This window comes from Staurois parvus, unplaced genomic scaffold (assembly GCF_062004578.1).
Source record: "Staurois parvus isolate SC_StPar_1 unplaced genomic scaffold, SC_StPar_1.0 ptg000041l, whole genome shotgun sequence".
NCBI lineage: Eukaryota > Metazoa > Chordata > Amphibia > Anura > Ranidae > Staurois > Staurois parvus.
The window spans coordinates 305307-848148 of record NW_028317837.1 but is presented as its reverse complement, the minus strand read 5'-3'; the positions used below and the strand labels follow the sequence as shown (position 1 = coordinate 848148).

Genomic DNA, 542842 nt, shown 5'->3' with positions numbered 1-542842 from the left:
TGATATGGCTTCTCTCCAGTGTGAATCCTCTGGTGTGTGATAAGATGTGACTTCTCGGTAAAAGCTTTATCACATTCAAAACACTGATATGGCTTCTCTCCGGTGTGAATCCTCTGATGTGTGATAAGACTTGGCTTCATTGTAAAAGCTTTATCACATTCAGAACACTGATATGGCTTCTCTCCGGTGTGAATCCTCTTGTGTTTGATAAGATACTCTTTCGTTGTAAAAGCTTTATCACATTCAGAACATTGATATGGCTTCTCTCCAGTGTGAATCCTCTGGTGTGTGATAAGATTACCTTTCATTGTAAAAGCTTTATCACATTCAGAACACTGATATGGCGTCTCTCCGGTGTGAATCCTCTTGTGTTTCATAAGATAATCTTTCGTTGTAAAAGCTTTATCACATTCAGAACATTGATATGGCTTCTCTCTAGTGTGAACCCTCTGGTGCGTGATAAGATGTGACTTCAGTGTAAAAGCTTTATCACATTCAGAACACTGATATGACTTCTCTCCAGTGTGACTCCTCTGGTGTCTGATAAGATGTGACTTCACTGTAAAAGCTTTATCACATTCAGAACACTGATACGACTTCTCTCCAGTGTGAATCCTCTGGTGTGTCATAAGATTACATTTAATTGTAAAAGCTTTATCACATTGAGAACACTGATATGGTTTTTCTCCAGTGTGAATCCTCTGGTGTGTCATAAGATTACCTTTCATTGTAAAAGCTTTTTCACATTCAGAACACTGATATGGCTTCTCTCTAGTGTGAACCCTCTGGTGTCTGATAAGATAACACTTGTGTGTAAAAGCTGTATCACATTCAGAACACTGATATGTCTTCTCTCCAGTGTGAATCCTCTGGTGTTTGATAAGTTGATCCTTCGATGTAAAGGTTTTATCACATTCAGAACACTGATATGGCTTCTCTCTGGTGTGAACCCTCTTGTGTTTGGTAAGATTACCCTTTGTTGTAAAAGCTGTGTTGCACTCAAAACACTGAAAAGGTATCTCTTCAGTGTGACCCTTCTGGTGTGTGATATGTTTTGCCTTCATTGTAAAACCTTTATCACAATCCAAACAAGAAATAGCTTCTGAAATAATTGTTATGGATGCAAGGGTTGAACTACATGGTAAAGCATTGTCACTTCCAGAACACTGAAATGTCTTCTCTGCTGTTGTCCTCTGAGGGGGGATCAATGTTGAAGAGGATCCAAACCATTTACAACATTGAGAACACTGATATGTCTCGTGTCCTGTGTGAATCCTCCAGTGACCTACGATAAAGACGTTCCGTCACCTAAGACATCCATTTGGCTCGTTTCCCATGTGACTGAGTTGTACTTATGAAGACCAGCATGACCAAAAACGTGGTTCTTCAATCCACCTGTACAGAAAAACAAAAAAGTCAGAATTCTATATAAAGGGCTAAATAAAGATGTTTTCTATATTTTTTTAATTAAAATGAAAATTTATGAAAACATCCAAAACATTCCAGAGTTGACATCAGAGTACAATCAGTATCACGACATGCATTGTCAGATAATGAAACACATCCAAAGTCAGAAACGTGTAACATAGCGCACAACAGCCTTATGCTATTGGGTTTTCACAGCCATCATGGTCCACTTGGGATAGAAAAATAATATGTTAAAATTCAAAAGTATAGGAGTACACCTTGCATCACATTACCATCTTACAGTGAGGGACAGAAGTATTTGAACACCCTGAGATTTTGCAAGTTCTCCCACTTAGAAATCATGGAGGGTCTGACATTCACATTGTAGGTGCATTCCCACTCTGAGAGACAGAATTTAAAAAACAAAATTCAGGAGATTACATTGTATGATTTGTAAAGAATGTATTTGTCTCGCACGGCTGAACAGAAGTATTTGAACACCTAAGAAACAGCAAGAATTCTGGCTGTCAAAGACCTGTTACTGCACCTTTAAAAAGTCCACCTCTACTCCACTCATTAATCTAACTTAGTAGCACCTGTCTGAGCTCTTTAAACACACCTGTCCACCCCACAGTCAGTCAGACGCCGACTACTACCATGGGCAAGACCAGAAGCTGTTAAAAGACACCAGAGACAAAATTGTGGACTTGCACAAGGCTGGAAAGGGCTACGGGGCAATTGCCAAGCAGCTTGGTGAAAATAGATCAACTGTTGGAGCAATTGTTAGAAAATGGAAGAGGCTAAAGACAACTGTCAGTCTCCCTCGGACTGGGGCTCCATGCAAGATGTCACCTCGTGGGGTATCACTGATGAGAAGAAAGGTGAGGAATCAGCCCAGAACTACAAGGGAAGAGCTGGTCAATGACATGAAGAGAGCTGGGACCACAGTTTCAAAGGTCACTGTCGGTAGAACACTACGCCGTCATGGTTTCCAATCATGCATTGCACGGAAGGTTCCCCTGCTCAAGTCATCACATGTCCAGGCCCGTCTGAAGGTTCCCCTGCTCAAGTCATCACATGTCCAGGCCCGTCTGAAGTCTGCCAATGACCATCTGGATGTTCCAGAGGAGGAAGGGAGAAAGTCATGTGGTCAGATGAGACCAAAGGAGAACTTTTTGGTCTAAACTTCACTCGTCGTGTTTGGAGGAAAAAGAAGGATGAGTTGCATCCGAAGAATACCATCCCTACTGTGAAGCATGGGGGTGGTGACATCATGCTTTGGAGGTGCTTTTCTGCGAAGGGGACAGGATGACGGCACTGTATTAAGGAGAGGATGAATGGGGCCATTTATTGTGAGATTTTCAGCAACAACCTCCTTCCCTCAGTCAGAGCTTTGAAGATGGGTCGTGGCTGGGTCTTCCAACATGACAACGACCCGAAGCACACAGCCAGGAGAACCAAGGAGTGGCTCCGTAAGAAGCATATCAAGGTTCTGGAGTGGCCTAGCCAGTCTCCAGACCTAAATCCAATAGAACATCTTTGGAGGGAGCTGAAACTCCGTGTTGCTCAGCGACAGCCCCGAAACCTGACAGATCTAGAGGAGATCGGTGTGGAGGAGTCGGCCAAAATCCCTGTTGCAGTGCAAACCTGGCCAAGGACTACAGGAAACGTCTGACCTCTGTAATTGCAAACAAAGGCTTCTGTACAAAATATTAACCCGGATCTTCTCAGGGGTTCAAATACTTCTGTTCAGCCGTGCGAGACAAATACATTCTTTACAGATCATACAATGTGATCTCCTGAATTCTGTCCTCAGAGTGGGAATCCCCTCCAATGTGAATGTCAGACCCTCCATGATGGAGAAGTGGGAGAACTTGCAGAATCGCAGGGGGTTCAAATACTTCTGTTCCTCACTGTATTTGCATATCTGTCTTTGTGGTGGGAGCACACCGTATGGCCAGCTCCCAGCACAGAGGCGGGGGTCTCACTGAGACCTCTGGGTCCCATACTAATGATCAAAACTCAGAACTCCCAACTCTGGGTCACCTGATCACTATGAGCCTCTGATTGGCTATCACAATGAGGAGTCACTGTGAAGCTCGCCCCACGTGTTTTCTTACATTGTCTCTCCTCTCAGAGAAAAAAAAAAACAAAAGAGTGTAAAAAAATCAATTAATAATAATAATAATAACAGTAATTTAAAATAAAAAAAATAAAAAATACGTAGATGAAGGTTTGATCTAGGACAGTGCCAGGGTTAGTGTTTGGGTCAAGGTCAGGGTCAAAGGTTAAGGTCAGAGTCAGTATTTTGGGGGGGTATTTATTTATGTAAATTAGTATCAGTGTCAGTTAGTGTCGGTGTGTTTTAGAAGGTAAAAAAAAATGTAAAGAAAACTGCGCAGTACTGTTCCTGGGCTGTACTCCGGGTACAAACAGCAACTAACATACACATACGAGGTATTGCTGCCATCGTCGGGGGCAGGAGAATTGTTGGGGGTTGTCCTTTGGTGGTAGGTTATGGCAGCAGCAAGAAATATACAGCTAACTTTAGAAAAAATGATTTTCACTATTTTGGGCCTGTTTTCCTTTGATCACATAAAATAAAATCAGGAGATGTCCATTACCATTTACCAACTGGATGCACAAAGTAGTTGTGATGACGGTTTCACTAACGCATGTCAAAGCTGCAAAATTGTGCTTAGGCATGAACATTTGTTGTACCTTCAGGCGTGAAGGGGTTTGGGTTCAGTTTGATGTCATTGAAAAAAGCTTGATTAATGGTGCCGACAATCGTGTCCCAATATCTATGAAGATTATGCGTTTAGAGTGGTTCTGAGGGCCAGTTGACACCAGAATGTGATGTGGGAAATCTGAGGTCCATGTTTGTGTCCCCCACCTGGTGTCAGTGCAATGCTAACGACACCCCAAACGCAGGCCACAATCACAGGGCATTTTCCTGCACTGGATGGCATGGCACAGAAGTACTGACGTTCCATGCGGTCCGGTTGCTGTGTGTTTTGTGAAGTAGTCCAAGCACAACTTTAGCTGTGGTCTGGTGCCATTTCAGCCAATTCAAATGAATGGTGTGAAATCATACTGCACCCAGATAGCATGTGAATCGCACTGGAACGCACAGAGCATTGCATGCGCAGCACGTTCCTGTGCAATGTATCCACTTGAAGATCAGGCCTTTTCTGACCATTTTTATTTACATTTCACAATCAGATTTTTTGCTAGAAAATCAGTTAGAGCCCCAAACGTTATAGACTTTTTATAGCGGAGGTCCTAGAGAATAAAATGAAGGGTGTTATAATTTTTTACACGCAGTATAAATTTAAAAATGTATGTTACGGCGAGTGAATAAATACCAAACGTGTCATTCTTTAAAAGTGCGCACGCCTGCAACAGCCACAAATGAGGTAAATGTCATTATCCACAGGAGATGCTATAAAAGCCTTTACAGGGCCCCACTTTAGATTTACACAGGAGGTCTAGTACTAGAATTACTGCCCTCGATCTGATGTTCACGGTGTTACCTCACATGTGTGGGACCATCGCTGTTTGAAAGCGTGCGGCATGTCTCGTGCATTCACCTTTTGCTCACAAACACGGGGGGGGGAGGGGGGCTGCATATTTCTTTCCATTTATTTTGTTGACATTGTTGCTTTACATTTCTTTTTGGATGACTTTTATTGGTATCACAGAAAATATAAATATCCCCTGTGATAGCAATAGGCAGTGACAGGTACTCTTTATGGAGAGATCTGGGGTGTATTAGCCTCCAAATCTCTCCTCTGCCCTTAACATCTGATCGCACCAAGATCAGTGTAATCAGATACTTTAGGCCCCTTTCACACGGACGTTCCGATTGGGTCCGGACCCGATCAGAACCTCTATTCTCCTCTATGGAGCGGCAGATGTAAACGGATATGTGTCCCTTTACACTCGCCGACATCCGATCCGATCCACCAAAAAGAGACAGATGGGGATCCATTCCCCTCCTGTCCATTGGATCGGATCACATGGCAGTCTGACCGCCCATAGAGGACAGCGGGCCGTGTCCATGTCCGCTCTGTATAAGTGAAGCAGACGCAGGCTTGTCATCCATTTGTCCAGCAGCGATCAGCAGACAGATCCCCCGCTGAGCAAGAGGATCCGCTGACGGGCCCACCCGGGGTGAAAGGGGCCTTACCATTTTATATTCCAGAAAACCAGAAGGGATGAATGCTCATCACTTCCATCTTCCTGCATCATGGAGGCCATCATGGCCAATCTGGCCTCTGTTTGCTTCTATGGGACAGGAGAGGCTGAGAGGCCACAGAAGGTGGTGGGAGGGGGGACGTCCCTTCCCGCTGCTTGTAAAAGCAATCCAGCGGCTAATTATCTGGTTGGATTGCTTTTATAAGAAAGCAGACCCTCGGCTCTAATAAACAACACCGGGATGACTTCTTCAGCTGCAGCCATCATCCCAGTATCACCAGCGAAGGTCCGGCAACGTATGGGCACGTCACTGGTCTGCAGGTGGTTATGGTGGGAACTGGCCCTGAACATAAAATCTTTTCTTCCCTTAAAGCATTCCCCACATTAAGGTAAACAATGTTCTGCCACTTTCTGTGTCCCAACCAAACACTTACCTGAGTCCTGCATTGATCCAGCACTGAGCCCGACTGCGGTTCTTCTCCCATCTTTCTCTTCTCACAGGAGGATCGGGCAGCAGTGGGAACCATTGGCTCCTTCTACTGTCAGGTAGATCCTGAGAGCAGGGGGTGGGGCCGAGCCACTCTGTGTATATCTATAGACACACGCAGACCGGCCCTGGGGAGCTAGTCCACATGCCAGTCCCCAGAGCAAGCGGCTTGCTACAGGGAAGAAACTGAAGAAAAGGAGCTTAAAATATCCAGCAGGGGACCCCAGAAGAGGAGGTTTGGGGCTGCTCTGTGCAGTACCATTGCAGGGAGCAGGTAAGGGTACCATGTGTGTTATTTTAATTAAAAACAAATCCTTAAATAATGCTTCAAACCTGCCTGTCAAATGGCATACCTGTAGAATGTAGAAAAACAAAATCAGAGAGAAACAATACAAAGTGGCTGGAATTCCTCTCACCATTCATACCCGACCCTTATTCTTGACTCCCCAAAATCCATAGCTAATCCATATCTATGCAGGAAGCCTGGCTGGCCAGGAAATGGGGTCAGCAAGTGGTAGCCCTCTACCTAACCCATACCAGACCAAATGCCCTCAACATGAGAAGGGTACCACAGGCTGCCTAGCCATGTTGATGGGGACAAGGCCTCTTCCCCCCAATTCTAGCTCAGTGGTTGTGAGGGTCTGCAGGGAAGATTTGTAAGAGGGGCCCCCAGACATCTGCCCCCCTACATAAATGTGTAAGAGGTACATAGTATGTCTGGTTACTCATTTACAAGAAAAAGGTCAACTAGAAAATAAACACCATGATAAAGTCTAACCAACAACAAAGACCCCATCATAGATAATAATCATGGCATCCGGTGTTTTATGTTCCTCCAACTTGCCAAAGAAAACACACGGACCACCAAGACTATCCCAACATATTCTGTCCACAAATGACATTTCCCATGCTGACAGCTGACAGTGAAATAAAGGGCTTCCAGGTGAGGTCATTGACTAATTGTCTAAATGTCACTACTTCATCGCTAAATCCCATACCCTGGCCACCTGTGTCCTAGCAACCAGTGGAACTGTGCAGCACCACCTTATTGGTTGCTAAGATGCAGGCACTTGCACTGCATCATGGGTTGTTATGGTGAAACCTACGTAACAGCCAATGATGCTTTGTGGCAATCAATGGTTGCTAAAGTCCGAACAGCTTCCTCGGTTGCTAGGATGGCGGAGGCTTCCAGTATCCTAGCCACCAAACCAAAACCTCTCATTTAGTGACAGTAGGGATTCCACCACTAAATAAATGAGTTCTGGCTGCAGCAGAGGTTTTGCAGGTTGGGGAACAAAATGGATGAAGTGGCCGATACATGGACCTTGTAAAACTTAGAGGACATATACATTGAAGAGCAGGACTTACAGATCTGAGACACAGGAACCTGATGATGAGAAGCCCAAGAAGTGCTCACTACTGGAGTGGGCTTCAATAATGGAAAGGAGGCACTTTGTCACGTAATTCATAGGCCTGAAAAACAATCTGTTCAATCCACTTAGAACCTTTCAAATTCAATCAGAAATAATGGACCCGGAAGAGTGAGAACCTCTTTGTAACCCTTCATGCCTGAGGGTAAAACAAATCTAAATGCCGAGGCAGAATTATGCAACGTTGTCATGTGATAGTAAAACCGTCCGTATCATCACAACTACTTTGTACATCCGGGTGGATTATGCCGCGTTTTTTTCAGGACAAATCGCACTTTCATTTGGTGGTAAATGGTAATGGATAGCTCCTGATTTTTTTTTTATTATCAAAAGAAAACTGGCCCAAAATAGTAAAAAAAAATATTTTTTTTAGTTAGCTGTGTGTTTCTTGTTACTACCATAACCTACCACCAAAGAACAACCCAAAATAAATTCTCCAGCCCTTGACGATCACAGCGACACCATATATGTGTATGTTATTTGTTGTTTGTACCCGGAGTACCGCCCAGAGACAATGGTGCGCATTTTGCTTTTGTCTTTTTTTTTTTTTACCTAAAACACACTGACACTAACTGACACTAACTGACACTGATACCAATTGTTTTTTTTAATCCTGAGCTTTGACACTGACCTTTGACACTGACCTTTGACACTGACCTTTGACCCTGACCTTGACCCAAACAATAACCCTGGCACTGAACTAGATCAAACCTTGAAGGTATTTTTTCCTTCTTTTTTCTTTCTTTCTCCCATCATATTACAGACGCCAATAGATGGATTTCAATGTAAACTCCTTTTTCATTTGAATATGTTAATCAGGGAATCCTACAGTGTAAAGGACTTCCATTCCTAACTTATACATACTTAAACCTTTATATACTAAATGCATGTGAGACCTTATCCTCATACAACCTCGGGGGAGGGGTGCAAGCCAACGTACGACTAATTGACACCACATGTCCCTAGAATATACAGACTAAGCCATGTCTATGTAAATACACACATACTGTATATATATATATACACACACAGAGGCATACCTCGGTTTAGGAATTTAATTCGTTCTGCTGGACTTTTTGTATAGCAAAAAATTCATAAACCGAAACGCGGTTTCCCATAGGAATGCATTGAAAACCAATTAATCCGTTCCGGAGGTCAGAAGAAGTGAATTCCACTAAAATACTGCAGGAGGTATTTGATGGAGTCATGCGGTATTTTAGTAGTGACAACCATGCGGCAATGTTTCAGCTGTCTGCAGGGTTCCCCACTGACAGCTGAATGTAAAAGAATTGCCGGCAATTAAAAAAATTAAAAAACAGCATGGGGTCCCCCCTCCCATCCATACCAAGCCCTTCAGGTCTGGTATGGATTTTGAGGGGAACTCCCATGCCAAAATTTGTATAAAAAATGGCTTGGGGGTCCCCCCAAATCTACACCAGACCCTTATCCGAGCATGCAGCCCAGAAGGTCAGGAAAGGGGGGGAACAAGTGCCCCCCTCCTGAACCATACCAGGCCACATGCCCTCAACATGGGGGGGTCCTTTGGGGAAGGAGGGGTTCCCCCCAAAAGCACCTTGTCCCCATGTTGATGGGGACAAGGGCCCCTTCTCTACAACCCTGGCCAGTGGTTTTGGGGGTCTGCAGGCAGGGGGCTTATCAGAATCTGGATGGCCCCTTTAACAAGGGAGACCCGAGATCCCGCCCCCCCATGTGAAGGAGTATGGGGTACATGGTACCGCTACACATTCACAAAAAACAAAAAGTGTAGTGTGAAAAAAGACAGGACAGGGTCTGTGACAAGTCCTCTATTAAAGGAAAAACTAAAAGAATGTCCCCCGCAGTAGATCCAACACCAATCACGATGTCCGCCATCACCGCCACTGCCGCTGCAGCAACAGTAAAATTAAAAAAAAAGCTCTGTTTCAGATGATGGGAGCCCCCCTGCCCCAAAGCACCCCCCCCTGTTGAGGGCATGTGGTCTGATATGGCACAGGGGGGGGCACTCGCTCGTCCCCCTCCCCTTTCCTGACCTGCCGGGCTGCATGCTAGGATAAGGGTCTGGTATGGATTTTCTGGGGCCTCCACACCATTTTTTTAAATTTTGGCATGGAGTTCTGACACTGGGGGAAACTGACTTGGTGTCACTGACATCCCCAGTGACACCAATACAGTGATCAGTGCTAAAAAAAAAGCACTGACACTGTGCTAATGACACTGGGCAGGAAGGGGTTAACATGAGGGGCGATGAAAGAGATAGCTGTGTGCTGGGACTGTTTTACTAGGGTGGGGGGGGTCAAAGGATGCATTGAGGTGCTGGGACAATAAAGGGAACTCTTGGACAGATTGTCGGTGACAACTGCCTGCTGAGGTCTAATTAACACAAAACTAAAAGAAGGTCGTAGCTCTGTTGAGGGGGTTAGAAGGAAGTTGGTGGGGGGCAGAGAGGAACATTATGGAGATCTGCACTGACCTTGGGACCATTGAGGGACCAGTAATGGTAGCTGTACTGTAGATCTGCTTCATTGCCGGGTTCAGCTCCATTACCACCACCAAGTGATCTTCCATATACCAGCAAAGACAAGGGTGAAGCTCAAAATCTCATTCAGTCATCTTCCATGAGAACATGCCCCCCCCTCTGCCTTGTCCCACACCATCCCCCATCCTGTGTCAGTGTGCAGGGGGGCGCAGGAGGATATTCTAGTCTGCTGGTCTATATTAAGTAGGGTGGGAGAGGAGGGGGAGGGGTATTAGGATCCATGTCATGTATGTCAGCTGTCTGCATCATTATTGGCCCCAGACCTGCATTCCGGACAGTTCAGTGTACAGACAGAGGGGGGATTTACTAAATACAACTAGGCTGTTCACTTTACACTTTTCACAGAACTTTCCCCCGGAGCTTAGTGAATGCGGTGAAATCTGACTTTACAAAGAATATCCAATCACATGCAAAGAAAATGTAAAAAAATGCAATTTTGCTTCCACATGATTGGCTGATGGAAGTCAGGAGAGCTTCACCTCATTACCCGACCCCTCGTCTACTAAGGTACATTTCTTATCCTTCTGGTATTCAAGGGGTTAAACACAAATGAGGTTTGTATTATTATTTCAGCCAGCGGTCATGTAAAATTGATCCGGGCAGCTATAGAAGCAGCCAATCACTTTACAGTACAGAGAATGTGCCGCCCCTCCCCCCTGCTGGTGCCTGCCGTGTTTCCTCCAGGATGTCCAGGACGGAGGAACATCGGTAAACCACTTCATCTTACTAAGCAGGAGGAGCTTGGAGAGGATCTGATCCCCCGATCTCATCTGTGATGAATGAACCCCAAAATGACAAACATTCTGTCACTTCCAGGTTCAGAGCCGTCATTCCCGGGAGCCGGAGTCACAAGTTTTTTTCCTTTTTCCACGTAGCGATGGAGGCGGGCATTGTGAGTGACGTTGGATCTACTTCGGGGGACATTTTTTACATTTTTATTTTTAATAAAGGACTTGTCACAGAAGGTCTCCTGTCATTATTTACACATTTTTTCTTGTGAATGAGTAACTGTAACATGTACTCCATACTCATTCACATGGGGGGGCTTTCAGATTCCGATAAGACCCCAGCATACAGAAAATTGGAAGGACAGGGGGCATTGTGGGGGACAGTAGGGAGGACAGGGGGCATTGTGGGGGACAGTAGGAAGGACAGGGGGCATTGTGGGAGACAGTAGGAAGGACAGGGGGCATTGTGGGGGACAGTAGGGAGGACAGGGGGCATTGTGGGGGACAGTAGGAAGGACAGGGGGCATTGTGGGGGACAGTAGGAAGGACAGAGGCATTGTGGGGGACAGTAGGGAGGACAGGGGGCATTGTGGGGGACAGTAGGAAGGACAGGGGGCATTGTGGGGGACAGTAGGAAGGACAGGGGGCATTGTGGGGGACAGTAGGGAGGACAGGGGGCATTGTGGGGAACAGTAGGAAGTACAGGGGGCATTGTGGGGGACAGTAGGGAGGACAGGGGGCAGTGTGGGGGACAGTAGGGAGGACAGGGGGCATTTTGGGGACAGTAGGGAGGACAGGGGGCATTGTGGGGACAGTAGGGAGCACAGGGGGCAGTGTGGGGGACAGTAGGGAGGACAGGGGGCAGTGTGGGGGACAGTAGGGAGGACAGGGGGCATTGTGGGGGACAGAAGGGAGGACAGGAGGCAGTGTGGGGGACAGTAGGGAGGACAGGGGGCATTGTGGGGGACAGTAGGCAGGACAGGGGGCAGTGTGGGGGACAGTAGGGAGGACAGGGGGCATTGTGGGGACAGTAAGAAGGACAGGGGGCAGTGTGGGGGACAGTAGGGAGGACAGGGGGCATTGTGGGGGACAGTAGGGAGAAAAGGGAGCAGTGTGGGGGACAGTAGGGAGGACAGGGGGTATTGTGGGGGACAGTAGGGAGGACAGGGGGCAGTGTAGGGAGATTTGGGAGGACAGGGGGCATTGTGGGGGACAGTAGGGAGGACAGGAGGCAGTGTGGGGGACAGTAGGGAGGACAGGGGACATTGTGGGGGACAGTAGGGAGGACAGGGAGCAGTGTGGGGGACAGTAGGGAGGACAGGGGGTATTGTGGGGGACAGTAGGGAGGACAGGGGGCAGTGTAGGGAGATTTGGGAGGACAGGGGGCATTGTGGGGGACAGGGGACATTATGGGGGACAGTAGGGAGGACAGGGAACATTTGGGGGGACAGTAGGGAGGACAGGGGGCAGTGTGGGGGACAGTAGGGAGGACAGGGGACATTGTGGGGGACAGTAGGGAGGACAGGGGACATTGTGGGGGACAGTGGCAGTGGAGAGGGCAGGGGACATTGTGGGGGACAGGGAGGGCAGGGAACATTGTGGGGGACAGTAGGGAGGACAGGGGGAATTGTCAGGGACAGAAGGGAGGACAGGGGGAATTGTGGGGGACAGTAGGGAGGACAGGGGGCACTGAGGGGAAAGGGAGGACAGGGCGCAGTGTGAGGACAATATTGAGGACAGGGGGCAGTGTGGGGGACAGTAGGGAGGGCAGGGGGCATTGTGGGGAAGTGTAGGGAGGACAGGGGGCATTGTGGGGATAGAAGGTAGGACAGGGGGCATTGCATGGGCAGTAGGGAGGACAGGGGGACAGTGCAGTAACAGTAGGGAGGAGAGGGGGTAGTGTGAGAGACAGTAGGGAGGACAGGGGGCATTGTGGGGACAGTAGAGAGGACAGGGGGCACTGAGGGGACAGTAGGGAGGACAGGGGGCATTGTGGGAACAGTAGTGGGGATAGGTAGCAGTGTGAGGGACAGTAGAAAGGACAGGGGGCACTGTGGGGGACAGTAGGAAAGACAAGGAGCAGTGCGGAGACAGGGGGGAGTGAGGTTAAAGTAGGGAGGAAAGGAGGCAATGTTGGGACAGTAGGGAGGGCAGTGTAGGGACATTTGGGAGGACAGGGGGCATTGTGGGGACAGTAGGGAGGACAGGGGACAGTGTGGGGGACAGTAAGGAGGACAGGGGGCATTGTGGGGGAAAGTAGGGAGAATAGGGGACATTGTGGGGGACAGTAGGGAGGACAGGGGGCAGTATGGGGGACAGTAGGGAGGACAGAAGGCAGTGTAGGGACATTTGGGAGGACAGGGGGCATTGTGGGGACAGTAGGGAGGACAGGGCACAGTGTGGGGGAAAGTAGGGAGAATAGGGGACATTGTGGGGGACAGTAGGGAGGACAGGAGGCAGTATGGGGGACAGTAGGGAGGACAGGAGGCAGTATGGGGGACAGTAGGGAGGACAGGGGGCATTGTGGGGACAGTAGCGAGGACAGGAGGCAGTATATGGGTCAGTAGGGAATACAGGGGGTAGTGTGGTGGACAGTAGGGATGACAGAGGGCATTGTGGGTTACAGTAGGGATGACAGGGGGCATTGTGGAGACAGTAGGGAGGACAGGGGGCAGTGTGGGGGACATTTGGGAGGACAGGGGGCAGTGTGGGGGACATTAGGGAGGACAGGGGGCAGTGTGGGAGACAGTATGGAGGACAGGGGGCATTGTGGGGACAGTAGGGATGACAAGGGGTTGTGGGGTTGACAGGGGAACAATGAGGGGGTCTGCTGGTTCTTGTAGTTCCCCTGCATTCTGTCACTCCACACTTTTTTATATGAGTGATCTCCATGAAAGAGCCCCCCAAAAATGCAAAAAAGCAATATGAGTCTGGTGTGGATATTAGGGGGTTAATCACACAAATATATAAAACATAGTGTGAGGTCCCTGAAGAAAATCCATAAAGGACCCCCAATCCGAGCATGGAGCCAAGCTGGCCAGGGAAGGGAGTGCCAAGCATGCGGCCAAGCTAGCCAGGGAAGGGAGTGCCAGGCATGCAGCCAAGCTGGCCAGGGAAGGGAGTGCCAGGCATGCAGCCAAGCTGGCCAGGGAAGGGAGTGCCAGGCATGCAGCCAAGCTGGCCAGGGAAGGGAGTGCCAAGCATGCAGCCAAGCTGGCCAGGGAAGGGAGTGCCAGGCATGCGGCCCCCTCCTGAACCATATGAGGGGTACTCTGTATAGACCCTCACCAGTCCTCCTCCTGGATTCCTCTAGTCCTCCTTCTCTCCAGGAATGGCTGGGATGAGTCCTTTGGCTTTGAGTGACGGGAAGTGGAGACGTTCTCTTCCTTCTCATGTCCTCTTTACTCTTTCAGAGGGAAACGTTTCCCCACCAATGGAGAGAGATGGAGGGGAGTCTGAAGGTCTTCTCTGGAAGATCCCATTACATTCCACACCCAGACATGTAGATTCCTCCACATGGGAGGTCATGTGACAGCCAAGAAGATTCCCCATTAGAGAGGCCCCCCTCCCCCCACCACCAGATGGATAGAGACTAAGAATAGACAAGACGGGACACTACAGGCTCTACAGACACACTGTGTATATACTGTATATAATACCCGGGACACGAGGAAAGGGGGACGGCACACTGGGGACACCCACAGAGGAGTAGTATGTCCATTACATTGGTGTCAGTGGAGTAGTATGTCCCTTACATTGGTGTCAGTGGAGTAGTATATCTCTCTTACATTGGTGTCAGTGGAGTAGTATGTCCCTTACATTGGTGTCAGTGGAGTAGTATATCTCTCTTACATTGGTGTCAGTGGAGTAGAATGTCCCTTACATTGGTGTCAGTGGAGTAGTATGTCCCTTACATTGGTGTCAGTGGAGTAGTATGTCCCTTACATTGGTGTCAGTTGAGTAGTATGTCCCTTACATTGGTGTCAGTGGAGTAGAATGTCCCTTACATTGGTGTCAGTGGAGTAGTATGTCCCTTACATTGGTGTCAGTGGAGTAGAATGTCCCTTACATTGGTGTCAGTGGAGTGGTATGTCCCTTACATTGGTGTCAGTGGAGTAGAATGTCCCTTACATTGGTGTCAGTGGAGTAGTATGTCCCTTACATTGGTGTCAGTGGAGTAGTATGTCCCTTACATTGGTGTCAGTTGAGTAGTATGTCCCTTACATTGGTGTCAGTGGAGTAGAATGTCCCTTACATTGGTGTCAGTGGAGTAGTATGTCCCTTACATTGGTGTCAGTGGAGTAGAATGTCCCTTACATTGGTGTCAGTGGAGTGGTATGTCCCTTACATTGGTGTCAGTGGAGTAGAATGCCATTACATGACATGCGTGGTGTCAGTAATCGGAGCTGCGATTATATGACTTCCCTCTGCCAGTCCCGGAATCTGATCTCTCCCAGTCCCAGCCTGGAGAACGGGGTCTCTGTGTTTTCTTGGACTGGGATGAAATGTGGTGTCAGGAGGAGGGGGAGGGGGGTGGTAAATGTAGGAGGAGGGGGGTAGCAGCTGTCCATGGCAGAGAGGAAGACAGACAGAACAACAGCTGCACAAAGTTCCCGGATCCAGAGCCGTGCAGAACATTCACCAGCTGATAGGAGGGGAGATCACTGACACCGAGGAGCACAGCAAACACATTGCCTTTTACATCCATTATTATTATTATTATACAGGATTTATAAAGCCCCGATAGTTGGCTCAGCGCTGTACATTACAGAGGGGACAGAACATGTGACAGAACAATACCAATACAATGTGATACATGAGGGGATCGAGGGCCCTGATCCTGGGAGCTTACAATCTAGGAGGGGGGGGTGGTGGTACAGGAGGAGATAGCTGTGGGGGATGGGGTGGTAGGAGGAGTGGAGGAGGTCGGCAGGTTAGCAGGGGGTGGGGTTGGCTTCCCTGAAGAGATGGGTTTTCAGGGGGCGCCTAAAGGAGAGGAGAGTAGGTGATAATCTGATGGGTTGGGGTAGGGAGTTCCAGAGGCTGGGTTAACAAATAATCAAAGGTCCTCCTGCGCTATAAATGGAAGTAGAACCTCGCCTTAAGCTGCCGACACTCACCAACTGACACCTAAAACAGTGTAAATGACACCAATAAATAGTGTAACTCATAATAAATACTAAATACAAATATGTGACAATTCATAGAATACAACCTGAACCAATCACAATTCATACAATAAACGTCTTCATAGCAACAGTGTAACAATATATAAGTCGTGTCATACTGCTACTAAATATCCGTGTTCCATGATGGACACATTGTAAATACATAGAACACGTGTGTAAACATGAACTCCCGTGCTCACACACCTACTGTATAAATAATGGACACGCGTGTTCACGCTGTAAATACATAGAACACGTGTGTAAACATGAACTCCCGTGCTCACACACCTACTGTATAAATAATGGACACGCGTGTTCACGCTGTAAATACATAGAACACGTGTGTAAACATGAACTCCCGTGCTCACACACCTACTGTATAAATAATGGACACGCGTGTTCACGCTGTAAATACATAGAACACGTGTGTAAACATGAACTCCCGTGCTCACACACCTACTGTATAAATAATGGACACGCGTGTTCACACTGTAAATACATAGAACACGTGTGTAAACATGAACTCCCGTGCTCACACACCTACTGTATAAATAATGGACACGCGTGTTCACGCTGTAAATACATAGAACACGTGTGTAAACATGAACTCCCGTGCTCACACACCTACTGTATAAATAATGGACACGCGTGTTCACGCTGTAAATACATAGAACACGTGTGTAAACATGAACTCCCGTGCTCACACACCTACTGTATAAATAATGGACACGCGTGTTCACGCTGCAAATACATAGAACACGTGTGTAAACATGAACTCCCGTTCTCACACACCTACTGTATAAATAATGGACACGCGTGTTCACGCTGTAAATACATAGAACACGTGTGTAAACATGAACTCCCGTGCTCACACACCTACTGTATAAATAATGGACACGCGTGTTCACGCTGTAAATACATAGAACACGTGTGTAAACATGAACTCCCGTGCTCACACACCTACTGTATAAATAATGGACACGCGTGTTCACACTGTAAATACATAGAACACGTGTGTAAACATGAACTCCCGTGCTCACACACCTACTGTATAAATAATGGACACGCGTGTTCACACTGTAAATACATAGAACACGTGTTTAAACATGAACTCCCGTGCTCACACACCTACTGTATAAATAATGGACACGCGTGTTCACGCTGTAAATACATAGAACACGTGTGTAAACATGAACTCCCGTGCTCACACACCTACTGTATAAATAATGGACACGCGTGTTCACACTGTAAATACATAGAACACATGTGTAAACATGAACTCCCGTGCTCACACACCTACTGTATAAATAATGGACACGCGTGTTCACACTGTAAATACATAGAACACGTGTGTAAACCTGAACTCCCGTGCTCACACACCTACTGTATAAATAATGGACACGCGTGTTCACACTGTAAATACATAGAACACATGTGTAAACATGAACTCCCGTGCTCACACACCTACTGTATAATAATGGACATGCGTGTTCACGCTGTAAATACATAGAACACGTGTGTAAACATGCCATCCCGTGCTCACACACCTACTGTATACATAATAACGAGGTATTTATAAACCTTTCTATACATAAAGTGCTATAGAGCCAAAACAGTGCAAACAACTGTCCACTCTGTGCAACAATGATTGGGCCAAAATCTTCTCCTATTGGGGCTAGATTGCCCCCTCCCCCCAGTGACCCCTAGGGGCCAACACCCTGGATCCTTACCTCTTATGGGCCGCTTCCTTCCTTCAGTAGATCTCCTTGTGGGGCTCCTATTTGCGGTGATCAGCCAAGGTGTCTGTGAAGGACAATGGTCACCAATGTGACGGACTCTTTCCTTGCAGGAACATGCAGAGGTCCCATCTCCATAGTCCCCTTTAAATGTCGGCTTTCACAGATCTTTGTGCTCCTTCACTTCACAGCAGCAATATTTGTGTTCCAACACAGCGCAGCTTTGGGGTAGAACAATGCCAGCTTTACGTGGAAATGGTGTCCAACACAGACAGCGTGGAAGGTGTACATGGTCACAGCACTTACTGCCATCGAAATACAGCCACGCCCTAGATTTCTATATCCAGAGGATGGGAGACACCCTGGGGAAGTCCTAGAGGAGGGCGTGGGAGGAGGAGACCAGGGAACTAGAGGGGAGGAGGAGACCAGGGAACTAGAGAGAAGGAGGAGACCAGGGAACTAGAGGGGAGGAGGAGACCAGGGAACTAGAGGGGAGGAGGAGACCAGGGAACTAGAGAGAAGGAGGAGACCAGGGAACTAGAGGGGAGGAGGAGACCAGGGAACTAGAGGGGAGGAGGAGACCAGGGAACTAGAGAGAAGGAGGAGACCAGGGAACTAGAGAGAAGGAGGAGACCAGGGAACTAGAGAGAAGGAGGAGACCAGGGAACTAGAGAGAAGGAGGAGACCAGGGAAATAGAGATAAGGAGGAGACCAGGGAACTAGAGAGAAGGAGGAGATCAGGGAACTAGAGAGAAGGAGGAGAGCAGGGAACTAGAGAGAAGGAGGAGACCAGGGAACTAGAGAGAAGGAGGAGACCAGGGAACTAGAGAGAAGGAGGAGACAAGGGAACTAGAGAGAAGGAGGTCTTGTGAGGAGCGGAGTGTGCGCGTTGGGTGGTACTTGGATATTAGGTCGGTGATGTAGTTCGGGGCAGTATGGTGGACGGCTTTGTACGTCAGTGTTAGGATTTTGAATTTGATCCGTTGTGCAATCGGAAGCCAGTGGAGGGATTGGCAGAGGGGGGTGGAGGACACTGAATGGAGGCCAGTGGAGGGATTGGCAGAGGGGGATGGAGGACACTGAGTGTAGGTCAGTGGAGGGATTGGCAGAGGGGGGTGGAGGACACTGAGTGGAGGTCAGTGGAGGGATTGGCAGAGAGGGGTGGAGGACACTGAGTGGAGGCCAGTGGAGGGATTGGCAGAGAGGGGTGGAGGACACTGAGTGGAGGCCAGTGGAGGGATTGGCAGAGAGGGGTGGAGGACACTGAGTGGAGGCCAGTGGAGGGATTGGCAGAGAAGGGTGGCGAAAACTGAGCGGAGACCAGGGAGGGATTGGCAGAGGGGGGTGGAGGACACTGAGTGGAGGCCAGTGGAGGGATTGGCAGAGAGGGGTGGAGGACACTGAGTGGAGGCCAGTGGAGGGATTGGCAGAGAAGGGTGGCGGAAACTGAGCAGAGGCCAGGGAGGGATTGGCAGAGGGGGGTGGAGGACACTGAGTGGAGGCCAGTGGAGGGATTGGCAGAGAGGGGTGGAGGACACTGAGTGGAGGCCAGTGGAGGGATTGGCAGAGAGGGGTGGAGGACACTGAGTGGAGGCCAGTGGAGGGATTGGCAGAGGGGGGTGGCGGAGATGGAGCGGTTGGAAAGGTGAATGAGTCTGGCAGCCGTATTCAGGATGGACTGAAGAGGGGATAGCCTGTGGTGAGGCAGGCCAGTGAGGAGGGAGTTGCAGTAGTCGAGTCGTGATATGATGAGGGAGGGGATGAGCTGTTTAGTGGTTTCTGGGGTTAGGAAGGTGCAAATTTTGGCTTAGGTGGGTGTAGACGAGGCGCTCGAGGAGTTTGGCTGTAAATGGGAGCAGGGAGATGGGTCTGAAGTTATTCGGGTCATTGGGGTCCAGGGAGGGCTTTTTAAGTATGGGGGTGATGTGTGCATGTTTCATTGGTGTCAGTGGAGTAGTATGTCTCTTACATTGGTGTCAGTGGAGAAGTATGTCTCTTACATTGGTGTCAGTGGAGTAGTATGTCCTTACATTGGTGTCAGTGGAGTACTATGTCCCTTACATTGGTGTCAGTGGAGTAGTATGTCCCTTACATTGGTGTCAGTGGAGTAGTATGTCCCTTACATTGGTGTCTGTGGAGTAATATATCCTTTACATTGGTGTCAGTGGAGTAGTACATTTCTTACATTGGTGTCAGTGGAGTAGTATGTCCTTACATTGGTGTCAGTGGAGTAGTATGTCTCTTACATTGGTGTCAGTGGAGTAGTATGTCCCTTACATTGGTGTCAGTGGAGTAGTATGTCCCTTACATTGGTGTCGGTGGAGTAATATATCCTTTACATTGGTGTCAGTGGAGTAGTACATTTCTTACATTGGTGTCAGTGGAGTAATATATCCTTTACATTGGTGTCAGTGGAGTAGTATCTATCTTACATTGGTGTCAGTGGAGTAGTATATCTCTCTTACATTGGTGTCAGTGGATTAGTATGTCCCTTACATTGGTGTCAGTGGAGTAGTATGTCCCTTACATTGGTGTCAGTGGAGTAGTATGTCTCTTACATTGGTGTCAGTGGAGTAGTATGTCCTTACATTGGTGTCAGTGGAGTAGTATGTCTCTTACATTGGTGTCAGTGGAATAGTATGTCTCTTACATTGGTGTCAGTGGAGTAGTATGTCCCTTACATTGGTGTCAGTGGAATAGTATGTCCCTTACATTGGTGTCAGTGGAATAGTATGTCCCTTACATTGGTGTCAGTGGGGTAAGTATGTCCCTTACATTGGTGTCAGTGGAGTAGTATGTCCTTTACATTGGTGTCACTGGAATAGTATGTCCCTTACATTGGTGTCAGTTGAGTAGTATGTCTCTTACATTGGTGTCAGTGGAGTAGTATGTCCCTTACATTGGTGTCAGTGGAGTAGTATGTCCTTACATTGGTGTCAGTGGAGTAGTATGTCCCTTACATTGGTGTCAGTGGAGAAGTATGTCTCTTACATTGGTGTCAGTGGAGTATTATGTCCCTTACATTGGTGTCAGTGGAGTAGAATGCCACTTACATGACATGCGTGGTGTCAGTAATCAGTGCTGCGATTATATGACTTCCCTCTGCCAGTCCCGGAATCTGATCTCTCCCAGTCCCAGCCTGCAGAACGGGGTCTCTGTGTTTTCTCGGGCTGGGATGAAATGTGGTGTCAGGTGGAGGGGGAGGGGGGTGGTAAATGCAGGAGGGGGCAGCAGCTGTCCATGGCAGAGAGGAAGACAGACAGAACAACAGCTGCACAAAGTTCCCGGATCCAGAGTCGTGCAGAACATTCACTAGCTGATAGGAGGGGAGTTCACTGACACCGAGGAGCACACCAAACATTTTGCCTTTTTACATACATTGGTGTCAGTGGAGTAGTATGTCTCTTACATTGGTGTCAGTGGAGTAGTATGTCCTTACATTGGTGTAAGTGGAGTAGTATGTCCCTTACATTGGTGTCAGTGGAGTAGTACCTCCCATACATTGGTGTCAGTGGAGTAGTACCTCCCATACATTGGTGTCAGTGGAATAGTATCTATCTTACATTGGTGTCAGTGGAGTAGTACCTCCCATACATTGGTGTCAGTGGTGTATCTCTCTTACATTGGTATCAGTGGAGTAGTACCTCACTTACATTGGTGTCAATGGAGTAGTATGTCCTTACATTGGTGTCAGTGGAATAGTATCTATCTTACATTGGTGTCAGTGGAGTAGTATCTCTCTTACATTGGTGTCAGTGGAGTAGTATGTCCTTACATTTGTGTCAGTGGAGTAGTATGTCCTTACATTTGTGTCAGTGGAGTAGTATGTCCTTACATTGGTGTCAGTGAAGTAGTATATCTCTTACATTGGTGTCAGTGGAGTAGTATGTCCCATACATTGGTGTCAGTGGAGTAGTATGTCCTTATATTGGTGTCAGTGGAGTAGTATGTCCCTTACATTGGTGTCAGTGGAGAAGTATGTCCCATACATTGGTGTCAGTGGAGTAGTATGTCCTTGACAACCACCGGGCCAGGGTTGTATTGAAGAGGCCCTTGTCTCCATTGGTTTGGTGACACCATCCTCATGTTGAGGTCATTTGGCCTGGTAAGCCACTGTGGGGCCCCTCCTAACCTTCCTATCAGATCTATGGGTATGGTATGGATTTGGGGGGAGGTGGTATGGATTGGGGGGGAGGGGTCCTGCTGCAGCCGGTTCCATACATTGTTTAGATGGGGGACTTTTCAGGCAGTTTAGGGGACCCCCCTCCCATCCCCACCAGGAATGAGGTTTAAAGGAATATTTCATTTTTTTTACTTTTAGTGATGAAGACTGACTGCCCCTTTAAGAATGGTACTTTGTGACAACATTTCCCTGATCCCTGTCTTCGAGGGCCCCCAGGGGCCCCAGACCCTTTTTATGGCCAATACCTGACATAGAAGCCTTCACCATGGGCACAGGACAGGTGCGATGCTTTGGCCAATCACAATCGGGTCAGGGCGCAGTGCATTGTGTGGCGTGGTTGGCCCTCACCGATCACAAGGAACATCCAGCCGGACACTATAGTAGACCCACCAAACCTGGGTGTGTAGACAGCAATGTCTCCTCTGTAGTGATGGGCTGACCTCCCCCGTAGTGATGGGCTGACCTCCCCCGTAGTGATGGGCTGACCTCCCCCGTAGTGATGGGCTGACCTCCCCCGTAGTGATGGGCTGACCTCCCCCGTAGTGATGGGCTGACCTCCCCCGTAGTGATGGGCTGATCTCCCCCGTAGTGATGGGCTGACCTCCCCCGTAGTGATGGGCTGACCTCCCCCGTAGTGATGGGCTGACCTCCCCCGTAGTGATGGGCTGACCTCCCCCGTAGTGATGGGCTGACCTCCCCCGTGTTCACTTCTCCATGGAACGTTCCACCCTAATGAAGGATCCACCACCAATAGTATAAAGAGAAAAAGGTGCAGCGCTAATAATGTCAATACTACTATATTAATATCAATATCTAAAATACAGAAGTTATTATGGATATATTAAACGTCCCGGAATCACACAAAGAATGCAAATTCTGTCGTGTCTCCTTTTTTCAGGATAATTAATCCACAGGTAACCAGGAAATGAGTGAAATACGCACTTACCAGAAGTGCGTTCAATAAACGCATGAAGAGAAAATTCCTTTTTTCATCAAGTGCGTCAGGGTCCTTTGGTCTCAGGTTAGGCTGCACTCTCACTAGAGATCCCTCCTGGCCGGATTCCCTGGTTCACTTCTGGGGTCCCTCCTTAGGTTTGGTTTATCTGGGGTTCCTCCTTAAGTTTGATACCTCTCGGAGTCTCTCCTTAAGCTTGGTACTAGAAGGGTGATGCTCATAGAGAGCAATAAGGGACATCCCATAGCGTGATACTGCATAAAAAAGCTTTATTTCCAAATATATATGAAGTAAACAGGCAAAAGTACTGACCGCAAGAATAAATGTTGGCCACCTGCGGTGGCTTAGATGTCCATGTGCTGTAGCCCCCCTTGACGCGTTTCGTGCGATGCACTTTGTCAAAAGGGTCCAGGGCTTACAGCATGGACATCCTCTCCCTCCTATTTATGTCTAAGAATGGCAATCACGCTGTATAGCGCCCGCGATCCACCACCAATCTCCAACTCATTGCAAGTCTATGGGACCACAACTTGTCCATTCACAAGGGCCCATTGTGGAGGTGAATATGCCAGTTATTGGCCATGAAAGGGGTGCGGGGGTCCCCACATCCGGGAAATTGGCTTCCAAAAAGTAACATTTTGATAAGAGCAGTACATTAAAAAAAAGATAAATCCCTTTAAATATCATGCCGGGGGAGGGGCTAAACTACCCGTGACTATGTATCATCTGTACAAAGTATGGATTTTATTTAAAAAAAAAAGGTTAGGAGGGCCCCCCAATCCATTGCAGACCCAATAGGTGTGGTAGGAAGGTTAGGAAGACCCCCCCCCAATCCATAGCAGACCCATTATGTGTGGTAGGAAGGTTAGGAGGACCCTCAATCCATAGCAGAACCATTATGTGTGGTAGGAATTCTAGGAGTGCCCCTCAATCCATAGCAAACCCATTAGGTGTGGAAGGAAGGTTAGGAGGACCCCCAATCCATAGCAAACCCATTAGGTGTGTTAGGAAGGTTAGGAGGACCCCCAATCCATAGCAGACCCATTGGGTGTGGTCGGAAGGTTAGGATCACCCCCAAATCCATAGCAGACCCATTAGGTGTGGTAGGAAGGTTAGGATCACCCCCAAAACCATAGCAGACCCATTAGGTGCAGTAGAAAGGTTAGGAGGAACCCCCCAATCCATAGCAGACCCATTGGGTGTGGTCGGAAAGTTAGGAGGGCCCACCAATCCATAGCAGACCCGTTAGGTGCGGTAGGAAGGTTAGGAGGGCCCCCCAATCCATAGCAGATCCATTAGGTGTGGTCAAAAGGTTAGGAGGGCCCCCCAATCCATAGCAGACCCGTTAGGTGTGGTAGGAAGGTTAGGAGGGACCCCAATCCACAGCAGACCCATTAGGTATGGTAGGAAGGTTAGGGGGACCCTCAATCCAGAGCAGACCCATTAGGTGCGGTAGGTAGGTTAGGAGGAACCCCCCAATCCATAGCAGACCTATTGGGTGTGGTCGGAAGGTTAGGAGGGCCCCCCAATCCATAGCAGACCCTTTAGGTGCGGTAGGAAGGTTAGGGGGACCCCCAATCCATAGCAGACCCATTAGGTGTGGTAGGAAGGTTAGGAGGGACCCCCAAATCCACAGCAGACCCATTAGGTGTGGTAGGAAGGTTAGGAGGGACCCCCCAATCCATAGCAGACCCATTAGGTGTGATAGGAAGGTTAGGGGGACCCCCAATCCATAGCAGACAAATTAGGTGTGGAAGGAAGGTTAGGAGGACCCCACCAATCCGTAGCAGACCCATTAGGTGTGGTAGGAAGGTTAGGGGGGACCCCCAATCCATAGCAGACCAATTAGGTGTGGATGGAAGGTCAGGAGGACCCCCCCAATCCATAGCAGACCCATTAGGTGTGGTAGGAAGGTTAGGAGGGACCCCCCAATCCATAGCAGACCCATTAGGTGCGGTAGGAAGGTTAGGAGGGCCCCCCAATCCATAGCAGACCCATTAGGTGCGGTAGGAAGGTTTGGAGGAACCCCCCAATCCATAGCAGACCTATTGGGTGTGGTTGAAAGGTTAGGAGGCCCCCCAATCCATAGAAAACCTATTGGGTGTGGTTGAAAGGTTAGGAGGCCCCCCCAATCCATAGCAGACCCGTTAGGTGTTCTAAGAAGGTTAGGAGGGCCCCCCAATCCATAGTAGATCCATTAGGTGTGGTCAAAAGGTTAGGAGGGCCCCCAAATCCATAGCAGACCCATTAGGTGTGGTAGGAAGGTTAGGAGGGCCCCCCCCCAATCCATAACAGACCCATTAGGTGTGGTAGGAAGGTTAGGAGGGCCTCCCAATCCATAGCAGACTTTTTAAGAAGCCAGGACCCTTTAGGCCTTGTGGGACTTTTAATGGGAACCCCACCCCTAAATAATGGGGGGAGCGAGGGCACCCACCCTCCCTGTGGCAACGTACCCTCAGCATTGGGATGGTGTCCCCAAACCGATGAGGACAAGGACCTCTTCCCCACAACCCTTGCCTGGTGGTTGTGGGGGTATGCTGTTGGGGGGCTCATTAGTATCAGGGTACCCCTTTAAATAAGGGGGCACCCTGATGCTGCCCCCCCTTGGGAATGAGTAAGGGGTGAAAAATAAAGACTCCAGACTTTGAACAATTCCTTTATTGAACAAAAATCACAACAACAGTTTATGACGAATCCTTTATTAATAATAAAAAAGACAAAAAATGTTTCCATCGTCAGACGACGCCCACTGACCCGCCCAGCACTCGCTGCAATGCGACAACAGGTCTGACATTTGGTGGTCAGATGTCAAGAAATAGGCGTGGCTAGCGGTGACGTGGGCTTTGTCCGCTGCGGTGGAAGGAGAAGTATGATCCGGGGTGACAGAGGAGGAGGTGGATGAGGATGGCTGACTTCTCCCCTCCCCCACCTCTTCTGCATGTTCTGGCTGAATAACACGGCCAGCAGAGGAAACAAAGGCCAGGCGTGCCCTGCCTGCACCATGTCCACCACCACCACTTGTCACAGTGGGTACACAGGCTGCCCGCCCTCTCTGAGCTGCCTGGGAGACCCCGCCTCTCCTTTCTGACATGATGGTGACTTTTTGGGGGATTTTTATGACTTTTTATCTCAGAGTGTGGGATGGGAATTTGGTGCTCGGGTGCAATACGTCTGCGCTTGGTGCGCTATAAACCCTTTTATTATTGTTCGGAGGAACAGCATTTATGGGGAATTTATTTTATTGCTGCTGTAAAACAATGAAGAAAACCCCAAAAACCCGACTGGTGACACCGAAGGAGGAGCCGCAATTCTGGGGAAATGTTTGTAGAAAAGATAATAGAGCGAGCGCTAAATGCAGTATATGAAATTACAATGATATATATTCAAATGAATGAAAAGCAGCCGGCACTCGGGGTATAGGTCACAGTCCCAGAATCACAATTGCTAAAATATTAGTGCAGCGCTAAAAAATGCATGTCATAAATTCCATAAACACATGTGTGAGTAAAGTGCTGAAAGTGCAGTATTAATAGAACTAGTTCAAGATGACATAAAATGCAATAAAATACGTTCATCAATGGGTACACCCCTGAGGAGGTGTTATTACACGAAACGCGTTGGGTGGAGCCCTATTGCTGACCTCTAGCTGCCACTACTGGTGAGCGGCGGCCATTTTGGTACTTTATTTATCTATTTATTTTAGTACTCCACATGGATACGTTTTTATGTTACTTCCTATTATTACCTTACATAAAATACTACACTATAAGCACCTTTGTGGCTCCTGTGGCTGAGCTCATTCCCCCCAGGACCACCAGGCACCCACCCTGACGGATGGACGGATGACCCCGTAGCTGACAGCATACCACTGCACCCCCAGATGTGCCATGTATTCTAATCAATGCACATTATAATTGATGGTCTGGTGAGTGTACGTCCGTCCCGGGGGGGGATTTCCTTTTACAAGCTTTTACACCGTTACTCTTCCCGGATAACGTCACGGCCAATCATAGGCATCTCTTCAGCTGATATCTTTGCACAAGAGACGTTTTACATTCACAAATGCTCTGATGAACTTCTTTTATTGCATTTTATGTCATCTTGAACTAGTTCTATTAATATTGCACTTTCAGCACTTTACTCACATATGCGTTTAAGTCACATGCGTTTATGGAATTTATGACGTGCATTTTTTAGCTCTGCACTCATATTTTAGAAACTGGGGAAATGTTGTATCTATCAGCTGGTGAATGTTCTGCACGGCTCTGGATCCGGGAACTTTGTGCAGCTGTTGTTCTGTCTGTCCTCTCTGCCATGGACGGCTGCTACCCCCCCCTCCTGAATTTACCACCCCCCACCTGACACCACATTTCATCCCAGCCTGAGAAATCACCGAGACCCCGTTCTCCTAGTCCGATCCCACCGTACACACCATGAGAATATCGGAGGAATGAGCGTTCGGTTTCTGCATGCTGGTCTCATATGGGAAATGAAGAGATCACTCAGCCAATGGAAATTCCCGGAAGACAGAACCCAACTTGGGAAGTGATGTCATGTGTTGTATTTCCGGATGGAAACTCGGCTGATTAACCCAGAGTCAGAAGTCAGAAGAGAGGAGGTACCCAACCAGAGAGGAGGAATCCAACCAGAGGAGAGGAACCTGACCAGAGAGGAGGAACCTGACCAGAAGAGAGGAACCCGACCAGAGAAGAGGAACCTGACCGGAGAGGAGGAACCCGACCAGAGAAGAGTCATCAGAGGAGCTCCACTTCCACCTCCAGAACAGGGCAGGACACCATCAGCCAGGTATTAATTTCCAAATTCACTCCATTAACCCCCATCCACCCCTGTTCCCCCACTGCCTCCCATCAACCCTTCTGTCCCCCACTGCCCCCTGTCCTCCCCTCTGTCCCTCCACTGCCCCGTCCACCCCTTTGTAACCCCATCCAGCCCTCTGTCCCCATCAACCCTTCTGTCCCCCACTGCCCCCTGTCCTCTCCTCTGTCCCCTCACTGCCTCCACTGCCCTCCATTCACCCCTATGTCCCCCTGTCCACTCCTCTGTCCCCCATTGACCCCCTGTCCCCCCTCTGTTCCCCCACTGCCTTCCTGTCCTCTCCTATGTCCACCCCTCTATCCACCTACTGCCCCCATCCACCCCTTTGCCCCCCCACTACCCCCTGTCCACCTGTCTGTCCCCCCACTGCTCCTTGTCTGCCCCTCTATCCCTCCACTATCCCCCTGTCCACCCCTCTGTCCCCCCTTCCCCCCTGTCCTCCACTCTGTCCCCCCAATGCCCCCTGTTCCCCAACCGCCCCCATCCATCTATCTGTTCCCCTACTGCCCCCCTGTCCACTGCTCTGTCCCCCCCACTGTCCCCCTAACCACCCCTCTGTCCCCCCACTGCTCCTCGTCCACCCATCTATCCCTCTACTATCCCCCTGCCCCTCCCTCTGTCCCCCTGCCCCTCCCTCTGTCCCCAAGTCCACCACTCTTTCCTCCAACTGCCCCCATTCATCTATCTGTCCCCCCAATGTCCCCTCACTGCCCTACTGCCCTCCATACACCCCTCTGTCCCCCCACTGCCCTCTGTTTAACCCTCACTGCCCCCCATCCACCCCTCTGTCCCCTTACTGCCCCCCTGTACACCTCTCTGTCTCTCCAATTCCTCCCCACCCCTCTGGCTCCCCCTTGCCCCCCATCCACTCCTCTATCCCCCCACTGTCCCCCTGTCCCCCCTCTGTCCCCCACTATCCCTCTGTCCCCCCACTGCCCCCCTGTTCCCCCCTTCCCCGACTCTGTCACCCCGCTGCCCCCCATCCACCACTCTGCCCCCCACTGCCCCCCTGTCCCCCATCTTATACCAACTGTCCCCCTGTCCACCGATCTGTCCCCCCACTGCCCCCGTACACCCCCCTGTCCCCCCACTACCCCCCTGCCCAACTCTCTGTCCCCCCTCTGTCTGCTCATAGCCCCCACTGCCCCCCTTCCACCCCCTCTGTCCACCTACTGCCCCCCTGTCCACCCCTCTGTCCTCCTACTGCAGCCCATCCACCCCTCTGTCCGCCTACTTCCCCCTGTCCATCCCTCTGTCTCCCCACTGCCCCCATCCACCCCTCTGTACAACCACTGTGCTGTATTTCAGGCCCTTGATCAGCTGCATTGGAGGGCAAGGGAGACATTGGGGGTCCATAGACATCCAATGTCTCCATAAAGAGGACCTGTCACCTGCTCATGCTACCACATAGCTGACTTGTTAGGCCTTGAGTAAACAACAAATAAAAACAATTTTAAAAAATGTTGAATCTCCGGCATTCACCCATGTCCACATCGTGATACAAACGCCCAGCATGTATGGAGACATAAATGGTGTCACACATGTGAGGTGTCAGCGCACACGTCAGAGGGACATGAAGAATTCTAGGACCATCATTCATGACGATGACCTGTGAAGACTTTTAAAGGGTGATTTGTGGTGAATGTTTGGAGGCCATAGATTTGTGTGATTTCCCAGGCGGATGCAGTTCTAAGGATGGACATGTTTGGTATCTACTTACTCCATGCAGCCCCATCTTTTATATTTCACCAATAAATTGGGTATTTTATTGTGTTTGCACTAAAATCATTTTGTTGTATTTTTTTCCTGAAAATTTGGGTTTGATGAAATAGCCGAGCAAATATTGTGCGCCATAAAAAGTGCAACTGCTGCCTCTTCATTCTTCAGGGTCTCTGCTTTCAGAGAATAGAGAGCTGATTGGTGGGTTTCCAGTCATTCATAGTAAACAATGGCGGCTGATACAATCTTTCATACTGCACAATATTTGCTCGGCTGTTCATCAAATGCGTATTTCCAGGAACAAATACAATGAATCTTAGTGACACCAACACAATATTTCTCCTCATTGTTGGGAAGATAGAAAAGATGATGTGATGAGCAAATAGATACCAAACGTGTCAAAGCTGCTAATTGTGCGTACCCAGGAGAGAGAGAAAAACTGCAGTACCTAAAATCTTCCATATGTGGCACTTTCAAAGCCTTTCCAGGTCATCAGTTTAGAGTTACCCTTGAATGACACCCCGAGAATTATTGGTGTCAGTCAGAGTTGTCGGCGATACCTCACATGTGCCACACAATTGCTGTTTCTGTACACATGTGTGCCCTATGCGCATGCTTGCATTCACATATGTGATGCGCACCAAGGACAGGTTTGCTTTACCCCTTGTTTAATTATTTTTATTGATTTTATTACAATTTGATTTTTCATAAAAAATGTTCATTCAACTTTATTACTATTACAGGAGGGATAACAAGAACATTTATAAATGGACCTCGGCAGACGAGGGGTTAATGAATGAGGTGGACTCCTGCTGACCTCCATCATCCAATCATTGGCAAGCAATCTACAGAGTCATATTTCCTCACAATCACTATGATCGGGAAAGCTTCTCTGAAAGGTGCAACTTCCCTTGAAAAGTGAACAGCCTGTCTGCCTTTTGTAACCCCCCCTCCCCCCCTCTGTCTGTACACTGAACTGTCCGGAATGCAGCTCTGGGGCCCGCTAATGATCCAGCACAGCTGACATACATGACATTCCTAATACCCCTCCCCCTCCTCTCCCACCATGCTTTCTACAGACCAGCAGTCTACAATATCCCTCTGCACCCCTCCCCCCCCCTGCACACTGACACAGGAGGGGGGATGGTGAGGGACAAGGCAGGGGGGAACATGTTCTCATGTAAGATGACTGGATGAGAATTTGAGATTCACGCGGCCAGGATTGGACTTGGGAAATAAGATGTTTAGGTTTCATTATTTCACAGATAACAGACAGAAATACTGAGCAGACACAATGCACACCATGGAAGATGATTTTTATAAAAGGTAAAAATGTTTATTGAATGTTGCAGAAGGAACAATGTGCAAGAGGTATGGAGGGAACTGGTGGGGAAAAGTCTCCTATGACAGACTGTATCCAGAATATAAATGGGGTTCAGATCATCCATGAAACTGGGGGTACTAAGCATCAACTGTAACAAATATGTAAATGTGCAAATGGTAAAACTGCCATCCAACAAGAGAGGCCTCATAGTGGAGACTAAACAGAAGGCAGCTTCTTCAGGAGAGGTGAAGAATCAGCCTTCTTAGATCCTGAGATTTGCAGGGAAGAGCATGCTGTATTTCAGGCCGTTAGGCTCCATTCACATCTGAGCATAGCATTTTTTCACATATTTCACGATTTTAGCACATTTTTATACAGCGTTTTTAGCCGTTTTTGAGCTTTACCATTTTGTTGTATTAAGCAATAGAGGAACATATCATCTATTGCATCATTTGTTGCTAGTTTTTTCCGTGTTTTTTAAGTTTTCCCATCAGCTTTTAGTTTTTATTATTATTAGTTGTAATGTAATATTATTTTGTTAGGGGTTAGATTAGGGTTAGGATTGGAGGTTAACATTTGGATTGGGGTCAGTATTTTATTTATTATTTACTATTATTCATTTATTTATAGTATTTTATTTATTATTTTATTTTTTTCCTTCTATTTATTTCTTTTTTGTTAGGGTGATAATAACAATAATGAATAAATGTCAAATAAATACACAAATACATTAAAATAATCATAAATAAATACTTGTAATAATAAATTTATCTATCAAGGTTTTTTTTTATTTATGTGTATTTATTTGACATTTATTTATTCATATATTATCACTGAAAGCGCGCATTAAACCGTGCCAATTGGGAGTTTGTTTTATTTTCTATGGAACTAAAAACACACCAAAAACACATAAATCTGCCCAATTTCAGCTACAAATGTAGCTCCAAAACTTTTTTGAGCTTCAGGCGTTCTGCTTCAGGTGACTTGGAGTGGAGATGTGACCCGTCTCCATGGAGTAATATTGATTTTCCCCGAGTGTTTCGGAGCGTTGAGCTTTGTGCTATAAAACGCTCCGGTGTGAATGGGGCCTTAGAATGCAGCTCGGCTCTAATGTGGTCCAAGGATTTCCTCAGACGCTGGGCTTCCATGGAGTAATTGGGGAATCTGAGAAGTTTGGTGTTTTCATACAGCGGTTCCCCCTGATTGTGTGCTTCTCTGAACACCAAATCCCCGAAATGTAGAAGTTTACAAATTGTGCCAGGAGGGGCCCCGATGGGCCTCAGGTTGGGGGAATGGGATGCGTTCTTTCTACTGCAAAGGGGGAATACTTGGCCCTTGGCAGAACAGCTCCAAGCAGGTTCTCAGTGAAGGAGTGAGGTCCGTGTCCTCAGAGCCCTCTGGTAGGCCAAGAATGTGCAGATTGTTTTGCCGATGGCAGTTTTCGGTATGTTTGGCTGTAGATTTCCGATACTTCACTTTGGTGTTTAAGGTGTGGAGGTCTTCTGTGTGACTGAGCTGTCCATCCTCCGGCATAGAGACTCTACTTCAATCATCCATTCAGGAAATGTCTCGATCTCTCCTGATCAGCCTCATTTCCATGGTCTGTCTCAGATGTTGGAGGAGTCTGGCAACTGGTGATTGCTGGCATCAGTGTGGAGAAGAGAAGGGGATCCCAAGTGACAGCTCCCGGCTCTTCCATCTGCAGGGTCACGATCAGGGCCGCTGATAAGGGGGACCTCTGGACCTCCTGTAGGGGCCCCAGGCCCTTTCACTTTGACAGATCTTCTCCGTGTTCAGGCAGCGTGCAGCTCACACGGGACACATACAACCCCCCTCTGTCTTCTCTCACTCTGCACTCTTCTTTTATAACTGCCGAATCTAACCGGCTCCTGAACACGCCGAGAAGATGGCCGGCATCACCGGGGACCCGGGACCATCGCTGGACACATGGTTGGATGGTTGCTTTGGAGGATTTACTGCTGGTTCTGCCTGGCAGCCTCACAGATTCATCAACTGTTTACTGTCCTGCACGGCTCTTCACTACTTGTCTGTTCTGTAAGACGGGAAGATTGGAAGTGCTGCTGCCTCCTGTCACTTGTTCCACTTTGTAAGGAGGATTTCTGACTGGATCTATAAGTAGAGTGGAGCCGCCCAGCAATATTCTACACTTTACACTGGGTTCAGGCATCATCGCACAAATGCAGTCTCTGACAGTCTCCTCTACTGTGTCTGCAGTCTCTGACAGTCTCCTCTACTGTGTCTGCAGTCTTTGACCGTCTCCTGTACTGTGTCCGCAGTCTCTGGTCATCTCCTGTACTGTGTCTGCAGTCTCTGGTCATCTCCTGTACTGTGTCCGCCATCTCCTGTACTATGTCCGCAGTCTCTGGTCATCTCCTGAACTGTGTCCGCAGTCTCTGGTCATCTCCTGTACTGTGTCCGCAGTCTCTGGTCATCTCCTGAACTGTGTCCGCAGTCTCTGGTCATCTCCTGTACTGTGTCCGCAGTCTCCGGTCATCTCCTGTACTATGTCCGCAGTCTCTGACCATCTCCTGTACTATGTCTGCAGTCTCTGGTCATCTCCTGTACTGTGTCCGCAGTCTCTGGTCATCTCCTGAACTGTGTCCGCAGTCTCTGGTCATCTCCTGTACTGTGTCTGCAGTCTCTGGTCATCTCCTGTACTATGTCTGCAGTCTCTGGTCATCTCCTGTACTATGTCCGCAGTCTCTGGTCATCTCCTGTACTGTGTCCGCAGTCTCTGGTCATCTCCTGAACTGTGTCCGCAGTCTCTGGTCATCTCCTGTACTGTGTCCGCAGTCTCTGACCATCTCCTGTACTGTGTCCGCAGTCTCTGGTCATCTCCTGTACTGTGTCCGCAGTCTCTGGTCATCCCCTGTACTGTGTCCGCAGTCTCTGGTCATCTCCTGTACTGTGTCCGCAGTCTCTGGTCATCTCCTGTACTGTGTCCGCAGTCTCCGGTCATCTCCTGTACTGTGTCCGCAGTCTCTGGTCATCTCCTGTACTGTGTCCGCAGTCTCTGGTCATCCCCTGTACTGTGTCCGCAGTCTCTGGTCATCTCCTGTACTATGTCTGCAGTCTCTGACTGTCTCCTGTAGTAAGTGCCTGCTAGGTGTAGAATAGAGGGACTTTTTTCATATCTGGCGCACAGGCTGATTTGCACCACATGCTGGAGCCGCATTTCTTGATGGTAAAATGAAAGGCCTTCCTTCTTCAGCAATTAAGTGTGAGGAGAGAGCAGCTCGGTCTGTGGGAAATAGCAGCAAAACAGTGGCAGCTTCAGGCTGGAAGCTTCCATCATTCTCACCAGTGCAGGCGGCAGAGCAGAGACAGTGGTCAATCTGCAGGGGTCTGCGCACAGAGAGATCATCTGCAGGAGTCTGTGCACAGAGGGATCATCTGCAGGAGTCGGCACACAGAGGGATCATCTGCAGGAGTCTGTGCACAGAGGGGTCATCTGCAGGAGTCTGTGCACAGAGGGGTCATCTGCAGGAGTCTGTGCACAGAGGGGTCATCTGCAGGAGTCTGTGCATAGAGGGATCATCCTCAGGAGTCTCAGCACAGAGGGATCATCTGCAGGAGTCGGCACACAGAGGGATCATCCTCAGGAGTCTTAGCACAGAGGGATCATCTGCAGGAGTCTCAGCACAGAGGGATCATCTGCAGGAGTCGGCACACAGAGGGATCATCTACAGGAGTTTGCACACAGAGGGATCATCAGCAGGAATCTGAGTACAGAGGGATCATCAGCAGCAATCTGCGTACAGAGGGATCATCTGTAGGAGTCTGCACACAGAGGGATCATCCACAGGAGTCAGCGCACAGAGGGGTCATCCGCAGGAGTCAGCACACAGAGGGATCATCCACAGGAGTCTGCACACAGAGGGGTCATCCACAGGAGTCTTAGCACAGAGGGATCATCCACAGGAGTCGATGCACAGAGGGGTCATCCGCAGGAGTCAGCGCACAGAGGGGTCATCCACAAGAGCCGGCGCACAGAGGGGTCATCCCCAGGAGTCGGCGTACAGAGGGATTGTAACGGGAGTCATTTTGGGTGGGGGGCCCATGGAACCCAGCTCACTTTGGAGAGGTGGGGAGACCCCTGTCTCAGCTTCCCATATCCCTCTTATGTGTAAGTCACCCTGTGCCTGTTAGTGGTACAGGTTTATCTGTCCTAATATTGGGGGTGGGGTTGTGGATTGTTTAATGCCATGTGGTTGTATCCCATTGTTCTATTGTGTTTGTGTATTCGCTTAGTGGGGGGTATCTCCAGCAGCCCTCCCTCCTGATGGGACTGTCTGCTGGTGTGAAGTTTGAATACCTGTGTGTCTCTTGTTGCTAAGTATAGATTGCCCCGCCCAGGGTCATTATGCAGGGAGGGGGGATTGTCCCCTGAGTGTATAAAAGCCAGTTCGAGTTTTAAATAAAGAGTTCCATGTGCAGACAGACTGGTGTTGTCTAGTCTTGTATGGTTGGCTGTGGTGCCTGCGGTCGGTGTTCAGACGGGGGAAGCAGTAGTCTAACGGAAATACCCGAGTGCAGTCTGGGTCGGTTCCGTTACATTGGTGGCAAGCGGTGGGATTGTGTTTCCTGGCTGTGAACACATCCAAACCTGCACCAGGATCCAAGGTTCGGTTTGCAGGAGAGGAGAGACAGATACCACCTGCAAGTATGAAAACAGAGGTCTTATGGCAGATGGAGCAAGTACTGGCTTACCTAGACGATCCTGTTTCTGCACAGGATGAGATTTGATGGAGGAATGCGTCTGTCCAACAGCAAGATGAGGGTATGCTGCTGGGCCACACCTTTCAAATCTTCCAGGACTTGGCTGCCTACACCATCTCCAAACACCGTGCCCTGAAACCGCACCTACTGATCCTGCAGCAGCACCATATAACATGTCGCTGGGGTTTCCCTTTCTCCATCAGCTTTTCTCACCAGGGCACCCACTACACCTATAAATCCTCCGAGGACCTCCAGTCCACTCTGCAAGATCTTCACCTTATTTCACCAGCTCGTGCGCATTAAAACTCTAGATGCTGCTCTGCATCCAGTTCCCCTCAGAAGATCCATGCCTCACCAAGCTCTAAAAAATGTGCTAATACCCACAAAAGAGGTCACTACCTCTCTCCTACCCCAACCCACGAAGATACCATGGATTGAAGTATCCTGCTCATGCCTATGAACATACCACTTTTTTTGGTTCTCGGACTATCACAACTACCCGTGTAGAACATCATCAGTTCTCATGCATTTAGGTTCCCTCCCTGTTGCTTCCTGTACACCTCCAGTGTTTAGGTCACTATACTGCTCTCCTACTATAATGTTTCTATGTGTTTTTGTTTTATCTCTGGTATTCTCTCTTCTTCTACTCCGGAGTCCCAGAAGTATCGCCTCTCTATTACGTTCTACTAACATAACTGCATTTCTTTCCTTCGCTCCCCTTTGAGAGCTGGGATACTCTCTTCCCTCCAACCAAAGTCCATATAAATGCTTCTGGAACTCATACAGACCCTATGGTATTTATTCGTCCAGAGTTTAGTCTTCTGTCCGTACATGAACCATGCATTGACTATTATATGTTCACCTTTGAGTGCATTACGTGCTCGTCTTTCTTTCTTTCTTTGTGCTGCATGGTCCAATGTTCTTACTTGCACCCTCCAAATCTAACTGCACTGCCCTCTATAGCGGCAAACTATCTCCCCTCATAGAACAACTCCTCCTTGCTTATTAGCCCGATACTACTTCCCCTTCAACCAGCCAAATGCACCGGACTTACACAGCCTCTGCAACCTCTAAATGTAGAGGAGTACTTATAGGCTTCCACCGTTCACCTTTTACCCTCCTATCGGAGATCAAGGACCCAGAAGGCCTCTACTTAATCTTGACAGGTACCCTTCTAGACAATGAGGTCACTGTTGTGTCATTCTATGCCCCTAATAAGCACCCAACCCCCTTTCTCTCCCACTTAATGCCTACCATTGACATTCATAAGAAAGGATCCCTTTTAATTTGTGGAGTTTCTAACCAAGTCCTATACCCTTACTTGGATAAGTCCCCACCCCCAGTCTCGACTACCCCTACCACATTGAACTAACAACTTCTGAGTCAATATTCTCTAGTCGATTCATGGCGCAAATGTAACCCAGCACTACGCCAATACACCCACTACTCATATCCACATAAGCTATTCTCCCGGATTGATCACATCTTTCTCAGTCGGTTCTTCTCCAAATCTCCTCATCAACCATACTTCCTATCTCATGGTCCGACCATAATGCAGTTCTCCCCACTCTTTCCTCCCCGGTCCCCTCCCCTACTCACACCTGGTACATTAAACACCGTATTCTAGCCCATCCGGAACAAAACCTAGTTATTCACCAGGCCCTCAGACTACATAACCCTCAATACTACAGAGGATACAACTCCTATAACACCCTTGGAGGCCCATAAACTGGTTATATGAGGGGTCTGCAACAGCCAAGCCTTTTACATTCAAAAGGAAAAGAAACTTCAACATAAATGCCTTGACAACACCATTCAAAAGGCCTCCCTCACCTTTCAATCCCATCCTACCCCAGCCTTTAGAAAAGCTTTTGACAAAGCATGTTTAGAATTAGATTTGTTCTTTACTGAGTCAGCAGAAAAATCCCTACATCGTTCCCATCATAAGTTTTATATGAAGGCAAATAAACTGGACACGTTCCTAGTTCTCTCCCTTCGCAAAATCGGCCATGAACATAAACCGTTACACCTGAAACTTTCTAGAAATACCTACACTAGTAATCCCCTCAAAATTCTTTAAGAATTTCGTCAGACTTTCCGGCTTCTACTCAGACTCCCATATACCTGACATAACACATTCCGAATCTCTTTTCTCCACCATCAAACTTCCTACTCTCTCAGCCCCCCAGATCGCCAACTTGGACAAACCTATTTCATGCTTGGAAATTCTGACAGCCATTAAATCCCTTAAGCCCAGTAAATGTCCCAGGCCTGACAGCCTTTCTGCCACCTACTACAAAACGTTTTCTGACCTTCTAACCCCCATTATGTCCTTCGCCTTCAACTCCCTTTCCGCTCTGACTCCTTGACTGCTTCTATCTCTATGATCCCCAAACCCCAAGCTGACCATTCCTGTTGGGCCAATTTTCGCCCTATATCGGTCCTTATTCTCAGTATCAAAATTTTGGCAAAAATCCTCTCCAGCCATCTTAACGAGATTATCGGTTCCCTAATTCATAAGGACCAAGTAGGGCTTATACCCTTTCGTCAAGCAGGTGATAATATACGTTGTTCAACTTTATTAGCTCACACAGCTCCTCCTCACCAAATCCACTCTTGTTTCTTATCCCTTGACATTTGTAAAGCATTTGACACGGTCTCCTGGCCTTACCTCCACTTTGCCCTACGCAAATGAGGTTTTGGTTCGCATTCCTTAAGATGGATCTCCTCCCTTTACACTGAACCCAGAGCATACGTTCAGTATGCTGGATCAGATTGGACTTATTTCCTATTTCTTGAGGCACTCGTCAAGGGTACTCCCTTTCTCCTCTACTTTTTGCCCTAGCTATAAAGCCTTTAGCCATCCTTATCCAATCAGACCGTAATATCAAAGGCATCAAAATAGGGGGAATCCATCATAAACTCTGCCTTTTTGCAGATGATGTCTTGCTCTTCATGACATCTCCCCTGATCTCAGCCCGGATCTTCTACAGTTGTTTGTACAGGCCTGGAAATCAATCCACATAAATCTACCACCCTGAATGTCTCCCTCCCACCCTCACTCCAAGACCAACTACAACCTGTATTTCCCTTCTCCTGGTCCTCCCACTTCATCCCATTTCAAACTTACAGCAAACCTGAAAAACCTATATAGCACGAGTTACTCGCCCATGCTTTCCCACCTCACTTCTCTTATGAATGAATGGTTACCATTGCCCATTTCCTGGTTAGGTTGTATTACAACCATTATAATGACTGTCCTATCAAAAATACTTTACCTCTTTTGGGTTCTCCCCATCCCAGTTCCTGCTTATTTCCTCCGCATCTTGTGTTGAGTTTTTTTCCTATGTCTGGAATAAGTTTAAACCCCGTCTTCCTAAGAATACACTTTTCACCCATAAACTAAAAGGTGACCTGGGTTTGCCTACCTTCCAAGCTTATCATGCGGCTCACGTGGCTCAGCTCCCCAAATATCACGCCACTAAAGGAACCCCCCCATCGGAGTCACTGGAATCCATTGACTGTGACCCTCTTTCAGTGGCTATCTTTTTATAGTTACACCTATCCCAACGTCACAACCTTCTCAATCCGATCACTCACCACTACCTAGCTATTTGGGACAGACTCAAGACACATTACCTTTTTCAGTTCCCTCCCAACCCTATGCTAACCCTGATTTCTGCCCAGCTTGGTCCTCCCCCTCCTCCTCCTTTGTTGCCAGGTCTTCCGCTGACCTACTCTAGGTACACAACCTACTGTCAGGAATGGACTTGCCAATAGTGGTGGGACTCACGATGCCTTGTGGGCTGCAGTACCAGGGCTGGCCAGTGGGTGCTCTCAACAACCAGAGGTTCACTTTGGCAATTAGCCATCACCTGGGGCTGATTGCAGGTGGTGTATTTAAGGGATGGCCAGACCTTGGTGGTGTTTTTCCATGGGCCCCTGTACCTTGTAACCTGCATTCCTGTTCCTGTTTCTGTTTCTGCCTGACTTGTTGCCGACCCTGCCTGATCCTGACCTCTGCTGACTTCTCCTGTTTGATCCCTGGCTTGTGACCCTGACCATTCTCTCCGCCTGCTCCTCGTGTACCTACCTGCCCGATAGTTATCGACACGGCCTGCCTGACTACATTGTGCTCTATATGTGTATGTACCTGTGTATCTATACCAGTTTAGGTTTGGGTTTGTTTCACCTTGTTGTATGTATTTGTGTTAGTTTGGGGTTTGGTGCACTGAGTTTATATTTGTATTGTCAGTCTTAATAAATTGTCTTATTTATACCATATCTGAAGCCTGCGTTTCCCTGTGTCAGTCCACACATCTCTGGTCACACCCGCATCCCTGACACCTACTATCTTCATCCAAAATAACATTGTTTCAGTCCCTCCAATACACCCATGGCCTCCCCGCCTCAGAACTCTTTCACTACTTACAGATAAAACACTTCCTTTCTTTTGTACTTTCCTCCCCTTTTTTTTTTTTCTTGAAAGAACCTGTAAAACAGTCCCACATAGATGAGGCCTTATCTCTCATCTGTAAAGTCAACTCCTTGAACTAACATGTTCTACTCCACATCCCTAGGTCACTAAGTGGGAGAGAGACCTTGGCCTCACTCTAGACCCGGTCTCCTGGTCCACCATTTGGGCATCTACCAAGTCATCCTCGCAAAACGTAGTGGCCATAGAGACCGATTACACGGTCCTTACTAGATGGTACTTGGTCCCTGCTAGTATCTTTCAATTCCTACCCCACTACTCTCCTCTTTGTTTGAGAGGTTGCAACTCCTTGGGATCCCTCATACATATCTGGTTGGAATTCCCTGTGGTACATACCTTTTTGGGCTGAAATATTTCAAGTCCTCTCAAAGCTGTTTGATACTCCTATCTCACCAGATCCAGCAGAAACCCTTGAACATTTCCTACAGACAGTTCAAATTAATTCTTCAAATTACCACAGCAGCCAAACAGACTATTGCAAAGGCATGGAAAACCCCATCAATCAGCACACTGGCTACCCGCAACTGTGTCATGTAAGCCATAATTCATGCTAAAATTGAAGCCACTGTGCTAGACAGAATACCTAAATTTGAAGCCTTGTGGAACCCTTGGATAATCCACCTCTTACCCTCTAACTTTGATTGTACTTTACGTCCATAGCCCCCCATAATCTAACTGATAAGATATCGACCAAACCTTCTCTTGTTTGAACAAGCCTACCCTGGGGATGGCCTTTCTCCTCTTACTCCCCACCGCCCCTCCATATAGTTTCCTTCATATAACAGATCTTTTTTTTTGCTCCCCTTCTTTCTCTTTCCCTTCCTTTACTTTCTTCTTTCTTGCCCTTTTCTACAATCGACCCCCTCCTGGCCACTCTCCGCTGGCATGTCCTTCAGCTCAATTGTGGTGCCTTACCATAGCCTTTCCTCCAGAGTACACACTATGACCCAGGCCATCTCTACTTTCTCCTTGACCCATCCCAAGCACAAGTGACCTCTCATTGCCACTGCCCTGGATTTGTAACATGTAAGGTCTTGCTAGATGCTTCTATGCAGTTATTCCTGATTGGACATAAGATGATATACCGAGCTTCCAGCGAACGGGACGCATGTTACACTATTTTAGCTTGTAATGGTTTGTTACTGTTTGACTTGAGCTCAACCAGCTTGTCGGTTGTCTTGTTGTACCTGTTGTATCAGCTTATCTTTTCTGCTGTAACTACCTAAGTGACTTATACCACTTTGCTGATGACTTGTTCAGGCCACCATGTTTTTTTATAATAAAATTTTTGAACAAGAAAATGAATTGACTTTCAAGTTTCACCTCCAATTGTCTACCATTGGATATGTATTTTAGTCTGCATTGTTTGGGTTTTTAGATGCACTTGCCGAATGTACCTGCAAATCTGAACCCGAGTATCTTCACACATCACAATGCAGCAGAATGCTCTGAATGAGAACAAAGAAAGAGATTCTGCTGCAGAATATTGTATTTTACCAGCCAATGGGAATATTCTAGTGTTCTCCATAAAATACAAACATTTAGATATGTACAATGTTATAAATATACTTCCTGTATATTAGATTAACCACTTGCCTACCAGGCACTTCTACCCCCTTCCTTACCAGGCCAATTTTCAGCTTTCAGTGCTGCCGCACTTTGATTGACAATTGCGCGGTCATGCAACATTGTACCTATATGAAATTTTGATCATTTTTTTCTCACAAATAGAACTTTCTTTTGGTGGTATTTAATCGCCACTGGGCGCTTTACTTTTTGCGCTATAAATAAAAAAATTGCAAAAAATTTGAAAAAAAAAAAAAGTTTATTTGTTTCTTTTATAAAATTTTTCAAACAGGTATTTTTTCTCCTTCACTTATGTGCGTTGATGAGGCAGCACTGATGGGCACTGATAGGCGGCACTGATGGGCACTGATAGGCAGCACTAAAGGGCACTGATAGGCAGTACTAATGAGGTGGCACGGATAGGCGGCACTGATAGACAGCACTAATCAGGGGTCACGGATAGGCGGCACTAATATGCAGCACTGATAGGCGGCACTGATAGGTGACACTGATGATGGGTACTGATAGACGGCACTGACTGGCATCACTGCTGGGCACTGACTGGCGGCACTGACTGGCACAACCCCTGGGCACTGACTGGTGGCACTGACTGGCAGCACTGCTGGGCTGCACTGGTGGGTGGCACTGGTGGGCAGCACTGGTGGGTGGGCACAGGTGGGTGGCACTGGTGGGCACAGGTGGGTGGGCACAGGTGGGTGGCACTTCTGGGCACATGTAGGTGGCACTTCTGGACACAGGTAGGTGGCACTGCAGAGTGGCACAGGTGGGTGCACTGCTGGGCACAGGTGGGTGCACTGATGGGCACTGGTGGGCGGAGCTAGTGGGCGCACTGCTGGGCGGAACTTGCGGGTGGCACTGCTGGGCACCGATCATCAGGGCACTGATCATCAGTGCCCTGATGATCGGTGCCGATCCCCGATCTGACAACTGCCGGTTCTCAGCAGTACTTTCCTCACGATCTGACAGCGTGAGGAAAGTGCAGCCGAGAACCGGCACTTGCATTTCCTTCTGATCAGCGTGTCATTGGACATCGCTGATCAGGTGGTAAAAGGCCGCTGTGATTGGCCTTTTACCACATCACGTGATCAGCTGTGTCCATAGGACACAGCGATCACGGAGATCGCCGGGTGCGCGCCCAGGAGAGCGCGTTCTGGGAGGACGTCATATGACGTCCACTCAGAACTGGCGGCCGCAGTGAAGCCGTCATTCGGCTATCTGCGGTCGGCAGCTGGTTAATTTAAAGGGTAACTCCACTTTCATGGAGAAAAGTGACAAATAAAAAAATAACACACAATTGCTATACAATCCATATTGTAAGTGAATGTTATTAAAAATGATTTTTCCTGTTCAATCTGCAGCGCTGTAATTTTCTGTAAAATTGAATGCAATATGGCAACCTGGAGGCGTTCTATGAACAGCTGGTGTACTGAACACCCCCCAGAAATGTCATTTCCTGCTGCTGTGATTGGGTCACTGATTTTCCCAGAAGTATGCACTAAAAAACTCACATTTTGGGCATTCTTTTGTACAAAGATTGTATTTCTGGTGTGATACTCCCAAGGGTTAATCACTTCTAAAGGGATGCAGACTTTCCTCTATTAGAACACTGCAGGGGCATCAACTAAATAATCATGAAAACGTCACCCCCATTCACATCCACTTTACACATTGACAAACAAATAGCTTTTTCTTCAGTGCATCAACAGGTTGGAATCTACAACAAAGTTTGGTAAAATCCCAGCAATGTACATTGATCACTCAGATTATTTTCTCAGCAAAAATGTAGTTACTCTTTAAAATGAGAGTTAAAATAGGAAGTAACTTTATTTAGCCCTTTTATACAGAATTCTGACTTGTATTTATCTTTTTCTATACAGGTGGATTGAGGAACCAAGTTTTTGGTCAAGTTGCTCTTTATAAGTACAACTGATCCACGTGGGAAATGAGCCATATGGGAGTCTTAGGTGACTGAAAGTCTTTATTGCAGTTCACTGGAGGATTCACACAGGACACAAGACATATCAGTGCTCTTATTGTTTGGGATCCTCTTCAACATTGATCCATCCTCAGAGGACAACAGGAGAGAAGTCATTTCAGTATTCTGGAAGTGAAAAGTCCAACCCCTGTACACATAAGAGGAGTCATTTTAAAAGTTGTTTCTTCTTTGGAAAGTGACAAGTTTTACAATGAAGGCAAAACGTATCACACAGCAGGAGACGGACACTGGAGAGAAACCATTTCAGTGTTCTGAATGTGACAAACCTTTTACATCAAAGAGTAATCTTATAAAACACAAGAAGATTCACACTGGAGAGAAGCCACATCAGTGTTCTGAATGTGACAAAGCATTTATAGTGAAGGCAGATCTTATCAGACACCAGAGGGGCCACACTGGAGAGAAGCCATATCAGTGTTCTGAATGTGACAAAGCTTTTCAACACAAGGAAGGTCTTAAAATACACAAGATGATTCACACTGAAGAGAAACCTTTTCAGTGCTCTAAATGTGACAAAGCTTTTCTACGGAAGACACAGCTAATCAAACACCAGTGGGTTCATACTGGAAAGAAGCCATATCAGTGTTCTGAATGCAGCAAAGCTTTTACATCGAAGTCAGGTCTTATCACACACCAGAAGATTCACACTGGAGAGAAGCCATATCAGTGCTCTGAATGTGATAAATCTTTTGCACAGAAAGCTAATCTTATCTCACACCAAAAGATTCACACTGGGGAGAAGCTGTATCAGTGTTCTGAATGTGATAAAGCTTTTGCACATAAGGAAAGCCTAATATCACACCAGAGGATTCACACTGGAGAGAAGCTGTATGGGTGTTCTGAATGCGGCAAAGCTTTTGCAAACAAACAACAGCTTTTCTCACACCAGAAGGTTCACACTGGAGAGAAGCCATATCCATGTTCTGAATGTGGCAAAGCTTTCCCATTGAAGCCAAGTCTTATCAGACACCAGAGAATTCACACTGGAGAGAAGCCATATCAATGTTCGGAATGTGGCAAAGCTTTTAGACATATTGAAAGCCTTACTGTACACCAGAAAGTCCACACAGGAGAGAAGCCATACCAGTGTTCTGAATGTAACATAACTTTTGCATTGAACTCAGAGCTTATCATTCACCAGATACGTCACACTGGAGAGAAGCCATATCAATGTTCTGAATGTGATAAAGCTTTTACACATAAGTCACAGCTTTTCAGACACCAGAAAAGTCACACTGGAGAGAAACCATTTCAGTGTTCAGAATGTGACAAAGCTTTTGCAGTGAAGTCAAGGCTTATCATACACGAGATGATTCACACTGGAGAGAAGCCATATCAGTGTTCTGAATGTGACAATGCTTTTACTGTCAAGAAGGCGTTTATCAGACACCAGAGGATTCATGCTGGAGAGAAGCCATATCAATGCTCTGAGTGTGACAAAGCTTTTACAATGCGGCCAGAGTTTATCAGACACAAGATGGTCCACACTGGAGAGAAGCCATATCAATGTTCTGAGTGTGGCAAAGATTTTTCACGTAAGGAAAGCCTAATCAGACACCAGACAGTCCATTCTGGAGAGAAGCCATTTCAATGCTCAGAATGTGATAAAGCTTTTAAGCATAAGGAAAGCCTTGTTATACACCAGAAGGATCACAAGGGAGAGAAGCCATATCAGTGTTCTGAATGTGACAAAGCTTTTATAGTAAAAAAAGATCTTATCAAACATCAGAGAGTCCACACTGGAGAGAAGCCGTATGAGTGTTCTGAATGTGATAAAGCTTTTACACAGAAGATAGGTCTTATCAGACACCAGAGGGTCCACACTGGAGAGAAGTCATATCAGTGTTCAGAATGAGATAAAGCTTTTATGATTAATTCCAGGCCAATCAAACACTGGAGGATTCACAAGCTTCAGCTGCAGTAAGACAATTCTGGTAGAAGGGGGAATGTTACATGGATAACAGCTAAGCCACAATGAAAGTGTTGCATGTGTCTCCTCACTTTCACACCTCATGTCATCCCACAAATGAGTGAAAAGTATAATGCTGCTTTGTAAACTAAAAACTACAAGCAAACAAGAATGTAATGGATGAATTCCTTGATATTAGTGCGTATCTCCATCTTCACACACCAACATTTTACCTTTAATCATTTTTTCAGGTAAGCATCAATGACTGAACTGTTTCCTCACGATTCTCATCTTACTCGGCTCCTGTTTATGGAGGTTTAATGGAAAACATAAAGCATTCTCATCCTTTACTAAGTGAGCTGTGTTCCCAAGTGCTTTTTCATTGCCAGATCCTGAGCTAATACAATAACAACACTGCCTCAGTGCCAGAGACTAGGTAGTGGTCAAGTGGCATCTTGCCAAGTCTTGGAGTCCTAGGGGGGAAAGTCCTTTCCATATTTTTCTGAATATTGATACATCATCAGTGATGCTTCAGGGTTCCAGCACATCCTACCTTGTCCACATCTCCCATTATACAACCCACCTCCCCTTTGATGGTTCACGCCTTATTTTAACATTCCACATCCTTCCTTGGATGACATCTTTACAGTCAGGTCTGCGGCTGGGACACCAGACAAGAAGTCTTTGTTCAGTGAGAAAGCAACTTCCTAAGCTGGTATAAGCCTTCCAACAGTGAGTTGCTGCAGTTTTTTGGGATGAGCTTGACAGTACCACTTAAACCCAGCTGGTCCCATGTGAGTTCCATCCAGTTTTGTGACAAGTCTAAGGGATCCTATCAGGTGAAGATTGGATGTCCTTGTTATCTTATTTCTCTGTCCAGCTATTGCTCCTCTCCATAGACATATCACACAGGACAACTACAAGAGATCTGATCTTACAAAGTGCTGAGTGTGCGGTCATATTCCTACAGTTGGGTTCTCTTTATTGACTGAGTGGACAGATCTCTTTTTTTTGGAAGTTTGTGAAAAACAATATTTGATCCTAGAAATGTTACAGTGTTGGCCCTAAAGTGTAACTACAGCAAAATCAATGATGACATAAATGCTGAAATCTGTCATTACCACTTTATTCCTCGGGACTTTCTCCCTAAACCCCTCGAGCCCCAGAGAGGTTTTCCCCCATTTTTGGCAATGTCCCAGTTCTGCGTATTTTATCTTTAGCATTTGTAGTCTACCCAAATGTATTATACTTCAGTGTTTTGGGGGACAAATAGGGCTTTTATTCAGTAGGAGATTTGAATGCTTACTTTATATTTTTATTTCATTGGTTTTCATTAGTAATAAATTGTAATTTGAAAAAAAATAAAGCATTTCCCTGTAATTTTTCCCATTGCAGTGTTAAGGTCATTTGTGCTTCCCCAAATTTTTAATTTCAAAATGTAATCAACAAAGTCTGCTGATTAAAAATGATTTCACATTAGTGGATTGTTTATGTAATTATCCACATTGTACTTTAGGAGAGCTTTATTCCCCTTGTGTTCTATACTTTGTGTATAGAAATCCCTCAGCACAATAAACCTCCTACAATTCAAATTGTGCAGCTAGCAAATAATGTGTTCCCACATGGAAACCGTAAATCACAATACAAAATGCAGCGCAGCAATATAAACTCCAATGGTGCTAATAATACAAATGTGCATATATGAATAGTGAGAACAGAAATGGTGTTTGTGACAATAAATATGTGCTACACCCAATATCTTCACAATGCAGACACATAAATAATCACAGACTTGCACATAACAGTGCTGAAATAAATAGAAATACCAAATAAAATGTACTCAATAGTGGACTGTCCCTTTAAATCTCAGATATCTTCACATGTGCTTGTCCAGTATGTCTCCTATATATCGTGATCCAAATACACCGGCAACAAGTGTCTCCATTGATGGTATATCAGAGCTGACAGCAGAAGTGGCTCCATCACCTGAGGTGGTGTCACAGAACTGCATGGCGGCTGACTATCCCTCGGAAGATCAAGGCAGAGTCTACAAACTGGTGTCACATAGAGAGTGTTGTCCATTTATATGAGAACATGAGGATCTGAGAAGGAGATATCTACACAAGGTAAAGGAGATCCAACAGGCACCTGGGTGGGGGAAGTTGGATCCAATGTTTTTGGATGGGCTGAGCTGGAACTTGGTGGGTTTGCTGCTTAAGCCTTTAGATGTTACTAATAGTTCTGATAGTAATTCTACACATTGCTGGGATTTCTCTCACTGCCAGAGTGGAGTTGGCCTCCACTGAACAAGGCTCATTTTAGGCCTTCAGACTAGACATAGTTACATAACTACTCTGATAGAAAGAAGACACAAGTCCATCCAATTCCACCAATAGAGGGGGGGAGGGGACACACATAGAAACCCTCCATATACACGATCCTATACCCACAGCTCATCCAGAGGAAGGAAAATCCAATCTGCTCAAACAAAGGAAAATCATTCCTTCCTGACCCCCCGAGAGGCAATCGGATATTCCCGGGATCACCTTCCCTATAAATGTTCTATCCAGTTATATTCTGTGTATCCAAGAAAGGATCCAGGACTTCTGTAACGCAATCCACCAAAAACAAAGCAAGGACAGCGAGGGGGGAGGGGGCTTAGATGTGCTGAAGCACCCCCATAATTCCCCCAGCACCCCATAGATCCCCCAGCACCCCCATAGATCCCCCAGCACCCCCATAGATCCCCCATGGTCACAGTCAGGTCTTGAATATCTCTTTTTGTGTATCAGTTGCCCAGAACTGGGAGTATTGTAGATCCCAGACCGGGGACTTTGTCCTGATGTGCGGAGGGATCCAGCGGCTCAGAACTGCAGACCCCGATGCTGTGGTTCTAGTTGTGGCTGCAGGGACCCCGGTGGATTGCTATCTCCCTGTGCCTAGAAGAAGTCCTCTGAGGTCCTCGGGGTGAAGTGGTCACACCGGGAGGAGGATTGCAGCTGCCGGCATCCTCCCCATATCACAATGATCAGCCGGAGATTCAGCAGCTATACAGCCACTCCATCCCTTCCACAATTGGAGGAAGAGGGTCCCCCCATCCCACTGTCACCTTTCCTGGCCTCTCCCATCCCACCGGGGAGCTGGGACTCATCCAACTGGTGGCATCCTGAGCACTGAGCAGACACAGAGGAACTGACGTTGTCCCTCCTTCTCTGTGACATCAGAACCCGGAACCAACCAGGATTCCATCCCTTCCGCTTCTGCTTTGGTGACAACCTGTTAGTGGCTTGTCCAGCATGCCATCCAAGCCGTGTCACTTTTCTCCGATGCTTTGGAGGCCAGAGGAGAGGTCTAGGATCTCATAGAGGCCACACCTCTCCATAAAGAGGACCTGTCCCAGCCCATGATATCACCAGGTGAGCTGTTCATCCCGTGTCCTAGCAAGAGAGTTACCACCATCCAAAATAAAGGGGCGTGTTAGAGAGAAACCAATCCTAAAAGGAATGAGTGACTCCGCCCCCTGTGCTCATACATGTAGGTCCCGCCCACACATGTACACAGTGATGTACCCGCACTCACACATGTAGGTCCCGCCCACACATGTACACAGTGATGTCCCCGCACTCACACATGTAGGTCCCGCCCACACATGTACACAGTGATGGTACCCGCACTCACACATGTAGGTCCCGCCCACACATGTACACAGTGATGGCCCCCCGCACTCACACATGTAGGTCCCGCCCACACATGTACACAGTGATGTACCCGCACTCACACATGTAGGTCCCGCCCACACATGTACACAGTGATGTCCCCGCACTCACACATGTAGGTCCCGCCCACACATGTACACAGTGATGGCCCCCCGCACTCACACATGTAGGTCCCGCCCACACATGTACACAGTGATGTCCCCCCGCACTCACACATGTAGGTCCCGCCCACACATGTACGCAGTGATGTCCCCCCGCACTCACACATGTAGGTCCCGCCCACACATGTACACAGTGATGGTACCCGCACTCACACATGTAGGTCCCGCCCACACATGTACACAGTGATGTCCCCCCGCACTCACACATGTAGGTCCCACCCACACATGTACACAGTGATGTCCCCCCGCACTCACACATGTAGGTCCCACCCACACATGTACAGTGATGGCCCCCGCACTCACACATGTAGGTCCCGCCCACACATACACAGTGATGGCCCCCCGCACTCACACATGTAGGTCCCGCCCACACGTACACAGTGATGGCCCCCCGCACTCACACATGTAGGTCCCGCCCACACGTACACAGTGATGTCCCCCCACACTCACACATGTAGGTCCCGCCCACACATGTACACAGTGATGTCCCCCCGCACTCACACATGTAGGTCCCGCCCACACATGTACACAGTGATGGTACCCGCACTCACACATGTAGGTCCCGCCCACACATGTACACAGTGATGTCCCCCCGCACTCACACATGTAGGTCCCACCCACACATGTACGCAGTGATGTCCCCCCGCACTCACACATGTAGGTCCCGCCCACACATGTACACAGTGATGTCCCCGCACTCACACATGTAGGTCCCGCCCACACGTACACAGAGATGACCCCCCGCACTCACACATGTAGGTCCCGCCCACACGTACACAGAGATGACCCCCCCGCACTCACACATGTAGGTCCCGCCCACACATGTAGGTCCCGCTCCCCACATGTCAGGGGTCTCCAGGAACATCATGGTTCTATCAGCAGACCTCCTGTGTGACTCCAATCTGGGGCCCTGGAAAGGCGTTTCATGCGTGTTCTATGGAGGTTTCATGGACGCACTTTGCGGGTGATCACAGGCGTGTGCAATGTGAAGGCGTGACATGTGTGTGCAGAAAATGGCGGATTATTCCGTGTCGGTGTGACTAAAATCCAGGAAATAGAGATTTTCCGGAAAAGTGCGCCAATCCCGTGTGACATAAAACATTGCCACGCCCACCATTTTATTCTCTATGGTTCCTGCATAAAAACATGGAATCATGTCTGCCCCCCTAGGGGAGGGGTTATATGGGGGTGAGGCCAGTGGAAGCTCTGTGATTGGCTGTGGGGGGGTCGGTCGGCTCTGAGGACATTTTCCAGCTCTCGGGATGTTGGCTTTGCTCAGCTGTCTACACAATTCTGAAGAGGGGCAGTAATATACTGCAACAGAGGCTTTACCGCCCCCCACTGCAGTCTGACCACAGAGCGGGGGCAGCACAGGGTCCCCCCACTTCCTATAGACTTCTCTTATGTCCTCCGTTTTTGGTGCCTTTTCTGAAAGTTCACCAAAGATGCCGCATGCAGGACTGCGGGGGAGGGGGGTCAGAAAACGCACCAAAAACTCGTGATGTCATAGAAGTCTATGGGGCACCGCGCGTACATTGGGCAGACCGCAGGGGGCAGTGTGAAAGCATTCCTATGTTTCTCCATGAAGGTCTAAGGGCCGGCTCACACTTGCTTTGCCCTCTGAAGAGTGATTTGGTTTTGGATCGCTCTTCAGAGGGCACATTACAGGCAGGGAGGTGTCATTATATGGCCTCCTCACCTTCTGCTTGAACCCCTTAAGCCCCGCCCTGGCCTACCACACCCGCCCCATTCCCTGGAATCGGTGACATTGGCTGGGCCCGCTGATAGTGACAGTGGTGTCATTCCTGCCACCGCACATAGACCCCCCTGGCTGAAAGGGGGAGCAGGTCCATGGAGGTATAAGTGTGGCTCAGCCTCGGGGTATTACCGCCCCCAATGAGCCCTGACTGTCCTGTCCCCATAATACAGCCTAGCCCATTCTCTGCTCTCCTCCACCATCCCCCTCCCCCATACACTCTTCTCTTCTCCTGGACTGATCCCGCCATGTTTTCTCTGTTCTCATACACGGTACAATCTGATTGGACGATCTCTTCTAGAATGACGGAAACTGTGTAATATGAGGACAAAGCTCAGCCAATCATTGCCTTCATATCCAATCTGGCCTGTCCTTGTCCAATCAGATTGTACTGTGTATGGTCCCATCCCACCCCCCAGAGTCGCTTTGAAGCCTGAACACAGGCCCCTCCCATTCTGTCATCATTCCATTACCATCCCCTGCACCGAAATGGGGGGGCGTCCAGCAGGCGGTACTGCTCACCACAGGACATGCTTTCCTTCCAGTGACACCACCAACACATGACATTCTTTCCTTCCAGTGACACCACCAACACAGGACATGCTTTTCTTCCAGTGACACCACCAACACAGGACATTTATTTCCTTCCAGTGACACCACCAACACGGGACATTTCTTTCCTTCCAGTGACACCACCAACATAGGACATTTATTTCCTTCCAGTGACCCCAACACAGGACATTTCTTTCCTTCCAGTGACACCACTAACACAGGACATTTATTTCCTTCCACTGACACCACCAACACAGGACATTTATTTCCTTCCAGTGACACCACCAACACAGGACATTTCTTTCCTTCCAGTGACACCTCCAACACGGGACATTTCTTTCCTTCCAGTGACACCACCAACACGGGACATTTCTTTCCTTCCAATGACACCTCCAACACAGGCCATTTCTTTCCTTCCAGTGACACCACCAACATGGGACATTTCTTTCCTTCCAGTGACACCACCAACACGGGACATTTCTTTCCTGCCAGTGACACCACTAACACGGGACATTTCTTTCCTTCCAGTGACACCACCAACACGGGACACTTCTTTCCTTCCAGTGACACCACCATCACGGGACATTTCTTTCCTTCCAGTGACACCTCCAACACGGGACATTTCTTTCCTTTCAGTGACACCACCAACACGGGACATTTCTTTCCTTCCAGTGACACCACCAACACGGGACATTTCTTTCCTTCCAGTGACACCTCCAACACGGGACATTTCTTTCTTTCCAGTGACACCACCAACACGGCAAATTTCTTTCCTTCCAGTGACACCACCAACACAGGACATTTCTTTCTGCTGGTTGTCTCTCTGTGGAAACCAATCATTCCCATACAGGACTCTCGGGGTTTTCTCTATGGAAGAAACAAATACAGAGAGAGGTTGGCTGAGAGAGAACTCTGCTTCTTTCAGTGTTTAGTCCCCGGTCACATGGGGTGTCACTCGGCATGCCATTTCCATGCTATGCTTCTTGCAGATCACAAGTCGCCCCCTACTGCCCACAATGACGGGTCATATCGGGGGGTGTGACTTGGTGGGAGTCGCAGCGATTTCTAAAGTCATCCCTGCACTACTATTGGTGGGATTGGCATAGACATCGGTGTCACTCCTGAAATCGGCATTTCCCCCGACTTGGAAATCGTACGACTTCACTGTAAGCTGGATGTGACCGGGGGGTTAGAGGACAAAACCGGGAACTCCGCAAATGAGGCGTCCCACCATGATTAGTGACACCAACTTTCCTTCTTTCTCTTTCCCTCTCAATTCAATGAGCTTTATTGGCAGGAACAAAGGACATTGTAGCATTGCCAAAGCAGTTTGTATGGGAAGAGGGGAAATATAAAGGGGGAGGGGTCCATGGGAAGGATTATGAAGTCCTCAGTGTTTCATGTCCCTCTCAGTCTGTGGCATGGTGTCACATGTGGTGCAGCTATTTCCCCCATTGGCTCCTCTTCTCCCAGTAGAATTTGGAGTTTCCTCCTTTCTTCTATAGAAGTGAAGTCCGGGATGAGAGCGGAGAGTCTCTGGAAGTGAGTGTCCCTCACTGATGAGTACTTGGGGCCCCGTACTGTCCTCCTCCCTCTCTCCCCCCCCAGGTCCAATAGGACGGCGGCAAATTCACAAAGTGCAGTGCGATTGGCCCATGAGCAGGAGGAAACCGGCTGTGGGGAGTCATGAGAAAAGTGCAGTTCCTGGTGTGACCGGAGCCTGACCGGGAGAGTGATGGGAGATATGATCAAATACAATCTCATTACCTCCTCTGCTCACACTTCCAGCAACGTCTCCTCTATAATTCCTCCCACATGGAGCTTCCTGCCTGTGCCTGACATCACTTCCTGTCTGTGCTGACATGACTTCCTGTCTGCGCCTGACATGACTTCCGCTCTGCGCCTGACCTCACTTCCCGTCTGTGCCTGTCATCACTTCCTGTCTGTGCCTGACATGACTTCCGGTCTGTGCCTGACCTTACTTCCCATCTGTGCCTGACCTCACTTCCTGTCTGTGCCTGACATCACTTCTTGTCTGTGCCTGACATCAGTTCCCGTCTGCCCCTGACATTGCTTCCTGTCTGCGCCTGACATCGCTTCCTGTCTGTGCCTGACATCGCTTCCTGTGTGCACCTGACATCACTTCCTGTTTGTGCCTCACATCCCTTCTTGTCTGTACCTGACCTAATGTCCTGTCTGTGCCTGACATCCTTCCTGTCTGTCCCCCCCATCACTTCTCATCTGCGCCTGACATCACTTCCCGTCTGTGCCTCACATTACTTCTTGTCTGTGACTGGCATCCTTCCTGTCTGTGCCCGACCTCACTTCCTGTCTGTGCCTTACATCCTTTCTTTCTGTGCCTCACATCACTTCCTGTACCTGACCTCACTTCCTGTCTGTGCTTGACATCCTTCCTTTCTGTCCCCAACCTCACTTCCTGTCTGTGCCTGACCTCACTTCCTATCTGTGTCTGACCTCACTTTCTGTCTGTGCCTGACATCACTTCCTGTACCTGACTACACTTCCTGTCTGTGCCCCATATTGCTTTCTGTCTGTATCTGACATCACTTCCTGTCTGTGCCTGAGCTCACTTTCCGCCTGTGCCTGACATCACTTCCCATCTGTGCCTGACATCACTTCCTGTCTGTGCCTGATATTGCTTCCCATCTGAGCCTTACCTCATTTCCTGTCTGTGCCTGAGCTCGCTTCCCATCTTTGCCTGACATCAGTTCCCGTCTGTGCCTGACATCACTTCCCGTCTGTGCCTGACATCACTTCCTGTCTCTGTATATGTGTGATCAACACCTTGTGGAGCTCAGAAGAACGACATCCTGAGAAATGTAAGAAAATGAAACCAAACTGTACGATGACAGCAAGATTTATTATCTACTTCAGCTCCAGAAAGTTTTACCCCCTTCATGACCAGGGAATTTTTTTTTGCTGTTCAGCACTGCACTACTTTAACTGACAATTGTGTGGTCATGCTACACTGCACACAAGTTTCACTGATATAAATAGAGCTTTCAATTGGTGATATTTGATCACCACTGGGGGGGGGGGGGGTTATTTTTTAATTTTGAAAACAAATGATATCTTCTACTTTGTTATAAAACATATCCCATAAAATCAGATTTCTTCATACATGTAGTACAACGTGTATTCTGCTCCGTGTCTTTGGTAGAAGCATAGCTGAATCCGTGGATATTTATTGGTCTGTGTGAAGTTATGGCGTCTACAAACTATGGGATATAGAATGGAATTTATGCAGCTTTTACGTCGCTGTTACTTTCTGACTGCCGATCACATTTCTTGAGGCAGTAAAATGCCCGGACCTTACAAACATCCCCAAATGTCCCCTTTATGGGAAGGATACATCCCAAGGTATGTGCTGAGAGGCATGTTGTGTTCATGGAACATTTACAGTTTTTGCCATAAGTTATTGGAAAATGAAAAACAAAATCTATTTACACCAAGTTGTCATTTAATGAGCTATTTCTGGCACACGCCATGGAGAGATGTGGAATTACACCCCAAAACACATTCTGCTACTTCTCCCCAGTATGAGGACACCACAAGTGAGAGACTTTCTGGCAGCCTTGCCACATACAGGTCCCAAAATCCAATGACCACCTTAAGGAGGCTTAGGCAACCATCTTAGGGTGCCAGGATGGGGGGGTGGTAAAATATGAACCTGCAGCCACTTGCTGGGGATTTGGATTTTTAACAATGCTGCAGACGTGTTATTTCCTCCCACACTGCCCACCGCTATACAGCCGGGAGTGTGAGGACTTTAGTAAATCCGAATGTCGGCTGTCATGTGGAAGTGATACAAGTGGCTGTGAAGTCGCCTATCATTCCCACCACTGAGATGTGCCCCTCCCCCTGACACCATGTGGGACAGCAGAGCCCGATACTGTCATGGTGGGTGTCACTGGGAAGGACAGAGGGAGCTCAGCGGACCTCCTATACACAGACCAGGATGTGACATGTACATTGGGGTGCCTACATAGGAACACAGTGATCCCCACACACGTTACATATCAGCGCACACGCCGGAGGGAGAGCAATGATTGGAGCACCAGTGCTCCTGTGTAACTCTATACTGATGACCTGGAGGGGCTATTAAAGCGTTCCAAGTGCACACAGTGTTACGGCTTGACATGTTGGGAATCCCATTTCCTCGGCACAACCTCATCTTTTATATTTCACCAGAAAATAGGTCATGAATTGCATTTATGTGCTCAGAAATAAACGTTACTATATTGTTCCTGAAATGTTGCCTTTCATAAACTGTTGTGCTAATATCATGTAACATAGAAAATGACAACTCCCAACATTGTATTATATAGGGTGTCTGCTATCAAAGAATACATCAGATTTGGGGTTTAGTGATCTTCAGGAATAAAATGAGTTTTAAAAAGTGTAAACAAAGAACAAAAAATGTCTCCAGGACTCCATGGACCCCTTCATTCCACGCCGTCTCCAGGAACAGGGAAACCCCAGAGAAGCCAAGTGTCCCGACTTCCTCTCCAGGCTGGGATGTCACTCTGGTCGGGCGCCACCTACAGGGGAAGAAGCAGACTGCACCGGCCTACATCTGCTCTATGCTTTGTCTGATCAGGATGGCGGCCATTTCTCCCTGAACACAGAGCACCCTAAACACGAGGTAAACGTGGTGCAGCATTGAGCCCCGTCCAGCTGTAGTGTAGACTTTGACAGGCTGCAGGCAGCGGGGCTGGACGCTGTACCTGTGCCTACCAGGTGTATTATAATGCCAGCATTGCACCCACAGGGGCCGGACCCCCCATGTACAAGGGGCCTAAGAGATACCATCAGCTTGTGTTCCATTCCACCAGACTCCTAGAACTGGAAGAGGACATTTTTGGGGGGATGTGTTGTAGAAGAACCCAGACCACGGTATTGTGCGGTGAAAATATCATCCAACTTTATTCATCATATATATGTGACACTTTAACAACAGAAGAAAAGAGATAGATTGTTTACATTTCAAGGATCTATTTATATCATCTATGCTAATAAACTAATTAACATACAACACGCCCCTCATTAATACCAGCCCCGCCCACTTATGTAACCATCACTCACACTACACATTGTACATATCTCTGCACACACCAGAGGGAGAGGAATAACTCTAGGGCCATCATTCATGGTTCACTATATAAACTGATGACTGTAAAGGCTTTTAAAGCGTCACCTATGGACAATTTTTGGTACTGAAGTTTTTCACCATTTCACAAGCACATGACATTTTAAAGCTTGACATGTTTGGTATCTATATACTTGATGCAAACCTCATCTTTCATTTTTCATCAAATTAGGTCATATATTGTGTTTTTCTGCACTGTAATTATCGTTACTGTTTTTTTACTGAAAATATGCATTTCATAGACAGCTGTGGTAATATTGTGTGACAAAAAAATTTTAACCACCACCATTTTATTCTCCAGGGTCTCTGCTTTGAGAAAATAAAACACAATATTTAGGGAGCTTTAAATAATCTTCTGTTCTAACAATGTGAATGTAATCATGTGTATAAACAAGCAAAATCAACTGGCAGCAAAACACACAACAGCAACAATGTATACAATTATCATCAAATCTATAGTAGCAACTAATGGCCTAAGAAGCAAAGCCACCATATTACTCAACCAAGTTCCAACTAAACCCATCCAAGAAAATGGATCCCACTTCCCCCCACCCAGGTGACTGCTGGAACTCCTTTACCTTGTGTAGATATCTCCTTCTGAGATCCTCATGATGTAATATTATTATTATTATTATTATTATACAGTATTTATAAAGCGCCAATAGTTCGCTCAGCGCTGTACATTACAAAAGGGGACAGAACATGGGACAGAACAATAATAATACAATGCAAAACATGAGGGGATCGAGGGCTCTGCTCTTTCAAGCTTACAATCTAGGAGGGAGGGGATGGTGGCACAGGAGGAGATAGCTGTGGGGGATGGAGTGGTAGGAAGAGTGGAGGAGGTCGGCAAGTTAGCAGGGGGCGGGGTAGGCTTCCCTGAAGAGATGGGTTTTCAGGGTGCGCCTAAAGGAGAGGAGAGTAGGTGATAATCTGATGGGTTGGGGCAGGGGGTTCCAGAGGATGGGTGACACCCTGGAGAAGTCTTGGAGGCGGGCATGGGAGGAGGAGACCAGGGAACTAGAGAGAAGGAGGTCTTGTGAGGAGCGGAGTGTGCGTGCTGGGCAGTACTTGGATATTAGGTCAGTGATGTAGTTCGGGGCAGTATGGTGGACAGCTTTGTACGTCAGCGTTAGGATTTTGAATTTGATCCGTTGCGCAATCGGAAGCCAGTGGAGGGATTGGCAGAGGGGGGTGGCGGAAACGGAGCGGTTGGAAAGGTGAATGAGTCTGGCAGCCGTATTCAGGATGGACTGAAGCGGGGATAGCCAGCGGCGAGGCAGGCCATTGAGGAGGGAGTTGCAGTAGTCGAGTCGTGATATGATGAGGGAGTGGATGAGCTGTTTAGTAGTTTCTGGAGTTAGGAACGTGCGGATTTTGGCGATGATGCGGAGGTGGAGTCTGCACGAGTTTGTTAAAGAGTGGACTTGGGGCTGGAAGGATAGGTTGGAGTCCAGAATGACACCAAGTACTCTGGCCTGCGGGGCGGGTTTGATGGTGGCGTTGTTGGACATGATGGAGAAGTCAATGGGGGGTGGTGTCCGGGCTGGAGGGAAGACAAGAAACTCGGTTTTGGAGAGGTTCAGTTTAAGGAAGTGGAGCGACATCCAGTCTGATATTTCGCTCAACAGGTGTGTGATTCGGGCGGAGACCGAGGGGGTGAGGTGGGGGGTTGAGAGATAGATTTGTGTGTCGTTGGCATAGAGGTGGTAGTTGAAGCCGTGAGAGTGTATGAGTTGGCCAAGGGAGGAGGTGTAGATGGAGAAGAGAAGGGGCCCGAGGACAGAGCCTTGAGGGACCCCAACAGAGAGGGGGAGTGAGAGGGAGGTGGTGGCATTATAGGTAACGCTGAAAGAGCGTTGTGACAGGTAGGATGAGAGCCAGGAGAGAGCAGAATCTCTGAGGCCGAGGGAGTGTAGTTTTTTGAGGAGGAGGGGGTGGTCGACTGTGTCAAAGGCCGCAGAGAGGTCAAGGAGTAGGAGCACTGAATAGTGGCCATTAGCTTTGGCGGTTAGCAGGTCGTTGGAGAGTTTGAGTAAGGCAGTTTCGGTGGAGTGTAGGGGACGGAAGCCGGACTGTAGGGGATCGAGGAGGTTGTTGTCGTTGAGGTGAGAGCATAGGCGGGCGTAGACTAGGCGCTCGAGGAGTTTAGATGTAAATGGGAGCAGGGAGATGGGTCTGAGGTTGTTCGGGTCATTGGGGTCCAGGGAGGGCTTTTTAAGTATGGGGGTGATGTGTGCATGTTTCAGAGGGGAAGGGAAAGTGCCGGAGGAGAGGGAGAGATTGAAGATGTGGGTGAGGGAGCGTAGGATGGAGGGGGAGGGAGGTTGTAGGAGTTGTGAGGGGATAGGGTCAAGGGGGCAGGTGGTGAGGCGGGCATCAGAGAGGATCTTGGAGACTTCTTCGATGGTAGTAAGGTCAAAGGTGCAGAGTGTTGGGGGAGCTTCAGTATGAGGAATGTAGGGTGGGGTGGGAGAGGAGGTCAGAGCAGTGGTGGGGCCGTGGGAGAGGGGTGTAGAGGGGGTAGCTGAGTGAGGGGGAAGGGGGTTGGAGGGAGTTTGAGCAGCGACGAAGTCCCTGTGGGTTATGTCGAGGGGGAGGGGGGATGAGGGGGTATCTGTGTGAGAGGGGACGGGTTGAGAAGGCGTGTGAGTTGCGGCGATGTCCTTGCGAATTGTGTCAATCTTGTTTTTGAAATGATTGGCAATCTCAAGGGCAGTGAGTGAGGTGCTGGGTGGAGGTGGGGGTGGCGAGAGTAGAGAGTTGAAGGTGGAGAAGAGTCGGTGATGATTGGAGGAGAGGGCCTTGATGAGGGTCAGGAAGTAGGCTTGTTTGGCAGTATGGAGGGAGGAGGTGTAGGTGTGGAAGGCAGATTTGTATCGGGTGAAGGCTTGTTGGGATTTGGTTTTGTGCCATAGTCGCTCCAGGGCACGACTGTGTCGTTTGAGGGTTTTGGTGTGATCAGTCTGCCAGGGCTGGAGCAGTCGGGGTCTGATGTTGCGTGTGGTTAAAGGCGCTAGTGAGTCAAGGGCTGTTGACAGCGCATTGTTGTAGGCGGTCATAGCCAAGTCGGGGCAGGACAGGGGGAGGATGCAGTCATGGAGTTGATCAACTGCGGAGTGGAGGGAGGCAGGGTTAAGGTTGCGGAGGTTACGGCTGGTAGTAGTGTGACATTTGGAGGGGTAGGCGTTGGAGGATGAGGAGATAGAGAAGGTAATCAGGTTGTGGTCAGAGAGAGGGAAGGGGGTGTTAGTGAGGTTGTGGGGAGCGCAGCGGTTGGAGAAGACAAGATCAAGGATATTACCGTCGGAGTGGGTGGTGGATTGTATGCACTGTGCAAGTGCAAAGGAGGAGGTTAAGTGGAGGAGACGGTCTGTGTCCGGGTTGTCGAGGTTGACAGGAATGTTGAAATCCCCAAGGATGATAGTGGGTAGCTCAGAGGAGAGGAAGAAGGGTAGCCAGGAGGAGAAGTCTTCCAGGAAGCGGGGTATGGATCCAGGAGGCCGGTATATCACAGCAATCTTCAGGGGGGTTGGGGAGAATAGTCGGACGCAGTGGGCCTCAAAGGAGGAGAAGGATAGGGAGGGGGGGTTTGGGAGGACTCGGAAGGTGCTCAGCGGTGACAGGAGCAGGCCAACCCCACCACCTTTACGATCGTTAGGCCTGGGTGAGTGGGTCCAGGTGAGACCTCCGTAGGAGAGTGCAGCAGAAGAGGTAGAGTCAGTGGGCTGGATCCAGGTTTCCGTAATCGCCAGGAGGTTGAGGGAGCGGGAAACAAAGAGGTTGTGGATGGCGGTAAGCTTGTTGCACACCGATCGGGCGTTCAGGAGTGCACATGAAAACGGGGGGGAGATTTTAGGGAGCAGGGGGACAGATACTAAGTTGCGGGGGTTGCGGCAGGACGTGGAGGCGGGAGGGTTTTGTGCGGGTGAGGGAGGTGGTGGAGGGCCAGGATTTGGGGAGATGTCCCCCGCGGTTATGAGGAGGAGAAGGGTGAGAAAGGTGGCATGGGAGCGGGATGTGCAGGAGCGTGAGAAACTACTAGTGGAGGTGTTGGGGTCAGTGGGAGAGTGGAGTATTAGGAGGAGGTGGTAGGTGCCATAGAGGGGTGAGGGAAGCAGTGAGGGCACAATATACAAATGTTTGGGAGGAGCAGAGGGATATAGTGAATGGATTTTGGGAACAGAGGAGAGGAAAATGAGAAGGAGGAGTGGAAGAGGCATTTTGGGGGGGTGATGAAAGCAATAGTAGGGAGATGATAGCAATGAGGGGGAGATGTACAAGTTTTGGGGTGGAGCAGAGGGGTATAGAAATGAGATTTGGGAACAGAGGATAGTAATATGAAGAGGAGTGTATTATATAAAAAGGTACACGGAGTGGGACTCAGGTATGTAAAAGATATTTCCCGGGGTGTTTCCTTGCAGTCTGTCCAGCTTGCAGTAGAGTTTCTTGCTGTTGTTGTGTCTTCCTCCTGCTTTAGTTCAACTGCTGTGTTTAACTGCTCTGCACTCATTCAAAGCCGCACTCCATCATAAGCATCACTCCCATCAGAGACTGTGCCCCCCATCAGAGATCTCCCCCATGAGCTGAACTAAATTTATAGGGAGATGCTCAAATGAGCATTCAACTCCGCCCCAATTAGAAGCTGATAAGGCTCACATGAATAGGGGGGGATGTTTCTTAGGAACCAGGCCACAGTCATAAACCTGAGTGCGCCTAGAGGTGAGGACAAGTCAACAGATACACAGATATAATTACAACATTTGTTGAGAATTTAACAGGAGTCAATGCGTTTGGTTAAGAGTGGAGGTAGCAGATAAATGCAGTTACCTGTGAAAGTAGAGAAGGCATAATGAAAGTGCTGTGTTTAACTGCTCTGCACTCATTCAAAGCCGCACTCCAAAGCCGCACTCCATCATAGGCAGCACTCCCATCAGAGACTGTGCCCCCCATCAGATGTACAACACTCTCTGACACCAGTTTGTAGGCTCCGCCTTAATCTTCTGAGAGATAGTCAGCCGCCATGCAGTTCTGTGACACCACCTTAGGTGATGGAGCCACTTCTGCTGTCAGCTCTGCTATACCATCAATGGTGTCATTGGTTATCTGATCCATGACTCCAGTACTCCGGTTCATCTTACTCATCTTAGATTACTTAGATTCCCCATCCCGTCTATGAAGGGCTCACTGCATAAAACATCTCCACTCCAGAGAAAATGTTTCTTCTCACTGGAAGGCCAGGGGAGTATTGGGAGAAATTGAGGCTTTCCCTTACAGATATGGGGGAGGGGCAACATCACCTAAAGTACAGCTATGGGTGGAATTGAAGGGAAGCCATTTTAGGGTGCTCCTTCCACACAAAAAGCAATGTATCTGGAAGAACTAGGAATCCATTGGACCAATGGGGATTAAACATTCTGCAATACATTGAGACACCATGAAATGTTACTGGCCTCTGATTGGCTCTCCTATTGTTAGTGAAGTGAGACTCCCCTTGTCGGTGTCATTAATGGAAAGAAACCATGTGAAATGTTTCCCCCAAATCCAAAAAGGTGACCCCCTTGGGTAGGTAGCCATCCTACTATTCCTAAAAACTAAAAAACTAGTAGTTAGAAGTCAATATAAAGCACTTTATACTGTTTTTAAATTATATATATATATATATGTACGTATTTTTTCTTTTTTCTATTTTTGTATATGCATTTTGTAATAAATTTTGGATTAAACCTTATTGTTAAAAGTAAATGTGACCGACTTCCCTGTTGCCAATTACATGCACAGTCTATATAGCCGACGTATACAGGGTTGTTAAACAGTGGATATAACAGTTACATGTTTTCACACAAACAACATCACAATTAGCAACATTGTCTCAATTTGATCAATACAGCTGTCCATAATGATAGCTATAAAGGTTTGGCCCCCAAAAAATGGCTGCAACCATACATACTTCAAGAAAATGGCGCCAAACTATTATAAAAGAAGTCCAGGCAAGGTGAGTGTCCTATCACATCCCCAGGAAGAAGCCACGTGACCCTGTGGCGCAACGCGTTGGGGAGCGGCTTTGACATCACCACGGCAACCCAACTTCAGTAACGGCGGGTATAAACAGTGTGTGTAGACACACGGAGGAAGCCTGTCACATCCACATTTAGCGGTTTTATCTATTACAAAGCGCATTGAAATGATTGACATGTGAGGGCATATAGAGGGCATTAAATAAATCTTTTTATTAAAACGATAAGGCACCAAATATCTCTTCTTTCTTCCACTATACTAACGAGGAGAAAAATAGGGAGATGGAGCCACATCCAGCATCAGAAGGAAGCAGAGATCATCATGTCTATACAAGCACATTAGAAGTGACCAATCCAGGAAAACCCAGGGGAGGTCCAAAGGATCTCATCAATACAAACCTCTTAAAAGCTGTGTCAGCCCAGCAATAGGCTAACAAGAAGGTGAGCCCATAAAAGGGTCAATATTCAAGCAAGGATTGATTTCTACAGTTCCTTATATACAGCAATTACTATTGTGGACACGAATAGAATACTCCGCTATTATTCATAGACTTTGGACACCATTTCATTTTTACATTCTTTTTCATCTTTTCATTTTCAAAATTTTGTGATTATATTTCATTTATATTTTTTATTTATTTTTTTATTTTTTTATATATTTTTCTATTATTCATAATTATTATTCATTTCTTATAAAAAAAAAAAATTCACACATATATATCCAGAAAATCTGTTCGTTGTACTTTATAAGGATTTCTCTTATTTTTTCATATGTGAATTATTCATGATAAAATCCAGCCAGTGTTTATTAATAACAATCTAATATATAATTTATATAGATATATCTTATTGTAGGGGCGCGGCCCTATCTATTAACTTACATTTTATCATCCTACTATTCCTGATATGAGTTTGTAGTCCCTGCTACTACAGGAAACATGCGGGCGATCATTTACACCTTTTACAGCAGGACAGTAAATATCAGAACACAATTCAAACATCAGACCAACAGCAGGAAGTCTGCTAACTGAATGTGTAATGCAATCTGTCATTAGCATTCCCAGAGTTCCCTCTGCAACATAGTTGTATCAGCTGTTGGTCCTGTATGTAGATCTGTTATTTTCCCACCTTCTGTAACAGGGTGACAACCCTGATCATTCTGCAGGAACATTACACAGCAGCGTTGTCACCCTGCACAGGGAAGTCTTAGATAGATTATAAGTAAGACACACAACAAGTAAAGCCCAACTTCAGCTAACGCTTCTACAGCAGTTACAGCAACAGGTTCTCTATAAGGTCCAACCCCCCATATGAATGACAACTGACAGTTGTGAGCACCCCCAGCAGTGTTATAGGATTTGCCCCAACCCCTCCAACTGCCATTTTTCCCAAAAGACTTGGTCTTCTACAGGAAGTAGACAAAAAAAAAATCTACTGGGAGGGACAACAAAAAAATAAAACAATAGGAGACTCGGAAAAACAAAACCTGCTCTGCTAATGACAGATTTCATTATTAATGTCATTATTGATTTTGCCCATAGTTACACTTTGGTGCCAACGTTGTAATATTTCCAGGGAGAAGAAGTTTTCTTTACAAACTTTCCACCAAAAAGAGATGTGTGCACTCAGAGTGATTATTGTGAACCCCAATCAGAGGAATGTCAGTCCCCCGGAAGAAGTGGTAGGAATATGACCGCACACTCAGCACTTTGTAAGTTCAGATCTCTGGCAGTTGTATTGTGTGATTAGTCTATGGAGAGGAGTAATAGCTGGAAAGAGAAAACATGGAACAAGGATTTCTGATCTTCACCTGATGGAATCCCATTTGGCAGAACCACATGGAACACAAGTGGCCAGCTGGGCTTACGTTTTACTGCTGAATACATCCCCTAAATCAGCAGTAACTCAGTATTGGAAGGCCTGCATCAGCTTGGGATGTTGTTTTCTCACTGAACAGAGACTTCTTTCTAGCTGGTGTCACAGACACAGACCTGCCTGAAAGGTTGTCACCCATGAGATGATATCCTACAACCTCACAAACACCCCCTTTCCTCTCTATGATCACAATCGCATCACCTTCACAGTCTCCTCATCTTCAAACACTTATCCCTCCAATCACCAATCACCTGCAGAAACCTTCACAACTTGAACCCTTCTCCTTTCCACTCTGCAACTGACCAACTCTATGACAGAATCTCTCCCCTGTCCTGCCCTGACCTGGCCACTGCTGTCTACAACAGTTCACTTTCATCCACATTAGACTCACTTGCTCCCCTAACAACACGAATCATCAGGCCCCGCCCATTACAACCTTGGCAGACTGACAACACCAGAGATCTTAAACGACATAGTCGTGTGCTGGATCGAATGTGGCGTAAAACCAAATCTCACCAAGCATTCACCCGATATAAATCTGCTTTCTTAACATACAATTCCTCCCTCCATGCTGCCAAACAAAATTTCTCAGAAGCCCGTCTCACCACCTGCCCCCTGGATCCTGTCCCCTCACAACTACTATGGTCACCTCTTCTTCCATCCTACGCTCCCTTAATCTTCAATCTTTCCATCTCTACTGGTGCCTTCCCCTGCCCTCTAAAGCATCCACACATCCCTCCCATACTTAAAAAGCCCTCCCTGGACCCCACCAACCTGAACAACTTAAGACCCATCCCCCTGCTCTAGTTTACCTTTAAACTCTTAGAACGCTTAGTCTACAATCACCTGAGCTCCTAACTCACCAACAACAACCTTCTTGACCCTTTACAGTCTGGCTTTCACTCACTACACTCCACTGAAACTGCCCTACTAAAACTCACTAATGATCTATTAACTGCTAAACCAATGGCCACTACTCCGTACTCATCCCAACCAATGGCCACTGCTCCTTACTCTTACTACATGACCTCTCTGCGGCTTTTGATACAGTTGACCATCCCCTCCTCCTCAAAAAACTCCACTCTCTTGGCCTCCAAGACTCCGCTCTCTCCTGGTTCTCCTCCTACCTATCACAGTGCTCCTTCAGCAATACCTTTAACTCTTTCTCCTCCTCTCCACTCCCTCTTTCTGTAGGGGTTCCTCAAGGTTCTGTCCTTGGACCCCTACTCTTCTCCATCTACACCTCCTCCCTTGGTCACTTGATAAACACCCATGGCTTTAAGTACCATCTCTAGCTTGATGACACACAAATCTATCTTTTTCCTCCTCACCCCTTCAGTCTCCTCTCGCATTACTACCCTACTAAGCAACATATCGGCATGGATGTCACTCCACTTCCTCAAACTCAATCTTTCCAAAACTGAGCTCTTAGTATTCCCCCCAGCCTGTGCCCCCTCCACTGACTTCTCCATCAAGATCAATAACACAATCATCAGTCCCTCCCCTCATGCCAGGGTGCTAGGTGTAATCCTAGACTCCCATCTGTCCTTTCAGTCCCAAATACAATCACTGTCCAAATCTTGTAGACTTCACCTCCTCAACAGCTCCAAGATACGGCCGTTCTTAAACTCGGAAACCACTAAGCAACTTATTCTCTCCCTTGTTATATCTCACCTTGACTATTGTAACTCCCTCCTCATTGGCCGACCTCATTGCAGGCTATCCCCTCTTCAGTCTATCATGAATGCTGCTGCCATCATCCACCTTACTTACCGTTCTGTATCAGACACCCCTATCTGCCAATCCCTCCACCCCTCTCCGTCAATCCCTCCACTGTCCTCCATTCAGTGTCCTCCACCAATCCCTCCACTGGCCTCCATTCAGTGTTCTCCACCCCTCTCTGCCAATCCATCCACTGGACTACACCCCTCTCTGCCAATCCCTCCACTGGCCTCCACTCAGTGTCCTCCACCCCTCTCTGCCAATCCCTTCACTGGCTTCACGTTGCCCAATGAATAAAATTCAAAACATTAACAATAACATATAAAGCCATTTATAACTCTGCCCCAAATTACATCACCAATCTTGTCTCCAAATATCACCCAAACCGTCCTCTGTGTTTCTCGCACGATCCCCTGCTCTCTTGCTCCCTTGTCTCCTCCCCCCATGCTCGTTTCCAGAGCTTCTCCCATCCTCCTGAACTCTCTACCCCAATTTATCAGACTATTGCATATTCTGCTCACTTTTAGGCAATCTCTGAAAACCTATATCTTCAGGATAATGGAATCTTCTACTCTTCCTACCAGTCCATCCCCCACAGTTACTACCTTTTGTACCACTAGCTCCTCCCTCCTAGATTGTAAGCTCCGAGGAGCAGGGCCCTCCTATCCCTCTTGTATTGAACTGTAATGTTGCTGTATTGTCTCTCGTTATATTGTAAAGCGCTGAGCAAACTGTTGGTGCCATATAAATCCTGTATAATAACAATAATAATAATATTAATGAGAGATGAAATGTGGAAAGAAGGCATTGATAATGGGAGAGGAGATGGAACAGGTAATGGGAGGAGAGGACAAGTTGGGCTTAGCTGGAGACCTCAAGCCTGGCTGATGATGTATCAATAGTCAGAAGAACCTGGAATGGACTCTCCCACTGAGGCTTCAGAGACTTGGTAAGATGACAATAGACCCCATCCTAGTCTCTGGTACTGAGGCAGTGTTGGTCATGTATTACCTCAGGATCCAGAAATGAAGAAAATGCTTGGAAACACAACTCAGTTGGTGAATCATGAAAATACATTGCATGTTCAGTCAAAGCTCCATAAAAAAAGATAAAGATGAGAATCATGAGGGAAGCTGTTCAGTTATTGATGCTTATCTTAAAACAATTGTCAAAAGGTAAAATATTTAAATCCCTTCTAGTTGTGTATTGATGGACATAAGCACTAAACTCAGTTCATCCGATCATTACATTCCAGTTTGCACAGATTTTAGTTTGTTTCTTTTAAAGTAGCATTTTATCTTTTCCCTTCTTCTCTAGCTTGTGGGATGACATTGGGGATGTGAAACTAACTTGTGACACCTGAAACTTCTTTAATATCCTTTTTATTCCAGAATTTAATCAATGCAGAAATTTGTGAATCCTCCGGTGATAGATTAGACCGGCATTAACTGTAAAAGTTTTGTCACATTGAGAGCATTAAAATGGATTCTCTCCAGTGTGAATCCTCTGGTGTTTGAGAAAATTTGATTTCTGAGTAAAAGCTTTATCACATTCAGAACACTGATATGGCTTTTCTCCAGTGTGAATCCTCTGGTGTTCGAGAAGATTTGACTTCTGAGTAAAAGCTTTATCACATTCAGAACACTGATATAACTTCTCTCCAGTGTGAATCCTCTGGTGTGTGAGAAGATTTGACTTCAGAGTAAAAGTTTTCTCACATTCAGAACACTGATATGGCTTCTCTCCAGTGTGAACAATCTGGTGTCTGATAAGATGTGACTTCTGTATAAAAGCTTTGTAACATTCAGAACATTGATATGACTTCTCTCCAGTGTGAATCATCTGGTGTTTGAGAAGACATGACTTCTCTGTAAAAGCTTTAACACATTCAGAACACTGATATGGCTTCTCTCCAGTGTGAATCCTCTGGTGTCTGATAAGATCTGACTTCTGAGTAAAAGCTTTATCACATTCAGAACACTGATATGACTTCTCTCCAGTGTGAATCCTCTGGTGTGTGATAAGGTCTGACTTCTGAGTAAAAGCTTTATCACATTCAGAACACTGATATGGCTTTTCTCCAGTGTGAATCCTCTGGTGTTCAAGAAGATGTGACTTCTGAGTAAAAGCTTTATCACATTCAGAACACTGATATGACTTCTCTCCAGTGTGAATCCTCTGGTGTCTGATAAGATCTGACTTCTGAGTAAAAGCTTTATCACATTCAGAACACTGATAGGACTTCTCTCCAGTGTGAATCCTCTGGTGTGTGATAAGGTCTGACTTCTGAGTAAAAGCTTTATCACATTCAGAACACTGATATGGCTTTTCTCCAGTGTGAATCCTCTGGTGTTCAAGAAGATGTGACTTCTGAGTAAAAGCTTTAACACATTCAGAACACTGATATGACTTCTCTCCAGTGTGAATCCTCTGGTGTGTGATAAGATTTGACTTCAGAGTAAAAGCTTTATCACATTCAGAACACTGATATGACTTCTCTCCAGTGTGAACAATCTTGTGTCTGATAAGATGTGACTTCTGTGTAAAAGCTTTATCACATTCAGAACACTGATATGGCTTCTCTCCAGTGTGAACAATCTTGTGTCTGATAAGATGTGACTTCTGTGTAAAAGCTTTATCACATTCAGAACACTGATATGACTTTGCTTCGGTGTGAAATCTTTGGTGTACTATAAGGTCTCTCTCGCTTATAAAAGTTTTGCCACATTCAGAACAATGATATGGCTTCTCTTCCTTGCAAGCCTTCTGGTGTATGATAAATTTTCTCTCCATTGTAAAATCTCCAAACAAGTAGTTTGAAATGACTCCTCTTATGTATACTGGGGTTGGACGTTATTGTAAAGCCATTGTCACTTCCAGAACACTGAAATTACTTTTCTCCTGCTGGATCAATGTGGAAGAGGATCCAAACCATGACTTTTAGAACACAGATATGACTTGTATCCCGTGTGAATCCTCCAGTGAACTGCAGTAAAGACTTTCAGTCAATTAAGACACCCATATGTCTTGTTTTCCATGTGACTCAGCTGTATTCATGAAGACCAAAATGTCCTAAAACCTGGTTCATCAATCTACCTGTAGAGAAAGAAAAAATAATTCTATATAAAGGGCTACATAAAGTTGCTTTCTATTTTTAATGTTCATTACTAAACATATCTTATGAATAGAAAGAATATGTACAGCATTATCTACAGTATTTTTTTTAATCAAATAGAGTTTATTAAGAAAGTTTCTAAGTGCGCACAGTATTCTCAACATTCAGCCCAGACAATGGAGTCATACATTCTCATGTATAGGCGGTTGTGGCACTGTTACAGATCATACAGAACAATAACTTGCTTTGTCTATGGTGTCACTTTTACCTTTTATAAACAAATGAACAGAGAAAAGAAGAAACAGCCTAGAACAATTCAGCTGTACACAGCAAGTAACTCCCCCCAGTACATACATAGATAGTTGACACCGATCAATGAGGTCCGTGTCTCCAGGATCATACCCCAAGTATGGGTCTCCAATGTAGTTGGTCTCAGAGAATCTGCTCTCTCCTGGCTCTCCTCCTATCTATCACAGCGCTCCTTCAGTGTTACCTATAACACTACCACCTCCCCCTCACTCCCTCTCTCTGTCGGGGTTCCTCAAGGTACTGTCCTCAGACCCCTCCTCTTCTCCATCTACACCTCCTCCCTTGGCCAATTGATAAACTCCCACTGCTTCAACTACCATCTCTATGCTGATGACACACAAATCTATCTCTCTACCCCCCACCTCACCCCCTCAGTCTCCAATCGCATCACTAGCCTACTAAGTGACATATCGGACTGGATGTCATTCAACTTCCTCAAACTCAACCTTTCCAAAACTGAGCTTCTAGTATTCCCCCCAGCCCGACTTCTCCATCAAGATCAACAACACTTTTATTATTATTATACAGTATTTATATAGCTCCAACAGTTTGCTCAGCGCTGTACATTATAATGGGAGACAGTACAGAGTGGATGAGTCTGGCTGCAGAATTCAGGATAGACTGAAGTGGGGATAGCCTGTGTTGGGGTAGGCCGGTGAGGAGGGAGTTACAGTAGTCAAGTTGTGATATAATAAGGGAGTGAATGAGTTGCTTTGTAGTTTCTGGAGTTAGGAACGAGCGTATTTTGGAGATGTTACAGAGGTGGAGTCTGTATGAATTTGTCAGCGATTGGACCTGGGGCTGGAAAGACAGATTGGAGTCTAGAATGACACCTAATACTCTGGCTTGCGGGGTGGGACTGATGGTGACGTTGTTGGTCGTGATGAAGAGGTCAGGGGGGGCACGGGCTGGGGGGAAAACTAGGAGCTCGGTTTTGGCAAGGTTTAATTTGAGGAATTGGAGTCTAATATGTCCAGTCTGATATGTCGTTCAGAAGGCTAGTGATTTGGGCGGAGACTGAAGGGGTGAGACGGGGAGTAGAGAGATATATTTGAGTGTCATCGTCATAGAGATGGTAGTTGAAGCCGTGGGAATGTATTAGTTACCCAAGGGAGGAGGTGTAGATTGAGAAGAGAAGGGGCCCAAGGACAGAACCTTGGGGGACCCCCAAAAGAGAGGGGAAGGTGGCAGCATTATAGGTAACACTGAGGGAGCGTTGTGATAGATAGGAAGAGAGCCAGGAGAGAGCGGAGTCTCTGAGGCCAAAAGAGTATAGTTTTTTGAGGAGGAGGGGGTGGTTGACCGTATCGAAAGCTGCAGAGAGGTTAAGGAGTAGTAGTGGCCATTGGCTTTGGAGGCTAGCAGGTCATTGGTGAGTTTGAGTAGGGCGGTTTCAGTGGAGTGTAGGGGACGGAAGCCAGATTGTAGGGGATCAAGGAGGTTGTTGTCGGTGAGGTGGGAACTCCGGTGATTATAGACTAAGCGTTCAAGGAGTTGGGATGTAAATGGCAGCAGGAAGATGGGTCTTAGGTTGTTTAGGTCAGAGGGATCCAGGGAGGGTTTTTAAAGTATGGGAGTGATGTGCGCATTCTTCAGAGGGGAGGGCAATGTGCCAGTAGAGAGGGAAAGATTAAAGATGTGGGTGAGGGAGCGTAGGATGGAGGAGGAGGGTGATCGTAGTAGTTGTGAGGGGACAGGATCCAGGGGGCAGGTGGTAAGGTGAGCTTCAGAGAAGAGCTTAGTGATGATCAGTCCCACCCCTCATGCCAGGGTACTAGGTGTCATCCTAGACTCCAATCTGTCCTTTCAGCCCCAGGTCCAATCACTGACAAACTCATGTACACTCCACCTCCGCAACATCTCCAAGATACACTCGTTCCTAACCTCATAAACCACTAAGCAACTCATTCACTCCCTTATTATATCACACCTTGACTATTGTAACTCCCTCCTCACTGGCCGACCTCATCGCAGACTATCCCCACTCCAGTTCATCATGAATGCTGCTGCCAGACTCATTCACCTTACTAACCGTTCTGTATCAGCCACCCCTCTCTGCCAATCCCTCCACTGGCCTCCACACAGTGTCCTCCACCCCTCTCTGCCAATCCCTTCACTGGCTTCCAATTTCCCAGCGGATAAAATTGAAAACACTAACACTGAAGTATAAAGCCATTCATAACACTGCCCTCAACTACATCACTGACCTTGTCTCTATATACCACCCAAACCATACTCTCCACTCCTCGCAAGACCTCCTACTCTCTAGCTCCCTTGTCTCCTCCTCCCATGCTCATCTACAGGATTTCTCACGGGCTTCACCCATCCTCTGGAACTCCCTACCCCAAGCTATCAGGCTATGAGCCTCCTCTGCTCACTTTTAGGCGCACTCTGAAAACTCATCTCTTCAGGGAAGCCTACCCCGACCCCAGCTAACTACTGGAATCCCCTACTCCCCCAACCACTCCATCCCCCACAGCTAATTACCTCTTGTACCACTATCCCCTCTCCTCTAGATTGTAAGCTCCAAGGAGCAGGGCCCTCTAATCCCTCTTGTACTGAACTGTATTGTTACTGTACTGTCTTTCTCCATAAAGTAAAGAGACCAAGAGGCACACCCGAGGAATATTGAACACCAACATTATAATACTGGTCATATTGTTCCACTTTTTGAATAATTTTGGACATCTCCAAAACATGTATCAAATCCTCGACATCACCACAACAATTGGGGTATTAAGGGGAAATCCCTCCTGTCCTAGCTGAACAATTGAGCTGGAGTCCTGAATGATCTCTGCAAAAGAAATGACTGAGTTTCTGTGAAGAGGACAGAGAGATGAGAGGTATGGAGGTCACAATCACCTCCCACCACTCTCTCTTAGAATCAAAAGACTGGAATAAATAGATGAGAGATCATGCCTTTCCCACTGGTGTCATCTGAAGTCCATTAACAAGTGTGAGAGTGATGTGAAATCTGTATCTGATGGAAGTAGCAACCGATGGATGGGATCTAATGTGTCTACTAAGTCCCACCTGGTAAGATGTTGAAGTTGGGCAGCTATAATATAAAGTCTAACATTTGGTATTGCTAGGCCTCCTTGGTCTTCACCATATTGTAGAGTAGGGAGTTTGATTCTAGCTGACGGCTTCTTCTAAATGAGTTCTCCAAACTGGGAGTCTATACTGGAGAACCACTTACGAGGTGTCCACATGGGAGAATTGTGGAGTATACAGTTGAAACTCGAAAAATTAGAATATGGTGCAAAATTTCATTTATTTCAGTGCAGCAACTGAAAAGGTGAAACGAATATATGAGATAGACTCATTACATGCAAAGCAAGATAGTTCAAGCCGTGATTTGTCATCATTGTGATGATTATGGCTTACAGCTCATGAAAACCCCAAATCCACAATCTCAGAAAATGAGAATTTTGCAAAAAGGTGGAATATTCTCGGCTCAAAGTGTCCCACTCTAATCAGCTAATTAAGCCCGAGTATGGAGGAAGAATGGAGAGGCACAAGGACCCCGAGTATGGAGGAAGAATGGAGAGGCACAAGGACCCTGAGTATGGAGGAAGAATGGAGAGGCACAAGGACTCCGAGTATGGAGGAAGAATGGAGAGGCCCAAGGACCCCGAGTATGGAGGAAGAATGGAGAGGCCCAAGGACCCCGAGTATGGAGGAAGAATGGAGAGGCACACACTGCAAGATGCTTGAAGTCCAGTGTGAAGTTTCCACAGTCTGTGTTGTTTTGGGGAGCCATGTCATCTGCTGGTGTTGGCCCACTGTGCCTCATTAAGTCCAGGGTCACCACAGCCATCTACCAAGAGATTTTGGAGCACTTCATGCTTCCTTCCACAGACGAGCTTTATGGGGATGCTGACTTCATTTTCCAGTAGGACTTGGCACCTCCCACACTGCCAAAAGCACCAAAACCTGGTTCAATGACCATGGGATTACTGTGCTTTATTGGCCAGCAAACTCGCCTGACCTGAACCCATTAGAGAATCTATGGAGCATTGCCAAGAGAAAGATGAGAGACATGAGACCGAACAATGCAGAAGAGCTGAAGGCCGCTATTGAAGCATCCTGGTCTTCCATAACACCTCAGCAGTGCCACAGGCTGATAGCTTCCATGCCACGCCGCATTGAGGCAGTAATTGCTGCAAAAGGGGCCCAAACCAAGTACTGAGTACATATGCAGCTTCTACTTTTCAGAGGTGCGATATTGTTCTATGTACAATCCGTGTTTTATTGATTGCATGGAATATTCTCATTTTCTGAGATTGTGGATTTGGGGTTTTCATGAGCTGTAAGCCATAATCATCACAAAGATGACAAATCACGGCTGGAACTATCTTGCTTTGCATGGAATGAGTCTCATATATTAGTTTCACCTTTTCAGTTGCTGCACTGAAATGAATGAATGAATGCACCATATTCTCATTTTTCGAGTTTCACCTGTATACCCTGATCCCACAGATCACCTACCTCCCCCATATCCCAAAGATCACCTACCTTCCCCATATACACCCAGATCCCACAGATCACCTACCTCCCCTGCACTCACATATCCCACAGATCACCTTCCTGCCCCATATACACGAAGATGCCACAGATCACCTACCTCCCCCATATACACAAAGATCCCGCTGATCACTTACCTCCCCCATACACTCCTAGTTCCCATAGATCATCTACATCCCCTATGTGCACTCAGATCCCCTACTTCCCCCATATGCACCCAGATCCCTCAGATCAGCTACCTCCCCCATATACATCCAGATCACCTAACTCCCTCATATACACCCAGATCCCAGAGACCACCTACCTCCCCCATATACACCCAGATCCCACAGATCACTAACCTACCCCATATACAGACAGATCACACAGATCACCTACATCCCCCATATATACCCAGATCACCTACCTCCCCCATATATACCCAGATCCCACAGATCACCTACCTACCCCATACATACACAAATCCCATATATCACCTACCTCTCCTTATACATCCAAATCCGAGAGATGACCGTCCTCCCCTATATATACCCAGATGCCACATATCACCTACCTCTCCCATACATACACCCAGATCATCTACCTACAACATACACCCAGATCACCTACCTACAACATATACCCAGATCATCTACCTACAACATACACCCAGATCCCACATATCACCTACCTCTCCCATACATACACACAGATCACCTACCTACAACATACACCCAGATCACCTACCTACAACATACACCCAGATCCCACAGATCACCTACCTCCCTAAAACATAACCAGATCCCACAGATAACCTACCTTCCCCATACGCACCTACCTCCTCCATATAAACCCAGACCCCACAGATCATCTACCTTCCCATATACACCCTCCACCCCTCTCTGCCAATCCCTTCACTGACCTCCAATCAGTGTCCTCCACCCCTCTCTGCCAGTCCCTTCACTGACCTCCACCGCTCTCTGCCAATCCCTCCACTGGCCTCTACCCCTCTGTGCCAATCCCTCCACTGGCTTCCACTAACCCAACCTATAAAATTCTAAATACTAACCACAGCATACAAAGCTGTCCACAACCCCGCCCCTAGATACCACTCGAAGTAAAACCAGGAAATAGACTGCTTTATTTTAACACAGACACAAGATATAAACATTCAAGGGAACAACCCACCTCCCTGCATATGGACACAGGGCGGGGCAAACCACATCTAGAAACCAGAGACACATCAACAGACACCCCCCACCAAGCCAATACACAAACACATACATCCCATAATAGTTTGCTCCCAAGCCAGACACACAATAGAACAATGGGATACACCACGTGGCAGTAAACAATGAACAACCCCCACACCCCACCTATACATGTCTACACAATACTAGGACATTCCACTCTGTACCCCTAACAGGCACAGGGTGACTTATACATAAGAGGGATATGGGGAGCTGAGACAGGGGTCTCCCCACCCCTCAAACATGAGCTGTGTTCCATGGGCCCCCACCCAAAGTCACTCCCGTCACAGGAAGCACCTACAACAACAAATGGTAGAGTTTCCAGCTGTCCGATTAAGCACTGAACCACCATTTACTAATGTTGGCATGGACATATGTGGCCCCTGGACTGTTACACGCAGAACTCGTGGCGGAGTTGCTAACAATAAGCGATGGGCTGTGCTGTTCACTTGCTTGAGCATTGGTGCAGTGCACATTGATGTGATAGAATCAATGGACTCTTCTTGTATCATTAATGATTTCAGAAGATTTGTTTCTGTACGAGGACCTGTAAAGTCCCTGAGATCTGACTGTGGGACTCATTTTACAGCAGCAGAAAAGATAGAGATCTTCTTGAGTGGCAATAAGTGTAAATGGGAACTCAACCCACCTCATTCCTCACATGGGAGGCTCTTGGGAACGCATGATTGGAGTTGCAAGAAAGATCCTGGACTCTATGCTACTGGACCAGAAAATATCTCAATTTACTCATGAAATCTTAGTCACTCTTCTTGCAGAAGTGTGCGCTATAATCAATGCAAGGCCATTGGTCCCTGTGTCCTCAGATCCCGAGTTCCCAGTGTTGCTCAATTCAGCCACTCTTCTTACCCAAAAAACTGGGGTAGCCACTATTCCCACAGAGGAACTTGATTACCCCAACATTTACAAGCATCAATGGCGACGGGTTCAACATCTTGCTAATGTGTTCTGGAATCGCTGGAAGATGGAGTACCTTTCTACCCTTCAAAGTCGTAATAAATGGCAAACTAGCAAACCCAATCTACAAGTGGGAGACGTAGATTCTGGTTCTTTTGAAGGAGACAGATTCCCATGGTAACCATTGGCCCATGGGTCTTATTACAAAGACTATGCCAAGTAACGATGGAAAGGTACGCAAGGTAGAAGTTAGAGTCATGAAAGAAGGTTCTGCACACCTTTACTTCAGGCCTATAAAGGAACCAAAGAGGAAGACAAGTCATCCACCTGAATTACAGGGAGGTAAGAAGGAAGGTGCATGTTGCTGCCTTCTCCTCTGAATATGGATTTCCATGTCTCAGCCTGGACTTTCCACACCAACATCTGCAAGTATTATGCTGAATGTTTGCATTGTTTTCCTTTGTTCTTCCCTTCCCTCTTGTTTTGCAGATGTTCCCGGAAAGAATCTTCATTATTTATATTGGACTTGAACTAAAGTTTATTTGGTTTAGTTAATGTTGTATAGATAGCCCCTCCCCCTTTCCCAGAAATGCATTGCAGTTCTAGCCTCATGGCAAGAAGCAGAAACATTATGATTAGAGATGAGCGAATTATTCAAAAATTCGATTTGGCTGATTCGCCGAATTTGAGGAAGAAATTTGATTCGATGCAAATTTATTCGCTGCGAATTTAACTTATAAAAAGGGTTTCTAGGCTTCAGAGAGCCTTTATATTAGTGCAGAACACTGTACCTTTAATTTAAATGCCCTTGGAGAAGGATGAGAAGAAGGAGAAGGATGAGAAGAGGAGAAGAAGGAGAAGGATGAGAAGGATGAGAAGAAGGAGAAGAAGAAGAAGGAGAAGAAGGAGAAGGATGAGAAGAAGGATGAGAAGAAGGATGAGAAGGATGAGAAGAAGGATGAGAAGGATGAGAAGAAGGATGAGAAGAAGGATGAGAAGAAGGATGAGAAGAAGGAGAAGAAGGAGAAGAAGAAGGAGAAGGAGGAGAAGAAGGAGGAGAAGGAGGAGGAGAAGAAGAAGGAGGAGAAGAAAGGAGGAGAAGAAGGAGGAGGAGAAGGAGGAGGAGAAGGAGGAGGAGAAGGAGGAGGAGAAGGAGGAGGAGGAGAAGGAGGAGGAGAAGGAGAAGGAGGAGGAGAAGGAGGAGGATAAGGAGGAGGAGGAGGGGGAGGGGGAGGGGGAGGGGGAGGAGGAGGAGGAGGAGGAGAAGTAGGATGAAAATAAGAAGAATTCCAAGTCGGCAAAAAGTGTATCTGCAGAGCTCCTCTATTTCTGACAGTTCTCTGACATAGAACTGTCAGAAATAGAGGAGCTCTGCAGATACACTTTTTGCCGGCTTGGAATTCTTCTTATTTTCATCCTACTTCTTCTTCTTCTTCATCATCCTCATCCTCTTCTTCTTCTTCTGAGGATGAGGATGAAGAAGAAGAAGAAGAAGTAGGATGAAAATAAGAAGAATTCCAAGCCGGCAAAAAGTGTATCTGCAGAGCTCCGCTAAGTGTATCTGCAGAGCTCCGCTAAGAAATAGCGGAGCTCTGCAGATACACTTTTTGCCGGCTTGGAATTCTTCTTCGTCTCATCCTTCTTCTTCTTCTTCTCATCCTTCTTCTTCTTCTCATCCTTCTCCTTCTTCTCATCCTTCTTCTTCTTCTCATCCTTCTTCTTCTTCTCATCCTTCTTCTTCTTCTCATCCTTCTCCTTCTTCTCATCCTTCTCCTTCTTCTCATCCTTCTTCTTCTCATCCTTCTTCTTCTTCTCATCCTTCTTCTTCTTCTCATCCTTCTCCTTCTTCTCATCCTTCTCCTTCTTCTCATCCTTCTTCTTCTTCTCCTCATCCTTCTTCTTCTTCTCATCCTTCTCCTTCTTCTCATCCTTCTCCTTCTTCTCATCCTTCTCCTTCTTCTCATCCTTCTTCTTCTTCTCATCCTTCTCCTTCTTCTCATCCTTCTTCTTCTTCTCATCCTTCTTCTTCTTCTCATCCTTCTCCTCATCCTTCTTCTTCTTCTCATCCTTCTCCTTCTTCTCATCCTTCTCCTTCTTCTCATCCTTCTCCTTCTTCTCATCCTTCTCCTTCTTCTCATCCTTCTCCTTCTCCTTCTTCTCATCCTTCTCCTTCTTCTAATCCTTCTCCTTCTTCTCATCCTTCTCCTTCTCCTTCTTCTCATCCTTCTCCTTCTCCTTCTCCTTCCTCATCTCCAAGGGCATTTAAATTAAAGGTACAGTGTTCTGCACTAATTTAAAGGCTCTCTGAAGCCTAGAAACCCTTTTTATAAGTTAAATTCGTAGCGAATAAATTTGCATCGAATCAAATTTCTTCCTCAAATTCGGCGAATCAGCCGAATCGAATTTTTGAATAATTCGCTCATCTCTAATTATATATATATGTACGTATTTTTTCTATTTTTTGTATATGCATTTTGTAATAAATTTTGGATTAACCCTTATTGTTAAAAGTAAATGTGACCGACTTCCCTGTTGCCAATTACATGCAGTCTATATAGCCGACGTATACAGGGTTGTTAAACAGTGGATATAACAGTTACATGTTTTCACACAAACAACATCACAATTAGCAACATTGTCTCAATTTGATCAATACAGCTGTCCGTAATGATAGCTATAAAGGTTTGGCCCCAAAAAGATGGCCGCAACCATACATACTTCAAGAAAATGGCGCCAAACTATATCGCTAGGAGGTTGAGGGAGCGGGAAACAAAGAGGTTGTGGATGGCGGTGAGCTTGTTGCACACCGATCGGGCATTCAGGAGTGCACATGAAAACGGGGGGGGGGAGATTTTAGAGAGCAGGGGGACAGATACTAAGTTGTGGGGGTTGGAGCAGGACATGGAGGCGGGAGGGTGTTGTGCGGGTGAGGAAGGTGGTGGAGGGCCAGGATTGGGGGAGATGTCTCCCGCGGTTAGGAGGAGGAGAAGGGTGAGAAAGGTGGCATGGGAGCGGGATGTGCAGGAGCGTGAGAAACTACTAGTGGAGGTGTTGGGGTCAGTGGGAGAGTGGAGTAATAGGAGGAGGTGGTGGGTGCCGTAGAGGGGTGAGGGAAGCAGTGAGGACACAATATACAAATATTTGGGAGGAGCAGAGGGATATAGTGAATGGATTTTGGGAACGGAGGAGAGGAAAATGAGAAGGAGGAGTGGAAGAGGCATTGTGGGGAGGTGATGAGAGCAATAGTAGGGAGATGATAGCAATGAGGGGGAGATGTAGGGAGATTCTCACCCCTCCCCCATACACATCCCTCCCCAGCTTCTCACCCCTCCCCCATACACAACCCTCCCCAGCTTCTCACCCCTCCCCCATACACAACCCTCCTCAGCTTCTCACCCCTCCCCCATACACAACCCTCCTCAGCTTCTCACCCCTCCCCCATACACAACCCTCCTCAGCTTCTCACCCCTCCCCCATACACATCCCTCCTCAGCTTCTCACCCCTCCCCCATACACAACCCTCCTCAGCTTCTCACCCCTCCCCCATACACATCCCTCCTCAGCTTCTCACCCCTCCCCCATACACATCCCTCCTCAGCTTCTCACCCCTCCCCCATACACATCTCTCCTCAGCTTCTCACCCCTCCCCCATACACAACCCTCCCCAGCTTTTTACCCCTCCCCTATACACATCCCCCCCAGCTTCTCAAACCTCTCTCATACACATCCCTCCCAGCTTCTCACCCCTCCCCCATATATATATATATATATCCCTTCCCAGCTTCTCACCCCCTCCCCCATACACCCCTTCTGAGCTTCTCACCCCTCCCCCATACACATCCCTCCCTAACTTCTCACCCATCCCCCATATATATCTTCCTTAGCTTCTTGCCCCTCCCCCATACACAGCTGTAATGGAACCGACCCAGACTGTGCTTGAGTACTTCTGTTAGAATACCGCTTCCCCGTCCGAACACCGACCACAGACACCACAGCCAACCATACAAGACTAGACACCAGTCCTGAAGTAAACCAGGAGGTAGACTAGTTGATTTGAACACAGATACAAGATATATACACACCGCGGACAGTCCCCCCTCCCTGCATAATGACCCTGGGCGGGGCAATCTACATTTATTGTGTGATAGGTTAGTGTAGCGCTACAAACATAACAGCATAATAAAAAACATATAATAATAGACACAATATGAATGGCACACATCTCATAGTGCAATAAGGTGACCATGTGATGATAAAACAGAATAGATGTGAACATATGTGGCCCAAGCCCCACTCAGTAATGTGAGAAGTGAGTACTATATAGGTATGATAAGTGAGTACACAAAGAAAATGCAATAAAGGTGATCACATGATAAACTTCAAGTGATGGTCGTCATGATCCTGACGAAGTCACATGACGGTGACGCAACGCATAGATACGTGGTGACGCAGCATCCAGTCCGCGGTGACGTACTTCCGGTACGGCCGCCATCTTAGCCTACCTTGAATGTGAATAGGAAACCCATGCAGTACACCCATACATCCCTATGGAATGGTGGCTTCTTATACAGCATGTGAGTTTACAACTTGACTTTTTTAATAAAAGCACCTATTGTATGGCTTTATATGCTCTGAGAGATTCTTCCTGTGCTTTTATCACCCGGTTGAGAGGTTTATCCTGCTGAGACCAGGAGCCAGTGTACCCTGATTACTTACCTTACCGGATGAGATGTCCATGGGAGACTTGCTGGTGATTTCTGCAATTTTGGATCAAGATCCTGAGTGATCTTAAAGCCGTACAGGCCCTTTGGGCTGCTGAGTGGAGGTGAGGGGGCAATTTAGCCACAGGAGGAGAGTCGCTCACCATCACTTGACGTTTATCGTGTGATCACCTTTATTGCATTTTCTACTGCTTTGAGCTTGAGCACCACCTTATAGCCTAATGAACGTTTATACAGCGATGTGACTCCACTTGAAGCTTACTGTGTTCTCACCTACATTGTGTTCTGTCTTCAGCTGAGCGCCATCATATCGTGTGATGTACTTTGTGTACTCACTTATCATACCTATATAGTACTCACTTCTCACATTACTGAGTGGGGCTTGGGCCACATATGTTCACATCTATTCTGTTTTATCATCACATGGTCACCTTATTGCACTATGAGATGTGTGCCATTCATATTGTGTCTATTATTATATGTTTTTTATTATGCTGTTATGTTTGTAGCGCTGCACTAACCTATCACATGATATTGATCTTTTGACTGTTGGGTACCAGTTTGAGTGCTAGCCGCTTAGTATTTGAGGGACTCCATTGAGCGCAGGAGGATTATATATACAGTATTGAATCTACATTTGTTAACAGGAGACACAAAAGGTATTCAAACTTCACACCAGCAGACCGTCCCATCAGGAGGGAGGGCCGCTGAAGACCCCCCCCCCACCAACCAATACACACAAACACATAGATCCCATAATAGTTTGCTCCCAAGCCAGACAAACAATAGAACAATGAGATGCAACCACATGGCATTAAACAATGAACAACCTCCCACCCCACCTAGACATGTCTACACAATATCAGGACATCTCACCCTGCACCTCTAACAGGCACAGGATGACTTACACATAAGAGGGATATGGAGAGCTTAGACAGGGGTCTCCCCACCTCTCCAAAGTAAGCTGGGTTCCATGGGCCCCCCACCCAAAGTGACTCCCATCACATATCTCCCTTTTTGGCAGGGGACCCCAAACAGGTTGACTCTGAAGTTAGTCTGTACTTCCAGTCCCCCAATGCCAGCACCCACACAGTACCCCAAACAAATTGTCCCAAACATAGCAATACTTACCCAGCCAACCTCTGCCTCTCTCGTAGAACATACCCGCCACTGGGGAGAAGTACGGACTGGTCCTTCTCCCTGAAGTCCTCTCAGCCACTGGAGAGAAGACAGGGTGGCTGGGCCGACTCCATCATGCTGTGGGGGATCTGGGCCGACTGCCCAGCATCCCTGGGGTATCCAGGTGGTGACTGTATTCTCATCCACTCTGACTTGATGGACATCCCCCAGTGTTCGCAAAGTAAGGCTGACATCCTCCTGTCCCAATGCCAGACCCTTTTCTGGGGTTGTGTCAGTGGAGACCAAAGTCCCATCCACAGACATCAGCTCATGCAGTTGTGAGGTGCCGATTGCATCCTCTTCCTATAGCTCCTGCGGTGCTGATTGTTGTGGGCAGAGGTCAACCACGCCATGTCCTGATGACAGCTCTTCTGCTGGAGGCGCGATGGCTGGTTCCTCCTCCGCAGAAAAGACAATCAAATCCCCAGTCTCTGGAACTGGTATCTGGGAATAGGCATTTGCCATCTCCTGTCCGTGGAACCCAGAAGATGTTACCAGTGCTGGGCAGAGGCTAGCAGATCTCTGCCCTTTAGTCAGCACTTCAGATTTGGGGACAGCAATCTCTGGAATTTCCACTGCCGATTCTTGGGCATGCTGCTGAACATGTTTTAGCAGTTGCCTGTATGCCCTTTCCAGATCCTGTTCTTTCATCAGTAGGTATTCCAGATCTGGTTCAAGCTCTGAGACTCCTGTGAGACCGAACATAGCCTCTCTGTATTCTCGCAGGTCCTCAAGGGTAGGTTCTCCTTCATTGCCAAACACAAAATGATTTGTAAGGCTCTCCCACAGCAATCCAGGACCACCAAAGTCCTATCCCTCTGGACAGCATTCTGTTGTCACTCCTAAATATTTCTGCTTTTCATGCCATTACAGAGACCGATATCGGTTGTCCAGCTCTATCTCCTGCTGGACCATCCTGTCCAATTCAGTCACCCATTGCTCCTGGGGTCGCTCTCCCAGGAATGGCATCCGTAACTTCCGATGGTCCCTGGCCCATTCCCCTGTGCTTGGATAGCATTTGCCCTTGTCCATACCAGCAACCTGGAGAGCTCCACTCTAAAGCACCACCTGAATCCGCTGCCTGAGCTCCAGGTACTCATCCACAGACACAGTCCTGGGATATTCTGCAAGAACGATCCGCAGCAGCCCCGGGAACTCTGATGCCAGGTCCACATCTCCACTGGGGTGACCGACATCTACTTTCCTGATCTTGAATCCCGGTAGTGGTTTGGACGTGTTCACAGCCAGGCAGCACAACCTTGCCACCAATGTAACAGAACCGACCCAGACTGCGCTTGAGTACTTCCGTTAGACTCCTGCTTCCCCCTCCGAACACCGACCACAGACACCACAGCCGACCATACAAGACTAGACGACAACAGTCCTGAAGTAAACCAGGAGGTAGACTAGTTGATTTGAACAAATATACACTCGGGACAATCCCCCCCTCGTTGTATAATGACACAGGGCGGGGCAATCTACATTTAGTAACAAGAGACACCAGCATATTGATCTGTCTATAGCAGGGACAGGAGCCGGGACCAGGAATAGGAGATCCACCTGACTTACCCGTGTGCTCTGACATGGAGAAGATCCCATGCTGGCCTTATGGTGGCCGTGTGTTCAGGATGGAGACCAACAATCACTGGATCGTCTGGAAGCCGATCTAAAATGGCTGAAAGGAGGAAAGTGTTCCCGGGACAGGAAGTGACACAGCCAGGAAGTGACTCCAGACAGATTTATACAGAGGCTGCAGCATGGAGAGCAGACACTAGATGGTGCTGGTCCAAAAATAGCTGAATAGCATAAAACAGGGGAAAAAACTGAAAAACAAAAGACGATGGCGGCTCGTAAACTTCTATTGTCAATGTATGCACAGTTATCACATTACAGTGGATTAGATCTCCCTCCATTTTGTTGTAGCCCGCCTGTCCCTCCTCCGGCAGCCATTTTCCCTTAGTCTGATATGAATGCTGGCACATTTTGTCCCCTGATATTAGACATTAGCCGTGTGATTGTATACACACAGCGGGCAGATCTCAATCAATGTCACCCACTAGTCTATACTGTCATGGGGTTGGCCAGCCAATCATGTGGCTCCTATTCTGTCCTTCCAATGACCATTCCTAGTACATAGGACTCATCTTCCATACTACATTCATGATACAACAAGATGGAAACTCCCAATATACAGAGAAAATCTCCCATAAAATACATAGAAATCACATCTGCCCTAAAGGGCCATAAACATAAGAAGATTGCCCCCGACGCCCCCAGATTCATCTACAATACTAGCCAAGGTGTCATTGGTCCCCCTAATACACGGACAGTACCTGTTTCATGTACAGGAATGAAGACAACACAAGCTGCTGGTGTGAGGAATCATGTTGTACAACAGAACTGCATCCAGGTCAGCATAGAACAGGAAGCAGGAAGTAGAAGGCCATGCAATATTCCCGGATACAAGTCGGGTCACAGGATTTGTACAATGACTCTATAACGTCTCCCTTTTTTACATTCCATTCAAACCTTGTAAACAATGAAACTAAAACAGACCCTGAACAGTCTTGAACATGGCATGCTGTGTGACTGGTAGATACACTACAGATTGAGTCCATCTGGTGGTCTGGAAACTCGACCACTACGCAAGGCCACAGGGATTTTCCTGGGGAAACCCGTTCAGCTCCAGAAGGTGTTGATAAGGAGCGACCCTCTTTCCTGGCTGGTGTGTTTGGCAGAGAACTTGTCGGGATATGTGGCTGCATTATGTCATCCTCATTGTATCCCGATATGACAGCGGAGTTCTCTCTGCTTTAAGTATATGGTCCAGTAGGACTCAGGGCATTGAGCACCTCAGGAGGATCACGTGCAGGAAGCTCATAGGCTTGTGCGGTGAATCGTTCTGCCCTTCGCAGGTCCACTCGATTACGGTGGTAAAGACTGCCTTCTACATCCACAAGATATGATCGAGGAGCAACCCTCTGAACACAGGAACCCAGTCTCCAGAGACCGGTCATGTCACCTGGAAGCGGCTTCATACGGATTGGCTCTCCAATGCTTAGTTCAGGTAAGTCTTTAGCAGACACATCGTATGACAGTTTGGCAATCTGTTTCCTCCGCTGCAGTTTTGCCGGGACAACTGTAACCACACAAGGATCAAGTCATTTGTTGGCCACAGGCAATGAAGTCTTCAGTCTTCTAGATCAAGTGCTGTGCAGGACTACTGTCCATGCCTTCAGATGGGGTGTTCCTCCAATGTAGAATGGCCTTCCACGGATCAATACCATCAAACTTGGCATTCTTATAAAGATTCTTCACTATCTTGACAGCCGATTCCGCTTTGCCATTGGCTTGCGGGTGCCTCGGGGATGAGGTAACATGCTCCAATCCCCAATCTGTAGAGAAACATCTGAATTGCTCACATGCAAATTGAGGTCCATTATCCGAGATGACTCTATCCGGCTGGCCATAACGTGCAAACTGTGCTTTACAACGCTTGATGGTAGTATCAGCAGACAGGTCAGGAAGTAGCTCAATCTACCAAAAGTCAGAATAGTGATCAACAATTAGTAGAAAATCCTGCCCAGCATAATTCAGTAAGTCCATGCTTACAATTTGCCAAGGCCGGGTGGGCAGCACATGCAACATCATAGGTCCTTTCTGTTGTGCCTGCGCATATTCATTGCATGCCGAGCAACAGCTAACAAAGTCTCTAATCTCCTTCTGCATGTTGGGCCAGTATAGGGTATCACGTGCTTGCCTATAGCATGCTTCTCCTCCAATGTGACTGGCATGAATACGAGTCAGCATCTCCCATCTTAAAGATTTAGGAATGATGACCCTTGGCCCCTTGTACAGTATACCATCTTGAATGGCGATTTCATCTCTGAAAGTCCAATATTCTCTCACAAGTAATGGGGCTTCCAACTTGGAATCAGGCCAACCGTTCAGAACAACATATTTAAGAGCCTGCAAACTCTCATTGGTTTCAGTGTGCTGTTTTATCTGAAGCAATCGTTGGTCCGTGATGTTTAAATAGTCTGAATGATTAATCTGTGACAGGACCTCCAGGTCCCGCTGAACATTGCAAACTGTGTGTTGTGCATACTCAGGTGTACCACCTGCTGCTGTAGCTCTGCTAAGAGTGTCACTAATGTACATTTCAGGACCAGGTTTATAGACAACATTTAGGCAATAGTTTTGTAACGTGACAACATGCTCTGTAGACGTTTGGCTGCACACAAAAGTGGTTTCTGGAAAATAGAAATCAGAGGTTTATGGTGAGTTTCTGCCGTGATCTCGTCGCGCCCATAGAGGTAGTGGTGAAAGCGCTGGCAGGCAAACACTATACTCAGACATTCCTCTTCTATTTGTGCGTAGTTTTGTTCAGTAGAGTCAGTGCCCTTGAAGCAAAAGCGATAGGCTGGCCAGCTTGCAATAGACAACACCCAAGTCCAGTTTTGCTTGCATCACTTTGAATAGTTACAGGTTTTGTAACGTCATAGTACTTCAGGACAAGCGTTTGATGTCCTGCACTGCATTATCATGCTTAGGAAGCCAATGCCAAACAGCGTCCTTGTCCAGAAGCCTTCTCAATGGCTCGCAGACCTCTGAGAGGTGTGGTAGGAGTTTTGCTAGGTAGGTAACAAATCCAATGAAGCGCTGCAGGGATTTCACATTTGCTGGCTGCGGCATAAACAGTATGGCTCTGATTTTTTCTGGGACAGCCTTCAAACCCTCCCAGGTTAGAATGTGTCCATGAAAGCGGACTTCTTTGACCTTGAATTGCAGCTTTTTCATGCCAAGTCTCAATTTTACCTGCCTACAATGATTCATCAGTTCCAGCAGTTTGCCATCATGATCTTACTCTGCTTCCTCATCTGTGTCCCCACAGCCAACCACAAGGATGTCATCAGCTATTGGTTCAATACCACCGAGTCCAGCCAATAGTTCATGTTGTTTACCTTGATACACCTCTGGTGCAACTGATACTCCAAAAGGCAGTTTGCGCCATCTTTTCCTGCCCCACGGAGTCCAGAAGGTTGTCATGTAACTACTTGCATCATCCAACTTACACTGTAAAAATGCATCCCGGGCATCAACAAGCGTGAACAGACGTGCCTTAGGCAGCTTGTACAAAACATCCTCGAGAGTTGGCATGATGTAGTGAGATCGTCTCAGTGCCATATTTAAGAATTTGGGATCTATGCATATTCGTAGCTTATTTGGCTTCCTTACAATCACCATATTACTTATCCAGCCAGTTGGGTCATTCACTGGTGCCAAGTGTCCATTGGCCTCATACTGGTCAAGCTGTGCCTTAACTGCCTGTTTTAATGCCACCGGCACATTGCGTGGTGCACATTGGACTGGAGGGACACTCACATCAAGGTGGAAATGAACTTCCCCTGGTACAGATTTTACTGGCCCAGTAAACACATCACTAAATTCCTTTATCAGCAGTTGTTTTGTCAAGGGCCCCTTGGATAGATTGTCCATCACATTGCGCTCTGCAGGGACGGAGAAACGTCTCAGCCCTAGACGCTCACAGGATGAGCCAGACAACAGTGGCTTTTGGCAGGCTTCCACAATTTCACACTCCAGCTTGTGTGTTAGTCCACGTATGGCACATTCTGTCTTGAAGAGCCCTAGAGATTTCATCATCGCACTGGAGTATAACTTTAATCTGGTGTCACTTGGCAGTAGACGTGCTTCTGGTGCTGACACCATTTTGTCTCTTAAGCACATTACATCCCACGTTGTTCCTGAATGGAGGTGACAGGATTGGGGCTTATTATTTACATGTAAAGTGACAAACCATTTCTTTCCTCTGGATTGCACAGCGCCGATCAATTCACTGCTGTATATAACTTCAGTGGTGTGTGTGTGGGGGGAGGTAGGTGATCTGTGTGGGGGGAGGTAGGTGATCTGTGTGGGGGGAGGTAGGTGATCTGTGTAGGGGGAGGTAGGCCCATCACTGCTGTCTATAACTTCAGTGGTGTGTGTCTCTTCCTCATATGCGGATGTGTTCTCCACGTTGTGTCATTTGCCTATTGATGGCCGTCGTTTACTTGACAAACAAACGTTAGTAAAATGGTTTGTTCTTCCACAAGACTTCCAGGACTCCCCATAAGCTGGACACGGCTCTTTAATTCTTTCATGCACAGTCCCACAGTATTTGCAAGCTGTAGGGTTGGCAGTATTTGTGCTCATCAGGGGGCGTTGCTGCAGTTTGTTCCTGTTGCCATGCTGCATTGCAATGTTTATGCTGTCGGTCTGCTGTCTGTCCTGTTCCATAACTTTCAGACGTCTGTCAGTGAGCTCTGCTGTACGGCACGTCTCAATGGCTGTGTGTAGAGTGAAGTCATGTTCTCTTAGGAGGCGCCTGCGTGTGCTCTCTCGCTAGCTATACCAACAACAATTGTTTCCCTTATCAATTGGTCTCTGAGTGCCATATTCACAAGTTGCTGCCTTTTCTCTCCAGTGTGTAACAAAGTGATCCAAAGATTGTCCCTCTTCTTGTTTGCAGCATCCAAACACATCCCTTTCATAAATGACATTTGTAGCAGGTATGAGATCATCTTCCAGTACATTTACAATGGCTGTAACATTGTGTTGCTGATCTGCTGTGAGGGTCACATTGTGTTTATACACATGCCTGCATTCACTGCCCATGACTCTTCTCAGAGTTGCTGCCGGCACTCCTGCACATTTCTCATTCCAGCCTGTAGCCAGACAATAATCTTCACATTCAGCTCTGAAAGATTCCCAATTGCTGCTCCAATCCCCACTCATTGTCATCCCCTCTGGGGGAGGTATGCCATTCATGGCAGCCATATTGTCAGGAAGCCTCTGAGCTATCAAATCTCAGACAATCCTCAGTCTCAGGCTGTAGTTCACAAACCTGTGTTTCCCAAAGCTGCTGCTCTCCAAACAAGAGGCTCAGTCCTGATTCCAGTCACTTCTGACACCATGTTTCATGTACAGGAATGAAGACAACACAAGCTGCTGGTGTGAGGAATCATGTTGTACAACAGAACTGCATCCAGGTCAGCATAGAACAGGAAGCAGGAAGTAGAAGGCCATGCAATATTCCCGGATACAAGTCGGGTCACAGGATTTGTACAATGACTCTATAACAGTTTCCATTTTGTTGTATCATGAATGTAGTATGGAAGATGAGTCCTATGTACTAGGAATGGTCATTGGAAGGACAGAATAGGAGCCACATGATTGGCTGGCCAACCCCGTGACAGTATAGACTAGTGGGTGACATTGATTGAGATCTGCCCGCTGTGTGTATACAATCACCCGGCTAATGTCTAATATCAGGGGACAAAATGTGCCAGCATTCATATCAGACTAAGGGAAAATGGCCGCCAGAGGAGGGACAGGAAGGCTACAACAAAATGGAGGAGGGAGATCTAATCCACTGTAATGTAAAAACGCTATATTAGACCAAGGGAAAATGGCTGCCAAATAAGGGACAGACAGGCTACAACATAATGGCGCCCGATTAGTCTATTAAGGATTATAATGGTATATATAGGCAGCTGTACGTCCGATGGCCAACTCCTGAGGAAGTCACGTGATGTGATGTAACCTGTAGAGTGGGACAATGACGTCAAGCTGCTAAATAGGAAGTTTACGAGCCGCCATCATCTTTGCTTTTCAGGTTATTTTCCCTGTTGTTTTATGCTATTCAGCTTTTGTTGGACCAGCACCATCTAGTGTCTGCTCTCCATACTGCAGCCTCTGTATAAATCTTTAGGAAGTCACTTCCTGCCTGTCACTTCCTGTCTGTGTCACTTCCTGTCAATGTCACTTTTTGTCTGTTTCACTTCCTGTCCCGGGAACACTTTCCTCCTGTCAGCCATTTTAGATTGGCTTCTGGAAGACTCTGGAGGGTCCTGTGATTGTCGGTCTCCATCCTGAACACACGGCCACCATAGGGCCAACATGGGATCTTCTCCATGTCAGAGCACACGGGTAAGTCAGGTGGATCTCCTATTCCTGGTCCCGGCTCCTGTCCCTGCTATAGACGGACCAATCATCTGTGACCGAACCTTCCTCCTCGTCATCGATGATCTGGGTGTATTATTATTATTTATTCCAGGTACTTATATAGCGCCGTCAGTTTACATCTATATTGTACATTCCCATCAGTCCCCGCCCCCGAGGAGCGTACAGTCTAAGGGCCCTAACTCACATTACATACTAGGGACAACATAGGAGACAATTCACCTCCCAGCATGTCTTTGTAGTGTGGGAGGAAACCAGAGTACCCGGAGGAAACCCACGCAGGCACAGGGAGAACATGCACACTCCAGGCAGGTGCTGCTATGGTTGGGATTTGAACCAACATCCTGAGTACTGCCAGGCAGAAGTGCTAACCACTCAGCCACTGTGCTGCCCCGTGTTGTATATATCTCAGCATCTACTTCTCAGTGTTGGTTTCCTCCTCATTGCCGGCCATTAAATGGGCCTCAGAATGGCTCCGGTATTCCCTCCTAGGAAGGACATTCAGGCCGATCTCCCACCATGTTCCTCTGATGTGTCCGAGACAGAATAACAGGAGAGACACCAGGAGAACCCGCTGGGACCTGACACTCCGAGAACCAGAGTTATGGTGGAGTATAGACCCTTCCTGAGATACTCCTCCCTGGGAACGGTCATACCTCCGTACTCCTCTCCTGTACATACCCATCACTGTCATACCTCCGTACTCCTCTCCTGTACATACCCATCACTGTCATACCTCCGTACTCCTCTCCTGTACATACCCATCACTGTCATACCTCCGTACTCCTCTCCTGTACACACCGATCACTGTCATACCTCCGTACTCCTCTCCTGTACATACCCATCACTGTCATACCTCCGTACTCCTCTCCTGTACATACCCATCACTGTCATACCTCCGTACTCCTCTCCTGTACATACCCAGCACTGTCATACCTCCGTACTCCTCTCCTGTACATACCCATCACTGTCATACCTCCGTACTCCTCTCCTGTACGTACCGATCAATGTCATACCTCCGTACTCCTCTCCTGTACGTACCCATCACTGTCATACCTCCTTACTCCTCTCCTGTACGTACCGATCACTGTCATACCTCCGTACTCCTCTCCTGTACGTACCCATCACTGTCATACCTCCGTACTCCTCTCCTGTACGTACCCATCACTGTCATACCTCCGTACTCCTCTCCTGTACGTACCCATCACTGTCATACCTCCGTACTCCTCTCCTGTACGTACCCATCACTGTCATACCTCCGTACTCCTCTCCTGTACGTACCCATCACTGTCATACCTCCGTACTCCTCTCCTGTACGTACCCATCACTGTCATACCTCCGTACTCCTCTCCTGTACGTACCCATCACTGTCATACCTCCGTACTCCTCTCCTGTACGTACCCATCACTGTCATACCTCCGTACTCCTCTCCTGTACATACCCATCACTGTCATACCTCCCACACTCCTCTCCTGTACATACCCATCACTGTCATACCTCTGTACTCCTGTACATACCGATCACTGTCATACCTCCGTACTCCTCTCCTGTACATACCGATCACTGTCATACCTCCGTACTCCTGTACATACCGATCACTGTCATACCTCCGTACTCCTCTCCTGTACATACCGATCACTGTCATACCTCCGTACTCCTCTCCTGTACATACCGATCACTGTCATACCTCCGTACTCCTCTCCTGTACATACCGATCACTGTCATACCTCCGTACTCCTCTCCTGTACATACCAATCACTGTCATACCTCCGTACTCCTCTCCTGTACATACCCATCACTGTCATACCTCTGTACTCCTCTCCTGTACTTACCGATCACTGTCATACCTCCACACTCCTCTCCTGTACATACCCATCACTGTCATACCTCCACACTCCTCTCCTATACGTACCGATCACTGTCATACCTCCGTACTCCTCTCCTGTACATACCCATCACTGTCATACCTCCGTACTCCTCTCCTGTACATACCCATCACTGTCATACCCCCCACACTCCTCTCCTGTACATACCCATCACTGTCATACCCCCCACACTCCTCTCCTGTACATACTGCCCACCATCGTATCATCTGCAACTCCTCTCTTACATTTGCTACCTGCAGTTATGCTCTTCTTCTTAAATTGGGGAATAACTCGATGACTTACATACTTTTCAGACCTTGTGAAATATTCTTGGCTGTTTTGAAAATAATACACTTTAATTTGTATTTCATGATAAATCCTGCCTCATCTCTGCCTCTCTACCTGCACCCTAACAATGAGGTGTGCATGCAGCCACTGATCTATTTCTGGCTTTTGTCTCTCAGACACTCTAATGTTCATTTCTCCAAACGTCCTCCAGGACAGCCTTCCTGAGACAGAGCTCCTCCCTCTGGGACAGGAAACACGTAAGCACAGTACTATAAATGATGGACCACCAGGACTCCCTCTTGAGTTTTTAGTGTTTCCTCTGCTAGGATGGGTGCAGTCATCAAGGAACTGATTTTGTTGAAGTCCTTGGCCCTAGAGGTTGCTGGTGGCTCCTGGTCTGTCTTACTTCCTCCTGCCCAACGTGATCCCTTCAGGGGGAGTGGGGCTGCGCTCCTGATATCTTTCCATGCCTCAGTGGATGATGACCATCGGGGATGTCCTGGGGGGTCCAGGACCTTTGATGCCTGTCGTTCTCCTTCCCGTGCGGGGGGTGGGGCTCCAGCATCCAATGCACAGTTGGGCCCTGACTGCCAACTCGGGCGTGCTCTTAGCCGCAACTTCTTGGTGCTGTCCAGGAACTGGAAGTTCTGGCTGCAGTGACGTCATCGATGGGCGCTGAAGACTCGTGGTCCCAGTCTCCATAGCGACACTAACATCTGGTTAGGCAGCCAGTCTGGTGTACATACCCAGCAGAGCCTGTGGCTCTGCACCAGGAGGGATGGATGGAAAGCGCTGGCACTTCTCAGGCATACCCTGCTCCTTCAAGCACTGGCTCCTCTAAGGTAAGCTTGGGGACTCTGATCCCTCTTGCTGACCCTGGTGGGCACACTTCCTTTTCTTGCTCCCCCAGCACAGCGTTTTTTGCATGAGGGGCCCTGTGCTGATTATTTTCTGTATTGTGTTTTTTTTCTTGCTTATTGTCGGTTAAAGTCCAGGACAAGGTGCAGAGTCAGACCACGAAGAAGAAGTTTGCAGTTTGTGCAGCTAAATTGGGTTCAGCTTGGGAAAATCCTTTATGCTGCAATTGTGTGGCTAGCCTAATTAAGGATAAGTCATTTACAGCGTGCCATAAAGTGCTCACCTCCATTAAGGATGACATGTTGTCTACATTTCACTCCTTTAGATCCCTATTGAAAAAATGCAGCCGCCACTGGATCCTTGGACCCAATCTGCGGGTTCGGAGGTAGCAGATGCATTAAGAGGGGGGGAGGACCCGTAGGAGGATCCTAGGACCCGTGTAGATTCAGGCTCATAAGAGGAGGACGGTGAAGTTTGCTCCTCCAGAGGTTTCAGGAACAAATTGCCCCTGGAAGATGTGGACGACCTCCTTAAAGTTATCTACAAAACCTTAGAGATCGAGGAGGAGGATGTTTGCCTATCTAAGCATGACCTCATGTATCAAGGTTTGTATGCTAGAAAGACTAATGTCTTTCCAGTCCATAGTTCCCTAGTTGATACCATTAGGCAGGAATGGGAAAGCCCTGAGAGGAAACCCTTTTTCTCAAGTAACCTTAAAAGGAGGTTTCCATTTGAGGATAACTGGTCCCAGCAATGGAACAAGGTTCAGAAATTAGACACCCCCTTATCTAAAGTCTCTAAAAGGACAGACTTAGCATTTGAAGATATGGGGGCTCTGAAAGACCCTATGGATAAGAGGGATGAAGTATTAATCCACAGGGCCTAGGATTCCACTTCCATCAGCTTTAGGCCACCTTTATCGGCTACCTGTGTCACCAGAAATCTGGAATGCTGGCTTACCCAGTTAGTTGCATCTCTCGGCAGGAACCTTCAGGCAGCAAATCCTGAAATAATTTCCTTTGCTGTTTAAAGCAGTTGGTTTCCTTGTGGATGCCTCGGCCAAATCAGTTAAGCTAGCGGCTTGAACCTCTGCCCTAGTGAATTCAGCTTAAAGGGCATTTTGGTTAAAAACCTGGGCAGGGAACTCAGCATTCAAACTGCACCTTTGTGCCTTACCCTTTATTGGCAATAATCTTTTTGGTCCAGGTCTAGAGGAGCCTCTGAAATGTACAGCCCATAAGAAGAGGACATTCCCAGAGAGTAGGAAAAGGTTTTACTCTAGTAGGGTTTTTTGGCGAAAAACACAGGCCCAGCAGGCTAAGGAAGTTCAGCCTAAGAAACATTGGACAGGGCACAGGAATCGGGGAAGAGGAGGAATCTTATTCAATCCTCCTCAAGGCCCACCAAGTCTCATCTCAATGAATTGAACGTCCCAATGGAAAGAAGACTGGGGACCTTTCTCCCTCAGTAGGCTTCAATCTTCTCTAAACTGTACATCCTGGACTTGATCAAGAAGGGGTACAGGTTGGAGTTCAACTTAAGTCCCCCCGCCAGGTATCTGGTAACCCACCTTCCCAAGGATCGGGAAAGGGTGCAGGCCCTGCGTGTCCTAATTGGGGACCTGGTAGATCAGCAGATACTTACCACAGTTCCCCGGGACGAGCAGGGCACGGGGTGTTATTCCCATGTGTTTGTAGTAAAAAAACCCTCGGGCATGTGACCCTGAGAGCAGATTTATCATTATTAAAGGCACCCCCTCGGGTCGTGAACTCACGATCGCTAATGTGTATGCACCAAATTCTGCACAAGCATCCTTTTTTTCCCGTTTATTTCAAAATTCTTGATAGGTTTCTATCCCCTTGTTTATTGGTGGGAGGTGATTTTATTTGGTGGCTATCCCCCTTTTAGACCAAAGCTCATCCTCACCATCCTCCCGGGCCTTCACAAAATTCCTTACCAAAAAATTAGACACACTTCAACTGGTAGACTCCTGGAGGGCACATAATGTAGGAGCTAGAGATTATTCATTTTACTCCCACCCACATGACTCTTATGCTAGACTAGATTATATCTATTGCTCCCCCATTCTGCTGGCTAACTCTAGGAAAGCTTGCATTCATTTAAGCCCCTGGTCAGATCATAATATTATCGCGCTGTCTATCACTTTTATAGGTCTAGCCCCTACTCCCTACTCCTGGAGACTTAACGACTCTATGCTTACGGATACTAACACCCGCCATGAATTCGTTACTTCCATTCAAGAATACTTTCAGTCAAACACAACTCCCGATATCTCCCCGGCCATCTTGTGGGTAGCCCATAAGGCGGTCCTGCGAGGTCACCTTATTTCTATGGATTCTTCTAGAAATAAAGAGCGATGGAAACAAATTCAGAAACTTACCCGAGAATTAGAATCACATTATAGGGCTCATGATGGCAATCCATCTCTCCGTAACAAACCATGATATCGCAAAAGCGTCTAGAACTGAATACTTTACTATCCCAGAAAACTGAAAAAGCTCTACGCTGGTCGAAGGCCTCCTTTTTATTACAAATAGTAATTCAGCGTCTACTATGTTCGCACAGAAATTAAACCATTCAATACGACCCCCACATATCTACAAGTTACGTACTAAATCCGGCAGTATCTCCTCTCTTCCTCGTGAAGTCCTGAGTATTTTTGAAAAATTTTATTCCACCCTGTTAGCTCCCCCGCAACCAACTTCTGCTTCCTCAAATGGCTCATGGCTTGATTCTATACCCCTCCCCACTCTCTCACCCTCTCAGATATCCTCTCCCAATGCCCCATGCACTTTGAACGAAATATCCTGTGTGATTAGTGCACTAAAAACTTCCACAGCACCAGCCCTGATGGGTTCACGGCCAGTTATTATAAACATTTTCCTCCTACATTGGCTCCCTCTTTGATGTCATTATTCAATGATGATTTGCAGGGCGGTAGGTTTCCTGAGGAGATACTCTTGGCTAACCTGTCTGTATTACCTAAACCCCTGAAAGACCATCATTTACCTCAAAACTATAGACCAATCTCAGTGATGAACAATGATCTGAAAATATTTAGCCGCATTCTGGCAGATAGGTTGGCCCCTATTATCTCCTCTTTGGTCTCACCGGACCAATCGGGATTTATCCCAGGCAGACTTATCACGGACAATATCTGTCTCACATTAAATGTTATTCAGGACGCCAATTTGCATTCTAAAGAGGTTTTGTTGCTGAGCCGGGACATTAACAAGGCCTTTGATAGTGTCCTCTGGCCATACTTGTTTTCATTACTGCAGAAGATGGGCTTTAGTGATGAATTTCTGTCTGGTGTACATGCTTTGTATGACTCCCCCCAAAACAAGAATAAGACTTCCAGGCTGCAATTCTGTATTTTGTACACTAGGCGGAGGTACCCGTCAGGGTTGTCCTCTTTCACCCTTATTATTGGCGCTTGTTTTGGAACCCTTGGCAGTTGCAATAATCACACTCAGACATTTCTGGTTCCCCATTATTGGTTCACATTTCACAATTTGTATGTATGCAGATGATGTTATGCTTTTCCTTACTAAACTGTTGGTGTCATTGCCTGACTTCTGCTCATTATTGAATGACTTTGTAACAGTATCAGGTCTTACTGTAAATTTTACAGAATCAGTAGTTCTGCCTATTAATGTTCCTGATTCCCTGGGTGCATCTCTCCGCAATTCTTTTCCATTTCGTTGGGCCACAGATCAGATTTCATACCTAGGTATAAACCTCACCCCCAGATACTCAAAATTATTTGCTGCTAATTGGCCACCATGTGTGTCACGCCTCTCACCTCTATTGAAGATCTGGCATGGATCCCCTATCTCATTCTTGGGCAGAGTCACGGCAGTAACAATGAATGTCTTCCCTAAATTACTTTATGTAGATCACTCCCAATCCCTGTCTCAAAAACGTTCTTAGATCACTTTCAACGGATTAATAATAATTTTATTTGGCGTAACAAACGCCCTCGTTTTACTTCATCGGTCCTCTACCGGTCACAATGGGCGGGAGGCCTAATTTCTGGCTTTACTACCTGTCAGCCCGTTTCGCACAGCTATCACAATGGGCGACTATTACTTCCCAGGTCCCATGGATCAGATTTGAATCTCAGTCTATACATCCATTCTATTTACCAGGTGTATTATGGTCCAAAATTCCCCCCCCCCCCCTCGCTATTGCTCTATAATTCCATTGTTGCCCAATCATTGATGTTTTCATCCCGTTATAAACTTAAATTGAATCTTGTCTCCTCTGTCTCACCAGGTTCATCATTTTTTGGTGATTCAAATTTTATTACAGCATTCTCATCTTCACAGGTATTCCGTTGGTGGTATGATAGGTCCTTTATTAGGTCATCTGACTTTCAGAGAGGAGGATCTTGTATCACTTTTGAGATGCTACGCATACTTTTTGATATTCCGCTTCGTGAATATTATCATTATCGACAGATTAGACATTTTTTTAATTCACATTTTGGTCTTACACCTTCATCTCCGATTTCATTTTTTGAACGTATTAGCCGTGACTCTCCTAGGGGCAGGGGTCTTATTTCAGATTTGTATCGCCAATTTTTGGTTACTTTCTTTCCCTCACCCCCTCTTTATAGACAGAAATGGGAGGCTGATAGTGATGTCACTTTTTCTGATGAGGATTGGGATTCCATGGTGGATAATGTGTGTAAGAGCTCTAGATCTTTCTGTCCGTGAGACGGCCCTCAAAGTAATAACCAGATGGTATCATACCCCATCTAGACTACACGCCATGTATCCAGGGACGTCCCACCTTTGTTTCCGGGGCTGTGGCCTTGCTGGTACTCTAGTGCATATATTGTGGGCCTGCCCAAGCCTCTCATTGGTGTGGCACAAAATTTCTGAAGTTGCCTCTGCAGTGGCAGGTGCTCCGGTGCATCTGTCTATGCAGTCCTGCCTACTGGGAGCTCCTATCTCGGGAGTTCAGACTGAGGTTATGAGGCTAATCCATAGCATTTGTATATCCACCCTATGGGCTATTGCCCTACATTGGAAATCCCTCACAGTACCATTGACCACAGTTCTGCAGAGTTGATGCGGTGATGCTCATGGAGAGAATTCATTATACTCTATTGGATAAGATGCATTTATTTGACAGAAAATGGGAACTTTGGAGAACTCACAGGCATTTACTAGATCAATAAGGACCATTTATGCTTTGATTGATTGAGTTACTTTGTTGGTCATTTTATAACTCTGCCTCCCTCTCTACCTATATTGCTCATGTACTAAATTTCTTTTCTCTTTTTTTTCTTTTCTCTTTCCCTTTATTCTACATAATTTCACCTTTGAAATGAATACTGCAGTTGTTCCTTGTTTCTCTTGTATATTCTATTTGAAGCTGTAATGCCATTTGAAGTCTATTTCTTAAAAAATAAAAATGTTTGTAAACAAAAAAATATATATTTAGTATAATTCTACAATTTTTGCAACTAACAGCTCAATGCTGTTAGCTAAACCTTCTACCAATAGCTGGACAACAAAATAACAAACGGATCACCCTTTCATCCAGCTGTGGTCTAATGCTGTTTAATGCCCATGATACCCAGCCAAGCATAGCCTCTTTGAACAATGCATACACTTACCAACTGCTTATATCTGCAGGCTGACATCTTCATCCCAATAGTCTATCCTTGGCCTGACTCCTCTATACAACAGATGTTTAATATCCTGTTTTTTGGCCTCTGTGGCTTCTGAAGATGTTCACTGCTCCCCCACATTTTCCTTGGTAGCCCTGAGTTGGGCCTGCCCAGGACTGTTTTTTTCCCGTCCATTTATATCCCAGTGACATAGACAGATGGACAACCTACCTGTTTTCACATCATGGCCTTTTGGCCTCCTGACCTGTTCTGTCAGACATTTCTCTCTCTTTACTAACCTTGCTTCCCCCACTTCTCTCCTCTTTCTTTCTCTTTTTCCTGTCCCAGGGGTGATGATGTCTCCATGATGCGACACCTACAATCAGCTTTGCATCTGTCCTTTATCATGGCTCCAATAAATATACTTACTCTGAATGTTCGGGGAGTAAAAAAGTTAAGGCCTTCAAATCCTTTGCCCATGCCAAAGCACATGTGGTGTGCCTGCAGGAGACTCATTTCACTGCCAGCCATATGCCAAAATATCTCAGCTCTTCCTACCCACAGGTTTATATGGCTTCTGCCGCAACTAAACACACAGGTGTACTCAAAGCTTTCCACTGCTCTACTCCCTTTACACCCCAGGCAGGGATCTGGGACCCAGAGGGCCGTTATATTTTCTAGTGGGTCACCTCCTTGAGTTAGAGATCACTGTAGCTTCATACTATGCCCCAATTGCAGTCCTAACTCCCATTTGCTACAAGTAATAGATTCCCATAAATTAGGTACACTTTTACTATGTGGCATTTCCAATCAGCTAGTTTATCCCTTTTTAGACAAATCCCCCATAACCTCTTATCCATCCACATCCTCCTTCCAGCAACAACTCCAACAATGCTCTCTCATAGACACATGACAAGAAGCTAACCCAGCTAGAAGACACTATACATACTACTCATATCCACAGAAAACTTTCTCCCACATTGACCATATATTTCTGACTAGAGGTATGTCCCCAGCCCTCCTATCCTGAACCATCATACCTTACCACTGGACTGGTCACAAAGCTGTCCTCTTGACCCTCTCCTCCTTAGTACCCCAACAAACTAGCACTACATGGAGTCTAAATGGCCCACCCATCCCACAGACTGGACATTGAACTAGCCATCAAAGAATACCTGACACATAACACAACTGATGACATCTCTCTCCTGACCTTTTGGGAAGCCCATAAGTCTGTAATTAGAGGAGCCTGTATCAGTCAAGCCTCACATCTCAAGAAAGGACAGCGAGCAATCCATCACCGCTTAGAAACCTCATTTCATCAGGCCAACAAAGCCTTCCAATCAGACCCCTCACCTTCTCATAGATTGTCCTGGACAAGACCAGGCTAGAAATAGATGTTTTCTTGACAGAATCAGATGAAAAAGTTCTACGCCAATCCAGGCATGAACATTAAATGAACGCAAACAAACCTGACACTTTTCTAGCCCTGGGACTGCGAACCTCAGACCACACACACAGACTTGTCCATTTAAAGATTACAAAAACTTCACACACCAGCCATCCTAATAAAATATTACAGGTCTTCCACAAACATCTAGCAGAATTATACTCTGAGACCGGCTCCTATGATGAATCGCAGGCCACTGAACTTTTCTCAAGCCTATCTCTACCAACACTCTCAGCTTCTCAATGTTCTTCCCTGGAAACACCTATTACAGAACTTGAGGTCCCGAACTCCATCAAGTCCCTAAAGTCTAATAAGTGGCCTGGCCCAGACAGCTTACAGCCCTATATTCCAAATATTTACTAACCTCCTTCCACCTTTATTGGTTAATGCATTTAATGCCTTACTCAAAGGTTATTCTTTCTGCTCAGACTCCCTAACAGCAGTCATTTCTATGCTACCTGAACCCCAATCAGATCACACCACATGGCTTCATTACACACCAATCTCCCTTCTTAACTTGGATGTTAAAATCCTAGAAAAATCCTATCTGCATGGCTGAACTCCATCATAGGCACCTTGATACACAAGGATCAGATGGGTTTTAAACCGCCCTCTGCCAAGCCGAGACCACAGAGTGATTTTGCTAGAACATGCAGCTTGCATACGCCGCATACCCGGCTGTTTCCTTTCCTTAGACATAAAAAAAGCCTTTGACTCCAATGGATATCACCCCTTTACACCTCCCCAAGGGCTTACTTGAGGTACGTGGGTTACAAGTCAGACTTTTTTTCCATACAAAGGGGAATGAGGCAAGGCTGCCCCTCCCCCCCCTCCTTTTCTAGCGAATGAACCTTTAGCACAGCTGATAAGAACTAACACAAATATTAAAGGATTAGAACTTGGCGGTCATCATCATAAGTTATGCTTTTTCTCTGATGACAATCTTCTCTTCATGTCTTCTCCTTTGATCTCAGCACCCAACCTTCTCCAATGCCTGGACCAATTTGCATTGATTTCGGACCTGGTTGTGAATCCCAAAAAGTCTACAGCTCTTAATATCTCTCTACCCTCCTTAACTGTGTCACAACTACGACGTCCTCCACCCTTCTCTTGGTCCAGTCAATATATTCCTGATTTAGGACTGTAACGGAAGCGTAGTCAGGACAGAACACATGAAGAAGATGGGGAACACACAAAACTTTATTGAACTCTGAAAGACAATCAGAACAGTGCATGGCACTCCGCAACATGTGGCTCGTAGGGACACCCACAGTAAGTGGGCTCATGGGGACTCAACGGGACACTAGCTGTGGAGTCTGGCCTAGCACAGCTCCCACCCAGCTTTCTAGGGTCATCGGTGCACACAACAGGGACAGTTCAGGACACGGGGAAGGTCGGTGCGCACATCAGGGACCGTTCAGGACACGGAGGGGGTCAGTGCGCACAACGGACAGTTCAGGACATGGGTAGTCTGTGCACGCAACAGGGACAGTTCAGGACACGGGTAGTCTGTGCGCACCTAACAGGGACAGTTCAGGATTCGGGTAGTCTGTGCGCACAACAGGGACAGTTCAGGACACAGTCTGTGCACACAACAGGGACAGTTCAGGACACGTGGGAGGTCGGTGCGCACAACAGGGACAGTTCAGGACACGGGTAGTCTGTGCGCACAACAGGGACAGTTCAGGACACGGGTAGTCTGTTCACACACCAAGGGCAGTTCATGGTTTCAAGGGACACTCACGGTAGGCGACTTGCTGATGCTCAGCAGCAGGCAGCTCTCAGGGAGGTAGGCGACTTGCGGACGCTCAACAGCAGGCAGCTTCCAGGGACCCTCAGCAATGGACGGCGGCCCTCACAGTGGCCAGCTTCTCAAGGGACAGCAGTGATCGTCAGTCTAGCGATCAGCAGCAGGAGCCCTCACAGCGGCCAGCTCCTCCAGGGGCTTAGCGATCAGCAGCAGGGGCCCTCGCAGCGGCCAGGAACAGCAGCGGGGGTAGCATGGCTGCGGGGTCTGACCTTAGAACAGGGGGGCTCATGCAGAGCGCTCAGCGGGGATGCCTGCGGAGGCCCGGTCCCCACACTGACCTCCCACGACAGCAGTGGTGGCGGACCAAGGGAGAGCGGCCGGACGGCATTAGGAGGAAGGGAGAGAGAGAGCAAGCCTGGTCTCACGCTGGCGTTTTTAAAAGCCGCGCACAACCTTTCCTCGTTGCAACGGCCGGCCCAGCGCCACGTTGCCTGGGTAACGAGGCATGCCCCCCTCACTCCAGCCACGCGCAGGGAGCGCGGCCTTTGTCTCTGGCGGGGTGCCGAGCGCGGGAAGCCCTGCACCTGCCGGGGACACACAGAGACCTCCCAGCGGCCCCCCGCCGGGATTTCCTGGCGAGGGGGGGTCACAGTGGTCCCCTCCCTTCATCCTGCTTCACGACTGTGTGCGGTGAGTGGAAAGAGAGTGAGCCGGGCGCATGTGACACTGATTCCCACCTCTCACAGGATGAGAGGGGGGAGAGGTGGGGAAGCTGCAGTGAGGGAGAAGAGCAAGCCTGGCACACCATGACAAGGACCCAAGCTGATGGCAGACCTCAATATTCTATATTCTGCTAACTACCCTCCTATGTTAACACACCTTACTAATCTTATGACATCCTGGTTCAAACTACCCCTCTCATGGATGGGTTGTATCATGATTGTAAAAAATGACAATTCTGCCCCAAATATTATACCTTTATTGGGTCCTACATACAGTCAGGTCCATAAATATTGGGACATCAACACAATTCTAACATTTTTGGCTCTATACACCACAACAATGGATTTGAAATGAAACAACAAAGATGTGCTTTAACTGCAGACTGTCAGCTTTAATTTGAGGATATTTACATCCAAATCAGGTGAACGGTGTAGGAATTACAACAGTTTGCATATGTGCCTCCCACTTGTTAAGGGACCAAAAGTAATGTGACAATAGGCTTCTCAGCTGTTCCATGGCCAGGTGTGTGTTATTCCCTCATTATCCCAATTACAATGAGCAGATAAAAGGTCCAGAGTTAATTTCAAGAGTGCTATTTGCATTTGGAATCTGTTGCTGTCAACTCTTAAGATGAGATCCAAAGAGCTGTCACTATCAGTGAAGCAAGCCATCATTAGGCAGAAAAAAAAACAAACCCATCAGAGAGATATCAAAAACATTAGGCGTGGCCAAAACAACTGTTTGGAACATTCTTAAAAAGAAGGAACGCACCGGTGAGCTCAGCAACACCAAAAGACCCGGAAGACCACGGAAAACAATTGTGGTGGATGACCGAAGAATTCTTTCCCTGGTGAAGAAAACACCCTTCACAACAGTTGGCCAGATCAAGAACACTCTCCAGGAGGTAGGTGTATGTGTGTCAAAGGCAACAATCAAGAGAAGACTTCACCAGAGTGAATACAGAGGGTTCACCACAAGATGGAAACCATTGGTGAGCCTCAAACACAGGAAGGCCAGATTAGAGTTTGCCAAACGACATGTAAAAAAGCCTTCACAGTTCTGGAACAACATCCTATGGACAGATGAGACCGACATCAACTTGTACCAGAGTGATGGGAAGAGAAGAGTATGGAGAAGGAACTGCTCATGATCCGTCGCATACCACCTCATCAGTGATCATGGTGGTGGTAGTGTCATGGCGTGGGCATGTATGGCTGCCAATGGAACTGCTTCTCTTGTATTTATTGATGATGTGACTGCTGACAAAAGCAGCCGGATGAATTGTGAAGTGTTTCGGGAATATTATCTGCTCCTATTCAGCCAAATGCTTCACAACTCATTGGACGCTTCACAGTGCAGATGGACAATGACCCAAAGCAGACTGCAAAAGCAACCAAAGAAGTGGAATGTTCTGCAATGGCCAATCACCTGACCTGAATCCGATTGAGCATTTCACTTGCTGAAGACAAAACTGAAGGGAAAATGCCCCAAGAACAAGCAGGAACTGAAGACAGTTGCAGTAGAGGCCTGGCAGAGCATCACCGGGGATGACACCCAGCGTCTGCTGATGTCTATGCGTTCCACACTTCAGGCTGTAATTGACTGCAAAGGATTTGCAACCAAGTATTAAAAAGTGAAAATTTGATTTATGATTATTATTCTGTCCCATTACTTTTGGTCCCTTAACAAGTGGGAGGCACATATGCAAACTGTTGTAATTCCTACACCGTTCACCTGATTTGGATGTAAATACCCTCAAATTAAAGCTGACAGTCTGCAGTTAAAGCACATCTTGTTCATTTCATTTCAAATCCATTGTGGTGGTGTATAGAGCCAAAAATGTTAGAATTGTGTCCATGTCCCAACATTTATGGACCTGACTGTATATTGTATCTGTGTTCAAATAAAGTAGTCTACCTCCTGGTTTACTTCAGGACTGGTGTCTAGTCTTGTATGGGCGGCTGTGGTGTCTGTGGTCGGTGTTCGGAGGGGGAAGCGGTATTCTAACGGAAGTACTCAAGCACAGTCTGGGTCGGTTCCGTTACAGCTGTGTATGGTGTAGGGGCAAGAAGCCAAGGAAGATATGTATGGGGGAGGGGTGAGAAGCTGGGGAGAGATGTGTATGGGGGAGGGGTGAGAAGCTCAGAAGGGATGTGTATGGGGGAGGGGGTGAGAAGCTGGGCAGTGATATATATGGGAAGTGGTGAAAAGTTGGGAGAGGATATGTATGAGGGAGGTTTGAGAAGCTTGGGGGGATGTGTATGGGGGAGGGGTGAGAAGCTGGGGAGGGATGTGTATGGGGGAGGTTTGAGAAGCTGGGGGAGATGTGTATGGGGGAGGGGTGAGTAGCTGGGGAGGGATGTGTATGGGGGAGGGGTGAGAAGCTGGGGAGGGATGTGTATGGGGGAGGGGTGAGAAGCTGAGGAGGGATGTGTATGGGGAGGGGTGAGAAGCTGAGGAGGGATGTGTATGGAGAGGGGTGAGAAGCTGGGGAGGGATGCGTATGGGGAGGGGTGAGAAGCTGGGGAGGGATGTGTATGGGGAGGGGTGAGAAGCTGGGGAGGAATGTGTATGGGGAGGGGTGAGAAGTTGGGGAGGGGTGATAAGCTGAGGAGGGATGTGTATGGGGAAGGGGTGAGAAGCTGGGGACGGGTATGTGTGCGGGAGGGGTGAGAAGCCGGGGACGGGTATGTATGGGGGAGGGGTGAGAAGCCTGTGACGGGTATGTATGGGGGAGGGGTGAGAAGCCGGGGATGGGTATGTATGGGGGAGGGGTGAGAAGCCGGGGGCGGCTATGTATAGGTGTTCTGTCTCTCCAATCTAAGCATTGATAGTGTGATCTCTGTAACTTACAGTTGTGATGAGATGGTGATAACTTCATCCTCAGTTGGATACCACAGTCAGTGACTCCATCGATAAGACATCTTGTAGATCTTGTGAAGTTTCTTCCATAAACTGAGAGAATCTTACAACAATGAACATTCGATCGGTCAAAAGATCATAATGTTTCTGCTTCTTGCCATGAGGCTAGAACTGCAATGCATTTCTGGGAAAGGGGGAGGGGCTATCTATACAACATTAAACCAAATAAACTTTAGTTCAAGTCCAATATAAATAATGAAGATTCTTTCCGGAAACATCTGCAAAACAAGAGGGAGGTGATCTGTGGGATATGGGGGAGGTAGGTGATCTGTGGGATCAGGGTATACAGGTGAAACTCTTCAAATGAGAATATGGTGCATTCATTCATTGATTTCAGTGCAGCAACTTAAAAGGTGAAACTAATATATGAGACTCATTCCATGCAAAGCAAGATAGTTCCAGCCGTGATTTGTCATCATTGTGATGATTATGGCTTACAGCTCATGAAAACCCCAAATCCACAATCTCAGAAAATGAGAATATTCCATGCAATCAATAAAACAAGGATTGTACATAGAACAATATCGCACCTCTGAAAAGTAGAAGCTGCATATGTACTCAGTACTTGGTTTGGGCCCCTTTTGCAGCAATTACTGCCTCAATGCGGCGTGGCATGGAAGCTATCAGCCTGTGGCACTGCTGAGGTGTTATGGAAGACCAGGATGCTTCAATAGCGGCCTTCAGCTCTTCTGCATTGTTCGGTCTCATGTCTCTCATCTTTCTCTTGGAAATGCCCCATAGATTCTCTATGGGGTTCAGGTCATGCGAGTTTGCTGGCCAATCAAGCACAGTAATCCCACGGTCATTGAACCAAGTTTTGTTGCTTTTGGCAGTGTGGGCGGTGCCAAGGCCTGCTGGAAAATGAAGTCCGCATCCCCATAAAGCTCGTCTGTGAAAGGAAGCATGAAGTGCTCCAAAATCTCCTGGTAGACGGCTGTGGTGACCCTGGACTTAATGAAGCACAGTGGGCCAACACCAGCAGATGACATGGCTCCCCAAATCAACACAGACTGTGGAAACTTCACACTGGACTTCAAGCATCTTGCAGTGTGCGCCTCTCCATTCTTCCTCCATACTCGGCGTCCTTGGGCCTCTCCATTCTTCCTCCATACTTGGGGTCCTTGGGCCTCTCCATTCTTCCTCCATACTTGGGGTCCTTGGGCCTCTCCATTCTTCATCCATACTCTGGGTCCTTGGGCCTCTCCATTCTTCCTCCATACTTGGGGTCCTTGGGCCTCTCCATTCTTCCTCCATACTCGGGGTCCTTGGGCCTCTCCATTCTTCCTCCATACTCGGGGTCCTTGGGCCTCTCCATTCTTCCTCCATACTCGGTATCCTTGGTTTCAAAATGAGATGCAAAAGTTGCTCTCATCAGAAAAGAGGACTTTGGACCACTGAGCAACAGACCAGGTCTGTTTTTCTTTAGCCCAGGTAAGACGCTTCTGTCATTGTTTGTTGTTCAGGAGTGGCTTGACAAGAGGAATACGACATTTGAAGTTCATGTCCAGGATCCGTCTGTGTGTGGTGGCTCTTGATGCACTGACTCTAGCCTCAGTCCACTCCTTGTGAAAGTCCCCAACACTTTTGAATGGCCTTTTCCTGCCAATCCTCTCCAGGCTGTGGTCATCCCTGCTGCTTGTGCACCTTTTTCTTCCACACTTTTCCCTTCCACATAACTTTTTTTTAATGTGCTTTGATACAGCACTTTGGGAACATCCAGCTTCTTCTGCAATGACCTTTTTGAGGCTTTCCCTCCTTATGGAGGGTGTCAGTGATGGTGTCTTTCCCATGATTGTGATTCCTACTGAACAAGACTCAGAGACCATTTAAAGGCTCAGGAACCCTTTGCAGGTGTTATGGCTTAATTATCTGATTAGAGTGGGACACTTTGAGCCGAGAATATTCCACCTTTTCACAAAATTCTCATTTTCTGAGATTGTGGATTTGGGGTTTTCATGAGCTGTAAGCCATAATCATCACAATGATGACAAATTACGGCTTTGCATGTAATGAGTCTATCTCATATATTAGTTTCACCTTTTCAGTTGCTGCACTGAAATAAATGAAATTTTGCACCATATTCTAATTTTTAGAGTTTCAACTGTATACTCCACAATTCTCCCATGTGGACACCTCGTAAGTGGTTTTCCAGTATAGACTCCCAGTTTGGGGAACTCATTTAGAAGAAGCCGGCAGCTAGAATCACACTCACTACTCTACAGTATGGTGAAGACCAAGGAGGCCTAGCAATACCAAATGTTAGACTTTATATTATAGCTGCCCAACTTCAACATCTTACCAGGTGGGACTTCGTAGACACATTAGATCCCATCCATCGGTTTCTACTTCCATCAGATACAGATTTCACATCACTCTCACACTTGTTAATGGGCTTCAGATGGCACCAGTGGGAAAGGAATGATCTCTCATCTATTTATTCCAGTCTTTTGATTCTAAGAGAGAGTGGTGGGAGGTGATTGTGACCTCCATACCTCTCATCTCTCTGTCCTCTTCACAGAAACTCAGTCATTTCTTTTGCATAGATCATTCAGGACTCCAGCTCAATTGTTCAGCTAGGACAGGAGGGATTTCCCCTTAATACCCCAATTGTAGTGTTGATGTCGGGGATTTGATACACATGTTTTGGAGATGTCCAAAATTATTCAAAAAGTGGAACGATATGACCAGTATTATAATGTTGATGTTCAATATTCCTCGGGTGTGCCTCTTGGTCTCTTTACTTTATGGAGGGAGACAGTACAGTAACAATACAGTTCAGTACAAGAGGGATTAGAGGGCCCTGCTCCTTGGAGCTTACAATCTAGGAGAGAGGGGATAGTGGTACAAGAGGTAATTAGCTGTGGGGGATGGAGTGGTTGGGGGAGTAGGGGATTCCAGTAGTTAGCTGGGGTCGGGGTAGGCTTCCCTGAAGAGATGAGTTTTCAGAGTGCGCCTAAAAGTGAGCAGAGGAGGCGATAGCCTGATAGCTTGGGGTAGGGAGTTCCAGAGGATGGGGGAAGCCCGTGAGAAATCCTGGAGGTGAGCATGGGAGGAGGAGACAAGGGAGCTAGAGAGTAGGAGGTCTTGCGAGGAGTGGAGAGTACGGTTTGGGTCGTATTTAGAGACAAGGTCGGTGATGTAGTTGAGGGCAGTGTTATGAACGGCTTTATACTTCAGTGTTAGTGTTTTCAATTTTATCCGCTGGGCAATTGGAAGCCAGTGAAGGGATTGGCAGAGAGGGGTGGAGGATACTGAGTGGAGGCCAGTGGAGGGATTGGCAGAGAGGTGGCTGATACAGAACGGTTAGTAAGGTGAATGAGTCTGGCAGCAGCATTCATGATGAACTGGAGTGGAGATAGTCTGCGATGAGGTCGGCCAGTGAGGAGGGAGTTACAATAGTCAAGGCGTGATATAATAAGGGAGTGAATGAGTTGCTTAGTGGTTTTCGAGGTTAGGAACGAGCATATCTTGGAGATGTTGCGGAGGTGAAGTCTACATGAGTTTGTCAGTGATTAGACCTTGGGCTGAAAGGACAGATTGGAGTCTAGGATGACACCTAGTACCCTGGCATGAGGGGTGGGACTGAAAATCACTAAGCTCTTCTCTGAAGCTCACCTTACCACCTGCCCCCTGGATCCTGTCCCTACACAACTCCTACGATCACCATCCTCCTCCATCCTACGCTCCCTCACCCACATCTTTAATCTTTCCCTCTCTACTGGCACATTGCCCTCCCCTCTGAAGAATGCGCACATCACTCCCATACTTTAAAAACCCTCCCTGGATCCCTCTGACCTAAACAACCTAAGACCCATCTTCCTGCTGCCATTTACATCCCAACTCTTTGAATGCTTAGTCTATAATCACCTGAGTTCCCACCTCACCGACAACAACCTCCTTGATCCCCTACAATCTGTCTTCCGTCCCCTACACTCCACTGAAACCGCCCTACTCAAACTCACCAATGACCTGCTAGCCTCCAAAGCCAATGGCCACTACTCAGTCCTCCTACTCCTCGACCTCTGCAGCTTTCGACACGGTCAACCACCCCCTCCTCCTCAAAAAACTATACTCTTTTGGCCTCAGAGACTCCGCTCTCTCCTGGCTCTCTTCCTATCTATCACAACGCTCCTTCAGTGTTACCTATAATGCTGCCACCTCCCCCTCTCTGTTGGGGTCCCTCAAGGTTCTGTCCTCGGGCCCCTTCTCTTCTCCATCTACACCTCCTCCCTTGGTCAACTGATACACTCTCACGGCTTCAACTACCATCTCTATGACGATGACACTCAAATCTATCTCTCTACTCCCCGTCTCACCCCTTCAGTCTCCGCCCGAATCACTAGCCTTCTGAACGACATATCAGACCGGACATATCAGACTCCAATTCCTCAAATTAAACCTTGCCAAAACCTTGCTCCTAGTTTTCCCCCCAGCCTGTGCCCCCCTGACCTCTTCATCATGACCAACAACATCACCATCAGTCCCACCCCGCAAGCCAGAGTATTAGGTGTCATTCTAGACTCCAATCTGTCTTTCCAGCCCCAGGTCCAATTGCTGACAAATTCATACAGACTCCACCTCTGTAACATCTCCAAAATACGCACGTTCCTAACTCCAGAAACTACAAAGCAACTCATTCACTCCCTTATTATATCACAACTTGACTACTGTAACTCCCTCCTCACCGGCCTACCCCAACACAGGCTATCCCCACTTCAGTCTATCCTGAATTCTGCAGCCAGACTCATCCACCGTGTACTGTCTCCCATTATAATGTACAGCGCTGAGCAAACTGTTGGTGCTATACAAATACTGTATAATAATAGTGTTGTTGATCTTGATGGAAAAGTCGGGAGGGGGGGGGGCACGGGTTGGGGGGAATACTAGAAGCTCAGTTTTGGAAAGGTTGAGTTTGAGGAAGTGGAGTGACATCCAGTCCGATATGTCACTTAGTAGGGTGGTGATGCGATTGGAGACTGAGGGGGTGAGGTGAGGGGTAGAGAGATAGATTTGTGGGTCATCGGCATAGAGATGGTAGTAGAAGCCGTGGGAGTTTATCAATTGGCCAAGGGAGGAGGTGTAGATGGAGAAGAGGAAGGGTCCGACGACAGAACCTTGAGGAACCCCGACAGAGAGAGGGAGTGAAGGGGATGTGGCAGCGTTATAGGTAACACTGAAGGAGCGCTGGGATAGATAGGAGGAGACCCAGGAGAGAGCGGAGTCTCTGAGACCAACTACATTGGAGACCCATACTTGAGGTATGATCCTGGAGACACGGGCCTCATTGAACGGTGTCAGATATCTATGTATGTACTGGGGGGAGTTACTTGCCATGTACAGCTGAATTGTTCTAGGCTGTTTCTTCTTTTCTCTGTTCATTTGTTTATAAAAGGTAAAAGTGACACCATAGACAAAGCAAGTTATTGTTCTGTATGATCTGTAACAGTGCCACAACTGCCTATACGTGAGAATGTATGACTCCATTGTCTGGGCTGAATGTTGGGAATACTGTGCGCACTTAGAAACTTTGTTAATAAAATCTATTTGATTAAAAAAATACTGTAGATAATGCTGTACATATTCTTTCTATTCATAAGATATATTTAGTAATGAACATTAAAAATAGAAAGCAACTTTATGTAGGCCTTTATATACAATTCTTTTTTCTTTCTCTACAGGTAGATTGATGAACCAGGTTTTAGGACATTTTGGTCTTCATGAATACAGCTGAGTCACATGGAAAATAAAACACATGGATGTCTTAATTGACTGAAAGTCTTTACTGCAGTTCACTGGAGGATTCACACGGGATACAAGTCATATCTGTGTTCTAAAAGTCATGGTTTGGATCCTCTTCCACATTGATCCAGCAGGAGAAAAGTAATTTCAGTGTTCTGGAAGTGACAATGGCTTTACAATAAAGTCCAACCCCAGTATACATAAGAGGAGTCATTTCAAACTACTTGTTTGGAGATTTTACAATGGAGAGAAAATATATCATACACCAAAAGGCTTGCAAGGGAGAGAAGCCATATCATTGTTCTGAATGTGATAAAGCTTTTACACGGGAGTCACATCTTATCACACACCAGAGGATTCACAATGGAGGGAAGTCATATCAGTGTTCTGAATGTGATAAAGCTTTTACTCAGAAGTCACATCTTATCACACACCAGAGGATTCACACTGGAGAGAAGTCATATCAGTGTTCTGAATGTGATAAAGCTTTTACAGTGAAGTCAGATCTTATCAGACACCAGAGGATTCACACTGGAGAGAAGCCATATCAGTGTTCTGAATGTGATAAAACTTTTACAGTTAATGCCGGTCTAATTTATCACCGGAGGATTCACAAATTTCTTCATTGATTAAATTCTGGAATAAAAGGGATATTAAAGAAGTTTCAGGTGTCACAAGTTAGTTTCACATCCCCAATGTCATCCCACAAACTAGAGAAAGGAAAAGATATAATGCTACTTTAAAAGACACAAACTAAAATCTGAGCAAACTGGAATGTAATGATCGGATGAACTGAGTTTAGTGCTTATGTCCATCAATACACAACTAGAAGGGATTTGAATATTTTATCTTTTGACAATCTTTTTAAGATAAGCATCAATAACTGAATAGCTTCCCTCATGATTCTCATCTTTATCTTTTTTATGGAGCTTTGACTGAACATGCAATGCATTTTCATGATTCACCAACTGAGTTGTGTTTCCAAGCATTTTCTTCATTTCTGGATCCTGAGGTAATACATGACCAACACTGCCTCAGTACCAGAGACTAGGATGGGGTCTATTGTCATCTTACCAAGTCTCTGAAGCCTCAGTGGGAGAGTCCATTCCAGGTTCTTCTGACTATTGATACATGATCAGTCAGGCTTGAGGTCTCCAGCTAAGCCCACCTTGGCCACTCCTCCCATTACCTGTTCCATCTCCTCTCCCATTATCAATGCCTTCTTTCCACATTTCATCTCTCATTAATATTATTATTATTATTATACAGGATTTATGGCGCCAATAGTATGCTCAGCGCTTTACAATATAACGGGAGACAATACAGCAACAATACAGTTCAATACAAGAGGGATAGGAGGGCCCTGCTCCTCGGAGCTTACAATCTAGGAGGGAGGAGCTAGTGGTACAAAAGGTAGTAATTGCGGGGGATGGACTGGTAGGAAGAGTAGAAGATTCCATTATTAGCTGAGGGCAGGATAGGCTTCCCTGAAGAGAGAGGTTTTCAGAGATCGCCTAAAAGTGAGCAGAGTAGGCGATAGTCTGATAAATTGGGGTAGAGAGTTCCAGAGGATGGGGGAAGCTCTGGAAACGAGCATGGGGGGAGGAGACAAGGGAGCAAGAGAGCAGGGGATCGTGCGAGAAACACAGGACGGTTTGGGTGATATTTGGCGACAAGATCGGTGATGTAATTTGGGGCAGAGTTATAAATGGCTTTATATGTTATTGTTAATGTTTTGAATTTTATTCATTGGGCAATGGGAAGCCAGTAGAGGGATTGGCAGAGAGGGGTGGAGGACACTGAGCGGAGGCCAGTGGAGGGATTGGCAGAGTGGGGTGAAGGACACTGAGCGGAGGCCAGTGGAGGGATTGGCAGAGAGGGGTGGAGAACACTGAATGGAGGCCAGTTGTTAGGATCCGCCAGATGGTGCCTCAGGCTGCCAGCTGACAGACCTACCCAGAGCGTGGAGTCTAAGCCCGGTCTGTGCTTTCACCAGGGCCCCAGATGGTGGGGATGGACTTGTAACAGACCCGGGCCAGGTCACGACCTCCAAGCAGGCCCACCAGTGGCAGAGGAAGCCTCCGGGGACCTATGCAGGTACCGGGAGAGCCAGATGTGAAGAGGATGGCGGACCTAGCAGGGTGGTCACGGGCCGTGGTCCCGAGGGGGTAAGCGGAGTACCGAATCGGCAGGCAAAGAGTAGTCAGGTCACACGCAGGGTCAGCAGGGTAAGTCAGTCTGTAGAATGGTCAGACAAGCCGGGGGTCAGAGTAGGAGAAGGCAGAGTAGTCAGGGCAATCCGGGTCAAATCACATGAGAAGGCAGCGTAGTCAGGGTCAATCAGGGTCACTTAACAGGTACAGGAACTCAGGATCACAGATAGACCTTGCGGCAATCTGTGACAGTGCAGGGCATCTTTAAATAGTGCGCCCTGCATTGTCATTGGCCGGCCAGGACGCGCCCCCGGCTGTCATTGGATGCCTGAGGCGTGCCCGCGGCTCCTACTGCGCATGCGCGGCATCCTGTCAGCCGCGGCTCGCCGGGACCTAGTGCCTGTGTCCCGGCGTGATCTGCCGCCAGTGCGCATGCTCCGGGAGGGGGGCCACGGTCGCTGAACCCAGAGCCGCGATCCCTGACACCAGTGGAGGGATTGGCAGAGAGGGGTGTAGGCCAGTGGAGGGATTGGCAGAGTGGGGTGAAGGACACTGAGTGGAGACCAGTGGAGGGATTGGCAGATAGGGGTGTAGGCCAGTGGAGGGATTGGCAGAGTGGGCTGAAGGACACTGAGTGGAGACCAGTGGAGGGATTGGCAGAGAGGGGTGTAGGCCAGTGGAGGGAGTGGCAGAGAGGGGTGGAAAACACTGAATGCAGGCCAGTGGAGGGATTGACAGAGAGGGGTGGAGGGATTGGCAGATAGGGGTGTCTGATACAGAACGGTAAGTAAGGTGGATGATGGCAGTAGCATTCATGATAGACTGAAGAGGGGATATCCTGCAATGAGGAGGGAGTTACAATAGTCAAGGCGAGATATAACAAGGGAGTGAATAAGTTGCTTAGTGGTTTCCGAGGTTAAGAACGGCCGTATCTTGGAGATGTTGCGGAGGTGAAGTCTACAAGATTTGGACAGCGATTGGATTTGGGAATGAAAGGACAGATGGGAGTCTAGGATTACACCTAGTACCCTGGAATGAGGGGAGGGACTGATGATTGTGTTATTGATCTTGATGGAGAAGTCAGGGGTAGGGGCATGGGCTGGAGGGAATACTAAGAGCTCAGTTTTGGAAAGATTGAGTTTGAGGAAGTGGAGTGACATCCATGCTGATATGTCGCTTAGTAGGGTAGTAATGCGAGAGGAGACTGAAGGGGTGAGGTGAGGAGGAAAAAGATAGATTTGTGTGTCATCAGCATAGAGATGGTACTTAAAGCCATGGGTGTTTATCAAGTGACAAAGGGAGGAGGTGTAGATGGAGAAGAGTAGGGGTCCAAGGACAGAACCTTGAGGAACCCCTACAGAAAGAGGGAGTGGAGAGGAGGAGACAGAGTTAAAGGTATTGCTGAAGGAGCACTGTGATAGGTAGGAGGAGAACCAGGAGAGAGCGGAGTCTTGGAGGCCAAGAGAGTGGAGTTTTTTGAGGAGGAGGGGATGGTTAACCGTATCAAAAGCCGCGGAGAGGTCATGTAGTAAGAGTAAGGAGCAGTGGCCATTGGTTTAGCAGTTAGTAGATCATTAGTGAGTTTTAGTAGGGCAGTTTCAGTGGAGTGTAGTGAGCGAAAGCCAGACTGTAAAGGGTCAAGAAGGTTGTTGTTGGTGAGTTAGGAGCTCAGGCGATTGTAGACTAAGTGTTCTACTAGTTTAAAGGTAAACAAGAGCAGGGGGATGGGTCTTAAGTTGTTCAGGTTGGTGGGGTCCAGGGAGGGCTTTTTAAGTATGGGAGTGATGTGCGCATGCTTTAGAGGGGAGGGGAAGGCACCAGTAGAGATGGAAAGATTGAAGATTAAGGGAGCAAGGGATTGAAGATGTAAGGGATGGAAGAAGAGGTGACCGTAGTAGTTGTGAGGGGACAGGATCCAGGGGGCAGGTGGTGAGACAGGCTTCTGAGAAACCTTGTCTGGCAGCATGGAGGGAGGAATTGTATGTGAAGAAAGCAGATTTATATCGGGTGAATGCTTGGTGAGATTTGGTTTTACGCCACATTCGCTCCAGCACACGACTATGTCGTTTAAGATCTCTGGTGTTGTCAGTCTGCCAAGGTTGTAATGGGCGGGGCCTGATGCTTCATGTTGTTAGGGGAGCAAGTGAGTCTAATGTGGATGAAAGTGAACTGTTGTAGACAGCAGTGGCCAGGTCAGGGCAGGACAGGGGAGAGATTCTGTCATAGAGGCGGTCAGTTGCAGAGTGGAAAGGAGAAGGGTTCAAGTTGTGAAGGTTTCTGCAGGTAATTGCTGCTTGGAGGGATAGGTGTTTGAAGATGAGGAGACTGTGAAGGTGATGACATTGTGATCATAGAGAGGAAAGGGGGTGTTTGTGAGGTTGTAGGATATCTTCTCATGGGTGACAACCTTTCAGGCAGGTCTGTGTCTGTGACACCAGCTAGAAAGAAGTCTCTGTTCAGTGAGAAAACAACATCCCAAGCTGATGCAGGCCTTCCAATACTGAGTTACTGCTGATTTAGGGGATGTATTCAGCAGTAAAACGTAAGCCCAGCTGGCCACTTGTGTTCCATGTGGTTCTGCCAAATGGGATTCCATCAGGTGAAGATCAGAAATCCTTGTTCCATGTTTTCTCTTTCCAGCTATTACTCCTCTCCATAGACTAATCACACAATACAACTGCCAGAGATCTGAACTTACAAAGTGCTGAGTGTGCGGTCATATTCCTACCACTTCTTCCGGGGGACTGACATTCCTCTGATTGGGGTTCACAATAATCACTCTGAGTGCACACATCTCTTTTTGGTGGAAAGTTTGTAAAGAAAACTTCTTCTCCCTGGAAATATTACAACGTTGGCACCAAAGTGTAACTATGGGCAACATCAGTAATGACATTAATAATGAAATCTGTCATTAGCAGAGCAGGCTTTGTTTTTCTGAGTCTCCTATTGTATTATTTTTTGTTGTCCCTCCCAGTAGATTTTCTTTGTCTACTTCCTGTAGAAGGCCAAGTCTTTTGGGAAAAATGGCAGTTGGAGGGGTTGGGGCAAATCCTATAACAGTGCTGGTGGTGCTCACAACTGTCAGTCGTCATTCATATGGGGGGTTGGACCTTATAGAGAACCTGTTGCTGTAACTGCTGTAGAAGCGTTAGCTGAAGTTGGGCTTTACTTGTTGTGTGTCTTACTTATAATCTATCTAAGACTTCCCTGTACAGGGTGACAACGCTGCTGTGTAATGTTCCTGCAGAATGATCAGGGTTGTCACCCTGTTACAGAAGGTGGGAAAATAACAGATGTACAGACAGGACCAACAGCTGATACAACTATGTTGCAGAGGGAACTCTGGGAATGCTAATGACAGATTGCATTACACATTCAGTTAGCAGACTTCCTGCTGTTGGTCTGATGTTTGAATTGTGTTCTGATATTTACTGTCCTGCTGTAAAAGGTGTAAATGATCGCCCGCATGTTTCCTGTAGTAGCAGGGACTACAAACTCATATCAGGAATAGTAGGATGGGTACCTACCCAAGGGGGTCACCTTTTGGATTTGGGGGAAACATTTCACATGGTTTCTTTCCATTAATGACACCGACAAGGGGAGTCTCACTTCACTAACAATAGGAGAGCCAATCACAGGCCAGTAACATTTCATGGTGTCTCAATGTATTGCAGAATGTTTAATCCCCATTGGTCCAATGGATTCCTAGTCCTTCCAGATACATTGCTTCTTGTGTGGAAGGAGCACCCTAAAATGTCTTCCCTTCAATTCCACCCATAGCTGTACTTTAGGTGATGTTGCCCCTCCCCCATATCTGTAAGGGAAAGCCTTAATTTCTCCCAATACTCCCCTGGCCTTCCAGTGAGAAGAAACATTTTCTCTGGAGTGGAGATGTTTTATGCAGTGAGCCCTTCATAGACGGGATGGGGAATCTAAGTAATCTAAGATGAGTAAAATGAACCGGTGTACTGGAGTCATGGATCAGATAACCAATGACACCATTGATGGTATAGCCGAGCTGACAGCAGAAGTGGCTCCATCACCTAAGGTGGTGTCACAGAACTACATGGTGGCTGACTATCTCTCAGAAGATCAAGGTGGAGCCTACAAACTGGTGTCGGAGAGTGTTGTACATTTATATTAGATCATGAGGATCTCAGAAGGAGATATCTACACAAGGTAAAGGAGTTCCAACAGTCACCTGGGTGGGGGGAAGTGGGATCCATTTTCTTGGATGGGTTTAGCTGGAACTTGGTTGAGTAATATGGTGGCTTTGCTCCTTAGGCCATTAGTTGCTACTATAGATTTGATGATAATTTTATACATTGTTGCTGTTGTGTGTTTTGCTGAGTTGATTTTGCTTTTTTATGCACATGATTACATTCACATTTTAGAACAGAAGATTACTTGAAACCCACAAACGTTTTGTTTTCTGAAGCAGAGACCCTGGAGAATATAATGGTGGTGGTTCCCATTTTCTATGTCACAGGATATTAGCACAGCTATTTGTCAAATGCATATTTTCTGTAAAAAAAATCCCACTAAAGATATTTTTAATACACAAAAAACACAATATATGACCCAATTTGTTTGGTGAAATGTAAAATATTGAGTTGGCATCAAGTATATAGATACCAAACATGCCAAAATTGTGCGTATTTGTGAAATGGTGACAAACTTCAGTACCAGAAATTGTCCATAGGTGACGCTTTAAAAGCCTTTACAGTCATCAGTTTATATAGTGAACCATGAATGATGGCCCTAGAGTTATTCCTCTCTCTCTGGTGTGTGCAGAGATATGTACAATGTGTAGTGTGATTGATGTTTTCCTACATAACCGCACCCAACCCTTGCAATTGCTCATGTATACGGGAACTGGGGGCTTTAAAATGTGTTTTGTGTGTTTTTTCATTTACAGTGTGTTACTTTACACTTTTCTTCCTCTGAACTTTATTATTGCCATATAGGGGGTTAATAGCCTCGCATGTGATAACATATTGCTGGTCACAGATCCTCTTTAAAGAAACACAAGAGGTCTATCAGACCCCTAATGTCACCTCTGGTCCCCAAAAAAGATAGTCAAGCACAGATCATGTTTGATCAGCTCCTTGAAGACACGAATGTACATCTGCCAAATCTATATCTGAGTAGACCATAGAAGCAGCATTAGAAAGAAATGTGAGCATGGCTTCAGTCAGGCGATGGTCCTGGTGGTCATGGTCTTGTTCTCCTTCAGGTCCTCTCACCTTGTAGATGGTGACATGGACTTGTGTGGGAATGAGCAGGAGGGGCTCGGGGTTCTCTTGTACCCAATCAGCTTGTTATGGATAAAAGATGAAAGTGTCTTCTGGGAAGTTACAGGGATTTGGATGTTTAGAGGGTTACATAAGTGGGTGGGGCTGGTATTAATGAGGGGCGTGTCATATGTTAATCAGTTTCTTAGCATAGATGATATAAATAGATCCTTGAAATGTAAACAATCTATCTCTTTCCTTCTGTTGTTAAAGTGTCACATATATATGATGAATAAAGTTGGATGATATTTTCACCGCACAATACCGTGGTCTGGGTTCTTCTACAACACATCCCCCCAAAAATGTCCTCTTCCAGTTCTAGGAGTCTGGTGGAATGGGACACAAGCTGATGGTATCTCTTAGGCCCCTTGTACATGGGGGGTCCGGCCCCTGTGGGTGCAATGCTGGCCTTATAATACACCTGGTAGGCAAAGCATCCAGCTCCGCTGCCTGCAGCCTGTCAAAGTATCAGGGAACGAGAAGATCACCATGACGCATAAATCTGCACATGCATAGGATTCCAACAAGACATAGAGGCAGGCGGGCACTAGGACCCAGGTGCGCCCGTCACCAATGACAGTGCTGGCAGGCACTAGGACCCAGGCGCACCTGTCAGTACCGGGCAGGCTATTTAAACCAGCTCTTGCAATGCTCACATTGCCGGTCTTATTCCTGTGTTCCTGTTCCTAGTGCCTGAGATTGCCTTTGTTGCCGAACCTGCCTGACCCGGATTATCGTGACTCTCTCCTGCCCTGATCCCTGGCTTGTCTGACCATTCTTCTGCTTTCTCCTGTTTACCTGACCTCCTGTTGCTGAACCTGGCTTGTGACCCGTTTATCCTTTTGCATGCTGATCTGTACCGTCTGCCTCTGCTGTTACCGACCTGGCCTGTCTGACTACGTTACACACTACCTCTTCACATCTGGTTCTCACTTATTACCTATCACTGGCAAATCCACCTCTACCACAGCTGGTTGAACTCGGGGGTCGCGACCTGGTCTCAGGCTGCTTCAAGTCCATCCCCACCATCAGGGGCTCTGGTGAAACAGCAGACTGAGGCTTAGATTCCACGCCCTGAGGGATTCCGGCCTGTGGGTCGCTAGAGGCTACTGCCAGTCGGTCCTTAACAGAACCATACGGCCATGACTGAGCCGGGAAGAGGTCCCTCACCCTGGGATGAGATATGCCAACACGTGGCGGCACTCACCCAAGCTGTCAAAACACTCCAAGAAAGCTACACCCACCTGGAGGGATGTATTCAGACCCTAACCATGCCAGCAACCACACCATCAGCTCCGGTTGATCCTACTCTGGCCAGGGGCCGCGCAGAACCTTCCGCTGGAGCAGTGTTCGCCATGCCTCCGCCAGAACCTCGAGTACCAACACCCGAGCGGTTCAGTGGGGATTGAGGGAAGTTCAGAGCCTTCCAGAATTCCTGTCTGCTGTACTTTGACCTACAGCCACTGACTTTTTCGTCAGAATCTGTAAAGGTGGGATTCATTATATCCTTACTCCAGGGGGAACCCCAAGGCTGGGCCCATCGCCTGCTGGAGAGTCGCCATTCACATCTGGACTCAGTTTCCTAATTTTTCAGAGCAATAGCAGAATTATATGATGACCTGCAACAAGCTGCTTCAGCCGGAGCAGTGCTACATACCTTGCAGCAGGGTCGCCGCGCAGCAGAGGACTATGCCTCAGAATTTAGGCGCTGGAGTGGGGACACCCAGTGGAATGACGCAGCTTTGCATTACCAATTCCGCCTAGGCCTATCTGAACCTCTAAAAGACGAGCTAGCCAGAGTAGGGGTACCTGACTCCTTGGAAGGATTGATAACTCTGGCAATTCAGATTGACCGCGTTCTTCAGGAACGGAGGTCTGAAAGATCCAGTCCAGGGTTAAAACCCACATGGATGCTACCACGGGTTCTGACCATTCCGAACTCCCCTACCAGTACTCGGAATCCGGAACCAGCAGAGGGAGCCGAACCAATTTGGGTTGATGCGGCCTTCCCTAACGTCTGAAGAGCGCCAGAGATGCCGGGTAAACAACCTTTGCCTATACTGTGGAGCAGCAGGCCATGTGGTACGTTCCTGCCCGGAGAAGTTAAGTAAGTGCTCTTCTCCTACTTTTTCTATGACTCGTGCTTGTGTAGATAAACCCTCTCTCTTAGCCATACCAATCTCATTTCAACTCCCCGGAAGAACCGTACAGGTGACGGCCATTATTGACTCAGGGGCCTGTAGTTGTTTTGTTGACCTCAATTTTGCAGCGCAACAGCAGATTCCCTTACTGACCAAGGAGCATGGCCTGAACATCCTCTTGGCTGATGGGACTCAAGTTAAGTCTGGGTTGGTAGATCGGGAGACCCCTCCTATATGCAAGAAGTCCTCCGCTTGGACACCATTGCGTCCTCACTATTCCCAGTTATTTTGGGGCTGCCTTGGCTACGTGCACACGACCCCCAAATTAACTGGAGAACTGGGTCAATTCAGTTTAATTCACCCTATTGCCAGGAACATTGCTACCCCAGGTCACCACCAGACACCCAGACTTTGCTTTGTATAAACACAGACACTGAGCTAGCACAAACGGTTCCTACAGCATACCACCACTACCTTGCTTGGAGGTCTTGGGGAACATGGTCTTCAGGGAGATGAATCAGAGGGAAGCCAGGACGTAACCTGCAGAGAAGGTGGTTGGTTGGTGAGGTCTTCCCCCGATCAGTGGTTGGAGTGGGATCCCCGGAGCGGGCATGGAGATGTGGTCGTCTGCCCGAGCTTGGCTTACACGTTGATGAGGCAACAGGAACATCTCACCACGGCATATAAGAGGCAGAGGAAAAAGAGAAGCATCAGGACATACACTCCCATTTCCTTCAACCAAGATCCGATGGAGAACAGGAAATCTCCCAATCCTCCCAAACCCTTGAACGGATTCCAACCCTCACTAGCTATAGCTCTAGCTTTTCCCTGTAGTTTACTAACTTTGTCCATATGGGCCTGGACCTTGTCATCGGTGTCTTCTATCCAAGTACAACAATCCTCTCCGATGAACTCACAGAACCCCCCTTTGGCGGCTAAAAGATAATCAAGGGCCATCTTCTCCTGAAGCACTAAAATTCCCATCTGCCGTTGTTCTTGGGCAATTTCTCTGACAGCCTCTACGGTCTCGTTAAACATACTATCCACGATGACAGAAAAATTGTTCAGGCGCTTCATAAGTTCTATTCCCCAACCTGTCCATGAGGGGAACCAAGCCCATGCCTGGTCGCCCTCAGAGAACAGCTCCCTGCGAACTCTCCCTGCCATCCTTACCTTCTTGTGGACCATCAACTCTTCATGATCCATCACTACATAGGATGCGAGGACTAGCTTTATGAGGGCACACAAACCTTTCGCGTTCTGAGGAAATGTTCTATAGGCTGCCGAACCACACAGAAAATAGTATGGACCTGTCAGAGTAGAGCAGGAGGAGTTCCTTGTTCGGCCTCTGGCACTGAGCAACAGTTGCACAGACTGGGGGATTGTTCCCTCAGTCTGCACATCACATCTGTCCTTCCAACAAACGTGGTCTGGTCGGTCAGTGTGGTTACTCAGAAGGGAAGTAGGTTAGTCAGATTGACAGTTATACTTCCCTCACAGGTGGTAGTGCCAACAAACTTGTTACCTGTGCCAAAGCTGATGTTAAAGCACACCTGAGGGCTGCTTAGCTGTCCAGTTACCCATAATGGACTGACGAGGGTCCTACAGGAGCTAGAGCTAATATTGGTGCTAAAACTGATGTTACCTGCTAAAAATGTGTCAAATGTCTACGTGGGGGCTGACCAGGGGTCCCTTGCTTTTTCATGCCGACGCGGATGTCATATAGGGCATGAACAGCGGCCATTGCGGACATGTGATGACTGGGTGGGGGCTTAGAGCATACCCAACAGTTGGTTTTGTTAGCGGTTCTGGCTAAACGCAGATGCATTTTAAATAAAAGGTTGGGGTATCTGCCGTCTTTTCCTCCGTTCACACACATGTATGACATACAAACAAAAAGAAAAAGGAAAATGACACCCCTCATTCTCTGGTGTAGCTGAAAAGCTTCTTGCAGTGGCTTGCGTGCACCCAGTTGTCTCGTCCCTCGAGCTTGAGTGAGGTAGGTGTCGTCAGCTGGACTTGGTATGGTCCGGTGAACCGTGGTTCGAGTCCGGTTCTTTGATGTTTCTTTAGGACGACCCAATCACCTGGCTCAATAGGAAGAACACCTGTTATTGCATTTGGATCGGGGAGCGATTCGCAAACCCGATGGTGTATCTTCTGCAGCTCCCGTTGCAGAGATTGCATGTAACCTGTTAGTTGTGAATGCAAAGACGACAACTGTTGAGGAAAGTACAACCCTGTTTTGGGAGGTCCCCCAAACAACACCTCGTAGGGTGACAGCCCATGTGGTTGCCGAGGGGCATTCCGGATGGAATAGAGGGCAATGGGGGGACACTCAGGCCAGGGTTTTTGGATATCGGCCATGATGTTGGAGATCCTGTTTTTAAGGATTCCGTTAAGACGTTCAACCTTACCGCTACTCTCGGGGTGATATGGGGTGTGTCGCTGCTGACTCCAGTTCCACCAAAGAAATGCAGTCGTGTCCTTTGGAAGAGAGGTTAGTAGTGGACAAAGAAGACATGTTAGCAGAAGAGGTGTTAGTATTGTTAGTCGGGCTGCAAAATTTAGCACTGTCGTTGCTGTCCCCCCCCCCCCCCTTCTCATCTTCCAACACAGGAAGAAGAGAAGCTGGGTTAAGAATAGTGCATCGTTTGATGGTGAGGTTAGTAGGGGTTAGGGGGGCTTTCCCCTGAGAGGGGTACCTTGCCTTGGATGTTGTTAGGAATGGACTGGCCAGCAATGGTGGGACTCACCTGCCTTTTGATCTGCAGTACCAGGGCTGGCCAGCGGGTGCTCCCAGCAATCAGAGACTCAACCTTTCAGCCAGCTAACACCTGGAACTGATGATACTGGTGTATTTAAGGGATGGCCAGACTTGCAGACTCTGCCTTGGTGTTGTGTTTGTCCTGGGCCCTGTATCTGTCCTGCATCCTGTTTCTGTTCCTTTGCTGACTTCTCCTGCTCTGATCCTGGCTTGTGACCCTGACCATCCCTCTGTCTGACCCTCTGTACTACGCTGCTTGCTACCTGTTCTGATCCCTGGCTTGTGACCCGGACCATCCCTCTGCCTGACCCTCTGTACTATGCTGCTTGCTACCTGCTGAACCTGGCCTGTGACCCCGACCATTCTCCGCTTGCTCCCCCCGTACCTACCTGCCCAATTGATATTGACCCGGCCTGCCTGACGACGCTTGCATTGTATGTACTGTTATCTGTGGGTGGTTGGTTGGGTTTGTTTGCACTGTATTATGTTTAGTATTGCACTGCGTTTATGTTTGTATGGTTAGTGTTAATAAATTATATTGTTTATAACATATCTGAAGTCTGCGTTTCCCTGCGTCAGTCACACATCTCTGGTCATACCCGGGAGCCCTGACAGATGTCCTGTTTTTGCAAGACCGTTCTTGCTGCACTGGTGTCGGTGAGGCAAGGGAGGGGATATTTTAATTCCTCTAGAAAAAGATGGATCTGGGCCGACACCGATTTGTCAACTTCCTATGAGGATTCATAGGAATTACTTACCATGGTGGTCACTGGGGTGGAGGACTCATCAGGAATGAACTGCCACCGACCTTTAGGTAATTGGGGACAGCTCCTCCTCATGTGCCCCGTTTGGTGGCACTGGAAGCACCTGGGAGGGGGGCCTATCCTTTCTGTGACCCAGATCCCTTGGTTTTTCGTGTGGGGTCTGGGACATAAGAACTTTGGCCTTGTCCTGTTTTCTTCTATCCATTTCCCTCTCTATTGCCGCAAGAGTGGAAAGGATAGCAGGGATAGACATCTCATTATATTCGGGTCGGGCCAGAACCAGCCTTTCCCGAATTTTAGTATCGATGCCTTCCAAAAATTTGGCCCGCAACAGAATGTGCGTCGCGGTCACCTTTACCCTTTCAGTTGGAGCATCAGGTCCAACTTCCAGATCCGCATCCAGTGCCGTCTGAGACGGCGCCAGAAGCAGGCGCTTTCCTCATTAGTACCCTGGGTGAGCTTCATCATGTCTGTAGTAGAGGTAGCACCATACATTTCTGGAAGCTTTGCCTTTAGCTGTGTACAGAACTCTTTGCCCCCTGAAGTCATCTCCTCATGAGTGGTTATAGAGCACCCTGCAATCACTGCACTGGCCACTTCCATGCCCACCTTCGCCCGCATGATCTGCGCACAATCTGACCCGCTCATACCATAGCTGAACTGGTTTTGTCCAAACATTCGAGCAAATCCTCTCGGATTGACTCGATAGTCCGGGAGCTCAGCCAGAATAGTGCGGATCTCTGCCGGGTTGAAGGGGACATGCCAAACTACCCGTTCCCCTAAAGTCCGTTCCCCCTGTGCATTGGGAGGACCTTCAAATTGCTGCACCCTGACTGGATAGGCCTCGGTCCGGGAAGAGTGCAAGGGCTGGCCCAGCTTCATCGGTGGGCTTAGATTAACCACCTCGCTTACTGCACCTTCAGGTTTGAGGTCCCTCAGATCAGGGTATAGCTGGGGGGGCAGGGGTCTGATCAGTGGCTCATAGTGCTTTGATGCAATCCGCCCTGTTTCTTAACCGGGTGTCTATTCCCCTTGATTCACAGATAGTCTGCAAATCGGTTGTTGAGAAGGCTTCATAGTTGGAAACAGAAGGAGCTGGGGTGAAGCAGGGAGGAGGGAGAGGTAGAGGTAGAGGCTGAGGCATAGATACAGAAGACACAGAAGGTACGTCAAGAGTGACGTCACTAACAGAAGAGACAGGTGCAGTTATACTTATCTCAGCCACTGTTGGTTGTTGGGGAACCCCAGCAGACCCTGATCCTGCCTGCCTTAGTAGAGTCAGCCCTGAAAGAGCTTCCTCCACCTCTGACACCGGATCTTCCTGTTTTATTCCCTCTGGAGGCCAGGTATACATCACCTGGTTCTTCCGGACAGACACCAGTTTATGTATGCCCTGCTTCCCTAATCGGATTGACCTGTGAAGCCATAGCTGTGCGATCTCTAGTTCTGACGCCTGCATCCGTGGTTCAAATTCAGAGATGAATTTTTCCCACCTCCATGCGTCAAATGTACCTTCCCGGGGAATTTCCCATCTGGTACCCTTCGACCATTTATTCCACCTTTTGAGGGGTTCTGTAGACTTCCCCCCCAAACTCACCTTCATCAGTTGTGCAGCTGTCCTTACCCTGAAGAGGGCTGGTTCCCCCTCTCTCTTCATGGACTGACTACTGCCCATCGTGACTAGTCACTGGTATATATCCCGCGTCCGGGTACCTGTTTACCCCCTGGAGCACTCGGTGGGATCCTACCGAGAGGCCTGATTCCACCACTTTCCCAGCACAGCGTAATTTATGTGATTCTTATCGATCACCCGAAGCGCATCAAGTGGCGGTCAGACCGAGAGCACACCTCCCACTCCCACAGCGCAATTTATGTGATCCTGACCACCCGAAGTGTTTGTGGTAACCAGGCTAAGCGTTACACTTCCCTGGACCGCCCACTCGCACAGCGCAATTTATGTGGTTCTCATCACCCACTGTGTTTGGCAGGCCACACCGCACAAAGATGAAAGTGGCTTTTCTCTCCCTGCACACAGTAGCTAACACAAGTCAAAACAAAAAGAGGGGTTCTTGGATGTTACTTAGGGGACACTGGTTGGCCAGAAACCTACTAACTGACCTTTAGGAAAAATTGTGTAAAGAAAAAACGTCTCTAATACACACAGAAAAACCCCTTTTCAACTAGAAAAACCGTAAAAAAAGGACAAAGTGGAACATTATGGAAAACAGGATGTTTCGCAATAAAACAATTACACAGAGGTGAACTGAAAAACTGTGCCAAAAATAACCCGTTGCAGAAACGAAAATCGCGCCTACCAGTGCCGCTAACCGATCCGCGCTACACACGCGATGTTCGCTGCAACCACCTAAAACTGTTTACAAAAAAAGTCTGCTGGGCGCGAAACACGCAACGCAGCAGCTTTAAAACAAACCCGCTTTACAATAAGGAACTACTTTTAACAAGAAAAACACAAGAAAAACATAATCACTATACAAGAAATCTATGTGCAAAAACCCAAACTTCACCATGCTCACTAAATGTGGAACACGTGAGGGGAAAACTCGCTTAACACACTTTAAATTGGCCGGCAATACGCAAATTTAAAGCTAAAAGCAAACAAATTAAACTGTAAAAATTTGGATTAAAAACACAAAATGGGTCAAATGCATATAGGAAACTTCATGCACATTGCATAGAGATTACTGCACATGTGGTAGTCAACAAAATGGCCACCAACAGGGAAAGCACATGGCAGTCAACAAAATGGCCACCAACAGGGAAAGCACATGTGGTAGTCAACAAAATGGCCACCGACAGGGAAAGCACATGTGGTAGTCAACAAAATGGCCACCAACAGGGAAAGCACACAGCAGACACTAGCCTCAAAATTGCCTCTAACCTCTTACATAAAACAGACTTTGACAAAACATACACTGGACAATTACACAACAATATACAGCACACATACAACACAATTTGGCACGATCACAGAACGGACATAAAACACCAACATGTCACACTAACATGCACATGTAACAGAAAGGACCCCCTGCTGTATGCTTGCTGGGAGCAGTAGTACCACAAAACACGGCACAGACTACATACACACAAAGATCTTACAACAGTTAACAATTAACCTAAACCTTTCAGCACTGTAATAATGACCTCACGTGGAGGGGGGTAGAGCAATTACCACAGTACCTACAACCCGCAAATACTTACCTAAACATGCAACAACTTTTACCCGCTAAAACATATACCCGTTTAATTTTTGGTTGGAAGATTTTTAAACTTGACCAAATCCAGCCAACCAAACCCACCCCTCTGCTGCTCTCAGCAGAGAAAAACCCTCGTCTTTCACCCACAAATCAAGATTTTAGGACAAAACTAGGTCCTTGTTAAGCGGAATTCACGTTAGCTAACAGAGAGCGAAATCAGCCACACGAACGCGCAAAAAGCGATCCTCTTAATGGCAGAGAGACCTGAAATGTGCCGGCATACTTTTTGCTAGTTCATGATGGCTCATTCCCCCTTCGAACTTGGTTAGCTAGCGCAAAATTCGCGTTAGTATCCACTGGCTCGCCAAACTGTCTTGGAAATTCGCTTTTAACGAATTTCTCCTTACCGTGAGTACTCGCAGTTGGATGCGCAGAAATCCCCCATAAAGCTGTGTGAATCTTGCTTACCGCGACTGCAGCTAAACTACACGATTCCTGCCCATCCAACTGGGTTAGCTTCTGTTGAAATGTGGGGAATTGGAGCTCCGTTACCCTAGAATGATCAGGCGACACTCTCAGGATGATGTTTGAATTCACATAAGGGCTGGCTTCAGACTCAGCCCCCGGTTTTATTACAAGCAGACACACGCCCCCCACATGAATAAAGTCAATCCCCTCCCACCGAACAATGCAATGGGGAGTGCCTATACACAGGATATACATTCCGATTGGAGCATAGCCTTTCCTATTATCTATCACTGGTCCTCCCCCATGAGCCCTCTGAGGTCAGCAGACTTCCTCCCCTTCCCCCATGAGCCCTCTAAGGAGGGCATACTTCCTGTCCTACTAGCTCCTATTGGTATGCAAATTTCTTGTACAAGCATCCCCCAGGCTAAACACCAGTCTGTACCTGGATGGGCCCGATATGATCTTTATTAAAACACATCCATCCGGATACAGTTCAGGTCGGTAATGGGTTGTAAGATATGCATGAGCCTACACGCGGAGTTCGTACCGCTTGGCGCCTAGCGTTATGAAGTCCATGTGGTACTATGCTGCTGATATGTGGATACAGGCCCGCGGCCTGCCGCCGGCGGCATTCGCATCGAATGCCGTGGTGGCATACACGCCGGTCTATAAGCGCAGATCTGCTATCTCATCCATTACTGAGCTGAGTACTGTAATACATACATTGTACATGCGCATGGCCCAATTGCAGCCTTCAGAGCTTTAATTAAGCCACACGAGAGACATATGAATAACACGAATATATGACACATTTAAAGTTCAACCAACAATACAAAGTCTGCTGCCATGTGCTCCTCTGTGGGGGGGCCATTCTAGTGTTACCATGTGCTTCCCTGTGGGGGGTAATTCTAGTATCTGCCATGTGCTCCTCTGTGGGGGGTCATCTTCTTGACTAACCACATGGACTCCTTTTGTTTGGTGGCCATTTTGTTGACTACCATGTGCTTTCCCTGTTGGTGGCCATTTTGTTGACTACCATATGTGCAGTAATCTCTATGCAATGTGCATGAAGTTTTCTATATGCATTTGACCCATTTTGTGTTTTTAATCCAAATTTTTTACAGTTTAATTTGTTTGCTTTTAGCTTTAAATTTGCGTATTGCCAGCCAATTTAAAGTGTGTTAAGTGAGTTTTCCCTTCACGTGTTCCACATTTAGTGAGCGCAGTGAAGTCTGGGTTTTTGCACATAGATTTCTTGTATAGTGATTATGTTTTTCTTGTGTTTTTCCTATTAAAAGTAGTTCCTTATTGTAAAGCGGGTTTGTTTTAATGCTGCTGCGTTGTGTGTTTCGCGTCCAGCAGACTTTTTGTGTAAACGGTTCTAGGTGGTTGCAGCGAAGATTGCGTGTGTAACGTGGATCGTTTAGCGGTGCTGGTATGAGTGATTTTTGCATCAGCAACAAGGTTACTTTTGGCGCAGTTTTTCGGTTTACCTCTGTGTAATTGTTTTACTGTGAAACGTCCCGTGTTTTTCATAAGGATCCACTTTGTCCTTTTTAACAGTTTTTCAGGTTGAAAAAGGGTTTTTCTGTGCGTATTAGGAAAGTTTTTTTCTTTACACAAATTACCTAAAGGTCAGTTAGCAGGTTTCTGGCCAACCAGTGACCCCTAAGTAACATCCAAGAACCCCTCTTTTTGTTTTGACTTGTGTTAGCTACTGTGTGCAGGGAGAGAAAAGCCACTTTCATCATTGTGCGGTGTGGCCTGCCAAACACAGTGGGTGATGAGAACCACATAAATTGCGCTGTGCGAGTGGGCGGTCCAGGGAAGTATAACACTTAGCCTGGTTACCACAAACACTTCGGTGGTCGGGATCACATAAATTGCGCTGTGCGAGTGGGCGGTCCAGGGAAGTGTAACACTTAGCCTGGTTACCACAAACACTTCGGGTGGTCAGGATCACATAAATTGCGCTGTGGGAGGAGTGCTCTCAGTCTGACCGCCACTTGATGCGCTTCGGGTGATCGATAAGTATCACATAAATTACGCTGTGCTGGGAAAGTGGTGGAATCAGGCCTCTCGGTAGGATCCCACCGAGTGCTCCAGGGGGTAAACAGGTACCCGGACGCGGGATATATACCAGTGACTAGTCACGATGGGCAGTAGTCAGTCCATGAAGAGAGAGGGGGAACCAGCCCTCTTCAGGGTAAGGACAGCTGCACAACTGATGAAGGTGAGTTTGGGGGGGAAGTCTACAGAACCCCTCAAAAGGTGGAATAAATGGTCGAAGGGTACCAGATGGGAAATTCCCGGGAAGGTACATTTGACGCATGGAGGTGGGAAAAATTCATCTCTGAATTTGAACCACGGATGCAGGCGTCAGAACTAGAGATCGCACAGCTATGGCTTCACAGGTCAATCCGATTAGGGAAGCAGGGCATACATAAACTGGTGTCTGTCCGGAAGAACCAGGTGATGTATACCTGACCTCCAGAGGGAATAAAACAGGAGGATCCAGTGTCAGAGGTGGAGGAAGCTCTTTCAGGGCTGACTCTACTAAGGCAGGCAGGATCAGGGTCTGCTGGGGTTCCCGAACAACCAACAGTGGCTGAGATAAGTATAACTGCACCTGTCTCTTCTGTTAGTGACGTCACTCTTGACATACCTTCTGTGTCTTCTGTCTCTATGCCTCAGCCTCTACCTCTACCTCTCCCTTCTTCCTGCTTCACCCCAGCTCCTTCTGTTTCCAACTATGAAGCCTACTCAACAACCGATTTGCAGACTATCTGTGAATCAAGGGGAATAGATACCCGGTTAAGAAACAGGGCGGATTGCATCAAAGCGCTACGAACCACTGATCAGATCCCTGCCCCCCAGCTATACCCTGATCTGAGGGACCTCAAACCTGAAGGTGCAGTAAGCGAGGTGGTTAATCTAAGCCCACCGATGATGCTGGGTCAGCCTTTGCACTCTTCCCGGACCGAGGCCTATCCAGTCAGAGTGCAGCAATTTGAAGGTCCTCCCAATGCACAGGGGGAACGGACTTTAGGGGAACGGGTAGTTTGGCATGTCCCCTTCACCCCGGCAGAGATCCGCACTATTCTGGCTGAGCTCCCGGACTATCGAGTCAATCCGAGAGGATTTGCTCGAATGTTTGGACAAAACCAGTTCAGCTATGGTATGAGCGGGTCAGATTGTGCGCAGATCCTGCGGGCTAAGGTGGGCATGGAAGTGGCCAGTACAGTGATTGCAGGGTGCTCTATAACCACGCATGAGGAGATGACTTCAGGGGGCAAAGAGTTCTGTACACAGCTAAAGGCAAAGCTTCCAGAAATGTATGGTGCTACCTCTACTACGGACATGATGAAGCTCACCCAGGGTCCTAATGAGGAAAGCGCCTGCTTCTGGCGCCGTCTCAAGCAGACGGCACTGGATGCGGATCTGGAAGTTGGACCTGATGCTCCAACTGAAGGGGTAAAGGTGACCGCGACGCACATTCTGTTGCGGGCCAAATTTTTGGAAGGCATCAATATTAAAATTCGGGAAAGGCTGGTTCTGGCCCGACCCGAATATAATGAGATGTCTATCCCTGCTATCCTTTCCACTCTTGCGGCAATAGAGAGGGAAATGGATAGAAGAAAACAAGACAAGGCCAAAGTTCTTATGTCCCAGACCCCACACGAAAAACCAAGGGATCTGGGTCACAGGAAGGATAGGCCCCCACCCAGGTGCTTCCAGTGCCACCAAACGGGGCACATGAGGAGGAGCTGTCCCCAGTTACCTAAAGGTCGGTGGCAGTTCATTCCTGATGAGTCCTCCGCCCCTGTGACCACCATGGTAAGTAACTCCTATGAATTCTCATAGGAAGTTGACAAATCGGTGTCGGCCCAGATCCATCTTTTTCTAGAGGAATTAAAATATCCCCTCCCTTGCCTCACCGACACCAGTGCAGCAAGAACGGTCCTGCGAAAACAGGACATCCAAGGCAAGGTACCCCTCTCAGGGGAAAGCCCTCCTAACCCCTACTAACCTCACTATCAAACGATGCACTATTCTTAACCCAGCTTCTCTTCTTCCTGTGTCGGAAGATGAGAAGGGGGGGAGGACAGCAATGACAGTGCTGAATTTTGCAACACGACTAACAATACTAACACCTCTTCTGCTAACATGTCTTCTTTGTCCACTACTAATCTCTCTTCCAAAGGACACGACTGCATTTCTTTGGTGGAACTGGAGTCAGCGGCGACACACCCCATATCACCCCGAGAGTAGCGGTAAGGTTGAACGTCTTCCGATACCCAAAAACCTTGGCCTGAGTGTCTCCCCATTGCCCCCTATTCCATCCGGAATGCCCCTCGGCAACCACATGGGCTGTCACCCTACGAGGTGTTGTTTGGGGGACCTCCCAAAACAGGGTTGTACTTTCCTCAACAGTTGTCGTCTTTGCATTCACAGCTTACAGGTTATGTGCAATCTCTGCAACGGGAGCTGCAGAAGATACACCATCGGGTTCGCGAATCGCTCCCCGATCCAAATGCAATAACAGGTGTTCTTTCTATTGAGCCAGGTGATTGGGTCGTCCTAAAGAAACATCAAAGAACCGGACTCGAGCCACGGTTCACCGGACCATACCAAGTCCAGGTGACGACACCTACCTCACTCAAACTCGAGGGACGAGACAACTGGGTGCACGCAAGCCACTGCAAGAAGCTTTTCAGCTACACCAGAGAATGAGGGGTGTCATTTTCCTTTTTCTTTTTGTTTGTCATACATGTGTGTGAATGGAGGAAAAGACGGCAGATACCCCAACCTTTTATTTAAAATGCACCTGCGTTTAGCCAGAACCGCCAACAAAACCAACTGTTGGGTATGCTCTAAGCCCCCACCCAGTCATCACATGTCCGCAATGGCCGCTGTTCATGCCCTATATGACATCCGCGTCGGCATGAAAAAGCAAGGGACCCCTGGTCAGCCCCCACGTAGACATTTGTCGGTAGAACTTAATGACACATTTTTAGCAGGTAACATCAGTTTTAGCACCAATATTAGCTCTAGCTCCTGTAGGACCCTCGTCAGTCCATTATGGGTAACTGGGCAGCTAGGCAGCCCTCAGGTGTGCTTTAACATCAGCTTTGGCACAGGTAACAAGTTTGTTGGGACTACCACCTGCGAGGGAGGTATAACTGTCAATCTGACTAACCAGACTTCCCTTCTGAGTAACCACACTGACCGACCAGACCACGTGTGTTGGAAGGACGGATGTGATGTGCAGACTGAGGGAGCAATCCCCCAGTCTGTGCAACTGTTGCTCAGTGCCAGAGGCCGAACGAGGAACTCCTCCTGCTCTGCTCTGACAGGTCCATACTATTTTCTGTGTGGTTCGGCAGCCTATAGAACATTTCCCCAGAACGCGAAAGGTTCGTGTGCCCTCATAAAGCTAGTCCCAGCATCCTATGTAGTGATGGATCATGAAGAGTTGATGGTCCACAAGAAGGTAAGGATGGCAGGGAGAGTTCGCAGGGAGCTGTTCTCTGAGGGCGACCAGGCATGGGCTTGGTTCCCCTCATGGACAGGATGGGGAATAGAACTTATGAAGCGCCTGAACAATTTTTCTGTCATCGTGGATAGTATGTTTAACGAGACCGTAGAGGCTGTCAGAGAAATTGCCCAAGAACAACGGCAGATGGGAATTTTAGTGCTTCAGGAGAAGATGGCCCTTGATTATCTTTTAGCCGCCAAAGGGGGGTTCTGTGAGTTCATCGGAGAGGATTGTTGTACTTGGATAGAAGACACCGATGACAAGGTCCAGGCCCATATGGACAAAGTTAGTGAACTACAGGGAAAAGCTAGAGCTATAGCTAGTGAGGGTTGGAATCCGTTCAAGGGTTTGGGAGGATTGGGAGATTTCCTGTTCTCCATCGGATCTTGGTTGAAGGAAGTGGGAGTGTATGTCCTGATGCTTCTCTTTTTCATCTGCCTTTTATATGCCGCGGTGAGATGTTCCTGTTGCCTCATCGACCGTGTAAGCCAAGCTCGGGCAGACGACCACATCTCCATGCCCGCTCCTGGGATCCCACTCCAACCACTGATCGGAGGAAGACCTCACCAACCAACCACCTTCTCTACAGATTACGTCCTGGCTTCCCTCTAATTTATCTCTCTGAAGACCACATTCTCCAAGACCTTCAAGCAAGCTTCAAGCCTCATCATGGTTTGTGTCTGCAATTTGGAAAACCGTCTGGGTCGAGACCAGCCTTGTGTGGCCCCGTCTGCAGGGGCAATTTGAGAATCTATTGCTGGATCTCCCCAGACCACCGTGGGATCACAAGCCTTATTCATACCACAAGTCTGTTTGTGGTTTTTGCAAGAGCCTTCCTGTAGTGAAGGTTCCAACGCTCTTGAGGATCATTGCTTCAATCAAGCCTGTTTGCGTCGAGTCTGTGTCGGGTCTTGTTGTTTCAGGTACCCCGTGGAGCTTTATTCTCAGGGACAACTACAGGAACTCTTTGAAGTTTGAGACTACACCCATCAAGCTGAAGAAGATCAAGAAGGGACACGAGGAGAATATGATAAAACAGGAGGGAATGTCATGGAAATTTTGTATTGTTGGTCGAACTTTAAATGTGTCATATATTCGTGTTATTCATATGTCTCTCGTGTGGCTTAATTAAAGCTCTGAAGGCTGCAATTGGGCCATGCGCATGTACAATGTATGTATTACAGTACTCAGCTTGGTAATGGATGAGATGGCAGATCTGCGCTTATAGACCGGCGTGTATACCACCACGGCATTCGATGCGAATGTCGCTGGCAGTAGACCGCGGGCCTGTATCCACATATCAGCAGCATAGTACCACGTGGGCTTCATAACGCAAGGCTCCAAGCGGTACGAACTCCACGTGTAGGCTTATGCATATCTTACAACCCATTACTAATCTGAACTGTATCCGGATGGATGTGTTTTAATAAAGATCGTATCGGGCCCATCCAGGTACAGACTGATATTTTTAGGGAGTGCTTGTGCAGAGAATGGACATACCAATAGAAGCTAGTAGGACAGGAAATATGACCTCAGATGGCTCATGGGGGGGAAGGGGAGGAAGTCTGCTGACCTCAGAAGGCTCATGGGGGAGGACCAGTGATAGATAATAGGAAAGGCTATGCTCCAATTGGAATATACATCCTGTGTATAGACACTCCCCATTGCATTGTTTGGTGGGAGGGAATTGACTTTATTCATGTGGGGGGGCATGTGTGTATTTTTAATAAAACAGAGAGCTGGGTCTAAAACCAGCCCTTATGTGAGTTGCAACACCATCCTGAGAGTGTCGTTTGATCATTCTAGGGTAACGGAGCTCCACCCCCACATTTCAACAGAAGCTAAAAGTATTTGGATGGGCAGGAATCGTGTAGTTTAGCTGCAGTCGTGGTAAGCGAGATTCGCACAGCTTTATGGGGGATTTCTGCGCATCCAACTGCGAGTACTCACGGTAAGGAGAAATTCGTTAAAGCGAATTTCCAAGACAATAATCAGGCCGCCTTGACTTTATCTGATCTTACGAACACCCACACGCAGCTCTTAAACGAACTAGGTAAGGCAGCTAAGCGCAGATTCATTTTGTCGCAAAATCTTTTTTATGATTTTGCTAACAAAAGTGGGAGATTCTTAACCAGATCCCTCCAGACAAAAAAGTCAAGTTTAAAGGTTCACAAGATTAGGGGCTCGGATGGCTCTTTGGCCACCTCAAATGCGGATGTAGCATCTCACTTTGAGCAATACTACAAAACATTATACGATCTCCCTCCAGAACGTCGCCCTTCTGAGGCCAATACGCCTAGAGACACCCTAATCTCTGACTTTCTTCGCCTCTATAGTCCTTCCACTGTACCTGATGATACTATTCAGGATTTGGAACATCATATCACGGCGGAGGAACTCTCCTGAGCCGTCCAGCAAATGAAACCTGGTAAAAGCCCGGGCCCTGATGGTCTTTCTGTGGCATATTACAAGGAGTTTCTAGATATTTTGAGTGGACCCTTCCTCTCCGCCTTCAACACTTTCTCTTCACCCTCCACGCAACATCATCGCCTCCTGGAAGCTCATATCACTGTCATCCCCAAAAGAAGGTAAAGATGTCACTTTGGTTACCAATTAGAGGCCCATCTCTCTTTTGAACATAGACATCAAAATCTACGCAAAGATCCTAGCCAACCGTCTCCTTCCCTTGTTACCCTCCCTGATTGACCTTGACCAAGTGGGCTTCATCCCGGGAAGGGAAGCAAGGGATAACACCATCAAGGCTCTTAACCTTCTCCACCGACTTCACGATTCTCGCAGTCCAGGATTTATTCTTTCCCTAGATGCCGAGAGGGCTTTTGATAGGGTGTCCTGGGATTACTTAAAGGCATCCCTACAGGCGATTGGTTTAGGGGACACCATGCTCAATTTCATTATGGCACTGTATTCTGGTCCAACGCCTCAGTTCCATGTGAATTGGCATCTATCTCATCCGTTCCCTCTTGGGAATGGTACGCGCCAAGGTTGCCCCCTATCCCCGCTTCTTTTTGTGATATCACTAGAACCATTGTTATGCAAACTCCGCTTAAACCCAGATATCAGGGGTATTTCCGTGGCGAACAAGGAATACAAACTTGCTGCCTACGCAAACGACATTCTTTTGTTTCTGACGGAGCCCCGGATTCCCTTGCCCAACCTACTTAAGGATTTTTCCTTCTTTCAATATATCTCGAACCTCAAAATTAATCATTCCAAATCCTATGACTTAAACATTACTCTTCCTCCAGACCTGGTTTCCTTTTGTCAGTCACAGTTCCCGTTTCAATGGGAAAGGGACTCCCTTACCTATCTGGGAATACAGCTTTCGAGTAACCTCTCTGATCTTGATGTCAAAAACTTTCTTCCAACCCTTGGTGCCATCCGAGCAGACCTAACTAGGTGGCATCGCCCATGCTTCTCCTGGTTTGGTAGGGCTGCTATACTAAGAATATCCTCCTGCACCTCCTCTATCTATTTCAAACCTTACCTATCCATTTACCACCCGCCTTTTTCGTTTCATGCAGAAGAATGTGCTCTCTTTTTCTCTGGAATCATAAACGGCCACGTATTTCTTTCTCCCAACTTGTACTCCCCAAATCCAAAGGGGGATTGGACTACCTGACCTGCAACTTTACCATCGGGCCTGCCATCTTACTAGGATAATTGATTGGAATATTCACTTTACCACCAAAGCGTGGGTCCAGCTGGAACACTCTTGTTCCACTTCCCCCTTGGCATCGATCCCGTGGCTTCTGACCAAACACATTCCTCAAGACCTCCTCCTACATACAATAATCGGTCCTTCCCTTAAAACCTTTCGCTTAGCCTGTAAATCGGCCTCCATTTCCGATGCCCCCAACCCACTAACTTCTCTTCGCCTCAATCCGGATTTCCCTCCCGGTATGCATAAGTCCTTTCATTCAGCACATTGGCCACACAGTCAAGTATTGGCGCACCACTTTTTCCACAAAGGTCAGCTGAAGTCTTGTTCTTCCCTGGCAAGTACTATGGGTGATCTCACCTTTCCCTTTTGGGCCTATCTTCAAATCAGACATTTTCTTCTGTCTCCTGCATATCGCCATAAATGGGTCCGCCCTCTCACCTCCTTTGAGTCACTCTGTTCAAAGGCTGAACCACGGAGGCATTTAGTATCATTTACCTATCTGCTTCTTCTTGGTGACAGAACCTCTGACTCACTTCCCACCTGCAAAGCTTGGAAAAGAGACTTAAACATTGACTTTTCTTCCTCTGATTTGGACCAAATCTTTACCTTTTCTCATAAGTGCTCCTTGAATGTTTCGGCACAAGAAAACGGATACAAGTTGGCGACACGTTGGTACAATACACCTTCTAGAATCCATCATTTTGATCCATCCAGACCTAGTAATTGTTGGAGATGTGGGGCTCCTGTTGGATCTCTTCTTCATATCTGGTGGGACTGCCCTATGGTTCAGCCCTTTTGGCAGGAGGTACATCGGATTACTTCTTCGGTGTCTACTCTTGATATTGAGTTCTCTCCAGCCCAACTCCTCCTCCACCACACTCCGCTTCCCAAACATCTATATTTCAAATCTCTGGCTATGCATATGCTTAATGCGGCCAAACTCTGCTTACCGGTTCTCTGGGGGTCTGTTCACCCCTCCACAGTGCGAGATTGGTTCATACGTTTGAACAGAATTGCTGAAATGGAAGAGCTGATTGCTTCTTCTCTGGATAACCCTACTAAATGTTCTCATACGTGGTCCTGTTGGATTGACTTCCAAATGACCCCTGAATATCGTTCTTTCATGGGCCTTGCTGATTGATTCTGAACCTCTCTGATACCCCGTAGTGTTTCTTGCGATATATCGGCTGTTTTTTTTAAGGTTGTGATTGAAGTCCTTTGTCTCGATGTCCTGTACTGCTTGGAGCAAGCTACGCTTGGCACCCTGATACGCCTGCAACTGTCCCCAGCTCGCTTCTCTGCCAGGGTTGTGCGTATCTCTCATGTCCTGGGAGTCTTGCGTAAAGGTGACTCACCTACCCTCCTACTCCTCCACACCTCCTCCCCGTCCCCAACCCCCCATCTCCCTCCCCTCCACTTTTTTTTTTTCTTCTTCCCCTCTCTTCCCTTCTTTTTCATGCTTATTCTTAAATTCTTAATCCCCATTTCCTGCTTTCCTACTCAGTTTAGCTTTCATTCTCCCCTTTCCATTTTGGTACACTTCTCTACGCATAGGAGCCCTACTCCCTACCTGCAATCCAGCTGCACATATGTTTTACTTTTACATATCTCCTTTCCCGAACCCTTTACCCACGTGCTGGCAACCTGTAGTGGGTTACCTCAGTTTCATCAAAAGTAAAAGGCCATATCCTACAAGCCCTTGCACCCCCCTCCACACCCACTGTATACATTTCCAATGCATACCTTTGACTCACTGCCCCCGCTCTCTGCTGCTCGGTAACTGAGGTTATATATCATCGACCTGCCAGTGCTGTGATTCCAATATGCTGAAAAAGGGCTTGAGACCAGATATGCCTTTATGTTCCTGCGTTCGCATGTCCTCATTCTTCCCGTTTTCTTTTCCCTGGGATGACTTACGTCTGATTCTTTGCCTATGTATTGCTATGTATCTTTTTGTTTGCTGTATGTGTATTACCTCCTATTGTATTTCCGACTGATACCTTGTATTACCTGGACCTATTGTATGCTCTGAGTTTATTAATAAACTTCATGGAAAAAAAAAAAAGAAAATATCATCCAACTTTATTTATCATATATATGTGACACTTTAACAACAGAAGGAAAGAGATAGATTATTTACATTTCAAGGATCTATTTATACCATATCATCAATGCTAAGAAACTGATTAACATATGACACGCCCCTCATTAATACCAGCCCCACCCACTTATGTAACCATTAATCACACTACACGTTGTACATATCTCTGCACACACCAGAGGGAGAGGAATAACTCTAGGGCCATCATTCATGGTTCACTATATAAACTGATGACCTGTAAAAGGCTTTTAAAGCGTCACCTATGGACAATATTTGGTACTGAAGTTTGTCACCATTTCACAAGCACATGACATTTTAAAAGCTTGACATGTTTGGTATCTATATACTTGATGCCAACCTCATCTTTCATTTTTCATCAAATTGGGTCATATATTGTGTTTTTCTGCACTGGAATTATTGTTAGTGTTTTTTTACTGAAAATATCCTTTTCAAAGACAGCTGCGCTAATATTGTGTGACAAAAAATTGTAACCACCACCATTTTATTCTCCAGGGTCTCTGCTTTCAGAAAATAAAACACAATATTTAGGGGGCTTTAAATAATCTTCTGGCCTAACAATGTGAATGTAATCATGTGCATAAACAAGCAAAATCAACTGGCAGCGAAAGACACAACAGCAACAATGTAAAAAATTATCACCAAATCTATAGTAGCAACTAATGGCCTAAGAAGCAAAGCCACCATATTACTCAACAAAGTTCCAACTAAACCCATCCAAGAAAATGGATCCCACTTCCCCCCACCCAGGTGACTGTTGGAACTCCTTTACCTTGTGTAGATATCCCCTTCTGAGATCCTCATGATCTAATATAAATGTACAACACTCTCTGACACCAGTTTGAAGACTCCACCATGATCTTCCGAGAGATAATCAGCCGCCATGCAGTTTTGTGACACCACCTTAGGTGATTGGAGCCACTTCTGGTGTCAGCTCTGCTATACCATCAATGGTGTCATTGGTTATCTGATCCATGACTCCAGTACACCGGTTCATCTTACTTATCTTAGATTACTTAGATTCCCCATCCCATCTATGAAGGGTTCACTGCATAAAACATCTCATCTCCAGAGAAAATGTTTCTTCTCACTGGAAGGCCAGGGGAGGATTGGGAGAAATTGAGGCTTTCCCTTACAGATATGGGGGAGGGGCAACATAACTTAAAGTACAGCTATGGGTGGAATTGAAGGGAAGCCATTTTAGGGTGCTCCTTCCACACAAGAAGCAATGTATCTGGGAGGACTAGGAATCCATTGGACCAATGGGGATTAAACATTCTGCAATACATTGAGACACCATGAAATGTTACTGGCCTGTGATTGGCTCTCCTATTGTTAGTGAAGTGAGACTCCCCTTGTCGGTGTCATTAATGGAAAGAAACCATGTGAAATGCTTCCCCCACATCCAAAAAGGTAACCCCCTTGGGTAGGTAGCCATCCTACTATTCCTGATATGAGTTTGTAGTCCCTGCTACTACAGGAAACATGCGGGCGATCATTTACACCTTTTACAGCAGGACAGTAAATATCATCCACATTAGACTCACTTGTTCCTCTAACAACACGAAGCATCAGGCCCCGACCATTACAACCTTGGCAGACTGACAACACCAGACATCTTAAACGACATAGTCGTGTGCTGGAGCGAATGTGGCGTAAAACCAAATCTCACCAAGCATTCGCCCGATATAAATCTGCTTTCTTCACATACAATTCCTCCCTCCATGCTGCCAGACAAGCCTACTTTGTCACTCTCATCAATAGCTTGTCATCCAGTCCTTGTCGTCTCTTCTCTACTTCTAACTCTCAACTTTCTCCACCTCACTCACTGCTCACGAGATTGCAAATCATTTCAAAAACAAGATTGACACAATTCGTAGGGACATCTCCACTGCACAGACATCCATCCCACTTAGCATACCTCATACTAAACCTCCCTCAACACTTTCCTCTTCTGACCTTCCTACTACCGAAGAGGTCACTAAGGTTTCTCAGAAGCCCGTCTCACTACCTGCCCCCTGGATCCTGTCCCCTCACAACTACTACAGTCACCCTCTTCTTCCATCCTATGCTCCCTCACTCACATCTTCAATCTTTCCCTCTCTACTGGTGCCTTCCACTCCCCTCTAAAGCATGCGCACATCACTCCCATACTTAAAAAACCCTCCCTGGACTCCACCAACCTGAACAACTTAAGACCCATCTCCCTGCTCTTGTTTACCTTTAAACTCTTAGAACGCTTAGTCTACAATCACCTGAGCTCCTAACTCACCGACAACAACCTTCTTCACCCTTTAAAATCTGGCTTTCGCTCACTACACTCCACTGAAACTATCCTACTAAACCTCACTAATGATCTACTAACTGCTAAAACCAATGGCCACTACTCCGTACTCATCCCAACCAATGGCCACTACTCCGTACTCATCTCAACCAATGGCCACTACTCCGTACTCATCCCAACCAATGGCCACTATTCCGTACTCATCCCAACCAATGGTCACTACTCCATACTCCTCCCAACCAATGGCCACTACTCCGTACTCATCCCAACCAATGGCCACTACTCCATACTCTTACTACTTGACCTCTCTGCAGCTTTTGATACGGTTGACCATCCCCTCCTCCTCAAAAAACTCCACTCAGTTGGCCTCCAAGACTCTGCTCTCTCCTAGTTCTCCTCCTACCTATCACAGAGCTCGTTCAGCGTTATCTACACCTCTGCCTCCTCCTCTCCACTCTCTATTTCCGTAGGGGTCCCTCAAGGTTCCGTCCTTGGACCCCTACTCTTCTACATCTACACCTCCTCCCCCTACTCCCATGGTTTTAAGTACCATCTCTATGCTGATGACACACAAATCTTTCTACTCCTCACCTCACCCCTTCAGTCTCCTCTGGCATTACTAACCTACTAAGCGACAAATCGGCATGGATGTCACTCCACTTCCTCAAACTCAATCTTAGCAAAACTGAGCTCTTAGTATTCCCTCCAGCCTGTGCCCTCTTCCCTGACTTATCCATCAAGATCAATAACATAATCATCAGTCCCTCCCCTCATGCCAGGGTACTAGGTGTAATCCTAGACTCCCATCTGTCCTTTCAGCCCCTAATCCAATCACTGTCCAAATCTTGTAGACTTCACCTTCACAACATCTCCAAGATACGGCCGTTCTAAGCAATTTATTCAATCCCTTGTTATATCTCGTCTTGACTATTGTAACTCCCTCCTCATTGGCCGACCTCATTGCAGGCTATCCCCTCTTCAGTCTATCATGAATGCTGCTGCCAGACTCATCCACCTTACTAACCGTTCTGTATCAGCCACCCCTCTCTGCCAATCCCTCCAATGGCCTCCACCCCTCTCTGCCAATCCCTCCAATGGCCTCCACCCCCCTCTGCCAATCCCTCCACTGGCTTCCTATTGCCCAACGGATAAAATTCAAAACATTAATAACATATAAAGCCATTTATAACTCTGCCTCAAATTACATCACCAATCTTGTCTCCAAAATATCACCCAAACTGTCCTCTCCGCTCCTCGCATGACCTCCTGCTCTCTAGCTCCCTTGTCTCTTCCCATGCTTGTCTCCAGAGCTTCCCCCATCCTCTGGAACTCTCTACCCCAATTTATAAGACTATTACAGCGCTGAGAGAACTATTGGCGCTTTCTAAATACTGTATAATAATAATAATATTGCCTGCTCTGCTCACTTTTAGGCGAACTGTGAAAACCTCTCCGTTTAGGGAAGCCTATCCTGCCCTCAGCTAATAATGGAATATTCTACTCTTCCTACCAGTCCATCCCCTACAGTTACTACCTTTTGTACCACTAGCCCCTCCCTCCTGGATTGTAAGCTCTGAGAATACAGGGCCCTCCTATCCCTCTTGTATTGAACTGTATTGTCTCCCGTTATATTGTAAAGCGCTGAGCAAACTGTTGGCACTATAAATCCTGTATAATAATAATATTAATGAGAGATGAAATGTGGAAGGGAGGCATTGATAATGGGAGAGGAGATGGAACATGTAATGGGAGGAGTGGACAAGGTGGGCTTAGCTGGAGACCTCAAGCCTGGCTGATCATGTATCAATAGTCAGAAGAACCTGGAATGGACTCTCCCACTGAGGCTTCAGAGACTTGGTAAGATGACAATAGACCCCATCCTAGTCTCTGGTACGTAATCAATGCAGAAATTTGTGAATCCTCCGGTGATAGATTAGACCGGCATTAACTGTAAAAGTTTTGTCATATTGAGAGCATTAAAATGGCTTCTCTCCACTGTGACTCCTCTGGTGTCTGATAAGACTTGACTTCTGAGTAAAAGCTTTATCACATTCAGAACACTGATATGGCTTCTCTCCAGTGTGAATCCTCTGGTGTGTGAGAAGATTTGACTTCAGAGAAAAAGCTTTATCACATTGAGAACACTGATATGACTTCTCTCCAGTGTGAATCATCTGGTGTGTGATAAGATTTGACTTCACAGTAAAAGCTTTATGACATTCAGAACACTGATATGACTTCTCTCCAGTGTGAATCATCTGGTGTCTGATAAGATCTGACTTCCGTGTAAAAGCTTTATCACATTCAGAACACTGATATGACTTCTCTCCAGTGTGACTCCTCTGGTGTCGGATAAGATCTGACTTCTGTGTAAAAGCTTTATCACATTCAGAACACTGATATGACTTCTCTCCAGTGTGAATACTCTGGTGTCTGATAAGTTCTGACTTCCGTGTAAAAGCTTTATCACATTCAGAACACTGATATGGCTTCTCTCCAGTGTGAATCTTCTGGTGTGTGATAAGATCTGACTTCTGAGTAAAAGCTTTATCACATTCAGAACAATGATATGACTTCTCTCCAGTGTGAACAATCTGGTGTGTGATAAGACTTGATTTCACAGTAAAAACTTTATCACAATCAGAACACTGATATGGCTTCTCTCCAGCGTGACGACTCTGGTGTCTGATAAGATTTGATTTCACAGTAAAAGCTTTATCACATTCAGAACACTGATATGGCTTCTCTCCAGTGTGACTCCTCTGATGTGTGATAAGATGTGACTTCCGTGTAAAAGCTTTATCACATTCAGAACACTGATATGACTTCTCTTCAGTGTGAACAATCTGGTGTGTGATAAGATTTAACTTCACTGTAAAAGCATTATAACATTCAGAACAATGATATGACTTCCCTCCATTGTGAACCTTCTGGTGTGTGATATATTTTCTCTCCATTGTAAAATCTCCAAACAAGTAGTATGAAATGACTCCTCTTATGTATACTTGGGTTGGACTTTATTGTAAAGCCATTGTCACTTCCAGAACACAGAAATTACTTTTCTCCTGCTGGATCAATGTGGAAGAGGGTCCAAACCATGACTTTTATAACACAGATATGACTTGTATCCCGTGTGAATCCTTCAGTGAACTGCAGTAAAGACTTTCAGTCAATTAAGACACTCACATGTCTTGTTTTCCCTGTGACTCATGAAGACCAACATGACCGAAAACTAGATTCATCAATCTGCCTGTAGAGAAAGAAAACAAATAGAATTCTATATAAAGGGCTACATAAAGTTGCTTTCTATTTTTAATGTTCATTACTAAATATATCTTATGAATAGAAAGAATATGTACAGCATTATCTACAGTATTTTTTTAATCAAATAGATTTTATTAATAAAGTTTATAAGTGCGCACAGTATTCCCGACATTCAGCCCAGACAATGGAGTCATACATTCTCACGTATAGGCAGTTGTGGCACTGTTACAGATCATACAGAACAATAACTTGCTTTGTCTATGGTGTCACTTTTACCTTTTATAAACAAATGAACAGAGAAAAGAAGAAACAGCCTAGAACAATTCAGCTGTACACGGCAAGTAACTCCCCCCAGTACATACATAGATAGCTGACACCAATCAATGAGGCCTGTGTCTCCAGGATCATACCCCAAGTATCAGTCTCCAATGTAGTCACCATTCAGTAGGATACAACTGGCCGTTCTCCTTCTATGGGGCTAAAACAGCTAAGATTTTAAAAGCCTATGAAGAACTAACTAGGAGAGAGCAAGGAGTTTCCAGCCAGTTCTGCCAGACATACATCTCCTGGGGACATTACAATGTTGGTAAGTTCGTTTTTCACATGTTAATGTGGAGTTCACCTGCTCAATCCACTGTTGTCTGCTGGGAGTTTGAGATGATAGCCAAGATCGGGATATTTTTTGTGGTCAAGCAGCCTCACTATTGCTATATGACTTGTAATAGGAGGAGGTGTAAATAATTCCTCCTCTATTGACACCAAGAGGCACACCCGAGGAATATTGAATACCAATGTATGCTAGTCATATCGTTCCACTTTTTGAATAATTTTTGACATCTCCAGAACATGTGTATCAAATCCCCGACATTACCGATACAACTGGGGTCATAAGGGGAAGTCCCTCCTGTCCTAGCTGAACAATTGAGCTGGAGTCCTGAAAGCTCTATGCAAAAGAAATGACTGAGTTTCTGTGAAGAGGAGAGAGAGATGAGAGGTATGGAGGTCACAATCACCTCCCACCACTCGCTCTTATTTTCTCTGTCTCCCATTTCCTTCTACAAGTTGAGTAAGAGTCAAAAGACTGGAATAAATAGATGAGAGATCATGCCTTTCCCACTGGTGTCATCTGAAGCCCATTAACAAGTGTGAGAGTGATGTGAAATCTGTATCTGATGGAAGTAGCAATCGATGGATGGGATCTAATGTGTCTACTAAGTCCCACCTGGTAAGATGTTGAAGTTGGGCAGATATAATATAAAGTCTAACATTTGGTATTGCTAGGCCTCCTTGGTCTTCACCATACTGTAGAGTAGTGAGTTTGATTCTAGCTGACGGCTTCTTCTAAATGAGTTCCCCAAACTGGGAGTCTATACTGGAGAACCACTTACGAGGTGTCCACATGGGAGAATTGTGGAGTATATAGAGGAATTGTGGGGTCCATATCTTCTCTTGTTCATAGATTTTATTGGAAAGAGATAATAGTTTTACAAGGAGCTCATAACAATGTGATTGCAGGACTCACCAACAGTAAGTCAGAAGGGGTACAACCCTTAGAGGTAACGTACAGGTTGTAATTTGTACAGTACAAATAATATCTTCATACATTAAAGTGGAGTTCCAGTGAAAATAAAAAAAAATAAAAGTCAGCAGCTGCAAAAACAGTAGCTGATGACTTTTAAAAAATGGACACTTACCTGTCCCTCGATCTCGTGGTGTCCTCCCCGCAGCCCGTTTCACTGGCCGCCCTGTGTTCCCGGCGCCGGTATCTTCAGTGTGGGCACCCAGCTGTGACAGCTTGCGGCTTCATGAGCGAGTATCTCTGTGCTTTGTGAATGGTCCTGTCCCAGAATACTACAGGGAGGGAGGGGGGAGGACAACTGATCACCTAGGTCAGGGGTAGGATAACTGCGGCTCTCCAGCTGTTGCAGGACTACAAGTTCCATCATGCCTCTGCAAGTCATAGGAGTCATGCTTGTAACTTCTGGTATTTGCAATGCCTCATGGGAAATGTAGTTCCACAACAGCTGGAGAGCCGCAGTTTGCCCACCCCTGACCTAGGTGATTGCAGCAGAAGTGGGAACGAGTACTTGTCAACTTCAGGTACTCCACCACCCCAAAAGGTGCCAGTTCTTATTGGAGAGTGGGGTCCTTAAAGCAGGACTTCCCCTTTTGGGTGGAGCTCTGCTTTAACTTCAGCAAGAGATAACAGTGCTATAGTATCAAGGGGGGAGTGAATGTAGAGACTGAAACATGTTATATACTCTATAATATCATTTCTGGTACTCTCACAGTGGGAGTATAGATTTAGTACTTCAACCTGTATGCAGATACCAGGGGCAGACGAGTGGGTGACCTGTCCGCCTCACTGAAAATTCAAACTGATAGTGTAGGTTCCCCCAATTGGGAAAACCCCATAAGGGATAAAGAGCTAATGAGAGGAAAGGTGAAAAGGAAGAGAGCAATGGAGAGATAAGAGCAAGAGTAGTGAAGAAAGGGGTACAGATAAGGGGGGAGGAGAGGAGGTCCCCAGGGGGGAGGGTGTGTGCCTGTATAGAGTAGCAACTGAGTAGTGGGTTACCTAATGGACTCAGGACTACAAAGAGAGTAAGGTTTCATCGGAGTTTGAGGGTAGGAAATGGTCAACCCATGGTTGCCATAGTTGTTCATTTTTATGCACTCTGTCTAATAGGACGGCTTCTACTTTGACATGTATCGTGGCTCGAGTGACACTATTCTTAGTTTCAGTGGTATTGAGGTGGGTGGATTTCCAGGCCTTCGCTATGGTTTGCTAAGCCGTGGTGGTGACCTACAGGAGTAGTTTGAATTGCCAGTGTGTCACTTCTTGGGCCTTATGCAAGTAAAGGAATGGACACTGGTCAACTGACCCCAGTCCAGTGTTGAGGAATGGCCTCAGCTGCCATTCTAGCCACGCCCTCTGATGCATTTCACCCCGCCCACTAGGGCTTGGTCACACTGCATCCATCCCTTTACTTGTATTGGCTGACACTGGAATCGCTCTGACTCATGCTCCCCTCTTCTCACTTGCCGGTGGGGTGATCCCTTTCCTTCCATCCATAGCTTGGAGACACACCATAAGGTATACTTCTTGGGGCTTGTTATTAACCATTAGCCGCCCGGCCAATGGCCGTTTGGCGGCCGCAAAAACGCTGCAGCATTCCGGGTGCACGCTAATCACATGCACATGTCATGTGATTAGCTGTGGCCAAATCACAGCTAAGCACAAAAAAAAAACCCTGAATGAATCGATGTCATTCAGGTAAATGCTTGCTTGTAGGAAAGTAATTCTTTGCTATAAGCAAATTGTGTAAAAAAAAAAAAAAAATACTGATCACTTCCCCAAAGTAGTACAATGTTACTATGGTGGCGCTCTGCCGCACCTTAGGGTGGGGTGTCCTGGTGGGGGGGGGCATCATTCGGAGCTGGACGTTGGTGAGTGAGATTCCCTCCCACCCTCCCTACACCAGCATATTGTTAGGGCCTTTTCCCTGGGGGTCTTGGTGCGGACAGTGGGGCTGTCATGGATGGATTGGTGGCCCAGCTGTGTGAGGCGGTAGAATGGCTAGAATAGATAGAATGGCTGCAGAGCCGGGTCTCTGCCTTCCTGCAGGACCCGGGCTTGTCACAGGACCCGAGTTTATCACCGGAGGGAGCGCCCGCGCGGCTGAGGAGACAGGATGTCACCGGCTCCTCCACTGACAAGGTGCCTGTCAGGGAGGGAGCCCAACGAGGGAGACGCAGCGCTGCGGCTGCCGGGCTGTCCCTGCTGCAGCCGGCGGGCCCCCTGGGAAGCATGGAGCGGCGGCTCCGAAGAGACACAGGCAGAAGGGGAGTGCTGCAGGGAGCGTGTCTGGACAGAGCCCCGAGACGTCGATGGGCGTGGCTGGTGCTGGGAGGCAGAGTCAGCAGCGGCACAGCACTCAAGGACCCGTATAGACCCGTATGGGACTGGGAGGCCATGCAGCCATCGAGGGGAGGACGAGAGATCAGAGGGCGAGCTGTCGGAACCCAATGCGGGGGCGACAGCTGGCCGCTCAGCATTGCTGGACAAGGGTCGCGCAGCTGATGGGACGTCTCCTGGGCAGCCTGGTTAGTTACCTGTTTCCTTTTCTTCTGCGCTACGGGACCTGTTGGGGGGCGGGGCCTCGGCGGTGCGGGATGTAGGCGTTCCCGAGTCGGGTCTCGGGGGGGGGCTCTGCAATTTGATTTCCGGTCTGTGGGACTTGTTGCGGCGACTTGAGCGGGGCGGTAGTGGGGGCCCTGGGCCTGCTTCGGCGTGGCTCCCGCCGGCTGGTGGGGAAGGGTTCCGGGTGCAAGTGCAGGAAGGGGGGGGCGTGCAGAGCTCGGGGGTTTCTCCTCCCTCCGGTTCTGGGCCAGGGGTGGTTGCGGCGGAAACCGGGGCTCTGGGTTCCACGGCTTTGGATGGGGATGCGGGGGTGTCCGGAGCGGTCGGCTTGGCGGACTCGGCCAAGTGCGAGGTGTACGTGTGCTTCGAGGGCCCTTTAGGTGCGCACTTACCGTTGGAGGTTCGGGAGAGGATTTGGAGAGGGGAGTATGTGGAGATCTTCACGCTCTTGCCGTTGGAGCGTTTTCCTTTAGAGGGGTTGCGTGTTGACGAGGGCAGGCGGGAGGAAGCGGAGAAGCGGCATTTTCAAGTTATCCCGCGTACTTTTGCGAATTGGATGCAGGCGTTTGCGATCATGGCCAGTGTTATTGGGGAGAAGGCTCCTGAGCATTGCTCGGCGCTCTTTTGTTACCTTGACGCCATTAGCGAGGTTCACAGGGTTTACGGTGGGACTGCATGGCTCCGGTACGATGAGCAGTTTTGGCAGCGGCGGGCGGTTTGCCCTTCGTTGCATTGGGACCATAAGGACATTGGCCTTTGGATGCACCTCATGACTCCAGCGAGGCCTCCTGGTCCGTTTTTTCAGGGGGGGGCGGTGGTTCATTCTCCCCCGGACAATCGGCCTCAAAGCGTAGGGGCTTCTGTTGGCAGTTCCAGGAAGGCGCTTGTCGTTTCGGAGGGTCCTGCCGTTTTAAGCATGAGTGTTCCGGTTGCGGCGGCTCCCATCCGTTGTCGCGCTGTTTCAAGCGGGGTAGAGACCCTTCCGGAGAGCATGCGGGTAAGAGGGACGACACCGGTGAGGGTGGAAAGGATGCAGCCTTTCCTAAATAGATATCCTGATCGGGCAGCCGCTGTGCTGGTGTTGGCAGGGTTTTCGGAGGGTTTCCGCATCCCGTGCACTTTGACTTTGGTTCCCCCCCTTAGCTTGGAACTTACGGTCGGCCTTGCAGCATGCAGAGGTTGTTTTGGCAAAGTTGCAAAAAGAAGTGGGGTTGGGACGTATGGGCGGCCCGTTTTCTTGCGCCCCGTTTTCGGATCTGGTAGTTTCCCCCTTGGGGGTGGTGCCCAAGAAGGTGCCGAATTTGTTTCGGTTAATTCATCACCTGTCTTTCCCGAAAGGGGGGGGGGGGGGTCGGTGAATGACGCTATCGATCCACAGTCATGTTTGGTGTCTTACACGTCGTTTGACGTGGCGGTTTTCTGGGTTCGTCATTATGGGCGCGGTTCGCTTATGGCGAAATCGGATGTTGAGTCCACGTTTCGATTGTTGCCAATTGTTTTTTTTTAAATAAAGCTTGGATAATGTGCTAGGTGTTTGCACCGCCTGTGTGATTTTTTTTCTTTTTTACCAGAGCATGAGAGTTTTGTGGTTAGTCTCCATGGCTGATATATTTTGGGAGGAGGATTTCCAAATGTAGATTTAAATCCCATTCCCACTTGGATGTATATGGTATGAAGTGTAAGGTGGTGGAGCTGGTAGCTGTGTATATAAGGTGGAAATCAAACCTGTGACATGGGGGTCACATTTACATATGTGTTCAAACCTTGTCATTTCTGGGAGGGAGGGGGTTGGTGTGTAAGTAGGAGGAACAAAAGTGATTGATCTGAAGATATCTAAAACTTTCAGGTCTAGATATTTATGGGCGTCACATAGGGTTTGGAAGGGTATAAAGGAGTCTGGTGCTGTGAAATTGTAAGTTTGAACTAGACTAGCTCTAGGACAAGCATGAAAAGAAGATGGAGGCATCCATGCCGGATAAAAGCCTGGATTGAGGAGGTATGCCATGAGTGGGTTATGGGGTGACTGTAAGGTGTATCAGAACTCTAGACTGTCCCAGATAGACAGGTAGTGTTTAGTAATTGGGTTTTGGAGTGAGCGATGGTCTCTGGAGTGTAGCCATAGCAAATTGACAACTGATGGAGTGTGCATGCATGGGATCTCTGGCGAACACATGTCCCCCTGAGGCTCCGCACCACAGCGGGAGAAACAGCCTCTTCGCCACCACTCCCAGCTCGCCCCATCCTCGCTACCGCCTCCGCACCATAAGCGGCACCCCGGGAACTGGCCACAATGGTCCGGGGAGCCGCAAAACATCAGCCGCAGGCGCGGCCCATAAAGGAAGCCCTTGGTCCGTGCCTCCTCCAAAACGGCCACCAGCTTCAGTTCCACAAAGTTCCTCCTTCTCAGCTCTGCAGCCTGATCCAGACCATAGCATCATGGAGTCTGACAATGACACTGACCAGGGGACACCTAACGCTACACCTACTGCTGACCCCATTAATCCTGTACCTTATGACTTTCTTAAACAATTTGAGAAAATGCTGCACCAAACCCTAAAGCAGACCTCCGAACATATCACAGACAAACTATCTAAAGAAATACGTGATCTAGTGGTCCGCGCATCTAAGCTAGAACACAGGGTGGACAACCTGGACGCAGCTGTTCACACATACTCAGATGAACTTGAGGCATTGCATGATGAAAACCTAACGCTCTACTCCCGCCTTGAGGATTTCGAAAACAGGGCCCGCTGCTGAAACATTCGCATCCGCGGACTTCCTTAAACCATCACCGACGTCCTCTCCACGACTACTGCCCTACTCTAAGAACTCTCTCCTGCTATCCCGATTGAACGCTTAGAACTAGATAGGGTGCACTGAGCTTTGGCCCCATGCAGACCGAACAGCCCTCCCCACGACATCATAGCTAAATTCCATTATTTCCGCACCAAGGAAAACATCGTTCAAGTGGCTCGAAATGCAGGCACCCTAACCTTCCAGGGACATACCTACCAACTATTCCATGATCTATGCCCCGCCACCATTGCCAGACGCCGGGCTATGAAACCCCACCTGCAAATCCTTCATCAACATGGAATTACGTATTGTTGGAACTTTCCATTTGCTGTTCGATTCTCCCACCAATCCCGCGATTATATTTGTAGATCTACCGAGGAACTACTGGATGCCCTCCGTCACCTCCAACTCTTGCGGACACCCCTGAGGGATCACGCAGAAGGTCTGCTTCCTGCTCGCCCCAGAAAGCCCACCACTCCGCTTCAGCAACGGGTCCACCTAATATCCACAAACGCGGATGTTACATCTCTCCGGCACCTGCCCCGCAGGATTCCATGGACTGAACCCCATTCCAGTCGCCTACATCCTTCTCCAGCCTCGCCTGGCTCATTGTTGACTTTCGGGACTTGATCACATCGGCCTTCCTCTCTACATTCCACATGGACCCCTACCTCCTCTGTGTATTCTGTATGAGGTCCCTCCCTCCTCCTCATGGGGGCCACCTCTACGACCACCTTCCTGCTGTTCAGCCCACCAGGCCCTCTCTCCTTCTAATACCTCTTTACTCAGTTGGTCTCCCGGTCCAACCCACCTCCCCCTGTTGGAGCCCACCCTTGAGCCTGTGCCTTTAATTTTGTAATTGTTGTTGCTAAGGTCATTTTGTCCTTCAACCCATAGTTACCCATACCATGTTAGCCCCTCCTAGCTGACTGGCGGTCTCGAGGCTAATCACATTTGTTTTATCTTTTCCTTGCACCACTTTTTTTCACCTGGTGTCTTCTCCTTTGGTTCGATCGAGTCTCCAGACCTCCTCTTGGCTATCATGGGAGCACTGGACACCAGTTTTTTTCATGATTGATGTCCACTGGTTTGTTTTTATTCTCACCTGTGTGGTTTCTCCCCTGTGCTTGCCACTACGCACTCTACTTCGGCCCATGTGGTACAGTTTTTTTGTACCGCTCAGGCTGTTCCTGGCCCCCCGGACTGTTCGTATTATTTTAGTCCCGGGGGCCAGACAGTTGTTTTCGGTTGCTTTTTGTTCCTTCCATCTACTGTTCCTGGTTCTCCCTTTTTTTTTCCTTCCCCGGTGTGACGTCCCTCCTTTTCCTACCTCCCTTTCTTCTTCCCCCACTTCCCAGGACCGTCCTCTTAATACCCTTTTTACCCTCACCTATTTATTTCTGGTACTTCTACGCCCAAATTTTTCGGTCCCCTCTACCCGCAAGTTTTCACTGCCTCCGCGACCACCAAGCGTAGGGGAGTCCTCATTGCATTTCATCACACAGTCCCTTTTCTGCTCCAAGCCCAATTTGGAGACCCAGAAGGCCGCTACCGCATTCTATTGGGATCACTCCTTGATACTCCAGTCACAATCGTCCCATATTATGCTCCCAATCAGGGTCCTCTTCCATTCCTATCCCACTTGCTGACAATTATTGACCACCACAAACATGGCACCTTGCTAATTTACGGAGACTCCAATCTCACTAGCTATCCCTTTCTAGACAAATCTCCCCAACCGCCCCTCCTCCTGCCACTTCATACTCCTTCCAACAACTTCTCAATCTCCACTCCTTAGTAGACTCTTGGAGAGAACTCCACCCAGTAAAGCATAGATACACCTTCTATTCCCACCCCCACAAATCATTTTCTCACATTGACCATATACTCACGACAGTCGGCTCCTCCTCTAGACTCCTTACCTCTGATATTCTCCCTTTTCCATGGTCCGATCATTGTGCAGTCCTCATGTCTCTTTCATCCTTGGCCCCCCCTAGCTTCATGGCAAGTAACTCCCCCCAGTACATACAGTTGTGTTCAAAATAATAGCAGTGTGTTGGAAAAAGTGAATAAAGCTGAAAATCCTTCTAATAGCTTTTATTTCCATCCACACAAATGCATTGGGAACACGACACATTCTATTCCAAATCACAACATGAAGAAAATACATCAAATTTGTGTTGTTCCTCTAAAAAAATGGAAGAAAAGTGAATATTAGACGGTTCAAAAAAAAAAAAAATCGCAGTGTTTGTATTCTTCTTTACAAACTCAAACATTCACTATATAAACTGAGAAATGTTTGAAGACTTTGCTTTCCTTTGAATGACTTCATGAATATTTGGTTGTAGTCGCACTGTTTCTGAGAACTGCTGTACATCTGTGTTGCATGGAGTCACCCAACTTCTGGCCCCTGTGATCAGGTATTCCAGCCCAGGATGATTGGACCACATTCCACAGTTCTTCTCTATTTCTTTGTTTTGCCTCAGAAACGGCATTTTTGATGTCACCCCACAAGTTTTCTATTGGATTAAGATCCGGGGATTGGGCTGGCCACTCCATAACGTCCATCTTGTTGGTCTGGATCCAAGATGTTGCACGTTTACTGGTGTGTTTGGGGTCGTTGTCTTGTTGGAACACCCATTTCAAGGGCATTTCCTCTTCAGCATAAGACAGCATGACCTCTTCAAGTATTCTGATGGATTCAAACTGATCCATGATCCCTGGTATGCGATAAATAGGCCCAACACCGTAGTATGAGAAACATCCCCATATCATGATGCTTGCACCACCATGCTTCACTGTCTTCACATTGTACTGTGGCTTGAATTCAGTGTTTGGGGGTCGTCTGACAAACTGTCTCCGCCCACAAGACCCAAAAAGAACAATCTTACTTTCATCAGTCCACAAAATGTTGCGCCATTTCTCTTTAGGCCAGTCAATGTGCTCTTTGGCAGATTGTAACCTCTTCAGCACATGTCTTTTTCCCAACAGTGGGACTTTGCGGGGACTTCTTGCAGATAGCTTGGCTTCACATCGGCGTCTTCTAATTGTAACAGTCCTCACAGGGAACGTCACACCTTCTTTCATCTTCCTGGAGCTGATTGTTGGCTGAGTCCGCCCCATTTTGGCTATTCTTCTATCCATTCCAATGGTAGTTTTTTCGCTTTCTTCCACGTCTTTCAGGTTTTGGTTGCCATTTTAAAGCATTTGCAATCTTTTTAGCTGAGCAGCCGATCATTTTCTGCACTTCTTTATATGTTTTCCCCTCTCCAATCAACATTTTAATCAAGGTACGCTGTTCTTCTGAACAATGTCTGAAACGACCCATTTTCCTCAGAATTTCAGAGAGAAATGCACTGTAACCAGCATGTACAACATTTTCTGCCTTCCTTCCTTAAATAAGGGCAATAATTGCCACCTGTTTTTCAAAGAATGAATGACCTCACTAATAGAACTCCGCACTGCTATTATTTTGAACACGCCCCTTTCAATGAGTGATTCAATGACACAGAATCAGCAGCATGCATGCCATGATTTTTGGGTCTGTTGGATTTCTATTACTCTACTACACCTGCTAGGAAATTATTTGCCATGTAGAAATGTAATTTCTACCAAAAACTGTGATTGATCCGGTTAGTGATGTCTGACTGTTATTATTTTGAACACAACTGTACATAGATAGCTGACACCGATCAATGAGGTCTGTGTCTACAGGATCATACCCCAAGTATGGGTCTCCAGTGTAGTCACCATTCAGTAGGATACAACTGGCCGTTCTCCTTCTATGGGGCTAAAAGAGCTAAGATTTTAAAAGCCTATGAAGAACTAACTAAGAGAGAACAAGGAGTTTCCAGGAGTACGGAGGTATGACGGTGATGGGTATGTACAGGAGAGGAGTACGGAGGTATGACGGTGATGGGTACGTACAGGAGAGGAGTACGGAGGTATGACGGTGATGGGTACGTACAGGAGAGGAGTACGGAGGTATGACGGTGATGGGTACGTACAGGAGAGGAGTACGGAGGTATGACGGTGATGGGTACGTACAGGAGAGGAGTACGGAGGTATGACGGTGATGGGTACGTACAGGAGAGGAGTACGGAGGTATGACAGTGATGGGTACGTACAGGAGAGGAGTACGGAGGTATGACAGTGATGGGTACGTACAGGAGAGGAGTACGGAGGTATGACAGTGATTGGTACGTACAGGAGAGGAGTACGGAGGTATGACAGTGATTGGTACGTACAGGAGAGGAGTACGGAGGTATGACAGTGATGGGTACATACAGGAGAGGAGTACGGAGGTATGACAGTGATTGGTACGTACAGGAGAGGAGTACGGAGGTATGACAGTGATTGGTACGTACAGGAGAGGAGTACGGAGGTATGACAGTGATTGGTACGTACAGGAGAGGAGTACGGAGGTATGACAGTGATGGGTACGTACAGGAGAGGAGTACGGAGGTATGACAGTGATGAGTACGTACAGGAAAGGAGTGTGGAGGTATGACAGTGATGGGTACGTACAGGAGGAGTACGGAGGTATGACAGTGATTGGTACGTACAGGAGAGGAGTACGGAGGTATGACAGTGATGGGTATGTACAGGAGAGGAGTACGGAGGTATGACAGTGATGGGTACGTACAGGAGAGGAGTACGGAGGTATGACAGTGATGGGTACGTACAGGAGAGGAGTACGGAGGTATGACAGTGATCGGTATGTACAGGAGAGGAGTGTGGGGGGTATGACAGTGATGGGTATGTACAGGAGAGGAGTATGGAGGTATGACAGTGATGGTTATGTACAGGAGAGGAGTACGGAGGTATGACAGTGATCGGTATGTACAGGAGAGGAGTGTGGAGGTATGACAGTGATGGGTATGTACAGGAGAGGAGTACGGAGGTATGACAGTGATGGGTATGTACAGGAGAGGAGTACGGAGGTATGACAGTGATGGGTATGTACAGGAGAGGAGTACGGAGGTATGACAGTGATGGTTATGTACAGGAGAGGAGTAGGGAGGTATGACCATTCCCAGGGAGGAGTATCTCAGGAAGGGTCTATACTCCACCATAACTCTGGTTCTCGGAGTGTCAGGTCCCAGCGGGTTCTCCTGGTGTCTCTCCTGTTATTCTGTCTCGGACACATCAGAGGAACATGGTGGGAGATCGGCCTGAATGTCCTTCCTAGGAGGGAATACCGGAGCCATTCTGAGGCCCATTTAATGGCCGGCAATGAGGAGGAAACCAACACTGAGAAGTAGATGCTGAGATATATACAGCACGGGGCAGCACAGTGGCTGAGTGGTTAGCACTTCCACCTGGCAGTACTCGGGTTGTTGGTTCAAATCCCAACAATGGCACCACCTGCCTGGAGTTTGCATGTTCTCCCTGTGCCTGCGTGGGTTTCCTCCTACACTACAAAGACATGCTGGGAGGTGAATGGTCTCCTAAGTTGTCCCTAGTATGTGTATGTATGAATGTGAGTTAGGGCCCTTAGATTGTACGCTCCTCGGGGACGGGGACTGATGGGAATGTACAATATAGATGTAAACTGACGGCGCTATATAAGTACCTGGAATAAATAATAATAATACACCCAGATCATCGATGACGAGGAGGAAGGTTCGGTCACAGATGATTGGTCCGTCTATAGCAGGGACAGGAGCCGGGACCAGGAATAGGAGATCCACCTGACTTACCCGTGTGCTCTGACATGGAGAAGATCCCATGCTGGACCTATGGTGGCCTTGTGTTCAGGATGGAGACCGACAATCACAGGACCCTCTGGAAGCTGATCTAAAATGGCTGAAAGTGTTCCTGGGACAGGAAGTGATACAGGACAGGAAGTGACACCAGACAGGAAGTGACACAAACAGGAAGTGACACAAACAGGAAGTGACTCTGCACAGATTTATACAGAGGCTGCAGCATGGAGAGCAGACACTAGATGGTGCTGGTCCAAAAAAGCTGAATAGTATAAAACAACAGAGAAAAAAAACTGAAAAAGAAAAGACGTTGGCGGCTCGTAAACTTCTATTATCACAGTTATCACATTACAGTGGATTAGATCTCCCTTCATTTTGTTGTAGACCGTTTTTCCCTCCTCCGGCGGCCATTTTCCCTTTGTCTGATATCAATGTTCGCACAGTTATCACATCACATTGCAGTGGATTAGATCTCCCTCCTCCATTTTGTTGTAGCCCGCCTGTCCCTCTTCCGGAGGCCATTTTCCCTTAGTCTGATATGAATGCTGGCACATTTTGTACCCTGATATTAGACATTAGCCGGGTGATTGTATACACACAGCGGGCAGATCTCAATCAATGTCACCCACTAGTCTATACTGTCACGGGGTTGGCCAGCCAATCATGTGGCTCCTATTCTGTCCTTCCAATGACCATTCCTAGTACATAGGACTCATCTTCCATACTACATTCATGATACAACAAGATGGAAACTCCCAATATACAGAGAAAATCTCCCATAAAATACATCCAATACCCAGCAAATGTTTCCGTCTCCTCCTAGTAATAACCATGTGATCTCCATGAGAATAAAGCGCCCATTTGTGTCCTTATCCCCTCCCCCTACGCAGGATGTACACCCCTTCATGGCCACGCCTCTTTATGTAACTGACAATTGTGCGGTCGTGCAAGGCTGCACCCAAACTAAATATCCGTCCTTTCTTCACACAAATAGAGCTTTCTGTCGGTGGGATGTCATCACCTGCGCGCTTTTTATTTTTCATGCCATAAACAAAGGAAGACCGAAAATGTTGAAGAAAAACGATATTTTGTACTTTCAGCTATAAAATATATAAAGTAACCTCAAAGTTAGTTATAAATTTCACCAAAATGTCTCCCGCTCCATGTTTATGGGAAAAGGACCCCAATAAGTGGATATTGATTGCTTTGTGTGACCGTTATATCGTCTGCAGACTATGGGGAGATCATGGAATTTATGATTTTTTTTTGCTATACAGCACTGCACTAGTTTAACTGACAATTGAGCGGTCGTGCAATACAATACATAAATGAAATGTATGTCCTTTATTCACACAAATAGAGCTTTATTTTTTTTGGTATTTGATCACCTGTGTGCTTCTTATTTTTGGTACTATAAACAAAAAAAGTTTTGAGAAAAAAACAACAAAAAAAATGATATTGTGATGGAGTGGGGGGCCCATGGAACACAGCTCACTTTGGGTGGGGTACCCATGGAACACAGCTCCCTTTGGAGAGGTGGGGAGACCCCTGTCTCAGCACCCATATCACTCTTATGTGTAAGTCACCCTGTGCCTGTTAGGGGTGCAGGGTGAGATGTCCTGATATTGTGTAGACATGTCTAGGGGGGGTGGGAGGTTGTTCATTGTTTAATGCCTGTAGTTGCATCTAATTGTTCTATTGTTTGTCTGGCTTTGGAGCAAACTATTATGGGATGTATGTGTTTGTGTATTGGCTTGGTGGGGGGGGGGGGTTCTTCCAGCAGCCCTTCCTCCTCCTGAGTAATACAGTACAGTTGGAGGGATAATACAATGTACAGTAAAGGAAATGTGTATTTGCTCCCCGGCTGATGCTGAATGTTCGCCCCTCACACAGAAATGATCGGTCTAACAATGGAATGTTCGCCCCTCACACAGAAATGATCGGTCTAACAATGGAATGTTCGGTGTAACACTGAGAGACAGAATACAACAACAAATTCAGCAGAAATGCGTCTAACAAATGATGACTGATCTGCATGTTCATGAGGGAAATAAGGATTTAGTTTGGTTTAGTTTAGTAAGGATCCCCTTCACCAAACATGACTTAGTACTTGGTGGCAAATCCCTTGTTGGCAATCACAGAGGTCAGACATTTCCTGGAGTTGGCCCCCAGGTTCGCACACATCTCAGGAGGGATTTTGGCCCACTCCTCTTGGCAGATCCTCTCCAAGTCATTAAGGTTTGCTGGCTGACATTTGGCAACTCAAACTTTCAGTTTCCTCCACAGATTTTCATTCGGATGAAGGTCTGGAGACTGGCTAGGCCACTCTAGGACCTTAATGTGCTTCTTCTTGAGCCGCTCCTTTGTTGCCTTGGCCGTGTGTTTTGGGTCATTGTCATGCTGGAACACCCATCCACCAACCATTTTCAATGCCCTGGCTGAGGGAAGAAAGTTCTCACCCAAGATTTGATGGTACATTGCCCCGTCCATCATCCCTTTGATGCGGTGCAGTTGTCCTGTCCCCTTAGCAGAAAAACACCCCCAAAGCAGAATGTTTCCACCACCATGTTTGACAGTTGGGATGGTGTTCTTGGGGTCATAGGCAGCATTCCTCCTCCTCCAAACACGGCGAGTTGAGTTGATGCCAAAGAGCTGGATTTTGGTCTCATCTGACCACAACACTTCCCACCAGTCCTCCTCTGCATCATTCAGATGTTCAGTGGCAGACTTCAGACGGACCTGGACATGTGCTTTCTTGAGCAGAGGGACCTTGCGGGCACTGCAGGATTTCAGTCCTTGTCGGCGTAGTGTGTTACCAATTGTTTTCTTGGTGACTGTGGTCCCAGCTGCCTGGAGATCATTGACAAGATCCTCACGTGTAGTTCTGGGATGATTCCTCACTGTTCTCATGATCATTGACACTCCACGAGGTGAGATCTTGCATGGTGCACCAGACCTAGGGAGACTGACACTTGTTTTGTGTTTCTTCCATTTGTGAATGATTTCACCAACTGTTGTCACCTTCTCACCAAGCTGCTTGGCCATAGTTTGGTAGCCCAGTCCAGCCTTGTGTAGGTCTACCATCTTGTCCCTGACATCCTTGGACAGCTCTTTGGTCTTTGCCATGGTGGAGAGTTTGGAATCTGATGGTTTGATTGCTCCTGTGGACAGGTGTCTTTTATACAGGTAACACAATGAGATTAGCAGCACTCCCTTCAAGAGACTACTTCTAATCTCAGCTTGTTACCTGTATGAAGGACACCTGGTAGCCAGAAATCCTGCTGAATGATAGGGGATCAAATCCTTCTTTCCCTCATGAACATGCAGATCAGTCATCATTTGTTAGACGCATTTCTGCTGAATGCGTTGTTGTATTCTGTCTCTCAGTGTTACACCGAACATTCCATTGTTAGACCGATCATTTCTGTGTGAGGGGCGAACATTCCATTGTTAAACCGATCATTTCTGTGTGAGGGGCGAACATTCAGCATCAGCCGGGGAGCAAATACGCATTTCCTTCACTGTATGGGGGATTATAATGTTTCTCTCTCAGGACGTCCTGTGTGAAAAGTTCTCCATCAGCTGATTATTTTTGATCTTCCCTGTATTGCCCCTCCCCCATAGTGAAACCATATTGCCCCCCCCCCCCCATGGTTCCTTTCCTCCCACCCTAGTGTCCCCCTGTACCCCCCTTCTTCCCTGATCTCTCCAGAAGTTTCTCATTCAGCTTCTTGTCTGTGTCTGTTCTTGTACCTCAGAGAGGGGGAGGAGTGCCCTCCATTTTCTTGTAGCTCAGAGAGGGGGAGGGGGTGTCCTTCCTTTTCTTGTAGCTCAGAGAGGGGGAGGGGTGTCCTCCATATTCTTGTGGCTCATAGATGGGGAGGAGTTGTCCTCCATTTTCTTGTAGCTCAGTGAGGGGGAGGAGTGTCCTCTATGTTCTTGTAGCTCAGAGAGGGGGATAGGTGTCCCCCATGTTCTTGTAGCTCAGAGAGGGGGAGGAGTGTCCTCCATGTTCTTGTAGCTCAGTGAAAGGGAGGAGTTTCCTCCATTTTCTTGTAGCTCAGAGAAGGGGAAGGGCATCCTCCATATTCTGGTAGCTCAGAGAGGGGGAGGGGTGTAACATAAATGTAGGAGTAGGGTAGTTGAGCTGTGATGTGATCCCAGTGGAAGCCATGGTTGTCACACGGGGTGGAGGAGCCATCCCTACTGTGTCTATGGCTTGTGTTTCTTTGAACTGAGAATCTGAAAGTCAAGTGAAAGAAGTGGGTGGAGCAGATCCCACCAATGAAGGAGGCCGTGTGGATAGCATGCAGCCTGTTACAGCAGTTTACAATGTTTCAGCTGGACTCTGAGATACGGGACCTGAGGATGTCCTAGCTCTTCCAGGATCGGGGAGATGTGAGGATGTGGTCACAAAGGAAGCCACAGTTATCACAGGGGTGGGGTTGGAGGAGTCACCTCTGTGCTACCTACAGCTTGAGTTGCTTTGCCCCAAGGATCCAGAAACAAAGTGAGAGAAGTGGGTGGAGCAGATGCCACTAACATACTGTCGGGTACTGACCTGGGGAAGTTGGTAGCCCAAAACAAGCCAAAGTCAACCCCTCTGAGGTCTACATCTCCACCTGAGGCCCCGGATTCACGTGACGTACTGTTGGGTGATTTAGTGCACATTGAGAATTCTGGGGAGGGTCAGGGGGTGAATGACCATGTACCGGGTCCTGGCCCTAGTGGTTCTCTGGAGTCAAGGCCTGGGGAAGAACTTAAAACCACAACAGACTCTGAAATGACAATGTGTTGTGTGATGTAAAATATCATGACGTGTGCAGTGCAGACCCTCCCTCTGTGGCAGTGAGGGCCCTCAGTACCCACCAGTCATCCTCACCCTGGCCCCTGCCCACTGCTACAGAGGAACTATCTGAAGAGGAAGCTGATCTGTTCAGGTTTGAACCTGGCCCGGAGGCCCTGAAATCTTCTCAGACTGTTGTCCACCTGGCACCTGTAGCTCTGAGTTCCCTGAGGCTGTAAAAATTGATGGCAGCAGAGAAGGATCTCGGGGGTCTGGCTGAAGGACCACCAGCAGTGGATGGCAGGATGAGGGTGTACAGGCAACAGGAATTTGGTTTTGTACCCATATGTAAAGAAACAGAATGTTCTTCTGAAGTATCTAGGGAAGAGGCACATTGTGTTTCAGTAAGTCCTAGTAAAGACCCGTATTGTGTGCCTCTATCCCCTTGTGGGAGGAAGTTTTATTGTGTCTGCTCCTCTGTCACCACAGATACCAGTACTGCCATTTTGGATCCTGGACTGTGGAGCACAGAGGAGGGACCACACTGTGAGGGTTTAAATCTGACTCTACTCCCTCAGCAGCTGCGGCTGACGGCACTGAGTTTCCAGAGGTGGATATATTTGATGCCAGCCCAGAGGAACTCAGGTGTTGTGCCAACAGAAGGTCTGCTAAGGATGGGGTAGAAGCGTGTGACGTGGGTCGGAGGACAACCCCTGGTGCGTGACGTGGGTTGGAGGGGAACCCCTGGCGTGTGACGTGGGTCGGAGGACAACCCCTGGTGTGTGACGTGGGTCAGAGGACAACCCCTGGCGTGTGACGTGGGTCGGAGGACAACCCCTGGCGTGTGACGTGGGTTGGAGGACAACCCCTGGTGTGTGACGTGGGTCGGAGGACAACCCCTGGTGGAATCCTTTCTCCTGTCTCTTTCCCCTCTGTCACCACAGTCGCGGGTGCTGCCAGTGCAGACTCATTACTGTGTGTTGCAGAGGGAAGTCTGCAGGATGTTGGGACAAATTCAGCCCAATCAGTGTCTTCCACCTCAGGAGCTGCAGCTGACATCACTGAGGACTTCTGGGCTGATAGATCTGATGTTGGCCCGGAGGAGCTCAGGGGTGGTGCTGACAGACGTTCTGCTGAGGAGGACAGAGTAGAAGGGTGTGGGACGGGTCAGAGGATGACTTCTGGTGAAATGAAGTCTTCTGTGGATTTATCCTTTGTCCCCACAGCTATGAGTATCATGATTGAGGATTCATTGCTGTGCACAGCAGAGGAAGGTCCGCAGGATGATGGGGGAACATTGACCGATCACCCAGGAACGACCTTATGCCAGGCTCAAACATCTGGGTGCGGTAACTTCCTGTCCGTGTCACTTGGCCAGTGGATGAAGATGATGGCAGCACACAATGACAGGTTTGCCTGTACCCTTCCAGTAGGTAGTCGGTGGCCAGTGGATGAAGTGGATCTGCAGGGCGATCTGCTGGCCAGTTCTGATCCAGACCCTTTAGGATCACTCAGAGATGGCTAGTCGCCGTGGGCGTGTGTTGTATCCGGGACACAGCGCAGCTCACCTCGTCACTAATAGCAACAACCCGCTCACCGCTCTGTCCTCTGATTGATTTTTCTTTGTTATTTTCATTTTCATTCTTTTACTGTTTTGGTTCCCCAACAGTTCAGTGCGGACAGCATGGAGTCCCAGCGGGGTTTGTGCTTTCTCCTTTTTCTGTATTCTTTTCATACTTCTCATCTTTTGTTTTAAAAAAAAAAAAAATTCCTCCTTTTTTTTCTCTTCTTTTATCCATTTTTGTTTTTATATTGTTTATCTAATTGGACCAGCACCATCTAGTGTCTGCTCTTCATACTGCCCCCTCTGTATTATCAGTCTGGAGTCACTTCCTGTCCTGTGCAACTTCCTGTCTGTGTCAGTTCCTGTCTGTGTCACTTCCTGTTCTGTGTCACTTCCTGTACCTATCACTTCCTGTCTCTGTCACTTCCTGTCTGTGTCACTTCCTGCTTATGTCACTTCCTGTCTGTCACTTCCTGTCCCGGGAACACTTTCCTCCTTTCAGCCATTTTAGTTTGGCTTCTAGAAGGTCCTGTGATTGTCGGTCTCCATCCTGAACACACGGCCACCATAGGGCCAGCATGGGATCTTCTCCATGTCAGAGCACACGGGTAAGTCAGGTGGATCTCCTATTCCTGGTCCCGGCTCCTGTCCCAGCTATAGACGATCTGCGTGTATACATGTATATATATATATATCTCGGCATCTACTTCTCAGTGTTGGTTTCCTCCTCATTGCCGGCCATTAAATGGACCTCAGAATGGCTCCGGTATTCCCTCCTAGGAAGGACATTCAGGCCGATCTCCCACCATGTTGTTATACAGGATGGATATGGCGCCAACAGTCTGCGCAGCGCTGTACAATATAAGGGGGGCGGTACAATTACAATACATTTCAGTACAGAAGGGATAGGAGGGCCCGGCCCGTGGAGCTTACAATCTAGAGGAAGGGGGAGGTGGTACAGAAGGTGATAGCTGCGGGGGATGGTCTGGTGGAGGTGACACAAGTACAGTTCTTAGGTGGGGGTGGGGTGAGCTTCCCTGAATAAGTGAGTTTTCAAAGATCACCTAAAGGCAGACAGGGTGGGGGCTGACCGGACATACTGGGGTAGGGAGTTCAAGAGGATGGGAGAGGCTCTGGAGGTGAGCGAGGGAGGAGGTGACGAGGGAACCAGAGAGGAAGATGCCTTGGGAGGAGCGGGCGATGTGGGCAATATCTGCGGATGAGGTTGGTGATGTAGCCGGGGGCGGGGTTGTGGATGGCTTTGTAAGGTGTGGTTAGTATTCTGAATTTTATACATTGGGTTAGTGGAAGCCAATGAAGGGATTGGCAGAGAGGGGTGGAGGTCAGTGAGTGGAGGCCAATGAAGGGATTGGCAGAGAGGGGTGGAGGACACTGAGCGGAGGCCAGTGGAGGGTTTGGCAGAGAGGGGTGGAGGCCAGTGGAGGGATTGGCAGAGAGGGGTGGAGGACACTGAATGGAGGCCAATGAAGGGATTGGCAGAGAGGGGTGGAGGACACTGAGCGGAGGCCAGTGGAGGGATTGGCAGAGAGGGGTGGAGGACACTGAGTGGAGGCCAGTGGAGGGATTGGCAGAGAGGGGTAGAGGACACTGAGCGGAGGTCAGAGGAGGGATTGGCAGAGAGGGGTGGAGGACATTGAGTGGAGGCCAGTGGAGGGATTGGCAGAGGGGGGTGGAGGACACTGAGTGGAGGCCAGTGGAGGGATTGACAGAGGGGGGTGGAGGACACAGAGCAGAGGTCAGTGAGAGGATTGGCAGAGAGGGGTGGAGGACACTGAGTGGAGGCCAGTGGAGGGATTGGCAGAGAGGGGTGGAGGACACTGAGTGGAGGCCAGTGGAGGGATTGGCAGAGAGGGGTGGAGGACACTGAGTGGAGGCCAGTGGAGGGATTGGCAGAGATGGGTGGAGGACACGGAGCGGAGGCCAGTGGAGGGATTGGCAGAGAGGGGTGGAGGACACGGAGCGGAGGTCAGAGAAGGGATTGACAGAGAGGGGTGGAGGGTGTATATGGGAAGGTAGGTGATCTGTGGGATCTGGGTGTATATGAGGGAGGTAGGTGATCTGGGTGTATATGGGAAGGTAGGTGATCTGGGTGTATATGGGAAGGTAGGTGATCTGGGTGTATATGAGGGAGGTAGGTGATCTGGGTGTATATGAGGGAGTAAGGTGATCTGGGTGTATATGAGGGAGTTAGGTGATCTGGGTGTATATGGGGGAGGTAGGTGATCTGGGTGTATATGGGGGAGGTAGGTGATCTGGGTGTATATGGGGGAGGTAGGTGATCTGGGTATGTATATGGGGGAGGTAGGTGATCTGGGTATGTATGAGGGGGAGGTAGGTGATCTGTGGGATCTGGGTATGTATGAGGGGGAGGTAGGTGATCTGTGGGATCTGGGTATGTATGAGGGGGAGGTAGGTGATCTGTGGGATATGTGAGTGCAGGGGAGGTAGGTGATATGTGAGATCAGGGTGTATATGGGGAAGGTAGGTGATCTGGGTGTATATGGGAGAGGTAGGTGATCTGTGGGATCTGGGTCTATATGGGGGAGGTAGGTGATCTGTGGGATCTGGGTGTATATGGGGAGGTAGGTGATCTGTGGGATATGGGTGTATATGGGGAGGTAGGTGATCTGTGGGATATGGGTGTATATGGGGGAGGTAGGGGATCTGGGTGTATGTGGGGGAGGTAGGTGATCTGTGGGATCTGGGTGTATGTGGGGGAGGTAGGGGATCTGGGTGTATGTGGGGGAGGTAGGTGATCTGTGGGATCTGGGTGTATGTGGGGGAGGTAGGTGATCTGTGGGATCTGGGTGTATGTGGGGGAGGTAGGTGATCTGTGGGATCTGGGTGTATGTGGGGGAGGTAGGTGATCTGTGGGATCTGGGTGTATGTGGGGGAGGTAGGTGATCTGTGGGATCTGGGTGTATGTGGGGGAGGTAGGTGATCTGTGGGATCTGGGTGTATGTGGGGGAGGTAGGTGATCTGTGGGATCTGGGTGTATGTGGGGGAGGTAGGTGATCTGTGGGATCTGGGTGTATATGGGGGAGGTAGGTGATCTGTGGGATCTGGGTGTGTATCGGGAGGTAGGTGATCTGTTGGATCTGTTAGTGCAGTGGAGGTAGGTGATCTGTGAGGGAAGGGGAGGTAGGTGATCTGTGAGGGAAGGGGAGGTAGGTGATCTGTGAGTGCAGTGGAGGTAGGTAGTCTGGGAACTCTCTGGTTGTTGGGGAGTTGGGTCATCTGTGTCCCGGGAGGTAGGTAGTCTTTTGGATCTGTTTGTGAAGGAGGTAGGTAATATTTGGGTCATACAGGTGAGGTAGGTGATCTATTGGATCATTTTTTGGGGGAGGATGGTGAGCTCTGGGAACTGAATGTAAGATATGTATGGGGGAGGGGTGAGAAGCTGGGGAGGGATGTGTATGGGGGAGGGGTGAGAAGCTGGGGAGGGATGTGTATGGGGGAGGGGTGAGAAGCTAAGGAGGGGTGTGTATGGAGGAGGGGTGAGAAGCTGGGAGGGATGTGTATGGGGGAGGGGTGATAAGCTGGGAGGGGTATGTATGGGGGAGGGGTGAGAAGCTGAAGAGGGATGTGTATGGGGGAGGGGTGAGAAGCTGAAGAGGGATGAGAATGGGGGAGGGGTGAGAAGCTAGGGAGGGATGTGTATGGGGGAGGGGTGAGAAGCTGGGGAGGGATGTGTATGGGGGAGGGGTGAGAAGCTGGGGAGGGATGTGTATGGGGGAGGGGTGAGAAGCTGGGAGGGGTATGTATGGGGGAGGGGTATGTATGGGGGAGGGGTGAGAAGCTGAAGAGGGATGTGTATGGGGGAGGGGTGAGAAGCTAGGGAGGGATGTGTATGGGGGAGGGGTATGTATGGGGGAGGTGTGAGAAGCTGGGGATAGGTATGTATGGGGGAGGGGTGAGAAGCTGGGGATGGGTATGCATGGGGGAGGGGTGAGAAGCTCGGGATAGGTATGTATGGGGGAGGGGTGAGAAGTCGGGATAGGTATGTATGGGGGAGGGGTGAGAAGCCGGGGATAGGTATGTATGGGGGAGGGGTGAGAAGCCGGGGACAGGTATGTATGGGGGAGGGGTGAGAAGCCGGGGACAGGTATGTATGGGGGAGGGGTGAGAAGCCGGGGACAGGTATGTATGGGGGAGGGGCGAGAAGCCAAGGATGGGTTTGTATGGGGGAGAGGTGAAAAGTCGGGGACGGGTATGTATGGGGGAGGGGTGAGAAGCCAAGGATGGGTATGTATGGGGGAGGGGTGAGAAGCCAAGAATGGGTATGTATGGGGGAGGGGTGAGAAGCCGAGGACGGGTATGTATGGGGGAGGGGTGAGAAGCCGAGGACGGGTATGTATGGGGGAGGGGTGAGAAGCCGAGGACGGGTATGTATGGGGGAGGGGTGAGAAGCCGGGGACAGGTATGTATGGGGGAGGGGTGAGAAGCCGGGGACAGGTATGTATGGGGGAGGGGTGAGAAGCCGGGGACAGGTATGTATGGGGGAGGGGTGAGAAGCCGGGGACAGGTATGTATGGGGGAGGGGTGAGAAGCCGGGGACAGGTATGTATGGGGGAGGGGTGAGAAGCCGGGGACAGGTATGTATGGGGGAGGGGCGAGAAGCCAAGGATGGGTATGTATGGGGGAGGGGTGAGAAGCCAAGGACGGGTATGTATGGGGGAGGGGTGAGAAGCCGAGGACGGGTAGGTATGGGGGAGGGGTGAGAAGCCGAGGACGGGTAGGTATGGGGGAGGGGTGAGAAGCCGAGGACGGGTATGTATGGGGGAGGGGTGAGAAGCCAAGGATGGGTATGTAGATGATGGAAGACGTTTCCGGAATGAAGACGTTTCCAGCAGTGAGAAGATGATGGAAGACGTTTCCGGAATGAAGACGTTTCCAGCAGTGAGAAGATGATGGAAGACGTTTCCGGAATGAAGACGTTTCTAGCAGTGAATGAGGTTTCATTCAGGAAAGTCCATTCATTCCAAAACAAAGGTTTTCCCCAGGAAATGAGAAGGACATTGGTCATGTCATCCGAGGTACAGATGACAATTGTCACATGAATGTTTGTACAGACGGTCATTGGAAAACCTACTAGTGTATGGCCAGATGGACTGTTGGTGTGAATGAGCCCTAAAGGTGACCATACACGATACAATCTGATTGTACAATCTCCTTTACATCCGCCATCAACTCTATAGTACAAGGATCTGCCCCATTCCATACAGACTGATGGGGTGTCTGGGGGTCCTCCTATTACATTGTTTGGGGAAAGTAAAAAGAAATAGTTTTCTGTTCCAGAACCCCCCAAATATGTACCTTGTCACCCCCTTTTATGTTCCCTGCATTGCCCCTCCCCCCATAGTGACCCCAAATTGTTCTCATTGGTTTTCCTCTCCTTTTCCAGTAATGATCCAACATTGTCCTCCATAGTTCCTCCCCTCCATTATGATGACCCCCCTATTGTCCTCCATAGTTCCTCCCCTCCATTATGATGACCCCCCTATTGTCCTCCATAGTTCCTCCTCTCCATTATGATGACCCCATATTGTCCTCCATAGTTCCTCCCCTTCATTATGATGACCCCATATTGTCCTCCATAGTTCCTCCCCTCCATTATGATGACCCCCCTATTGTCCATAGTTCCTCCTCTCCATTATGATGACCCCCCTATTGTCCTCCATAGTTCCTCCTCTCCATTATGATGACCCCATATTGTCCTCCATAGTTCCTCCCCTCCATTATGATGACCCCATATTGTCCTCCATAGTTCCTCCCCTTCATTATGATGACCCTACATTGTCCTCCATAGTTTCTCCCCTCCATTATGATGACCCCATATTGTCCTCCATAGTTCCTCCCCTCCATTATGATGACCCCATATTGTCCTCCATAGTTCCTCCCCTTCATTATGATGACCCCATATTGTCCTCCATAGTTCCTCTCTCCTTTTCTTTTAGTGACACCACCTTGCCCTCCATGGTTCCCCTCTCTCACTTCAATAGCTGCTGTGACCCCAGTAGTCTCTCTCTATGGCTCCTCCCATCCTCATCTCTACAGACATTTCTTCTTCAGCTTCTTGACTGTCTCTGACTGCAGCTCCATGTAAGAGGGGGAAGGGTGTCCTTAGTGCAGGAAAGGAGGGGAAAGTCATCTCAATGGAGAGGGTGTCTTTAGAACAGTAAAGGATGGGTAAGAGGTGATCTCAGTGTAGAGGGTGTTTTTAGTGGGGGAGGGGTGTCTTCTGTGAGGGGGGGGGGGGGAGAGGGGTTGTCTTTAGTGGAGGAGATGGATGGTTTTTAGGGGGGGAAATAACACCAGATCTAAATGTTCCTGAGATAGTCTACCACCGAAAAGACATTTACAAGTGAAGGCTTCACATATGTGATGGCATAGTCTACCACTGTAAGGACATTGATGAGTGAAGCCCTCATATCTGTGATGACATAGTCTACCACTGTAAGGACATTGACAAGTGAAGGGTTCATATCTGTGATGGCATAGTCTACCACTGTAAAGACATTGACGAGTGATGGGTTCATATCTGTGATGACATAGTCTACCACTGTAAGGACATTGATGAGTAAAGGCCTCGTATCTGTGATGGCATAGTCTACCTCTGTAAGGACATTGATGAGTGAAGGCCTCATATCTGTGATGACATAGTCTACCACTGTAAGGACATTGATGAGTGATGGGTTCATATCTGTGATGGCATAGTCTGCCACTGTAAGGACATTGATGAGTGATGGGTTCATATCTGTGATGGCATAGTCTACCACTGTAAGGACATTGATGAGTGAAGGCCTCATATCTGTGATGACATAGTCTACCACTGTAAGGACATTGACGCGTGAAGGGTTCATATCTGTGATGGCATAGTCTACCACTGTAAGGACATTGATGAGTGATGGGTTCATATCTGTGATGGCATAGTCTACCACTGTAAGGACATTGATGAGTGATGGGTTCATATCTGTGATGCATAGTCTACCTCTGTGAGGACATTGATGAGTGAAGGGTTCATATCTGTGATGACATAGTCTACCACTGTAAGGACATTGATGAGTGAAGGCCTCATATCTGTGATGGCATAGTCTACCACTGTAAGGACATTGATGAGTGAAGGCCTCGTATCTGTGATGGCATAGTCTACCACTGTAAGGACATTGATGAGTGAAGGCCTCGTATCTGTGATGGCATAGTCTACCATTGTAAGGACATTGACGAGTGATGGGTTCATATCTGTGATTATAACACAACATAGGACTCTGTGTATATTGTGGCCTCAAGGGTGATATACCTCGCTCTTGCCCCACACATCCGGTAAAATCCAGGACATAGGTGATGGTGGAGAGGTCAGCTTAAAGTGGAGTCCACTCACCCTGTCAAAAACTAAGTCTGCAGCTCCAAAAACTGTAACTGCTAACTTCTAAAAATCAGCCACTTACCTGTCCCTCGGTCCCGCGGTGTGTCCCCCTCAGCCTGTTTCACCGGTTGTCCTGTATTCCAGGAGGTCGGCATCTTCAGTGTGGGCACCCGGCTGTGATAGCTTGCGGCTTCACAGACGGGGACCCACTGTGCATTCACGAGTAGTGCTTCGCTTCATGATTGGTCCTGTAGTCTTCTGGGACCTGTCACGTGTCCCAAAAGACTACAGGGAGGGAGGACACCTTCCGTTTCCGATCACCCAGGCGATCAGACCGGAAGTGGGAGCGGGTACCTGTCAAATTCGGGTACCGCTCCTCCCCCCGCCCCCAAAGGTGCCAATCCTTAATGGGGAGCGGAGGAGCAGTCCTTAAAGCAGAACATCCCCTTTTGGGTGGAGCTCCGCTTTAAGTCTTCTTCTGCTCCTCAAGAAGCTGATAATGTATTGATCCCGGCCTTATTCACCTTGGGACCGAGTCTTATTGATAAGGCTGGTGATCATGTCAGGCCAGGAGCAGATAGCGGGGCAATCAGTTCAGATGTGCTGACTGCAGAAAGTTCAGGAACAAGAGCACATACCTTGAGCAGGTCTATAAACAGAGCAGGCTGGCTGGTCCTTGTGGTGCACTGCTGCTGATGTGATGAAACAGCAAGAGACTGGTGTGTATCAGGTGTTGGGGTATATGGAGGGATGGTGTGCCAGGTGAATGGCAGGCTCTGACCTGGTTTTGTCTGCCAGCTCTGTGTTGATACGTTGGATTATGGTGTTTGGTGTGTCCTTCCTCAGAAGTCGGGAGGACAGGATTACTTTGGAATGGGGACATTTTTGCTGTGCAATGTCTGCTAGTTGTGACAGTTTGTGGGCGATGACTTCCTGTTGTCCCTTGATGATGTTCGGGTCGGTGTGTATGATGAGATGTTTGGTGTTGGTGAAATATGGATTATTAATGACTCCTACTAATTATTCAATTGTTGAACGGTGAATGTTGGAGACTCTTCTTCCTGGGAAGAGCCGTTTGGTGTTTAGATATTTCCCATTGGAGTCTATTATTAGGACAATTTCAGGAGTATGTTGTCTGTTCTTGTGGTTTGGTGATTGTCTGTCTGTGGTCTCAGGATTATCGGACTTGTCTTGGCTGTCGCTGGTCTTTGTCTCGGTCATTGTTGGACATTGATTAGTCTCACCGGTCTGTTGTTCCTTGAGGGGCACTTTGTCTTCCTGACTGTGGAGCTGCATTTGTGTTTTCAGGGTCATTGTCTCTTCCATCAATTGAGTATTTTCTTGTTGGAATAGTTACATTGTAGGTGGAATTTCTTGTAGGACAGACCTGTGTCTATCCTACAAGACCCTGGGAGTGCCACTGGGAGAACACAATCGCTCCACGGGATGGATTGCCCCATCAATACTTACTATGTGGATAGGGGAATCAAGTCATTTTCCGTGGTTGCAGGAAAGAAAATCCCAGCATGTATGGGCTGCCTTACATTTATGTCACCTGTCTATAAAGTCATTCCATGTATTGTACAATGTCTCTCCCTATATGAGATAAGCAGTCTATGAGGAGTTGGGGGGCATTGCTATTTGGGACATGAGGCAGGCATGTCTTTGGACAATGTCTCAGTTGGCATCTTTCCTCACAATTTCTATCTGAAGTTTGTAGATCCTTCTAGATGTTGGTGAGGGGGGTGCACTGGACACCTTAGCTGCCATTGTGCTATATGCTGGGTGTCCAGTGCGCTCCTGTACCTTTAAGGAGGGGTGGGCTCCCTCAGGTTCACCTGCCCTCGGTCTATCCATCCAATACATGTGCCTCTACTATGGGGGCTCTCAAAATGTGTAGAGTTAGGAAGTGCAGAATATCGGGGTGCAGCAAAGAGGCTGTGCAGCTTCTACATGTATTTGTAAATGTGTGCTAACTGAACCCCTGTGTGTAACACATCCTGTTAGACAGGACAATGCGGTTTGTTTGCAGGCTGGTTGGTACGTTGAGCTGGGAATTGTTCTCTTTTATTGTCTGACATGCGTCGCCCTTCCATGTGTTCCTGTGAAGGCCAGTTATAGACTGGGGCAGTGGCCAGTTGTTGTACCTTCTAGATGTTGGCCTGATCTTTAATTTAGGGGAAGACCTCTAATTTTCCTGGGTGCCTTGTGCCCTGATGGTGCCATTGTGGTGTATGTTCAGGGAGAGTACCGCACATTCATCTTCCTCATCCCTGACCTTGGTCTGCCGGCCCTTGCTGACACCGTCCTTTGTAATATTCCTGTAGTATTTGCAGAAAGCTGTAGGCCCCGCCGCCATGTTCTCAGGATGGAATAGGAAATACATTTACTTCTCTCATCATCATTACCGGAGAAGTCAGCAAACAGAGTCTCTGGTCTTTGCCCAAGTTTTGCTTTTTTCACGGCTCCATTGCTTTTTGTAACTTGGAACCAGGGGCGAACTGGCCATTCCAGCACTCGGGCACTGCCTGGGGTCAGTAGGGGGCCCCATGAAATGCTCCTGGTACCTTTTTTATAGGCTTTTTTGAGTGTGGGCAAGGACACAGGGGCCCCATGATCTCCTGTTTCCCGGGGGCCCCATGAGTTGTCAGTCCGCCCCTGCTTGGAACTAATTCAGTCATTTGTTGAAGCAGAAACAAATCCCAAATCTTTCTCTGTTTGCAGTCATTAGCCAACCAACCAGTTTTATAACTAAGAGACAAAATCTCTTCATCTCTCGGTGAGAAAACGACACTCTTTGTATGCAGAGCTCTGCTGATTGTCTGTGGAAACGGGAAACCAATCATTCCCATCCAGGACTCTCAGGGTTTTCTCTATGGGAGAAACAAATACAGAGAGAGGTCGGCTGAGAGAGAACTCCACTTCTTTCACTGTTTATGAGACAAAACAGTTCATAGTTTTTTTCTAGAGATGCGTTCTTCTAGCACTCACCTGCACCTCTCCGGAAATAAAGCAGCCAGCCATCCCCAGTGTCACCCATGTGTGGGAACCAGAGTCGGCCTCTACACCCTCCAGAAGCCCACAGACTCTCTCCCATCCCATGGCTGAGCTCACTTGGTCCCCATTTTCTGTCACCTGTCACATGAGTCCCTAAAAAATGCTGCCCAAGGCAAACGCCTTGTTTGCGGTAAATACGCCCCTGTCCCTAACGTATGAAGTGTTTATATGCTTTACTATATATATATATACAGAGCACCATACCAGACACAGTGCAGTCATGAGGAGAATGAGGTCACCATGTTGTTGTATCATTGAAATAAGGACGGTACAAACACCCCCTGTGATGGGGGGCAGGCAGGACAAGCACCCCCAAATACCAGGACAGGACAGTACACACCCCCTGTGATGGGGGGTAGGCAGGACAGGAAAAAAAACACCCCCAAATACCAGGACAGGACAGTACACACCCCCTGTGATGGGGGGCAGGCAGGACAAGCACCCCCAAATACCAGGACAGGACAGTACACACCCCCTGTGATGGGGGGTAGGCAGGACAGGAAAAAAAACACCCCCAAATACCAGGACAGGACAGTACACACCCCCTGTGATGGGGGGCAGGCAGGAGAGGACAAGCACCCCCAAATACCAGGAGAGGACAAACACCCCCAAATACCAGGACAGGACAAACACCCCCAAATACCAGGACAGCACAAACACCCCCTGTGAGGGGGGGTAGGCAGGACAGAAGACACAGAGCAGATGATAAACACACAAAGCTTTATTGAAAGAATGACAATCACCCAATTGGGGTCAGCAGGTAGCGTCTCAGTGCCCAGTGTAGGGGAGGAGCAGGGAGAGGGCCCAAAACAATTGTAATCCAGCCCCAGGGGGCAAAGTCAGAGTCTCTGGCAGTTTGTAATCCAAACAGGGAAGAGAAAGGGGGGAGAGTTCATGGACGGTCCATAGGGGAATAAAACGGGTGCAGACACTCACGGGTCCAGCAGGGATGTCCTGGCTCACAGCAGATGATAGCAGGGGGCGACCCTCCTCAGCACACAGCAACAGCGGGTAATCCGGGCCCCAGAGAATTAGAGTATAGGGGGGCCCACAACAGGTAGTCCTAGCACACAGCAACAGTGGGTAATCCGGGCACCAGATTATTAGGCAGAGTATCGTGGGGCCCACAGCAAAGCAGTCCTTGGAGTATGGCAGCATGCCCAGCGGGTAATAATACTGTAAATCCCGGTATTACCGCAGAGTGTCAGCTGGTAATAATCCTCCCGATCCCGGTATTACCGCAGAGTGTCGGCTGGTAGTAATCCTCCCGATCCCGGCATTACTGCAGGGTGTCAGCTGGTGATAATCCTCCCGATCCCGGTATTACTGCAGAGTGTCAGCTGGTAATAATCCTCCCGATCCCGGTATTACCGCAGAGTGTCAGCTGGTGATAATCCTCCCGATCCCGGTATTACCGCAGAGTGTCAGCTGGTGATAATCCTCCCGATCCCGGTATTACTGCAGAGTGTCGGCTGGTAATAATCCTCCCGATCCCGGTATTACTGCAGAGTGTCAGCTGGTAATAATACTGTAAATCCCGGTATTACTGCAGAGTGTCAGCTGGTGATAATCCTCCCGATCCCGGCATTACTGCAGAGTGTCAGCTGGTAATAATCCTCCCGATCCCGGGTAATACTGCAGAGTGTCGGCTGGTAATAATCCTCCCGATCCCGGTATTACTGCAGAGTGTCAGCTGGTAATAGTCCTCCCGATCCCGGCATTACTGCAGAGTGTCAGCTGGTAATAATCCTCCCGATCCCGGCATTACTGCAGAGTGTCAGCGGGTAATAATCCTCCCGATCCCGGGGTCTTTGCAGAGTGGCTGTGGGGGTCTTGCCTCACCGCAGACCTCCCAGCAGCTGTGTAGTGGACGGAACAACCTGGGACGCTCCTCATCGGCCTTCAGTGTAGGGCGCTCCCAGTCATCCTAGCAACCGTGGGGCAGCGTGCCACATTGCCCGGCAACGAGGCACACCGCCATGATATGGGCCACGCTCACAAGAGCACGGCCTTTTTCAGTCGGTGAGTGCAGGCATGGGAAACTCCCGAGCCCATGCTGTACTTGCCGGGGCCAAGCTGACTGCCACGGCCCGGAACATCCCTGCGGGGGTCCGCCCCTTCTCCTGCTGGATGACTGGAGGGGTGTGAACCTCACCTCAGGGAACTATCTCTCCCCCTCCAGCTGCTCTGGATAGAGACAGAGAGGTGACAGTCACACCTCTCATCCTGGATGGCGGAGCTTCAAAGGGCCGTTACATGATGAGAGGGAGGAGAGGTGGGTGGAGCTGAGAGGAGGGAGAGGTGGGTGGAGCTGAGAGGAGGGAGAGCGCACAGCCTGGCACACCGTGACACTTGAGTTTGGTGTTGGGTCTGGTATGTTGGTTGGAGGAGGAAGCTTGACACTGGAGATCTTGTCACGAATTGTGTCCATCTTCTTGAAGTGACTGGCAATCTCCTGTGCAGTAAGTTGGTGGGCGGAGGCAGTGGGGGGCGGAGTAAGGAATTAAGGGTAGAGAAGAGTGACGAGGATTGGATGAGAGGGTCTTGATGAGAGTTGTAGTAGGTTTGCTTAGCAGCATGGAGGTTGGAGTTGTATTTGAGGACAACATGGAGTGGGAGACATTTTGGCTGAAATTTATAACTAACTTTGAGGTTACTTTGTATTTTTTATAGCCAAAAATACAAAATATTGTTTTTCTTCAAAATTTTTGGTCTTTTTTTGTTTATGGCGTGAAAAATAAAAAGCGCACAGGTGATGACATCCCACCGACAGAAAGCTCTATTTGTGTGAAGAAAGGACGGATATTTAGTTTGGGTGCAGCGTTGCACGACCGCGCAATTGTCAGTTACATAAAGAGGCGTGGCCATGAAGGGGTGTACATCCTGCGTAGGGGGAGGGGATAAGGACACAAATTGGCACTTTATTCTCATGGAGATCACATGGTTATTACTAGGAGGAGACGGAAACATTTGCTGGGTATTGGAGCTTTTGTGAGATGGATGGATTGGATGGCGACTGATTTGTATGGAGACATAATATAGAGCGGGAGGAATCCATGGTGTATTGTCACATGTATGAATGCAGGATTGGGGTACTATCCGTGTATTAGGGGGACCAATGACACCTTGGCTAGTATTGTAGATGAATCTGGGGGCGTCGGGGGCAATCTTCTTATGTTTATGGCCCTTTAGGGCAGATGTGATTTCTATGTATTTTATGGGAGATTTTCTCTGTATATTGGGAGTTTCCATCTTGTTGTATCATGAATGTAGTATGGAAGATGAGTCCTATGTACTAGGAATGGTCATTGGAAGGACAGAATAGGAGCCACATGATTGGCTGGCCAACCCCGTGACAGTATAGACTAGTGGGTGACATTGATTGAGATCCGCCCGCTGTGTGTATACAATCACCCGGCTAATGTCTAATATCAGGGGACAAAATGTGCCAGCATTCATATCAGACTAAGGGAAAATGGCCGCCGGAGGAGGGACAGGCGGGCTACAACAAAATGGAGGAGGGAGATCTAATCCACTGCAATGTGATGTGTATAACTGCGAGAACATTGATATCAGACTAAATGAAAATGGTCGCCTGAGGAGGGACAGACAGGCTACAACAAAATGGAGGACAGATATCTAATCCACTGTACTGTAATGTGATAACTGTGTGACATAGATATCAGACCAAGGAAAAATGGCTGCCAGAGGAAGGACAGGTGGGCTACAACAGAATGGAGGACAAGGCTCTAATCCACTGCACTGTAATGAGATAACTTGATGGCTTTCCCTGTTTTATGCTATTCAGCGGTTTTTGGACCAGCACCATCTAGTGTCTGCTCTCTATACTGCACCCTCTGTATAAATCTGTCCGGTGTCACTTCCTGTCCGGTGTCACTTCCTGTTTGGTGTCACTTCCTGTCCTGGGAACACTTTTTTCCTCTCAGCCATTTTAGATCATCTTCTAGAAGGTCCTGTGATTGTCGGTCTCCATCCTGAACACACGGCCACCATAGGGCCAGCATGGGATCTTCTCCATGTCAGAGCACACGGGTAAGTCAGGTGGATCTCCTATTCCTGGTCCCGGCTCCTGTCCCTGCTATAGACGGACCAATCATCTGTGACCGAACCTTCCTCCTTGTCATCGATGATCTGGGTGTATTATTATTATTTATTCCAGGTACTTATATAGCGCCGTCAGTTTACATCTATATTGTACATTCCTTGACCCTGTCCCCTCACAACTCCTCCGGTCACCCTCCCCCTCCATCCTACACTCCTTCACCCACATCTTCAATCTCTCCCTCTCTACTGGCGCATTCCCCTCCCCCCTAAAGCACGCGCACATCACCCCCATACTCAACCCTCCCTGGACCCCACCGACCTGAACAACCTCAGACCCATCTCCCTACTGCCATTCACTTCCAAACTCCTTGAGCACTTAGTCTACAATCGTCTGAGCTCCCACCTCACTGACAACAACCTCCTCGATCCCCTACAGTCCGGCTTCCGTCCCCTACACTCCACCGAACCCGCCCTACACTCCACCGAACCTGCCCTACACTCCACCGAAACCGCCTTACTCAAATCACCGACCTGCTAACCACTAAAGCTAATGGCCACCACTCAGTCCTCCTACTCCTCGACCTTTCTGCGGCCTTCAACACAGTCAACCACCCCCTCCTCCTTAATAAACTACACTCTCTCGGCATCAGAGACTCCGCCCTCTCCTGGCTCTCCTCCTATCTATCCCAGCGCTCCTTCAGCGTTACCTATAACGCTACCACCTCCCCCTCTCTGTTGGGGTCCCTCAAGGCTCTGTCCTCGGGCCCCTTCTCTTCTCCATCTACACCTCCTCCCTCGGCAAACTGATACACTCCCACGGCTTCAACTACCACCTCTATGCCCATGATACACAAATCTACCTCTCCACCCCCCACCCCTTCAGTCTCCGCCCGTATCACACACCTACTGAACGACATATCAAACTGGATGTTGCTCCATTTCCTCAAATTGAACCTTTCCAAAACTGAGCTCCTGATTGTCCCCCCAGCCCGTGCCCCCCCCCCCATACTCTCCATCACGACTAACAACGCCACCATCAGTCCCACCCCACAAGCCAAAGTCCTAGGTGTCACCCTGGACTCAAACCTGTCCTTCCAACCCCATGTCCAATTGTTGGCAAACTCATGCAGGCTCCACCTCCGCAACATCTCCAAAATACGTTCATTCCTCACCCCAGACACCTCCCTCACCTCCCTCCTCACAGACTATCCCCACTTCAGTCTATCCTGAACTCAGCGACCAGACTCATCCACCTCACCAACCGCTCTGCTTCTGCCACCCCCCTCTGTCATTCCCTCCACTGGTCTCCACCTCCCACACCTGACTGCAGGACTTCCCCCATCCTCTGCAACTCCCTACCCCAATCCATCAGACTGTCACCCATCCTCCTCACCTTCAGGCACACCATGAAAACCCATATCTTCAGGGAAGCCTACCCCACCCTCACCTAACAGCCGATCTCCTCCTACCACTCCATCCCCCACAGCCACTTTCTCCTGTACCACTACCCCCTCCCTCCTAGATTGTAAGCTCCAAGGATCAGGGCCCTCAAACCCCTCATGTATTGTTACTGTATTGTCTCATGTTCTGCCCCCACTATAATGTACAGCGCTGAGCAAACCTTCTGCCGCTATATAAATCCTGTATAATAATTCCCATCAGTCCCCGCCCCCGAGGAGCATACAATCTAAGGGCCCTAACTCACATTCATATATACACATACTAGGGACAACTTAGGAGACAATTCACCTCCCAGCATGTCTTTGTAGTGTAGGAGGAAACCAGAGTACCCGGAGGAAACCCACCCAGGCACAGGGACAACATGCAAACTCCAGGCAGGTGGTGCCATGGCTGGGATTTGAACCAACAACCCAAGTACTGCCAGGTGGAAGTGCTAACCACTCAGCCACTGTGCTGCCCCGTGCTGTATATATCTCAGCATCTACTTCTCAGTGTTGGTTTCCTCCTCATTGCCGGCCATTAAATGGGCCTCAGAATGGCTCCGGTATTCCCTCCTAGGAAGGACATTCAGGCCGATCTCCCACCATGTTCCTCTGATGTGTCCGAGACAGAATAACAGGAGAGACACCAGGTATGTATGGGAGAGGGGTGAGATGCTGGGAGGGGTATGTATGGGGGCGGGGTGAGAAGATGGGAGGTATGTGAATGGGGGGAGAGGGGAGAAGATGGGAATTAATGTATATGGGGAGGGGTGAGAAGTTGAGGAGGGATGTGTATGGGGGAGGGGTGAAAAGCTGGGGAGGGGTGAGAAGCTAGGAGGGGATATGTATGGGGGAGGGGTGAGAAGTTGGGGAGGGATGTGTATAGGGGAGGGGTGAGAAGCTGGGAGGGGATATGTATAGGGGAGGGGTGAGAAGCTGGGAGGGATGTGTATGGGGGAGGGGTGAGAAGTTGGGAAGGGATGCAAATGGGGGAGGGGTGAGAGGTTGGGGAGGGCTTTTGGGTGCGGGGCCCATGGAACCCAGCTCACTTTGGGTGGGGGGCCCATGGAACACAGCTCACTTTGGGTGCGGGGCCCATGGAACACAGCTCACTTTGGGTGGGGGGCCCATGGAACCCAGCTCACTTTGGAGAGGTGGGGAGACCCCTGTCTCAGCACCCATATCCCTCTTATGTGTAAGTCACCCTGTGCCTGTTAGGGGTGCAGGGTGAGATGTCCTGATATTGTGTAGACATGTATAGGTGGGGTGGGGGGGTTGTTCATTGTTTAATGCCATGTGGTTGCATCCCATTGTTCTATTGTCTGTCTGGATTGGGAGCAAACTATTATGGGATGTATGTGTTTGTGTGTATTGGTTGGTGGGGGGTGTCTCCAGCAGCCCTTCCTCCTGATGGGACTGTCTGCTGGTGTGAAGTTTGAATACCTGTGTGTCTCTTGTTACTAAATGTAATTGCCCCACCCAGGGTCATTATGCAGGGAGGGGGGATTGTCCCCTGAGTGTATATATCTTGTATCTGTGTTCAAATAAAGTAGTCTACCTCCTGGTTTACTTCAGGACTGGTGTCTAGTCTTGTATGGTCGGCTGTGGTGTCTGTGGTTGGTGTTCGGATGGGGAAGCAGTATTCTAATGGAAGTACTCAAGCGCAGTCTGGGGTCAGTTCCGTTACAGCTGTGTATGGGGGAGGGGCGAGAAGCTAAGGACGATATGTATGGAGGAGGGGTGAGAAGCTGGGGAGAGATGTGTATGGGGGAGGGGTGTGAAGCTCAGAAGGGATGTGTATGGGGGAGGGGGTGAGAAGCTGGGAAGGCATATATATGGGGAAGTGGTGAAAATTTGGGAGAGGATATGTATGAGGGAGGTTTGGGAAGCTTGGGGGGATGTGTATAGGGGAGGGGTGAGAAGCTGGGAGAAATGTGTATGGGGGAGGGGTGAGAAGCTGGGAAGGCATATATATGGGGAAGTGGTGAAAAGTTGGGAGAGGATATGTATGAGGGAGGTTTGAGAAGCTTGGGGGGATGTGTATGGGGGAGGGGTGAGAAGATGGGGAGGGATATGTATGAGGGAGGTTTGAGAAGCTTGGGAGAGATGTGTATGGGGGAGGGGTGAGAAGCTTGGGAGGTATGTGTATGGGGGAGGGGTGAGAAGCTGAGGAGGGATGTGTATGGGGGAGGGGTATGTGTGGTGGAGGGATGACAAGTCGGGGATGAGTATATACGGGGGAGTGGTGAGAAGCCAGGGACGGGTATGTGTGGGGCAGGAGTTAGAAGCCAGAGACGGATATGTGTGAGGGAGGGGTGAGAAGCCAGGGACGGGTACGTATGGGGGAGGGGTGATAAGTCGGGGACGGGTATGTATGGGGGAGGGGTGAGAAGCCGGAGATGGGTATGTACAGGTGTTCTGTCTCTCCAATCTAAGCATTGATAGTGTGATCTCTGTAACTTACAGTTGTGATGAGATGGTGATAACTTCATCCTCAGTTGGATACCACAGTCAGTGACTCCATCGATAAGACATCTTGTAGATCTTGTGAAGTTTCTTCCATAAACTGAGAGAATCTTACAACAATGAACATTCGATCGGTCAAAAGATCATAATGTTTCTGCTTCTTGCCATGAGGCTAGAACTGCAATGCATTTCTGGGAAAGGGGGAGGGGCTATCTATACAACATTAAACCAAATAAACTTTAGTTCAAGTCCAATATAAATAATGAAGATTCTTTCCGGGAACATCTGCAAAACAAGAGGGAAGGGAAGAACAAAGGAAAACAATGCAAACATTCAGCATAATACTTGCAGATGTTGGTGTGGAAAGTCCAGGCTGAGACATGGAAATCCATATTCAGAGGAGAAGGCAGCAACATGCACCTTCCTTCTTACCTCCCTGTAATTCAGGTGGATGACTTGTCTTCCTCTTTGGTTCCTTTATAGGCCTGAAGTAAAGGTGTGCAGAACCTTCTTTCATGACTCTAACTTCTACCTTGCGTACCTTTCCATCGTTACTTGGCATAGTCTTTGTAATAAGAGCCATGGGCCAATGGTTACCATGGGAATCTGTCTCCTTCAAAACAACTACGTCTCCCACTTGTAGATTGGGTTTGCTAGTTTGCCATTTATTACGACTTTGAAGGGTAGAAAGGTACTCCATCTTCCAGCGATTCCAGAACACATTAGCAAGATGTTGAACCCGTCGCCATTGATGCTTGTAAATGTTGGGGTAATCAAGTTCCTCTGTGGGAATAGTGGCTACCCCAGTTTTTTGGGTAAGAAGAGTGGCTGGAGTGAGCAACACTGGGAACTCGGGATCTGAGGACACAGGGACCAATGGCCTTGCATTGATTATAGCGGACACTTCTGCAAGAAGAGTGACTAAGATTTCATGAGTAAATTGAGAAGTTTTCTGGTCCAGTAGCATAGAGTCCAGGATCTTTCTTGCAACTCCAATCATGCGTTCCCAAGAGCCTCCCATGTGAGGAATGAGGTGGGTTGAGTTCCCATTTACACTTATTGCCACTCAAGAAGATCTCTATCTTTTCTGCTGCTGTAAAATGAGTCCCACAGTCAGATCTCAGGAACTTTACAGGTCCTCGTACAGAAACAAAACTTCTGAAAGCATTAATGATACAAGAAGAGTCCATTGATTCTATCACATCAATGTGCACTGCACCAATGCTCAAGCAAGTGAACAGCACAGCCCATCGCTTATTGTTAGCAACTCCGCCACGAGTTCTGCGTGTAACAACAGTCCAGGGGCCACATATGTCCATGCCAACATTAGTAAATGGTGCTTCAGTGCTTAATCAGTCAGCTGGAAACTCTGCCATTTGTTGTTGTAGGTGCTTCCTGTGATGGGAGTGAGTTTGGGTGGGGGCCCATGGAACACAGCTCATGTTGGAGGGGTGGGGAGACCCCTGTCTCAGCTCCCCATATCCCTCTTATGTGTAAGTCACCCTGTGCCTGTTAGGGGTACAGGGTGGGATGTCCTGATATTGTGTAGACATGAATAGGTGGGGTGTGGGGGTTGTTCATTGTTTACTGCCATGTGGTATATCCCATTGTTCTATTGTGTGTCTTGCTTGGGAGCAAACTATTATGGGATGAATGTGTTTGTGTATTGGCTGGGTGGGGGGTGTCTGCTGATGTGTCTCTGGTTGCTAGATTTTATTTGTCCCGCCCTGTTGTAAGGGATTTCCAGCAAGACGAACCGTGATCGGAAATGTATGATCACGCACAGCAAAGATTGGTGCCAGACGGCCTATTTAAGGAGTGTCTCTGCTCATGTTCAGTGCTCAGCAAGTTACAGCAGGGCCAAAGGCCTGTTGAGGAATATGTTACCGATTTCCGCATCTGGAGTTCCGATACTCAATGGAATGAGTCTGCTCTCCGCTACCAGTTTCGTCATGGCCTTTCTGACACCCTGAGCTTGCCCGAGTGGGGGTACCAACCAGACTGGAGAATCTGATAGACCTGACTATCCACATTGACCATCGGATTCGGGAGAGACAGGATGAGAAAACAAATGGGGAGATCTTGATATGTTCAGAAATGGGGACTCCTGTGCCCTCTACGACTGCTGTTCCATCAGAGTTACCCATTAATAAAGGAAAACATCTTAATCCATCTAGAAGGAGCTTTTGGAGACCACAGTTGTCTGCTGCAGAGCGTATTCGATGACAGAAGTTTTAGCTCTGTCTCTACTGTGGTGACGCAGGTCAATATATAGTGACGTGTCCAATAAGACCTCATAAGCCCTCTCCCAGCTGGTTCTATATGATGCATCCCCAAGGAACAAGCCGAACGCATCTCCCCTTCCACCTTCAACTACAACTGGCCGAAGGGACGATCACGGTCCAGCCATTATAGACTCGGGTGCTTGTAGTTGATTTATGGATGCAAACTACGCTACCCAGAATAAGATTCTGCTCCGTACCAAGGCACAAAGACTTTAGGTTCATCTAGCGGATGGATCCGGTATCAGTTCTGGCCCTGTGACACAAGAGACCGTGCCAATGTTATGCATCACCTCCTCGGGACACCAGGAATTTCTGTGTCTGGATATTATTACTTCCCCGATATTTCCAGTTATTCTCGGCATGCCCTGGCTAAAAGCACACAACCCAACCATCAATTGGTTGTCTGGAGAAATCTTCTTCCCTTCGGAATACTGTCTGAACCACTGTATTCCTAAAGAACCAAGTGCAGCAACCTCTCTTCTTAGAATTCACTCTGATCCCGAGACCATGAAACTTGTTCCTGTTGTTTACCACGATTATCTGGACGTATGTAATAAAAAGATTGCCAATACTCTTCCTCCTCATCGTTCCTATGATTGTCCGATTGAGCTCCTGCCCGGCACCGAAATTCCTTTCGGACGAATTTACTCCCTATCCGAAGTAGAATTAGAGGTCCTCCAGGTTATATTGATGAGAGTTTGGAAAAGGGGTTTATTCGGCCTTCTACATCACCAGCAGGAGCTCGCATCTTCTTTGTTGAGAAGAAGGATCACACCTTCAGACCCTGTGTGGACTAACGTGACCTAAACAAGATAACATACAAAAATCATTATCCCCTGCCTCTAATTCCTGAGTTATTCCAAAGGCTGCGAGGAGCATGTTTCTTCTCAAAACTGGATCTGAGGGGCGCTTCCAATCTGTTTAGAATCTGCAAAGGTGACGAACGGAAGATGGCTTTTTGAACCCACTTCGGGCATTTTGAATACCTGGTGATGCCTTTTGGTCTCTGTAATGCCCCAGAAACCTTCCAACACCTTGTAAACGATATATTTCGGGACTATTTGGATCTGTTCATAATTGTTTACCTGGATGACATCTTAGTTTTCTCCAGTTTAATAGAAAAACATCGGGATCATGTGAAGAAGACTCTGGATAGATTACGCCAACATCACCTTTACGCAAAAGTTGAAAAATGTGAGTTTGAGAGACAGTCTATCCAGTTCCTCAGACTTGTGATCACCCCCGAGGGCATTTCTATGGACCCCCAAAAAGTGTCCTCTGTATTGGAGTGGCCCATTCCAGGAGACAGGAAAGCAGTGCAACATTTCGTAGGATTTGCAAATTTCTACAGGAAATTTATCAAATACCTCTCTGGGATCATCGCACCAGTAACATAGCTCACCAGGCAACATATCCCCTTCAAATGGACTCCTGAGGCCCAAGCAGCCTTTCAGCAATTAAAGACCTTGTTCACCTCCGCATCTATCCTGAAGCACCCAGATCCTGCTCTAGCCTTTGTCCTTGAAGTGGACACTTCTGAGAATGCTGTAGGAGCCATCTTGTCACAAAGACAGGGACTCAAATCCCTTCTACACCCTGTTGCATTTTTCTCCAGGAAGTTAAATGCCTCTGAAAGGAACTATGATGTGGGAGACAGAGAGCTGCTAGCCATCAAGGCAGCACTTGAGGAATGGCGCTACTTACTGGAGGGAGTATCCCATCCAATTCTCATCTTCACAGACCATAACCTTGAATACCTGAAAACGGCAAAACGCCTAAGGCCACGACAAGCAAGATGGCCACTATTTTTCACCCGCTTTGTCTTCCATTTGACATACCGTCCTGGATCAAAAACCGGTAAACCCGACGCACTCTCCCGTATGTTTCCTGACCCAATTTTACAGTCTAAACCTGACACGATTTTGCCAGCCAAGAAATTTTTACTGCTGCAGACAGACTTGTAACAAGTGGTGGATAATCATCCACCTTCCATAGATATGCATCTTCAGCTAAAGAATGGTCTGTATTTCCATAAAGAACAAATCTTTGTGCCCGAAGAACTCAGTACTCTTATCCTGAAAAGGTGTCACGATCACCCCTTGGCAGGTCACTTCGGGATTCACAAGACTTCAAATTTGGTCTCTCGCTCCTTCTGGTGGCCAAACTCAATAAAAGATTGCCAGGACTATGTGAGGTCTTGTACAGTTTGCCTTAGAAACAAGTCTGACAAAGCCAAGACCTGGGGCCTGTTGGAATCTTTGCCCGTACCGGAAAAACTTTGGAGTATGATTTCCATGGATTTTATTGTGGAACTTCCCCCATCGGAAGGATTTACCACTATTTTTGTAGTGGTTGACCACCTATCAAAGATGGCCCACTTCAGTCCCTTGAAAGGGTCTCCTTCCGCCACGGAAACTTCTTCTGCTTTTATCAAAGAGATCGTAAGATTGCATGGCGTTCCTATCAATATTGTATCTGACCGAGGAGTACAATTTACATCCAAGTTCTGGAAAGCTCTGTGTGAAGCATTAGAGATTGAATTACACTTCTCCTCTGCATATCACCTGCAAACTAATGGACAGACAGAAAGAACGAACCAAACTCTGGAACAATACCTCCGATGCTTCTCCTCATAGTCACAGGATGACCGGATATCTCTCCTTCTGTTAGCGGAGTTCGCTTACAATAATTCCATTCACTCGGCTACCAAGCAATCCCCCTTTTACTCCAACTATGGATATCACCCCTCCTTCCTTCTGGAAATACCAGTGGAACCCGCTGTCACGGCAGTACAAAAAAGGATGGAGTTCCTCAGGAGGAACGGGGAAATATTGCAGAAAACTATTTCTGAAGCTCGGGTGAGTAACAAAATTTTTTTTGACAAAAGAAGGGGCAACTTAAAACTGAAACAAGGAGATAGTCTGTTTATCCACGGCAAATCTGAAATTGAATTGTCCTTTGAGAAAGCTTGGTACAAGATACCTGGGACCATTTACTATCAAGAGTAAAGTTAACCCTGTAGCTTTTGAATTAAAACTGCCTGCTAATAAGATTCACACGGTGTTCCATTGCTCCTTGCTGAAACCACATATTCCAAGTGGATTTCCCAATCAAGATCCACAGGCATGAGCTCCACTGCTGGTTGAAGGAAATGAAGAACACAAGGTTGAGGCTATCTTGAATTGTAGGAAGAGGGGCGGACAGACACAGTTTCTCATAAAATGGAAAGGTTATGGTCCAGAGGACAATTCCTGGGAACTATCCACTAATGTCCATGCCCCACGCATAGTTCAAGCCTACCTCCATCTTCACCCTGAAAAACGAGCCCTAGTGGGCATCTGGAGGCTGCCCCTAAGGGGGGTTGGCAATGTAAGGGATTTCCAGACAGACGAATCGTGATTGGAAATGCGCGATCACGCACATGCACATGCACAGCAAAGATTGGCGCCAGATGGCCTATTTAAAGAGTGTCTCTGCTCATGTTCAGTGCTGACTGGTCTTCAGCTCCCCCATGTCCTGCTTGTTCCTGTGTGATTCCTTTGTTGCTGACCGGGCTTGTTCCTGACCTGACTGTGATTGCTCTCCTGATACCGGTTCCTGACTTCGGCTCTGCTCCTGACCTTCGCTTTTCCTTCTGATTCTGTACCGTGCTGCCCGACTGTTGATGACCCCGGCTATTCCATGAGACTGCTCCTGTCTCTTACCCTCACTACCTGCCTTGCTCTGGTGCACGCCTGGCAAGCGTCAAGACCTGCTCTGCTTGTTACTACTGTGCCTGAATCAGAAGATCATCGGTCTTCCAGAGTCATCATCTGCAATAGCAACAACTACTGGCTCTCTTGCTCCCCTGGGTCCTAGACTCCCTCTGTTCCAACTCCAGTGGGGTCAGGGCTGGTGACACAAGTGAGGCCGGCCTCGTCATTTCAGTCTCCCATCAGGTACGTGACACCTGTGTCCATATGCAGGGAGGTGGGTTGTTCCCTTGAATGTTTATATCTTGTGTCTGTGTTAAAATAAAGCAGTCTATTTCCTGGTTTTACTTTGAGTGGTGTCTGTGTTCGGACAGGGAAGCGGGAGTCTAATGGAAATACCCTAGTGCATTCGGGGTCCGGTTCAGTTACACTTCCCTCTTAGTTTTTGACTCTTGATGCATTTGAGGAGTATGGACGATATACACCTTTTCATGCCGACGATCCAGAAACCTGCAGACCTTACTGCTCCCTCAGAAAAGTGATGACCTTGGTGCTGAACTCGCTCATGGAAATGTCTAACTAACAGAGCAGTAATGTGATGACGTCCTTGAATAATGAGGGGATTTCTCTCTTCTCTGGACGAATCGGATCTTCCAATGCGACCACCGACTCACAATAGCTTGTTGTGGTCAATTATTGGAATTCATTTGCACAGCTATCCTTAGGTTGAGTCCTTTTGATATGTTAGCAATCTCTTGTGAGTACACTTCATGTTTGACACATTGAATAATGATCCTTTCTACTTGAAGGACCTCCTCAAAGGTGTGGAGGGGGGGGCTTTACAGATGTGCCAGTTGTGACACACTTTTTCAGTGCTAGAGCTGTTTTCAAACTGATGAGCAATGTGAACAAGACGTGCAATGGCTCGTACAATAGAGGACCACTTAGAAAAGCATTCAAAACGGTGAGGACTCAGCCCTGCCCTGGCTTTCATAGAGGTGTTGAGTGTGATGGTAACAGCTCTGATTTCCTTATCAGATTCCGGATGAACCAGTTCAAAGGTAGAATTTGTTGAACTTGAGATAAGTTTATCATTCAAGAGTACTGGTGGATATAGCCAAGATGTGTCCAGAAATGCAGTGGTAGGTACTGCACGACTGCCGCTGTCAGCAGGCTTGAGGCTAGTTGGAACATAGTGCCATTGTTCAGGTGTAGAGAACTTCGTTATGCGTTCCACTCTGTTGCCGACATACACGTAGAACCGTCTTGTGCGATTGTGTATATATCCTAGCACTATTTTGCTGTCTGTATAAAAGTCAAAGGAGTCTATTTCAACATCTGTGTCAAGTTCTACGAGCTCAGAAATTTCCACAGCTGACACAGCTGCACTAAGTTCAAGCCTTGGAATAGTATGTGTAGGTTTTGGTGTGAGCTTGGTCTTGCCCATGATAAATCCTACACCCACTTTACAGCTGGGATCCGTAGCTCGAAGATAAGCCACCGCAGCAATGGCTTCATTGGATGCATCGGAGAAGACATGAATCTCTCTTGTGGTGGCATTCATTAAGGATGCTTGGGTGTAAGAGCGTGGTATCTGGGGGAGTTCTAATTCTTTTAGAGACTGTTTCCAGGATTCCCACCTTTTGTTGTTTCTCCTTGGGTAAGGGCGTATCCCAGTCTGAGCTTTCAGAAGTAAGTTGTCTCAGCAGAATCTTACCCTAAATGGTGAACGGTGTAATGAAACCTAAGGGATCATAAATGCTGTTCACTGTAGACAATACTCTTCACAGGCTGATGTTTGAAATGTGAATGTGTCTTGTTTAACATTCCAAAGCAATCCAAGACTGCGTTGTGTAACAGGTCAGATTCTAGTTGGAATTTCTTCACACTGACAGCATGATCATCAGAAGGAAAGGCTATCATGACCTTGTCACTGTTAGAGATGATTTTGTGAAGTCTGAGGTTTGCAGTGGCAAGCATGTTCTGGGTTCTAGTAAGAAGATCAATAGCTTCTTCTTCATTGGGCACAGATTTGAGTCCATCGTCTACATAGAAATTCCTTTTGATGAATTGTCTTGCATCAGATCCAAATTCTTTCTCACCCTCTTGAGCTGTTTTCCTCAGTCCATAAATTGCTACTGCAGGAGAAGGACTGTTACCAAAAACATGTTCCTTCATTCGGTAGTCTATGACTTCATCGTTGGCATCATTATTGTGGTACCATCGGAACCTGAGGAAGTTTCTGTAATCTTTGTGGACGATGAAACAGTGGAACATCTGCTGAATGTCAGCCATAACAGCAAATGGTTCTTGTCTGAAGTGAAGTAAAACTCCTATGAGATTGTTGTTCAGATTAGGCCCATTGAGAAGATTGTCATTGAGGGAGACGCCTTCATGATGAGCACTTGAGTCAAAGACCACCCTAATCTGATCAGGCTTGCGAGGATGGTAGACACCAAAGCATGGTAGATACCAACCTTCTTCTCCTTCTGTAAGAGGAGGTGCAGGCTCAGCATGATCTTTCTCAAATACCTTCTGCAAAAAGTCCACAAAGTGCTTTTTCATCTCAGGCTTCTGGTTCAAACTGCAATTTAAAGAAACAAACCGTGATTATGCATGTACCTGTTGTTTGGTAGTCTCTTTCTTTGGGTACGAAATGGTAGAGGTGCTACCCAGCTGTTGGAATCATCTTGGTAGAGCTCCTGACTCATGGTTTTCAAGAATTCTTTGTCTTCTATGGTAGCTGCCAACTCATTGTCTTTAGTGGTTACCTCGAACACTGTGTTGCTGATGTTGTCATCCCAGAGATTAAGAGCTTTCTTATTGTCTTGTATGATGGGCCGTTGTGCACCTTTTTCAAACAGTCTTTCTTTCACAATATATTTATGTGGTCATTGTGCTGAACAAGTTGTTCGTCCATTTGACAGGACATGTGTTTTAAGGAAAGAGACTGAGTAGGACCTCCTGTCCTGGTCTAGGCAGTCATTGCCTATGATGACCCATGCTAGGTCCAGACGCTGAGCATATCGGGCATTGTGTGGACCGTTGATTTGATGACAAACTTTGTGCACCCTTAGAATTGAGCTCTTAGTATTCCCTCCAGCCCATGCCCCCTCCCCTGACTTCTCTATCAAGATCAATAACACAATCATCAGTCCCTCCCCTCATGCCAGGGTACTTGGTGTAATCCTAGACTCCCATCTGTCCTTTCAGTCCCAAATCCAATCGCTGTCCAAATCTTGTAGACTTCACCTCCGCAACATCTCCAAGATACGCCCGTTTCTAACCTCAAAAACCACTAAGCAACTCATTCACTCCCTTATTCTATCTCGCCTTGACTATTGTAACTCCCTCCTCATTGGACTACCTCATCACAGGCTATCCACTTTTCAGTCTATCATGAATGCTGCTGCCAGACTCATCCACCTTACTAACCGTTCTGTATCAGCCACCCCTCTCTGCCAATCCCTCCACTGGTCTCCACACAGTGTCCTCCACCCCTCTCTGCCAATCCCTCCACTGGCTTCCCATTGCCCAACGGATAAAATTCAAAATATTAACAATAACATATAAAGCTATTTATAACTCTGCCCCAAATTACATCACCGATCTTGTCGCCAAATATCACCCAAACCATACACTCCGCTCCTCGCACGACCTCCTGCTCTCTAGCTCCCTTGTCTCCCCCCATGCTCATCTCCAGGACTTCTCCAGAGCTTCCCCTATCCTCTGGAACTCTCTACCCTAATGTATCGCCTACTCTGCTCACTTTTAGGCGATCTTTGAAAACCTATCTCTACATGGAAGCCTATGCTGCCCTCAGCTAATAATGGAATCTTCTACTGTTCCAACCAGTCCATCAACCACAGTTACTACCTTTTGTACCACTAGCCCCTCCCTCCTAGATTATAAGTTCCCAGGATCAGGGCCCTCCTATCCCTCTTGTATTGAACTGTATTGTTGCTGTATTGTCTCCCGTTATATTGTAAAGTGCTGAGCAAACTGTTGGCGCTATATAAATCCTGTATAATAATAATGTCTTGGCCGAGTAACAGCAGGATATCGGCACTTTCATCGAGGGCTGGTATTCGGCTGGCTATGTGCTTTAAGTGAGAATGGTGATAAGCAGCTTCAGGAGTAGGGATCTCCTCTTTGGTGTTTGGAATCTGCTTGCACTCAGTGATAGTGGGCAAAGATATTTCCACATTGTCATTCAGAGAAGCAACTACAAGACCACTGGCTCTTCTACCTAAGACTTCTGTAGTGCCGGAACAAGTGCTTGGAGTATAAGGCAGAGCATCTCCACTTATGTTCAACAGTTCAAAAAACTGAGTTCTTGCAAGAGATCTGTTACTCTGATCATCCAGAATAGTATACAGTCTTATGGCCTTTTCAGGTTGACCTTTGGGGTATACACGGACCAATCATATCTTTGCAGAGGAGTTGTCGCAGAGTCCTTCTCCACAGACCTCTGTACATGTAGAGAACACTGGGGTGGTAGGTGCTGCTTGATCTGGACGCTCTCTGCCTTGTTTTGCCTCAGGAAGATTGTTTGTAAGCGTAGCAGAGTTGTGCGAATATTGATGAAGAGCTTGCACATGGTCATCACGGTCACACTCTATACATTTGATCGCTTTACAGTCCTTTGCAAAGTGTTCCATGGAGGCACAGCATTTGTAGCAAACCCCAAATTTCCTCTAAAGTTCTTTATGTTCTTTGAGGGTTTTCTTTCTGAAGCCGATACATTTCTTAAGTGGATGTGGTTAGTTATGTATTGGACATTGGCGATTTGGGTCCTCAATTCTCTTGTTTTGATCAGTCTTTTCAAGAACTGTAGCAGGTGCAGGTAGAACATTAGTCCTTTTCACTAATGCTGGACCTCTACAGTCTCTGCGCAACATATGTGTGTTCATAGGTCTTGGAGAGAGTGTATTGAGAAGGTTACAGTCCCCATATGAGAAACTTGGGTCATTCTCAGTGTCTGCAATTCTTTCGATGAACTCACAGAAGTAGGAAAAAGGAGGAAAGGCAACTCTATGTTATTCCTTATACTTTGATCCAAGCACTGCCCATCTTTCTTGTATTCCATATGGTAGCTTGAGAACAATAGGTTTGATGCCATGAGAGGTGTCAAGGTAACTGAGACCAGGTAAGTTGATGTCAGAATTAGCAAGTTGAAGCTTTAATAGAACATTGCTGAGTTCTTGAAGATTGTTGTTAGCAGGAATTCATGGGAAGCTTTGCAACCTTTTAAATAAAGCATCTTCAATGGCCTCTACGCTGCCAAAGGTATGTTCAAGTCTGCCCCAAGCAGCATTAAGGCCATCAGCAGGGTTGTCAATATGAACTACTTTGAGCCTCTTGATGCGTTCAGTGGACTGGGGACCTAGCCATTTGATGAGTAGATCTAATTCCTCAGTGGCATTGATGTCTAGGTCAGTCATTGTGGCCTTAAAAGTGGATTTCCAGCCTCTGTAATTTTCAGGCTTGTCATCAAACTTGGTGAGGCCTGTCTTAACAAGTTCTCTGAGGAGCATGTATTTAGCAGACTTTGACATGTCGTGTTTTCTGATTTTGGGTGCATGACTGCAGGTGGAACAGAGTTGGTTGTGACGGTTGGTGAACTTACATGAAGTGACTTGGGAACATATGTTGCTGCTAAGTCATTCAGTGCTGGAACTGGCTTAAAGTCCATTGGCATGTTAGTTTGTAGAGTAGTGCATTTGCTAGGAGGTACTCTGTTGGTGCCAAAGTATGATGGATGGTCTATTAAATACACACCAGTGTCTGCGGCTAGCTGAGATGCTGCAGTCTGATGTATTGGAGGATATAAGGGCAAATCATCTTGAGGTACAGTAGGTGCAGAGAAGAGACTTTGAGTAGTTTGGCTGTTGTGACAGGAAGTTGACATTCTGGAGAGGTGTGTGAAGAATCTGAGACATAAGATACAACTGAGTGTCTGGAACTGTTGTCTCTTTCGTTTTCACGAGCGGCTTGTTCTAAGACCCTTAACCTTTCCATGGCTGTGGCATGCTCACATTGTTTTTCCAAAACTTCAATTTCTGCCTTTTGGCGTGTGGCTTCAGCTTCTTTCTCTGCTTTCTGATGTGCGGCCTGAGCCTCCATTTCTGCTTTCTTTTGGGTGAAAGCTGCCTGAATTTTAGAAGCTTCAGCATCAGCACGGGCTTTTATTAGTTGTTGACTGAGTGTAGAAGACCTTGATTGTATGGATTTGGAAGATCTTGAGGAGCGTCTAGTAGATGCTGAGCGATAAGATCTGGATTCATGGAGCTGTGTTATTCTCACTTCTGCCTTTGTCTTTGTTCGCTCCACTACATTGTCTCTTTCAGGATTGAGCTCCTCAAAACTCATTAATTCTTCCAATGACCTTTGAGTGTTGTACCACTTTAAGAGAGCAATATATTTAACTCACGGTCTTTGATAATTCTCATAAGCAACATTCAAGTGCTGGATAGCGCCCCCTAGTTGTAATGGCTCATGAGATTGTTGGGAGGCAGCAGACATGCATTTAACAGTATTATAGTCCATAAGTCATTAATATTAGACAGCAATTCTAACTTGTCAGCATGAAGATTCTCCTGCATTTTCCAGGATGGTTTTCTTAAGCGTTTTTCTCTTTTGTATAATTCAGGGTTTAAGTCCTGCTCTGGAAGAAGCGCTGATTATGGTTGTGTGTTAGTTTCCCCAGACTGTATATTACTTTCCTGAAACATCATGTTAGCAAGGAGAGGGGTTGATAGAAAGTTTACAGAGAAATGTATCAATTTTTCTGTGGGTGAGTTCAGGTTTCCTAGGCAATGATTGCAGAAAGGTTTTCTTTCACTTATAATTTCACAGACAAGCCATGTGCTAATGCATACAGATGCAGTGTATAAACTTGCAGTTGTAAGACATTCACATCAATAATTTGTCCTGACACTCATGGGTGTTATGCTGAGATATACTTGCAGACATGTACAGGCGTGTGTAGAGATGGTGGCACTCTCTGTAGCTGCTATATCCATCTATGTAACATCTCACTGTGTGCAGCTAGCAAGGATCCTGTGAAGACATTTCACTGATCTGTTGACTGTTCTGTCTCTCCAATCTAAGCATTGAAAGTGTGATCTCTGTAACTTACAGTTGTGATGAGATAGTGATAACTCCAATCTCAGTTGGATACCACAGTCAGTGACTCAATCGAGATGATCTCTTGTAGATCTTGTGAAGTCTATTCCATATACTGAGAGAATCTTACAACAATGAACATCTGATAGGTCAAAAGATCATAATGTGCTCTGAGACATGAGGCTTGCTGAAATGCATTACTGGGAAGGGGGGTGGGCTATCTATACAGCAGGAATTGAACCAGAGGAAAGGGAGGAGCAGAGACAAAATATAGAGAACACTTAAAGGCATATGACAGTAATGTGAAACATGACAGACATCCTGGTCCAAACTACCCCTCTCATGGATGGGTTGTATCACGGTTGTAAAAAATGACAATTCTGCCCAAAATATTATACCTTTTTTGGGTCCTACCCATATATATACATTCCTGTTTCCTCTGCATATTTGTGTCACCCTGTCAGGAATGGACTTGCCAGTAATGGTGGGACTCACCTGCCTTGTGGGCTGCAGTACCAGGGCTGGCCAGCGGGTGCTCCCAGCAATCAGAGACTCAACCCTGCAGCCAGCCAAACACCTGAAGTTGATCATGCAGGTGTATTTAAGGGATGGCCAGACCTGCAGTCTCTGCCTTGGTGTGTGTTTTTCCTGGGCCCTGTATCTTGTTCCTGCATTCCTGTTCCTGTCCCTGTCTCTGTCTGATTCATTGCTGACCCTGCCTGATCCGGACCTCTGCTGACTTCTCCTGTTTTATCCCTGGCTTGTGACCCCGACCATTCTCCGCCTGACCCCCTGTACCTACCTGCCCGATTGTTATTGACCCGGCCTGACTGACGACGCTTGCATTGTATGTACTGTCATCTGTGGGTGGTTGGTTTGGTTTGTTTGCACTGTGTTATGTTTTAGTATTGCACTGCGTTTATGTTTGTATTGTTAGTCTTTAATAAATTATATTGTTTATAACATATCTGAAGCCTGCGTTTCCCTGCGTCAGTTCACATACCTCTGGTTACACCCGGAGCCCTGACATTACACCAAGGCCAATCCTGACCAGAAGTGGCTGCACAGGGAAGCCATCTTGGCTTGTTGCTGGGAAGGATGGATCTTGATGAGGTTGTGTATTTATCTCTGCTAGTGTTTGATGACAGAGAATATGCTTATCAGACTCTGAGGGAGTATCCCCGGGATCAACTGCTAGAATGTATACGGATCGCTCATGTTCTAATAGATCAGGGCACAGAATTCTCTGAGGTGCAGCCATTGATTCAGGTTTGTGTAGAGTTGATTTCATCTGGTACCCCCGAATGCAGGGATGAATTTTTGCCGCCATTTAGTGCCGACCAGGTAGAGTCCCTGGTATGGTTATTAGAGGATGATGTGGATTACTTTCTGGAGCGTTATTCTGCATGTTCACCACAGGTACTAAGAGATTGTATAAACGCAGTGCAGTCTTTGACCAGACAGGCTTTGTGTAAGCTGAGTTTCGTCAACCCGTACTGCAGACATGGTCAGACTTGTTGCACCCAGCCTCAGTCAGCTTACAACATCATTCCTCCACTCAAGGCACTCTTCCTGCATCCCCGACAGCACCCCCAGTGACTGCCCAGTATACTCTGCTAACTACCACATACCAGTCCTCTGCTCCCACTCGCTGCACCTATCCTTTCTTTAACCCTGTAAAGAAGTCCTCTGTAGCAACTGCTCCCTCCTCTGTTCCATCTTCCAGCTCTTTTCTGTCCTCAGCTGCTCCATTCGTTTGCAGACCTGCGTTTACTTGCAGTGCCCCAGTAGTTAAAACCAGAAAAAAGCAGAAATTCTTTCCAACCAATACCATCCTGCCAGTATCCAAACCGGTGAGCCTGCCGTCTAAGAACCTGCCTTCCGTGGTTCAGCCTGGTGCCTCGGCACCCGCACTTCAGCCTGATGTCTGTACCCAGCCTGATGTCTGTACCCAGCCTGATGTCTGTACCCAGCCTGATGTCTGTACCCAGCCTGATGTCTGTACCCAGCCTGATGTCTGTACCCAGCCTGATGAACTGATCCAGCCTGATGAACTGATCCAGCCTGATGATCCTATCACGCCTGATGACCCAGTGCCCGCTGTTGAGCCAGACGATCCGGTACCTGATGACCCGATGCCCACTGTCATGCCTGGTGACCCAATGCCCACTGTCGAGCCAGACGATCCAATGCCTGATGACCCGGTGCCCGCGGTCATACCTGGTGACCCGATGCCCGCTGTCGAGCCAGACGATCCAATGCCTGATGACCCGGTGCCCGCTGTCGATCCAGACGATCCGGTACCTGATGACCCAGTGCCTGCTGTCATGCCTGGTGACCCGATGCCCGCTGTCGAGCCAATTGACTCAGAGCCCACTGTTGTGCCTGGTGACTCGGTGCCCACTGCCTTGCCAGATGACGCGGTGCCCGCTGTTGAGCCAAATGACCTGATGCCTGGTGACCCGATGCCCGTTGTCGTGCCTGATGACCCGGTGCCCGCCGCTCCGCCTGGGGGCCCGGTGTCTGCCGTCCCTCCTGGGGGCCCGGCGCCTGCCACCCCTCCCGGGGGCCCGGTGCCTGCCGCCCCTCCCGGGGGCCCGGTGCCTGCCGCCCCTCCCGGGGGCCCGGTGCCTGCCGCCCCTCCCGGGGGCCCGGTGCCTGCCGCCCCTCCCGGGGGCCCGCCTCCCCGCCTGGGGTCCCGGCGCCCGCCGCTCCGCCTGGGGTCCCGGCGCCCGCCGCTCCGCCTGGGGTCCCGGCGCCCGCCGCTCCGCCTGGTGGCCCGGCGCCCGCCGCTCCGCCTGGTGGCCCGGTGCCTGCTGCTCCACGTGCCGCTGCCCGGAGTCCAGCCCGGTGTGCCGCTGCCCGGAGTCCAGCCCGGTGTGCCGCTGCCCGGAGTCCAGCCCGGTGTGCCGCTGCCCGGAGTCCAGCCCGGTGTGCCGCTGCCCGGAGTCCAGCCCGGTGTGCCGCTGCCCGGAGTCCAGCCCGGTGTGCCGCTGCCCGGAGTCCAGCCCGGTGTGCCGCTGCCCGGAGTCCAGCCCGGTGTGCCGCTGCCCGGTGTGCCGCTGCCCGGAGTCCAGCCCGGTGTGCCGCTGCCCGGAGTCCAGCCCGGTGTGCCGCTGCCCGGAGTCCAGCCCGGTGTGCCGCTGCCCGGTGTGCCGCTGCCCGGAGTCCAGCCCGGTGTGCCGCTGCCCGGAGTCCAGCCCGGTGTGCCTCTGCCCGGAGTCCAGCCCGGTGTGCCTCTGCCCGGAGTCCAGCCCGGTGTGCCTCTGCCCGGAGTCCTGCCCGATGTGCCAGTCTTTGATATCCCGCCAGTTACCAGACCCGGGCGGTGGAACATTTTGCCCAGCTAGGACTGTTTGGAGCGTCCTGAGGCTGCTCCTTGAGGGGGGGGTACTGTCAGGAATGGACTTGCCAGTAATGGTGGGACTCACCTGCCTTGTGGGCTGCAGTACCAGGGCTGGCCAGAGGGTGCTCCCAGCAATCAGAGACTCAACCCTGCAGCCAGCCAAACACCTGAAGTTGATTATGCAGGTGTATTTAAGTGATGGCCAGACCTGCAGTCTCTGCCTTGGTGTGTGTTTTTCCTGGCCCCTGTATCTTGTTCCTGCATTCCTGTTCCTGTCCCTGTCTCTGTCTGATTCGTTGCTGACCCTGCCTGATCCGGACCTCTGTTGACTTCTCCTGTTTTATCCCTGGCTTGTGACCCCGACCATTCTCCGCCTGACCCCCTGTGCCTACCTGCCAGATTGTTATTGACCCGGCCTGCCTGATGACGCTTGCATTGTATGTACTGTTATCTGTGGGTGGTTTGGTTTGTTTGCACTGTGTTATGTTTTAGTATTGCACTGCGTTTATGTTTGTATTGTTAGTCTTTAATAAATTATATTGTTTATAACATATCTGAAGCCTGCGTTTCCCTGCGTCAGTTCACATACCTCTGGTCACACCCCGGAGCCCTGACACACCCCACCACTTATGTATGGGGCACTATTAAGCTGCATCTACCCAGGTCCATCCGTACCTCACCGAAACTTAGAGTGGTCTGGGGCTTCTGAACTTTGCAAGATATTTCCAAGCTGCACATCTTGCTCAACTCCCTAAATATCACGCAGTAAAAGTTACCCCCCTCCCCCCCATGGGTCGCTATTGAGTCAGTAGATTGTGACCCCTTATCAGATGCCAATTTATTATGGCTACACCCAAGAGGCCGTCGCTCACTCCAAAACCCAATTACTAAACACTACCTATCTATCTGGGACAGTCTAAAGTTCTGATACACCTTTCAGTCACCCCATTACCCACTCATGGCATACCTCCTCAATCCAGGCTTTTATCCGGCATGGATGCCTCCATCTTCTTTTCATGCTTGTCCTAGAGCTAGTCTAGTTCAAACTTACAATTTCCCAGCACCAGACTCCTTTATACCCTTCCAAACCCTATGTGACTCCCACAAAATATCTAGACCTGAAAGTTTTAGATATCTTCAGATCAATCACTTTTGTTCCTCCCACTTACATACCAACCCCCTCCCTCCTAGACATGACAAGGTTTGAACACATATGTAAATGTGACCCCCATGTCAGAGGTTTGATTTCCACCTTATATACACAGCTACCAGCTCCACCACCTTACACTTCATACCATATACATCCAAGTGGGAATGGGATTTAAATCTACATTTGGAAATCCTCCTCCCAAAATATAGTAGCCATGGAGACTAACCACAAAACTCGCATGCTCTGGTAAAAAAAAAATCACACAGGCGGTGCAAACACCTAGCGCATTATCCAAGCTTTATTAATAAAAAAAAAAGAAAGACAAAAAAACATACTCACAGAATATGTACATGAAAAAGCCTAAAAAGCCACAGTGATGGCCTAAACTGATGTCAGAGTGTCCGACTGGTGGTGCGGTCAGCCTGCTGATGCATTTCGGGGACGTGTCCCTGTCCTCAGAGCTGAAGCCGACAAGAGTTGATGCCCTAATATATATATATGTGTGACCAGTGCTGCCTATAGCAAAGACCTCTCCCCTCAGGTACCTGGTCCCTGCCCGGATTGCTACATTCATTTCATCCTAATCCCTGACTTGTTTTCATGGCTGCTCTGAAGCAGTTACCCACCTTCACATGTGGTGGACCTGCCCGCTTGTTCAAACGTATTGGTGCAAAATAGCGAAGGCCTGGAAATCCCCCCACCTCAATACCACTGAAACTAAGAATAGTGTCACTCGAGCCACGATACATGTCAAAGTAGAAGCCGTCCTATTAGACAGAGTGCATAAAAATGAACAACTATGGCAACCATGGGTTGACCATTTCCTACCCTCAAACTCTGATGAAACCTTACTCTCTTTGTAGTCCTGAGTCCATTAGGTAACCCACTACTCAGTTGCTACTCTATACAGGCACACACCCTCCCCCCTGGGGACCTCCTCTCCTCCCCCCTTATCTGTACCCCTTTCTTCACTACTCTTGCTCTTATCTCTCCATTGCTCTCTTCCTTTTCACCTTTCCTCTCATTAGGTCGTCATCCCTTATGGGGTTTTCCCAATTGGGGGAACCTACACTATCAGTTTGAATTTTCAGTGAGGAGGACAGGTCACCCACTCGTCTGCCACTGGTATCTGCATACAGGTTGAAGTACTAAATCTATACTCCCACTGTGAGAGTACCAGGAATGATACTATAGAGTATATAACATGTTTCAGTCCCTACATTCACTCCTCCCTTGATACTATAGCACTGTTATCTCTTGCTGAAGTTAAAGCAGAGCTCCACCCAAAAGGGGAAGTGTTGCTTTAACTAGTTGCCAACTGCAGGTAGCCAAATGATGGCTGCACTGAGGCCGGCGAGTTCTGGGAGGCCGTCATATGACGTCCTCCCAGAACACGCTCTTTGCGTGCCCCCGGTGATCTCCATGATTGCTGTGTCCTATGACACGCTGGTCACCGGGAAATGCAATTGCCGGTTCTCAACTGTACTTTCCTCACGCTGTCAGAGCATGAGGAACGTACTGCCGGCAGTTGTCAGAGGATGATTGGTGCATAGAGGATCAATGCCCAACAATGCCACCCACCTTTGCCCAGCAGTGCCGCCAGTCAGTGCTGCCCAGCATTGCCACCAGCAGTGCCGCCTATCAGTGGTGACTATCAGTACCCATCATCAGTGTCACCTATCAGTGCTGGCTATCAATGCTGCCTATCAGTGTTGCCTATCAGTGCAGCCTCATCAACGCACATCAGTGAAGGAGAAAAATTACCCGTTTGCAAAATTTTATAATAGAAACAAAGAAAGCTTTATTTTAATTTTAATTGTTTGTTCTTTTTTTGTTTATAGCGCAAAAAAATACTCAGCAGGGAGTAAATACCACCAAAAGAAAGCTCTATTTGTGTGAAAAAAAAGATAAAAATTTCATATGAGTACAATGTTGCATGACCGCACAATTGTCATTTAAAGTGCGACAACTCTGAAAGCTGAAAATTGGCCTGGTAAGGAAGGGGATATAAGTGCCTGGTAGGCAAGTGGTTAAGGACCCCACTGGCACCTTTTGGGGGGTAACCGAAAATGACAGGTACCCGCTCCCACTTCTGCTGCAATCACCTAGGTCAGTGGTGGGCAACCTTTTTTTTCAACTGAGCCAAATCTCGCCAAAACCACGATTGAAATTTATTTTGAGAGCCACATTTTTAAAACTGAAAATACATCTCCCATATAGTAATTCATCCCCCATAGTAATTCATCCCCCATATAGTAATTCATCCCCCATATAGTAATTCATCCCCCATAGTAATTCATCCTCCATAGTAATTCATCCTCCATAGTAATTCATCCCCCATAGTAATTCATCCCCCATAGTAATTCATCCCCCATATAGTAATTCATCCCCCATAGTAATTCATCCCCCATAAAGTAATTCATCCCCCCATATAGTAATTCATCCCCCATAGTAATTCATCCCCCCTATAGTAATTCATCCCCCCCTATAGTAATTCATCCCCCATATAGTAATTCATCCCCCATATAGTAATTCATCCCCCATATAGTAATTCATCCCCCCTAATAGTAATTCATCCCCCATATAGTAATTCATTCCCCATAGTAATTCATCCCCCATAAAGTAAGTCCCCCCTGTGTCAATTCACTTACCTTTGCTCCGCGGGTTCCTCTCGCCGTGTTCCTGCGCCGTTCTGGTCTTCAGGGCAGACTGTGAGAGGAGAGGAGTTTGTCACGCTGCCCCGCCTACATCCTGGCTGCCCTGCCTACATCCTGACAGCTGCAGAGTCCTGACTTTTGGGGCGGCCGCCCGAGAGGAGGGAGGGGGGCGGCCTCCCGAGAGGAGGGAGGGGAGCGGGCGCCCGGCACACAGAAGAGCCGCATTTATGTTTGTAAAGAGCCGCATGTGGCTCGCGAGCCGCGGCTTGCCGACCACTGACCTAGGTGATCAGAAGCGGAGGTTGTCCTCCCTCCTCCCTGTAGTCTTCTGGGACACATGAAAGGTCCTAGAAGATTACAGGACCATTCACAAAGCACAGAGAAACTCGCACATGCTCAGTGGGCACCCGGATGTGAAGCCTCAAGCTGTCACAGCTGAGTGCCCACACTGAAGATGCCGGCACTGGAAACACAGGGCGGCCGGTGAAATGGGCCGTGGGGAGGACACCACGAAATCGAGGGACAATGTCACTCCAATTCCTCAAATTAAACCTTGCCAAAACCGAGCTCCTAGATTTCCCCCCAGCCCATGCCCCCCCTGACCTCTTCATCACGACCAACAATGTCACCATCAGTCCCACCTCACAAGCCAGAGTATTAGGTGTCATTCTAGACTCCAATCTGTCTTTCCAACCCCAGGTCCAATCGCTGACTCCACCTCCGCAATATCTCCAAAATACGCACGTTCCTAACTCCAGAAACTTCAAAGCAACTCATTCACTCCCTTATTATATCACAACTTGACTACTGTAACTCCCTCCTCATCGGCCTACCCCAACACAGGCTATCCCCACTTCAGTCTATCCTGAATTCTGCAACCAGACTCATCCACCGTGTACTGTCTCCCATTATAATGTACAGCGCTGAGCAAACTGTTGGTGCTATATAAATACTGTATAATAATAATAGTGTTGTTGATGTTGATGGAGAAGTCGGGAGGGGGGGGGGCACGGGTTGGGGGGAATACTAGAAGCTCCGTTTTGGAAAGGTTGAGTTTGAGGAAGTGGAGTGACATCTAGGCCGATATGTCACTTAGTAGGCTGGTGATGCGATTGGAGACTGAGGGGGTGAGGTGAGGGGTAGAGAGATAGATTTGTGTGTCATTGCCATAGAGATGGTAGTTGAAGCCGTGGGAGTTTATCAATTGGCCAAGGAGGAGGAGGTGTAGATGGAGAAGAGGAGGGGTCCGAGGACAGAGCCCTGAGAGACCCCAACAGAGAGGGGGAGTGAAGGGGATGTGGCAGCATTATAGGTAACGCTGAAGGAGTGCTGTTATAGATAGGAGAGCCAGGAGAGAGCGGAGTCTCTGAGACCAACTACATTGGAGACCCATACTTGGGGTATGATCCTGGAGACACGGGCCTCATTGATTGGTGTCTATGTATGTACTGGGGGGAGTTACTTGCCGTGTACAGCTGAATTGTTCTAGGTTGTTTCTTCTTTTCTCTGTTCATTTGTTTATAAAAGGTAAAAGTGACACCATAGACAAAGCAAGTTATTGTTCTGTATGATCTGTAACAGTGCCACAACTGCCTATACGTGAGAATGTATGACTCCATTGTCTGGGCTGAATGTTGGGAATACTGTGCGCACTTAGAAACTTTCTTAATCAAATCTATTTGATTAAAAAAATACTGTAGATAATGCTGTACATATTCTTTCTATTCATAAGATATATTTAGTAATGAACATTAAAAATAGAAAGCAAGTTTATGGAGCCCTTTATATAGAATTCTATCTTTTTTTCTTTCTCTACAGGTGGATTGATGAACCAAGTTTGTGGGACATTTTGGTCTTCATGAATACAGCTGAGTCACATGGAAAATAAAACACATGGGTGTCTTAATTGACTGAAAGTCTTTACTGCAGTTCACTGGAGGATTCATACAGGATACAAGTCATATCTGTGTTCTAAAAGTCATGGTTTGGATCCTCTTCCACATTGATCCAGCAGGAGAAAAGTAATTTCAGTGTTCTGGAAGTGACAATGGCTTTACAATAACGTCCAACCCAAGTATACATAAAAGGAGTCATTTCAAACTACTTGTTTGGAGATTTTACAATGGAGAGAAAATATATCACACACCAGAAGGCTTGCAATGGAGGGAAGTCATATCATTGTTCTGAATGTGACAAAACATTTATAAGCGAGAGATACCTTATAATACACCAAAGAGTTCACACTGGAGAGAAGCCATATCAGTGTTCTGAATGTGATAAAGCTTTTACTCTAAAGTCACTTCTTATCAGACATCAAATTGTTCACACTGGAGAGAAGCCATATCAGTGTTCTGAATGTGATAAAGCTTTTCCTCAGAAGTCACATCTTATCAGACATCAAATTGTTCACATTGGAGAGAAGCCATATCAGTGTTCTGAATGTGATAAAGCTTTTACTCGGAAGTCAGCTCTTCTTGAACACCAGAGGATTCACACTGGAGAGAAACCATATCAGTGTTCTGAATGTGATAAAGCTTTTACACGAAAGTCAAATCTTATCACACACCAGAGGGTTCACACTGGAGAGAAGTCATATCAGTGTTCTGAATGTGATGAAGCTTTTAGTCATAAGTCATGTCTTCTCACACACCAGATTGTTCACACTGGAGAGACGCCATATCAGTGTTCTGAATGTGATAAAGCTTTTACAGTGAAGTCAAAGATTATCAGACACCAGAGGATTCACACTGGAGAGAAGCCATATCAGTGTTCTGAATGTGATAAAGCTTTTACTGAGAAGTCAAATCTTATCGCACACCAGAGGATTCACAGTGGAGAGAAGCCATATCAGTGTTCTGAATGTGATAAAGCTTTTACTCAGAAGTCAGATCTTATCAGACACCAGAGGGTTCACACTGGAGAGAAGCCATATCAGTGTTCTGAATGTGATAAAGCTTTTAGACAGAAGTCAAAGCTTCTCACACACCAGAGGATTCACACTGGAGAGAAGTCATATCAGTGTTCTGAATGTGATAAAGCTTTTACACAGAAGTCATATCTTATCCCACACCAGAGGATTCACACTGGAGAGAAGTCATATCAGTGTTCTGAATGTGATAAAGCTTTTACACAGAAGTCAAATCTTATCAGACACCAGAGGATTCACACTGGAGAGAAGCCATTTTAATGCTCTCAATGTGACAAAACTTTTACAGTTAATGCCGGTCTAATCTATCACCGGAGGATTCACAAATTTCTGCATTGATTAAATTCTGGAATAAAAGAGATATTAAAGAAGTTTCAGGTGTCACAAGTTAGTTTCACATCCCCAATGTCATCCCACAAGCTAGAGAAGAAGGGAGAAGATAAAATGTTACTTTAAAAATAACAAACTAAAATCTGAGCAAACTGGAATGTAATGATTGGATGAACTGAGTTTAGTGCTTATGTCCATCAATACACAACTAGAAGGGATTTGAATATTTTATATTTTGATAATTTTTTTTAAGATAAGCATCAATAACTGAACAGCTTCCCTCATGATTCTCATCTTTATCTTTTTTTATGGAGCTTTGACTGAACATGCAATGTATTTTCATGATACACCAACTGAGTTGTGTTTCCAAGCATTTTCTTCATTTCTGGATCCTGAGGTAATACATGACCAACACTGCCTCAGTACCAGAGACTAGGATGGGGTCTATTGTCATCTTACCAAGTCTCTGAAGCCTCAGTGGGAGAGTCCATTCCAGGTTCTTCTGACTATTGATACATGATCAGCCAGGCTTGAGGTCTCCAGCTAAGCCCACCTTGTCCACTCCTCCCATTACCTGTTCCATCTCCTCTCCCATTATCAATGCCTTCTTTCCACATTTCATCTCTCATTAATATTATTATTATTATTATACAGGATTTATGGTGCCAACAGCTCAGCGCTTTACAATATAATGGGAGACCATACAGTTTAATACAAGAAAGATAGGAGGGCCCTGCCCCTCAGAGCTTACAATCTAGGAGGGAGGGGCTAGTGGTACAAAAAGTAACTGTGGGGGATGGACTGGTAGGAAGAGTAGAAGATTCCAGTATTAGCTGAGGGTGGGATAGGCTTCCCTGAAGAGAGAGTTTTTCAGAGATCACCTAAAAGTGAGCAGAGTAGGCAATAGTCTGATAAATTGGAGTAGAGAGTTCCAGAGGATGGGGGAAGCTCTGGAGATGAGTATGGGAGGAGGAGACAAAGGAGCTAGAGAGCAGGAGGTCATACAAGGAGCGGAGAGTACGGTTTGGGTGATATTTGTAGACAAGATTGGTGATGTAATTTGGGTCAGAATTATAAATGGCTTTATATGTTAATGTTTTGAATTTTATCTGTTGGGCAATGGGAAGCCAGTGGAGGGATTTGCAGAGAGGGGTGGAGGACACTGAGTGGAGGCCAGTGGAGGGATTGGCAGAGAGGGGTGGAGACCAGTGGAGGGATTGGCAGTAGGGCTTGTCGCAAACGTGCACACCAGAGTCTGACGCAGTCCGCCATTTTGTTAATCTCCATGCCCTTCTGCTCAGAAACTTGATCTGCTTACATCCAAGGCCTAATGGCAAGTACCTTAACCCTTTCACCTCTCTCTGTTATCTCTTTGCTGTGCTGTTATTCTCTGTATATTTATATATATATATATATATATATCTTACATATTTTTCTGTAAATATTTTTATTGCACCCGTTTGACCTTTTTAGTAATAAATCTTTCTTTCTGAAAGTGTTGAACTGTTTCTATAGCTCTGTATTGCAATTTACAAATTACGGCCTCTAAAGGGACGCTACTGTATTTGTTTAACCCTCTGCATAATCAGCCTGCGATGACCGTAGTATGCAGACGATTATCTCAATCATTATAGTGTTATAGCGGATATCGCAGAGTTTCCTCTTTCTCTGTACAAAAAGGAGGTGGTGGCAGTGTGAAGGGTTAATTGCATAATTAACCTGACCCAGTAATAATCATTCAGGCTGCCGGTAAATCGATCTGTGGTCCATTAACTGGAAAATCGTTGTGCAGGGTGCAGCTGGGTGTGGCATTAATCAATCAATAAGCTCCTATGTTGTAACCCTACACACAAAATCACAACTTTCTCCCTAGAAAGTATACAATCTAATAAATCCTTTTTTGTGATACACATAAATCCCCAAAAGTTATATTTGCACTCAATATAATAAATAATATTAAATATATATAAAAAAATTATATATAAAATTATATATAAAAAATTGTGTATGAATAAACCCAAAGTGTCCAAAATTCCCAAAAAATTCAAAAAAATAATTCAAAAAAAAAATTTTCTTTCAATCCAGTGATGCAGAAATTGTTACTAGGACTCCATGATTACCTCAAGGAAAAATAGAAAAAAGAAAATACATAGTGCATTACCCTTTTACAAAATGTATATATATACCTCACTCTGTGCACAACACAAAAACACACTCAAACTCATTTTGTGCAAAATCAATCCAATATATATCACAATCTAAATAGGTGAAAAAAAATTAAATAAATAAATAAATAAAGTAAGTAAACCCAAAACGTGATCACTCCAATCACAAGTGAAATAGTGATACTAGGTACTAGTACCCTCTAAACTCCAGCCAAAAAGTGATGCTAGGTACTTTTACCCTCTTGCAGTATTTTAAAGCATGAACTGACATAGGGGATCCGTATTTCTCAATCCTTCATTTCCTTAGATTTTCTCCCAACTCCTCATAAAAGCATAAAAAGGCTCTTTAGGCAGAATCCATAAAATAGGATACATTTTAATAGCAACTCACATATAAAAACAGGGATATCCAGCTTCCTATATATATATATATTCACATCCACTTTCCACATTGACATAGACAAACAGATTTATTCTTCAGAGCAGAAACAGGTTGGAATCTGCAACAAAGTTTGGTAAAATCCCAGCAATGTACATTGATCACTCAGATTATTTTCTCAACAAAAATGCAGTTACTCTTTAAAATGAGAGTTAAATAGGAAGTAACTTTATTTAGCCTTTTTATACAGAATTCTGACTTGTATTTATCTTTTTCTATACAGGTGGATTGAGAAACCAAGTGTTTGGTCAAGTTGCTCTTTATAAGTACAACTGATCCACGTGGGAAATGAGCCATATGGGAGTCTTAGGTGACTGAAAGTCTTTATTGCAGTTCACTGGAGGATTCACACGGGATACAAGACATATCAGTGCTCTTATTGTTTGGGATCCTCTTCAACATTGATCCATCCTCAGAGGACAACAGGAGAGAAGTCATTTCAGTGTTCTGAATGTGACAAACCTTTTACATCAAAGAGTAATCTTATAAAACACAAGAAGATTCACACCGGAGAGAAGCCATATCAGTGTTCTGAATGTGACAAAGCTTTTATAGTGAAGGCAGATCTTATCAGACACCAGAGGGGCCACACTGGAGAGAAGCCATATCAGTGTTCTGAATGTGACAAAACTTTTAAACATAAGGAAGGTCTTAAAATACACAAGATGATTCACACTGAAGAGAAACCATTTCATTGCTCCAAATGTGACAAAGCTTTTCTACAGAAGGCACAGCTAAATGAACACCAGAGGGTTCATGCTGGAGAGAAGCCACATCAGTGTTCTCAATGTGATAAGATTAGCTTTCTGTGCAAAAGATTTATCACACACCAACAGATTCATACTGGAGAGAAGCCGTATCAGTGTTCTGAATGTGATAAAGCTTTTGCACATAAGGAAAGTCTTCTCTCACACCATCTTGCCAAGTCTTGGAGTCCTAGGGGGGAAAGTCCTTTCCGTATTCTTTTGAATATTGATACATCATCAGTGATGCTTGAGGGTTCCAGCACATCCTACCTTGTCCACATCTCCCATTATACAACCCACCTCCCCTTTCATGGTTCACGCCTTATTTTAACATTCCACATCCTTCCTTGGATGACATCTTTATAGTCAGGTCTGCGGCTGGGGCACCAGACAAGAAGTCTTTGTTCAGTGAGAAAGCAACTTCCTAAGCTGGTATAAGCCTTCCAGCAGTGAGTTGCTGCAGTTTTTTGGGATGAGTTTGACAGTACCACTTAAACCCAGCTGGTCCCATGTGAGTTCCATCCAGTTTTGTGGCAAGTCTAAGGGATCCTATCAGGTGAAGATTGGATGTCCTTGTTATCTTATTTCTCTGTCCAGCTATTGCTCCTCTCCATAGACATATCACACAGGACAACTACAAGAGATCTGATCTTACAAAGTGCTGAGTGTGTGGTCATATTCCTACAGTTCGGTTCTCTTTATTGACTCTGAGTGGACTGATCTATTTTTTTTTTTTGGAAGTTTATGACAAACAATATTAGATCCTAGAAATGTTACAGCGTTGGCCGTAAAGTGCAACTACAGCAAAATCAATGATGACATAAATGCTGAAATCTGTCATTACCACTTTAGTCCTCGGGACTTTTTTCTCCCTAAACTCCTCAAGCCCCAGAGAGGTTTTTTTTCCCCATTTTTGGCAATGTCCCAGTTCTACGTATTTTATATTTAGCATTTGTAGTCTACCCAAATGTATTATACTTCGGTGTTTTGGGGGACAAATAGGGCTTTTATTCAGTAGGAGATTTGAATGCTTACTTTATATTTTTATTTCATTGGCTTTTATTAGTAATAATTGTAATTTGAAAAAAATAAAACCTTTCCCTGTATTTTTTCCCATTGCAGTGTTAAGGTCATTTGTGCTTCCCCAAATTTTTAATTTCAAAATATAATCAACAAAGTCTGCTGATTAAAAATGATTTCACATTAGTGGATTGTTTATGTAATTATCTACATTGTACTTTAGGAGAGCTTTATTCCCCTTGTGTTCTATACTTTGTGTATAGAAATCCCTCAGCGCAATAAACCTCCTTGTGCTGCCTTGTATTACACAAGGCATTCTTTAACATTCAGCAGTGTCTGTCCCCTTTAAGGCTAGGGACGTCCTGTTTGCTAACTTGGGAGGAAGTGACCTCATCTCTTCAGACTGAAGAAATTCTACTATGCAAGTAGATGTGGGATGCTGTTCTCTCTTCATATATGGGCTTGATTAGACCCCCAAAGTCTGTAAGTACCCCTCCTATATACTGAGGAATGTTATGTACATAACTAGGTAGTTAGATATGTACTCATGTCTGTTTATTCTGTTTGTATTCCAGTTTTACCACGCACATTCTCATTATGTCACATGTTATCAGTAAAAGATCATCGGTTATCAATCATCGACTCTTTACTGTGTGGACATCAAAGGTTATACTGCCTGTAATCCTCTGTAACCCTTTCATAACTGCAGAGAAGGCAGGACACTCCTACAAAACAAATTGTGCAGCTAGCATATAATGTGTTCCCACATGGAAACCGTAAATCAAAATACAAAATGCAGCGCAGCAATATAAACTCCAATGGTGCTAATAATACAAATGTGCATATATGAAGAGTGAGAACAGAAATGGTGTTTGTGACAATAAATATGTGCTACACCCAATATCTTCGCAATGCAGACACATAAATAATCACAGACTTGCACATAACAGTGCTGAAATAAATAGAAATACCAAATAAAATGTAGTCAATAGTGAACTGTCCCTTTAAATCTCAGATATCTTTACATTGTGCTTGTGCAGTATGTCTCCTATATATCGTGATTAGAGATGAGCGAAGAAATGAAAAATTCGATTCGACTGATTCGGCGAATTCGTGGACAATATTCGATTTGAGTCGAATAAATTCGCTGTGAATTTAACTTAAAAAAGGGTGTTTCTAGGCTTCAGAGAGACTTAATATTAGTGCAGAACACTGTACCTTTAATTTAAATGCCCTTGGAGTCTGCTGGGGAAGAGAAATAATACTGTCAGTCAGTATGACATGCAGATGAGTGCCGTCGATCTTAGAATCACCGCACACTTCACTCATTTGGGCAGTCACGGGGCCAAAACCAGTGTTTGGAGCCACAGTGTGGCGGTGGAGCCAGCAGCAATGGGAGGCCATACAGCAACCTATGACAAAATGGAAACCAGCAGGAGTGTGAGGAGACCTGAAAGTGGCACATGGCAGAGTGGGAGCAATGGGAGGCGGTACAGGGACCCAGGTCACACTGTGGGCCCAGCAGCAGCGTGACCAGGCGGTACGGGGGCCCATCGCCGATTTGGGGCCTGGTGGCACTTATGGAAGGCCGCTAATCTGCCAGCAACCTATGACAAAATGGAACACCGCAGGAGTGTGAGGAGACCTCAAAGTGGCACATGGCAGAGTGGGAGCAATGGGAGGCGGTACAGGGACCCAGGTCACACTGTGGGACCAGCATCAGCGTGAACAGGCGGTACGGGGGCCCATGGCCGATTTGACCTCGTTCATCCCATAGTCCTGCCGACTCACGAATAGCGTGGCCTCCTCAAAGGGCCTGAGCAAGCGCAGGTGTCACGCATGAGCTGACAATGGCTGACATCTAAGTTACACAGGGAGTACCTTTATCCGCTTTTAACATCAGGAAATCTGTGATGGCCTTTAGCTGTTCGTAAAGGCGGTCTAACATATGTAGGGTTGAATTACACCTTGTTGCAACGTCACAGCATGAGGAGTCGGTACGGGGGCCCATGGCAGATTACGTGCCTGGCAGCAGCAATGGGAGGCCCGTAATCTGCCAGCACCCTATGTCAAAAAATTGAACACACCAGCAGTGTGAGGAGACCTCAAAGTGGCACATGGCAGAGTGGAAGCAATGGGAGGCCGTACAGGGACCCAGGTCACACTGTGGGCCCAGCAGCAGCGTGACCAGGAGGTACGGGGGCCCATGGCCGATATGGGGCCTGGCGGATCCTATGGAAGGCCTGTAATCTGCCAGCAACCTATGACAAAATGGAAAACCGCAGGAGTGTGAGGAGACCTCAAAGTGGCACATGGCAGAGTGGGAGCAATGGGAGGCCGTACAGGGACCCAGGTCACACTGTGGGACCAGCAGCAGCGTGACCAGGCGGTACGGGGGCCCATGGCCGATATGGGGCCTGGCGGCACCTATGGAAGGCCGCTAATCTGCCAGCAACCTATGACAAAATGGAAAACCGCAGGAGTGTGAGGAGACCTCAAAGTGGCACATGGCAGAGTGGAAGCAATGGGAGGCCGTACAGGGACCCAGGTCACACTGTGGGCTCAGCAGCAGCGTGACCAGGAGGTACGGGGGCCCATGGCCGATATGGGGCCTGGCGGCACCTATGGAAGGCCGCTAATCTGCCAGCAACCTATGACAAAATGGAAAACCGCAGGAGTGTAAGGAGACCTCAAAGTGGCACATGGCAGAGTGGAAGCAATGGGAGGCCGTACAGGGACCCAGGTCACACTGTGGGCTCAGCAGCAGCGTGACCAGGAGGTACGGGGGCCCATGGCCGATATGGGGCCTGGCGGCACCTATGGAAGGCCGCTAATCTGCCAGCAACCTATGACAAAATGGAAAACCGCAGGAGTGTAAGGAGACCTCAAAGTGGCACATGGCAGAGTGGAAGCAATGGGAGGCCGTACAGGGACCCAGGTCACACTGTGGGACCAGCAGCAGCGTGACCAGGAGGTACGGGGGCCCATGGCCGATATGGGGACTGGCGGCACCTATGGAAGGCCGCTAATCTGCCAGCACCCTATGACAAAATGGAACCCTGGGCTGGGGCAGGCAGAACCGCCGTATCTTTATCACGTTTTTCCCAGGCCACCGAATGGCGACGCTGCATATGCTGACGCAACGCTGTAGTCCCAACATGGGCCCCCTGGCCACGCTTGACTTTCTGGCCACATAGTCGACATTAGGCTACGTTTACTTCCTCGGGCGGCTTGACGAAAACTTGCCACACCGCCGAGTAGGAAACTTTGCACCCGCTACTCCTCACTGGCTGACTGCTACTTCCTCCGTGCACATCGGCACCACTACTGGCTGTGGTGGTAGGCTGCAGTGGAGCTGCTGCTCTACTCCGTGGCCGTTTGCCTCCACTGACACAGCTGCGACCCTGCTGCCTCCTGGCAGCAGCAATGGGAGGCCGTACAGGGACCCAGGTCACACTGTGGGACCAGCAGCAGCGTGACCAAACGGTACGGGGGCCCATGGCCGATATGGGGCCTGGCGGCACCAATGGAAGGCCTGTAATCTGCCAGCAACCTATGACAAAATGGACAACCGCAGGAGTGTGAGGAGATTTCAAAGTGGCACATGGCAGAGTGGAAGCAATGGGAGGCCGTACAGGGACCCATGAGACACTCTGGACCTGGCAGCAGCATGAAGAGGCGGTACAGGGGCCCATGGCAGATTACGGGCCTGGCAGCAGCAATGGGAGGCCCGTAATCTGCCAGCACCCTATGTCAAAAAATTCAACACACCAGCAGTGTGAGGAGACCTGAAAGTGGCACATGGCAGAGTGTGGCGATGGAGACAGCAGCAATGGGAGGCCGTACAGGGACCCATGAGAGACTCTGGACCTAGCAGCAGCATGAGGAGGCGGTATATAGGGGCCCATGGCAGATTAGGGGCCTGGCAGCAGCTATAGGAGGCCCGTAATCTGCCAGCACCCTATGTCAAAAAATTCAACACACCAGCAGTGTGAAGAGACCTGAATGTGGCACATGGCAGAGTGTGGCGATGGAGACAGCAGCAATGGGAGGCCGTACAGGGACCCATGAGAGACTCTGGACCTAGCAGCAGCATGAGGAGGCGGTATATAGGGGCCTATGGCAGATTAGGGGCCTGGCAGCAGCTATAGGAGGCCCGTTATCTTGCAGCACCCTATGTCAAAAAATTCAACACAACAGCAGTGTGAGGAGACCTGAAAGTGGCACATGGCAGAGTGTGGCGATGGAGACAGCAGCAATGGGAGGCCGTACAGGGACCCATGAGAGACTCTGGACCTAGCAGCAGCATGAGGAGGCGGTATATAGGGGCCCATGGCAGATTAGGGGCCTGGCAGCAGCTATAGGAGGCCCGTAATCTGCCAGCACCCTATGTCAAAAAATTCAACACCAGCAGTGTGAAGAGACCTGAATGTGGCACATGGCAGAGTGTGGCGATGGAGACAGCAGCAATGGGAGGCCGTACAGGGACCCATGAGAGACTCTGGACCTAGCAGCAGCATGAGGAGGCGGTATATAGGGGCCTATGGCAGATTAGGGGCCTGGCAGCAGCTATAGGAGGCCCGTTATCTTGCAGCACCCTATGTCAAAAAATTCAACACAACAGCAGTGTGAGGAGACCTGAAAGTGGCACATGGCAGAGTGTGGCGATGGAGACAGCAGCAATGGGAGGCCGTACAGGGACCCATGAGAGACTCTGAACCTAGCAGCAGCATGAGGAGGCGGTATATAGGGGCCCATGGCAGATTAGGGGCCTGGCAGCAGCTATAGGAGGCCCGTAATCTGCCAGCACCCTATGTCAAAAAATTCAACACACCAGCAGTGTGAAGAGACCTGAATGTGGCACATGGCAGAGTGTGGCGATGGAGACAGCAGCAATGGGAGGCCGTACAGGGACCCATGAGAGACTCTGGACCTAGCAGCAGCATGAGGAGGCGGTATATAGGGGCCTATGGCAGATTAGGGGCCTGGCAGCAGCTATAGGAGGCCCGTTATCTTGCAGCACCCTATGTCAAAAAATTCAACACAACAGCAGTGTGAGGAGACCTGAAAGTGGCACATGGCAGAGTGTGGCGATGGAGACAGCAGCAATGGGAGGCCGTACAGGGACCCATGAGAGACTCTGGACCTAGCAGCAGCATGAGGAGGCGGTATATAGGGGCCCATGGCAGATTAGGGGCCTGGCAGCAGCTATAGGAGGCCCGTAATCTGCCAGCACCCTATGTCAAAAAATTCAACACACCAGCAGTGTGAAGAGATCTGAATGTGGCACATGGCAGAGTGTGGCGATGGAGACAGCAGCAATGAGAGGCCGTACAGGGACCCATGAGAGACTCTGGACCTAGCAGCAGCATGAGGAGGCGGTATATAGGGGCCTATGGCAGATTAGGGGCCTGGCAGCAGCTATAGGAGGCCCGTTATCTTGCAGCACCCTATGTCAAAAAATTCAACACAACAGCAGTGTGAGGAGACCTGAAAGTGGCACATGGCAGAGTGTGGCGATGGAGACAGCAGCAATGGGAGGCCGTACAGGGACCCATGAGAGACTCTGGACCTAGCAGCAGCATGAGGAGGCGGTATATAGGGGCCTATGGCAGATTAGGGGCCTGGCAGCAGCTATAGGAGGCCCGTTATCTTGCAGCACCCTATGTCAGAAAATTCAACACAACAGCAGTGTGAGGAGACCTGAAAGTGGCACATGGCAGAGTGTGGCGATGGAGACAGCAGCAATGGGAGGCCGTACAGGGACCCATGAGAGACTCTGGACCTAGCAGCAGCATGAGGAGGCGGTATATAGGGGCCTATGGCAGATTAGGGGCCTGGCAGCAGCTATAGGAGGCCCGTTATCTTGCAGCACCCTATTTCAAAAAATTCAACACAACAGCAGTGTGAGGAGACCTGAAAGTGGCACATGGCAGAGTGTGGCGATGGAGACAGCAGCAATGGGAGGCCGTACAGGGACCCATGAGAGACTCTGGACCTAGCAGCAGCATGAGGAGGCGATATATAGGGGCCCATGGCAGATTAGGGGCCTGGCAGCAGCTATAGGAGGCCCGTAATCTGCCAGCACCCTATGTCAAAAAATTCAACACACCAGCAGTGTGAAGAGACCTGAATGTGGCACATGGCAGAGTGTGGCGATGGAGACAGCAGCAATGGGAGGCCGTACAGGGACCCATGAGAGACTCTGGACCTAGCAGCAGCATGAGGAGGCAGTATATAGGGGCCTATGGCAGATTAGGGGCCTGGCAGCAGCTATAGGAGGCCCGTTATCTTGCAGCACCCTATGTCAAAAAATTCAACACAACAGCAGTGTGAGGAGACCTGAAAGTGGCACATGGCAGAGTGTGGCGATGGAGACAGCAGCAATGGGAGGCCGTACAGGGACCCATGAGAGACTCTGGACCTAGCAGCAGCATGAGGAGGCGGTATATAGGGGCCCATGGCAGATTAGGGGCCTGGCAGCAGCTATAGGAGGCCCGTTATCTTGCAGCACCCTATGTCAAAAAATTCAACACAACAGCAGTGTGAGGAGACCTGAAAGTGGCACATGGCAGAGTGTGGCGATGGAGACAGCAGCAATGGGAGGCCGTACAGGGACCCATGAGAGACTCTGGACCTAGCAGCAGCATGAGGAGGCGGTATATAGGGGCCTATGGCAGATTAGGGGCCTGGCAGCAGCTATAGGAGGCCCGTAATCTGCCAGCACCCTATGTCAAAAAATTCAACACACCAGCAGTGTGAGGAGACCTGAAAGTGGCACATGTTTGTGGCATGATTCATGGCGGATTTAGTCAGTTGTGTCAGGAACTGGTGGTTTGAAATCCAGACTAATCCACGCCTGATTCATTTTCACAAACGTGAGTCTCTCCACACTTTGGGTGGACAGTCGTGTCCTCCGCGGAGTTACAATACCTCCTGCCGCACTAAACACGCGCTCCGATGCCACGCTACTGGCCGGGCATGACAGCCTTTCAAGGGCAAATTCAGCTAGTTGGGGCCAAAGGTCAAGTTTCGTTGCCCAGTAGTCAAGGGGATTGTCTACCTCGGTTGGCAGGGTGCTGTCCAAGTAGGCCCAAGCCTGTTGTTTGAGCTCCTGCTCCAGGTCCACCTGCTGCTGCTGCTGCTGCTGCGGCTGGTTAGTAGTTTCCTCACTGCGCTGGTGAAGAAAGCTAATCATCATCGACTGCAGACTGAGGCAGCCGCTGCTGGTGGAGCTGCCACTGCTCCTACCACCCCACCCCTCCCCTGCTGCCATGCCAGCGGAACGCGAGCGCACAGGGCCCACAGTGTCTGAGGATGGACGTTGGCGCACAAAGGCAGAGACCAACTGACTACATAGGTGGTTTTTATAGTACGTAATTTTGGCCTCCCTCTCAGCAGGTGTGAAAAAGGCCACCATTTTGGACCGGTAGCGAGGGTCCAACAAGGTGGACAGCCAAAAGTCATCCCTCTGTCTGATGGTTATTATTCGGCTGTCGCTACGCAAGCAACCGAGCATGCTATGGGCCATTTGTGCCAAGGAATGCGAGGGACTCCCTGCCTCCATCTCCACAGCATACTGCCACGGTGCATCTGGGTCCTCTGTCTCCTCCTCCTCCTCCTCCTCTACCAGATGCTCCTGCTCCTCCACTCCTGTCCGCTGAGTGGAAAAACCACCCATTTCACTCAATAATTCCTGAGCACAAATGTCCTCCTCTACCTCCTCCTCTTCTTCCTGTCCTGCCCCCACAGGGGTCATGTGGCGTTGAGATCTGTGCGCCACGTCTACCGCACCCTGACCAGCCATTGTTAACAGCATTTGTTCCAGGACGTGCAACAGAGGAATGACGTCGTTCATCCCATAGTCCTGCCAACTCACGAATAGCGTGGCCTCCTCAAAGGGCCTGAGCAAGCGGCAGGTGTCACGCATGAGCTGCCAATGGCTGACATCTAAGTTACACAGGGGAGTACCTTTATCCGCTTGTAACATCAGGAAATCGGTGATGGCCTTTCGCTGCTCGTAAAGGCGGTCTAACATGTGTAGGGTTGAATTCCACCTTGTTGCAACGTCGCAGATCAGGCAATGCTGTGGAATTCCGTTCTGCCGCTGCAGCTCAATGAGGGTGTTCTTTGCGGTGTAGGAATGGCTGAAATGCATGCACAGTTTACGTGACATTTTAAGGATGTCTTGCAGTGGGATGGTGGATTTTAGGAACCGCTTGACAACCAGATTGAACACGTGAGCCATGCATGGCGCATGGCACAACCTTCCTTGACGCAGAGCAGACACCATGTTCTTTCCGTTGTCGGTCAACATGGTTCCGATTTTCAGTTTGCGCTGAGACAGCCATCTGTCGATTTCTCTGTTCATTACACTCAGAAGTTCCTCCCCTGTGTGACTACGTTCGCCAAGGCATACCAGGTGCAGCACAGCGTGACACCGTTGTGCCCTGCACATGTGATATGCCGGTCGGGTAATGGGACTTGGCACGGGGGTGGCGGCTGAGGACACGGCGGAAAAAGAGGTGGTAGAGGCGGACATGTTTGCTGGACCAAGGACGTGCAAACGTGGAGGCAAAAGCGTCGTGACCTGTCCAAGTTGCTGGTGCGGCTGTGCCGGCACCACGTTCACCCAGTGGGCCGTAAATGACATGTACTGTCCCCGACCGTAGTTACAGCTCCACACGTCGGCGCTGCCATGCACTTTGGCAGAGACCGACATGCTCAAAGACTGGCCCACCATCTCTTCTACATGTGAATGCAGGGCTGGCACTGCCTTTTGGGCAAAGAAATGACGGCTTGGCACTCTCCACCGCGGCGCGGCACAAGCCATCATTTCTCGGAAAGGTGCTGAGTCCACCAGTTGGAAAGGGAGGGACTGCAGCACCAGCAACTTGGACAGGAGGACGTTCAGCTTTTGCACCGTCGGGTGCGTGCTCGCAAACTGTTGTCTCTTGGAAACGGATTCCAAGAAAGACTGTTGACGGAATCCGAGAAGAGGAGTAGCAGGAGAAGGAGCATCTGAACGAGCGGAAGATGCCAACGAGCGACAACTCCCCTCAGCAGAGGTGTTGGAGCCTTGACTGGCTGATAGAGGGCGATTGACGACGTCGGGTGACGGAGCAAGTAACGGAGCGGGTGATGGAGCGGGGGCTGGGGCAGGCAGAACCGCCGTATCTTTATCACGGTTTTCCCAGGCCACCGAATGGTGACGCTGCATATGCTGACGCAACGCTGTAGTCCCAACATGGGCCCCCTGGCCACGCTTGCATTTCTGGCCACATAGTCGACATACGGCTACGTTTACTTCCTCGGGCGGCTTGACGAAAAATTGCCACACCGCCGAGTAGGAAACTTTGCCCCCGCTACTCCTCACTGGCTGACTGCTACTTCCTCCGTGCGCACCGGCACCACTACTGGCCGTGGTGGTAGGCTGCAGTGGAGCTGGTGCTCTACTCCGTGGACGTTTGGCTCCACTGACACTGATGCGACCCTGCTGCCTCCTGGGCAACCCACCGACTGTTTCACTCGCTGCCAAGCTGGCACCCTCTTCTCCTGATGATGCGGAAGAAATTGCCTGATGACGACGAGGCAGCCAAGTGCGATCAACCTCCTCATCATCAAGTACGGTCTCCGCCTCACTACTAGCCCCCTCGGCTGCGTCTGGGTCAGGAGACAGACCTGTCTCTAGACCGGCTACAGAGCCACTCTCCTCGCCAGTACTTCTTCGCCTGGCTGCTGAAAAGGCCGATGTCTCCCCCCGTTCCTGACCGCCCTCTGTTAGCTCTTCCTCACTGTACAGTGGGGCTGAGCCCACAGCATGCGATACTTCGCTTGGTGAGGGAACAGCAAAGGACAGGGGCAGGTAAAGGACATGTGATTTCAGTGGGCTTGCTCCCGGGCCATGCCAACTAACGGTTGTGTCTGACGTACCCACCGACCGTTGGCTGTAGGTGTCAGAGGTGACCTGGGAAGAGGAAGACGACCGAGCCAACCAATCAATGATGGCAGGGTTGTCGGTGGAGACACGACCGCTGGATGACACCGGGAGCACTGGCCTCTGGCTGCGAATAGTGCTGCGTCGACCCCTTCCTCTGCTGCCACGTCTGCTCGCTCCTAAAACATTGCCTCCTCTGCCACTCCTCTGCATGTTGTCTGACATACTCTTTAATTCAACGATTATGTGTCCCTGAGTAACAATTCTGTGTCTGTGCGAGTAACAATTCTGTGGCCCTAAGTAACAGTTCTGTGGCCCTCAGTAACAGTTCTGTGTCTGTGCGAGTAACAATTCTGTGTCTGTGCGAGTAACAATTCTGTGGCCCTCAGTAACAGTTCTGTGGCCCTGAGTAACAATTCTGTGTCTGTGCGAGTAACAATTCTGTGGCCCTAAGTAACAGTTCTGTGGCCCTCAGTAACAGTTCTGTGTCTGTGCGAGTAACAATTCTGTGTCTGTGCGAGTAACAATTCTGTGGCCCTAAGTAACAGTTCTGTGGCCCTCAGTAACAGTTCTGTGGCCCTGAGTAACAATTCTGTGTCTGTGCGAGTAACAATTCTGTGGCCCTAAGTAACAGTTCTGTGGCCCTCAGTAACAATTCTGTGTCTGTGCGAGTAACAGTTCTGTGGCCTTCAGTAACAATTCTGTGTCTGTGCGAGTAACAATTCTGTGTCTGTGCGAGTAACAATTATGTGGCCCTAAGTAAAGTTTCTGTGGCCCTAAGTAACAATTCTCTGGCACTCAGTAACAATTCTGTCTGTCCCTGAGTAACAATTCTCTGGCACTCAGTAACAATTCTGTCTGTCCCTGAGTAACAAATCTCTGGCACTCAGTAACAATTCTGTCTGTCCCTGAGTAACAATTCTCTGGCACTCAGTAACAATTCTGTCTGTCCCTGAGTAACAATTCTGTCTGTCCCTGAGTATGAATTCTGTGGCCCTAACTAGCGTTTCTTTGTCCCTAAGTAACAGTTCTGTGGCCCTGAGTAACAATTCTGTGTCTGTGCGAGTAACAATTCTGTGGCCCTAAGTAACAGTTCTGTGGCCTTCAGTAACAATTCTGTGTCTGTGCGAGTAACAATTCTGTGTCTGTGCGAGTAACAATTCTGTGGCCCTAAGTAAAGTTTCTGTGGCCCTAAGTAACAATTCTCTGGCACTCAGTAACAATTCTGTCTGTCCCTGAGTAACAATTCTCTGGCACTCAGTAACAATTCTGTCTGTCCCTGAGTAACAATTCTCTGGCACTCAGTAACAATTTTGTCTGTCCCTGAGTAACAATTCTCTGGCACTCAGTAACAATTCTGTCTGTCCCTGAGTAACAATTCTGTCTGTCCCTGAGTATGAATTCTGTGGCCCTAACTAGCGTTTCTTTGTCCCTAAGTAACAGTTCTGTGGCCCTGAGTAACAATTCTGTGTCTGTGCGAGTAACAATTCTGTGGCCCTAAGTAACAGTTCTGTGGCCCTCAGTAACAGTTCTGTGTCTGTGCGAGTAACAATTCTGTGTCTGTGCGAGTAACAATTCTGTGGCCCTAAGTAACAGTTCTGTGGCCTTCAGTAACAATTCTGTGTCTGTGCGAGTAACAATTCTGTGTCTGTGCGAGTAACAATTCTGTGGCCCTAAGTAAAGTTTCTGTGGCCCTAAGTAACAATTCTCTGGCACTCAGTAACAATTCTGTCTGTCCCTGAGTAACAATTCTCTGGCACTCAGTAACAATTCTGTCTGTCCCTGAGTAACAATTCTCTGGCACTCAGTAACAATTCTGTCTGTCCCTGAGTAACAATTCTCTGGCACTCAGTAACAATTCTGTCTGTCCCTGAGTATGAATTCTGTGGCCCTAACTAGCGTTTCTTTGTCCCTAAGTAACAGTTCTGTGGCCCTGAGTAACAATTCTGTGTCTGTGCGAGTAACAATTCTGTGTCTGTGCGAGTAACAATTCTGTGGCCCTAAGTAACAGTTCTGTGGCCCTCAGTAACAGTTCTGTGGCCCTGAGTAACAATTCTGTGTCTGTGCGAGTAACAATTCTGTGGCCCTAAGTAACAGTTCTGTGGCCCTCAGTAACAATTCTGTGTCTGTGCGAGTAACAATTCTGTGTCTGTGCGAGTAACAATTCTGTGGCCCTAAGTAAAGTTTCTGTGGCCCTAAGTAACAATTCTCTGGCACTCAGTAACAATTCTGTCTGTCCCTGAGTAACAATTCTCTGGCCCTAAGTAAAGTTTCTGTGGCCCTAAGTAACAATTCTCTGGCACTCAGTAACAATTCTGTCTGTCCCTGAGTAACAATTCTCTGGCACTCAGTAACAATTCTGTCTGTCCCTGAGTAACAATTCTGTGGCCCTAAGTAAAGTTTCTGTGGCCCTAAGTAACAATTCTCTGGCCCTAATAACGTTTCTGTGGCCCTAATAACGTTTCTGTGGCCCTAAGTAACAATTCTCTGGCACTCAGTAACAATTCTGTCTGTCCCTGAGTAACAATTCTCTGGCACTCAGTAACAATTCTGTCTGTCCCTGAGTAACAATTCTGTGGCCCTAATAACGTTTCTGTGGCCCTAAGTAACAATTCTCTGGCACTGAGTAACAATTCTGTCTGTCCCTGAGTATGAATTCTGTGGCCCTAACTAGCATTTCTTTGTCCCTAAATAACGATTCTGTGGCCCTCATTAACAAGTCTGTGTCCCTGAGTAATGGTTCTCTGTCCCTAAGTAACTTTTCTCTGTCCCCAAGTATCGTTTCTGTGGCCCTAACTCTGTCCCTGTCCCTAGTACAGAGCGGTCTGCCTCTGTTCAATAACTGCAGGCAAATGAAGAATTCCAAAATGGCCGCTATTTATAGCTCGACCATTACACAGTGCTGGCTGGCTGGCTGCTGATTAGCTGATGCGATCACATGTCGTTGAGGAATGCATTATGGGTCAGCGCGCCTTGTCTGCGCGCCTTCCCAGACATCCCCGCTCCGTCGCTGCACATGTCAGCCGCCATTTTCTGAAAAATTTCGATTCGCGCGTCCGAATTAGGCTATTTTTCGGATTCGGCACGAATCGAAATTTTTCCGATATTCGACTCGAATTCCACTTCGGATACTTCGATTCGCTCATCTCTAATCGTGATCCAAATACACCGGCAACAAGTGTCTCCATTGATGGTATATCAGAGCTGACAGCAGAAGTGGCTCCATCACCTGAGGTGGTGTCACAGAACTGCATGGCAGCTGACTATCCCTAGGAAGGTCAAGGTGGAGTCTACAAACTGGTGTCACATAGAGAGTGTTGTCCATTTATATGAGAACGTGAGGATCTGAGAAGGAGATATCTACACAAGGTAAAGGAGATCCAACAGGCACCTGGGTGGGGGAAGTTGGATCCAATGTTTTTGGATGGGCTGAGCTGGAACTTGGTGGGTTTGCTGCTTAAGCCTTTAGATGTTACTAATAGTTCTGATAGTAATTCTACACATTGCTGGGATTTCTCTCGCTGCCAGAGTGGAGTTGGCCTCCACTGAACAAGGCTCATTTTAGGCCTTCAGCCTGGACATAGTTACATAACTAATCTGATAGAAAGAAGACACAAGTCCATCCAATTCCACCAATAGAGGGGGGGAGGGGGCACACACATAGAAACCCTCCATATACACGATCCTATACCCACAGCTCACCCAGAGGAAGGAAAATCCAATCTGCTCAAACAAAGGAAAATCATTCCTTCCTGACCCCCCGAGAGGCAATCGGATATTCCCGGGATCACCTTCCCTATAAATGTTCTATCCAGTTATATTCTGTGTATCCAAGAAAGGATCCAGGACTTCTGTAACGCAATCCACCAAAAACACAGCAAGGGCAGCGAGGGGGGAGGGGGCTTAGATGTGCTGAAGCACCCCCATAGATCCCCCAGCACCCCCATATATCCCCCAGCACCCCCATAATTCCCCCAGCACCCCCATAGATCCCCCATGGTCACAGTCAGGTCTTGAATATCTCTTTTTGTGTATCAGTTGCCCAGAACTGGGAGTATTGTAGATCCCAGACAGGGGACTTTGTCCTGATGTGCGGAGGGATCCAGCGGCTCAGAACTGCAGACCCCGATGCTGTGGTTCTAGTTGTGGCTGCAGGGACCCCGGTGGATTGCTATCTCCCTGTGCCCAGAAGAAGTCCTCTGAGGTCCTCGGGGTGAAGTGGTCACACCGGGAGGAGGATTGCAGCTGCCGGCATCCTCCCCATATCACAATGATCAGCCGGAGATTCAGCAGCTATACAGCCACTCCATCCCTTCCACAATTGGAGGAAGGGGGTCCCCCCATCCCACTGTCCCCTTTCCTGGCCCCTCCCATCCCACCGGGGAGCCGGGACTCATCCAACTGGTGGCATCCTGAGCACTGAGCAGACACAAAGGAACTGACGTTGTCCCTCCTTCTCTGTGACATCAGAACCCGGAACCAACCAGGATTCCATCCCTTCCGCTTCTGCTTTGGTGACAACCTGTTAGTGGCTTGTCCAGCATGCCATCCAAGCCGTGTCACTTTTCTCTGATGCTTTGGAGGCCAGAGGAGAGGTCTAGGATCTCATAGAGGCCACACCTCTCCATAAAGAGGACCTGTCCCAGCCCATGATATCACCAGGTGAGCTGTTCATCCCGTGTCCTAGCAAGAGAGTTACCACCATCCAAAATAAAGGGGCGTGTTAGAGAGAAACCAATCCTAAAAGGAATGAGTGACTCCACCCCCTGTGCTCATACATGTAGGTCCCGCCCACACATGTACACAGTGATGTCTCCGCACTCACACATGTAGGTCCCGCCCACACATGTACACAGTGATGGTACCCGCACTCACACATGTAGGTCCCGCCCACACATGTACACAGTGATGTCCCCCCGCACTCACACATGTAGGTCCCGCCCACACGTACACAGTGATGGCCCCCCGCACTCACACATGTAGGTCCCGCCCACACATGTACACAGTGATGGCCCCCCGCACTCATGCATGTAGGTCCCACCCCCCACATGTAGGTCCCATCCACACATGTACACTAGGATGGCCCCCCTCACTCACACATGTAAGTCCCGCCCACACATGTACACAGAGATGACCCCCTGCACGCACACATGTAGGTCCCGCCCCCCAAATGTCAGGGGTCTCCAGGAACATCATGGTTCTATCAGCAGACCTCCTGTGTGACTCCAATCTGGGGCCCTGGAAAGGCGTTTCATGCGTGTCCTATGGAGATTTCATGGACGCACTTTGCGGGTGATCACAGGCGTGTGCAATGTGAAGGCGTGACATGTGTGTGCAGAAAATGGCGGATTATTCCATGTCAGTGTGACTAAAATCCAGAAAATAGAGATTTTCCGGAAAAGTGCGCCAATCCCGTGTGACATAAAACATTGCCACGCCCACCATTTTATTCTCTATGGTTCCTGCATAAAAACATGGAATCATGCCTGCCCCCCTAGGGGAGGGGTTATATGGGGGCGGGGCCAGTGGAAGCTCTGTGATTGGCTGTGGGGGGGGGGGTCGGTCTGCTCTGAGGACATTTTCCAGCTCTCGGGATGTTGGCTTTGCTCAGCTGTCTACACAATTCTGAAGAGGGGCAGTAATATAATGCAACAGAGGCTTTACCACCCCCCACTGCAGTCTGACCACAGAGCGGGGGCAGCACAGGATTCCCCCACTTCCCATAGACTTCTCTTATGTCCTCCGTTTTTGGTGCCTTTTCTGAAAGTTCACCAAAGATGCCGCATGCAGGACTGCGGGGGAGGGGGGGTCAGAAAACGCACCAAAAACTTGTGATGTCATAGAAGTCTATGGGGCACCGCGCGTACATTGGGCAGACCGCAGGGGGCAGTGTGAAAGCATTCCTATGTTTCTCCATGAAGGTCTAAGGGCCGGCTCACACTTGCTTTGCCCTCTGAAGAGTGATTTGGTTTTGGATCGCTCTTCAGAGGGCACATTACAGGCAGGGAGGTGTCATTATATGGCCTCCTCACCTTCTGCTTGAACCCCTTCAGCCCCGCCCTGGCCTACCACACCCGCCCCATTCCCTGGAATCGGTGACATTGGCTGGGCCCGCTGATAGTGACAGTGGTGTCATTCCTGCCGCCGCACATAGACCCCCCTGGCTGAAAGGGGGGAGCAGGTCCATGGAGGTATAAGTGTGGCTCAGCCTCGGGGTATTACCGCCCCCAATGAGCCCTGACTGTCCTGTCCCCATAATACAGCCTAGCCCATTCTCTGCTCTCCTCCCCCATCCCCCTCCCCCATACACTCTTCTCTTCTCCCGGACTGATCCCTCCATGTTTTCTCTGTTCTCATACATGGTACAATCTGATTGGACAATCTCTTCTAGAATGACGGAAACTGTGTAATATGAGGACAAAGCTCAGCCAATCATTGTCTTCGTATTCAATCTGGCCTGTCCTTGTCCAATCAGATTGTACTGTGTATGGTCCCCTCCCACCCCCCAGAGTCGCTTTGAAGCCTGAACACAGGTCCCTCCCATTCTGTCATCATTTCATTACCATCCCCTGCACCGAAATGGGGGGCGTCCAGCAGGTGGTACTGCTCGCCACAGGACATTCTTTCCTTCCAGTGACACCACCAACACAGGACATTTATTTCCTTCCAGTGACACCACCAACACAGGACATTTATTTCCTTCCAGTGACACCCCCAACATAGGACATTTATTTCCTTCCAGTGACCCCAACACAGGACATTTCTTTCCTTCCAGTGACACCACCAACACAGGACATTTATTTCCTTCCAGTGACACCACCAACACGGGACATTTCTTTCCTTCCAGTGACACCACCAACACGGGACATTTCTTTCCTTCCAGTGACACCTCCAACACGGGCCATTTCTTTCCTTCCAGTGACACCACCAACACGGGACATTTATTTCCTTCCAGTGACACCACCAACACGGGACATTTCTTTCCTTCCAGTGACACCACCAACACGGGACATTTATTTCCTTCCAGTGACACAAACACGGGACATTTCTTTCCTTCCAGTGACACCACCAACACGGGACACTTCTTTCCTTCCAGTGACACCACCAACACAGGACATTTCTTTCCTTCCAGTGACACCACCAACACAGGATATTTCTTTCCTTCCAGTGACACCACCAACACGGAACATTTCTTTCCTTCCAGTGACACCACCAACACAGGACATTTCTTTCCTTCCAGTGACACCACCAACACAGGACATTTCTTTCTGCTGATTGTCTCTCTGTGGAAACCAATCATTCTCATCCAGGACTCTCAGGGTCTTCTCTATGGAAGAAACAAATACAGAGAGAGGTGGGCTAAGAGAGAACTCCGCTTCTTTCAGTGTTTAGTCCCCGGTCACATAGGGTGTCACTCGGCATGCCATTTCCATGCTATGCTTCTTGCAGATCACAAGTCGCCCCCTACTGCCCACAATGACGGGTCATGTCGGGGGGTGTGACTTGGTGGGAGTCGCAGCGATTTCTAAAGTCGTCCCTGCACTACTATTGGTGGGATTGGCATAGACATCGGTGTCACTCCTGAAATCGGCATTTCCCCCGACTTGGAAATCGTACGACTTCACTGTAAGCTGGATGTGACTGGGGGGGTTAGAGGACAAAACCGGGAACTCCGCAAATGAGGCGTCCCACCATGATTAGTGACACCATCTTTCCTTCTTTCTCTTTCCCTCTCAATTCAATAAGCTTTATTGGCAGGAACAAATGACATTGTAGCATTGCCAAAGCAGTTTGTATGGGAAGAGGGGAAATATAAAGGGGGGGGGGTCCATGGGAAGGATTATGAAGTCCTCAGTGTTTCATGTCCCTCTCAGTCTGTGGCATGGTGTCACATGTGGTGCAGCTATTTCCCCCATTGGCTCCTCTTCTCCCAGTAGAATTTGGAGTTTCCTCCTTTCTTCTATAGAAGTGAAGTCCGGGATGAGAGCGGAGAGTCTCTGGCAGTAAGTGTCCCTCACTGATGAGTACTTGGGGCCCCGTACTGTCCTCCTCCCTCTCTCCCCCCAGGTCCAATAGGACGGCGGCAAATTCACAAAGTGCAGTGCGATTGGCCCATGAGCAGGAGGAAACCGGCTGTGGGAAGTCATGAGAAACGTGCAGTTCCTGGTGTGACCGGAGCCTGACCGGGAGAGTGATGGGAGATATGATCAAATACAATCTCATTACCTCCTCTGCTCACACTTCCAGCAACGTCTCCTCTATAATTCCTCCCACATGGAGCTTCCTGCCTGTGCCTGACATCACTTCCTGTGTGTGCCTGACATCACTTCCTGCCTGTGCCTGACATCACTTCTTGTCTGTGCCTGACATCACTTCCGGTCTGTGCCTGACCTTACTTCCCATCTGCGCCTGACCTCACTTCCTGTCTGTGCCTGACATCACTTCTTGTCTGTTCCTGACCTCACTTCCCCTCTGTGCCTGACATTGCTTCCTGTCTGCGCCTGACATCGCTTCCTGTCTGCGCCTGACATCGCTTCCTGTCTGTGCCTGACATCGCTTCCTGTCTGTGCCTGACATCGCTTCCTGTGTGCACCTGACATCCCTTCTTGTCTGTGCCTGACCTAACGTCCTGTCTGTGCCTGACATCCTTCCTGTCTGTCCCCCCATCACTTCTCAACTGCGCCTGACATCACTTCCCGTCTGTGCCTCACATTACTTCTTGTCTGTGACTGGCATCCTTCCTGTCTGTGCCCGACCTCACTTCCTGTCTGTGCCTTACATCCTTTCTTTCTGTGCCTCACATCACTTCCTGTACCTGACCTCACTTCCTGTCTGTGCTTGACATCCTTCCTTTCTGTCCCCGACCTCACTTCCTGTCTGTGCCTGACCTCACTTCCTATCTGTGTCTGACCTCACTTTCTGTCTGTACCTGACATCACTTCCTGTACCTGACTACACTTCCTGTCTGTGCCCCATATTGCTTTATGTCTGTATCTGACATCATTTCCTGTCTGTGCCTGAGCTCACTTTCCGCCTGTGCCTGACATCACTTCCCATCTGTGCCTGACATCACTTCCTGTCTGTGCCTGATATTGCTTCCCATCTGAGCCTTACCTCATTTCCTGTCTGTGCCTGACATCACTTCCTGTATGTGCCTGAGCTCACTTCCCATCTTTGCCTGACATCACTTCCCATCTGTGCCTGACATCACTTCCTGTCTCTGTATATGTGTGATCACCACCTTGTGGAGCTCAGAAGAACGACATCCTGAGAAATGTAAGAAAATGAAACCAAACTGTATGATGACAGCAAGATTTATTATCTACTTCAGCTCCAGAAAGTTTTACCCCCTTCATGACCAGGGAATTTTTTTTTGCTGTTCAGCACTGCACTACTTTAACTGACAATTGTGTGGTCATGCTACACTGTACACAAATTTCACTGATATAAATAGAGCTTTCTATTGGTGATATTTGATCACCACTGGGGGGGGGGGTTATTTTTTAATTTTGAAAACAAATGATATCTTCTACTTTGTTATAAAACATATCCCATAAAATCAGATTTCTTCATACATGTAGTACAACGTGTATTCTGCTCCGTGTCTTTGGTAGAAGCATAGCTGAATCCGTGGATATTGATTGGTTTGTGTGAAGTTATGGCGTCTACAAACTATGGGATATAGAATGGAATTTATGCAGCTTTTACGTCGCTGTTACTTTCTGACTGCCGATCACATTTCTTGAGGCAGTAAAATGCCCGGACCTTACAAACATCCCCAAATGTCCCCTTTATGGGAAGGATACATCCCAAGGTATGTGCTGAGAGGCATGTTGTGTCCATGGAACATTTACAGTTTTTGCCATAAGTTATTGGAAAATGAAAAACAAAATCTCTTTACACCAAGTTGTCATTTAATGAGCTATTTCTGGCACACGCCATGGGGAGATGTGGAATTACACCCCAAAACACATTCTGCTACTTCTCCCCAGTATGAGGACACCACAAGTGACAGACTTTCTGGCAGCCTTGCCACATACAGGTCCAAAAATCCAATGACCACCTTAAGGAGGCTTAGGCAACCATCTTAGGGTGCCAGGATGGGGGGGGGGGGGGTAAAATCTGAATCTCCAGTCACTTGCTGGGGATTCAGATTTTTAACAATGCTGCAGACGTGTTATTTCCCCCCCACACTGCCCACCGCTATACAGCCGGGAGTGTGAGGACTTTAGTAAATCTGAATGTCGGCTGTCATGTGGAAGTGATACAAGTGGCTGTGAAGTCGCCTATCATTCCCACCACTGAGATGTGCCCCTCCCCCTGACACCATGTGGGACAGCAGAGCCCGGTGCTGCCATGGTGGGTGTCACTGGGAAAGACAGAGGGAGCTCAGCGGACCTCCTATACACAGACCAGGACGTGACATGTACATTGGGGTGCCTACATAGGAACACAGTGATCCCCACACACGTTACATATCAGCGCACACGCCGGAGGGAGAGCAATGATTGGAGCACCAGTGCTCCTGTGTAACTCTATACTGATGACCTGGAGGGGCTATTAAAGCGTTCCAAGTGCACACAGTGTTACGGCTTGACATGTTGGGAATCCCATTTCCTCGGCACAACCTCATCTTTTATATTTCACCAGAAAATAGGTCATGAATTGCATTTATGTGCTCAGAAATAAACGTTACTATATTGTTCCTGAAATGTTGCCTTTCATAAACTGTTGTGCTAATATCATGTAACATAGAAAATGACAACTCCCAACATTGTATTATATAGGGTGTCTGCTATCAAAGAATACATCAGATTTGGGGTTTAGTGATCTTCAGGAATAAAATGATTTTTAAAAGGTGATAACCAAACCCGATCCCCAGGATGTATAGCCAATTCTCCCTTTCTCCTCCTGTCACAGAACCTTTTACTGTCCTCTTGGGCCTTAGCCATTGTCTCTTGTAGTAGCTTGTTATTGGTAGTGAAGAATTCTAAGGTGTCCTGGGCCGCCGGGACTGAGTTCTCAGGAACCAGGTCTGGCAAGAAGGTAGGGTGAAACCCATAATTGGCGAAAAACGGGGATTGGTTGGTGGCGGAATGATTCGCATTGTTATATGCGAATTCCGCCATTGGTAGAAGTGTCAGCCAGTCATCCTGCAGGAAAGATGTGTAGCATCTCAGGTATTGCTCAAGCGTTTGATTAGTTCGCTCTGTCTGCCCGTTTGTCTGGGGGTGATATGCTGACGAGAAAGATAACTTAATCGCCAGCCCCTCACATAATGCTTTCCAGAATCTGGAAGTAAACTGTACTCCACTGTCCGAGACAATCTCTTTTGGCACTCCGTGAAGCCTCACAATCTCTTCAATAAATACTTGGGCTGTTTCGGAAGCCGATGGTGTCTTGGCTAGTGGCAGAAAATGGGCCATTTCAGACAGGCGGTCCACAACCACAAAGATCACGGTGTGGTCTCGTGAGGGTGGCAAGTCAACAATAAAATCTAACGAGATCATACTCCAGGGTCGGTCAGGTATTGGCAGTGGTTTCAATAGGCCCCGGGCTTTGTCTCTGGTGGTTTTGTTTCGGTTACAGACGGGGCAAGATTTCACATATGCTTCACAGTCCTTGGCCATGTTTGGCCACCAAAATGTGCGTCGTGTCAGCTCTAACGTCTTATGTATCCCGAAGTGTCCTGCTAGGGGATGGTCATGACAAAACCCCAACACCAGGGATTGGACCTCCTTGGGTACCACGACCTGTTCCCCTCTCCAAAAGAGACCCTCCTTGTTCAGCAGGGAGACCCCAGGCAGGTCAGGAACCCGGTTGGATGCCGCCTGCAATTTAGACAGTAGTTCCGACTGTAGCAATAGAAAGCTACCTGCCGGCAGGATGGTGTCTGGCTGGGGCATCTCCCTAGGATCCTCGAACATCCGAGAAAGGGCATCAGGCTTAGTGTTCTTTGACCCAGGACAATATGTTATGTGAAGACTAAATCTCGCAAAAAACAGTGCCCATCTGGCCTGGCGTGGACGGAGGCGTTTGGCTGTTTTTAAATACTCCAGGTTTTTGTGGTCAGTATAGACCAGAATGGGGTGTAGGGCCCCCTCTAGCAGATAACGCCATTCCTCCAGAGCTGTCTTAATGGCTAGTAACTCCCTATCCCCAACATCGTAGTTCCTTTCAGAAGGGGAAAGCTTCCTGGAGAAAAAAGCCACTGGATGCATTAGCTCCTTGGCCCCTACCCTCTGTGACAGTACTGCTCCAACAGCCACTTCCGATGCGTTTACCTCTAGTATGTAGGGTAGGGATGCATCAGGGTGGCTCAGAATGGGAGCCGTTGTAAATAGTTTTTTCAATGCATCAAAATCTGCCTGTGCAGCTGGAGTCCATTGGAAACGAACTCCTACCTTGGTGAGCTGGGTAATGGGCGCTACCAAGCCTGAGAAGTTCTTTATGAACTTTCTATAAAAATTGGCGAACCCAATAAATCTCTGAACTCCCTTCTTATCCGTGGGGGCAGGCCATGCCAGGATAGCCGAGATTTTTTGTGGGTCCATAGCGATCCCCGTAGTGGAGATTATTAAACCAAGAAATGAAATGCTTTCCTGTTCAAAGCAGCATTTCTCGGCTTTCACATAAAGGCCATGCTGACGGAGACGTTCCAGCACACTCTTAACATGTCCCCGATGTGCTTCCAGGGAAGAGGAAAATATCAGAATATCGTCCAAGTAGACAATGACAAAGATATCCAGAAAGTCCCTGAAAATGTCATTGACAAAGTGCTGGAAGGTGCATTATTTTCCACTCGTCCCCCTCACGTATCCGAACCAAGTTATAGGCACCCCTGAGGTCCAACTTGGAGAAGATGGATGCCGTCCTCAATCTCTGAAATAATTCTGGGACCAAAGGAAGGGGGTAGCGGTTTTTGACAGTAATCTTATTGAGGTCTCTGTAATCCACACACGGTCTCAGGGATCCGTCCTTCTTTTCAACAAAGAAAATCCCTGCCCCGGCCGGGGATGTGGAAGGGCGGATAAATCCCTTCCGGAGGCTCTCGTCGATATATTCTCTTAAGGCCCCTAGTTCCCGCTCAGATAAGGGAAAAATGTGGCCAAAAGGAATCTCGGAGCCTGGGAGCAGATCGATGGGGCAATCATAGGCCCGATGTGGGGGAAGAACCTCTGCCCCCTGTGGACTAAACACGTCCAGGAATTTGTGGTAAGCTGCAGGTACCATTTGAGTTAACTCAGCCTCAGAGCTTACAGTTAACAAGGCCGGGGTATCTAGTGATGCCCTAGGTAGACAATGTTCCTGACAGTATAGTGAGTGGAACTGGATCGACCCGGACTTCCAGTCAATTTGGGGGTCGTGAGCTCGTAGCCAAGGGAGCCCCAGAATAACTGGAAATAGAGGGGACGCGATGGCGTCCAAGCGGAGAAACTCCTGGTGATAACCCGCCACCGTGGTATGTATAGGAGGGGTTTCCCGGTCTACCGTCCCCGATTTTATCTGAGACCCATCAGCCAGAAAAATATTCACCCTGTGTTCTTTGGTGAGCAACGGTATCTGGTGCTGGGTAGCGAAACCGAGATCGACAAAGCAACTACAGGCCCCGGAATCAATGATAGCCATCACCTGTGTGCTTCCTCTGGGAAGCCGAAAAGACACAGGTACAGCCAAGTGAGTGGGGTTGCCTGCACATACAGTAGATATATTAAAAGGAATAGGAGAGAACTTAGTCTTTCTCCGGACAGGAGCTCACCATATGACCCGCTGCTCCGCAGTAAAGACACAGGTTATTGGCTCGACGCCTCTGTCGTTCCTCAGTAGAAAGAGTAGGCCGCATCAGGCCGAGTTGCATAGGTTCGGCCCCCTCGGACGGTTCGGAGCTCCGACTGCCGACACTGACCCTTGGCATGACTATTACTCTGGGTATCATCCATGAAGTTCTCTGCCCCTGGCTGGACCTCTCCTGTCTCCTTTCCCGCAGTCGGCGATCAATCTGTATGGCCCGATCAATTAAACCTTCCAAGGAGTCTGGAATTTCTGTTTTTGCTAACTCGTCCTTCAGTGGTCCTGACATTCCCAACCGGAACTGGTGGCGTAAAGCTGCTTCATTCCACTGTGTGTCTCCACTCCATTGCCTGAACTCAGCGGCATAGTCCTCCGCTGCCCGGCGTCCCTGTTGTAATGAATAGAGAGCTGCTTCGGCCGAGTCGGCTCGATGTGGGTCATCGTACAGTTGTGCCATCGCCTTAAAGAATGTGGCGACAGTATTTAAATGTGGGTGGTGGGCCTCCATCAGGCGATGAGCCCATCCCTGGGGCTCCCCCTGCAGCATGGATATGACAAATCCTACCTTCACTGATTCGGAAGAGAAGGTCCGGTGTTGCAGGTCAAAGTACAGCTGGCAGGAATTTTGGAAGGCCCTGAATTTCCCTCGGTCCCCACTGAACCGCTCAGGGGTCGGTACTCTTGGCTCTGGCGGGGGGATGGTAAATGCTGCTCCAACTGCAGACCCCGCTGCACCCATGGTCGGAGGAGTACCCACTGGGCCTGGAGTTGTGGGTGTTGGTGCGGCCAGGCTCTGGACCTGTCCCTCCAGGTGCTTGTATCCCTCTTCCAGGGTCTTCACTGCCCGTGTGAGTGCCGCCAGATGTTGGCACATCTCTTCCCAGGGTGAAGGTCCTCCTCCAGACTCTGACATGGCCGTATGGTTCTGTCAGGGATCCCACTGCGGTAGCCTCTAGCACTCCACAGACTGGATTCCCCCAATGCGCGGAATCTAATCTCCGACCTGCTTGTTCACCAGGGCCCCTGATGGTGGGGATGGACTTGGAGCAGGCCGAGACCAGGTCGCGGCACCTGGGTTCACCCAGCTGGGGTAGAAGCACCGTTGGAGGTGTATAGCAGGTGAGAGTCTGATGTGAGGAGGTAACAGGAGCAGCGTCGGGCAGGCCGGGTCGGTAACAGTGGTGGCGGCATAGTACAAAATCAGCAGGCAGAGGGATAAACAGGTCACAAGCCGGGTTCGTTAACAGGAGGTCAGAACGTACAGGGTTAAGCAGGAGAATGGTCAGACAAGCCAGGGATCAGAGCAGGAGACGGACAGCAAAGCAGGGTCAGGTAAGGTCAGCTACAAACAATCTACTCACAGGAACTCAGGAACACAGATAAGACCATATGGCACTTGAACATTGCAAGAGCTGAGTTTAAATAGCCCGCCCGACTCCTGACAGGCGCTCCTGGGTCCTAGTGCTTGCCCTGCGCCGTCATTGATGACAGGCACGCCTGGGTCCTAGTGCCTCCCTGCCTGTACGTTTTGTCAGGATTCTACGCATATGCAGATTCAATCGCTGCCGCGATCTTCCCATTCCCTGACAGTCTCTCTCTCTGATGTGAAGGATGGGACATTCTGGGTAGTCTTTCTTGGTCTCTGATATGAAGGATGGGACATTCTGGGTAGTCTGTCTCTCTCTGATATGAAGGATGGGACATTCTGGGTAGTCTGTCTCTCTCCCTGATATGAAGGACGGGATATTCTGGGTAGACTGTCTCTCTCTGATATGAAGGACGGGACATTCTGGGTAGTCTGTCTCTCTCTCTGATATGAAGGATGGGACATTCTGGGTAGTCTGTCTCTCTCTGATATGAAGGACGGGACATTCTGGGTAGTCTTTCTCTCTCTGATATGAAGGACAGGCCATTCTGGGTAGTCTATCTAAGTCTTTGTTATGAAGGATGGGACATTCTGGGTAGTCTGTCTCTCTCCCTGATATGAAGGACGGGATATTCTGGGTAGACTGTCTCTCTCTGATATGAAGGACGGGACATTCTGGGTACTCTGTCTCTCTGTTATGAAGGACGGGACATTCTGGGTAGTCTGTCTCTCTCTGATATGAAGGACGGGACATTCTGGGTAGTCTGTCTCTCTGATATGAAGGACAAGACATTCTGGGTAGTCTGTCTCAGTCTCTGATATGGAGGACGGGACATTCTGGGTAGTTTGTCTCTCTCTCTCTCTGATATGAAGGACGGGACATTCTGGGTAGTCTGTCTCTCTCTCTGATATGAAGGACGGGACATTCTGGGTAGTCTGTCTCTCTCTCTGATATGAAGGACGGGACATTCTGGGTAGTCTGTCTCTCTGATATGAAGGACGGGACATTCTGGGTAGTCTGTCTCTCTCTGATATGAAGGACGGGACATTCTGGGTAGTCTGTCTCTCTCTCTGATATGAAGGATGGGACATTCTGGGTAGTCTGTCTCTCTATCTGATATGAAGGACGGGACATTCTGGGTAGTCTGTCTCTCTCTCTGATATGAAGGACGGGACATTCTGGGTAGTCTGTCTCTCTCTCTGATATAAGGGATGGGAGATTCTGGGTAGTTTGTGTCGGTCTCTGATAGGAAGGATGGGACATTCTGGGTAGTCTGTCTCGGTCTCTGATATGAAGGACTGAATATTCTGGATAGTCTTTCTCTCTCTCTGATATGAAGGACGGGACATTCTGGGTAGTCTGTCTCTCTGATATGAAGGACGGTACATTCTGGGTAGTCTGTCTCTCTGATATGAAGGACGGGACATTCTGGGTAGTCTGTCTCTCTGATATGAAGGACGGTACATTCTGGGTAGTCTGTCTCTCTCTCTGATATGAAGGATGGGACATTCTGGGTAGTCTGTCTCTCTCTCTGATATGAAGGACGGGACATTCTGGGTAGTCTGTCTCTCTGATATGAAGGACGGGACATTCTGGGTCGTCTGTCTCTCTGATATGAAGGATGGGACATTCTGGGTAGTCTGTCTCTCTCTGATATGAAGGATGGGACATTCTGGGTAGTCTGTCTCTCTCTCTGATATGAAGGATGGGACATTCTGGGTAGTCTGTCTCTCTCTCTGATATGAAGGATGGGACATTCTGGGTAGTCTGTCTCTCTCTGATATGAAGGACGGGACATTCTGGGTAGTCTGTCTCTCTCTCTGATATAAGGGATGGGAGATTCTGGGTAGTTTGTCTGATTTTGGGGGTCTCTGTTTTATTAGGTATCTTTTCTTTTTATCTTGTGTTCTGTGTCTTTAAGACTTTTCTATCTGTAGTAAAATATATTTTTTAAACAGTTGGTTGCATAAGAGTTGGTTTATTGTTTCTTACTTTTTTGTAGTTATTTTGGCTCCTCCCTGATATCTCTGTAAGGTAATACAGTGCAGGAATGGGTATTAGGGGACATTTCTCGGGGCTGCAGTTCCTCTGAACTCCACAAGATGGTGATCTCATTTCTGCTACCCAGACAGGACTTCTCTATGGAATACAGACAGAAAGTGATGTCAGGAACAGACAGGAAGTGATGTCAGGAACAGACAGGAAGTGATGTGGAATAAAGATAGGCTGTGCCATTTGGTGTGAATGAGATCGGAGACATTGCAGGAAATAGCAGCAGAGGAGGTAATAAGATGTTATGTTCTATTTACACCCAGTAACCCCCCGTCATGTCCGTCCTCTTCCTCCAGTCATGTCTGTCCTCTTCCTCCTTAGTCACGTGACGTCTTTTATCTCCAGTTGATGATGATACACATCAATATTTAGAAGGACACAAGGATATCTACAAAGACGTCATGATGGAGGACCACCAGAGAGGACACAAGGATCTCTACAAGGACGTTATGATGGAGGACCACCAGAGAGGACACAAGGACCTCTACAAGGACGTCATGATGGAGGACCACCAGAGAGGACACAAGGACCTCTACAAGGACGTCATGATGGACAATCAGCCGCCCCTCACATCACCGGGTAAGGAGAGAGCAGTACGGAGGATCCACCTAGATCCCCCATCATCTGATAAACACATAGAAACAATGGATTCAGTCAGTGTGTGTGTTTCCTACAGATGGATCCAGTCATGGGAACCCACCAGAGAGATGTCCCCGTCCTCTGTATTCCCGGGATTCCACACAGGAAGGTCACACCATCCCTCACCATTGCAAGGTTGGTGGGATGGAGCATCTAGAACATGGATTCATACAGACAATGTGTGGAGTTTCTGTGACCTTCTATCTTCCAGATGATATTTTCTCTCCTTCTCTTGATGTAGAGTGGAGATCCAATCGATATAGAATTTGAGGTGAAAGCAGAAGAAGAAGAGGCGTATGTGAGGGATGATCAGCAGTCTATGGAGGAGGATGGAATAACGGGGACATTTATAGAGGAGGACACTCCTACAGAGATCAGCACAGGTGGGTCATGAACACCAAATCCATTCCTCCACCCATACTGCTCACTGATTGGTCCAGAGTAGGGCGGGGGCGGGGTGATATCAGCCTGTAATACATCAGAAGAAACAATGCCGTCCCGATTGATCCGGTAAACGTATCTGGATTATATCTGCGACTCACTTCAATAAAAGATTGGATTGTAAACCTGAAATACTGGAACTCAGAAAAAATGGCGGCTGATTGGCGCATTACCGCCTACAAAGTGGTTCCTTCCATCCCATGCGGAGTCATGTGACCTACAAACGTTCAATGCCATGTTGTATGTATTAGATCACACGGGTCATAGAAAGGTTGTCATTCACATGGTGGACGTGCTGTAATCATAGAGGCCAGTGGAGGGAATGACAGAGGGGGGTGGAGAACACTGAATGGAGGTCAGTGGAGGGGTTGGCAGAGAGGGGTGGAGGTCAGTGGAGGGATTGGTAGAGAGGGGTGGAGGTCAGTGGAGGGAATGACAGAGGGGGGTGGAGGACACTGAATGGAAGCCAGTGGAGGGATTGGCAGAGAGGGGTGGAGGTCAGTGGAGGGATTGGTAGAGAGGGGTGGAGGGATTGGCAGAGAGGGGTGGAGGGATTGGCAGAGAGGGGTGGAGGTCAGTGGAGGGATTGGTAGAGAGGGGTGGAGGGATTGGCAGAGAGGGGTGGAGGTCAGTGGAGGGATTGGCAGAGAGGGGTGGAGGTCAGTGGAGGGATTGGCAGAGGGGGGTGGAGGTCAGTGGAGGGATTGGTAGAGAGGGGTGGAGGTCAGTGTAGGGATTGGCAGAGAGGGGTAGAGGACACTGAATGGAGGTCAGTGGAGGGATTGGCAGAGAGGGGTGGAGGTCAGTGGAGGGATTGGCAGAGAGGGGCGGCAGTCACTGATTGGTTGGTAAGGTGTATGAGTCTAGCAGCAGCATTCATAATAGAGTGAAGGGGGTGTGGCCTGTGTGACGGTAGACCAGTGAGGAGGGAGTTGCAGTAATGGAGGCGGGATATAACAAGGCGTGGATGAGTTGTTTGTGGTGTCATTGGTCAGGAAGGGGCGGAGTTTGGCGATGTTCCGGGGGTTGAGGCAGCAGGATTTAGCCGGTGATTGGATGTGGGGGCTGGAAGGAGGGGTCAGAGTCTAGGGTAACGCCCATCCCCCCCAACATGAGGGGCTTATTAGAGGCTCAGTGCGCTTCCTATAGGGGTGTATGAGACCTGCGTCCCGTATCACTGACCGTATACAACATAGTATATACTATATACCACCTAGAGCCCAAACATTTCCCTCACACTCGGGCTGCAGGCAGAACAACCAACGTTCCGGATTCCCATCTAAAGTCACTCAGCCAATCAGACTGTTACTGGCCACCGGAGGAAGTGAGCCGTGTCTCTGAAATCACCCAAAAGACTCCTTAGAATGGTTGCCTCGTCATATTCTAGATTGCCTCGTGCTCATCCGAGATGGAGCTGCATCTCATGCCTCTTCCCTTCTCGTGGATACCGCACCCTATGAAGACGCCGAGCGTGATGACGTCATATCCCGTTTCCCTGCATTCATCATTTTTCCATGATTTCATCCCTCGGAGGTAATAAATACAACATGGCATTGAAGGTTTGTAGGTCACATGACTCCGCATGGGATGGAATGAAGCACTTTGTAGGCGGTAATGCGCCAGTCAGCCGCCATTTGTTCTGTGTTCAGCCTGTAATCCCGGGTCACTTCCCTGAGCTGTGTTCCCCGTCCTGTATTCCTGGATTTCTCTCCCATAATCTTCCTTCTCTGTTATCTGCTGGCTGTGCCGGGTGGAGGGATATGTCTGGAGTGTCTCAGACCCAAGTCACTGAGTGCAGTCTCAGGAGATGGGAGGCAGCGGTGTGGGACCTACATAGTTACATAGTTAGTCTGGCTGAAAAAAGACATCCATCTAGTTGTACCATTAATAATAAAAGTTATAATCCGACACCCACAGCTGATCCACCAGAAGGCAAAACCCAGCAAAGCACGATCCGATCTCCTCCTGCAGGGGAAACATTCCTCCCTGACCCCCCGAGAGGCAATCGGATATTCCCGGGATCAACTTTTCCTATAAATGTTATATCCAGTTATATTCTGTGTATCCAAGAAAGGAACCAGGACTTTCCTACAGCAACCCCCCCTTATGTATTATACATGGAGATCATATCCCCCCCTTATGTATTATACATGGAGATCGTATCCCCCTTATGTATTATACATGGAGATCGTATCCCCCCTTATGTATTATACATGGAGATCATATCCCCCCTTATGTATTATACATGGAGATCATATCCCCCCTTATGTATTATACATGGAGATCATATCCCCCCCTTATGTATTATACATGGAGATCATATCCCCCCCTTATGTATTATACATGGAGATCATATCCCCCTTATATATTATACATGGAGATCATATCCCCCCTTATGTATTATACATGGAGATCATATCCCCCCCTTATGTATTATACATGGAGATCATATCCCCCCTTATGTATTATACATGGAGATCATATCCCCCCCCCTATGTATTATACATGGTGATCATATCCCCCTTATGTATTATACATGGAGATCATATCCCCCCTTATGTATTATACATGGAGATCATATCCCCCCTTATGTATTATACATGGAGATCATATCCCCCCTTATGTATTATACATGGAGATTTTGTTACGGGCCCAATAAAATCCATCTGAAGGTCTGACCAAGGCATACATATCCCCCTTTTCTGGAGAGGTGCTCTATGAGTTGGTTTGGTGGGTTGAAATTGGGGACATATCAGGCAACCTTGGCAGTACGCTTTCACATCACGTAACATATGAGGCCAGTAGGCATAATCCCGCAGGATCTCATACGTGATTTTCTCTCCGCGATGACCGGAAGTAGGAGCATCATGGGCATGCTGTAGCATCAAACCTCTAAATTTAAGTGGGACGACCCATTGTTGGATACCACCCTTTGAGGTTCCTGTCAACAATCCCTGGTATAAAGAGAATTCGGATTTGGATTTCATTAAAATACGTAAATCCTCCTTCCCGCTACATATTTCCTGATTGAGGGGATCATGGTTGGGATCTTCTATATGACTATAAAACAAGCCAATTATTGGGTCTTCTTTCTGGGCAGTAATTAAATCCTCACTAGGAGAATCGTGACTCCACTGTAACACGTTAGGATCACCAGCTGTTCTGGCCTGTTGCCTGGTGACAGCTTCAATCTGTACGGTACCTAAGAGATGATCTATGTCTAGTAATTCACCGGTGATGGCCCCTTCCTTGGCTAGAGAATCAGCCAAATCGTTCCCTTCTTTTTCGGCCCCTAGAACCTTGGAGTGGCCTCGGGTCTTTTTGAAGTGCAGGGTTATATCATTGGACCTCACTAGTTCATCGATGTGACAAAAGAGCTTACCATGTTTCACGGGTTTGTGATTACTCTTGTTCATGTTGTTTCGCTTCCACCTGGGGAAATACTCCACAAAACTATTCCTGACATAATTGGAATCAGTTATGATGGCACACTCTTTAATGTTGAACTCTATAGCCATCTCAACTGCTCTAAGAATTGCAGTAAGTTCAGCAACCTGACTGCTTTTTGGTCCAAGTTTGTATCCCACAGAAATCGGGGTGAAACCTTGGGTCCAAACGATTCCAATACCTGCCACTAGTTGGAGCTGTTCCCCATCCTTGTGATGGAAATCACAACCGTCTACATAAACGCACGGCAGCTGTTTACAGTATTCTTCATCATAAACCTTGTAGGGAGAGAACAGATGTTCTTCCAGAAAGTCAGTGTCCGGGGCCTCCATAGCAGGCGTAGTTGTGGAACAATCATGGCGCTCAGCTAGGCCCTGGGCTACTGGACTTTCCTTGTTCTGTTTTATAATGAATTTCAAGAGGCCACCCTTGCAAAGACAAAGTCCAAGCAGTGATGCGGCTATTAGACACATTTCCTCCCCTGATACGTTCACTCTTTAAATACTGTAAAGGCTGGTGTGCCGCTTCAACAATGATTCTCTCTCCTTGAATATAACTGTGGAAATTCTGTAATGCCCACATGGTGGACAATAGAGCTTTTCGCAGTCACTGAATTTCATTTCTACCGGGGACAAAGTTTTACTGGCATAGGCAATCACCTTACTGACATTATCTTGTTTTTGGTAAAGAACAGAACTCATACTTACCTGCGTGAACCCTGTCTCTATATAGAAGTTTTTACCTCCCTCTGGATACACGAGACATGGGGCCTGTGTGAGACGTTCCTTCAACTCCTTCATGGCGTCTTCCTGTTTCTTACCCCGCGACCATTCCACATCTTTCTTTAGTAGGTGAAGCAACGGCTTGCTTATCTCGGCGTAATTATCGATGAATTTACACGAGTAATTTACCATACCTAGGAATGATCTCAATTCTTTAAGGTTAGTAGGGACTTTACAGTTTAGAACCGCCTCAACCTTCTTCTTTTGTGGGTTCAAACCTTCAGCGGTCACTTCGTGGCCTAGGAAATTTACCCTTGTGCGACACCATTGGGCTTTTTGTAAGGATAGTTTAGCCCCTGCTGCTTTTAGTTGGCCCAAAACGTGTCAAAGTTCCGTAATATGATTGGCCATATCAGGACTTTTGATCAGGATATCATCCACATATGCCAACGTTCCCCGCTCGAGGGCATCTGGCATGGCCTTGTGCATAAACACGGCAAACTCATGTCCGGAATTTATAAATCCGAAAGGCATTCGCACCCAACAATACTGTCGGTTGCCAAAACTCACCTTGATGGTCCAATACCCCTGGGCACAGTCCAAGGCTGTAAAAACTCGGGATCCTTGGAGTTGGGCTAGACATTGGTCTATGTATGGGACAGGCCATCCTGACATGTAAACACGCTTGTTTAGCTGACGGAGGTCAGCGCACATACGCCATTGTCCATTGGGTTTTAAAATCCCCAGGATCGGGTGGTTATAGGAGCTGTGGATGGGCTTAATTATACCCCTTTCATGTAACTTCCTGATAATCTCAGCTAGAGATTCATAGGAAGCTAACGGCAACCTATACTGTCTGACGAATACTGGTGGGGCATCTGGATCTGTTTGGATCCTGGCAATGTGTAGGTCAGTAGTCCCACAATCGTAAGAATCCTTGGCAAATATCTCTTGGAATTCAAGGAGAAGCTCTCGGAGCAATTGTCGGTCGAGATCATTGGACCACGCATCGGGGAGGGCTACCATCTCTTCCACTAACTCCTTGAATCCAGGAAAGCTTTCTGGCTGACCTATCTCATAGGCCTCTTCAAGTTTTGTGGTGAGGTCATTGGGCATATGATGTGCGTTCTCCTGCCATCCAGGTCCCTTGGGGTACTCTTGTTCTTTGATTGGTTGATCAGACAATTGATGTCTCTTCAATTCTACAGGTACCATCTTTAGAATCGAAGGGATAAATGGACTCTACGGTGAAGATACCCTCTGGTAATGAATGGAACGATTGTTCAATTAATTGTTCCTCCGATAAATATTCATCGGGGATGAGTCCAATCACCTGGTTAGTGACTCCAAAAGTGTGATATTCTGTCTCTACCACTAGACCAATGAGGGTCTCCTTGGGTAAGACGATGTCCTGATTGGACAGATTATGTATGTAAATGTACATTGGGGACTGATGTGTGTTGACTAGGGGCGTGTGTGTAATGTTCAGTCCTTCCCCCTGCATTTTATGGGAGAGGCATACTAATGCATCTGACCCCTTCAGTTTATGTCCCTTTTTAACTTGGATGAGGAGTATGAAATTATTTATGCCCTTAGGAATTGTCATCCTCTGGGCTACCTGGACTTCAACAGGCTAAGGCATCTGTTGCTGGGATTTTAATGCTAAGTCCAGATTTTGGTATTTCTCGGGGTCCCCCTTTAGTCGACTCCATAAACAGTCATTAATTAGGTCGACTTGCATTGCAAAGCGATGTAACACATCATTGCCAAAATAAATTTTAGTCTGGGGATTATCCAGGACTAGGAACACATGGGTGGCTGTTTTATTCCCTATAGTGACGTTTAAGAGACACCTAGCTATTGAATTGTAATCATCAGAGTCATCAATGGAGTCTGAAATCCAATGACGCTGAGGTGTGGAGAAACGGATCATTTCCATCTCGGTCAGGTGTTTTATCAGCCCATGGCTTACAAAGCTGTGTTCCTGTCTCAGATGTAGTTTGGCATATTTTGACCTATTAAGACCATTTATCTGGATGGGGATAAACAAATCACTGTTAACCCTTTCAATACCTGTCAAGAATTGGGCGTGATTCCCCCCTTTTCTTGGTTTATCCTCCTGATGAAAAGATATCGTAAGGATGTCATCTTGGAGGGAAATATCTTTTATTTTATTTCTGGGAATTTTAAAAATGTGATCCTCATCACTTCTGGTCGGGTTATGGTCATCAGGTTGGATAACCGTGACATCAGGAAGTTGACTATTACTGAAATGGATTTCCAAGGAACCAGGCCTTTCTTCCACCAGGTGGCAGTGTTGCCGGGAATGGGGAGGGTTAAGTTTCCCATATTTAATCGGGGTATTTACCTGTGACCACAGTACTTGGTTCACACAGTCAACTATTGTGTTCAGCCTTTTCAGGACGTCTATCCCGATTATCATGTAGTGCTGGGAGAGATTGGCAATGATAATGGGGTGTCTAAGTTCCTTATTACCCAGTGTAACGGAACCGGAACCCAGACCGCACTGAGTTTTTCCGTTATAGCACAGCTTCCCCTGTCCGAACACCATCCATGGACCACACCCTTAAAATCCCTCAGGAAAAGACAGCACCCAGCTCTTCTTAAGACAGAAAGCCAACTACTTTTATTGTACACAAACAACATGTTTTATACAGAGGGCGGGGAAAGACAACCAGGGACAGGAAACACATCATCAGCCCACCCTATCAGTGGGAAGGGCTACAGTATAGGCAGGAAACACCTCATCACCCCTCCCCATCCAACCAAGACACAGAACAATGGGATGCAGCCATGCGGCAAAGGACATTGACCAACCCCCACACCAATACACAAACAGTACATCCCATAATAGTTTGCTGGACAGGAAGGCACAGCACCGTGGGGGGGAGCACATGGCAAACAAACAATGGACAGCCATGTGGTCTAGACAATGGACAACACACAAATACACAATACTGGGACATTCACATGTACACCCTGTACCCCTTAAACAGGCACAGGGTGGGTTAAACATAATGATTTGGGGAGATGATACAGGGGTCCCCCCACCCCCAAAAGTTGCTCCCGTCACACCCAGTTTAAGTCTAAGCCAGGTGGTACCCATGACCTGTAATGGGTCTCCACCTACACCAATCAGTGAGCTGTCAAAGCTTTTACGTTTTGGCTTATTGGGCATGACATTCGCCACTTTATTAATGTTCCTGTGACATGATGGTAGCTTGGGATCCAGTGTCTGTTAGGCCGACAATGGAAAGATCACTGGCATCCTGCACTGTGGCATAATATCTTCCATCAGATTCAGTCAGCTCACACATGAAATTAGCGTGGTTGAAGATCTGTGGGCCCTTCAGTGACATGTGATTGGCTCTTATCTCACCGCATGTTGCAGACACATCACCCTTATCCTTCCTGGCGGGATTCTCGGACAGTTTCAACACAGAAGCACAACTAGAAGTTGGCGTTCCTTCTGGCTTGTCAATCGCGACGACTTCCGATGCAGCGACTATATTAGGGGAAATAGATGGACACTGAAAAACAGGAGAGGAATTAATACCCAACAACTGGTCCCCCTTGGCCCGAGAACTAGATTGTCCATTAGTGGGCATGTCAAGGACGGGACATACATCTCCTGTCGTCCCATTCAGTGTTCTCCCCTGTTGGGTTAAGGCTTGGTTACTTATCAATTCTGGGACCCTTGGTTGGTCACAGGAGCTGCTCCTAAAAAAGGATTGGAAGAATAATTAGTGACAAGCCTGTCCATTTGTTCAGCCATTTTCCTGATCTGCGCCTCTATTTGCTCAATGCGCTTAGAGGAGTCATTCTGGGGATTCTCCCTTTTCCTGTAATTGCGGTTGTACTGCGGACGGGATTGGCTAGGAGACCCGGAGTCAGAACTGCTGCTCCGGTCCCGACACCATGGCCTTGCTCCCTGAGGTTTCTGGTTCTCCCTGTAATTGAGGGGAACCTGGGGTACTGTATCCACCCTTTGAGCTTGAGGGTGTTCCTGGTTTTGAGGGAATCTTTGGAAGTCAGGGTTCCTATTGAAATTGGCATTCCTATTAAAATTATGGTTCCTATTAAAATTGTTGTTTCTATAAAAATTTCTCTGTTGGTTCTGGCGAGGATCGTAGAACCTCTGAGGATACCATTGACCCCTTTGGTTCTCATCACTATACTGGGCATTTTCATACCTTTTTATTCTTTTCACTTCCACTACCGTAATTCCCTGGCTCTCGTCTATTCTTCCTCACCCACTGGGTTTGGTGTGCATAGCTGGGGGCCTCCTTCATTTGCTGGGTTTGAGGGGCAAATCTAGGGGAACCATTGGGTTTACCCCCACGGACTACTTCCGCATATGATTTCTTCTCCGCCTGCAAATTTTAGATTTGGAGAGGAAACGGTAGTGGCTGCCACTATCTTGGGACTATTCTTGGGCTTTCTTTTTATCCCGCCCTCACTGGACTGTTGGATTGAGAACAAATAGACACTTTCTTTCACCAACCAATCAAGAGAGCGTAGCTTCCTGTAATCCTGAGCAAGTCCCAGGTAATGCTTCATAAAATAGAGTCTTGAATTCTGGCTGGTCAGGATTGGGATCCTTCTCAGCCAGGAAATATGCATTTCTGAGGACGGCCAGAAATTCTGCAGGGCTTTGGTTAGGACCACACTTTAAATTGTAGGCCTTGGCAGAGGTAACAGTTCTATAAGGCCCAAATTCCATGTGGCACCTATGTTTTACCTCTCTCCAGGACTGATTGGAGAAGGCCTTCAAGGTATCAAAGAATTGTCGGTATTTCTCTTCAAATACCCATGGCAATAATCCAATTTTGATGCGGTCATCCCTAATGCCTAGAATTTCTAAGGTTTGTTCATATGTTTCCATATGTTCGGTAATCTCTAGGGACCCTTTCTTGGTGAAAATAGGAACGGTGTCTTTCAAAAACGTAATGACCTTTGGGGTGTCATATCTTTTGAATGACCCCCTGGATTTCCCTTCCTGCCTATATGAAGCCTCGTATTCTTCCTCTGCACGCTCTGGGGTATATCTTGGGAGCCTAGTGGGACCTATATTCCGTCTCTGCCTCACTATCAGGTACTTCACTGTGATACGGGTATTCCCGTTCATCAGCCTCCTGCTTAGCTGGGTTGGTCCGGTTCCGGACCCCAGCATTTACTTGGGCAGTTAACCTCACAATCTGCTCCTCCAGTGCTTTCTGCTCAGATCTTACAAAAGCAAGTTCTGATTGGTCATGCTTATCCCCGGGATGAACTTTAATTTCAACAGGAGATATCCTTCCTGATATAAAGAATTCCACTTCTTGTTTTAAATCTTGGTATTTATTTTTAAACTGTTTTAGTTCCTGAAAACTTTCCTGATAAAAACCCTGAGCACATTGAATGTCTCTGACCAAGCCAGCTTGATGTTCCTTGGATTCGTCTAGACGACCACATGTATGGTCAAGCTTCTCCCTCAAAGACTCAATTTCCTGATCTCTGTCTTTCAGAAGGTGACGGGGTCCTGACAAGTCCTCCCTTAAAGCTGGCGTTTGCTGGGCGGCTTCACTGCTCAGAAACCATAACATGGGCCATGCTTCTAGGAGACGTCTGTCACGGCTTTTATTATTTTCTGCTTCAGAAAATGCGAATAACAACCTGACAACCCGACCTTCTGATTAAACAGGTCCCCATATGTGCTCTGAGCTTGGACCTTCTCTTCTGCTAATTCCTCAATGCCGTCCCTTCTCTTCTGCTACTAATTCCTCAATGCCGTCCCTTCTCTTCTGCTACTAATTCCTCAATGCCGTCCCTTCTCTTCTACTACTAATTCCTCAATGCCGTCCCTTCTCTTCTACTACTAATTCCTCAATGCCGTCCCTTCTCTTCTGCTACTAATTCCTCAATGCCGTCCCTTCTCTTCTACTACTAATTCCTCAATGCCGTCCCTTCTCTTCTACTACTAATTCCTCAATGCCGTCCCTTCTCTTCTACTACTAATTCCTCAATGCCGTCCCTTCTCTTCTACTACTAATTCCTCAATGCCGTCCCTTCTCTTCTACTACTAATTCCTCAATGTCGTCCCTTCTCTTCTACTACTAATTCCTCAATGCCGTCCCTTCTCTTCTACTACTAATTCCTCAATGCCGTCCCTTCTCTTCTGCTACTAATTCCTCAATGCCGTCCCTTCTCTTCTGCTACTAATTCCTCAATGCCGTCCCTTCTCTTCTACTACTAATTCCTCAATGCCGTCCCTTCTCTTCTACTACTAATTCCTCAATGCCGTCCCTTCTCTTCTACTACTAATTCCTCAATGCCGTCCCTTCTCTTCCACTACTAATTCCTCAATGCCGTCCCTTCTCTTCTACTACTAATTCCTCAATGCCGTCCCTTCTCTTCTACTACTAATTCCTCAATGCCGTCCCTTCTCTTCTACTACTAATTCCTCAATGCCGTCCCTTCTCTTCTACTACTAATTCCTCAATGCCGTCCCTTCTCTTCTACTACTAATTCCTCAATGCCGTCCCTTCTCTTCCACTACTAATTCCTCAATGCCGTCCCTTCTCTTCTACTACTAATTCCTCAATGCCGTCCCTTCTCTTCCACTACTAATTCCTCAATGCCGTCCCTTCTCTTCTACTACTAATTCCTCAATGCCGTCCCTTCTCTTCCACTACTAATTCCTCAATGCCGTCCCTTCTCTTCTACTACTAATTCCTCAATGCCGTCCCTTCTCTTCTGCTACTAATTCCTCAATGCCGTCCCTTCTCTTCTACTAATTCCTCAATGCCGTCCCTTCTCTTCTACTACTAATTCCTCAATGCCGTCCCTTCTCTTCTACTACTAATTCCTCAATGCCGTCCCTTCTCTTCTACTACTAATTCCTCAATGCCGTCCCTTCTCTTCTACTACTAATTCCTCAATGGTATCCCTTCTCTTCTACTACTAATTCCTCAATGCCGTCCCTTCTCTTCTACTACTAATTCCTCAATGGTATCCCTTCTCTTCTGCTACTAATTCCTCAATGCCGTCCCTTCTCTTCTGCTAGTAATTCCTCAATGCCGTCCCTTCTCTTCTGCTACTAATTCCTCAATGCCGTCCCTTCTCTTCTACTACTAATTCCCCAATGCCGTCCCTTCTCTTCTACTACTAATTCCTCAATGCCGTCCCTTCTCTTCTACTACTAATTCCTCAATGCCGTCCCTTCTCTTCTACTACTAATTCCTCAATGCCGTCCCTTCTCTTCTACTACTAATTCCTCAATGCCGTCCCTTCTCTTCTACTACTAATTCCTCAATGCCGTCCCTTCTCTTCTACTACTAATTCCTCAATGCCGTCCCTTCTCTTCTGCTACTAATTCCTCAATGCCGTCCCTTCTCTTCTGCTACTAATTCCTCAATGCCGTCCCTTCTCTTCTACTACTAATTCCTCAATGCCGTCCCTTCTCTTCTACTACTAATTCCTCAATGGTATCCCTTCTCTTCTACTACTAATTCCTCAATGGTATCCCTTCTCTTCTACTACTAATTCCTCAATGCCGTCCCTTCTCTTCTACTACTAATTCCTCAATGCCGTCCCTTCTCTTCTACTACTAATTCCTCAATGCCGTCCCTTCTCTTCTACTAATTCCTCAATGCCGTCCCTTCTCTTCTACTACTAATTCCTCAATGCCGTCCCTTCTCTTCTACTACTAATTCCTCAATGCCGTCCCTTCTCTTCTACTACTAATTCCTCAATGCCGTCCCTTCTCTTCTACTACTAATTCCTCAATGCCGTCCCTTCTCTTCTGCTACTAATTCCTCAATGCCGTCCCTTCTCTTCTACTACTAATTCCTCAATGCCGTCCCTTCTCTTCTGCTACTAATTCCTCAATGCCGTCCCTTCTCTTCTACTACTAATTCCTCAATGCCGTCCTTTCTCTTCTACTACTAATTCCTCAATGCCGTCCCTTCTCTTCTGCTACTAATTCCTCAATGCCGTCCCCTAAATCCAATCTCTGGCAGAGATAATCTATTACCGCACATTCTGTATACCTTTGCAAAGCATCGTGGGATTTTCGAGCTCTCTTAGGAGTTTCCTCCTCACCATTCTGGACACCTTAATAATATACCTGAGTCCTTTTCACCGATATGATTTCGTACCATAGAAACAAAAATTGCCTTTTTGATAAATAAATTTATGTACAAAATGTATATTAACCACTTGCCTACCAGGTACTTATACCCCCTTATTTACCAGGCCAATTTTCAGCTTTCAGCGCTGCCGCACTTTGATTGACAATTGCGCGGTCATGCAACATTGTACCCATATGAAATTTTGATCATTTTTTTCTCACAAATAGAGCTTTCTTTTGGTGGTATTTAATCGCCACTGGGCGCTTTACTTTTTGCGCTATAAATAAAAAAAGTGCAAAAAATTTGAAAAAAAAAATAAATTTCTTTTTTTCTATTATAAAATTTTTCAAACAGGTATTTTTTCTTAACTGATGTGCGTTGATGAGGCAGCACTGATGGGCACTGATAGGCGGCACTGATAGGCAGCACTAAAGGGCACTGATAGGCAGTACTAATATGCAGCACTGATAGGCGGCACTGATAGGTGACACTGATGATGGGTACTGATAGACGGCACTGACTGGCATCACTGCTGGGCACTGACTGGCACAACCGCTGGGCACTGACTGGTGGCACTGACTAGCAGCACTGCTGGGCTGCACTGGTGGGTGGCACTGGTGGGCAGCACTGGTGTGTGGGCACAGGTGGGTGGCACTGCTGGGCACAGGTGGGTGGCACTGCTGGGCACAGGTGGGTGGCACTGCTGGGCACAGGTGTGTGACACTGCAGAGTGGCACAGGTGGGTGCACTGCTGGGCACAGGTGGGTGATCTGCTGGGCACAGGTGGGCGGAGCTAATGGGCACACTGCTGGGCACAGGTGGGTGGCACTGCTGGGCACCAATCACCAGGGCACTGATCATCGGTGCCCTGAAGATCGGTGCCGATCCTCGCTCTGACAACTGCCGGTTCTCGGCAGTACTTTCCTCACGATCTGACAGCGTGAGGAAAGTGCAGCCGAGAACCGGCACTTGCATTTCCCTGTGATCAGTGTGTCATTGGACACCGCTGATCACGTGGTAAAAGGCCGCTGTGATTGGCCTTTTACCACATCACGTGATCAGCTGTGTCCATAGGAGCGCAGGAGGGCGCGTTCTGGGAGGACGTCATATGACGTCCACCCAGAACTGGCAGGCCCCAGTGCAGCCGTCATTCGGCTATCTGCGGTCGGCAACTAGTTAATAGAAACGCAGAATCCTGGTGATAAATGTATACTTGTACATACAATCAGACATGTGATCGGTAATTTCTATGTTATCACACAATAGATGATTATATATATATTAATAGAAACGCAGAATCCTGGTGCGTAATGTATACTTGTACATACAATCAGACATGTGATCGGTAATTTCTATGTTATCACACAATAGATGATTACAGATGACGGGATATATAGGAAAAACCAAATTTCGGTATAAGTTGTCACCTTTATAGTGCCTCAGAAATGATTTCTCATATTCCGTGGCCATAGGAACAGAAGAAAGTATTCTGTGATAACTCGCACTACAACAAAACTACAAATCAGTAAATCTGCAATATATACTCTCAATACCAAATCAAACAATTATTAGTGATCATTACGTATGTATGACCTTAATATTCCTAAACACACAATAAATGTTATAATCTTAGAAAATTGGAAATAACCAAAGAAAATGATACTCTAGCAGTCTCAGCACTCCCAGAATCTTGAGTTTGAGGTTTCCCCGGTGGGGTGCAGTTGGGCCTTCAAATGGTCCTGAAGACACAATGGCAGCTGGAAGTCCTTCAGCAAGATGGCTGCAGGTAACAAGTGAGGGATGGTGCAGTAGGTGTTAGTAATAGGATACATGAGATATATTGGACATTGGAGGAGTCTTGATTGTAGTGTTTAGGGTAGAGTGTAGCTATAATGAGTCACGTAGATCAGAAGGAGGAGTTCAGTCTAGTCATAGACGTGTTGATAGAAGTCTAGATCACAAGTGTCATAGAAGAAGTTCAGAGGTTCGGAAGTTTAGCAGAAGATTTGAAGTGTCTAAGTCTTGAAGTCCTTGAAGTGTTGAAGTCTGAGGTGTTTGGCACTTTTATACTATACAATCCTTTGTTTCAAGGGACCCTCCCACCAGGCTTGTTGATTGGCCGGTGGAGAAGTGTGCGTACCTAGAGACATTCCTCACCTGTCCACTGGGGACAGTCAGGTATCACAAATATTGGTGTCTTAATGATGAGTTATAATTTGATGGAAACCAAAATGTCTTTAGGTAACAAATATATTGAAGTCCAGGTGATCTCACTACTAATTCTTGGATAAGGACCATACAAAGATGGAAATACATTCGCTTTCTCATTTCCCTGATATTTAATCTGTTTTGGAATAGCTGATTTCTTCTGGAAATGTACAATTGACCCCAATTCACAAATCTTCTTCATCATTTCACACTTCATTGAGTGGGATGCAATACCTAACCTTCTGAAAGATATTTTCCCTTGATAAAGTGTCAGTAATCTGCCTTTTGATCAGGTCTCTGTTGGTATCAAACTTTATATTTCCAATGTCCCGGCTCTCAGCGCAAGGGTCACATGACTGGGAAACCCTTTATTGACCTGCCCTATGGTGTAGGAATTGGGGGAATAGACCCGACAGGAATTAATCCTCAGGATTCAATAGCTATTGTGACATTTCCAGGAGTCTGTTTGTTCATCACACTTTCCAAGGTATTGTGTGAGCTTTCAGACAATCAGGTTTGGTTCCCTACTTCCAGACCTCTTATATGTTCACCTGCAGACCTCCCAGTAGTGGTGGGACCCCCTATAATGAAGTCTCCTGGCTTCCCATAGACAATGGGACTTGTTTAGATGACATACACCTGCAAGGTCTTAGAATGACCACAATCACATCCCACTCCACCGTTGTCTTTTCTGGGACTTTGTTTCATCACCTGTAGAAGGTCACATAGTGATCTTGTGTTGGGAACACGTTCTTCCACTCATTGTGTGTGTGTGTAGTAATCTCTGGAAATATCCCATGAAATTCCCCCGAGAATGTTACCCCTGACAGTCAGCCGGGATTTACAATTTTGGGATAATATCATTTTCCTAATAACCATTCTCCCAAAAGTCACTACAGTAGGAGATCAGAGGAGCCATTTCCTAGTTCCCTTGAGGGTGGACTTGTAAGCTCCTCAGAGACCAAGCTGCCTGATGTGGGCGGAGTCCTGGTTTGGGGGAGCCAATCAGCTCCTGTCTAGTAATCCTCTTTGTCTTTGTATTTTAGTCCATGGCCGGGAGATGAGGAAAACCTCCAAGGATTGTCTCACTTTGTCTCCAGACTGGAAAGTAGAAGATGAGGACATAACACAGTATAGTCCAGGAGAAAACTCGGCTCCCTCCAATGTCCATCCGGCACCACCCAGTGTAGATGGACCATCGGATTCCTCGTATCCTGAGGAACCTCAGACTGTGCGGGACCGGGCCGGCCTTCCAACAGGGAAGAGGTTCTCCTGTCCTGAGTGTGGGAAATGTTTCCAATTTAAATCCAATCTTAATCAGCATATAAAATCTCACACGGGGGAGAAGTCGTATTCCTGCCCTGAGTGCGGGAAATGTTTCCAATATAAATCCCGTCTTAATGTGCATATAAGATGTCACACGGGAGAGAAGCCGTATTCCTGTCCTGAGTGCGGGAAATGTTTCCAATATAAATCCCGTCTTAATGTGCATATCAGATCTCACACGGGAGAGAAGCCGTATTCCTGTCCTGAGTGCGGGAAATGTTTCCAATATAAATTCCATCTTAATAGGCATGAAAGAGCTCACATGGGAGAGAAGCCATATTCCTGTCCTGAGTGCGGGAAATGTTTCCAATATAAATCCCGTCTTAATAAGCATGAAAGAGCTCACACGGGAGAGAAGCCATATTCCTGTCCTGAATGCGGGAAATGTTTCCAATATAAATCCCGTCTTAATGTGCATATCAGATCTCACACGGGAGAGAAGCCGTATTCCTGTTCTGAGTGCGAGAAATGTTTCCAATATAAATCCAATCTTATTGAGCATATAAGATCTCACATGGGAGAGAAGCCGTATTCCTGTTCTGAGTGCGGGAAATGTTTTTCAAAGAAGTCCTATCATCACTCACATCAAAGATCTCACACGGGGGAGAAGCCGTATTCCTGTCCTGAGTGCGGGAAATGTTTTTCAAAGAAGTCCTATCTTCACTCGCATCAAAGATCTCACACGGGGGAGAAGCCGTATTTCTGTCCTGAGTGCGGGAAATGTTTTTCACAGAAGTCCCATCTTCACTCACATCAAAGATCTCACACGGGGGAGAAGCCGTATTCCTGTCTTGAGTGCGGAAAATGTTTCCAATATAAATCCAAACTTATTGAGCATATAAGATCTCACACGGGAGAGAAGCCGTATTCCTGTTCTGAGTGCGGGAAATGTTTTTCAAAGAAGTCCTATCATCACTCACATCAAAGATCTCACACGGGGGAGAAGCCGTATTCCTGTCCTGAGTGCGGGAAATGTTTTTCAAAGAAGTCCTATCTTCACTCGCATCAAAGATCTCACACGGGGGAGAAGCCGTATTTCTGTCCTGAGTGCGGGAAATGTTTTTCAAAAAAGTCCTATCTTCACTCGCATCAAAGATCTCACACGGGGGAGAAGCCGTATTTCTGTCCTGAGTGCGGGAAATGTTTTTCACAGAAGTCCCATCTTCACTCACATCAAAGATCTCACACGGGGGAGAAGCCGTATTCCTGTCTTGAGTGCGGAAAATGTTTCCAATATAAATCCAAACTTATTGAGCATATAAGATCTCACACGGGGGAGAAGCCGTATTCCTGTTCTGACTGCGGGAAATGTTTTGTAGAAAAATCAACACTTATCATACATCAGAGGTCTCACAGGGGGGAGAAGCCACATTCCTGTCCTGAGTGTGGAAAATGTTTTTCAAAGAAGTCCTATCTTCACACACATCAAAGATCTCACACGGGGGAGAAGCCGTATTCCTGTCCTGAGTGCGAGAAATGTTTTTCAACGAAGTCCAATCTTCACAAACATCAGAGATCTCACACGGGGGAGAAGCCATGTTCCTGTCCTGAGTGCGGGAAATGTTTTTCAGCGAAGTCCTCTCTTTACAAACATCAAAGATCTCACACGGGGAAGAAGCCGTATTCCTGTCCTGAGTGCGGGAAATGTTTCCAATATAAATCTGATCTTAATATGCATGAAAGATCTCACACGGGGGAGAAGCCGTATTCCTGTTCTGAGTGCGGGAAATGTTTCCAATCGAAATCTAAACTTAATGTGCATATAAGATCTCACACGGGGGAGAAGCCGTATTCCTGTTCTGAGTGCGGGAAATGTTTCCAATCTAAATCTAAACTTAATGTGCATAAAAGATCTCACACGGGGGAGAAGCCGCATTCCTGTTCTGAGTGCGGGAAATGTTTCCAATCTAAATCTAAACTAAATGTGCATATAAGATCTCACACGGGGGAGAAGCCGTATTCCTGTTCTGAGTGCGGGAAATGTTTTGTAGAAAAATCAATACTTATCAAACATCAGAGGTCTCACACAGGGGAGAAGCCATATTCCTGTCCTGAGTGCGGGAAATGTTTTGCAGGAAAATCAGCACTTATCATACATCAGATGTCTCACACAGGGGAGAAGCCACATTCCTGTCCTGAGTGTGGGAAATGTTTCCAATCTAAATCTCAACTTAATGTGCATAAAAGATCTCATACGGGGGAGAAGCCGTATTCCTGTTCTGAGTGCGGGAAATGTTTTGTAGCAAAATCAACACTTCTCATACATCACAGGTCTCACACGGGGGAGAAGCCATATTCCTGTCCTGACTGTGGGAAATGTTTTTCCTATAAGTTCTATCTTTCCAGACATCAGAGATCTCACACTGGAGAGAAGCCGTATTCCTGTCCTGAGTGCGGGAAATGTTTTTCACAGAATTCCTATCTTCACATGCATCAGAGGTCTCACACGGGGGAGAAGCCACATTTTTGTCCTGAGTGCGGGAAATGTTTCCAATATAAATCTCAACTTAATGTGCATAAAAGATCTCACACGGGGGAGAAGCCGTATTCCTGTCCTGAGTGTGGGAAATGTTTTTCCTATAAGTTCTATCTTTCCACACATCAGAGATCTCACACGGGGGAGAAGCCGTATTCCTGTCCTGAGTGCGGGAAATGTTTCCAATATAAATCTCAACTTAATGTGCATAAAAGATCTCACACGGGGGAGAAGCCGTATTCCTGTCCTGAGTGCGGGAAATGTTTTTCCTATAAGTTCTATCTTTCCACACATCAGAGATCTCACACGGGGGAGAAGCCACTTTCCTGTCCAGAGTGAGGGAAATGTTCCTCACTGAAGTCCTGTCTTCCTGTACATCAGGAATTATATCGTGGTAGACAGATCAGACCGGGGTCAGTCCTTATTGGGGGGCGGAATGGGGAAAGATGGGGGGAGGGCTATGGCAGATGGTAAGAAGGTTCCCATGTTACAAACAACCAGTGGAATTGGTACCATTTGTATGAAAATAAAAAATACACAAAATCCGTGTGAACAAGGTGTCAGTGAATGAAGGTGTCAGTGAATGAAGGAGGTATCAGTGAATGAAGGAAGTATCAGTGATTGGACAAGGTGTCAGTGAATGATGGAGGTGTCAGTGAATGAACAAGGTGTCAGTGAATGAAGGAGGTGTCAGTGAATGGAGGAGGTGTCAGTGAATGGACAAGGTGTCAGTGAATGAAGGAGGTGTCAGTGAATGAAGGAGGTGTCAGTGAATGGAAGTGTTTTTTCCCCAATGCCAGAAGTCTGCCCAGCACAATAGGTGAGTTGGAAGGTTTGGTGAATGAAGAGAACTAGGATTGGATTGGTATTGCTGAATCTTGGCTTCATTCCTCACATGACTGGGCCATTCATATTCCTGGCTAGGTTCTCTTTCGGAGAGACGGGGGAAATAGGAAAGGGGGTGGAGTCTGTCTGGAATAGGAAATGGGGTGGGGTCTGCCTGTAATAGGAAAGGGGGTGGAGTCAGTCTGTATTAGGAAAGGGGGTGGAGTCTGCCTGTAATAGGAAAGGGGGTGGAGTCTGTCTCTATGTGAGAAGTGATCTCAGCGAGTGTGAGAGGACCTAGTTGATGGAGGCTGAAGTATTATGTGTGATGTGTGATGAGGCTGAAGTATTATGGGTGGAGCTGCACTTGGGGGGCGGTACTACAAAGGTCATCATTGGAGTTTGTTATAGGCCTTCCAGTGTTAATGAGGAGGGGGAGACTCAGCTCCTCCCACAGATGGAAAGGGCGGGGACAATGATAATAATGGGGGATGGTAACTACCCGGAAACTGACTGGAGTAATGGGACTGCAGGAACAGTTAAAGGGCAAAAATGTATAAACCTACTACAGGACAATTGTATGGTTCAGTTCATAGAGGCCCCAACTAGGAATGATGCTCTGCCGGACCTGTGTCATAGAGGCCCCAAGTAGGAATGATGCTCTGCCGGACCTGTGTCATAGAGGCCCCAACTAGGCATCATGCTCTGCTGGACCTGGTCATAGAGGCCCCAACTAGGAATGATGCTCTGCTGGACCTGTGTCATAGAGGCCCCAGCTAGGAATGATGCTCTGCTGGACCTGGTCATAGAGGCCCCAGCTAGGAATGATGCTCTGCTAGACCTGTGTCATAGAGGCCCCAACTAGGAATGATGCTCTGCTGGACCTGTGTCATAGAGGCCCCAGCTAAGAATGATGCTCTGCTGGGCCTGTGTCATAGAGGCCCCAGCTAAGAATGATGCTCTGCTGGACCTGGTCATAGAGGCCCCAACTAGGAATGATGCTCTGCTGGACCTGACCTGCGTTATAGAGGCCCCAACTAGGAATGATGCTCTGCTGGACCTGACCTGCGTTATAGAGGCCCCAACTAGGAATGATGCTCTGCTGGACCTGGTCATAGAGGCCCCAACTAGGAATGATGCTCTGCTGGACCTGTGTCATAGAGGCTCCAACTAGGAATGATGCTCTGCTGGACCTGTGTCATAGAGGCCCCAGCTAGGAATGATGCTCTGCTGGACCTGGTCATAGAGGCCCCAGCTAGGAATGATGCTCTGCTGGACTTGTGTCATAGAGGCCCCAACTAGGAATGATGCTCTGCTGGACCTGTGTCATAGAGGCCCCAGCTAAGAATGATTCTCTGCTGGGCCTGTGTCATAGAGGCCCCAACTAAGAATGATGCTCTGCTGGACCTGGTCATAGAGGCCCCAACTACGAATGATGCTCTGCTGGACCTGTGTCATAGAGGCCCCAACTAGGAATCATGCTCTGCTGGACCTGGTCATAGAGGCCCCAACTACGAATGATGCTCTGCTGGACCTGTGTCATAGAGGCCCCAACTAGGAATCATGCTCTGCTGGACCTGTGTCATAGAGGCCCCAACTAGGAATGATGCTCTTCTTGACCTGTGTCATAGAGGCCCCAGCTAGGAATGATGCTCTGCTGGACCTGTGCCATAGAGGCCCCAGCTAGGAATCATGCTCTGCTGGACCTGTGTCATAGAGGCCCCAGCTAGGAATCATGCTCTGCTGGACCTGGTCATAGAGGCCCCAGCTAGGAATAATGTTCTGCTGGACCTGGTCATAGAGGCCCCAGCTAGGAATGATGCTCTGCTGGACCTGTGTCATAGAGGCCCCAACTAGGAATCATGCTCTGCTGGACTTTGTCATAGAGGCCACAGCTAAGAATGATGCTCTGCTGGACCTGGTCATAGAGGCCCCAGCTAGGAATGATGCTCTGCTGGACCTGTGTCATAGAGGCCCCAACTAGGAATGATGCTCTGCTGGACCTGTGTCATAGAGGCCCCAGCTCGGAATGATGCTCTGCTGGACCTGGTCATAGAGGCCCCAGCTAGGAATGATGCTCTGCTGGACCTGTGTCATAGAGGCCCCAACTAGGAATCATGCTCTGCTGGACCTGTGTCATAGAGGCCCCAGCTCGGAATGATGCTCTGCTGGACCTGGTCATAGAGGCCCCAGCTAGGAATGATGCTCTGCTGTGTCATAGAGGCTCCAACTAGGAATGATGCTCTGCTGGACCTGGTCATAGAGGCCCCAACTAGGAATGATGCTCTGCTGGACCTAGCCATAGAGGCCTCAACTAGGAATCATGCTCTGCTGGACCTAGCCATAGAGGCCCCAACTAGGAATGATGGTCTGCTGGACCTGGTCATAGAGGCTCCAACTAGGAATGATGCTCTGCTGGACCTGGTCATAGAGGCCCCAACTAGGAATGATGCTCTGCTGGACCTGTGTCATAGAGGCCCCAACTAGGAATGATGCTCTGCTGGACCTGTGTCATAGAGGCCCCAACTAGGAATGATGCTCTTCTGGACTTGCGTTATAGAGGCCCCAACTAGGAATGATGCTCTGCTGGAGCTGGTCATAGAGGCCCCAGCTAGGAATGATGCTCTGCTGGACCTGGTCATAGAGACCCCAACTAGGAATGATGCTCTGCTGGACCTGTGTCATAGAGGCCCCAACTAGGAATGATGCTCTGCTGGACCTGTGTCATAGAGGCCCCAACTAGAAATGATGCTCTGCTGGACCTGGTCATAGAGACCCCAACTAGGACTGATGCTTTGCTGGACCTAGTCATAGAGACCCCAACTAGGAATGATGCTCTGCTGGACCTGGTCATAGAGGCCCCAACTAGGAATGATGCTCTGCTGGACCTGTGTCATAGAGGCCCCAACTAGGAATGATGCTCTGCTGGACCTTTGTCATAGAGGCCCCAACTAGGAATGATGCTCTGCTGGACCTGGTCATAGAAGCCCCAACTAGGAATGATGCTCTGCTGGACCTGGTCATCTCCAACCATGCAGAGCTTATTACGAATGTCCATATATAGAACATCTGGGTAGCCGTGACCATAACATGATTTCATTTTTAGCTGTAAACAGCGAGCACATACGGGGAAAATAAAAACGCTGAACTTTAAGAGAGCTAATTCTCCAAGGCTGAGATCTGCTCTCCAAGACTTAGACTGGGAGGAATATTGGCATGGGTGAACACAACACAGAAATGGGAGTTCTTCACAAAGACTGTATGTGACCACACTGCAGAATATATCCCCGTGGGCACCAAGTATAAAAGGCTACAAATCCAAGCTCTGTGTCTTCCGGCCAAAGTGACAAAAGCCATAGATAAGAAGAAAAGAGCTTTTATTACAGATAACAATGAAGGAACGCCATCATCGTTTACACATTACAGAGAATAGAACAGAAGATGCAGAAAGGAAATAAAGGCACAAAAACTGAACACAAACTACAGAAAGATATCAGGACGACCCCAAAACATTCCTCCAATCTATGAATAGTAGAAAGGTCCGGTCCCAGCATGTAGGCCCTTTACAGAACCATCTAGAGGGGGGGACAAAGAGAAGGACAATGTATGACATCCCTTCTTCAGCTCTGTGTATACAAAGGAGCACGGGGGGGCTCTTGTCCATAATGGGCGTGGTACTGACACCCCCCACATCATCCACATTGGCTCACAATTGATATGATCAGAAATATTATAGAATAGAATAAAGGTGAATAAAGCCCGTGGACCGGATGGCATACACCCACGGGGCCTTACAGAATCCAGCTCTGTCATCTCACAGCCATTGTTTCTCATTTTTAGGGACTCTTTAATGACTGGCATAGTACCACGGGATTGGTGTAAGGCCAATGTGGGGCCAATATTTATAAAGGGGACAAAATCTTTCCCAAGTAATTATAGAGCTGTTAGTGTCACTTCTATAGTTGGGAAGATACTGGAGAGTTTAATAAAAGACCACAGAGAGGAGTTCTTGCTGGAAACAAATATTGTAAGCCACGTACAGCGTGGATTCATGAAAGACAGAAGTTGTCACACAAATCTGATTTCTTATTATGAGGAGGTGAGCAAAACCTTGGACAGAGGGGTGGTGATGGACGTGGTATACTTGGACAGAGGGTGGCGGTGGACGTGGTATACTTGGACAGAGGGGCGTGGTGGACGTGGTATACTTGGACAGAGGGAAGGCGGTGGACATGGTATACTTGGACAGAGGAGTGGTGGTGGACGTGGTATACTTGGACAGAGGGCTGGCTGTGGACGAATACTTGGACAGAGGGGTGGCAGTGGATGTGGCATACTTGGACAGAGATGTGGACGTGGTATACTCGGACAGAGGGGTGGCGGTGGACGTGATATACTTGGACAGAGGAGTGGTGGTGGACGTGGTATACTTGGACAGAGGGGTGGCTGTGCACATGGTATACTTGGTGTCACGGAGCTGGTCCTTCTTTCCCCATCCTCCAGGTTTGCTGGCTGCCACCCCCCACCCCTCAGCAGCCCCTCACTCTTCTGTCCCATCCATTCTGGGACTTCTAGTCCTCCGTGACCCTGACACAGGCAGCCCTCAGCAGCCCCTCACCCCCTGGCTTGCAGTCTGGCCTCCTGCTGAAGGAATCCACAAACAGGCCCCCTCCTCCCTTCCCCCTCATGCACAAATTCCTGGGCTCCCTCGGCAGATCTGAGAGACAGGGCCCGTTGCCATGGTAACCCGACAGGAAGTATCCGGTTACCAACAAGGCACAGAGCTCTATACTTAAGAGAGAGCAAGAAACCCCCCCCGTGTGTTCTCCTGGCTGCGTGTGTGAGGGAAGGCTATGCTGAGGGCCAGCTTCTCTCATCCGACCATCCCCCGTCCTCCTCATCTCCTGGACTGTCTGTGCTGCCTGGAATCCCTGCACTGTGGAGGAATCTTCTGCTGTCCCCGTGCATCTGCCTGGCTGGATCTATCCCCTGCCTGGACTTAACCCCTTGTTCTCCGTGATCCTGCCTGGACTTAACCCCTTGCTCTCCGTGAACCTGCCTGGACTTAACCCTTCCCTGCCTGGAGCCTCCTGTGTGGACTAACCCTGTGGATTACCATTCCCCTGTTGTTCCATATTGCCTTCCAGAGAACTGTACTGTGTTGCTGTGTCTGGTATTGATCTGTGGACTAAAGGAACTGTTGTCTGTGCCCCAAAAACCTCCCCAATAAAAGCACGTTGGGTTCCGTGCAATCTGTCTCTGTGTGCTCTCTGGTTCTCTTGACAACTGGTGGCAGCGGCGGGACGAGAGCACTTGAGATGGCAGATGAGAGTCTGCATACCATGGAAGCGGTGGCCCCGGAATATCAACACTGGATGGTAACCAGCTTACAAGAAAAGGCCAGAACTTTGGGCCTCAACTACAAGGGACTTACCAAAGATCAGTTGGTCCGGATGCTGGAGGAAGCCAGCCAACAGCAACGGGAAGATACGGGCACAGACAGGAGCCAAGCGGTCCTGAGAAGAGATGGACCAGAGCTTCAAAGCACAAGTGGCAAGAGCCCTTGGGTCATGTGGTACGAGGAAGAGATGGCCATTCTGGGGGAGGATGCCACCCTAGATAGGAAGATGGCAGCCATTGAAAAGGCTCAAAAGAGACAAACAGAGTGGGAAGCTGCAAAGAATCAAGCAGCTGCTCCTGTGGTGGTCCCTGTGGCACGGGAGGCCTAGAGAATATCCAGGAAGGACTTTAAGCACTACCAAGAGGACTTTGAATACCAGTGTGAACTACTGGAGGTCCCACCCACAGACTGGACTCGCAATGTGGTAGGGCTGCTTGAAGGAGGGGCTGCTGAAGCCTACCGAATGATGGACCCCCTCAAGAGACGGAACTATGAGGAGATAAAAAGGGCCGTACTGGACTACTACGCGGTCTCATCGGAGTCATATCGGGCCCAGTTCCGGACTAGCCCCCGCCTCCCAGAGGCCTCCTTCAAAATGTTTGCACACAAGTTGTCGGTAGCCTGCCGCCGGTGGCTGGAAGGGCAGAAGGCAACCTTCCCTGAGCAGATCATCCAGGCCATCCTGAAGGAACAATTCCTTTTCAAGTGCCCCCCCGAGCTCCGACAGTGGGTGCGTGAGCGGAAACCTGCCACCCTGGAAGAAGCTGCAGCCTTAGCGGATGAGGCTCTCCTCATTAACCCGCAATGGAAGAAGTCTGCGGCCGAGGCACCCCAAGTGGCCAGGATGCCCCATCCTACACCGGTGCCCTACACGCCTCCCCATCGCCGGATGGCCCCACAAACAGTGCCAGCGCTACGGCCCTTACTACCACCTCGTTCAGCCACCTCACAACAGGGCCCCAGACCGTCCTTAGATAGGCGGTGCTTTGGCTGTGGACAGATTGGTCACTACCAGGCCAGCTGCCCCGCCAGAAAAAAGACTCTCAGGCCTAGCTTGCCCCGGCCAGTGAATTCTGTGGATCTGTACCAAGCTCCCGAGGACTTGCCACCACCCCCTTCAGACTGGGATCTCGCTCCCGTGGACAAGGACACCCCCCCGGGAATCTTTGGCCTACAGCTAGTTGGGGCCCCTACCCAGAGCCTCCAAGGAAAGCACTTGCAAGAGGTCACTGTGGATGGACAAAAAGCGGTGGGCTTCCGAGACTCGGGCCTTCCTCACCATTGTGTACCCCCGAGTGGTGCACCCTGATGCTGTACAGCCTGGCCCTGGGATAGTGATTCAACTAGCAGGGGGCACCAAACGCTTCATCCCTCTTGCTACCGTCAATCTGGACTATGGCTTGGGGCCTAAACGCTGCAACGTGGGTGTAATGGGAGGACTGCCTGCAGATGTGCTTCTTGGGAATGATGTGGGCGATCTTCAATGCCACTTTGTGGGAGCCGTCACACGAAGTCAGGCCTGCCGGGAAACCGTTGAGAGGAAGGAGGCACCCCAGAATGTGGGTGGACCTCCGCTGCCCGTGGTGAGTGACTCAACTCTGACTGCTGACAATGCTGGGGTGACATGGGACCGGGAAAAGTTTCAAGGGGACTTAGCCACCGACCCTACTCTGACAAGCTTCTGGACCCAAGCAGGGCTGACTGGTCCGGGGACCGGCGAAAGGAGAGTGCAGGAAAATGGGTTGCTGTACCGGGTGGTGGAGACCGACGCCGAAGGAGGGCCCCAGACCGTGGCTAAACAGCTGATAGTTCCCCAACAATTCCAGACCCAACTGCTACACCTTGCTCACGATATTCCCATGGCTGGGCATCAAGGAAAGCTACGAACCGAAAGGAGGTTGGCCCAGGCCTTCTATTGGCCTGGGATGTCCCAATCGGTACCTGCGATACCTGTCAGCAACATGGAAGAACAGGTGGCCTGCGGGCCCCCCTACAGCCCCTACCCATTATTGAGGAGCCATTCCAACAAGTAGCTATTGACATTCTGGGCCCCTTAGCTCGCCCCAGCAAATCTGGAAAGCGGTACATCCTGACCATCGTGGACTATGCTACTCGTTATCCCCAAAGCAGTCGCCCTGTCCAGCATCACAGCTCCCAAAGTTCGAGTGGACTTCCCTGCTGAAATCCTGTCAGATCAGGGGACTCAGTTCATGTCAGGCCTTGTTCAGTCCCTCTGGCAGACCTGTGGAGTGCGGGCCATCCGGCCAACCCCCAATCACCCCCAGACCAATGGACTGTGTGAACGCTTCAACGGGACCCTGAAGGCCTTGCTACGGGCCTTTGTAGACCTAGAGCCAGACTGGGAAAGATACCTGCCCCACCTCCTCTTTGCCTATCGGGAGGTGCCGCAGGAATCTACCGGATTTTCCCCCTTTGAACTGCTGTATGGGCGGAAAATCCGCGGCCCCCTGACCCTACTGAAGGAATACTGGGAGGGTCAACTACCAGATACCGGGGTCCCTGTGGTGCCCTATGTCTTGGAACTGCGTGAAAAGATGGGACAACTAGCCAGCCTAGCAGATGACCATCTCCAAGCAGCCCCGGTCCGGCAAAAGACATTACAGGATTACAATACTAGTACAGGCATACCTCGGTGTCCCAACGTCTCGGTTAACATAATTTTTGGTTTACGAATGAAAATCCATTGAAAATAACGCCTCGGTTTACACAATTGTTAATAATTTTTTTTGCAATACAAAGTGTATGTCGGCGCTGATTTTCAAATGCAAATGTCGCCTTTTTTCTTTCTTCACTATAGTTCACAAGCTTAGAAGTCACTTTCCCCGAAGTTACAGAAAACTTTGTATCTTTTATTAAACTCAAAGTAAACATTGTTTCCTTTAGGGATATAAATTCCAAGAAAACTTTCTCTTTTAGCCGGGGGAAGTGACAGGTGAATTTCTGAGCTATAGTGAAGGAAAAAAGGGAGAATTACATTTAAAAACCAGCACCATAATAAATAAAAAATGGCATGGGGTCCCCCCTCCCATCCACACCAAGCCCTTCGGGGGTCCCCCCTCCCATCCACACCAAGTCCTTCGGGGGTCCCCCCTCCCATCCACACCAAGCCCTTCGGGGGTCCGCCCTCCCATCCACACCAAGCCCTTCGGGGGTCCCCCCTTCCATCCACACCAAGTCCTTCGGGGGTCCTCCCTCCCATCCACACCAAGCCCTTCGGGGGTCCCCCTTCCCATCCACACCAAGTCCTTCGGGTCTGGTATGGATATTAAGAGGAACTCCACACCAAAATTAAATAAAAAACAGCTTCGGGATCCCCCCAAAATCCATACCAGACCCTTATCCGAGCATTCAGCCCGGCAGGTCAGGAAAGGGGGGGGATGAGCTAGCCCCCCCCCCTCCTGAACCATACCAGGCCACATGCTCTCAACATGGGGGGGTGCTTTGGGGCAGGGGGGCTCCCCCCCAAAGCACCTTGTCCCCATGTTAATGGGGACAAGGGCCTCTTCCGTTAGTGGGATAATTGGTCGGCCATTTTTTGGAATTTTAGCATATTTTGTTTATCAGTAAAGTTAGAAATTTTTTTTCCAACTTTACTGATAAAAACAATGTGCCAAAATCCCGAAAAATGGCCGACCAATTAACCCACTAACGGCCCGAAAATCGTTCGATTTTTTTTTCGGCAGAAAAATCGGCCGATTTTAGACCCATCTATGGCTTGCTTTAGATGGGTCTAAAATCGTCCGAAAAAAAAATTGGCTGATTTTCGGGCCATTAGTGGGTTAATTGGTCAGCCATTTTTGGGGATTTTGTAATTGGTAAATTTGGATAAAAATCGGCCGATTTTGCAGATTGGCCGATTTTAGCTGCAATGATCGGCAAATTGGCTGATCTTTTAACAGATAAAAAATCTGCACCTGCAAGAAAAAGAAGAAGAAAATGAAAAAGAAGAAGAAAATGAAAAAGAAGAAGAAAAAAAAGAAGAAGAAAAAGAAGAAAAAGGAAAAATGCAGGCCATAGATGGGGCGAAAACGGACCGTTTTTAAAAAAAAAAAAAAAATGAAAAATCGGTTGTTCAATGGGCCGACGTTACCACCAATGGTAAAACAAATCGGCCGATTTTCGCCCCGTCTACGGCCGGCAAATATCATAGCAAAGTAATTCCTTCTGTCCCTGCAGAGAGCTGCGCTATTATATTAGACATTAAAAAGTATAAAGGTTGCAACATTGTATCTATATGTATCCGAATAAAAACATCTATATCCGGAATGGATACAAATAGATACAATGTTGCAACCTTTATACTTTTTAATGTCAAATATAATAGCGCAGCTCTCTGCAGGGACAGAAGGAATGTTTCAGCTCTCATCGGGGTTTCCCACTGACAGATGAATTTTAAATTATTTCTGTGAATTAAATAATAAAAAAACAGCTTGGGGTTCCCCCTCCCATCCACACCAAGCCCTTCGGGGGTCCCCCCTCCCATCCACACCAAGCCCTTCGGGGGTCCCCCCTCCCATCCACACCAAGCCCTTCAAGGGTCCTCCCCCTCATCCATACCAAGTCCTTCAGGTCTGGTATGGATATTAAGGGGGAACTCCACACCGAAATTAAAAAAAAAAAACAGCGTGGGTCCCCCTCAATATCCATACCAGACCCTTATCCGAGCATGCAGCCCGGCAGGTCAGGAAAGGGGGGGGACGAGCAAGCCAGATTATCAGAATCTGGAAGCCCCCTTTAACAAGGGGGCCCCCAGATCCCGGCCCCCCCTACGTGAATGAGGATGGGGTACATGGTCCCGCGACTCATTCACAAAAAAACAAAGTGTGGTGTAAAAAAAACACAGTACAGGGTCTTTGACAAGTCCTTTATTAAAACAATGTCCCAACGTCAATTGCGGCGGCGGCAGGGACCCGAAAAAAGAAAAAAAGTTCCGCTCCCGTCGGAGGCTTCCAGCCTTGTGAAGAAGAGGCTAGCTGACAGTTCTTATATAGGTATGGGGCGGGGCCAGCCAGGGACATCATCCCCGCCCCTTACCTATGTAGGAATTGTCAGCCTGTCTCTCCACTGAGGCTAACTAGCTGAATGCGGGAGACAGTCTGACATTTCTTATATAGGTATGGGGCGGGGCCAGCCGGGAACAGCAAGCATGTGACATGGGGCGGGGTCACTCTGAAGATGTCCCCGGCTGGCCCCGCCCCATACCTATATAAGAAATGTCATCTAGCCTTTTCTTCACAAGGCTGGAAGCCTCGGACGGGAGCGGAACTTTTTTTTTTTTTCGGGTCCCTGCCGCCGCCGTGATTGACGTTGGATCTACTTCGGGGGACATTGTTTTAATAAAGGACTTGTCAAAGACCCTGTACTGTGTTTTTTTACACCACACTTTTTTTTTTTGTGAATGAGTCTGCGGGACCATGTACCGCAGACTCCTTCACATAGGGGGGGGGGGCCGGGATCTGGGGGCCCCCTTGTTAAAGGGGGCTTCCAGATTCTGATAAGCCCCCCGCCCGCAGACCCCCACAACCACCGGCCAGGGTTGTGGGGAAGAGGCCCTTGTCCTCATCAACATGGGGACAAGGTGCTTTGGGGGGGGAGCCCCCCCTGCCCCAAAGCACCCCCCCATGTTGAGGGCATGTGGCCTGGTATGGTTCAGGAGGGGGGGCGCTCGCTCGTCCCCCCCCTTTCCTGACCTGCCGGGCTGCATGCTCGGATAAGGGTCTGGTATGGATGGGAGGGGGGACCCCACGCTGGTTTTTTTTTTTATTGCGGACCTTTATTTTTACATTCAGCTGTCAAAATAAATATTATCCAGACCTTCAAAATAAGTAAAATCATCACAGAAATAATTATAAAGGATAAGAAACAAAAATAGAATCACTAGAACTAAGGAAATCCAATGAGAGTCCATAAAGATCTGCCGAGTGCTGGTTGTCACACACAGGAGACACCACCGAGTGCCGGCTGTCAGAGGACTCCACACACAGGAGACGCCACCGAGTGCCGGCTGTCAGAGGACTCCACACACAGGAGACGCCACCGAGTGCCGGCTGTCAGAGGACTCCACACACAGGAGACGCCACCGAGTGCCGGCTGTCAGAGGACTCCACACACAGGAGACGCCACCGAGTGCCGGCTGTCAGAGGACTCCACACACAGGAGAAGCCACCGAGTGCCGGCTGTCAGAGGACTCCACACACAGGAGACGCCACCGAGTGCCGGCTGTCAGAGGATTCCACACACAGGAGACGCCACCGAGTGCCGGCTGTCAGAGGACTCCACACACAGGAGACGCCACCGAGTGCCGGCTGTCAGAGGACTCCACACACAGGAGACATGACCGAGTGCCGGCTGTCAGAGGACTCCACACACAGGAGACGCCACCGAGCGCCGGCTGTCAGAGGACTCCACACACAGGAGATGCGACCGAGTGCCGGCTGTCAGAGGACTCCACACACAGGAGACACCGAGTGCCGGCTGTCAGAGGACTCCACACACAGGAGATGCCACTGAGTGCCGGCTGTCAGAGGACTCCACACACAGGAGATGCGACCGAGTGCCGGCTGTCAGAAGACTCCACACACAGGAGACACCGAGTGCCGGCTATCAGAGGATTCCACACACAGGAGACGTGACCGAGTGCCGGCTGTCAGAGGACTCCACACACAGGAGACGCCACCGAGTGCCGACTGTCAGAGGACTCCACACACAGGAGACGCCACCGAGTGCCGGCTGTCAGAGGACTCCACACACAGGAGACGCCACCGAGTGCCGGCTGTCAGAGGACTCCCCACACAGGAGACACCACCGAGTGCCGGCTGTCAGAGGACTCCACACACAGGAGACGCCACCGAGTGCCGGCTGTCAGAGGACTCCACACACAGGAGACGCCACCGAGTGCCGGCTGTCAGAGGACTCCACACACAGGACACGCCACCGAGTGCCGGCTGTCAGAGGACTCCACACAGAGATTTACTATTGAGCAGTGGCTAAAAAGCAAGCGCCTGCAGAGGATGTCTAACATGTGTTCTGCACATGCGCATTTATATCGGCCATAGACACTGCACGGGCGTCTAGATTTTCACTGTGTCGATTTCCTTTAAAAAAAGATTTTTAACACATTCTTAATTTTTTTGGAAATAGCAGATATTGTTTAAAGTGAAGTCCTGATATCTGGCACAGCAAATTTCTAAGTGAACGTCTCTGCAGTGATCTTTCATGGTGTTAGACGTGCCTCTTACCAAGTCTGCTTTGTGAGTCTGATTCCGGGCGTGTATCTCGTTAGTAAATTTGATTGGTGTCTATTTATGGGCGCTGCTCAATAGTAAATCTCGTTGCGGGGTAAAATAGACGGTCGCTCATAAAAATTGGATGTTCGCCCACCAATATGCACCCAAGCCCAATAGTAAATCAGGGCCTCTGGGTCGTCTGTCTCTCTCTCTCTGATATGTAGGACGGGACATTCTTGGTCATCAGTTTCTCTCTGATATGAAGGACGGGACGTTCTGGGTCGTCTGTGTCTCTAATATGAAGGACGGGACATTCTGGGTCGTCTGTCTCTCTCTGATATGAAGGACGGGACATTCTGGGTAGTCTGTCTCTCTGATATGAAGGATGGGACATTCTGGGTAGTCTGTCTCTCTCTGATATGAAGGACGGGACATTCTGGGTTGTCTGTGTCTCTAATATGAAGGACGGGACAATCTGGGTAGTCTATCTCAGTCTCTGATATGAAGGACGGGACATTCAGGGTTGTCTGTCTCTCTCTCTGATATGAAGGACGGGACATTCTGGGTAGTTTGTCTCTCTCTGATATGAAGGATGGGACATTCTGGGTAGTCTGTCTCTCTCTGATATGAAGGATGGGACATTCTGGGTAGTCTGTCTCAGTCTCTGATATGAAGGACGGGACATTCTGGGTTGTCTGTCTCAGTCTCTGATATGAAGGATGGGACATTCTGGGTAGTCTGTCTCTCTCTCTGATATGAAGGATGGGACATTCTGGGTAGTCTGTCTCTCTCTGATATGAAGGACGGGACATTCTGTGTAGTCTGTCTCTCTGATATGAAGGACGGGACATTCTGGGTAGTCTGTCTCTCTCTGATATGAAAGATGGGACATTCTGGGTAGTCTGTCTCTCTCTCTGATATGAAGGATGGGACATTCTTGGTAGTCTGTCTTAGTCTCTGATATGAAGGACGGGACATTCTGGGTCATCTGTCTCTCTCTGATATGAAGGACGGGACATTCTGGGTCATCTGTCTCTCTCTGATATGAAGGACGGGACATTCTGGGTAGTCTGTCTCTCTGATATGAAGGACGGGACATTCTGGGTAGTCTGTCTCTCTCTCTGATATAAAGGACGGGACATTCTGGGTAGTCTGTCTCTCTCTGATATGAAGGACGGGACATTCTGGGTAGTCTGACTCTCTCTGATATGAAGGGCGGGACATTCTGGGTCGTCTGTCTCTCTCTCTGATATGAAGGACGGGACATTCTGGGTAGTCTGACTCTCTCTGATATGAAGGACGGGACATTCTGGGTAGTCTGTCTCTCTCTCTGATATAAAGGACGGGACATTCTGGGTAGTCTGTCTCTCTCTGATATGAAGGACGGGACATTCTGGGTAGTCTGACTCTCTCTGATATGAAGGACGGGACATTCTGGGTCGTCTGTCTCTCTCTCTGATATGAAGGACGGGACATTCTGGGTAGTCTGACTCTCTCTGATATGAAGGACGGGACATTCTGGGTAGTCTGTCTCTCTCTGATATGAAGGACGGGACATTCTGGGTAGTCTGTCTCTCTCTGATATGAAGGACGGGACATTCTGGGTAGTCTGTCTCGCTCTGATATGAAGGACGGGACATTCTGGGTAGTCTGTCTCTCTCTCTGATATGAAGGATGGGACATTCTGGGTAGTCTGTCTCTCTCTGATATGAAGGATGGGACATTCTGGGTCATCTGTCTATCTCTCTGATATGAAAGACGGCACATTCTGGGTAGTCTGTCTCTCTCTGATATGAAGGATTGAGACATTCTGGGTAGTCTGTCTCTCTCTCTGAAATGAAGGATGGGACATTCTGGGTAGTCTGTCTCTCTCTCTGATATGAAGGACGGGACATTCTGGGTAGTCTGTCTCTCTCTCTGATATGAAGGACGGGACATTCTGGGTAGTCTGTCTTAGTCTCTGATATGAAGGGTGGAATATTCTGGGTAGTCTGTCTGATTTTGGGGGTCTCTGTTATATTGGGTGTTCTGTGTCTTTAAGACTTTTCTATCTGTAGTAAAATATATTTGTTAAACAGTTGGTTACATAAGAGTTAGGCTTATTGTTTCTTACTTTTTATTAGTTAATTTGGCTCCTCCCTGATATCTCTGTAAGGTAATACAATGCAGGAATGGGTATTAGGGGACATTTCTCGGGGCTGCAGTTCCTCTGAACTCCACAAGATGGTGATCTCATTTCTACTAACCAGACAGGACTTCTCTAGAATACAGACAGGAAGTGATGTCAGGAACAGACAGGAAGTGATGTTAGGAACAGACAGGAAGTGATGTGGAATAAAGACAGGCTGTGCCATGCGGTGTGAAGGAGATCGGAGACATTGCAGGGAGTAGCAGCAGAGGAGGTAATAAGATGTTATGTTCTATTTACACCCAGTAACCCCCCGTCATGTCCATCCTCTTCCTCCATAGTTATGTCCGTCCTCTTCCTCCATAGTCATGTGATGTCTTTTATCTCCAGCAGATGATACACATCAATATTTAGAAGGACACAAGGACCTCTACAAGGACGTCATGATGGACAATCAGCCGCCGCTCACATCACCGGGTAAGAGGAGACTTTATTGTAAAGGAGAGAGCAGTACGGAGGATCCACCTAGATCCCCCATCATCTGATAAACACATAGAAACAATGGATTCAGTCAGTGTGTGTGTTTCCTACAGATGGATCCAGTCATGGGAACCCACCAGAGAGATGTCCCCGTCCTCTGTATTCCCGGGATTCCACACAGGAAGGTCACACGATCCCTCACCATCATCAGGTAGATGAGGAACAATCACTGATAGTATCATTAGGATCTGTACATTATCTGCATTGTTACCATTTTTACATTACATTACATTACATTGAGTTTATATAGCGCCAAAGGGTTTGCTCAGCGTTGTACAATAGAGGGGGGGACAATACATAAAACATTACAGCAGCTACGAACAGCACACGAGGGGTTGTTGACCATTGATGTCATTTTTATTATATATTCAGAGTGGAAACCTGAGAGATTCTACAGTTGAAGTTAAAGAAGAGATAAAAGAAGAGGAGGATGGGGGTATGGAAGAGTCAGAGCTTCTAAAAGAACACAAAGATCTTTACCAGGACACCATGGTGGAGTCATCCAGCTACAGGAACCCCCCAGAGAGATGTCCCCGTCCTCTGTATTCCCGGGATTCCACACAGGAAGGTCACACCATCCCTCACCATCATCAGGTAGATATTAATATACAGTATTTATATAGCGGCAGAAGGTTTGCTCAGCGCTGTACATTATAGTGGGGACAGAACATGAGACAATACAGTAACAATGCAATACACGAGGGGTGCGAGGGCCCTGATCCTGGGAGCTTACAATCTAGGAGGGAGGGGATAGTGGTACAGGAGGAAGTGGTTGTGGGGGATGGAGTGGTAGGAGGAGTGGAGGAGATCGGCTGTTAGGTGAGGGTGGGGTAGGCTTCCCTGAAGAGATGGGTTTTCAGGGTGTGCCTAAAGGTGAGGAGGGTAGGTGACAGTCTGATGGATTGGGGTAGTGAGTTCCAGAGGATGGGGGAAGGCCTGGAGAAGTCCTGCAGTCGGGCGTGGGAGGAGGAGACCAGGGAGCTAGAAAGTAGGAGGTCTTGTGAGGAGCGAAGATTACGGGTTGGGTGATATTTGGGCATCAGGTCGGGGAGGTAGTTTGGGGCGGAGTTATGATTGGCTTTGTATGTCAGTGTTAGTAGTTTGAATTTAATGAGTTGGGCAATTGGGAGCCAATGGAGGGAATGACAGAGGGGGGTGGAGGCCAGTGGAGGGAATGACAGAGGGAGGTGGAGGGAATGACAGAGGGGGGTGGAGCCAGTAGAGGGAAGGACAGAGGGGGGTGGAGGCCAGTGGAGGGAATGACAGAGGGGGGTGGAGGACACTGAATGGAGGCCAGTGGAGGGAATGACAGAGGGGGGTGGAGGACACTGAATGGAGGCCAGTGGAGGGAATGACAGAGGGGGGTGGAGGACACTGAATGGAGGCCAGTGGAGGGAATGACAGAGGGGGGTGGAGAACACTGAATGGAGGCCAGTGGAGGGATTGGCAGAGAGGGGTGGCAGAAGCGGAGCGGTTGGTAAGGTGGATAAGTCTGGCCGCTGAGTTCAGGATAGCCTGTGAAGAGGTAGGCTGGTGAGGAGGGGAGGCCGGCGGTGCGGGATGGCCGGCGGTGCGGGAGGCCGGTGGTGCGGGAGGCCGGTGATGAGGTCGGCCGGTGAGGAGGCAGTTGCAGTAGTCCACACGTGAGATGATAATGGGGTAGATGATGACAATTATTGGTAGGTGGGATTTATACTCGGCATGTTGGTTACAATGAATGTTTTATTATATCTTTCAGAGTGGAATCCTCGGGGATGATAATATTGATGGTAAAGAAGAGTATAAAGAGGAGGATGAGGAGGATGGAGTGATGGAGGAGTTTTCAGAAGGACACAAGGAGATGATGGAGCCACCTAATACCAGGAACCCACCAGAGAGATGTCCCCGTCCTCTGTATTCCCGGGATTCCACACAGGAAGGTCACACCATCCCTCACCATTGCAAGGTTGGTGGGATGGAGCATCTAGAACATGGATTCATACAGACAATGTGTGGAGTTTCTGTGACCTTCTATCTTCCAGATGATATTTCCTCTCCTTCTCTTGATGTAGAGTGGAGATCCAATCGATATAGAATTTGAGGTGAAAGCAGAAGAAGAAGAGGCGTATGTGAGGGATGATCAGCAGTCTATGGAGGAGGATGGAATAACGGGGACATTTATAGAGGAGGACACTCCTACAGAGATCAGCACAGGTGGGTCATGAACACCAAATCCATTCCTCCACCCATACTGCTCACTGATTGGTCCAGAGTAGGGCGGGGGCGGGGTGATATCAGCCTGTAATACATCAGAAGAAACAATGCCGTCCCGATTGATCCGGTAAACATATCTGGATTATATCTGCGACTCACTTCAATAAAAGCGTGGATTGTAAACCTGAAATACTGGAAGTCAGAAAAAATGGCGGCTGATTGGCGCATTACCGCCTACAAAGTGGTTCCTTCCATCCCATGCGGAGTCATGTGACCTACAAACGTCCAATGCCATGTTGTATGTATTAGATCACACGGGTCATAGAAAGGTTGTCATTCACATGGTGGACGTGCTGTAATCATAGAGGGGAGTGGAGGACAGTGGAGGGAATGACAGAGGGGGGTGGAGAACACTGAATGGAGGTCAGTGGAGGGGTTGGCAGAGAGGGGTGGAGGTCAGTGGAGGGATTGGTAGAGAGGGGTGGGGGTCAGTGGAGGGATTGGTAGAGAGGGGTGGAGGTCAGTGGAGGGATTGGTAGAGAGGGGTGGAGGTCAGTGGAGGGATTGGTAGAGAGGGGTGGAGGTCAGTGGAGGGATTGGCAGAGAGGGGTGGAAGGACACTGAATGGAAGCCAGTGGAGGGATTGGCAGAGAGAGGTGGAGGACACTGAATGGAAGCCAGTGGAGGATTGGCAGAGAGGGGTGGAGGTCAGTGGAGGGATTGGCAGAGAGGGGTGAAGGTCAGTGGAGGGATTGGCAGAGAGGGTGGAGGACACTGAATGGAGGTCAGTGGAGGGATTGGCAGAGAGGGTGGAGGTCAGTGGAGCGATTGGCAGAGAGGGGTGAAGGTCAGTGGAGGGATTGGCAGAGAGGGGTGGAGGACAGTGAATGAAGGCCAGTGGAGGGAATGACAGAGGGGGTGGAGGACAGTGGAGGGATTGGCAGAGAGGGGTGGAGGTCAGTGGAGGGATTGGCAGAGAGGGGTGGAGGTCAGTGGAGGGATTGGCAGAGAGGGGCGGCGGTCACTGATTGGTTGGTAAGGTGTAAGGTCTAGTAGCAGCATTCATATAGACTGAAGGGGGTGTGGCCTGTGTGACGGTAGACCAGTGAGGAGGGAGTTGCAGTAATGGAGGCGGGATATAACAAGGTGTGGATGAGTTTGTGGTGTCATTGGTCAGGAAGGGGCGGAGTTTGGCGATGTTCCGGGAGTTGAGGCGGCAGGATTTAGCCGGTGATTGGATGTGGGGGCCGGAAGGAGGGGTCAGAGTCTAGAGTGACGCCCAGCACCCCGGCATGAGGGGCTTATTAGCGGCTCAGTGCGCTTCCTATAGGGGGTGTATGAGACCTGCGTCCCGTATCACTGACCGTATACAACATAGTATATACTATATACCACCTAGAGCCCAAACATTTCCCTCACCACTCGGGCTGCAGGCAGAACAACCAACGTTTCCGATTCCCATCTAAAGTCACTCAGCCAATCAGACTGTTACTGGCCACCGGAGGAAGTGAGCCGTGTCTCTGAAATCACCGAAAAGACTCCTTAGAACGGTTGCCTCGTCATATTCTATATTGCCTCGTGCTCATCCAAGATGGAGCTGCATCTCATGCCTCTTCCCTCCTCCTGGATACCGCACCCTATGAAGACGCCAGCGTGATGACGTCATATCCCGTTTCCCTGCATTCATCATTTTTCCATGATTTTAATCCCTCGGAGGTAATACATACAACATGGCATTGAAGGTTTGTAGGTCACATGACTCCGCATGGGATGGAATGAAGCACTTTGTTCAGCCTGTAATCCCGGGTCACTTCCCTGAGCTGTGTTCCCCGTCCTGTATTCCTGGATTTCTCTCCCATAATCTTCCTTCTCTGTTATCTGCTGGCTGTGCCGGGTGGAGGGATATGTCTGGAGTGTCTCAGCCACAAAGTCACTGAGTGCAGTCTCAGGGAGATGGGAGGCAGCGGTGTGGGACCTACATTAGTTAGTCTGGCTGAAAAAAGAGATCATCTAGTTGTACCATTAATAATAAAAGGTAGAATGCACCCACAGCTGATCCACCAGAAGGCAAAACCCAGCAAAGCACGATCCGATCTCCTCCTGCAGGGGAAACATTCTCCCTGACCCCACGAGAGGCAATCGGATATTCCAGGGATCAACTTTCCCTATAATGTTATATTCTGTGTATTCAAGAAGATGGACTTCTATTACATGGAGATTATATCCCCCCCTTATGTATTATACATGGATCATATATACATGGAGTTCATATCCCCCCCTTATGTATATACATGGAGATCATATCCCCCCCCTTATGTATTATACATGGAGATCATATCCCCCCTTATGTATTATACATGGAGATCATATCCCCCCTTATGTATTATACATGGAGATCATATCCCCTTATGTATTATACATGGAGATCATATCCCCCCTTATTAGTATACATGGAGATCATGTCCCCCCCTTATGTATTATACATGGAGATCATGTCCCCCCCTTATGTATTATACATGGAGATCATATCCCCCCCTTATGTATTATACATGGAGATCATATCCCCCCCTTATGTATTATACATGGAGATCATATCCCCCCCTTATGTATTATACATGGAGATCATATTCCCCCCTTATGTATTATACATGGAGATCATATCCCCCCTTATGTATTATACATGGAGATCATATCCCCCCCTTATGTATTATACATGGAGGTCATATCCCCCCCTTATGTATTATACATGGAGGTCATATCCCCCCTTATGTATTATACATGGAGATCATATCCCCCCTTATGTATTATACATGGATCTTACCCCCCCTTATGTAATTATACACGAGATCATATCCCCTTATGTATTATACACGGAGATCATATCCCCCTTATGTATTATACACGGAGATCATACACCCCCTTATGTATTATACATGGAGATCATACCCCCCTTATGTATTATACATGTGATCATATAACCCCCCTTATGTATTATACATGGAGATCATATCCCCCCCTTATGTATTATACATGGAGATCATATCCCCCCTTATGTATTATACATGGAGATCATATCCCCCTTATGTATTATACATGGAGATCATATCCCCCTTATGTATTATACATGTAGACATATCTCCCCTTATGTATTAATACATGGAGATCATTTCCCCCCCCCCTTATGTATTATACATTGAGATCATATCCCCCTTATGATCTCATGGAGATCATATCCCCCCCCCCCTTATGTATTATACATTGAGATCATATCCCCCTTATGTATTATACATTGAGATCATATCCCCCTTATGTATTATACATGGAGATCATATCCCCCTTATGTATTATACATGGAGATCATATGCCCCCCCTTATGTATTATACATGGAGATCATATCCCCCCTTATGTATTATACGTGGTGATCATATCCCCCCTTATGTATTATACATGGAGATCATATCCCCCCTTATGTATTATACATGGAGATCATATCCCCCCTTATGTATTATACATGGAGATCATATCCCCCCCTTATGTATTATACATGGAGATCATATCCCCCCTTATGTATTATACATGGAGATCATATCCCCCCCTTATGTATTATACATGGGGATCATATCCCCCCTTATGTATTATACATGGAGATCATATCCCCCCCCCCCCTTATGTATTATACATGGAGATCATATCCCCCCTTATGTATTATACATGGAGATCATATCCCCCGTTATGTATTATACATGGAGATCATATCCCCCCCTATGTATTATACATGGAGATCATATGCCCCCCCTTATGTATTATACATGGAGATCATATCCCCCCTTATGTATTATACGTGGTGATCATATCCCCCCTTATGTATTATACATGGAGATCATATCCCCCCCTTATGTATTATACATGGAGATCATATCCCCCCTTATGTATTATACATGGAGATCATATCCCCCCTTATGTATTATACATGGAGATCATATCCCCCGTTATGTATTATACATGGAGATCATATCCCCCCCCCCCCCTTATGTATTATACATGGAGATCATATCCCCCCTTATGTATTATACATGGAGATCATATCCCCCCCTTATGTATTATACATGGGGATCATATCCCCCCTTATGTATTATACATGGAGATCATATCCCCCCCCCCCCTTATGTATTATACATGGAGATCATATCCCCCCTTATGTATTATACATGGAGATTATATCCCCCCTTATGTATTATACATGGTGATCATATCCCCTTTATGTATTATACATGGAGATCATATCCCCCCTTATGTATTATACATGGAGATCATATCCCCCCCTTATGTATTATACATGGAGATCATATCCCCCCCTTATGTATTATACATGGAGATCATATCCCCCCCTTATGTATTATACATGGAGATCATATCCCCCCTTATGTATTATACATGGAGATCATATCCCCCCTTATGTATTATACATGGAGATCATATCCCCCCCTTATGTATTATACATGGAGATCATATCCCCCACTTATGTATTATACATGGAGATCATATCCCCCCTTATGTATTATACATGGAGATCATATCCCCCCTTATGTATTATACATGGAGATCATATCCCCCCCTTATGTATTATACATGGAGATCATATCCCCCCTTATGTATTATACATGGAGATCATATCCCCCCCCTTATGTATTATACATGGAGATCACATCCCCCCTTATGTATTATACATGGAGATCATATCCCCCCTTATGTATTATACATGGTGATCATATCCTCCCTTATATATTGGAATTTTTAATATCAGACCCTATATTGTTTATAAATATATTAATAAGTTGGGGTCCCAACACTGAACCTTGGGGTACCCCACTGACACCCCCAGACCATGCAGAGTATGAATCATTAACCACTACTCTCTGAATACGATCTTTCAGCCAGTTTTCTATCCATTTATATTCAGATTTTTCCAGCCCATAGACTTTACCTTACACCTTAGCCGTGTTTGGGGAACTGTGTCCGAGTATACCACGTCCACCGCCACCCCTCTGTCCGATTATACCACGTCCACCGCCACCCCTCTGTCCGGGTATACCACGTCCACCATCACCCCTCTGTCCGAGTATACCACGTCCACCGCCACCCCTCTGTCCGAGTATACCACGTCCACCATCACCCCTCTGTCCAAGTATACCACGTCCACCGCCACCCCTCTGTCCGAGTATACCACGTCCACCATCACCCCTCTGTCCGGGTATACCATGTCCACCATCACCCCTCTGTCCAAGTATACCACGTCCACCGCCACCCCTCTGTCCAAGTATACCACGTCCACCGCCACCCCTCTGTCCGAGTATACCACGTCCACCATCACCCCTCTGTCCAAGTATACCAAGTCCACCGCCACCCCTCTGTCCGAGTATACCACATCCACCATCACCCCTCTGTCCGAGTGTGCCACGTCCACCGCCACCCCTCTGTCCGAGTGTGCCACGTCCACCGCCACCCCTCTGTCCGAGTGTGCCACGTCCACCGCCACCCCTCTGTCCGAGTGTGCCACGTCCACCGCCACCCCTCTGTCCGAGTGTGCCACGTCCACCGCCACCCCTCTGTCCGAGTGTGCCACGTCCACCGCCACCCCTCTGTCCGAGTGTGCCACGTCCACCGCCACCCCTCTGTCCGAGTGTGCCACGTCCACCGCCACCCCTCTGTCCGAGTGTGCCACGTCCACCGCCACCCCTCTGTCCACGGATTTCCTCACCTCCAATCTAACCGGTTTCATGATGGTTTAATCCCAGCTCATCTCTACATGTTGTCTACAGTAAACATTTCAGTTTCCACTGATTACAGAATACTAATACTGAGAGTCCTGACCCTTATACTATATAACTTGTACATTACATCCTCCTGACCCCTGCACTATATACTCCGTGTTGTACATTACATACTCCTGACCCCTGCACTATATACTCCGTGTTGTACATTACATACTCCTGACCCCTGCACTATATACTCCGTGTTGTACATTACATACTCCTGACCCCTGCACTATATACTCCGTGTTGTACATTCCATACGCCTGACCCCTGCACTATATATAGTCCTGACCCCTGCTCTCCCCCTCCCCCCACTGCTATATATACACATAATATGGATTCTCTTTTGTTCCCCCCATTTCCTCCCAGCTGGGCATTTTATATCGGATGATGTGATTGGAGCACAAACTTTTACATGGTGATAATAATGTGATAACATCCTTCAACCAGAAAGTGATAATGAGGGAGGAGCTAATACTCCAATGATGGTGGTCTTCAGGATGAGGGACGATCCAATACCCCAATGATGGTTGTCTTCAGGGTCAGGATGAGGGAGGAGCCAATACCCCAATGATGGTGGTCTTCAGGATGAGGGAGGAGTCAATACCCCAATGATGGTGGTCTTCAGGGTCAGAATGGGGGAGGAGTCAATTCCCCAATGATGGTGGTCTTCAGGGTCAGGATCAGGGAGGAGTCAATACCCCAATGATAGTGGTCTTCAGGATGAGGGAGGAGTCAATACCCCAATGATGGTGGTCTTCAGGATGAGGGAGGAGTCAATACCCCAATGATGATGGTCTTCAGGATTAGGGAGGAGTCAATACCCCAATGATGGTGGTCTTCAGGATCAGTCCAGTCGTCATCTTGGTTGTTCTCCCCCCATCCTCACTCTCTGACCTCTGGTGGGGCTCAGCCCCGATTTTCTTCATGAATAATCATGGAGTAAATCAGGAAGTGCAGTACTTCTTGTGTTGGGAAGATGGCGATGAGTGATAGAGGGGGTGGGGACCCTCGTCCTATAATCCCCTCATCACTGTCCCTCCTATAAAAGACAGTTCTGGTTGTTTCCTCACTCTCTGACTAAGGTCCATGAATAAAGAAATGACCTGGTAGGAGATCAGAGGAGCCATTTCCTAGTTCCCTTGAGGGTGGAATTGTAAGCTCCTCAGAGCCCAAGCTGCCTGATGTGGGTGGAGTCCTGGTTTGGGGGAACCAATCAGCTCCTGTCTAGTAATCCTCTTTGTCTTTGTATTTTAGTCCATGGCCGGGAGATGAGGAAAACCTCCGAGGATTGTCTCACTTTGTCTCCAGACTGGAAAGTAGAAGATGAGGACATCACACAGTATAGTCCAGGAGAAAACCCGGCTCCCTCCAATGTCCATCCGGCACCACCCAGTGTAGATGGACCATCGGATTCCTCGTATCCTGAGGAACCTCAGACTGTGCGGGACCGGGCCGGCCATCCAACAGGGAAGAGGTTCTCCTGTCCTGAGTGCGGGAAATGTTTCCATTATAAATCCCGTCTTAATGTGCATATAAGATCTCACACGGGAGAGAAGCCGTATTCCTGTCCTGAGTGCGGGAAATGTTTCCAATATAAATCTAAACTAAATGTGCATATAAGATCTCACACGGGGGAGAAGCCGTATTCCTGTCCGGCACCACCCAGTGTAGATGGACCATCGGATTCCTCGTATCCTGAGGAACCTCAGACTGTGCAGGACCGGGCCGGCCATCCAACAGGGAAGAGGTTCTCCTGTCCTGAGTGCGGGAAATGTTTCCGTTATAAATCCGGTCTTAATGTGCATATAAGATGTCACATGGAAGAGAAGCCGTGTTCCTGTCCTGAGTGCGGCAAATGTTTCCAATATAAATCCGTTCTTGAGGAGCATATAAGATCTCACACGGGGAAGAAGCCGTATTCCTGTCCTGAGTGCGGGAAATGTTTCCATTATAAATCCCATCTTAATTTGCATGAAAGATCTCACACGGGGGAGAAGCCATATTCCTGTCCTGAGTGCGGGAAATGTTTCCAATATAAATACAATCTTAATAGTCATAAAAGATCTCACACGGGGGAGATGCCGTATTCCTGTCCTGAGTGCGGAAAATGTTTCAAACTTAAATCTAAACTAAACGTGCATATAAGATCTCACACGGGGGAGAAGCCGTATTCTTGTTCTGAGTGCGGGAAATGTTTTGTAGAAAAATCAACACTTATCATACATCAGAGGTCTCACACGGGGGAGAAGCCATATTCCTGTCCTGACTGTGGGAAATGTTTTATAGCAAAATCAACACTTATCGTACATCAGAGGTCTCACACAGGGGAGAAGCCATATTCCTGTCCTGAGTGTGGGAAATGTTTTTCCTATAAGTCCTATCTTTCCAGACATCAGAGATCTCACACGGGAGAGAAGCCGTATTCCTGTCCTGAGTGTGGGAAATGTTTTCCCTATAAGTCCTATCTTTCCAGACATCAGAGATTTCATGCGGGAGAGAAGCCGTATTCCTGTCCTGAGTGCGGGAAATGTTTTTCTACAAAACAAACACTTATCGTACATCAGATGTCTCACACGGGGGAGAAGCCACATTCCTGTCCTGAGTGCGGGAAATGTTTCCGTTATAAATCCGGTCTTAATGTGCATATAAGATGTCACATGGAAGAGAAGCCGTGTTCCTGTCCTGAGTGCGGCAAATGTTTCCAATATAAATCCGTTCTTGAGGAGCATATAAGATCTCACACGGGGAAGAAGCCGTATTCCTGTCCTGAGTGCGGGAAATGTTTCCATTATAAATCCCATCTTAATTTGCATGAAAGATCTCACACGGGGGAGAAGCCATATTCCTGTCCTGAGTGCGGGAAATGTTTCCAATATAAATACAATCTTAATAGTCATGAAAGATCTCACACGGGGGAGAAGCCGTATTCCTGTCCTGAGTGCGGAAAATGTTTCAAACTTAAATCTAAACTAAACGTGCATATAAGATCTCACACGGGGGAGAAGCCGTATTCTTGTTCTGAGTGCGGGAAATGTTTTGTAGAAAAATCAACACTTATCATACATCAGAGGTCTCACACGGGGGAGAAGCCATATTCCTGTCCTGACTGTGGGAAATGTTTTATAGCAAAATCAACACTTATCGTACATCAGAGGTCTCACACAGGGGAGAAGCCATATTCCTGTCCTGAGTGTGGGAAATGTTTTTCCTATAAGTCCTATCTTTCCAGACATCAGAGATCTCACACGGGAGAGAAGCCCTATTCCTGTCCTGAGTGCGGGAAATGTTTTTCACGGAAGTCCCATCTTCACACACATCAGAGATCTCACACGAGGGAGAAGCCGTATTCTTGTCCTTAGTGCGGGAAATGGTTTTCATATACTCACAGTCTTTACAAACATCAGAGATCTCACACGGGGGAGAAGCCACTTTCCTGTCCTGAGTGCGGGAAATGTTCCTCACTGAAGTCCTGTCTTCCTGTACATCAGGGATTATATTGTGGTAGACAGATCAGACCGGGGTCAGTCCTTATTGGGGGGCGGAATGGGGAAAGATTAGGGGAGGGCTATGGCAGATGGTAAGAAGGTTTCCATGTTACAAACAACCAGTGGAATTGGTACCATTTGTATGAAAATAAAAAATACACAAAATCCGTGTGAACAAGCTGTCAGTGAATGAAGGAGATGTCAGTGAAGGAACAAGGTGTCAGGGAATGGTGTCAGTGAATGAAGGAGGTGTTAGTGAACGAAGGAGGTGTCAGTGAATGGACAAGGTGTCAGTGAATGGAGATGTCAGTGAATGAAGGAGGAGTTAGTGAATGAAGGAGGTGTCAGTGAATGAAGGAGGTGTCGTTGAAAGGAAGTGTTTGTTACCCAATGCCAGAAGTGTGCCCAGCACAATAGGTGAGTTGGAAGGTTTGGTGAATGAAGAGAACTAGGATTGGATTGGTATTGCTGAATCTTGGCTTCATTCCTCACATGACTGGGCCATTCATATTCCTGGCTAGGTTCTCTTTTGGAGAGACGGGGGAAATAGGAAAGGGGGTGGGGTCTGTCTGGAAGAGGAAAGGGGGTGGAGTCTGTCTGGAATAGGAAAGGGATGGAGTCTGTCTGGAAGAGGAAAGGGGGTGGAGTCTGTCTGGAAAAGGAAAGGGAGTGGAGTCTGGATTAGAAAAGGGGTGGAGTCTGTCTCTGTGAGAAGTGATCTCAGCGAGTGTGAGAGGACCTAGGTGATGGAGAGTGTGATGAGGCTAAAGTATTATGGGTGGAGCTGCACATGGGGGGCGGTACTACAAAGGTCATCATTGGAGTTTGTTATAAGCCTCCTATTGTTAATGAGGAGGTGGAGACTCAGCTCCTCCCACAGATGGAAAGGGCGGGGACAATGATAATAATGGGGGATGGTAACTACCTGGAAACTGACTGGAGTAATGGGACTGCAGGAACAGTTAAAGGACAAAAATGTATAAACCTACTACAGGACAATTGTATGGTTCAGTTCATAGAGGCCCCAACTAGGAATGATGCTCTGCTGGACCTGTGTCATAGAGGCCCCAACAAGGAATGATGCTCTGCTGAACCTGTATCATAGAGGCCCCAACTAGGAATGATGCTCTGCTGGACCTGTGTCATAGAGGCCCCAACTAGGAATGATGCTCTGCTGCACCTGTGTCATAGAGACCCCAACTAGGAATGATGCTCTGCTGGACCTGTGTCATAGAGGCTCCAACTAGGAATGATGTTCTGCTGGACCTGTGTCATAGAGGCCCCAATTAGGAATGATGCTCTGCTGGACCTGGTCATAGATGCCCCAGCTAGGAATGATGCTCTGCTGGACCTGGTCATAGAGACCCCAACTAGGAATGATGCTCTGCTGGACCTGTGTCATAGAGGCCTCAACTAGGAATGATGCTCTGCTGGACCTGGTCATAGAGACCCCAACTAGGAATGATGCTCTGCTGGACCTGTGTCATAGACGCCCCAACTAGGAATGATGCTCTGCTGGACCTGTGTCATAGAGGCTCCAACTAGGAATGATGTTCTGCTGGACCTGTGTCATAGAGACCCCAACTAGGAATAATGCTCTGCTGGACCTGTGTCATAGAGGCCCCAATTAGGAATGATGCTCTGCTGGACCTGGTCATAGAGGCCCCAGCTAGGAATGATGCTCTGCTGGACCTGGTCATAGAGACCCCAACTAGGAATGATGCTCTGCTGGACTTGGTCATAGAGGCCCCAAGTAGGAATGATGCTCTGCTGGACTTGGTCATAGAGGCCCCAACTAGGAATGATGCTCTGCTGGACCTGTGTCATAGAGGCCTCAACTAGGAATGATGCTCTGCTGGACCTGTGTCATAGAGGCCTCAACTAGGAATGATGCTCTGCTGGACCTGGTCATCTCCAACCATGCAGAGATTATTACGAATGTCCATATATAGAACATCTGGGTAGCCGTGACCATAACATGATTTCATTTATTAGCTGTAAACAGCGAGCACATACGGGGAGAATAAAAACGCTGAACTTTAAGAGAGCTAATTCTCCAAGGCTGAGAGCTGCTCTCCAAGACTTAGACTGGGAGGAATATTGGCATTGATGAACACAACACAGAAATGGGAGTTCTTCACAAAGACTGTATGACCCAGATTTACTATTGTGCCTGGGCGCATGTCCGTGGGCGTCTCCTGTGTGTGGATTCCTCTGACAGCCGGCACTCGGTGGCATTTCCTTTGTGTGGAGTCCTCTGACAGCCGGCACTCGGTGGCGTCTCCTGTGTGTGGAGTCCTCTGACAGCCGGCACTCGGTGGCGTCTCCTGTGTGTGGATTCCTCTGACAGCCGGCACTCGGTGGCGTCTCCTGTGTGTGGATTCCTCTGACAGCCGACACTCGGTGGCGTCTCCTGTGCGTGGAGTCCTCTGACAGCCGGCACTCGGTGGCATCTCCTGTGTGTGGATTCCTCTGACAGCCGACACTCGGTGGCATCTCCTGTGTGTGGAGTCCTCTGACAGCCGGCACTCGGTGGTGTCTCCTGTGTGTGGAGTCCTCTGACAGCCGGCACTCGGTGGCGCCTCCTGTGTGTGGAGTCCTCTGACAGCCGGCACTCGGTGGCGTCTCCTGTGTGTGGAGTCCTCTGACAGCCGGCACTCGGTGGCGTCTCCTGTGTGTGGAATCCTCTGACAGCCGGCACTCGATCATGTCTCCTGTGTGTGGATTCCTTTGACAGCCGGCACTCTGTGGCGTCTCCTGTGTGTGGAGTCCTCTGACAGCCGGCACTCGGTGGCGTCTCCTGTGTGTGGAGTCCTCTGACAGACGGAACTCGGTGGCGTCTCCTGTGTGTGGAGTCCTCTGACAGCCGGCACTCGGTGGCGTCTCCTGTGTGCGGAGTCCTCTGACAGCCAGAACTCGGTAGCGTCTCCTGTGTGTTGAGTCCTCTGACAGTCGGCACTCGGTGGCGTCTCCTGTGTGTGGAGTCCTCTGACAGCCGGCACTCGGTCGCGTCTCCTGTGTGTGGAGTCCTCTGACAGCCGGCACTCGGTGGCGTCTCCTGTGTGTGGAGTCCTCTGACAGCCGGCACTCGGTGGCGTCTCCTGTGTGTGGAGTCCTCTGACAGCCGGCACTCGGTGGCGTCTCCTGTGTGCGGAGTCCTCTGACAGCCGGCACTCGGTGGCGTCTCCTGTGTGCAGAGTCCTCTGACAGCCGGCACTCGGTGGCGTCTCCTGTGTGTGGAGTCCTCTGACAGCCGGCACTCGGTGGCGTTTCCTGTGTGCGGAGTCCTCTGACAGCCGGCACTCGGTGGCGTCTCCTGTGTGCGGAGTCCTCTGACAGCCGGCACTCGGTGGCGTCTCCTGTGTGTGGTGTCCTCTGACAGTCGGCACTCGGTCACGTCTCCTGTGTGTGGAGTCCTCTGACAGCCAGCACTCGGTGGCGTCTTCTGTGTGTGGAGTCCTCTGACAGTCGGCACTCGGTGGCGTCTCCTGTGTGTGGAGTCCTCTGACAGCCGGCACTCAGTGGCGTCTCTTGTGTGCGGAGTCTTCTGACAGCAGGCACTCGGTGGCATCTCCTGTGTGTGGAGTCCTCTGACAGCCGACACTCGGTGGCGTCTCCTGTGTGTGGAGTCCTCTGACAGCCGGCACTCGGTGGCGTCTCCTGTGTGTGGAGTCCTCTGACAGCCGGCACTCGGTGGCGTCTCCTGTGTGTGGAGTCCTCTGACAGCCGGCACTCGGTCGCGTCTCCTGTGTGTGGAGTCCTCTGACAGCCGGCACTCGGTGGCGACTCCTGCGTGTGGAGTCCTCTGACAGCCGGCACTTGGTGACGTCTCCTGTGTGTGACAGCCAGCACTCAGCAGATCTTTATGGACTCTCATTGGATTTCCTTAGTTCTAGTGATTCTATTTTTGTTTCTTATCCTTTATAATTATTTCTGTGATGATTTTACTTATTTCGAAGGTCTGGATAATATTTATTTTGACAGCTGAATGTAAAAATAAAGGTCCGCAATAAAAAAAAAAACTGTGTGGGGTCCCATCTCCCATCCATACCATGCCCTTCAGGGGTCCCCCCTCCCATCCACACCAAGCCCTTTGGGGGTCCCCCCTCCCATCCACACTAAGCCCTTCAGGGGTCCCCCCTCCCATCCATACCAAGCCCTTCAGGGGTCCCCCCTCCCATCCATACAAAGCCCTTCGGGGGTCCGCCCTCCCATCCACACCAAGCCCTTCGGGGGTCCCCCCTCCCATCCACACCAAGCCCTTTGGGGGTCCCCCCTCCCATCCACACCAAGCCCTTCAGGGGTCCCCCCTCCCATCCACACCAAGCCCTTCGGGTCTGGTATGTATATTAATGGGTAACTCCACACCGAAATAACAAAAAACAGTGTGGGGTTCCCCCAAAAATTCATACCAGACCCTTATCCGAGCATGCAGCCCGGCAGGTCAGGAAATGGGGGGGCGAGCGAGCACCCCAGCCCTCCTGAACCATATAAGGCCACATGCCCTCAACATGGGGGGGTGCTTTGGGGCAGGGGGGCTCCCCCCCAAAGCACCTTGTCCCTATGTTGATGGCGACAAGGGCCTCTTCCCCACAACCCTGTCCGGTGATTGTGGGGGTCTGCGGGTGGGGGGCTTATCAGAATCTGGAAGCCCCCTTTAACAAGTTTAAAGTTCAAGTTTAACAAACTTGACTGATTGATGTCATCAAGGAACCTTGATTAAGGTCATCAAGAAATCTTAACTGAGGTCACCAAGGAACCTGATTGATCGATGGCACCAAAGAACCTTGATTAATGTAACCAAGAAACCTTGATTGATGTCACCAAGGAAACTTGATTGATGTCACCAAGGAAACTTGATTGAGGTCACCAAGGAACCTTGATTGATGTCACCAGGAAACCTTGATTGAGGTCACCAAGGAACCTTGATTGATGTCACCAGGAAACCTTGATTGAGGTCACCAAGAAACCTTGATTGATGTCACCAGGAAACCTTGATTGATGTCACCAAGAAACCTTGATTGATGTCACCAAGAAACCTTGATTGATGTCACCAGGAAACCTTGATTGATGTCACCAGGAAACCTTGATTGATGTCACCAAGGAACCTTAATTGATGTCACCAAGAAACCTAGATTGATGTCACCGAGGAACCTTAATTGATGTCACCAAGGAACCTTAATTGATGTCACCAAGAAACCTTGATTGTTGTTACCAAGAAAACTTGATTGATTGATGACATCAAGAAACCTTGATTGAGCTCACCAAGAAAACTTGATTGATTGATGTCACCAAGAAAGAAAACTCCATTAGTGTAGCATCACTGATGTCACCAAGAAGAAAATTCCACAAAGTTAGAAAGCTAGCAAAAAAATAAGTAGACTTTTTTCTTCAGAGCTGAAGCATCCAACCACTTAAGATAATAGCAAAAAACAGAGGCTTGCTGGGAGCAGAAGGGGTTACACAGGGACTGGCTTATAGGTGTTCTGTTTGCTCATGTCCAATACTACTGAAACTCAGTTCCCGGGCATTTTGGTGCAAGCCCTGCAGCCCATTGAAGACACTGGGACTTTTGGAGACATCAAGCCATGAACAACGCCATGGACTCTGGCCTCACAGAGGTATGCCTGGGCAGCCACACTACTATAGTTAGCTAGGGGGAAAGATGTTGTTCATATTGAACTGTACACTGCAACCCATTCAGTGAAGGATCCTGGTGTGAAGGTATTCAAAGGGGTGAATAATGTTGGTTCTGGTGCATCTAAAGAACACGGGTGTGTATCGCACTGTGGGGTATAAAGTGACATTGTTATAAAAGGGTTAACTCGGCAAGACCAGGAGAGGAGTGTAGTTGCTATGGGTAACCAAGTGAAGGAACAAGCTACAAGCAACCAATTGTTAGGTGTGGTACCTGGTAAGGTGACATGTCCTCTGGTAGCGAGGGGCTCATTGTCTGGCTCCCTCTCTAGCGGTCGGCATCCAACAGAAACAAGATCCAAACTCCCCATTACAGAAATCTATGTCCTGGTCATGAGGTACGGGAAGGAAGGAGCATGCATGAGGTCCATGCTAGGTGCATGGTGGGACTCCATTCTGTTACTGGGAGTGAGGTAACAGAGGTACACTGGACTGGTGGAGTGGGCACAGGCTCAGCACGTCCCTCCTAATACAACATACAAGATACAGCATGTAGTGTCATGAGACAGGTCGCTTTTCAGAGGAACTCTGTGCTTTAATTCCCGCATTCAGTGAAGGTTCATCTCCAAGTCGGGGAACTGCCTTAGTGTTTGACTTTTCACATGACTGCGATCTCCACCTGGTCTCCGGACATCAATGAGCATGCTCCACCCGAAAGCGAGCAGGGCAAAGATGACCCTGCCCATAGGCGGCAGTATAACCTGCCTCCTGTGTCCCTCAATGGACAAGAAAGGAAAATACCTTAGTAGCTTAGAAGAAAGCTAGAGCCCCTGTCAGATTTTTATTTCTGTCTGCTCCTTGTAGAGTTCCCCTGACTTCCTGATTGGTAAATTGTTGTCAGGAGGACAGGAAGTGTAGGAAAATCTCTCAAAGGAGCCCCAGAAAGTAAAAACCTGACAGGAGTTCTAATCCTTCCCCACTACATCCACAATTAATGGTTTGGTCTCCATTTGTAATTTAAATCTGCTTGACCCAGCCTACCTCTATGGTTACACCCTGAGTAGTAAGCCGGCCAAAACCCCGGACACCCCCCCACCCCCCCACACACACATTCACCAGGATACAAATCATTGTCATGTATTGTGTGTTAGAAGGAACAGACATCTCTGATTGTGGACGGAGGTCTGATCTGACCCTATTTAATAAACACAACACAACTGACTCCATGTAAGTCGTCTGTCCAGTCACATCATCGATATATCTTGTCGTATACAATAAAGATTGTATCATTTGTGTCGGTGACTTTGTGCTGGGATAACATTGGTACTGTTGAAAAGCTAAGCGGTTATATAATGGGGATAGCTGGATCTGTGAGGTGCATTCATAGGCTTGCTGAGCGGATGTTTATACAAGATGGCTGCCGGGCCCCTCATCCAGGAAGATGTCCCTTGGTGGGAAAATATCTTCTTATCTTCCAGGATTGTCCTCAGACACTCACTCATTACTCTTCTGGCCCCAGATAATATTAACAACAGAAAAATGACTCAAAATTCACCACAGAGAGGTTTCGCCCTTCTTATTGTACAAAAAAATCAACAGGTTGAGTAGTTTGAGTCCCCCTAGAAGTCCACTTCCCCCTCGTACAGGAGGTATCCACTGAACACTGTCAGAGGCTCATCAGAATGGGCCAACTTTCCGGTCACCAGGTCAATGCAGACGGTGTCACCCGCACTCAGCTTGTTTTCTACGAGGGGCTTCTTCTCCAGGCCTTCTGGTTGGTAGCCCTCAGAGTCCACCCTGGCAATGCCCAAGTTGGAATTGGAGAGCACAGCTTCAATCTTTGCATCTTTGTAGCTAGTCAAGATGGTACTAAAGAAGTACCTGCCTTCTACTGGGGCAGTGAAGATACCTGGGAAGAAAACGAACATGGCTAGTTTGGGGCAATTCACCACAATATCTCTTCCTCTCCAAACCACCACAGACAAGGACTTGCAGAAAATAATGTGGCCTGTACAAGGAAATAATCAGCCACTACTGCAACTCTTTATATAAGGTAGGCCACACCCACCACTGCAACTCTTTATATAAGGTAGGCCACACCCACCACTGCAACTCTTTATATAAGGTAGGCCACACCCACCACTGCATCTGTTTATATAACATAGGCCACACCCACCACTGTCATTCATTGGGTCAGACAAAGTGTTTGCACCTGATGAATCCTCTTCCCACCTGCGGTAACCCTTGGTATACAGGCCCCACAAATCAGAGTCAGAAAGAAAGCCACAGTGACGTGTACCTGTGCAGCATACAACAGAACATTGAACAGGGATGTGAAGGGAACCCTATTGGCAATATTTCTTGGCCCTATGGGCACAATTCCCTCCAGATTATCGCATGAGTTAAGGCAGTCACATGACCACATCTCGCATGCAATACTGAAAATGTCAATTCACTTTTGCTAGTATGCGGCATTTCCCATAAATCGGAAAAACACTCAGGAAATCAAACATAAAAAGGCCTTACACCGCGGTCACATCAAAGCCGATTTAGAAATTGTGCGATGTACAGTGAAGATGTCGATTTCCTCATGATTTGCAAGACATCTGACACCGATATCTATGCAAATCGCCACAAATGTAGTACATGTACTACTACAGAAATCAGTGTCAGAAACGCACCCATGTGACCCTCTAATAGCAGACAATAGGGTGCGACTTGGCATATGATTTTCAAACCAACAACCCTAGCGTTGTGAGGCAGCAGTGCTAACCACTAATCCACGGAGCTGTTGAACACTAATCCTGCCTGTATTTCTGTGGTGTGAATCAATCCTAGGTCCCTGGGCAAGGTCAGTGTAACTACCAGATATCTCCCATGTGACACAAATGTTGTGCTATGTTACCAATTCACATGTATGTTGGTTGTATGTATCCCAATACAAAGGATTACAATACTAATACAGGCATACCTCGGGGTCCCAACGCCTCAGGGAATGTAATTTTCGGTTTACAAATGAAAATCCATTGAAAATAACGCCTCGGTGGACGGAGTGCACATGCGCGGCCGGCGGGACGGACATGTCCCCATGAGGCTCCGTCTCCCCGTCGGGTGACGGCGCATTACAACAGCGGGTCCCGGCCCGCAACCACTCAAAGGGGATCCGATCCCCATGGCAACCACCCCGGGGTCCGATCTGCCCGGGTCTGAGGCGGATCCTCAGCGTCAGGCCGTGGGAATCTGACAGGGGACTGTGTCCCCACTGTGAGCCGGCCATAAGCCCGCCCACCGCTGCACACAGCATACCGCGGTTGCAATGAAGAGAGAGAGAGCAGGAGGGGCTGAGCACAGTATAACAGCCCCCCCCCCTTAGCAAGTAGCAAAATGGTTAAAGGGGCACCCCGGCATCAGGTCCCCCCATCGACCAAAACTATTAAAGAGGCCTTGGCAAAGGCCTCCACAAAGATGGCCGCCGCTCCAACACGTGGAAGCAAGCAAGCAGCAGGGGCATATGCAGCCCTACAGGATCCACAGCCCAGCCATCCCTGCACGTCTGAGGGTGAGTCCAACAATGAGACAGATGTCCCTGCACAAGCCCTGACACCTGACCTTACACCCCCTGACCATTTATCACGATTTTAAAAAATGCTACACAAAGCTTTGAAGCAAACCTCGGACCGCATCACTGCCACACTTTCTAGGGAAATCCGTGAGCTAGGACAACGCACTGCGGACCTAGAACAGAGGGTAGATGGTCTTGATGCTTCGCTTCAGACGCTTACGGATGACCTTGATCTTCTGCGTGACGAAAACGCTACATTATTAACACGACTGGAGGACTTTGAAAACTGAGCACGGCGCTCAAACCTGTGTATCCGTGGCCTTCCGGAAACGATTGTTGATGTCCAATCAACGATAACAGTTTTGTTCCAAGAGCTTGCTCCAGCTATCCCAATTGACAGATTAGAATTGGATAGAGTTCACAGGGCGTTAGCACCACGACGCGCGGATGGTCCACCACGCGATATTATAGCCAAGCTCCACTTTTTCCGTACCAGGGAGCAACTCCTGCAGGCTGCCCGTAATGCAGAATCTCTACAGTTCCAAGGTCATACCTACCAATTGTTCCAAGATCTATGCCCCGCAACCATCTCCAAGCGCAGGGCAATGAAACCCCACCTACAAGTACTCCAACACCACGCTATACAATATAGGTGGAGCTTCCCCTTCGCAGTGCGTTTCCGATACCAATCCCGAGATTACACCTGCAAGACTCCAGAAGACCTTTTAGACACCCTACGGATCCTGCAACTACATTCCCCAGCGACGTCTTCAGAAAGCGCCAAGCGGAGGTCCACATTTTGCTCGCCGCGGAAGTCCCTCTCCACAAGTGCAGTTGAAGGTCAACTCAATTTCCACAAGCGGGGACGTTTTTCGTCTCCGGGCCTACCTTCGCAAGATACCATGGACTGAACAATATTCCATGCTTATTTTTCTTTTTCCTTTTTTTTCGCCACATGCATCGTAAGGTGTACTTGTTTAGTTATCACCATGGCGGTTACCACCGTAGTTATCCACTCTACTTTTCCCTGTTAAATTTTGGTTGCCCCAATATCTGGGGATTGTTCTACACCCCCCCTCCTGAGCTCCACTGTAGTTTATATTTGGGATCCTGGGTTCTGGCGGTTTGAGATACCATACCCTTACACCAACGTTATCCAACTAGCACTACTAGTGCCGCCTGAGTCTAGGACCCCTGATTTTCTTGAATGTTCTTTTTATACACCAGCTTTTTTTTTTTCTCTATCGGGACCTAGCCACCATTTATTAAATACGCAGCTGTCACCCTCACGGTCCGCGTACCTGCACACTCCACCCTAGCCCCTGTGTTATTGGTTATTTAATAACACTTGGGCTATTGTTCCCTGGCCATCCCTGATTCAGGGTGTCCTTAGGGAACCCACCTTTTAGGCCACGAATGGCCTTCTACACCCCTTCTTACCTGTTACCTTTCTCATACCGTACCCCTCCTTCTTCCTTCCAACATGACTCCATGACTTCACACAACACGCTTCGCAACGCTCTCATCCCCTGCGGGCCTGTATCCACATATCAGCAGCATAGTACCACATGGACTTTGTATAGCCAGGCGCTGGGCAGTGCGAACTCCGCGTGTAGGCTCATGGATATCTCTGCAAGCCACTACCGACCTGAACTGTATCTGGATGGATGTGTTTTAATAAAGATCGTATCGGGCCCATTCAGATACAGACTGACACTGTTTAATCTAAGGGATGCTTGTACAGACAATGTACATACTACTAGGAGATGATAGTATGTAAAGGATGGGAAGTTCGCTCTCCACAGAGAGCTTATGGGGGAGGGGAGGACTGGTGTAACTGGTTTCCAGTATAGATAAGAGGAAAGGCTACACTCCAATCAGGATGTATATTCTGTGTATGGACAGTCTCTATACATTGTTCTGTGGGAGGGGATTGACCTGACCCTCATGTGGGGGAGCGTGTGTGTGCTTTTAATAAAACAGGAGTCTGGGGTTAGAGCCAGTCTCAGAGTGAATTAAAACTGCAACCTGAGAGTGTCGTGTGATCATTCCTGGGTAACGGGAGCTCCATTTTCTCCACATATCAACAGAGCTAAACCAGTTGGAGGCGCAGGAATCGTGGAGTTAAGCTGCAGTCGCGGTAAGCAAAATTCACATAGCTTTATGGGGGATTGCTGCGCATCCAACTGCGGGTACTCACGGTAAGGAAAAATTTGTTAAAAGCAAATTTTCAAGACACTTGCTACCACTGAGGAGGTCACTAAGGTCTTCTCAGAAGCACGCCTCACCACTTGCCCCTTTGACCCTGTCCCCACACAACTCCTCTGGTCACCCTCCTCCTCCATCCTATGCTCCCTCACCCACATCTTCAATCTCTCCCTCTCTACTGGTGCATTCCTCTCCCCCTAAAGCATGTGCACATCACTCCCATACTCAAAAAACCCTCCCTGGACTCCACCGACCTGAACAACCTTAGACCCATCTCCCTGCTGCCATTTACTTCCAAACTCCTCGAGCACTTAGCCTACAATTGCCTAAGCGCCCACCTCACTGACAACAACCTCCTCGATCCACTACAGTCTGGCTTCTGTCCCCTACACTCCACCGAAACCGCCCTACTCAAAATCACTAACGACCTGCTAACCGCCGAAACTAATGGCCATTACTCAGTCCTCTTACTCCTTGACCTTTCTGCGGCCTTCGACACAGTTGACCACCCCCTCCTCCTTAATAAACTACACTCCCTCGGCATCAGAGACTCCGCTCTCTCCTGGCTCTCATCCTATCTATCCCAACGTTCCTTCAGCGTTTTCTATAACGCTACCACCTCCCCCTCTCTCCCCCTCTCTGTTGGGGTCCCCCAAGGCTCTGTCCTTGGGCCCCTTCTCTTCTCCATTTACACCTCCTCCTTCGGCAAACTGATACACTCCCACGGCTTCAACTATCACCTCTATGCCGATGACACGCAAATTTACCTCTCCACCCCTCGCCTCACCCCTTCAGTCTCTGCCCGTATCACCCACCTACTGAACGACATATCAGACTGGATGTCGCTCCATTTCCTCAAATTGAACCTTTCCAAAACCGAGCTCGTGATTTTCTCCCCAGCCCGCGCCCCCCACCCTCTCCTTCACGACCAACAACGCCACCATCAGTCCCACCCCGCAAGCCAAAGTCCTAGGTGTCACTCTAGACTCAAACCTGTCCTTCAAACCCCATGTCCAATCGTTGGCAAACTCATGCAGGATCCACCTCCGCAACATCTCCAAAATACGTACTTTCCTAACCCCAGACACTACTAAACAACTCGTTCACTCCCTTATTATCTCACGTCTGGACTACTGCAACTCCCTTTTCACCGGCCTCCCTCATCACAGACTATCCCCGCTTCAGTCTATCCTGAACTCAGCGGCCAGACTCATCCACCTTACCAACCACTCCGCCTCTGCCACCACCCCCCCTCTGTCATTCCCTCTACTGGCTCCTGATTGCCCAACGCATTAAATTCAAACTACTAACACAGACATACAAAGCCATTCATAACGCTGCCCCAAACTAACTCACCGACCTGATACCCAAATACCACCCTACCCGTAATCTTCACTCCTCACAAGACCTCCTACTTTCTAGCTCCCTGCTCTCAATCTCCCACGCATGACTTCAGGACTTCTCCAGGACTTCCACCATCCTCTGGAACTCACTATCCCAATCCATCAGACTGTCACCTACCCTTCTCACCTTAAGGCACACCCTGAAATCCCATCTCTTCAGGGAAGCCTACCCCACCCTCACCTAACAGCCAATCCCCTCCACTCCTCCTACCACTGCATCACCCACAGCCACTTCCTCCTGTACCACTATTCCCTCCCTCCTATTATTATTATTATACAGTATTTATAAAGCGCCAATAGTTCGCTCAGCGCTGTACATTACAAAGGGGGACAGAACATGTGACAGAACAATACCAATACAATGCAATACATGAGGGGATCGAGGGCCCTACTCTTTCGAGCTTACAATCTAGGAGGGAGGGGATGGTGGCACAGGAGGAGATAGCTGTGGGGGATGGAGTGGTAGGAAGAGTGGAGGAGGTCGGCAAGTTAGCAGAGGGTTGGGGTAGGCTTCCCTGAAGAGATGGGTTTCAGGGTGCGCCTAAAGGAGAGGAGAGTAGGTGATAATCTGATGGGTTGGGGCAGGGAGTTCCAGAGGATGGGTGACACCCTGGAGAAGTCCTGGAGGCGGGCATGGGAGGAGGAGACCAGGGAACTAGAGAGAAGGAGGTCTTGTGAGGAGCGGAGTGTGCGTGCTGGGCGGTACTTGGATATTAGGTCAGTGATGTAGTACGGGGCAGTATGGTGGACGGTAGAGATGAGCGAAGAAATGAAAAATTTGATTCGACTGATTCGGCAAATTCGTGGACAATATTCGATTCAAGTCGAATAAATTCGCTGTGAATTTAACTTAAAAAAGGGTGTTTCTAGGCTTCAGAGAGACTTAATATTAGTGCAGAACACTGTACCTTTAATTTAAATGCCCTTGGAGTCTGCTGGGGAAGAGAAATAATACTGTCAGTCAGTATGACATGCAGATGAGTGCCGTCGATCTTAGAATCACCGCACACTTCACTCATTTGGCCAGTCACGGGGCCAAAACCAGTGTTTGGAGCCACAGTGTGGCGGTGGAGGCAGCAGCAATGGGAGGCCATACAGCAGCCTATGACAAAATGGAAACCAGCAGGAGTGTGAGGAGACCTCAAAGTGGCACATGGCAGAGTGGGAGCAATGGGAGGCGGTACAGGGACCCAGGTCACACTGTGGGACCAGCATCAGCGTGAACAGGCGGTACGGGGGCCCATGGCCGATTTGGGGCCTGGCGGCACCTATGGGAGGCCCGTAATCTGCCAGCACCCTATGACAAAATGGAACCCTGGGCTGGGGCAGGCAGAACCGCCGTATCTTTATCACGTTTTTCCCAGGCCACTGAATGGCGACGCTGCATATGCTGACGCAACGCTGTAGTCCCAACATGGGCCCCCTGGCCACGCTTGACTTTCTGGCCACATAGTCGACATACGGCTACGTTTACTTCCTCGGGCAGCTTGACGAAAAATTGCCACACCGCAGAGTAGGAAACTTTGCCTCCGCTACTCCTCACTGGCTGACTGCTACTTCCTCCGTGCACACTGGCACCACTACTGGCCGTGGTGGTAGGCTGCAGTGGAGCTGGTGCTCTACTCCGTGGCCGTTTGCCTCCACTGACACTGCTGCGACCCTGCTGTCTCCTGGCAGCAGCAATGGGAGGCCGTACAGGGACCCATGAGACACTCTGGACCTGGCAGCAGCATGAAGAGGCGGTACAGGGGCCCATGGCAGATTAGGGGCCTGGAAGCAGCTATGGGAGGCCCGTAATCTGCCAGCACCCTATGTCAAAAAATTTAACACAACAGCAGTGTGTGAGGAGACCTGAAAGTGGCACATGGCAGAGTGTGGCGATGGAGACAGCAGCAATGGGAGGCTGTACAGGGACCCATGAGAGACTCTGGACTTGGCAGCAGCATGAGGAGGCGGTATATAGGGGCCCATGGCAGATTAGGGGCCTGGCAGCAGCTATGGGAGGCCCGTAATCTGCCAGCACCCTATGTCAAAAAATTCAACACACCAGCAGTGTGAAGAGACCTGAAAGTGGCACATGGCAGAGTGTGGCGATGGAGACAGCAGCAATGGGAGGCCGTACAGGGACCCATGAGAGACTCTGGACTTGGCAGCAGCATGAGGAGGCGGTATATAGGGGCCCATGGCAGATTAGGGGCCTGGCAGCAGCTATGGGAGGCCCGTAATCTGCCAGCACCCTATGTCAAAAAATTCAACACACCAGCAGTGTGAAGAGATCTGAATGTGGCACATGGCAGAGTGTGGCGATGGAGACAGCAGCAATGGGAGGCCGTACAGGGACCCATGAGAGACTGTGGACCTGGCAGCAGCATGAGGAGGCGGTATATAGGGGCCTATGGCAGATTAGGGGCCTGGCAGCAGCTATGGGAGGCCCGTAATCTGCCAGCACCCTATGTCAAAAAATTCAACACACCAGCAGTGTGAAGAGACCTGAATGTGGCACATGGCAGAGTGTGGCGATGGAAACAGCAGCAATGGGAGGCCGTACAGGGACCCATGAGAGACTCTAGACTTGGCAGCAGCATGAGGAGGCGGTATATAGGGGCCCATGGCAGATTAGGGGCCTGGCAGCAGCTATGGGAGGCCCGTAATCTGCCAGCACCCTATGTCAAAAAATTCAACACACCAGCAGTGTGAAGAGACCTGAATGTGGCACATGCCAGAGTGTGGCGATGGAAACAGCAGCAATGGGAGGCCGTACAGGGACCCATGACACACTCTGGACCTGGCAGCAGCATGAGGAGGCGGTATATAGGGGCCCATGGCAGATTAGGGGCCTGGCAGCAGCTATGGGAGGCCCGTAATCTGCCAGCACCCTATGTCAAAAAATTGAACACAACAGCAGTGTGTGAGGAGACCTGAAAGTGGCACATGGCAGAGTGTGGCGATGGAGACAGCAGCAATGGGAGGCCGTACAGGGACCCATGAGAGACTCTGGACTTGGCAGCAGCATGAGGAGGCGGTATATAGGGGCCCATGGCAGATTAGGGGCCTGGCAGCAGCTATGGGAGGCCCGTAATCTGCCAGCACCCTATGTCAAAAAATTAAACACAACAGCAGTGTGTGAGGAGACCTGAAAGTGGCACATGGCAGAGTGTGGCGATGGAGACAGCAGCAATGGGAGGCCGTACAGGGACCCATGAGAGACTCTGGACTTGGCAGCAGCATGAGGAGGCGGTATAGAGGGGCCCATGGCAGATTAGGGGCCTGGCAGCAGCTATAGGAGGCCCGTAATCTGCCAGCACCCTATGTCAAAAAATTCAACACAACAGCAGTGTGAGGAGACCTGAATGTGGCACATGGCAGAGTGTGGCGATGGAGACAGCAGCAATGGGAGGCCGTACAGGGACCCATGAGAGACTCTGGACCTAGCAGCAGCATGAGGAGGCGGTATATAGGGGCCCATGGCAGATTAGGGGCCTGGCAGCAGCTATGGGAGGCCCGTAATCTGCCAGCACCCTATGTCAAAAAATTGAAAACACAAGCAGTGTGAAGAGACCTGAATGTGGCACATGGCAGAGTGTGGCGATGGAAACAGCAGCAATGGGAGGCCGTACAGGGACCCATGAGAGACTCTGGACTTGGCAGCAGCATGAGGTGGCGGTATATAGGGGCCCATGGCAGATTAGGGGCCTGGCAGCAGCTATGGGAGGCCCGTAATCTGCCAGCACCCTATGTCAAAAAATTGAACACAACAGCAGTGTGTGAGGAGACCTGAAAGTGGCACATGGCAGAGTGTGGCGATGGAGACAGCAGCAATGGGAGGCCGTACAGGGACCCATGAGAGACTCTGGACTTGGCAGCAGCATGAGGAGGCGGTATATAGGGGCCCATGGCAGATTAGGGGCCTGGCAGCAGCTATGGGAGGCCCGTAATCTGCCAGCACCCTATGTCAAAAAATTCAACACACCAGCAGTGTGAAGAGACCTGAATGTGGCACATGCCAGAGTGTGGCAATGGAAACAGCAGCAATGGGAGGCCGTACAGGGACCCATGAGAGACTTTGGACTTGGCAGCAGCATGAGGAGGCGGTATATAGGGGCCCATGGCAGATTAGGGGCCTGGAAGCAGCTATGGGAGGCCCGTAATCTGCCAGCACCCTATGTCAAAAAATTGAACACAACAGCAGTGTGTGAGGAGACCTGAAAGTGGCACATGGCAGAGTGTGGCGATGGAGACAGCAGCAATGGGAGGCCGTACAGGGACCCATGAGAGACTCTGGACTTGGCAGCAGCATGAGGAGGCGGTATATAGGGGCCCATGGCAGATTAGGGGCCTGGCAGCAGCTATGGGAGGCCCGTAATCTGCCAGCACCCTATGTCAAAAAATTCAACACACCAGCAGTGTGAAGAGACCTGAATGTGGCACATGCCAGAGTGTGGCAATGGAAACAGCAGCAATGGGAGGACGTACAGGGACCCATGACAGACTCTGGACTTGGCAGCAGCATGAGGAGGCGGTATATAGCGGCCCATGGCAGATTAGGGGCCTGGCAGCAGCTATGGGAGGCCCGTAATCTGCCAGCACCCTATGTCAAAAAATTGAACACAACAGCAGTGTGTGAGGAGACCTGAAAGTGGCACATGGCAGAGTGTGGCGATGGAGACAGCAGCAATGGGAGGCTGTACAGGGACCCATGAGAGACTCTGGACTTGGCAGCAGCATGAGGAGGCGGTATATAGGGGCCCATGGCAGATTAGGGGCCTGGCAGCAGCTATGGGAGGCCCGTAATCTGCCAGCACCCTATGTCAAAAAATTGAAAACACAAGCAGTGTGAAGAGACCTGAATGTGGCACATGGCAGAGTGTGGCGATGGAAACAGCAGCAATGGGAGGCCGTACAGGGACCCATGAGAGACTCTGGACTTGACAGCAGCATGAGGAGGCGGTATATAGGGGCCCATGGCAGATTAGGGGCCTGGCAGCAGCTATGGGAGGCCCGTAATCTGCCAGTACCCTATGTCAAAAAATTGAACACAACAGCAGTGTGTGAGGAGACCTGAAAGTGGCACATGGCAGAGTGTGGCGATGGAGACAGCAGCAATGGGAGGCCCGTAATCTGCCAGCACCCTATGACAAAAAATGGAACACACCAGCAGTGTGTGAGGAGACCTGACAGTGGCACATGGCAGGGGCATGATTCATGGCGGATTTAGTCAGTTGTGTCAGGAACTGGTGGTTTGAAATCCAGACTAATCCACGCCTGATTCATTTTCACAAACGTGAGTCTCTCCACACTTTGGGTGGACAGTCGTGTCCTCCGCGGAGTTACAATACCTCCTGCCGCACTAAACACGCGCTCCGATGCCACGCTACTGGACGGGCATGACAGCCTTTCAAGGGCAAATTCAGCTAGTTGGGGCCAAAGGTCAAGTTTCGTTGCCCAGTAGTCAAGGGGATTGTCTACCTCGGTTGGCAGGGTGCTGTCCAAGAAGGCCCAAGCCTGTTGTTTGAGCTCCTGCTCCAGGTCCACCTGATGCTGCTGCTGCTGCTGCGGCTGGTTAGTAGTTTCCTCACTGCGCTGGTGAAGAAAGCTACTCATCATCGACTGCAGACTGAGGCAGCCGCTGCTGGTGGAGCTGCCACTGCTCCTACCACCCCACCCCTCCCCTGCTGCCATGGCAGCGGAACGCGAGCGCACAGGGCCCACAGTGTCTGAGGATGGACGTTGGCGCACAAAGGCAGAGACCAACTGACTACATAGGTGGTTTTTATAGTACGTAATTTTGGCCTCCCTCTCAGCAGGTGTGAAAAAGGCCACCATTTTGGAACGATAGCGAGGGTCCAACAAGGTGGACAGCCAAAAGTCATCCCTCTGTCTGATGGTTATTATTCGGCTGTCGCTACGCAAGCAACCGAGCATGCTATGGGCCATTTGTGCCAAGGAATGCGAGGGACTCCCTGCCTCCATCTCCACAGCATACTGCCACGGTGCGTCTGGGTCCTCTGTCTCCTCCTCCTCCTCCTCTACCAGATGCTCCTGCTGCTCCACTCCTGTCCGCTGAGTGGAAAAACCACCCATTTCACTCAATAATTCCGGAGCACAAATGTCATCCTCTACCTCCTCCTCTTCTTCCTGTCCTGGCCCCACAGGGGTCATGTGGCGTTGAGATCTGTGCGCCACGTCTACCGCACCCTGACCAGCCATTGTTAACAGCATTTGTTCCAGGACGTGCAACAGAGGAATGACGTCGTTCATCCCATAGTCCTGCCGACTCACGAATAGCGTGGCCTCCTCAAAGGGCCTGAGCAAGCGGCAGGTGTCACGCATGAGCTGCCAATGGCTGACATCTAAGTTACACAGGGGAGTACCTTTATCCGCTTGTAACATCAGGAAATCGGTGATGGCCTTTCGCTGCTCGTAAAGGCAGTCTAACATGTGTAGGGTTGAATTCCACCTTGTTGCAACGTCGCAGATCAGGCGATGCTGTGGAATTCCGTTCTGCCGCTGCAGCTCAAGGAGGGTGTTCTTTGCGGTGTAGGAATGGCTGAAATGCATGCACAGTTTACGTGACATTTTAAGGATGTCTTGCAGTGGGATGGTGGATTTTAGGAACCGCTTGACAACCAGATTGAACACGTGAGCCATGCATGGCGCATGGCACAACCTTCCTTGACGCAGAGCAGACACCATGTTCTTTCTGTTGTCTGTTCATTACACTCAGAAGTTCCTCCCCTGTGTGACTACGTTCGCCAAGGCATACCAGGTGCAGCACAGCGTGACACCGTTGCGCCCTGCACATGTGATATGCCGGTCGGGTAATGGGACTTGGCACGGGTGTGGCGGCTGAGGACACGGCGGAAAAAGAGGTGGTAGAGGCGGACATGTTTGCTGGACCAAGGACGTGCAAACGTGGAGGCAAAAGCGTTGTGACCTGTCCAAGTTGCTGGTGCGGCTGTGCCGGCACCACGTTCACCCAGTGGGCCGTAAATGACATGTACTGTCCCTGACCGTAGTTACAGCTCCACACGTCGGCGCTGTCGTGCACTTTGGCAGAGACCGACATGCTCAAAGACTGGCCCACCATCTCTTCTACATGTGAATGCAGGGCTGGCACTGCCTTTTGGGCGAAGAAATGACGGCTTGGCACTCTCCACCGCGGCGCGGCACAAGCCATCATTTCTCGGAAAGGTGCTGAGTCCACCAGTTGGAAAGGGAGGGACTGCAGCACCAGCAACTTGGACAGGAGGACGTTCAGCTTTTGCACCGTCGGGTGCGTGCTCGCAAACTGTTGTCTCTTGGAAACGGATTCCAAGAAAGACTGTTGACGGAATCCGAGAAGAGGAGTAGCAGGAGAAGGAGCATCTGAACGAGCGGAAGATGCCAACGAGCGACAACTCCCCTCAGCAGAGGTGTTGGAGCCTTGACTGGCTGATAGAGGGTAATTGACGACGTCGGGTGACGGAGCAAGTAACGGAGCGGGTGATGGAGCGGGGGCTGGGGCAGGCAGAACCGCCGTATCTTTATCACGGTTTTCCCAGGCCACCGAATGGTGACGCTGCATATGCTGACGCAACGCTGTAGTCCCAACATGGGCCCCCTGGCCACGCTTGCATTTCTGGCCACATAGTCGACATACGGCTACGTTTACTTCCTCGGGGCGGCTTGACGAAAAATTGCCACACCACCGAGTAGGAAACTTTGCCCCCGCTACTCCTCACTGGCTGACTGCTACTTCCTCCATGCACACCGGCACCACTACTGGCCGTGGTGGTAGGCTGCAGTGGAGCTGGTGCTCTACTCCGTGGACGTTTGGCTCCACTGACACTGATGCGACCCTGCTGCCTCCTGGGCAACCCACCGACTGTTTCGCTCGCTGCCAAGCTGCCACCCTCTTCTCCTGATGATGCGGAAGAAATTGCCTGATGACGACGAGGCAGCCAAGTGCGATCAACCTCCTCATCATCAAGTAGGGTCTCCGCCTCACTACTAGCCCCCTCGGCTGCGTCTGGGTCAGGAGACAGACCTGTCTCTAGACCGGCTACCGAGCCACTCTCCTCGCCAGTACTTGTTCGCCTGGCTGCTGAAAAGGCCGATGTCTCCCCCCGTTCCTGACCGCCCTCTGTTAGCTCTTCCTCACTGTACAGTGGGGCTGAGCCCACAGCATGCGATACTTCGCTTGGTGAGGGAACAGCAAAGGACAGGGGCAGGTAGAGGACATGTGATTTCAGTGGGCTTGGTCCCGGGCCATGCCAACTAACGGTTGTGTCTGACGTACCCACCGACCGTTGGCTGTAGGTGTCAGAGGTGACCTGGGAAGAGGAAGACGACCGAGCCAACCAATCGATGACGGCAGGGTTGTCGGTGGAGACACGACCGCTGGATGACACCGGGAGCACTGGCCTCCGGCTGCGAATAGTGCTGCCTCGACCCCTTCCTCTGCTGCCACGTCTGCTCGCTCCTAAAACATTGCCTCCTCTGCCACTCCTCTGCATGTTGTCTGACATACTCTTTAATTCAACGATTCTGTGTCCCTGAGTAACAATTCTGTGTCCCTGAGTAACAATTCTGTGTCTGTCCGAGTAACAATTCTGTGGCCCTAAGTAACAGTTCTGTGGCCCTCAGTAACAATTCTGTGTCCCTGAGTAACAATTCTGTGGCCCTAAGTAACGGTTCTGTGGCCCGCAGTAACAATTCTGTGTCCCTGATTAACGTTTATGTGGCCCTAAGTAACGGTTCTGTGGCCCTCAGTAACAATTCTGTGTCCCTGATTAACGTTTATGTGGCCCTAAGTAACGGTTCTGTGGCCCTCAGTAACAATTCTGTGTCCCTCAAGAAACAATTCTGTGTCTGTCCCTGAGTAACAATTCTGTTGCCCTAAGTAACGGTTCTGTGGCCCTCAGTAACAATTCTGTGTCCCTGATTAACGTTTCTGTGGCCCCAAGTAACGGTTCTGTGGCCCTCAGTAACAATTATGTGTCCCTGATTAACGTTTCTGTGGCCCTAAGTAACGGTTCTGTGGCCCTCAGTAACAATTCTGTGTCCCTGATTAACGTTTTGTGGCCCTAAGTAACGGTTCTGTGGCCCTCAGTAACAATTCTGTGTCCCTCAAGAAACAATTCTGTGTCTGTCCCTGAGTAACAATTCTGTGGCCCTAATAACGGTTCTGTGGCCCTCAGTAACAATTCTGTGTCCCTGATTAACGTTTCTGTGGCCCCAAGTAACGGTTCTGTGGCCCTCAGTAACAATTCTGTGTCCCTGATTAACGTTTATGTGGCCCTAAGTAACGGTTCTGTGGCCCTCAGTAACAGTTCTGTGTCCCTCAAGAAACAATTCTGTGTCTGTCCCTGAGTAACAATTCTGTTGCCCTAAGTAACGGTTCTGTGGCCCTCAGTAACAATTCTGTGTCCCTGATTAACGTTTCTGTGGCACCAAGTAACGGTTCTGTGGCCCTCAGTAACAATTCTGTGTCCCTGATTAACGTTTATGTGGCCCTAAGTAACGGTTCTGTGGCCCTCAGTAACAATTCTGTGTCCCTGAGTAACAATTCTGTGTCTGTGCGAGTAACAATTCTGTGGCCCTAAGTAACAGTTCTGTGGCCCTCAGTAACAGTTCTGTGTCCCTGAGTAACAATTCTGTGCCTGTGCGAGTAACAATTCTGTGGCCCTAAGTAACAGTTCTGTGGCCCTCAGTAACAATTCTGTGTCCCTGAGTAACAATTCTGTGGCCCTAAGTAACGGTTCTCTGGCCCTCAGTAACAATTCTGTGTCCCTGTGTAACAATTCTGTGTCTGTGCGAGTAACAATTCTGTGGCCCTAAGTAACGGTTCTGTGGCCCTCAGTAACAGTTCTGTGTCCCTGAGTAACAATTCTGTGTCTGTGCGAGTAACAATTCTGTGGCCCTAAGTAACAGTTCTGTGGCCCTCAGTAACAATTCTGTGTCCCTGAGTAACAATTCTGTGGCCCTAATAACGTTTCTGTGGCCCTAAGTAACAATTCTCTGGCACTCAGTAACAATTCTGTCTGTCCCTGAGTAAGAATTCTGTGGCCCTAACTAGCGTTTCTTTGTCCCTAAGTAACGATTCTGTGGCCCTCATTAACAATTCTGTGTCCCTGAGTAATGGTTCTCTGTCCCTAAGTAACGTTTCTCTGTCCCCAAGTATCGTTTCTGTGGCCCTAACTCTGTCCCTAATACAGAGCGGTCTGCCTCTTTTCAATGACTGCAGGCAAATGAAGAATTCCAAAATGGCCGCTATTTATAGCTCGACCATTACACAGTGCTGGCTGGCTGGCTGCTGATTGGCTGATGCGATCACATGTCGTTGAGGAATGCATTATGGGTCAGCGCGCCTTGTCTGCGCGCCTTCCCAGACATCCCCGCTCCGTCGCCGCACATGTCAGCCGCCATTTTCGGAAAAATTTCGATTCGCGCGTCCGAAGTAGGCTATTTTTCGGATTCGGCGCGAATCGAAATTTTTCCGATATTCGACTCGAATTCCACTTCGGCTACTTCGATTCGCTCATCTCTAGTGGACGGCTTTGTACGTTAGTGTTAGGATTTTTAATTTGATCCGTTGCACAATCGGAAGCCAGTGGAGGGATTGGCAGAGGGGGGTGGCGGAGACAGAGCGGTTGGAAAGGTGAATGAGTCTGGCAGCCGTATTCTGGATGGACTGAAGCGGGGATAGCCAGCGGCGAGGCAGGCCAGTGAGGAGGGAGTTGCAGTAGTCGAGTCGTGATATGATGAGGGAGTGGATGAGCTGTTTATTGTTTTCTGGGGTTAGGAACGTGCGGATTTTGGCAATGTTGCGGAGGTGGAGTCTGCACGAGTTTGTTAAAGATTGGACTTGGGGCTGGAAGGATAAGTTGGAGTCCAGAATGACACCAAGTACTCTGGCCTGCAGGGCGGGTTTGATGGTGGCGTTGTTGGATGTGATGGAGAAGTCAATGGGGGGTGGTGTCCGGGCTGGAGGGAAGACAAGAAACTCGCTTTTGGAGAGGTTCAGTTTAAGGAAGTGGAGCGACTTCCAGTCTGATATGTCGCTCAGTAGGTGTGTGATTCAGGCGGAGACCGAGGAGGTGAGGTGGGGGGTTGAGAGATAGATTTGTGTGTCGTCGGCATAGAGGTGGTAGTTGAAGCCGTGAGAGTGTATGAGTTGGCCAAGGGAGGAGGTGTAGATGGAGAAGAGAAGGGGCCCAAGGATGGAACCTTGAGGGACCCCAACAGAAAGGGGGAGTAAGGGGGAGGTGGTAGCATTATAGGTAATGCTGAAAGAGCGTTGTGACAGGTAGGATGAGAGCCAGGAGAGAGCAGAATCTCTGAGGCCGAGGGAGTGTAGTTTTTTGAGGAGGAGGGGTTGGTCGACTGTGTGGAAGGTCGCAGAGAGGTCAAGGAGTAGGAGCACTGAATAGTGGCCATTAGCTTTGGCGGTTAGCAGGTCATTGGAGAGTTTGAGTAAGGCAGTTTCGGTGGAGTGTAGGGGACGGAAGCCAGACTGTAGGGGATCGAGGAGGTTGTTGTCGTTGAGGTGAGAGCATAGGCGGGTGTAGACTAGGCGCTCAAGGAGTTTAGATGTAAATGGGAGATGGGTCTGAGGTTGTTCGGGTCATTGGGGTCCAGGGAGGGCTTTTTAAGTATGGGGGTGATGTGTGCATGTTTCAGAGGGGAGGGGAAAGTGCCGGAGGAGAGGGGGAGATTGAAGATGTGGGTGAGGGAGCGTAGGATGGAGGGGGAGGGAGGTTGTAGGAGTTGTGAGGGGATAGGGTCGAGGGGGCAGGTGGTGAGGTGGGCATCAGAGAGGATCTTGGAGACTTCCTCGATGGTAGTAAGGTCAAAGGTGCGGAGTGTTGGGGGAGCTTCAGTATGAAGAATGTAGGGTGGGGAAGTGGAGGTCAGAGCAGTGGTGAGGCCGTGGGAGAGGGGTGATGAAGGGGTAGCTGAGTGAAGGGGAACGGGGTTGGAGGGAGTTTGAGCAGCAACGAAGTCCCTGCTGGTTATGTCGAGGGGGAGGGAGGATGAGGGGGTAGCTGTGTGAGAGGGGACAGGTTGAGAGGGCATGTGAGTTGCGGCGATGTCCTTGCGGATTGTGTCAGTCTTGTTTTTGAAGTGATTGGCAATCTCAAGGGCAGTGAGTGAGGTGCTGGGTGGAGGTGGGGGTGGCGAGAGTAGAGAGTTGAAGGTGGGGAAGAGTCGGTGAGGATTTGAGGAGAGGGCCTTGATGAGGGTCAGGAAGTAGGCTTGTTTGGCTGTGTGGAGGGAGGAGGTGTAGGTGTGGAAGGCAGATTTGTAGCGGGTGAAGGCGTGTTGGGATTTGGTTTTGCGCCATAGTCGCTCCAGGGCACGACTGTGTCGTTTGAGGGTTTTGGTGTGATCAGTGTGCCAGGGCTGGAGCGGTCGGGGTTTGATGTTGTGTGTGGTTAGAGGCGCTAGTGAGTCAAGGGCTGTTGACAGCGTGTTGTTGTAGGCAGTCATAGCCAAGTCGGGCAGGACAGGAGGAGGATGCTGTCATGGAGTTGATCAGTTGCAGAGTGGAGGGGGCAGGATTAAGGTTGCGGAGGTTACGGCTGGTAGTAGTGTGACATTTGGAGGGGTAGGCGTTGGAGGACGAGGAGATAGAGAAGGTAATAAGGCTGTGGTCAGAGAGAGGGAAGGGGGTTTAAGTGAGGTTGTGGGGAGCGCAGCGGTTGGAGAAGACAAGATCAAGGATATTACCGTCAGAGTGGGTGGTGGATTGTATGCACTGTGCAAGTGCAAAGGAGGAGGTTAAGTGGAGGAGATGGGATGTGTCCGGGTTGTTGAGGTTGACAGGGATGTTGAAATACCCAAGGATGATGGTGGGTAGCTCAGAGGAGAGGAAGAAGGGTAGCCAGGAGCAAAAGTCATCCAGGAAGCGGGGTATGGATCCAGGAGGCCGGTATATCACAGCAATCTTCAGGGGGGTTGGGGAGAATAGTCGGACGCAGTGGGCCTCGAAGGAGGAGAAGGATAGGGAGGGGGGGTTTGGGAGGACTCGGAAGGTGCTCTGCGGTGACAGGAGCAGACCAACCCGACCACCTTTACGACCGTTAGGCCTGGGTGAGTGGGTCCAGGTGAGACCTCCATAGGAGAGTGCAGCAGGGAAGGTAGAGTCAGTGGGCTGGATCCAGGTTTCTGTGATCGCTAGGAGGTTGAGGGAGCGGGAAACAAAGAGGTTGTGGATGGCGGTAAGCTTGTTGCACACCGATCGGGCGTTCAGGAGTGCACATGAAAACAGGGGGGGAGATTTAGGGAGCAGGAGGACAGATACTAAGTTGTGGGGGTTGTGGCGGGACGTGGAGGTGGGAGGGTGTTGTGCGGGTGAGGGAGGTGGTGGAGGGCCAGGATTCGGGGAGATGTCTCCCGCGGTTAGGAGGAGGAGAAGGGTGAGAAAGGTGGCATGGGAGCGGGATGTGCAGGAGCGTGAGAAACTACTAGTGGAGGTGTTGGGGTCAGTGGGAGAGTGGAGTAATAGGAGGAGGTGGTGGGTGCCGTTGAGGGGTGAAGGAAGCAGTGAGGACACAATATACAATTGTTTGGGAGGGGCAGAGGGATATAGTGAATGGATTTTGGGAATGGAGGAGAGGAAAATGAGGAGGAGAGGAAGAGGCATTTTGGGGAGGTGATGAGAGCAATAGTAGGGAGATGATAGCAATGAGGGGGAGATGTACAAGTTTTGGGGTGGAGCAGAGCGGTAAAGAAATGAGATTTGGGAACAGAGGATAGTAATATGATAAGGAGAAGAGGGGCGTATTATATAAAGGTACACGGAGTGGGTCTCAGGCATGTAAGAGATGTTTCCCGGGGTGTTTGCTTGCAGTCTGTCCAGCGTGCAGTAGAGTTTCTTGCTGTTGTTGTGTCTTCCTGCTGCTGAAGTTCTCCTGCTTTAGTTCAACTGCTGTGTTTAACTGCATCGCACTCCTTCAACGCAGCACTCGCTCAATGCAGAACCCCATCGGAGACTGTGCCCCCCCTCAGTGATCTCCCCCCATGAGCTGATCTAAATTTATAGGGAGATGCTCAAATGAGCATTCAACTCCACCCCAATTAGAAGCTGATAAGGATCACATGAATAGTGGGGGATGGTTCTCAGGGAACAGGCTACAGTCGTAAACCTGAGTGCAGCTGGAGGTGAGGAATGGTCAACATACACAAATATAAATACACCATTTGTTCTGAATTTAACAGGAGTCAATGCGTTTTTCTAGTTAAGAGCGGAGATTGGAGATAGATGCATTCACCCAGAGGAAAGCAGCAGGAGTCAATGCGTTTCTCTAGTTAAGAGCAGAGATAGGAGATAGATGCATTTACCCAGAGGAAAGAGCAAATAACAACAAAGGGCCAGAAGAGAACTAGGGAAATGAGGAAATAGAATTTGTTTCCCTAAAACTTGCTTAGCTTATGTATATATTGCTGACCATCAGATTTACAGTGCTATATTTCTTTTTACATAATTCGGACAACCCCTTTAAGGTTTTTTTTGGCATTTTATATCTTAAATGCACTTATGTGAATTAATTAATAGTAATTTGGACTTTAAATTTGGTTAAAAACCCATAATATAAAAAAAAAAACAAAAAATAATTTTTTTTTTATAAATTTGAAGACAATTTTGCATTTTGTGACAAATCATGACGTCTAAGAGTTTTTTCAATATTTTATTTGTTTTCAATATTTTTTTATTTGTTTTCAGCACACCAAAATACATGGAAATTAGATGAAAATAATCAAACAGCTTTATAGTCGCAGACCTGAGTTATAAGTAAGACACACAACAAGTAAAGCCCAACTTCAGCTAACGCTTCTACAGCAGTTACAGCAACAGGTTCTCTATAAGGTCCAACCCCCCATATGAATGACAACTGACAGTTGTGAGCACCCCAAGCAGTGTTATAGGATTTGCCCCAACCCCTCCAACTGCCATTTTTCCCTAAAGACTTAGTCTTCTACAGGAAGTAGAGAAAAAAAAAAAACAATCTACTGGGAGGGACAACAAAAAATAAAACAATAAGAGACTCAGAAAAACAAAACCTGCTCTGCTAATGACAGATTTCATTATTAATGTCATTACTGATTTTGCCCATAGTTACACTTTGGTGCCAACGTTGTAATATTTCCAGGGAGAAGAAGTTCTCTTTAGAAACTTTACACCAAAAAGAGATGTGTGCACTCAGAGTGATTATTGTGAACCCCAATCAGAGGAATGTCAGTCCCCCGGAAGAAGTGGTAGGAATATGACCGCACACTCAGCACTTTGTAAGTTCAGATCTCTGGCAGTTGTATTGTGTGATTAGTCTATGGAGAGGAGTAATAGCTGGAAAGAGAAAACATGGAACAAGGATTTCTGATCTTCACCTGATGGAATCCCATTTGGCAGAACCACATGGAACACAAGTGGCCAGCTGGGCTTACGTTTTACTGCTGAATACATCCCCTAAATCAGCAGTAACTCAGTATTGGAAGGCCTGCATCAGCTTGGGATGTTGTTTTCTCACTGAACAGAGACTTATTTCTAGCTGGTGTCACAGACACAGACCTACCTGAAAGGTTGTCACCCATGAGAGGATATCCTACAACCTCACAAACACCCCCTTTCCGCTCTATGATCACAATCTCATCACCTTCACAGTCTCCTCATCTTCAAACACGTATCCCTCCAATCAGCAATCACCTGCAGAAACCTTCACAACTTGAACCCTTCTCCTTTCCACTCTGCAACTGACCAACTCTATGACAGAATCTCTCCCCTGTCCTGCCCTGACCTGGCCACTGCTGTCTACAACAGTTCACTTTCATCCACATTAGACTCACTTGCTCCTCTAACATGAAGCATCAGGCCCCGACCATTACAACCTTGGCAGACTGACAACTCCAGAAATCTTAAACGACATAGCCGTGTGCTGGAGCGATTGTGGCGTAAAACCAAATCTCACCAAGCATTCACCCGATATAAATCTGCTTTCTTCACATACAATTCCTCCCTCCATGCTGCCAGACAAGCCTACTTTGTCACTCTCATCAATAGCTTGTCATCCAGTCCTCGTCGTCTCTTCTCTACTTCTAACTCTCAACTTTCTCCACCTCCACCCAGTACCTCACTCACTGCTCACGAGATTGCAAATCATTTCAAAAACATGATTGATGCAATTCATAGGGGCATTGCCACTGCACAGACATCCATCCCACTTAGCATACCCTATACTAAACCTCCCTCAACACTTTCCTCTTTTGACCTTGCTACTACCGAAGAGGTCACTAAGGTTTCTCAGAAGCCCGTCTCACTACCTGCCCCCTGGATCCTGTCCCCTCACAACTACTACGGTCACTGTCTTCTTCCATCCTATGCTCCCTCACATCTTCAATCTCTCCCTCTCTACTGGTGCCTTCCCCTCCCCTCTAAAGCATACGCACATCACTCCCATACTTAAAAAGCCCTCCCTGGACCCCACCAACCTGAACAACTTAAGACCCATCTCCCTGCTCTCATTTACTTTTAAACTCTTAGAACGCTTAGTCTACAATCGCCTGAGCTCCTTCCACCTCACCAACAACAACCTTCTTGACCCTTTACAGTCTGGTTTTCGCTCACTACACTCCACTGACACTGCCCTACTAAAACTCACTAATGATCTACTAACTGCTAAAACCAATGGCCACTACTCCATACTCATCCCAACCAATGGCCACTACTCCGTACTCATCCCAACCAATGATCACTACTCCGTACTCATCCCAACCAATGATCACTACTCTGTACTCATACCAACCAATGGCCACTACTCTGTACCCATCCCAATCAATGGCCACTACTCCGTACTCATCCCAACCAATGATCACTACTCTGTACCCATCCCAATCAATGGCCACTACTCCGTACTCATCCCAACCAATGGCCACTACTCCGTACTCATCCCAACCAATGGCCACTACTCCGTACTCATCCCAACCAATGGCCACTACTCCGTACTCATCCCAACCAATGGCCACTACTCCGTACTCTTACTACTTGACCTCTCTGCAGCTTTTGATATGGTTGACCAACCCCACCTCCTCAAAAAACTCCACTCAGTTGGCCTCCAAGACTCTGAACAAGCTCTGCAATAGGTAGGAGAACCAGGAGAGAGCAGAGTTAACTATAACTCTGCCTCCTCCTCTCCACTCCCTCTTTCCATAGGGGTACCTCAAGGTTCAGTTCTTGGACCCCTACTCTTCTACATCTACACCTCCTTCCCCTACTGCCATGGTTTTAAGTACCATCTCTATGCTGATGACACACAAATCTATCTTTCTACTCCTCACCTCACCCCTTCAGTCTCCTCTCGCATTACTAACCTACTAAGTGACATATTGGAATGGATGTCACTCCACTTCCTCCAACTCAATCTTAACAAATCTGAGCTTTTAGTATTCCCCCCAGCCCGTGTCCCCTCCCTGACTTCTCCATCAAGACCAATAACACAACCATCAGTCCCTCCCCTCATCAAAAAATATCAAAAGATAAAATATTCAAATCCCTTCTAGTTGTGTATTGATGGACATAAGCACTAAACTCAGTTCATCCAATCATTACATTCCAGTTTGCTCAGATTTTAGTGTTTCTTTTAAAGTAACATTTTATCTTTTCCCTTCTTCTCTAGCTTGTGGGATGACATTGGGGATGTGAAACTAACTTGTGACACCTGAAACTTCTTTAATATTCCTTTTCCTCCAGAATTTAATCAATGCAGAAATTTATGAAACCTCCGGTGATAGATTAGACCGGCATTAACTGTAAAACTTTGTCACATTGAGAGCATTAAAATGGCTTCTCTCCAGTGTGAATCCTCTGGTGTGTGATAAGATGTGACTTCTGTGTAAAAGCTTTATCACATTCAGAACACTGATATGACTTCTCTCCAGTGTGAATCCTCTGGTGTCTGATAAGATTTGACTTCACTGTAAAAGCTTTATCACATTCAGAACACTGATATGGCTTCTCTCCAGTGTGAATCCTCTGGTGTTTCATAAGATTTGACTTCTGAGTAAAAGCTTTATCACATTCAGAACACTGATATGGCTTCTCTCCAGTGTGAATCCTCTGGTGTGAGATAATATGTGATTTATCTGTAAAAGCTTTATCACATTCAGAACACTGATATAGCTTCTCTTCAGTGTGAATCCTCTGGTGTCTGATAAGATCTGACTTCCGTGTAAAAGCTTTATCACATTCAGAACACTGATATGACTTCTCTCCAGTGTGAATCCTCTGATGTCTGACAAAATTTGACTTCTTTATAAAAGCTTTGTCACATTCAGAACACCAATATGGCTTCTCTCCATTGTGAACCTTCTGGTGTGTGATATATTTTCTCTCCATTGTAAAATCTCCAAATAAGAAGTAGTTTGAAATGACTCCTCTTATGTATACTTGGGTTGGACTTTATTGTAAAGCCATTGTCACTTCCAGAACACTGAAATTACTTTTCTCCTGCTGGATCAATGTGGAAGAGGATCCAAACCATGACTTTTAGAACACAGATATGACTTGTATCCCGTGTGAATCCTCTAGTGAACTGCAATAAAGACTTTCAGTCAATTAAGACATCCATATGTCTTGTTTTCCATGTGACTCAGCTATATTCATGAAGACCAACATGACCGAAAACTTGGTTCATCAATCTACCTGTACAAAAAAAAAGAAAATAATTCTATATAAAGGGCTACATAAAGTTGCTTTCTATTTTTAATGTTCATTACTAAATATATCTTATGAATAGAAAGAATATGTACAGCATTATCTACAGTAATTTTTTTAATCAAATATATTTTATTAATAAAGTTTCTAAGTGCGCACAGTATTCCCAACATTCAGCCCAGACAATGGAGTCATACATTCTCACGTATAGGCGGTTGTGGCACTGTTACAGATCATACAGAACAATAACTTGCTTTGTCTATGGTGTCACTTTTACCTTTTATAAACAAATGAACAGAGAAAAGAAGAAACAGCCTAGAACAATTCAGCTGTACACGGCAAGTAACTCCCCCCCAGTACATACAGTTGTGTTCATAATAATAGCAGTGTGTTGGAAAAAGTGACTAAAGCTGAAAATCCTTCTAATAGCTTTTATTTCCATCCACACAAATGCATTGGGAACACGACACATTCTATTCCAAATCAAAACATGAAGAAAAATATATCAAATTTGTGTTGTTCCTCTAAAAAAATGGAAGAAAAGTAAATATTAGACGGTTCAAAAAAAAAATGGCCGTGTTTGTATTCTTCTTTACAAACTCAAACATTCACTATATAAACTGAGAAATGTTTGAAGGTTTTGCTTTCCTTTGAATGACTTCATGAATATTTGGTTGTAGTCGCACTGTTTCTGAGAACTGCTGTACATCTGTGTTGCATGGAGTCACCCAACTTCTGGCCCCTGTGATCAGGTATTCCAGCCCAGGATGATTGGACCACATTCCACAGTTTTTCTCTATTTCTTGGTTTTGCCTCATTTTTGAAGTCACCCCACAAGTTTTCTATTGGATGAAGATCCGGGGATTGGGCTGGCCACTCCATAACGTCCATCTTGTTGGTCTGGAACCAAGATGTTGCACGTTTACTGGTGTGTTTGGGGTCGTTGTCTTGTTGGAACACCCATTTCAAGGGCATTTCCTCTTCAGCATAAGGCAGCATGACCTCTTCAAGTATTCTGATGGATTCAAACTGATCCATGATCCCTGGTATGCGATAAATAGCCCCAACACCGTAGTATGAGAAACATCCCCATATCATGATGCTTGCACCACCATGCTTCACGGTCTTCACAGTGTACTGTGGCTTGAATTCAGTGTTTGGGGGTCATCTGACAAACTGTCTCCGCCCACTAGACCCAAAAAGAACAATCTTACTTTCATCAGTCCACAAAATGTTGCACCATTTCTCTTTAGGCCGGTCAATGTGCTCTTTGGCAGATTGTAACCTCTTCAGCACACGTCTTTTTTCCAACAGTGGGACTTTGCGGGGACTTCTTGCAGATAGTTTGGCTTCACATCGGCGTCTTCTAATTGTAACAGTCCTCACAGGGAACGTCAGACCTTCTTTCATCTTCCTGGAGCTGATTGTTGGCTGAGTCCGCCCCATTTTGGCTATTCTTCTATCTATTCCAATGGTAGTTTTTCGCTTTCTTCCTCGTCTTTCAGGTTTTGGTTGCCATTTTAAAGCATTTGTGATCATTTTAGCTGAGCAGCCGATCATATTTTGCACTTCTTTATGTTTTCCCCTCTCCAATCAACTTTTTAATCAAGGTACGCTGTTCTTCTGAACAATGTCTGGAACGACCCATTTTCCTCAGAATTTCAGAGAGAAATGCACTGTAACCAGCATGTCCAACATTTGCTGCCTTCCTTCCTTAAATAAGGGCAATAATTGCCACCTGTTTTTCAAAGAATGAATGACCTCACTAATAGAACTCCACACTGCTATTATATTGAACATGCCCCTTTCAATGAGTGATTCAATGACACAGAATCAGCAGCATGCATGTCATGACTGTTGGGTCTGTTAGATTTCTATTACTCTACTACACCTGCTAGGAAATTATTTGCCATGTAGAAATATCATTTCTACCAAAAACTGTGATTAATCCGGTTAGTGATGTCTGACTGCTATTATTTTGAACACAACTGTACATAGATAGCTGACACCGTTCAATGAGGCCTGTGTCTACAGGATCATTCCCCAAGTATCAGTCTTCAATGTAGTCACCATTCAGTAGGATACAACTGGCCGTTCTCCTTCTATGGGGCTAAAAGAGATAAGATTTTAAAAGCCTATGAAGAACTAACCAGGAGAGAGCAAGGAGTATCCAGCCAGTTCTGCCAGACATACATCTCCTGGGGGAATTACAATGTTGGTAAGTTAGTTTTTCACATGTTAATGTGGAGTTCACCTGCTCAATCCACTGGTGTCTGCTGGGAGTTTGAGATGATAGCCAAGATCGGGATATTTTTTATGGTCAAGCAGCCTCACTATTGCTATATGACTTGTAATAGGAGGAGGTGTAAATAATTCCTCCTCTATTGAGACCAAGAGGCACACCCGAGGAATATTGAATACCAACATTACAATACTGGTCATATCGTTCCACTTTTTGAATAATTTTGGACATCTCCAAAACATGTGTATCAAATCCCCGACAACACCGCTACAATTGGGGTCATAAGGAGAAATCCCTCCTGTCCTAGCTGAACAATTGAGCTGGAGTCCTGAAAGCTCTATGCAAAAGAAATGACTGAGTTTCTGTGAAGAGGACAGAAAGATGAGAGGTATGGAGGTCACAATCACCTCCCACCACTCTCTCTTATTTTCTCTGTTTCCCATTTCTTTCTATAAGTCTTCGGTAAGAGTCAAAAGACGGGAATAAATATATGAGAGATCATGCCTTTCCCACTGGTGCCATCTGAAGCCCATTAACAAGTGTGAGAGTGATGTGAAATCTGTATCTGATGGAAGTAGTAATCGACAGATGGGATCTAATGTGTCTACTAAGTCCCACCTGGTAAGATGTTGAAGTTGGGCAGATATAATATAAAGTCTAACATTTGGTATTGCTAGGCCTCCTTGGTCTTCACCATACTGTAGAGTAGTGAGTTTGATTCTAGCTGATGGCTTCTTCTAAATGAGTTCCCCAAACTGGGAGTCTATACTGGAGAACCACTTACGAGGTGTTCACATGGGAGAATTGTGGAGTATATAGAGGAATTGTGGGGTCCATATCTTCTCTTGTTCATAGATTTTATTGGAAAGAGATAATAGTTTTACAAGGAGCTGATAACAATGTGATTGCAGGACTCACCAACAGTAAGTCAGAAGGGGTACAACCCTTAGAGGTAACGTACAGGTTGTAATTTGTACAGTACAAATAATATCTTCATACATTAAAGTGGAGTTCCAGTGAAAATAAAAAAAAATAAAAGTCAGCAGCTACAAAAACTGTAGCTGCTGACTTTTAAAAGACGGGCACTTACCTGTCCCTCAATCTTGTAGTGTCCTCCCCACAGCCCGTTTCACCGGCCGCCCTGTGTTTCCAGTGCCAGCATCTTCAGTGTGGGCACCCAGCTGTGACAGCTTGCGGCTTCACATCCGGGTGCCCACTGAGCATGTGCGAGTATCTCTGTGCTTTGTGAATGGTCCTGTAGTCTTCTAGGACCTTTCATGTGTCCCAGAAGACTACAGGGAGGGAGGGGGGAGGACAACTTCTACTTCTGATCACCTAGGTCAGTGATGGCGAACCTATGGCACGCGTGCCAGAGCTGGCACGCAGAGCCATCTCAGTGGGCACGCCAGGAGGAAGAGAGGAAGAGGAAGAGAACGCGCTCTCCTGCGCACCTCCGGGGGCGCGCACCGGGCGATCTCCGTGATAGCTGTGTCCTGCGGACACAGCTGATCACGTGACATGGTAAAAGGCCAATCACAGCGGCCTTTTACCACGTGATCAGCCGTGACCAATGACACGCTGATCACCGGGAAATGCAAATGCCGGTTCTCGGCTGCACTTTCCTCACGCTGTCAGATCGTGAGGAAAGTACTGCCGAAAACCGGCAGTTGTCAGAACAGGGATCGGCACCGATCATCAGGGTCACTGATCATCAGTGCCCTGATGATCGGTGCCCACCTGTGCCACACACAAGTTCCGCCCACTTGTGCCCAGCAGTGCGCCCACCTGTGCCCAGCAATGCGCCCACCTATGCCCAGCAGTGCGCCCACCTGTGCCCCGCAATGCACCCACGTGTGCCCAGCAGTGCGCCCACCTGTGCCCAGCAATGCACCCACCTGTGCCCAACAGTGTGCCCACCTGTGCCCAGCAATGCACCCACCAGTGCCCACCTGTGCCGCCCACCTGTGCCCACCAGTGCCACCCACCAGTGCCCATCAGTGCAGCCCAGCAGTGCTGCCAGTCAGTGCCCAGCGGTTGTGCCAGTCAGTGCCCAGCAGTGATGTCAGTCAGTGCCACCTATCAGTGCTGTCTATCAGTACCCATTATCAGTGTCGCCTATCAGTGCCACCTATCTGTGACACCTCATTAGTGCTGCCCATCAGTGCCACCCATCAATGATGCCCAGCAGTGCCGCCTGTCAGTGCCGTCTGTCAGTGCCTCCAGTTGGTGCTGTCAGTGCCGCTTATCAGTGCCCATCATTTCCTGCATATCAGTGCATCATCAGAGCCTCCTCATCAATGCTCACCAGTGCCGCCTCATCAGTGCTACCTATCTGTGCTGCCTCATCAATGCCCATCAGTGCTGCCTATCAGTGCAGCCTCACCAACGCACATCAAAGAAGAAATATTACCTGTTTGCAAAATTTTAGAATAGAAGCAAAGGAAACCTTTTATGTTTTTAATTTTTTGCTCTTTTTTCATTTATAGTGCAAAAAATAAAACACCCAGTGGTGATTAAATACCACCAAAAAAAGCTCTATTTGTGTGAAAAAATGATAAAAATTGCATATGGTTACAGTGTTGCATGACCGCACAATTGTCTTTGTTAAGTGCAACAGCACTGAAAGCTGAAAATTGTCCTGGGCAGGAAGGGGGTAGAAGTGCCCGGTAGGCAAGTGATTAATTCCAGTGTTGGCACTTTGAAATAAAAAAGTTGGTTTTGTGTTGCAGTTTGGGTACTCGGGCTCAAAAAGGTTCACCATCACTGACCTAGGTGATTGCAGCAGAAGTGGGAGCGGGTACCTGTCAATTTCGGTTACCCCCCCAAAAGGTGCCAGTGGGGTCCTTAACCACTTGCCTACCAGGCACTTATACCCCCTCCCTTACCAGGCCAATTTTCAGCTTTCAGCGTTGTCGCACTTTAAATGACAATTGCGCGGTCATGCAATATTGTACTCATATGAAATTTTTATCATTTTTTTTAAACAAATAGAGCTTTCTTTTGGTGGTATTTACTCCCCGCTGGGTGTTTTATTTTTAGTGCTATAAACAAAAAAAGAGCACAACATTTGAAAAAAAAGTTCTTTGTTTCTATTATAAAATTTTGCAAACAGGTAATTTTTCTCCTTCACTGATGTGCGTTGATGAGGCGGCACTGATGGGCACTGATAGGCAGCACTGATGGGCACTGATAGGCAGCACTGATTACACGGATTAGAGACTAACCGTTTTTATATTTCATGTATGCACTTTGAAACGCCAACTTGGGACGTTTATCACATCTATACTCCACCATACGCCTCAGTGCGTGTATTTATTTATGTCACTATAATTGATATGGAGATCATAGTTGGTCACTTTTATATTCTCCATTGTATCTACATACATTTCATTCATGATATTTATGATTTTACATTTTTTTCATACCTTTAGCGCTGCGTGTGTTTTATTTATTATTGATTAGAGGGTTTTGAGGTTCTTACCTTTCATGCCAGCTGCTCCATTTCTATGTTTATCCAGCGCTCATTTTATCTTATTGGATGAGGCAGCACTGATGAGCTGGCACTGTTAGGCGGCACTGATGAGCTGGCACTGTTAGGCGGCACTGATGAGCTGGCACTGTTAGTGGGTACTGATGAGCTGGCACTGTTAGGTGGCACTGATGATGGGTACTGATGATGGGTACTGATGATGGGTACCACATGTGAAGATGGGTAACTGCTTCATAGCAGCCATGGAAACAAGTCAGGGATTAGTATGGAATGAATGCAGTAATCCGGGCAGGGACCAGGTACCTGAGGGGAGAGGTCTTTGCTATAGGCAGCACTGGTCACACATATATATATTAGGGCATCAACTCTTGTCGGCTTCAGCTCTGAGGACAGGGACACGTCCCTGAAATGCATCAGCAGGCTGACAGCACAACCAGTCGGACACTCTGACATCAGTTTGGGCCATAACTGTGGCTTTTTACGCTTTTTCATGTACATATTTTGTGAGTATGTTTTTTGTCTTTTTTATTTATTTTTTTTAATAAAGCTTGGATAATGCGCTAGGTGTTTGCACCGCCTGTGTGACTTTTTTCTTTTTTACCAGGACATGAGAGTTTTGTGGTTAGTCTCCATGGCTACTATATTTTGGGAGGAGGATTTCCAAATGTAGATTTAAATCCCATTCCCACTTGGATGTATATGGTATGAAGTGTAAGGTGGTGGAGCTGGTAGCTGTGTATATAAGGTGGAAATCAAACCTCTGACATGGGGGTCACATTTACATATGTGTTCAAACCTAGTCATGTCTGGGAGGGAGGGGGTTGGTGTGTAAGTGGGAGGAACAAAAGTGATTGATCTGAAGATATCTAAAACTTTCAGGTCTAGATATTTTGTGGGAGTCACAAAGGGTTTGGAAGGGTATAAAGGAGTCTGGTGCTGTGAAATTGTAAGTTTGAACTAGACTAGCTCTAGGACAAGCATGAAAAGAAGATGGCGGCATTCATGCCGGATAAAAGCCTGGATGGAGGAGGTATGCCATGAGTGGGTTATGGGGTGACTGTAAGGTGTATCAGAACTTTAGACTGTCCCAGATAGATGGGTAGTGTTGAGTAATTGGGTTTTGGAGTGAGCGATGGTCTCTGGAGTGTAGCCATAGTAAATTGGCAACTGATAAGGCATCACAATCTACTGACTCTATAGTGACCCATGGGGGGAGGGGTCACATTTACTGCGTGATATTTAGGGAGTTGAGCAAGATGTGCAGCTTGGAAATATTTTGCAAAGTTTGGAAGCCCCAGATCACTCTAAGTTTCGGTAAGGTACGGATGGACCTGGGCAGATGCAGTTTAATAGTGCCACATACATAAGTGGTGGGTGACACAAATATGCAGAGGAAAAAGGAAGGTATATATATGGGTAGGACCCAAAAAAGATATAATATTTTGGAAAGAAATGTCATTTTTTACAACTGTGATACAACCCATCCATGAGAGGGGTAGTTTGGACCAGGATGTCATAAGATTGGTAAGGTGTGTTAACATAGGAGGGTAGTTAGCAGAATATAGAATATTGAGGTCTGCCATCAGCTTGGGTCCTAAATCAGGAATATATTGACTGGGCCAAGAGAAGGGTGGGGGACGTTGTAGATGTGACACAGTTAAGGAGGGTAGAGAGATATTAAGAGCTGTAGACTTTTTGGGATTCACAACCAGGTCCGAAATCAATGCAAATTGGTCCAGGCATTGGAGAAGGTTGGGTGCTGAGATCAAAGGAGAAGACATGAAGAGGAGATTGTCATCAGAGAAAAAGCATAACTTATGATGATGACCGCCAAGTTCTAATCCTTTAATATTTGTGTTAGTTCTTATCAGCTGTGCTAAAGGTTCATTCGCTAGAAAAGGAGGGGGGGGGGGGCAAGGGGCAGCCTTGCCTCATTCCCCTTTGTATGGAAAAAAAGTCTGACTTGTAACCCACATACCTCAAGTAAGCCCTTGGGGAGGTGTAAAGGGGTGATATCCATTGGAGTCAAAGGCTTTTTTTATGTCTAAGGAAAGGAAACAGCCGGGTATGCGGCGTATGCAAGCTGCATGTTCTAGCAAAACCACTCTGTGGTCTCGGCTTGGCAGAGGGGGGTTAAAACCCATCTGATCCTTGTGTATCAAGGTGCCTATGATGAAGCTGATACAGGCTCCTCTAATTACAGACTTATGGGCTTCCCAAAAGGTCAGGAGAGAGATGTCATCAGTTGTGTTATGTGTCAGGAGGAGAGGGTCAAGAGGACAGCTTTGTGACCAGTCCAGAGGTAAGGTATGATGGTTCAGGATAGGAGGGCTGGGGACATACCTCTAGTCAGAAATATATGGTCAATGTGGGAGAAAGTTTTATGTGGATATGAGTAGTATGTATAGTGTCTTCTAGCTGGGTTAGCTTCTTGCCATGTGTCTATGAGAGAGCGTTGTTGGAGTTGTTGCTGGCAGGAGGATGTGGATGGATAAGAGGTTATGGGGGATTTGTCTAAAAAGGGATAAACTAGCTGACTGGAATTGCAACATAGTAAAAGTGAACCTAATTTATGGGAATCTATTACTTGTAGCAAATGGGAGTTAGGACTGCAATTGGGGCATAGTATGAAGCTATAGTGACCTCTGAGTCAAGGAGGTGACCCACTAGAAAATATAATGGCTCTCTGGGTCCCAGATCCCTGCCTTGGGTGTAAAGGGAGTAGAGCAGTGGAAAGCTTTGAGTACACCTGTGTGTTTAGTTGCGGCAGAAGCCATATAAACCTGTGGGTAGGAAGAGCTGAGATATTTCTGCATATGGCTGGCAGTGAAATGAGTCTCCTGCAGGCCCACCACATGTGCTTTGGCATGGGCAAAGGATTTGAAGGCCTTAATTTTTTTATTCCCCGAACATTCAGGGTAAGTTTATTGAAGCCATGATAAAGGACAGATGCAAAGCTGATTGTAGGTGTCGCATCATGGTGACATCATCACCCCTGATAAAGGAATAAGAGAAAGAAAGAGGAAAGAAGTGGGGGAAGCAAGGTTAGTAAAGGGAGAGAAATGTCTGACAAAACAGGTCAGGAGGCCAAAAGGCCATGATGTGAAAACAGGTAGGTTGTCCATCTGTCTATGTCACTGGCATATAAATGGACGGGAAAAAACAGTCCTGGGCAGGCCCAACTCGGGCTACCAAGGAAAATGTGGGGGAGCAGTGAACATCTTCAGAAGCCACAGAGGCCAAAAAACAAGATATTAAATATCTGTTGTATAGAGGAGTCAGGCCAAGGATAGACTATTGGGAATAAGATGTCAGCCTGCAGATATAAGCAGTTGGTAAGTGTATGCATTGTTCAAAGAGGCTATGCTTGGCTGGGTATCATGGGCATTACACAGCATTAGACCACAGCTGGATGAAAGGGTGATCCGTTTGTTATTTTGTTGTCCAGCTATTGGTAGAAGGTTTAGCTAACAGCATTGAGCTGTTAGTTGCAAAAATTGTAGAATTATACTAAATATATATTTTGTTTACAAACGTTTTTATTTTCTAAGAAATAGACTTCAAAGTGGCATTACAGCTTCAAATAGAATATACAACAGAAACAAGGAACAACTGCAGTATTCATTTCAAAGGTGGAATTATGTAGAATAAAGGGAAAAAGAGAAAAGAAATGAAGTACATGAGCAATATAGGTAGAGAGGGAGGCAGAGTTATAAAACGACCAACAAAGTAACTCAATCAATCAAAGCATAAATGATCCTTATTGATCTAGTAAATGCCTGTGAGTTCTCCAAAGTTCCCATTTTCTGTCAAATAAATGCATCTTATCCAATAGAGTATAATGAATTCTCTCCATGAGCATCACCGCATCAACTCTGCAGAACTGTGGTCAATGGTACTGTGAGGGATTTCCAATGGAGGGCAATAGCCCATAGGGTGGATATACAAATGCTATGGATTAGCCGCATAACCTCAGTCTGAACTCCCGAGATAGGGGCTCCCAGTAGGCAGGACTGCATAGACAGATGCACCGGAGCACCTGCCACTGCAGAGGCAACTTCAGAAATTTTGTGCCACAGCAATGAGAGGCTTGGGCAGGCCCAAAATATATGCACTAGAGTACCAGAAAAGCCACAGCCCCGGAAACAAAGGTGGGACGTCCCTGGATACATGGCGTTTAGTCTAGATGGGGTATGATACCATCTGGTTATTACTTTGAGGGCCGTCTCACGGACAGAAAGATCTAGAGCTCTTACACACATTATCCACCATGGAATCCCAATCCTCATCAGAAAAAGTGACATCACTATCAGCCTCCCATTTCTGTCTATAAAGAGGGGGTGAGGGAAAGAAAGTAACCAAAAATTGGCGATACAAATCTGAAAAAAGACCCCTGCCCCTAGGAGAGTCACGGCTAATACGTTCAAAAAATGAAATCGGAGATGAAGGTGTAAGACCAAAATGTGAATTAAAAATATGTCTAATCTGTCGATAATGATAATATTCACGAAGCGGAATATCAAAAAGTATGCGTAGCATCTCAAAAGTGATACAAGATCCTCCTCTCTGAAAGTCAGATAACCTAATAAAGGACCTATCATACCACCAACAGAATACCTGTGAAGATGAGAATGCTGTAATAAAATTACAGCCTGAATGCAGTCAATTACAGCCTGAAGTGTGGAACGCATAGACATCACCAGACGCTGGGTTTCATCCCTGGTGATGCTCTGCCAGGCCTCTACTGCAACTGTCTTCAGTTCCTGCTTGTTCTTGGGGCATTTTCCCTTCAGTTTTGTCTTCAGCAAGTGAAATGCTCAATCGGATTCAGGTCAGGTGATTGACTTGGCTATTGCATAACATTCCACTTTTTTCCCTTAAAAAACTCTTTGGTTGCTTTTGCAGTCTGCTTTGGGTCATTGTCCATCTGCACTGTGAAGCGGCGTCCAATGAGTTCTGAAGCATTTGGCTGAATATGAGCCGATAATATTCCCGAAACACTTCAGAATTCATCCTACTGCTTTTTTCAGCAGTCACATCATCAATAAATACAAGAGAAGCAGTTCCATTGGCAGCCATACATGCCCACGCCATGACACTACCTCCACCATGATCACTGATGAGGTGGTATGCTTAGGATCATGAGCAGTTCCTTCTCCATACTCTTCTCTTCCCATCACTCTGGTACAAGTTGATCTTGGTCTCATCTGTCCATAGAATGTTGTTCCAGAACTTTGAAGGCTTTTTTAGATGTCGTTTGGCAAACTCTAATCTGGCCTTCCTGTTTTTGAGGCTCACCAATGGTTTCCATCTTGTGGTGAACCCTCTGTATTCACTCTGGTGAAGTCTTCTCTTGATTGGTGACTTTGACACACATACACCTACCTCCTGGAGAGTGTTCTTGATCTGGCCAACTGTTGTGAAGGGTGTTTTCTTCACCAGGGAAAGATTTCTTTGGTCATCCACCACAGTTGTTTTCCGTGGTCTTCCGGGTCTTTTGGTGTTGCTGAGCTCACCGGGGCTTTCCTTCTTTTTAAGAATGTTTCAAACAGTTGTTTTGGCCACGCCTAATGTTTTTGCTATCTCTCTGATGGGTTTGTTTTGTTTTTTCAGCCTAATGATGGCTTGCTTCACTGATAGTGACAGCTCTTTGGATCTCATCTTGAGAGTTGACAGCAACAGATTCCAAATGCAAATAGCACACTTGAAATGAACTCTGGACCTTTTATCTGCTCATTGTAATTGGGATAATGAGGGAATAACACACACCTGGCCCTGGAACAGCTGAGAAGCCAATTGTCCCATTACTTTTGGTCCCTTAATAAGTGGGAGGCACATATGCAAACTGTTGTAATCCCTCCACCGTTCACCTGATTTGGATGTAAATACCCTCAAATTAAAGCTGACAGTCTGCAGTTAAAGCACATCTTTGTTGTTTCATTTCAAATCCATTGTGGTGGTGTATAGAGCCAAAAATGTTAGAATTGTGTCGATGTCCCAATATTTATGGACCTGACTGTAAATGGCGGCAGGGAGATCAGTGTAATGTTGTATGAGTCAGTGGGGTCCAGGGAGGGCTTTTTAAGTATTGGAGTGATGTGTGCGTGCTTTAGGGGGGAGGGGAATGCATCGGAAGAGAGGGAGATAATAAAGATGTGGGTGAGGGTGCGAAGGATGGAGGAGGAGGATAATTGTTGGAGTTGTGAGGGGATAGGGTCGAGGGGGCAGGTGGTGAGGCGGGCTTCAGAGAAGACCTTGGTGACCTCCTCAATGGTAGTAAGGTCGAAGGAGTGGAGTGTTGAGGGGGCTTCAGTGTGAGGGATGTTAGGTGTGGGTGGAGGTCTGAACAGTGGTCAGGCCTAGGGAGAGGGGTGATGAGGGGGTTGCTGTGTGAGAGGAGATGGGTTTGGAGGGAGTTTGAGCAGTGGCGATGTCACTGCGGATTTTGTCAATCTTGTTTTTGAAGTAATTGGCAATCTCGTGGGCGGTGAGTGCGGTGCTGGGTGGAGGCAGAGAGAGTAGAGAGTTGAAGGTGGAGAAGAGCCGGTGAGGATTGGAGGAGAGGGTATTGAAGAAGATCAGGAAGTAGGCTTGTTTTGCAGCGTGGAGGGAGGAGGTGTAGGTGTGGAAGGCAGATTTGTGAATGTACAAGGGGATCTGGTTTTGCGCCATAGTCACTCCAGCGCGCGACTGCGTTGTTTGAGAGTTTTGGTGTGATCAGTCTGCCAGAGCTGGAGCGGTTGGGGTCTGAGGTTTCGCGTGGGTAAAGGCGCTAGTGAGTCAAGGGCGGTTGATAGCGAGTCGTTATAGGCAGTCATGGCCAGGTTGGGGCAGGACAGGGGAAGGATGCTGTTGTAAAGTTGATCAGCTGCAGAGTGGAGGGGGGCAGGGTTCAGGTTGCAGAGGTTTCGGCTGGTAATAGTATGACATTTGGAGGGGTAGGTGTTTGGGGATGAGGAGACAGAGAAGGTAATAAGGTTGTAGTCAGAGAGAGGGAAGGGGGTGTTAGTGAGGTTGTGGTGAGCGCAGCGGTTGGAGAAGACAAGGTCCAGGATGTTCCCGTCGGAGTGGGTGGTGGATTGTATGCACTGTGTGAGTGCAAAGGAGGAGGTTAAGTGGAGGAGTTGGGATGTGTCCGGGTTGTTGGTATTGAGAGGGATGTTGAAATCCCCAAGGATGATGGTGGGTATCTCGGAGTAGAGAAAGAAGGGTACCCAGGCGGAAAAGTCATCAAGGAAGCGGGAGGCTGTTAGATTACAGCAATCTTAAGGGGGGTTGGGGAGAATAATCGGACACAGTGGGCCTCAAAGGAGGAGAAGGATAGGGAGGGGGGGTTTGGGAGGACTCGGAAGGTGCTCAGTGGTGACTGGAGCAAACCAACCCCAACACCTTTATGACCGTTGGGTCTGGGTGAATGGGTCCAGATGAGACCTCCATAGGAGAGTGCTGCAGAGAAGGCGGAGTCAGTGACTTGGATCCAGGTTTCCGTGATTGCTAGGAGGTTAAGGGAGCGGGAAACAAAGAGGTCATAGATGGCAGTGAGCTTGTTGCACACCGATCGGGCGTTCAGGAGTGCACACAAAAGCGGGGGGAAGGGGTTAGGGAGCAGGGGGACAGATACTAGGTTGAGGGGGTTGAGGCAGGACGTGAAAGTGGGAGGGTGCCGTGTGGGCGAGCGAGGTGGTGTAGGGCCAGGGTTCATGGAGATGTCCTCTGCGGTTAGGAGGAGAAGGGTGAGAAAGGTGGCATGGGAGCGGGATGTGCAGGAGCGTGAGAAACTACTAGTGGAGGTGTTCGGGTCAGTGACATTGATTGAGATCTGCCCGCTGTGTGTATACAATCACCCGGCTAATGTCTAATATCAGGGGACAAAATGTGCCAGCATTCATATCAGACTAAGGGAAAATGGCCGCTAGAGGAGGGACATGTGGGCTACAAAAAAATGGAGGAGGGAGATTTATTCCACTGCACTGTAATGTGATAACTGTGTTTCATTGATAATAGACCAAGGAAAAATGGCCACCAAAGGAGGTACAGGTGGTCTACAAAAAATGGAGGAGGGAGATCTAATCCACTGTGAGATAATGACTTCAAGCTGCAAATAGGAAGTTTACGAGCCGCCATCGTCTTTTGCTTTTCAGGTTATTTTCCCTGTTATTTTATGCTAGTCAGCTTTTTTTCGACCAGAACCATCTAGTGTCTGCTCTCCATACTGCAGCCTCTGTATAAATCTGTCTGGAGTAACTTCCTGTCCTGTGTCACTTCCTGTCCCAGGCAAACGTTCTTCCTCTCAGCCATTTTAGATCGGCTTCCAGAAGGTCCTGTGATTGTCGGTCTCCATCCTGAACACACGGCCACCATAGGGCCAGCATGGGATCTTCTCCATGTCAGAGCACACGGGTAAGTCAGGTGGATCTCCTATTCCTGGTCCCGGCTCCTGTCCCTGCTATAGACGGACCAATCATCTGTGACCGAACCTTCCTCCTCGTCATCGATGATCTGGGTGTATTATTATTATTTATTCCAGGTACTTATATAGTGCCATCAGTTTACATCTATATTGTACATTCCCATCAGTCCCCGCCCCCGAGGAGCGTACGGTCTAAGGGCCCTAACTCACATTCATACATACACAGACTAGGGACAACGTAGGAGACAATTCACCTCCCAGCATGTCTTTGTAGTGTAGGAGGAAACCAGAGTACCCAGAGGAAACCCACACAGGCACAGGGAGAACATGCAAACTCCAGGCAGGTGGTGCCATGGTTGGGATTTGAACCAACAACCCGAGTACTGCCAGGTGGAAGTGCTAACCACTCAGCCACTGTGCTGCCCCGTGCTGTATATATGTCAGCATCTACTTCTCAGTGTTGGTTTCCTCCTCATTGCCGGCCATTAAATGGGCCTCAGAATGGCTCCGGTATTCCCTCCTAGGAAGGACATTCAGGCCGATCTCCCACCATGTTCCTCTGATGTGTCCGAGACAGAATAACAGGAGAGACACCAGGAGAACCCGCTGGGACCTGACACTCCGAGAACCAGAGTTATGGTGGAGTATAGACCCTTCCTGAGATACTCCTCCCTGGGAATGGTCATACCTCCGTACTCCTCTCCTGTACATACCGATCACTGTCATACCTCCGTACTCCTCTCCTGTACCTACCGATCACTGTCATACCTCCGTACTCCCCTCCTGTACATACCGATCACTGTCATACCTCCGTACTCCTCTCATGTACATACCCATCACTGTCATACCTCCGTACTCCTCTCCTGTACATACCCATCACTGTCATACCTCCGTACTCCTCTCCTGTACATACCCATCACTGTCATACCTCCACACTCCTCTCCTGTACATACCCATCACTGTCATACCTCCGTACTCCTCTCCTGTACATACCCATCACTGTCATACCTCCACACTCCTCTCCTGTACATACCCATCACTGTCATACCTCCGTACTCCTCTCCTGTACATACCGATCACTGTCATACCTCCGTACTCCTCTCCTGTACATACCCATGACTGTCATACCTCCGTACTCCTCTCCTGTACATACCGATCACTGTCATACCCTGTTTATCACCTCTGCCTGTACATACCCATCACTGTCATACCCCCCACACTCCTCTCCTGTACATACCGATCACTGTCATACCTCCGTACTCCTCTCCTGTACATACCCATCACTGTCATACCTCCGTACTCCTCTCCTGTACATACCGATCACTGTCATACCTCCGTACTCCTCTCCTGTACATACCGATCACTGTCATACCCTGTTTATCACCTCTGCCTGTGACAGCATGGCTATTGAGAGCCAAGTTCTGAAGGACAGAGAGTTGTCTAGCTCTGTGATTCCTATGATGTTGCAGCTGGAAAGCATATCTAGTGTCCCTGATCACCTCCACACCAGTTACAGTGTCCCTGATCACTTCCACACCGGTTACAGTGTCCCCGATCACCTCCACACCGGTTACAGTGTCCCTGATCACCTCCACACCGGTTACAGGGTCCTCGATCACCTCCACACCGGTTACAGGGTCCCCGATCACCTCCACACCGGTTACAGTGTCCCCGATTACCTCCACACCGGTTACAGGGTCCCCGATCACCTCCACACCGGTTACAGGGTCCCCGATCACCTCCACACCGGTTACAGTGTCCCCGATCACCACCACACCGGTTACAGTGTCCCCGATCACCTCCACACCGGTTACAGTGTCCCCGATCACCGCCACACCGGTTCCGGTGTCCCCGATCACCTCCACACCGGTTACAGTGTCCCCGATCACCCCCACACTGGTTCCGGTGTCCCCGATCACCTCCACACCGGTTACAGTGTCCCCGATCACCCCCACACCGGTTCCGATGTCCCCGATCACCTCCACACCGGTTCCGGTTTCCCCAATCACCGTCAGAGCACTGATTGTGTCACCGTAAGGGCTCACATTTGCAATGCTTTCTGAAGAGCCATCAATGTACGGATGGCTTTTAAGAGCGCATTTGACGGGAAGTGAGGAAGCATTGTATCGTCACCTCAACACCTGCTTTAGTTTGCTTGGCTTATAGGTACAGGGACTGCTAAAGGTGATGATACACTAAGCTATATTCTCTGACCCCTCATATGGAGGCCAACATAAAAGACTCACCATGCCTGTTAGAAAATACCTTGGGGTGGTTACTTTCCAAAATGGGGTCATTTTGTGGGTTTTTGCACTGTCGTGTTGTCCCAAGGCCTCCAAAAATGTGATAGGTCGTCAGGAAATTTAGTGTCTAATTTATGCCCTCGGAGAGCCTGACGGTGCTCTTTTGGTTTTGGACCCCTATGTGGCTAGGCTGTGAAAAAGTCTCACATGCGATGTCCCCATACTGTAGAGAAGTAGCAGAATGTGTTGTGGAATATATTTCTAAGTACACCTACAACGTTTGTTAGAAATATCATAATAATTGAGAACATTGTGTAAAAATATATATTTTCTTTTTCTTTCCTGCATTTTCAAAAAACGTTTGATGAAAAATGACCAAAAAAACTTATTACGTGCTTCAGAAAATACAGTGAAGTTTTTGCTTTCCAAAATGGGGTCATTTTGTGAGAGTTTCCACTGTCCTGGTGCTCTGGGCAGCCAAAAATGTGATTGGTGGTCAGGAAATTAGTGTAGATGTGTAATTTATGCTCCCTGAAAACCCCAATGTGTTCCTTGGATTTTGGACCCCTCTATGCATCTAGGCTGTGAAAAGTCTCACACATGTGATATCCCCATACTCAGGAGACATAGCAGAATGTGTTTTGGGGTGTCAGTGTAAGTATGTCTATGCTGTGTGTCAGAAATAACTTGCGAAAATGATACCTTTGTGAAAAGAAAATTTGTATTTAAAGGATAAGTTCACATTTGAGAGCGTGTTGAATGTTCCACCCGTTGTTAGGGTGTAACATGTTCCCACTCCTGCAGCTGCTCCCCGTTCTGCTGCCTCTAGTAATGGCAAACTGGGTATCTTCTCCCCGAAATCGCTGTCACTGGTCTAAGAAAACGGCATCCATGCAGGGTTCTGACATCATCCTGTGAATGGGAGAACTACAATTACTGACAGCCCTTGTGGCTGCTGACTTCTAGTTCTCAATGAACTACCAGGGAGCTGCTGAGTGCTCTAGGAAGTTCATTGTCTCTCCTGTCGGTGTGTAACTGCCTGCGAGTACCAGGTATTAGCAAATGGCTTACACTGACAGTATGCAGGAGTCCTGCATGGCATCTGCCACCTGCTGATCGGGGGTGCAATGATTTCCAGGATCCCAGGGAAAAATAATAATAATTGCACATTTTTCTGCCTTCAAAAGATGTGCATTTATTTTTTATCCTTTAATTTCTTCATTTTCCAAATAATTGAGACAAAAATTACAACCTCCAAAAAGGGGTCATTTGAGGGAATTTGTACTGTCCTAATATTTGGGGGGATTTGTGCCATCCTGACATTTGGGGGGGATTTGTGCCGTCCTGACATTTGGGGGGATTTGTACCATCCTGACATTTGGGGGGATTTGTACCATCCTGACATTTGGGGGGATTTGTGCCGTCCTGACATTTGGGGCGGATTTGTGCCGTCCTGACATTTGGGGGGATTTGTACCATCCTGACATTTGGGGGGATTTGTGCCGTCCTGACATTTGGGGGGGGATTTGTGCCGTCCTGACATTTGGGGGGATTTGTGCCGTCCTGACATTTGGGGGGATTTGTACCGTCCTGACATTTGGGGGGATTTGGGCCGTCCTGACATTTGGGGGGGTTTGTGCCGTCCTGACATTTTAGGGCCCCAAGAAATGAGATGGACCGTCAGTACATCAGGACTTATCCATTCCCAGATCCATCCCATGGTCTGTAGTCTCTATGACTTTCACACAGAATAAATACACTGATTTTGGTGATTTTACCAAATATCGCAGAATCTGTTTTGGCCTAAATGTATGAAGAAAGATTATTTATTTACTAAGTTTTATCCCAGAAACTAAGAAATACATTTGTTTATAAATTGTAAGTTCCGTATTTTTCGCTTATTGAGGGAATATGGAGCGGCCGGCCCTGTATTCCTCCCGTCGCAGCGTTAGGATACCAGGCCGGCCGCTCGGTTCCTCTCTGCAGCAGATGCTGCTCCTCGGTCCAGCAGTGTCCTCATCACTGCTGGTTTCACTTACCGTCTTCTCTCCCCGGCGCCGGCATCCTTGTTCAAACAATTTTATTAACAATAAACCAGAATGACACAAACAAGGAGACATTACTAATGTACACTGGACATTGAAGTGGCAGTAGGACATAAAAAATGAATGAAGGTCACAGTGCAAATGTCTATACATTTCTGACAGAAACAGGTAGTTAAGAGTTGATAGCAAATGACGTTATTGTTTTGGCCAATCAGAGTAGTGTCTTGCAAGGGCATTAAAGAAATAGGGGGAAGTTTGGAGGGGGGTCAGGCAGGGGTGTAAGGGGGGGAAGGGGAAGAGGAACAACAACGATGACTCCATGAGCATTCATCAAGTTTACAACAGCCCCTACGTGCTGCGTACGAAGGGCTATTGACAATACCCATGGCGCACAATACACAAATCAAGGGAGAAGGAGTGATTCGTCAAAGTTAGGCGGGAGGAAACGCTCTACCCAGGGGCTCCATATGCGCAAGAATTTAGGGATCGTGTCAAGAATTGTGGCTTCCACCTTTGCATGTATCATGGCTTGTGTTATTCTGGTTTTGACGGCCGCGATACTTGGGGTGGGGGATTTCCAGGATTTCGCTATAACCTGCTTAGCTGCCGTCATAACTTGCATAAGGAGCTTGAATTGCGAATTGGAGACGCCAGGGGGGCATTGATTGAGTAGGGCTGTTGTTGGGTCGGGTCGTAGAGTGATAGTGCTAAGTGTAGATATCATGGTGAAAATTTAATCCCAAAACATTCGGGCTACTGGGCAGTCCCACCACATATGATAGTATGTTCCTGGGTCCGTACAGCCTCTAAAACAGTTGGGCTCGTAATTAGGGGTAAATCTTGCGATTCTCGCTGGGACCAAGTACCAGCGGGTTAAAACTTTATAATTTGTTTCCAATGCTACAATGTTCTGTGAGGATGATTTTGTGTTAGCCCAAATGTGGTCCCAATCAGATGGGTCGAATCTCTTACCTAAATCCATTTCCCACCTATGGGTATACAGAGGGGGGTCGTGGTAATCGAAGTAGTGAAGAGTGAGTATAAGCAGGAGATAAGCCCACGTCTATGAGGGTCTTTGCAACACGCTCGTTCAAAGAGAGACATGGCATCTGGCCGATTGGTTATTGTAGCGTAGGGGGCATAGAAGTGTTGTAGCTGCAAGTATCTGAATATCTCGGAAGCTGGGAGGCTATGTGTTTCCTGCAGTGAGGCAAAGGATTTAAACTTATTCCTCTGTAGGAAATGATGTGTACGGAGCAAATTAGCAGAGGACCAGGCTTTGAATAATAGGGGTGTCTGCCAGGCTGGGGGAAAAGCTGGGTTTCGTAGAAACGAGAGCAGAGGATTATGTAGTGATTGGAGGAGAAAACAAGTTTTCAGTTTATCCCATAAGCATAAAAAAGTGAGAAGTGATGGGGTTGGTTATAGAACGGCGGTCTATTGGCCTCAACCAGAGTAAGTTAGCTGTAGATAAGGGGTCATATTCTATCGATTCAAGGGCAACCCATTGAGGGTTTATAAAGGTTGCATGATATTTAGGTAACTGTGCTAAATGCGCTGCTTGATAATATTTGCTGATGTCGGGTAAGCCTAGACCTCCATTGAGCTTAGGGCGATAGAGGGTGGAGCGAGGTATACGAGGACGAGTATTGCCCCATACATAGGAAAAGATGCGACGCTGCAGTGTGCGGAGGTAGTGGGGGGGGGGCCTGGGACTGGGAGGACTCTAAATAGATATAGGATTTTTGGGAGGATTGACATCTTGATAACTGCTATTCTGCCTAGCCATACGAGGGGTAGGGAAGACCATTTGGTCAGAAGGGCAGAAAGATGGTTTAGCATTGGACGATAGTTAGCTGCGTAAAGGTCTGATAACTTAGGAGTCAGTTTGATTCCTAAGAAGGGGATATGACGCTGTGACCAAGGGAATGGTAAAATCTGCTTCAGATGCATCAGCTCTATAGGGGGGAGAGAAATGTTGAGTGCTGTTGATTTATTGGGATTTATTATTAAACCAGAGAGCGAGCCAAACGCCTCGAGAAGCCGGAGTAGGGAAGGAGAGGAAGTCAATGGAGATGTGAGAGAGCAAGACGTCATCCGCAAAGAGACATAACTTATGATGTGTGCCCCCTATCTCGAGTCCCCTAACATCCGGGTTAGCTCTGATTAAGAGGGCCAGAGGCTCTATAGCCAGGGCAAAGAGCAAGGGGGACAGAGGACAGCCCTGTCTCGTGCCTTTAGAGATCGGAAACTGAGCTGACCTGTGCCCCAGATACCTAATTCTGGCCGAGGGCTCTCGATACAGCGAGAATATCAAGGTTAAAAAGTGTGGGCCAAAACCCAAACGTTGCAAAAAATAGTTGAGGTATGGCCATGAGACTGTATCGAATGCTTTCCGAATATCTAAGGACAGGAAACGGGCGGGAATATTGCGAGACCTGGCTAAATTTGCCAAAAGGGATGCACGTCTGATGTTCTCTCCCGCTTGTCTAGTTGGGATAAAGCCCACTTGGTCGTTGTGAATTAGAGAGCCAATACACAGGTTAAGACGTGAAGAGAGGATTTTTGCTAACAGTTTGATGTCAATGTTGAGGAGAGAGATTGGCCTATAATTGGACCACTGCGTATCGTCAGAATTCGGCTTTGGGATCATTGATATGTTCGCTTGCACTGTTTCATGGTTGAAGGTTTGGCCAGATAGTAAAGTGTTAAAAGCATTAGTGAGGATAGGTGTGAGGAGATGAGCAAATTTTTTATAATAAGTGGCTGAGAAGCCATCCGGTCCTGGGCGTTTACGTAGTTTTAGACTTTTAATAGCATCTAAGGTTTCGGCTGGGGAAATGGGTCGCTCAAGTGTCGCTAATTGGCACTCTGAGAGTTTCGGGAAAGAAATGGAAGTTAGAAGGGTATCAGCTTGTGCGGGGTCAAAAGGTGTGGAAGAAGAATAAAGCTGTGACAGGTGTTTATGGAAAGTCTGTAGAATGTGTTCTGGGCTACTAGTGAGGTTGCCAGAAGAGGTGCGTATCCGGATAGGTCTAGTGAGCTGGTCGAGCCTGCAAAGTGAGAGGGCCAGGAATGTATTGGGTTTATTTGCCCTAGTATAATATTTGTGCCTAGATCTACGGAGTGAGAGTTCCACTTGATCTGTGAGAAAGAGATCTAGAGCCAATCTAGATCGCTCCAGGGCCTCACGGTTGGTAGGCATAGGAGCCGCCTGGAAGGCTTGATGGTAACGATCATATGTTTGCTCCAGGGAGAGACGTTGTTGTCTTTTGGTTTTATTTAAGAAGGATGCTTTGCTAATGCAAAACCCTCTCAATATCGGTTTATGCGCTTCCCATAACAGGAGAGGGGAAATATCAGGCGATTGGTTAAGAGAAAAATAGTCTTTAAGGGCTGCTTCGATTTCTAGACAGTGAGCTGGATTTGCAAGCAGGTTATCGTTAATGATCCAAGAGGATTCAGCGGGGGATGGGGCTAACGAGGCCATAGTCGTGAATACGGCGCAACGGTCAGACCAAGGGATTGGAATTATTTCAGAAGTCAGGAGCCGGGGGGAAGAGGCGGTGTTAATGAAAATATGATCTATCCTGGAGAATGACTGGTGGGGGTGAGAATAGAAGGTGTATTGGCGTTTAGTCGGGTTGAGTTCCCGCCATGTATCTATCAAAGAATAACGTTGTAGTATGGCTTGGAAGGTTTGTTTAGAGGCAGGGATAGGAGATGGTTGAGGAGATTTGTCGAGAAAGGGATATATTACACTGTTAGAGTCTCCGTTAACAATTAGAGTTCCGCGCTTATGGTGGTTTATAACCGAGAGTATGTGGGAAAGGAATGGTAAGGGGTTTTGGTTTGGGGCATAGTATGCAACAATGGTAACATCTAGGAGTTGCCCTACTAACAGGAGGTAACGACCCTCCAGGTCTTTGATTTCGGTGCATAGCGTGAAAGGTGTTGTGCAATGGAAGGCAATCAATACCCCCCTGCGTTTGGTGGTGGCAGAGGCTGTATAGACCTGAGGATATCGAGGGCCAAAAAACTTAGGGGTGGAGTTGGGAGTGAAGTGTGTTTCCTGTAGACAGACCACGTGAGCTTTAAGTATAGCAAAGGTTCGGAAAGCCTTATTACGTTTCTGTGGAACATTAAGGCCCTGTACATTCAAGGTAAGAATATTTAACGAGCCCATGGGGAAAGTGCATAGTGGTTTGGAGAGCATGGCACTACTGCCCGGGATGGAGCCTGACGATTACTGTGGGGGATGAGAACGTTGCGGAGTATGTTGTGCAAAGTCATGGAGTCATGTTGGGGGGAGGGGTAAGGTATGAGAGAGGTAACATGAAAGAAGGGGTGTAGGAGGCCATTTGAGGCCTAAAAGGTGGGTTCCCAAGGACACCCTGGATCAGGGTGGTCTAGGGAGCAATAGTAGTCCAAGTGTTATTAAATAACTAATAACACAGGGGCAGGGGTGGAGTGTGCAGGTACACGGACCGTGAGGATGACAGCAATGTGATTAATAAATGGTGGCGAGGTCCCGGTAGAAAAAACAGGTGTATATAAAAAAAAAAAAAAAATCTGAGAAAATCAGGGTGTCCCAGACTCAGATGGCACTAGCAGTACTAGTGAGACATCTTGGGTGTAGGGGTGTGGCATCGCATGCCGCCAAAGCCTAGGCTCCCAAATCTAAGCTAAAATGGAGCCCAGGAGGGGGGGTGCAGAACAATCCCCAGGTTGCGGGGCAACCAAAATTTAACAGGTAGAGGGAGAAAGGATATCAATGGTGTTAACCGCAATGATAGTCAAAAAAGTACACCGTTTGGTGTGTGTGGCAAAAAAAGGAAAAAAAAAGATAAGCGTTCAGTCCATGGTATCTTGTGAAGATAGGCCCGGAGACGAAAGACGCCCTCTTTTGTGGAGGCTGAGTTGACCTTCAGTTGTACGTGCGGGGAAGGACTTTCGCGGCGAGCAGGATGTGGACCTCCGCTTGGCGCTTTCTGAAGGCGTCGCTGGGGGATGTAGTTGTAGGATCTGCAAGGTGTCTAAAAGGTCCTCTGGAGTCTTGCAGGTGTAATCTCGGGTCTGGTATCGGAATCGCACTGCAAAGGGGAAGCTCCACCTATATGGTATAGCGTGTTGTTGAAGTACTTGTAGGTGAGGTTTCATAGCCCTGCGCTTGGAGATGGTTGCGGGGCATAGATCTTGGAATAATTGGTAGGTATGACCCTGGAACTGTAGAGATTCTGCGTTACGGGCAGCTTGTAGGAGTTGCTCCTTGGTACTTAAAAAGTGGAGCTTGGCTATAATGTCACGTGGCAGACCGTCAGTGCGTCGTGATGCTAACGCCCTTTGAACTCTATCCAATTCTAATCTTTCGCTTGGGATAGCTGGGGCAAGCTCTTGGAACAGAGCTGTTACCATTGATTGGACATCGATGATCGTTTCCGGAAGGCCACGGATACGTAGGTATGAGCACCATGCTCGGTTTTCAAAGTCCTCCAGTCGTGTTAATAATGTTGCGTTTTCATCACGCAGGAGATCAAGGTCATCCGTATGTGTCTGAAGCGAGGCGTCAAGACCGTCTACTCTCTGTTCTAGAGTGCGTTGTCCTAGTTCACGGATTTCCCTAGATAGCGTGGCAGTGATGCGGTCCGAGGTTTGCTTCAAAGCTTTGTGTAGCATTTTTTCAAAGCATGACAATAGGTCAGGGGGTGTAAGGTCAGGCGTCAGGGCTTGTGCAGGGACATCTGTCTCAGTGTCAGACTCGCCCTCAGACATGCAGGGATGGCTGGGCTGTGGATCCTGCAGGGCTGCATATGCCCCTGCCGCCTGCTTGCTTCCACGAGCTGGGGGGTGGCCATCTTTGTGGAGGCCTTTGCCAGGGCCTCTTTGATTGTTTTGGTTGAAGGGGGGACCTGGTGCCGGGGTGCCCCCTTAACCAGGTCCATGTTATGCTGATCTCAGCCCCCCTGCTCTCTCTCCTCAGCCTCGGTGCTGTGTAGACAGCGGTGGGCGGGCCTGTGTATGGCTCATAATGGGGACAGAGTCCCCTGTTGGATTTCTCCGACCTGCTGTGGAGGATCCTCCATAGACCAGGGTGGATCAGACCCTGGGAGGGTTGCTTCGGGGATCTGATCCCCCCAGGCTGTATTGCGGGCCAGGACCCGCTGCTCCTCGGCACTGTCACCCGACGGGGAGAAGGAGCCTCATCGGGACAGGTCCGTCCCACCGGCCACGCATGCGCACTCTCCCCGGCACCGGCATCCTTAGTGTGGACACCCGGATGTGACATCATGTGGCTTCACAGTCGGATGCCCACTGCACATGTGCGAGAAGCGCTGCGCTTTGTGAATGGCCCCGTAGTCTTCTCGGACCTGTCACGTGATCATTTTTCAGAGATCGCCTAAAAGTGAGCAGAGTAGGCGATAGTCTGATAAATTGGTGTAGAGAGTTCCAGAGGATAGGAGAAGCTCTGGAGAAGTCCTGGAGACGAGCATGGGAGGAGGAGACAAGGGAGCTAGAGAGCAGGAGGTCATGAGAGGAGTGGAGAGTACGGTTTGGGTGATATTTAGAGACAAGATTGGTGATGTAATTTGGGGTGGAGTTATAAATGGCTTTATATGTTATTGTTAATGTTTTGAATTTTATCCGTTGGGCAATGGGAAGCCAGTGGAGGGATTGGCAGAGAGGGGTGGAGGACACTGAATGGAGGCCAGTGGAGGGATTGGCAGAGAAGGGTGGAGGACACTGAGTGGAGGCCAGTGGAGGGATTGGCAGAGAGGGGTGGCAGATACAGAATGGTTAGTAAGGTGGATAAGTCTGGTAGCTGCATTCATGATAGACTGAAGAGGGGATAGCCTGCAATGAGGTCGGCCAATGAGGAGGGAGTTACAATAGTCAAGGCGAGATATAACAAGGGAGTGAATAAGTTGCTTAGTGGTTTCCGTGGTTAGGAACGGCCATATCTTGGAGATGTTGTGGAGATGAAGTCTACAAGATTTGGACAGTGATTGGATTTGGGACTGAAAGGACAGATGGGTGTTTAGGATTACACCTAGTAATCCTGTTATTGATCTTGATGGAGAAGTCAGGGGAGGGGGCACGGGCTGGGGTGAATACTAAAAGCTCAGTTTTGGAAAGATTGAGTTTGAGGAAGTGGAGTGACATCCATGCCGATATGTCACTTATTAGGTTAGTAATGCGAGAGGAGACTGAAGGGGTGAGGTGAGGAGGAGACTGAAGGGGTGAGGTGAGGAGGAGACTGCAGGAGTGAGGTGAGGGGTAGAAAGATAGATTTGTGTGTCATCAGCATAGAGATAGTACTTAAAGCCATGGGAGTTTATCAAGTGACCAAGGGAGGTGGTGTAGATGGAGAAGAAAAGGGGTCCAAGGACAGAACCTTGAGGGACCCCTACAGAGAGAGGGAGTGGAGAGGAGGAGGAAGCATTATAGGTAATGCTGAAGGAGCACTGCGATAGGTAGGAGGAGAACCAGGAGAGAGCAGAGTCTCGGAGGCCAAGAGAGTGGAGTTTTTTTGAGGAGGAGGGGATGGTCAACCATATCAGAAGCCGCAGAGAGGTCAAGTAGTAAGAGTACGGAGTAGTGGCCATTGGTTGGGATGAGTACGGAGTAGTGGCCATTGGTTGGGATGAGTACGGAGTAGTGGCCATTGGTTGGGATGAGTACGGAGTAGTGGCCATTGGTTGGGATGAGTACGGAGTAGTGGCCATTGGTTGGGATGAGTACGGAGTAGTGGCCATTGGTTGGGATGAGTACGGAGTAGTGGCCATTGGTTGGGATGAGTACGGAGTAGTGGCCATTGGTTGGGATGAGTACGGAGTAGTGGCCATTGGTTGGGATGAGTACGGAGTAGTGGCCATTGGTTGGGGTGAGTACGGAGTAGTGGCCATTGGTTGGGATGAGCACGGAGCAGTGGCCATTGGTTGGGATGAGCACGGAGCAGTGGCCATTGGTTGGGATGAGTACGGAGCAGTGGCCATTGATTGGGATGAGCACGGAGCAGTGGCCATTGGTTGGTATGAGTACAGAGTAGTGGCCATTGGTTGGGATGAGTACGCAGTAGTGGCCATTGGTTTTAGCAGTTAGTAGATCATTAGGGCATTTTAGTAGGGCAATTTCAGTGGAGTGTAGTGAGCGAAAGCCAGACTGTAAAGGGTCAAGAAGGTTGTTGTCGGTGAGGTGGGAGCTCAGGCGATTGTAGACTAAGTGTTCTAAGAGTATAGATGTAAATGAGAGCAGGGAGATGGGTCTTAAGTTGTTCAAGTTGGTGGGGTCCAGGGAGGGCTTGTTAAGTATGGGAGTGATGTGTGCATACTTTAGAGGGGAGGGGAAGGCACCGGTAGAGAGGGAGAGATTGAAGATGTGAGTGAGGGAGCATAGGATGGAAGAAGAAGGTGACCGTAGTAGTTGTGAGAGGACAGGATCCAAGGGGGCAGGTAGTGAGACGGGCTTCTGAGAAAACCTTAGTGACCTCTTCGGTAGTAGGAAGGTCAAAAGAGGAAAGTGTTGAGGGAGGTTTAGTATAAGGTATGCTAAGTGGGATGGATGTCTGTGCAGTGAAGATGCCCCTACAAATTGTGTAAATCTTGTTTTTGAAATGATTTGCAATCGCGTGAGCAGTGAGTGAGGTACTGGGTGGAGGTGGAGAAAGTAGAGGGTTAAAAGTAGAGACGAGGACTGGATGACAAGGTATTGGTGAGAGTGAAAAAGTAGGCTTGTCTGGCAGCATGGAGGGAGGAATTGTATGTTAAGAAAGCAGATTTATATCGGGTGAATGTTTGGTGAGATTTGGTTTTACGCCACATTCGCTCCAGCACACGACTATGTCGTTTAAGATTTCTGGTGTGGTTGGTCTGCCAAGGTTGTAATGGTCGGGGCCTGATGCTTCGTGTGGTTAGGGGAGCAAGTGAGTCCAGTGTGGATGAAAGTGAACTGTTGTAGACAGCAGTGGCCAGGTCAGGGCAGGACAGGGGAGAGATTCTGTCACAGAGGCAGTCAGTTGCAGAGTGGAAAGGAGAAGGGTTCAAGTTGTGAAGGTTTCTGCGGGTAATTGTTTGCTGCTTGGAGGGATATGTGTTTGAAGATGAGGAGACTGTGAAGGTGATGAGATTGTGATCAGAGAGAGGAAAGGGGGTGTTTGTGAGGTTGTAGGTTTTGCAAAGATGGGAGAAAACAAGGTCTAATGTATTCCCATCAGAGTGAGTGGAGGACTGTATACATTGTGCTAATGCAAAAGATGAGGTTAGGTTGAAGAGTTGGGATGTAGCCGGGTTGTTGACATTAATAGGGATGTTAAAATCTCTGAGAATGATAGTGGGTATTTCAGAGGAGAGAAAGTAGGGGAGCCAGGTGGAAAAATCATCAAGAAAGTGGGACACGGGTCCAGGAGGCCGATAGATCACTGCAATCCTCAGAGAAATGGGAGAAAACAGCCGGATGCAGTGGGACTCGAAAGAAGAGAAGGATAGAGAGAGAGGGTTAGAGAGAACTTGAAACGTGCTCAGTGGGGATAGAAACAAACCAACTCCACCACCTTTCCAACCACTGGGTCTGGGTGAGTGGGTCCAGAAGAGGCCTCCATAGGAAAGTGCTGCGGGGGAAGTAGAATCTGCTGCTTGAAGCCAGGTTTCTGTAATTGCTAGTAGGTTAAGGGAGCGGGAGACAAAAAGGTCATGGACAGAGGTGAGCTTATTACAGACAGAGCGGGCATTCCAGAGCGCACATGAAAAATGGAGTGTGGTTTTGGGAGCACGGGGACCGATATTAAATTGGGGGGATTGCAGCTATTCCTGGAGGAAAAAGGGGGTGAGATACTGGAGGACAAGGGTTTGAGGAGATATCCCCAGAGGCTAGGAGAAGGATGGTGCCTGGTGTGGGGGTGAGAAACTGGAGGAACAGGGTTTGGGGAGATATCCCCAGAGGTTAGGAGAAGGAGGGTGCCTGGTGTGGGGGTGAGAAACTGGAGGACCAGGGTTTGGGGAGATATCCCCAGAGGTTAGGAGAAGGAGGGTGCCTGGTGTGGGGGTGAGAAACTGGAGGACCAGGGTTTGGGGAGATATCCCCAGAGGTTAGGAGAAGGAGGGTGCCTGGTGTGGGGGTGAGAAACTGGAGGACCAGGGTTTGGGGAGATATCCCCAGAGGTTAGGAGAAGGAGGGTGCCTGGTGTGGGGGTGAGAAACTGGAGGACCAGGGTTTGGGGAGATATCCCCAGAGGTTAGGAGAAGGAGGGTGCCTGGTGTGGGGGTGAAATAGTGGAGGACCAGGGTTTGAGGAGATATCCCCAGAGGTTAGGAGAAGGAGGGTGCCTGGTGTGGGGGTGAGATACTGGAGGACAAGGGTTTGGGGAGATATCCCCAGAGGTTAGGAGAAGGAGGGTGCCTGGTGTGGGGGTGAAATAGTGAGGACCAGGGTTTGAGGAGATATCCCCAGAGGTTAGGAGAAGGAGGGTGCCTGGTGGGGGTGAAATAGTGGAGGACCAGGGTTTGGGGAGATATCCCCAGAGGTGAAGAGAAGAAGAAGGGTGAGGAAAGTAAGATGGGAGCGGGATGTACATGAGCGCACATGTCTTCCAGTCCTGGTGTTTGGGTCAGCAGGAGAGTGAAGTATCAGCAGGAGGTGATGAGAGCAGTAGTAGACAGATGGTAGCAGTGAGGGGGAGATGTACAAGTTTTGGGGTGGAGCAGAGGGGTAAAGAAGTGAGATTTTGGGAACGCAGGATAGTAATATGAAGAGAAGGAGTAGAGGGACATATTACAAAGGTACATGGAGTGGGACTCAGACTGAAAATGTTGGGAAAAAAGGTTTTCTTAGTTTGTGTCATGAAATGTTGCAAATAGGTCATTTCTCGGTGTCACTGATGAGCATTGATAGGCAGCTGATAGGCAGCTGTGCCAGCACAGAAGGAAAGGAATGTCAATAACTGGCAAGTGATGAGCTGTGATTGGCTTTTCCCCACAATCTGTGATCAGCTGTGTCAGAAGGACCCCAGGGGGCCATGTGGGGGCGTTGTTCTGGGGGGACGTCCACGGATATCCTCCCAGAATGAGAGAGCCGCACTGCAGCCATCTTTCATTTAGAGTGCGGTCAGGAAGTGGTTAATAAACATCATCTTCCAAGTAAAGTCATATTTTACAGCCCCTCCCCTGAATAAACTCCTCCCCCATGATAAACTCCTCCCCCTCTATCTGACCAGTCTATTAAAGAAAACAATACCTCTCTAATGTAAAAGTCCTTTTATACTTTCCTGTATCTGTGATCACATGACCACCCCGAGTCTGCTATTGTTTACTTCCTGGTTTGGGTCCTTCTTTGGGTGACCACATTGGTGCCTGCCTGACACAGACACTTCCTATTGGATGGGCTCCAGTGGGGTCCTCTCAGAATAGAGAAGAGGATGATGTCATCATGGGGGGACGGCAGAGGAGAGGTGATCTCAGGGGGGGAATTGCAGAGCTGGATCAGCAGTTCCCCCACCAGGACCCGGAGGTGAGGGACCTGTATGGGGGACGTGGGTGGCTCCACCCACATACCGCTCAACTACCAATGACCGTGTACCTGGCTCCACCCACATACCGCTCTACCAATGACCAATCACCTGGCTCCACCCACATACCACTTAATGACTGTGCACCTGGCTCCACCCACACATTACTTAATTACCAATGACTGTGCACCTGGCTCTATCCACATACCACTTTATTATCAATGACTGTGCGCCTGGCTCCACCCACACACCACTTTATTATCAATGACTGTGCGCCTAGCTCCACCCACATACCACTTTATCAATGACTGTGCACCTGGCTCCACCCACATACTACTCAATTACCAATGACTGTGCACCTGGCTCCACCCACATACCACTTTATTATCAATGACTGTGCACCTGGCTCCACCCACATACTATTCAATTACCAATGACTGTGCACCTGGCTCCACCCACATACCACTTTATCAATGACTGTGCACCTGGCTCCACCCACATACCACTTTATTATCAATGACTGTGCACCTGGCTCCACCCACATACTATTCAATTACCAATGGCCGTGCACCTGGCTCCACCCACATACCACTTTATTATCAATGACTGTGCACCTGGCTCCACCCACATACCGATTTATTACCAATGACTGTGCACCTGACTCCACCCACATACCACTTTATTATCAATGACTGTGCACCTGGCTCCACCCACATACCACTCAATTACCAATGACCCCCCCCCCCTATTTTTGCCACACTCCATACATCATACAATACTCACCACATGTCTGTATCCCCCTTCCCTCCTCCTCCCCTCAGTTCTGACATGTTGATCATTACATTTTCAATATTCATTACAAACATATTTGCCCTCTTGGTTCCCTTTCCCCCCCTTTTTTCCTTGCCCCCAAAGTCTGCCACTTCCATAGGTCAATTTCCATTATAGAACATATCACCACAACACCACATTCACCCCCTCCAGCCATCCTCCACATGGCTATGCTGACTCAGTTCCCTTCTTCCCTCCCCCCTGGGAGGAGCCTTGCAATCACTGCACCTGTTCATGTTTTGTTCCAGGGATACCAGGCATGAGTCATCCGGAGTTTACTTCCTGTCTTGTGGTTTGCATTCCAGCAGCCATTTCCCCACAGGTATACAAGCGCACTCCCACACCATCCCACTCAGGCATCAACAGCAGGGCTCTTACTTTACTTTCCATTCATCATACATCAGCATCAGAGGTATCTACACCATATTCATATGTCTCATCCATTCACTTAACCATTGCCTCCTAAAGGTCATTCATTTACACACACACACTCTTTATTTTATGTTTTCTAATGTTCCCAATTTTTTTTTTTTTTTTTTTTTCCCCTACAACAGTCCAATATCACTACACAGCACTCACACAGTGCTGAGAGTTTGCTCAGCGCTTCACGTTTGAAGAGATATATATGGTCTACAGCCACACTCATTACTTTGAACTGATAATCATCCACTATCCACTAGTCTTACTACTTTTATTTTTATGATGTTTACTAATATTACTATTTTTATCATCATTGCCAGTGTTATTACTATGATTATTTTCATATACATTATTATTTTTTATATATTTTATTTTAAAAAAATGTTTTCTATTTATTTACATTTGCAGGTGCTATATTCATGTATTTTTAATAATAATTTAATAATTTTTTATTTGCTTTGTTTCTTAGTGCATGCATATCTCTTTGTATATGCATGTGTATATATGTATGTATATGCGTTTATAAAAACTACACAAGATTGCACTTTAAATAACCCCCTCCAACCCCTCATCTTATAACAAGTAGAGGAGGTGGAGCTTTGCTCCCAAGGCATCTAGCCCTGGTTATTTACTACTTGACCTCCATACAGGTTGGTCATCAGCTCTGAGGAAAGGGATTCGTCCCCGAAACGCGTCAGTTATTTGACCGCACTGACAGTGAGAACACCTTGCCCACCGTTGTGGCCATTGTCATTTTTCTATACTTTTTAGATACATGCTTCGTCTGTGAGTATGTTTTTATGATTTAATTCCTACAATAAACCTTGGATAATGCACTAGGTGTGTGCGCCACCTGTTTTCTCTCTACCAATGACTGTGCACCTGGCTCCACCCACATACCACTTTATTATCAATGACTGTGCACCTGGCTCCACACCCAGCATAAGGCAGCTCAGGCAACCATCCTAGGGTGTCAGGATGGGGGGCGGTTATATTTGAATCTGCAGCCACTTGCTGGAGATTTGGATTGTTAACAATGCTGCAGACGTGTTTTTTCCCCACAGTGCCCACCGCTATACAGCCGGGAGTGTGTGGACTTTAGTAAATCCGAATGTTGGCTGTCATGTGGAAGTGATACAAGTGGCTGTGAAGCCACCTATCATTCCCACCACTGAGATGTGCCCCTCCCCCCATGACACCATGCGGGACAGCAGAGCCCGGTGCTGTCATGGTGGGTGTCACTGGGAAGGGTGGCGGGAGCTCAGCGGACCTCCTGTACACAGACCAGGAAGTGACATGTATGACGTGGATGACATCACTTCCTGGACTGGAGCTGTCATTCTCCGGGATCAGTGCCGGGGAAGCAGCTGATGGAAGGCGGTCTGTGTTCCATCATCTGCAGTGGAACAGACAGGAGACATCCAGAGTCTAATAGACCCCGGGAATCTTCACAAAGAGAACCTGTCACCTATATGCCATCATATAGGAGGCTATTGGTCCCCTACATGATAGCAATACACATTACAGTGCCTTGAAATGCCCCCCATGTTGTCATGTTACAATGTATTTATTGGGATTGGATGTGATAGACCGACACAAAGTGGCACATAATTGTGAAGTGGAAGTAAAATGAGAAATGGTTTCCAACATTTGTGACCAATAAACCTGTGAAAAGTGTGGCGGCATTTGTATTCGGCCCCCCGGAGTCAGTACTTTGTAGGACCCCCTTTGGCTGCAATTCCAGCTGCAAGTCTTTTTGGGGATGTAACGGAACCGACCCCAGACTGCGCTTAACTACTTTCATTAGAATACCGCTTCCCTGTCCAAAAACCGACAACAGACACCACAGACACCACAGACACCGCAGTAGACAAAGCAAGTTATTGTTCTGTATGATCTGTAACAGTGCCACAACCGCCTATACGTGAGAATGTATGACTCCATTGTCTGGGCTGAATGTTGGGAATACTGTGCGCACTTAGAAACTTTATTAATAAAATCTATTTGATTAAAAAAAATTACTGTAGATAATGCTGTACATATTCTTTATATTCATAAGATATATTTAGTAATGAATATTAAAAATAGAAAAATACTTTATGTAGCATTCTAATTTTTTTTTTGTACAGGTGGATTGATGAACCAAGTTTTCGGTCATGTTGGTTTTCATGAATATAGCTGAGTCACATGGAAAACAAGACATATGGATGTCTTAATTGACTGAAAGTCTTTATTGCAGTTCACTGGAGGATTCATACGGGATACAAGTCAAATCTGTGTTCTAAAAGTCGTCATGGTTTGGATCCTCTTCCACATTGATCCAGCAGGAGAAAAGTAATTTCAGTGTTCTGGAAGTGACAATGGCTTTACAATAAAGTCCAACCCATATATACATAAGAGGAGTCATTTCAAACTACTTCTTGTTTGGAGATTTTACAATGGAGAGAAAATATATCACACACCAGAAGGTTCACAATGGAGGGAAGTCATATCATTGTTCTAAATGTGACAAAACCTTTAGACGCAAGGGAGACCTTATAGTACACCAAAGAGTTCACACTGGAGAGAAGCCATATCAGTGTTTTAAATGTGATAAAGCTTTTAAACATAAGTCATATCTTATCGTACACCAGATTGTTCACACTGGAGAGAAGCCATATCAGTGTTCTGAATGTGATAAAGCTTTTACAGTGAAGTCAAATCTTATCAGACACCAGATTGTTCACACTGGAGAGAAGTCATCTCAGTGTTCTGAATGTGATAAAGCTTTTACACAGAAGTCAGATCTTATCAGACACCAGAGGATTCACACTGGAGAGAAGTCATATCAGTGTTCTGAATGTGATAAAACTTTTACTCAGAAGTCAGATCTTATCAGACACCAGATGATTCACACTGGAGAGAAGCCATATCAGTGTTCTGAATGTGGCAAAAACTTTACAACCAAGAGGAAGCTTAAAATACACCTGAGCATTCACACTGGAGAGAAGCCATATCAGTGTTCTAAATGTGATAAAGCTTTTACTCAGAAGTCAAATCTTATCAGACACCAGATGATTCACACTGGAGAGAAGCCATATCAGTGTTCTGAATGTGATAAAACTTTTACACAGAAGTCAAGTCTTCTCACACACCAGATGATTCACACTGGAGAGAAGCCATATCCATGTTCTGAGTGTGACAAAGGTTTTAAAAGGAAGTCACATCTTATCATACACCAGATTGTACACACTGGAGAGAAGCTATATCAGTGTTCTGAATGTGAAAAAGCTTTTACTCAGAAGTCAGATCTTATCACACACCAGATGATTCACATTGGAGAGAAGCCATATCAGTGTTCTAACTGTGATAAAGCTTTTAAACATAAGTCACATCTTATCATACACCAGAGGATTCACACTGGAGAGAAGCCCTATCAGTGTTCTGAATGTGATAAAGCTTTTACAGTGAAGTCAAATCTTATCAGACACCAGAGGATTCACACTGGAGAGAAGCCATATCAGTGTTCTGAATGTGATAAAGCTTTTACAGGGAAGTCAGATCTTATCAGACACCAGAGGATTCACACTGGAGAGAAGCCATTTTAATGCTCTCAATGTGATAAAGCTTTTACAGTCAATGCTGGGCTAATCTATCACCAGAGGATTCACAAATTTCAGCATAGATTAAATTCTGGAAGAAAAGAGATATTAAACCCCCTGGTGGTATTCCTGAGTGTAGCTTGGGGTAAAGTTTCAGTACCACAAGCTGTAACCCTGAGCTACACTCAGGAATACACTGCAGAGTTGCTCCGGGATCCCTCGATCACTTACCTTGTCCTGCGCTCCCACGATGTGCCTCCTGCAGTGTCCCCTGTAATGTCCTGCGGCGGATGCCGGCATCTGTCATCTGGGTTCCGTCCCCTGCGAGCGTCAGGACGTACGGGGGATGGAATGGCGGGAAATTTGAAAATGAAAAAAAGTGACATTCACTAAATACACTAAAATCACATAGTATTCCATTCCTGTATCAAACCATTTCACATATATTTTGTCCCGAGTGCTTTGTCCAGCACCCTGCCTGCATTTTTACTGTTTTTTCTGCTTGGAAACTGAGAAACGTCCATGGCGTCCAAAAAGTGTCCCTTTAGGTCAAAATCAGCTTTAGACCGGCTAGAGGACAGCGATAGTAAATCAGAACCACTTGCAGAATTGAGTGATAATGATTTGTTGGGGAAATTCATCATCAGACACTGAAAACGATTCTGCGACTGAGCTCAGCGATGTGCGAACTTGGCGCTCTATTTCACATTTCAGTGTTTTTGGTTTGATTATATTATTTAATTAAATTTATTATTATATTATTATTTTTTATGATTTATTAAATTATTTTGTTTATTATTAAATAAATAATAATAAAAAAATTATTATTTATTAAATGATTTTGTGTTTCAAATTTTATCCTACCCAGGATATTTACTAGACTCGTGTTCGGATAGATTTCAGTGAGTTATTCCTAAAAATTACAGACCTACAATAAAAAAAATACATATTTCCATGCAAAAAAGTACCACTTTGAGCACAGAAATATGGACAATATCAGACCGCTAGGGAGGTTAAAGAAGTTTCAAGTGTCACAAGCAAGTTTCACATCCCCAATGTCATCCCACAAGCTAGAGAAGAAGGGAAACAATAAAATGTTACTTTAAAGGAACAAACTAAAATCTGAGCAAACTGGAATGTAATCATCGGATGAACTGAGTTTAGTGCTTATGTCCATCAATACACAACTAGAAGGGATTTGAATATTTTAACTTTTGACAATTTTTTTTTAAAATAAGCATCAATAACTGAACAGCTTCCCTCATGATTCTCATCTTTATCTATTTTATGGAGCTTTGACTGAACATGCAATGCATTTTCATGGTTCACCAACTGAGTTGTGTTTCCAAGCATTTTCTTCATTCTGGATCCTGAGGTAATACATGACCAAAACTGCCTCAGTACCAGAGACTAGGATGTGGTCTATTATCTTACCAAGTCTCTGAAGCCTCAGTGGGAGAGTCCATTCCAGGTTCTTCTGACTATTGATACATCATCAGCCAGGCTTGAGGTCTCCAGCTAAGCCCACCTTGTCCACTCATCCCAATACATGTTCCATCTCCTCTCCCATTATCAATGCTTTCTTTCCACATATCATCTCCTCTCATGGATGACAACCTTTCAGGCAGGTCTGCGGCTGTGACACCAGCTAGAAAGAAGTCTGTTCAGTGAGAAAACAACATCCCAAGCTGATGCAGGCCTTCCAATACTGAGTTACTGCTGATTTAGGGGATGTATTCAGCAGTAAAACGTAAGCCCAGCTGGCCACTTGTGTTCCATGTGGTTCTGCCAAATGGGATTCCATCAGGTGAAGATCAGAAATCCTTGTTCCATGTTTTCTCTTTCCAGCTATTACTCCTCTCCATAGACTAATCACACAATACAACTGCCAGAGATCTGAACTTACAAAGTGCTGAGTGTGCGGTCATATTCCTACCACTTCTTCCGGGGGACTGACATTCCTCTGATTGGGGTTCACAATAATCACTCTGAGTGCACACATCTCTTTTTGGTGGAAAGTTTGTAAAGAAAACTTCTTCTCCCTGGAAATGCTACAACGTTGGCACCAAAGTGTAACTATGGGCAAAATCACTAATGACATTAATAATGAAATCTGTCATTAGCAGAGCAAGTTTTTGTTTTTCCGAGTCTCCTATTGTATTTTTTTGTTGTCCCTCCCAGTAGATTGTTTGTTTTTTTTTCTACTTCCTGTAGAAGGCCAAGCCTTTTGGGAAAAATGGCAGTTGGAGGGGTTGGGCAAATCCTATAACACTGCTGGGGGTGCTCACAACTGTCAGTTGTCATTCATATGGGGGGTTGGACCTTATAGAGAACCTATTGCTGTAACTGCTGTAGAAGCGTTAGCTGAAGTTGGGCTTTACTTGTTGTGTGTCTTATAATCTATCTAAGATTTCCCTGTACAGGGTGACAACGCTGCTGTGTAATGTTCCTGCAGAATGATCAGGGTTGTCACCCTGTTACAGAAGGTGGGAAAATAACAGATCTACAGACAGGACCAACAGCTGATACAACTATGTTGCAGAGGGAACTCTGGGAATGCTAATGACAGATTGCATTACACATTCAGTTAGCAGACTTCCTGCTGTTGGTCTGATGTTTGAATTGTGTTCTGATATTTACTGTCCTGCTGTAAAAGGTGTAAATGATCGCCCGCATGTTTCCTGTAGTAGCAGGGACTACAAACTCCTATCAGGAATAGTAGGATGGCTACCTACCCAAGGGGGTCACCTTTTTGGATTTGGGGGAAACATTTCACATGGTTTATTTCCATTAATGAAACCAACAAGGGGAGTCTCACTTCACTAACAATAGGAGAGCCAATCACAGGCCAGTAACATTTCATGGTGTCTCAATGTAATTGCAGAATGTTTAATCCCCATTGGTCCAATGGATTCCTAGTCCTTCAAGATGATATTGCTTCTTTTGTGGAAGGAGCACCCTAAAATGTCTTCCCTTCAATTCCACCCATAGCTGTACTTTAGGTGATGTTGCCCCTCCCCCATATCTGTAAGGGAAAGCCTCAATTTCTCCCAATACTCCCCTGGCCTTCCAGTGAGAGGAAACATTTTCTCTGGAGTTGAGATGTTTTATGCAGTGAGCCCTTCATAGACGGGATGGGGAATCTAAGTAATCTAAGATAAGTAAGATGAACCGGTGTACTGGAGTCATGGATCAGATAACCAATGACACCATTGATGGTATAGCAGAGCTGACAGCAGAAGTGGCTCCATCACCTAAGGTGGTGTCACAGAGCTACATGGCAGCTGACTACCTCAGAAAGATCAAGGCGGAGTCTACAAACTGGTGTCAGAGAGTGTTGTACATTTATATTAGATCATGAGGATCTCAGAAGGGGATATCTACACAAGGTAAAGGAGTTCCAACAGTCACCTGGGTGGGGGGAAGTGGGATCCATTTTATTGGATGAGTTTAGTAATATGGTGGCTTTGCTTTTTTATGCACATGATTAAATTCACATTTTAGAACAGAAGATTACAGAAGAACCCCGCAAACATGTTTTATTTTCTGAAGCAGAGACCCTGGAGAATATAAATGTGATAGTTGCCATTTTCTAAGTCACAGGATATTAGCACAGTTGTTTCTCAAATGCATATTTTCTGTAAAAAAACATACTAAAGATCATTTTAATACACAAAAAACTCAATATATGACCCAATTTATTTGGTGAAATATAAAATATTTTGTTGGCATCAAGTATATAGATACCAAACATGCCACACTTTAAAAATTGTGCGTATTTGTGAAATGGTGGCAAACTTCAGTACCAAATATTGTCCATAGGTGATGCTTTAAAAGCCTTTACAGTCATCAGTTTATATAGTGAACCATGAATGATGGTCCTAGAGTTATTCCTCTCCCTCTGGTGTGTGCAGAGATATGTACAATGTGTAGTGTGATTGATGTTTTCCTACATAACCGCACCCAACCCTTGCAATTCCTCATGTATACGGGAACTGGGGGCTTTAAAATGTGTTTTATGTGTTTTTTCATTTACAGTGTGTTACTTTACACTTTTCTTTCTCTGAACTTTATTATTGCCATATAGGGGATTAATAACCTCGCATGTGATAACATATTGCTGGTCACAGATCCTCTTTAAAGAAACACAAGAGGTCTATCAGACCCCTAATGTCACCTCTGGACCCCAAAATAGATGGTCAAGCACAGGTCATGTTTGATCAGCTCCTTGAAGACGCGAATGTACATCTGCCAAATCTGTATCTGAGTACACCATAGAAGCAGCATTAGAAAGAAATGTGAGCATGGCTTCAGTCAGGCGATGGTCCTGGTGGTCATGGTCTTGTTCTCCTTCAGGTCCTCTCACCTTGTAGATGGTGACATGGACTTGTTGTGTGGGAATGAGCAGGAGGGGCTCGGGGTTCTCTTGTACCTAATCAGCTTGTTATGGATAAAAGATGAAAGTGTCTTCTGGGAAGTTACAGGGATTTGTATATTTAGAGGGTTACATAAGTGGGCGGGGCTGGTATTAATGAGGGGTGTGTCATATGTTAATCAGTTTCTTAGCACAGATGATATAAATGGTATAAATAGATCCTTGAAATGTAAACAATCTATCTCTTTCCTTCTGTTGTTAAAGTGTCGCATATATATGATGAATAAAGTTGGGTGATATTTTCACCGCACAATACCGTGGTCTGGGTTCTTCTACAACACACCCCCCCAAAAATGTCCTCTTCCAGTTCTAGGAGTCTGGTGGAATGGGACACAGGCTGATGGTATCTCTTAGGCCCCTTGTACATGGGGGGTCCGGCCCCTGTGGGTGCAATGCTGGCATTATAATCCACCTGGTAGGCACAGGTACAGCGTCCAGCCCCGCTGCCTGCAGCCTGTCAAAGTCTACACTACAGCTGGACGGGGCTCAATGCTGCACCACGTTTACCTCGTGTTTAGGGCGCTCTGTGTTCAGGGAGAAATGGCCGCCATCCTGATCAGACAAAGCATAGAGCAGATGTAGGCCGGTGCAGTCTGCTTCTTCCACTGTAGGTGGCGCCCAACCAGAGTGACATCCCAGCCTGGAGAGGAAGTCGGGGGACACTTGGCTTCTCTGTGGTTTCCCGGTTCCTGGAGACGGCGTGGAATGAAGGGGTCCATGGAGTCCTAGAGATTTTTTTTTATTTTTTGTTTACACCTTTTAAAAATCATTTTATTCCTGAAGATCACTAAACCCCAAATCTGATGTATTCTTTGATAGCAGACACCCTATATAATACAATGTTGGGAGTTGTCATTTTCTATGTTACATGATATTAGCACAACAGTTTATGAAAGGCAACATTTCAGGAACAATATAGTAACGTTTATTTCTGAGCACATAAATGCAATTCATGACCTATTTTCTGGTGAAATATAAAAGATGAGGTTGTGCCGAGGAAACTGGATTCCCAACATGTCAAGCCGTAACACTGTGTGCACTTGGAACACTTTAATAGCCCCTCCAGGTCATCAGTATAGAGTTACACAGGAGCACTGGTGCTCCAATCATTGCTCTCCCTCCGGCGTGTGCGCTGATATGTAACGTGTGGGGATCACTGTGTTCCTATGTAGGCACCCCAATGTGCGTGTCACGTCCTGGTCTGTGTATAGGAGGTCCGCTGAGCTCCCTCTGTCCTTCCCAGTGACACCCATCATGACAGCACCGGGCTCTGCTATCCCACATGGTGTCAGGGGGAGGGGCACATCTCAGTGGTGAGTATGGGAATGATAGGCAGCTTCACAGCCACTTGTATCACTTCCACATGACAGCCGACATTCGGGTTTACTAAATTCCACACACTCCCGGCTGTATAGCGGTGGGGGAAATAACACGTCTGCAGCATTGTTAAAAATCTGAATAGCCAGCAAGTGACTGGAGATTCAGATTTCCCCCCCCCCCCGTCCTGTCACTGTAAGATGGTTGCCTAAGCCTCTTTAAGGTGGTCGTTGGATTTTGGGACCTGTATGTGGCAAGGCTGCCAGAATGTCTCTCACTTGTGGTGTCCTCATACTGGGGAGAAGTAGCAGAATGTGTTTTGGGGTGTAATTCCACATCTCCCCATGGCGTGTGCCAGAAATAGCTCATTAAATGACAACTTGGTGTAAAGAGATTTTGTTTTTCATTTTCCAATAACTTATGGTAATAACTGTAAATGTTCCATGGACACAACATGCCTCTCAGCACATACCTTGGGATGTATCCTTCCCATAAAGGGGACATGTGGGGATGTTTGTAAGGTCCGGGCATTTTAGTGCCTCAAGAAATGTGATCGGCAGTCAGAAAGTAACAGCGACGTAAAAGCTGCATAAATTCCATTCTATATCCCATAGTTTGTAGACGCCATAACTTCACACAGACCAATCAATATCCACGGATTCAGCTATGCTTCTACCAAAGACACGGAGCAGAATACACGTTGTACTACATGTGTGAAGAATGAAGATTTTATGGGATATGTTTTATAACAAAGTAGAAGATATCATTTAATCCAATCTGAAAATCAGTGTTGCTCTCTCTCATACACGCCATATTCATGTACATATATACATATAAAATATACAATAAAAGTCCTTATAATTGGAACAGTTCAATCAAATATTGTGCTAGAATAAAGGTGTTTGATATAGAATGTGCTCCAGAAAGACTGCAGTGCTCCCCCGTGAAATCTGCACCTCCACCTATGGATAAGGATGGCCGCTCACCTCATAGTATGGACCTATAAACTAATATAGGTCAACCAAGCAAAAGGATTCCATCAAAAATATCATTTGTATTAAAAAACAAAATCCCAGTGCTGATCAAATACCACCAAAGAAAGCTCTATTTGTGAGAAAAATAATTCAATTTGGGTGCAGTGTTGCATGACCGCACAATTGCCAGTGCTGAATAGCAAAAAATTCCCCAGTCATGAAGGGAGTAAAACGTTCCAGAGCTGAAGTAGGTAATAAATCTTGCTGTCATCGTACAGTTTGGTTTCATTTTCTTGTGACAATTCTTGGGCTGCAGTTCTTCTGAGCTCCACAAGGTGGTGATCACACATATACAGAGACAGGAAGTCTCTATGGAAGACAGTTAGGCACAGACAGGAAGTGATGTCAGGCACAGACAGGAAGTGACGTCAGGCACAGACAGGAAGCTCCATGTGGGAGGAATTATAGAGGACATTGCTGGAAGTGTGAGCAGAGGAGGTAATGAGATTGTATTTGATCATATCTCCCATCACTCTCCCTTGTGTGACACCATATTTCTCTGTCCCTCTTTGCCCTGTAAATGTCCCTCTTTTCGGTGTGATGTACACACAGACATATGAACAGACAATAGAACGGCCCAAAGTCTTCATATGGCTCTCAGATTTCCCTCAGATTTCACATTATTTCCCGTATTGAAGTGAAAACTCGGATAGAAAAGTAATAGATCAGACATAAGTGGGTGTCACTGATCACATTGTCCCCAAACGTCACCCCAGATAAACGTTTTCCCGGTCAGGCTCCGGTCACACCAGGAACTGCACGTTTCTCATGACTTCCCACGTGTGCGGTTACATGCGTTTGCAGGACATATTTATCTTCGGGAAGGACGGGTGATCTGAGGGGCCAGACTTGTATTTTGCTCCCAGAGTCACATTTATGTGCGTTGCGTTGACTCACATTTACATGCGTTTATGCGCTCACAAAATCAGATGATTAACCTCTTCACACCGGCCGAATGCAAATGTGCGCCCTCCGGACCTTTGGACCTTGACGCCAAGCAGCCACACATTTGTGTTCTATTAAGAAAGAACATATGTGCTGAGAGCGCGCACTCTGCGCACTCCCAGCACACATGTCCAGGACTCATGGAAAGGTCCCGATCTCCTCTTTCGATCAGGACCTTTCCCGATCCTATGACCGCTGTGACACGTCGTGTCACATGACCCTAAACCCCACCCCGCCTCCCAGCTTCTAAAATGAGAGGCACTGGCGTGAAGGGGTTAAAGTTGTTGTCAAGTTTCACAATCTTTAAATAACAAACGTGTCAAATTTAACTGCTCTGTGTAATGTGTTTGCACAGAGCCGCCAGGATCCTCATCTTCTCAGATCCCCCCCAGCGCTCCAGGCAAGATGCTTACTCTGGGGCAGTCATATGTTCTCGCTCCTCAGCCGCCTCTATGTGCCTATGAGAAACACAGAGCACGGTTTGACCCACCCCCGCTCCCTCCTCACTGGCTGTGATTGATAGCAGTGGGAGCCAATGAGGAGTCAGAGACCCCGGAGAGCTTCTATCTTTGTGCACAGGATCAGGATCAGATGAGTATAAGTCTGCACTTACCCCCTTCCTGTCCGGCCCAATTTTCATCTTTCAGAGCTCTTGCACTTTGAATGACAATTGGGCGGTCATGTAACATTGTAGCCATATGAAATTTTTGTAATTTTTTCACACAAATCGAGCTTTCTTTGGTGGTATTTACTGCCCGCTGGGGGTGGGGGGTGGGGGAGTTATCAACAAAAATAAGCAAAATATTTGAAAAAAAAAATGTTTTCTTTGTTTCTATTATAAAATTTTGCAAACAGGTAATTTTTCTCCTTCACTGATGTACATTGATGAGGCAGCACTGATGAGATGGCAAGGATAGGCAGCACTGATGGGCACTGATAGGCTGCACTGATGAGGCAGCACTGGTGAGCATTGATGATATGCAGCAATGATGGTCACTGATAGGGGCACTTATGGGCGGCACTGACTGACAGTCATGACTGGCAGCACTGATGGGCGCAACTTCTGGACAGCACTGATGGGTGGCACTGCTGGGGGGCACTGATAGGTGGCACTGCTAGGGCCCTGGTGGGAGGTACTGCTGGGTGGTACTGCTGGGCAGCACTGCAGGGCACTGATCAGGGCCCTGATGATCAGTGTCGATCTGCCCTTTGATAGCTGCTGGTTACCGATAACCAGAAACTGTATTTACTGTTTGATGTGCTCTGTCATTGGACCCAGCTGATCACGTGGTAAAAGGTCACTGTGATTGGCCTTTTACCTCATCGCATGATCAGCTGTCTCCATAGGGCACAGTGATCACAGATGTCGTCAGGTGCTTGCCCTTGGGGGTGCGCTGGAGGGCATGTTCTGGAAGGACGTCATATGATGCCCTTCCAGAACTGGGTAACCAGGGGTATAGCGTGGTCACCAAGTGGTTAAAGGCTCACCAATCCCACATCTTAATCTTTAATGTGCACCTGTATGGAGATCCCTCTTTGGATGTGATGATCCCTCTGCACTGTGCTGGACCGGTGGATGCCTAATTGGAGGAGCAGCAGCTGCAGCTATACAACCCAGGCAGGCCGACGCATGGACTTTTTATTTCATTTTTGCATTTTTCAAAACCTTGTGATAAGAATTAGATCTGCAAAATACCGTGCCTCTGATCAAATACTTTGGGGTGTTTACTTTCTAAAAACGGGTCATTTGGGAGGTGTTTGCACTTTCCTGGCAATTCAGGACCTCTGAAACTGGGATAGGCAGTATGGAAACTAAATATGACCTTTGAAAGCCTGATGGTGGTCATTAGATTTTGGACCCCCTTACGTGGCTAGGCTTCCAAAAATGCTCTCACATGTGGTATCCCCAGAAGTAGCAGAATGTGTGTTGGGGTGTAATTCCACATATATCCATGTCTTGTGTGAGAAATATCTCGTCTCTGACAACTTTGTGTAAAAAAAATGTTATTTGTAATTTTCCATAACATTTTTGGCACAAAATAAAATCTTCCATGCACTCAACATGCCTCTCTGCAAATACCTTGTGGGGTCTACTTTGCTAAAAGGAGTCACCTCACATCCCATATACAAGGGGCCTAAGAGATACCATCAGCTGGTGTCCCATTCCACCAGACTCCTAGAACTGGAAGAGGACATTTTTGGGGGGATGTGTTGTAGAAGAACCCAGACCACGGTATTGTACGGTGAAAATATCATCCAACTTTATTTATCATATACATGTGACACTTTAACAGAAGAAAAGAGATAGATTGTTTACATTTCAAGGATCTATTTATACCATTTATATCATCTATGCTAAGAAACTGATTAACATATGACACGCCCCTCATTAAAACCAGCCCCACCCACTTATGTAACCCTCTAAACCTCCAAATCCCTGTAACTTCCCAGAAGACACTTTCATCTTTTATCCATAACAAGCTGATTGGGTACAAGAGAACCCCGAGCCCCTCCTGCTCATTCCCACACAAGTCCATGTCACCATCTACAAGGTGAGAGGACCTGAAGGAGAACAAGACCATGACCACCAGGACCATCGCCTGACTGAAGCCATGCTCACATTTCTTTCTAATGCTGCTTCTATGGTCTACTCAGATACAGATTTGGCAGATGTACATTCGTGTCTTCAAGGAGCTGATCAAACATGATCTGTGCTTGACCATCTTTTCTGGGGTCCAGAGGTGACATTAGGGGTCTGATAGACCTCTTGTGTTTCTTTAAAGAGGACCTGTGACCAGCAATATGTTATCACATGCGAGGCTATTAACCCCCTATATGGCAATAATAAAGTTCAGAGAAAAAAAAAAAAAGTAACACACTGTAAATGAAAAAACACAAAACACATTTTAAAGCCCCCAGTTCCCGTATACATGAGCAATTGCAAGGGTTGGGTGCGGTTATGTAGGAAAACATCAATCACACTACACATTGTACATATCTCTGCACACACCAGAGGGAGAGGAATAACTCTAGGGCCATCATTCATGGTTCACTATATAAACTGATGACCTGTAAAGGCTTTTAAAGCGTCACCTATGGACAATTTCTGGTACTGAAGTTTGTCACCATTTCACAAATACGCACAATTTTTAAAGTTTTACATGTTTGGTATCTATATTCTTGATGCCGACCCAATATTTTATATTTCACCAAAAAAATTGGGTCGTATATTTTGTATTAAAATGATCTTAGTGGGTTTTTTTACAGAAAATATACATTTGACAAACAGCTGAGCTAATATCCTGTGACATAGAAAATGGCAACCACCACCATTATATTCTCCAGGGTCTCTGCTTCAGAAAATAAAACATGTTTGCGGGTTTCAAGTAATCTTCTGTTCTAAAATGTGAATTTAATCATGTGCATAAAAAAGCAAAATCAACTCAGCAAGAGACACAACAGCAACAATGTATACAATTATCATTATTATTATTATTACTACTTCGAGTTTATATAGCGCCAAAGGGTTTGCTCAGCGCTGTACAATAGAGGGGGGGACAATACATGGCACAGTACAACAACAACAAACAGCGTACGAGGGGTAAGAGGGCCCTACTCTTTCGAGCTTACAATCTAGGTGGGAGGGGGTAAAAGTACAGTAGGAAGTGGCTGAGGGGAATGAGGGGTGGGAGGAAAGAGGGAGAATGGCCGTTAGGTGAGGGTGGGGTAGGTTTCCCTGAAGAGATGGGTTTTGAGGGAGCGCCTGAATGTGAAGAGGGAAGGCGACAGTCTGATGGATTGGGGCAGTGAGTTCCAGAGGATGGGGGAGGACCTGGAGAAGTCCTGCAGTCGTGCATGGGAGGAGGAGACCAGGGAGCAGGATAGAAGGAGGTCCTGTGAGGAGCGAAGGGTACGGGTAGGGCGGTACTTGGGGATCAGGTTGGTGAGGTAGTCAGGGGCAGTGTTGTGAACGGCTTTGTAGGTCAGGGTTAGGAGTTTAAATTTGATGCGTTGGGCAATCGGGAGCCAGTGGAGGGAGAGGCAGAGGGGGGTGGCAGAGGTGGAGCGGGTGGTGAGGTGGATGAGTCTAGCCGCTGAGTTCAGGATGGTCTGGAGCGGGGAGAGCCTGCACTTGGGTAGGCCGGTGAGAAGAGAATTACAGTAGTCAAGGCGTGAGATGATGAGGGAGTGTACTAGCAGTTTGGTGGTGTCAAGGGTGAGGAAGGTACGTATCTTGGCAATGTTGCGAAGATGGAGCCTGCATGTGTTTGTGAGTGATTTGACATGCGGTTGGAAGGAGAGGTTCGAGTCAAGAATGACGCCAAGGACTTTGGCTTGCGGGGCGGGAGTGATAGTGGAGTTGTTGGTGATGATGGATAGGCTGGGGGGGGGTGGGCAGGGGGAAAGACGAGGAGCTCGGTTTTGGAGAGGTTGAGCTTGAGGAAATGTAGCGACATCCAGTCTGAGATGTCATTTAGGAGGTGAGTGATGCGGGTGGAGATAGTGGGAGTGAGGAGAGGGGTGTAGGTAGATTTGGGTGTCGTCAGCGTAGAGGTGATAGTTGAAGCCGTGAGAGTGTATGAGTTTGCCCAGGAAGGAGGAGTAGATGGAGAAGAGAAGGGGTCCAAGGACAGAGCCTTGGGGGACCCCAACAGAGAGGGGGAGGGAGGGGGAGGTGGCACCATTGTAGGTGACACTGAAGGAGCGTTGGGATAGGTAGGATGAGAACCAAGAGAGAGCAGTATCTCTGATGCCAAGGGAGAGTAGTTTATTAAGGAGGAGGGGGTGGTCAACTGTGTCGAAGGCCGCAGAGAGGTCCAAGAGAAGGAGGACAGAGTAGTCGCCCTTGGCTTTGGCGTTTAGTAGGTCGTTAGTGATTTTGAGGAGGGCAGTTTCAGTGGAGTGTATGGGACGGAAGCCGGACTGTAGTGGGTCAAGGAGGTTATTGTCTGTAAGGTGGGAGCTTAGGCGATCGTAGACTATGCGCTCAAGGAGCTTGGAGGTGAGTGGCAGCAGGGAGATGGGTCTGAGGTTGTTGGGGTCCGCGGGATCCAGGGAGGGCTTTTTGAGGATGGGGGTGATATGCGCGTGCTTTAGGGGGAGGGGAATACGCCAGTAGAGAGGGAGAGATTGAATATGTGGGTGAGGGAGCGGATGAGGGAGGCGGGAGGTGACCGAAGGAGTTAAGAGGGGATAGGGTCCAGGGGGCAGGTAGTGAGGCGGGCTTCTGAGAGGACTTTGGCGACTTCCTCAGTAGTGACAGGGCTGAGGGAGTGCAGTGCGGGGGGGGTTATGGTGGGCGGGGCATTGGGAGAGGTGGGGGGCAGTGCGATTGTGAGGGCAGAGGAGGGGGGAGATGAGGGGGTGATGGGGTGAGGAGGCTAGGTGGGGAGGTAGATTGCAAGTTGACGATGTCTTTACAGATAGCGTCAATCTTGTTGTGGAAATCGGTGGCAATCTTGTGGGCGGTGAGAGAGGTACTGAGTGGAGGAGGGGGGGAGAGAGCAGGGAGTTGAAGGTGGAGAAGAGTCGGCGGGGGCAGGAGGAGAGGGTGTTGATTAGGTTAACAAAGTAGGCCTGCTTGGCGGCGTGGAGGGAGGAGGTGTAGATAATAAATGCAGATTTGTAGAGGGAGAATGCGTGAGGGGACCTGGTTTTGCGCCACAGTCTCTCCAGTGCGCGACTGCGACGTTTGAGGCGTTTAGTGCTGTCGGTCTGCCAGGGTTGAAGCGGTCTGGGTTTGATGATGCGTGTGGTTAGGGGTGCCAGAGAGTCTAGGGCAGCTGACAGTGAGTCATTGTACAAGGTGGTGGCTATGTCAGGACATGACAGTGGGAGGATGCTGTCGTGTAGGCGGTCGGCGGCAGAGTGGAGGGGGGCTGGGTTCAGGTTGCGGAGGTTGCGGCTGGTGATGGTTTGGCGTTTTTGAGGGGGGGAGTTGGGGGAAGGGGAGATGGAGAAGGTGATGAGGTGGTGGTCGGAGAGAGGGAAGGGGGTGTTAGAGAACTGGTTGAGGGTACAGAGGCGGGGGAAGAAAAGGTCCAGGGTGTTCCCTCCGAAGTGGGTGGAGGATTGAGTGTGCTGTGTGAGCGCGAAGGAGGAGGTTAGGTGGAGGAATTGGGAAGTAATCGGGTTGTTGTCGTTGATGGGGATGTTGAAGTCCCCGAGGATGATGGTCGGTAGCTCAGAGGAGAGGAAGAAGGGGAGCCAGGCAGCGAAGTTGTCCAGGAAGTGGGGTATGGACCCAGGAGGTCTGTAGATCACTGCGATCCTTAGGGGGGTGGGTGAGAAGAGTCGGATGCAGTGCGCCTCAAAGGAGGGGAAGGAAAGAGAGGGTGGGTTAGGGAGGACCTGGAAGGTGCTAAGCGGTGATAGGAGCAGGCCGACACCACCACCTCTGCGATCGCTCAGTCTTGGTGAGTGGGTCCAGATGAGACCTCCATGGGTGAGTGCCGCAGGGGAAGTGGAGTCAGTGGCCTGTACCCAGGTTTCGATGACTGCTAGGAGGTTGAGGGAGCGGGAGATGAAGAGGTCATGGATGGCGGTAAGCTTATTGCAAACCGAACGGGCATTCAGGAGTGCAACCGAGAGAGGGGGGATAGATATGGGGAGGAGGGGTGCATGTATGAGGTTGAGGGGGTCGCGTCGGCTGGCGTGAGCAGGGGGGGCTCTAGGGGAGGGGTGAGGTGGTGAGGGGCCAGGGTTCGGGGAGATGTCTCCAGCTGATATGAGGTGGAGTGTGAGGAAGGTGGCGTGGGAACGAGAGGTGTAGGAGCGCTTGGGTCTGAAAGTGGTGGCAAGTGGGTCAGCGGGGAAGTGGAGTAGCAGGAGGAGGTGGTGGGTGCCATAGTGGGGAGAGGGGAGAAATGAGGGGGCGATATAGAGCTGCTTAGGGGGTGGGTGGGTAGAGGAAGGCGGTTTTAGGGATGGAGGAGAGGAGGACGAGGAGGAGGAGCGTGGGCGGCATGTTGGATGGAGTGGGGTGCTGGAAGGGTCGGGGTGGGTGAGGGGGTGCTGGTCAGGGATGGCGAAGCAGTGTCCGAAACACCGTGGGAGGTGGCTGGTAGTCCCAGGTGGGGTGTAGGGCAGGGGATCCCTGGTGGGATGGTGGCCGTGCTATCCCTGTTGGGGTAGTAGCGATCCCTGGAGGGATAGTGGTTTAGGGTCTCTGGTGGTTAGGGTTTCCGGTGGATGGTGGGATCCCTGAGTGTGTCCCTGGTGGCTGGCGGTGGGATGGTGGTTGGGCTCCCTGATGGGTAGTGGGTGCCCCTGGTGGAGTACCTGGTGTCCTGGGTCCTGGAGCGTCGGGGTGGAGGTGGATCCCTCCTATGTTAGGAGGACTGTTGGTGGTGGTGGTAGCTTCCCCGGAGGAGCGGAGGTGTCCCGCCGCGATTCCAGCCACGGCCGGCAGGAAACACCGCGGCTTTGGGAGCCGTGGTAGGCCTCAAGCCGCTTCGGACCGCCGGAGCTCCGCTGGAGGGACGGAGTGTCTGTGGTCCCTTCAGGGTGTTGGTGGGGACATCGGCAGCAGGCTCATGGGTCCGGATGGCAGCGGATGGGGCGTGGGGGCACCGGAGCTGACAAACACGTGGCTGCTCCGGGCGAGCTGGTACCTGGTGGTCGGGGATGGACCCAGGGCCAGTGAGGGGGGCCCTGGGGAGGCTGGCTGATCGGTGGGGACCGGGGAACAGAGCAGCAGCAGCCTGGGCTGATGCCCGGCTATCCGGGTCGGCCGCGCCAAAATTTGAGGCCGCGGCTTCGGGTGCCGGGTAGGCCGCAAGTCCCAGAGTTCTGGGAAAAAGGTCCAGTGGCCTTCCCTGGCTGACGAGCAGGGACCGGAGAATCGTGGGGCCCCCGTGGGCCATCATCAAATCTATAGTAGCAACTAATGGCCTAAGAAGCAAAGCCACCATATTACTCAACCAAGTTCAAACTAAACCCATCCAAGAAAATGGATCCCACTTCCCCCCACCCAGGTGACTGTTGGAACTCCTTTACCTTGTGTAGATATCTCCTTCTGAGATCCTCATGATCTAATATAAATGTACAACACTCTCTGACACCAGTGTGTAGACTCCACCTTGATCATCCGAGAGATAGTCAGCCGCCATGCAGTTCTGTGACACCACCTTAGGTGATGGAGCCACTTCTGCTGTCAGCTCTGCTATACCATCAATGGTGTCATTGGTTATCTGATCCATGACTCCAGTACACCGGTTCATCTTACTTATCTTAGATTACTTAGATTCCCCATCCCGTCTATGAAGGGCTCACTGCATAAAACATCTCCACTCCAGAGAAAATGTTTCTTCTCACTGGAAGGCCAGGGGAGTATTGGGAGAAATTGAGGCTTTCCCTTACAGATATGGGGGAGGGGCAACATCACCTAAAGTACAGCTATGGGTGGAATTGAAGGGAAGCCATTTTAGGGTGCTCCTTCCACACAAGAAGCAATGTATATGAAGGACTAGGAATCCATTGGACCAATGGGGATTAAACATTCTGCAATACATTGAGACACCATGAAATGTTACTGGCCTCTGATTGGCTCTCCTATTGTTAGTGAAGTGAGACTCCCCTTGTCGGTGTTATTAATGGAAAGAAACCATGTGAAATGTTTCCCCCAAATCCAAAAAGGTGACCCCCTTGGGTAGGTAGCCATCCTACTATTCCTAAAAACTAGTAGTTAGGAGTCAATATAAAGCACTTTATACTGTTTTTAAATGATTATATATATATGTACGTATTTTTTATTTTTTCTATTTTTTGTATATGCATTTTGTAATAAATTTTGGATTAAACCTTATTGTTAAAAGTAAATGTGACCGACTTCCCTGTTGCCAATTACATGCACAGTCTATATAGCCGACGTATACAGGGTTGTTAAACAGTGGATATAACAGTTACATGTTTTCACACAAACAACATCACAATTAGCAACATTGTCTCAATTTGATCAATACAGCTGTCCGTAATGATAGCTATAAAGGTTTGGCCCCAAAAAGATGGCTGCGACCATACATACTTCAAGAAAATGGCGCCAAACTATTATAAAAGAAGTCCAGGCACGGTGATTGTCCTATCACATCCCCCGGCAGAAGCCACGTGACCCTGTGGCACAACGCGTTGGGGAGGGGCTTTGACGTCACCACGACAACCCAACTTCAGTAACGGCGGGTATAGACAGTGTGTGTAGACACACGGAGGAAGCCTGTCACATCCGCATTTAGCGGTTTTATCTATTACAAAGCACATTGAAATGATTGACATGTGAGGTCATATAGAGGGCATTAAATAAATCTTTTTATTAAAACGATAAGGCACCAAATATCTCTTCTTTCTTCCACTATACTAACGAGGAGAAAAATAGGGAGATGGAGCCACATCCAGCATCAGAAGGAAGCAGAGATCATCATGTCCATACAAGCACATTAGAAGTGACCAATCCAGGAAAACCCAGGGGAGGTCCAAAGGATCTCATCAATACAAACCTCTTAAAAGCTGTGTCAGCCCAGCAATAGGCTAACAAGAAGGTGAGCCCATAAAAGGGTCAATATTCAAGCAAGGATTTATTTCTACAGTTCCTTATATACAGCAATTACTATTGTGGACACGAATAGAATACTCCGCTATTATTCATAGACTTTGGACACCATTTCATTTTTACATTCTTTTTCATCTTTTCATTTTCAAAATTTAGTGATTATATTTCATTTATATTTTTTATTTTTATTTATTATATTTTTTATATATTTTTCTATTATTCATATTTATTATTCATTTCTTATTTAAAAAAAAAATTCACACATATATATCCAGAAAATCTTTTTGCTGTACTTTATAAGGATTTCACTTATTTTTTCATATGTGAATTATTCATGATAAAATCCAGCCAGTGTTTATTAATAACAATCTAATATATAATTTATATAGATATACCTTATTGTAGGGGCGCGGCCCTATCTATTAACTTACATTTTATCATCCTACTATTCCTGATATGAGTTTGTAGTCCCTGCTACTACAGGAAACATGCGGGCGATCATTTACACCTTTTACAGCAGGACAGTAAATATCAGAACACAATTCAAACATCAGACCAACAGCAGGAAGTCTGCTAACTGAATGTGTAATGCAATCTGTCATTAGCATTCCCAGAGTTCCCTCTGCAACATAGTTGTATCAGCTGTTGGTCCTGTCTGTAGATCTGTTATTTTCCCACCTTCTGTAACAGGGTGACAACCCTGATCATTCTGCAGGAACATTACACAGCAGCGTTGTCACCCTGTACAGGGAAGTCTTAGATAGATTATAAGTAAGACACACAACAAGTAAAGCCCAACTTCAGCTAACGCTTCTACAGCAGTTACAGCAACAGGTTCTCTATAAGGTCCAACCCCCAAAAATGAATGAAAACTGACAGTTGTAAGCACCCCGGCAGTGTTATAGGATTTGCCCCAACCCCTCCAACTGCCATTTTTCCCAAAAGACTTGGCCTTCTACAGGAAGTAGAGAAAAATATCTACTGGGAGTGACAACAAAAAAATAAAACAATAAGAGACTCGGAAAAGCAAAACCTGCTCTGCTAATGACAGATTTCATTATTAATGTCATTAGTGATTTTGCCCATAGTTACACTTTGGTGCCAACGTTGTAATATTTCCAGGGAGAAGAAGTTTTCTTTACAAACTTTCCACCAAAAAGAGATGTGTGCACTCAGAGTGATTATTGTGAACCCCAATCAGAGGAATGTCAGTCCCCCGGAAGAAGTGGTAGGAATATGACCGCACACTCAGCACTTTGTAAGTTCAGATCTCTGGCAGTTGTATTGTGTGATTAGTCTATGGAGAGGAGTAATAGCTGGAAAGAGAAAACATGGAACAAGGATTTCTGATCTTCACCTGATGGAATCCCATTTGGCAGAACCACATGGAACACAAGTGGCCAGCTGGGCTTACGTTTTACTGCTGAATACATCCCCTAAATCAGCAGTAACTCAGTATTGGAAGGCCTGCATCAGCTTGGGATGTTGTTTTCTCACTGAACAGAGACTTCTTTCTAGCTGGTGTCACAGACACAGACCTGCCTGAAAGGTTGTCACCCATGAGAAGATATCCTACAACCTCACAAACACCCCCTTTCCTCTCTATGATCACAATCTCATCACCTTCAGTCTCCTCATCTTCAAACACTTATCCCTCCAATCAGCAATCACCTGCAGAAACCTTCACAACTTGAACCCTTCCATTCTGCAACTGACCAACTCTATGACAGAATCTCTCCCCTGTCCTGCCCTGACCTGGCCACTGCTGTCTACAACAGTTTACTTTCATCCGCATTAGACTCACTTGCTCCCCTAACAACACGAAGCATCAGGCCCCGCCCATTACAACCTTTGCAGATTGACAACACCAGAGATCTTAAATGACATTGTCGTGTGCTGGAGCGAATGTGGCGTAAAACCAAATCTCACCAAGCATTCACCCGATATAAATCTGCTTTCTTAACATACAATTCCTCCCTCCATGCTGCCAAACAAGGTTTCTCAGAAGCCCGTCTCACCACCTGCCCCCTGGATCCTGTCCCCTCACAACTACAATGGTCACCTCTTCTTCCATCCTATGCTCCCTCACATCTTCAATCTTTCCATCTCTACTGGTGCCTTCCCCTCCCCTCTAAAGCATGCGCACATCACTCCCATACTTAAAAAGCCCTCCCTGGACCCCACCAACCTGAACAACTTAAGACCCGTCCCCCTGCTCTTCTTTACCTTTAAACTCTTAGAACGCTTAGTCTACAATCGCCTGAGCTCCTCCCACCTCACCAACAACAACCTTCTTGAACCTTTACAGTCTGGCTTTCGCCCCGTACACTCCACTGAAACTGCCCTACTAAAACTCACAAAATGATCTACTACCTGCTAAACCAATGGCCACTACTCCGTACTCATCCCAACCAATGGCCACTACTCCGTACTCATCCCAACCAATGGCCACTACTCCGTACTCATCCCAACCAATGGCCACTGCTCCTTACTCTTACTACATGACCTCTCTGCAGCTTTTGATACAGTTGACCATCCCCTCCTCCTCAAAAAACTCCACTCTCTTGGCCTCCAAGACTCTGCTCTCTCCTAGTTCTCCTCCTACCTATCACAGTGCTCCTTCAGCAATACCTTTAACTCTTTCTCCTCCTCTCCACTCCCTATTTCTGTAGGGGTTCCTCAAGGTTCTGTCCTTGGACCCCTACTCTTCTCCATCTACACCTTCTCCCTTGGTCACTTGATAAACACCCATGGCTTTAAATACCATCTCTATCCTGATGACACACAAATCTATCTTTTTCCTCCTCACCTCACCCCTTCAGTCTCCTCTCGCATTACTACCCTACTAAGCGACATATCGGCATGGATGTCACTCCACTTCCTCAAACTCAATCTTTCCAAAACTGAGCTCTTAGTATTCCCCCCAGCCTGTGCCCCCTTCCCTGACTTCTCCATCAAGATCAATAACACAATCATCAGTCCCTCCCCTCATGCCAGGGTGCTAGGTGTAATCCTAGACTCCCATCTGTCCTTTCAGCCCCAAATCCAATCACTGTCCAAATCTTGTAGACTTCACCTCCTCAACATCTCCAAGATACGGCCGTTCTTAACCTCGGAAACCACTAAGCAACTTATTCACTCCCTTGTTATATCTTGCCTTGACTATTGTAACTCTGTCCTCACTGGCCGACCTCATTGCAGGCTATCCCCTCTTCAGTCTATCATGAATGCTGCTGCCATCATCCACCTTACTTACCGTTCTGTATCAGACACCCCTATCTGCCAATCCCTCCACCCCTCTCTGTCAATCCCTCCACTGGCCTCCATTCAGTGTCCTCCACCAATCCCTCCACTGGCCTCCATTCAGTGTTCTCCACCCCTCTCTGCCAATCCCTCCACTGGACTACACCCCTCTCTGCCAATCCCTCCACTGGCCTCCACTCAGTGTCCTCCACCCCTCTCTGCCAATCCCTTCACTGGCTTCACGTTGCCCAATGAATAAAATTCAAAACATTAACAATAACATATAAAGTCATTTATAACTCTGCCCCAAATTACATCACCAATCTTGTCTCCAAATATCACCCAAACCGTCCTCTGTGTTTCTCGCACGATCCCCTGCTCTCTTGCTCCCTTGTCTCCTCCCCCCATGCTCATTTCCAGAGCTTCCCCCATCCTCCTGAACTCTCTACCCCAATTTATCAGACTATTGCCTACTCTGCTCACGTTTAGGCGATCTCTGAAAACCTCTCTCTTCAGGGAAGCCTATCCTGCCCTCAGCTAATAATGGAATCTTCTACTCTTCCTACCAGTCCATCCCCCACAGTTACTACCTTTTGTACCACTAGCTCCTCCCTCCTAGATTGTAAGCTCTGAGGAGCAGGGCCCTCCTATCCCTCTTGTATTAAACTGTAATGTTGCTGTATTGTCTCTCGTTATATTGTAAAGCGCTGAGCAAACTGTTGGCGCCATATAAATCCTGTATAATATTATTAATAATAATAATAATATCAATGAGATATGAAATGTGGAAAGAAGGCATTGATAATGGGAGAGGAGATGGAACAGGTAATGGGAGGAGTGGACAAGTTGGGCTTAGCTGGAGACCTCAAGCCTGGCTGATGATGTATCAATAGTCAGAAGAACCTGGAATGGACTCTCCCACTGAGGCTTCAGAGATTTGGTAAAATAATAGACCCCATCCTAGTCTCTGGTACTGAGGTAGTGTTGGTCATGTATTACCTCAGGATCCAGAAATGAAGAAAATGCTTGGAAACACAACTCAGTTGGTGAATCATGAAAATGCATTGCATGTTCAGTAAAAGCTCCATAAAAAAGATAAAGATGAGAATCATGAGGGAAGCTGTTCAGTTATTGATGCTTATCTTAAAAAAAAATGATCAAAGATAAAATATTCAAATCCCTTCTTGTTGTGTATTGATGGACATAAGCACTAAACTCAGTTCATCCAATCATTACATTCCAGTTTGCACAGATTTTAGTTTCTTTTAAAGTAGCATTTTATCTTTTCCCCTCTTCTCTAGCTTGTGGGATGACATTGGGGATGTGAAACTAACTTGTGACACCTGAAACTTCTTTAATATCCCTTTTATTCCAGAATGTAATCAATGCAGAAATTTGTGAATCCTCCGGTGATAGATTAGACCAGCATTAACTGAAAAAGTTTTGTCACATTGAGAGCATTAAAATGGCTTCTCTCCAGTGTGAATCCTCTGGTGTGTGATAAGATGTGACTTCACTGTAAAAGCTTTATCACATTCAGAACACTGATATGGCTTCTCTCCAGTGTGAATCCTCTGGTGTCTGATAAGATGTGACTTCACTGTAAAAGCTTTATCACATTCAGAACACTGATATGGCTTCTCTCCAGTGTGAATCCTCTGGTGTCTGATAAGATGTGACTTCACTGTAAAAGCTTTATCACATTCAGAACACTGATATGACTTCTCTCCAGTGTGACTCCTCTGGTGTGTGAGAAGATTTGACTTCAGAGTAAAAGCTTTCTCACATTCAGAACACTGATATGGCTTCTCTCCAGTGTGAACAATCTGGTGTCTGATAAGATTTGACTTCACTGTAAAAGCTTTATCACATTCAGAACACTGATATGACTTCTCTCCAGTGTGAATCATTTGGTGTGTGATAAGTTCTGACTTCTGTGTAAAAGCTTTATCACATTCAGAACACTGATATGGCCTCTCTCCAGTGTGAATCCTCTGGTGTGTGATAAGATGTGACTTCACTGTAAAAGCTTTATCACATTCAGAACACTGATATGACTTCTCTCCAGTGTGAATCCTCTGGTGTGTGATAAGGTCTGACTTCTGAGTAAAAGCTTTATCACATTCAGAACACTGATATGGCTTTTCTCCAGTGTGAATCCTCTGGTGTGTGATAAGATATGACTTCAGAGTAAAAGCTTTATCACATTCAGAACACTGATATGGCTTCTCTCCAGTGTGAACAATCTGGTGTCTGATAAGATGTGACTTCTGTGTAAAAGCTTTATCACATTCAGAACACTGATATGGCTTTTCTCCAGTGTGAATGCTCTGGTGTGTGATAAGATATGACTTCAGAGTAAAAGCTTTATCACATTCAGAACACTGATATGGCTTCTCTCCAGTGTGAACAATCTGGTGTCTGATAAGATGTGACTTCCGTGTAAAAGCTTTATCACATTCAGAACACTGATATGGCTTCTCTCCAGTGTGAACTCTTTGGTGTACTATAAGCTCACTCTTGCTTATAAACGTTTTGCCACATTCAGAACAAGGATATGGCTTCTCTCCCTTGCAAGCCTTCTGGTGTGTGATAAATTTTCTCTCCATTGTAAAATCTCCAAACAAGTAGTTTGAAATGACTCCTCTTATGTATACTTAGTTGGACTTTATTGTAAAGCCATTGTCACTTCCAGAACACTGAAATTACTTTTCTCCTGCTGGATCAATGTGGAAGAGGATCCAAACCATGACTTTTAGAACACAGATATGACTTGTATCCCGTGTGAATCCTCCAGTGAACTGCAGTAAAGACTTTCAGTCAATTAAGACATCCATGTGTTTTATTTTCCATGTGACTCAGCTGTATTCATGAAGACCAAAATGTCCTAAAACCTGGTTCATCAATCCACCTGTAGAGAAAGAAAAAAGAATTCTATATAAAAGGGCTACATAAAGTTGCTTTCTATTTTTAATGTTCATTACTAAATATATCTTATGAATAGAAAGAATATGTACAGCATTATCTACAGTATTTTTTTTAATCAAATAGATTTTATTAATAAAGTTTATAAGTGCGCACAGTATTCCCGACATTCAGCCCAGACAATGGAGTCATACATTCTCACGTATAGGCAGTTGTGGCACTGTTACAGATCATACAGAACAATAACTTGCTTTGTCTATGGTGTCACTTTTACCTTTTATAAACAAATGAACAGAGAAAAGAAGAAACAGCCTAGAACAATTCAGCTGTACACGGCAAGTAACTCCCCCCAGTACATACATAGATAGCTGACACCGATCAATGAGGCCCGTGTCTACAGGATCATACCCCAAGTATGGGTCTCCAATGTAGTTGGTCTCAGAGACTCCGCTCTCTCCTGGGTCTCCTCCTATCTATCACAGCGCTCCTTCAGTGTTACCTATAACACTACCACCTCCCCCTCACTCCTTCTCTCTGTCGGGGTTTCTCAAGGTACTGTCCTCGGACCCTTCCTCTTCTCCATCTACACCTCCTCCCTTGGCCAATTGATAAACTCCCACTGCTTCAACTACCATCTCTATGCTGATGACACACAAATCTATCTCTCTACCCCCCACCTCACCCCCTCAGTCTCCAATCGCATCACCAGCCTACTAAGTGACATATCGGACTGGATGTCATTCAACTTCCTCAAACTCAACTTTTCCAAAACTGAGCTTCTAGTATTCCCCCCAACCCGACTTCTCCATCAAGATCAACAACACTATTATTATACAGTATTTATATAGCGCCAACAGTTTGCTCAGCTCTGTACATTATAATGGGAGACAGTACACAGTGGATGAGTCTGGCTGCAGAATTCAGGATAGACTGAAGTGGGGATACCCTGTGTTGGGGTAGGCCGGTGAGGAGGGAGTTACAGTAGTCAAGTTGTGATATAATAAGGGAGTGAATGAGTTGCTTTGTAGTTTCTGGAGTTAGGAACGTGCGTATTTTGGAGATGTTACAGAGGTGGAGTCTGTATGAATTTGTCAGCGATTGGACCTGGGGCTGGAAAGACAGATTGGAGTCTAGAATGACACCTAATACTCTGGCTTGCGGGGTGGGACTGATGGTGATGTTGTTGGTCATGATGAAGAGGTCAGGGGGGGCACGGGCTGGGGGGAAAACTAGGAGCTCGGTTTTGGCAAGGTTTAATTTGAGGAATTGGAGTCTGATATGTCCAGTCTGATATGTTGTTCAGAAGGCTAGTGATTCAGGCGGAGACTGAAGGGGTGAAATGGGGAGTAGAGAGATATATTTGAGTGTCATCGTCATAGAGATGGTAGTTGAAGCCGTGGGAATGTATTAGTTACCCAAGGGAGGAGGTGTAGATTGAGAAGAGAAGGGTCCCAAGGACAGAACCTTGGGGGACCCCCAACAGAGAGGGGAAGGTGGCAGCATTATAGGTAACACTGAAGGAACGTTGTGATAGATAGGAAGAGAGCCAGGAGAGAGCGGAGTCTCTGAGGCCAAAAGAGTATAGTTTTTTGAGGAGGAGGGGGTGGTTGACCGTGTCGAAAGCTGCAGAGGTCGAGGAGTAGGAGGACTGAGTAGTGGCCATTGGCTTTGGAGGCTAGCAGGTCATTGGTGAGTTTGAGTAGGGCGGTTTCAGTGGAGTGTAGGGGACGGAAGACAGATTGTAGGGGATCAAGAAGGTTGTTGTCGGTGAGGTGGGAACTCCGGTGATTATAGACTAAGCGTTCAAGGAGTTGGGATGTAAATGGCAGCAGGGAGATGGGTCTTAGGTTGTTTAGGTCAGAGGGATCCAGGGAGGGTTTTTAAAGTATGGGAGTGATGTGCGCATTCTTCAGAGGGGAGGGCAATGTGCCAGTAGAGAGGGAAAGATTAAAGATGTGGGTGAGGGAGCGTAGGATGGAGGAGGAGGGTGATCGTAGGAGTTGTGTAGGGACAGGGACAGGGTCAAGGGGGCAGGTGGTAAGGTGAGCTTCAGAGAAGAGCTTAGTGATTATCAGTCCCACCCCTCACGCCAGGGTACTAGGTGTCATCTTAGACTCCAATCTGTCCTTTCAGCCCCAGGTCCAATCACTGACAAACTCATGTAGACTCCACCTCCGCAACATCTCCAAGATATGCTCGTTCCTAACCTCGAAAACCACTAAGCAACTCATTCACTCCCTTATTATATCACGACTTGACTATTGTAACTCCCTCCTCACTGGCTGACCTCATCACAGACTATCTCCACTCCAGTTCATCATGAATGCTGCTGCCAGACTCATTCACCTTATTAACCGTTCTGTATCAGCCACCTCTCTGCCAATCCCTCCACTGGCCTCCACTCAGTGTCCTCCACCCCTCTCTGCCAATCCCTCCACTGGCTTCCAATTGCCCAGCGGATTAAATTGAAAACACTAACACTGAAGTATAAAGCCGTTCATAACACTGCCCTCAACTACATCACCGACCTTGTCTCTAAATACCACCCAAACCGTACTCTCCACTCCTCGCAAGACCTCCTACTCTCTAGCTCCCTTGTCTCCTCCTCCCATGCTCATCTCCAGGATTTCTCACGGGCTTCACCCATCCTCTGGAACTCCCTACCCCAAGCTATCAGGCTATGAGCCTCCTCTGCTCACTTTTAGGCACACTCTGAAAACTCATCTCTTCAGGGAAGCCTACCCCGACCCCAGCTAACTACTGGAATCCCCTACTCCCCCAACCACTCCATCCCCCACAGCTAATTACCTCTTGTACCACTATCCCCTCTCTCCTAGATTGTAAGCACCAAGGAGCAGGGCCCTCTAATCCCTCTTGTACTGAACTGTATTGTTACTGTACTGTCTTCTTCCATAAAGTAAAGAGACCAAGAGGCACACCCAAGGAATATTGAACACCAACATTATAATACTGGTCATATTGTTCCACTTTTTGAATAATTTTGGACATCTCCAAAACATGTGTATCAAATCCCCGACATCAACACTACAATTGGGGTATTAAGGGGAAATCCCTCCTGTCCTAGCTGAACAATTGAGCTGGAGTCCTGAATGATCTATGCAAAAGAAATGACTGAGTTTCTGTGAAGAGGGCAGAGAGATGAGAGGTATGGAGGTCACAATCACCTCCCACCACTCTCTCTTAGAGTCAAAAGACTGGAATAAATATGAGAGATCATGCCTTTCCCACTGGTGTCATCTGAAGTCCATTAACAAGTGTGAGAGTGATGTGAAATCTGTATCTGATGGAAGTAGCAACCGATGGATGGGATCTAATGCGTCTACTAAGTCCCACCTGGTAAGATGTTGAAGTTGGGCAGCTATAATATAAAGTCTAACATTTGGTATTGCTAGGCCTCTTTGGTCTTCACCATACTGTAGAGTAGTGAGTGTGATTCTAGCTGACGGCTTCTTCTAAATGAGTTCCCCAAACTGGGAGTCTATACTGGAGAACCACTTACGAGGTGTCCACATGGGAGAATTGTGGAGTATACAGTTGAAACTCGAAAAATTAGAATATGGTTCAAAATTTCATTTATTTCAGTGCAGCAACTGAAAAGGTGAAACGAATATATGAGATAGACTCATTACATGCAAAGCAAGATAGTTCAAGCCGTGATTTGTCATCATTGTGATGATTATGGCTTACAGCTCATGAAAACCCCAAATCCACAATCTCATATAATGAGAATTTTGCGAAAAGGTGGAATATTCTCGGCTCAAAGTGTCCCACTCTAATCAGATAATTAAGCCATAACACCTGCAAAGGGTTCCTGAGCCTTTAAATGGTCTCTCAGTCTGGTTCAGTAGGAATCACAATCATGGGAAAGACACCATCACTGACACCCTCCATAAGGAGGGAAAGCCTCAAAAGGGAATTGCAGAAGAAGTTGGATGTTCCCAAAGTGCTGTATCAAAGCACATTAATAGAAAGTTATGTAGAAGGGAAAAGTGTGGAAGAAAAAGGTGCACAAGCAGCAGGGATGACCGCAGCCTGGAGAGGATTGTCAGGAAAAGGCCAATCAAAAGTGTTGGGGACTTTCACAAGGAGTGGACTGAGGCTAGAGTCAGTGCATCAAGAGCCACCACACACAGACGGATCCTGGACATGAACTTCAAATGTCGTATTCCTCTTGTCAAGCCACTCCTGAACAACAAACAATGACAGAAGCGTCTTACCTGGGCTAAAGAAAAACAGACCTGGTATATTGATCAGTGGTCCAAAGTCCTCTTTTCTGATGAGAGCAACTTTTGCATCTCATTTTGAAACCAAGGACCCCGAGTATGGAGGAAGAATGGAGAGGCCCAAGGACCCCGAGTATGGAGGAAGAATGGAGAGGCCCAAGGACCCCGAGTATGGACGAAGAATGGAAAGGCACAAGGACCCCGTGTATGTAGGAAGAATGGAGAGGCCCAAGGACCCCGAGTATGGAGAAAGAATGGAGAGGCCCAAGGACCCCGAGTATGGAGGAAGAATGGAGAGGCCCAAGGACCCCGAGTATGGAGGAAGAATGGAGAGGCCCAAGGACCCCGAGTATGGAGAAAGAATGGAGAGGCCCAAGGACCCCGAGTATGGAGGAAGAATGGAGAGGCCCAAGGACCCCGAGTATAGAGGAAGAATGGAGAGGCCCAAGGACCCCAAGTATGGAGGAAGAATGGAGAGGCACAAGGACCCCGAGTATGGAGGAAGAATGGAGAGGCCCAAGGACCCAGAGTATAGAGGAAGAATGGAGAGGCCCAAGGTCCCCGAGTATGGAGGAAGAATGGAGAGGCCCAAGGACCCCGAGTATGGAGGAAGAATGGAGAGGCCCAAGGACCCCGAATATGGAGGAAGAATGGAGAGGCCCAAGGACCCCGAGTATGGAGGAAGAATGGAGAGGCCCAAGGACCCCGTGTATGGAGGAAGAATGGAGAGGCCCAAGGACCCCGAGTATGGAGGAAGAATGGAGAGGCCCAAGAACCCAGAGTATGGGGGAATAATGGAGAGGCACAAGGACCCCGAGTATGGAGGAAGAATGGAGAGGCACAAGGACCCCGAGTATGGAGGAAGAATGGAGAGGCCCAAGGACCCCGAGTATGGAGGAAGAATGGAGAGGCCCAAGGACCCCGAGCATGGAGGAAGAATGGAGAGGCCCAAGGACCCCGAGTATGGAGGAAGAATGGAGAGGCCCAAGGACCCCGAGCATGGAGGAAGAATGGAGAGGCCCAAGGACCCCGAGTATGGAGGAAGAATGGAGAGGCCCAAGGACCCCGAGCATGGAGGAAGAATGGAGAAGCGCAAGGACCCCGAGTATAGAGGAAGAATGGAGAGGCCCAAGGACCCCGAGTATGGAGGAAGAATGGAGAGGCGCAAGGACCCCGAGTATAGAGGAAGAATGGAGAGGCCCAAGGACCCCGAGTATGGAGGAAGAATGGAGAGGCACACACTGCAAGATGCTTGAAGTCCAGTGTGAAGTTTCCACAGTCTGTGTTGATTTGGGGAGTCATGTCATCTGCTGGTGTTGGTCCTCTGTGCTTCATTAAGTCCAGGGTCACCGCAGCCGTCTACCAGGAGATTTTGGAGCACTTCATGCTTCCTTCCACAGACGAGCTTTATGGGGATGCTGACTTCATTTTCCAGCAGGACTCGGCACCGCCCACACTGCCAAAAGCACCAAAACCTGGTTCAATGACCATGGGATTACTGTGCTTGATTGGCCAGCAAACTCGCCTGACCTGAACCCCATAGAGAATCTATGGGGCATTTCCAAGAGAAAGATGAGAGACATGAGACCGAACAATGCAGAAGAGCTGAAGGCCGCTATTGAAGCATCCTGGTCTTCCATAACACCTCAGCAGTGCCACAGGCTGATAGCTTCCATGCCACGCCGCATTGAGGCAGTAATTGCTGCAAAAGGGGCCCAAACCAAGTACTGAGTACATATGCAGCTTCTACTTTTCAGAGGTCTGATATTGTTCTATGTACAATCCGTGTTTTATTGATTGCATGGAATATTCTCATTTTCTGAGATTGTGGATTTGGGGTTTTCATGAGCTGTAAGCCATAATCATCACAATGATGACAAATCACGGCTGGAACTATCTTGCTTTGCATGGAATGAGTCTCATATATTAGTGTCACCTTTTAAGTTGCTGCACTGAAATAAATCAATGAATGCACCAGATTCTAATTTTTCGAGTTTCACCTGTATACCCTGATCCCACAGATCACCTACCTCCCCCATATCCCAAAGATCACCTACCTTCCCCATATACACCCAGATCCCACAGATCACCTACCTCCCCCATATACAAAAAGATCCCGCTGATCACCTACCTACCCCATATACACCCAGATCCCACAGATCACCTACCTTCCCCATATACACCCAGATCCCACAGATCACCTACCTCCCCTGCACTCACATATCCCACAGATCACCTTCCTGCCCCATATACATGCAGATGCCACAGATCACCTACCTCCCCCATATACACAAAGATCCCGCTGATCACTTACCTCTCCCATACACTCCCAGTTCCCATAGATCATCTACATCCCCCATGTGCACTCAGATCCCCTACCTCCCCCATATACAGACAGATCACACAGGTCACCTACCTCCCCATATAAACCCAGATCCCTCAGATCAGCTACCTCCCCCATATACATCCAGATCACCTACCTCCCCCATATACACCCAGATCCCACATATCACCTACCTCCCCATATACACCCTGATCCCACAGATCACACAGATCACCTACCTACCCCATATACACCCAGATCCCACAGATCACCTACATCCCCATATATACCCAGATCCAACAGATCACCTACCTCCCCCATATATACCAAGATCCCACAGATCACCTACCTACCCCATACATACACAAATCCCATATATCACCTACCTCTTTTTATACATCCAAATCCCAGAGATCACCAACCTCCCCTATATATACCCAGATCCCACATATCACCTACCTCTCCCATACATACACTCAGATCATCTACCTACAACATAAACCAAGATCATCTACCTACAACATACACCCAGATCCCACAGATCACCTACCTCTCCCATACATACACCCAGATCATCTACCTACAACATACACCCAGATCACCTACCTACAACATATACCCAGATCCCACAGATCACCTACCTCTCCCATACATACACCCAGATCATCTACCTACAACATACACCCAGATCCCACATATCACCTACCTCTCCCATACATACACCCAGATCACCTACCTACAACATACACCCAGATCACCTACCTCCCTAAAACAAAACCAGATCCCACAGATAACCTACCTTCCCCATACGCAAATACCTCCTCCATATAAACCCAGACCCCACAGATAATCTACCTTCCCATATACACCCTCCACCCCTCTCTGCCAATCCCTCCACTGGCCTCCATTCAGTGTCCTCCACCGCTCTCTGCCAATCCCTCCACTGACCTCCACTCAGCGTCCTCTCCTCTCTCTGCCAATCCCTTCACTGACCTCCACTCAGTGTCCTCCGCCCCTCTGCCAATCCCTTCACTGACCTCCGCCCCTCTCTGCCAATCCCCTCCCTGACCTCAGCTCAGCATCCTCCACCCCTCTCTGCCAATCCCTCCACTGGCCTCCACCCCTCTGTGCCAATCCCTCCACTGGCTTCCACTAACCCAACCTATAAAATTCTAAATACTAACCACAGCATACAAAGCCGTCCACAACCCCGCCCCTAGATACCACTCAAAGTAAAGCCAGGAAATAGACTGCTTTATTTTAACACAGACACAAGATATAAACATTCAAGGGAACAACCCACCTCCCTGCATATGGACACAGGGCGGGGCAAACCACATCTAGAAACCAGAGACACATCAGAAGACACCCCCCCACCAAGCCAATACACAAACAAATACATCCCATAATAGTTTGCTCCCAAGCCAGACACACAATAGAACAATGGGATACACCACATGGCAGTAAACAATGAACAACCCCCACACCCCACCTATACATGTCTACACAATACTAGGACATTCCACCCTGTACCCCTAACAGGCACAGGGTGACTTACACATAGCAGGGATATGGGGAGCTGAGACAGGGATCTCCCTACTCCTCCAACATGAGCTGTGTTCCATGGGCCCCCACCCAAAGTCACTCCCGTCACAGGAAGCACCTACAACAACAAATGGCAGAGTTGCCAGCTGATTGATTAAGCACTGAAGCACCATTTACTAATGTTGGCATGGACATATGTGGCCCCTGGACTGTTGTTACACGCAGAACTCGTGGCGGAGTTGCTAACAATAAGCGATGGGCTGTGCTGTTCACTTGCTTGAGCATTGGTGCAGTGCACATTGATGTGATAGAATCAATGGACTCTTCTTGTATCATTAATGCTTTCAGAAGATTTGTTTCTGTACGAGGACCTGTAAAGTCCCTGAGATCTGACTGTGGGACTCATTTTACAGCAGCAGAAAAGATAGAGATCTTCTTGAGTGGCAATAAGTGTAAATGGGAACTCAACCCACCTCATTCCTCACATGGGAGGCTCTTGGGAACGCATGATTGGAGTTGCAAGAAAGATCCTGGACTCTATGCTACTGGACCAGAAAACGTCTCAATTTACTCATGAAATCTTAGTCACTCTTCTTGCAGAAGTGTGCGCTATAATCAATGCAAGGCCATTGGTCCCTGTGTCCTCAGATCCCGAGTTCCCAGTGTTGCTCACTCCAGCCACTCTTCTTACCCAAAAAACTGGGGTAGCCACTATTCCCACAGAGGAACTTGATTACCCCAACATTTACAAGCATCAATGGTGACGGGTTCAACATCCTGCTAATGTGTTCTGGAATCGCTGGAAGATGGAGTCCCTTTCTACCCTTCAAAGTCGTAATAAATGGCAAACTAGCAAACCCAATCTACAAGTGGGAGACGTAGTTCTTTTGAAGGAGACAGATTCCCATGGTAACCATTGGCCCATGGCTCTGATTACAAAGACTATGCCAAGTAACGATGGAAAGGTACGCAAGGTAGAAGTTAGAGTCATGAAAGAAGGTTCTGCACACCTTTACTTCAGGCCTATAAAGAAACCAAAGAGGAAGACAAGTCATCCACCTGAATTACAGGGAGGTAAGAAGGAAGGTGCATGTTGCTGCCTTCTCCTCTGAATATGGATTTCCATGTCTCAGCCTGGACTTTCCACACCAACATCTGCAAGTATTATGCTGAATGTTTGCATTGTTTTCCTTTGTTCTTCCCTTCCCTCTTGTTTTGCAGATGTTCCCGGAAAGAATCTTCATTATTTATATTGGACTTGAACTAAAGTTTATTTGGTTTAATGTTGTATAGATAGCCCCTCCCCCTTTCCCAGAAATGCATTGCAGTTCTAGCCTCATGGCAAGAAGCAGAAACATTATGATCTTTTGACCGATCGAATGTTCATTGTTGTAAGATTCTCTCAGTTTATGGAAGAAACTTCACAAGATCTACAAGATGTCTTATCGATGGAGTCACTGACTGTGGTATCCAACTGAGGATGAAGTTATCACCATCTCATCACAACTGTAAGTTACAGAGATCACACTATCAATGCTTAGATTGGAGAGACAGAACACCCACACATACCCGTCCCCGGCTTCTCACCCCTCCCCCATACATACCCGTCCCCGGCTTCTCACCCCTCCCCCAAACATACCCGTCCCCGGCTTCTCACCCCTCCCCCATACATACCCGTCCCTGGCTTCACGCCCCTCCCCCATACATACCCGTCCCCGGCTTCACACCCCTCCTCCATACATACCCATCCACGGCTTCACACCCCTCCCCCCATACATGCCCGTCCCTGGCTTCTCACCCCTCCCCCATACATACCCGTCCCCGGCTTCTCAACGCTCCCCCATACATACCCGTCCCCGGCTTCACACCCCTCCCCCATACATACCCGTCCCCAGCTTCACACCTCTCCCCCATACATACCTGTCCATGGCTTCACACCCCTCCCCCATACATACCCATCCCCGACTTCTCACCCCTCCCCCATACGTACCCGTCCCTGGCTTATCACCCCTCCCCCACACATATCCGTCCCTGGCTTCTAAGTCCTCCCCCACACATACCCGTCCCCAACTTGTCATCCCTCCACCACACATACCCCTCCCCCATACACATCCCTTCTCAACTTCTCACTCCTCCCCCATATACATCCCTCCCAAGCTTCTAACTTCTCCCCTATACACATCCCCCCAACCTTCTCAAACCTCCCTCATACATATCCTCTCCCAACTTTTCACCACTTCCCCATATATATCCCTTCCCAGCTTCTCACCCCCTCCCCCATACACATCCCTTCTGAGCTTCACACCCCTCCCCCATACACATCTCTCCCCAGCTTCTCACCCCTCCCCCATACATATCTTCCTTAGCTTCTTGCCCCTACCCCATACACAGCTGTAACGGAACTGACCCCAGACTGTGCTTGAGTACTTCCATTAGAATACTGCTTCCCCCTCCGAACACCAACCACAGACACCACAGCCGACCATACAAGACTAGACACCAGTCCTGAAGTAAACCAGGAGGTAGACTACATTATTTGAACACAGATACAAGATATTTACACTCAGGGGACAATCCCCCCTCCCTGCATAATGACACAGGGCGGGGCAATCTACATTTAGTAACAAGAGACACACAGGTTTTCAAACTTCACACCAGCAGACAGTCCCATCAGGAGGGAGGGCTGCTGGAGACACCCCCCACCAACCAATACACACAAACACATACATCCCATAATAGTTTGCTCCCAAGCCAGACAAACAATAGAAGAATGAGATGCAACCACATGGCATTAAACAATGAACAACCCCCCACCCCACCTATACATGTCTACACAATATCAGGACATCTCACCCTGCACCCCTAACAGGCACAGGGTGACTTACACATAAGAGGGATATGGGTGCTGAGACAGGGGTCTCCCCACCTCTCAAAAGTGAGCTGGGTTCCATGGGTCCCGCACCCAAAAGCCCTCCCCAACTTCTCACCCCTCCACCATTTGCATCCCTTCCCAACTTCTCACCCCTCCCCCATACACATCCCTCCCAGCTTCTCACCCCTCCCCATATACAATAATCCCCATCTTCTCCCCTCTCCCCCCATTCACATCCCTCCCAGCTTCTCACCCCTCCCCCATACATATCCCTCCCAGCATCTCACCCCTCCCCCATACATATCCCTCCCAGCTTCTCACCCCTCCCCCATACATATCCCTCCCAGCATCTCACCCCTCTCCCATACATACCTGGAGTCTCTCCTGTTATTCTGTCTCGGACACATCGGAGGAACATGGTGGGAGATCGACCTGAATGTCCTTCCTAGGAGGGAATACCGGAGCCATTCTGAGGCCCATTTAATGGCCGGCAATGAGGAGGAAACCAACACTGAGAAGTAGATGCTGAGATATATACAGCACGGGGCAGCACAGTGGCTGAGTGGTTAGCACTTCGACCTGGCAGTACTCGGGTTGTTGGTTCAAATCCCAACCATGGCACCACCTGCCTGGAGTTTGCATGTTCTCCCTGTGCTTGCGTAGGTTTCGTCCAGGTACTCCAGTTTCCTCCTACACTACAAAGACATGCTGGGAGGTGAATTGTCTCCTAAGTTGTCCCTAGTATGTGTATGTATGAATGTGAGTTAGGGCCCTTAGATTGTACGCTCCTCGGGGGCGGGGACTGATGGGAATTATTATTATTATTATTATAATACAGGATTTATATGGCGGCAGAAGGTTTGCTCAGCGCTGTACATTATAGTGGGGACAGAACATGAGACAATACAGTAACAATACAATACACGAGGGGTGCGAGGGCCCTGATCCTGGGAGCTTACAATCTAGGAGGGAGGGGATAGTGGTACAGGAGGAAGTGGCTGTGGGGGATGGAGTGGTAGGAGGAGTGGAGGAGATCGGCAGTTAGGTGAGGGTGGGGTAGGCTTCCCTGAAGAGATGGGTTTTCAGGGTGCGCCTAAAGGTGAGGAAGGTAGGTGACAGTCTGATGGATTGGGGTAGGGAGTTCCAGAGGATGGGGGAGGTCCTGGAGAAGTCCTGCAGTCGGGCGTGGGAGGTGGAGACCAGGGAGCTAGAAAGTAGGAGGTCTTGTGAGGAGCGAAGAGTACGGGTTGGGTGGTATTTGTGTGTCAGGTCTGTGAGGTAGTTTGGGGCGGAGTTATGAATGGCTTTCTATGTCAATGTTAGTAGTTTGAATTTGATGCGTTGGGCAATCAGGAGCCAGTGGAGGGAATGACAGAGGGGGGTGGAAGACACTGAATGGAGGTCAGTGGAGGGAATGACAGAGGGGGGTAGAGGCCAGTGGAGGGAATGACAGAGGGGGGTGGAGGACACTGAGTGGAGGCCAGTGGAGGGAATGACAGAGGGGGGTAGAGGCCAGTGGAGGGAATGACAGAGGGGGGTGGAGGACACTGAGTGGAGGCCAGTGGAGGGAATGACAGAGGGGGGTAGAGGCCAGTGGAGGGAATGACAGAGGGGGGTGGAGGACACTGAGTGGAGGTCAGTGGGGGAATGACAGAGAGGGGTTGAGGACACTGAGTGGAGGTCAGTGGAGGGAATGACAGAGGGGGGTGGCAGAAGCGGAGCGGTTGGTGAGGTGGATGAGTCTGGTCGCTGAGTTCAGGATAGACTGAAGCGGGGATAGTCTGTGATGAGGGAGGCCGGTGAGGAGGGAGTTGCAGTAGTCCAGACGTGAGATAATAAGGGAGGGAACGAGTAGTTTAGTAGTGTCTGGGGTGAGGAATGAACGTATTTTGGAGATGTTGCGGAGGTGGAGCCTGCATGAGTTTGCCAATGATTGGACATGGGGTTGGAAGGACAGGTTTGAGTCCAGGGTGACACCCAGGACTTTGGCTTGCGTGGTGGGACTGATGGTGGCGTTGTTAGTCATGATGGAGAGTATGGGGGAGGGGGGTATGGGCTGGGGGGAAAATCAGGAGCTCAGTTTTGGAAAGGTTCAATTTGAGGAAATGGAGCAACATCCAGTTTGATATGTCGTTCAGTAGGTGGGTGATACGGGCAGAGACTGAAGGGGTGAGGGGTGGAGAGGTAGATTTGTGTACCATGGGCATAGAGGTGATAGTTGAAGCCGTGGGAGTGTATCAGTTTGCCAAGGGAGGAGGTGTAGATGGGGCCCGAGGACAGAGCCTTGAGGGACCCCAACAGAGAGGGGGAGATGGTAGTGTTATAGGTAACGCTGAAGGAGCGCTGGGATAGATAGGAGAACCAGGAGAGGGCGGAGTCTCTGATGCCAAGGGAGTGCAGTTTATTAACTTGTTACCGACCGCAGATAGCCGAATGACGGCTGCACTGCGGCCGGCCAGTTCTGAGTGGACGTCATATGACGTCCGCCCAGAACGCGCTCTCCTGCGCGCCCCAGGGGGCGCGCACCCGGCGATCTCCTACGGACACAGCTGATCACGTGATGTGGTAAAAGGCCAATCACAGCGGCCTTTTACCAAATGATCAGCGGTGTCCAATGACACGCTGATCACAGGGAAATGCAAGTGCCGGTTCTTGGCTGCACTTTCCTCACGCTGTCAGATCGTGAGGAAAGTACTGCCGAGAACCGGCAGTTGTCAGAACGAGGATCGGCACCGATCATCAGGGCACTGATGATCAGTGCCCTGATGATCGGTGCCCAGCAGTGGCACCCGCAAGTTCCGCCCACCTGTTTCCAGCAGTGCGCCCACTAGTTTCGCCCACCTGTGCCCAGCAGATCACCCACCTGTGCCCAGCAGTGCACCCACCTGTGTCCAGAAGTGCCACCTACCTGTGCCCAGCAGTGCCACCCACCTGTGCCCACCCACCTGTGCCCACCAGTGCCACCCACCTGTGCCCACCCACCAGTGCCCACCCACCAGTGCAGCCCAGCAGTGCTGCCAGTCAGTGCCACCAGTCAGTGCCCAGCAGTGATGCCAGTCAGTGCCGTCTGTCAGTACCCATCATCAGTGTCACCTATCAGTGCTGCATATTAGTGCCGCCTATCCGTGCCACCTCATTAGTACTGCCTATCAGTGCCCTTTAGTGCTGCCTATCAGTGCCCATCAGTGCTGCCTCATCAACGCACATCAGTGAAGGAGAAAAATTACCTGTTTGAAAAATTTTATAATAGAAACAAAGAAACTTTTTTTTTTCAAATTTTTTGCACTTTTTTTATTTATAGCGCAAAAAATAAAATGCGCAGTGGCGATTAAATACCACCGAAAGAAAGCTCTATTTGTGAGAAAAAAATGATCAAAATTTCATATGGGTACAATGTTGCATGACCGCGCAATTGTCAATCAAATTGCGGCAGCGCTGAAAGCTGAAAATTGGCCTGGTAAATAAGGGGGTATAAGTGCCTGGTAGGCGAGGGGTTAATGAGAAGAGGGTGGTTGACGGTGTGGAAGGCCGCGGAGAGGTCGAGGAGTAGGAGGACTGAGTGGTGGCCATTAGCTTTAGTGGTTAGCAGGTCGTTGGTGATTTGAGTAAGGCAGTTTCGGTGGAGTGTAGGGCGGGTCCGGTGGAGTGTAGGGCGGTTTTGGTGGAGTGTAGGGCGGGTTCGGTGGAGTGTAGGGCGGGTTCGGAGGAGTGTAGGGCGGGTTTGGTGGAGTGTAGGGCGGGTTCGGTGGAGTGTAGGGCGGGTTCGGAGAAGTGTAGGGCGGGTTCGGTGGAGTGTAGGGCGGTTTCGGTGGAGTGTAGGGCGGTTTTGGTGGAGTGTAGGGCGGGTTCGGTGGAGTGTAGGGCGGGTTCGGTGGAGTGTAGGGCGGGTTCGGTGGAGTGTAGGGCGGGTCCGGTGGAGTGTAGAGCGGGTTCGGTGGAGTGTAGGGCGGGTTCGGTGGAGTGTAGGGCGGGTTCGGTGGAGTGTAGGGCGGTTTCGGTGGAGTGTAGGGCGGGTCCGGTGGAGTGTAGGGCGGTTTCGGTGGAGTGTAGGGCGGGTCCGGTGGAGTGTAGGGCGGTTTTGGTGGAGTGTAGGGCGGGTTCGGTGGAGTGTAGGGCCGGTTCGGTGGAGTGTAGGGCGGGTTCGGTGGAGTGTAGGGCGGTTCGGTGGAGTGTAGGGCGGGTTCGGTGGAGTGTAGGGGACAGAAGCCGGACTGTAGGGGATCGAGGAGGTTGTTGTCAGTGAGGTGGGCGCTCAGACGATTGTAGACTAAGTGCTCAAGGAGCTTGGAAGTAAATGGCAGCAGGGAGATGGGTCTGAGGTTGTTCAGGTCGGTGGGGTCCAGGGAGGGTTGAGTATGGGAGTGATGTGCACATGCTTTAGGGGGGAGGGGAATGTGCCAGTAGAGGGAGAGATTGAAGATGTGGGTGAGGGAGCGTAGGATGGAGGAGGGGGGTGACCGGAGGAGTTGTGTGGGGACGGGGTCAAGGAATGTACAATATAGATGTAAACTGATGGCGCTATATAAGTACCTGGAATAAATAATAATAATACACCCAGATCATCGATGACGAGGAGGAAGGTTCGGTCACAGATGATTGGTCCGTCTATAGCAGGGACAGGAGCCGGGACCAGGAATAGGAGATCCACCTGACTTACCCGTGTGCTCTGACATGGAGAAGATCCCATGCTGGCCCTATGGTGGCCGTGTGTTCAGGATGGAGACCGACAATCACAGGACCTTCTAGAACAGCGGTTCTCAACCTGGGGGTCGCGACCCCTTTGGGGTCGAACAACACTTTCACAGGAGTCGCCTAAGACCATCGGAAAACACATATTTCCGATGGCCTTAGGAACCGAGACACCGCTGCTCTATCCGTCTCCAGGTGTGGGCGGGATGACATGCCGCCCCTGTCATCTGGACACACCCTCGAGATCCTCGCCAGTGATTGGCCGCCGGAACTGTAGCTCAGGAGAGGCACACAGGCGGCCAATCACCGGCGAGGAGGTGGAGCTTGGAGAGGAGGAGCCGAGCGGCACCGCGAAGATCGAGCGGGTGATAGAGGAGGAGAGCGGCCGGAGAAGGAAGACATCTGACAGGTAAGTGTCTGTACCATGGGAGAGGGAGGGAGCGAGCCCAGGCTGGAGCAGGGGTCAGCAAGGTAAGTATCATTGGTGTCAGTGGGAGGAATAGTGCCCCATCATTGGATTCACTACTACCAATGATGGGGCACTATTCCTCCCCCCACTGACACCAACGATGAGGCACTATTCCTCCCCCACTGACACCAACGATGGGGCACTATTCCTCCCCCCACTGACACCAACGATGGGGCACTATTCCTCCCCCCACTGACACCAACGATGGGGCACTATTCCTCCCACTGACACCAACGATGAGGCACGATTCCTCCCCCCACTGACACCAACGATGAGGCACGATTCCTCCCCCCACTGACACCAACGATGGGGCACTATTCCTCCCCCCACTGACACCAACGATGGGGCACTATTCCTCCCCCCACTGACACCAACGATGGGGCACTATTCCTCCCCCCACTGACACCAACGATGGGGCACTATTCCTCCCCCCACTGACACCAACGATGGGGCACTATTCCTCCCCCACTGACACCAACGATGGGGCACTATTCCTCCCCCACTGACACCAACGATGGGGCACTATTCCTCCCACTGACACCAATGATGGGGCACTATTCCTCCCACTGATACCAATGATGGGGCACTATTCCTCCCCCACTGACACCAACGATGGGGCACTATTCCTCCCACTGACACCAACGATGGGGCACTATTCCTCCCACTGACACCAACATTGGGGCATTATTCCTCCCCCTGATACCAACGATGGGGCACTATTCCTCCCACTGACACCAGTGATGGGGCACTATTCCTCCCACTGATACCAATGATGGGGCACTATTCCTCCCACTGATACCAATGATGGGGCACTATTCCTCCCACTGACACCAGTGATGGGGCACTATTCCCCCCACTGACACCAATGATGGGGCACTATTCCTCCCACTGACACCAATGATGGGGCACTATTCCTCCCACTGACACCAATGATGGGGCACTATTCCTCCCACTGACACCAACGATGGGGCACTATTCCTCCCACTGACACCAACATTGGGGCATTAATCCTCCCCCTGATACCAACGATGGGGCACTATTCCTCCCACTGACACCAGTGATGGGGGTGCTATTCCTCCCACTGATACCAATGATGGGGCACTATTCCTCCCACGGATACCAATGATGGGGCACTATTCCTCCCACTGACACCAGTGATGGGACACTTTTCCTCCCACTGACACCAATGATGGGGCACTATTCCCCCCACTGACACCAATGATGGGGCACTATTCCTCCCACTGACACCAATGATGGGGCACTATTCCTCCCACTGACACCAATGATGGGGCACTATTCCTCCCACTGACACCACTGATGGGGCACTATTCCTTCCACTGACACCTATGATGGGGCACTATTCCCCCCACTTACACCTATGATGAGGCACTATTCCCCCCACTGACACCAATGATGGGGCACTATTCCCCCCACTGACACCTATGACGGGCACTATTCCTCCCACTGACACCAATGACGTGGCACTATTTCTCCCACTGACACCAATGACGGGGCACTATTCCTCCCACTGACACCAATGACGGGGCACTATTCCTCCCACTGACACCAATGACGGGGCACTATTCCTCCCACTGACACCAATGATGGGCACTATTCCCCCCACTGACACCTATGATGGGGAACTATTCCTCCCACTGACACCTATGATGGGGCACTATTCCTCCCACTGACACCAATGATAGGGCACTATTCCTCCCACTGACACCAATGATGGGGCACTATTCCTCCCACTGACACCAATGACGGGGCACTATTCCTCCCACTGACACCAATGATGGGCACTATTCCCCCCACTGACACCTATGATGGGGAACTATTCCTCCCACTGACACCTATGATGGGGCACTATTCCTCCCACTGACACCAATGATAGGGCACTATTCCTCCCACTGACACCAATGATGGGGCACTATTCCTCCCACTGACACCAATGATGGGGCACTATTCCTCCCACTGACACCAATGATGGGGCATTATTCCTACTACTGATACCAATGATGGGGCACTATTCCTCCCATTGACATCAGTGATGGGACACTATTCCTCCCACTGACACCAACGATGAGTCACTATTCCTCCCCCCACCGACACGAACGATGAGGCACGATTCCTCCCCCCACTGACACCAACAATGGGGCACTATTCCTCCCCCCACTGACACCAACGATGGGGCACTATTCCTCCCCCCACTGACACCAACGATGGGGCACTATTCCTCCCCCCACTGACACCAACGATGGGGCACTATTCCTCCCCCACTGACACCAACGATGGGGCACTATTCCTTTCACTGACACCAATGATGGGGCACTATTCCTCCCACTGATACCAATGATGGGGCACTATTCCTCCCCCACTGACACCAACGATGGGGCACTATTCCTCCCACTGACACCAACGATGGGGCACTATTCCTCCCACTGACACCAACATTGGGGCATTATTCCTCCCCCTGATACCAACGATGGGGCACTATTCCTCCCACTGACACCAATGATGGGGCACTATTCCTCCCACTGATACCAATGATGGGGCACTATTCCTCCCACTGACACCAATGATGGGGCACTATTCCTCCCACTGACACCAATGATGGGGCACTATTCCTCCCACTGACACCAATAATGGGGCACTATTCCTCCCACTGACACCAATGATGGGGCACTATTCCTTCCACTGATACCAATGATGGGACACTATTCCTCCCACTGACACCAATGATGGGACACTATTCCTCCCACTGACACCTATGATGGGGCACTATTCCCCCCACTTACACCTATGATGGGGCACTATTCCCCCCACTGACACCAATGATGGGGCACTATTCCCCCCACTGACACCTATGACGGGGCACTATTCCTCCCACTGACACCAATGACGTGGCACTATTTCTCCCACTGACACCAATGATGGGGCACTATTCCTTCCACTGATACCAATGATGGGACACTATTCCTCCCACTGACACCAATGATGGGACACTATTCCTCCCACTGACACCTATGATGGGGCACTATTCCCCCCACTTACACCTATGATGGGGCACTATTCCCCCCACTGACACCAATGATGGGGCACTATTCCCCCCACTGACACCTATGACGGGGCACTATTCCTCCCACTGACACCAATGACGTGGCACTATTTCTCCCACTGACACCAATGACAGGGCACTATTCCTCCCACTGACACCAATGACGGGGCACTATTCCTCCCACTGACACCAATGACGGGGCACTATTCCTCCCACTGACACCAATGACGGGGCACTATTCCTCCCACTGACACCAATGACGGGGCACTATTCCTCCCACTGACACCAATGATGGGCACTATTCCCCCCACTGACACCTATGATGGGGCACTATTGCTCCCACTGACACCTATGATGGGGCACTATTCCTCCCACTGACACCAATGATGGGGCGCTATTCCTCCCACTGACACCAATGATGGGCACTATTCCCCCCACTGACACCTATGATGGGGCACTATTCCTCCCACTGACACCTATGATGGGGCACTATTCCTCCCACTGACACCAATGACGTGGCACTATTCCTCCCACTGACACCAATGACGTGGCACTACTCCTCCCACTGCAAAATTACAGTTATGAAGTAGCAACGAAAATAATATTATGGTTGGGGGTCACCACAACATGAGGAACTGTATTAAGGGGTGGCGGCATTAGAAAGGTTGAGAACCACTGTTCTAGAAGCTGATCTAAAATGGCTGAAAGGAGGAAAGTGTTCCCAGGACAGGAAGTGACGCCAAACAGACAGTGACACCAGACAGATTCATACAGAGGGTGCAGTATAGAGAGCAGACACTAGATGGTGCTGGTCCAAAAAACGCTGAATAGCATAAAACAGGGAAAGCCATCAAGTTATCGCATTACAGTGCAGTGGATTAGATATTTGTCCTCCATTTTGTTGTAGCCCGCAAATCCCCTTTTCCCTTAGTCTGATATCAATGTTCTCGCAGTTATACACATCACATTGCAGTGGATTAGATCTCGCTCCTCCATTTTGTTGTAGCCCGCCTGTCCCTCATCCGGCGGCCATTTTCCCTTAGTCTGATATCTAGGTTCTCGCAGTTATACACATCACATAGCAGTGGATTAGATCTCCCTCCTCCATTTTGTTGTAGCTCGCCTGTCCCTCCTCCGGCGGCCATTTTCCCTTAGTCTGATATGAATGCTGGCACATTTTGTCCCCTGATATTAGACAATAGCCGGGTGATTGTATACACACAGCGGGCAGATCTCAATCAATGTCACCCACTAGTCTATTCTGTCACGGGGTTGGCCAGCCAATCATGTGGCTCCTATTCTGTCCTTCCAATGACCATTCCTAGTACATAGGACTCATCTTCCATACTACATTCATGATACAACAAGATGGAAACTCCCAATATACAGAGAAAATCTCCCATAAAATACATAGAAATCACATCTGCCCTAAAGAGCCATAAACATAAGAAGATTGCCCTCGACGCCCCCAGATTCATCTACAATACTAGCCAAGGTGTCATTGGTCCCCCTAATACACGGATAGTACCCCAATCCTGCATTCATACATGTGACAATACACCATGGATTCCTCCCGCTCTATATTATGTCTCCATACAAATCAGTCGCCATCCAATCCATCCATCTCACAAAAGCTCCAATACCCAGCAAATGTTTCCGTCTCCTCCTAGTAATAACCATGTGATCTCCATGAGAATAAAGCGCCAATTTGTGTCCTTATCCCCTCCCCCTACGCAGGATGTACACCCCTTCATGGCCACGCCTCTTTATGTAACTGACGGTCGTGCAACGCTGCACCCAAACTAAATATCCGTCCTTTCTTCACACAAATAGAGCTTTCTGTCGGTGGGATGTCATCACCTGCGCGCTTTTTATTTGTCATGGAAATTTTATATTGTTGGTTGAACTTTAAATGTGTCATATATGAGTGTTATTCATATGTCTCTGGTGTGTATAATTAAAGCTCTGAAGGCTGCAATTGGGCCATGCGCATGTACAATGTATGTATTACAGTACTCAGCTCGGTAATGGATGAGATGGCAGATCTGCGCTTATAGACCGGCGTGTATACCACCACGGCATTCGATGCGAATGTCGCCGGCGGTAGGCCGCAGGCCTGTATCCACATATCAGCAGCATAGTACCACATGGACTTCATAATGCAAGGCGCCAAGCGGTGTGAACTCCGCGTGTAGGCTCATGTATATCTTACAACCCATTACCAACCTGAACTGTATCTGGATGGATGTGTTTTAATAAAGATCATATCGGGCCCATCCAGGTACAGACTGATGTTTCTAGGGAATGCTTGTACAAAGAATTTACATACCAATGGGAGCTACAAGGGCAGGAAGTATGCTCTCCATAGAGGGCTCATGGGGGGAAGGAGAGGAAGTCTGCTGACCTCAGAAGGCTCAAGGGGGGAAGGGGAGGAAGTCTGCTGACCTCAGAGGGCTCATGGGGGAGGACCAGTGATAGATAATAGGAAAGGCTATGCTCCAATCGGAATGTACATCCTGTGTATAGGCACTCCCCATTGCATTGTTCTGTGGGAGGGGATTGACCTTATTCATGTGGGGGGCGTGTGTGTGTTTGTAATAAAACCGGGGGTTGAGTCTGAAGCCAGCCTCTATGTGAATTCCAACATCATCCTGAAAGTGTCGTGTGATCATTTCCAGGTATAGAGAGCTCCAATCACCCACATCTCAACAGAGCTAAAGTAGTTGGAGGGGCAGGAATCGTGTAGTTTAGCTGCAGTCGTGGTAAGCGAGATTCGCACAGCTTTATGGGGGATTTCTGCGCATCCAACTGCGAGTACTCACGGTAAGGAGAAATTCGTTAAAGCGAATTTCCAAGACAGTTTGGCGAGCCTGGTGGATAATAACGCGTATTCTGGGATAGCTAACCGAGTTCGAGGGGGGAATGAGCCATCATGAACTAGCAAAAAGTATGCCGGCACATTTCAGGTCTCTCTGCCAATAAGAGGATCGCTTTTTGTGTGTTCGTGTGGCTGATTTCGCTCTCTGTTAGCTAACATGAATTCCGCTTGGCAAGGACCTATTTTGTCCTAAAATCTTGATTTGTGGGTGAAAGACGAAGGTTTGTCTCTGCTGAGAGCAGCAGAGGGGTGGGTTTGGTTGGCTGGATTTGGTAAAGTTTAAAAATCTTCCAACCAAAAATTAAACGGGTATATGTTTTAGTGGGTAAAAGTTGTTGCAAAGTGTTAGGTAAGTATTCGTGGGTTGTAGGTACTGTGGTGATTGCTTTACCCCCCTCCACGTGAGGTAATTATTACAGCGCTGAAAGGTTTAGGTTAATTGTTAACTGTTGTAAGATCTCTGTGTGTATGTAGTCTGTGCAATCTTTTGTCTGTACTACTGCTCCCAGCAAGCATGCAGCAGGGGGTCCTTTCTGTTACATGTGCATGTTAGTGTGATATGTTGGTGTTTTATGTCCGTTCTGTGATCGTGCCAAATTGTGTTGTATGTGTACTGTATATTGTTGTATAATTGTCCAGTGTATGTTCTGTCCAAAAGTCTGTTTTATGTAAAAGGTTAGAGGCAATTTTGAGGCTAGTGTCTGCCATGTGCTCTTTCTGGTGGCCATTTTGTTGACTGCCATGTGCTTTTTCTGGTGGCCATTTTACTGACTCCCATGTGTTTACTTTGGTGGCCATTTTGTTGACTACCACATGTGCTTTCCCTGTTGGTGGCCATTTTGTTGACTACCACATGTGCTTTCCCTGTTGGTGGCCATTTTGTTGACTACCACATGTGCTTTCCCTGTTGGTGGCCATTTTGTTGACTACCACATGTGCAGTAATCTCTATGCAATGTGTATGCAGCTTTCTATAAGCATTTGACCCATATTGTGTTTTTAATCCAAATTTTTTACAGTTTAATTTGTTTGCTTTTAGCTTTAAATTTGCGTATTGCCGGCCAATTTAAAGTGTGTTAAGCGAGTTTTTCCCTCACGTGTTCCACATTTAGTGAGCGTGGTGAAGTCTGGGTTTTTGCACATAGATTTCTTGTATAGTGATTGTTTTTCTTGTGTTTTTCTTGTTAAAAGTAGTTCCTTATTGTAAAGCGGGTTTGTTTTAAAGCTGCTGCGTTGCGTGTTTCGCGTCCAGCAGACTTTTTGTGTAAACGCTTTTAGGTGGTTGCAGCGAAGATCGCAGGTGTAGTGCAGATCATTTAGCGGCGCTGGTAGGAGTGATTTTCGCGTCTGCAACCGGGGTTGTTTTTAGCGCAGTTTTTCAGTTTACCTCTGTGTAATTGTTTTACTGTGAAACTTCCCGTGTTTTCCATAAGGTTCCACTTTGTCCTTTTTTTAATGATTTTTTTTTCAAGTTGAAAAGGGGTTTTTCTGTGTATTAGAGAAGTTTTTTTTTTCTTTACACAAATTTCCTAAAGGTCAGTTAGCAGGTTTCCAGCCAACCAGTGACCCCTAAGTAACATCCAAGAACCCCTCTTTTTGTTTTGACTTGTGTTAGCTACTGTGTGCAGGGAGACAAAAGCCACTTTCATCATTGTGCGGTGTGGCCTGCCAAACACAGTGGGTGATGAGAACCACATAAATTACGCTGTGCGAGTGGGCGGTCCAGGGAAGTGTAACGCTTAGCCTGGTTACCACAAACACTTCGGGTGGTCAGGATCACATAAATTGCGCTGTGGGAGTGGGAGGTGTGCTCTCAGTCTGACCGCCACTTGATGCGCTTCGGGTGATCGATAAGTATCACATAAATTACGCTGTGCTGGGAAAGTGGTGGAATCAGGCCTCTCGATAGGATCCCACCGAGTGCTCCAAGGGGTAAACAGGTACCCGGACGCGGGATATATACCAGTGACTAGTCACGATGGGCAGTAGACAGTCCATGAAGAGAGAGGGGGAACCAGTCCTCTTCAGGGTGAGGACAGCTGCACAACTGATGAAGGTGAGTTTGGGGGGGAAGTCTACAGAACCCCTCAAAAGATGGAATAAATGGTCGAAGGGTACCAGATGGGAAATTCCCCAGGAAGGTACATTTGACGCATGGAGGTGGGAAAAATTAATCTCTGAATTTGAACCACGGATGCAGGCGTCAGAACTAGAGATCGCACAGCTATGGCTTCACAGGTCAATCCGATTAGGGAAGCAGGGCATACATAAACTGGTGTCTGTCCGGAAGAACCAGGTGATGTATACCTGGCCTCCAGAGGGAATAAAACAGGAGGATCCGGTGTCAGAGGTGGAGGAAGCTCTTTCAGGGCTGACTCTACTAAGGCAGGCAGGATCAGGGTCTGCTGGAGTTCCCGAACAACCAACGGTGGCTGAGATAAGTATAACTGCACCTGTCTCTTCTGCTAGTGACATCACTCTTGACGTACCTTCCATGTCTTCTATATCTATGCCTCAGCCTCTACCTCTACCTTCTCTCTGCTTCACCCCAGCTCCTTCTGTTTCCAACTACGAAGTCTTCTCAGCAACCGATTTGCAGACTATCTGCGAATCAAGGGGAATAGACACCCGGTTATTGCAGGGTGCTCTATAACCACTCATGAGGAGATGACTTCAGGGGGCAAAGAATTCTGTGCACAGCTAAAGGCAAAGCTTCCAGAAATGTATGGTGCTACCTCTACTACGGACATGATAAAGCTCACCCAGGGTCATAATAAGGAAAGCGCCTGCTTCTGGCGCCATCTCAAGCAGACGGCACTGGATGCAGATCTGGAAGTTGGACCTGATGCTCCAACTGAAGGGGTAAAGGTGACCGTGACGCACATTCTGTTGAGGGCCAAATTTTTGGAAGGCATCGATACTAAAATTCGGGAAAGGCTGGTTCTGGCCCGACCCGAATATAATGAGATGTCTATCCCTGCTATCCTTTCCACTCTTGTGGCAATAGAGAGGGAAATGGATAGAAGAAAACAGGACAAGGCCAAAGTTCTTATGTCCCAGACCCCACACGAAAAACCAAGGGATCTGGGTCACAGGAAGGATAGGCCCCCACCTAGGTGCTTCCAGTGCCACCAAACGATGCACATGAGGAGGAGCTGTCCCCAATTACCTAAAGGTCGGTGGCAGTTCATTCCTGATGAGTCCTCCGCCCCTGTGACCACCATGGTAAGTAACTCCTATGAATCCTCATAGGAAGTTGACAAATCGGTGTCGGCCCAGGTCCATCTTTTTCCAGAGGAATTAAAATATCCCCTCCCTTGCCTCACCGACACCAGTGCAGCAAGAACGGTCTTGCAAAAACAGGATATCCAAGGCAAGGTACCCCTCTCAGGGGAAAGCCCTCCTAACCCCTACTAACCTCACTATCAAACAATGCACTATTCTTAACCCAGCTTCTCTTCTTCCTGTGTTGGAAGATGAGAAGGGGGGGGGGGGGAGGACAGCAATGACAGTGCTGAATTTTGCAACCCAACTAACAATACTAACACCTCTTCTGCTAACATGTCTTCTTTGTCCACTACTAACCTCTCTTCCAAAGGACACGACTGCATTTCTTTGGTGGAACTGGAGTCAGCGGCGACACACCCCATATCACCCCAAGAGTAGCGGTAAGGTTGAACGTCTCAACGGAATCCTTAAAAACAGGATCTCCAAAATCATGGCCGATACCCAAAAACCTTGGCCTGAGTGTCTCCCCATTGCCCTCTATTCCATCTGGAATGCCCCTCGGCAACCACATGGGCTGTCACCCTACAAGGTGTTGTTTGGGGGACCTCCCAAAACAGGGTTGTACTTTCCTCAACAGTTGTCGTCCTTACATTCACAACTAACAGGTTACGTGCAATCTCTGCAACGGGAGCTGCAGAAGATACACCATCGGGTTCACAAATCGCTCCCCGATCCAAATGCAATAACAGGTGTTCTTTCTATTGAGCCAGGTGATTGGGTCATCCTAAAGAAAGATCAAAGAAACGGACTCGAGCCACCAAGTCCAGCTGACGATACCTACCTCACTCAAGCTCGAGGGACAAGACAACTGGGTGCACGCAAGCCACTGCAAGAAGCTTTTCAGCTACACCAGAGAATGAGGGGTGTCATTTTCCTTTTTCTTGTTATTTGTATGTCTTACATCTGTGTGAACGGAGGAAAAGACGGCAGATACCCCAACCTTTTATTTAAAATGCATCTGCGACTAGCCAGAACCGCCAACAAAACCAACTGTTGGGTATGCTCTAAGCCCCCACCCAGTCATCACATGTCCGCAATGGCCGCTGTTCATGCCCTATATGACATCTGTGTCGGCATGAAAAAGCAAGGGACCCCTGGTCAGCCCCCACGTAGACATTTGTCTGTAGAACTTAATGACACATTTTTAGCAGGTAACATCAGTTTTAGCACCAATATTAGCTCTAGCTCCTGTAGGGCCCTCACCAGTCCATTATGAGTAACTGGACAGCTAGGCAGCCCTCAGGTGTGCTTTAACATCAGCTTGGCACAGGTAACAAGTTTGTTGGGACTATCACCTGTGAGGGAGGTATAACTGTCAATCTGACTAACCAGACTTCCCTTCTGAGTAACCAAACTGACCGACCAGACCACGTTTGTTGGAAGGACAGAGGTGATGAGGTGATGTGCAGACTGAGGGAGCAATCCCCCAGTCTGTGCAACTGTTGCTCAGTGCCAGAGGCCGAACGAAGAACTCCTCCTGCTCTGCTCTGACAGGTCCATACTATTTTCTGTGTGGTTCAGCAGCCTATAGAACATTTCCCCAGAACACGTAAGGTTTGTGTGCCCTCATAAAGCTAGTCCCCGCATCCTATGTAGTCATGGATCATGAAGAGTTGATGGTCCACAAGAAGGTAAGGATGGCAGGGAGAGTTCACAGGGAGCTGTTCTCTGAGGGCGACCAGGCATGGGCTTGGTTCCCCTCATGGACAGGTTGGGGAATAGAACTTATGAAGCGCCTGAACAATTTTTCTGTCATCATGGATAGTATGTTTAACGAGACCGTAGAGGCTGTCAGAGAAATTGCCCAAGAACAACGGCAGATGGGAATTCTGGTGCTTCAGGAGAAGATGGCCCTTGATTACCTTTTAGCCGCCAAAGGGGGGTTCTGTGAGTTCATCGGAGAGGATTGTTGTACTTGGATAGAAGATGCCGATGACAAGGTCCAGGCCCATATGGACAAAGTTAGTGAACTACAGGGAAAAGCTAGAGCTATAGCTAGTGAGGGTTGGAATCCGTTCAAGGATTTGGGAGGATTGGGAGATTTCCTGTTCTCCATCAGATCTTGGTTGAAGGAAGTGGGAGTGTATGTCCTGATGCTTCTCTTTTTCCTCTGCCTCTTATATGCCCCGGTGAGATGTTCCCGTTGCCTCATCGACCATGTAAACCAAGCTCGGGCAGACGACCACATCTCCATGCCCGCTCCTGGGATCTCACTCCAACCACTGATCGGAGGAAGACCTCACCAACCAACTACCTTCTCTGCAGGTTACGTCCTGGCTTCCCTCTAATTTATCTCCCTGAAGACCACATTCTCCAAGACCTCCAAGCAAGCTTCAAGCCTCATCATTGTTTGTGTCTGCGTTTTGGAAAACCGACTGGGTCGAGACCAGCCTTGTGTGGCCCCGTCTGCAGGGGCTGTCAGGGATCGTGGCGGCCTCTCTTCCAGCGCACTGCACTAGCGGCGGCTCACGCCGGGACACAAGCACCAGGTCCCGGCGGGCTGCAGCTGACAGGACGCCGCGCATGCGCAGTAGGAGCCGCGGGCGGCCAATGACAGCCCAGGGGCGCATCCTGGATGGCCAATGACAGTGCAGGGCGCAATATTTAAAGATGCCCTGCACTGTCACAGATTTCCGCAAGGTCTATCTGTGATCCTGAGTTCCTGTACCTGCATATTGACCCTGATTGCCCTGACTACGCTGCCTTCCCCTGTGTTTTGACCCGGATTGTCCTGACTACGCTGTCTTCTCCTGTTTTTGACCCGGATTGCCCTGACTACTCTGCCTTCTCCTCCCCTGATCCCCGGCTTGTTTGGCCTATCTGCGGACTGACTTATCCTGCTGACCCTGCGTGTGACATGACTACTCTTTGCCTGCCAATTCTGTACCTCGCTTACCCCACGGGACCACTGCTCATGACCCATCCTGCTAGGTCCCGCCGTCCTCCTCACATCTGGCTCTCCTGGTACCTATACATCCCCGGAGGTTCCCTCTGCCACTGGTGGGCCTGCTCAGAGATCGTGACCTGGCCCTGGTCTGTTACAAGTCCATCCCCACCATCAGGGGCCCTGGTGAAAGCACAGACCGGAACTTAGACTCCACGCTTTGGGTAGGTCTGTCCAGTGGGCTGCCGGAGGCACCACCTGGCAGATCATAACAGGGGCAATTTGAGAATCTGCTGCTGGATCTCCCCGGACCACCGTGGGATCACAAGCCTTATTCATAGTACAATTCTGTTTGTGGTTTTTGCAAGAGCCTTCCTGTAGTGAAGGTTCCAACGCTCTTGAGGATCATCGCTTCAATCAAGCCTGTTTGCGTCGAGTCTGCGTCGAGTCTTGTTGTTTCAGGTACCCCGTGGAGCTTTATTCTCAGGGACAACTACAGGAACTCTGGTCTAAGACCAACTCTTTGAGGTTTTGAGACTACACCCATCAAGCTGAAGAAGATCAAGAAGGGACACGAGGAGAATATGATAAAACAGGAGGGAATGTCATGGGAATTTTGTATTTTTGGTTGAACTTTAAATGTGTCATATATGAGTGTTATTCATATGTCTCTCGTGTGGCTTAATTAAAGCTCTGTAGGCTGCAATTGGGCCATGCGCATTTGCAATGTATGTATTACAGTACTCAGCTCGGTAACGGATGAGATGGCAGATCTGCGCTTATAGATCGGTGTGTATACCGCCACGGCATTCGATGCGAATGCCGCTGGCGGTAGGCCGCGGGTCTGTATCCACATATCAGCAGCATAGTACCACATGGACTTCGTATGTCTAGGCGCCAGGCAATGCGAACTCCGCGTGTAGGCTCATGGATATCTCTACAACCACTACCGACCTGAACTGTATCTGGATGGATGTGTTTTAATAAAGATCGTATCGGGCCCATTCAGATACAGACTGATGTTTAATCTAGGGGATGCTTGTACAGAGAATTTACATACCACTAGGAGCTAGGACAGGAAGTATGCTCTCCATAGACAGCTCATGGGGGGAGGGGAGGAAGTCTGCTGACCTCATAGGGCTCATGGGGGGAGGACCGGTGATAGATAAGAGGAAAGGCTACGCTCCAATCGGAATGTACATCCTGTGTATAGGCACTCCCCATGCATTGTTCTGTGGGAGGGGATTGACCTTATTCATGTGGGGGGCGTGTGTCTGCTTGTAAATAAAAATCGGAGGCTGGGGTTGGATCCGCCTCTTTGTGAATTCCAACAGCAACCTGAGAGTGTCGCCTGATCATTCCTGGGTAACGGAGCTCCAATTCCCCACATCTCAACAGAAGCTAACCCAGTTGGAGGGGCAGGAATCTTGGGGCTAAGCTGCAGTTGCGGTAAGTGAGATTTGCACAGCTTTATGGGGGATTTCTACGCATCCAACTGCGAGTACTCACGGTAAGGAGAAATTTGTTCAAAGCGAATTTCCAAGACATCCCCCTTTTGTAGGGTCTCTGACAATGACAGGCAGGCTGTGATGGTCTCTCCCCCTTCTGAGGGGATTCTGGCAATGACAGGCAGGCTGTGATAGTCTCTCCCCCTTCTGAAGGGTCTCTGGCAATGACAGGCAGGATGTTATAGTCTCTCCCCTTCTGTAGGGTCTCTGACAATGACAGGCAGGCTGTGATAGTCTCTCCCCCTTCTGTGGGGTCTCTGGCAATGACAGGAAGGCTGTGATAGTCTCTCCCCCTTCTTTGGGGTCTCTGGAAATGACAGGCAGGCTGTGATGGTCTCTCCCCCTTCTGAGGGTTTCTGGCAATGACAGGCAGGCTGTGATAGTCTCTCCCGTTCTGTGGGGTCTCTGGCAATGGCAGGAAGTCTGTGATAGTTGTCTTGGAAATTCACTTTGAACAAATTTCTCCTTACCGTGAGTACTCGCAGTTGGATGCGTAGAAATCCCCCATAAAGCTGTGCGAATCTCGTTTACCACGACTTCAGCTAAACGCCACGATTCCTGCCCCTCCAACTTGGTTAGCTATCTTGAGATGTGGGGAAATAGAGTTTTGGTTACCCAGGAATGATCAGGCGACACTCTCAGGTTGCTGTTGGAATTCACAAAAAGCCGGATCCAACCCCAGCCTCCGATTTTTATTTACAAGCAGACACATGCCCCCCTCATGAATAAGGTCAATCCCCTCCCACAGAACAATGCATGAGGAATGCCTATACACAGGATGTACATTCCGATTGGAGCGTAGCATTTCCTCTTATCTATCACCGGTCCTCCCCCCATGAGCCCTCTAAGGTCAGCAGACTTCCTCCCCTCCCCCCATGAGCTCTCTATGGAGAGCATACTTCCTGTCCTAGCTCCTAGTGGTATGTAAATTCTCTGTACAAGCATCCCCTAGAAACATCAGTCTGTATCTGAATGGGCCTGATACGATCTTTATTAAAACACATCCATCTAGATACAGTTTCAGGTTGGTAATGGCTTGTAAGATATACATGAGCCTACACACGGTGGTACTATGCTGCTGTCAGGGATCCCGGGCTCTCGGCGGTGCGTGCATGCGCAGATTGCCGATCCGTCCAAGCCGGTGAGCACAGAGTCCTCGGCGATCGCGGCGGCGGACGCGCATGCGCACTAGCGATCGCGGCCGCACCAATGGGAGAACAGGGTGCTCTATTTAAAACTGCCCTGTGCATCTCCAAGTTGCCGCAAGGTCTTGTTCCTGTTCCTGTAAGTACGTTTCCTTGTTGCCAAACTCTGCCTGTTCTGATTTATGCTGACCCTCTCCTGCTCTGACCCCGGCTCGTTCCTGACCATCCTTCTGCCTGATCCTCGGTACCGCGCTGCCCGCTACCTGCTGAACCTGGCTTGTGACCCCGACCATTCTCCGCTTGCTCCTCCTGTACCACGCTGCCCGCACGATATCGACCTGGCTAGTCTGACCTCGCTCACTCCTAGCAGTCACCCATCCATCCCGCTCGGATCGGGACCTGTCATCCCATCCATCCCGCTCGGATTAGGACCTGTCATCCCCTTCACAGCAGGCTCATCCCGGGCACACACCCTCAGCGGGACCCCTCTACCACCGCCGGGGGTGCCCAGGGGCGCGACCTGGTTCCAGTCTTGCACCAAGTCTATCCCCACCATCAGGGGCCCTGGTGAAAAGGTAGACTGGGACTTAGACTCCGCGTCCTGGGAAACCCCGTGCTGTGGACCACTAGAGATCCCATTGGGCGGAGCCTGACAGCTGCTGATATGTGGATACAGGCTCGCGGCCTACCGCCAGCGGCATTCGCATCGAATGCCATGGTGGTATACACGCCGGTCTATAAGCGCAGATCTGCCATCTCATCCATTACCGAGCTGAGTACTGTAATACATACATTGTAAATGCGCATGGCCAAATTGCAGCCTTCAGAGCTTTAATTAAGCCACACGAGAGACATATGAATAACATGAATATATGACACATTTAAAGTTCAACCAACAATACAAATTTCCCATGACATTCCCTCCTGTTTTATCATATTCTCCTCGTGTCCCTTCTTGATCTTCTTCAGCTTGATGGGTGTAGTCTCAAAACCTCAAAGAGTTGGTCTTAGACCAGAGTTCCTGTAGTTATCCCTGAGAATAAAGCTCCACGGGGTACCTGAAACAACAAGACCCGACGCAGACTCGATGCAAACAGGCTTGATTGAAGTGATGATCCTCAAGAGCGTTGGAACCTTCACTACAGGAAGGCTCTTGCAAAAACCACAAACAGACTTGTGGTATGAATAAGGCTTGTGATCCCACGGTGGTCTGGGGAGATCCAGCAGCAGATTCTCAAATTGCCCCTGCAGACGGGGCCACACAAGGCTGGAAGTATGCTCTCCATAGAGAGCTCATGGGAGGAGGGCAGGAAGTCTGCTGACCTCATAGGGCTCATGGGGGGAGGACCGGTGATAGATAAGAGGAAAGGCTACTCTCCAATCGGAATGTACATCCTGTGTATAGGCATTCCCCATTGCATTGTTCTGTGGGAGGGGATTGACCTTATTCATGAGGGGGGCGTGTGTCTGCTTGTAAATAAAAATCGGAGGCTGGGGTTGGATCCGCCTCTATGTGAATTCCAACAGCAACCTGAGAGTGTCGCCTGATCATTCCTGGGTAACCAAAACTCTATTTCCCCACATCTCAAGATAGCTAACCCAGTTGGAGGGGCAGGAATCGTGGAGTTTAGCTGCAGTCATGGTAAGCGAGATTCGTACAGCTTTATGGGGGATTTCTACGCATCCAACTGTGAGTACTCACGGTAAGGAGAAATTCATTCAAAGCGAATTTCCAAGACAATAGAAATCCAACAGACCCAACAGTCATGACATGCATGCTGCTGATTCTGTGTCATTGAATCACTCATTGAAAGGGGCGTGTTCAAAATAATAGCAGTGTGGAGTTCTATTAGTGACGTCATTCATTCTTTGATAAACAGGTGGCAATTATTGCCCTTATTTAAGGAAGGAAGGCAGCACATGTTGTACATGCTGGTTACAGTGCATTTCTCTCTGAAATTCTGAGGAAAATGGGTCGTTCCAGACATTGTTCAGAAGAACAGCATACCTTGATTAAAAAGTTGATTGGAGAGGGGAAAACATATAAAGAAGTGCAGAAAATGATCGGCTGCTCAGCTAAAATGATCACAAATGCTTTAAAATGGCAACCAAAACCTGAAAGACGTGGAAGAAAGCGAAAAACTACCATTGGAATGGATAGAAGAATAGCCAAAATGGGGCGGACTCAGCCAACAATCAGCTCCAGGAAGATGAAAGAAGGTGTGACGTTCCCTGTGAGGACTGTTACAATTAGAAGACGCCGATGTGAAGCCAAGCTATCTGCAAGAAGTCCCCGCAAAGTCCCACTGTTGGGAAAAAGACGTGTGCTGAAGAGGTTACAATCTGCCAAAGAGCACATTGACCGGCCTAAAGAGAAATGGGGCAACATTTTGTGGACTGATGAAAGTAAGATTGTTCTTTTTGGGTCTAGTGGGCGGAGACAGTTTGTCAGACGACCCCCAAACACTGAATTCAAGCCACAGTACACTGTGAAGACAGTGAAGCATGGTGGTGCAAGCATCATGATATGGGGATGTTTCTCATACTACGGTGTTGGGCCTATTTATCGCATACCAGGGATCATGGATCAGTTTGAATCCATCAGAATACTTGAAGAGGTCATGCTGCCTTATGCTGAAGAGGAAATGCCCTTGAAATGGGTGTTCCAACAAGACAACGACCCCAAACACACCAGTAAACGTGCAACATTTTGGTTCCAGACCAACAAGATGGACGTTATGGAGTGGCCAGCCCAATCCCCGGATCTTCATCCAATAGAAAACTTGTGGGGTGACATCAAAAATGCCGTTTCTGAGGCAAAACCAAGAAATAGAGAAGAACTGTGGAATGTGGTCCAATCATCCTGGGCTGGAATACCTGATCACAGGGGCCAGAAGTTGGGGGACTCCATGCAACACAGATGTACAGCAGTTCTCAGAAACAGTGCGACTACAACCAAATATTCATGAAGTCATTCAAAGGAAAGCAAAATCTTCAAACATTTCTCAGTTTATATATTTTTTAGAGGAACAACACAAATTTGATGTATTTTTCTTCATGTTGTGATTTGGAATAGAATGTGTCGTGTTCCCAATGCATTTGTGTGGATGGAAATAAAAGCTATTAGAAGGATTTTCAGCTTTAGTCACTTTTTCCAACACACTGCTATTATTTTGAACACAACTGTATATGGTATGAAGTGTAAGGTGGTGGAGCTGGTAGCTGTGTATATAAGGTGGAAATCAAACCTCTGACATGGGGGTCACATTTACATATGTTATGTGACAGTAGGCAGGTGAAATCACCTGGTTGCGTCCTGGATGGACGATACATCTGTCCAAGGTTTAGACTATATGGGGATTTGCTCCACTAGGGGGGAAGTGCTGAGTCCTTCAGCACTGAGGTAATGAGCCCAGCTGAAGATAGTGTGCTCATTAAGGCCTTTATAAAACTTCCCAGCCTGCTTAGTGAGTTGCTCCAACCTGGAACCAGATCTGTGCCTGAACTGACTGGGGACAACATACTATCTGTGTGCAGTGAGACAATAGCCTGTGTGGCTAAGCCTCCAACTAACAGGGGCTAGGTATAGCATCAGGCTATACCTGGTGGGTAGCTAGGGAAGCTATGTTGAACAGTAAGTATCCAAGTTGGCCAGGATTTGATGTTTCTTTTTTGTTGTTACGTTTTTCTGTAAATATTGTAAATAAACTGCACCTTTTTGTTTTTTTCACCTCCACTGTTGTGCTGTGCCTGTGTTTTGTGTTGTGCACCCATCCAGGGGGTCACACACACCCGCTGCCGAGCGAAACCCGTTACAGTGTTCAAACCTGGTCATGTCTAGGAGGGAGGGGGTTGGTGTGTAAGTGGGAGGAACAAAAGTGATTGATCTGAAGATATCTAAAAAGTTCAGGTCTAGATATTTTGTGGGAGTCACATAGGGTTTGGAAGGGTATAAAGGAGTCTGGTGCTGTGAAATTGTAAGTTTGAACTAGACTAGCTCTAGGACAAGCATGAAAAGAAGATGGAGGCGTCCATGCCGGATAAAAGCCTGGATGGAGGAGGTATGCCATGAGTGGGTTATGGGGTGACTGTAAGGTGTATCAGAACTTTAGGTTGTCCCAGATAGATAGGTAGTGTGACGGAGCGTAGGCAGCACGGAACACACAGAGTAGATGTTATGAACCACCTAGCGGGGCCTCTAGCAGTCCACAGGACAGGATTCCCCAGGGCGCGGACTCTAAGCCCCAGTCTGCTTGTTCACCAGAGCCCCTGATGGTGGGGATGGGCTTGGGGCAGACAAGGACCAGGTTGCGGCCCCTGAGTACACCCGTCCGTGGCAGAGGGACCCACCAGAGATATATGCAGGTAGAGAGCCCGACGTGAAAAAGTGGAAGACTGGATTCGAGCGGATGGATGGATGGCAGAGTAGTAAGCGTGGTCAACGAGCCGGGTCAGTAACAGTGGGATCAGCGTAGTACAAGGCGGCAGGCAGAAGAATAGTCAGGTCACTTGCAGGGGTCGGCAGCAGGAGTTCAGATCAGGTATGGAATATGCAGAAGAGAGGTCAGACTAGCCAGGGGATCAGAGCAGGAGAAGTCAGCGGAGGTCAGGTTCAGGCAGGGTCAGCAACAAATCTTAGGAACACAGGAACATGGAGAAAAGACCATACGGCAATGGGTGTTAGTGCAGGGCAGGTTTAAATAGTGCGCCCTGCCCTGCTATTGGTGCCGGCGAGCAGCCGTGATCACGAGTGCGCATGCGCGGCCGCCGCCGTACAGGTCTCAGAGTCCGTCGGATCGAATGGATCGGTGCTCCGCGCATGCGCGGAGTCACTTGCCGCCGCGATCCCTGACAGTAGATGGCAAACGCACAAAGCTTTATTGAGACAAACAGACGGCAGTCACCGAATAGGGGAGTTCACAGGGAGGGTGAATACGCCAGTCCAGGATGACACGGAAGGACCAACACACTTAAAGTCCAGCACCGAGAGCCAAGGGAGAGTCTCTGTAGCAAGTAAAGTCTTCCCCAGCTCTGGGAGAAGGGGGGTCCTAGGCAGCCTTGGGTCTCTGCCAAGCCTGGCCACAAAAGGTCCCGGCCACATCTCTCGGGCTCCTTCTGTCAGATACCCAGCAGTGAATACCTTGGGAGCTCTGCATCAGCTTCTTAAAACTGGTCGGACACCCCTAGTCACCTAGGCAACCGAACGGGGGGGGGGGGGGGAGGCCCAGAGCTAGGGTGGCTCAAGCTTGCCTTAGGATTTAGTTTCATATTTGCAGGAGGGGGGGAGGGGCATGGATGAGAGATGGCAGAGAGAGAGCAGGGACAGAGAAGGGGCTGAGAAGGGGGGGGGGGCAGCTGTGACAAGTAGTGTTGAGTAATTAGGTCTTGCAGTGAGCGATGGTCTTTGGAGTGTAGCCATAGTAAATTGGCAACTGATAAGGGGTCACAATCTACTGACTCAATAGCGACCCATGGGGGGAGGGGTCACTTTTACTGCATGATAATTAGGGAGTTGAGCAAGATGTGCAGCTTGGAAATATTTTGGAAAGTTCGGAAGCCCCAGACCACTCTAAGTTTCGGTGAGGTACGGATGGACCTGGGCAGATGCAGTTTAATAGTGCCCCATACATAAGTGGTGGGTGACACAAATATGCAGAGGAAACAAAAAAGGTATATATATGGGTAGGACCCAATAAAGGTATAATATTTTGGGCAGAATTGTCATTTTTTACAACCGTGATACAACCCATCCATGAGAGGGGTAGTTTGGACCAGGAGGTCATAAGATTGGTAAGGTGTGTTAACATAGGAGGGTAGTTAGCAGAATATAGAATATTGAGGTCTGCCATCAGCTTGGGTCCTAAATCAGGAATATATTGACTGGACCAAGAGAAGGGTGGAGGACGTTGTAGTTGTGACACAGTTAAGGAGGGTAGAGAGATATTAAGAGCTGTAGACTTTTTGGGATTCACAACCAGGTCCGAAATCACTGCAAATTGGTCCAGGCATTGGAGAAGGTTGGGTGCTGAGATCAAAGGAGAAGACATGAAGAGAAGATTGTCATCAGAGAAAAAGCATAACTTATGATGATGACCGCCAAGTTCTAATCCTTTAATATTTGTGTTAGTTCTTATCAGCTGTGCTAAAGGTTCATTCGCTAGAAAAGGAGGGGGGGGGGTCATGGGGCAGCCTTGCCTCATTCCCCTTTGTATGAAAAAAATGTCTGATTTGTAACCCACATATCTCAAGTAAGCCCTTGGGGAGGTGTAAAGGGGTGATATCCATTGGAGTCAAAGGCTTTTTTTTATGTCTAAGGAAAGGAAACAGCCGTGCTAAAGGTTCATTCGCTAGAAAAGGAGGGGGGGGGGGGGGCAGCCTTGCCTCATTCCCCTTTGTATGGAAAAAATGTCTGATTTGTAACCCACATATCTCAAGTAAGCCCTTGGGGAGGTGTAAAGGGGTGATATCCATTGGAGTCAAAGGCTTTTTTTTATGTCTAAGGAAAGGAAACAGCCGGGTATGCGGCGTATGCAAGCTGCATGTTCTAGCAAAATCACTCTGTGGTCTCGGCTTGGCAGAGGGGGGTTAAAACCCATCTGATCCTTGTGTATCAAGGTGCCTATGATGGAGTTCAGCCATGCAGATAGGATTTTTCTAGGATTTTAACATCCAAGTTAAGAAGGGAGATTGGTGTGTAATGAAGCCATGTGGTGTGATCTGATTGGGGTTCAGGTAGCATAGAAATGACTGCTGTTAGGGAGTCTGAGCAGAAAGAATAACCTTTGAGTAAGGCATTAAATGCATTAAGATGACACAATGAAAAACTAGACACTCATGCAGCTTATTTGGTGGATATAACTGAGCATGTGCAGAACACACGTTAGACGTCCTCTGTGGGCGCTTGCTTTTTAGCCACTGCTCAATAGTAAATCTCAGTGTGGAGTCCTCTGACAGCCGGCACTCGGTGGCGTCTCCTGTGTGTGGAGTCCTCTGACAGTCGGAACTCGGTGGCGTCTCCTGTGTGTGAAGTCCTCTGACAGTCGGCACTCGGTGGCATCTCCTGTGTGTGGTCTTGGTCTTAAGAAACAAAAATAGAATCACTAGAACTAAGGAAATCCAATGAGAGTCCATAAACATATGCGGAGTGCTGGTTGTCACACACAGGAGACGCCACCGAGTGCCGGCTGTCAGAGGACTCCACACAAAGGAGACGCGACCGAGTGCCGGCTGTCAGAGGACTCCACACACAGGAGATGCCACCGAGTGCCGGCTGTCAGAGGACTCCACACACATGAGACGCGACCGAGTGCCGGCTGTCAGAGGACTCCACACACAGGAGACGCCACCGAGTGCCGGCTGTCAGAGGATTCCACACACAGGAGACACGACCGAGTGCCGGCTATCAGAGGACTCCACACACAGGAGACGCGACCGAGTGCCGGCTGTCAGAGGACTCCACACACAGGAGACGCCACCGAGTGCCGGCTGTCAGAGGACTCCACACACAGGAGACGCCACCGAGTGCCGGCTGTCAGAGGACTCCACACACAGGAGACGCCACCGAGTGCCGGCTGTCAGAGGACTCCACACACAGGAGACGCGACTGAGTGCCGGCTATCAGAGGACTCAACACACAGGAGATGCCACCGAGTGCCGGCTGTCAGAGGACTCCACACACAGGAGACGCCACCGAGTGCCGGCTGTCAGAGGACTCCACACACAGGAGATGCCACCGAGTGCCGGCTGTCAGAGGACTCCACACACAGGAGACGTGACCGAGTGCCGGCTGTCAGAGGACTCCACACACAGGAGACGCCACCGAGTGCCGGCTGTCAGAGGATTCCACACACAGGAGACACGACCGAGTGCCGGCTATCAGAGGACTCCACGCACAGGAGACGCGACCAAGTGCCGGCTGTCAGAGGACTCCACACACAGGAGACGCCACCGAGTGCCGGCTGTCAGAGGACTCCACACACAGGAGACGCGACTGAGTGCCGGCTATCAGAGGACTCAACACACAGGAGATGCCACCGAGTGCCGGCTGTCAGAGGACTCCACACACAGGAGACGCCACCGAGTGCCGGCTGTCAGAGGACTCCACACACAGGAGATGCCACCGAGTGCCGGCTGTCAGAGGACTCCACACACAGGAGACGTGACCGAGTGCCGGCTGTCAGAGGATTCCACACACAGGAGACGCCACCGAGTGCCGGCTGTCAGAGGACTCCACACACAGGAGACGCCACCGAGTTCCGGCTGTCAGAGGACTCCACACACAGGAGACGCAACCAAGTGCCGGCTGTCAGAGGACTCCACACACAGGAGACGCGACCAAGTGCCGGCTGTCAGAGGATTCCACACACAGGAGACACAACCGAGTGCCAATTGTCAGAGGACTCCACACACAGGAGACGCCACCGAGTGCCGGCTGTCAGAGGATTCCACACACAGGAGACGCCACCGAGTGCCGGCTATCAGAGGACTCCACATACAGGAAACGCGACCAAGTGCCGGCTATCAGAGGATGAGCGAGCGCCCCCCTCCCCTCCTGAACCATACCAGGCCACATGCCCTCAACATGGGGGGGTGCTTTGGGGCAGGGGGGCTACCCCCCTCAAAGCACCTTTTCCCCATCGATGGGGACAAGGGCCTCTTCCCCACAACCCTGGCTGGTGGTTGTGGGGGTCTGTGGGTGGGGGGCTTATCAGAATCTGGAAGGAAGGGGGCCCCCAGATACCACCCCCCCCCTACGTGAATGAGTCTGCGGTACATGGTCCCGCTACTCATTCACAAAAAAACAAAGTGCTGTGTAAAAAAAACACAGATCAGGGTCTTTGACAAGTCCTTTAATAAAACAATGTCCCCCGAAGTAGATCCAACGTCAATCACGGTGGCGATCCAAAAAAAGGAAAAAAAGTTCCGGTCCCGTCTTCCAGCCTTATGAAGAAAGTCTCACTGACAGCTCTTAAATAGGTTAGGGGCGGGGCCAGTCGGGGACATCATCCGAGTGACCATTGAGTCATTGAGATGAGACTTGGTGGGCCTTGAGGAGGATTGAATAAGATTCCTCCTCTTCCCCTATTCCTGTGCCCTGTCCAATGTTTCTTAGGCTAAACCTCTTTAGCCTGCTGGGCATGTGTTTTTCAACAAAAAACCCTACTAGAGTAAAACCTTTTCTTACTCTCTGGGAATGTCCTCTTTTAATGGGCTGTACATTCCAGAGCCTCCTCGAGACCTGGACCAAAAAGATTATCGCCAATAAAGGGTAAGGCACAAAGGTGCAGTTTGAATGCTGAGTTCCCTGTCCAGGTTTTTAACCAAAATGCCCTTTTAGCTGAATTCACTAGGGCAGAGGTTCAAGCCGCTAGCTTAACTGATTTGGCCGAGGCATCCACAAGGAAACCAACTGCTTTAAACAGCAAAGGAAATTATTTCAGGATTTGCTGCCTGGAGGTCCCTGCTGAGAGATGCGACTGTGTAAGCCAGCATTCCAGATTTCTGGTGACACAGGTAGCCGATAAAGCTGGCCTAAAGCTGATGGAAGTGGAATCCCAGGCCCTGCGGAGTAAGACTTCATCCCTCTTATCCATAGGGTCTTTCAGAGCCCCCATATCTTCAAATGTTAAGTCCGTCCTTTTAGAGACTTTAGATAAGGGGGTGTCTAATTTCTGAACCTTGTTCCATTGCTGGGACCCGTTATCCTCAAAAGGAAACCTCCTATTAAGATTGTATCAATAAAACATGCAGCGCTAATAAAATACTAAAGCTGAAACAAGTGATCATAAATTGCAATAATCAAAATGCTAACCATCTAATCACTGCTTGATTCTAATTATAAAAAGGATAATGAAATATAATAAGTGTCCAGAAATCAGCTCTATAATGATGAAGGAATATAGCAAACATAAGTGTTCTGCAGTGCACAGTAAAAACTCTCAAAACCGGATGGTGAGAAAATAGGTGACTTCTGTGCCCATGTTCATCACACGGAGATGAATGTAGATTGCACTGACCGGAAAGCGCAATTGTCATGCGTGTTTGAGTATTAACCAACTCCTGGTCATCCGATTATGGGAACTGGATCTCAACGAGGATCGTCTGGCCTGCGTCAGCTAAGCAAGTATCGCACCCGCAGGGTCTCCAGGTACCAGGGGAAAAGTAATCCTCTCACCAGCAGGGGGAGCTTGTTTCACCATATATGCAGTGGCCACCAGGTTATCCTTATATGCCTTGAAGGGGGGGGGGGCTCGGGAGTAACGAGCCAGAACACAGAAGAATCTGATAGTGTAGTACTTTAATGAAAGCCACAGGGATATCGTGTACAAGTATAAATGCACTACTCACATGCAGTAGTAGAAGGCTGGCAATGGAGAAATCAAAAATGGCCGCCGGCCGTCCACGAGGGCTGTGCGGTGTGACGTCACAGGATTAAGGGCACCTACTAACGCGTTTCGTGCTCTTGCACGTTCTCCTTTTAAGATTACTTGAGAAAAAGGGTTTCCTCTCAGGGCTTTCCCATTCCTGCCTAATGGTATCAACCAGGGAACTATGGACTGGAAAGACACTAGTCTTTCTAGCATGCAAACCTTGATACATGAGGTCATGCTTAGATAGGCAAACATCCTCCTCCTCGATCTCTAAGGTTTCGTAGATAGCTTTAAGGAGGTCGTCCACATCTTCCAGGGGCAATTTGTTCCTGGAACCTCTGGAGGAGCAAACTTTCCTGTCCTCCTCTTATGAGCCTGAATCTCCCCGGGACCTAGGATCCTCCTCCGGGTCCTCCTCCCCTTTTAATGCATCTGCTACCTACAAACCCACCGATTGGGTCCAAGGATCCAGTGGCGGCTGCATTATTCCAACAGGGATCTAAAGGAGTGAAATGTAGACAACATGTCATCCTTAATGGAGGTGAGCACTTTATGGCAGGCTGTAAATGACTTATCCTTAATTAGGCTAGCCACACAATTGCAGCATAAGGGTTCTTCCCAAGCTGAACCCAATTTAGCTGCACAAACTGCACACTTCTTCTTGGGGGTCTGACTCTGCACCTTGTCCTGAGCTATAACCTACAATAAGCAAGAAAAAACACAATACAGAAAATAATCAGCCCAGGGCCCCTCATACAAAAACCACTGTGCTGTGGGAGCAGGAAAAGGAAGTGTGCCCACCAGGGTCAGCAAGAGGGATCAGAGTCCCCAAGCTTACCTTAGAGGAGCCAGTGCCTGAAGGACCAGGGTATGCCTGAGAAGTGCCAGCGCCTTCCATCCATCCCTCTTGGTGCAGAGCCACAGGCTCTGCTGGGTCTGTACACCAGACTGGCTGCCTAAACAAATGCTTGTGCCGATATGGAGACTGGAACCACAAGTCTCAGGCGCCAGTTGATGACGTCACTGCAGCCGGAACTTCCAGTTCCTGGACAGCACCCAGAAGTTGCGGCTACTAGCACGCCTGCTTGGCAGTCACTCTGCCCCACTGTGCATTGGATGCTGGAGCCCTCCCCCCGCACGGGAAAGAGAACGACAGGCATCAAAGGTCCTGGACCCCCCCAGGACACCCCCAATGGTCATGATCCACTGAAGCATGGAAAGATATCAGGAGCGCAGCCCCACTCCCCCTGAAGGGATCCTGGTAAGACAGACCAGGAGCCATCAGCAACCTCTAGGGCCCAGGACTTCCAGACAATCAGTTCCTTGATGACTGCACCCATTCTTCCGGAGGAAACACTAAAAACTCAGGAGGGAGGCCTGGTGGTCTGCCTTTTATAGTACTGTACTTACGTGTTTCCTGTCCCAGAGGGAGGAGCTCTGTCTCAGGAAGGCTGTCCTGGAGGACGTTTGGAGAAATGAACATTAGAATGACTTGAGAGACAAAAGCCAGAAATAGATCAGTGGCTGCATGCACACCTCATTGTTAGGCTGCAGGTAGAGAGGCAGAGATGAGGCAGGATTTATCATGAAATACAAATTAAAGTGTATTATTATCAAAACAGCCAAGAATATTTCACAAGGTCAGAAAAGTATGTAAGTCATCGAGTTATTCCCCAATTTAAGAAGAAGAGCATAACTGCAGGTAGTAAATGTATGAGAGGAGTTGCAGATGATACGATGGTGGGTAGTATGTACAGGAGAGGAGTGTGGGGGGTATGACAGTGATGGGTATGTACAGGAGAGGAGTACGGAGGTGTGACAGTGATGGGTATGTACAGGAGAGGAGTACGGAGGTGTGACAGTGATGGGTATGTGGAGGAGAGGAGTACGGAGGTGTGACAGTGATGGGTATGTACAGGAGAGGAGTATGGAGGTATGACAGTGATCGGTATGTACAGGAGAGGAGTGTGGAGGGTAATGACAGTGATGGGTATGTACAGGAGAGGAGTGTGGAGGTATGACAGTGATAGGTATGTACAGGAGAGGAGTGTGGAGGTGTGACAGTGATCGGTATGTACAGGAGAGGAGTACGGAGGTATGACAGTGATCAGTATGTACAGGAGAGGAGTACGGAGGTATGACAGTGATCGGTATGTACAGGAGAGGAGTGAGGAGGTATGACAGTGATGGGTATGTACAGGAGAGGAGTACGGAGGCATGACAGTGATGGGTTTGTACAAGAGAGGAGTACGGAGGTATGACAGTGATGGGTATGTACAGGAGAGGAGTACGGAGGTATGACAGTGATGGGTATGTACAGGAGAGGAGTACGAAGGTATGACAGTGATGGGTATGTACAGGAGAGGAGTACGGAGGTATGACAGTGATCGGTACGTACAGGAGAGTGGTACGGAGGTATGACAGTGAAGGGTACGTACAGGAGAGGGGTACGGAGGTATGACAGTGATGGGTATGTACAGGAGAGGAGTACGGAGGTATGACAGTGATGGGTAGGTACAGGAGAGGAGTACGGAGGTATGACAGTGATGGGTACGTACAAAAGAGGAGTACGGAGGTATGACAGTGATGGGTACGTACAGGAGAGGAGTACGGAGGTATGACAGTGATGGGTATGTACAGGAGAGGAGTACGGAGGTATGACAGTGATGGGTAGGTACAGGAGAGGAGTACGGAGGTATGACAGTGATGGGTATCTACAGGAGAGGAGTACGGAGGTATGACAGTGATCGGTATGTACAGGAGAGGAGTACGGAGGTATGAAGGTGATCGGTATGTACAGGAGAGGAGTACGGAGGTTTTACAGTGATCGGTATGTACAGGAGAGGAGTACGGAGGTATGACAGTGATGGGTAGGTACAGGAGAGGAGTACGGAGGTATGACAGTGATGGGTATCTACAGGAGAGGAGTACGGAGGTATCACAGTGATGGGTATGTAAAGGAGAGGAGTACGGAGGTATGAAGGTGATCGGTATGTACAGGAGAGGAGTACGGAGGTTTTACAGTGATCGGTATGTACAGGAGAGGAGTACGGAGGTATTACAGTGATCGGTATGTACAGGAGAGGAGTACGGAGGTTTTACAGTGATCGGTATGTACAGGAGAGGAGTACGGAGGTATTACAGTGATCGGTATGTACAGGAGAGGAGTACGGAGGTATGACAGTGATCGGTATGTACAGGAGAGGAGTGTGGGGGGTATGACAGTGATCGGTATGTACAGGAGAGGAGTACGGAGGTATGACAGTGATCGGTATGTACAGGAGAGGAGTGTGGGGGGTATGACAGTGATCGGTATGTACAGGAGAGGAGTACGGAGGTTTTACAGTGATCGGTATGTACAGGAGAGGAGTACGGAGGTATTACAGTGATCGGTATGTACAGGAGAGGAGTACGGAGGTATGACAGTGATCGGTATGTACAGGAGAGGAGTGTGGGGGGTATGACAGTGATCGGTATGTACAGGAGAGGAGTACGGAGGTATGACAGTGATCGGTATGTACAGGAGAGGAGTGTGGGGGGTATGACAGTGATCGGTATGTACAGGAGAGGAGTGTGGAGGTATGACAGTGATCAGTATGTACAGGAGAGGAGTATGGAGGTATGACAGTGATCGGTATGTACAGGAGAGGAGTGTGGGGGGTATGACAGTGATCGGTATGTACAGGAGAGGAGTACGGAGGTATGACAGTGATCGGTATGTACAGGAGGAGTATGGGGGGTATGACAGTGATCGGTATGTACAGGTATGAATCAGATGTGGGCAGGGAGGGTGATTGGCACGGTGGGGCAGCAATTACTGGAACCGATCCCCTGTACGGCTCTCTCTGCAGCAGCTGAAAGTCGGCTTCTTCTCCTCTCTCTGGACGGATTTCAGCTGCAGATAGAGCTATACAAGGGATCAGTTCCAGTAATTGCCCCTCCCCCTTTGCCCCACCACCACACCCATCACCTTCCCTGTGCACCATATGTTTCCTTTTGCTGCCCGGGGCCCCCCACCGCTGCAGTACTTCCAGGTTCCCTCCTCTGCTTCCCTCCCACAGCTAAGAGCACAGGTCCTCTAAATATGTCACACTTACCAGCCCCTTATTTTCCTGAATGAACAGAATGATTGATCAGTACCGAGCACTCACTGTGTTCATTCCTAAATAAATCATATTAAAAAAAGTTTTGGGGGGAGGGGCCCTATTAGATTGGCTGTATGGGGCCCTGTTGTTTGTAACATCTTCCCTGTTCATACCCTCCACTTGATTCTCCATCTCCTCAATATGAAGGAAATAGAAGTACAAGTGGAGGCAGTACAAAGGCCCCGGAGAGGAGATTGGTCAGGAAGGGTCTCTGCTCCACCATAACCCTGAATTCTCGGAGTGTCAGGACCCAGCTTCATACCCTTTTGCTCCTCTATCCCCTCAACCCAGAGGAAGTAGAAGTACAAGTGGAACCAAAGCAATGGCTCCAGGAAGGAGTATCAGCATTCTGATGACATTTCTGGGTCTATGCTCCACCATAACTCTGGTTCTCGGAGTGTCAGGTCCCAGCGGGTTCTCCTGGTGTCTCTCCTGTTATTCTGTCTCGGACACATCAGAGGAACATGGTGGGAGATCGGCCTGAATGTCCTTCCTGGGAGGGAATACCGGAGCCATTCTGAGGCCCAAATGATGGCCGGCAATGAGGAGGAAACCAACACTGAGAAGTAGATTGTGATGCCGGATTTACTGAAATCCTAGATCAGCAGTTTAGTTCCTCCAACATTTGGAGAACGTGGTGACCCTCTTTATCAAGCTTACAGACATCGGCTGATGTTTGCACTGTTAGTGGGTTATTTGGTCGGCCATTTTTTGGGGGGGTTTGCATAGTTTTTTTATTGGTCTTGTTGGAAAAGTTGCAGCCGATATGGACAATCGGCCGATTTTCCTGGCAATAATGGGAAGAAGAAGAAAAAGAAGAAAAAGGAAGAAGAAGAAGCAGAAAAAGGAAGAAGAAGGAAGAATGAAGAAGAAGACGATTGCAGACTGTCACATCTAGAAGAGGACATTTTATTCTGCTAAAGTGAATGGATCATCGGAATGGGAGACACCTGAATCCTTCCTATGAACTGGAAGTCCAGTCCGCGATTATATTTTACATGCAAAAGTCTTGCGGTTGCAACAAATGTATCCATTTGTATCCAAAATAATATAAAGTATTTGCATTGCTGTCACATTGTATGGTGTGCTCCTCTGTCTCTGGTTTCCTGTCCCATTTTTTCGTGACCATTGGTGGCAGCATCCATGGCGGCAGCGACCAATTATTTTGTTTATTGGCCGACAATTCAGCCGATAAATGACCTGTCTATGGCCTGCTAAAGTGATCGGGGCTACAGCACTAGGATGCCACACTGCTGACACCATACCGGTCCCGGCAGCCATCTTGGATCCCCATACTGGTCAGTGATTTCTGTTCATTCATTTATCTGGCTAATAAAGCCCCCTCTGTTCATACGGTATCACGCTATGGACCTCCTTTTTTTCCTGAGCTCCTTTGAGCTCCCACTATCTACAGAGGAGGTGAGCCATCCAGGGACGGCTGATGTCGATTCCACAGACTATACCTGACACCGTGCACATGGCGGGTCACTGATTAGTGACGCAATACACTTTTATGTATGTATTTGCACTATGTCACTTTCTCACTTGTTTTTTAGGATTGTTATTTTAATATATTGATGTTTTATTATATTTAGAAGCTGTTTATTAGGCTTGACATATCATATGATGATGATGTTTAAGCACTACACCCTGCTATTATATTATTAAGGAATAGGAACCTGACTTACCTATGTGGTCTGAAGTGGAGGAGATCCCATGATGGTGGCCGTGTGTATAAGATGGAGACGGAGAACCTGTTTGACTGGTTGGAACCAGCTGTAAAATGTCCGAAAACAGGAAAGTGTTTCATGTACAGGATGTAGCATTTCGTACATCTCACACTGGGATTTCCTGGGTTGGTCTCATAATGAGGAACATGAAAATAACTGATGAATACAGAGGGTGCAGTATGGAAAGCAGAGACTACACCGTGTTCCAAATGATTCTGCAAATGATATTTCCTCATTTCCCTCAATAATTGATGTAAATATCAGTCGGCAGAATTCTCAGGTTATCAGCTATGAAGAGGACAATTCACATTTTATTGAACAAACCTCCTAATGATAACAGGATTTGTGTTCCGGATTATTCCGCACAGGAAGTTTCCAAACACTTTCTAGGTTGTAAAGAACTGGAAATTGTCATTTGTTGTGTTTGCAGCAGATTTACTGAAATCAAAAGCTTCTCAATCAAACTTTTCCCAACATTGTAACTTTGTAAACATTTGAAGCGGTCACGTTACATTGTAACATAGGAGCCCTTATCTGATAGCAGATCACAAGTCTGGCATCCATTGAACTTGGCAGTTTTTGGACAGTTTCTGCTTGAATTTGTTTGCAAGATGTCAGAATAGCCTCCCAGAGCTGCTGTTTGGATGTAAACTGCCTCCCACCCTCATAGATCTTTTGCTTGAGGATGCTCCAAAGGTTCTCAATAGGATTGAGGTCAGGGGAGGATGGAGGCCACACCATGACTTTCTCTCCTTTTATCCCCATAGCAGCCATTGATGCAGAGGTATTCTTTGCAGCATGAGATGGTGCATTGTCATGCATGAAGATGATTTTATTACGGAAAGCATAGTTCTTCCTTCTGTACCAGGGAAGAAAGTGGTCAGTCATTAACTCTACATACTTTGCAGAGGTCATCTTTACACCTTTGTGGACCCTAAAGGGGCCAACCAGCTCTGTTCCCATGATTCCGGCCCAAAACATGACTCCACCACCGCCTTGCTGACGTCGCAGCCTTGTTGGAACAGGGTGGCCGTCCACCAACCATCCACTACTCCATCCATCTGGACCATCCAGGGTTGCACGGCCCTCATCCGTGAACAGGACTGCTTGAAAATGAGTCTTCATGTATTTTTCTGACCAATGCAGCCGTTTCTGCTTGTGAGCATTGGTTAGTGGTGGCCGAATAGAAGGTTTATGCACAGTTGCAGGACTCTGGAGGACTCTACACCTTGATGTCCGTGGGACTCCAGAGGCACCAGCAGCTTCAAATATCTGTTTGCTGCTATGTAATGGGATTTTAGCAGCTGCTCTCTTGATCCGATGCCTGGATCTGGCAGAAATCTTCCTCAATGTGCCTTTATCTGCACCAACCCGTCTGTGCTCTGAATCCGCCACAAATCTCTTCATAGTGCGATGATCACGCTTACGTTTTCCTGAAATATCGAATGTTTTCATCCCTCGTCCAAGGCATCAAACTATTTCACTCTTTTGGCAGCAGAGAGATCCTTTTTCTTCCCCATATTGCTTGAAAATGGGGATCTGCTTAACCACTTGCTCTCCAGAGGATTTACCCCTCTTCCTGACCACGCCTCTTTTTGCTACTCAGCGCTGCAATAATTCAACTGACAATTGCGCGGTCATGCAACGCTGAACCCAAACAAAATTTTCGTCCTTTTTTTTTTTTATACAAATAGAGCTTTCTTTCGGTGTTATTTGATCACCTGCGCGCTTTTTATTTTTCACGCTATAAACAAAAAAAAGATAAAAAATTTTGAAGAAAAACAATATTTTTTACTTTCAGCTATAAAATATATAAAGTAACCTCAAAGTTAGTTATAAATTTCACCAAAATGTCTCCCGCTCCATGTTTATGGGAAAAGGACCCCAATAAGTGGATATTGATTGCTTTGTGTGACCGTTATATCGTCTGCAGACTATGGGAGAGATACTGCAATTTACACCATTTTTTGCTATACAGCGCTGCGCTAGTTTAACGGACAATTGCGCGGTCATGCAACACTGCACCCAAATTAAATTTACATCCTTTTTTTCCCACGAATTGAGCTTTCTTTTGGTGGTATTTGATCTCCTGTGCAGTGTTTATTTTTTGCGCTATAAAAAAAAAGGCTGACAATTTTGAAAAAAAAAAACAATATTTTGGACTTTTTGCTATAAAACATGTCCAGTAAAAAAAAATTAAAAATCAAATTTAGTCATAAATTTTGGATAAAATGTATTCTGCGACATGTCTTTGCTAAAAGAAAACCCAATACGTGTAAATTAATTGGTTTACGTGAAAGTTATAGCGTCTACAAATGGCGGGAAAGATACTCTCGCACACCCCCTACCTGTTTTGCAGAGCGACGTTAAAAGACAGGTGCCGCCATGACACAGTAAAAACACTGCGGCGGGTGACAAGCGGGTAATAATGAGGAACGCCGTCCTTTAGTAGTTTTTCCTTCAGTTGGGCTCACCGGCCAATCTAATTATCTCCGGTGTCCCAGATTGTTTTCAGTGATCAAAAGAGCCCTGACACACAATGCCATCCAGGAGTTACACTGAAAAACAAAAGATTTCATCTTTGTGACACTTAAATAGAGTTTGCAGAATAATGTGGAACGCGATGTAGATGGTGCCGGTCCAAATATTATTGTTATTATAGAGTATTTATATAGCGGCAGAAGGTTTGCTCAGCGCTGTACATTATAGTGGGGACAGAACATGAGACAATACAGTAACAATACAATACACGAGGGGTGCGAGGGCCCTGATCCTTGGAGCTTACAATATAGGAGGGAGGGGATAGTAGTACAGGAGGAAGTGACTGTGGGGGATGGAGTGGTAGGAGAAGTGGAGGAGATCAACAGTTAGGTGAGGGTGGGGTAGGCTTCCCTGAAGAGATGGGTTTTCAGGGTGCGCCTAAAGGTGAGGAGGGTAGGTGACAGTCTGATGGATTGGGGAAGTAAGTTCCAGAGGATGGGGGAAGTCTTGGAGAAGTCCTGCAGTCAGGCGTGGGAGGAGGAGACCAGGGAGCTAAAGAGTAGGAGGTCTTGTGAGGAGTGAAGATTACGGGTTGGGTGGTATTTGGGTATCAGGTCGGTGATGTAGTTTGGGGCGGAGTTATGAATGGCATTGTATGTCTGTGTTAGTAGTTTGAATTTAATGCGTTGGGCTATCGGGAGCCAGTGAAGGGAATGACAGAGGGGGGTGGAGCCAGTGAAGGGAATGACAGAGGGGGGTGGAGCCAGTGAAGGGAATGACAGAGGGGGGTGGAGGCCAGTGGAGGGAATGACAGAGGGGGGTAGAGCCAGTGGAGAGAGTGACAGAGGGGGTGGAGCCAGTGGAGGGAATGACAGAGGGGGTGGAGCCAGTGGAGGGAATGACAGAGGGGGGTGGAAGCCAGTGGAGGTATTGGCAGAGGGGAGTGGAGCCAGTGAAGGGAATGACAGAGAGGGGTGGAGGCCAGTAGAGGGAATGACAGAGGGAGGTGGAGCCAATGGAGGGAATGACAGAGGGGGGTGGAGCCAGTGGAAGGAATGACAGAGGGGAGTGGAGGCCAGTGGAGGGAATGACAGAGGGGGGTGGAGGCCAGTGGAGGGAATGACAGAGGGGGGTGGAGGCCAGTGGAGGGAATGACAGAGGGAGTGGAGCCAGTGGAGGGAATGACAGAGGGAGTGGAGGCCAGTAGAGAAAATGACAGAGGGGGGTGGAGTCAGTGGAGGGAATGACAGAGAGGGGTGGAGTCAGTGGAGGAAATGACAGAGGGGGGTGGAAGCCAGTGGAGGGAATGACAGAGGGGGGTGGAGCCAGTGGAGGGAATGACAGAGGGGGGTGGGGCCAGTGGAGGGAATGATAGAGGGGGGTGGAGTCAGTGGAGGGAATGACAGAGGGGGTGGCAGTAGAGGGGCGGTTGGTGAGGTGGATGAGTCTGGCCGCTGAGTTCAGTATAGACTGAAGCGGGGATAGTCTGTGATGAGGGAGGCCGGTGAGGAGGGAGTTGCAGTAGTCCAGACGTGAGATAATAAGGGAGCAGCTGTCACGGAACCGGTACGCAATATACCGCAGCTTCCCCTGTCCGAACACCATCCACGGACCACACCCTTGAAATCCCTCAGGAAATAGACAGCACCCAGCTCTTCTTAATACAGGAAGCCAACTCCATTTATTTTAACACAAAACACAGGATATATACAGAGGGCGGGGAAACACAACCAGGAACAGGAAATACATCATCAGCCTGCCCCATCACTGGGAGGATGCAGTAAACACCTCATCACCCCTCTCCATCCAACCAAGACACAGAACTAGAGATGAGCGAAGAAATGAAAAATTCGATTCGACTGATTCGGCGAATTCGTGGACAATATTCGATTCGAGTCGAATAAATTCGCTGTGAATTTAACTTAAAAAAGGGTGTTTCTAGGCTTCAGAGAGACTTAATATTAGTGCAGAACACTGTACCTTTAATTTAAATGCCCTTGGAGTCTGCTGGGGAAGAGAAATAATACTGTCTGTCAGTATGACATGCAGATGAGTGCCGTCGATCTTAGAATCACTGCACACTTCACTCCTTTGGCCAGTCACGGGGCCAAAACCAGTGTTTGGAGCCACAGTGTGGCGGTGGAGGCAGCAGCAATGGGAGGCCATACAGCAACCTATGACAAAATGGAAACCAGCAGGAGCGTGAGGAGACCTGAAAGTGGCACATGGCAGAGTGGGAGCAATGGGAGGCGGTACAGGGACCCAGGTCACACTATGGGCCCAGCAGCAGCGTGACCAGGCGGTACGGGGGCCCATGGCCGATATGGGGCTTGGTGGCACCTATGGAAGGCCTGTAATCTGCCAGCAACCTATGACAAAATGGACAACCGCAGGAGTGTGAGGAGATTTCAAAGTGGCACATGGCAGAGTGGAAGCAATGGAAGGCCGTACAGGGACCCAGGTCACACTGTGGGACCAGCATCAGCGTGAACAGGCGGTACGGGGGCCCATGGCCGATTTGACCTCATTCATCCCATAGTCCTGCCGACTCACGAATAGCGTGGCCTCCTCAAAGGGCCTGAGCAAGCGCAGGTGTCACGCATGAGCTGCCAATGGCTGACATCTAAGTTACACAGGGAGTACCTTTATCCGCTTTTAACATCAGGAAATCTGTGATGGCCTTTAGCTGTTCGTAAAGGCGGTCTAACATATGTAGGGTTGAATTCCACCTTGTTGCAACGTCACAGCATGAGGAGTCGGTACGGGGGCCCATGGCAGATTACATGTCTGGCAGCAGCTATGTGAGGCCCGTAATCTGCCTGCACCCTATGTCAAAAAATTTAACACACCAGCAGTGTGAAGAGACCTGAAAGTGGCACATGGCAGCAGAGTGTGGCGATGGAGACAGCAGCAATGGGAGGCCGTACAGGGACCCATGAGAGACTCTAGACTTGGCAGAAGCATGAGGAGGCGGTATATAGGGGCCCATGGCAGATTAGGGGCCTGGCAGCAGCTATGTGAGGCCCGTAATCTGCCTGCACCCTATGTCAAAAAATTTAACACACCAGCAGTGTGAAGAGACCTGAAAGTGGCACATGGCAGCAGAGTGTGGCGATGGAGACAGCAGCAATGGGAGGCCGTACAGGGACCCATGAGAGACTCTGGACTTGGCAGCAGCATGAGGAGGCGGTATATAGGGGCCCATGGCAGATTAGGGGCCTGGCAGCAGCTATGTGAGGCCCGTAATCTGCCTGCACCCTATGTCAAAAAATTTAACACACCAGCAGTGTGAAGAGACCTGAAAGTGGCACATGGCAGCAGAGTGTGGCGATGGAGACAGCAGCAATGGGAGGCCGTACAGGGACCCATGAGAGACTCTGGACTTGGCAGCAGCATGAGGAGGCGGTATATAGGGGCCCATGGCAGATTAGGGGCCTGGCAGCAGCTATGTGAGGCCCGTAATCTGCCTGCACCCTATGTCAAAAAATTTAACACACCAGCAGTGTGAAGAGACCTGAAAGTGGCACATGGCAGCAGAGTGTGGCGATGGAGACAGCAGCAATGGGAGGCCGTACAGGGACCCATGAGAGACTCTAGACTTGGCAGCAGCATGAGGAGGCGGTATATAGGGGCCCATGGCAGATTAGGGGCCTGGCAGCAGCTATGTGAGGCCCGTAATCTGCCTGCACCCTATGTCAAAAAATGTAACACACCAGCAGTGTGTGAGGAGACCTGAAAGTGGCACATGGCAGAGTGTGGCGATGGAGACAGCAGCAATGGGAGGCCGTACAGGGACCCATGAGAGACTCTGGACCTGGCAGCAGCATGAGGAAGCGGTATATAGGGGCCTATGGCAGATTAGGGGCCTGGCAGCAGCTATAGGAGGCCCATAATCTGCCAGCACCCTATGTCAAAAAATTCTACACACCAGCAGTGTGTGAGGAGACCTGAAAGTGGCACATGGCAGAGTGTGGCGATGGAGACAGCAGCAATGGGAGGCCGTACAGGGACCCATGAGAGACTCTGGACCTGGCAGCAGCATGAGGAGGCGGTATATAGGGGCCTATGGCAGATTAGGGGCCTGGCAGCAGCTATAGGAGGCCCATAATCTGCCAGCACCCTATGTCAAAAAATTCTACACACCAGCAGTGTGAGGAGACCTGAAAGTGGCACATGGCAGCAGAGTGTGGCGATGGAGACAGCAGCAATGGGAGGCCGTACAGGGACCCATGACAGACTCTAGACTTGGCAGCAGCATGAGGAGGCGGTATATAGGGGCCCATGGCAGATTAGGGGCCTGGCAGCAGCTATGTGAGGCCCGTAATCTGCCTGCACCCTATGTCAAAAAATTTAACACACCAGCAGTGTGAAGAGACCTGAAAGTGGCACATGGCAGCAGAGTGTGGCGATGGAGACAGCAGCAATGGGAGGCCATACAGGGACCCATGACAGACTCTGGACTTGGCAGCAGCATGAGGAGGCGGTATATAGGGGCCCATGGCAGATTAGGGGCCTGGCAGCAGCTATGTGAGGCCCGTAATCTGCCTGCACCCTATGTCAAAAAATTTAACACACCAGCAGTGTGAAGAGACCTGAAAGTGGCACATGGCAGCAGAGTGTGGCGATGGAGACAGCAGCAATGGGAGGCCGTACAGGGACCCATGAGAGACTCTAGACTTGGCAGCAGCATGAGGAGGCGGTATATAGGGGCCCATGGCAGATTAGGGGCCTGGCAGCAGCTATGTGAGGCCCGTAATCTGCCTGCACCCTATGTCAAAAAATGTAACACACCAGCAGTGTGTGAGGAGACCTGAAAGTGGCACATGGCAGAGTGTGGCGATGGAGACAGCAGCAATGGGAGGCCGTACAGGGACCCATGAGAGACTCTGGACCTGGCAGCAGCATGAGGAAGCGGTATATAGGGGCCTATGGCAGATTAGGGGCCTGGCAGCAGCTATAGGAGGCCCATAATCTGCCAGCAACCTATGTCAAAAAATTCTACACACCAGCAGTGTGTGAGGAGACCTGAAAGTGGCACATGGCAGAGTGTGGCGATGGAGACAGCAGCAATGGGAGGCCGTACAGGGACCCATGAGAGACTCTGGACCTGGCAGCAGCATGAGGAGGCGGTATATAGGGGCCTATGGCAGATTAGGGGCCTGGCAGCAGCTATAGGAGGCCCATAATCTGCCAGCACCCTATGTCAAAAAATTCTACACACCAGCAGTGTGAGGAGACCTGAAAGTGGCACATGGCAGCAGAGTGTGGCGATGGAGACAGCAGCAATGGGAGGCCGTACAGGGACCCATGACAGACTCTAGACTTGGCAGCAGCATGAGGAGGCGGTATATAGGGGCCCATGGCAGATTAGGGGCCTGGCAGCAGCTATGTGAGGCCCGTAATCTGCCTGCACCCTATGTCAAAAAATTTAACACACCAGCAGTGTGAAGAGACCTGAAAGTGGCACATGGCAGCAGAGTGTGGCGATGGAGACAGCAGCAATGGGAGGCCATACAGGGACCCATGACAGACTCTGGACTTGGCAGCAGCATGAGGAGGCGGTATATAGGGGCCCATGGCAGATTAGGGGCCTGGCAGCAGCTATGTGAGGCCCGTAATCTGCCTGCACCCTATGTCAAAAAATTTAACACACCAGCAGTGTGAAGAGACCTGAAAGTGGCACATGGCAGCAGAGTGTGGCGATGGAGACAGCAGCAATGGGAGGCCGTACAGGGACCCATGAGAGACTCTAGACTTGGCAGCAGCATGAGGAGGCGGTATATAGGGGCCCATGGCAGATTAGGGGCCTGGCAGCAGCTATGTGAGGCCCGTAATCTGCCTGCACCCTATGTCAAAAAATTTAACACACCAGCAGTGTGAAGAGACCTGAAAGTGGCACATGGCAGCAGAGTGTGGCGATGGAGACAGCAGCAATGGGAGGCCGTACAGGGACCCATGAGAGACTCTGGACTTGGCAGCAGCATGAGGAGGCGGTATATAGGGGCCCATGGCAGATTAGGGGCCTGGCAGCAGCTATGTGAGGCCCGTAATCTGCCTGCACCCTATGTCAAAAAATTTAACACACCAGCAGTGTGAAGAGACCTGAAAGTGGCACATGGCAGCAGAGTGTGGCGATGGAGACAGCAGCAATGGGAGGCCGTACAGGGACCTATGAGAGACTCTAGACTTGGCAGCAGCATGAGGAGGCGGTATATAGGGGCCCATGGCAGATTAGGGGCCTGGCAGCAGCTATGTGAGGCCCGTAATCTGCCTGCACCCTATGTCAAAAAATGTAACACACCAGCAGTGTGTGAGGAGACCTGAAAGTGGCACATGGCAGAGTGTGGCGATGGAGACAGCAGCAATGGGAGGCCGTACAGGGACCCATGAGAGACTCTGGACCTGGCAGCAGCATGAGGAAGCGGTATATAGGGGCCTATGGCAGATTAGGGGCCTGGCAGCAGCTATAGGAGGCCCATAATCTGCCAGCACCCTATGTCAAAAAATTCTACACACCAGCAGTGTGTGAGGAGACCTGAAAGTGGCACATGGCAGAGTGTGGCGATGGAGACAGCAGCAATGGGAGGCCGTACAGGGACCCATGAGAGACTCTGGACCTGGCAGCAGCATGAGGAGGCGGTATATAGGGGCCTATGGCAGATTAGGGGCCTGGCAGCAGCTATAGGAGGCCCATAATCTGCCAGCACCCTATGTCAAAAAATTCTACACACCAGCAGTGTGAGGAGACCTGAAAGTGGCACATGGCAGCAGAGTGTGGCGATGGAGACAGCAGCAATGGGAGGCCGTACAGGGACCCATGACAGACTCTAGACTTGGCAGCAGCATGAGGAGGCGGTATATAGGGGCCCATGGCAGATTAGGGGCCTGGCAGCAGCTATGTGAGGCCCGTAATCTGCCTGCACCCTATGTCAAAAAATTTAACACACCAGCAGTGTGAAGAGACCTGAAAGTGGCACATGGCAGCAGAGTGTGGCGATGGAGACAGCAGCAATGGGAGGCCATACAGGGACCCATGACAGACTCTGGACTTGGCAGCAGCATGAGGAGGCGGTATATAGGGGCCCATGGCAGATTAGGGGCCTGGCAGCAGCTATGTGAGGCCCGTAATCTGCCTGCACCCTATGTCAAAAAATTTAACACACCAGCAGTGTGAAGAGACCTGAAAGTGGCACATGGCAGCAGAGTGTGGCGATGGAGACAGCAGCAATGGGAGGCCGTACAGGGACCCATGAGAGACTCTAGACTTGGCAGCAGCATGAGGAGGCGGTATATAGGGGCCCATGGCAGATTAGGGGCCTGGCAGCAGCTATGTGAGGCCCGTAATCTGCCTGCACCCTATGTCAAAAAATTTAACACACCAGCAGTGTGAAGAGACCTGAAAGTGGCACATGGCAGCAGAGTGTGGCGATGGAGACAGCAGCAATGGGAGGCCGTACAGGGACCCATGAGAGACTCTGGACTTGGCAGCAGCATGAGGAGGCGGTATATAGGGGCCCATGGCAGATTAGGGGCCTGGCAGCAGCTATGTGAGGCCCGTAATCTGCCTGCACCCTATGTCAAAAAATTTAACACACCAGCAGTGTGAAGAGACCTGAAAGTGGCACATGGCAGCAGAGTGTGGCGATGGAGACAGCAGCAATGGGAGGCCGTACAGGGACCCATGAGAGACTCTGGACTTGGCAGCAGCATGAGGAGGCGGTATATAGGGGCCCATGGCAGATTAGGGGCCTGGCAGCAGCTATGTGAGGCCCGTAATCTGCCTGCACCCTATGTCAAAAAATTTAACACACCAGCAGTGTGAAGAGACCTGAAAGTGGCACATGGCAGCAGAGTGTGGCGATGGAGACAGCAGCAATGGGAGGCCGTACAGGGACCCATGAGAGACTCTAGACTTGGCAGCAGCATGAGGAGGCGGTATATAGGGGCCCATGGCAGATTAGGGGCCTGGCAGCAGCTATGTGAGGCCCGTAATCTGCCTGCACCCTATGTCAAAAAATGTAACACACCAGCAGTGTGTGAGGAGACCTGAAAGTGGCACATGGCAGAGTGTGGCGATGGAGACAGCAGCAATGGGAGGCCGTACAGGGACCCATGAGAGACTCTGGACCTGGCAGCAGCATGAGGAAGCGGTATATAGGGGCCTATGGCAGATTAGGGGCCTGGCAGCAGCTATAGGAGGCCCATAATCTGCCAGCACCCTATGTCAAAAAATTCTACACACCAGCAGTGTGTGAGGAGACCTGAAAGTGGCACATGGCAGAGTGTGGCGATGGAGACAGCAGCAATGGGAGGCCGTACAGGGACCCATGAGAGACTCTGGACCTGGCAGCAGCATGAGGAGGCGGTATATAGGGGCCTATGGCAGATTAGGGGCCTGGCAGCAGCTATAGGAGGCCCATAATCTGCCAGCACCCTATGTCAAAAAATTCTACACACCAGCAGTGTGAGGAGACCTGAAAGTGGCACATGGCAGCAGAGTGTGGCGATGGAGACAGCAGCAATGGGAGGCCGTACAGGGACCCATGACAGACTCTAGACTTGGCAGCAGCATGAGGAGGCGGTATATAGGGGCCCATGGCAGATTAGGGGCCTGGCAGCAGCTATGTGAGGCCCGTAATCTGCCTGCACCCTATGTCAAAAAATTTAACACACCAGCAGTGTGAAGAGACCTGAAAGTGGCACATGGCAGCAGAGTGTGGCGATGGAGACAGCAGCAATGGGAGGCCATACAGGGACCCATGACAGACTCTGGACTTGGCAGCAGCATGAGGAGGCGGTATATAGGGGCCCATGGCAGATTAGGGGCCTGGCAGCAGCTATGTGAGGCCCGTAATCTGCCTGCACCCTATGTCAAAAAATTTAACACACCAGCAGTGTGAAGAGACCTGAAAGTGGCACATGGCAGCAGAGTGTGGCGATGGAGACAGCAGCAATGGGAGGCCGTACAGGGACCCATGAGAGACTCTAGACTTGGCAGCAGCATGAGGAGGCGGTATATAGGGGCCCATGGCAGATTAGGGGCCTGGCAGCAGCTATGTGAGGCCCGTAATCTGCCTGCACCCTATGTCAAAAAATGTAACACACCAGCAGTGTGTGAGGAGACCTGAAAGTGGCACATGGCAGAGTGTGGCGATGGAGACAGCAGCAATGGGAGGCCGTACAGGGACCCATGAGAGACTCTGGACCTGGCAGCAGCATGAGGAAGCGGTATATAGGGGCCTATGGCAGATTAGGGGCCTGGCAGCAGCTATAGGAGGCCCATAATCTGCCAGCAACCTATGTCAAAAAATTCTACACACCAGCAGTGTGTGAGGAGACCTGAAAGTGGCACATGGCAGAGTGTGGCGATGGAGACAGCAGCAATGGGAGGCCGTACAGGGACCCATGAGAGACTCTGGACCTGGCAGCAGCATGAGGAGGCGGTATATAGGGGCCTATGGCAGATTAGGGGCCTGGCAGCAGCTATAGGAGGCCCATAATCTGCCAGCACCCTATGTCAAAAAATTCTACACACCAGCAGTGTGAGGAGACCTGAAAGTGGCACATGGCAGCAGAGTGTGGCGATGGAGACAGCAGCAATGGGAGGCCGTACAGGGACCCATGACAGACTCTAGACTTGGCAGCAGCATGAGGAGGCGGTATATAGGGGCCCATGGCAGATTAGGGGCCTGGCAGCAGCTATGTGAGGCCCGTAATCTGCCTGCACCCTATGTCAAAAAATTTAACACACCAGCAGTGTGAAGAGACCTGAAAGTGGCACATGGCAGCAGAGTGTGGCGATGGAGACAGCAGCAATGGGAGGCCATACAGGGACCCATGACAGACTCTGGACTTGGCAGCAGCATGAGGAGGCGGTATATAGGGGCCCATGGCAGATTAGGGGCCTGGCAGCAGCTATGTGAGGCCCGTAATCTGCCTGCACCCTATGTCAAAAAATTTAACACACCAGCAGTGTGAAGAGACCTGAAAGTGGCACATGGCAGCAGAGTGTGGCGATGGAGACAGCAGCAATGGGAGGCCGTACAGGGACCCATGAGAGACTCTAGACTTGGCAGCAGCATGAGGAGGCGGTATATAGGGGCCCATGGCAGATTAGGGGCCTGGCAGCAGCTATGTGAGGCCCGTAATCTGCCTGCACCCTATGTCAAAAAATTTAACACACCAGCAGTGTGAAGAGACCTGAAAGTGGCACATGGCAGCAGAGTGTGGCGATGGAGACAGCAGCAATGGGAGGCCGTACAGGGACCCATGAGAGACTCTGGACTTGGCAGCAGCATGAGGAGGCGGTATATAGGGGCCCATGGCAGATTAGGGGCCTGGCAGCAGCTATGTGAGGCCCGTAATCTGCCTGCACCCTATGTCAAAAAATTTAACACACCAGCAGTGTGAAGAGACCTGAAAGTGGCACATGGCAGCAGAGTGTGGCGATGGAGACAGCAGCAATGGGAGGCCGTACAGGGACCCATGAGAGACTCTAGACTTGGCAGCAGCATGAGGAGGCGGTATATAGGGGCCCATGGCAGATTAGGGGCCTGGCAGCAGCTATGTGAGGCCCGTAATCTGCCTGCACCCTATGTCAAAAAATGTAACACACCAGCAGTGTGTGAGGAGACCTGAAAGTGGCACATGGCAGAGTGTGGCGATGGAGACAGCAGCAATGGGAGGCCGTACAGGGACCCATGAGAGACTCTGGACCTGGCAGCAGCATGAGGAAGCGGTATATAGGGGCCTATGGCAGATTAGGGGCCTGGCAGCAGCTATAGGAGGCCCATAATCTGCCAGCACCCTATGTCAAAAAATTCTACACACCAGCAGTGTGTGAGGAGACCTGAAAGTGGCACATGGCAGAGTGTGGCGATGGAGACAGCAGCAATGGGAGGCCGTACAGGGACCCATGAGAGACTCTGGACCTGGCAGCAGCATGAGGAGGCGGTATATAGGGGCCTATGGCAGATTAGGGGCCTGGCAGCAGCTATAGGAGGCCCATAATCTGCCAGCACCCTATGTCAAAAAATTCTACACACCAGCAGTGTGAGGAGACCTGAAAGTGGCACATGGCAGCAGAGTGTGGCGATGGAGACAGCAGCAATGGGAGGCCGTACAGGGACCCATGACAGACTCTAGACTTGGCAGCAGCATGAGGAGGCGGTATATAGGGGCCCATGGCAGATTAGGGGCCTGGCAGCAGCTATGTGAGGCCCGTAATCTGCCTGCACCCTATGTCAAAAAATTTAACACACCAGCAGTGTGAAGAGACCTGAAAGTGGCACATGGCAGCAGAGTGTGGCGATGGAGACAGCAGCAATGGGAGGCCATACAGGGACCCATGACAGACTCTGGACTTGGCAGCAGCATGAGGAGGCGGTATATAGGGGCCCATGGCAGATTAGGGGCCTGGCAGCAGCTATGTGAGGCCCGTAATCTGCCTGCACCCTATGTCAAAAAATTTAACACACCAGCAGTGTGAAGAGACCTGAAAGTGGCACATGGCAGCAGAGTGTGGCGATGGAGACAGCAGCAATGGGAGGCCGTACAGGGACCCATGAGAGACTCTAGACTTGGCAGCAGCATGAGGAGGCGGTATATAGGGGCCCATGGCAGATTAGGGGCCTGGCAGCAGCTATGTGAGGCCCGTAATCTGCCTGCACCCTATGTCAAAAAATTTAACACACCAGCAGTGTGAAGAGACCTGAAAGTGGCACATGGCAGCAGAGTGTGGCGATGGAGACAGCAGCAATGGGAGGCCGTACAGGGACCCATGAGAGACTCTGGACTTGGCAGCAGCATGAGGAGGCGGTATATAGGGGCCCATGGCAGATTAGGGGCCTGGCAGCAGCTATGTGAGGCCCGTAATCTGCCTGCACCCTATGTCAAAAAATTTAACACACCAGCAGTGTGAAGAGACCTGAAAGTGGCACATGGCAGCAGAGTGTGGCGATGGAGACAGCAGCAATGGGAGGCCGTACAGGGACCCATGAGAGACTCTGGACTTGGCAGCAGCATGAGGAGGCGGTATATAGGGGCCCATGGCAGATTAGGGGCCTGGCAGCAGCTATGTGAGGCCCGTAATCTGCCTGCACCCTATGTCAAAAAATTTAACACACCAGCAGTGTGAAGAGACCTGAAAGTGGCACATGGCAGCAGAGTGTGGCGATGGAGACAGCAGCAATGGGAGGCCGTACAGGGACCCATGAGAGACTCTAGACTTGGCAGCAGCATGAGGAGGCGGTATATAGGGGCCCATGGCAGATTAGGGGCCTGGCAGCAGCTATGTGAGGCCCGTAATCTGCCTGCACCCTATGTCAAAAAATGTAACACACCAGCAGTGTGTGAGGAGACCTGAAAGTGGCACATGGCAGAGTGTGGCGATGGAGACAGCAGCAATGGGAGGCCGTACAGGGACCCATGAGAGACTCTGGACTTGGCAGCAGCATGAGGAGGCGGTATATAGGGGCCCATGGCAGATTAGGGGCCTGGCAGCAGCTATGTGAGGCCCGTAATCTGCCTGCACCCTATGTCAAAAAATTTAACACACCAGCAGTGTGAAGAGACCTGAAAGTGGCACATGGCAGCAGAGTGTGGCGATGGAGACAGCAGCAATGGGAGGCCGTACAGGGACCCATGAGAGACTCTGGACTTGGCAGCAGCATGAGGAGGCGGTATATAGGGGCCCATGGCAGATTAGGGGCCTGGCAGCAGCTATGTGAGGCCCGTAATCTGCCTGCACCCTATGTCAAAAAATTTAACACACCAGCAGTGTGAAGAGACCTGAAAGTGGCACATGGCAGCAGAGTGTGGCGATGGAGACAGCAGCAATGGGAGGCCGTACAGGGACCCATGAGAGACTCTGGACTTGGCAGCAGCATGAGGAGGCGGTATATAGGGGCCCATGGCAGATTAGGGGCCTGGCAGCAGCTATGTGAGGCCCGTAATCTGCCTGCACCCTATGTCAAAAAATTTAACACACCAGCAGTGTGAAGAGACCTGAAAGTGGCACATGGCAGCAGAGTGTGGCGATGGAGACAGCAGCAATGGGAGGCCGTACAGGGACCCATGAGAGACTCTAGACTTGGCAGCAGCATGAGGAGGCGGTATATAGGGGCCCATGGCAGATTAGGGGCCTGGCAGCAGCTATGTGAGGCCCGTAATCTGCCTGCACCCTATGTCAAAAAATGTAACACACCAGCAGTGTGTGAGGAGACCTGAAAGTGGCACATGGCAGAGTGTGGCGATGGAGACAGCAGCAATGGGAGGCCGTACAGGGACCCATGAGAGACTCTGGACTTGGCAGCAGCATGAGGAGGCGGTATATAGGGGCCCATGGCAGATTAGGGGCCTGGCAGCAGCTATGTGAGGCCCGTAATCTGCCTGCACCCTATGTCAAAAAATTTAACACACCAGCAGTGTGAAGAGACCTGAAAGTGGCACATGGCAGCAGAGTGTGGCGATGGAGACAGCAGCAATGGGAGGCCGTACAGGGACCCATGAGAGACTCTAGACTTGGCAGCAGCATGAGGAGGCGGTATATAGGGGCCCATGGCAGATTAGGGGCCTGGCAGCAGCTATGTGAGGCCCGTAATCTGCCTGCACCCTATGTCAAAAAATGTAACACACCAGCAGTGTGTGAGGAGACCTGAAAGTGGCACATGGCAGAGTGTGGCGATGGAGACAGCAGCAATGGGAGGCCGTACAGGGACCCATGAGAGACTCTGGACCTGGCAGCAGCATGAGGAAGCGGTATATAGGGGCCTATGGCAGATTAGGGGCCTGGCAGCAGCTATAGGAGGCCCATAATCTGCCAGCACCCTATGTCAAAAAATTCTACACACCAGCAGTGTGTGAGGAGACCTGAAAGTGGCACATGGCAGCAGAGTGTGGCGATGGAGACAGCAGCAATGGGAGGCCGTACAGGGACCCATGACAGACTCTAGACTTGGCAGCAGCATGAGGAGGCGGTATATAGGGGCCCATGGCAGATTAGGGGCCTGGCAGCAGCTATGTGAGGCCCGTAATCTGCCTGCACCCTATGTCAAAAAATTTAACACACCAGCAGTGTGAAGAGACCTGAAAGTGGCACATGGCAGCAGAGTGTGGCGATGGAGACAGCAGCAATGGGAGGCCGTACAGGGACCCATGAGAGACTCTAGACTTGGCAGCAGCATGAGGAGGCGGTATATAGGGGCCCATGGCAGATTAGGGGCCTGGCAGCAGCTATGTGAGGCCCGTAATCTGCCTGCACCCTATGTCAAAAAATTTAACACACCAGCAGTGTGAAGAGACCTGAAAGTGGCACATGGCAGCAGAGTGTGGCGATGGAGACAGCAGCAATGGGAGGCCGTACAGGGACCCATGAGAGACTCTGGACTTGGCAGCAGCATGAGGAGGCGGTATATAGGGGCCCATGGCAGATTAGGGGCCTGGCAGCAGCTATGTGAGGCCCGTAATCTGCCTGCACCCTATGTCAAAAAATTTAACACACCAGCAGTGTGAAGAGACCTGAAAGTGGCACATGGCAGCAGAGTGTGGCGATGGAGACAGCAGCAATGGGAGGCCGTACAGGGACCCATGACAGACTCTAGACTTGGCAGCAGCATGAGGAGGCGGTATATAGGGGCCCATGGCAGATTAGGGGCCTGGCAGCAGCTATAGGAGGCCCATAATCTGCCAGCACCCTATGTCAAAAAATTCTACACACCAGCAGTGTGTGAGGAGACCTGAAAGTGGCACATGGCAGAGTGTGGCGATGGAGACAGCAGCAATGGGAGGCCGTACAGGGACCCATGAGAGACTCTGGACCTGGCAGCAGCATGAGGAGGCGGTATATAGGGGCCTATGGCAGATTAGGGGCCTGGCAGCAGCTATAGGAGGCCCATAATCTGCCAGCACCCTATGTCAAAAAATTCTACACACCAGCAGTGTGAGGAGACCTGAAAGTGGCACATGGCAGCAGAGTGTGGCGATGGAGACAGCAGCAATGGGAGGCCGTACAGGGACCCATGACAGACTCTAGACTTGGCAGCAGCATGAGGAGGCGGTATATAGGGGCCCATGGCAGATTAGGGGCCTGGCAGCAGCTATAGGAGGCCCATAATCTGCCAGCACCCTATGTCAAAAAATTCTACACACCAGCAGTGTGTGAGGAGACCTGAAAGTGGCACATGGCAGAGTGTGGCGATGGAGACAGCAGCAATGGGAGGCCGTACAGGGACCCATGAGAGACTCTGGACCTGGCAGCAGCATGAGGAGGCGGTATATAGGGGCCTATGGCAGATTAGGGGCCTGGCAGCAGCTATAGGAGGCCCATAATCTGCCAGCACCCTATGTCAAAAAATTCTACACACCAGCAGTGTGAGGAGACCTGAAAGTGGCACATGGCAGCAGAGTGTGGCGATGGAGACAGCAGCAATGGGAGGCCGTACAGGGACCCATGACAGACTCTAGACTTGGCAGCAGCATGAGGAGGCGGTATATAGGGGCCCATGGCAGATTAGGGGCCTGGCAGCAGCTATGTGAGGCCCGTAATCTGCCTGCACCCTATGTCAAAAAATTTAACACACCAGCAGTGTGAAGAGACCTGAAAGTGGCACATGGCAGCAGAGTGTGGCGATGGAGACAGCAGCAATGGGAGGCCGTACAGGGACCCATGAGAGACTCTAGACTTGGCAGCAGCATGAGGAGGCGGTATATAGGGGCCCATGGCAGATTAGGGGCCTGGCAGCAGCTATGTGAGGCCCGTAATCTGCCTGCACCCTATGTCAAAAAATTTAACACACCAGCAGTGTGAAGAGACCTGAAAGTGGCACATGGCAGCAGAGTGTGGCGATGGAGACAGCAGCAATGGGAGGCCGTACAGGGACCCATGAGAGACTCTGGACTTGGCAGCAGCATGAGGAGGCGGTATATAGGGGCCCATGGCAGATTAGGGGCCTGGCAGCAGCTATGTGAGGCCCGTAATCTGCCTGCACCCTATGTCAAAAAATTTAACACACCAGCAGTGTGAAGAGACCTGAAAGTGGCACATGGCAGCAGAGTGTGGCGATGGAGACAGCAGCAATGGGAGGCCGTACAGGGACCCATGACAGACTCTAGACTTGGCAGCAGCATGAGGAGGCGGTATATAGGGGCCCATGGCAGATTAGGGGCCTGGCAGCAGCTATAGGAGGCCCATAATCTGCCAGCACCCTATGTCAAAAAATTCTACACACCAGCAGTGTGTGAGGAGACCTGAAAGTGGCACATGGCAGAGTGTGGCGATGGAGACAGCAGCAATGGGAGGCCGTACAGGGACCCATGAGAGACTCTGGACCTGGCAGCAGCATGAGGAGGCGGTATATAGGGGCCTATGGCAGATTAGGGGCCTGGCAGCAGCTATAGGAGGCCCATAATCTGCCAGCACCCTATGTCAAAAAATTCTACACACCAGCAGTGTGAGGAGACCTGAAAGTGGCACATGGCAGCAGAGTGTGGCGATGGAGACAGCAGCAATGGGAGGCCGTACAGGGACCCATGACAGACTCTAGACTTGGCAGCAGCATGAGGAGGCGGTATATAGGGGCCCATGGCAGATTAGGGGCCTGGCAGCAGCTATGTGAGGCCCGTAATCTGCCTGCACCCTATGTCAAAAAATTTAACACACCAGCAGTGTGAAGAGACCTGAAAGTGGCACATGGCAGCAGAGTGTGGCGATGGAGACAGCAGCAATGGGAGGCCGTACAGGGACCCATGAGAGACTCTAGACTTGGCAGCAGCATGAGGAGGCGGTATATAGGGGCCCATGGCAGATTAGGGGCCTGGCAGCAGCTATGTGAGGCCCGTAATCTGCCTGCACCCTATGTCAAAAAATTTAACACACCAGCAGTGTGAAGAGACCTGAAAGTGGCACATGGCAGCAGAGTGTGGCGATGGAGACAGCAGCAATGGGAGGCCGTACAGGGACCCATGAGAGACTCTGGACTTGGCAGCAGCATGAGGAGGCGGTATATAGGGGCCCATGGCAGATTAGGGGCCTGGCAGCAGCTATGTGAGGCCCGTAATCTGCCTGCACCCTATGTCAAAAAATTTAACACACCAGCAGTGTGAAGAGACCTGAAAGTGGCACATGGCAGCAGAGTGTGGCGATGGAGACAGCAGCAATGGGAGGCCGTACAGGGACCCATGACAGACTCTAGACTTGGCAGCAGCATGAGGAGGCGGTATATAGGGGCCCATGGCAGATTAGGGGCCTGGCAGCAGCTATAGGAGGCCCATAATCTGCCAGCACCCTATGTCAAAAAATTCTACACACCAGCAGTGTGTGAGGAGACCTGAAAGTGGCACATGGCAGAGTGTGGCGATGGAGACAGCAGCAATGGGAGGCCGTACAGGGACCCATGAGAGACTCTGGACCTGGCAGCAGCATGAGGAGGCGGTATATAGGGGCCTATGGCAGATTAGGGGCCTGGCAGCAGCTATAGGAGGCCCATAATCTGCCAGCACCCTATGTCAAAAAATTCTACACACCAGCAGTGTGAGGAGACCTGAAAGTGGCACATGGCAGCAGAGTGTGGCGATGGAGACAGCAGCAATGGGAGGCCGTACAGGGACCCATGACAGACTCTAGACTTGGCAGCAGCATGAGGAGGCGGTATATAGGGGCCCATGGCAGATTAGGGGCCTGGCAGCAGCTATGTGAGGCCCGTAATCTGCCTGCACCCTATGTCAAAAAATTTAACACACCAGCAGTGTGAAGAGACCTGAAAGTGGCACATGGCAGCAGAGTGTGGCGATGGAGACAGCAGCAATGGGAGGCCGTACAGGGACCCATGAGAGACTCTAGACTTGGCAGCAGCATGAGGAGGCGGTATATAGGGGCCCATGGCAGATTAGGGGCCTGGCAGCAGCTATGTGAGGCCCGTAATCTGCCTGCACCCTATGTCAAAAAATTTAACACACCAGCAGTGTGAAGAGACCTGAAAGTGGCACATGGCAGCAGAGTGTGGCGATGGAGACAGCAGCAATGGGAGGCCGTACAGGGACCCATGAGAGACTCTGGACTTGGCAGCAGCATGAGGAGGCGGTATATAGGGGCCCATGGCAGATTAGGGGCCTGGCAGCAGCTATGTGAGGCCCGTAATCTGCCTGCACCCTATGTCAAAAAATTTAACACACCAGCAGTGTGAAGAGACCTGAAAGTGGCACATGGCAGCAGAGTGTGGCGATGGAGACAGCAGCAATGGGAGGCCGTACAGGGACCCATGAGAGACTCTAGACTTGGCAGCAGCATGAGGAGGCGGTATATAGGGGCCCATGGCAGATTAGGGGCCTGGCAGCAGCTATGTGAGGCCCGTAATCTGCCTGCACCCTATGTCAAAAAATTTAACACACCAGCAGTGTGAAGAGACCTGAAAGTGGCACATGGCAGCAGAGTGTGGCGATGGAGACAGCAGCAATGGGAGGCCGTACAGGGACCCATGAGAGACTCTGGACTTGGCAGCAGCATGAGGAGGCGGTATATAGGGGCCCATGGCAGATTAGGGGCCTGGCAGCAGCTATGTGAGGCCCGTAATCTGCCTGCACCCTATGTCAAAAAATTTAACACACCAGCAGTGTGAAGAGACCTGAAAGTGGCACATGGCAGCAGAGTGTGGCGATGGAGACAGCAGCAATGGGAGGCCGTACAGGGACCCATGAGAGACTCTGGACTTGGCAGCAGCATGAGGAGGCGGTATATAGGGGCCCATGGCAGATTAGGGGCCTGGCAGCAGCTATGTGAGGCCCGTAATCTGCCTGCACCCTATGTCAAAAAATTTAACACACCAGCAGTGTGAAGAGACCTGAAAGTGGCACATGGCAGCAGAGTGTGGCGATGGAGACAGCAGCAATGGGAGGCCGTACAGGGACCCATGAGAGACTCTAGACTTGGCAGCAGCATGAGGAGGCGGTATATAGGGGCCCATGGCAGATTAGGGGCCTGGCAGCAGCTATGTGAGGCCCGTAATCTGCCTGCACCCTATGTCAAAAAATTTAACACACCAGCAGTGTGAAGAGACCTGAAAGTGGCACATGGCAGCAGAGTGTGGCGATGGAGACAGCAGCAATGGGAGGCCGTACAGGGACCCATGAGAGACTCTGGACTTGGCAGCAGCATGAGGAGGCGGTATATAGGGGCCCATGGCAGATTAGGGGCCTGGCAGCAGCTATGTGAGGCCCGTAATCTGCCTGCACCCTATGTCAAAAAATTTAACACACCAGCAGTGTGAAGAGACCTGAAAGTGGCACATGGCAGCAGAGTGTGGCGATGGAGACAGCAGCAATGGGAGGCCGTACAGGGACCCATGAGAGACTCTAGACTTGGCAGCAGCATGAGGAGGCGGTATATAGGGGCCCATGGCAGATTAGGGGCCTGGCAGCAGCTATAGGAGGCACATAATCTGCCAGCACCCTATGTCAAAAAATTCTACACACCAGCAGTGTGAGGAGACCTGAAAGTGGCACATGGCAGCAGAGTGTGGCGATGGAGACAGCAGCAATGGGAGGCCGTACAGGGACCCATGAGAGACTCTAGACTTGGCAGCAGCATGAGGAGGCGGTATATAGGGGCCCATGGCAGATTAGGGGCCTGGCAGCAGCTATGTGAGGCCCGTAATCTGCCTGCACCCTATGTCAAAAAATTTAACACACCAGCAGTGTGAAGAGACCTGAAAGTGGCACATGGCAGCAGAGTGTGGCGATGGAGACAGCAGCAATGGGAGGCCGTACAGGGACCCATGAGAGACTCTGGACTTGGCAGCAGCATGAGGAGGCGGTATATAGGGGCCCATGGCAGATTAGGGGCCTGGCAGCAGCTATGTGAGGCCCGTAATCTGCCTGCACCCTATGTCAAAAAATTTAACACACCAGCAGTGTGAAGAGACCTGAAAGTGGCACATGGCAGCAGAGTGTGGCGATGGAGACAGCAGCAATGGGAGGCCGTACAGGGACCCATGAGAGACTCTGGACCTAGCAGCAGCATGAGGAGGCGGTATATAGGGGCCTATGGCAGATTAGGGGCCTGGCAGCAGCTATGTGAGGCCCGTAATCTGCCAGCACCCTATGTCAAAAAATTAAACACACCAGCAGTGTGAGGAGACCTGAAAGTGGCACATGTTTGAGGCATGATTCATGGCGGATTTAGTCAGTTGTGTCAGGAACTGGTGGTTTGAAATCCAGACTAATCCACGCCTGATTCATTTTCACAAACGTGAGTCTCTCCACACTTTGGGTGGACAGTCGTGTCCTCCGCGGAGTTACAATACCTCCTGCCGCACTAAACACGCGCTCCGATGCCACGCTACTGGCCGGGCATGACAGCCTTTCAAGGGCAAATTCAGCTAGTTGGGGCCAAAGGTCAAGTTTCGTTGCCCAGTAGTCAAGGGGATTGTCTACCTCGGTTGGCAGGGTGCTGTCCAAGTAGGCCCAAGCCTGTTGTTTGAGCTCCTGCTCCAGGTCCACCTGATGCTGCTGCTGCTGCTGCGGCTGGTTAGTAGTTTCCTCACTGCGCTGGTGAAGAAAGCTACTCATCATCGACTGCAGACTGAGGCAGCCGCTGCTGGTGGAGCTGCCACTGCTCCTACCACCCCACCCCTCCCCTGCTGCCATGCCAGCGGAACGCGAGCGCACAGGGCCCACAGTGTCTGAGGATGGACGTTGGCGCACAAAGGCAGAGACCAACTGACTACATAGGTGGTTTTTATAGTACGTAATTTTGGCCTCCCTCTCAGCAGGTGTGAAAAAGGCCACCATTTTGGACCGGTAGCGAGGGTCCAACAAGGTGGACAGCCAAAAGTCATCCCTCTGTCTGATGGTTATTATTCGGCTGTCGCTACGCAAGCAACCGAGCATGCTATGGGCCATTTGTGCCAAGGAATGCGAGGGACTCCCTGCCTCCATCTCCACAGCATACTGCCACGGTGCGTCTGGGTCCTCTGTCTCCTCCTCCTCCTCCTCTACCAGATGCTCCTGCTCCTCCACTCCTGTCCGCTGAGTGGAAAAACCACCCATTTCACTCAATAATTCCTGAGCACAAATGTCCTCCTCTACCTCCTCCTCTTCTTCCTGTCCTGCCCCCACAGGGGTCATGTGGCGTTGAGATCTGTGCGCCACGTCTACCGCACCCTGACCAGCCATTGTTAACAGCATTTGTTCCAGGACGTGCAACAGAGGAATGACGTCGTTCATCCCATAGTCCTGCCGACTCACGAATAGCGTGGCCTCCTCAAAGGGCCTGAGCAAGCGGCAGGTGTCACGCATGAGCTGCCAATGGCTGACATCTAAGTTACACAGGGGAGTACCTTTATCCGCTTGTAACATCAGGAAATCGGTGATGGCCTTTCGCTGCTCGTAAAGGCGGTCTAACATGTGTAGGGTTGAATTCCACCTTGTTGCAACGTCGCAGATCAGGCGATGCTGTGGAATTCCGTTCTGCCGCTGCAGCTCAATGAGGGTGTTCTTTGCGGTGTAGGAATGGCTGAAATGCATGCACAGTTTACGTGACATTTTAAGGATGTCTTGCAGTGGGATGGTGGATTTTAGGAACCGCTTGACAACCAGATTGAACACGTGAGCCATGCATGGCGCATGGCACAACCTTCCTTGACGCAGAGCAGACACCATGTTCTTTCCGTTGTCAGTCAACATGGTTCCGATTTTTAGTTTGCGCGGAGACAGCCATCTGTCGATTTCTCTGTTCATTACACTCAGCAGTTCCTCCCCTGTGTGACTACGTTCGCCAAGGCATACCAGGTGCAGCACAGCGTGACACCGTTGCGCCCTGCACATGTGATATGCCGGTCGGGTAATGGGACTTGGCACGGGGGTGGCGGCTGAGGACACGGCGGAAAAAGAGGTGGTAGAGGCGGACATGCTTGCTGGACCAAGGACGTGCAAACGTGGAGGCAAAAGCGTCGTGACCTGTCCAAGTTGCTGGTGCGGCTGTGCCGGCACCACGTTCACCCAGTGGGCCGTAAATGACATGTACTGTCCCTGACCGTAGTTACAGCTCCACACGTCGGCGCTGCCGTGCACTTTGGCAGAGACCGACATGCTCAAAGACTGGCCCACCATCTCTTCTACATGTGAATGCAGGGCTGGCACTGCCTTTTGGGCAAAGAAATGACGGCTTGGCACTCTCCACCGCGGCGCGGCACAAGCCATCATTTCTCGGAAAGGTGCTGAGTCCACCAGTTGGAAAGGGAGGGACTGCAGCACCAGCAACTTGGACAGGAGGACGTTCAGCTTTTGCACCGTCGGGTGCGTGCTCGCAAACTGTTGTCTCTTGGATACGGATTCCAAGAAAGACTGTTGACGGAATCCGAGAAGAGGAGTAGCAGGAGAAGGAGCATCTGAACGAGCGGAAGATGCCAATGAGCGACAACTCCCCTCAGCAGAGGTGTTGGAGCCTTGACTGGCTGATAGAGGGCGATTGACGACGTCGGGTGACGGAGCAAGTAACGGAGCGGGTGATGGAGCGGGGGCTGGGGCAGGCAGAACCGCCGTATGTTTATCACGGTTTTCCCAGGCCACCGAATGGTGACGCTGCATATGCTGACGCAACGCTGTAGTCCCAACATGGGCCCCCTGGCCACGCTTGCATTTCTGGCCACATAGTCGACATACGGCTACGTTTACTTCCTCGGGCGGCTTGAGGAAAAATTGCCACACCACCGAGTAGGAAACTTTGCCCCCGCTACTCTTCACTGGCTGACTGCTACTTCCTCCGTGCGCAACGGCACCACTACTGGCCGTGGTGGTAGGCTGCAGTGGAGCTGGTGCTCTACTCCGTGGACGTTTGGCTCCACTGACACTGATGCGACCCTGCTGCTGTCTCCTGGGCAACCCACCGACTGTTTTGCTCGCTGCCAAGCTGCCACCCTCTTCTCCTGATGATGCGGAAGAAATTGCCTGATGACGACGAGGCTGCCAAGTGCGATCAACCTCCTCATCATCAAGTAGGGTCTCCGCCTCACTACTAGCCCCCTCGGCTGCGTCTGGGTCAGGAGACAGACCTGTCTCTAGACCGGCTACCGAGCCACTCTCCTCGCCAGTACTTGTTCGCTTGGCTGCTGAAAAGGCCGATGTCTCCCCCCGTTCCTGACCGCCCTCTGTTAGCTCTTCCTCACTGTACAGTGGGGCTGAGCCCACAGCATGCGATACTTCGCTTGGTGAGGGAACAGCAAAGGACAGGGGCAGGTAGAGGACACGTGATTTCAGTGGGCTTGGTCCCGGGCCATGCCAACTAACGGTTGTGTCTGACGTACCCACCGACCGTTGGCTGTAGGTGTCAGAGGTGACCTGGGAAGAGGAAGACGACCGAGCCAACCAATCAATGACGGCAGGGTTGTCGGTGGAGACACGACCGCTGGATGACACCGGGAGCACTGGCCTCTGGCTGCGAATACTGCTGCCTCGACCCCTTCCTCTGCTGCCACGTCTGCTCGCTCCTAAAACATTGCCTCCTCTGCCACTCCTCTGCATGTTGTCTGACATACTATTTAATTCAACGATTAGGTGTCCCTGAGTAACAATTCTCTGGCACTCAGTAACAATTCTGTCTGTCCCTGAGTATGAATTCTGTGGCCCTGAGTAACAATTATGTGTCTGTGCGAGTAACAATTCTGTGTCTGTGCGAGTAACAATTCTGTGTCTGTGCAAGTAACAATTTTGTGTCTGTGCGAGTAACAATTCTCTGGCACTCAGTAACAATTCTGTCTGTCCCTGAGTAACAATTCTCTGGCACTCAGTAACAATTCTGTCTGTCCCTGAGTATGAATTCTGTGGCCCTGAGTAACAATTCTGTGTCTGTGCGAGTAACAATTCTGTGTCTGTGCAAGTAACAATTTTGTGTCTGTGCGAGTAACAATTCTCTGGCACTCAGTAACAATTCTGTCTGTCCCTGAGTAACAATTCTCTGGCACTCAGTAACAATTCTGTCTGTCCCTGAGTATGAATTCTGTGGCCCTGAGTAACAATTCTGTGTCTGTGCGAGTAACAATTCTGTGTCTGTGCAAGTAACAATTTTGTGTCTGTGCGAGTAACAATTCTCTGGCACTCAGTAACAATTCTGTCTGTCCCTGAGTAACAATTCTCTGGCACTCAGTAACAATTCTGTCTGTCCCTGAGTAACAATTCTCTGGCACTCAGTAACAATTCTGTCTGTCCCTGAGTATGAATTCTGTGGCCCTGAGTAACAATTCTGTGTCTGTGCGAGTAACAATTCTGTGTCTGTGCAAGTAACAATTTTGTGTCTGTGCGAGTAACAATTCTCTGGCACTCAGTAACAATTCTGTCTGTCCCTGAGTAACAATTCTCTGGCACTCAGTAACAATTCTGTCTGTCCCTGAGTAACAATTCTCTGGCACTCAGTAACAATTCTGTCTATCCCTGAGTATGAATTCTGTGGCCCTGAGTAACAATTCTGTGTCTGTGCGAGTAACAATTCTGTGTCTGTGCAAGTAACAATTTTGTGTCTGTGCGAGTAACAATTCTCTGGCACTCAGTAACAATTCTGTCTGTCCCTGAGTAACAATTCTCTGGCACTCAGTAACAATTCTGTCTGTCCCTGAGTAACAATTCTCTGGCACTCAGTAACAATTCTGTCTGTCCCTGAGTATGAATTCTGTGGCCCTGAGTAACAATTCTGTGTCTGTGCGAGTAACAATTCTGTGTCTGTGCAAGTAACAATTTTGTGTCTGTGCGAGTAACAATTCTCTGGCACTCAGTAACAATTCTGTCTGTCCCTGAGTAACAATTCTCTGGCACTCAGTAACAATTCTGTCTGTCCCTGAGTAACAATTCTCTGGCACTCAGTAACAATTCTGTCTATCCCTGAGTATGAATTCTGTGGCCCTGAGTAACAATTCTGTGTCTGTGCGAGTAACAATTCTGTGTCTGTGCAAGTAACAATTTTGTGTCTGTGCGAGTAACAATTCTCTGGCACTCAGTAACAATTCTGTCTGTCCCTGAGTAACAATTCTCTGGCACTCAGTAACAATTCTGTCTGTCCCTGAGTAACAATTCTCTGGCACTCAGTAACAATTCTGTCTGTCCCTGAGTAACAATTCTCTGGCACTCAGTAACAATTCTGTCTGTCCCTGAGTAACAATTCTCTGGCACTCAGTAACAATTCTGTCTGTCCCTGAGTATGAATTCTGTGGCCCTGAGTAACAATTCTGTGTCTGTGCGAGTAACAATTCTGTGTCTGTGCAAGTAACAATTTTGTGTCTGTGCGAGTAACAAATCTCTGGCACTCAGTAACAATTCTGTCTGTCCCTGAGTAACAATTCTCTGGCACTCAGTAACAATTCTGTCTGTCCCTGAGTAACAATTCTCTGGCACTCAGTAACAATTCTGTCTGTCCCTGAGTATGAATTCTGTGGCCCTGAGTAACAATTCTGTGTCTGTGCGAGTAACAATTCTGTGTCTGTGCAAGTAACAATTTTGTGTCTGTGCGAGTAACAATTCTCTGGCACTCAGTAACAATTCTGTCTGTCCCTGAGTAACAATTCTCTGGCACTCAGTAACAATTCTGTCTGTCCCTGAGTAACAATTCTCTGGCACTCAGTAACAATTCTGTCTATCCCTGAGTATGAATTCTGTGGCCCTGAGTAACAATTCTGTGTCTGTGCGAGTAACAATTCTGTGTCTGTGCAAGTAACAATTTTGTGTCTGTGCGAGTAACAATTCTCTGGCACTCAGTAACAATTCTGTATGTCCCTGAGTAACAATTCTCTGGCACTCAGTAACAATTCTGTCTGTCCCTGAGTAACAATTCTCTGGCACTCAGTAACAATTCTGTCTGTCCCTGAGTAACAATTCTCTGGCACTCAGTAACAATTCTGTCTGTCCCTGAGTAACAATTCTCTGGCACTCAGTAACAATTCTGTCTGTCCCTGAGTATGAATTCTGTGGCCCTGAGTAACAATTCTGTGTCTGTGCGAGTAACAATTCTGTGTCTGTGCAAGTAACAATTTTGTGTCTGTGCGAGTAACAATTCTCTGGCACTCAGTAACAATTCTGTCTGTCCCTGAGTAACAATTCTCTGGCACTCAGTAACAATTCTGTCTGTCCCTGAGTAACAATTCTGTCTGTCCCTGAGAATGAATTCTGTGGCCCTAAGAATTCTCTGGCACTCAGTAACAATTCTGTCTGTCCCTGAGTAACAATTCTCTGGCACTCAGTAACAATTCTGTCTGTCCCTGAGTAAAAATTCTGTGGCCCTAATAACGTTTCTGTGGCCCTAAGTAACAATTCTCTGGCACTGAGTAACAATTCTGTCTGTCCCTGAGTATGAATTCTGTGGCCCTAACTAGCGTTTCTTTGTCCCTAAATAACGATTCTGTGGCCCTCATTAACAAGTCTGTGTCCCTGAGTAATGGTTCTCTGTCCCTAAGTAACTTCTCTCTGTCCCCAATTCTCGTTTCTGTGGCCCTAACTCTGTCCCTGTCCCTAGTACAGAGCGGTCTGCCTCTGTTCAATGACTGCAGGCAAATGAAGATTTCCAAAATGGCCGCTATATATACCTCGACCATTACACAGTGCTGGCTGGCTGGCTGCTGATTGGCTGATGCGATCACATGTCGTTGAGGAATGCATTATGGGGCAGCGCGCCTTGTCTGCGCGCCTTCCCCGACATCCCCGCTCCGTCGCCGCACATGTCAGCCGCCATTTTCGGAAAAATTTCGATTCGCGCGTCCGAATTAGGCTGTTTTTCGGATTCGGCACGAATCGAAATTTTTCCGATATTCGACTCGAATTCCACTTCGGATACTTCGATTCGCTCATCTCTACACAGAACAATGGGATGAAGCACATGGCATAGAACAATAGGCAACCACATGGCAAGGACAATACAGGGACACATGCATCCCATAATAGTAGGCAGGACAGGAAAACACAGCACAATGGGGGGTAGCACATGGCAAACAGACAATGGACAACCATGTGGCCGAGAACAAAGGAACACACACTATACACAAGACTCAGAACTTCACATACACACCCTGTACCCCTTAACAGGCACAGGGGGCCTTAGACATAATGGGAATTTGGGAAGATGATACAGAGGTCCCCCAAAAGTCACTCCCGTCACAGCAGCTGGAAAGTATAAATGCTGGAAAAAGGAAGGAAAAAAAAATATCTGCAAAAGAAAATGTATTGTGAGCTCAGGGAGCAAGAAATGTACCATGACAAGCAACGTGTGTGACCAGTACATTGCAACTGAAGAAGTGAGACCACAACACATAGCTGGGTGACCATCAGCAAGTTGTGTGTATCCAGAAATGAAATGGAACAATAATCCCTGGGGGGGGGGATCACCCGTACATGAGGTGTGGATCCAGAAATGAAATGGAACAATGATCCCGGGGGGATCACCCGTATATAAGGTGTGGATCCAGAAATGAAATGGAACAATGATCCCGGGGGGGATCACCCATACATGAGGTGTAGATCCAGAAATGAAATGGAACAATGATCCCGGGGGGGATCACCCGTACATGAGGTGTGGATCCAGAAATGAAATGGAACAATGTTCCCGGGGGGGGATCACCCGTACATGAGGTGTGGATCCAGAAATGAAATGGAACAATGATCCCGGGGGGGGGGATCACCCGTACATGAGGTGTGGATCCAGAAATGAAATGGAACAATGATCCCGGGGGGGGGGGGGGGGATCACCCGTACATGAGGTGTGGATCCAGAAGAGGTGATGGTGAAGTAGAAATCTCCTCCTATAGGGATCAGGGATGTGATGGATGGCCATGCCATGGAGATCACGGATTGGATGTTGGGCCCCCACACAGTGAGCAGTGACCGGGGGGTCATGATAAGTGATGAGAAGAGCTGCTCTGGGTTCGGTTCGGTACTGCCAGGTTTGGGGAACACCAAAGATGTTTGGATGCCGAACCCGGTACCATCAAAATTAGGGTAGGTGATCTGTGTGTGGGGGGAGGTAGGTGATCTGTGTGTGTGGGGGGGCTAGGTGATCTGTGTGTGTGGGGGGAGGTAGGTGATCTGTGTGGGGGGAGGTAGGTGATCTGTGTGTGGGGGGAGGTAGGTGATCTGTGTGGGGGGAGGTAGGTGATCTGTGTGGGGAGGTAGGTGATCTGTGTGTGGGGGGAGGTAGGTGATCTGTGTGGGGGAGGTAGGTGATCTGTGTGGGGAGGTAGGTGATCTGTGTGGGGGGAGGTAGGTGATCTGTGTGGGAGGGGAGGTAGGTGATCTGTGTGGGGGGAGGTAGGTGATCTGTGTGGGGGGAGGTAGGTGATCCGTGGGGGGAGGTAGGCCCATCAATTCACTGCTGTCTATAACTTCAGTGGTGTGTGTGTGGGGGGAGGTAGGTGATCTGTGTGGTGGAGGTAGGTGATCTGTGTGGGGGGAGGTAGGTGATCTGTGTGGGGGGAGGTAGGTGATCTGTGTGGGGGGAGGTAGGCCCATCAATTCCCTGCTGTCTATAACTTCAGTGGTGTGTCTCCTCCTCATATGCGGATGTGTTCTCCACGTTGTGTCATTTGCCTATTGATGGCCGTCGTTTACTTGACAAACAAACGTTAGTAAAATGGTTTGTTCTTCCACAAGACTTCCAAGACTCCCCATAAGCTGGACACGGCTCTTTAATTCTTTCATGCACAGTCCCACAGTATTTGCAAGCTGTAGGGTTGGCAGTATTTGTGCTCATCAGGGGGCGTTGCTGCACTTTGTTCCTGTTGCCATGCTGCATTGTAATGTTTATGCTGTCGGTCTGCTGTCTGTCCTGTTCCATAACTTTCAGACGTCTGTCAGTGAGCTCTGCTGTACGGCACGTCTCAATGGCTGTGTGTAGAGTGAAGTCATGTTCTCTTAGGAGGCGCCTGCGTGTGCTCTCTCGCTAGCTATACCAACAACAATTGTGTCCCTTATCAATTGGTCTCCGAGTGCCATATTCACAAGTTGCTGCCTTTTCTCTCCAGTGTGTAACAAAGTGATCCAAAGATTGTCCCTCTTCTTGTTTGCAGCATCCAAACACATCCCTTTCATAAATGACATTTGTAGCAGGTATGAGATCATCTTCCAGTACATTTACAATGGCTGTAACATTGTGTTGCTGATCTGCTGTGAGGGTCACATTGTGTTTATACACATGCCTGCATTCACTGCCCATGACTCTTCTCAGAGTTGCTGCCGGCACTCCTGCACATTTCTCATTCCAGCCTGTAGCCAGACAATAATCTTCACATTCAGCTCTGAAAGATTCCCAATTGCTGCTCCAATCCCCACTCATTGTCATCCCCTCTGGGGGAGGTATGCCATTCATGGCAGCCATATTGTCAGGAAGCCTCTGAGCTATCAAATCTCAGACAATCCTCAGTCTCAGGCTGTAGTTCACAAACCTGTGTTTCCCAAAGCTGCTGCGCTCCAAACAAGAGGCTCAGTCCTGATTCCAGTCACTTCTGACACCATGTTTCATGTACAGGAATGAAGACAACACAAGCTGCTGGTGTGAGGAATCATGTTGTACAACAGAACTGCATCCAGGTCAGCATAGAACAGGAAGCAGGAAGTAGAAGGCCATGCAATATTCCCGGATACAAGTCGGGTCACAGGATTTGTACAATGACTCTATAACAGATTCCATCTTGTTGTATCATGAATGTAGTATGGAAGATGAGTCCTATGTACTAGGAATGGTCATTGGAAGGACAGAATAGGAGCCACATGATTGGCTGGCCAACCCCGTGACAGTATAGACTAGTGGGTGACATTGATTGAGATCTGCCCGCTGTGTGTATACAATCACCCGGCTAATGTCTAATATCAGGGGACAAAATGTGCCAGCATTCATATCAGACTAAGGGAAAATGGTCGCCGGAGGAGGGACAGGCGGGCTACAACAAAATGGAGGAGGGAGATCTAATCCACTGTAATGTAAAAACACTATATTAGACCAAGGGAAAATGGCTGCCAAATAAGGGACAGACAGGCTACAACATAATGGCGCCCAATTAGTCTATTAAGGATAATAATGGTATATATAGGCAGCTGTACGTCCGATGGCCAACTCCTGAGGAAGTCACATGATGTGATGTAACATGTAGAGTGGGACAATGACGTCAAGGTGATAAATAGGAAGTTTATGAGCCGCCATCATCTTTTGCTTTTCAGGGTTTTTTCCCTGTTGTTTTATACTATTCAACTTTTGCTGGACCAGCACCATCTAGTGTCTGCTCTCCATACTGCACCCTCTGTATAAATCTTTAGGAAGTCACTTCCTGTCTGTCACTTCCTGTCTGCATCACTTCCTGTCCCGGGAACACTTTCCTCCTCTCAGCCATTTTAGATCTGCTTCTAAAAGGTCCTGTGATTGTCGGTCTCCATCCTGAACACACGGCCACCATAGGGCCAGCATGGGATCTTCTCCATGTCAGAGCACACGGGTAAGTCAGGTGGATCTCCTATTCCTGGTCCCGGCTCCTGACCCTGCTATAGACAGACCAATCATCTGTGACCGAACCTTCCTCCTCGTCATCGATGATCTGGGTGTATTATTATTATTTATTCCAGGTACTTATATAGCACCGTCAGTTTACATCTATATTGTACATTCCCATCAGTCCCCGCCCCCGAGGAGCGTACAGTCTAAGGGCCCTAACTCACATTCATACATACACATACTAGGGACAACTTAGACAGGAGACAATTCACGTCCCAGCATGTCTTTGTAGAGTAGGAGGAAACCAGAGTACCTGGAGGAAACCCACGCAGGCACAGGGAGAACATGCAAACTCCAGGCAGGTGGTGCCATGCTTGGGATTTGAACCAACAACCCGAGTACTGCCAGGTGGAAGTGCTAACCACTCAGCCACTGTGCTGCCCCGTGCTGTATATATCTCAGCATCTACTTCTCAGTGTTGGTTTCCTCCTCATTGCCGGCCATTAAATGGGCCTCAGAATGGCTCCGGTATTCCCTCCTAGGAAGGACATTCAGGCCGATCTCCCACCATGTTCCTCTGATGTGTCCGAGACAGAATAACAGGAGAGACACCAGGAGAACCCGCTGGGACCTGACACTCCGAGAACCAGAGTTATGGTGGAGTATAGACCCTTCTGAGATACTCCTCCCTGGGAATGGTCATACCTCCGTACTCCTCTCCTGTACATACCGATCACTGTCATACCTCCGTACTCCTCTCCTGTACATACCCATCACTGTCATACCTCCGTACTCCTCTCCTGTACATACCCATCACTGTCATACCTCCGTACTCCTCTCCTGTACATACCCATCACTGTCATACCTCCGTACTCCTCTCCTGTACATACCCATCACTGTCATACCTCCACACTCCTCTCCTGTACATACCCATCACTGTCATACCTCCGTACTCCTCTCCTGTACATACCCATCACTGTCATACCTCCTTACTCCTCTCCTGTACATACCCATCACTGTCATACCTCCGTACTCCTCTCCTGTACATACCGATCACTGTCACACCTCCGTACTCCTCTCCTGTACATACCCATCACTGTCATACCTCCGTACTCCTCTCCTGTACATACCGATCACTGTCATACCTCCGTACTCCTCTCCTGTACATACCGATCACTGTCATACCTCCGTACTCCTCTCCTGTACGTACCGATCACTGTCATACCTCCACACTCCTCTCCTGTACGTACCAATCACTGTCATACCTCCACACTCTTCTCCTGTACATACCCATCACTGTCATACCTCCGTACTCCTCTCCTGTACATACCGATCACTGTCATACCTCCACACTCCTCTCCTGTACATACCGATCCCTGTCATACCTCCACACCCCTCTCCTGTACATACCGATCCCTGTCATACCTCCACACTCCTCTCCTGTACGTACCGATCACTGTCATACCTCCACACTCCTCTCCTGTACGTACCGATCACTGTCATACCTCCACACTCCTCTCCTGTACGTACCGATCACTGTCATACCTCCACACTCCTCTCCTGTACGTACCGATCACTGTCATACCTCCACACTCCTCTCCTGTACGTACCGATCACTGTCATACCTCCACACTCCTCTCCTGTACGTACCGATCACTGTCATACCTCCACACTCCTCTCCTGTACGTACCGATCACTGTCATACCTCCACACTCCTCTCCTGTACGTACCGATCCCTGTCATACCTCCACACCCCTCTCCTGTACGTACCGATCCCTGTCATACCTCCACACCCCTCTCCTGTACGTACCGATCACTGTCATACCTCCACACTCCTCTCCTGTACGTACCGATCACTGTCATACCTCCACACTCCTCTCCTGTACGTACCGATCACTGTCATACCTCCACACTCCTCTCCTGTACGTACCGATCACTGTCATACCTCCACACTCCTCTCCTGTACGTACCGATCACTGTCATACCTCCACACTCCTCTCCTGTACGTACCGATCACTGTCATACCTCCACACTCCTCTCCTGTACGTACCGATCACTGTCATACCTCCACACTCCTCTCCTGTACGTACCGATCACTGTCATACCTCCGTACTCCTCTCCTGTACGTACCGGTCACTGTCATACCTCCACACTCCTCTCCTGTACGTACTACCCACCATCGTATCATCTGCAACTCCTCTCTGCATTTACTACCTGCAGTTCTTTTTAAATTGTGGAATAATACACTTTAATTTGTATTTCATGATAAATCCGGCCTCATCTCTGCCTCTCTACCTGCAGCCTAACAATGAGGCGTGCATGCAGCCACTGATCTATTTCTGGCTTTTGTCTCTCAGTCATTCTAATCTTCATTTCTCCAAACGTCCTCCAGGACAGCCTTCCTGAGACAGAGCTCCTCCCTCTGGGACAGGAAAGACGTAAGCACAGTACTATAAAAGGCGGACCACCAGGACTCCTTATGTATCAAGGTTTGTATGTTAGACTAGGGTCTTTCCAGTCCATAGTTCCCTGGTTGATACCATTAAGCAGGAATGGGAAAGCCCTGAGAGGAAACCCTTTTTCTCAAGTAATCAAGGAGGTTCTGGTCAGAGGCTGCGGTGTCATCCGGCTCAGCAGTGGACACACAAGATGACACACAAGATGAATTCTAACACTCGAGGTCACACTTCGCTCACAGACTCATCACACAGCTATGGGTATGGGTATTGGCTGCACACTCCCAGACAGGCTCCACCTTGTAATGCTCACAACAAGCAAGCCAGGACAAAAAATGGTGCTAATAGTGTAGTACCACTTTTATTAAGTATTGTAACAAATCCAAGATACAAAAATGATAAAACTCACATTAGGTCAATAAGTGGCCTTCCTGGTGGCCATGTACAGCTAGGCGTCTCAACTACACTATTAGCACCATTTTTTGTCCTGGCTTGCTTATTGTGAGCATTACAAGGTGGAGCCTGTCTGGGAGGGTGGAGCCAATACCCATACCCATAGCTGTGTGATGAGTCTGTGAGCGAAGTGTGACCCCGAGTGTGAGAATTCATCTTGTGTGTCCACTGCTGAGCCGGATGACACCGCAGCCTCTGACCAGATCCAGATGACTCCATCATCAGGATTATACATATAATGCTCATATTATATGTACTTCTGGTAAGTGCATAACTTAACCAGATCCTTACCGGATTCTGGCACCTATATCACTAGATACGGAACACCTGCTACAATTTTTTGGATGTTATTCCTATGGAACTTTCCATTATTATGATGGGACTCCTATACTTTTGTTGTACATAGACATACCAATATTATGATTTTCTTTTCTCTATATTTTTCTAGCACTGCATATTTATTTATTTAAAAAATTAGACACCCTTCAACTGGTAGACTCCTGGAGGGCACATAATGTAGGAGCTAGAGATTATTCATTTTACTCCCACCCACATGACTCTTATGCTAGACTAGATTATATCTATTGCTCCCCCATTCTGCTGGCTAACTCTAGGAAAGCTTGCATTCATTTAAGCCCCTGGTCAGATCATAATATTATCGCGCTGTCTATCACTTTTATAGGTCTAGCCCCTACTCCCTACTCCTGGAGACTTAACGACTCTATGCTTACGGATACTAACACCCGCCATGAAGTAGTTACTTCCATTCAAGAATACTTTCAGTCAAACACAACTCCTGATATCTCCCCGGCCATCTTGTGGGTAGCCCATAAGGCGTTCCTGCGAGGTCACCTTATTTCTATGGCTTCTTCTAGAAATAGAGAGCGGTGGAAACAAATTCAGAAACTTACCCGAGAATTAGAATCACATTATAGGGCTCATGATGGCAATCCGTCTCTCCGTAACAAACCATGATATCGCAAAAGTGTCTAGAACTGAATATTTTACTATCCCAGAAAACTGAAAAAGCTCTACGCTGGTCAAAGGCCTCCTTTTTATTACATAGAAATTCAGCGTCTACTATGTTCACATAGAAATTAAACCTCTCAATACGATCCCCACATATCTACAAGTTACGTACTAAATCCGGCAGTATCTCCTCTCTTCCTCGTGAAGTCCTGGGTATTTTTGAAACTTTTTATTCCACCCTATTAGCTCCTCTGCAACCAACTTCTGCTTCCTCAAATGGCTCGTGGCTTGATTCTATCCCCCCCCCCCGCTCTCACACCCTCTCAGATATCCTCTCCCAATGCCCCATGCACTTTGAAGGAAATATCCTGTGTGATTAGCGCACTCAGAACTTCCACAGCACCGGCCCTGATGGGTTCACGGCCAGTTATTATAAACATTTTGCTCCTACATTGGCTCCCTCTTTGATGTCATTATTCAATGATGTTTTGCAGGGCGGTAGGTTTCCTGAGGAGATACTCTTGGCTAACCTGTCTCTATTACCTAAACCCCTGAAAGACCATCATTTACCTCAAAACTATAGACCAATCTCAGTGATGAACAATGATCTGAAAATATTTAGCCACATTCTGGCAGATAGGTTGGCCCCTATTACCTCCTCTTTGGTCTCACCGGACCAATCGGGATTTATCCCAGGCAGACTTATCACGGACAATATTCCTCTCACATTAAATGTTATTTAGGACGTCAATTTGCATTCTAAAGAAGTTTTGTTGCTGAGCCGGGACATTAACAAGGCCTTTGATGGTGTCCTCTGGCCATACTTGTTTTCATTACTGCAGAAGATGGGCTTTAGTGATGAATTTCTGTCTGGTGTACATGCTTTGTATGACTCCCCCCAAAACAAGAATAAGACTTCCAGGCTGCAATTCTGTATTTTGTACACTAGGCGGAGGTACCCGTCAGGGTTGTCCTCTTTCACCCTTATTATTGGCGCTTGTTTTGGAACCCTTGGCAATTGCAATAATCACACTCAGACATTTCTGGTTCCCCATTATTGGTTCACATTTCACAATTTGTATGTATGCAGATGATGTTATGCTTTTCCTTACTAAACTGTTGGTGTCATTGCCTGACTTCTGCTCATTATTGAATGACTTTGTAACAGTATCAGGTCTTACTGTAAATTTTACTAAATCAGTAGTTCTGCCTATTAATGTTCCTGATTCCCTGGGTGCATCTCTCCGCAATTCTTTTCCATTTCGTTGGGCCACAGATCAGATTTCATACCTAGGTATAAACCTCACCCCCAGATACTCAAAATTATTTGCTGCTAATTGGCCACCATGTGTGTCACGCCTCTGACCTCTATTGAAGATCTGGCATGGATCCCCTATCTCATTCTTGGGCAGAGTCACGGCAGTAACAATGAATGTCTTGCCTAGATTACTTTATTTAGATCACTCCCAATCCCTGTCTCATAAACGTTCTTAGATCACTTTCACAGGATTATTAATATTTTTATTTGGTGTAACAAACGCCCTCGTTTTACTTCATCGGTCCTCTACCGGTCACAATGGGCGGGAGGCCTAGGTCTCCCCAATTTCTGGCTTTACTAGCTGTCAGCCCGTTATCTCGGGAGTTCAGACTGAGGTTATGAGGCTAATCCATAGCATTTGTATATCCACCCTATGGGCTATTGCCCTACATTGGAAATCCCTCACAGTACCATTGACCACAGTTCTGCAGAGTTGATGCGGTGATGCTCATGGAGAGAATTCATTATACTCTATTGGATAAGATGCATTTATTTGACAGAAAATGGGAACTTTGGAGAACTCACAGGCATTTACTAGATCAATAAGGACCATTTATGCTTTGATTGATTGAGTTACTTTGTTGGTCGTTTTATAACTCTGCCTACCTCTCTACCTATATTGCTCATGTACTTCATTTCTTTTCTCTTTTTTTTTCTTTTCTCTTTTTCCCTTTATTCTACATAATTTCACCTTTGAAATGAATACTGCAGTTGTTCCTTGTTTCTCTTGTATATTCTATTTGAAGCTGTAATGCCATTTGAAGTCTATTTCTTAAAAAATAAAAACGTTTGTAAACAAAAAAATATATATTTAGTATAATTCTGCAATTTTTGCAACTAACAGCTCAATGCTGTTAGCTAAACCTTCTACCAATAGCTGGACAACAAAATAACAAACGGATCACCCTTTCATCCAGCTGTGGTCTAATGCTGTTTAATGCCCATGATACCCAGCCAAGCATAGCCTCTTTGAACAATGCATACACTTACCAACTGCTTATATCTGCAGGCTGACATCTTATTCCCAATAGTCTATCCTTGGCCTGACTCCTCTACCAAACGGATATTTAATATCCTGTTTTTGGCCTCTGTGGCTTTTGAAGATGTTCACTGCTCCCCCACATTTTCCTTGGTAGCCCGAGTTGGGCCTGCCCAGGACTGTTTTTTTCCCGTCCATTTATATCCCAGTGACATAGACAGATGGACAACCTACCTGTTTTCACATCATGGCCTTTTGGCCTCCTGACCTGTTTTGTCAGACATTTCTCTCTCTTTACTAACCTTGCTTCCCCCTCTTTTCTCCTTTCTTTCTCTTATTCCTGTCCCAGGGGTGATGATGTCGCCATGATGCGACACCTACAATCAGCTTTGCATCTGTCCTTTATCATGGCTCCAATAAATATACTTACCCTGAATGTTCGGGGAATAAAAAAATTAAGGCCTTCAAATCCTTTGCCTCTGCCAAAGCACATGAGGTGTGCCTGCAGGAGACTCATTTCAGTGCCAGCCATATGGTGAAATATCTCAGCTCTTCCTACCCACAGGTTTATATGGCTTCTGCCGCAACTAAACACACAGATGTACTCAAAGCTTTCCACTGCTCTGCTCCCATTACACCCAAGGCAGGGATCTGGGACCCAGAGAGCCATTATATTTTCTAGTGGGTCACCTCCTTGACTCAGAGGTCACTATAGCGTCATACTATGCCCCAATCCCAATCCTAACTCCCATTTGCTACAGGTAATAGATTCCCATAAATTAGGTACACTTTTACTATGTGGCAATTCCAGCCAGCTAGTTTATCCCTTTTTAGACAAATCCCCCATAACCTCTTATCCATCCACATCCTCCTTCCAGCAACAACTCCAACAACGCTCTCTCATAGACACATGGCAAGAAGCTAACCCAGCTAGAAGACACTATACATACTACTCATATCCACATAAAACTTTCTCCCACATTGACCATATATTTCTGACTAGAGGTATGTCCCCAGCCCTCCTATCCTGAACCATCATACCTTACCCCTGGACTGGTCACAAAGCTGTCCTCTTGACCCTCTCCTCCTTAGTACCCCAACAAACTAGCAGTACATGGAGTCTAAATGGCCCACCCATCCCACAGACTGGACATTGAACTAGCCATCAAAGAATACCTGACACATAACACAACTGATGACCTCTCTCTCCTGACCTTTTGGGAAGCCCATAAGTCTGTAATTAGAGGAGCCTGTATCAGCCAAGCCTCACATCTCAAGAAAGGACAGCGAGCAATCCATCACCGCTTAGAAACCTCATTTCATCAGGCCAGCAAAGCCTTCCAATCAGACCCCTCACCTTCTCATAGATTGTCCTGGACAAGACCAGGCTAGAAATAGATGTTTTCTTGACAGAATCAGATGAAAAAGTTCTACGCCAATCCAGGCATGAACATTATATGAATGCAAACAAACCTGACACTTTTCTAGCCCTGGCACTGCGAACCTCAGACCACACACACAGACTTGTCCATTTAAAGATTACAAACACTTCACACACCAGCCATCCTAATAAAATATTACAGGTCTTCCACAAACATCTAGCAGAATTATACTCTGAGACCGGCTCCTATGATGAATCGCAGGCCACTGAACTTTTCTCAAGGCTATCTCTACCAACACTCTCAACTTCTCAATGTTCTTCCCTGGAAACACCTATTACAGAACTTGAGGTCCCGAACTCCATCAAGTCCCTAAAGTCTAATAAGCGGCCTGGCCCAGACAGCTTACAGCCCTATATTCCAAATATTTACTAACCTCCTTCCACCTTTATTGGTTAATGCATTTAATGCCTTACTCAAAGGTTATTCTTTCTGCTCAGACTCCCTAACAGCAGTCATTTCTATGCTACCTGAACCCCAATCAGATCACACCACATGGCTTCATTACACACCAATCTCCCTTCTTAACTTGGATGTTAAAATCCTATCTGCATGGCTGAACTCTATCATAGGCACCTTGATACACAAGGATCAGATGGGTTTTAACCCCCCTCTGCCAAGCCGAGACCACAGAGTGATTTTGCTAGAACATGCAGCTTGCATACGCCGCATACCCGGCTGTTTCCTTTCCTTGGAGATAAAAAAAGCCTTTGACTCCAATGGATATCACCCCTTTACACCTCCCCAAGGGCTTACTTGAGACATGTGGGTTACAAGTCAGACTTTTTTTCCATACAAAGGGGAATGAGGCAAGGCTGCCCCCCCCCCCCCCCCATCCTTTTCTAGCGAATGAACCTTTAGCACAGCTGATAAGAACTAACACAAATATTAAAGGATTAGAACTTGGCGGTCATCATCATAAGTTATGCTTTTTCTCTGATGACAATCTCCTCTTCATGTCTTCTCCTTTGATCTCAGCACCCAACCTTCTCCAATGCCTGGACCAATTTGCAGTGATTTCGGACCTGGTTGTGAATCCCAAAAAGTCTACAGCTCTTAATATCTCTCTACCCTCCTTAACTGTGTCACAACTACAACGTCCTCCACCCTTCTCTTGGTCCAGTCAATATATTCCTGATTTAGGACCCAAGCTGATGGCAGACCTCAGTATTCTATATTCTGCTAACTACCCTCCTATGTTAACACACCTTACCAATCTTATGACATCCTGGTCCAAACTACCCCTCTCATGGATGGGTTGTATCATGATTGTAAAAAATGACAATTCTGCCCAAAATATTATACCTTTATTGGGTCCTACCCATATATATACCTTCCTGTTTCCTCTGCATATTAGTGTCGCGGCACCACTTATGTATGGGGCACTAATAAACTGCATCTACCCAGGTCCATCCGTACCTTACCGAAACTTAGAGTGCTCTGGGGCTTTCCAACTTTGCAAAATATTTCCAAGCTGCACATCTTGCTCAACTCCCTAAATATCACGCAGTAAAAGTGACCCCCCCCCCCCATGGGTCGCTATAGAGTCAGTAGATTGTGACCCCTTATCAGTTGCCAATTTACTATGGCTACACTCCAGAGACCATTGCTCACTCCAAAACATAATTACTCAACACTACCTGTCACAGCTGCCCCCCCCCCCCCCCCACAGCCCCTTCTCTGTCCCTGCTCCCTCTCTGCCATCTCTCATCCGTGCCCCTCCCCCCCCTCCTGCAAATATGAAACTAACTCGTAAGGCAAGCTTGAGCCACCCTAGCTCTGCCCTCCCCCGGTTGCCTAGTTGACTAAGGGGGTCCGATGCAGAAGCTGATGCAGAGCTCCCGAGGTATTCACCGCTGGGTAGCTGATGGAAGGAGCCCGAGAGCTGTGGCCAGGCTTGGCAGAGACCCAAGGCTGCCTAGGACCCCCCCTTCTCCCACAGCTGGGGAAGACTTTACTTGCTACAGAGACTCTCCCTTGGCTCTCTGTCTGGACTTTGTGTGTTGGTCCTTTTGTGTCATCCTGGACTGGCGTATTCACCCTCCCTGCAAACTCCCCTATTCAGTTACTGCCGTCTGTTTGTCTCAATAAAGCTTTGTGCGTTTGCCATCTACTCTGTGTGTTCTGTCCTGCCTACGCTCCGTCACACTACCCATCTATCTGGGACAGTCTAAAGTTCTGATACACCTTACAGTCACCCCATAACCCTCTCATGGCATACCTCCTCATTCCAGGCTTTTATCCGGCATGGATTCCTCCATCTTCTTTTCATGCTTGTCCTAGAGCTAGTCTGGTTCAAACTTACAATTTCACAGCACCAGACTCCTTTATACCCTTCCAAACCCTATGTGACTCCCACAAAATATCTAGACCTGAACTTTTTAGATATCTTCATGTCAATCACTTTTGTTCCTCCCACTTACATACCAACCCCCTCCCTCCTAGACATGACCAGGTTTGAACACTGTAACGGGGTTCGCTCGGCAGTGGGTGTTTGTGACCCCCTGGATGGGTGCACAACACAAAACACAGGCACAGCACAACAGTGGAGGTGAAAAAAACAAAAAGGTGCAGTTTATTTACAATATTTACAGAAAAACGTCAAAAAAAAATAAGAAACATCAAATCCTGGCCAACTTGGATACTTACTGTACAACATAGCTTCCCTAGCTATCCACCAGGTATAGCCTGATGCTATACCTAGCCCCTGTTAGTTGGAGGCTTAGCCACACAGGCTTTTGTCTCACTGCACACAGATAGGATGTTGCTCCCTAGTCAGTTCAGGCACAGATCTGGTTCCAGGTTGGAGCAACTCGCTAAGCAGGCTGGGAAGTTTTATCAAGGCCTTAATGAGCGCACTATCTTCAGCTGGGCTCATTACCTCAGTGCTGAAGGACTCAGCACTTCCCCCCTAGTGGAACAAATCCCCATATAGTCTAAACCTTGGACAGATGTATCGTCCATCCAGGATGCAACCAGGTGATTTCACCTGCCTACTGTCACATACCCCCCCTCTTGTTTCAACCTTGGGGTTGTAACACCAGTAGCCAGGCAGGCATGAACCCGGTCTAAAGCATCCACATTTCCCATCTGAACTCCAGGGCAATGCTTTACCGTGAAGTTCATTTCTTGTAGGCTAAATGCAATTTATCCTGCGCTCCGGGACCCAGGCCGGTGGTGAGTAGATCAAATCCCAACAAAACAACCACCGGGGCATACAAGGTCGTGCAGCTCCAAACCAAGGCTGGGGAAGCCCGAACAGAACTGTGAAGTAAAACAAGAAAAAGCGCACCAACCTTGCGCATTACCTCAGTAACCAAATTTATTTAGTAAAAGAATGGTACTCACAAACAGCGAATAAAAAGTGCCAGCTCTGAGGAAGAAGGCATGACCTTCGAAACGCGTCAGTGTACTTAGTGTCCACCCCCATGATGGGATTCGCGCTGGCCTCTTGGCTTTTGAAGTCCCTGGGAGGACTTACATGCCTGTTTTTATTCGCTGTTTGTGAGTACCATTCTTTTACTAAATAAATTTGGTTACTGAGGTAATGAGCAAGGTTGGTGCGCTTCTTCTTGTTTTACTTCACAGTTAATTTCTTGTAGGGCCAGGAACCACCTATTTACTCTATTGGTCTCTTTATTTTGAGCCATCCATTTCAAGGGAGCGTGATCCGTGACTAGGTCAAAATGTCTGCCTAGCAGATAGTACCACAGGGAATCTAGAGCCCACTTTACTGATAAGCACTTCTTCTCAATTGTGGTGTAATTTTCCTTGTGAGACTTAAGCTTTCTGCTCAGGTAGATTACCGGGTGCTCCTCCCCCTTCCAAACCTGGGACAACACTGCTCCTAAGCCAACATCGGATGCATCCGTCTGGACCACAAATTTTTTATGAGAAGTCTGGTGAGTATAGCTGTCAGGGCTCCAGGGTATGACCAGAGGTATGTGAACTGACGCAGGGAAACGCAGGCTTCAGATATGTTATAAACAATATAATTTATTAATACTAACAATACATAAACGCAGTGCAATACTAAAACATAATACAGTGCAAACAAACCAAACCAACCACCCACAGATAACAATACATACAATGCAAGCGTCGTCAGGCAGGCCGGGTCAATATCAGTCGGGCAGGTAGGAAAAGGAGGAGCAGGCAGAGAGTAGTCAGGTCACGAGCCGGGTACAGCAACTAACGGGCAGGTAGGTACAGGGGGTCAGGCAGAGAATGGTCGGGGTCACAAGCCAGGGATCAAACAGGAGAAGTCAGCAGAGGTCCGGATCAGGCAGGGTCGGCAACAAATCAGTCAGACAGGAACAGGGATGCAGGTAACAAGATACAGGGGCCCATAGAAAAGCACACACCAAGGCACAGACTGCAGGTCTGGCCATCCCTTAAATACACCTGCATAATCAGCTTCAGGTGTTTGGCTGACTACAGGGTTGAGTCTCTGATTGCTGAGAGCACCCGCTGGCCAGCCCTGGTACTTCAGCCCACAAGGCAGGTGAGTCCCACCATTACTGGCAAGTCCATTCCTGACAGTACCCCCCCCCCTCAAGGAGCGGCCTCAGGACGCTCCAAACAGTCCTAGCTGGGCAAAATGTTCCACCGCCCGGGTCTGGTAACTGGTGGGATATCAAAGACTGGCACGTCGGGCTGGACTCCGGGCAGCGGCACGTCGGGCTGGACTCCGGGCAGCGGCACGTCGGGCTGGACTCCGGGCAGCGGCACGTCGGGCTGGACTCCGGGCAGCGGCACGTCGGGCTGGACTCCGGGCAGCGGCACGTCGGGCTGGACTCCGGGCAGCGGCACGTCGGGCTGGACTCCGGGCAGCGGCACGTCGGGCTGGACTCCGGGCAGCGGCACGTCGGGCTGGACTCCGGGCAGCGGCACGTCGGGCTGGACTCCGGGCAGCGGCACAGGGCCCCCAGGAGGAGCGGCGGGCACAGGGCTCCCAGGAGGAGCGGCGGGCACAGGGCCCCCAGGCGGGGTGGCGGGCACCGGGCCCCCAGGCGGGGCGGCGGGCACCGGGCCCCCAGGCAGAGCGGCGGGCACCGGGCCCCCAGGCGGAGCGGTGGGCACCGGGCCCCCAGGCGGAGCGACAGGTCTCGGGCCCCCAGGCGGAGCGGCGGGCGCCGGGCCCCCAGGCGGAGCGGCAGGCACCGGGTCATCAGGCACGACAGCGGGCACCGGGTCATCAGGTACTGGATCGTCTGGCTCGACAGCAGGCACCGGGTCATCTGACGCTGGATCGTCTGGCTCAACAGCGGGCATCGGGTCACCAGGCATGACCGCGGGCACTGGGTCATCAGGCATTGGATCGTCTGGCTCGTCAGGGGGCATCAGGTCACCAGGTATGACAGCGGGCACTGGGTCACCAGGCATCAGGTCATTTGGCTCGCCAGCGAGCACCGCGTCATCTGGCAAGGCAGTGGGCACCGAGTCACCAGGCACGACAGTGGGCTCCGAGTCACCAGGCATGACCACGGGCACTGGGTCAGACATTGGATCGTCTGGCTCGACAGCGGGCATCGGGTCACCAGGCATCAGGTCATTTGGCTCGACAGCGGGCACCGCGTCATCTGGCAAGGCAGTGGTCACCGAATCACCAGGCACAACAGTGGGCTCTGAGTCAATTGGCACGACAGCGGGCACCGGGTCATCAGGTACCGGATCGTCTGGCTCGACAGCAGGCACCGGGTCATCTGGCGCTGGATCGTCTGGCTCGACAGCGGGCATCGGGTCACCAGGCATGACAGCGGGCACTGGGTCATCAGGCATTGGATCGACTGGCTTGACATCGGGAATCGGGTCATCAGGTACCGGATCGTCTGGATCGACAGCGGGCACCGGGTCATCTGGCGTTGGATCGTCTGGCTCGACAGCGGGCATCGGGTCACCAGGCATGACAGCAGGCACTGGGTCATCAGGTACCGGATCGTCTGGATCGACAGCGGGCACCAGGTCATCTGGCGCTGGATCGTCTGGCTCGACAGCGGGCATCGGGTCACCAGGCATGACAGCGGGCACTGGGTCATCAGGTACCGGATTGTCTGGCTCCACAGCGGGCATCGGGTCACCAGGCATGACAGCGGGCACTGGGTCATCAGGCATTGGATCGTCTGGCTCGACAGTGGGTATCGGGTCACCAGGTATGACAGCGGGCACTGGGTCATCAGGCATGATAGGATCATCAGGCTGGATCAGTTCATCAGGCTGGGTACAGACATCAGGCTGGGTAGAGACATCAGGCTGAAGTGCGGGTGCCGAGGCACCAGGCTGAACCACGGAAGGCAGGTTCTCAGAGGGCAGGCTCACCGGTTTGGATACTGGCAGGATGGTACTGGTTGGAAAGAATTTTCGCTTTTTTTCTGGTTTTAACTACTGGAGCACTGCAAGTAAACGCAGGTCTGCAAATGAATGGAGCAGCTGGAGACAGAGAAGAGCTGGAGGATGGAACATAGGAGGGAGCAGTTGCTACAGAGGACTTCTTTACAGGGTTAAAGGAAGGATAGGTGCAGTGAGTGGGAGCAGAGGACTGGTATGTGGTAGTTAGCAGAGTATACTGGGCAGTCACTGGGGGTGCTGTCGGGGATGCAGGAAGAGTGCCTTGAGCAGAGGAATGATGTTTCAAGCCGACTGAGGCTGGGTGCAACAAGTCTGACCATGTCTGCAGTATGGGTTGAACAAAGCTCAGCTTACACAAAGCCTGTCTGACCAAAGACTGCACTGCGTTTATACAATCCCTTAATACCTGTGGTGAACATGCAGAATAACGCTCCAGAAAGTAATCCACATCATCCTCTAATAACCACACCAGGGACACTACTTGGTCGGCACTAAATGGCGGCAAAAATTCATCCCTGCATTCGGGGGTACCAGATGAAACCAACTCAGCACAAACCTGAATCAATGGCTGCACCTCAGAGAATTCTGTGCCCTGATCTACTAGAACATGAGCGAGCCGTATACATTCTAGCAGTTGATCCCGGGTATACTCCTTCAGAGTCTGATAAGCATACTCCCTGTCATCAAACACTAGCAGAGATAAATACACAACCTCATCCAGATCCATCCTTCCCAGGAACAAGCCAAGATGGCTTCCCTGTGCAGCCACTTCTGGTCAGGATTGGCCTTGGTGTAATGTCAGGGCTCCGGGTATGACCAGAGGTATGTGAACTGACGCAGGGAAACGCAGGCTTCAGATATGGTATAAACAATATAATTTATTAACACTAACAATACATAAACGCAGTGCAATACTAAAACATAACACAGTGCAAACGAACCAAACCACCCACAGATAACAGTACATACAATGCAAGCGTCGTCAGGCAGGCCGGGTCAATAACAATCGGGCAGGTAGGAACAGGAGAAGCAGGCAGAGAGTAGTCAGGTCACGAGATGGGTACAGCAACTAACGGGCAGGTAGGTACAGGGGGTCAGGCAGAGAATGGTCGGGGTCACAAGCCAGGGATCAAACAAGAGAAGTCAGCAGAGGTCCGGATCAGGCAGGGTCGGCAACGAATCAGTCAGACAGGAACAGGAATGCAGGTAACAAGATACAGGGGCCCATGGAAAAACACACACCAAGGAACAGACTGCAGGTCTGGCCATCCCTTAAATACACCTGCATAATCAGCTTCAGGTGTTTGGCTGACTACAGGGTTGAGTCTCTGATTGCTGAGAGCACCCGCTGGCCAGCCCTGGTACTGCAGCCCACAAGGCAGGTGAGTCCCACCATTACTGGCAAGTCCATTCCTGACAATAGCACTGGCTGGCTACATAAGGCCCTTTTTAAAGACTGAAATGCTGCTTCAGCCTCCGGGGACCACTTAACCACGACCGACTCCTTCCTTTTTGTCAAGTTGGTTGGGGCACTGCCAGAGAAGCAAAATGGGGAATGAATCGCCAATAGTAGCCAGCAATACCTAGAAAAGCCCGTACCTGCTTCTTGTTGTTTGGGCATGGCCAACTCTACCGCTTCAACTTTGTTGATCTGGGGTTTTATTACTCCTCTCCCAATGGTGTACCTGGCCTCTTCCTGTCCAATCATACACTTCTTTGGGTTGGTCGTAAACCCAGCTTTCTGTATTGAGTCTAGTACAGCCTGAAACTTTGGCAAATGTGAGGCCCAATCTGCGCTATGGACAATCACATCGTCCAGGTAAGCTGCAGCATACTTCTGATGGGGGCGAATAATTTGATCCATTTTGCGCTGAAAGGTAGCCGGTGCATTCTGTAACCCGAACGGCATTCTTCTATACTGGAATGACCCTTCTGGGGTTCCAAATGCAGTCTTCTCCTTTGCTGACTCAGCTTAGGTGTATCTGCCAATATCCTTTGGTCAAATCGAGCGTCGTCATGTACCGGGCTGCTCCCAGACGGTCGATTAATTCATCTATCCTCGGCATGGGGTAGGTGTCAAACTTTGTAACTTTATTTAACTGTCGGAAGTCATTACAAAATCGCCAGCTCCCATCCGGTTTGGGCACCAACACTATGGGGCTGGACCAGTCACTCTGGGACTCCTATCGCAACCAGGTGATTTCACCTGCCTACTGTCACATAACATATGTAAATGTGACCCCCATGTCAGAGGTTTGATTTCCACCTTTATATACACAGCTACCAGCTCCACCACCTTACACTTCATACCATATACAGTTGTGTTCAAAATAATAGCAGTGTGTTGGAAAAAGTGACTAAAGCTGAAAATCCTTCTAATAGCTTTTATTTCCATCCATACAAATGCATTGGGAACACGACACATTCTATTCCAAATCACAACATGAAGAAAAATACATCAAATTTGTGTTGTTCCTCTAAAAAAATGGAAGAAAAGTGAATATTAGACGGTTCAAAAAAATGGCCGTGTTTGTATTCTTCTTTACAAACTCCAACATTCACTATATAAACTGAGAAATGTTTGAAGATTTTGCTTTCCTTTGAATGACTTCATGAATATTTGGTTGTAGTCGCACTGTTTCTGAGAACTGCTGTACATCTGTGTTGCATGGAGTCACCCAACTTCTGGCCCCTGTGATCAGGTATTCTAGCCCAGGATGATTGGACCACATTCCACAGTTCTTCTCTATTTCTTGGTTTTGCCTCAGAAACGGCATTTTTGATGTCACCCCACAAGTTTTCTATTGGATGAAGATCCGGGGATTGGGCTGGCCACTCCATAACGTCCATCTTGTTGGTCTGGAACCAAGATGTTGCACATTTACTGGTGTGTTTGGGGTCGTTGTCTTGTTGGAACACCCATTTCAAAGGCATTTCCTCTTCAGCATAAGGCAGCATGACCTCTTCAAGTATTCTGATGGATTCAAACTGATCCATGATCCCTGGTATGCGATAAATAGGCCCAACACCGTAGTATGAGAAACATCCCCATATCATGATGCTTGCACCACCATGCTTCACAGTCTTCACAGTGTACTGTGGCTTGAATTCAGTGTTTGGGGGTCGTCTGACAAACAGTCTCCGCCCACTAGACCCAAAAAGAACAATCTTACTTTCATCAGTCCACAGAATGTTGCATCATTTCTCTTTAGGCCAGTCAATGTGCTCTTTGGCAGATTGTTACCTCTTCAGCACACGTCTTTTTCCCAACAGTGGGACTTTGCGGGGACTTCTTGCAGATAGCTTGGCTTCACATAGGGGTCTTCTAATTGTAACAGTCCTCACAGGGAACGTCACACCTTCTTTCATCTTCCTGGGGCTGATTGTTGGCTGAGTCCGCCCCATTTTGGCTATTCTTCTATCCATTCCAATGGTAGTTTTTCGCTTTCTTCCACGTCTTTCAGGTTTTGGTTGCCATTTTAAAGCATTTGTGATCATTTTAGCTGAGCAGCCGATCATTTTCTGCACTTCTTTATATGTTTTCCCCTCCAATCAACTTTTTAATCAAGGTACGCTGTTCTTCTGAACAATGTCTGGAACCACCCATTTTCCTCAGAATTTCAGAGAGAAATGCACTGTAACCAGCATGTCCAACATTTGCTGCCTTCCTTCCTTAAATAAGGGCAATAATTGCCACCTGTTTATCAAAGAATGAATGACGTCACTAATAGAACTCCACACGGCTATTATTGTGAACACGCCCCTTTCAATGAGTGATTCAATGACACAGAATCAGCAGCATGCATGTCATGACTGTTGGGTCTGTTGGATTTCTACACCTGCTAGGAAATTATTTGCCATGTAGAAATCTCATATGATGTCCTCCCAGAATGCGCTCTCCTGCATGCCCCCGGGGGCATGAACCTGTCAATCTCCATGATCACTGTGTCCTATGACACGTTGGTCATCGGGAATTGCAGTTGCCGGTGCTCAGCTGCACTTTCCTCAGGCTGTCAGAGCATGAGGAAGGTACTGCCAGCAGTTGTCAGAGGAGGGATCATCAGGGCACTTATGATCAGTGCCCTGAGGATCGGTGCCCAGCAGCGCCACCCACCAGTTCTGCCCACAAGTGCCCAGCAGTGCCACCCACCTTTACCCAGCAGTGCCGCCCAGCAGTGCCGCCAGTCAGTGCCCAGCAATGCTGCCAATCAGTAACAACTATCAGTACCCATCATCAGTGCCGCCTCATTAGTGCTGCCTATCAGTGCCCGTCAGTGCTGCCTATCCTTGCTGCCTATCAGTGCAGCCTCATCAATGCACATCAGTGAAGGAGAAAAATTACCTGTTTGCTAAATATTTTAATAGAAACAAAGAAACTTTTTTTTTCAAATTTTTTGCTCTTTTTTATTTTATAGCGCAAAAAATAAAACACCCAGCGGGGAGCAAATACCACCAAAAGAAAGCTCTATTTGTGTAAAAAAAAGATAAAAATTTCAATTGAGTACAATGTTGCATGACTGCGCAATTGTCATTTAAACTGCGACAATGCTGAAAATTGGCCTAGTAAGGAAGGGGGTATAAGTGCCTGGTAGGCAAGTGGTTAAGGAGCCCACTGGCACCTATCAGTGCCGCCTCATCAGTGCTGCCTATCAGTGCCACCTATCAGTGCACATCAGTGAAGGAGAAAAATTACCTGTTTGAAAAATGTTATCATAGAAACAAAGAAACTTTTTTTTTTTACATTTTTTGATCTTTTTTTGTTTATAGCACAAAAAATAAAACACCCAGCGGGGGTAAAGACCACCAAAAGAAAGCTCTATTTGTGTCAAAAAAATGATAAAATTAGTACAATGTTGCATGACCGCGCAATTGTCATTTAAAGTGCGACAACGCTGAAAGCTGAAAATTTGCCTGGTAAGGAAGGGGGTATAAGTGCCGGGTAGGCAAGTGGTTAAGGACCCCACTGGCACCTTTTGGGGGGTAACCGAAATTGACAGGTACCCGCTCCCACTTCTGCTGCAATCACCTAGGTGATCAGAAGCGGAAGTTGTCCTCCCCCCTCCCTCCCTGTAGTCTTCTGGGACACATGAAAGGTCCTAGAAGACTACAGGACCATTCACAAAGCACAGAGATACTCGCACATGCTCAGTGGGCACCCGGATGTGAAGCCGCAAGCTGTCACAGCTGGGTGCCCACACTGAAGATGCCGGCACTGGAAACACAGGGCAGCCGGTGAAATGGGCTGCGGGGAGGACACCACGAGATCGAGGGACAGGTAAGTGCCCGTCTTTTAAAAGTCAGCAGCTACTGTTTTTTTAGCTGCTGACTTTTATTTTTTTTTATTTTCACTGGAACTCCACTTTAATGTATGAAGATATTATTTGTAGTGTACAAATTACAACCTGTACGTTACCTCTAAGGGTTGTACCCCTTCTGACTTACTGTTGGTGAGTCCTGCAATCACATTGTTATCAGCTCCTTGTAAAACTATTATCTCTTTCCAATAAAATCTATGAACAAGAGAAGATATGGACCCCACAATTCCTCTATATACTCCACAATTCTCCCATGTGGACACCTCGTAAGTGGTTCTCCAGTATAGACTCCCAGTTTGGGGAACTCATTTAGAAGAAGCCGTCAGCTAGAATCAAACTCACTACTCTACAGTATGGTGAAGACCAAGGAGGCCTAGCAATACCAAATGTTAGACTTTATATTATAGCTGCCCAACTTCAACATCTTACCAGGTGGGACTTAGTAGACACATTAGATCCCATCCATTGGTTGCTACTTCCATCAGATACAGATTTCACATCACTCTCACACTTGTTAATGGGCTTCAGATGGCACCAGTGGGAAAGGCATGATCTCTCACATGTTTATTCCAGTCTATAAAACTCTTACCGAAGACTTATAGAAAGAAATGGGAAACAGAGAAAATAAGAGAGAGTGGTGGGAGGTGATTGTGACCTCCATACCTCTCATCTCTCTGTCCTCTTCACAGAAACTCAGTCATTTCTTTTGCATAGAGCTTTCAGGACTCCAGCTCAATTGTTCAGCTAGGACAGGAGGGATTTCCCCTTATGACCCCAAATGTGGTGATGTCGGGGATTTGATACACATTTTGGAGATGTCCAAAATTATTCAAAAAGTGGAACGATATGACCAGTATTGTAATGTTGGTGTTCAATATTCCTCGGGTGTGCCTCTTGGTCTCAATAGAGGAGGAATTATTTACACCTCCTCCTATTACAAGCCATATAGCAATAGTGAGGCTGCTTGACCATAAAAAATATCCCGATCTTGGCTATCATCTCAAACTCCCAGCAGACACCAGTGGATTGAGCAGGTGATCTCCACATTAACATCATATGTATTTAAAATTTTAGCTTTTTTAGCCCCATAGAAGGAGAACAAGCCAGTTGTATCCTACTGAATGGTGACTACATTGGACACCCATACTTGGGGTATGATCCTGGAGACACGGGCCTCATTGATCGGTGTCAGCTATCTATGTATGTACTGGGGGGAGTTACTTGCCGTGTACAGCTGAATTGTTCTAGGTTGTTTCTTCTTTTCTCTGTTCATTTGTTTATAAAAGGTAAAAGTGACACCATAGACAAAGCAAGTTATTGTTCTGTATGATCTGTAACAGTGCCACAACTGCCTATACGTGAGAATGTATGACTCCATTGTCTGGGCTGAATGTTGGGAATACTGTGCGCACTTAGAAACTTTATTAATACAATCTATTTGATTACAAAAATACTGTAGATAATGCTGTACATATTCTTTCTATTCAAAAGATATATTTAGTAATGAACATTAAAAATAGAAAGCAAATTTATGTAGCCCTTTATATAGAATTTAAATTTTTTTTTTTTGTACAGGTGGATTGATGAACCAAGTTTTCGGTCATGTTGGTCTTCATGAATACAGCTGAGTCACATGGAAAACAAGACATATGGGTGTCTTAATTGACTGAAAGTCTTTACTGCAGTTCACTGGAGGATTCACACGGGATACAAGTCATATCTGTGTTCTAAAAGTCATGGTTTGGATCCTCTGCCACATTGATCCAGCAGGAGAAAAGTAATTTCAGTGTTCTGGAAGTGACAATGGCTTTACAATAAAGTCCAACCCAAGTATACATAAGAGGAGTCATTTCATACTACTTCTTGTTTGGAGATTTTACAATGGAGAGAAAATATATCACACACCAGAAGGTTCAGAATGAAGGGAAGTCATATCATTGTTCTGAATGTGGCAAAACGTTTACAAGCAAGAGAGACCTTATAGTACACCAAAGAGTTCACACTGGAGAGAAGCCATATCAGTGTTCTGAATGTGAAAAAGCTTTTACAGAGAAGTCAAATCTTCTTACACACCAGAGGATTCACACTGGAGAAAAGTCATATCAGTGTTCTGAATGTGATAAAGCTTTTACACGGAAGTCACATCTTATCACACACCAGATTGTTCACACTGGAGAGAAGCCATATCAGTGTTCTGAATGTGATAAAGCTTTTACAAGGAAGTCACATCTTATCACACACCAGATTGTTCACACTGGAGAGAAGTCATATCAGTGTTCTGAATGTGATAAAGCTTTTACACAGCAGTCAAATCTTATCACACACAAGAGGATTCACACTGGAGAGAAGCCATATCAGTGTTCTGAATGTGATAAAGCTTTTACAGTGAAGTCACATCTTATCAGACACCAGAGGATTCACACTGGAGAGAAGTCATATCAGTGTTCTGAATGTGATAAAGCTTTTACAGTGAAATCAAGTCTTATCACACACCAGCGGGTTCACACTGGAGAGAAGCCATATCAGTGTTCTGAATGTGATAAAGCTTTTACAGAGAAGTCAAATCTTCTCACAAACCAGAGGATTCACACTGGAGAGAAGTCATATCAGTGTTCTGAATGTGATAAAGCTTTTACACGGAAGTCAAATCTTATCACACACCAGATTGTTCACACTGGAGAGAAGCCATATCAGTGTTCTGAATGTGATAAAGCTTTTACACGGAAGTCACATCTTATCACACACCAGATTGTTCACACTGGAGAGAAGTCATATCAGTGTTCTGAATGTGATAAAGCTTTTACACAGAAGTCAAGTCTTATCACACACAAGAGGATTCACACTGGAGAGAAGCCATATCAGTGTTCTGAATGTGATAAAGCTTTTACACAGAAGTCAAGTCTTATCACACACCAGATTGTTCACACTGGAGAGATGTCATATCAGTGTTCTGAATGTGATAAAGCTTTTACACAGAAGTCAAGTCTTATCACACACCAGAGGTTTCACACTGGAGAGAAGTCATATCAGTGTTCTGAATGTGATAAAGCTTTTACACATAAGTCAAGTCTTATCACACACCAGAGGGTTCACACTGGAGAGAAGTCATATCAGTGTTCTGAATGTGATAAAGCTTTTACAGTGAAGTCAAGTCTTATCACACACCAGATTGTTCACACTGGAGAGAAGTCATATCAGTGTTCTGAATGTGATAAAGCTTTTACACAGAAGTCAAGTCTTATCACACACCAGATTGTTCACACTGGAGAGAAGTCATATCAGTGTTCTGAATGTGATAAAGCTTTTACACGGAAGTCACATCTTATCACACACCAGATTGTTCACACTGGAGAGAAGTCATATCAGTGTTCTGAATGTGATAAAGCTTTTACACAGAAGTCAAATCTTATCACACACAAGAGGATTCACACTGGAGAGAAGCCATATCAGTGTTCTGAATGTGATAAAGCTTTTACACAGAAGTCAAGTCTTATCACACACCAGATTGTTCACACTGGAGAGAAGCCATATCAGTGTTCTGAATGTGATAAAGCTTTTACACGGAAGTCAGATCTTATCACACACCAGAGGATTCACACTGGAGAGAAGTCATATCAGTGTTCTGAATGTGATAAAGCTTTTACACGGAAGTCAAATCTTATCACACACCAGAGGATTCACACTGGAGAGAAGCCATATCAGTGTTCTGAATGTGATAAAGCTTTTACACAGAAGTCAAGTCTTATCACACACCAGATTGTTCACACTGGAGAGAAGTCATATCAGTGTTCTGAATATGATAAAGCTTTTACAGAGAAATCAAATCTTCTCACACACCAGAGGATTCACACTGGAGAGAAGTCATATCAGTGTTCTGAATGTGATAAAGCTTTTACAGTGAAGTCACATCTTATCACACACCAGATTGTTCACACTGGAGAGAAGCCATAACAGTGTTCTGAATGTGATAAAGCTTTTACACAGAAGACACATCTTATCACACACAAGAGGATTCACACTGGAGAGAAGCCATATCAGTGTTCTGAATGTGATAAAGCTTTTACACAGAAGTCAAGTCTTATCACACACCAGATTGTTCACACTGGAGAGAAGTCATATCAGTGTTCTGAATATGATAAAGCTTTTACAGAGAAATCAAATCTTCTCACACACCAGAGGATTCACACTGGAGAGAAGTCATATCAGTGTTCTGAATGTGATAAAGCTTTTACAGTGAAGTCACATCTTATCACACACCAGATTGTTCACACTGGAGAGAAGCCATAACAGTGTTCTGAATGTGATAAAGCTTTTACACAGAAGACACATCTTATCACACACAAGAGGATTCACACTGGAGAGAAGCCATATCAGTGTTCTGAATGTGATAAAGCTTTTACAGTGAAGTCACATCTTATAACACACCAGAGTTTTCACACTGGAGAGAAATCATATCAGTGTTCTGAATGTGATAAAGCTTTTACAGTGAAGTCACATCTTATCACACACCAGAGGATTCACACTGGAGAGAAGCCCTATCAGTGTTCTGAATGTGATAAAGCTTTTACACAGAAGTCCGATCTTATCAGACAGCAGAGGATTCACACTGGAGAGAAGCCATTTTAATGCTATCAATGTGACAAACCTTTTACAGTTAATGCCGGTCTAATCTATCACCGGAGGATTCACAAATCTCAGCATAGATTAAATTCTGGAAGAAAAGAGATATTAAAGAAGTTTCAGGTGTCACAAGTTAGTTTCACATCCCCAATGTCATCCCACAAGCTAGAGAAGAATGGAAAAGATAAAATGTTACCTTAAAAGACACAAACTAAAATCTGAGCAAACTGGAATGTAATCATCGGATGAACTGAGTTTAGTGCTTATCTCCATCAATACACAACTAGAAGGGATTTGAATATTTTATCTTTTGACAATTTTTTTAAGATAAGCATCAATAGCTGAAAAGCTTCCCTCATGATTCTCATCTTTATCTTTTTTTATGGAGCTTTGAATGAACATGCAATGCATTTTCATGATGCACCAACTGAGTTGTGTTTCCAAGCATTTTCTTCATTTCTGGATCCTGAGGTAATACATGACCAACACTGCCTCAGTACCAGAGACTAGGATGGGGTCTATTATCTTACCAAGTCTCTGAAGCCTCAGTGGGAGAGTCAATTCCAGGTTCTTCTGACTATTGATACATCATCAGCCAGGCTTGAGGTCTCCAGCTAAGCCCACCTTGTCCACTCCTCCCATTACATGTTCCATCTCCTCTCCCATTATCAATGCCTTCTTTCCACATTTCATCTCCTCTCATTATTATTATTATACAGGATTTATATAGTGCCAACAGTTTGCTCAGCGCTTTACAATATAATGGGAGACAATACAGCAACAATACAGTTTAATACAAGAGGAATAGGAGGGCCCTGCTCCTCGGAGCTTACAATCTAGGAGGGAGGGGCTAGTGGTACAAAAGGTAGTAACTGTGGGGGATCGACTGGTTGGAAGAGTAGAAGATTCCATTATTAGCTGAGGGCAGGATAGGCTTCCCTGAAGAGAGAGGTTTTCAGAGATCGCCTAAAAGTGAGCAGAGTAGGTGATAGTCTGATAAATTGGGGTAGAGAATTCCATAGGATGGGGGAAGCTCTGGAGAAGTCCTTGAGATGAGCATGGGAGGAGGAGACAAGGGAGCTAGAGAGCAGGAGGTTGTGCGAGGAGCGGAGAGTACGGTTTGGGTGATATTTGGAGACAATATTGGTGATGTAATTTGGGGCAGAGTTATAAATGACTTTATATGTTATTGTTAATGTTTTGAATTTTATCCGTTGGGCAATGGGAAGCCAGTGGAGGGATTGGCAGAGGGGGGTGGGGGACACTGAATGGAGGCCAGTGGAAGGATTGGCAGAGGGGTGTGGAGGACACTGAATGGAGACCAGTGGAGGGATTGGCAGAGAGGGGTGGCTGATACAGAATGGTTAGTAAGGTGGATGAGTCTAGCAGCAGCATTCATGATAGACTGAAGAGGGGATAGCCTGCAATGTGGTCGGCCAATAATGAGGGAGTTACAATAGTCAAGGCGAGATATAACAAGGGAGTGAATAAGTTGCTTAGTGGTTTCCGAGGTTAAGAACGGCCATATCTTGGAGCTGTTGTGGAGGTGAAGTCTACAAGATTTGGACAGTGATTGGATTTGGGACTGAAAGGACAGATGGGAGTCTAGGATTACACCTAGTACCCTGGCATGCGGGTAGGGACTGATGGTTGTGTTATTGATCTTGTTGGAGAAGTCAGGGAGGGGGCACAGGCTGGAGGGAATACTAAGAGCTCAGTTTTGGAAAGATTGAGTTTGAGGAAGTGGAGTGACATCCATGCCGATATGTAGCTTAGTAGGTTAGTAATGCAAGAGGAGACTGAAGGGGTGAGGTGAGGAGGAGACTGAAGGGGCGAGGTGAGGAGGAGACTGAAGGGGTGAAATGAGGGGTAGAAAGATAGATTTGTGTGTCATTAGCATAGAGGTGGTACTTAAAGCCGTGGGAGTTTATCAAGTGACAAAGGGAGGAGATGGAGAAGAGTAGGGGCCCAAGGACGGAACCTTGAGGGACCCTTACAGAAAGAGGGAGTGGAGAGGAGGAGGCAGAGTTATAGGTAATGCTGATGGAGCGCTGCAATAGGTAGGAGGAGAACCAGGAGAGAGCAGAGTCTTGGAGGCCAAAAGAGTTGAGATTTTGAGGAGGAGGGGATGGTCAACTGTATCAAAAGCTGCAGAGAGGTCAAGTAGTAAGAGTAGTGAGTAGTGGCCATTGGTTGGGATAAGTACGGAGTAGTGGCCATTGGTTGGGATGAGTACGGAGTAGTGGCCATTGGTTGGGATCAGTACGGAGTAGTGGCCATTGGTTGGGATGAGTACGGAGTAGTGGCCATTGGTTGGGATCAGTACGGAGTAGTGGCCATTGGTTAGGAGGAGTACGGAGTAGTGACCATTGGTTGGGATGAGTACGGAGTAGTGGCCATTGGTTGGGATGAGTACGGAGTAGTGGCCATTGGTTGGGATGAGTACTCAGTAGTGGCCATTGTTTGGGATGAGTACTGAGTAGTGGCCATTGGTTGGGATGAGTACGGAGTAGTGGCCATTGGTTTTAGCAGTTAGTAGATCATTAGTGAGTTTTAGTAGGGCAGTGTCAGTGGAGTGCAGTGAGCGAAAGCCAGACTGTAAAGGGTCGAGAAGGTTGTTGTCAGTGAGGTGGGAGCTCAGGCAATTGTAGACTAAGTGTTGTAATAGTTTAGAGGTAAATGGCAGCAGGGAGATGGGTCTTACGTTGTTCAGGTTGGTGGGGTCCAGGGAGGGCTTTTTAAGTATGGGAGTGATGTGTGCATGCTTTAGAGGGGAGGGGAAGGCACCAGTAGAGAGGGAAAGATTGAAGATGTGAGTGAGGGAGCGTAGGATGGAAGAAGAGGAAGACCATAGTAGTTGTGAGGGGACAGGATCCAGGGGGCAGGTAGTGAGACGGGCTTCTGAGAGAACCTTAGTGACCTCTTCGGTAGTAGGAAGGTCAAAAGATGAAAGTGTTGAGGGAGGTTTAGTAAAAGGTATGCTAAGTGGGATGGATGTCTGTGCAGTGGAGATGTCCCTATGAATTGCATCAATCTTGTTTTTAAAACGATTTGCAATTTCGTGAGCAGTGAGTGAGGTACTGGGTGGAGGTGGAGAAAGTTGAGAGAAGTAGAGAAGAGACGACAAGGACTGGATGATGAGCTATTGATGAGAGTGACAAAGTAGGCTTGTTTGGCAGCATGGAGGGAGGAATTGTATGTGAAGAAAGCAGATTTATATCGGGTGAATGCTTGCTGGGATTTTGTTTTACGCCACATTCGCTCCAGCACACGACTATGTCGTTTAAGATCTGTGGTGTTGTCAGTCTGCCAAGGTTGTAATGGTCGGGGCCTGATGCTTCGTGTTAGAGGAGCAAGTGAGTCTAATGTGGATGAAAGTGAACTGTTGTAGACAGCAGTGGCCAGGTCAGGGCAGGACAAGGGAGAGATTCTGTCATAGAGTTGGTCAGTTGTAGAGTGGAAAGGAGAAGGGTTCAAGTTGTGAAGGTTTCTGCAGGTGATTGCTGATTGGAGGGATAAGTGTTTGAAGATGAGGAGACTGTGAAGGTGATGAGATTGTGATCATAGAGAGGAAAGGGGGTGTTTGTGAGGTTGTAGGATATCATCTCATGGGTGACAACCTTTCAGGCAGGTCTATGTCTGTGACACCAGCTAGAAAGAAGTCTCTGTTCAGTGAGAAAACAACATCCCAAGCTGATGCAGGCCTTCCAATACTGAGTTACTGCTGATTTAGGGGATGTATTCAGCAGTAAAACGTAAGCCCAGCTGGCCACTTGTGTTCCATGTGGTTCTGCCAAATGGGATTCCATCAGGTGAAGATCAGAAATCCTTGTTCCATGTTTTCTCTTTCCAGCTATTACTCCTCTCCATAGACTAATCACACAATACAACTGCCAGAGATCTGAACTTACAAAGTGCTGAGTGTGCGGTCATATTCCTACCACTTCTTCCGGGGGACTGACATTCCTCTGATTGGGGTTCACAATAATCACTCTGAGTGCACACATCTCTTTTTGGTGGAAAGTTTGTAAAGAAAACTTCTTCTCCCTGGAAATATTACAACGTTGGCACCAAAGTGTAACTATGGGCAAAATCACTAATGACATTAATAATATAATCTGTCATTAGCAGAGCAGGCTTTGCTTTTCCGAGTCTCTTATTGTTTTTTTTTTTGTTATCCCTCCCAGCAGATATTTTTTGTCTACTTCCTGTAGAAGGCCAAGTCTTTTGGCAAAAATGGCAGTTGGAGGGGTTGGGGCAAATCCTATAACACTGTTGGGGGTGCTCACAACTGTCAGTTGTCATTCATATGGGGGTTGGACCTTATAGAGAACCTGTTGCTGTAACTGCTGTAGAAGCGTTAGATGAAGTTGGGCTTTACTTGTTGTGTGTCTTACTTATAATCTATCTAAGACTTCCCTGTACAGGGTGACAACGCTACTGTGTAATGTTCCTGCAGAATGATCAGGGTTGTCACCCTGTTACAGAAGGTGGGAAAATAACAGATCTACAGACAGGACCAACAGCTGATACAACTATGTTGCAGAGGGAACTCTGGGAATGCTAATGACAGATTGCATTACACATTCAGTTAGCAGACTTCCTGCTGTTGGTCTGATGTTTGAATTGTGTTCTGATATTTAGTGTCCTGCTGTAAAAGGTGTAAATGATCGCCCGCATGTTTCCTGTAGTAGCAGGGACTACAAACTCCTATCAGGGATAGTAGGATGGGTACCTATCCAAGGGGGTCACCTTTTTGGATTTGGGGGGAAACATTTCACATTATTGACACCGAAAAGGGGAGTCTCACTTCACTAACAATAGGAGAGCCAATCACAGGCCAGTAACATTTCATGGTGTCTCAATGTATTGCAGAATGTTTAATCCCCATTGGTCCAATGGATTCCTAGTCCTTCCAGATGCATTGCTTCTTGTGTGGAAGGAGCGCCCTAAAATGGCTTCCCTTCAATTCCACCCATAGCTGTACTTTAGGTTATGTTGCCCCTCCCCCATATCTGTAAGGGAAAGCCTCAATTTCTCCCAATACTCCCCTGGCCTTCCAGTGAGAGGAAACATTTTCTCTGGAGTGGAGATGTTTTATGCAGTGAGCCCTTCATAGATGGGATGGGGAATCTAAGCAATCTAAGATGAGTAAGATGAACCGGTGTACTGGAGTCATGGATCAGATAACCAATGACACCATTGATGGTATAGCAGAGCTGACAGCAGAAGTGGCTCCATCACCTAAGGTGGTGTCACAGAACTGCATGGCGGCTGACTATCTCTCAGAAGATCAAGGTGGAGTCTACAAACTGGTGTCAGAGAGTGTTGTACATTTATATTAGATCATGAGGATCTCAGAAGGAGATATCTACACAAGGTAAAGGAGTTCCAACAGTCACCTGGGTGGGGGGAAGTGGGATCCATTTTCTTGGATGGGTTTAGTTGGAACTTGGTTGAGTAATATGGTGGCTTTGCTTCTTAGGCCATTAGTTCCTACTATAGATTTGATGATAATTGTATACATTGCTGCTGTTGTGTGCTTTGCTGAGTTGATTTTGCTTTTTTATGCACATGATTACATTCACATTTTAGAACAGAAGATTAAACCCACAAACGTTTTATTTTCTGAAGCAGAGACCCTGAAGAATACAATGGTAGTTCCCATTTTCTATGTCACAGGATATTAGCACAGCTGTTTGTCAAATGTATATTTTCTGTAACAAAATCCCACTAAAGATAATTTTAATACACAAAAAACACAATATATGACCCAATTTGTTTGGTGAAATGTAAAATATTGGGTTGGCATCAAGTATATAGATACCAAACATGCCAAACTTTAAAAAGTGTGCGTATTTGTGAAATGGTGACAAACTTCAGTACCAAATATTGTCCATAGGTGACGCTTTAAAAGCCTTTACAGGTCATCAGTTTATATAGTGAACCATGAATGATGGCCCTAGAGTTATTCCTCTCCCTCTGGTGTGTGCAGAGATATGTACAATGTGTAGTGTGATTGATGTTTTCCTACATAACCGCACCCAACCCTTGCAATTGCTCATGTATACGGGAACTGGGGGCTTTAAAATGTGTTTTGTGTGTTTTTTCATTTACAGTGTGTTACTTTACACTTTTCTTTCTCTGAACTTTATTATTGCCATATAGGGGGTTAATAGCCTCGCATGTGATAACATATTGCTGGTCACAGATCCTCTTTAAAGAAACACAAGAGGTCTATCAGACCCCTAATGTCACCTCTGGTCCCCAAAAAAGATGGTCAATCACAGATCATGTTTGATCAGCTCCTTGAAGACACCAATGTACATCTGCCAAATCTGTATCTGAGTAGACCATAGAAGCAGCATTAGAAAGAAATGTGAGCATGGCTTCAGTCAGGCGATGGTCCTGGTGGTCATGGTCTTGTTCTCCTTCAGGTCCTCTCACCTTGTAGATGGTGACATGGACTTGTTGTGTGGGAATGAGCAGGAGGGGCTCGGGGTTCTCTTGTACCCAATCAGCTTGTTATGGATAAAGCATGAAAGTGTCTTCTGGGAAGTTACAGGGATTTGGATGTTTAGAGGGATACATAAGTGGGCGGGGTTGGTATTAATGAGGGGTGTGTCATATGTTAATCAGTTTCTTAGCATAGATGATATAAATGGTATAAATAGATCCTTGAAATATAAACAATCTATCTCTTTTCTTCTGTTGTTAAAGTGTCACATATATATGATGAATAAAGTTGGGTGATATTTTCACCGCACAATACCGTGGTCAGGGTTCTTCTACAACACCCCCCCAAAAATGTCCTCTTCCAGTTCTAGGAGTCTGGTGGAATGGGACACAAGCTGATGGTATCTCTTAGGCCCCTTTGTACATGGGGAGTCCGGCCCCTGTGGGTGCAATGCTGGCATTATAATACACCTGGTAGGCACAGGTACAGCGTCCAGCCCCGCTGCCTGCAGCCTGTCAAAGTCTACACTACAGCTGGACGGGGATCAATGCTGCACTACGTTTACCGCCCCCCTTTAGGGCGCTTTGTGTTCAGGGAGAAATGGCCGCAATCCTGATCAGACAAAGCATAGAGCAGATGTAGGCCGGTGCAGTCTGCTTCTTCCACTGTAGGTGGCGCCCGACCAGAGTGACATCCCAGCCTGGAGAGGAAGTCGGGGGACACTTGGCTTCTCTGTGGTTTCCCGGTTCCTGGAGACGGCGTGGAATGAAGGGGTCCATGGAGTCCTGGGGACATTTTTTATTTCTTGTTTACACCTTTTAAAAATCATTTTAGTCCTGAAGATCACTGAACCCCAAATCTGATGTATTCTTTGATAGCAGACACCCTATATAATACAATGTTGGGAGTTGTCATTTTCTATGTTACATGATATTAGCACAACAGTTTATGAAAGGCAACATTTCAGGAACAATATAGTAACGTTTATTTCTGAGCACATAAATGCAATTCATGACCTATTTTCTGGTGAAATATAAAAGATGAGGTAGTGCCGAGGAAATCGGATTCCCAACATGATTCTCTTCCACAGTCCACCCACCCCCCAACAGACCACAAACAGTAGCTTGCCACCACCCAACAGTTTTTGACTGGCCTGCTGGGCCACCACACACACACAGATCTCCGTCTGGCAGACCTTTCACCCTTACAATCTGCCAACACACAGTGCAATTGCATCCAGATTGGCAATGAACTTGACCAAGTATATAAAGACACTAGAGATGAGCAAAGTATTCAAAAATTCGATTCGACTGATTCGGCGAATTCGTGGAAAATATTCGATTCGAGTCGAATATATTCGCTGTGAATTTAACTTAAAAAAGGGTGTTTCTAGGCTTCAGAGAGACTTAATATTAGTGCAGAACACTGTACCTTTAATTTAAATGCCCTTGGAGTCTGCTGGGGAAGAGAAATAATACTGTCAGTCAGTATGACATGCAGATGAGTGCCGTCGATCTTAGAATCACCGCACACTTCACTCATTTGGCCAGTCACGGGGCCAAAACCAGTGTTTGGAGCCACAGTGTGGCGGTGGAGGCAGCAGCAATGGGAGGCCATACAGCAACCTATGACAAAATGGAAATCAGCAGGAGTGTGAGGAGACCTGAAAGTGGCACATGGCAGAGTGGGAGCAATGGGAGGCGGTACAGGGACCCAGGTCACACTGTGGGCCCAGCAGCAGCGTGACCAGGTGGTACGGGGGCCCATGGCAGAATTGGGGCCTGGCAGCACCTATGGGAGGCCTGTAATCTGCCAGCAACCTATGACAAAATGGAAAACCGCAGGAGTGTGAGGAGACATCAAAGTGGCACATGGCAGAGTGGGAGCAATGGGAGGCGGTACAGGGACCCAGGTCACACTGTGGGCTCAGCAGCAGCGTGACCAGGCGGTACAGGGGCCCATGGCAGATTTGGGGCCTGGCAGCACCTATGGGAGGCCTGTAATCTGCCAGCAACCTATGACAAAATGGAAAACCGCAGGAGTGTGAGGAGACCTCAAAGTGGCACATGGCAGAGTGAGAGCAATGGGAGGCGGTACAGGGACCCAGGTCACACTGTGGGACCAGCAGCAGCGTGACCAGGCGGTACGGGGGCCCATGGCCGATTTGGGGCCTGGCGCCACCTATGGGAGGCCTGTAATCTGCCAGCAACTTATGACAAAATGGAAAAAAAAAGTGTGAAAAAGGCCACAATTTTAGAACGGTAGCGAGGGTCCAACAAGGTGGACAGCCAAAAGTCATCCCTCTGTCTGATGGTTATTATTCGGCTGTCGCTACGCAAGCAACCGAGCATGCTATGGGCCATTTGTGCCAAGGAATGCGAGGGACTCCCTGCCTCCATCTCCACAGCATACTGCCACGGTGCGTCTGGGTCCTCTGTCTCCTCCTCCTCCTCCTCTACCAGATGCTCCTGCTCCTCCACTCCTGTCCACTGAGTGGAAAAACCACCCATTTCACTCAATAATTCCTGAGCACCAATGTCCTCCTCTACCTCCTCCTCTTCTTCCTGTCCTGCCCCCACAGGGGTCATGTGGCGTTGAGATCTGTGCGCCACGTCTACCGCACTCTGACCAGCCATTGTTAACAGCATTTGTTCCAGGACGTGCAACAGAGGAATGACCTCGTTCATCCCATAGTCCTGCCGACTCACGAATAGCGTGGCCTCCTCAAAGGGCCTGAGCAAGCACAGGTGTCACGCATGAGCTGCCAATGGCTGACATCTAAGTTACACAGGGAGTACCTTTATCCGCTTTTAACATCAGGAAATCTGTGATGGCCTTTCGCTGTTCGTAAAGGCGGTCTAACATATGTAGGGTTGAATTACACCTTGTTGCAACGTCACAGCATGAGGAGTCGGTACGGGGGCCCATGGCAGATTACGTGCCTGGCAGCAGCAATGGGAGGCCCGTAATCTGCCAGCACCCTATGTCAAAAAATTGAACACACCAGCAGTGTGAGGAGACCTGAAAGTGGCACATGGCAGAGTGTGGCGATGGAGACAGCAGCAATGGGAGGCCGTACAGGGACCCATGACACACTCTGGACTTGGCAGCAGCATGAGGAGGCGGTATAGGGGCCCATGGCAGATTAGGGGCCTGGCAGCAGCTATGGGAGGCCCGTAATCTGCCAGCACCCTATGACAAAAAATTGAACACACCAGCAGTGTGTGAGGAGACCTGAAAGTGGCACATGGCAGAGTGAGGCGATAGGAGACAGCAGCAATGGGAGGCCGTACAGGGACCCATGAGAGACTCTGGACCTGGCAGCAGCATGAGGAGGCGGTACAGGGGCCCATGGCAGATTAGGGGCCTGGCAGCAGCTATGGGAGGCCCGTAATCTGCCAGCACCCTATGTCAAAAAATTGAACACACCAGCAGTGTGAGGAGACCTGAAAGTGGCACATGGCATGAGAGACTCTGGACCTGGCAGCAGCATGAGGAGGCGGTATAGGGGCCCATGGCAGATTAGGGGCCTTGCAGCAGCTATGTGAGGCCCGTAATCTGCCAGCACCCTATGACAAAAAATGTAACACACCAGCAGTGTGAGGAGACCTGAAAGTGGCACATGGCAGAGTGTGGCGATGGAGACAGCAGCAATGGGAGGCCGTACAGGGACCCATGAGACACTGTGGACCTGGCAGCAGCATGAGGAGGCGGTATAGGGGCCCATGGCAGATTAGGGGCCTGGCAGCAGCTATGGGAGGCCCGTAATCTGCCAGCACCCTATGACAAAAAATGGAACACACCAGCAGTGTGTGAGGAGACCTGAAAGTGGCACATGTTTGGGGCATGATTCATGGCGGATTTAGTCAGTTGTGTCAGGAACTGGTGGTTTGAAATCCAGACTAATCCACGCCTGATTCATTTTCACAAACGTGAGTCTCTCCACACTTTGGGTGGACAGTCGTGTCCTCCGCGGAGTTACAATACCTCCTGCCGCACTAAACACGCGCTCCGATGCCACGCTACTGGCCGGGCATGACAGCCTTTCAAGGGCAAATTCAGCTAGTTGGGGCCAAAGGTCAAGTTTCGTTGCCCAGTAGTCAAGGGGATTGTCTACCTCGGTTGGCAGGGTGCTGTCCAAGTAGGCCCAAGCCTGTTGTTTGAGCTCCTGCTCCAGGTCCACCTGATGCTGCTGCTGCTGCTGCGGCTGGTTAGTAGTTTCCTCACTGTGCTGGTGAAGAAAGCTACTCATCATCGACTGCAGACTGAGGCAGCCGCTCCTACCACCCCACCCCTCCCCTGCTGCCATGGCAGCGGAACGCGAGCGCACAGGGCCCACAGTGTCTGAGGATGGACGTTGGCGCACAAAGGCAGAGACCAACTGACTACATAGGTGGTTTTTATAGTACGTAATCTTGGCCTCCCTCTCAGCAGGTGTGAAAAAGGCCACCATTTTGGAACGGTAGCGAGGGTCCAACAAGGTGGACAGCCAAAAGTCATCCCTCTGTCTGATGGTTATTATTCGGCTGTCGCTACGCAAGCAACCGAGCATGCTATGGGCTATTTGCGCCAAGGAATGCGAGGGACTCCCTGCCTCCATCTCCACAGCATACTGCCACGGTGCGTCTGGGTCCTCTGTCTCCTCCTCCTCCTCCTCTACCAGATGCTCCTGCTCCTCCACTCCTGTCCGCTGAGTGGAAAAACCACCCATTTCACTGAATAATTCCTGAGCACAAATGTCCTCCTCTACCTCCTCCTCTTCTTCCTGTCCTGCCCCCACAGGGGTCATGTGGCGTTGAGATCTGTGCGCCACGTCTACCGCACCCTGACCAGCCATTGTTAACAGCATTTGTTCCAGGACGTGCAACAGAGGAATGACGTCGTTCATCCCATAGTCCTGCCGACTCACGAATAGCGTGGCCTCCTCAAAGGGCCTGAGCAAGCGGCAGGTGTCACGCATGAGCTGCCAATGGCTGACATCAAAGTTACACAGGGGAGTACCTTTATCCGCTTGTAACATCAGGAAATCGGTGATGGCCTTTCGCTGATCGTAAAGGCGGTCTAACATGTGTAGGGTTGAATTCCACCTTGTTGCAACGTCACAGATCAGGCGATGCTGTGGAATTCCGTTCTGCCGCTGCAGCTCAATGAGTGTGTGCTTTGCGGTGTAGGAATGGCTGAAATGCATGCAAAGTTTACGTGACATTTTAAGGATGTCTTGCAGTGGGATGGTGGATTTTAGGAACCGCTTGACAACCAGATTGAACACGTGAGCCATGCATGGCGCATGGCACAACCTTCCTTGATGCAGAGCAGACACCATGTTCTTTCCGTTGTCGGTCAACATGGTTCCGATTTTCAGTTTGCGCGGAGACAGCCATCTGTCGATTTCTCTGTTCATTACACTCAGAAGTTCCTCCCCTGTGTGACTACGTTCGCCAAGGCATACCAGGTGCAGCACAGCGTGACACCGTTGCGCCCTGCACATGTGATATGCCGGTCAGGTAATGGGACTTGGCACGGGGGTGGCGGCTGAGGACACGGCGGAAGAAGAGGTGGTAGAGGCGGACATCTTTGCTGGACCAAGGACGTGCAAACGTGGAGGCAAAAGCGTCGTGACCTGTCCAAGTTGCTGGTGCGGCTGTGCCGGCACCACGTTCACCCAGTGGGCCGTAAATGACATGTACTGTCCCTGACCGTAGTTACAGCTCCACACGTCGGCGCTGCCGTGCACTTTGGCAGAGACCGACATGCTCAAAGACTGGCCCACCATCTCTTCTACATGTGAATGCAGGGCTGGCACTGCCTTTTTTGCGAAGAAATGACGGCTTGGCACTCTCCACCGCGGCGCGGCACAAGCCATCATTTCTTGGAAAGGTGCTGAGTCCACCAGTTGGAAAGGGAGGGACTGCAGCACCAGCAACTTGGACAGGAGGACGTTCAGCTTTTGCACCGTCGGGTGCGTGCTCGCAAACTGTTGTCTCTTGGAAACGGATTCCAAGAAAGACTGCTGACGGAATCCGAGAAGAGGAGTAGCAGGAGAAGGAGCATCTGAACGAGCGGAAGATGCCAACGAGCGACAACTCCCCTCAGCAGAGGTGTTGGAGCCTTGACTGGCTGATAGAGGGCGATTGACGTCGGGTGACAGAGCAAGTAACGGAGCGGGTGATGGAGCGGGGGCTGGGGCAGGCAGAACCGCCGTATCTTTATCACGGTTTTCCCAGGCCACCGAATGGCGACGCTGCATATGCTGACACAACGCTGTAGTCCCAACATGGGCCCCCTGGCCACGCTTGACTTTCTGGCCACATAGTCGACATACGGCTACGTTTACTTCCTCGGGCGGCTTGACGAAAAATTGCCACACCACCGAGTAGGAAACTTTGCCCCCGCTACTCCTCACTGGCTGACTGCTACTTCCTCCGTGCACACCGGCACCACTACTGGCCGTGGTGGTAGGCTGCAGTGGAGCTGGTGCTCTACTCCATGGCCGTTTGCCTCCACTGACACTGCTGCGACCCTGCTGCCTCCTGGGCAACCCACCGACTGTTTCGCTCGCTGCCAAGCTGGCACCCTCTTCTCCTGATGATGCGGAAGAAATTACCTGATGACGACGAGGCTGCCAAGTGCGATCAACCTCCTCATCATCAAGTAGGGTCTCCGCCTCACTACTAGCCCCCTCGGCTGCGTCTGGGTCAGGAGACAGACCTGTCTCTAGACCGGCTACCGAGCCACTCTCCTCGCCAGTACTTCTTCGCCTGGCTGCTGAAAAGGCAGATGTCTCCCCCCGTTCCTGACCGCCCTCTGTTAGCTCTTCCTCACTGTACAGTGGGGCTGAGCCCACAGCATGCGATACTTCACTTGGTGAGGGAACAGCAAAGGACAGGGGCAGGTAGAGGACATGTGATTTCAGTGGGCTTGCTCCCGGGCCATGCCAACTAACGGTTGTGTCTGACGTACCCACCGACCGTTGGCTGTAGGTGTCAGAGGTGACCTGGGAAGAGGAAGACGACCGAGCCAACCAATCGATGACGGCAGGGTTGTCGGTGGAGACACGACCGCTGGATGACACCGGGAGCACTGGCCTCTGGCTGCGAATAGTGCTGCCTCGACCCCTTCCTCTGCTGCCACGTCTGCTCGCTCCTAAAACATTGCCTCCTCTGCCACTCCTCTGCATGTTGTCTGACATACTCTTTAATTCAACGATTCTGTGTCCCTGAGTAACAATTCTGTGTCCCTGAGTAACAATTCTGTGTCTGTCCCTGAGTAACAATTATGTGGCCCTAAGTAACGGTTCTGTGGCCCTCAGTAACAATTCTGTGTCCCTCAGTAACAATTCTGTGTCTGTCCCTGAGTAACAATTCTGTGGCCCTAAGTAACGGTTCTGTGGCCCTCAGTAACAATTCTGTGTCCCTGAGTAACGTTTCTGTGGCCCTAAGTAACAATTCTGTGGCCCTCAGTAACAATTCTGTGTCTGTCCCTGAGTAACAATTCTGTGGCCCTAACTAACGTTTCTGTGGCCCTAAGTAACAGTTCTGTGGCCCTCAGTAACAATTCTGTGTCCCTGAGTAACGTTTCTGTGGCCCTAAGTAACAATTCTGTGGTCCTCAGTAACAATTCTGTGTCTGTCCCTGAGTAACAATTCTGTGGCCCTAAGTAACGGTTCTGTGGCCCTCAGTAACAATTCTGTGTCCCTGAGTAACGTTTCTGTGGCCCTAAGTAACGGTTCTGTGGCCCTCAGTAATAATTCTGTGTCCCTCAGTAACAATTCTGTGTCTGTCCCTGAGTAACAATTCTGCGGCCCTAAGTAACGGTTCTGTGGCCCTCAGTAACAATTCTGTGTCCCTGAGTAACGTTTCTGTGGCCCTAAGTAACGGTTCTGTGGCCCTCAGTAACAATTCTGTGTCCCTGAGTAACAATTATGTGTCTGTCCGAGTAACAATTCTGTGGCCCTAAGTAACAGTTCTGTGGCCCTCAGTAACAATTCTGTGTCCCTGAGTAACAATTCTGTGGCCCTAAGTAACGGTTCTGTGGCCCTCAGTAACAATTCTGTGTCCCTGAGTAACGTTTCTGTGGCCCTAAGTAACGGTTCTGTGGCCCTCAGTAACAATTCTGTGTCCCTGAGTAACAATTCTGTGTCTGTCCGAGTAACAATTCTGTGGCCCTAAATAACAGTTCTGTGGCCCTCAGTAACAATTCTGTGTCCCTGAGTAACAATTCTGTGGCCCTAAGTAACGGTTCTGTGGCCCTCAGTAACAATTCTGTGTCCCTGAGTAACAATTCTGTGTCTGTCCCTGAGTAACAATTCTGTGGCCCTAAGTAACAGTTCTGTGGCCCTCAGTAACAATTCTCTGTCCCTGAGTAACAATTATGTGGCCCTAAGTAACGGTTCTGTTGCCCTCAGTAACAATTCTGTGTCCCTGAGTAACAATTCTGTGGCCCTAAGTAACGGTTCTGTGGCCCTCAGTAACAATTCTGTGTCCCTGAGTAACAATTCTGTGTCTGTCCCTGAGTAACAATTCTGTGGCCCTAAGTAACGGTTCTGTGGCCCTCAGTAACAATTCTGTGTCCCTGAGTAACAATTCTGTGGCCCTAAGTAACGGTTCTGTGGCCCTCAGTAACAATTCTGTGTCCCTCAGTAACAATTCTGTGTCTGTCCGTGAGTAACAATTCTGTGGCCCTAAGTAACGGTTCTGTGGCCCTCAGTAACAATTCTGTGTCCCTGAGTAACGTTTCTGTGGCCCTAAGTAACAATTCTGTGGCCCTCAGTAACAATTCTGTGTCTGTCCCTGAGTAACAATTCTGTGGCCCTAACTAACGTTTCTGTGGCCCTAAGTAACAGTTCTGTGGCCCTCAGTAACAATTCTGTGTCCCTGAGTAACGTTTCTGTGGCTCTAAGTAACAATTCTGTGGCCCTCAGTAACAATTCTGTGTCTGTCCCTGAGTAACAATTCTGTGGCCCTAAGTAACGGTTCTGTGGCCCTCAGTAACAATTCTGTGTCCCTGAGTAACAATTCTGTGGCCCTAAGTAACGGTTCTGTGGCCCTCAGTAACAATTCTGTGTCCCTGAGTAACAATTCTGTGTCTGTCCCTGAGTAACAATTCTGTGGCCCTAAGTAACGGTTCTGTGGCCCTCAGTAACAATTCTGTGTCCCTGAGTAACAATTCTGTGGCCCTAAGTAACGGTTCTGTGGCCCTCAGTAACAATTCTGTGGCCCTCAGTAACAATTCTGTGTCTGTCCCTGAGTAACAATTCTGTAGCCCTAACTAACGTTTCTGTGGCCCTAAGTAACAGTTCTGTGTCCCTGAGTAACGTTTCTGTGGCCCTAAGTAACAATTCTGTGGCCCTCAGTAACAATTCTGTGTCTGTCCCTGAGTAACAATTCTGTGGCCCTAACTAACGTTTCTGTGGCCCTAAGTAACAGTTCTGTGGCCCTGAGTAACAATTCTGTGTCTGTCCCTGAGTAACAATTCTGTGGCCCTAACTAACGTTTCTGTGGCTCTAAGTAACAATTCTCTGGCCCTCAGTAACAATTCTGTGTCTGTCCCTGAGTAATAATTCTGTGGCCCTAACTAGCGTTTCTTTGGCCCTAAGTAACGATTCTGTGGCCCTCAGTAACAATTATGTGTCCCTGAGTAATGTTTCTCTGTCCCTAAGTAACGTTTCTCTGTCCCCAAGTATCGTTTCTGTGGCCCTAACTCTGTCCCTAATACAGAGCGGTCTGCCTCTCTTGAATGACTGTAGGCAAATGAAGAATTCTAAAATGGCCGCCATTTATAGCTCGACCATTACACAGTGCTGGCTGGCTGCTGATTGGCTAATGCGATCACATGTCATGAATGAATGCATTATGGGTCAGCGCGCCTTGTCTGCGCGCCTTCCCAGACATCCCCGCTCCGTCGCCGCACATGTCACCGCCATTTTAGGAAAAATTTCGATTCGCACGTCTGAAGTAGGCTATTTTTCGGATTCGGCGCGAATCGAAAATTTTCCAATATTCGAAACGAATTCCACTTCGCCTACTTCGATTCGCTCATCTCTAAAAGACACTTCAATACAATACAATCTAATCTCTCCGGAGATATGAGCCCGAGCTTAAATACCCAGAAGTCACTTATTAATTTTATGATTTAATATCCCGAAAGTGGGCGGTGCATAAAATATGTACAAAGTATAAAAAGTTACAAATAATACACAAAATACAAGAAGACACACAATTGGCTATTGACTATAAAATAAACGGGAATAAAACAGAAATAAAACTTTTACCCAGAGTCATCCTGCGACTGGAGCAAGTCAGAGAAAGTCAGCAATCCGTCAGTCAATAGAACGGGCTTCATACGAATCACCACGTCCATATCTCAGGGTCCTCAATTTATGGGAATATGGACTTAGGCTGGACATTACTCCTTGGCCAATCAACTTTGGGGGGTGTTCCTGTACCAGACCACAGGACATTCTGGGTAGTGAAGTGCCCAAAGTCGATTGGACCAGGAACGGTTTGAATCACCAAGTCAGGGATTGAATTTCCGACACCAGCGCATCAGTCCGATCATGACAGTACCAATCACTGTTCAGGTGTAGCAATCAGGCACCATATAACCATTTCCTGCATTTTTCTGGGACCCCACATAGGCCACAAATACAGTTTTACATGCAGATGTCGCCCACAGAGTGTCCAATCAGAAGGAAGTATTTTCATCTCTCTGCAACTATTTTAGCTTTAATGAGAGATGAAACATATTCCTTTGATCTACTGATATACTTCAAAGCTCTGGTCTCCCGCTGTGTCATGAAGCCAACCTGTCTAGAGCCCTTTCCTTCCAGGTTTCCCAGGAGGTGACAAATCTTATTGGCACTTAGGTGTCACTTCCAGCCTGAGGAAGCTGCTCTGTCTTTTCAGATACTAATGGGTGGGCACATGTCTCTGAGTACCTATGACTGAATATATGACTGAATACATCTTTAATGACAAGGAATGAAACTAAATTTACAATTACATATTGCTACAGATCACATCTCAGCTCCTCACATCTGTACATTTATGTCACATCATTTCTGAACACATCTTATATTATTATAACATGGAATGCTGGGGGGCGCATGCGCGGCCGGCACCCGGATGGACGTGCATTGCTGACAGCTCCGTCAAACCGCCAGCATTAAGCGGCTCACACTGGCTCTGGGGACAACAAGCGGCTCCCAGCTCTTACCGTCAGGCACCCGCACCTCGATGACCATGCCCCGCAGGAGGAAAACCCCGGGGCAGCCGGGGAAACTTACTGATTTCTTCCCGGCCGTCAGGCCGGGAATCCAAGATGGCGCCCGCAACAGCCACAACAGCAGCATGCAGGGAGACAGAGGCATGAGGAGGACTACAGGGACCAGCACACGGATCCCAGGCTGAGACAGTCACTGTACCCAGGGGACCCTGGTGAGTTGTCACCCCCATTGTCCCCTACATCCAGCAGCCCAGCCAAATCTCGGCCACGACTAGATCATGACCTTGACCCCTCATATCAGGCCTTAAATACTCCGCCTCCACCACCTCATGCGTCCTTTCCTGACATAGATGCGTTCCCTGCATCAGATCAACCGCTGACAGAACTATGCATGAAAAACATGCTTTCATCACTACGGCAGACCCTGCACACAGATTTTTCCACATCACTCAACCAAATTACTTGCGCTATAAACCAGCAAGAACGCAGAATACAACACGTTGAAACAAATATGGGAGATATAATAAAGGCACATAATGATCTGATTGACGCTCATACGGATCACACTTCTGACATCGAACAAATCAATCTAAAATTAGCCGACTTAGAGGACAGATCACGCCGTAACAACATTAAATTTAGAGGGATATCTGAATCAGTAACCAATGAGGCGCTGCTCCCTTATTTACAACAATACATCAAAATCCTCATCCCATCGATTCCTGACTTAGAGCTTGCGATCGATCGGGCCCACAGACTACCCAAACCTGCATTTCTACCAGCGGCCATCCCAAGAGACGTATTGGCACGTATACATTTTTACCATATCAAAGAGAGAATCATGAAAGTGGCTAGAAACCCGCCACCACTTCCACCATGCATGCCAATCTTAGATTATATGCGGATCTCTCCAAGGCCACACTTCTCAACAGGAAAAAAACGATTTCCATTACCAAGGCCCTAAGAAATCATAACATAGCCTACCAATGGGGTTTCCCTACAAAGCTAACAGTTCGGCACCAAGGTAGGCCTTTCACAATCAGATCCCTTGAAGCAGGCCTAGACCTACTCAAAGCATGGAATATCATACCCGTAGACGCACAGGGAACTGCTCTTCCTCCTGTTCAACATATGGAGGCGGCATAACTAACTAACAAGGGTAAACAAGATACACGAGGCAAAATTATACGGGAACTTGTCCCCAGAGAGACTTTCATTCAATACTGATCTACTGGCGATCGGCCTAGAATTGTTGAAACTCGATTTTCAAGTTTACACTTGGCCTGACCCCTTCGGCGGTCAAGATTTGTTCACACACCCCAGTTTTGAAGTAGCTATGGAAGCTGTGAGGAACTGTCCCTGTGTGATCACATTTTGCCCTGTCTCTTCTGGTTTTCTCCCCTTTGTAAAGCTGGACATGTTTCACAGACATTCTACACTGTTTGTTTAGGGTAATGTGACCTTGTAGTCTTTCACTTCTAATAGAGTTCATACTGTATTGTTGTATTGTAGGGTTTGTTGTGGGTGGGGAAAACCCGGTGCCAGGCTGTCTGATGGAGGTGGGGTTGAAGCTGTATATACTGAGCTGTGTTTAATAAAGATTCATTCTTTCTTCACCCTACACGAAGTTCCGACTCGTGGTTTTGGGTAGAGCAAAAGGGAGGGTTTTTTAGCTATAATATCTGCTTTGGGACAGTGCTGGAAGACTTGCTGGAAAAGAGGACCATTGGGTGGGACATATTGCTCCGCACGAGGAAGCCCAGGCGGAACGGTTCCGCCACAATTGGTTGGCAGCGGTGGGATCTTTCCTCATTGCGGAGAAAGTCCAAACCACCAACCGGGACCCCATCTTTTTCACGGAGACGTCCCTGCTCAGCCAGATGGATATACGGGACCTTCGGAAGCCAGCCCTCCAAAGCCTACTTGTTGCTCGGGGAGGTATCGCTGGCTCCAAGACCAGAGAGGAACTGTTGGGCGAGATTATGGCCTTAGACCAAGCGGATGCACACCCCACTTTACCTGATGCACTGCTTGAAGCAAACACTGCTCCGCCAGAAGTGAACTCCGCTTCACAGGAGTTGGAGGAACAGAGCAGCTCATCAGCCCCTGAAACGCCAGGCCCGCTTAGCACCGCACAGAGACCCCTATACCAGTCGGATTTACAACAAGAGGTGGAGTGGTGTTTGGCTCTGTTCGGCAGCGCTCCCACCCCCGAACAGATTTCCAAGGCCCTAGACGATGCCACCCAACTGCGACTTAGTCACTCCCGGTCATCAACTGAGGACTCGGTCTGGGAGAGGATTAGCTCTGGCCTTCTCCAGACTGCAACCAGACCAACGAAAATTCCATGCGCTGCTTTTAAAACTTTCTCGGAGGCGGATGGGGACATTGACAGCTTTCTTCAGGACTTTGAACGGTTGTGCACCATCCATGGTGTGGCAGCCCAAGACCGGGTCCCCATTTTGAGCAGCAAGCTAACCGGTCGGGCTGCAGACGCATTCAGGACTGTACCCGACAGCTACTGCTTGGATTATGATTTTGTTAAGGAACACTTGCTGGCCCGCTACGCTCTCACCCCAGAAGCGTACCGCTTAAAGTTCCGGTCACTCAAAAAGAAACCCCAGGACACCTTCACTGAATGGGGACATCAGTTACAACACGCTGCCCGCAGCTGGGTCCGAGGGTGTCAGATCACCAAGCTGGAGGAACTGTTACAACTGCTGTTACTGGAGCAGTTTTACAATGGACTTTCAGGGGATGTTAGACATTGGGTCCGGGACAAACACCCCCTAACTTTAGCCGATGCTAGTCGCTGGGCAGATGAGTACCTGGACAACAGGAGGCTAACCGAGCCCGCCATTCCCCCTGCACCTCGTCCACAACCAGTGGTGCCCACTCCGGTCACCCGAGAATGCCTCAGACCACTCACACCTTCTGACCCAAAGCGGTCTGGCCCACGCTGTTATGGCTGCAACCAAACAGGGCACATCCGCATTCATTGCCCCCGGAATTCACCAAGGCCCCAGAGCAGCCAACCACCTCGGGGCACTTCCAACCGACCCACCACTTCCTATGACCGAGCCTCTGCCTACTCCCTACAGGACCACCCGAGTGACACCGCCTCTTCATGGAGGAATTTTACCACCGAGGATGAGGACATTGGGGTCTTTCATGAGGCTAACCCTCTCCAGGCTGCCACCCCGGACAATCGTAGACATCACCAACAGGTTGTCCATGTTAACGGCCGTCAGGCCCAAGGATTACGGGACACTGGAGCCACACTCACCCTAGTCCAACCCCAATTGGTACCAGACTGGGCCAAGACCGGGCGATCTGTGGCCGTACGGGTAGCGGGAGGCCATGTCTACCGGATTCCTACTGCAAGGCTTCATCTGGATTGGGGGGCCGGGGCCCGGAACGTTGAAATTGGAGTAATGCAGAACTTGCCAGCTGAGGTTCTCCTTGGAAATGATCTGGGAGTCCTGGTCTCCACTTTTGGCACTGAGACCCCTGCTGAAGCTCATCCAGTCACCACTCGCCACCAAGCTAGAGAGCATGCTGCCGCTCCACCTGCCGAGGTTCCGGTAAGAATCGAATACCCACCCCCTGCTGAGCTTGTCCCTGCCCTGACCTGGGATTCCCCCGCTGATTTTGCTAAAGAAACAGCCAGTGACCGGACCTTAGACCCCTATAGACAGAGGGCTGGAAGTGATCCTGGGGGATTGGGAGATGTGAGGTATGAGTGGGACCAGGGCAAGTTGTACAGGGTCCACGGGGGAGCAGGGGTGGGCGCTGCTCAAATACCTCACCGGCAGATGGTAGTACCAAGGAAGTATCGGCATGACCTCCTCCAGATTGCGCATGATATTCCTCTTGCTGGGCATTTGGGCAAGCGACGGACCCTGCATCGCTTAACCCAGAGTTTCTTCTGGCCAGGAGTATCGGGGGACGTTCGGGACTACTGTCGGTCCTGTGAGGTCTGCCAGAAGGTAGGGAAGCAGGGAGACAGGCCCAGGGCCACTCTGAGGCCCCTACCCATAGTCGGGGAACCTTTCAGTCGTATCGCCGTGGACATAGTGGGGCCCCTGAAACGGCCTAGTCCCACAGGTAAGAAGTATATCTTGACCATTGTCGACTATGCCACCCGGTACCCAGAGGCCGTAGCGCTGAGAGATGTGCAGGCAGAAACAGTTGCGCAAGCCCTGCTGCAGATCTTTACTCGGGTAGGATTTCCTCGTGAGATCCTGACTGACCAAGGCACGCAGTTCACGGCCGAGCTTACCCAACAACTTTGGAAGTTGTGTGGGATCAGACCGCTGTACAGCTCTCCCTACCACCCCCAGACCAATGGGCTCTGCGAATGGTTTAACGGTACACTGAAACAGCTCCTCCGAACATTCACTATGTCCCATAAGGACTGGGAGCGGCATCTTCCCCACCTCCTGTTCGCCTACCGAGAGGTACCGCAGGAGTCCACAGGGTTCTCTCCCTTCGAGCTGCTGTACGGCCAGAGGGTTCGGGGACCCCTGGATCTCCTACGCAAACACTGGGAGGGAGCAGTTGCCGAGGAAGGGACCTCGGTGGTGGCCTATGTGCTGGAGCTCAGGGAGAGGCTACAACGGTTGATGACCCTAGTACGAGACAACCTTGAGGCCGCCCAGAGCAGACAGAAACGGTGGTACGACCGGTCTGCCCGAGACCGAACGTTTCACTTAGGACAGAAAGTGTTGGCCTTGAAACCAGTCAGGCATGACAAATTACAGGCTGCCTGGCAGGGCCCGTACCAAGTGGTGGAGCAACTCTGTGATACTACATACATTGTAGCTCGCTGTTCGGATGGAAGGATCCGGCGAACCTTCCATGTGAATATGCCGAAACCGTTCATCGAACGACAGGAGGAGAGTACAGCTGCTATATGTACTCCGGCTACTGATGACTCAGAAATGCTTCTTCTGCCGGGGCTGCCAGGGGACGAACAGTCCCAGCGGAGTGTAGCGGATGTAGATATCAGCACACGACTGCCTCCCAAGGCCCAGGAACAGGCCCGCCAACTGCTCCAAGAACACCGAGAGCTGTTCTCGTCTCTGCCCGGTTACACCACCACAACTGTCCACCGGGTAGACACGCAGGGTCAGGCCCCTCTGAAGCAGGCGGCCTACCGAGTGCCTGAGTCCATCAGAGAAGGGATGAGAAGAGAGATTAAGGAAATGTTAGATTTAGGTGTGATAGAACCCTCTGACAGTCCCTGGGCCTCCCCAGTAGTCCTGGTACCCAAGAAAGACGGAACTGTCCGTTTCTGTGTGGACTACCGCAGGCTCAATGACCGGACTGTGACTGATGCATACCCCATGCCCCGGATAGACGAGCTGCTGGACCGGATGGCCAGAGGTAATTTTCTTACCACTATCGATCTCTGCAAGGGGTACTGGCAGATTCCGCTGGATGCGGACGCGGTACCAAAGTCAGCATTCATCACCCCGTTCGGCTTGTACCAGTCCAGGGTCATGCCGTTTGGGATGAAGAACGCCCCGGCTACCTTTCAGAGAATGGTAGATAAGCTGCTGGATGGACTGCAGGACTTCTCCTGCGCCTATCTAGACGATATAGCTATCTACAGTGATAGTTGGGAGGATCATCTCCGACATCTCAGGGAAGTGCTTGGTCGCATTGGGCACGCAGGGCTGACCATCCGACCTGAAAAATGCCACGTTGGGGTGTCCGAGGTCCAATATCTAGGACATCGGGTAGGATGTGGGAAGCAACGACCAGCACCTGCAAAGGTGGAAGCGGTAGCAAATTGGCCCACTCCCCAAACCAAGACCCAGGTCCTTGCCTTCCTAGACACTGCAGGGTACTATCGTAAATTCATCCCCAACTACAGCGCCATTGCTAAACCCCTAACGGATCTGACCCGGAAGAATCTGCCCCGACAGGTTGTGTGGTCCCCAGAGTGTGAAACGGCTTTCCAAAAGCTCAAGCATGATCCAATCCATGCTCCCGTTTTGGCTGCTCCTGACCCTTCCAAACGGTTTTGTGTCCACACAGATGCCTCCACCTTTGGATTGGGCGCTGTTCTGAGCCAAATCGGGGACGACGGGAACGACCATCCAGTGGCCTACTTAAGTAGAAAGTTGTTACCCCGGGAGGTGGCCTACGCTGCTGTGGAGAAAGAGTGCCTTGCCTTAGTATGGGCCCTCAAGAAATTGCAGCCCTACCTGTACGGGCGCTCCTTCACCGTACTCACTGATCATAACCCCCTGGTATGGCTAAACCGGGTCTCCGGGGACAATGGTCGTCTGCTTCGGTGGAGCTTGACCCTCCAACCCTACAACTTTACAATCCAGTACCGACCGGGGAAGCAAAACGCCAACGCGGATGGGTTGTCCCGGCAAGCCGAGTTGGAGAAGTAAACCCTCTGAACCGACCAGCCCCAAGAGGACCCGTTTGAAGGTCTCTCCGGGTCTGGCGGGTGTTACACAATGGGGGAGCTTTGTGAGGAACTGTCCCTGTGTGATCACATTTTGCCCTGTCTCTTCTGGTTTTCTCCCCTTTGTAAAGCTGGACATGTTTCACAGACATTCTACACTGTTTGTTTAGGGTAATGAGACCTTGTAGTCTTTCACTTCTAATAGAGTTCATACTGTATTGTTAGTTGTAGGGTTTGTTGTGGGTGGGGAAAACCCGGTGCCAGGCTGTCTGATGGAGGTGGGGTTGAAGCTGTATATACTGAGCTGTGTTTAATAAAGATTCATTCTTTCTTCACCCTACACGAAGTTCCGACTCGTGGTTTTGGGTAGAGCAAAAGGGAGGGTTTTTTAGCTATAATATCTGCTTTGGGACAGTGCTGGAAGACTTGCTGGAAAAGAGGACCATTGGGTGGGACATATTGCTCCGCACGAGGAAGCCCAGGCGGAACGGTTCCGCCACAGAAGCTATTCGATTTTCTTGCATTTTTTGCAAGTTCTTTTTAGTGTTTTAAGTTTCCCTTCTCCCCCTCAAAGATGGCACCATCACTTATCTACCCTCAATCTAACAGCTATTTACTATGACTTTACATGGAAAATTACATACAGCTTACCAATCGCAACCAACCTACACCGCAGTGTTATAAATTTTAACTCTCGCAAAGGGACACACATAGGACTACACCTCTATCAAATAACAAATCATTTAACTACACACCTCAGGAATGGACTATTAAATGATTAACATCACTTCCCTCAATGTACGGGGCCTTAACTCCCCCTTCAAGAGATCGATGCTCTCCAAAGAAATAAAGAAATCCCAAGCCGACATCATCTTCATACAAGAGACCCACTTAGTCACGGGAAAAATACCCAAATTACAACTTCACCACTTCTCCCACACATTTATGGCAACTGAAACCAAAAAGAAGAATGGAGTTCTCACCGCTATTAAAGACTCTATTTCACTTAGAACTATTTCGAGCATAGCCAACCCACATGGCCGATATCATATCTTAGTGTGTCAAATAAATGATATGACATACACCCTAGTGAATGTTTATGGCCCAAACAGCAAACAACTGTCCTTTTTCCGCAAGCTTTACAAAACCATATCGCGCCATAAACAAGGCAGACTCATTATTGGTGGCGATTTCAATGTAGTAGGTAATCCGCTCTTAGATTCATCTTCTACTAAAAAACCTACCAAACTTGACTTTAACCATTTCCTACACGATCACGATCTATATGATATCTGGAGATGTCAACATGGCACCGAGAGAGATTACACCTACTACTCCCCTCCTCACCTCTCATATTCGAGAATCGACAATTTCATCACTGACAAGTGGACATTACAACACGTGAGATCATCCAAAATCGGAACCATAACTTGGTCAGACCACGCTCCGATCAGTATATCCTTGGAAGACGACACACGCTCTGCAATCCCACCTATTTGGAGATTGGATTCTTCACTTCTGAAAAGCCCAGAAAACCAGAAGCATATCCTAGACGCCCACAAACTCTTTTTCGAAACGAACTCTACCCCGGATATCTCAATCACTACACTTTGGCTGACATACAAAGCCTACATGAGAGGTATCCTCATACAATTGAAATCCCGCATAAATAGACAGAGATCCCAACAAATTGCCCAACTACTGACCTCAATCCGTTTACATGAAACAATCAACAAACAGACCCCGAACCCTTCCACATCCGCGACCCTAACTTTAGAAAGAAACAAACTACGTACTATTTTACTCCAAAATTATGATACTAATCTTCAAAAAACTAAAACCAAATTCTATGCTCTTGGAAATAAGGCAAACTCACTCCTTGCTAAAATTGTCAAACAAAAGAGAATCAAAGCTAAAATCTCCACAATCCAACACCCTAACACTCACACCACATTAACTAATCCGCAAGATATAGCCAATGCTTTTGCAATATATTACCAAAACCTATACAATATAAAAGATGACTCAAATACAATCCAGCCAACGACTCTCTCCATTGGCGACTTCCTACAGAACATAAATCTCCCATGCATCACCCCTTCCCAACTTGAATCGCTTTTGGTACCGATATCACCACCAGAAATTAAGAAAGCCATAAACACTCTCCCCTTAAACAAATCACCAGGGAATGACGGCTATACTAATGAATTTTACAAGTCACTAGAACCCAATCTTACCTCTCACCTATCTGCACTCTATAACCATGCCGCAACTAATGGGGAATTCCCCTCTGACATGCTACAGTCTGTAATAACTACTATCCCTAAACCGGGCAAAGACCCCCAGTTAATAAAAAATTACAGACCAATCTCTTTACTCAATAGGGACATAAACATTTACGCCAAAATAATTGCCCTACGATTACTTCCATATTTACCCACATTAATCCATCCAGATCAAGTGGGATTTATACCTGGTAGACAGGCTCCTGACGCTACAAGACGAATCATCTCCCTAATACACCCTCTTGAGACCAAAAAACAACCCTCCATCCTCCTATCACTAGATGCGGAAAAAGCATTTGATCGAATCCACTGGCAATTTATGAACCTTACTTTACAAAAATTCAGAATAACAGACTGGATGCTTTTGGCAATTCTCTCTCTCTACTCCAAACCCACTGCCAGAGTACTGACCAACGGTACACTCTCACAGCCTTTCTGCATATCAAACGGCACCAGACAAGGATGCCCTCTGTCCCCCATAATTTTTGCCTTACTTATTGAACCATTAGCAACCAATCTTAGAAGCGACCCAGCCTTCATGGGAATTAAACTTCACCAATATGAACACAAACTTAGTCTCTTTGCAGACGATATTATCCTTATGATTACGAACCCTTATAATTCACTTCGCTCAATACGTACACATATACGCAGATACGCAGATGTTTCATACTACAAACTTAACGAACCTAAATCATCTATACTAAACCTACACACACCTATTGAAACCCAAGCCTTAATATCCACACATTTTCCCTTTACATGGGAAACACATAGCATACCCTATCTAGGGATCAAACTCACTGCAACTACTAACCAACTCTACACAACTAATTTCAAACCTTTACTGGAAACCATTCCTCAAGAACTAAAATGCTTACGCACAACCTCACTATCGACTCTAGGCAGAGTAGCAACGGTGAAAATGTGCATATTACCTAAAATACTATATATATTTCGGACGCTTCCTATACCACTCACACACACCTTTTTCGCTAAACTTCAATCTCTAATAAACAAATTTCTATGGAACTCTAGCAGACCCAGATGCTCTGCGAATCTACTACTACGCCCTCCCTCCAGAGGTGGAGCAGGTCTTCCTCACTTGAAATCATACTACCAAGCAGCTTTACTAGACCAGCTTTTCTTCTGGTGGCACCCTACCAAAGAAAAGATATGGACCAAAATGGAAACCTCCTTGGGCCTACCACACGCAATAACAGACATACTATTCATACCCAGAGCAGTTCTACCTAAAACCCTGCAAACACACCCCTGCATACAGGCTTCTCTAAATGCTTGGTTTGATTTCTCAACCCGCGCTCAAGGCAACACAAGCAATGTGAAAAGCCCCACTCCCCTGACGTCCTTACACTTCATCACTCCTCACCTAAATATATCATCATGGAGAAGCTGCGGTATACTTTACATAAAAGACATTTACACGAATCATAAATTAGACTCATTCTCTGTTATCCAGCGGAAATTTCATCTTCCTGATAGGGAACAATATACCTATATGCGCATAGCCCACTCCATTAACACAGCAAAAATACCAATAGAAATAGAGACTCCTGCTACTACACAGAATTTCTATCAAAGGAAACAGTATCCTAAGAAAGGAATTTCGACCTTCTATTCACTCATTACCGAGACACAATTTACTACACATACTTCTTCCTTAATCAATTGGGAGCAGAATCTTTGCCAAACAATAACCCCATACATTTGGGAAAAAACATTTGCCATCACCTTTAAAGCTTCCAAATGTAGTTCCCATTGGGAAACATACTTAAAAATACTACATCATTGGTATCTAACCCCAACTAAATTAGCCCTCTTTTACCCTCAACATACGAACACCTGCTGGAGACATTGCGGAGAAAAAGGAACACTTCTCCACATCCTTTGGGCATGTAAATCGCTCAAGTCATACTGGAATAAAGTATTCCAGATAATTTCCTTACTCTCTGGAACTTTAGTAACTCCAAATCCCGCCTTGGCGCTTCTACACATTGGAATAGATGCATTCCCGATAAACGTACGCACCATAATCATCCACATCTTAGCAGCTGCAAAAACTAACATCACCAGACTATGGAGATCCATCACCGTCCCTTCAGTGTCCCGCCTCATATCTGACCTTAACCTCCAATGTGCAATGGAGAGCAGAATAGCAATTTATAATTCCTCCCTCCACAAATTTACAAGTCATTGGTCGCGATGGTTAAACAATCCCAGATGCGTAATAACATGATTACTATCTGTAATGGATATAATACTCCATAACAGTACTTCATTGGTGCTCTTCCTCTTCCCCCCCTCCCCCCTCTCCATGTTTTCTCTTACGTTCCACCCCTCCCTCAATTTCATATTCCCCCCAATATTTACACCTCACTAGTTTTCTTGAACGGTTCACAACAGACCAAGCATACCTCTCATGTAAATAAATTAAGGATACACAGGCTCCCCGGCCACTAGGTGGGGAGCCTTCTCTTGTCTCTTAACTTTCCTTTCCATATCTCAATTTCTCCAAATGTGAATCGAACAAGACTGATCATTGCATTTTACCTTGTTTTTTTCTTCTTTGTATGTTAAAATTTCAATAAAAACATTTGAATATAACATGGAATGCTAAATCTACATTGTCATATTTTCTACAGATCACATCTCAGCTACTCACATCTTACATGCACGTTACATATAGGATATGTTTTATAACAAAGTAGAACATATCACTTGTTTTCAGAATTAAAAAATAAAACCCCCCCAGTGGTGTTTAAATATCACCAAAAGAAAGCTCTTATGTCAATTTAATTTGTGTACAGTGTAGCATGACCGCACAATTGCCAGTTAAAGCAGTGCAGTGCTGAACAGCAAAAAAAATGCCCTGATCATGAAGGGGGTAAAACTTTCCAAAGCTGAAGGAGGTTATAAATCTTGCTGTCATCCTACGCAGTTTGGTTTCATTTTCTTACATTTCACAGGCTGCCGTTCTTCTGAGTTCCACAAGGTGGTGATCACACATATACAGAGACAGGAAGTGATGTCAGGTACAGACAGGAAATGTTGTCAGGTACAGATGTCAGGGATGTCAGACAGGAAGTGATGTCGGTCACAGACGGGAAGTGAGGTCAGGTATATTCAGGAAGTGAGGTAAGTTACAGACAGGAAGTGAGGTAAGGTACAGACAAGAAGTGATGTCAGGCACAGACAGGAAGTGATGTCAGGTACAGCCAGGAAGTGAGGTCAGGCAAAGACAGGAAGTGATGTTGAGCACAGATGGGAAGTGATGTCAAGTACAGAATGGAAGTAATGTCAGGTACAGACGAAAAATGATTTCAGGCACAGACAGGAAGTGAGGTCAGGTATATTCAGGAAGTGAGGTAAGTTACAGAAAAGTGATGTCAGCTATAGACAGGAAGTGATGTCAGGCACAGACAGGAAATTATGTCAGGAACAAACGGGAAGTGATGCCAGGCACAGAGGGGAAGTTATGTCGGGCACAGACAGGAAGTGATGTCAGGCACAGACAGGAAGAGAGTTCAAGCAAAGAAAGGAAGAGATATCTGGCTCAGACAGGAAGTGATGTCGGGAACATACAGGAAGTGATGTCGGGCACAGACAGAAAGTGATGTCGGGCTCAGACAGGAAGTGAGGTCAGGTATATTCAGGAAGTGAGGGAAGTTACAGACAGGAAGTGATTTAAGTTACAGACAAGAAGATGTCAGGTACAGACAGGAAGTAATATCAGGCACAGGCAGGAAATGGGGTCAGGTATATTCAGTAAGTGAGGTCAGTTATAGACATAAAGTGATGTAAGGTAAAGAAAAGAAGTGATGTCAGGCACAGACAGGAAGTGAGGTCAGGTACAGACAGGAAGTGATGTCAAGCTCAGACAGGAAGTGATGTCAGGTATATTCAGGAAGTGAGTTACAGACAGGAAGTGATTTAAGTTACAGACATAAAATGATGTAAGGTACAGAAAAGAAGTGATGTCAGGAACAAAGGGGAAGTGAGGTCAGGTACAGACAGATAGTGATGTTAGGCACAGACAGGAAGTGAGGTCAGGCAAAGACATAAAGCGATATCGGGAACAGGCGTGAAGTGAGGTCGAGCACAGACAGGAAGTGAGGTTAGGTAAAGACCTAAAGCGATGTCGGGAATAGATGGGAAGTGAGGTTGGGCTCAGACAGGAAGTGAGGTCAGGCTCAGACAGGAAGTTATGTCAGGTATATTCAGGAAGTGAGGTAAGTTACAGACAAGAAGTGATGTCAGGTACAGACAGGACATGATGTCAGGCACAGACAGGAAGTGAGGTCAGGTATATTCAGGAAGTAAAGTCAGATACAGACAGGAAGTGATGTTCGGCACAGACCGGTAGTATATTCAGGAAGTGATTTAAGTTACAGACAGGAAGTGAGGTCGGGCACAGAAAGGAAGTGATGTCAGACACAGACAGGAAGTGATGTTGGGAACATACAGTAAGTGATGTCAGGCACAGACAGGAAGTGATGTCAGGCACAGATAGGAAGTGAGGTCAGGTTTATTCAAGAAGTGAGGTAAGTTACAGACAGGAAGTGATGTCAGGCACAGACAGGAAGTGATGTCAGACACAGATTTGAAGTCCGGTCAGGCGCAGACAGATAGTGATGTTAGGCACAGACAGGAAGTGATGGGCTCAGACAGAAAGTGAGGTTAGGTATATTCAGGAAGTGAGGTAAGTTACAGACAGGAATTGATGTCAGGAAAAGACAGGAACTGATGTCAGAAACAGACGGGAAGGGAGGTCAGGTACAGACGGTAAGTGATGTCAGGAACAGACGGTAAATGATGCCAGGCACAGAAAAGAAATGATGTCAGGCAAAGACAGGAAGTGATGTCTGGCACAGACAGGAAGAGATGTCAGGAACAGACAGGAAGTGATGTCAGATACAGACAGGAACAGATGTCAGGCACAGACAGGAAGTGATGTCAGGCACAGACAAGAAGTGAAGTCAGGCAAAGACAAAGTGATGTCGGGCACAGACGGGAAGTGATGTCAGGCACAGACAGGAAGTGATGTCAGGCACACACAGGAAGTGACATCAGGCACAGACAGGAAGCTCCATGTGGGAGGAATTATAGAGGAGACGTTGCTGGAAGTGTGAGCAGAGGAGGTAATGAGATTGTATTTGATCATATCTCCCATCACTCTCCCTTGTGTGACACCATATTTCTCTGTCCCTCTTTGCCCTGTAAATGTCCCTCTTTTCAGTGTGATGTACACACAGACATATGAACAGACAATAGAACGGCCCAAAGTCTTCATATGGCTCTCAGATTTCCCTCAGATTTCACATTATTTCCTGTATTGAAGTGAAAACTCGGATAGAAAAGAAAAGTAATAGTGAGATCAGACATAAGTGGGTGTCACTGATCACATTGTCCCCAAACGTCACCCCAGATAAACGTTTTCCCGGTCAGGCTCCGGTCACACCAGGAACTGCACGTTTCTCATGACTCCCCACATGTGCGGTTACATGCGTTCGCAGGACGTTTTTATAATCGGGAAGGACAGGTAATCAGAGGAGCCAGACTTGTATTTTGCTCCCAGAGTCACATTTATGTGCATTGCATTGCGTTTACTCACATTTACATGCGTTTATGCGCTCACAAAATCAGAAGATTAAAGTGGTTGTCAAGGTTCAGAATTTTTAAATAACAAACATGTCAAACTTACCAGCTCTGTGTAATGGGTTTGCACAGAGCCTCCAGGATCCTCCTCTTCCCGGTTCCCCCTACCAGCGCTCCAGGCAAGATGCTTACTTTGGGGCACTCATGTGTGCTCACTCCCGAGCCGCCTCTATATAACTATGAGAAACACAGAGCACGGTCTGACCCACCCCCACTCCCTCCTCACTGGCTGCAGTATCTCAGCCAATGAGGAGTCAGAGACCCTGGAGAGCTTCTATTTTTGTGCACAGTGCTGGATCGGGATCAGATAAGTATAAGGGGGAGGAGCATCACACTGAAGGTAAAAAACCTTCAGCCTCTAGATCCTCCCTCTTTAACCCCTCGCCTACCGGGCACTGTCACCCCCTTCCTGTCCGGACCAATTTTCAGCTTTCAGCGCTCTCGCACTTTGAATGACAATTGCGCGGTCATGTAACATTGTAGCCATATTAAATGTTTATCATTTTTTCACACAAATAGAGCTTTCTTTGGTGGTATTTAATCACCGCTGGGGGGAGGGGAGTTATAAACAAAAAAAAGAGAAAAACATTTGAAAAAAAAGCTTTGCTTTGTTTCTATTATAAAATTTTGCAAACAGGTAATTTTTCTCCTTCACTGATGTGCATTGATGAGGCGGCACTGATGAGGTGGCAAGGATAGGCAGCACTGATGTGCATTGATGAGATGGCAAGGATAGGCAGCACTGATGTGCATTGATGAGGCACCACTGATAGGACGCACTGATAGCCATCACTGATGAGATAGCAATGATTGAAATAAAATAAATAAATAAATTGGCAGCACTGATGGGCGCTGATAGGCTGCACTGACGAGGTGACACTGGGGGGCATTGATGAGGAGGCACTGATATGCAATGATGGTCCCTGATAGGCGGCACTGATGGGTGGCGCTGACATCCCTGACTGGCAGCACTGCTGGGTGGCACTTGCAGGGGGCACTGATGAGTGGCACTGCTGGATCCTGGTGGGAGGCACTGCTGGGCAGCACTGCAAGGCACTGATCATGAGGGCCCTGATGATCAGTGCTGATATACGCTTTGATAGCTGCTGGTTACCGATAACCAGCAACTGTATTTATTGCTTGATCTGCTCTGTTATTGGATACAGCTGATCACGTGATAAAAGGCCACATCATCACATGATCAGTTGTGTCCGTAGGGCTCAGTGATCACGGATGTCGCCAGGTGCTCACCCCTGGGGGTGCGCTGGAGGGCATGTTCTGGAAGGACGTCATATGATGCCCTTCCAGAACTGGGTAACCAGGGGTATAGCGTGGTCACCAAGTGGTTAAAGGCTCACCAATCCCACATCTTAATCTTTAATGTGCACCTGTATGGAGATCCCTCTTTGGATGTGATGATCCCTCTGCACTGTGCTGGACCGGTGGATGCCTAATTGGAGGAGCTGCAGCTATATAACCCAAGCAGGCCGACGCATGGATTTTTTATTTAATTTTTGCATTTTTCAAAATCTTTTGATAAAAATTAGATCTGCAAAATACCGTGCCTCTGATCAAATACTTTGGGGTGTTTACTTTCTAAAACGGGTCATTTGGGAGGTGTTTGAACATTCCTGGCAATTCAGGACCTCTGAAACTGGGATAGGTAGTAAGGAAGCTAAATATGATCTTTGAAAGCCTGAACGTGGTCATTAGATTTTGGACCCCTGTACGTGGCTAGACTTCCAAAAATGCTCTCATATGTGGAATCCCCAGAAGTAGCAGAATGTGTGTTGGGGGTGTAATTCCACATATATCCATGTCTTGTGTGAGAAATATCTCGTCTCTGACAACTTTGTGTAAGAAAAATAAAATCTTGCATGCACTCAACATGCCTCTCTGCAAACACCCACACCCCATATACAAAGGGCCTAAGAGATACCATCAGCTTGTGTCCCATTCCACCAGACTCCTAAAACTGGAAGAGGACATTTTTGGGGGGAAGTGTTGTAGAAGAACCCAGACCACGGTATTGTGCGGTGAAAATATCATCCAACTTTATTCATCATATATTTGTGACACTTTAACAACAGAAGGAAAGACATAGATTGTTTACATTTCAAGGATCTATTTATACCATTTATATCATCTATGCTAATAAACCGATTAACATATGACACGCCCCTCGTTAAAACCAGCCCCGCCCACCTATGTAACCCTCTAAACCTCCAAATCCCTGTAACTTCCCAGAAGACACTTTCATCTTTTATCCATAACAAGCTGATTGGGTACAAGAGAACCCCGAGCCCCTCCTGCTCATTCCCACACAACAAGTCCATGTCACCATCTACAAGGTGAGAGGACCTGAAGGAGAACAAGACCATGACCACCAGGACCATCGCCTGACTGAAGCCATGCTCACATTTCTTTCTAATGCTGCTTCTATGGTCTACTCAGATACAGATTTGGCAGATGTACATTCGTGTCTTCAAGGAGCTGATCAAACATGATCTGTGCTTGACCATCTTTTTTGGCATCCAGAGGTGACATTAGGGGTCTGATAGACCTCTTGTGTTTCTGTAAAGAGGACCTGTGACCAGCAATATGTTATCACATGCGAGGCTATTAACCCCCTATATGGCAATAAAAAAGTTCAGAGAAAGAAAAGTGTAAAGTAACACACTGTAAATGAAAAAACACACAAAACACTTTTTAAAGCCCCCAGTTCCCGTATACATGAGCAATTGCAAGGGTTGGGTGCGGTTATGTAGGAAAACATCAATCACACTACACATTGTACATATCTCTGCACACACCAGAGGGAGAGGAATAACTCTAGGGCCATCATTCATGGTTCACTATATAAACTGATGACCTGTAAAGGCTTTTAAAGCTTCACCTATGGACAATTTCTGGTACTGAAGTTTGTCACCATTTCACAAATACGCACAATTTTGGCAAGTTTGGTATGTTTGATATCTATATACTTGATGTAAACACAATATTTTACATTTCACCAAACAAATTGTGTCATATATTGTTTTTTTTGCGTATTAAAATGATCTTTAGTGGGGTTTTTTACAGAAAATATGCATTTGATAAACAGATGTGCTAATATCCTGTGAGATAGAAAATGGAAACTACCACCATTATAGTCTCTGCTTTAGAAAATAAAACATGTTTGCGGGTTTAAAGTAATCTTCTGTTCTAAAATGTGAATTTAATCATGTGCATAAAAAAGCAAAGCCACCATATTACTCAACCAAGTTCCACCTAACCCCATCCAACAAAATGGATCCCACTTCCCCCCACCCAGGTGACTGTTGGAACTCCTTTACCTTGTGTAGATATCTCCTTCTGAGATCCTCATGATCTAAAAAAAATGTGCAACACTCTCTGACACCAGTTTTTAGACTCCACCTTGAGCTTCTGAGAGATAGTCAGCTGCCATGCAGTTCTGTGACACCACCTTAGGTGATGGAGCCACTTCTGCTGTCAGCTCTGCTATACCATCAATGGTGTCATTGGTTATCTGATCCATGACTCCAGTACACCGGTTCATCTTACTTATCTTAGATTACTTAGATTCCCCATCCCGTCTATGAAGGGCTCACTGCATAAAACATCTCCACTCCAGAGAAAATGTTTCTTCTCACTGGAAGGCCAGGGGAGTATTGGGAGAAATTGAGGCTTTCCCTTACAGATATGGGGGAGGGGCAACATCACCTAAAGTACAGCTATGGGTGGAATTGAAGGGAAGCCATTTTAGGGCGCTCCTTCTACACAGGAAGTAATATCATCTGGAAGGACTAGGCAATTGGACCAATGGGGATTAAACATTCTGCAATACATTGAGACACCATGAAATGTTAATGGCCTGTGATTGGCTCTCCTATTGTTAGTGAAGTGAGACTCCCCTTGTCGGTGTCATTAATGGAAAGAAACCATGTGAAATGTTTCCCCCAAATCCAAAAGGTGACCCCCCCATGGGTAGGTAGCCATCCTACTATTCCTGATATGAGTTTGTAGTCCCTGCTACTACAGGAAACATGCGGGCGATCATTTACACCTTTTACAGCAGGACAGTAAATATCAGAACACAATTCAAACATCAGACCAACAGCAGGAAGTCTGCTAACTGAATGTGTAATGCAATCTGTCATTAGCATTCCCAGAGTTCTCTCTGCAACATAGTTGTATCAGCTGTTGGTCCTGTCTGTAGATCTGTTATTTTCCCACCTTCTGTAACAGGGTGACAACCCTGATCATTCTGCAGGAACATTACACAGCAGCGTTGTCACCCTGTACAGGGAAGTCTTAGATAGATTATAAGTAAGACACACAACAAGTAAAGCCCAACTTCAGCTAACGCTTCTACAGCAGTTACAGCAACAGGTTCTCTATAAGGTCCAACCCCCCATATGAATGACAACTGACAGTTGTGAGCACCCCCAGCAGTGTTATAGGATTTGCCCCAACCCCTCCAACTGCCATTTTTCCCAAAAGACTTGGCCTTCTACAGGAAGTAGACAAAAAATATCTACTGGGAGGGACAACAAAACATAAAATAATAGGAGACTCGGAAAAACAAAACCTGCTCTGCTAATGACAGATTTCATTATTAATGTCATTATTGATTTTGCCCATAGTTACACTTTGGTGCCAACGTTGTAATATTTCCAGGGAGAAGAAGTTTTCTTTACAAACTTTACACCAAAAAGAGATGTGTGCACTCAGAGTGATTATTGTGAACCCCAATCAGAGGAATGTCAGTCCCCCGGAAGAAGTGGTAGGAATATGACCGCACACTCAGCACTTTGTAAGTTCAGATCTCTGGCAGTTGCATTGTGTGATTAGTCTATGGAGAGGAGTAATAGCTGGAAAGAGAAAACATGGAACAAGGATTTCTGATCTTCACCTGATGGAATCCCATTTGGCAGAACCACATGGAACACAAGTGGCCAGCTGGGCTTACGTTTTACTGCTGAATACATCCCCTAAATCAGCAGTAACTCAGTATTGGAAGGCCTGCATCAGCTTGGGATGTTGTTTTCTCACTGAACAGAGACTTCTTTCTAGCTGGTGTCACAGACACAGACCTGCCTGAAAGGTTGTCATCCATGAGAGGATATCCTACAACCTCACAAACACCCCCTTTCCTCTCTGATCACAATCTCATCACCTTCACAGTCTCCTCATCTTCAAACACTTATCCCTCCAATCAGCAATCACCTGCAGAAACCTTCACAACTTGAACCCTTCTCCCTTCCACTCTGCAACTGACCAACTCTATGACAGAATCTCTCCCCTGTCCTGCCCTGACCTGGCCACTGCTGTATACAACAGTTCACTTTCATCCACATTAGACTCACTTGCTCCTCTAACCACACGAAGCATCAGGCCCCGCCCATTACAACCTTGGCAGACTGACAACACCAGAGATCTTATAGACATAGTCGTGTGCTGGAGCGAATGTGGCGTAAAACCAAATCTCACCAAGCATTCACCCGATATAAATCTGCTTTCTTCACATACAATTCCTCCCTCCATACTGCCAGACAAGCCTACTTTGTCACTCTCATCAATACCTTGTCATCCAGTCCTCGCCGTCTCTTCTCTACTTCTAACTCTCAACTTTCTCCACCTCCACCCAGTACCTCACTCACTGCTCACGAGATTGCAAATCATTTCAAAAATAAGATTGACACAATTCATAGGAGAATCTCCACTGCACAGACATCCATCCCACTTAGCATACCTTATACTAAACCTCCCTCAACACTTTCCTCTTCTGACCTTCCTACTACCGAAGAGGTCACTAAGGTTTCTCAGAAGCCCGTCTCACTACCTGCCCCCTGGATCCTGTACCCTCACAACTACTACGGTCAGCCTCTTCTTCCATCCTATGCTCCCTCACTCACATCTTCAATCTCTCCCTCTCTACTGGTGCCTTCCCCTCCCCTCTAAAGCATGCGCACATCACTCCCATACTTAACAAGCCCTCCCTGGACCCCACCAACCTGAACAACTTAAGACCCATCTCCCTGCTGCCATTTACCTCTAAACTATTACAACGCTTAGTCTACAATCGCCTGAGCTCCTCCCTCACCGACAACAACCTTCTTGACCCTTTACAGTCTGGCTTTCGCTCACTACACTCCACTGACACTGCCCTACTAAAACTCACTAATGATCTACTAACTGCTAAAACCAATGGCCACTACTGCGTACTCATCCCAACCAATGGTCACTACTCCGTACTCATCCCAACCAATGGCCACTACTCCGTACTCATCCCAACCAATGGCCACTACTCCGTACTCATCCCAACCAATGGCCACTACTCTGTACTCCTCCCAACCAATGGCCACTACTCTGTACTCCTCCCAACCAATGGTCACTACTCCGTACTCCTCCCAACCAATGGCCACTACTCCGTACTCCTCCCAACCAATGGCCACTACTCCGTACTCCTCCCAACCAATGGCCACTACTCCGTACTCCTCCCAACCAACGGCCACTACTTCGTACTCATCCCAACCAACGGCCACTACTCCGTACTCATTACAACCAACGGCCACTACTCCGTACTCATCCCAACCAACGGCCACTACTCCGTACTCATCCCAACCAACGGCCACTACTCCGTACTCATCCCAACCAATGGCCACTACTCAGTACTCCTCCCAACCAATGGCCACTACTCTGTACTCCTCCCAACCAATGGCCACTACTCCGTACTCCTCCCAACCAATGGCCACTACTCCGTACTCCTCCCAACCAACGGCCACTACTTCGTACTCATCCCAACCAACGGCCACTACTCCGTACTCATTCCAACCAACGGCCACTACTCCGTACTCATCCCAACCAACGGTCACTACTCCGTACTCATCCCAACCAACGGCCACTACTCCGTACTCATCCCAACCAACGGCCACTACTCCGTACTCATCCCAACCAACGGGCACTACTCCGTACTCATCCCAACCAATGGCCACTACTCAGTACTCTTACTACTTGACCTCTCTGCAGCTTTTGATACAGTTGACCATCCCCTCCTCCTCAAAAAACTCAACTCTTTTGGCCTCCAAGACTCTGCTCTCTCCTGGTTCTCCTCCTATCTATTGCAGCGCTCCATCAGCATTACCTATAACTCTGCCTCCTCCTCTTCACTCCCTCTTTCTGTAGGGGTCCCTCAAGGTTCTGTCCTTGGACCCCTATTCTTTTCCATCTACACCTCCTCCCTTTTTCACTTGATAAACTCCCATGGCTTTAAGTACCACCTCTATACTAATGACACACAAATCTATCTTTCTACCCCTTACCTCACCCCTTCAATCTCCTCCTCACCTCGCCCCTTCAGTCTCCTCTCGCATTACTAACCTACTAAGCAACATATCGGCATGGATGTCACTCCACTTCCTCAAACTCAATCTTTCCAAAACTGAGCTCTTAGTATTCCCTCCAGCCTTTGCCCCCCCCCCTGACTTCTCCATCAAGATCAATAACACAATCATCAGTCCCTCCCCTCATGCCAGGGTACTTGGTGTAATCCTAGACTCCCATCTGTCCTTTCAGTCCCAAATCCAATCGCTGTCCAAATCTTGTAGACTTCACCTCCGCAACAGTTCCAAGATACGCCCGTTCTTAACCTCGGAAACCACTAAGCAACTTATTCACTCCCTTGTTATATCTCGCATATTGTAACTCCCTCCTCATTGGCCGACCAAATTGCAGGCTATCCCCTCTTCAGTCTATCATGAATGCTGCTGCCAGACTCATCCACCTTAATAAACATTCTGTATCAGCCACCCCTCTCTGCCAATCCCTCCACTGGCCTCCATTCAGTGTCCTCCACCCCCCTCTGCCAATCCCTTCACTGGTCTCCATTCAGTGTCCTCCACCCCCCTCTGCCAATCCCTCCAGTGGCCTCCATTCAGTGTCCTCAACCCCTCTCTGCCAATCCCTCCACTGGCTTCCCATTGCCCAACGGATAAAATTCAAAACATTAACAATAACATAAAGTCATTAATAACTCTGCCCCAAATTACATCATCAATATTGTCTCCAAATATCACCCAAACCGTACTCTCGGCTCCTCGCACAACCTCCTGCTCTCTAGCTCCCTTGTCTCCTCCTCCCATGCTCATCTCCAGGACTTCTCCAGAGCTTCCCCCATCCTCTGGAATGCTCTACCCCAATTTATCAGACTATTGCCTACTCTGCTCATTTTTAGGCGATCTCTGAAAACCTCTCTCTTCAGGGAAGCCTATCCTGCCCTCAGCTAATAATGGAATATTTTACTCTTCCAACCAATCCATCCCCCACAGTTACTACCTTTTGTACCACTAGCCCCTCCCTCCTAGATTGTAAGCTCTGAGGAGCAGGGTCCTCCAATCCCTCTTGTATTTAACTGTATTGTTGCTGTATTGTCTCCCATTATATTGTAAAGCGCTGAGCAAACTGTTGGCGCCATAAATCCTGTATAAAATAATAATGAGAGGAGATGAAATGTGGAAAGAAGTCATTGATAATGGGAGAGGAGATGGAACATGTAATGGGAGGAGTGGACAAGGTGGGCTTAGCTGGAGACCTCAAGCCTGGCTGATCATGTATCAATAGTCAGAAGAACCTGGAATGGACTCTCCCACTGAGGCTTCAGAGACTTGGTAAGATGACAATAGACCCCATCCTAGTCTCTGGTACTGAGGCAGTGTTGGTCATGTATTACCTCAGGGTCCAGAAATGAAGAAAATGCTTGGAAACACAACTCAGTTGGTGTATCATGAAAATTCATTGCATGTTCATTCAAAGCTCCATAAAAAAAGATAAAGATGATAATCATGAGGGAAGCTGTTCAGTTATTGATACTTATCTTAAAAAATTGTCAAAAGATAAAATATTCAAATCCCTTCTAGTTGTGTATTGATGGACATAAGCACTAAACTCAGTTCATCCAATCATTACATTCCAGTTTGCTCAGATTTTAGTTTGTTTCTTTTAAGGTAACATTTTATCTTTTCCATTCTTCTCTAGCTTGTGGGATGACATTGGGGATGTGAAACTAACTTGTGACACCTGAAACTTCTTTAATATTCCTTTTCTTCCAGAATTTAATCTATGCTGAGATTTGTGAATCCTCCGGTGATAGATTAGACCGGCATTAACTGAAAAAGGTTTGTCACATTGAGAGCATTAAAATGGCTTCTCTCCAGTGTGAATCCTCTGGTGTGTGATAAGATGTGACTTCACTGTAAAAGCTTTATCACATTCAGAACACTGATATGACTTCTCTCCAGTGTGAATCCTCTGGTGTTTGATAAGATGTGACTTCTGTGTAAAAGCTTTATCACATTCAGAACACTGATATGACTTCTCTCCAGTGTGACTCCTCTGGTGTGTGATAAGATTTGACTTCACTGTAAAAGCTTTATCACATTCAGAACACTGATATGACTTCTCTCCAGTGTGACTCCTCTGGTGTGTGATAAGATTTGACTTCACTGTAAAAGCTTTATCACATTCAGAACACTGATATGACTTCTCTCCAGTGTGAATCCTCTGGTGTGTGATAAGACTTGACTTCTGTGTAAAAGCTTTATCACATTCAGAACACTGATATGGCTTCTCTCCAGTGTGAACAATCTGGTGTGTGATGAGATGTGAATTCTGAGTAAAAGCTTTATCACATTCAGAACACTGATATGGCTTCTCTCCAGTGTGAACTCTTTGGTGTACTATAAGGTCTCTCTCACTTGTAAAAGTTTTGTCACATTCAGAACAATGATATGACTTCCCTCCATTTTGAACCTTCTGGTGTGTGATATATTTTCTATCCATTGTAAAATCTCCAAACAAGAAGTAGTATGAAATAACTCCTCTTATGTATATGTGGTTTGGACTTTAGTGTAAAGTAATTGTCACTTCCAGAACACTGAAATTCCTTTTCTCCTGTTGTCCTCTGAGGCTGGATCAATGTGGAAGAGGATCCAAACCATGACTTTTAGAACACAGATATGACTTGTGTCCCGTATGAATCCTCCAGTGAACTGCAGTAAAGACTTTCAGTCAATTAAGACATCCATATGTCTTGTTTTCCATGTGACTCAGCTGTATTCATGAAGACCAACATGACCGAAAACTTGGCTCATCAATCCACCTGTACAAAAAAAACAAAAAAAAACATTAAATTTAAAATTCTATATAAAGGGCTACATAAAGTTGCTTTCTATTTTTAATGTTCATTACTAAATAAATCTTATGAATAGAAAGAATATGTACAGCATTATCTACAGTATTTTTTTCATCAAATAGAGATTATTAATAAAGTTTATAAGTGCGCACAGTATTCCCAACATTCAGCCCAGACAATGGAGTCATACATTCTCACGTATAGGCAGTTGTGGCACTGTTACAGATCATACAGAACAATAACTTGCTTTGTCTATGGTGTCACTTTTACCTTTTATAAACAAATGAACAGAGAAAAGAAGAAACAACCTAGAACAATTCAGCTGTACACGGCAAGTAACTCCCCCCAGTACATACATAGATAGCTGACACCAATCAATGAGGCCTGTGTCTACAGGATCATACCCCAAGTATGGGTCAACCATGTAGTTACCATTCAGTAGGATACAACTGGCCGTTCTCCTTCTATGGGGATAAAAGAGCTAAGATTTTAAAAGCCTATGAAGACCCCGAGGAATATTGAACACCAACATTACAATACTCGTCATATTGTTCCACTTTTTGAATAATTTTGGACATTTCCAAAGCGTGTATCAAATCCCCGACATCACTACAATTGGGGTCATAAGGGGAAATCCCTCCTGTCCTAGCTGAACAATTGAGCTGGAGCCTGAAAACTCTATGCAAAAGAAATGACTGAGTTTCTGTGAAGAGGACAGAGAGATGAGAGGTATGGAGGTCACAATCACCTCCCACCACTCTCTCTTATTTTCTCTGTTTCCCATTTCTTTCTATAAGTCTTCAGTAAGAGTCAAAAGACGGGAATAAATAGATGAGAGATCATTCCTTTCCCACTGGTGCCATCTGAAGCCCATTAACAAATGTGAGAGTGATGTGAAATCTGTATCTGATGGAAGTAGTAACCGATGGATGGTATCTAATGTGTCTACTAAGTCCCACCTGGTAAGATGTTGAAGTTGGGCAGCTATAATTAGAGATGAGCGAATTATTCAAAAATTCGATTCGACTGATTCGGCGAATTTGTGAAAAAATATTGATTCGAGTCGATTATATTCGCTGCAAATTTAACTTATAAAAGGGTGTTTCTAGGCTTCAGAGAGCCTTTATATTAGTGCAGAACACTGTACCTTTAATTTAAATGCCCTTGGAGTCTGCTGGGGAAGAGAAATAATACTGTCAGTCAGTATGACATGCAGATGAGTGCCGTCGATCTTAGAATCAGCGCACACTTCACTCATTTGGGCAGTCACGGGGCCAAAACCAGAGTGTGGAGCCACAGTGTGGCGGTGGAGGCAGCAGCAATGGAAGGCCATACAGCACCCTATCACAAAATGGAACCCACCAACAGTGTAAGGAGACCTGAAAGTGGCACATGGCAGAGTCTGGCGATGAAGTCAGCAGCAATGGGAGGCCGTACAGGGACCCATGACACACTCTGGACCTGGCAGCAGCATGAGGAGGCAGTACAGGGGCCCATGACAGATTACGGGCCTGGCAGCAGCATGAGGAGTCGGTACGGGGGCCCATGGCAGATTACGGGCCTGGCAGCAGCAATGGGAGGCCGTACAGGGACCCATGACACACTCTGGACCTGGCAGCAGCATGAGGAGGTGGTACAGGGGCCCATGACAGATTACGGGCCTGGCAGCAGCATGAGGAGTCGGTACGGGGGCCCATGACACACTCTGGACCTGGCAGCAGCATGAGGAGGCGGTACAGGGGCGCATGACAGATTACGGGCCTGGCAGCAGCATGAGGAGTCGGTACGGGGGCCCATGACACACTCTGGACCTGGCAGCAGCATGAGGAGGCGGTACAGGGGCGCATGACAGATTACGGGCCTGGCAGCAGCAACTTGGACAGGAGGACGTTCAGCTTCTGCACCGTCGGGTGCGTGCTCGCAAACTGTTGTCTCTTGGAAACGGATTCCAAGAAAGACTGCTGACGGAATCCGTGAAGAGGAGTAGCAGGAGAAGGAGCATCTGAACGAGCGGAATATGCCAACAAGCGACAACAGGGGCCCATGACAGATTACGGGCCTGGCAGCAGCATGAGGAGTCGGTACGGGGGCCCATGGCAGATTACGGGCCTGGCAGCAGCAATGGGAGGCCATACAGCACCCTATGACAAAATGGAAACCCACCAGCAGTGTGAGGAGACCTGAAAGTGGCACATGGCAGAGTGTGGCGATGGAGACAGCAGCAATGGGAGGAGGTACAGGGACCCATGAGACACTGTGGACCTGGCAGCAGCATGAGGAGGTGGTACAGGGGCCCATGGCAGATTAGGGGCCTGACAGCAGCAATGGGAGACGCCCGTAATCTGCCAGCACTCTATGACAAAATGGAACACACCAGCAGTGTGAGGAGACCTGAAAGTGGCACATGGCATGACACACTGTGGACCTGGCAGCAGCATGAGGAGGCAGTACAGGGGCCCATGGCAGATTAGGGGCCTGGCAGCAGCTATGGGAGGCCCGTAATCTGCCAGCATCCTATGACAAAATGGAACCCAGCAGCAGTGTGAGGAGACCTGAAAGTGGCACATGGCAGAGTGTGGCGATGGAGACAGCAGCAATGGGAGGGGGTACAGGGACCCATGAGACACTGTGGACCTGGCAGCAGCATGAGGAGGCGGTACAGGGGCCCATGGCAGATTAGGGGCCTGGCAGCAGCTATGGGAGGCCCGTAATCTGCCAGCATCCTATGACAAAATGGAACCCAGCAGGAGTGTGAGGAGACCTGAAAGTGGCACATGGCAGAGTGTGGCGATGGAGACAGCAGCAATGGGAGGCGGTACAGGGACCCATGAGACACTGTGGACCTGGCAGCAGCATGAGGAGGCGGTACGGGGGCCCATGGCAGATTACAGGCCTGACAGCAGCAATGGGAGACGCCCGTAATCTGCCAGCAACCTATGACAAAATGGAACCCAGCAGGAGTGTGAGGAGACCTGAAAGTGGCACATGGCAGAGTGTGGCGATGGAGACAGCAGCAATGGGAGGCTGTACAGGGACCCATGAGACACTGTGGACCTGGCAGCAGCATGAGGAGGCGGTACAGGGGCCCATGGCAGATTAGGGGCCTGGCAGCAGCTATGGGAGACGCCCGTAATCTGCCAGCAACCTATGACAAAATGGAACCCAGCAGGAGTGTGAGGAGACCTGAAAGTGGCACATGGCAGAGTGTGGCGATGGAGACAGCAGCAATGGGAGGTGGTACAGGGACCCATGAGACACTGTGGACCTGGCAGCAGCATGAGGAGGCGGTACAGGGGCCCATGGCAGATTACAGGCCTGGCAGCAGCAATGGGAGACGCCCGTAATCTGCCAGCACTCTATGACAAAATGGAACACACCAGCAGTGTGAGGAGACCTGAAAGTGGCACATGGCATGACACACTGTGGACCTGGCAGCAGCATGAGGAGGCGGTACAGGGGCCCATGGCAGATTAGGGGCCTGGCAGCAGCTATGGGAGGCCCGTAATCTGCCAGCATCCTTTGACAAAATGGAAACCAGCAGGAGTGTGAGGAGACCTGAAAGTGGCACATGGCAGAGTGTGGCGATGGAGACAGCAGCAATGGGAGGCGGTACAGGGACTGTCAGAGCTCCCAGGTATGACCAGAGATGTGTGACTGACGCAGGGAAACGCAGACTTCAGATATGTGATAAACAATATAATTTATTAACACTAACAATACAAACATAAACGCAGTGCAATACTAAACATAATACAGTGCAAACAAACCCAACCAACCACCCACAGATAACAGTACATACAAGCAAGCGTCGTCAGGCAGGCCGGGTCAATATCAATAGGGCAGGTAGGTACAGGGGGAGCAAGCGGAGATTGGTCAGGGTCACAGGCCAGGTTCAGCAGGTAGCAAGCAGCGTAGTACAAAGGGTCAGGCAGAGGGATGGTCAGGGTCACAAGCCAGGGATCAGAACAGGTAGCAAGCAGCGTAGTACAGAGGGTCAGGCAGAGGGATGGTCAGGAGCGAGCCGGGATCAGAGCAGGAGAAGTCAGCAGCAGTTCAGATCAGGCAGGGTCAGCAAAGGAACAGAAACAGGATGCAGGACAGATACAGGGCCCAGGACAAACATAACACCAAGGCAGAGTCTGTGGGTCTGGCCATCCCTTAAATACCCCAGCATCATCAGTTACAGGTGTTAGCTGGCTGCAAAGTTGAGCCTCTGATTGCTGGGAGCACCCCCTGGCCAGCCCTGGTACTGCAGATCAAAAGGCAGGTGAGTCCCACCATTGCTGGCCAGTCCATTCCTGAAAGTACCCCCCCCTCAAGGAGCGGCCTCAGGACGCTCCAAACAGTCCTAGCTGGGAAAAATGTTCCACCGCCCGGGTCTGGTAACTGGCGGGATATCAAAGACTGGCACACCTGGCAGGACTCCGGGCAGCGGTACACCGGGCAGAGGCACATCGGGCAGAGGCACACCGGGCTGGACTCCGGGCAGAGCCACACCGGGCTGGACTCCGGGCAGAGGCACACCGGGCAGAGGCACACTGGGCAGAGGCACACCGGGCAGAGGCACACCGGGAAGAGGCACACCGGGCAGAGGCACATCGGGCAGAGGCACATCGGGCAGGACTCCGGGCAGAGGCACATCGGGCAGAGGCACATCGGGCAGGACTCCGGGCAGAGGCACATCGGGCAGGACTCCGGGCAGAGGCACATCGGGCAGGACTCCGGGCAGAGGCACATCGGGCAGGACTCCGGGCAGAGGCACATCGGGCTGGACTCCGGGTAGAGGCACATCGGGCTGGACTCCGGGCAGAGGCACATTGGGCTGGACTCCGGGCAGAGGCACATCGGATTACCAGGCAAAGCAGCAGGCAGCGGGTCACCGGGCGGAGCAGCAGGCAGCGGGTCACCAGGCAGAGCAGCAGGCACTGGGCCCCCGGGCGGAGCAGCAGACACCGGGCCCCCGGGCGGAGCAGCAGGCACCGGGCCCCCGGGCGGAGCAGCAGGCACCGGGCCCCCGGGCGGGGCGGCCGGCATCGGGCCCCCAGGAGGGGCGACAGGCATTGGGCCCCCAGGCGGAGCGGCGGGCGCCGGGCCCCCAGGAGGGGCGACAGGCATCGGGCCCCCAGGCGGGGCGACAGGAATCGGGCCCCCAGGCGGGGTGACAGGCATCAGGCCCCCAGGTGGGGCGGCGGGCCCCCAGGCGGGGCGACAGGCATCGGGCCCCCAGGCGGGGCGACAGGCATCGGGCCCCCAGGCGGGACGACGGGCATCGGGCCCCCAGGCGGGGCGGCGGGCCTCCAGGCGGGGCGACAGGCATCGGGCCCCCAGGCGGGGCGACATGCATCGGGCCCCCAGGCGGGGCGACAGGCATCGGGCCCCCAGGCGGAGCGGCGGGCGCCGGACCCCCAGGCGGAGCAACAGGTCTCGGGCCCCCAGGAGGAGCGACAGGTCTCGGGCCCTCAGGCGGAGCGGCGGGCGCCGGACCCCCAGATGGAGCGACAGGTCTCGGGCCCCCAGGCGGAGCGACAGGTCTCGGGCCCCCAATCGGAGCGGCGGGCGCCGGACCCCCAGATGGAGCGACAGGTCTCGGGCCCTCAGGCGGAGCGGCGGGCGCCGGACCCCCAGGTGGAGCGACAGGTCTCGGGCCCTCAGGTGGAGCGGCGGGCGCCGAGTCACCAGGCACGACAGTGGGCTCCGAGTCAACTGGCATGACCGCTGGCACTGGGTCAGACATTGGATCGTCTGGCTGGACAGCGGGCATCGGGTCACCAGGCATCAGGTCATTTGGCTCGACCGCGGGCACCGCGTCATCTGGCAAGGCAGTGGGCTCCGAGTCAACTGGTATGACCGCGGGCACTGGGGCAGACATTGAATCGTCTGGCTGGACAGCGGGCATCGGGTCACCAGGCATCAGGTCATTTGGCTCAACAGCGGGCACCGCGTCATCTGGCAAGGCAGTGGGCTCCGAGTCAACAGGCACGACAGTGGGCACCGGGTCATCAGGTACCGGATTGTCTGGCTCGACAGCGGGCATCGGGTCACCAGGTATGACAGCGGGCACTGGGTCACCAGGCATCAGGTCATTTGGCTTGCCAGCGGGCACCGCGTCATCTGGCAAGGCAGTGGGCACCGGGTCACCAGGCATTGGATCGTCTGGCTCGACAGCGGGCATCGGGTCACCAGGTATGACAGCGGGCACTGGGTCACCAGGCATCAGGTCATTTGGCTCGCCAGCGGACACTGCATCATCTGGCAAGGCAGTGGGCACCGAGTCACCAGGTATGACAGCGGGCTCTGAGTCAATTGGCACGACAGCGGGCACCGGATCATGTACTGGATCATCTGGATCAACAGCGGGCATCGAGTCAACTGGCCTAATAGGATCGTCAGGCTGGATCAGTTCATCATGCTGGGTAGAGGCATCAGGCTGAATGCCAGCGTCCGGCTGAGTAGAGGCTTCAGGCCGAGTAGAGGCATCAGGCCGAGTAGAGGCATCAGGCCGAGTAGAGGCATCAGGCCGAGTAGAGGCTTCAGGCCGAGTAGAGGCTTCAGGCCGAGTAGAGGCTTCAGGCTGAAGAGAGGCATCAGGCTGCGTACAGGCATCAGGCTGAGTAGAGGCTTCAGGCCGAGTAGAGGCATCAGGCTGAAGAGAGGCATCAGGCTGAGTAGAGGATTCAGGCTGAGTAGAGGCTTCAGGCCGAGTAGAGGCATCAGGCCGAGTAGAGGCTTCAGGCCGAGTAGAGGCTTCAGGCTGAAGAGAGGCATCAGGCTGCGTACAGGCATCAGGCTGAGTAGGGGATTCAGGCTGAGTAGAGGCTTCAGGCTGAGTCACGGAAGGCAGGCTCACCGGTTTGGATACTGGCAGGATGGTATTGGTTGGAAAGAATTTTCGCTTTTTTCTGGTTTTAACTACTGGGGCACTGCAAGTAAACGCAGGTCTGCAAACGAATGGAGCAGCTGGAGACAGAGAAGAGCTGGAGGATGGAACAGGAGAGGGAGCAGTTGCTACAGAGGGCTTTTTTACAGGGTTAAAGGCAGGATAGGTGCAGCGAGTGGGAACAGGGTACTGACATGCGGTAGATAGCCAAGTATACTGGGCTGTAACTGGAGGAGCTGTTGGGAATACAGGAGTAGAGTTAGAAGCAGGACTGGGTTTTGTGTAAGCTGACTGAGGCTGGGTGCAACAAGTCTGTCCATGTCTGCAGTATGGGTTGAACAAAGCTGAGCTTACACAAAGCCTGTGTGGTCAATGACTGCACTGCGTTGATACAATCTCTTAGTGTCTGTGGTGAACATGTGGAATAACGCTCCAGAAAGTAACCCACATCATCCTCTAATAACCACACCAGGGACTCTACCTGGTCTGCACTAAATGGTGGCAAAAATTCATCCCTGCATTCGGGGGTACCAGATGAAACCAACTCTGCACAAACCTCAATCAAAGGCTGCACCTCAGAGAACTCTGTGCCCTGATCTACTAGAACATGAGCGATCCGTATACATTCTAGCAGTTCATCCCGGGTATACTCCTTCAGAGTCTGATAAGCATACTCCCTGTCATTAAACACTAGCAGATATAAATACACAACCTCATCCAGATCCATCCTTCCCAGCAACAAGCCAAGATGGCTTCCCTGTGCAGCCACTTCTGGTCAGGATTGACCTTGGTGTAATGTCAGGGCTCCCAGGTATGACCAGAGATGTGTGACTGACGCAGGGAAACGCAGACCTCAGATATGTTATAAACAATATAATTTATTAACACTAACAATACAAACATAAACGCAGTGCAATACTAAAACATAATACAGTGCAAACAAACCAAACCAACCACCCACAGATAACAGTACATACAAGCAAGCGTCGTCAGGCAGGCCGGGTCAATATCAGTCGGGCAGGTAGGTACAGGGGGAGCAAGCAGAGAATGGTCGGGGTCACAGGCCAGGTTCAGCAGGTAGCAAGCAGCGTAGTACAAAGGGTCAGGCAGAGGGATGGTCAGGGTCACAAGCCAGGGATCAGAACAGGTAGCAAGCAGCGTAGTACAGAGGGTCAGGCAGAGGGATGGTCAGGAGCGAGCCGGGATCAGAGCAGAAGTCAGCAGCAGTTCAGATCAGGCAGGGTCAGCAAAGGAACAGAAACAGGATGCAGGACAGATACAGGGCCCAGGACAAACACAACACCAAGGCAGAGTCTGTGGGTCTGGCCATCCCTTAAATACCCCAGCATAATCAGTTCCAGGTGTTAGCTGGCTGCAAAATTGAGTCTCTGATTGCTGGGAGCACCCGCTGGCCAGCCCTGGTACTGCAGATCAAAAGGCAGGTGAGTCCCACCATTGCTGGCCAGTCCATTCCTGACAGGGACCCATGAGACACTGTGGACCTGGCAGCAGCATGAGGAGGCGGTACGGGGGCCCATGGCAGATTACAGGCCTGGCAGCAGCAATGGGAGACGCCCGTAATCTGCCAGCAACCTATGACAAAATGGAACCCAGCAGGAGTGTGAGGAGACCTGAAAGTGGCACATGGCAGAGTGTGGCGATGGAGACAGCAGCAATGGGAGGCCGTACAGGTACCCATGAGACACTGTGGACCTGGCAGCAGCATGAGGAGGCGGTACAGGGGCCCATGGCAGATTAGGGGCCTGGCAGCAGCTATGGGAGATGCCCGTAATCTGCCAGCAACCTATGACAAAATGGAACCCAGCAGGAGTGTGAGGAGACCTGAAAGTGGCACATGGCAGAGTGTGGCGATGGAGACAGCAGCAATGGGAGGCCGTACAGGGACCCATGAGACACTGTGGACCTGGCAGCAGCATGAGGAGGCGGTACAGGGGCCCATGGCAGATTACAGGCCTGGCAGCAGCAATGGGAGACGCCCGTAATCTACCAGCAACCTATGACAAAATGGAACCCAGAAGCAGTGTGAGGAGACCTGAAAGTGGCACATGGCAGAGTGTGGCGATGGAGACAGCAGCAATGGGAGGCGGTACAGGGACCCATGAGACACTGTGGACCTGGCAGCAGCATGAGGAGACGATACAGGGGCCCATGGAAGATTAGGGGCCTGGCAGCAGCTATGGGAGTCCCGTAATCTGCCAGCATCCTATGACAAAATGGAACCCAGCAGGAGTGTGAGGAGACCTGAAAGTGGCACATGGCAGAGTGTGGCGATGGAGACAGCAGCAATGGGAGGCCGTACAGGGACCCATGAGACACTGTGGACCTGGCAGCAGCATGAGGAGGCGGTACAGGGGCCCATGGCAGATTACAGGCCTGGCAGCAGCAATGGGAGACGCCCGTAATCTGCCAGCAACCTATGACAAAATGGAACCCAGCAGGAGTGTGAGGAGACCTGAAAGTGGCACATGGCAGAGTGTGGCGATGGAGACAGCAGCAATGGGAGGCCATACAGGGACCCATGAGACACTGTGGACCTGGCAGCAGCATGAGGAGGTGGTACAGGGGCCCATGGCAGATTAGGGGCCTGGCAGCAGCAATGGGAGACGCCTGTAATCTGCCAGCAACCTATGACAAAATGGAACCCAGCAGGAGTGTGAGGAGACCTGAAAGTGGCACATGGCAGAGTGTGGCGATGGAGACAACAGCAATGGGAGGCCGTACAGGGACCCATGAGACACTGTGGACCTGGCAGCAGCATGAGGAGGCGGTACAGGGGCCCATGGCAGATTAGGGGCCTGGCAGCAGCAATGGGAGACGCCCGTAATCTGCCAGCAACCTATGACAAAATGGAACCCAGAAGCAGTGTGAGGAGACCTGAAAGTGGCACATGGCAGAGTGTGGCGATGGAGACAGCAGCAATGGGAGGTGGTACAGGGACCCATGAGACACTGTGGACCTGGCAGCAGCATGAGGAGGCGGCACGGGGGCCCATGGCAGATTACAGGCCTGGCAGCAGCAATGGGAGACGCCCGTAATCTGTGAGCAACCTATGACAAAATGGAACCCAGCAGGAGTGTGAGGAGACCTGAAAGTGGCACATGGCAGAGTGTGGCGATGGAGACAGCAGCAATGGGAGGCCGTACAGGGACCCATGAGACACTGTGGACCTGGCAGCAGCATGAGGAGGCGGTACGGGGGCCCATGGCAGATTACAGGCCTGGCAGCAGCAATGGGAGACGCCCGTAATCTGCCAGCAACCTATGACAAAATGGAACCCAGCAGGAGTGTGAGGAGACCTGAAAGTGGCACATGGCAGAGTGTGGCGATGGAGACAGCGGCAATGGGAGGCCGTACAGGGACCCATGAGACACTGTGGACCTGGCAGCAGCATGAGGAGGCGGTACGGGGGCCCATGGCAGATTACAGGCCTGGCAGCAGCAATGGGAGACGCCCGTAATCTGCCAGCAACCTATGACAAAATGGAACCCAGAAGCAGTGTGAGGAGACCTGAAAGTGGCACATGGCAGAGTGTGGCGATGGAGACAGCAGCAATGGGAGGCGGTACAGGGACCCATGAGACACTGTGGACCTGGCAGCAGCATGAGGAGGCGGTACGGGGGCCCATGGCAGATTACAGGCCTGGCAGCAGCAATGGGAGACGCCCGTAATCTGCCAGCAACCTATGACAAAATGGAACCCAGAAGCAGTGTGAGGAGACCTGAAAGTGGCACATGGCAGAGTGTGGCGATGGAGACAGCAGCAATGGGAGGCGGTACGGGGACCCATGAGACACTGTGGACCTGGCAGCAGCATGAGGAGGCGGTACAGGGGCCCATGGCAGATTAGGGGCCTGGCAGCAGCTATGGGACGCCCGTAATCTGCCAGCATCCTATGACAAAATGGAACCCAGCAGGAGTGTGAGGAGACCTGAAAGTGGCACATGGCAGAGTGTGGCGATGGAGACAGCAGCAATGGGATGCGGTACAGGGACCCATGAGACACTGTGGACCTGGCAGCAGCATGAGGAGGCGGTACAGGGGCCCATGGCAGATTACAGGCCTGGCAGCAGCAATGGGAGACGCCCGTAATCTGCCAGCATCCTATGACAAAATGGAACCCAGCAGGAGTGTGAGGAGACCTGAAAGTGGCACATGGCAGAGTGTGGCGATGGAGACAGCAGCAATGGGAGGCGGTACAGGGACCCATGAGACACTGTGGACCTGGCAGCAGCATGAGGAGGCGGTACGGGGGCCCATGGCAGATTACAGGCCTGGAAGCAGCAATGGGAGACGCCCGTAATCTGCCAGCAACCTATGACAAAATGGAACCCAGAAGCAGTGTGAGGAGACCTGAAAGTGGCACATGGCAGAGTGTGGCGATGGAGACAGCAGCAATGGGAGGCGGTACAGGGACCCATGAGACACTGTTGACCTGGCAGCAGCATGAGGAGGCGGTACGGGGGCCCATGGCAGATTACAGGCCTGGCAGCAGCAATGGGAGACGCCCGTAATCTGCCAGCAACCTATGACAAAATGGAACCCAGAAGCAGTGTGAGGAGACCTGAAAGTGGCACATGGCAGAGTGTGGCGATGGAGACAGCAGCAATGGGAGGCGGTACAGGGACCCATGAGACACTGTGGACCTGGCAGCAGCATGAGGAGGCGGTACGGGGGCCCATGGCAGATTAGGGGCCTGGCAACAGCAATGGGAGGCCCGTAATCTGCCAGCATCCTATGACAAAATGGAACCCAGCAGGAGTGTGAGGAGACCTGAAAGTGGCACATGGCAGAGTGTGGCGATGGAGACAGCAGCAATGGGAGGCCGTACAGGGACCCATGAGACACTGTGAACCTGGCAGCAGCATGAGGAGGCGGTACGGGGGCCCATGGCAGATTACAGGCCTGGCAGCAGCAATGGGAGACGCCCGTAATCTGCCAGCAACCTATGACAAAATGGAACCCAGCAGCAGTGTGAGGAGACCTGAAAGTGGCACATGGCAGAGTGTGGCGATGGAGACAGCAGCAATGGGAGGCGGTACAGGGACTCATGAGACACTGTGGACCTGGCAGCAGCATGAGGAGGCGGTACAGGGGCCCATGGCAGATTAGGGGCCTGGCAGCAGCAATGGGAGACGCCCGTAATCTGCCAGTAACCTATGACAAAATGGAACCCAGAAGCAGTGTGAGGAGACCTGAAAGTGGCACATGGCAGAGTGTGGCGATGGAGACAGCAGCAATGGGAGGCGGTACAGGGACCCATGAGACACTGTGGACCTGGCAGCAGCATGAGGAGGCGGTACGGGGGCCCATGGCAGATTACAGGCCTGGCAGCAGCAATGGGAGACGCCCGTAATCTGCCAGCAACCTATGACAAAATGGAACCCAGCAGGAGTGTGAGGAGACCTGAAAGTGGCACATGGCAGAGTGTGGCGATGGAGACAGCAGCAATGGGAGGCGGTACAGGGACCCATGAGACACTGTGGACCTGGCAGCAGCATGAGGAGGCGGTACGGGGGCCCATGGCAGATTACAGGCCTGGCAGCAGCAATGGGAGACGCCCGTAATCTGCCAGCAACCTATGACAAAATGGAACCCAGCAGCAGTGTGAGGAGACCTGAAAGTGGCACATGGCAGAGTGTGGCGATGGAGACAGCAGCAATGGGAGGCGGTACAGGGACTCATGAGACACTGTGGACCTGGCAGCAGCATGAGGAGGCGGTACAGGGGCCCATGGCAGATTAGGGGCCTGGCAGAAGCAATGGGAGACGCCCGTAATCTGCCAGCAACCTATGACAAAATGGAACCCAGAAGCAGTGTGAGGAGACCTGAAAGTGGCACATGACAGAGTGTGGCGATGGAGACAGCAGCAATGGGAGGCCGTACAGGGACCCATGAGACACTGTGGACCTGGCAGCAGCATGAGGAGGCGGTACGGGGGCCCATGGCAGATTACAGGCCTGGCAGCAGCAATGGGAGACGCCCGTAATCTGCCAGCAACCTATGACAAAATGGAACCCAGAAGCAGTGTGAGGAGACCTGAAAGTGGCACATGGCAGAGTGTGGCGATGGAGACAGCAGCAATGGGAGGCGGTACAGGGACCCATGAGACACTGTGGACCTGGCAGCAGCATGAGGAGGCGGTACGGGGGCCCATGGCAGATTACAGGCCTGGCAGCAGCAATGGGAGACGCCCGTAATCTGCCAGCAACCTATGACAAAATGGAACCCAGAAGCAGTGTGAGGAGACCTGAAAGTGGCACATGGCAGAGTGTGGCGATGGAGACAGCAGCAATGGGAGGCGGTACGGGGACCCATGAGACACTGTGGACCTGGCAGCAGCATGAGGAGGCGGTACAGGGGCCCATGGCAGATTAGGGGCCTGGCAGCAGCTATGGGACGCCCGTAATCTGCCAGCATCCTATGACAAAATGGAACCCAGCAGGAGTGTGAGGAGACCTGAAAGTGGCACATGGCAGAGTGTGGCGATGGAGACAGCAGCAATGGGATGCGGTACAGGGACCCATGAGACACTGTGGACCTGGCAGCAGCATGAGGAGGCGGTACAGGGGACCATGGCAGATTACAGGCCTGGCAGCAGCAATGGGAGACGCCCGTAATCTGCCAGCATCCTATGACAAAATGGAACCCAGCAGGAGTGTGAGGAGACCTGAAAGTGGCACATGGCAGAGTGTGGCGATGGAGACAGCAGCAATGGGAGGCGGTACAGGGACCCATGAGACACTGTGGACCTGGCAGCAGCATGAGGAGGCGGTACGGGGGCCCATGGCAGATTACAGGCCTGGAAGCAGCAATGGGAGACGCCCGTAATCTGCCAGCAACCTATGACAAAATGGAACCCAGAAGCAGTGTGAGGAGACCTGAAAGTGGCACATGGCAGAGTGTGGCGATGGAGACAGCAGCAATGGGAGGCGGTACAGGGACCCATGAGACACTGTTGACCTGGCAGCAGCATGAGGAGGCGGTACGGGGGCCCATGGCAGATTACAGGCCTGGCAGCAGCAATGGGAGACGCCCGTAATCTGCCAGCAACCTATGACAAAATGGAACCCAGAAGCAGTGTGAGGAGACCTGAAAGTGGCACATGGCAGAGTGTGGCGATGGAGACAGCAGCAATGGGAGGCGGTACAGGGACCCATGAGACACTGTGGACCTGGCAGCAGCATGAGGAGGCGGTACGGGGGCCCATGGCAGATTAGGGGCCTGGCAACAGCAATGGGAGGCCCGTAATCTGCCAGCATCCTATGACAAAATGGAACCCAGCAGGAGTGTGAGGAGACCTGAAAGTGGCACATGGCAGAGTGTGGCGATGGAGACAGCAGCAATGGGAGGCCGTACAGGGACCCATGAGACACTGTGAACCCGGCAGCAGCATGAGGAGGCAGTACGGGGGCCCATGGCAGATTACAGGCCTGGCAGCAGCAATGGGAGACGCCCGTAATCTGCCAGCAACCTATGACAAAATGGAACCCAGCAGCAGTGTGAGGAGACCTGAAAGTGGCACATGGCAGAGTGTGGCGATGGAGACAGCAGCAATGGGAGGCGGTACAGGGACTCATGAGACACTGTGGACCTGGCAGCAGCATGAGGAGGCGGTACAGGGGCCCATGGCAGATTAGGGGCCTGGCAGCAGCAATGGGAGACGCCCGTAATCTGCCAGTAACCTATGACAAAATGGAACCCAGAAGCAGTGTGAGGAGACCTGAAAGTGGCACATGGCAGAGTGTGGCGATGGAGACAGCAGCAATGGGAGGCGGTACAGGGACCCATGAGACACTGTGGACCTGGCAGCAGCATGAGGAGGCGGTACGGGGGCCCATGGCAGATTACAGGCCTGGCAGCAGCAATGGGAGACGCCCGTAATCTGCCAGCAACCTATGACAAAATGGAACCCAGCAGGAGTGTGAGGAGACCTGAAAGTGGCACATGGCAGAGTGTGGCGATGGAGACAGCAGCAATGGGAGGCGGTACAGGGACCCATGAGACACTGTGGACCTGGCAGCAGCATGAGGAGGCGGTACGGGGGCCCATGGCAGATTACAGGCCTGGCAGCAGCAATGGGAGACGCCCGTAATCTGCCAGCAACCTATGACAAAATGGAACCCAGCAGCAGTGTGAGGAGACCTGAAAGTGGCACATGGCAGAGTGTGGCGATGGAGACAGCAGCAATGGGAGGCGGTACAGGGACTCATGAGACACTGTGGACCTGGCAGCAGCATGAGGAGGCGGTACAGGGGCCCATGGCAGATTAGGGGCCTGGCAGAAGCAATGGGAGACGCCCGTAATCTGCCAGCAACCTATGACAAAATGGAACCCAGAAGCAGTGTGAGGAGACCTGAAAGTGGCACATGACAGAGTGTGGCGATGGAGACAGCAGCAATGGGAGGCCGTACAGGGACCCATGAGACACTGTGGACCTGGCAGCAGCATGAGGAGGCGGTACGGGGGCCCATGGCAGATTACAGGCCTGGCAGCAGCAATGGGAGACGCCCGTAATCTGCCAGCAACCTATGACAAAATGGAACCCAGCAGGAGTGTGAGGAGACCTGAAAGTGGCACATGGCAGAGTGTGGCGATGGAGACAGCAGCAATGGGAGGCCGTACAGGGACCCATGAGACACTGTGGACCTGGCAGCAGCATGAGGAGGCGGTATGGGGGCCCATGGCAGATTACAGGCCTGGAAGCAGCAATGGGAGATGCCTGTAATCTGCCAGCAACCTATGACAAAATGGAACCCAGAAGCAGAGTGAGGAGACCTGAAAGTGGCACATGGCAGAGTGTGGCGATGGAGACAGCAGCAACGGGAGGCGGTACAGGGACCCATGAGACACTATGGACCTAGCAGCAGCATGAGGAGGCGGTACGGGGGCCCATGGCAGATTATAGGCCTGGCAGCAGCAATGGGAGACGCCCGTAATCTGCCAGCAACCTATGACAAAATGGAACCCAGAAGCAGTGTGAGGAGACCTGAAAGTGGCACATGGCAGAGTGTGTCGATGGAGACAGCAGCAATGTTAGGCGGTACAGGGACCCATGAGACACTGAGGACCTGGCAGCAGCATGAGGAGGCGGTAAAGGGGCCCATGGCAGATTAGGGGCCTGGCAGCAGCTATGGGAGGCCCGTAATCTGCCAGCATCCTATGACAAAATGGAACCCAGCAGGAGTGTGAGGAGACCTGAAAGTGGCACATGGCAGAGTGTGGCGATGGAGACAGCAGCAATGGGAGGCCGTACAGGGACCCATGAGACCCTGTGGACCTGGCAGCAGCATGAGGAGGCGGTACAGGGGCCCATGGCAGATTAGGGGCCTGGCAGAAGCAATGGGAGACGCCCGTAATCTGCCAGCAACCTATGACAAAATGGAACCCAGAAGCAGTGTGAGGAGACCTGAAAGTGGCACATGACAGAGTGTGGCGATGGAGACAGCAGCAATGGGAGGCCGTACAGGGACCCATGAGACACTGTGGACCTGGCAGCAGCATGAGGAGGCGGTACGGGGGCCCATGGCAGATTACAGGCCTGGCAGCAGCAATGGGAGACGCCCGTAATCTGCCAGCAACCTATGACAAAATGGAACCCAGCAGGAGTGTGAGGAGACCTGAAAGTGGCACATGGCAGAGTGTGGCGATGGAGACAGCAGCAATGGGAGGCCGTACAGGGACCCATGAGACACTGTGGACCTGGCAGCAGCATGAGGAGGCGGTATGGGGGCCCATGGCAGATTACAGGCCTGGAAGCAGCAATGGGAGACGCCTGTAATCTGCCAGCAACCTATGACAAAATGGAACCCAGAAGCAGAGTGAGGAGACCTGAAAGTGGCACATGGCAGAGTGTGGCGATGGAGACAGCAGCAACGGGAGGCGGTACAGGGACCCATGAGACACTATGGACCTAGCAGCAGCATGAGGAGGCGGTACGGGGGCCCATGGCAGATTATAGGCCTGGCAGCAGCAATGGGAGACGCCCGTAATCTGCCAGCAACCTATGACAAAATGGAACCCAGAAGCAGTGTGAGGAGACCTGAAAGTGGCACATGGCAGAGTGTGGCGATGGAGACAGCAGCAACGGGAGGCGGTACAGGGACCCATGAGACACTATGGACCTAGCAGCAGCATGAGGAGGCGGTACGGGGGCCCATGGCAGATTATAGGCCTGGCAGCAGCAATGGGAGACGCCCGTAATCTGCCAGCAACCTATGACAAAATGGAACCCAGAAGCAGTGTGAGGAGACCTGAAAGTGGCACATGGCAGAGTGTGTCGATGGAGACAGCAGCAATGTTAGGCGGTACAGGGACCCATGAGACACTGAGGACCTGGCAGCAGCATGAGGAGGCGGTAAAGGGGCCCATGGCAGATTAGGGGCCTGGCAGCAGCTATGGGAGGCCCGTAATCTGCCAACATCCTATGACAAAATGGAACCCAGCAGGAGTGTGAGGAGACCTGAAAGTGGCACATGGCAGAGTGTGGCGATGGAGACAGCAGCAATGGGAGGCCGTACAGGGACCCATGAGACCCTGTGGACCTGGCAGCAGCATGAGGAGGCGGTACGGGGGCCCATGGCAGATTACAGGCCTGGCAACAGCAATGGGAGAGGCCCGTAATCTGCCAGCAACCTATGACAAAATGGAACCCAGCAGCAGTGTGAGGAGACCTGAAAGTGGCACATGGCAGAGTGTGGCGATGGAGACAGCAGCAATGGGAGGCCGTACAGGGACCCATGAGACACTGTGGACCTGGCAGCAGCATGAGGAGGCGGTACGGGGGCCCATGGCAGATTACAGGCCTGGCAGCAGCAATGGGAGACGCCCGTAATCTGCCAGCAACCTATGACAAAATGGAACCCAGAAGCAGTGTGAGGAGACCTGAAAGTGGCACATGGCAGAGTGTGGCGATGGAGACAGCAGCAATGGGAGACCGTACAGGGACCCATGAGACCCTGTGGACCTGGCAGCAGCATGAGGAGGCGGTACGGGGGCCCATGGCAGATTACAGGCCTGGCAGCAGCAATGGGAGAGGCCCGTAATCTGCCAGCAACCTATGACAAAATGGAACCCAGCAGGAGTGTGAGGAGACCTGAAAGTGGCACATGGCAGAGTGTGACGATGGAGACAGCAGCAATGGGAGGCGGTACAGGGACCCATGAGACACTGTGGACCTGGCAGCAGCATGAGGAGGCGGTACAGGGGCCCATGGCAGATTAGGGGCCTGGCAGCAGCAATGGGAGACGCCCGTAATCTGCTAGCAACCTATGACAAAATGGAACCCAGAAGCAGTGTGAGGATACCTGAAAGTGGCACATGGCAGAGTGTGGCGATGGAGCCAGCAGCAATGGGAGGCGGTACAGGGACCCATGAGACACTGTGGACCTGGCAGCAGCATGAGGAGGCGGTACGGGGGCCCATGGCAGATTAGGGGCCTGGCAGCAGCTATGGGAGGCCCGTAATCTGCCAGCATCCTATGACAAAATGGAACCCAGCAGGAGTGTGAGGAGACCTGAAAGTGGCACATGGCAGAGTGTGGCGATGGAGACAGCAGCAATGGGAGGCCGTACAGGGACCCATGAGACCCTGTGGACCTGGCAGCAGCATGAGGAGGCGGTACGGGGGCCCATGGCAGATTACAGGCCTGGCAACAGCAATGGGAGAGGCCCGTAATCTGCCAGCAACCTATGACAAAATGGAACCCAGCAGCAGTGTGAGGAGACCTGAAAGTGGCACATGGCAGAGTGTGGCGATGGAGACAGCAGCAATGGGAGGCCGTACAGGGACCCATGAGACACTGTGGACCTGGCAGCAGCATGAGGAGGCGGTACGGGGGCCCATGGCAGATTACAGGCCTGGCAGCAGCAATGGGAGACGCCCGTAATCTGCCAGCAACCTATGACAAAATGGAACCCAGAAGCAGTGTGAGGAGACCTGAAAGTGGCACATGGCAGAGTGTGGCGATGGAGACAGCAGCAATGGGAGACCGTACAGGGACCCATGAGACCCTGTGGACCTGGCAGCAGCATGAGGAGGCGGTACGGGGGCCCATGGCAGATTACAGGCCTGGCAGCAGCAATGGGAGAGGCCCGTAATCTGCCAGCAACCTATGACAAAATGGAACCCAGCAGGAGTGTGAGGAGACCTGAAAGTGGCACATGGCAGAGTGTGACGATGGAGACAGCAGCAATGGGAGGCGGTACAGGGACCCATGAGACACTGTGGACCTGGCAGCAGCATGAGGAGGCGGTACAGGGGCCCATGGCAGATTAGGGGCCTGGCAGCAGCAATGGGAGACGCCCGTAATCTGCTAGCAACCTATGACAAAATGGAACCCAGAAGCAGTGTGAGGATACCTGAAAGTGGCACATGGCAGAGTGTGGCGATGGAGCCAGCAGCAATGGGAGGCGGTACAGGGACCCATGAGACACTGTGGACCTGGCAGCAGCATGAGGAGGCGGTACGGGGGCCCATGGCAGATTAGGGGCCTGGCAGCAGCTATGGGAGGCCCGTAATCTGCCAGCAACCTATGACAAAATGGAACCCAGAAGCAGTGTGAGGAGACCTGAAAGTGGCACATGGCAGAGTGTGGCGATGGAGACAGCAGCAATGGGAGACCGTACAGGGACCCATGAGACCCTGTGGACCTGGCCGCAGCATGAGGAGGCGGTACGGGGGCCCATGGCAGATTACAGGCCTGGCAGCAGCAATGGGAGAGGCCCGTAATCTGCCAGCACCCTATGACAAAATGGAACCCAGCAGCAGTGTGAGGAGACCTGAAAGTGGCACATGGCAGGGGCATGATTCATGGCGCATTTAGTCAGTTGTGTCAGGAACTGGTGGTTTGAAATCCAGACTAATCCACGCCTGATTCATTTTCACAAACGTGAGTCTCTCCACACTTTGGGTGGACAGTCGTGTCCTCCGCGGAGTTACAATACCTCCTGCCGCACTAAACACGCGCTCCGATGCCATGCTACTGGCCGGGCATGACAGCCTTTCAAGGGCAAATTCAGCTAGTTGGGGCCAAAGGTCAAGTTTCGTTGCCCAGTAGTCAAGGGGATTGTCTACCTCGGTTGGCAGGGTGCTGTCCAAGTAGGCCCAAGCCTGTTGTTTGAGCTCCTGCTCCAGGTCCACCTGATGCTGCTGCTGCGGCTGGTTAGTAGTTTCCTCACTGCGCTGGTGAAGAAAGCTACTCATCATCGACTGCAGACTGAGGCAGCCGCTGCTGGTGGAGCTGCCAGTGCTCCTACCACCCCACCCCTCCCCTGCTGCCATGGCAGCGGAACGCAAGCGCACAGGGCCCACAGTGTCTGAGGATGGACGTTGGCGCAGAAAGGCAGAGACCAACTGACTACATAGGTGGTTTTTATAGTACGTTATTTTGGCCTCCCTCTCAGCAGGTGTGAAAAAGGCCACCATTTTGGAACGGTAGCGAGGGTCCAACAAGGTGGACAGCCAAAAGTCATCCCTCTGTCTGATGGTTATTATTCTGCTGTCGCTACGCAAGCAACCGAGCATGCTATGGGCCATTTGTGCCAAGGAATGCGAGGGACTCCCTGCCTCCATCTCCACAGCATACTGCCACGGTGCGTCTGGGTCCTCTGTCTCCTCCTCCTCTACCAGATGCTCCTGCTCCTCCACTCCTGTCCGCTGAGTGGAAAAACCACCCATTTCACTCAATAATTCCTGAGCACCAATGTCCTCCTCTACCTCCTCCTCTTCTTCCTGTCCTGCCCCCACAGGGGTCATGTGGCGTTGAGATCTGTGCGCCACGTCTACCGCACCCTGACCAGCCATTGTTAACAGCATTTGTTCCAGGACATGCAACAGAGGAATGACGTCGTTCATCCCATAGTCCTGACGACTCACGAATAGCATGGCCTCCTCAAAGGGCCTGAGCAAGCGGCAGGTGTCACGCATGAGCTGCCAATGGCTGACATCGAAGTTACACAGGGGAGTACCTTTATCCGCTTGTAACATCAGGAAATCGGTGATGGCCTTTCGCTGTTCGTAAAGGCGGTCTAACATGTGTAGGGTTGAATTCCACCTTGTTGCAACGTCGCAGATCAGGCGATGCTGTGGAATTCCGTTCTGCCGCTGCAGCTCAAGGAGGGTGTGCTTTGCGGTGTAGGAATGGCTGAAATGCATGCAAAGTTTACGTGACATTTTAAGGATGTCTTGCAGTGGGATGGTGGATTTTAGGAACCGCTTGACAACCAGATTGAACACGTGAGCCATGCATGGCGCATGGCACAACCTTCCTTGACGCAGAGCAGACACCATGTTCTTTCCGTTGTCGGTCAACATGGTTCCGATTTTCAGTTTGCGCGGAGACAGCCATCTGTCGATTTCTCTGTTCATTACACTCAGAAGTTCCTCCCCTGTGTGACTACGTTCGCCAAGGCATACCAGGTGCAGCATAGCGTGACACCGTTGCGCCCTGCACATGTGATATGCCGGTCGGGTAATGGGACTTGGCACGGGGGTGGCAGCTGAGGACACGGCGGAAGAAGAGGTGGTAGAGGCGGACATGTTTGCTGGACCAAGGACGTGCAAACGTGGAGGCAAAAGCGTCGTGACCTGTCCAAGTTGCTGGTGCGGCTGTGCCGGCACCACGTTCACCCAGTGGGCCGTAAATGACATGTACTGTCCCTGACCGTAGTTACATCTCCACACGTCGGCGCTGCCGTGCACTTTGGCAGAGACCGACATGCTCAAAGACTGGCCCACCATCTCTTCTACATGTGAATGCAGGGCTGGCACTGCCTTTTTGGCAAAGAAATGCCGGCTTGGCACTCTCCACCGCGGTGCGGCACAAGCCATCATTTCTCGGAAAGGTGCTGAGTCCACCACTTGGAAAGGGAGGGACTGCAGCACCAGCAACTTGGACAGGAGGACGTTCAGCTTTTTCACCGTCGGGTGCGTGCTCGCAAACTGTTGTCTCTTGGAAACGGATTCCAAGAAAGACTGCTGACGGAATCCGTGAAGAGGAGTAGCAGGAGAAGGAGCATCTGAACGAGCGGAAGATGCCAACGAGCGACAACTCCCCTCAGCAGAGGTGTTGGAGCCTTGACTGGCTGATAGAGGGCGATTGACGTCGGGTGACGGAGCAAGTAACGGAGCGGGTGATGGAGCGGGGGCTGGGGCAGGCAGAACCGCCGTATCTTTATCACGGTTTTCCCAGGCCA

The 542842-nt window shown here is 48.6% G+C and overlaps 5 protein-coding genes, 1 long non-coding RNA gene and 3 pseudogenes across 6 annotated transcripts; 6 read left to right on the top strand and 3 right to left on the bottom strand.

Annotated features, from left to right (window-relative positions):
• Positions 1-9: 9 nt before the first annotated feature.
• On the bottom strand, positions 10-10785 carry LOC149470509 (uncharacterized; the record flags this gene model as incomplete). The annotated part of the gene is made up of 2 exons (XM_089663260.1): positions 9995-10785; positions 10-1395 (listed from the first exon to the last, which is right to left on the bottom strand). A coding segment is annotated over exon 2 (1055 nt), but the record flags the coding sequence as incomplete, so codon positions are not given.
• Positions 10786-27204: 16419 nt separating this feature from the next.
• Positions 27205-46786, top strand: LOC149470508 (uncharacterized). Its single transcript, XM_089663115.1, has 2 exons — positions 27205-27636; positions 43409-46786. The coding sequence occupies exon 2, from the start codon at positions 43718-43720 to the stop codon at positions 45380-45382; it is 1665 nt and encodes a 554-aa protein (XP_089519241.1). The 5' UTR covers positions 27205-27636; positions 43409-43717; the 3' UTR covers positions 45383-46786.
• Positions 46787-67771: 20985 nt separating this feature from the next.
• On the bottom strand, positions 67772-390256 carry LOC149470503 (uncharacterized; annotated as a pseudogene).
• On the top strand, positions 90276-119370 carry LOC149470507 (uncharacterized). Its single transcript, XR_016308599.1, has 2 exons — positions 90276-90389; positions 111601-119370. It is a non-coding gene; the product is annotated as an uncharacterized LOC149470507 (long non-coding RNA).
• LOC149470506 (uncharacterized) lies at positions 178737-206617 on the top strand. Its single transcript, XM_089663156.1, has 2 exons — positions 178737-178849; positions 204846-206617. The coding sequence occupies exon 2, from the start codon at positions 205150-205152 to the stop codon at positions 206212-206214; it is 1065 nt and encodes a 354-aa protein (XP_089519282.1). The 5' UTR covers positions 178737-178849; positions 204846-205149; the 3' UTR covers positions 206215-206617.
• On the top strand, positions 237881-285005 carry LOC149470505 (uncharacterized). Its single transcript, XM_089663238.1, is given in 11 exon segments — positions 237881-238031; positions 238146-238379; positions 238477-238574; positions 238681-238822; positions 254436-257524; positions 257573-257604; positions 263313-263730; positions 263797-264666; positions 264737-265446; positions 265561-266086; positions 282662-285005. Coding segments are annotated over 10 exon segments (8325 nt in total). The 5' UTR covers positions 237881-238031; positions 238146-238201; the 3' UTR covers positions 284924-285005.
• LOC149470501 (uncharacterized) lies at positions 315348-520716 on the bottom strand (annotated as a pseudogene).
• On the top strand, positions 349755-351774 carry LOC149470504 (uncharacterized). Its single transcript, XM_089663141.1, has one exon. The coding sequence runs from the start codon at positions 349942-349944 to the stop codon at positions 351088-351090; it is 1149 nt and encodes a 382-aa protein (XP_089519267.1). The 5' UTR covers positions 349755-349941; the 3' UTR covers positions 351091-351774.
• LOC149470502 (uncharacterized) lies at positions 475756-479706 on the top strand (annotated as a pseudogene).
• Positions 520717-542842: the final 22126 nt, after the last annotated feature.

Excerpts from the sequence above, each read along its gene's own strand:
- LOC149470508 (XM_089663115.1), top strand. The coding sequence starts at position 43,718 with ATGAAGGCAAAACGTATCACACAGCAGGAGACGGACACTGGAGAGAAA.
- LOC149470504 (XM_089663141.1), top strand. The coding sequence starts at position 349,942 with ATGGAGAGAAAATATATCACACACCAGAAGGTTCACAATGGAGGGAAG.
- LOC149470506 (XM_089663156.1), top strand. The coding sequence starts at position 205,150 with ATGGAGAGAAAATATATCACACACCAGAAGGCTTGCAATGGAGGGAAG.